Genomic DNA, 542,916 nt, shown 5'->3' on the forward strand with positions numbered 1-542,916 from the left:
TTTCCCTGTATACTGAAAGCGGTGAATCGACGAGACGTCGTTGCAAGTGGGATTTGGAGGAATGCTTCGAAAAGGTCAATTGTGCTGAGATATTTGGCAGGCGGTAATTGGCCTAAGATTCGACCTGGATGGGGAAGAGGGTAAGCATCTTTTACAGTACTCTCATTTATTTTTCGTGCATCCAGGCATAACCGAACTTTCCCTGAAGGTTTAATGACTGGCACAACATTCAATGACCATTCTGAATGGCATCTTTCAATGATTCCGAGGTTTAACATCCGATCTAGTTCATCTGAAACTTTTTGTTGAACTTTTGGTGAAAGTGGGTAGGGGTATTGGCGAACTGCTGCTTTTCCTTTCCATTCATTCATAATTTCTATATGATGTTCCACTAATGGCGTAACTGATAGTTCCGTAGGAATCGCCACCTTGAACATTTGTTTTATTTTATCTAGTCGATTGCTGTCAGTTTCTGACAGAAGAATACCAGATTCTGCCGTACAGGGTTCTATTTCTTCTATCGTTGCGCATTCTTGGATGGATGGAATAATTCTGAACTTTTCCCAAAAATCCATCCCAAGAATGCAACCTATGGCCAAATCTTCTACCACTAGAGTGGGAATCACACGCACTCTATTGTCGAAGGTGTATGGTATGAAAAGCCTTCCTAAAACGCTTAGTTGCTTTCCGCTAGCCGTGCGGATTTCAATAGGAGATTTCAAGGATTGTAATTTAGGTTTCCTTAATTTCGCATAGATTTTATCGTTAATCAAGGATAAATTACTACCTGAATCAAGCAAACCTTTAGTATGTACGTCGTACAAATACACATCAGCATATGGTCGGTTATCGTACGGCTCAGCTTTTAGAATGACCTGAACCTGATGCTCGTTACTTTCATACATGTTGCTGGAAACTGTTTCCCAATAACCACCGAAAGCAACGTTCTCCTGAAATGAATCTACGCTGATGGGAGAGACGACCGGCGATTTTCGGTCATCTGCGCTCCATTTTTTTGGCAATAAGGACAGTGTTGGGTGTCGAAGCCCTTGAAACCGCATAGTCGACAGATTAGCCCTCTTGCAGCCCTACACTGTTCGATTGAGTGGTTGGATAATCGACAGAACAGGCATTTATTATTAGCTGGTGGTTTGTGTGCTGCCACTAAATCACTCAAGCTGCGTGTCTGTCGCGAGTTGCCCTCGTGTGGGTCTTCTTGTCCCGTCTTAGGATTGGAATTTTGGGATGAATTCTTTGAGTATGAAGTTTGGATGGGAGGATTTTTTTCTAACTTTTTTACCTTTGGCTCTGGTTTATCTGTATCATTATTATTGGTGTTGACTCGTGTACCCAAGCTTTTTCCGTCCTGCTTGGCAGGTTTGGATTGCGTTACAATGTTTGCTGATTTCTCCGAGCCAAACATTTTGTTGTAAAGCGAAAAATTGGACGCGTCTATTTGACGTCCCGCCTCAACCAACTGTTCAAGGTTTTCGGTTGGTTTCCAAAGGAGGTATTTTTTGTAATCTCCGCGCATATTTCGTTTTATAATATTTAGTTTTTCTGTTTCACTCATTTGAACGGTCATTGATCTAAAATGTTTCTCCATGTCGTAATAGTAATCTTGAAAAGTTTCACTCCTTTGCTGACGACGCTGGTATACTTTTGAGCGAACTAAAGAGTCTAACTCAGGGTGTACAAAGGCTTTTCTAAGTTCTTCGATCAAGTGGTTCCAATCCCGGAAAAGTCCTTTAGAACTCATGGACATGAACCAGTTAAGCGCAGGTCCAGTAAACAAATGAAAGGCAGAGTCGAATAATTCTTGTGCCGAGATTCTCTCAGCGAGCGAAAGTTGTTGGATTAGAACTAAAAATTCATTCAAGTTACTCCCTTGGTCGGTTCCTGCATATTTGTCCAATTTCCACTTCGAAACCGGTAAGGATTTATGGGCGTATGAAGTTTTAGGTAGAGTCATCTGCGGTTGTATGTTTACTGTTCCGGCAGGGCCGTAAGGCATAGGAACCGGGATATTTGCGAGATACGAAGCGAAAAAGGAATTCGGAGCTTGTCACCCTGCTGATACATGAGGGGTCGAGGAATGAGATGAATAAGGTATCCGGGTCTGAAAACTGGTTTGTAATAAGTTGTACGGATCCAGATTGCCATACAAATTTGGGCCGCGCGGATTTTGATACCACCCCAGATACTGAAATGGGTTGCCCACATTCGAAGGGCCGTAGGCACTTGAATACATTACAGGATTATGAAAACCTAAAGAGTTTGCCGGATAACCACTACCATACTGGGGTTTTGAAAAGTCAACAGATACATTTGGTACCGAATACGGCGCGCCATATGGCGCAGGATATAGGTTAGGTAAACTACACTGAATCGACGGAGCCATTCTCGGCGCGGTTACTGTATTCACTACCGTGGTGACTGGATAACCTATATTAATATTTGAGACTGTACTGCTCGTTATCGAGCTTGAGCTAGGTACGGGGTTTGAAGGGACTGCTGGGTTCTTATTATGGGTTCTTTGGGTCTTATCTTTGTACTTGCGTAACCCATACAACTCGTGCTCAAGGGTTAACATAGTATCTCGAAAATCCGCTTTGGGATCAGCGCAACTAGCATCATAACAACCTAACCTTTGTCCACTGCACTATATCAACATCAGTCGGGTCTACTGCGGCTGGATTGTTCTCGCAGGAACTTGGTCGAGGAGGATTGGGTATATCTATCTGACTAGTCGGTGGTAAGGTGAAGAAATCTACGCTTCCTACGCTAGGAGTCCTGCCCCCGGGAACCGACGTTGACTTTTTGTTGTAGTAGTACACATTCAATGATTTCACTACCTTCTCAATCAATTGTTTAACGTCAGCCTGTTGTTCTTCATCTACCTGGTCAATCAGTCTATACATCCTTACGCCTAAATGCAATAAAATAGAACAACAACGAGGCGGTATCGGACCATCTCCACTCAAACTTTCCTGTACTCTGTGAAACTTCTCAACGCAAATATCAAAATCAAGCTGTGGATCTAGCTCGTATTTAATCGCAAAGAGGTTAACCTGCTCCCTTTCGTGTTTCAATGCTTCCCTTAAGTTTCCGCGTTTTCTGGCCGTTGGCGCACCCTCCTCATATCGTATTCCCCTAATATTCAACTCATAATCAAGCTCATCCTCGTTCAAAAAATCTACCCGTAGATCAGCGAAACGTTTCTGCAGATCATATGCCGTCACAATGGCACTATTCTTTTCCTCTTCCATTATTAATTAACCAAACGAAACCGTTCTAACTAAAATCAAAATTCGAGTACACTGAATGGAATTTAATAAGGAGAGAGATATCACTATTATTTCGCTGAGCGAGCCACGTGTTCCTCGCTATTATTCAAACAAAACCGCATGAGAACAATGCCAGTAATCTTGGTTTGCTTTTTTGGCTTATCGTAACGGTTGGAAATTGATCAAACGAACTTTGCTGTTGGGCCAATAAAATGCCAATATCGAAATCAAACTCCGGTCAAATCACGATAACTACGGAGGATCGTGAGTCTCTCCTAAGCGCGTTGAAAATGTGTGGAGAAGCCACACATTTTGTAAAATTCTTTACGAGGATCGCCAATTGTAACTTTTTTTTTATTGCCCGGCGTGTCTTTACCTCTCAGGGTCGGCTCGTTTGCGCTTAGGAAAGACTTACCTCTCTCATTGTAACCCGATACAGCTCTCAACCTGAAAATCGTTTGTTCGGCGTACACAAAACTTAAGTCAAACTAATCTCTTTCCGGAATCTTTTATTTACAGGTTATTTGCAAGAAAATCAAAATAAAACTAAATTTTGGCTTTTAACTCACTGCTCGATCGTTCCTCGATCCGATGCCGTCGTCCTTGTCGCGGTCGTAATCACCACGAGGTTCGTGGTCCGCTCTTCAATGGTCGGCTCACCCGCCGGGTCGAGGCGTTGTCTGTGCTATCGTTGCCGCCAAAGTTCACTTCACTTCCAAATTTTCCATAATCACTACACTTTGTCTAAATGGTTTTTTTCCTTCACTTTACTATTCCAGTCGACTTGCTTGTCGATCTGGATTACACAACTTATTTCCAGATTACAACGTCTACTGTTCACTGTAGTCCAAAGTGTAAGAGACCGGAGCTACGGTTGATGGGCTTTTTATACCTGTTACAAACCCGGCCTGGGTTCTTGCCCGAAACCGGACATCATCTTATGACCAATCAAAATGACCCACGATGCTTTGGTGCAGGTTTGCCAACTTTACCCATAGGTTTTAGTACTTTTAATTGTACTAAGCGAGGTTGAAGTCTTCGCTGCTCAGTGGTGGGAACAAGCAGTATAGCCACCTATCCACGCTACTCTGGTTCGAACACGCAAATGCCCTACTATGTAGTCTCTACACTGCCGACTAAAGTTATTTAAATTAAATTTTATATAATGCAAAATTAAGTATTTGTGTAAAATTTACATTTACTTTCAAGGTTTGTATGGCCAAAACACCACCGAATTCTCAAAGTTCGGGTTGTGAACCTTTTCAAAGGTTACATATTCTAGGTCCTACACTCTAGAATAAGATGTACAATGGGATCTTGACACTGCGGCTGTCCATGAAAGTGAAAATCGTGGGTTTCGCGGACGACGTGTCACTAACTGTGATGGGTGAGACACTTGAAGAAGTGGAAGTGTCGGTGATGGAGACAATAGGAACTGGATGAACGGGGTCTAGCTGCAAATAGCTCACAACAAGACGGAGGTGCTGTTGGTCAGCAACTGCAAAGCGGTTCAGCGGATGCAGATCAACGTCGGAGGGCACGTGATTGCATCGAAGCGTACACTGAAGCAATTGGGAGTGATAATCGACGCCTCGTTGAGCTTCATCAACCACGTCGACAACGCCTGCGAAAAGTCGGCGAATGCAACGATCGCAATAGCGAGAATCATGTCAAACGTCGGCGTTTCGAGAAACAGCACGAGACGTCTGCTATCTACTGTTTTGCCATCGATACTGCGATATGGGATTACTGCCCAAATTGCGGCGCTGAAAACCAAACGGAACAGTAAATGACTGAATGGGCTGAACGCGACATTACGGCTGATGGCGATACGAATAACGAGTGCGTGCAGAACAATATCGCTGGAGGCAGTAGGCGTTATGGCCGGGATTATCCGCTTATGCATCACCTTGGTGCAAGATATCGAGTGCTACATTCGGAGAAACACCAGATATGTCAGGAAGATAGTAACAATCGATTCGATGGCGAGGAGTGGTGGCAGCAGGAATGGGAAAGTACAGAAAATGGAAGGTGAAGCTGTCGGCTCTTCCCAAACCTGTCGACGTGGGTCAATAGAAAGCACGAAGAGGTGAACTTTCACCTGACACAGCTCCTGCCGGGCCGCGGCTGCTTCAGGAAGTATCTTTATCGGTTCGGGCGCGGAGTGTTTTGGTTTTTAAATGTCCTTGATTCGAGAGATGCTCGACACGGGAGGGCCTGACATCAACCCGGATGATGTCGTCTACAGATTGCCAAGCGACGTAAACGCGTCGAACGCAGTTAACAAAGTTGTGGCGCAGATCATGACTGCCTTACAGCGGATATGGCGTGATGCACATCGAGTAACGGTTTCGAAAGAGCAATCACCGCCGGGAAACTTTCCGCCGGGAAACTCACCGCCGGGGACTAGTCGAAAAGACTGCGATAAAGCACCGGGTATAAGTGACCGGGACGCAAGCGAACCGGAAGCCACGCTCCGCCCGGAATTGTAGGGGAAGAGCACTAAGTCTCGACCCACAGCTAGCATTCCGACTGCCATGAGGAAACTGCCGGTCTGTGCGGATTGTCGATAACTGGTTGTGTGTTGAGGAGTGGTGCTGTAACTGAGATGTTGGTTTTGTACATTGTTTCCTGCTTTTTTGTAAGTTTTTTCTGCTCTCAAAAAAAAAAAACGCTCACGCACAACTAGATTATAGCATACTGGCAGCAAAACATGGATGTGAATGAGAATCTCATCGAAATTGAACCACGGACCGACAGCGATGTTACTTCACTACCCTAGTAAGGATGGGTGACACCTTCTTGAAAGGGTGAGTGGGTTAATGGTAGTGGCTGCTCCTCGTCTCAATAAAGCTTTGGTAGGGCTCCAAGAACGTTCGAATCCCGGCACCTTAGCTGATGGAAGTAGGCTCAGTTGAACCCTGACTAGCGCCGATCCGGCTCTGATCCCGAAAAGCGTCAAGCCTCGTATGCGACCTCACTGCTTGCAAAGGAAACCATGAGACCATATATAGGCGACTGCTTACTAGGATCGTAGATTGCGGCTTGGAGTTAGGATCCAAAAAGTGGATGCAAACAAAAATAAAGGTGTGGTGAATCCGTTCGCCAAAGGTGGGTTACCGAGGTCGCTACCGTGGGCTACCGAGGTCGCCCAGCGAAACGACCAAGTGCAACAGCCAATGCAGCCAAAACAGCAGCAGCAGCGAGAGCCACGCACGTCGAAATCAAGCATTACACAAGAAGACCAGTAGTCTGGGTTGCCTAAAGTGGCGAAACTGAGGCAAAAAATCGAAGAGCTCTACGAATTCACCAGAAGAGAAGGGGGAAGTTAAGAAGCCCAAGAAGGTCGATAAAAGACAGCGAAACAGTCAACAAATGGAGAGTGAATGGCGAACCGAAGAAGAGAGGTGGAAAAACAAAAAGAAAAGGATGAAAAGAAAAAAAAGAAAGACGCTCTAGTCGTCTAAGCAAATGGCGGCGTGACATATGCTGCGATCCTCAAAAGAGTAAGAGAGGGTCCCAAGCTGAAGGAGCTAGGAGAGAATGTAGTAAGAACCAGGCGTACTCATAAAGATGAGATGCTGTTCGAGCTGAAGAAGGAGCCATTAGTCAAGAGCTCGACCTATCGGGAACTAGTGGCAGAATCGGTGGGAGAAGAACCGAACGCGAGAGCTTTAGTTCAGGAAGCGGTGGTCGAGTGCAGGAATCTAGACGAGCTCGTAACGGTAGACGAAGTGAAGAGCGCGCTAATAGAGCAATGTAACCTGGAGAATGAGGAGATGTCAATCCGGTTACAGAAGACGTGAAGAGCCACACAGACAGCAGCGATATCTAGAGCCACTAAACAACGGAGAAGTGTTTCGGGTGCCTGGGTTTCGGCTACCAGGCCAGAAACTGCAATGGTCCAGTATGACTTGATCGGTGTAGAAGATATGGGAAGAGGTGACACATTGCTAGAGACTGCACAAACAACCGAAGTACATGCTCTGCATAAAGGAGGTCGGGAAGGACCACACGACGGGAGGCTTCTTGTGCCCATAGTACATAAAGGCGAATGCTCGCTACTGATGATAGAGATAACCCAGCTTAATCTCAATCATTGCAACATTGCACAGCGACTGTTGTGACAATCGTCACCAAAAACGAAGTGCGGCGTTGTAATTATTGCAGAACCGCATCGTGTTCCTCCCAATAACGGTAACTGGGTGGTGGATAATGCAGTGATGGCGACAATCCAAGTGATGGGCGGTTTCCCTGTTCAAGAAAGTAATCGCCAGGATGAACGACGTATTCGTGTGGTGCTATTAAGCTCCCTCCGCGGTGGTCATCAAAGCAGTACAATCGGATGCTGGATGAGTTAGACGAACGAACGCCGGTTGTTATAGGAGGAGATTCTAACGCTTGGGTCGTTGAGTGGGGTAGCAGGCTGACCAACGCAAGGGGTTACAGCTTATTGGAAGCTTTGGCGAAGACATTCCCAAGATCAAGGGTCCAACGACGCCAGTTGAAATGTGCGCAAACAAACTGAAAATCATTGTTTAGGGCTCTTCCAGAAGCACGACCCAACCGCATAGCCGCCAACGCTGGTGACAATCGGGTTCCCAACGACGACTTTCTTATAGTGGTAAAAGGGCTGAAAGCGAAGAAAAAACCCGGTTTGGACAGTATTCCCAACGTGGCACTGAAGACGTTGCAGGACATGTTCAGGATATTTATACCGAAATGCCTCAACGAAGGCTAATAGGTATAGATGTAAGATTTAGAAGCCAGGAAAGCTACAAGGAGTTCCAGCAGAGTACCATACCCTTGGTGAACTTTTGGAAAGGGTTATTCTCAACACGATGCCGAATTGCGCTGAAAGTTAGAACAGAGTAACCAATAATCCGGATCATCCGATTCATCTCAAATGTGTCGGTGTGGGTGCATAACATACATGGCGAGGTGAGCTTCCATTTGACGCGGTTTTTGTCTGAGCACGGATGCTTCCAGAAGTACCAGCATCGGTTTGGACATGTTCAACTGGTTTGAGGACGCAAAGGTTGCTGAGACGCTGAATTTCCTCCTCTGTAGCTGCATGCTGTAGGCGACGGGTCGCTTTGTTCGGAACACAGGTTGCCCCGGAGGGATAGTTTGATTTGCGTCTTATGCTGATGCCGGTTTTAGATCAGAGTCGCTCTAGGTTCGCTCTTAGTTGTCATTTTTATAAGGATTTTCTAAATACTAGAGCGAACCTCGAGCAACTCGAATCTAAAACCGAAATCAGGAACGTTGTTGATATGCACCTCCGCGTACTTCCTTCCGTTGCTGACACTATGTACGGAGACGACCGTGGTTGTTTTTGTTTTCCTCATGCTGGTGTTGGACTTGTTCGCACTGATGTTGGTCTTCTTCGCTGAATCTTTTCTTGAGAAGCAGGTACAGTAGCCCTCTTTGTAGCCTTTTTTCCACAGTCCCGGCAATAATGGTCTTGATACTGGAAATCCTTAGAATAGTGCATTCTTCCACATGACTAACATGGAGTTCGCGGCTGTTCGGCAATTTGCTTATTTCCTACAGCCACTGGTTGACGTTTTGGTTTTGTAGAGTTGTAATTATGTCTGACAGCATGCACCGCTGGCTGAGATGCATTTTCGACCAGTACGTTGTCCTTCTTGAGGTTGACCAGACCTCTGCAGTCCTCGGCGACCTTCGTCAAGGTTATATCCGCTGTCTTGTTTAGTTTCGTGATGCGCCTCATTCATATTTTCGAGTCTCTTGAGGACCTTAGCTCACAGACAAAAATGAGACATTTGCATTGTTCTTCGGACAGTTCAGATAGCTTGAAACTTACACAGGCTATATTTTCACGGCACGAGTACGCTAAAATGTCATCTGAATCCTCCTTGGCTGTTTGCAGGCACTGATACCGCCGATGGAACACAGAAATCGGAAATCCGAAAAGGGATTTCAGTTTTTCGATCGTCTCTTTGAAAGTGTATTGATTCGGCAGCTTAGGTAGAATTAAACTGGTGTACCTTTCGCGGGCTGCAATCCAGTGCAGTGTATGAGGCCTTGGCCCAAGAGGTCCTGGGTGAAGGCGCCCAGGTCAGGTCGTTAGGGGCGGAAATGACTCTTCAGTGCAAGCATCTGGACAAGTTCACGACCGCAGACGATGTCGTCGCAGCCGTCAAGGAGCAAGGCGACGTGACAATCGAGCGGGCCTCTGTGCGTTTTAGAGGGGGACCCTCCGGCACCCAAGTAGCCTGCGGCGAGGAGGGGCATAAGGAGCGGGGTTGCACTAAGGCGCACAAGTGCCTTATCTGCACCGCTAAGAAGCAAGCCCGTAATCATGCTATGAGCGGACCTTCGTGTCCCTTCGGTAAGGCAAATAAGAAGAAGCCGTGAACGTTACACAGCTAAATCTTAACCATTGTGCAGCAGCCCAACAGCAGTTCAGTTCAACCAGATGATCGACAGGCTCTCGTCAGACCTAGTGGGCCGGAAACCGGTAGTCATAGCGGGAGACTTTAACGCTTGGGCAGTGGAGTGGGGCAGCCGCTGTACAAATAGCAGGGGCCAAGCGCTAATGGAGGCGCTTGCGAAACTCGATACTGTGCTAGCTAACAATGGCTCCGCTAGTACATTCCGTAGAAACGGGGTGGAGGCTTGGATTGACGTAACATTTGCCAGCCCGAGTCTGATTCCAGGCATGGAATGGAGGGTAGACGAAGAGTACGCGGGTGCAAGTCCAATCACTTCGACAGCGAAGCTTTCACCGCGGCCCTGGGACCGGAGGCCAACACCGACAGTCTAAGCGGGGATGCGCTGGTAGCTGTTCTATCACGCGCGTGCGACGCCACTATGCCGAGAAAAACCCTGCCAAGAAACGGCAGATGCCCGGTATACTGGTGGAGTGCCGAGATTGCAGCTCTACGATCAGCCTGTCTCAGAGCTAGACGTAGGATGCAAAGAGCTCGCACCGAGAATGCAAGAGAGATCCGCCGTGAAGTGTTTCGAGCTGCGAAATTGGCCCTTAACAAGGCCATTAAAAGCAGCAAGAGAGCGTGTTTCGACAACCTGTGTGAGAGTGCCAACGCGAATCTGTGGGGTGACGCCTACAGGATCGTGATGGCCAAGACCAAAGGGGGCTCTTCACCCTCAGAACGGTCTCCGGAACGGTTGGCAACGATAATCGAAGTACTCTTCCCGTCTCGAGCCACAAGCCCCTGGCCATCTGCACTACGAGACAGTGCGGGCACGGCCGAAACGGTGGCTCCGGTGACGAATGAAGAACTACTCGCAATGGCTAAATCCCTAGCAATGAACAAAGCTCCAGGGCCGGACGGAGTTCCAAACAGCGCTCTCAAGGCAGCGATCATAGCGAACCCGACCATGTTCAGGCTAGCTATGCAGAGATGCTTTGACGAGTGCCGTTTCCCCGATAGATGGAAAAGGCAGAGATTGGTGCTGTTGCCGAAGCCCGGGAAGCCGCCAGGCGACCCATCGGCATACAGACCAATCTGTCTGATCGACACGACTGGTAAACTGCTTGAGAGGATTATCCTCAACAGGCTAACCCCGTACGCAGAAGGTACGGACGGTTTGTCAAGCAACCAGTTTGGATTTCGGAAGGGTAAGTCCACAGTGGACGCTCTCAACTCAGTGATAAAGACTGCCGAGATAGCGATCCAACAAAAAAGGCGAAGCATTAGATACTGTGCGTTAGTGACACTGGACGTGAAGAACGCATTCAACAGCGCAAGCTGGGATGTCATCGCGCTCTCGTTACACCAGCTTAGCCTACCGGTGGGTCTGTACCGGATCCTGGAAAGCTACTTCCAGAACCGCGTACTGCTATACGAGACCGATGCCGGTCAGAAAAGGGTTCCGATCACCGCCGGAGTCCCGCAGGGCTCGATCCTAGGCCCGGTGCTATGGAACCTCATGTATGACGGGGTTCTGAGACTGAAGTTCCCTCCTGGGATCAAGATCGTCGGCTTTGCCGACGACGTAACCTTGGAGGTCTACGGGGAGTCAATCCCCGAGGTAGAACTAACTGCAGAACACGCGATAAACACGGTGGAGGAATGGAAGAGCGCGAGAGGCCTGGAGCTCGCTCAGCATAAGACGGAGGTAGTTACATGCAGTTATCCATGTGGGAGAAGTCGTGATCACCTCACAGCGGAGCCTGAAGTCTTTGGAGTCATTATAGACGACAAGCTGACCTTCGGCAGCCATGTCGACTATACATGCAAGAGAGTGTCGACTGCTGTTGCGGCTCTATCGATAATGATGTCCAACAGCTCAAAGGTGTGCGTCAGTAGACGTAGGTTACTGGCAGGCGTTGCCGTATCTATCCTCAGGTACGGCGCCCCGTCATGGTCAAGAGCACTTAAGGTAACCAGTTACCTACAGAAACTGGAGAGCACCTACCGCGTGATGTGCCTCAGAGTGATATCTGCCTATCGCACGGTATCACACGATGCATCCTGCGTGGTAGCGAGCATGATGCCAGTCAGGCTGGTCATTCGGGAAGATGAGAAGTGCTTCGAGCTACGTGGAAATAGGGGAGCCCGCGAACGCACCAGGGTGACCTCGGTCGCCAGATGGCAGCGTCAGTGGGACAACTCCTCGAAAGGTAGGTGAACCCACCGGCTGATACCTAGCATACCGAGCTGGGTGGGAAGACCCCATGGGGAAGTTCACTTCCACCTGACACAATTCCTGTCAGTCCATGGCTGTTTCCGACAGTACCTCCACAGGTTCGGGCACGCGGGGGTCCCAGTCTGCCCGGACTGCCCAGGTGTAGACGAAACTGCCGAACACATACTGTTCGTATGTCATCGGTTCGACGTCGAAAGAAGAGCAATGTTTGACGTCTGTGGCTGGGACACAACCCCTGATACCCTTATTCAGCGGATGTGTCAATCGGTGGAGAAGTGGAACGCAGTCTCGGCTGCTACCATCCAGATTGCCAGTAGGCTACAGGTAATCTGGCGAACCAAGCAACAGACGACGGGCACGGCTAACTAGTGATTGGTTAGCTGGAGCGAAAAAGGCCAAGCGCAAAAAAGGGAGTGAATGGTCTGTTCATGCCGAGGCAGGTTTGGCGACCGCGTAAGGGGTAAACCCAGCCACCCCGAAGCAGAAGAAGAGCGAGTGTATAGGCGTATATGTGCACTGCCTCATGCCAAGAAGGGAGGGTCGTAGCGTAGTATGCTTGGACTTAGCTATCGATGCCTCGTGGCGTTGCAGAGGAGTGAAAGGGTGAGCATCCAAGTCAGTCTCACACGATATGTTAAGGGTGAGCACAAAAGTCAGCCTCACATGGTATGGTAAAGGCTAGCACAAAAGTAAGCCTAGCAAGGAATGAAAAAGGTGAGCACACAAGTCAGCCTCGCATGGTATGTCAGAAGTGGGGCCTAAGAAAAATGTCCCACATGGGATGCCAGGGGGAGTGACAGGGGTATAATAGAGTGGCACGATCGAGAGTGAATCAGGTGATAGGGTGTGCATCCAAGTCAGCCTCACATGGTATGGAAGAGGCGAGCACAAAAGTAAGCCTAGCAAGGAATAAGTAAGGTGAGCACACAAGTCAGCCTCGCAAGGAACGAAAAAGGTGAGCACAAAAGTCAGCCTCATGTGGAGTGTTAGAGAGTGAATCAAGGTGCGATAGAGAAAGCACCCAAGTAAGCCTCATACAGGACGTATGAACGCGTGAGCGAGAGTGAATGAGTACATGAAGTACAGCCATCCCCCAGAAGTAATACCGAGAGGTAGTTCCTGGGGGGAACGATGGCGGAGCCCAATGGAGTTTAGTCGGTATTAATGGCAGCGTCACCATTCGAGCCCGACTCGCCCTCAGTACACCCCGTGTGGTAGCTTGGACACCTACAAATAGCACGTGTACTGGGTTAGTACGTAAACAGTCTTCTCCATTGTAAAAAAAAGGGTTAAGTTTCCGCATTAGTAGTCGGAGTTTCGCGGCATCGTCGAGTTTGCTGGCATCTTTATCAAACAGGTCCGAGTAGCGGGAAAACCACGAGCCAAACGTGCTTCCCTGCTCTGAATTGTGACAGAACTCGGTTATGTTGCTCGAAAGTGAATCGAGCGCTACGTCATCTCGGGACATTTCCTTGCGGCCTATCTGGGTTGCTGTCATCTGCTTGAGATACCTGACTGATGAGTCTGTGCTGCTGAGTGAGAATCTCGATAAGTGCTTGCTGGAATCTGGGCTATTCTCCGGCGTGATCTGCTGCACCACTACGTGTCGTCATCGTATCTAACCTCAATTTTACGGTGTCGACGCAACGATATTAATTAAAACTTTATTCTAATGATAAGAAAAAAAATAAAATAAGACGATGGAAAATTCCCGACTGGCTTGGCGCGGGACAATCTAGCTTGTGACTTCACTCGAAGCGGGCGATGTCAATCGATGTGATAGCTACGTCAGATGATGAGCCACCGCTGGGGTCGTTGGGTCACAGTGTTGCCATTGAGCATTGCATGAAAATGTATAACCTCACTTTTGTGACAGTTCAGAGAGCTTGTTTACAAGGACTTAGAAAATTTTTGATTCCACCCAGTATAAGAAACTTGGTTCGAATTCTAACACCATGTAAACAAGCTCGCTGAACTGTCATTTCTCGAGCATTTTTACTCATATGACGTCATCTTGTAATGCTCAATACCAACATTAATAGTAACAGAGTATTATCGGGAAACGAACCGGCTTGTGGTGAGTTACAACTAACTTTCTTGGATCATACGGTTAAACGTATGTAGCGTCGGAATTTATCAGCATGCGGGGGTCAATAGAGATTGCACACTTTCCCTCAGAATGTTACTCCCAAGCAACGTTATTGCAATATACACATTACCCAATCTCAATTGGCTCTTGTCAATAATGGGGTATCAACATACAGGCGCTTATTCGACTGGCACAAAAATTGCACGCCGAAATTTGCTGCGACGAAAAATAATCGTCACATCTTCTTTGGAAAAGTCCGGACAATATTGAATCGCAAACCACGCGGAGCAAATCTGACAGCATCACACAGCATTTTGAATTCGCGCGCTCGTCGCATCTTGAGAGAGGTAACACACGCTCTCTCTCAACTCTCATTCAGTTCTCTCGCGAGATCTTTATTTATCTCTCCGATCTCACGAAAAACCTTTCAAAACATATGTTTATCACATTGCGCGTCGACCTGAACCGCCACCGCCGCCGTCGTCGTCGTCGTCGTCGTCGATGTTTGCTGAGGCGTGTCATAGGAGGGTGGCAAGCTTTTAACTGGACTGCCACTATCAGTTTGAACTGTTCTCGCGCTGGAGGAAGTTGTCCACATTTCGCCTTTGGGTAGAGGCGTTTGTACGTTTGATTGACCTGCTACTGCCGAGTGCTATCGAGTTGAACTCGTCGAACAGTTAGTAGAATTTTAACCGGCATTTGGGGAGGACGTCATTTTCCCTCGGTACCGTCGTCGTCGTAGTCGTGATCGTTGTCGAATCTGTATATTTATCTTCGTTTGTATCAACAGCGAGGGTGATTGGCGCGTTGAGATCCGCGGTAAATTGCTGGATGCTGTAATCTGTGTAATTTTATCCATGCTATTACCCGTCAATGGAATGAGTGTGTGAAATTAACCGGCTCGCCCTGGAGGGAGTTTTCCATTGGCTGCTCGTCAATCCAACTACCGGTGTTACTGGTGGATGCTTTCGTGACGTGAATTCAGCGAGCTGAAAATACGGTGGGTTCAAGTTTGTTCGGTGCAAAGCGATGCGAGCGAAAATAAAGGCGAGTGGCAGTTCAGTTCACAGATCGTCAAAGAAGTGTAATTGATTTGTGAATAAATAATAGCTGATTGGCAGGCTACCAAACCGGCAGTTTTCGTCGTTCTCGAAAGTGTGAAAAACGTTTGAATTGTGCTGGGATAAAGTTTTGTGCTGATGGATTTTTGGGCAGCGGGAGTGTTCTATCGTTGTTGGTTCTACTCTGTGTACCATTAGGGTGGCACAAAAGTGTAAAAGTGCTGGATAAAAAGTGAAAGTGTAGAAAGGTTTATTTTTATATTAGTTGGAAATTATCGTTCTACTTGTTTGAGCATATTTGGTTAACGGATATACAACGTTTTCCCACCACTGTTTCATAGAGAACGTAGAATCCTGTTTTTGTTATTTTGATAATCACATATTTGATTTTATCGAGAATTTGTCCAAAATTCCTGCAGGTTTTGTGAATCCCTTCATTTGTCACGTTGTATGCGATTCCATAAAAGATTACATATTCTTTTCGTGTCCACCCCAACAGGCATACATAAAGCAATCGCTTTCTAACTTTGAGTGTCCAAGTTAGAATCCTATCGAAGTGTGAGGTGAAGTGTACATCAGAAGCGATTAAAAATTCAGCACTTGGCTTGAGAGGATCGAAAACATTCTCTATACGGTGAATACGCTATCCAGTGAGTGGTATCGTAGCTGAATAGTGCCTAGCTGGTCGGAGTAAAAAAGTGGTTCCTAACTTCAGCATTAATCAAAAGCAAACAGCAATAAATTGCAGCACGCGAGTTTTCAAGTGCTTTGTAGCGCTTTGAAGTGAAGTGTTTATCAAGTTGAACGCATCAGTGAAGCTCTGGCCCCTCTCACTACGGAGACAATAATCGGCGTTCATCGATTCCAAGCAAGGATTAGTGCCATTGCTGCGTACCGATTGACAAATTGTTTGCTTCCGCTCTGCTTCCCCGTGATGGACATGATGAACGCTGTCAGGATTCTAGCAGTTTTGTTCGGTAAGTGGGGCACGTGCTTGATTTCCGACGTTTGATTTGATTAATCATTTAGAAAACATTTGCCATAGTGAAACCAGCCAAAATAATAAGTATTCATCTTTGAGTATTTTCTGTTTTCCATATTTCATAGGAGTATTGATATAATTGATTGATGACCATTTCTATGCAGGAAATATAATCAACAACCCAATAGAAAATAAGTACACAATAAACTGTTAAATTGCATTCACAAAAAAAATCACAACTATCGGATATCCAATAGATTCAGCTTGTACGATCACCCCGGATTGCAATTCCGTTATTGATCAAGATTGAAATTAAAATTGCACAGAAATTCAATAGATGATAATACCTGTGAGTAACTTAAGACTTCTGGTATCCAAAGTTCAATACCGATGTCTGCAATGTGGTCCAAAGCTCATTACCGATCGCAGCAAGAAAGAGACGGAATGTTAGTCCGATACTAGAAACTGTATATACTACTGCTCACTCCACAAGTACCATGGGAGGTAGGAGATTAAGAGTAAGTGTAGGTGCTCGATTAAAAATTCTGATGGAATTCGGAGACCAGGTGCCTAGCAATACGTTTTACGAATATAACGACGAATAGCGAGAAAATTTCTAGAAATATACTTAATTCAAATATTATTCTTAAAGAACACAAACAAGCAAAAGGAAATCCTTCACTTAATCTCGAAAAAAAAGGTAAATAAGCTAAAGCTACAACTAAAAAGATATCGATTGCATTCGCGAAGAGAATATGAAATAATTTTGAGCGGCCCAAAATAAGCATAACTGTTAGTGGACATACTAACAATTTCACGCGCGCGTCGTTTAATAATATTTTAACTACTAGAAAGCGAAGCAAGCAGCTTTATTACAAATAGATAAGAAGTATGATAAGAGAAAATTTACTAATTTAATGCACAACGCTGAAGTCTAAAATGTGCAAGAATAGAAGAAGAGGTTTCTGTTTTGTCGCTACTTACGACATGGAAGTAGGAACCCGGTGGAGCAACTCTTGACTTCTGCAGCCGGATGCTACGATTATCGGATATCCAATAAATGATTATCTAAGTATTTATTGTATTATGAGAAAATAATAATCAAATAGAATTGTTTGATGATAACCTGGGGTAAACCACGATCCATTCGAGAAGGGCCATCCTTGCTGGATGCAATTAAATTGCTTCTTTATTTGTTGTAGCTGCTTCAGCTCGTGTACGTTTACTGCGCCCGGTTGCTATGCTTAATTTTTTCTGCAAACTGAATATTTAGGTGGCGCAGAAAACTTGTGGAAGGCGAACGAATGGTTCGGATTGCGATTTTTTCCCATGCCTGCGAGCAACGAAATTGTTCCGTCCATTCACGAGTGAGCAATGCACTGAGCATGAGAAAACACTACTGGATTATTCAGTTTCATGCAGCGTCTCATTCATTTCAGAAATCAGAAAGCGCACCGCTTGTTACCAGCAAACAAACTAACAAAAACTACCCGCGTCGCTCTGCTATGTGTACACTATAGAAACAACGAAGACCAGTTACCTCCATACTGTTATTAAAATGAGTGAATCAAAAAATAAATTGCGCTCATTACGGAGAACATGGCGATTGACTTTACGCAGACCCTGCTTAGTTGATAAAGGTAAAAATAGAGCTTGTGTCTACAGAAGTGCCACACATACAACTACATCATACAAGGATCGTAGTCCTGATAAAGTTTAATTATTTAGACGAGGCAGGAAGCTTCGTTGCGAAGAACAATATGCAACTCGACGTCGAATATTAAAACGTCAAAATTAAGATCCCGTGTATATGGACAATGATGTGACGGAAATGCGCCTATACGATTTGGCACCGCACACTAGCACAGATTACATGAAAAGATTTATGTCGAAGTCTGGAGAAGTGGAACATACCTAGTAAAGTTTTAAACAATAAAGGAGACGGCTAAATTAAAGGCCTTTCTAACAAACAATTGTGGTACCGGTACCGAAAATCCCGGGAATACCGACCCATTATTGGTGCGTGAGATTGGTACTGAATAAAAGCAGGTACCGGTATTTCCGGTACCATACAAGTTTTCTTTATGAAAAAATATGTAGACTCTCTAGCGGGACCCGTTTCCAAATATCGCTGGTTTTTAATTGAATTTGATTATCTTCTAGATAAATCGTTCAGCTTACGCCTTTGTGGGGAAATAAGGCCATCATCATAATAATTCTAGAAGTTGATAATTACTAATTCCCGTTATACTGCACGATATGTTTAAATTCCTGCAATATTTGGTCGAAATAAAATTTCAACTATCTTCTACTAAATTTCAAAAATGCACATCTCGCATAAAAGCAAAAATTTGTTTTGATTTTTTTATTAGCGACATTCTGATTGGTTCCAGTTATTCAGTGGGTGGCGCGTAATAACCCGAGCAGAGTCTGACAACAAATTGAAAACTAAACTTGATGTTGTGATGTTCGGCAAATGATTACTCAGGTTGTTGTCGTTTCGGTCGGTTTAACGGTTAAAAGATCAAAATGGAGAGCAACAAAATTGTCCTATGACATCAATCAGAAAACTAATTCTGCTATTAGTGAGAGTAAATTGAAAGCTCATTGAGATGTTGAAAATTTTTTTGATGACAAAATATGTTATTTAAAAAATCTGAACTGATAGCAAAATAAGATTTCAATTTGATGCTATTATCAAAATATGATTTCTACTTGTTGTTATTTTGATGTTCGACTTTGCTCGGGAAGGCTGTTACGTAAGTCATGTCTGTATTTTGTTTGCGATTAAATCTTTATCTATAAAAGAACGAACAGAGATTTAGAAGCTTATAATGTTAGAGTTGGTGAACTGCTTTGAATGGAGCGATTCGTAATTTTTGGTGATTGGAAAAGTCATGAAAATTCCATAGTTTACAGGAAATTAGGAGCTTTAATATGCATAAAAATCGAAAGCAATTTGCAGCAAAGCGATAATGCCGAGAGGAAATGCGACCAACGTATTTACATTCTCGCTCCGCTTTACTGTTGGTGATAGGGTTTCTTACATTTACCATCTGTTAAAGTCGACAAAAGTCGCACCGCTTTGGGACCATTCATAAATTACGTAACGCAAAAATTGCCCAAAATTGACCCCCCCTCCCCCTATGTAACAAATTGTCACAAATTTTTCCATCCCCCCCTCCCCTGTTACGTAACAAATTCCAAGAAAAAATTTTTTTTTCTTCGATGAAAACATGTTACGTAACGATCTAGTTAACACCCCCTCCCCCCTATGTCACAACTTGTCACAACTTGTCGTACCCCCTCCCCCCCTAAAAGTGTTACGTAATTTATGAACGGTCTCTTGCAGATATTGAATTCAAAGTGAAATAAAAGGTGCCGCATTCTAAAAATAACTTCTGTTGCAATGAGACATCAGTTTAAGCGTTCAATTTCACTTTGAAGCGTTTGTCAGATCTTTTGAAAAAAAATATCGGAGTATCGCTGCTTTACCGGTACTACCGGTACTGCGGGTTTCAGTACCGTAGTACTGGTTCTCGCCAGAATGGGTCGGTACTGCGAACCCCAAAACAAACCATCAGGCTGGTTTAATCTGGTACTGCGAAATTCTTTAATATGTGGCCGAATGTTATTCTTGGAAGGAGATTCTCTACTTTCCGCGGATTGTGCACAGATGTCAACACTATGATTTGAATGTTCTGTTTAAGTATTGAATAAACAGTCGGGGTGGTGCTTGCCTTTCATCCCTTGCTCCCAGTCGAAGATCTTTTACTTAAGGCTGTCACGTCCAAAATCTAGAGCATGGCTCAGAACTTATGAAACGAGATGCAGCTCTACTATTGGCGAGATTGCCCGTTAACTTGTTTGTTCTGACCTTATTCTCCGTGCTCAGAGAAGACGTCAAGACACAATTCACTCGAATCAAGGTCTTATCTCAAACTTGATGTCGGTATGGCGTATCCTGAGAGGTGCCGAGATTCGAGATACTTGTACGATTTACCACGAATCATGTCTGGAATCTTCTCACCTTTGTCTATCTCGTTAGCCACCAGTGTCGGCCAATCACTTTGATAGCAGCTGAACAGGTCGTCATTTCTCTAGGTCAGCGGTTCTCAAACTTTTTCATATCGCGGACCCCTTATAAATCATCCTGGGTTGCTGCGGACCCCCACGGATAAACATCGATTTTGTATGCTATTAGTTTGTTAGGAAACAAGATTTGAAATTTCAATTTTACTCGGAAAATATATTTTTTTCGCGGATCCCCAGCAACGATTTTACGGCTCCCTCGGGGTTACACCTCTGTAGAATTTAAAAAATCATTTTTTAATTTATTAGTCTAAAATGTGCTTTAGGGTGTTAAAATGATATCCCAAAACATGGAAGACGAAAACAATACATAAATGGTCAAATTTAACTTTTCCGGAAACCTTTTTTTTAGCTAGCATGAAATGTAACTCGAACAAATGATTTTTGTTCGTTTTGAAATTTTCACAGTGTATTTGAAATTGATTTCTCTGGCGACGTACGTACGATTTTATTTTTTTATCCCCTGTTTTTTTTAAATTAAACATTTTGTGTCGATTTTTATGACATTTTCGGCGATTTTCACTCATTTCGCGAAAAATCAAAATATTCAAAAAAATGCTACGTGCATCGTTTGCTATTGTCACAAGGAATTAGAAAAATTTAAGTCAAAAGTAAAAAATTACGGGAGATAGTTTTCCGGACCTCAAGAGTACTATAAAACCTTAATTGTTACTTGGGTATACACTACTTGTCTATCAGTATAAGCTTTCCGTTTGCTCAGGTACGCTACTCTGCAAAACGACGACAACAAAATCGGCTGTTTAGTGACAACGAGCGAGCGTCCTTCCACCATATCAGTCAGTCGAAGTTCCATTTCATCGCAGGTCTACCAGATATCGATGACGCTAACTTCAGGGCCTGTATTTGTAAGAGTGAGCAAATTGTCAAAACGAAACGAAACGGAATTTTTTCGCAAACTTTGTAAAACGAAATATTTAGGAAAATTTCGTTTAATTTCGCAAATTTCGCTGAAATTTTGAGAATTTTTTTTGCCTGTTTCGCAAAATTTACGATTATTCTTCCAAATTTACCAGAATCCAATTGATTTTAGAATTTCTTAGTTACATCGATTTTACACAAAACTGGCAACGATTTATCTATTGAAAAGTGAACCGATTCATTCGGAGATATTCTCAATTCTTAAAGCCGACTTACGATTAATGGACAGATTCCGATAACTGATCGGAGCAACGAAGTTACCTGATCTATCATTCGCATGGCGCACTGATGAAAAACTGAATCAAAGTACAGCTCACTCGTTTTATACATTATACAATTATATCATAGAGAAATTTCGTCCATCTCGAGCGTTAAAGTTATATAAAAATTATCACTGCCTATTCAAAGGTAATTGAGATATCTGCACCAGGTGCACTAGTTGCCAAATTGAATAACACTAGTTTACAAATTTAGGGGTAATCACTTTAAGTTAAGAAAAAAATTGTTTTCTAAATAAAGCTTGCGTCGCTTAACACGAAAACAACACCTGTTTTCCTTTTTTAAAAAAAGTTTGCATATTTTTTTTTGAAAAGCATGTTTTGTGTACTCTTTGCATGTATTCGACACTATTTCATAAAAAACATCAGACGATCCACTTAATTTCTTTGTAAACTAGTATAATAAATGATACATATTTGCTGTCTTGGGAAAAGATAATAATTTCTGGGAAACCTCTATTTCTAGACCTTGTTGTAACTGTAATTCTATTCTTTTTATCCTAATAAATTTCATTTTACGCATTTTGAATCATGATGTGCGGAAAAGGTAAATTTTTCGAGTTTTTGCCTTTCTCATATAAAGAAAAGCTATGCAATCACTGAAAAATCGACTTTTCAACCGAGGCCCGGAGGGCCGAGTGTCATATACCATTCGATTCAGTTCGTCGAGATCGACAAATGTCTCTGTGTATGTGCGTGTGTGTCATTTAAACTCACACAATTTTGTCAGAGATGGCTGAACCGATTTTCACAAACTTAGTTTCATAAGCTGCTATTGAATTTTAGTTGATCCGACTTCCGGTTCCGGAGTTACGGGTTGAATAGTGCGGTCACATAGCAAATTCATTTATAAACTGGTACAACCATAATGTCCAAATGACGTAAAACATATTAAAATGGGTTCAAAATTACTTTAGTTTGCAGGTCTGGATCACTAATGATAAATCAAAGCAGCTTTGAACACATTGGCCACCTATGATGGTGCATGATGCCTCCGGGGAACCCGCCAAGTTCCTAAGCTAATATCACACCTATTACCCAGCGAATCGTCTACCGATTTTTACAAACTTGATTTCAAATGAAAGATACAGTAATGCCATTGACTGCTGCTGAATTTCGGTTCTGACTCTTAGTTCTGGAGTTACAGGTTGGTTAGTAAGCTTACACTGGAATTTCCCATATAAATCGGTACAATCGTAACACCGCAGAGGCTAAAAACTATTGAAATGGTCACCAAATTACTTCGATGTGCACATCTAGATCACTGATTGCCAATCAAACATTCTTTGGATATATTGTACACTATCGACGATTCCGGAAGTCCCGGATTTCGGGCATATTCCACAATTAAAGTCATATCGGTTCTTTGGTGATGACAGAACCGATGTTCTCAAACCAAGTCTCAAAGGAAAGGCAACATTTGCGGTTGAGTATTGTGTCACCACTCAGCACACCCCCTCCCCCCACCCTTGCCCTCACACCTCGCTCCTTTATCACACTTCTCCCTTTGGACCGCCCTTACATCCTCATTTCCTTCATCCACCCATGTATACCGAAATAAGATGAAGGATGTCTGACGCATTCTCCACTCCCACTCTACTAAACCCCCACCTGCTCCACTTCCAAACCCATTCCACCAACATTTCAAAATATAATCACATAAAGATAACATTGAACTCATATTGATTAAGTTAATCAAATATTAGGGGAGCCCGGGGCTAGTTGGTGGTTGGGGTAAGTTGGCGAAATCCCTTTGTCTTCGTTTCTATTAGACATTTTGTTTTGTAAAAGTTGTGGGCGATATTGTGTTTTGCATACCAACTAATTTTTTAAAATTTTAAACACTTTCTCAATTGATTTTACTTTTCGATAGTGCGTAAAAAGAGTTTCAGTATCCGTATAGATATTAAATCTATCCATAAATTTAAGTTATTTTTTAAATAGTTTTTTGTAAAATATACGGTTGGGGTAAGTTGGTGGTGACGCACGCGGGGCAAGTTGGCATTACTATTTACAGTGCAAATATAGTCATCAAATAAATTTTATTTTTGGAATTCACTCCAAAGTAAAACTTTGTGTATCTCGTCAATGCAGGGGATATTCAGCACGAACCTTTGATATAATTGAATCTCCATTTTCTGGCGTATTCATACATACTGCTAACTTACCCCGGGGCCGGGGTAAATTGGCGGGATTTCCGCGTCACACATTTTTGTCTATAAAAACAAAGACAATGCAACAAACACTTTGAGAAAATTCAGGGATGTTGGCTACATCCGCATGTTCTATTTTGCAAGATCTATCTACTTCAAAGCGGTAAAAAGGGAAACTGAAAACACCGCAAACTAGCCCCGGTCTCTCCTTTACTTTTTTGTTTAAAGTGAGTCTGCGTCTACTTTTGTGGTAGTCGTGGGATACGTGCTAAGTGAAATAAGAATGTAATAGACATTTCCACAATTATATTGAACAAAACCAGCTAAGGAATCATAGTTTGGATAAATGAGAAAGGCGCAATTGCACCACTAGGTGGATTAAAACGGGTTTTTTTTATTTATAATCTTACAATTATTACCCGGTAACGAATACTTGTTCCGTCATTAAATTTAGGTTGACGAGCCTACGTTTAAAGAAAAAAATAAATCTTGAGCTTGAGATGGCTTAGATCGGGGCGGGTATAGCTTTGCTGGTAAATCGATCGCCATGTACGCAGCTCACCTGAGTTCGAGTCACAACCTCGCACATAGGATAAGAGATTTTTCTAACCCGAAAAAAAGCGAATTACTAAGGTTAAAACCTCTATAATCGAAATAAAAAAGGCTTAGATGTAAATGTTCAGAATTCACTAGGACGCAAGCTGAATGAGTTATAATTTTCTCTTGCTAGATTGTAGCTGTGGCCCAGTATGTCTTGGGCTAACTAGAATAGATCGGACCTGCGAAATTCGAAAGGTAGAGATAGTTGCTCTTATGCCACCTAACTATTTTTATACAAAAAAAAAATAAACAAAGTTTACAGAAAAAACTATCAATAGGTTTACAATGAAATTCAAGAAAATAGAGTATAAATAAAAATATTCAAAAATATGATTATCCTCAGTGTTAGCATTAGAAAGTGAATTTTTATTATAACGTGATAGCCTTAAGAACTTTTGTAACATGTTATGTAAAAAACCCCGGCGTAAAAAAGCTTTTGCAAATGCCGTGTCAAATAAACGTTTTATGAAAAAAAAAACTATTTTTATAAATATGCAGTCACGCATTTTTGAAAAATGTGTTTAATCTCGGATGACTTACCATGAGTTACAAACATTTTTCAAAATTGGAGGCATTCTAATATACAAAAGTATTAAAAAGAAGAAACTTTTCTTATATCAAAAAATTTCGCAATAGTTCGCAAATGTTATCGTTAAAATAGAATTTCGTATTGCAAACAATATCTGCTGTTGAAATTTCGTTTCGTTTCGTATCGTAAAGTAAAGTATGTAGAATACGAAAGAGTTATTCGTTTCGATTCGTACCGCGAATGTGTAGATGGCTATGACCAGTGATGTCCCTATCCTCTGTGCAGTAAAGAGAAATTGAAATTACTCCCCACACTCTGGCAAGCAAAACGAGAGCGCTTCTCTTTCGTTCATATACACCACCGTATTTGATATGTGTAAGCGCACGTTGATGGCAGAGGTAAATTTTCATACACCCAACACTGGAACGATCTAGAGTGTGGAGAAGAGCTCTTGAAATTCTCTGTGGCGCGCTCAGATAAATTCGCCACCGCGCGCGCCCCAGAGTCGCTGTGGTGTATTCACTGGCGTGGTTTCACTGGCGTGTATTCACTGGCGTGTGATCTTTGGTTTGTTTTCGTCTTACAAGCGGCATTGCGGGTGAGATTAATTTAATTTGCACAGGTTGTTGCGTTGTGTTGTGTGGATGGCGGTGGCTTATTTCAAGCTTATATGATTTTCTACTGAAAATTGCATAGTTGCTTGGTAAAGTTTGCGAGTTTATAGAGTGTTGTTACACTACCGTGGGAAGCCTAGGGGCAAACAAGGAAAACGTTTTACGTATCAATGTATCGGCTGGTATAAACAAAGTTTTATAATGATCTGTAGTATTAGATTAATCGTATAACAGATGTAAGACGGGATTTGTACATCCACATTAGGAACGGCCTATTTTTTGTTCGACTGAATAACTCAATGGTAAGTTAACTTATTTTGATTGCGAATTTGGCGACTCCAAAAAGTAAAGTGAACCATTACAAGTAATGTCCTGGTATTACACACGTTATCGATTATTATCATACGCAGGCATTGTAATTCTCTCTCACTCACGCGAGAAGAGGCTTATCCGATGTCCAACTTTTCCGAGATAAAGTCCACATAAAACAAGATAACGTTCACGAGAATTCACATTGTTGCTTGTTTTTTTCTGTAGCGCGTTATTAAAAATAATGACGTGCCAATTAGAAGCGCTTCTATTTGACCGGTACAGTGCTTTCAAGAGGTTACAGCACTGTAGATTTTTTAAAACATTTAATTTTTCTTTATTGGTTGAATTTTGCTTACTGGTGCTTTAGGATGCTGAAAATGATATTCCAAAAAATGAATCGCGAAAACAATAAATAAATATTCAATTTTTTTCGCACCGCCTCTTATGTATACCTCGAGTATACTGAAAACGTTAACCGTGTTTTTCTCTAAATAATTTTTTTTTTGATCTGGCCGGAAATGTAACTCGAACAAATGATTTTTGATCAGCCTAAAATTTTTACAGCATGTTCAAGATTACTTTCTCCAGCGATGTACATGGGATTTAATTTTTTCATTGCATAATTTTTTAATAAGCAAATTTTGTGTCGATTTTTAACACATTTTCAGCGTTTTTCGACTAAAAAATGTACCATTTCGTGAAAAATCAAGACATAGAAAAAATCTTACGTATGCTGCTTGCTGTCGTTCTAAGAAGTTTAAAAAGCTTTGGTTTTTGGCTCTGGATCAAAAATTACGGGACATAGAGTTCCGGCCGTAGACCCCTTCCAAAAAAAAACTCCCCGACGGGAAAACGCTGCACAGCCGCCATCTTGTGACGAAATTACTCGAATAAATCATTTTTTTGCAATGAAGTAATGTTATATATCTCATTAACCCTCTGGAAGTCGCGCTTATGGCCCACTGAACGAGCAGCCGCTGATGCTTTAAGACGGGTTCGCTAGATTTTCAGAGCAGCGTGCACTGCCGGAAAGTTAAACAAGATCTCGATTCATCTCATTATTGCGTCAAGATAAATTACCGAAATATGCCTATTTTTCGTGCTCTATAGTGGTGTAACCCCTCAATAATTAGTTCTGGAATCTTTTGACGGCATTTTTCTTCTGTGCCATCATTTAAATAAATTAGCTGGTTTTCTCTCGAATTTCCATGCGATGGAATAATAAGAGAGAGAATTAAAATTAAAACCTAACATGTTCGGGTACGAGTATAGCAAAGAAGTTCAAAATGGCAAATCCACCGTCTTTGCAGTACAGACTAAATTGTTCCAAAGAACGTTTATCTGTTTACCGTGATTTTATAATTTGTAAAACTTATAATATTAAGTTTATGTATCAGAGGATGATTATGACCTCACCGAATAAAAATCTTCTTGTGTAAACCTTGAACCTATAGTTGATTTCGTGACGCGAGGATGTGCTTTTGTTTTCATTTCGATCCGGAAAAGGAATACGATCTACGTTTATCCCAAAAATTAACGTAAACTTCGTATTCTATACATATATTAATCAATTCACCTGTAAGTATTCATGCATACACTTCGAGTACACTTCCGTGATATTTATTCTTAGTCCAATTAGGTGATTAAAATTTTCTGATAAACAGAAATATAGGATTTGATTCCTGATGAAATAAGTTTTTATGGATATTTAGTAATAATATATCAGACAATACTAATTATCCTCAACATATTCCATTTTCTTCTTTAAATTTATCAATTTCGAATGCTCTAGTAATGCTAACAAAGTAAATACATAATAGTTTAATAGTTCCGCACTTAAGGTGTGAGTCGCATTTTAGTCATGCTTGGGTCAGTAAAAGCCAAATATTTTACGCTTTTTTGGCTATTCTCGAGCGACGAAGCGGTACAAAAAAATATTACGTTCTAATTCTAATATAATTTTTTTGAAAATCTACACTTGTACTGCATTACAACGATAGCATTAGTTAGACTAATAATATAGTGCAATAAAAGCAGAATGTTGAAAGTTGTTCTACGTGTCTTATGAACTGCCCTAGAATTTTAATTGCAAATATGGGAAATCGTTCAACGTATCTTTGGTTCTTCTATGGCCGATGTCAATATATTAAACGAAAGCATTTAATACCAAAAATGATAAAAAAAATGTTAAGATTGTTTATTAACCAATTTATGTATGTGAAACTTCTTGTACCATTACCACTACCATGTATCATTAATATAGCCATTGCTAATTACGGCTCCTATGGGACATGCAACTATAGATACATTAGCTCAACTATATATAACTTTCATACTCGGTCATACAAACAACGGGTTGTTAAGAACCGGCCACCATACCAGAATTATATATATATATATATATATATATATATATATATATATATATATATATATATATATATATATATATATATATATATATATATATATATATATATATATATATATATATATATATATATATATATATATATATATATATATATATATATATATATATATATATATATATATATATATATATATATATATATATATATATATATATATATATATATATATATATATATATATATATATATATATATATATATATATATATATATATATATATATATATATATTGACAACATACCATTCAAGCACCATTTTAATTCTTTCCCATTTTAATTCTGTCGATTGATGATTTTTTTTACACGATGGCTTCTGAAGAAAGCTTCGTTGACACTAAAGTAGCCTGACGCTTTATCCTATTGAGCTATCGCCGTAATATTATAGAACGTAGTTTTTTATATCATGTTTATCTACAGGTTTTTGGAATCTTTGGAAATCCCTCGGAAATCCCCTGTTCGAAGATCGTGCAAGATGTTTTCATAAGGCGAACTTTTTTCTATATTTTCATTGATATAAAAGTTCGCAAGCGATCTTTTCTTCTTCCGATATTTGCTTGAACCGAATAATGTTCCCAAACATCGGCACTCTTGAAGTTCACTGACGATTTTTTCCGTAGTGATATTTTATATCAGTGAACTTTTTATTAGAAAATCGGCGATGAAAAGATTCTGTTGTGAACATTGATATTTTGATATTTTCCCAACACTACCTTTTTGATAAAACACCTCATTCAAGAAAGTTATAATGAGGAATAATTTATCACATAAAAATCGCTTGTTTAAACTTGAGGAAACACCTTACTTGTTACTTGAAAATACGAAAATTTCATAGAGATTGACAGAGATTCCGACAGATACTACCAGATACCTAATACTTTGTTTTGCTGTTGATATTACGTGCAATGAATCCGTGCATTATAATTACGGTCTAAAATACTAACTGACGCAAAAATCTAGAATACGTATAATAAACATTGTTGCTGCTGACCCATTTATAACATCCTTTTATGGAACACAAGATTCATTGGTCATTTAAAATAAGCGTGAACACTAGTGGCCTTTTTTCTTGACCCCGAAACTGAGCCAATTTATTTCGCTCATTGACGCGCAGAATCCCGGTCCTAGCTCCCATGCTCTTGAAACGTTCGCTTTCGCCTGCTGTTTAAACGATTTCCACGCAAAATAATAGACAAATAAACAAATGAATAACGGGTGTACGCTCAATTGTGATGTTGTATGTAAATTAATTATCGTCACAAGCGTATACCTAATTTTACTGAATATGTCAAGCCTGTCGACGAAATCTAAGATTTCGTTTTAAACTTGTAGGATTAAGTTATAATAAAACTATTAATACTTATAACACGAGTTTGCATATCAGGTGCCTCTGGTCATTATAAAACTCTCTATACGATGATACGTAAAAAGTTTTCCCAATTTGCTCCGAGGACCGAGTACTTTTAGTTTTGCAGGTAGTGTAACAATACTTTATAAACTCGTTCGCTTTACTAAGCAACTTGTATGAAATCTTCAGTAGAAAATAATATAAGCTTGAAATAAGCCACCACCATCCACACAACACAATGCAACAACCTGTGCAAATCAAATCAATCTCACTCGCAATGCCGCTTGTAAGACGAAAACAAACCAAAGATCACACGCCAGTGAATACACGCCAGTGAAACCACGCCAGTGAATACACCACAGCGACTCTGGGGCGCGCGCGGTGGTGACTTTATCTGAGCGCGCCACAGAGAATTTAAAGAGCAAGAGAGCACGGTTATCTCGCACCCAACTACCTCAACACCAGCGCACACTTGAAATCGGTCTTTACAGCTCCGAAAGAAAGAGCGTTCTGCTTTTTTCTGTGGTGTGTGATCATTGTATCCTCTGTGTAGGCATCACACTTACGCGCCAGTGCATCACTAGGGTGAAATGCCATTACTGGCTATGACAATACCTATTGATCGAATGATTATTTGTGCAAGCCATTAAATCTATGTGAAGGAGATCTGTTACAGATTTTGAAACAAAAATTCTTCTAAAAATTTCAAAGCTGGCTGTTTTTGCAATGAACAACTACGAGTAGACATCTTTATAGATATTTCTTTCCAGTAAACTCTCTACAACATTTTGTAATAATTCTATTGGGTACATGCTATCGTTTCATACGGGAGAAGAGGACGTAAAATGACCAACCAGTAAAAACAAGTTTCAAAACCAGTACAACAGTTACACTGATTTTCGCGCTCTCGGATATAATTTAAGGAAGATTCTTATCGCTTTTCGCTTGTCAAAAGTTTAGTTAGTTTTGTATACTACGATAAGGAAAACTTTGCCTCTTTACTTTGTGCAAAACTCAGAACTTTTTGATTGGCCATAATATCACTAGAGGCGGGCTATCCTACTTAGAGCTGTGCGCCGCCGCGCCACGCCGCCGCCGCCGGTAAATTTTAACGAACGCCGACGCCGAAAGGTAGACCGGCGGCGCGCCGCCGACGCTTTTTTCTCACGCCGACAATTCGCGAACTCGAAAATCATAAGCTCATAATTTTATTCACAAATCTATGAACATTGTCTATGGTCCGAATATACGACGTTAACTGATTCATGATTTATCGCATATTGATCTTTATTTGGTATTAGTGGTTGAGAATTAGATCACTAAGTTAACAAGGTCTTGATATTTTCTCGAAAATCATTACACGACACTCGGAATATAATTCATGGATCCATTCTTGCTTTGTCAACTGGTTATGATTGCGAGCATATAAGTTACAATTCACCATTCGTGAAATGGTCCACAAATTAAAAAAAAACACATCCACTTTCAAGATATAGTTGATTCCTTATATGTTAGACACGATTCACCAGTCGAGCTCGTGAAACTGTTCATGATATAGTTCATAAAGTAATAAATCTTTCACATAATCTTAATATACTTACGGAAACAATTACAAAGAATTCAGACTATTATTCATGGATTGTTCTCTCTACTCTTTGGTTTTGAAATTTTTATGTGAGCTATTGTGTACAACTGCTAGCAACCAGTCTCATAGGCGCGAGTATTAGATACAAGGAAACTACTAGGACCTGTAACCAGGGTTGCCACTATTTTTCAAAGAAAATCTGGCAGTTCAATTAAAAATATCTGGCAAAATCTGGCACTTGACAGCGACCTCATAGTCATCGAAATTTGGCATATATTTTAGTTTTCATAGAATGTGCATCAATCGATTTTTGTAAAATTTGGGACATTTTTACCCAAATTTCAAAAATGTGTATGTAACCGCTTCCAAAAGTTAAAAATCTGACAGAATGAGAGATTTGTCTTTTTGTCTGGAAGCTGCCAAAACCTCTGGCTGTGCCAGATAAATCTGGCATAATGGCATCCCTGCCTGTAACCCTGTTATTCTTTTGTTAAGATTCAGTATAATTTTCGAAATTAAATGAAACTGCGCTGAGCACCAAAAATACATTACCTAGCCACAATTCATGTTCGTGAAATAATTAAGAAAACTATAAGACACGTGACTCTGTGTAAAAAATCCGACGGTAAGCTCAAGACTAAAATATCACGATAACACGACGAGAATTTACGAAAATCGTTGCACAATCGTTCAATTCTTGACTTTTTCAGTCAATAAAGTTAATATAAATCAATGTATCATCATGTTATGAACTAGAATCATAAAAAATATTCAACATATTCAGGTACAACCACCTACTAAACATTTGAGTATAATGGAATCTTTTTTTGCGTGAATTAGTTTTGTAAAAACACAAAAATTATTTTCAATACGAGGTTTATTTATCATTGATTGAATCGTGACCTATTTTGAAATTTTTTTCTTGAAAAATAGTTGGGCAGAGTGATCTTGACTTTTAGCGACGTTGGTGCACTGATGTGGCGATGCAAAGGGTAAGATTTCTGGTCGCATAAATTATTAATCGTGTCATCTAGCCCCACTCAAGAAAGATTTTCAGTGGCAGTTGCATCAGCCCGGTATCACAAACAAAGAGGACGTAACACGAAATGAATTTTCATCACTCGTAGGTAAAACGGTCGATTTAAATTACAAAAATGTGCCGTATCAGCGAGCGTGGCGTTAGTGAAAAGATTTTGACACAGAGCTAAATGCGTTACTTAGTTTCTGCACCCATCCGAAAACGTTACCGTCTTTTTAATCTCATGCAAACCAAAGCAAAATGGGCTGAAAATGTGAAACTCATTTTCTTGTCGAAGTGAGCAAGGCGGGAGTGGTTCACAACCATTTCTTAAGTTACAACACGATGCCGATCTGTGAGTAAGCACATAATAGGATGTTAGTAAATTAATTGATTCGGTGTATACAATGGATTAGAATTTGAAGATCCCCGGAACTGCTGGAGAAATTGGCGGTGTGCAGGTGCAACGAAAACTAGAGATACGCTCAGATCATTTTCAATCAGACTTGTTCAATGATCAGCTTCAACCCAACAGGAGCTAAAACATCAAGTCGTGGAATTATTATGAATGATAATAACTGTATATTTAGGTTTCGTCAGGGTGCAGATCTGCATGATTCCAGCACATCGAGCATACTTTGCATTCAAGATATAAGCAAATCTTACGTCGAAAGAAAATGTAGTGCCATGGAATCGAATATGCCTTATCATCGCGGCAATTTTGTACTTACAAGAAGTAAAAGTAAACGCCAGCCTGTAAAATGAAGTAATCCCAGCAAAGTTCAGCCGGAATGGAAATCTGGCTTGTTCCAGTTCGTACACGGGATCCAGTGGCACAATCGATTCTAACTAGAATCGGATGTGTCACTGTAGCAGGAATACGAACTGGAACTAGCCAGGATTCCGGTTCATTTCCGGCTGAGCTTAACTGGGATGTGTCTACCTTGAAAGGTATCCTTACACGATAATTAAAAGTGATATTTCTGCGCAGTAATGTCATTAATAACGCCTCCTGTTAGGGTACCTGGTATCTGCGGGAGCGACGGTAAAGAAGACTAAATTGAAACAAAAAACAATGAAACGACAACAAGAATTAATTTCCTCAAACAAAACAAAAACTGTTTTACCGTTGCTTAATTTCCCAAATATAGAACAATAAATAATTATTATGGGTCATTGAAATACAGTCGTTACTCTGCATTCTTCAAATTTGTCAATTGCAATCATTATTTCATGCACAACTTCAGTATGCAACATCGGCAATTTTTCTATTTCGTTCTTCAAATTTTACAACTGTAAAAATAGTTCCACCTTTCATTTATTATCTTGCATTTCGCAAGCAGGGTGGGCACTATAAGAGAATCAGTTAAAAAAATTTGATGCGGTTGCGAGAATTACATTTTGTGCAATGTGTTCAACAGATGTCGCTAGTACATTGTGGGCGATGATTTTTTTAGAATTTTCTTCAAGCTGTAACGTCTGTTTGTATGTGCCTCATACAATAGAACCCGAAAATTTGGGATAGGAATTGTACTGCCAAGATTTTTTTTAGTTACATAGGTGTCAATATTTGTTACGCCGACACACGCCGGCGCGCCGCCGCCGATAGGGTCCAACGGCGTGACGCCGCCAACGCCGCCGCCGCTCGCCAAATATGTCGCTTACGCCGCCGCCGAATAAAAATGCATCGGCGCACACATTCCTACTATGTTCGAGCGGGCAGCAGCAGAAAATGTATCAATAATATTCCAACTAGGCCAAAGGAAACAAAAAAGACGTACGTACGGATGATAATTTGCCCACGTTTGTTCGCATTGTAGGGCGGCTTCATTGGTGCTTCAATTTTAGTTTTATATTGTGACTACTGGATTCGCTTTGGTATAATGGCGAAACCGTTTTGAACCTGATGGAACCGAGCGAACTGCTCATTTCACGGGAATAATGCGCATCACTTGGTGCGCGGAATTGACAGTGATTGATAGGCACCTTTTTCGGCGATGAGTCTAGTGGTTGGTTTTGTTTTATTTTTGATGTTGGTTCGGAGGAGAACTTAAGTACTACTGACACCGAACGAAGCTATTAATTGTTATCTATGACAGCATCATGTATCGGTGGAAGCCGAACCACCACTGCTGCCGGTTAGGGGTTATTTGATCGATAACTTTTTGCATTTCGAATGTTATTTTATTAGGACGTCAAACTTGTATCTCGCGTCGGATATATTTTATCGATAAGTTGCCAAAAATGGTTTGAATCAACTATGGAAACTGACGACAGATGTCTATGTGATATTCCGCCGTAGACTTGTCACTATTCAAACGAATGCAACCAACCATGGAAAGGTTCCCACCAATAAACGCATAAACGAAAGACCGGATAATACCTAAGCATGGTTTAATATTTAAATTTAAGCTCGAATTTTATCCGTTTTAAAAGCTATTCAATACATGGTCATCAAGGAACCACTGCATTAAGCAATTAACCAAAAAACAAGTCCAAAAAGCGCCTGATTTTCTCTTGCAAACAATATTTTTAATGAATTTATGTGAAGGGTTCCATTAAGCTAACACATTGGGCCGTGTCAATTAGATAAACATGATTTGAATCACTTTTTTTATTTACCGTAAACAACCTTGTGAAACATTTTTCTATCAGATAATAGAATTTTACATCTTTTAATATGTAAAACAAAATATTTTGTCTCTTTTGATGTAAAACTTACTGGGGAATTGTGAAGGACGCCTGCTTTGATATCTTCTTGAATGAAATTCAAGTTAATTATGACACTTTTTATGTGCATTTAGAGAAACGTGAATAGTTTGGTTAAACGGTAAGGAAGTCATCACAAGTTCATATTTCATGCACCCCCGTGTGAATATTGATGACATTTAATCCGTAAACTTCTATATGCTAGTCCTATGTCTATCTGTGTATGTGCTTATCTGAGTATTTGTGGTAGCTGGTTCAGGGGATGGATGCAGAACTGGCGTATATGATAGAATTGTGGGTAACCCTTCCGGTGTTGAATTTGTGCATTCGATTAGATGAATTCAGAAAGATTGGATCGGATAAATTAATGAACAATTAATTTACCGACGCACGTGAATCATCCATTCACGGTCAGCAAAGCATGATAAAATTCTAACATAATGCAATTGTCGTTAATGGTAAATGAATATCATTTGCTGGCATATAGACGAGTTAAAGTAGTTTGAATGCATGTTACATGCGTTCTTTTCTTCTACTTCATTAGTATAGTTTTGTTGTACTGCTATCAGTTTGCTTTTCCACTACTCATGTATACCAAAAATAATGTCGGTCAATTTATATACTTTTAATCAATTTCTTTGCATCTTTTTTTCTTTATTCGGCATGTTATGTTTCCTTTTATTACTATTTCTTAAATTAAATTCATACTAACACTCACTAACACAGTTAATTGCATATTCTCTTATATACACTCACAATCCCATTTCAATCGTACATATGCTCGTGGCCTTCGCGATAACGCCAACTTGATCACAAACGCGAACATTAGGGTGGGACAAAAATTAGATTCCAGCTCCGAACAACTTTTTAGGTACCATTTGGGTCCTAGAACAACTGTGCAAATTATTAGCTCGATTGGTGAAACTATATTTTCGCGCCCACTGTTTAAAGTTTACATGGGATTTTGTATGGGAAAATTAACTTTTACAAAATAATTCCTCCAGGAGTCGCCCATTACTTCCTAAAAATAAATCGTTAAATGACTTATAAAGGAAATTTAACAAAGAAACAAAGTCTCGAAAACCACAAAACGATCTGACGCTTGAGAAAAAAGTTATTAAGCAGAAACTGATTGATGCTCTGACGATTGATAAAATATTCATCTTTTCTAGCACCACTGCTGTTGGTTGTCCAATTATACGCAATTTTGTTTTAATCCACCCTTAATGTGTCTAAATCGTTTATCTACACTATTTGGCCACATCGCAAGGTTTGGAGGGATAAATTGAGGCTTCTTTTGTACATAAGAAGAGAAAGTTGAAACTTTTTGTATATAATTAGACTGTCAGAAGCAGTGATGCTATGAAAAGTGAAATTTTCATCAATCTTCAAAACATCAATCGGTTTTTGTTTAATAACTTTTTCCACAAGCATCAAAACGTTTTGCAGTCTTCTAGACTTTGTTTCCTGGACAAATTTCCTATAAAAATCAGAAAATCTATTTATTTTTAAGAGGTAAGGGGCAACTCTTGGAAGAATTAATTTGCAAAAGACAATTTCCCCATACGAAATCCCATGTAAACTTTAAACCGCGGGCGCAAAAATATAGTTTCACCGATCGAGCTGAAAATTTGTAGAGTTCTTCTGGGAGCTAAATGGGACTCAAAAAGTTACTCGGAGCTAAATTTTATTTTTTTCATATAACCATGTCCCACTCTAGCGAACATTTATTCATTTATTTGTTGTATCAACACCAACAGACCCCTTGGCCCCAACGGTGGTATTTATCCTAGTTATACTTAAGGACAGACAGAAACTTATTTTGAATCGCATTTCTAGTCCGGTGGAAATCGAATCCCGTGATAACTCTATTGAAAGCTCGCTGAAGTCCGCCCACTGCGCTGTGGCGACCGTAGTTGGTTCTCCTAAAAGGTAGTCACAGAAGAGAGTTAGTACGCAGTGTTCGAATGCGGGCTTGAAGATTCAGGCGTTCTAGAATTGTAGTGCAGTCCACTCTGGCGGAGAGTAAGTCCGAGACGAACAGGGCTCTAGAAAAGTCCCTCTGAATGCTGAGTGTATTAACTGGCCCAGCAATTGGAATCCGTTTCGCCATGGGAGATGTCGAAGGGCGAAGCGTAGGAACCGGCGTTGAACAGCCTCGATTCTGTCACTCCCGTTCTGACAGTACAGATTACAAACAGCAGACCAATATTCTAACGTTGAGCGGACCAACGTGCAATAAAGCGATTTAAAACAGTCCCTGAAGTTTTTCGCAATTCGGAAGATGAACCCTAGCTGTCTTGAAGCCTTATCTACGATGTACGAAGTGTGTGGTTTGAACGATAGTGTCGAATGCATGATGACTCGAGATCCTTGATGTTAGAGTGTCTTGGAATGCTCGAGTCGAAGAAATGGCAGTTCAACTGATTCGGATGGCGTTTCCGCGTGAACGTAACGATTAAGTATTCACTCGGGTTTAAAACCATTCTGTTTAGATCACACCACGTACTAAAGTTCTCAAGTTCCCTCTGAAGAAGCTCGGCATCGGTTTTATCCCGTATTTGTCGCCAAATTTCCATTTTATCAGCGAAAGAAAGGCGGGGCCCTTGTAATTTGATATTGACGTCATTAAAGTAGAGGAGGAATATTATTGGACCTAGATGGCTTCCTTGTGGGATGCCGGATGTAGCGAAGAATGGTGCAGATAGACAGTCCTTAATGCTGATTTGGAGTTGCCTTCCGCCGGGGTTGGAACGAAACCAGCGCAGAATGGCGATATCATGTCATACTTTAATCTTAGTCTCATTAGGTTGCACGTTGAGTATGGTGTACTACTTCCAAGTATCATACAATTGGTTCAATATGCAATTTCAACGGGCTTTGATCAATCACAAGAAACTCACGGTCAGTCAACTAAGCTAAGCTTAGCGATTGCGATATCATGGTTGATCACGCCACGTCCGAAAGCTCCATACTCTGGGCCTTCAGTTAGACTAATCGAAAAAATAGCGCGCATATCCACTAAATAATACGTTCAATGGCCACATGAACGGGAACTTTAGTGATAGTGGTATTTTCACTCTCTTCTAGTATTCAGCACGTTAACATACAAACGCTTAAGACCTTCGCGATCATCCTTGCACACCAAAGCCCGCGTTCTCGCAAACATAAAAACACCCTGGTGATTCAGTGACACGAATGTATTTATAAATGCAGTCTCAAGCGGGAACCTACAAACGTCCATGTTCGCGCGATAATCTCTTCCTTCGGTCTTAGCATCCTAGGTCCATGCCTTCAGTTGGACCAATAATAAATGACGCTCATATCCACTTGACAACACGTGCCATGGCGACATGATTGGGAACTCTAGTGATATGGAAGAACTCGCTCTCTTCTAGCATTTGAGCCGCATACCGCAAATTAAGTATAAGATTCACGAATTTATACACGCGAAGTTACATACACGTTAGCACACGCGACATACAAATGCTCATGCGATCGAACCCGTTAACGTACAAACGCTCGAGCCCATCGCGATGACACACGTGATTGCGAAGTCGCTACGCTCGCACATATCTAAATCGTACAATGAATATCACCTACATAACCACGGCGCGCTGTAATTGGTCTTAAGCGGGATTTGGGGGTGACATTTCCCGTCTCGTCTGTAGTTGTAGTGAGTGATTCTGACGGGAGGCCCTCCCGAGAACCTAGCTCTACAGCTCCAGTAGGACAACTCTAGAAAAAATAAAATAAAAGCAGTCTATTGAAAATCGGTAAAATTGAAAAGTTTACAAAAGAAGGGAAATTTCCACCAATAAGGCTGCTGTTTCAGGCAAAGTCGTCAATAGTAAGCGCATAAGTGGCTCAATCAGACACGAAAGGTTAAAAATCGAGGTGCCGCGTGCTTGTTTGAATCAGTTTTTGCTCTTATGCCAAACGAGTTACATCATGGCTATAGCTTCTGAACGCTAACATAAGCGGTAGACGCTATGGATTTTCAGCAGCTGTGGCATTCCCCACACAGTTAAACCGTGTACGAATTTTTAGGGTATTTCAGTACGATGTCACAGAATGATTGGTAAAGTGGGTGGGTGTAGTCGTTTTGGATTGAGTTCAATACTGCAGAGTGCTGCATGAGAGTTTGCGTCAGGGCCGTCTTAACCCTTTTTCCCATTGTCTCTCGCGGGGAATAGGCTCAGAATACGCGGGGCACTATTGAGCTAAAAGGTCCTAGAAATGAACAGGTATAAACAGCTGTAAAGTAGGATGATCAAAAAATGATTCGCAGCATTACGGAACCTAAAAAATAAAGTGGGATTTAAAATATACGGAAAACAAAGACGATTTCCGATTTCCACAACCAGGTGTCGTTGTTGATATCCAAATATCGTCGAAAAACACAAGATGATTTTAGTACATCGTAAAAGGTTATTTGTTTTCTGACCGATAGTGGCAAACGGCCTAACACTCTATATGCGGTGGGGTGAGTTCGAACTTAGGTGAGCTGCGTACAGTGTAATGGATTTACCAACTACGCTATAGTATTAACACTTAACGGACGGTGTAATCTGACCTTCATAGTTGTAAGACGTTGTTTGAGTATTAAGAGTGCCTCGATCAATAGAGAGGAAATTGGATTAGGGTGGGTTTAACGCCCATTATTGGAACGCTTTCCAGAGTAGCAAAAATTTCAACCAGCTGTTTATAATTTTTGGAATACCTGATGTAGTTTACACATGCTCAGTTACAATGTTTCGTTTAGTATTGTTCCTTGTATGACGACTTCTTGATGTTCCTGATATGACGATACTAAACAGAGTCGACTTCCAACTTTGGAAACTTATTTTACTTTCAATTAAAATTCCACTTCGCTTACAGATGGCCGAATTTCGGAACGTTTAAAAACAATTTACATTATTCTGAGTCTAAGCACGCGAATGGTTTTAAGAATCGCTCATTTTGTTCGCATTAGTTGCTGTCGGAATAGAAATAACGGTTCTTTGAATATTGTCTTTTGCACGAATTGTTGGTGAGGTAGATTTTGTTATATATTCCATTCTCACCTCAACGATCCCATCATCGCCTCCTGGGCGTGCCAATTTTCACCTCATCGAAAAACGGTTTGGTTGAAACGCAATGCCTTATATTTCATTTGCATCGATTCTGACTACGTATCCAGATCATGGACACCAACGCATGATTTGTAAACAGTCTTCCCATGAACATCGACAAGTTTGCACCCGTGTATAAAATTTCGTGCACGCGTTCAACTTCAAACATGCTTTTCCTTTGTGTACAGGTTCGCATCGAACACCGAACCCAAGCGAACGATGTGAAAACTTAGGTTCAAACACCGTGTACGTACACCGTGTGCGTACATAAGAAAGGCAAACACAAAACAGAATGAGTCAATGCTAGTGATGATGGGTGAGAGAAAGAGAAAATTAGTATCAAGAACCTGTGTGTACGAACACCGCGTACGTACATGGGGTTCGGTTCTGCGGACGAACATGTGCTCGTGTTTTGGTACGCATTAGCTCGTTCGAGTTTGCACACGAAATGATGGTGTAGGATGAGCACAGAACTAGAGCGAACATGGTGTTCGATGTTCATTTGAGAAGACTGATAAAACATATTATTCTCCTTTTTTCAACCGATTAAAGCAAACGTGAACATCACGCAAACGAACGAACCTCGTCAGCTGTTGGAAGAAGAGCGCCCAGTATTGCACTCGCAAAAAATAACAACTGTTGATGACTAGTTTCACATCAAACATTGCATTATCCTGGCCTGACTTTTATTGGATGGATATAAAATCTCTGTAATCAGCAATCATTTGAATAACTTGAAATAATTGATTATACATACCTGAAATTGGAATACAACATATTTTCAAGTTTATGTTTTAGCTTTGCCGCACTGAACATTCATTCCTGTGTGCTAAATGCAAAAGGTTTGTTTTGATTGTGGTAGTATATCTGAACAACATGGCGATGATGTGTGTCATCGTATATCTAAATCACGTATTTTAACGTTTAAAGCGTTTAAAGAGTGCTCTTGTAGTGAAATTATAAGAAATGGATTTTCCTGCTAAAATAAAGCAGTCACGTATCAGTGCTATGTTTAACATATTTCTGACGGAATAACGCGATGCCGGCTCAAAGCACATAGTTTAGTTAAGTGACGTTGCGAACTGTTTCGGTTTTCTATGTGAATGAGGCGAATTAGCAGATATTTCAAGAAGGCGATTTTATTTAAATTAAAAGTGGGATTCAGAGGAAAGTTCTAAATAAATATGTGCACAACAAAAAAGCATATAACTTGAGCTTATTTTTGTACACCTGTTTCAGTCAAATATATATTGTCATTGTCCCATATGCTGGGTTCGAAACCAAGAGGTACGAAATAGGGTCACAATAGGCTCTACTGCGATAATAGGTTCCTTACCCTAGATTAAAATTCATCCGCGAATTATATTGCACGCTCTTGAAAAAAGCTTATTTTTTAATGCCCTGCCCTCTATACAACCCTTTAATTTTTAGTTGAATAAAAAGTTTTTTTTTTAATTAGGGCTATCCCTGAATTGAAAACAATTAAGGTGCTATCTTCGTTAATCAAGTTCTTTGAAATTTTGCTGAAGGTGGCTAAACTTTTTCGAAGGTCGCACAAATTTAACTGAAGTTCATTAAATACTTTTGATCGCCATGTTCGGTTTGACGCTGGTGCTTTCTAATGTATTGAAAAGAAAATGCGACATAGCTCCAAATCCTTCAGTTGGTCAATCATATTAACCGCACTGGTTGTTATTATCATAATTAGAGATATATCCATCATTTTAGACTGGTTTATTGTACAACTAACACGTTTTCCAGTTGTACATCCCGAGACTGCTACAATTTGCACCGGTTTCCAGTGCCTTCCTACCACCAGTAAATCATTCGGTTTGCTACACGTATACGTAAAGCCTCATTCATCCGTTATGAATATAAAGCGCCACTAAATCGGTCAGGAAAGTGTACAAGAACGAGGTGGAAAAACGGCTGCGAAACTATCTAATTGAGTTATCGCGGAAATTATGGAGCCCTATAATCCTAGCAGTTCGATGAAATCGGTAAAAGTACAAACGCAAATAGCGCTAAAGTAATAAATTTTCGCTTCGCTTATTCTGTTTCAATCCTTCATACTTCATTACGCTAGATTCCCTAAGCCTGAGGCTGGAATTCTGCGCTTGTTGAAGCAATTGGCTGGTCCTGAATTCGATAGCTTCTTTCAAGCATTGGCACTTTAGCTCTATTTCCGTTCGGTCATAGCTAGTTTAAGTCAGATATAGCCGCCGATTTTCCAATTATTGCCATTTCAATTCAACATCATGTTGAACGAATGTTTTGCCGTCTTAACTGAATAAATAAAATGCTTAGAAATTTTTCGATCGAAACGGATCAGTTACTAATTGTGTTCTAACTTTCTACCACCGGTTTCTATCATTTTGGGTCAACTAAGACTGGGCTTCTGTACCTAGCCGAGCACATAACGAGCGGGAACATACCGAACGACGCTAGACAAGCGTTATTTCAGGCCCCATTCCCACCGCTGATTAAACGCAGTGTCGAAGCAACCTCACATTTAACGGGGAAACTTTTCGCGGAAGGACGAATGAAAAGTTCGGACCATAATTTAATTTGTGCGACACCGGTATAATTCAGGTGAAACAATCAATATAAATTACCAAAATTAATAATTTTTGGTCCGATAATTTGCGGAACGACGATTGCTTTTCAGGATCCGGGAAAAAATGCCAACAAGGGATTTAAACAATCGTTAAATTGATTTTATCGAGCAACAGCAACAGCAACAGCAACAGCTTTAATAACGTCATTAAAAAAGAATACCATGCTTTTTTATTACACTTACCGCCGTTGAAACAGAACACAACTTATGCTGATTTCGTTTTTAGATCAGAGTTGCTCTAGGTTCGCTCGGAGCTGTCACTTTTGTATGGAAACTGTAAACATTAGAGCGAACCTAGGGCGACTCGATTTTAAAACCGAAAACAGCATTAGTAATAATGTATCCAACGATGATGTATCTTTCCAGATCTGAAATATTTAGAATACTTTTGTTTAATTTAACATTTGATTTTGTATAAAAATGTAATCAGTTAGTTTGATAGTTATCCCAGCAGAAAGATATAGTCAAGAATGGGATGCTACATCGAAATCTGCCTTCCAGACAAGTAGTTTTTTGTTTACTATTTTTGATTACTAAAATAGAAAAAAAATCTGTGCGAAATTGCTAAAATTTCTATGGTAATTGTTTATTCGATTTCACAAAACATTTTCTTGTTCTCTTTTGACATACAATCTTTAACATGAGTTGCTTCTGAAAAAACAGCACATGGCTTATTGACCCTATTCGAGTGCGTTGTGCGATATACTTCCTCTTTCTATTTCTTTTCTGTTTGACTTCTTAAATATAGCCGAGGGTAACTAAAACTATATGGCCATACTGTTTTCGTTCGTTGCAATGATTGTCATCTTTTCCTGAAATTACCGGCGACAACTTTGCAGCTCCCTTTTTTAAATTTTGATTATAGAGGTTTTAACCTTAGGTTCATTCACCTCCCTGTCGGATTGGAAATTCTCCTTAGAAAAATCTCTAACCCTATGTGCGGGGTTGGGAATCGAACCCAGGTGAGCTGCTACAAGGCCATTAATTTACCAACTATACGTCCGCCCTCGCACCATAAATTAGTCCAAGATAGCCAGGATCATAATTCGCTTTCCTCGAAGTGTAAAACCACCAATCTCAACATCTGGGAAAAGAAACTCATTGAAAATATCATCGCAAGTGGTTCGACAAACTCACAACCGATGAGAACAACATATGTTGATATCAGCATTCGTTCGGTGACTCCTTTGCCTTCTACTGGTAGGATTTTGGCGTTCCACCCAAGTTTACCGCAGCAGAAGGCAAAGGATTCTTCACATTGGAACCTCGATGGAAGGCAACTCCAAATCAGCGCTGCAGCGTTAAGGACTGTCTATCTGCATCATTCTTCGCTATATCCGGCATCCCGCAAGTAAGTTATCTCGGTCCAGTAATATTCCTCCTCTACTTCAATAACGTCAATATCAAATTACAAGGACCCGCCTTTTTTGCCGACGACATGAAAACTTTTCGATACATACGGGATAAAACCAATGCCGAGCTTCTTCCGAGGGAACTGGAGAGCTTTAGTACGTGGTGTAATCTAAACAGAATGGTTTTAAACTCGAGTAAATGCTCAACTGGAGTCATCGTGGATTCGGCACTAACGTTCAAACCACATTCTTCATACACAGTAGATAAGGCATCAAGACAGCTTGGGAGCATCTTCCGAATAGCGAAAAACTTCAGGGGCGTACACTGTCTTGAATCGCTTTATTACGTGTTAGTCCGCTCAACGTTAGAATATTGTTCTGCTGTTTGGAATACATACACCGAAACGGGATAGACAGAATCGAGGCTGTCCAACGCCGGTTCATACGTTTTGATCTTCGACATCTCCCATGGCGAAATAGATTCCAACTGCTATGAAAACCGTTGGCGGTTAATACACTTCGATACACTCAGCATCCGGAGGGACTGCTCTCGAGCCTTATTTATCTCGGACTTACTCTCTGGCAGAGTGGATTGCTTTACAATTCTAGAACGCCTGGAATCATCAGGAATTAGTAGCGTCTGGCTCAAATGGCACGTTCCCCATGTTGATCGGAGATTTGTGCCTTGCCAAGAATCGTCTTTTCATCATTTTCCTGATGGGAAGGATTGGGGAAGTGGTAAGGTTAGGGGTAAGGAAAACAACGACACAGAACAATTAAAACAGAGCATTCTGCACCCCCGGAGTGATGCTGAACGATCTGCAGGTGCTACAACAGCAGGAATAAAACTTCCAACCCCCGGAGGGATTTAGAACCTCTACTCAAACAGTGAGCGGATATATCAACACCCCCGAGGGGATATTGAGATAACAGAACGACAACACCCCCGAAGAGGTATTGTCATTCAAATACGACTAAAAAAACTATAGCTCTTTACCACACTGGGTTAGGAACAAAAGCATATCCTTAAATTTCAGCTCTCTGTACCTAGGTTCATCTATGTATGGAGAACCAAAAATCCGGATGCGCAATTGCATTAATACAGGGCAATTGCATATCAAATGATATGATGTTCCGTAATCGGATTCACAAAGATCACATGAATAATACTCAGCGCGCTGAATAGTAGCCATGTGATAATTGAGTTTGCAATGTCCAGTCAGTGCCCTGACCAGAATACTGCAGTTGTGCTTGGAAAAATGCAACAAATTTCTTGACATTTTCGGACTCACATCCGGCAGAAAAGCCTTTGTTTGAACGCAAGTTTGCAAGCTACGCCAATGGTTGGCATGTTCGAATGCAGCCCAAGAGCGAATCTTGTGCTTTATCCAACTTATTGACAGTGGTAGAACTGGTTCTGGACCAACGAAATCAGTCGCAGCGCCAGCTCTAGCCATTTCGTCCTTCCATTCATTTCCAGTAATACCGGAATGACCGGGTACCCATAGAAGGTAGATAGCATTTGAAATGCTAAGTTCTTCGATTTGAGTTCGACATGCGATTACTGATTTCGATCTCGAATCTGCCGAACTAAGTGCTCTCAGGGCAGCCTGACTGTCAGAGCAAAAATAGATTCTTTTACCGCAAATTCCCTGTTGAAGTGCGGATTGTACGCCACACAGAATCGCAAAGATTTCTGCTTGGAATACGGTACAGTATCTACCAAGCGAATGAGATTGGTTTAATCTCATCTCATGACAATAGACACCAGCACCGGCTCGGCCCTCCAACAAAGAACCGTCCGCATAACAAACTACGTATTCTTCAAGTTGTCGCTCCATCCAGCCAGACAGCCATTCCTCACGAAGAGGAATTCTCACATTGAAAGTTTTAGAAGGAAAACTACATGTGAGTGTAAGGTCACTGGGAGCAAGTGTATATTCATCCCAAGTAACCATTTGGGGCCACAGTCTTGTGTGGCTAGTTACACGATCTATTGGGTTACTGTTTCAGAGCCCAGTAACCTTAAGACGGTATGCACAAGAAAGTGCTTCTTGTTTCAGAAACACATGTAGTGGTTTTATGTTCAAGAGTGCCTCGAGAGCAGCAGTAGGTGTTGTCGAGAACGCACCAGTCATCGCCATCAAGACCATCCTCTGAAGATGGTTTAACTTTGATTGGATTGTCATGACTTCTCTCTTCTGCCATCAAACAAGGCACCCGTATGCCAGTATTGGTCTAACAATTGTTGTGTAGATCCACTGAATGTACTTGGGTTTGAGTCCCCAAGATTTGCCGAAAGCCCGTCTACATTGGGCAAAGGCCATGCAAGCTTTCTTGATCCTGAAATCGATGTGAGCTGTCCAATTAAGTTTTGAGTCGAGAATTACCCCAACGTACTTAACTTGATCTTCGACAATAATTTCAGAGTGAAAAAACTGCAATGGACGAGCTCCGGTTGTAATCCCTCGTTGTGTGAAAAGCACCATTGAGGTTTTATTTGGATTAACTGATAGTCCAACATGAAGACACCACCGCTCAACAACACATAAGGCTTGTTGCATCAAATCAAAAAGTGTGTTAATGCAAATACCGGTGATCATTATATGATAATCCTCGGCGAAACTATACGTCGGAAACCCAAGCTTATTTAGTTTTCTCAACAAGCTAGTGGTGACCTTGAGGACATCCGCAGACAATCGGTTTCCTTATCTCTACTTGTCTTAACAATGCGCACAGATGTCGGTTGCTAAGCATTGCGTGTATCCAGTTCGTGATATATGAAGGTACTTCATGACCTCGTGCTGCTTCCAAAATGGATTCGAAAGATACGTTGTCAAAAGCACCTTCAATATCGAGAAAAACTCCTAAACTTAATTGTTTTTGTGAAAAAGCTTTTTCAATGTTGTAGACAACATTGTGTAACCGGGTGGTAGTAGACTTCCCCCGCTGATATGCATATTGCATTGCATGCAGCGCACTATGGTCCCAAAGCTGTATTTAGGAAGACAAAACTGTTTGCGCCTAAACCGTTGGTTTTAGATATATAGTATCTTCGGCAAACTTTCTTAGAACTTTCTTGCCGATTTTTTTATATTAGTAGAATTAGGGTGGTTCTTGTCGTTATGGTGTTCAAAGTATCAACTTCTTAGATATGTAAAATTCAGCTACACAATGTTTTACAAAGTTATAAATCAATTAAATTTAAGCAACTTTTCTAATGAAAATATGTGATTATCTCTAATGGTTCATGTGCTATGATTTTTGCAATATTTAAGGTAGGGTGGCTCTTTAAAAATTGGTTTTCTATTAATATCTTTTTCTTTGTTAATTTCTCGCTAATGCTTTGTTCTAGAGATTTTCAGAACTTTTGTAAATACACATTTTTGCTGAAGCAAGTTTCTATCTCTTTTGTTTGCATAGTTACAGGTGATTTTCAAAATATAAATGGTTTTTTTCAAAGCTATATATGTTCCAACATTGCAAATGGATTTTCAATATTTTAATTTCATTTGAAAGATCGGAACTTTTCTAGTTTTTGGTGAAAAAATTGCGAGAGCGTTATTTCTGTAAAATAATTAATTAATTTTTGAAAATGGTGTGTTTTTCAACAAAAATCGTTCATAACTTTTCAAATAGATGAGATAACAACTTTGTTACTTCAGCAAAAATATTCGCCATACAAAGTTCTAAAAGTGCTGCAAACAAAGTATTTACGATAAATCAATGTCTGAAGTGACAAATAAGAAATAGTGATTTTAAGGGGTCACGTTTTCATCGCTCAATCTCTTATGGTACAATCAACTGAGAAATAGCTTTGTATGCCGTATGTCATGGCAATTCTATTGGATTTGTAAACGTTTTTCAAAGAACAGTCTACCGTACATCTAAATGGTACAGTGGATTAACAGTAGTTTTAGCTGCAAACTAACGTTAATTCTAAATCGGCCAACAAACGTTATCTATGCTCACTTAAGTAAATCCTTTTTGGTTTGGACTAGTGCTCAAAACGAGTTCTAGAAAGAAAATGCTTTAGTTCACGTATTGTTATCTTAAAATAAAATCTTGAAACGAGTTTGCTATTCATAGCAGCGGAAATTATTGTATGCTTTTCCAACATTTATGCAATGTTCGAAACTATAAATTAATTATCGACTATAACGACGGCTGTGGGTAAGTTAAGGAAAGATTCTCAATTTTTTGTTACTTCAAAACAAATAAAAGTAAGGGGTCTGAAAATCGCTAACCGCGAACTGGTAAAATAACTCATAAAGCATAATTCCCCCCTATATAATGCATGGCGGTTGCTTCATTGTCCACGTAATAGATAACTTTTATTTAGAGTTTACTATAGTTCGCTTTTAACACTATTGTAAATTCACACTAACATGTAGTTGTACGGTAGAATGTAGTGTCACATAGATGTCAATAGATTTTCTGTGATTTTTGGTATTATCACACACATTGACTATTTCTCAGTTGATTGTACCATAAGAGATTGAGCGATGAAAACGTGACCCCTTAAAACCACTATTTCTCATTTATCACTTCATACATTGATTTATCGTGAATACTTTGTTTGCAGCACTTTTAGAACTTTGTATGGCGAATATTTTTGCTGAAGTAACAAAGTTGTTATCTCATCTATTTGAAAAGTTATGAACGATTTTTGTTGAAAAACACACCATTTTCAAAAATTAATTAATTATTTTACAGAAATAACGCTCTCGCAATTTTTTCACCAAAAACTAGAAAAGTTCCGATCTTTCAAATGAAATTAAAATATTGAAAATCCATTTGCAATGTTGGAACATATATAGCTTTGAAAAAACCATTTTTATTTTAAAAATCGCCTGTAACTATGCAAACAAAAGAGATAGAAATTTGCTTCAGCAAAAATGTGTATTTACAAAAGTTCTAAAAACCTCTAGAACAAAGTATTAGCGAGAAATTAACACATAAAAAGATATTAATAGAAAACCAATTTTTAAAGAGCCACCCTACCTTAAATATTGCAAAAATCATAGCACATGAACCATTAGAGATAGTCACATAGTTTCTTCAGAAAAGTTGCTTCAAGTTGATTGATTTATAACTTTGTAGAACATTATGTAGCTGAATTTTACATATCTAAGAAGTTGATACTTTGAACACCCTAACCACAAGGACCACCCTAATTCAGCTAATATAAAAAATCGGCAAGAAAGTTGTAAGAAAGTTTGCCGAAGATACTATATATCTAAAATCAACGGTTTAGACGCAAAGAGTTTTGTCTTCCTAAATACAGCTTTGGGACCATAGTGCAGCGGGTGCTCGCCCAAGCTACCATCCCGAATGTAGTGGTCGATTAAACGTTCCACTGATTTGAGCAGGAAGGAGGTCAGACTGATCGGTCTAAAGCTCTTTGCCTCCTCATAAGTGACCCGGCCACCTTTGGGAATGAATTTGACAGTTATTTCCCGCCACGCTAATGGAATGTATCCTGTTGCAAAACTGCAAGTAAGAACCTTTTTCAAAATATGCTTGAAGTGTTCATATCCTTTTTGTAGTAGAACTGGAATAATTCCGTCCTTTCCCGGAGACTTATACGGAGCAAAACTTTCAATCGCCCATTTGATCGATTCGGTTGTCACAATTCTACGAGCAAATGCCCAAGAATCAGAGCTGCCTGAAATGAACTCAGGGGCAGTCGTCAGTGATGGCTCCGTACAACCTAGAAAGTGTGTGTCCAAAAAAAAAAGTTGAGTACTACATCTTCGTCAGACGAGTATTCACCATTAGCAGTTCTAATGGAACTGACGAAAGTCTTTCGATTTCGAAAGTAACTTATTTAATCTACTAGTCTCGTTGAGACTTGAGACATTTGTGCAGAGGCTTTTCCAACCACTTCGCTCAGAGGGTCGAAGGGCATTTCTGTATGCTTTGCGAGCCAACTTAAATGCCTCCGACCCGTCTCTGCGTCTGCGATTCCAAGCTCTCCTACATAACTTTTTGAGTCGAACAAGTTCGGTATTCCACCAAGGTGTTCCTCTAGAAGCACGCATAACTCGAAGCGGACAAGCCTCTTGGTATGCTGCTACTATGAGTGAGCTTGTTTTATCCACGACCTCATCCAAATCACTTGGAGATTCAATCGTCGGAAGATACCCATGAAACCTAGTCGCCAAGCCCCCTTCGTAGAGGTCCCAGTTCGTATATTTGGGATTACGATAGGTGACGATATCTAGCGAGACGTTTAAATGATCAAAGACGATGTACTTATGATCAGATAACGGCGGTTCGAGCTCGTTTGGTACGAGCCAGTTTGTCAACTCATGCGTAATACTGTCAGAGCAGAGAGTTACATCTAACACTTCTTCTCTGCCAGCTCGTGCAAAAGTTGGGCGGTTTCCTGCATTAAGAATGTGCAGATTTGTACTACTTAAGTATTCCATCAATTCGGAGCCTCTCAAATTGGTATCAGAGCTGCCCCAAATTATGTGGTGGGAATTTTCATCACTGCCGATTATGAGAGGAAACCCATTTCTGTCACAGTATGGTACAACCCTTTTGAAATCATCAGAAGGTGATGGTTCATTATGCGGCAAATATGCCGAACAATAGACGTATTTCTTGTTTATGTTGTCAACAGTCATATTTACCATGACAGTACAAATATCACGAGTTGTGAGGTCCGATATAAGACAAGCGTCAATTGCACTATTCGCAAGTATACATGCACGAGGCATTGTACGTGGATTTGTCATGCCATTTTTGTTGAAAGCTACGAAGACGGGGTTAAGTAGCTTTCCAACATAGAAGTTTCCTTTATGGAAATACGGTTCTTGAACCAAAGCTATGGAAGCTTTCCCTTCCTGCACAAGGCGAGATAGATTCATAGTTGCTGTACGTTCATGCTGAAGATTAATTTGTGCTACTCTAACCATATTCGATTACAGCACTACACATTTCATCATCAGCACTTGTTGTACAGCAACTTGAAGATACCAAACACGTTGGCTTATAATCGCATATAGCGAACCCCGAAATGGGTATTAGGGACATGAACATCATTTGAATCCCACGATTTGCGAAGATACGAACGTCCACTGTGTTAGAGATTCGCATAACACAGCAAGGGTAAGACCCACGACACTCCGTGCACGACTGGCATATTTTAGTCCTGCCAGCCATTCAGTCCTCGGCACGGAATAACACCTTGATTTGAGGACTCCTGTTTTCAGTCGTCTCCTACGACATGGGAACAGCAACCCAGTGGATCAATTCTTGGTTGACATACTTCAACCCGCCGGATGCCACACGGCCTCTAGGCTGGTTTTGTCCGGAGAAAGATTATAGAGTTATGAACCTCCTAGTGGACCACAGCCAGTTACTGGGGAGTTCGCCCTGCTCTTCCCAGGCTCCGTTCGCAATTGAGAATATTTTAAACCCCCTCAACAATTTTACCCATAGCACGGGTCGCATGACACTATGGAATTGGGGTTCCCTGTTTGGTGTTACCACCGGAACAGGTAGTCCGTAGTGTAATTCTTAGCCGGTTGAAACAACCACTACCGACACTACACGGCTTATCTAGGCTGTTCGGAGAAAGAAGCTGACATTGATGGACAGCTCCCATAGATGGCCGAACAGCCGGCAAAAACTATGAAAACCGTTGGCGGTTAATACACTTCGATACACTCAGCATCCGGAGGGACTGCTCTCGAGCCTTATTTATCTCGGACTTACTCTCTGGCAGAGTGGATTGCTTTACAATTCTAGAACGCCTGAATCTTCAAGCCCGCATTCGAACACTGTGTACTAACTCTCTTCTGCGACTACCTTTTAGGAGAACCAACTACTACTTTAACTGGACTAGAAATACGATTAAAAATAAGTTTTTATCTATCCTCAAATGTAACTAGGCTAAGAACCACCATTGGGGCAAGGGGTCTGTTGGTGTTGATACAACAAATAAACAAATGAATGATATTGCTGGCTATAGGCCCTTTACGAATGATTACAGAATATATATACAAGCAAATCGGGTTGAAGTTTGCGCGGTCGTCTCCGATTCGGCATCAGTCGCCACCGGTCTCTATGATCAACTATACTAACTTGTCTACTCTCGAAGGTGACTGTGATAAACTCCAGAAGGGAACATCTTCTGCTGAGCTTAGAAGCAATAAAAAGGAGGTATATCTCATCTCGCTTCGCTGTAATGGCCAGAAGGTGTCTCTTTTTCAGATCTTCTAAAAATAACTACTCAAGGAAGTACTGGTGCAAAACCAAAGGAAGTCGCTCCCGGTCTCAGAAGCCTGAGCTCAGAAAAGGAGTTCCCTGCACTTTCAGGGACATCCAAAACCCCAAGAATTCACATATCTCAGCTCAGCTGTCATTCGAAGTCAGGTTGAAGGTGACGGACGGAGCATTTCGTGGACGTGCAGATCGTTTACTGAGTAGACGATTCCTAGCGTCCTCAACCCTATCATACAATAATCCGAAGAATTCATTCGGATATTTGTTCCTTCATAAAACGTTATATTAATTTACGATGGTTGGAAGCTTGTGAAAATACCAAAAAATCCAGTTTTTAAAAGATTCGAGCGAAGCTCGTTCGTTTTTATATGTCGCTCATATCGTGTAAAACCTAGTTGCAAATCTTGAACTGTATTTTCGTGACATTAGTTGATGCTAGGTGTTCTAAGGGGACAGAGTGAGTGTCTATTCGAGAGACTGTACATTAAGACCAGTATACTGAGGAGACAGTTTTTAGGAGCTATGTCCTGGTTGGTGGATTTTTGATTACGATGCAAATCGATAGATTTGAATTTCCTGCCCAAGTGCCGTTACAATATTCCGGCTATGTTCCAAACATTACACACACACACACATCTTTATGAAAATGCGAGTGAAACAAAGATGCTCTTACTATCTATTGCTAATAAAGGTTTTTACACATTCTTCATGCTAATGGCTTAGAAAATCGGCAGCACTCCGACTTTCATTCAAACCAGACATGTTGAACTCTGTCTGACCAAATATGAATGATTGATAATCCGCAAATTAATCGAAAGATTTCAAAAGAAGTAACTCAGAAATATTCAGCCGTTGTAGATATCTCCGAAGTTCACCCAGTTAAGCTCTGAATTGTGTGTTTTTTTAATTTCTATTGAATACACAACTATCGCACTCACTCGTGTCATAAGTGTGTATTGATGACAAATGTGTATGACGTGTCAAAATCAGGCATGTAATATTTTCCATACAAATAAAGCGTTAATTATTAACTTTTATTCATATCTTCGGCTGAATTTGGTCTATAAACAATCGGTGAGATGTATTTTGAAGGAAATTGGTCCAGGAATCTAGAAAAACAGTAATTTTTGATACAGTGTTGACAAATATGCTATATTTCCAATTGAAAGCTTAAACTGTGTTTTTTTCTCACAATTCGTGTTTTTCTATTTTGAAAATTTTCCACAAACTTTTTTACACAGAAAACCGGCTTAATCCAGTGAGATGGGACACATTTCTTACATTTATCACTGTTGGATCATTCATTAGATTGAAGAATTCATGCGAAGTAGGCACCTAACTAGAGATGGGACAAACAAAAGGGTGAAGGTGAAAAAAAAATTTTTTTGTGAATTTTTTTAGAACTTTGCGTGAAGCAATTTTTTTATTTTTACAGGTTTTTTACTCATTTTAAATAAAAATTACCGTTTTTCACGAAAAATTTCGGTTAAGTAGTTTTGGATATTTTTGCATAGAAAAATTACAGCATGTTATTGAAATGATACCAATGTACCAAAGTTTAGTTTGCTTCACGCATTCACAAAAAAGTGTTTTTTCCCGCTGAAACCGACGAACTGAGGCGAATGGGATATGACACTCGGCCCTCCAGGCCGGGATTAGGTTGACGTTTTTCAGAGTGATTGCATAACCTTTCTATATGAGAAAGGCAAAAATAAGAATGAATAGAAGGAATAAAATGATTGAAATAAATGAAATCAACAGACTAAAAGAATTCAATGGTTAAAATGAAAAGTAAAGCAACATAAGATTAATAGGATAAATTAATTTGTGTCCAATGGATGGATAATTTGTATGGAATGAAAAAAGCGAACGACTGAACAATATGAGCTGGATAAATGGAATAATTTGCATAAAATGAAAAGAGTTAATAAAATACGTTAAATGAATGAATAAAATGCACGAAATCTATAAACTGATCAGAATAAATCCAAAGAATGAACCGAATAAAATAGATAAAATGAACTCAAATTAACAAAATGAATAAAAAGAATGCTGAGTTAAATAAATAATTAAAAAAAAACAATTTTATATTTGAAAATAGACAAATATTCAAAATGTAAACCTGTTTTAATCCACCTAGTGGTGAAATTGTTCCTTTTTCATTTGTCCAAACTACGATTCCATGGCTGGTTATGCTCAATTCAGTACGATTTGCACATACATACAATGGATCGACAGCCAAGATTTTGAGATATTATGTGTCGACACTGAAACATCGCTTGAAACTAGCGGCGGATCAAGGAGGAAGATCCGGGGGGTCCTGCCGAAAATTTTCAACTTGTTAAGAAATTTTAAACTAGTTTTAATTTTAAAGTTGCAACCGCTCATTGCATACTTCTACCTAAGCCTTTATAGGTCAAAAAAGGATTAGGTTGACGGTTTTTAGAGTGATTGTATAACGTTTCTATATGAGAAAGGCAAAAATGTGCCAAAGTCCAAAAAAGTCGATTTTCCCCAAAAAAAATTTCGGGATTACATCAAATCTTGACGTTTCATGTATTTTAAAGACATTTGGCATCAAAAATACAAATTAGATTTTGAAATTTTCCTTTACTCCTCCCCTTTGAGCATTTTTCAGTTCAATATATATGGGAATATGTTGTGTGGCCGCACTCTTCAACCCGTAACTCCGGAACCGGAAATACAATCAATAAAAAATTCAGTAGCATCCGATGAGAAAATTGTACCTTTCATTTGAGACTAAGTTTGTGCAAGTCGGTCCAGCAGTCTCTGAGAAACAGAGGTGACATTTTTTCCACATACACACAGACACATTCTTACATGAGGAATGAAATTAAAAATATATTGAAATAAAGTAAGTTAACACAACAAATTTTACGAATTTGAGGACAATTGTTTTAGAAAGTTGTGAAATGTTTGGTAAAATCTCAACATTTAAAAAAAGACTCATTAATATACAATGCACTTTCCGGTATTTCCATTCTTCCAAGCTAAATATTTCAAAGTATTCATTTGCATTGAAGTAAATAGAAAAGAATGTGAATGTTTTCGTCGATAGCATAAAAACCGTGGACTCAGTCGATTACAATGCAGTCTCTTTCCAGTCATCCGCATCGCTTGCAAATTGTTTCATTCGGAATTCTCGTTGCGGAGATATGGATTGATGAGTCCTATACAAACGAATACCATGAAAAAGACTACTAATTGTGGCTGCTATTGAAACTTCAATTGAGGCGTTCTCAGCATAGAGTAAATATGGGTAACTGAAACCTGCTCTATTCATAAGCTAGAAGAATCATTATACTTGCATCCCCCATCGAAAATTCAGAAGGTCTTTAGTAGCCTTTTTCCCGGATGTAATTTGTGGATCTGTTATTTTTCATAAAAGCTCAATGAATATACATTTTCAATATTATCGTTACAAAACCGGCAATCTTAGTTTTCGAATAACATCCGTTTCATTCAAAATTCAATAAGAGATGCGAAAAGTTAAAAAAAACACACATGGAATGTCTGTTATCAAAATTTTCATCTTCAAACATCCATAGCAAAAATCACATGAGCTTCTAAATCGAATTAAATTGGCAAATGAAAAGACAGGATACTTAGAACGGATCTAGACAGTTAATACGATTGGCCAAATCGGCATGGAACGATGGAACTGTGTTGCCTAACTGTTTTTGAATTTCTGCCCCGATCTACCCCGCCTAATTTGGCATGTCCAACTACTCATTTGCTCTTTTGTTGTGCTTTCAGAATAATCATTTAAACTGACCTTAGCTCGTGATCGATGAATACATCATTAGCAGTCATTAACTTCAAAATTAATGGTTATTTCTTCTATTGATCAATGCATTCACTTCATTCCTGAAAATGGCACACACACAATCGGTTGCATTCTGGACGAAAACAACAAAAACTGCTATCAAAGAACGTGTTTTATGGTTGTCCGTCCGGTTTCTCACCTCGAAAATCAACACTGTCGTCGCGTTTCCGTCTTCGTCGTCTTCGCCGTTGATACTTCGGAAAGAATAAGTAAAAAAGAGTGTTCCTGCTGTTTGTTTTGTGCATGCCCGTCCGGGCCCGATAAACGATAAGCTTCGCAAAGCAGGTGAAGTGAATTAGCGTCGACTGAGAGAGACTGAGTGCGGCGGGCGAGACAGGTTGAAAACCGGCAAGCGTCCGATTGGGCCTCGATTTTCGAACGACTGTTGAGTTCGAGAATTGAAAAAATACGCGTTATCAGGATTGTATCGAAACATGGTTTTGAAGAGATGTGAAAATGTGCTACATGAGCAACTTGTAAATAATCGGTTTGTGCTGGAATGTTTTATCTGAAATGTTTCATTTCAAATTCATTGAGCTGTAGAGACTTCTACCACGAATAGGTATAGTTACTATATTCGTAGTTAGGTGGACACAAAAGCCGGAAAACTGGCAACTCTTACTTCAGAAAGAAAACACTGGCACCCAATGCAAATGTTCAAGCTCTAGCAGAATGGTTACATTAATAACGTCGTTAGTAAGAACTTTACACGTACGTATAGATAAACGATGTGGGTTTATACTTGTGCAAATATTTCTTGGTGTTACGTAAAAAATATTGTTAATTTTCGTTTACCTATGCTACAAGAAAAGAGTGAAATATTTATACTTTCTACATAAAGATCCAAATAGAAAACGTTATGTGACGTCATGCTCGAGTGACTCCGGCATTTGGCGAATTCAATTGACTCCGCTCAGTGTTTCCGCCTAATTATGAATATAGGATCTATAGGAACGAATACGATGTCTTCTCGAGCTTGGTCCCGTTTGATACCGTGTTAACTGCTGGTACAAGTCGTGGAAGCTGTGGCGAGTTTTACTTTCCTCCGCGTTGCAAATAATTACTGATACATTACTACAAATAACTTTAATCTATTAGACAACAATGTGCACTAGAGCTTTGAAAACTCCCCTTCTAAAATTGAAAAGTTCATTTGAAAAAACTGAAACTTTTAAACATCTGACATTTGAACATTCTTCGCCGATTACCGCTGTTCCCTCTTAACAAATCAAATAGATAAGCGTCAGTAATGCATTTTAGAAAATAGCTGAATCACAATAATTTATGACCAGTGGTTCCAGTTACTTATAGGTAGAACCCAAACTCAGTCAATCGCCATGATATTCAATAAGCTCAGCAAATAGGCGCACGCAAGGAAAAGGCCAAACAAACAAACAAACCAAAATTCTGTCATTTCTTTGTGCGGTGAACTGTAGGTACGCAAACATGTCAGTCCAAAAGAAAAAAGGTCGAAACCATAAAGAGCGACATATTGCACAGCAAATGACAGGCAATAAAGTAAATAGAGGCAGTAAACATAAACAAATATACATTGACGGATGATTTGCAGATTGATGCGTATTTTCGCGCCTTGTGAGTTTACCGGAAAACATCTGTTCGATAAATGGTACCGGAAAGTACATATGTACGCAAACTCGAGGCATAAGAAGCGTGGACAGTGTTGGCGGAGTGGCTTAATTCCATCGTACTTTATTATGTTTGGAGGCGTCATTATGTATGCAACGAGCTTCGGCGATTTCGGGTTTACTTATGGGACACTGTATAACAGAAAAGGGATTTTTTTGTTGAAATTTGTATGCATTTGAGGCTAGTTATAATAGTATGGCTTACATATCGTTGTACATCAAAGCCATTTGATGATGTCAATTTTAACTGATGGAGACTGCTTCCATGACAATGTTGGTAATAATGAGATTGTCTTGCAGGAAACTCCCAATAAAACTGTTAAATGTCTATTTAATTCGATAAGTTATACACTGCACGAAATAATTATAAGCACAAATGAAATTTTATATTTCCGGAAATGTGATTTTTATTTTTGATTATAGAGGTTTTAACTTTAGGGTTATTCGCCTTTTTTCGGGTTAGAGAAATCTCTTTTGGAAAAATTTCTAACTTTATATGCGAGGCTGGGAATAGAACCCAGGTGAGCTGCGTAGAAGGAAATCGATTTACTAACTACGTTGTGCCCGTCCCCTGAAAATGTGCTTTTATTTACACAAACCTCTAGTGTGTTGGTTTTGTGTGCATAACGTGTTCGTACATCTGACATAAGTTGTTATTTCATTTTCGCTTACATACGCGAAATATCGATTGTTTTTGTTTTACTCGAACGAAATAATTTAAAGGACAAGGTGGTTGTTTTCATGTTTATTACTTCCGTGAGTAACCAAAACATATTAAATCAACTCTATCTATGAAATAATATCACATAAGGACATCGAATCTGTATTCTGGAGTGTTGATTAATGAAGGTTTTACAAATTTTAAATTATCTTCAGAAAATGCCGTAATCAGAAATTATTTTGGAGTCTGGGCGCGCATCAGGTCAAGCATGTCACCAAAGTGAGTTTACTAGTCGTGACATTGTAACCTGAATTTCTAAAAATATAGCGGTTCGGTATAATCTTTGTAAACTAGTTGACAGATGTGCATCCATTAAGGGATCGGAGCGTTCACCATTAGTTGCAGAACGAGTAAAGCGACGAATTAGGCGAGAATTAACCGATGGTTTTATCCAGGTTATATCAGCCAAGAATTGAATGATTAGGTCGTGATCAAAGCATAAATAGGAAAGATCAGATATTGAAGAAAAGTATTCGTTTTGAGAAAAAAGCGGAAATATGGTTTGAAGCAGTGAGAAAACTAGGGGTAGATAATGTCCGGAACATAACCGGAGTGTTAACGTAGCACAATTATTTTGCGTGAAAGTTTTCTGAATAACGTTAAAAAATCTTGACTAAAACATACTATTTTTACTGGTAATTCGCCAAATTTACTCTTCGGATAACTGAACTAGTCAGCATTTCTTAACTTTTATCGACAGAACTATCACAGATTGTCTTTATTTATTCACAGATGTTTGTATATATTTTATGCGGAGAGCTCGGTAATCAAATTGCTCAAATCACTCGGTATCAGCCAGTTGCTTTAGGAGTTCACACATGTTGTGTGAACTGCTTGGATTTAGTGTCTAACTGACGCCAATTTGGTGTTAGTTTTGATACATCGTCTAACTGACAGCAAGTTGGTGTTAGTTACTGACGAGTCGAACAGTAAATGAGCGTACAATGCACGAGTGCCTCTGTTGTTTTCTGCAACGAAGTATTTTCATGCATTAGTTTCGTTAGCACCCCCCCCCCCCCCCCCCCCCAAACCAAAATTAATTGAGTTTGGGAAAAAAACAAACTAATTGATGTCGATTAATTTAAATAAATATTGTACAATAATAATTTTGGAACTATATTGTATGATTACTTCAATGAGAACCTATTGAGGATTATCATGGCGACTTTTGGAAAATTGTGGGAATTGGATCTTGTAACTGATCTCTTAGCCGAGGTCCCATAGTTGTTAATGATCTGAGCTTTTTTAGGAGATGTTCCGAAATATGTATTACCTAGATACAATCCTTCAAATGGGAAGCAAAGTTTGATTATGTTGATTGTATCTAAATATAAACTTGCTCAAAGAAAAATTGCACACATTTGAATATTTGCTAAAAATGGTTTCTTGGAGAATGCGTAGGGTTGAGATAAAAACTCAATGTGATTAACAACGACAATATTATTTCGAAAAATATAAGCAGAATCATGATAAATGACATTTTCCGTTTGTCTCTAGCAGGTCAGGATCGGTTTTTATGAGCATTTGATTTTTGTTTTATTATAAATGCACGATTGGAAATTAAAAAAATCAGTATATTTCGAGTTAGTTTCTATTAATGGTGTTTATGGTGTACGAGGACTCTTTCTGAAGTTGTGAGTTTTAGTAGTGAAGAAAAGAAAAATGAATGCTCTAAAACATCACATTATTTCGAAACTGTCAACTTTGGATGTTTAGTGTAATTGAAGAATAGACAAAATACAACTTATCAATATTCATCGACACTCAAAGACAAAGAACGAACTATTTTGTAAGTACAAAAACATGTAATATTAGAGGATCACGCCGGTGGTTAAGTATTAAGCGTGACTGCCACTTATTCGAGTTGGTCTGGGCTCAATCCCAGCTGAGGTCGTTGAGATTTTTCTGGGGGTGAACAAATCTGTGGTCACGTCTTCCTTTGTAGCGAAGAAAGGTTGCACTCCCTATACTTTCAAACAAAATTCCTTCTCCCGCGATACTTGTGGAGTGCGCAGTAGTATAAAGGCCTTTAGAAAAAGCAAGTATCGAACTAACATGAGGGATTCCATGAGAAACCGGCCGACCGTAAAATATGACCATCGTCGATTCGAACGAAGCTTTGCAGGTGTGTTCGCTGTATGAATCTCCATGATATTCTCTGACAATTGGAATATTTTGATACAAGAGTAATTTTTCAAAAGGGCGTAAACGTATCTACGTGTATGAATTTCAATTTTTTTGTTCGATTACTGTATTTTATACAGCAAAGCTATCTGAGAACAAGTTACAGGGAATGAATACTTCTGTCCGAAAAAAATATACACTGAAAAAAATGTTGTCATTTTTCAAAAAATCAAAAATTTATGATAAAAATTTAAATTGCGAAAAAAACCCATTTTTTGAATTTTTTATATTTTGTTACCAAAAACCTAACGAGAAAAGAAACATTTTGATTGTGATTGCATGATGGAGAAAAAATCGGTAAAAAAGTTTTTCTAACAATAACTTCGTACATGTTTTTAAATTCTATACTAATTGACATACAAAATTGTAATTTTATTACAGAATATAATTCTAAGCACCATTTAAAATCAAAATGCGATAGTTTTCGAGATATTTGAAATTTTGCTACTTCAAAAACAATTAATTCGTGTAATTATGCTCTTTTTAAAAGTTATTCGCGTTACCCCATCAAAAATGTCAAAAATGTAATGTTTGTCGTTTTAAAGACGTAAAAGCAACCTTTTTAGTGTATTTGGATCATGGAGAGGCTTTCAATAAAAAAGTTTTCCTAACAACAACTTTTGACATTTTTTTATAATTCTTACTATTTGCAGTCAAAAATACAATTTTCTTTTTGAATATGATTCTAAAAGCCATTTTAAATCGAAATGCTCTTAACAAAAATTTTCTAAAATGTAGTAGTTCTCGAGATATATTAACTTTTGTTTTAACAACACAATTATTTTGTTTTATTACGACCTTTTCATAAGTTAGTCGCGTTTCTCCATCAACAATAATAGGTTTTTCAAAAGTCCCGTAAACTTTCGTGCATCTTTGACATCAAGGCGATATTGTAAACGATTTGAAAGTTACATGAAAGCAACCAAAATATATTTCAACCATAGGGTCTGTTGATTGAACTATATAGCTGAATCATATGTTGGTTGTTCTTTACCGACGCCAGAGAGGTGACTTCACTATCTGGACTAGATATCGGATCCACCAAACTCATAGACCGGGGACCAATGGCTTTACTTCCCTTCCGAAGGAAGACGTGACCACAGATTTTTTCACCTCAGAAAAATCTAACGACCTCGGCTGGAATTGAACCCAGGCAAATTGGAATGAGTGGCGGTCACGCTTACCACTCAACCACCGGCGCCGTTTGCATTCAGAAGAGCTTCTTCTAGGTTGTTAAACCTCCAAAACTGGTGATTTCCAAATTATGCGACCTGGATCGTTTGAAAAGTTTTCGAACATTTATTCCACTTTAAAAGTGCACTTTATATTTGTATTCTTTGACTTCATTGATATATTATAAAAAATATATAAAAAGCCTCTGTTAGACTAATTTTGTTCCTGAACTTTCAATAATTTATCAAACTTACATTAAATTTAAGCATTTTCGAAAAATGATTCTCATCAACAACCCCCCCCCCCCACCCCAAACCAGAATTTCTGGCTCTGCCACTGGATCTATAAATGACTTATGTAGTGGAACATGGGGAGACTTGACCAGGTTTTCAGCTAAAACTGCATAAATCTCTAAAAAAGACCGTCAATTCCTCAAAAGTCATTGAGATATGGTTTGCAAAGTTATTGTGCGTCTTCATGATTTTTTTTGCAGAATTTTTAATTTAATTTTTGAAAAGTAACAAAAGTTTTTCTGAGATTGTTTGTTTGTGGTCAAGTCTCCTCACTGGGGGGAGACTTGACCAGGGCGTGGGGAGACATGACTAAGAGAATTTTTAAAAATCATAGCAAAAATAATGACATAAACCATACTGGGATTTTTTATGGCCATTAATAGTAGATACCAAAGCATAATAAATATCAGGAATTGTGTATCTTTCTACAGCTAATTGCCACTTGGTCAAGTCTCCCCATAAAAATATAATTGTTCCAATTTATGTAAAATCATTTCACTGCTTCATAAAGATTAAGATGGTATATTAGTACATTAATAGTAATTAGTAGTCGAGTAGATATGTCCATACAAAGTTTGATAAAAAATTACATCATTTAATGAAAATTTATTAATCACGTAATATTTTCTGTAAGGAAAGGATTTTTCATTCCAAACTTTTAAAATTACCTTAGGAGATCGAAACAAGTATGAAAATATTTTTGAAAAAATTTTAAGAATCGAATAGAAGACGCCATAGCCAAAACCAGAATTTTGCGCTTGGTCAAGTCTTCCCATGTTCCCCTATGTGTTGGTGACCATACCGACATAAAAAAATAATACCAACACTTGAACCGAACATCATTGACTCATCAAAGACATCCCCTTACTGACTGAGCTGAGGCGACATATATCAACGAGTTTTAAAGTGGCATACATAAGTTTCGCTTGAGCGTGAACGATCCAAGCCGATTGAGCTGCGGCTCGTGCATGTATGTGTATAACGCAGTTAGTTTTTCTCTGCTTAACACCGTTTCGTATAAAATCGTGTAAAAAAGATGTATGTTGGCTGAATGTTGAATGAATAGCGCGCAAGTCTTGAGCAGAACATGAATGAAATCAAACAAGCTGCAGCACTTAGAGACCTTGCATTTACACTGCATTCACGTAATCCAAATAGAGCACGAGGTGATAATCAATTGGAGGATTACGTCAGAAAGCGAGACAGATCTCTTATTTTTTCGGCCAAGAAGCGGTACGTTGAGCTACATTTTGACCATAACCTGCCGGCGAAAAAACTTTGGAGCAACCTGCGAAGAGAAGGAATCCACAACAACGCAAAAAAGAAAACACAAGGCGACCACGTTGATGTTGATGAACTCAATCAGTTTTTCTCGGAGGGACATCGTCAACTTCAAACTATGAACCCGGCACCCGCAGTAAGAGAACCACATCACCGCTCAGCGGTTGATCGAGGTGCACCCGAGTTCCATTTTCGACTAACCAACATTGATGAAATATGCCGAAGGATACTTGGAATTCAAACAAACGCTGTAGGATCGGATGGCATTCCCATCACGTTCATCAAGCTGCTCTGCTCGTTCGTTCTCCCGCTGCTATGCCACCTTTTCAACACAATAATCACCACTAACACCTTTCCATCTACGTGGAAAAAAGCAATCATTACACCAATACCTCTAATCCCATCCACCCTAAGGACATCCGTCCAATCAGTGTCCTGCCTGCAATATCAAAGATCCTGGAGAAAATCCTGCTTTCTCAAATAAATGAGCACCTCGAGAGTACCAATCCACCATTATTAGCAAATCATCAATCTGGGTACAGGAAAGGCTACAGCACGACAACAATTCTGACGAAAGTAACCCACGATATTTTCTGCAGCTTTGACAACAACCACTGCACCGTCATGGCGCTGGTGGACTTTTCGCTGGTTTTCAACTGCGTTAATCACCGTATACTAAAGGCTAAATTACGTAACGAATTTCATTTCTCGAAAGCTGCCCGCAACCTTGTTTCATCGTTCCTTGCACAGCGCAGCCAATCAGTTCGCATCGGAAACGATTCCTCACCTAGTCGCATGGTCCCCAATGGAACGCCGCAAGGTTCCTGGTTATGCGCGCTGCTGTTCAGCCTCTATGTAAATAGCCTACCAGCAGCACTAAAGTCTAATTACCAACTATACGCCGATGACCTTCAAATTTATATCTCAGGACCTGTAGCTGAAATAGACAGACTTATAATCAATATTAATGAAGACCTTGCTATGATAGTCCGCTGGGCTGAAACAAACCGCCTCTCTCCCAACCTGAAAAAGACAAAGCAATCATTTTTAACAGATCCGGCACAATAACACCGCAGGCTGCTATTATATTTAGTGGAGAAACGATTCTACTATACAGCAAAGTAGTAAACCTCGGTCTACAGATGGACAGCAATCTCTCCTGGTCTAACCAAGTCAACGATGAGAGGGTATACAACATCCTTCGAACTTTTCGAAGATTTGCTCCGGTTCTCTCGCTGCCAACAAGACTTAAGCTGGTACGATCTGTGGAAGTACCAATTTTTACCTACTGCGATATAGTTTATTTTCCCGGGCTGTTCACACAAACAACAACTACATCGATGCTTCAAATCAGCTGTTCGCTTCGTCTACAATCTTCGTCGTCGTGATACATTTAGCAATGAACCACTAAAGAATTTGCTGTTTCCTGAAACAAGGGCATTGCGGAATGTTACCAAGCTACATTTTACAACACCTACAACGAGGCCAACAAGAGCGCACACGGTGCTTCATTGTTCCACGATGCATTACATCCAGTGGCAAAAGCTTACTTGTGTATGGAGTATACTGCTGGAACGCTTTACCACTAAACACAAAAGAAAAACCATTCAAAAATGCTCTCAAACTTCTGGCTTAACCATTTCATTTCAACTTACAATTAGTACACGCCTTTTTGTTTTGCTTTGTTTTGTTTTTTAACTAGTTATCCCCCCACCCCTTTTGTAACTTTATTTGTATCTTATGTATTTACCGCTATCCAAGTAACTTCCTTGACCTGATTCAAAGTCTGTACTAACAGGTTGTGCTCAATAAAATTACAAATTACAAAAATTACAAATTGCAATGTAAATTTCCATAGGAACATACAGATTTGCATGATTTTCAGGGTTCATTTTATGTGCATGATATATAGCGTAAATTTATTCGTGAAGCATAATTACACGAACAGTTTTTCTGCGATATTATGAAATACGCTTATATTAATTTTCATATTTTTTGCTGTGCGTATTCTACATCTATTGAAGCTCTTTTGAAGTTGGTTTTATTTTCATTGCGAGTTGCCTGGCAATAGAACAAAATAAATTTTATGAGATGATAAAGGGGGGTGCGTGGTGCAAAAAACTCGCAAAAAATGAAAGTGTTTCCATAGAACTACAAATGATTTATCATAATATGTACGAAACATTAGTATATTTTACGAACATTGTCTGTATGAAACTAATTCTTAGCGATTTACGAATATAGTCTCTCAGTGTAGTCCATAAACCCTAACCCTATTTAGAATTAACGCTTAAAAAGGCAAGCCAAAATCTTGTTTTCAAGAAGCATCGCTCCTAAGAATCAATGAAATTATGAGTTTAGATTCAATTGTTTTATCAGTGAGAGAGTCGAAAGCTCAAAAACGCTCGTTTCTTTCCATTTCTAATTAAAAGTTCATGCAATCTAAAGAATTGTAACCAGCTAGGCCGTCCTGGAGGCCTTTCTTGTCTTTTTGAAAGCTATCCATACTAACCACGTTTTCCGCCGTCCCTGTCAGGGTGTCCGGCCTCGTGAGGATGGCTTATCTAGATAAGAAATCTCGAGTCACTTCTCTTCAGGAGCAATTCGAGGTGGGTGTTATACGGACCTGGCATCGCAGACTATTAACCCATTCATGCCCATGTTGTTTGTGGACAACAACGTTTTTAAACAGCTATAACTTTTGGTTGAGGCAAGATTTGCTCACAAAAACAAGTAAGGCTAATAAATGTGACTATTGGCTTTCATTTGAGTATTACAGTTACAAGGATCAGCTCTAGATCTGAAGTTATTGCAATTAGTCTGATTGAATTCCGATGGAGCAGTGCTGCCAGGGAAAGTTTACGTTGACGAATTTTTCATGTAACTTCGTTATGATGCAATATTAGTGAAAACTGATAAAACTTACCAATTTAGACTATTTTTAGCTACGTTTTCCAAGCCATTGGACAATAGTGAATATTCTAGGAGAATTGTAGTGAGCATTGGAAGGTAAAAATTTCGCAGCTTCTAGCACTGCAAGAGAAGCACCTACCTTTATGAAAAAAGTTTTTTCGAGTTACTTGACTCCACCGTTTTCAAGAAAAAATAGTTCTGAAACCCTACATGCACTAGAAAAAAGTTGGGGTTAAACAACTTTAAACAAAAGTTAGCAGATAGTTGAAAGATATTGACTGAATTCAATTCAGTTGAAGAAAAGACGAGAGTTTTGATCCCGAAAAGACTTTGCACGATCGGAACAAATGATCCTGAAAAACCAAACGACAATCGATTGTTGTACAACAACAGATCTGACAAAACAATAATTATCGAATCATTGCAAAAGGTCGGACCGAAACGTCGGATGAAGACAAAATAGTTTGTTTTTGTTTAAAAATTAGACTGCGAAGCCATACACCTAACCTAGTTATCAAACAACTACAGAAAACGGTCAGAAACCGAAAAATTTTGGTCTACATTGTTGAAGATCCTTAAGAATAAATTATACCCTCGTTATTATTTATATTTTATGGGGAAGAGTACATAGCAAATTGTAAGGAGAGTAAGCTAGAACATGACGTAGCATGTTTTTGCTGAAGACTTTATAGTCTCCTGTTCTCAGATGAGTCGATGGATTAAAAAAATCAATCGTACACAACCCTTTAATTAATTTTTATTTCTCTTACCCGTTTGTAACAAAGCGAGTTATTCAAGAAAATGAAATTTTTCTTTGCTAACTAATTATTCAAAATGTTATAAGCAATTTTGCCAAAAATGCCATTTTATAACGTAACCTCAAAACATGAACGAAGCTCAACTTTTACACTTTTGTTGGTTGCACAAACAAAGCTGTTAGTAAACAATCACTGTGATCTTTATAAGCTGAGAAAATTGAGCTGCACAAACATATTCCTTTTCCAGCGTGTCCCTGCAGTTACTCCTACCATCGCATATGGCACAATTCATACTGAATTCCCTTTTTATGCAACCACCAGCAATTCGATATGTGCGCTAGAGATGGCCAAGTAGAATTACTTTTTGAATCCTAACCTAAAAACGACGTAACTCGAATCCGAAAATTTAACATTTGGAGAACCCGCACCATCTGTATCGTGCACCATTGAACTGATAAGCCACTTGATTTCCCCGTAAAATTTTCAAGTACCATAGCGAGAAACGCAGAGCAGAGCACGATGAGCGAACTGCAAGGATCGACACGAAAGATAAAAAAACACAAAACAAGCTACTCCAATGTTTGGATTTATCAATCTAACGACAACCCCCGCCCTTGATCAGACAGTGGAGTATTACTTTTTCCACATCCACCAGCGGAACAGATTTAAACCTGTAGGGGAAGATGGGGTAAAAGTACCCTTAAGGAAATATTAACATAGCTACAAAACATTAATCGGGAGAATTTAATTAGTGGCATGGATGGATTTTTCATATATAATTATTAATTACATGAGTCACAATACTGTACACGAGTAGAACGCGTAGGTTTACTATGATGCATTACAAGCTGACAGTACTTTTGTTTTCATAAATTTTCAGCAGCTTTTAATAAAAACAAGGAATGCATTTTACCCAATTTTTCTCCTATGCTCGCAGCAGTACCTCCCTCCATCGAAAGGACTCTTCATCAGCAGAACTAAACAAGTAGAATTGAAGATGAGGACATGCTCTGAAACGAACAGCACAGCAAGCTGTTCGTAGGTTTTTAATTGGAATGCCTCAACGATTACTTCAACGGAGGCAGCACTGTATCAACCTAGGATAGTAGTGTCTCCGAATAAATGAAATTGAACCTGTGGCCGCCCTTGCCTTGATGGTGAACTTTAATTGGGGCCTCGTTTTTTTCGCAAGGTGCTTGAAGTTCCAAGGTGATACGATGCAGAAATCCAGGCCAAGTTAGGTTCACAAGATGACAGTTACAATTGATGGAACAATTGTAACTGTCATCTTGTGAACCTAACTTGGCCATCATTTGTACATACAGTTACTAGCATGATGAATAAACCATGTCTTACTTCTGCTCTTGTCTCTTGACAAAGTGGGACTGAAAATCGCATTGATTATATCAATCGGAAGGAAGATGGAAGAATTACGCAGAATTCTTATCACAGGAGAAAATTAAGAACATTTGAGATGAATGTCGTAATAGTGATTTCCAGCATGATGTTCAAAAACTGATGTTTTAAAGCTTGTTGTCATTGCTTGGTTGGCTTTTGATTGAAAAATATTTTCACTCGGATCCACAGAGAAAAGGACGGAGTGCTCCATGATCAGGTAGAACTTCGGGCGGTCGTCTAAATTTAGAAAATATCGCATCTGCCGGAGAGGTAATGACAATGTAACGATACAGTTGGATAGTCCATGACGGTGAATCTACCTTGCTGGGAGTTCTCGGGCGGTGCATCTATCCCGATACCGATGCTCGTTTTCGTGAGCCATTTAGTTCCTTGCTACGTCGCAATCTACTCGATCTAATCCTTGGCGGTGGAACTAGCCTACTCAACGGGTCAGCCAGTATGTGCCGAGGTTTGTCCAGTGATTTTGGGTGGAGCGTAGCTTCCGGTTCACTGTTCGACGCGGTCTACTCGATATGGTCCCCGGCGATGGATCTTGCCTACTCACGAGCTACTCGGTAGAGTGTCGAGGTCGGTCCGATGATTCCTGTGGAGCCTGGCATCCGGTTCGCTTGTGTCCTGGCAACCCGAATCCGATGCTAGGGTACACACTTATTTTTTTCTGCCGAATCTCAGCTTTTATCGCATCTTTTGCCGAAATCTCAGTAAACATTTTTTTGGCTGAGATCTCAGTGAAAGTGACGTTTCATAGCTGAGACTCCGAAAATATTTCACCGAAACTCAGCTAACAAATCTCACTTTACTGAGATATCAGTTTCAAAATTTGCTGATTGCACAGCTGTTGGGAAATTGCCGAGCCGAATTGAGTGTGTACGTACTATTCAACTGGTCATTAGCGGTGGATCTAGTCTGCTCCGATGGAAAGTTCCCCGACGGCGGAATTTTTCCCGAACCCGATTTATTGTTTCACGGTTGCTTGCTAGTCGGAAGCGCTACTTTGTTGGTTCCTTCGACACTTTCTGTGCAGCTCGGAGAGTATACTCGTAACTACTCTGTTGACAGCATCCCAGATACGCTCGTCGCCATCTCTTAGACGATATTATCGACCGTACACCGGGTATACTCCTTCAAACTTCTTCGAACCTAGGGTATTCGATGACCACGTATTCCTGTATGTACGTATGTTCCATTCTATAAACCTTCAGATCGATTTATAGTTGCTTTTTTTCAAAAAATGTAAACAGGCACTTGTTTTACACTGTTAGATTTACTGTACAAAGGTCTCCGCTACCGTTGTTACCGTTTTTAACAGAAAACTCAGCAAACAGATCAAGATAACTTAATCATTGCGTAATTTATCAAGCCATGAATTATTCACTCAGCTCTAATGTTCGGAACAATGTTTCTGTTGAACGTATGTAAATGGGTTGGAATTTTTCTCAATCATAAATTAACCTGCTCCGTGTAGCAATGTAATGCCATTATCATCTCATAATTACTCACCGACGTGTATGCATGCACTTATTTACCCCTCAACATTCTTCGAACCATTGCAAATGACAGGATGCAATTGGACTATCTCACAGACAACATCAGACAGTTCCGTTTTTCTGAGGGTAAGCAGTATCCCAATCCATGCCCGGTGCATGCTAGCGTGAAATATCTGTTACCTGTGATCTGACAGTATACCTCGCCCAACACAGAATCCAATGGTCGAGAACAAAGCCATTCCGATAATTTTCGTAGTTTTTCATTTGGACCATTCTGGTCTGGTGCGACGTTGGTTGGTTCGCTTTATATTTGCGTACTTCGGCACAGTCAGGATCTGATCGCCAGTGCGCGGATGTGTGTGTGTGCCTGTGCGTTTGACGATGCGACATACGCATTGTGTAACGAATCAATTTGCAATTTATTATGGTAATTACAATTGAGTGTCACTCGAATGGAATTTATTGTAATTTTATCAGCGCCTGGATGGTGGGCCGTAAATTAATTTCGGAATAACGGTCGGTGGTTGATCTGAAGATTTTTTTTTTGTTATTTGGGAGCTCTTATCAAGTTATAGGAATGCGATTTGTATGAATCAAGTTGTCCAGAGTTTGGACAACTCAATCTGTTGTTGGATTTATGATGGGCACATTTATTTTATTCTTTTTTTTCTGGAGGAGTATAACATCTATGAAAGCATTCCTTCCACAAGTCTTCATACGGTGTAGTACCAAATAAGAAAATATTTTTATTGCACAACCTTTTTTAGAACTCGCCAGGAAGACGATAGGAAATGCGAGATAATTTTTTATTTAGGGGGTTTTTTCTAAAAAAATAGCGGAATTTTTCATGAAAAATAGCAATTTCGCCATTTTATGAGTGAATTTATTGAAAAATTATCCTGAAAATTCAACGTAGAGGTTACGTATTTTTTACATAGCATGTGTATCGAATGTTTGAAATAAATCGGTTAATTAGTTTTTGATTGGCAGTTAACATGGCAGTTGTCTATGTAATACCTACTTAAGGAAGGTCAGCGACGCTTCCATTGATATTACGGAGTTGGATTGGAGGACAGGTACAGGTCTAGGATTCGCCACAAGCAGGAAATGCGACCACGAAATGATTATTTTATGCGATGGGATGGTTAGTCTTCGAGTACACGTATACTCAGAGCAAAAATATATTTAGTTATGTTTTTGTGTGTTTAAACTCTGGATAGCCAGCCATCGAGTGATTTACTTTTCCCTAAACTACAGCAATTTGAACTCCACACAGCCGGCCGTGGGAGTATTACTAAAACTGTGAGTTAGCCTGATATATATAATCGTTTGAGAATTGGGTAGTAGGACCTCTAGATAAGAGTATTTTTGTTAAAATCAAACCACAATTTAGTCTTTCCGTGTATCGAGTCATAGCATCCACAACAACACCCGCGGGCTGCACATGGCTCTAGCCTCTTAGGCAAAGCTTCGCCGGACCGTCGCGACGTGTTGCTCTGAATAAATTAATTCATCTAGGGCAGGCATTGTAATTCTCTCTCACTCACGCGAGAAGAAGTTTATCCGATGTCCAACTTTTCCGAGATAAGATGAGTCGCAAAATTCTCCGTCTCCACAAATAGCGTGAGAATGATTTTCCGGATCAAATTTATTTGACTTTTTCCTTCTCACCGGAGAAGGTGATAAAATTTGAATTTCGTGGAAATCAATGAAAACTTCAAAAAATACACTTAATTACAAAGAAAAGCGGAAAAGGAAAATGTTAGACTTGTTTTTTCGTGTTTTGGAATAACGACAGGAAAGCAGCGAGCGAAAAAAGGATACCGTGATAAACTCATTCACTCACTATCCGGCTGTTTTATTTATCCGGAGAAATAACACGTTGTATTAATCCGGAGAAGTTGTGTGAGTGCCAATAACTTTTTGTGTGAAAATGTGAGTTTTTATTGTCGCAGTAGCAAGCTATCCGGGTGCATTTACTCATATGAGCGATAAATGCAATGCCTGATCTAGGGTGAAGAATCTGTGAAGAATTCTCCACCCGTGGAATTGTTGCTTCAACTACTCAGATTCAGATTGTGCTGTAGGAACTAAGCGGAACGAACGGAAGTATTTTTGACGGCTCGCTTCACACACGTCAATGTCAAAGTTACCCAGTCAAAAAGGGCAAGTTTCTGGCCAACGGGGGGCTATTTGCCAACTCGGATGCGCTAATTGCCCTTCAATTTGCCAGCAAGTAATTAGGGGACTATTTCAAAAGCAACATTTGAGCGATTTGCCGCCGTCATTTTTTTGCCGCTCTACCCGCCCTTAAATCGCCTCCAAATCGCCCAGGGAACGCGCCATTTAATCGCCTTAATTGTCTAATATGAAAATTACAAAGTTTTATTTATTTTCGGATTCATTATCTGCTCACATAAACTTATCAGTATACTAGGTAATCACTACCAAACTATAGAAAGAATCAATGGTGAAATTGATATTGCACACCAAAACTTACCACAATCTGACTTTTATTTAGACTTTAGGTCATAGATCTTGCTCCACTATACTTACACACGATTCCACAATTTCCCACATTCGTTGGCTAAATGAAGTGCACTAGACAAACAAAATACAAGCGAGAACAGGCCAATTATTAAAAAAAAAACACAATTTTATACTTAAGTCAAACATGAACCGCCATGTTTGAAAAACGCAAAAAACGTTCAAGTCCATTTCAACCGCCAGAAAATTTGTCTAAGTATTGAAATTGCCTTTAAATTACATTCGCAAATCGCATTTGTTTCTAGGGGCAATTAGCACAGGCGAGTTGAGTCAAACGTCAAACTATTTAAATCGCCTGACCATGTTCGTCCGTATTTTTAGGATGTGACTATAAATCAAAAGAGATTATAACTACTAGAGGGAGCAAAGCACTACTGTCTCCATGCATTCACGGACTGAAACATGGGGTCTCGCTCTAACATATTGTATCTTATTACTTTGACAGGTTTAAACCCGGGCAATATGTGTCAAACTAATGGGCCTAACATATGTAAGAGCGAGATGATGAATTTTCAGTGTTAACAGCAACATGCGACCTCTAGTAGTTATAATTTCTTTTTATAAATCTCTTCGTAAAACCACACTTCTCTCGCGATATTCCAACCTACTAACACATAACTCAACAGGAACAATCACCTACTGAACGATTGACTGCGATTTCCTGTTAGATCTACTCTACATCACTGAAAAACTTTGAAAAATATTGAACGAACCCAACGACACATCCGAGCGATTTGCCAGTGTTGCCACTTTTTTCCTCTTTTATTCACATGACAAGTAGGCCTAAAATCCCTACTACAGAAATCACTTATGTTGATTTGATTTTTGATTCGAGTTGCTCTACGTTCGCTCTAATGTTCATAAAATTCATACAAAACTAACAGTTTCGAGCAAACCCAGAGCGACTTTGATCTAAAAACGAAATAAGCATTAACTGCGATAGCATATTATATCTTCTAGGAATCACACCACCACATCACACTAATTATGTAAGGTTTTTTAGAACTTTGCAAACTCTCCCTCTCTACCAGATAAGACTACGTAAGATTTTGATGAACTTCCTCTCTCACTACCTAAGATCTTACCAGGATTTTCGTAATTTAAAAATCATATTGTAAGTTCATTGAAAAATAAAATGGTATAAACGGTACGTATATTTATATTTATTTAGGTAATGTTTATAAAAATTACAATAAAATTCATGAGCATAATAAACTGTAAACATGTGCAGTAATTTTATTGGCATTCTAATCTCGCACAGTTCTAATTTCAGAATAACTGTTGGAAACTATTCAGAAACTCTACTTCGATATATTCCACTTCCATTTAATCTATTTCCTTGTGATGTATAACTCGAAAGAGTTTAGAACCTGATACGTGAATGCGAATGTTGCAGCGACTTTCAACGCAATAGGAATAAAATAAAATTGATTTCGAAACGCCATCTGCGGGTAGATAATCCCCTAGAAATAGCACACAAACACGCTTCATAACAATTGTCGTCTACGTATACATTTTTACGGCAATCTGTTAAGCCGTTTGCAGGGCCGGCGAATGACGTGGGTAGTATGGGTAATACTATCCACTCGAAAATATCCGAGTGGGTAATTACCCACTCGAAATTTTTAGCAAAATTATAATTTGATAACTGTCACGTGTCACTCGCTCAAATTGTATCACTTTCGAATTGCTATAACTGTATTTTCTGAAGAAATTTTGGGTGAAATAAGTTTAATGTCGAACTCTGAGCACGTTGTATCGTCCACTGCTGCATTCTTAGTCGCTATCGGAGAAGATTCCTCCATTCAAGGAAGTACCGTTTTTACAACTGGGCACACTGCGCGTGGGCCGGAGTCCCCAGGATATGGAGGGCTCCACGTTCAGTATAAACATTATTTTGCAAGGGGCCAACACAATATTATCTGTTTTCAAGTGGTAACAGATTTGGCCTCCTGATAGCGACGTGAAATGTTTATTGAGAAACAAAACGTCACTAGAAGTCAACATTGTACTGCTCACGTTCAGGTTCAGAATAACACTGCTGTAAGTTTGGTAGTCTTATAAATAGAGAATAATTTTTGTGAAATACAATTCAGGACGTTCAACAGTTATTCGATTTTCTAATATCCTCACTGTAAATTTCACCGCATACAGGGCGCCGATACTTATTGGCAGCCGCTGTGTCGCCTATTGGCCATTAATCCGATTGGGGCCCGTGGTACAAAACGGCAAACAAAGAGATGAACCTTGTCAAAGAGGAGATAGTCTGGCAAAGCAAACCCAGGTAAGGTCACACGATCTGGGTTTGAGCTGATATAGGCGTTTATTACGTTAGCTGTGAGTGATGTTGAATACAATCGTATACAGTCTTCATTGGTTGAAGTAAGAAAGCCAACCACATGCTTCAGTAGATTCGCACAAACCAAACTCGGTGACGACGTCGACGATCTCAACTTCTTTTGCAGGTACTTACACGCGATACGTCCTCGAAGAAGGGTTGTCGCTAATAATGTCATTTGTTTGTTTAAGACAGGTTATCAAGAAGGGCTTATTATGGCGAACCTTTGATATTTCGGTCACAGTCGAATAGCGCTTTTTCCTTTTTTACGTAGATGAAGAAAGGAGGGAAATCTTAGTTATGGAAAGTTAAAGGGCCTAGAGAACAGATACGGAAATGAAGGAATCGGAAATTGGAATGAAAGACGGTGGCGTTTTCAGGAACAAGTGTGCAGTGATAAGGCATGCTGATAGTCACTAAAGGGTGCACGGAATCAAATTGCATCACTTTCGAATTGCTATAACTTTTTTCCATTAGGGCATATCTATTGATGTTTAGGTGCGTTTAGTTCAATGTGTATTATGTGTATAATAAGGCCAGAAGAATATTAGCGGCGTAAACATTTTTGCGCATGTACATGGGAACTTTCTCACCGTGCCATTTGCAAGAAGCCGCGAATGGTACAAATCTACAATTATTTACCGTCAATACGACGGAAAATGTGGTAAAAATGGATCTCCGTGCAGTCAAAAGGTTCTCAAGCGGCTCGTCTAAGCTTTCAGTGAGAAATGTGGTGCAAAAACTGCGTTTAACCAAAATTTGCGCAAGATACAAAAAAGGTCATTGCAAAAAACACATTTTTTTAATTCTCAAAAATGAGTGTTTTTTGCAATGCAAAATTTTTTGCTTGATGTTTTTGACTTTGGTACTATGACGAAAAATTTATTAAATGCTATAACTTAAGAAAATTACAATTAACACCTTTTATAAACAAAAAAAAGTATTTGAATGGAGGTTATTCCCTTTCTAGAAAAATACTGGAAAGTAGGGTGCTGGATCATACTTCAATTTTTAATATTTTTTCTGCTCTGTGCTGTAAATTATATAAATTTTGCAGCTTTCCTGATGTGAAAAAATTTCAGATTTCGAACAGAACACTTTTAATCTTTTTTCCAAATACGAGAAGTTGGGGTTACGGGGCCTTTTGTCGTTCATATTAAATTTGATCATATTCTCGTAAAATTCAGAAAGATTCAGAAATGATTTTTTTCTATGTGATCCCTATGCGTATTTTACACTAGAAGTATCAAATTGATAATAATTTATAGGTAAATGGAGTCGATATGTGCAATTTAATGATAAAAATATGAAGCAGAGACATAATGTCAAAAAATCATTTTTTTCTGAATTTTAGCGGTATGGATATTTTGTTCCTGAGAATTTTATATTTTATGAAAATTGATTGAGGAAAAATAGAGATATATGCACGAGAAATTGCAAAATTTGATATGAATGTCAAAATAATCTAGAACCCCAACTTCTCGTAAGCTGACAAAGGTCGTAAAGGTTCCCTACAATTGATGAGATTTTTTCATATCGGAAAAAACTGCAAAATATATATGGTCGGTGTTAAGTCAGACCGGACTAAGTCGCAAAACATCAAAAAATGAGAAAATGATAGCACTGGATAAAGCATTTCGTCAGCTACATCCGACTTTTGTCGGATTTTAAATATGTATCAATAAACAAGAATTATGGCAAAAAATTATTTCCAATTATAATGTAAAGGATGCTGCGATTCAAACTTTAAACTCGTTTTTCTCGAAATCAAGATTTTGTCACTTAGTCCGGTCTGACTTAATACCGACCATATGATTTGCAGCATACAGCAGTAAAGTTGTTAAATATAGGAAGTTTTAGGAAAAACTCGTCAAAACCCAACTTTTCCGTATTTTTCGATAAACGGAGATATCTCCATTCAAATACTAAGAATGTTTTCTTTATAAAAAGGTAAAAACTGTAATTTTCCGGATGCTACTTCAATAGTTATAGCATTTAATTTTTTCCGCGTATTTTCCAATAGTGTCAATGTCAAAAACGTCAACAGAGGGGGGGGGGGTCGAAAATTGTCCATATTATGTGAAATTTGGCATGTAAGATTGCTTTGACATTTGACACAACATGAAAGGGGGGGGGGGGATTTTGAGAACTCAAAAAAAAATCGCAATGCCCTATAACACACGTACAATATTCAAAAGGTACCAAATCGCGATAAACGACAGAATATTGGTGATCAACTGTTGATTAAAAGACTAACAAGCAGAAGATTTCTAAGTTCGCTAAAAATGTATAATTTGGCAGGCAATATGCTCTTGTGGAAAGCAGAGCACCCCGTTCGTGGTAACCGAAACGGTCAATTAGCGTGAAAGGTGTACGTGAAAAATGCCTCCGAAAGCGTCTACTTCAACTTTTGAGATCTCGTGATGGTTCTACGCTTTCTAGGTCGAATTCAATCTCGTGCCATTACTCGAAAGATGTTCTGGAAGGGTACAAAGCTAAGGAGGATTTTAATTCATCATGAAACTTACCCTTTAGAAGCATCCTAAGAAAGTGAAGTCGAAAGCAGAAATAAGGAAAAAATTGGTCTCCACACAAAACCAAGTTAGCCCAAACGTCGTACAAGACCTTATGAGTAGTGTAAAGAAGAAGGTACGCGCATTTCAATATTGTTATGAAATTAAATAAAGCCAGGACGGAAAAAAAATCAATGATATGCTTTATTTTCCCTCTAAAAGTTTGAAAATGATGGTGAATTTTGGCGAAAGTTTTCTTGTGAAACCATTTGATTCCGTATACCCTTTAATGCGCATGTTTGAAATTCTCTATGTACGAGGATTTCATTTGCACAAACGGAGTGATTTCAAGCGTTTTTTGTAAGCTTATGAAAAGGCAACAAATCTGTTTTCATGTATTCGTGAACTGGTTCATGATACCTAGATTAATAGTCACGACTTACCATTCGTGGCCGTAAAATAGTTCATGATTCTCAGTACAAAAGTCACGTCTAACCATTCGTGCTCGTCAAATAGTTCATAAAATCTTGAACTAGTTAATGATTCCTAGCATAAGATTTACGATCTATTTTGTGCGCTTGTAGTACTTAGAATATGTTTGTAATTATTTTCAGTTTCATGCAAGATGGTAATGAAATTTTCATGAGAACTATTTCACAAAATTTGTAGTATTACTCGTGGAATCATTTTTGTTTTATGCACTTTTTCATGAATGTCCAGCTGCTAGTGACCAGCAATAGGTATAAGCAGTACATATGAGAAAACTATTAGGACCTCGATCATCGTTATTTATTTGATATGGTTCAGTGGTATATCTGGATAGAAAACGAATATTGCGTTGAGCACCACAAATCGTGTTTATCATATATTTCACTGAATAAAGCTGCTGATATTATGAACATCACATTATTCCACGTGTCAAATTCGAAAGCAAGCTCTAGAATAAAATATCACGATAACGTGAACAAAAATTACGAAAATCGTGACTAAGATCCTGAAATCATGCACATGAAGTCCCGCCAGTCTGACAGAAAAATCCGATAGTAAACTCATTAATAAAACAACAAGGTAACGTGATGAGAAATCGAAAAAAAATCGGAATAAGCTCCGGAAATCATGAACACCAGATGACTGGCAGGTGTGTATTCTCAAATTATGAACAAAAATCATAACAAAAACTAAACATATCCAATGAACAACAACAGTAACCCAACCTTACATTCGAATGTAACGCCATGCATAAATTCGGGGTGAACTAGTTTTTTGGAAACACAAATAGTGAATACTATTCACAATTTCAGGAACTTGGTCACGATTTCGTAAATCGTTTAGATCACGAAAGTGTGATCTTTTGTTCATGAATTTATGAACAGATTTTTTTCCGTGCAAAGTAATGAAAACAATGTAATTGCGAAATACAAACACTCTCCACTCGGCAGTTTTTGGCTGAATACGTGGGGACATGTGCCCTCCCCACGCCCTTCTGTGCAGTCGCCTATGAACCTTGAGCTTATATGTGTACGAGTTACCTTCCTACTGCCTTCAATGTCGATAACGAGATCTATTATTTACCTATATGAGTTTTGCAGACACAAAAACATCCCAATTTATATTGCCAATGATAAACTCATCTATCTATGTTATATATATATATATATATATATATATATATATATATATATATATATATATATATATATATATATATATATATATATATATATATATATATATATTATATATATATATATATATATATATATATATATATATATATATATATATATATATATATATATATATATATATATATATATATATATATATATATATATATATATATATATATATATATATATATATATATATATATATATATATATATAGCCTTATTTGCAAGAATGCAAGCACGAGGCATTTCACGTGGGTTAGTCATGCCTGTCTTGTTGTAAGCAATGAAGGCAGTGTTAAGTAACTTTCCAAAATAGAAGTTTCCTTTATGGAAATACGGTTCTCGAACCAATGCTATGGACGCTTTACCTTCCTGCATGAGTCGAGATAAATTTATAGTTGCTGTACGTTTATGCTGGAGATTGATTTGTGCTGTTCTAACCATTGTTTATTAAAGAAATGTACATTTCATTTCCAACATAAATTGCACAACAAGTAGAGGACACCAAGCGAGTTGGGATGTTAACGCATATAGCGAGCCATATCAGGTTTAAATGGGACACGATCATCTGATTTCCACGATTTGCGAAGAAAATAATGGTCCATTGCGTCAGAGATTCGCATAACACAGTAAGGGCAAAACACAAAATGCTCCGTGCGCGACTGGCATATTTTAGACCCTCCAGTCATTAAGTCCTCGGCACGGAACTACACCTTGACGTAGGGTCTCCTACTTTCAGTCGCCTCCTACGACATGGGAGCAGGACCCCAGTGGCTCAATTCTTGGCCGGATACCACAGGGCCTCTGGGCAGGTTCATCTGTACACATCGAAATTTGATATTCGAAACTCAACAAAACTTCACCGAACTACCATCAACCGAGAGTCTCAGCAAATCCCCAACCAACAAAAATTCGACAAAATTAAGCGGATCATCGGTGAAAAAAAAACTTCGGTGCGTAGAGTGAACGTTCCGCTGCGTAATGCAGCATACTGGGGAGTTCGCCCAACTCTTCCCATGCTCCGTTCGCCATTGAGAATATTTTAAACCCCCTCAACAATTCTACCCATAGCACGGGTCGCATGACATTATGGAATTAGGGTTCCCTGTTTGGTGGATTTTTACCACTGGAACAGGTAATCCGTAGTGTAATTCTTAGCCGGTTGAAACAACCACTACCGACACTACACGGCTTATCTAGGCTGTTCGGAGAAAGAAGCTGACATTGAAGGACAGCGTCCATAGATGGCCGAACAACCACAGCAACTTAAATTTTAGTATATTGATTTAAAGGTTGAGTATAAAAAACCTATCAATGAGTTGTGGTTTTTGCCAAGGTTAAATGGAAACTAACTTCAACACGGTTTTCCTAATTTTACCTTCCTCCACGATACCCCGAGATTGAATCAAAAGAACTTTATTTTAGGTAGTTTTTTGTTTGCGTTTTTATCAAGAAGACCGGCAACTCTGTCCAGAACCTGGAGACAGTAACAGCAACGCCACTTGCGGGTAAAGGTGGTACTTCCCATAGTGATGCACACACGCACATTAAGCCTCCTAGCTTCCTACAATAGAGGCGCTGTAACCTCTGTCGCTTCTCGTTTGTATGGGGGAACGGAGAAAGCGGATGCTGATTGTGCTAATGTATTGAAATGGATTGGATGAATAGGAAGGCTAAGATGGCACAGCAACCCTATATTCCTTAGAACTTCACTAGACCCGCTATTCGAATGACATCACATAGAAATGGTTAAAATTCGCTGGATTATATCTATCTCTTTATACCCCATTTAAGTGATACTGGAAGACAGCGCATCAACAATCAAAATTTTCAATTTTCGACGGCACTGTTCCGTTCTGTTCTCAATGATCCTATATAAATAATAAATACACTGCATTCAACCGGCTAGAAATTAGACTAGATTCGCACTAATACAATTTCTATATAAACTATGCTGCAACTATTGTTTAGTCTGCAAATCTGTCAAAGTCTTAACGGTCTTAACCGATAGATGTTAGCTCTACTCGACCCGTGGATTTTCAGTCGAAATCTCAAATAGAGCAAAATCTTCCTGCTCATGATGCTGGTTGTTGTCATCACCGGCATCGCAGCAGCAGCAGCATCAGCCGCGTGCCAAATCTTTATTGCCTACAGACATTGCACTTTGAACAACAATGTCATAATTTATTCCACCTGGTGCCATCTAGACATGTTCAATAGAGAATATGTTGACTTGTGTCGATGCAGCTTTCCGAACTACCTTTACCCGCAGCATATAAACATAGATAGATGAGTTTATCATTGGCAATATAAATTGGGATGTTTTTGTGTCTGCAAAACTCATATAGGTAAATAATAGATCTCGTTATCGACATTGAAGGCAGTAGGAAGGTAACTCGTACACATATAAGCTCAAGGTTCATAGGCGACTGCACAGAAGGGCGTGGGGAGGGCACATGTCCCCACGTATTCAGCCAAAAACTGCCGAGTGGAGAGTGTTTGTATTTCGCAATTACATTGTTTTCATTACTTTGCACGGAAAAAAATCTGTTCATAAATTCATGAACAAAAGATCACACTTTCGTGATCTAAACGATTTACGAAATCGTGACCAAGTTCCTGAAATTGTGAATAGTATTCACTATTTGTGTTTCCAAAAAACTAGTTCACCCCGAATTTATGCATGGCGTTACATTCGAATGTAAGGTTGGGTTACTGTTGTTGTTCATTGGATATGTTTAGTTTTTGTTATGATTTTTGTTCATAATTTGAGAATACACACCTGCCAGTCATCTGGTGTTCATGATTTCCGGAGCTTATTCCGATTTTTTTTCGATTTCTCATCACGTTACCTTGTTGTTTTATTAATGAGTTTACTATCGGATTTTTCTGTCAGACTGGCGGGACTTCATGTGCATGATTTCAGGATCTTAGTCACGATTTTCGTAATTTTTGTTCACGTTATCGTGATATTTTATTCTAGAGCTTGCTTTCGAATTTGACACGTGGAATAATGTGATGTTCATAATATCAGCAGCTTTATTCAGTGAAATATATGATAAACACGATTTGTGGTGCTCAACGCAATATTCGTTTTCTATCCAGATATACCACTGAACCATATCAAATAAATAACGATGATCGAGGTCCTAATAGTTTTCTCATATGTACTGCTTATACCTATTGCTGGTCACTAGCAGCTGGACATTCATGAAAAAGTGCATAAAACAAAAATGATTCCACGAGTAATACTACAAATTTTGTGAAATAGTTCTCATGAAAATTTCATTACCATCTTGCATGAAACTGAAAATAATTACAAACATATTCTAAGTACTACAAGCGCACAAAATAGATCGTAAATCTTATGCTAGGAATCATTAACTAGTTCAAGATTTTATGAACTATTTGACGAGCACGAATGGTTAGACGTGACTTTTGTACTGAGAATCATGAACTATTTTACGGCCACGAATGGTAAGTCGTGACTATTAATCTAGGTATCATGAACCAGTTCACGAATACATGAAAACAGATTTGTTGCCTTTTCATAAGCTTACAAAAAACGCTTGAAATCACTCCGTTTGTGCAAATGAAATCCTCGTACATAGAGAATTTCAAACATGCGCATTAAAGGGTATACGGAATCAAATGGTTTCACAAGAAAACTTTCGCCAAAATTCACCATCATTTTCAAACTTTTAGAGGGAAAATAAAGCATATCATTGATTTTTTTTCCGTCCTGGCTTTATTTAATTTCATAACAATATTGAAATGCGCGTACCTTCTTCTTTACACTACTCATAAGGTCTTGTACGACGTTTGGGCTAACTTGGTTTTGTGTGGAGACCAATTTTTTCCTTATTTCTGCTTTCGACTTCACTTTCTTAGGATGCTTCTAAAGGGTAAGTTTCATGATGAATTAAAATCCTCCTTAGCTTTGTACCCTTCCAGAACATCTTTCGAGTAATGGCACGAGATTGAATTCGACCTAGAAAGCGTAGAACCATCACGAGATCTCAAAAGTTGAAGTAGACGCTTTCGGAGGCATTTTTCACGTACACCTTTCACGCTAATTGACCGTTTCGGTTACCACGAACGGGGTGCTCTGCTTTCCACAAGAGCATATTGCCTGCCAAATTATACATTTTTAGCGAACTTAGAAATCTTCTGCTTGTTAGTCTTTTAATCAACAGTTGATCACCAATATTCTGTCGTTTATCGCGATTTGGTACCTTTTGAATATTGTACGTGTGTTATAGGGCATTGCGATTTTTTTTTGAGTTCTCAAAATCCCCCCCCCCCCCTTTCATGTTGTGTCAAATGTCAAAGCAATCTTACATGCCAAATTTCACATAATATGGACAATTTTCGACCCCCCCCCTCTGTTGACGTTTTTGACATTGACACTATTGGAAAATACGCGGAAAAAATTAAATGCTATAACTATTGAAGTAGCATCCGGAAAATTACAGTTTTTACCTTTTTATAAAGAAAACATTCTTAGTATTTGAATGGAGATATCTCCGTTTATCGAAAAATACGGAAAAGTTGGGTTTTGACGAGTTTTTCCTAAAACTTCCTATATTTAACAACTTTACTGCTGTATGCTGCAAATCATATGGTCGGTATTAAGTCAGACCGGACTAAGTGACAAAATCTTGATTTCGAGAAAAACGAGTTTAAAGTTTGAATCGCAGCATCCTTTACATTATAATTGGAAATAATTTTTTGCCATAATTCTTGTTTATTGATACATATTTAAAATCCGACAAAAGTCGGATGTAGCTGACGAAATGCTTTATCCAGTGCTATCATTTTCTCATTTTTTGATGTTTTGCGACTTAGTCCGGTCTGACTTAACACCGACCATATATATTTTGCAGTTTTTTCCGATATGAAAAAATCTCATCAATTGTAGGGAACCTTTACGACCTTTGTCAGCTTACGAGAAGTTGGGGTTCTAGATTATTTTGACATTCATATCAAATTTTGCAATTTCTCGTGCATATATCTCTATTTTTATAGTTATATATATATATATATATATATATATATATATATATATATATATATATATATATATATATATATATATATATATATATATATATATATATATATATATATATATATATATATATATATATATATATATATATATATATATATATATATATATATATATATATATATATATATATATATATATATATATATATATATATATATATATATATATATATATATATAAAGCATATCTACCGCATAACGAGTCATCTCCTTCGGATGATTTTAAAAGCGTTATATCATATTGTAGCAGAAATGGGCTCCCGCTCATTATCGATGCGTGATGCGAATGCTCATCACATCATTTGGAGAGGCTCTGAACTGATGGAGTACATAAGTAGTACAAATCTCCATATTCTGAATGTGGGAAACCGACCAACTTTTGCGAGGTCTGGGAGGGAGGAGGTGTTAGACATAACACTTTGCTCTGATAGAATTTCGCATGAGCTGGGAAATTGGCAGGTTCCAAATGAGACTGAACCGTCTCTATCCGATCATAAATATATATTTTTCGATCATTTTGATGTCACCTTCAATATGGTAACATATCGTAATCCTAAATCTACAAACTGGGACCTCTTTTTGGAAAACTTGGCGACTAAATTTCATGGATATTTTCCAACAATTAATCAACTAGACGACTTAGATGACGTCGTGGATACAACAAACTCATTCATATTAGCATCCTACGAAGAAGCTTGTCTTCTTCGTACTGTTAAATCGACCCTTAGTGGAGGGCTGAGCTTGAAATAATGAAGAAAGTTATGAGAAGAGTTTGGAACCGGTGTCAGCGTGATGACTCCAGGGCTTTCAGCTCAGCTCGTAGTACATATAAGAAATGTCTTACATCTGCAGAACGGGCTGGCTGGCAAAACCTATGCACTAATGTCTCTAGTCTGAACGGGGCTAGCAGGTTAAATAAAATTCTCTCCAAATCGAATGATTTTCAGATGAACTCCTTAAAAGCCAGATATGGTGTTTATGTGACGGACGAAAAAGATGTTCTTAATTGTCTTTTCGACACACACTTTCCAGGTTGTATCGATCCGGAGCTGAACAATGTTCACAGATCTCATTCTGGTGATTCGGACTCGTGGGCGTTAGCATACACATTGGTTTCCACAGAATCGGTTAAGTGGGCAGTTGACAGGTTTGCTCCATACAAATCACCCGGAAAAGATGGAATACTTCCCGTGCTACTGCAAAAAGGGATTTGATATTCTTAATGTCTTGAAAAAGATATTGCTTTACAGTCTTGCTACCGGGTGCATCCCGAAAGGGGGCGCTCAAGCTATGAAGAAGCCAAGAGTTTCAGGGCTACCAGCTTAAGTTCTTTTCTTCTGAAAGCTTTGGAATGGATAATCGATCATCACATCAGGAGCGTTAGTTTAGTTGAATATGCACAAAATGCAACATGCATATCAGTGTGGGAAATCCACGATCACTCTGCTTCACGATGTTGTTTACAACATTGAGAAAGCCTTTTCGCTCAAGCAATATAGCTTGGGTGTATTCCTAGATATTGAGGGTGCTTTTGACAATGTGTCCTTCAAGTCTATTCTGGATGCGACGCGCGGTCATGGGATACCTGCATGTATCTCGGGTTGGATAAACGCAATGCTTAGTAACCGCATACTTTGCTCGTTACTGCGACAGGCTGAGATACGGAAGTTGAGTATTTGCGGTTGTCCTCAGGGCGGCGTTCTGTCACCTTTGTTATGGAACTTGGTAGCTGACGGTTTGTTGAAGAAACTCAATGAGCTTGGATTTCCAACCTACGGGTTTGCTGACGATTACCAAATACTAATTACTGGATTTTGCATCGGAACAATCTTTGACTTAATGCAACAGGCATTAAGAGCTGTCGAACAGTGGTGTCGACAAGTTAAACTATCAGTTAACCCAAGCAAAACTTCAATGGTTCTTTTCACGAAGAAGCGAATAACAACATGGGTTTGTCCCTTGCAGTTCTTTGATTCTGAGGTACTGTGTGCAGATCAAGTCAAATACGTTGTAATCATATTGGATTCCAAACTGAATTGGTCTGCTCACATTGAGTTCAGAGTCAAGAAAGCGTGCATGGTTTTCGGGCAGTGCAGACGAACTTTTGGAAAGACCTGGGGTCTCAAACCTAACTACATCTATTGGATTTACACGACAATTGTACGTCCAATACTGTCATACGGATGCCTTGTGTGGTGGCAGAGGGGAGAGGTGGTGACAGTCCAGTCAAAGCTAAACCATCTGCAAAGAATGGCGCTCATGGCGTTGACTGGTGCTTTCACCACGACTCCGACTGCTGCTCTTGAGGCACTTCTAACTATCAAACCATTACACATACACTTAATACAAGAAGCACTATCATGTGCATACAGACTGCAGGTTACTGGGCTTTGGAACAATAATCATGTTGATCTTGCTACCAGTCATACACGATTGTGGTCACAAATGGTTACATGGGGTGAAGATATTCTTGCTCCCAGCGATATTACACTCACTTGTAGTTTTCCTTACAGGACATTCCATGTGAAGATTCCCTCTCGAGAGGAGAGGTTGTCTGGCCTTATGGAAAGACAACAGCAAACGCAAGCGGTCTGACGGTTCTCTGATGGAGGGACGTGCTGGTGCTGGTGTCTATTGTCGTGAAATGAGATTGGAACAATCTCACTCACTAGGTAGATACTGTACTGTATTCCAAGCAGAAATCTTTGCGATTAGAGAGAGAGAGTCTAATCTCTCATTTTGTTTTTTACAACGCTAATAAGTGCGATAGTGACGCACAACTCAAAAGTAAGTTAAAAGAACGTATCCTTTGGATTGTTTTATTTTTGTGTGTACAGTCTTCGCGTCTGGTGTCCCTGTCAAAAAAATGCGGACGAACATGGTCAGGCGATTTAAAAAGTTTGACGTTTAACTCAACTCGCCTGTGCTGATTGCCCCTAGGAACAAATGCAATTTGCGATTGCGATTTAAAGGCAATTTCAACACTTAGACAAATTTTCTGGCGGCTGGAAAGGACTTGGTTGTTTTTGCGTTTTTCAAACATGGCGGTTCATGTTTGGCTTAAGCATAAAATAGTTTTTTTAAACGATTAGCGTGTTCTCGCTTGTATTTTGTTTGTCTAGTGCACTTCATTTAGCCAACGAATGTGGGAAATTGTGGAATCGTGTGTAAATAGAGTGGAACAAGATATCTGACCTAAACTCTCAATAAAAGTTAGATTGTGGTAAGTTTTGGTGTGCAATGCCAATTTAACCATTGATTCTTCCTATAGTTTGGTGGTGATTACCTAGTGTAGTGATAAGTTTATGTGAGTATATAATTAATCCGAAAATAAGTAATATTTGTAATTTTCATATTAGGCAATTAAGGGCGATTAAATGGCGCGTTCCCTGGGCGATTTGGGGGCGATTTAAGAGGACAGGTAGAGCGGCTAAAAAATGACGGCGGCAAATCGCCCAAATGTTGCATTTGATATAGCCTCCTAATTGCCAGCAATTTGCTGACAAATTGAAGGGCAATTAGCGCATCCGAGTTGGCAAATAGCCCCCCGTTAGCCAGGAAAAAATAATCGATTTTTTTTTCAAATTGGTAAGCACGATAACTCAAAAACTAATCAACGAATTGACTTTATTTTTTATGAGAATTCACAATATGTATAGACTGTCGATAAACCACAGAAAACTGAATAACAAACAAATTCTACCTATTATTTTCAATAAAAATGAGTGAATTTTACAGTAAAATATGAGATTTTTCGGTTTTCATGAAGCCATTTTCCGAAACTCGATTTTTTTTTCTATTTTTCGTGGTTCATCGACTAACTACAAGTCTAAGCTTTACAAAACTTAATGATTTTCTCATATCAGACATTTTTATCGGCAGTTATCGCATTCGCCGCGGCGCTCTTGGACGTGGAAATGGTTGGACGTCTACTCTTGGAACGCTCGTATGTGTGGCTCTGTGTGACTGAAAATACATTTTTTCGTACAGAATGAGTGTACTAAGTAATCCTTACATTACACAAAAAATCTATTGTTGATTGGCCTTCAAAATCGTAAATCAAAATAACTTTCGTTTTGAGCACTTTATACCAGACGCTCCCCTTAAATGGAAGGTTGCAAAAGTTAGGCTCGTTTCGTTCAAACACGAGTATTTTACATGTTACAACGTTAGATTGACAATGCATAGATATTGATTCCTATTTAATAGTAGCCTTAGTAATCAGTAAAATAATGTGACCTCATGACTAATGAGATAAATAAAGGCTCGCCTACCCTGGAAATGAATATTTTGTTCTGCTTTTAAAAAGTAGAAACACATACCTGCGGTGACAACGGCTGTTTTCATTGAAAACCTCAATACTGATGCCAAAAGTCTAAAGGCGGCAAACTTTTGCATTCGGTTCTTTTCCTGGTTGACCTTTCCCCGGAAGAGATACACCCTGTTCCACCAGAAACATTCACGGTAGTCTTCGGTATGCAGGTGCATTACTCACTCTCTCTCCCGGTTTCCGTCCGGTATTTTGGTTCAATGAAGGGTATGCACCTATACGTACATGCCGAACGAAGAACTGCTTTTGGCAAAGTGCCATCACAATGGAAGGGCACCAGAGTAGCGTAGGACGACGACACGGTCTAGCCATCCGTCGTTCGTCGTCGTCGTCGCTGTCGGACTGTTTAGTACGGTTCGAAGGGCTGCATTGAAAATCCATAAATAATTCCCCTGCTCCCCACCAGCAATGGTATGAGATCGTTATATCAGCACATGTATGTCATAGATTTCGAGAAAACGAGAGAACCATGTATCACGCTACTAAATTGGCAAGACGTGGAGCGGGGGGCGTGAGTAATCAATTTGTACAGCATCTGGGCCGGGCTCTTGTCCACGAGGTCGTGTTCGGATTGGTTGGAAATTTACCGGTTTGATTATTATGCATCGATTTGGCGTGAGATAATATATGTTTGATTTCATAATGAGCGGATACTACTTTATAGTCATATGCGGCATCAATATCAGAATTTTGGAATAATCATATTTTCGTGATGTTATTTGATGCCATAGTAGAAAATCACTCAAATTAGCTCAGTCTATAGTTGCCTGTCGTCAGCTTTATAGAGACATCCCGTTTCGCATAGTGTTTGAAAAATGCAACAAATAACAACAAGCATTAGCGACAATTATCACTGCTTAGGAACTTGCGCTATAATTTCAATCATTAAAAACACTATTGATTTTCTCAAAGACTACCAAGTCAAAGACTCTCCGAATTAGGAGAACGTGAAACAAGGCGATAGAAATCATTCAAGATCTGTGTTGATAATACTAGGTATTTTGTGTGATTTTTTTGCATTAAAAATATCTTAATCCACTATCTGGAGTCCGCTTCGTCCCTAACTCCTCCATCTAGTCCCCGGCGGTGGACCTAGCCTACTCAACGGGCTTACCAGTAGGTGCTGAGCGTAGCTTTCAGGTCACTGGCGCCCCAATGACCCACTACTAGCTATTCGACACTATCTACTCGCTCTAATCCCCGGCGGTGGATGTAACCTACTCACGAGCTACCCGGTAGGATGTCGAGGTCGGTTCACTGGCGTCCCGACGACCAGAATCCGGTGCTTCGTCGCGTACTACTCAACTGGTTCTCGGCGGTGGACTTAGTCTACACCGACGGAGAGTTTCCCGGCGACGAAATTTCTCTCGACACCAGATTTGTCGTTTTACCGCGGCGTTCTAGCCAATGGCGCTACTTTGTTGGTCCCTTCGCCACTTCCTCTGCAGCTTGGAGAGTACGCTCGTAACCACTCAGTTGACAGCGTCCCAGATATGCTCGCCGTAGCACATCTATTCTGCGATATTGTCCACTGTCACACCAGACATACCACTTCGGACTTTTTCGAGCCAAGGGCATTAGAAGACCACGTGTTCCGGTGTCTCTTACACGTTCTCTTACTTCGGGCAAAGAGAACGTGTCAGAATCGACGAAGGTAGTTCCGGAAGCGTCCGTACCCGGAAAAAAACTGCGTCAAATGTAATTTTACCTCTCCATGCTTGCTATGCACATAAGCAGACACATTTGGGATGAGTCGGTTTGCCCATCTTCCTTTCTCTGCGTTGTCCACTATTGCTCCATACGAGTCCGCTCGGATCAGTGTTTTTGCATTTCGTGCATTTCTCCGCAGGTAGCATCCCACGTCCTCAGCCAGAGTGATGTACATGGGGATCATCCCAGCAATTGCGCATATCGCCTCCGACGATATCGTTCTGTACGCATTCGCGACTCGAACAGCCATTAGGCGAAACGTGCTTGTCAACTTTGTCCGGGTCCACTTTGAGATCAGCGCAGCAGGTCGATGCGCCATACCCCATTATTGAGGATGAGGATGAGACATCCACCAGGAAACTGCATCTTGATCCTTTGTTATTCGGTATAATCCTTGTCAATGCGTTAGTTGTCCTCGCAGTCTTCTCACATACATAGTCGACATGGCTGTTGTAATTTAACCGATCGTCGACCGTCACACCCTGGTGGATGGATACATGATCACGACACGCTTGATATTTTTTACGATTGCTAACCAGCACTACCTCCGTCTTGTGGTGAGCCAGCTGCAACTTGACATCAGCCATCCAAGTTTCCACGATGCTATTATCTCTGTCGCCAACATCTCTATTTCTTCAGGGGTTTCACCGGTTATCGTCAGGACATTGGGCAGTTCCAGTGTTAACATTTCGTTGTTCATTATATTCTATGTGTTGGGCCGTGTATGGAACCCTGAGGTACTCTCGTCGTAACCCTAATCGGTTTCTGCCCCAAGGTCGTTTCGTAGACAAGTACTCGGTTCTGAAAGTAACTTTTCAGAACCATGCACAGATAGTTCGGAACCCGCGTTCTGTGCAACCTACGGCGATCGTCTCCCAGCTGGCACTGTTTAACGCGTTCATCACGCCAAACGTTTCCACGCCGCAGTAGTGATTACCCCTTCTCTTTTGCTTCGATGCATATGACATATGCATCGCAATGACTGAGCGGATGGCGTCAACCGTCGATATCCTTTTCAGGAACCCGAACTGCTTCCGCTATAATCCGTCCTCACTTTCACCGTAGGTCGTCAGCCTGTTGAGGATAACTCTTTACAGAAGTTTGCCAAGAGTATCCAGCCGGCACATAGGCTGATACGATGCTGGATCTCCTGGTGGTTTTGCTGGTTTTGGCAGTAATACCAGCTTCTGGATCTTCCATCTATCCGGGAAGTAGCCATCGTCCAGAAATTTCAGTAGGTCTATCCTGAACATGTGCGGAAACGCTAGGGGCGTTTTGGGGATACCGTCCGGTCCGGGACGTTTCCTCGCTTTCAACCCTTTTGCCACTTTAGGGTAGATTCATGAATTATCCGACTAAATCGTGACAAAGCTGGGAGCTAATTGGCTTACGAAACAAACACCGGTACCGAGAGAAAGTCCGCTGCTGGAGAGCCTTCAGTCGGAGTAAGGGTAGTTCACCGCCGGTTAACCGTTATGTGGCCAACAAAAACACCTTTAACAGGCCAACGAGGGTACCCGGGTATCCACAAATTGAAATGCTCATAACTATGGTTTCCTTTAACCGAGTTGGACACTTTTAGCTGTTTTGGATTCAGGAACTCGTTCACTTTTTGATTCTGTAAAATTGAACCGGATAAATGGATCTGGTTCTTGGTAATCCGGATTTTCCGGAGTAATGTTCCCATACTAGGATATGATTTGTAAATTTTAATTATGTCCTAGCAATATGAGTATAAAACTCTTCAAATTGTCTTGGAAGTCTATTATTTATTGTTACGGGACCCTATGGCAGTTTGAAAAATAGAGTTGGAATGGAATGGCCGCTCACGGCCCTACGGGAACCAGCTCTGGAATATTCGTTCGATGCTGGGTCATTAGGCCGGAGGGTATTAGGCCGAATGGTCATTAGGCCGAACGGTCATTAGGCCGAATGGTCATTAGGCCGAATGGTCATTAGGCCGAATGGTCATCGTTATCATCGCTTACATTGCACCAGGGCCTACTTTGATGCGTTTGATTCGTTGCTGCACGGTCGCTTCGTGTAATAATCGGAGACGAATGAAAATCTGCATGGATGATTGGGCGGTTTGTTCGTTTGACGTTTTCAGCAGCGTCTCTGAATATTGAAAATGAATGCGATATACAGATGATCAATTTTCATTCAGTGAATTTGAATATTTTTAACTCTGCGTGTGTGTATGTTCATCAATGTGATAGTAAGAGATGTTCGGGATTGGCTCGGGTTATGGTGACTAATCGGTTGTGATTTGTTTGTGATATCGTTTTCAGCCCGCAGCTCTTTATCAAAAGCAGGTTGTTGAAATAAAGTGTTGCGAGGACACTAAATTGTCTCTAAACCTTTTAAGCTTCTCAGTTATCGTCCAGCTCAAATATGCAAGTACTTATGTATTCAAATATTTGAATATTTGGGAATTCCGTGCACACACATGCACCAAACAGGGGAATTTTTGAAATTTTCTGTTTATGGAAGCGTTTTCGTGGGATTTTCAATTTTTACTGTTCTCGGAGCTGTTTGGGCTTGTTTTATGTTCAGCACTAATTAACCGATTTCGCCAATTTTCTCTATCATTATTTCAGAGAGCGAGTAAAGGCGCCATAACATTGGCTCATTAGCCAGGACAGGGCTAATAACCTCTGCCCCATCCCAGTACCAAAGGAGTGACGTTAACCCTCTTAGCCAAGTCACTTCCAACGATTTATCAAACCCCCATCAAATTGAAACAGTCGGTACGGTTGTCCACGTTTCTTCCTTATTCATGGTTCAAAATAACTCGTTGATTAAATCATTCATTACATGAATAATTTGATAACCGTATAATTTTGAATCAAAACAAAAAAAACATTTTCTCCTCTAGAGAGGCTATGCAATCACTCTGAAAACTAACACCCGGTATGAAAATAAAGGCATTGGATCCATCATCTTGGCCCATTGGATTGTTATTCAGGGAATTCATACATCAACCAAAAAACTTAAATCAACGAATGATTCCCCCAACTCGGATAGCTTGTGAGTGGGCTTGTTTCTGTGCGCTCTACAGTGGACGGTGGAAACCTTCGGGTTTCCACCAGAGGCGACTATTTGGACAATTTTATTATTCCTACACAAAATACACACTCAATTCGGCTCGGCAATTTCCCAACAGCTGGGTAATCAGATAAATTAGAAACTGATATCTCAGTAAAGTGAGATTTGTTAGCTGATTTTCTGGGAAATATTTTCCGAGTATCAGCTATGAAACGTCACTTTTACTGAGATCTCAGCCAAAAAATGGTTTACTGAGAACTCAGCTGTTGAGATTTCTGCAAAAGATGCGAAAAAAGCTGAGATTCGGCAGAAAAAATTAAGTGTGCAACCCCGCGTTGTAGGGTGACGATGGAGACGATAAGAAAATCTGGATATTTTATCAGAATGTTCATGAACATTTTCTCCTCTAGAGAGGCTATGCAATCACTCTGAAAATTGACTTTTTAACCGAGGCCCGATCGGCTGAGTCTCTTATACCAATCGACTCAGTTCGACGAGTTCGGCTAATGTCTGTGTGTGCGTATGTATGTGTGTGTATGTATGTATGTATGTATGTGACCAAAAATGTGCACATTGGTTACTCGGAGATGGCCGAACCGATTTTCTCAAACTTAGTCTCAAGCATTGGTTGAGTACTATTGATTGATTTTCATGAAGATTTTTCCAACGGTGTGAAAAAAACTGCTTTTTTCGTTTTCCAAGCTTTCTCAGTTGAACTTTAGTGGTGGCCCGCATCACCCGGTTAGTAATATGTCAACAGTCCTTATTTTAACAATAGCTGTTTACACCATTCGCCCATCCTACGTCAGATCAATGCGTTGGACGCTCAAAGAACGCTCGACATTCCTAACCAGACGTGGCGCATTACACTAGTTTACAAATTTTGGGTTAATTGCATGAAGTTAAGGAAAAAAGTGTTTTCTACGTCAATTTTGGGTAGCTGAGCACGAAAATCATATCCATTTTCTTTTTCAAAGAACCGTTTTTGTGATTTTTTAAAAAAGGTTTTCTTTAGCACTTTTTGGAGTTTTTGGTCAATATCTCAGGAACAAATATTCCGATTAACACAAAGGACACACCATTCGAAAGCTATTGATGTGCTCATTTCAAAAATGTATAACATGTTAAAATATCAACAATTTAGGGTTAAGAGCAACCAAAATAAAAAAGTAGTGTTTGGTAAAATTACTAATTTTTGGTTGATTTTTCACAAAAAATAAATCAGCAAAAAAAATCTTTTAAAATCTTATGTGACAGGCAAACTTCTCACGTGAATTTTAAGCCCAAGATCACGAAAATCCGACAAAAACTGGTGATGTTATTAGGTACCGAGTGAAATTTGCTCTGTTTTTCACATATCTCTTTTGGTCTTAAATAAGATTACACTAGTTTACAAGAAAAATGAAGTTACGAGAAAAAGTGTTTTCTAGGTTAATTTTGGCTCGCTGAATTCTAAAATAATACTCTATTTTTCTTTCAAAGAAGTTCGAGTTTAAAAAAAACGTTTTTCTTTTGCTTCCACTTTTTTGTTTTTGATCTATTTCTTTATTACAGAAAAATAATTCTTCATATTTTCAGAAACTAATGCGGCAGATTTTAACAATTTTAAGGTAATCGCGATAAGCTAAGAAGAAAGGTGTTTCCTCAGTTAATTTTGGATCGCTGAATACGAAAACCAAGTCCATTTTTTTCAAAGAAGCATTTTCAAGATTTCTTTGAAAAAGGTGGTTTTGGGCACTATTTTAGTTATTTGTCAATATCTTGTTCAAATAGGATCCGATCGAAACAGTTCGAAAGGTATTGCACGGTGTGTTTGGTAGAACAATTTTATTCGCAAAAAATCGGCATCGCTATAACTTCAGCATGCGATAGAATGGGCTTTTCCCTTTCATTTGAAAGTAAAATTAAAATATACTGTCGGGGCTCCAGAACAACTTTTTATTTTAATTTTTTTTTGTTTGAAAACTTAGGGTTTTCAATGAAACTGGTTCACATTTTTGCTTCTAGGTAGTACTTTAGACATTCAAATATTACCAAAAGTGAGAATCTGATGGATAATTTCATTATGTACAACTTTGTGGAAAACTACATTGCAATCTAAAATCATCAGAGAAAGCTATTAAATTTTTATTATAGTTTCTAGATTCGCACAGAGCTTATTGGTAAGGAAGCTTTATTCCAAACACATTTTTATTTGTAAAAAAATGGATTACCTTATTTTAACAGCGTGCTCAGAAGAACCTGAATACTAGTAAAGTTCCACCTTTAAGCGTAGAAAACATAATTCAAGATTCCACCGTTTTATGCGCACCAATGATATTTTAGGAGCATTGAGATATAGAGAAGAGTAGATAAAATTTGAACGAAATTAAGACTCTTGAAAGATGCTGGGTAATGCAGCAAAATGAAACAGTTTTTTCTGTCACAAATATATTTGTTTCTTCTCTTTTTTCTTCACTCATTCTGGAGTATGCTTGATGTAATATTGAATCAACCTTTTTGCTCGTTAGCATCTTGTGGAATATTCAGTCATTTGATTTGATTTCGATTGAGAATCCTGATTAACAGTTTCATGAAGGATAGAAAAATAATTCGATGAGATTTATGTTCAAGTTTGTTAACTTTTGAGAATCGCTGTACATTGAACAGAAATCGCAATAGTAAATGAGAAATAAAGCTTTTGTCTATTGTACGAAGGAAGCGACTTATATTACTTTGAGAATTTACTGAATGTAAGATCCACCCTGATATTTTCTTGTTCGTTTTCTGTTGTGATCCGTGTTCAACGAGTAACGACTCCAGAATTTCTTCTTAAAGGAAATTATGAAACATGGATTTGTTCGTTTTTCTAATATTATGTGAAGTGTGCTCGATTTGGAAATAAAATTTGAGGACAAGTAAAAATCTGCATCCATAAATTCTGATGAAATGAATCTACTCCAAAAGATAACATCTTTCTTTTAATGTTGATAGAGACAAACAGGATTCTCAACCCAAAATTGCAATAAAATCCGTCGTTTATTATAATGACTCGAACTTTAGTTCATTCAAATATAAAGCTTTGAATTTGAGCCAATAGTATTTTACCAGGCAGGATAGGATCAGGAAGAAGGGTCAGCGAGAAAAGAAATAAAAAAGGCATGATAAAATCCGTTACTACATTAATGAACATCTTGAAAAGGTATAAGATTATCGAATAAATTTGGTCAACACCTTTACGCACCTGCTAGTTCATAAAGTGTCATTTTCGCCCAAGACCCGGAGAAATCTGAAAATATATTTTTTCTGCTGAGAATGGGACTTTGTATACATTGAAATTTATCTGAATTTACTGTTCATTTAAACCCAACATTTTTTTTGTAAATCCTTGTTAACCGACTTCTTAACCCATAGGCCCCGCACACACCTAAAAACTGAAAACATTTTATTAACTTTCTTGGGTGATTTTACATCGATTTATTGTATCGATTTTGTAGGCTATTTTCGGCAAATTTGAGACTAAGAGAAACGAAAGCAATGAAATTGAAAGACGGATAGGTATTCTAGAGCGAATCAGTTATAAACATAGAACGGAAAACTAGAACTAGGCAGGCTCATATGGGCATGATCGAAAGGAAAATGTGAAGAATTCTTTGCCTTCTGCAGAGTAGGAGTTGGGCGTTGCACCCAAGTCTACCGCACGGTCTATGCTAGAACATAACTCATCGTCATGTTTTACCGCCGATGCCGGCGTCGGCGGTAAAACATGATGATGATTTATGTTCTACCATAGACCATGCGGTAGACTTGGGTGCAACGCCCAACTCCTACTCTGCAGAAGGCAAAGAATTCTTCACATTTTCCTTTCGATCATGCCCATATGAGCCTGCCTAGTTCTAGTTTTCCGTTCTAAGTTTATAACTGATTCGCTCTAGAATACCTATCCGTCTTTCAATTTCATTGCTTTCGTTTCTCTTAGTCTCAAATTTGCCGAAAATAGCCAACAAAATTGATACAGTAGAACCTTGCGGCAATTAAAACATAGTAACAAATACGTAATTCGGCTACGACTGTGTATTGTATTAGTGTAATTAAAACGGAAGACATCGGTAAAAGTGTTTATTAATTAACACTGTTTAATATAACATTCCACTAAGTCGCTCAAAAACAGTACTTTTGTAAAAGTGTGCTTCTAAAGTTTCAGGTTTTCGTATGTTTTATTGACAATAATGCTTTAAGGGGAAAGTCGGCTAATACGGACACTACGGACAAGAAAAAAATGACCCCTATCGGCCCACCCCTGAGTCGATTACTAGTTCCACCAGGACTACTTGCTCCAAATTTGAAGCAAATCGGACAAATCTAGCTACCGGACTAACGTGCTCGAAGTTTGTATGGGATTTTTCGACAATTTACATGGAGAAAACCCACCAGAGCGCATTTTCGCCGCTAGGTGGCACTGTATGCATCGCATTATCACTGTAAGTGAAAATAAGAAAGATAATTTAATTGCATCCAACTTTATCGAATTCTGCTAGTCTATCCGGCTTTGTTAAAAGAAGTTATTAAAATTCTAACGAAGTGATGTCTGAGTCAGTTTTGCATAGGGCCTAGCAGTGCATGGTTGTGTATCGGTACTCGATTCCCACCAACTATTAATTTTTGTGAGCTAATGGTTAGATTTAGTTGGGTTAGAAACATTTTTGCCTTTCTCAATAGAAAGGTATTGCAATTGCTCTGAAAACCGACTCTTTAACGGAGGCCCGGAGGGCCGAGTGACATATACCATTTGATTCAGTTCGTCGAGTTCGGCAAATGTCTGTGCGTGTGTATGTATGTGTGTATTTTTTTTTACAATGGAGAAGACCTTTATGTCCTAGCCCAGTACACGTGCTATTGGTAGGGTCCAATCTACCACACGGGGTGCACTGGGGGCGTGTCGGGCTCGAATGGTGACGCTGCCATTAATACCGACTAAACTCCATTGGGCTCCGCCATCATTCCTCCCAGGAACTACCTCTCGGTATTACTTCTGGGGGGATGGCTGTACTAAATGTACTCATTCACTCTCACTCACGCGTTCGTACGTCCTGTATGAGGCTTACTTGGGTGCTCTCTCAATCGCACTTTGATTCACTCTCAAACACTCCCACATGAGGCTGACTTTTGTGCTCACCTTTTTCGTTCCTTGCGAGGCTGACTTGTGTGCTCACCTTACTCATTCCTTGCTAGGCTTACTTTTGTGCTCGCCCCATCCATACCATGTGAGGCTGACTTGGGTGCTCACCCTATCACCTGATTCACTCTCGATCGTGCCACTCTATTGTACCTCTGTCACTCCCCCTGGCATCCCATGTGGGACATTTTTCTTAGGCCCCACTTCTGATGTACCATGCGAGGCTGACTTGTGTGCTCACCTTTTTCATTCTTTGCTAGGCTGACTTTTGTGCTAGCCTCTACCATACCATGTGAGGCTGACTTTTGTGCTCACCCTTAACATGCCGTGTGAGACTGACTTGGATGCTCACCCTTTCACTCCTCTGCCACGCCATGAGGCATCGATAGCTAAGTCCCAACATACGCTACGACCCTCCCGTCTTGGCATGAGGCAGTCCACTTATGCGCCTATACAATCACTCTTCTGTCTTGCTTCGGGGTGGCTGGGTTTACCCCTTACGCGGTTGCCAGTCGCTGCGCCAAACCTGCCTCGGCATGAACAGACCATTCACTCCTTTTTTTGCGCTTGGCCTTTTTCGCTCCAGCTAACCAATCACTAATTAGCCGTGCCCGTCGTCTGTTGCTCGGTTCGCCAGATTACCTGTAGCCTACTGGCAATCTGGATGGTAGCAGCCGAGACTGCGTTCTACTTCTCCATCGATTGACACATCCGCTGAATAAGGGTATCAGGGGTTGTGTCCCAGCCACAGACGTAAAGCATTGCTCTTCTTTCGACGTCGAACCGATGACATACGAACAGTATGTGTTCGGCAGTTTCGTCTACACCTGGGCAGTCCGGGCAGACTGGGACCTCCGCGTGCCCGAACCTGTGGAGGTACTGTCGGAAACAGCCATGGCCTGACAGGAATTGTGTCAGGTGGAAGTGAACTTCCCCATGGGGTCTTCCCACCCAGCTCGATATGCTAGGTATCAGCCGGTGGGTCCACCTACCTTTCGAGGAGTTATCCCACTCACGCTGCCATCTGGCGACCGAGGTCACCCTGGTGCGCTCGCGGGCTCCCCTATTTCCACGTAGCTCGAAGCACTCCTCATCTTCCCGAATGACCAGCCCGACTGGCATCATGCTCGCTATCACGCAGGATGCATCGTGTGATACCGTGCGGTAGGCAGATATCACTCTGAGGCACATCACGCGGTAGGTGCTCTCCAGTTTATGTAGGTAGCTGGTTACCCTCAGGGCTCTTGCCCATGACGGGCCGCCGTACCTGAGGATAGATACGGCAACGCCTGCCAGTAACCTACGTCTACTGGCGCACACCTTTGAGCTGTTGGACATCATTCTCGATAGAGCCGCAACAGCAGTCGACGCTCTCTTGCATGTATAGTCGACATGGCTGCCGAAGGTCAGCTTGTCGTCTATAATGACTCCGAGAGACTTCAGGCTCCGTTGTGAGGTGATCACGACTTCTCCCACATGGATAACTGCATGTTGTGCCGACTGGCGGTTGTTGATGATAACTACCTCCGTTTTATGCTGAGCGAGCTCCAGGCCTCTCGCCCTCATCCATTCCTCCACCGTGTTGATCGCGTGTTCTGCGGTTAGTTTTACCTCAGGGATTGACTCCCCGTAGACCTCCAAGGTTGCGTCGTCGCAAAGCCGACGATCTTGACCCCAGGAGGCAACTTCAGTCTCAGAACTACGTCATACATGAGGTTCCATAGCACCGGGCCTAGGATCGAGCCCTGTGGGACTCCGGCGGTAATCGGAACCCTTTTCTGACCGGCATCGGTCTCGTATAACAGTACGCGGTTCTGGAAGTAGCTTTCCAGGATCCGGTACAGACCCACCGGTAGGCTAAGCCGGTGTAACGAGAGCGCGATGGCATCCCATCCCCCTGTTGTCTGTGTCGATCATACAGATTGGTCTGTACGCCGATGGGTCGCCTGGCGGCTTCCCGGACTTCGGCAACAGCACCAATTTCTGCTTTTTCCATCTATCGGGGAAACGGCCCTCGTCAAGGCATCTCTGCATAGCTAGCCTGAACATGTTCGGGTTCGCTATGATCGCTGCCTTGAGAGCGTTGTTTGGAACTCCATCCGGCCCTGGAGCTTTGTTCATTGCTAGGGATTTAGCGACTGCGAGTAGTTCTTCATTCGTCACTGGAGCCACCATTTCGACCGTGCCCGCACTGTCTCGTAGTGCAGGTGGCCAGGGGCTTGTGGCTCGAGACGGGAAGAGCACTTCGATAATCGTTTCCAACCGGTCCGGAGACCGTTCTGGGGGTGAAGAGCCCCCTTTGGTCTTAGCCATCACAATCCTGTAGGCGTCAGCCCACGGATTCGCGTTGGCACTCTCACACAGGTTGCCGAAACACGCTCTCTTGCTGCTTTTAATGGCCTTGTTAAGGGCCAATTTCGCAGCTCGAAACACTTCACGGCGGTTCTCTCTTGCATCCTCGGTGCGAGCTCTTTGTATCCTACGTCTAGCTCTGAGGCAGGCTGATCGTAGAGCTGCAATCTCGGCACTCCACCAGTATACCGGGCATCTACCGTTCCTTGGCAGTGTTTTTCTCGGCATAGTGGCGTCGCACGCGCGTGGTAGAACAGCTACCAGCGCATCCCCGCTTAGACTGTCGGTGTTGGCCTCCAGTCCCAGGGCCGCGGTGAAAGCTTCGCTGTCGAAGTGATTGGACTTCCACCCGCGTACCTGACAGGGATCTCCCGCCCTCGGATGCTGCACACCATAGTTGATCCTAAAGCGGATTGCTAAATGATCGCTATGGGTGTAGCCTTCGTCTACCCTCCATTCCATGCCTGGAGCCAGACTCGGGCTGGCAAATGTTACGTCAATCCACGCTTCCACTCCTTTTCTACGGAATGTACTAGCGAAGCCATTATTAGCTAGCACAGTATCGAGTTTCGCAAGCGTCTCCATTAGCGCTTGACCCCTGCTATTTGTACAGCGGCTTCCCCACTCCACTGCCCAAGCGTTAAAGTCTCCTGCTATAACTACCGGTTTTCGGCCCACTAGGTCTGACGAGAGCCTGTCGATCATCTGGTTGAACTGTTCTATTGGCCACCTTGGTGGAGCGTAGCAGCTGCAATAGAACACACCATTGATCTTGGCAATCGCAACACCCTCGGCGGAGGAGTGTATTACCTCTTGAACCGGGAACCGTCCCGTTGTACAGATTGCCACCATTCCAGGCACGTCCGACACCCAATTGCCGTTGCCGGCAGGGATGCGGTACGGGTCTGATAAGAGGGCGACATCTGTCCTCGACTCCGAGACCGACTGTCACAGCAGCTGTTGGGCTGCTGCACAATGGTTAAGATTTAGCTGTGTGACGTTCACGGCTTCTTCTTATTTGCCTCATCGAAGGGACACGAAGGTCCGCCCATAGCATGTTTGTGGGCTTGCTTCTTAGCGGTGCTCTGTCTGTGTTTTTGCACTCGTAGGCTTTGTGGCCGGACTCAAGGCACCGATAGCACCTATCCACTGAAGGCGGCTGGGGTGTGCTAATAGGGCATACCGACCAGCCGATCTTCAGCTTCCCTTTCTCGGTTACCTTTTTGGCATCCGCCTTCAGTAGCCTGAGGTAGGCTACTTGGGTGCCAGAGGGTCCATCTCTAAATCGCACAGAGGCCCGCTCGATTGTGACGTCGCATTGTTCCTTAACGGCTGCGACGACATCTTCTGCGGTCGTGAACTCGTCCAGATGCTTGCACTGGAGTCATTTCCGCCCCTAGTGACCTGACTTGGGCGCCTTCACCAAGGACCTCTTGGGCCAAGGCCTTGTATACCGCACTAGATTGTGCGCCTCGCTTCAGCACCAGAAGCATTTCTCCCGTGTTGGTGCGTCTCACGCTACGCACATCTTGCCCAAGGGCCGAAAGGCTTTCGGCCGCCTTCATCGACTTTAGGACATCGGCGTATTTGTCCTTGTCGGTTTTAAACCACAAGGCCTCGTCTCTGTCCTTGGCCTTCTTCGCGGGCCGCGGTACCTCCGGTGTCGGTGCCGGCTTCTTCTTGGTGACCAGCGTTCAGGGATTTGGGCCCCCCTTCCCCGGTCGCGCCGGGTTGCTGGTACCAACGCTCTGCTCAGCGAGGTCACTCTCGCCCTCGCTTACCTCAGCCAGACGGCGTTTGGCCTTAACGGTTGCACGCCGTGTGGTGTCGGTTTTTGCACCCTCGCCTGGCGACTTCCTAGGACGCTTCGCGTTCGACGACGTCTTGCGATTGCCCTTGCCTTTTCCCTTCGAGGGGAACTCGGCCGCCGCTTCGAGCGACGTGGCATCTCCATAGAAGGTGAAGGCCACTGTCTGGGTGCCCGTATCGACCTTCTCTTTTCCCTCCCTCTTGGAGGCCGCTGTCTGGGTTTCTCTGTCGGACTTCTCCCGACATTCCACCCGCTTGGCATAAGCCTGCTGTTTCTGTCTTGCGACACGAACAGTTTTTCGGAGTTCCAGGAGACTCGGTTTTAACTCCTTGCTTATGTTTTGCTTTGCGCTAGTGTACTCGATTATTGAATCGAGCTGCTCCACCACTTTGCGCATCGCAGATAGTGGCCCGTCCGGTGCGTTGGTAGGGCTATTTCCTACCGCTGCTGGGGGGTCACTGGTGCTTTCAGATGCAGCACTCATCGCTCCACTACTCTCCCCACGGGGGGAGACCTCACCAAACCGCCTCTAGCAAAGGGGTTTGGCACCTCCGACTGTTTATTTTTGTTTTGACATTAAAAATGTCTTACTCCACTATCTGGGGCTAGGTGTCATTCTAAAATCTAAGCTATCTCCCATGTAACGAAACTATGTAAGGTTTGCACGCTTATAACTCCGATATTACTAGATAGATTTTAATCATTCATACACCAACCGATTCAGAAACACCTAACTTAAATATTGGTAATAATTTAATATCTCCCCAATAAAAGTAGACTTTTGGAAATTGGTAAAATTAAAAAGTTCACGAAAAACGGGAAAATTACCATTCGTGAGGCAGATTTCTCAGACACAGCCGTCAAGAGAGGGCAGCTTAGTTGCTCAATGAAACACGAAAAGTCATAAATAGAAGCAACGCATGTCCGTTTAAATCAGTTGTTGCTCTTATCCCACACGAGCAACGTCGTCTCCGGGCGATGCAATAAGCGCTATCGATTTTCGGTAACGTTGGTATTTGCACACACTCGCACCTAAGTGACTAAACCACATACGGTTAGTTTATAAATAGAGGTGACGCGTACCCGTTTGAATCAGTTTTTGTTCTTATGTCGAACGGGTAAGATCATGGCTCAATGGCTGCAGCGTCTGGGCACTACAATAAGCGGTAGACGCTATGCATTTTCGGCAGCGGTGGCCGTGTGCGGATTTTTCGGGTACCAGCACGGTGTCACAGAATGATTTGCAAAGTGGGTGGATGGGGTGGTTTGGATTTAATTCAATACGGTGTGTGCTGCTTAAGAGTGTTGCGTTTGAAAAAAATATATTTATTTTTATGCATGCGTGTGCGTAGGGTAAAGAGCCTATTGGTTTTCATGTTTCATATTTCGGTTATATGTTTTTTATGAGTAAGGCATCTGACAACGTGCTTCTGTAGTTGTTGCACTGTTCAGCAGCGTAGTATTTTATATAGGAGAGTACACTCATGTTTTTTACGCGAATTTTGAAATTTACGCGGTTTTCATTAATGCGTTTTTTTTTAAATTTACGCGGTTTTCATTTACACGGCCTGAAACAATCACATTCCCAGCAGAACTTTTTGTTTTCTAATTTCAAACATTTTTGTTTCGTACTGCACACAACGGAAAATTTTAAAACAGAACTTACCGTCCCAGCAGCAGTTTAAGCGGGTGTTCTTTTTCGATTCTAATTTAAGCCATGTCTTAAGCGTTACTGGACTTAAAATTGTTTTCCCAGTTTATCCAGTCAGAATATCTGTCCTACCCTATGTATTTAAAACACAGTTCTAATTGCGTTTTAAAGTATACAACAAATAGAACGGTTGGGTATACTAATTTAAATTTTAAAATAAATCTGTTTTAAATTATGAAACAAACCGCTGTACTGAAGATATAATTATGTCAGTCCTATTACCACATAAAACACCTATATAACATAAAACGCTGCAGAATTGGTTTAATAATACAATGTTTACACTACAGAGTTATAACACGTTTTAATAATTAGCAACAAGAAAAATGTCGCCAAGATAGCATAAAAACCCGTTTTAACTGGTAGTGCAAACGTTGCATAACAATGTAATTTATCAAATAATTTCATTTTTTCCACCACTAATCGATCAAGAAATACTTAAACTTAAGATTGTGTACTTAAGTTCATTAGTACATTATTGAAAATTTAAATGGAAAATGAAATTTCATATCGTCGCTGTTGTGCTATCTTATGACAAACGCCATTTTGCACATTTCGAGAAAAACTATTTTTAAAGTTTGAGATTGAATATCATGAAATTTATAAATGGTAGAAACAATTCAGAGAAGACAATTGATGCTTCTACCTATTCTGTATTAATCTCACGAATATTACGAAGATCGGTTGACTATGTTGCGAGTTTTCACTAAAAATGTAAACAAAAGTTGTACTCGTGTCATAATCGTGCATGAAATTTTTTCCATAGAATAAAATCACCAATTATGAACTTTTATTCATATCTTTGGTTTAATTTGCTCTATAAACAATCGGTTAGATGAATTTTGAAGGAAATCAGTCAGGAAATCTACAAAAAATAGTTATTTTTGGTTACAGTGTTGCCAAATAGGCAATATTTCCAGTTTAAAGCTAAAACTGCATTTTGCTCCCAATACATGGATTTTTCTTTCGAAAATTATTATGCCATTGGATTCCTACGACATTTTTACACATAAAAGCAGCTAAAACATCATTATAACTTGAGCCAATCCCAAGATATAATGATTTGAATAAAAAAACTCACAATTTCTAATCACTTTTCTCGCTATATTTCAGTAACTAAGCTAAATTTCAAAATTCTAGAAACGCCATCTTGTAGAGATTCGTTAGACGAGTAATGTGGCATATCTAAGCCAGTTTACCCCAAAATGGCGTTTGTCATAAGATAGCACAACAGCGACGATATTTCATGGAGAATCTGTATATTTCCATTGGCGGGCGTGGGCTTCCTCATCACAGCTCTCAATATGGAACTTTTCTTTTGAATATATTTTCTGGACAGACCAGCCTATTTTTACTAGATGGATCAGCTAAATAATGCCAATCACCTAGTGAGATACTTGATTAATTAATAGATTACCGTTAAAAGACCTTCAATAAATTATGTTTTGATGGGGAGGGTATATAGCAAATTGAAACATATGAAAACAGGCGAGTGAACAAGAACGTGAGTCGATATGTGTGATAGATAAAATTCATTTGCACGCTCTTGAAAAAAGCTGCATTTTTAATGTCACTGTGGTCGTGTCCTGTACACAACCCATTAATTTTTTTCTTGACTCCATGTTTGATCCCACGAGTAGCGCGAGAAATAAATGTCCGCCACGCCAGAGCTCCGCATTAATGTGGTAAGGGACGCTTACTGTGGGGGTTGCCCAGGTACCCCACAGGCTCCGTTAACTATCGAGCATCTTTTTCACCCCCTCGATCACTCATCCCTCGGCACGGGTCGCTTCATGCCTTGGAATTGGGGTTATGACCTACCTTGCTTTACGTGGTGACCTCGGCCCAGATCATCACAACCATCCTCCTTTACCAGGGCTTTGGACCTGTAGCTCTGGTTCTCAATAGTTCCATGTACGTGTATTATTACAGACATGCCACTATTGAGATCCGTCATTCGCTAGCGGAGTTGTGTGTATGTATGTATGTGTGTGTGTATGTGCGTCTGTGTGTATGTGACCAAAAATGTCACTCATTTTTCTCAGAGATGGCTGAACCGATTTTGACAAACTTAGTCTCAACTGATATAACGTTTCCATAGGTTGCTATTGAATTTCTGATGGATCCGACTTCCGGTTCCGGAATTACAGGGTGGTGAGCACGATCACGCAGAAAATGTCGATTTTAATAAATTCTGCAATGAATGTATAATGGTGAAAATTTTTCCAAAATGTGACCACAACTTCGAACTGCTTCGATTTGTAGTACTAGGTCACTAACAGCCATTCAAAGTCTTTTTGGTCACATTGGCCACCATCATCGGTTCCGGAAGCCCCGGCGGAAGTATCCAAATTCAAAATAACAGTCACATCGGTTTCTCGGAGATGGCTAGACCGAATCAGCCAAACTTAGTCTCAAATGAAAGATGTTGCGTCACCGTGAATGGCTATTAAATTTTATCCCGAACCGAGTTCCGGTTCCGAAGTTACGGGTTGTGGCGTGCGATCACATAGCAAATTGTGATTCAAACCGATACTCCGATGAAAGCAAAAAAGGTAAAAATTTCGCTAAAATGTCTCTCAAACAACTTAAATTTGCAGTTCTAGGTCACCGACGGCCAAACAAACTTTCGTTGACTACATTGACCACCATAGACGGTTCCGGAAGTGCCCGGGAAAAGCGGCCATATTTCAAAACTAGCAAACTCATATCAGTTTCTCGGAAATGGTTGGGCCGGTTTTCACAGACTTAGTCCCAAATGATAGCTATATTATCCCCACAGATGTTGATAAAATTTCACACGGATCGCTTATATGGTTCCGGAAATATAGACTGAACCGTCCGGTCACATACGAAATTCCCATATAAGCCGGAACTCAATTTTTTTTTTTCAAAATTGGGGTCCCCCATGAAATTTCAGAAATCGAATTCGTATTTTTGATGCCAAACATCCGTAAAAGGCATGAAACATCGAGATTTTATGTTATCATGAAAATTTTTTTTTATGAAAATCGACTTTTTGGGACTTTGCCGATTTCGCACCTTTTTTCAGTTCAATATTACCGTGGCCGTTTTTTCTTTTACAAAATTTTAGAACTCGAATAATGATTTCTTTTCTTGTATATTTGTCATGTCATGTATAATAATAAAATGCAATATATGCATTTAAAAGCTTATAATGAATATAAACAACGCAAACATTCTCATGTTCGTGATTGAGAAAGGCACAATTGCATCGCTAGGTGGATTAAAACAGGTTATTAAAATTTGTATCATGTTGCGTACGACGGACGGACACAGTAGGGTAGGGAAAGATGGACATATTTCTTACGCCAATACAAAGCAGAATGTCGTCGAATTGCATACCTTTGGGCTATTTTTTGTTATCGCTACATTGTGATGTACTGACAGAAAACTAAATTTATTGGTCGAGAAGCGTCTCACTTTGCCCTTATTATTTGTCCATCTTTACCAACCACTTTTAAAATGACGATTTTGGGCCTCTTTTTCATAATCATTTTAAACATATTTCTGTTTGAAATTTTATTAGTATAAGTTTTTTTTATTGATGCAATATGATGTCAAACCACGGTTTACGGGCAATTTGCGAGCAATGGATGGATGGATGAGTCGAATTTGCTATTTAACCTTAAGGTGTCCGTCTTAGGCACCGTTCCCCTACACAAAATTGCACCACCTTTTTGTAAAGCGTCATTCATCAAATAAGAAATAGGGGAAAGAGGGTAACAGTGGAACTATGAAAACAATACGTTTTCATAGTTCCACTGTTATCCTCTTTCCCCTATATTGTGACGAATCGTGTGCCGAATAGCGCTACGAATCTTGCTGCGTCGAAAAATAATCGTCGCGTCACCTTTGGAAAAGTACGCAGAATATGCACCACATTCGTAAAGTTTAAAACAGGTATGATCTCCAGACAGGGATGCCACATTGAAATCTGTGTTTCAGACAAAAAAAATCTTTTTACCATCTGTGATGACTAAAACAGGAAAAAAATCTGTAAAAATCTGTGATAAAGTTCCAAAAAATCTGTGAAAAATCACAATATTTCCAAAAATCTGTGAAAATCTGTGAAATTTTTATCAAAATGCCAAAAATCTATCATCTGTGAAAAAGAATCTGTGATCAAAAATTGTGAAAAAAATCTGTGACATTACAGAAAAATCTGTGAATATGGTAACACTGTCTCCAGAGGGTTTGCGCCCCTATCTTCATCATTTAGTGGTCCAAGCATTCCGTCTCGCTTTCGCATCTCGTTTTCTATTTCTTTGACATATATACCCGAGGTAATGGATGTCAAACAAATGTACTAATTATATATAGAAGTGATAATATACTCTGGCCAGCACGACAAACGGCTTGCGCCCTCTAGAGAATTTATTTTTATAAGGTGCGATCCAAATAATTATCTCTCAGAGCACTGGGAGTCGATATAAATTCTGATTTCGTACCATAGGGTGACACATAATGGAAGTGAAAAAGATTCATTGTCGCTGCTCATGTCATGCATTTGTCACTCTCGCTTATTTCCAATGCTTTGGTATTGTTTGTCGAACACTTCAGACACATGTAACGCAAATGTGAGTCGCTGAAATAAGCTTTGATCGCCCACCGCTTGCTTTGCATTCCCCGAGTGAGAGCGGAAGCGCTAAATGACATGTTGATGTGTTCAATTTGATCAGCACTTGAGAAGTGTACCGTAAACCGGGGTGACATTGATCACTTTTCGAAGTAATCATTACATATTTTTAGACGCAACGAATTTTTTTCGAGTTTAATATTTTTAAACCATGTACTGATGTATGTAGAACAAGATTGTATAGTTTTACCTAAAATTGCCCGTTTACAGCTATTTTTTCAAAAATGATTTCAAGTTGAAGTCCGTTTTCGTGTTCCGGGGTGACTTTAATAATCTGCATGTTCACCCACATTAAGTTATTGATGTCAATGCTTTTCATTCAAATGTTTGTTTAAACTAATTCTGGAAAGATGCTCATTGTTAAATAGATGTTATTTAGTATTATACAAAGTATTTCAATGTACTGTAAAATTCGAGTAACCAAAATTCGTATAATTTGTGTTCAACTAGAATAAAAGATTCTGAAAACTTTTAAAACTGCTAAAATTGTTTTATTTCAGTGTTTTATCAATATACAAAAAGTTTCATCCATTTTAACACGTTGGAATATTGAACAATAAAAAAATGTTGCGAATTTTAGCTTAAAATAATTTGAAATTATTGCCAACTAGTTTCACAAAAAAATTTATTAATAATAAACAAACTCTTAAAACTAAATTTAGCATATCCCAATCTAAAGGAAAATAAAAACTCGCTTGTAATTTATTACTCTTGCTCAAATCTGAAATTTATTTGTTTTATAAAAAATAGACACCTTACGAAGCTTCGTAAAAATCAGGTGAAGTCAAATTTCGGTTTTTTGTAGTTTTTGTACCCAAAAACCGAAAAATATATTCAAAAAGTGTAACAAATCAGTATTTTATAAGTTTAGAGTAAAAATCAATTCAAATTAAAATGATTCGGTAGACTATTCTGGTTTAATAAGCGATCTACGAAAAAAGTTTCGAGTGATCAAAGTCACCCCGATGATCAAAGTCAGCCCGGTTTACGGTACTCGAATACAGTGTTGAGTTAACAATATGTTTTAATGCTTCCACATAATAACATTCTTTTTTCTTTTCTTGTTCTATTTGCAGGTAAATAAACATCCTGGACTTACTACAGTTTCACTATAAAGCCTAAGCTGATTTTCGGTGATTCAATGCATATGTTTCTCGAATTTTTATTTTTATAATAATAGTGGAAGCTGCAATAAACTCAGGATTCGTTAGGCCAATTTATTATAGTCTTGAGCAGAAGTTGGCTGATGAGCTAATTTTGCTTAGAAATGGTTTTATCTGGTTCCAAACTACAATTCAAATTTCAATGTTCAAGTCAGATGTTTTGGAATCGACTGGTGGATAAATTATTGAAACTCATAAATTAATTGAAAATCTTTCATAATTTAATAGTCACAGATAGCATAATGTAATGTTTTTAAAGTAAAAGCGGGTGAACTAATAAATAAACTGTTGTTGAAATAAATTATACCTTTTTCACGATTCTCGATGTAACAATTGCTAATATAATTGATGTTAGTAATTGGAAGGCTGAATTGAATCATTGAGCTATATGCTATATTGTTTATGATCTTTTGAGATACAGCTAGCGTTAAAAGCAGTCGTAAATTTTTTATCATTTTTATGCGTAAAAAGACAAATGAAAATTATGAAGATCGTAGTAAGCTACGGTAGTAGGCGCAAGGAAAAATATTCGATGCGTAATTTTTGTGTCAATCTTCCTTCTTGCTTGTATTAGAAACGATTGAATTTGCGCGCAATATAATTCGAAAGGGTCCGAACTTACAGTGTGCTGTCCTTATAAATACTGTTTTCTTTGAACGATTTATGGCAAGTGTTTCCGGTGAAGTTTTCCTGCCTCAACTGGAGTTACTGGAAGAGATTTTTCTCCCGGAAGCATCAAACTGTGTTACGTAGGAGTGGTCGAGCAACTATTCCAGACAGCTCCAAGGAGTCGAAGACGGACCTGAATGATAAGGGAGTATTTCCATTTTTTTCTTGTTGACCATTGTTATTAGTCGTAGGGTAATTTCGGAAGAGATGCCGAGTAGGGGTAAGATGCCGCACACTCTGTATCTCGTATATGGAGTCACTTTTGTGCGGTAATGGGTTATTTCGAGTTTGTCTTTCGAGGCGTTACAACACTGGCTACATAACAGTTTTTGCAACCGGCCGAGACGGTTGTGCCTCCAGGTGGAAGGTTTTGTTCTAGAGAGAGTGACGGAGTGCGAGACGCTGTATGCGTTTTTGTGGGAGAGAGAGAGACCAGTTTGTTAAGTGTGAGTCGACAGTTGATACGTCGGAGGCGTGGTCAACGGCATCCTCGACAAGTGGTGTTTTGACAGCAAACCGCGGGTAGACGAATTTGCCTACCGCGGTGGAAGAAATCGACAGTGATCGTGCCTGTACACACAGAAAAAATATATTGTATTGGTGTCGTCGGCAATTCTAATCGACGAGAGGGGAAGCGTCACAGGTAGACATTTGCTCTATTTGTCTACCGCAGAAGTGGTACGACGAATAAGGAAAACAAGTGGCACCGAAAAGTGCCGCATCGACAGTGGGATTTTCGCAGCAAGCCACAGGTAGCCACATTTGTCTACCGCGGTGGTGGAAACGGAGAGAGCGCGCTTGTGGTGGTGATACCGACGAGCAGCTTAACCGGAGAGAGTTTTGAAGTGTTGCAGGTAGGCCTATTTCTCTACTGAAGAAGCAACGCGACGAAGAAGGACAGCAAGTGTCACATTGTCAAACAACGGGCACCGAGTTTACAACGTAACACATGAGGTGTGTTCTACCGGTATAACAGGTATATTTTTCACTCCTTTTGGTGATAGTTTTTCTTGCTTGGTAAAATGGATGACGAGATGGGAGAACGAGTAACAGACCCTCCCCCTAAGCCTGCTGAAAATGTAAACCCGATTAGAATTAAAATTTACCCAGAGTCGTCAACGGGACCATGGATTGTATTTATTAGGCGTAAAGTAAAGGCGCTAAATATCATTCAAATTTCGAAAGATTTGACTTCGCGATTCTCGGATGTAAAAGAGATCGTCAAAGTTAATAAAGATAAAATACGCATTGTCGTTGGTAGTCTCAAACAAGCCAATGCAATTGCTTCTTGCGAGTTTTTTACGCGTGAGTATAGAGCGTATATTCCTTCAAAGGAAATTGAAATTGATGGGGTCATCACAGAAACGAGTTTGACTGTTGATGGCATAATTAAGCATGGGGTTGGTCATTTCAAAGACACCATACTTAAAGACGTAAAGATACTTGAATGCAAGCAATTGCATTCAGTATCACACGAAGGAGATAAAAAAGTTTATCGACTGTCTGATTCGTTTCGAGTGACTTTCGCTGGGTCTGCGCTGCCCAACTATGTCATTATCGATAAGATTCGTCTCCCTGTTCGCCTTTTTATCCCTCGTGTAATGAATTGCCTTAATTGCAAACAGCTTGGCCACACAGCCACTTACTGTTCCAATAAGGCACGGTGTGGCAAATGTGGGGGTTCTCATCAAGAGGATACATGCAATGAAAATTCAGAAAAATGTTTAATGTGCGGAGAAAACTCGCATGAGCTCCCTGCATGCCCCATTTATAAATTGCGCGAGGATAAAATTAAACGATCCTTGAAGGAGAGGTCTAAGCGCTCCTATGCAGAAATGTTGAAAAATGCTACCCCTAAACCCATCTTCTTAGAAAACACTTACACATCTCTATTTTCGGAACAGTCTGACTCCGACGGAGCGTGCGAAGGTACATCATTTGTTTTACCCGGAAATTCCAGAAAAAGAAAACAGTCGTCTTTTCCCAAGCTGCCAAGAAAGGGCCTTAAAATTTCTCCACCAATAGATAAACTGCGCCCAAAACCGAAAAATTCCGATTCAAAACCGAAATCAATTCCGGCCGGTTTTGGGAACGTACAATCCAAACAGAACACCATTGCTGGAAATAATAAAATTTCGACTTCCTCTGAGCCTCAGCCGGGGGTAGGATTATTGAAATTTTCTGAAATTGTTGATTGGATTTTTAAAGCATTCAATATTTCTGAACCACTAAAGAGTATACTTTCAGCTTTCCTCCCAACAATTAGAACATTTTTAGAGCAGCTGATTGCTCAATGGCCCATCCTTGCAGCAATTATATCCTTCAATGGTTAATTCAACTCCTAAGGTGAAAGACTCCATCACTGTTTTACAGTGGAATTGCAGAAGCATCATACCAAAAATTTATTCCTTAAAAATTTTACTGCATAATTTAAAATGCGATGCTTTTGCTCTATGTGAAACATGGCTTACCTCAAACATTAATTTCAACTTAAATGATTTCAACATTATTCGCCTAGACCGAGACACCCCGTATGGAGGAGTGCTTCTAGGAATTAAAAAGTGCTATTCTTTTTATAGAATTATCATCCCCATGATTGCTGGCATTGAGGCTGTAGCAGTCCAAACGAATATTAAAGGCAAAGACATGTCTATCGCTTCTATATATACCTCCCAAAGTTCAAATTGGACAACGTCAAATTTTTGAGGTAGTGGAATCCATGGCTGCTCCGCGTCTGATACTGGGAGACTTCAACTCGCACGGAGTATTGTGGGGTTCCCTCTACAATGATAATCGATCCTCTTTGATATACAATGTTTGTGACGAATTTAATATGACAGTTTTTAATACTGGCGAAACAACACGCATCCCCAGACCTCCTGCACGTCCAAGTGCATTAGATCTATCTCTGTGCTCGACATCACTTCGGTTAGATTGCACGTGGAAGGTTGTAGCTGATCCTCACGGTAGCGATCATTTGCCAATCGTTGTTTCAATTAACGGTGAATTAGGCCTTACGAATTCAATCAATGTTCCTTATGACTTAACACGAAATATTGATTGGAAAACATACGAAACATTAATTTCCACTTCTCTTGCTTCGACAGAAGAGCTACCCCCTACCGAAGAATATGAATTCCTAGCGGGTTTAATTATTGAAGCAGCAGAACAAGCCCAAACGAAATGCAATCCTGGAATGACAATAAATAGACGACCCCCTAATCCTTGGTGGGACAAAGAGTGCTCTGATGCATATGAAGCTAAACAAGTTGCCTACAAAGAAATTATGAAACAGAAAGGGGGTATACGTGAGAACTTTGAAAATTATTTCATTTTGCAAAACAAATTTGACAGTATACGTCGTGCCAAAAAGTCTAGTTATTGGAGACGCTTCGTTGATGGCTTGTCAAGAGAAACATCAATGAGTACTCTTTGGAACACAGCCAGAAGAATGAGGAATCGAAACGTGACTAATGAAAGCGAAGATTTTTCGAATCGTTGTATATTTAATTTTGCCAAGAAAATTTGTCCAGATTCTGCTCCTGCGCAGAAAATCATTCGCGATGCTCCCACAAGTAACGATTTCATAGATTCGTCTTTGACAATGATGGAATTTTCAATTGCACTCCTCTCATGCAACAATAATGCTCCGGGACTAGACAGAATTAAATTCAACTTGGTGAAGAAGCTTGCTCTCAGATACCCAGTTTGGTTTTCGGAGAGGAAAGGGAACGAATGATTGCCTGGTGCTACTTTCGTCAGAAATCCAACTCGCTTACGCAAAAAAAGAACAAATGGCGTCTGTGTTCTTAGACATAAAAGGAGCATTCGACTCAGTCTCCATTGATGTTCTCTCGGAGAAGCTACATCAATGTGGTCTTTCACCGATATTAAATAATTATTTATACAATTTATTGTCAGAAAAGCACATGCATATTTCATCTGGCGATTTGGCGACACTCAGAATAAGTTACATGGGCCTCCCACAAGGCTCTTGTCTAAGCCCCCTTCTCTATAATTTTTACGTGAATGACATTGATAATTGTATTGTCAGCCCATGCACTCTAAGACAACTTGCAGATGATGGGGTGGTTTCTGCCACAGGACCAAAAGCTATAAATTTACAACAACCATTGCAAGATAGCTTGGATAATTTATCAATTTGGGCTTTAAAACTGGGCATCGATTTCTCTACGGAGAAAACAGAGTTGGTCGTTTTCTCAAGGAAGCGTGATCCGGCTCAGCTTCAGCTTCAGTTGGTTGGTAGAACGATAGCCCAAGTTCTGACTTTTAAATACCTTGGAATTTGGTTCGATTCTAAAGGCACATGGGGAGGCCACATTAGGTATCTAATAACGAAATGCCAACAAAGGATAAATTTTCTGCGAACAATAACTGGATCATGGTGGGGTTCTCATCCAAGTGACATGATAAGATTGTATCAAACAACAATACTTTCAGTAATGGAATATGGGTGCATCTGTTTCCGTTCAGCTGCGAACACTCACATTATTAAACTGGAATGGATACAATATCGTTGTTTACGAATTGCCCTAGGTTGCATGCAGTCGACCCATACGATGAGTCTTGAAGTACTAGCGGGAGTTCTTCCTTTAAAAGACCGATTCTGGGATCTCTCCTCTCGTTTACTTATTCGATGTGAGGTTATGAATCCACTGGTAATTGAAAATTTTGAAAGACTTGTTGAGCTTCAACCCCAAACCAGATTCATGACAGTGTATTTCAATCACATGTCACAAGAAATAACGCCTGCTACGTCTGTTCCCACATACGTCAATATACTAAATATTTCTGAATCCACTTTATTCTTCGACACGTCCATGCAAGCAGAGATTCGTGGAATTCCGGATCATCTACGCTCGCGAGAGATCCCTAAAATATTCACAAGTAAATATCAACACATAGACTGCCTTAAAATGTTTTACACTGATGGGTCACGAATCAGCGAGGCCACTGGTTTCGGTATTTTCAACAATAATTTTTCAATTTCTCTCAAACTTGCAGAACCCGCCTCTGTTTGTATAGCGGAACTAGCAGCAGTTCACTATAGTTTGCAAATAATTAATACTTTACCCCCGAACCATTACTTTATCCTCTCTGATAGTCTCAGCACAATTGCAGCTCTACACTCAAAGAGGATTGATAATCACGATCCATTCTTTTTGGGGAAGATACGAGAATCTCTGAGTAACCTAACAAGAAAATGTTATAAATTTACCCTAGTGTGGCTCCCCGCCCATTGCTCTATTGCGGGCAATGAGAAAGCTGACAATTTAGCCAAGATTGGTGCACTAGATGGTGAAATATATGAAAGACCCATCGCTTACAATGAATTTTATAGCGCTTCTCGACAGAGGACACTTGCTAGTTGGCAAACATCTTGGGACAATGGAGATATGGGACGATGGCTACACTCAATTATCCCTAAAGTATCAACGAAGGCATGGTTCAAAGGATTGGATGTAAGTCGGGACTTCATCCGTGTGATGTCTAGGCTCATGTCCAATCATTATACTTTAGATGCGCATCTCCGTCGTATTGGGCTCGCTGAGGGTAATCATTGTGCTTGTGGAGAGGGTTACCACGACATTGAGCATGTTGTTTGGTCCAGCACTGAATATCGTGAAGCCAGATCACAATTAGTAGATTCTTTACAAGTCCGAGGAAGACCAATCCATGTTCCTGTTAAAGACATCCTGGCGTATCGCGATCCTATATACATGGAACTTATCTATCATTTTCTAAAAACAGCGTCTGTCAAAATTTAATTAAATTCATCTCCTCATACTCTCATCCAAGGCTAATCATTCACCAATTAAAGTGTCCTAGAATATTCAGTGTTTAAATTTAGACAATAACAGAAAAAAAGTAAATAAATGCACCCGAAAATACTAGATCATTATGAAATATAACAATGTAAGGAAAAAAGCAAACAATAAAGTGATTTCAGTGTTAGTTTTAGACAAATTACTAGTATAGGTAAAATTAGTCTTAAGGATTTTTGTAACGTGCTATGTAAAAAAAGAAACTGGCGTAAAAAGCTTTTGCAAATGCCGTGTCAAATAAACGTATGGAAAAAAAACACTGGCTCTGTAAAAAAATATTTATTAATGGCTCACGAAGGTTTTATTAATGAAAATATGCGACCAGTTGTTGATGTTCTAGAGAGAATCTTTTATGACAATGGAACTAGACTTAGATATAAACCTGCTGTCAGGAGTCTAAGGTTACATCTGAGAGTTTCATTTTAAGCTCATAACTTCTATAACGTATAATCATCTTTTTGTTTCACTTGTTTGCATTCTGTCAGTCATCAACTGAACGAAAATAACCATTCTGCCACGCTCCAATCTATTTATACTTAAATACTAAAACTAGGAAATAATCACATATATTTTTTTCTAGAAATAATCTTCTAAGGACAAGGAAGGTTTAAAGCACAGGTGCATGCTAATGCTGATTTTATATTTGGATCGCGGTCGCTCTAAGTTCGCTCTGAACTGTCATTTTAATATGGCTTTTGTAAATATTAGAGCGACTCGGATCTAAAACCGATTTCAGCATTCGTTTGGAGGAGAGCGAATAAAGGCGCTTTAACCTAGGCTTGATGAGCCAGGGTAAGGTGTAAATACCTCTGTTACATCCCGAAGGAGCAAAGGAGTGACATTAACCTTCTTAGCAAAGTCACTCCCAACGTTTTATCCTAACCCCCTATAAACTGAAACGGTCGGTACGGTTGTCCTCGTTTCTTCCTCATTCAAGTTTCAAAACGATTCGTTGGATGAATTGTTCATTAAATGAATAATTCAATTGCCGTATAATATTGAAACATCTTCAAACCCAACTCTGCACAGTAGGCCTGGCCGTTTAATTATTTGCGACATATTGTAATATGCTTCAAATATTAATGTTGACAAGAAAAACACTAAAGAATATCTGCAGTGTTTTCCAGGATGCTTTTCAATACTGGCTGTGTAAGGGTTAGAATAGAATAGAATAGAATAAAAAGACAAATGAAAATTATTTGATAAAATTTGATTGATAGGAACACACCTTCCATGCAAACCCTTTGATCTCTATCCTTTTGCTGGGTTCACTGTCAAAGATGCTAACCCATGTGGCTGAAGCCATTGTCAAGTAAGACCGATAGTGTCAAACAAGGATGTGTCAACTTTTTCATAGACAATCAATTGAAAATCGTTCTGGAATATTAAAGCTTGGCATATATTGTTCCATTTACAAAGTTGACCTCCATCAATTTAAAAAAAGTGATTCGACTGATTGAAAAGTAAAACCTTTTGCTGTGTGCTATTCAACCTAATATATTAGTTATCGTCTATTTTCGGTTTTTTTTATTGTTGTACAATAGATATCATTTTGAATAGTTTTCGCCTAACCCTAAGAAAATACTTAACCTTGCTTTCGGGGGTTTTTATAAATTGATTTCATCGATACAACATTAACAATCATACCGAACCTATCAGTCATTTCAAAATTGCCGCGCGTAATCAGCGAACGATCAGCTGTCTGGTCAAGATATCGGACCTCGCAGCGATACCGCACCGGGCACTCAGAAATAATAAATAAGTCCTACGCAGACGATGTCGGCTCGAGGCTGGGAGTGTTTGTTTGAAGTTTGAAATGTGAAACCTAATGGCACTTCATCAGTCAACCCGAAGCATCGTGAAGTGAGCAGCTTATGGGAATTGCAGTGATTATTACAAACGCAGAGCGATTACCGACATGGGCACAGTTTTGAAATTCATACCGTGCGTCAATCAGCTCGCAATAAATTCCCGCATAGCTATACGCATTCGTTTAAAATGCCAATCGGTTCAGTGAGTCGAGTGTCGCCGGTATCAAAATATCTTCCAATCAAGAGAGTATTATGTTCAAGATGTTCATGTTACACTCTGGCATCAGTACGGGGACGAAGTGTCGGACAAGGCAGTCGAGCCTCGGCTAACTTTTTTTAATTTCTTTAATCAATTAAACTACACGACGAGCACTTGTTTAGTCGATGAAGCAATTGTGAATCAATTATATGCATCAGAAAGTTGTTGAACCAGATCGGATGACCAGACATTGCGTACAGAGAGGCTGCGGATCACGTTGTTTGATCGGCTCGCTTATTTTGTCTGAATAAATAATTAAACGCTTCCGTCGAGCTTACATGTTGCTCCGTGATATGATTGATTATTATTTTCTAGCGTGTTGGCGGAGGACTACTTATTGGAACAATGAACATGTAATCGTATGATTTTAATTGCACAGTCATAACGCCAGTCAAATGCATCCGGGACATAATTGAGGGATCTTGCTGATTTTTGTTAGAATTATAGCTGAAATGCAACAACCGATTCCGGTTCAATCGGCCTCGAAATCGGTTATTGCATTCCGGATGATTTTACTGGGATACATTGCCATAGGGTGATGAGCCTATTTACGCCATATTTCTATTATCATCCTACCCATTTGACGCCGTTGGTTAGAGCAGCTTCTGCCATCTTTGTTCAACGCATTGAGTCAAATGGTAGCACAACAATAGGGGCACTCGGGCAGAGTTTTCATTGCGCTCAAACAGCAAAATTTCACTGTTTTCAACGCATATTTTGGTTCTTAACAACGAAGCAAAGCTGTTTGTTGTCAATTTGTACGCATTCCATTGATTGTAGGCCGAGTAATTAATGAAATAGTGAGGCAACCTTTTTAGTATGGTGAAAATATGCACTTTACCTTTTATGCAGAGCTGTGTTTTATTGGCACCCAGTAAGATATTGTAGGGGCCGGCATAGTGTAGCTGGTAAATCGATTGCCATTTACGCAGCTCACCTGGGTTCGATTTCTAACCCACAGCACACAGGTTTAAAGATTTTTCTAGGGAGATGTATTCCGAATCGAATTTGTTCTGGCTTGAGTGGATTAGTGCGGCACTTTTTCGTGAAAAGGAACATAATAATTTGCATGATTGTGCGCTGATTAATATTTTGAATGTCCTACTCTTAATACTGAACGGTTTGTATCCGAAAATATTCTCAGCTAAGTGTTCAGCAACCATCGCGAGCCGCACCAAATAATCGATTTATCGAAAAATAAATTTAATTTTTAATGTTTGAGATATAAACCAAACCGACATAATTCGCCAGTAAAAAATCAACAATGCATGATATGTCAGGCATCTTAAGTTACAAAAGTTATAATTTCTACCTTCCACTTGGGTAATTAGAGAACTGATGAGATTCCTTAGCTATAATTATTGCATAAACCAGACAGAGTGCACTCTTATCATTAGTAGATTGCAGTACAGGCAAAGAGGCTTACCTTCCATTTGCATTATACTGAACTACTAAAATGATGCAGAGCGCGTGTGTTTGTGTTCGCGCACTATTTATGTGTCACACCGGCTTCCGTCGCAGCAGCCCGGCTGGAAATCATTGCACCGTGAAAGATAATTGATACGCTCGGCGAATAAATGGAGGCAATTTGATAGATTGACCCGTGTTCGAGGTTTTCATATTATAAGGCGCGTAAACCGGTCCACTAATTAAATGCTAATTTGTTCCATTCTGTTGCACTGTATACGCCTATCAAGCCAACGGACTGCGGTTTCTAGCTAGCGTAGAAATGTTGGAGTTGCGATAAACTATTTTAAACGTGCTACGGATATTGATGCACGAAAATTCTGACTGAAAAGTGAATGACTTTGAGATGAGTTAAGATTTAGGGCGAAAGTTGAAGCATAGAGAATAGACGTACACTGAAGTTTTTTTTATGCGGGGGATACGCACCGCATAAAAAATCCGCATGAAAAAAACCGCATAACTTTGAAAATCCGCATAAAAAAACCGCATAACTTTGAAAATCCGCATAAAAAAACGCATAACTTTGAAAATCCGCATAAAATAAAACCGCATAACTTTTAAAATCCGCATAAAAAACTGCATAATTTTGAAAATCCGCATAAAAAACAAATAAGGTGTGAAATATTTTTCAATATTAAGAGCCATAGTACTCAAGGAAGAACAAGGATTTGAAGTAAGAAAGTTTAGAAAAGCGTGGAGTAGGGTCATATGAGCAAGCTTAGAGTTTTCCGGCTACTTAACTCTTTTTCTTCTGCAACACAGGAGTCAGGATCTTTTGGCATTAAATGCGAATCACCTGAGTTTGCGGCATGTCCACTGGACATTGTCCAGACAAGCGTAAAGTCACTTAATGAGTTATGCTGTCGGAACCGTGACTCCCCGGAATCGCAAGACCGACTTCGGCACCTAACCGACCAGCATTGAGATAACGATTTCGAGAGAAATTTCAACGCCGGAAAATTTCTCCGTCGGAGTGGATTAGGCCCACCGGCGGGGACTAGTTCGAGTAGATCGGGAAGTAGCTCCGGCAGATGCTCGTCGGGGCGCCTGTCAAGTGGAAGTCACCCTCCACCCAGAATCGCAGGACCGATCTCGGCATCTGCCCGGGTAGCATCGGTTTTGGAAGATCTTCCACTGCCGGGGAACTCTTCGTCGGAGTAGGAAGATTCTACCATCGGGGACTATTCCGAGTAGTCCGTAGAGAATCGCCGGCTTGAATCAGCGGGGCACCAGTGAACCGGACGCAATCCTCCACCGAGAATCGCTGGACTGACTTCGGCATTCTGCCGGACTGCATATAAAGAAGAATAACGTGCCCGTCAACGGTTGCAGGAGACATTCGTTCGTCGGGGAACTCTCCGCCGAGGTAGGCTAGCTCCACCGTCGGGGACTACGCCTAGTAGCACCGAACGCGACAAACCACCAGGGTATTTGGGGCACCAGTGAACCGGAAGCCACCCTCCATCCGGAATCGCCGGATCGACTATGCCGAAATCTATGCACGACCTGCTAGACCTGGAATCAAGTGAAGTGCATTAGCACGCCTCCCCCCGAAGTAGTCATTTCAAATAGAATCAGGGGGATCAGGCAAATGTCGGACTTCTTGGTCTGTTCAGAGTCCCTTACTCTGGCACACGATGGACGAAATCGGTAGTATGGTCTAACTACTGAACGTGTGCCTGGTCGGCGTAAAAGCTTTACCACCAAGTAAAAAAAATACACGCTCAGAGACTTTTTTTCCGATCTCGCCGAACTGAGTCGAATGGTATAAGCGATTCGGCTCTGCGGGCCTCGGTTAAAAAGTCCAAATTCCGACCGATTGCATAAGTTTTACTATGAGATAGGTTTTAGGTATTCAGTCATTCTCTGTTTTTATTTTCACTGCATCAAGAATGCTTCTCATATCCTTAACCCAAAGACCAGTTTTTCATAATCCAAAATAAAGATATAAACGTTTTATGTCTTTTGTTTAAGCATGTGCATTAACGAGGATCTTTCGCTTCAGGTGATGCCCTAAAAATTAAAAGGAAGCTGCATAAAAAGAATCGCATAAAAAAACCGCATAACTTTGAAAATCCGCATAAAAAACCGCATAAAAACCGCATAAAAAAGACTTCAGTGTATTTTTCATGAAAAAATTGCAAAATTATGGTGATTCCATATTGTTATCCCAAAACCGCACAGTATTTTTAACAAAAGAACATAAAATAGCATAACGTTGCTAAGGTTATTTCTTCTTCTTTCCAGAAAACCCAAAAAGATAAAGCATGACAAATAGTTCTTTTTGCTATAGTTGAAGAGTTTGTAGGTATATTAAATTGACCTAACGTAGTTTTGTGTTGTATTCGGCCAGACCTACAACCTTTAACAGATCGCATGTAAAGTACATTCAATTTTTTTATTATGTAGCACCGTGTAATCCAAATGAAAACAAAACTTTGTTGAAGACATCCTGTAACTAATTTTGTTGAAGACATGAATCTTCGTGTACTTAGATTATCGAAATATATTAGACTATATGTAAAAGAAACCCTTTAAAACAAGTACATGGAATGTTCTGTAAGGAAAACTACATGTGGATCTAATACAGCTGGGAGCAACAATTTCATCACCCCACATGACCATTTGTGACCACTTGTCGTGTATGACTGGTAGTAAGATAAACATGGTTTCTGTTCTAAAGACTAGTAACTTGAAGTCTGTATGCACATGATAGTGCTTCTAGTTTAAGGTGTATATGTGATGGTTTGATATTTTAACCCCTTCATGCCCATGTTGTTTGGTGGCAACAACGTTTTTAACCCTCCGGAGGTGCCCAACGACGATTCGCTCACTTTTCAGATGTTAAACAGCTATAACTTTTGATTGAGGCAAGATTTGCTTACACAAACAAGTAATGTTAATAAATGTGACTATTGCCTTTTATTTGAGTATTTACAGTTACAAGCTCACCTCTAGAGCCGAATTTATTGCAATTAGTCTCATTGCATTCCGATGGAGCAGTGCTGCCAAGAACAGTTTACGTTGACGACCGGAAATGAGTTTTTAATATATCTTCGTCATGTAGTAATATTATTCAAAACTGATAAAACTTATCAATTTAGACTGTCTTTGGCTACGTTTCCCACGCAATTGTACTATTGTCAATATTCTAGGAGAATTGTATTGACCATTGGAAGGTAAAAATTGAGCAGCTTCTAGCACTGCGAGGGAAGCACCTATCTCTATGAAAAAAGGCTTTTCGTGTTTCTTAACCCCACCAAGGAGAAATAGTTTTGAAATCCTACATGCACTAGAAAAAAGTTGGGTATGAAAGGGTTAAGGGCACCAAGGGCAGCTGTCGGAGCTGTTGTGAAAGTACCCGATGGTTTGGCTTCGACTAGGTCGTCGCCACCTCTCAATTCTATCACCACACAAGCCATCCGTACGCTAGCATTGGTACGATTGTTGCGTAAATTCAATAGATGTATTTGGGTTTGAGACCCCAAATTCCAAAAGTTCATTAGCACTGTTAGGTCACTCGAAATGTTCAGAATCTCTGTAGTGCCGTTTTATTGTTTCTAACCCAATGTAGTGAAATCTATAGACAGCTTCAGCAGGATTCATTTTTTCGCCTTTCTTTTTTCTTCATTTCCTTTCTCAAATGAAAAATGATGAGAACACAGGGTAAAGCACATCTCCAAATAATGTGGGGAGTGTGCCGATAGAATTAGTCTGTTCACTAATTCCTGTTTCATTATCCATTGGAGGAAGTTTGGAAAACTAGAAAATTGTGAGCAAAGAGGCTACCTTCACAAAAAAAAAACTATCAAGTAAGCCTCAAGTGACAGTAGCCCAGTCAGCAACACTGGCGGCTCTAGGGGAGACACGGGGGAATGAGCCCTCCTTTTTAAACAGAAAATGTTCTTGTAAAAAAATGGTTGTAATGATGGTTTCTTGATTTGCTGCTGTTAAAGGTTCTCTTGCAATTGCATTCAACCATGCAATAGGCAGCCTCATTTTTGCTTTACTATCCTCTGACTCGTCTTTCATTTGCTTATATCTTTCGTAATTACTGTATCTTCCATCGTAATCTTGAAGTTTTTGCGATGCGCCGGGCTCTAGTATCTAGACCCATGCATAAGTAAACTCCAGAAAAAGACCCAGCTGATAGTAGAATGAATGTCGAACAAGATTCGTCATCGAAGACTCCGACTTCCTGTTGAAAAATTTGAACACTTTACTTTGAACTCAGTCGAACCATACTTGATCTTTTGACGGATCCAAGATAATCCGCTAAGTATTCATATCACATTACAGGCGACAAGTATTTTATAAAAGACTATCGTGTGTACATGCCTGCCTACCAAGTTGAGATCGGCGGCGTGGTCCCTGTTTGAGTTTGTTTAGCGTAGATCTACAGTGCTACGGGGTTTGCTGCTTTAAGGACCCCTTGCTCAAGTGAGTAAAGATTTTGAATGGGCAAGTGCAAGAACGTTTAGGGTGTCTCTTGCATTAGGTATGTTGAAAAGCTTGGCTATTATGGGGAGAGTCCATCTGATCTATTACCAGTTTAATCCTAACATTAAAGGGCAAGCCGGGCCTCTCAGGCCCGTCTAAATTCAAGCTCCTTTTTGCCATTCTCATATAGAAAGGTTATGCAATCGGTCGAAATTTCGATTTTTTAGCCGAGACCCACAGGGCCAAATCTCTTATACCATTCGACTCAGTTCGTCGAGATCGTAAAATGTCTGTATGTGTGTATGTATGTATGTGGCAAACAATCTCACTGATTTTTCTCAGAGGTGGCTGGACCGATTTGTACAAATTTAGTCTCAAATGAAAGGTACAGCCTTCCCATCGGTCGCTATTGATTGTTTTATTGATCCGACTTTCGGTTCTGGAGTTACGTGTTGAAGAGTACAATCACACAGCAAATTTCCATAGAAACTGATACCACCATGATGTCCAAATGATGCAATATATAATAAAATATGTGAAACATTACTTGGCTATCTAAATCATTAATGACCCAGCGAAGGCACTTCGACCACATTGGCCAGTTATGACGGTTCTTGATGCCCCAGGGCAACTTACCAAGTTCCTAAGATAATGTCATACCTATTTCTCAGCGAATTCTTTACCGATTTTACAAACTTGGTTTCAAATGAAAGGTACAGCATTCCCATTGGCTGCTGTTGAATTTCTAATTGATCCGACTCCGGTTCCGAAATTACGGGATGATGAGTACGAACACACAGCAAATCCCGATTTCAACGTACAAAGCGATGGATGTAAACAGGTCAAATTTTTTTCCAAAAGGTGAGTACTCGGAAGATCACGTCGACTTCCGATTGGTTCTGAGCTCCATTTCGTTTGAACACGACCAATAAATGTTTCTGGGTTGCTATTAATTTCTTCTGATGCATAACCGGAGTACATATTCAGATTTTTCTTCCGAGTCTGCATCAGATTCATTGTCGGAAGCAATATCATTCACATCTTCTTCCTCGCTTTGCAAATCAGTTTCGGAATCGTCTGCTGTTGAATTTTCTCGAATTTCTTCCATTATTTCAGATTTTTTGAGACGATTGAAAACATGGGCATGTCGTCTTATAGCCATTTCAATTTTTTGTTGCTTCTAGATCCTACAATTTGAATAATTACGACAACAATAACACAAAGAATAGACAACAAAAATAGACAATAACGACAGAGTTAGGTTATGTTGTATCCAAATAATTGTCAAGTAGACCACAGTGGGTGAAATAAAAGTATTTACCAAAAAAAATATGACACACGTCATTATCGTATGCTATTTTTACATTTCTTATAAAAGAAATGTATAGAATTCGTTCAAACTTTCAAGATTTTTTTTATAAGAAAAGGTAAAAAGATAAAATCAATCAAAACATGAAAAAATACCTGCTAATATGAAGATGAACTCATCACAATGTTTTTTTCAGATAAATATTAATGTATAAAACCCGTGGTATTCCTAGTAAATATTGCATGCACACCGGGCCTGCCAGGCCCGGATTGCCTTTTTGTGCATGTAAAAATTTCAAACATAGCTGCGCATCACTCCATAGATGGTAATTTCACAATTCTTTATTTTTGTTATAGATTTCAAAGCTACTTATCAAAATTTCCATGCCCAAGCTTATATTGCATACACATTTTTTTGTAACTTAATAATTGTAACGTGCCGGGCCTCTGAGACCCGCTTGCCTTTTTGAGGGTTAATTTTTTTTGAGCATCATTGTCATAAAGTTTTGTATGTATATGAATTCTGAATGGTTTTCCTCGATTGAATCATTGTTATAGCAGTGATCCAACATTTCTTTACAATTATTGTGGTTAAATAAGTGATAAAACTTTTCAACACGTTTTGGGCTAAGTCGATTGCGTTTCTTACTGTGAATCCACCTAAACGTACTAAACATTTTTTCCACTGTTTCTGATGTAGTTGATGCCGAAAGAATTTGGATTGCGATTTGTGAGAGTTCTGATTACTGTTCATACTAAAGACGAATGTCAAGGCCACTCCCTTTTTTGCATATTACTCACTTTTACTTTTCACCGAACTAAATAGGTATTTTCTAAATTTTGTGTGAATAGGTATTATTTCGCTAAAAGTATAGCAACCCCTAAAATGAGTAACAAGCAGAATAAAAGTAGTTTTGGTATCACACGATTATTCTAATTTTCACTAGTCAGAGCAACAATGACATTTGTACCCAGTATTATATGAAACAACTTAAAATATGGAATGGACCGAAATCAAAGTCGCAGGAACAGAAATTGCTTCGTAAAACCCGTTATAAATATACTAGAATGTGAAAATTGGATTTGAGCTTCAAGTTTCAAAATCGGACAGGAGCTTTTCGATTATGTCCTATAGAATAAAAACCGTAAAAAAGTATATCCGGTTCTTACAAAGGACTTTTCTTTATCCAACTTTTAATCTTGAATGTAAGGTTGTACGGAATTTTCTGTGAGCGAATTATACTGGAGGTTCATACTTGCCGACTTTTTCAGGTGAGATTATTCTAAGCGATTCTCATGCTCAAGGATCTCTGTCCGATTTTTACGCTTGATGTTTATATTCGATTTTTACATGCTAAGATATCTAGAGTGGGTTTTACAAAGTATGTTTTAACCTTGCGACTTTTATTTTCGGTCTCTCAAATGTAAATGCAAGATTCTTTAATCCTCCGGAAGTCGTGCTTATGGCCCACTGAACGAGCAGCTGCTGGTGTCCTACACACTCAATTCAGTTCGGTAATTTCCGCACAGCTAATCAGTCAGTAAGATTTTTCAACCGATAGTTCAGCAAAGTGGCTTCAATTTACTGATTTTCAGCGATATACTTTCCGAGCTCCAGCAAAACAAATGTCACTTTTACTAAGATCTCGGCTGTGCAAAACTCGGTAAAAAGCTGGGATTCGGTAGAACAAAATGAAGTGTGTAAGACGATTTCGCTAGATTTTCAGAGGAGCGTGTACTCAGTGTCGAAAGGTTAAAAAACTTTAAATGAACATCATACATTCGATAAAACGAAAAAACTCATATTTCGTCCGGGTTAAAATGATTTGGGAAAAAACTCGGTTAAAACCCAAAAATAAAAACCCGGGAAGATGAAATTTTTCCCATCGGTACATCACTGGTTATGGTTGTTGTTCATAATTTGGGAATACTCAGGCGACAGTCAAACGATGTTCATAATTTCAGAAGCTTATTCGCGATTTTTGTGATTTCTCACCACGTTACAGTGCTATTTTTTTCATGAGATAGAATTTTTCTGTCAGACTAGTAATTCATGTTCATGATTTCACGATCTTAGTCACGATTTTTAATGTTTTAATCTCGAGTAATGTGATTTATACTCATTCTTTCAGGAACTTTGTTATGATTTCATAATTTCTATTCACGTTGCCATGATATTTTAGTCACGAGTTTAGATTTATGTTTGTTTATGTTCATAATTTCAGAATCATAATCCCGATTTTGGTAATTTCTGCTCACGCTATCGTGATATTTTATTCTAGCGCTTATTTTCGAATTTGACAAGTGGAGTAATGTGACTCATGTTCATGATATCAAAAGTTTTATCATATCATTCGTAATTTTTTTGCCTTATCGCGATTTGTTATTTTTTAGTTACTGTCGATTTTTTAATCGGAGTAACGTGACAATATGAACTGGATCATAAAAGTGTGACTGATTCGCAGTATCTTGTTCAGCGAACTATAATATAAGGAAAATGATTTGTGGTACTCGTTTTCTATTCAAACATCACACTGAACTTGAATGATTAACGATGTTAGAGGTTCCAATAGTTTTTTATACCTACTGCTCAAACCTATTACTGGTCGCTAGCAACTGAACATTGCATGAAAAAGTGCATGGAACAAAAATGATTACTCCAAATTTTGTGAAATAGTTCAGGTGAAAATTTCATTACTATGTATGTTGTATGAAATTGAAAGTGATTGAGCATATCCTCCAAATTTCAAAACCCGCAAAATTAATCGTAAATAATGTACTAGAATTCATGAACCAGTTCCCGAATACATAAATATTTTATGATTTCGTTAAATATTTCGCGACCATTAATGGTAAGTCATGACTATTATACTGGGTATCATGAACCAGTTTACGAATACATGAATAACATTTCATATATTTGTGCACTATTTCACGAGCAGGGATCGTGACTAATATATTAGAAATCGTGAACCAGTTCACGAATGCATGAAAAATATTTGGTGATTTTGTGAACTATTTCACGAGCGCGAATGGTAAGTCGTGACTATTTTACTATGAGTCATGAACCAGTTCACGAGTACACGAATAGTTTTTGATTTGGTTAACTTTTTCACGGGCATCCATGGTCAGTTGTGACTTATACTAAGAATCATGAACCAGCTCACGGTTACATGAATAATATATCATGATCTTGTGTACTGTTTCACGAGCACGAATATTGGATCGTGGCTAATATATTAGGAATCATGAATTAGTTCACGAGGATTGAAAGGATTCAGGAATAAAATTCCGAGTTTCGTGAAATAGCTCGCGAGAAAATATCCAGAATGTTTTTTGATTTTGTGAACTAATGTTCCCAAATTTTTGAAAAACATCATGAGTCAACCTTTGGTTTTGTGAATAATGTTCATAAAGTTGTGAATTAGTTCACGTGCAGAAAATCGATTTGATAGTGACATGGCGGAAACCGTGACTGAAGTTCACAAAACAAAAACAAATATCTCCACTAATAAAAGCGTTATGCGGGCGTTACTGAAGGGAAATTGAACAAATGGTATACTGACTTTGGCTTATTTCATGACTTTTGCTAATCATTTTATAAAGTCCATAGTGTTGGCGTCTTTGGCAGGGGCCAACCCGAATATATTCGCCAAATATTATTCATGTATTCGTGAACTGATTTCCAGTATAATAGTCACGACTTACCATTCGTGCTCGTGAAATAGTTCATGAAATCGTAGAACATTATTCAACTTACTCATGATTCGTGAAATAGATGAGAGATGAATTAGCGATCAGCCACGATCAGATACCATAGAACAAAATCTTCGAATGATTTCCTCTGTTTTGCTCGGCTTTTAAAATATGCGGAAGTATGCTCACTAAAGTGACTTAACAGTTGATACAGAACACTAGATTAGAATTGTCGCTAGTGGTACTGTTTGCTTTATCTCTTTCATTCTCGATGAACGCCCCCTGCTTTGACATTGAATGTTCTGGACAGCGACAATCCTAGTCTAGTGTTTTGAGTATGTTGTGCCAACTGCAAAATGTCTCGAAAGAACAGAAGGAAGACCATCGCATAGTCGGAGCTTTCCTGGATAACAAACTAATATGGCACTATGTTGTTTTCCAGCTAGGGATCAAATTGCATTAAACCAAATTGTGTATGAGAGTACCATTCCCAACTCTAAAAATTATTTCAAATTTCATATATTTTGGTACCTCGCGCCACGGGAACCTTTGTACTTTGTTTTAGATGCCATCAGAATTATTAAAATTACTCGTTCAAACCAGCTTATTAGTTATTTTTCACCAGTCCGACTTACCACATTGTATGACGCTTCAAGATGTTTACAGCCTGTCTTCAAGCAGCTTGGTCGGGGACAATTTGGCACCCGTCCCGATATTCAATATTTGCCATAAGCAAACATTGAATCACTGTCTCCGTCACCATCAGTACCGCCGCTAGCAATTATTTCAGAATCAGAAGAAATATTTATCTCAAGCCTGGCTCGCTTGTAAGTCTACCATTTTTACGATTGCTGGCAGTAGGACAAGCTAATTTTCGCCAGTAAATAGCTCGTTTAAAAGCGCTATCAATCCTCATAAAAACGCCATCCGCTGCGATCTATTGCTGTGCACCCGCGTTCGCTTGCCTGCCTGTCTGCAGCTACATACCCAGTTGCAATTGTTGTCAGTGTCACTGATGCAAGTGCACTTATTTTCCTCCCCGACCGTATACCTAAGCATCGTATCGCGCGCCTCCATACCAACAGAGTTACATAGGGTGATGAGCGCATTATCGCTGTTTCTATTATCACGCTACCCATTTGAAGCCGTTGGTTAGAGCAGTGTCTGCCATCTTTGTTTAACGCATTGAGTCAAATGGTAGCGCAACAATAGGGGCACTCGATTCGTGTTTTCGTTGCGCTCAAACACGAGAATTACACTGTTTTCAGCGCATGTATGTTATTATCTTGGTACTTAATAACGAAGCAAAGCTGTTGATGCCAATTTGTACGAATTCCATTGTTTGTAGGCCGAGTAATTAATGAATCAGTGAGGCGCCCTCCTTAGTATGGTGAAAATAGGCACTTCACCCTAGTAGGGACCAAAGAGGCGAACTCGTCCGTCGCACAATATAAATCGATGCGGGTAGCAGTGCGTTTGAGTCGCACTCGTATGGATAGATAGATGTCTAACTCACAGGCGGAAATATTTGAGGATTCAACGGCTTAAATGCCCATTCATTTCTGTCTATCGCTGCAGAGCTTAGCGGAGCAGTATTTTGGATTGTGCATTTCGAATCATCTTCAATTCACAATGTATATATAAATCAGGTGCATCCTTTTTGGATGAGCACTTGTTACATTCAAAATGGATCAGATATAAAACCCTGCCGATTTGGAATTGGGACGCTTCCTTTCGTAAGTATCTCAAAATCTGTGATTAGAAGGAAATGTTGCGCATATTTTGTAGATTTTGATTCCATTCGAATGAAAATTCGGACTTTGGGTTTGATGCGAATTATGAACTTTTGCACAAGCTGTTGGTTAACTTCACCGGATGAGTCTTCCGGACACAGCTGCAGATACCCAACCAGATCGTCAACTTTTCGGCATACTATCACGGAAGCTGTTTGAAGTCGAATTTGACATATCAGTATTTCAAGCCCAAAAACCAGGATTTGCTTTGAAAGCCTTCATAGTAACAAATAAATGTTCTTAGAAATGTTTCAGCACTGCATATTGTAACCGGGCAAGGTAACATTTTAGCACTGGGTGTAAAAATAGTATTTGTTTTTGAAACGTAACTGGGGTAATTAGGTCAAAAAGCTGGATAAAATTATTTTCTGCTGTTCTATATATTATTATGTATTTTTAATTCATTAGAGGCGTAAATAATTGATGTTGAGTACATTTTCCATAAAAAATCTACCTCACAGTGTAAAATTTGTTTTCTTGTGATATTTTTACATTAATTTTGACATTTGACATAAATAGGCGCTAGTGACATATTTGATTAATTAAAATAATAGATTAGTTTAAAATTATAGCAGGGGACGGGCATAGCGTAGTCGGTAGATCGATTGCTTTGTACGAAGCTCACCTGGGTTCAATTCCCAACCCCGCACATATGGTTAGAGATTTTTCCAAAAGAGATTTATTTAACCCAAGAAGAGGCGAATGATCTTAAGGTTAAAACCTCTATGATCAAAATAAAAAAAATATAGCGTAGCGAAGCACCATGCGCTCTGTTATTTTTTTCTTAAATTTTGATCATAGAGGTTTTGGTTTTAGAATTTTGTTACTGTTAAATGACCTTCGACAAATTATCTTTCAACGGGGGTGTATATACAAAACTGCAATATATGGTAGCAGCTTAGCTAGAACGTGAGTCGACAGTTGTGATAGATTAAAATTTATTCGCGAATTAAATTGCACGCGTTTAAAAAAGCTACATTTTTAATGTCACCGTGGTCGTGTCCTATGAATCTTTAAGTCCTGAAAGTATTTTAAGATAGCATCTTTTCCGTTCACATAATTTAAAATCAATTTTCCCCTGAAGCACGGGATCCTGACAAATGTTCCTCTGCAGTTTTCTGCTGCTGCCATAGAAGCTATAAATCTATAAAATCAACACCCGACTGAATCACTTCACATAAAGCATCGACGCACGTACAGCACAGCAGCAGTGGCATTTCCACAATATTGTCATCAAATTTGTATAATTGCATTTGTGCTGCTAATATATGCAATGCATTCCGCTCGGCTGCCTATCGTGTCGTATCGTATTGGAACATGAAACCCTGTGTCATGTGTACATCAAAACCAACCGGAAAAGACGGAAGTAAAAGTCGCTCCTTCCAGTGGCATACATATTGATGATAGCTGCGTATGGCACGATGGGGCATGTGGAACTATACGCTGTGTATCTTCCAATGCTTCGACACATTTGCAGCCCGAATCATGAATATTAGTCATTATTAATTGATAATTTAATGCCAAAACAGTTGAGAGCGTGCTTCCACGGACGAAAAAATAAGTAGATAACGCTCGTGTGAACATATCAATTCAGTTAAGGTGGGGGGGGGGGGGGGGCTAAAGGTTTCAGCGTGAAAAAACACTTTTTTTGCGATTTTTTAACTTTGCGTGAAATCAAAACTTTTGTGTATCATTTCAAAAACACGCTGTAAATTTTCTTTGCAAAAATATCCACAAACGACTTGGTGACGAAGCTTTTTGTAGAACGTCTCTTGAAAAAACATGATTTGCGGTATTACCTGCCATTTAAAAACTACATAACCGATTTCTTTCAAATTTTGCATACACATTCTATGTTAAAAATACCTAACCCTTACGTTGAGTTTTTGGGATAAATTATTATTTAAGGGGTTGTTTACTCATAAAAACACGTAATTTTTCGTGAAAAATAGTAATTTTTATTTTAAATGAGAAAAAAAACCCTCAATTGAAAAATTTATCTCAAAAACTCAACGTAGAGGTTAGGTATTTTAGAATGTGTATGCAAAGTTTGAAAGAAATCGGTTCAGTAGTTTTGGAATGGAAGGTAACACCGCAAATCATGTTTTTGCAGAGACGTTCTACAAAAAGCTTCGTCACCAAGTCGGTTGTCGATATTTTTGCCTAGAAAAATTACAGCATGCTATTGAAATAGTATAGGGGAACATGGGGAGACTTGACCAGGTTTTCGGCTAAAACTGCTTAAATCTCTAAAAAAGCCTTCAATCCCTCAAAAGTCATTGAGATATAATGTGCAAAGTTATTGTGCGTCTTCATGATTTTTTGCAGAATTTTTATTTCAATTTTTGAAAAGTTGCAAAAGTTTTTCTGTGATCGTTTTTTTGGTCAAGTCTCCCCACTCCGGGGAGACTTGACCAAAGCGTGGGGAGAATTTTGAAAAATCATAACAAAAAATAATGACATTAAACATACTGTAATTATTTTTTTCCATATTGTCGGGTTCCTTAGGTAGCAGTATGATGGTTTGGCAACACTGCACTAACGCTCGTTATCAAATCAAATATTATATTTTTATTTGTTTCAAGTGTGTCAGCGTCAACATGTTTCTTTTCAGGTTTGCGACAGTCGTGATCTTATATATGCTTACCAAGTGTAACAAAAATGCAAAAGACATTTCCATAATGTTATATTGTACGAATCAGATATTAAATCATAGCTTGGATAAATGAGACAGGCACAATTGCACCTCTAGGTGGATTAAAACAGGGTTTTGACTAGTTTTTCCACATAATAGTAACCGTTTCTTAGGAGTGGACATCTTTCTACGTACATGTAGCGGACTTTGTTCTTTTTCTAGCTCGAAGCGTTCCTACAGAGTCCTGTTTAACCTGTTCTGTAGTTTTTCTTTCGCTACTTTATTCTTTTTATTGAAATCGTTTTTTTTGCTGCAGCCTGTACTCTTCACTCTTTTCCACTTTCTATAGTGTCTCTCGCTTTCTTTCAAGCGCAACCGACTTCTCAGCTTCTATTATCTCTCTTTCCTTGGCATCAATATTATCATCTTCATACTTAGCGCAATTGATACATACCCAATCCCTTCCATCTTTTACCTCTGACGTCATTCCTTGGCAGTCAAAGTGAAATTATCAATGGTAGTAGTAGTAAAACACCATCTGACTGTCGTATTTATCCGGCGGTTGCTGATGCTACAATTGTGGGTCGCCTCATTTGTGCCAGGAAGGCGATGCTTCCATCCAGTATTTATTTTCGAAAATGTTCAGATCTCCAAAAACATTTCCGAAGCAACCTGAATTTATTTATATTCTATTCTATTCTATTCTATTCTAACCCTTACACAGCCAGTATTGAAAAGCATCCTGGAAAACACTGCAGTTATACCTACTTTAGTGTTTTTCTTGTCAACATTAATATTTTAAGCATATCATAATATGTCGCAAATATTAAAACGGCCAGGCCTACTGTACAGAGTTGGGTTTCGTAGATGTTTCAATATTATTCGGCAATTGAATTATTCATGTAATAAATAATTTAACCAACGAATCGTTTTGAAACTTGAATGAGGATGAAACGAGGACAACCGTACCGACCGTTCCAGATTGGAGGGGGCTGGGTTAAATCGTTGGGAGTGACTTGGCTAAGAAGGTTAATGTCACTCCTTTGGTCCTTTTGGATGGGACAGAGGTATTTACACCTTGCCCTGACTAATTAAAGCTAAACTAAAGGTTAAAGCGGAAGCAACCTGAATTTATTTATATTGTATAAAGTCATTGCACGATTTCATTTTCATTTTTCTTACATGTATTGTTTTCTCCTTACACTTGCACAATCAAAATACTCTCATTCTCTATTGACCACTATCTGCAAACTATATGGCAATGCACTTAATTTTTTTATTTAATTTAACGTTTACCTTTACTAATTCTTGTAAAATGCACTATTTTATATTTACTTTCTGATTATCTGCAAATCACCCCGATAACTTCTTTAGTGATGGCCGTTTCTATCTTTCACATCAAATGGTTTGTTTTGGTTTCACCTCCTCTTTATAGACTGTCATACGGTATGCAGACATAAACCGTGTTGCCAGATGAATCACAAGGGGTCGCCACAGGCCTTGTTGCTGCAATGGTCGTGAGATCCAATTGTTTGAAATTACGACGGATCATGACACGCGGTAAAAATAGAGAGTTAGGCATTCAAAACTTGCGTAAAAGGAATCCGCTTAGCATAGCGGATCCAGCGAAGTTCACCCGAAAAGAATTTGATAGGGGATATGATTTAATTTTATCCCCTTCAATAATTACTGAATGTTATCTTTTGTAATCCAGTATTTTCTTCGGCGGAAGTGAGGGGTCTCTTAAACAGACAACCCCATACTCCAGGTGAACCCCGCACGTAAAACTTCATCGGTGACTACGCCATCAATCTCGACCACATGAGTGGGGATATAGACGTGGTAGTTCTTCTTGAAAAGCTCGTGGTATGCTGTATCCAGAGGCGACGCGTCGGTACGTTCAACCTGTTCATTGAACAGGTTGCCAAGATCAGCCGACTCGAAACCCATTTTGAGTTAACAGTAGCATGATAACTATTTTAAATGAAAGTAAAAATATCCAAACCTTGAAGTTCGACAATTTCTAGAGCATTTTTTTCAAAACGACATACCTACAATGAGTGACTCTTTGTTTGCTTTTTCTTCTGTTAATATAAAATTCGGTCGCTTTAACATTTATCCCTCAACTCTTTGCATAATATCCTAGCCAAAACCACTGTCTTTCGACCTGTACTGTGAAATAAGTGATAAGTGATATAGTTACGTCGTTAAAATCGAAAGAGAAAGAAAACAAAGAGAGTCACTCATTGTAGGTGTGTCGTTTTGAATAGAAGCTCTAGATTTGATCTGAACCATAAACCAACTCAGCGTCTCCAGCGAGTAGAATTTAGAGATTTTCTGCTTTCCCATGACCGGTTCAACCAGAAACTTGAACGTACTCTCACCGCATGCTCTGGAAGGAGCCATCTTGATGAGCGATGGATGGAAAAGCAGGGTGAGTGTCATGGGTGAATGCTTTTTCTATTCTCTTTTGCACCGGCTCAAATCAAATATTGAACCAGCGTGCATTGTTGCGATGTCCACATGGGCGTTGGAGCTGTGTGCAAAACGAGAGCGCTTTATAATTTTTAAACACATTGCGTCATAAGTTCATAGCTGTCGGTTGTACGCTTATTTTCTTGGGTAGCCTAGCAAAATGTTTCTGCCCTTGGGACATACTAGTAAGCGCGTATGTATTTAGTTGGTTCAACGATAATAATGAACCGTCTACTTTTGCTTCACAGAAATTGTTTGTTTTTTGCATTTACATACTGAAAATATGTCTACTGATGTTATCTTGTTCTACGGTAAATTGAGCATTCTACAAGACTTTTGTTGAACAATTCATTGATGGGTATTGACAACCAATTTGTTTTGCTCAGATCCGGCGAACAGTTTCCTGTCACAAATTCATTGGTCCTATTCGTTAGATGTTGGATGGAATCGACGACGAAATAAGCTTATGATCAGAGAAGTAATGGAATCGAACTAGAGACGTTTCTGATCAGCTGCTTATTTCGTGACGTTTTGAGGGCCATCGTGATATATTGAACAGGTTGACGGTGGAACCACGCGTCGCCTCTGGCTGCATCGACTACCTGCTTTGCACTAGGATTCACGGTTTTCAACTTCAACTTCCGGATAAGTATTTCTAGAGAAAATTTTCAATAGGACGTAAGTAACAATGAGAGATTCTCTTTGGGGTCTTTCTCTTCTGTTCGTTACTCGGCCATTTCAACATTCGGCTTTCGATATGCACTGGAAAATTAGTGCAAAGTGTTGTAATCACGTCGTAATAAACGAAAGAGAAAGTAAACAAAGAGAGGCTCTCAATGTTACTTACGTCCTATTGAAAATTTTCTCTAGATTACGTTACTTGTTTGAAGTTTTAGCACAAATATTTTTGTACTTCTCAATACTGCTTTACCCCTCTTGTTTCATACCAACTTCTAAATCGCTTGGTAACGTTTGATTGGTAGACACTTAGAGCATTTGGTGGACATTTTCCGCGATTTGACATAGCGCGACGATGCGAAATCTTACCAAAACAGTGGAGGAATACTACACATCAATTAACGCGTTTTAACTGCTACTTAATAAGTTTGGAACTTCGTTTAAAACGCTGTTTAAAAGTCGATTTTGGTCAAATATGCGACTGTATCTCTGCTGTGCAGAAATATATAAATATACTGCTGTTGTGCATTAAAATTGCTGCTAACAAGAAGCATCTGAATAGTTTTTTGAAAGTTGATTTCAAAAAACTGCGACGGCGTCGGTGGTTAGATGGTAAACGTGACCGTCACTCACTCCAGTGGGTCTGGGTTGAATTCCAGCCGAGGTGGTTGAGATTTGCTGAGAAGAAAAATCTGTGGTCACGTCTGCCTTGGGAAGGGATGCAGAACCATTGGACCCGGTCCGTGTGTCAACTGCATTTTTCGACCAAATTTCTCTACTTGCATCGCTTACATTCTCACCTTCGACGGCAGTACAATATTGTGTATTTGGAAGAGTTTGTGAGTCCTCTTCTACATGGGTCTCGTCGTCCATCAAAATGCGACCAGATGCATGCTGCAAAACTCGGGAGTGCAATGTTCGGATTTTTGTTGTAATACATTGCTATCACTTTTGTAAGTTTTTGTGAGACACATGACACAGCTAGCTTAAATTAAATTATTTCTCAGAGTCGACAGGGAGGACTCAATTACCACGACACGTACCCGATTGTTCTGAAGCTTCAACAAAGATGAATTTTAGAGTGACCGGGCTCACGGTCATGAAATCAAAAAGAAAATACAATTACAATCATGTTTATGTCGCATCTGTAGAGGTTACGGTCCAGCGCTGATCGTCGATCGGTAGGGCCTATCGATGATCCCTGAGTGTAGAAGGAGAGCGAAAGAGTGAAGATGGTCCCGTAACTATGTCGCAATTCGAGTGAATTACATGCGTTTTATTCCACGCCGTCTAGCAGCGCTGGGCGCTGGGATAAGAGGTGGTCTGAGCTACTCCTAAGGCAACGATAGCCCTCCGGAAGTCGCGCTTATGGCCCACTGAACGAGCAGCCGCTGGTTCCCATAGACGATATTGCTAGATTTTCAGAGCAGCGTGCACTCAGTGCACTAGCGCGTCTGCCGGAAGGGTAGGGATGAAACCCGTTTCGTTGACGTTCTTCGCGGTTGTCATCACGTGAACGGTGGAGTCCTTAGTAATACGACTAGGGAGTGGAGGGGGTATTGGTGTTGATCCCTGTCTTCAAATCCGGCGGGTTGTGAACTGGAACCAATAACCGATAAGATGTCCGTGGTGAAATTTCAACGATATCAGGTGGAACGTGTTCGTGGATCGAGTCAATCCGGGTCACTAACGTGCTTCGATACGAAAATAGCCTTCGGGCCAGAATATATCTCGCCGAGGACATTGATGATCACCTCCGATTATTGTAGTGGCGCTTTTTACAACTACCCGAGCAAATTCTCATGGGTTCAAACACAATGCAACCCGATAAAGATACCATGAACATGGTCCGCGCTAAATTTTAGAAGCATCAAAATACTGTGAAATGGTCTCAAAAAACCATAAATACACCAAAATAAGATTTTTAAATGGGATCCTCTGGACCATGGCGATGGTGTTTTCATGGGTTGAACCCATTCCAAACACTATCAAAACATCATGCAGTGGGGGTGAATTTGGACCATGATCATGGGGAAATTATGGGCTTTTCGTTGGCTTGGGTATACTTTCACGATTCTAAATTAGCTTCTTACGTATTTGTATTTTTTTAATCTGCTCGCTTTGATAACTTTTAATCGAATCTCGGCGACTTTCATTATTTACCACAATTTCTCTCATCATCACCTTCTTCTCATCTCTCATTCTCTCTTATTTTCTCTCTCTCTTCCACTTAGTAGCTGGATACTGTGGTTCTGCGTCGACGAAATACTCTGCAATAAAAAGTTTTATCGACAGGGTTAGGGTTGTATTCAAAAGATCGATTTTAGTGCGATCTATTTTCGGTCTTTTGTCGTTACAGCTTTCCGGTACATATGGAGGGATCGCGGTCCCCTATGGGGAGTCGCGCAAGACTGCAACGCCTAGTCTGAACGTTTTGGGGTGGCACAAAAGGCCTATTTTAGTCTCGAGATATTTTTGAAAAGGATCCGCAATTCACATTACTTTTTCACAATTTGTCGTAGCCTAATTAAAGGAAGAAAGTATTCAGAGAGTTAGTGTACTTAGTCTATATCAAACAAAAAAATCACAATGAAACAAAGATAATAATTGAAAATAAAATACATTCATCAAGAGCCAACAACAAAAAAAACATAAATATAATTCCTTATACTTGCTTAAACAAAACACACATGAATGTCTCTTTATTGGAGCAGAATATCGGGTTACATTTTCTGACCAAGTTTCGAGTTGGAAAATCCGGTTTTTCTGCCTCTTCCTGACAGTTCATCATAAGAAAACTGTTCACCAAACTTGGATATGATCTAGGATATGATTTGCCTGCTGGCTTCTTTTTATATTTCACTAATCCCTGTTGAAAACGACATACCCCCACTCGACCAATGTTGCCAAAATATTTGTTTTGTTTCGGTCGTATATTTGTTCTGATTAAAATATTCTATATTATGTACCAATTTCATGCTTCTGGAAAAATCAAAGATTTAGTCTTTATATCCACATTCAAACGATCATAACGTCTTTTTCCATCGGAATACAGCAAAACAAAATAATATATATTCGTTGTTGGACATTACGAAAATATCTTCATGCCTCTTCATTTTTGTAAGTTGCTTTCTGAGTCAGGCAACCTCTGCCACAAGAATAATCTTCTCTGTTCGGATTTATTTTAAATACTTTTCTGCAAGGTTTAATTTTTGTTTTGGAGAAATGTTTAGGTTTGTTCCAGTACTACATGTGATCGTTTCGGAGAAAACAGCAGTAGAAAATACACGCTCCTATTTACACCGATGATCGATTCAGTTGAAAACTGTAAAATTCAACTGTATCAATAATACCAAAGGAAGAACAAGAAGCGACTTCCGTTCTCCCTGCTTGCTCAGTACTTCCAATTTACTCGGTACTGGAACAAAGACAATTTTTACATGAAGTTCAAAATATTTTCATACTTACGCTACACAGCCTGTTGATTTCGAAAAGAGGCATTTCCGCATTATTCCGCACACAGAACAGAATCCATGATAACCGCGCTACCTGATCTCTCGGGAACTTCAGTTCTGGATAATATGTTTGATTTCGATGTTATAGAAAAAAGCGGTATCTCGAGAAAACAAAAAAATCAACACAGTTAACAATCGTCGTTTTATGTTTGATATCACAATATGACAACACTTCCAAGCAGCCCTTTAGTACTTTTAGTTTCCAAGCCGAAGGTTTGCCTATGTCACTTTCGTCCAATCACGAGCTGGTTCAGAATTGGTTCAAAAACAGGGGACAGAGCTGGCGGATCCTATCCTAGGATATGATGGGATTTACGCTCATGTGATAGATTTCAAAACGTTTCGCCTATTTTCGCATAGTTCCACCCTTTTCCTTTAACCATGTGTCCAAAACCTTAATTTTCAGCTCATTTTCATTGTGCGAAATTTTGGAATCAAAAAATTTAAACCGTTCAAAAAACTAAACAATCAAATGATGACAGTCAAACGCACCAGTAGGGGAGAGTGAGGACACTTGATCCTTGGGAATATTTGATTCCCTGGCCATATCTCCTAATCTATGCGCTTAAAGTTATCACAACATAAAAAGAAAATGTGTTTGGTCGTTTATGATGTTTAAAAACAAATATGATGTATTACACTTGGTTTGGAAAAGTTGTATATTATTTTAGAAAATATGTGTTTAAATCCAACTCGAACATCTTTTTACAATTTTTTTGAACGGTTGTATGAGATCGTCGAACTAATTATTGATGAATATTTCCAAGTACAATTTCTTTCTAAGGGGTTTTGTCTTGAAAAACACGTTTTACATTTCTTATAAAAGAAATGTATAGAATTCGCTCAAACTTTCAAGATTTTTCCCGAGGCCCTGAGGGCCGAGTCTTATATACCAATCGACTCAGCTCGACGAGTTGGGACAATGTCTGTGTGTGTGTGTCTGTGTGTGTGTAACGGACAAATTCTCATTCGTGTTTCTTAGCAATGGCTGAACCGATCTTATCCAAACCAATTTTAAATGAAAGAACTAAAAAACAGTATGAACGCTATCAATTTGTTTTTGATTCTGATGTTTAGTTTCCAAGATATGAATGCTTGAATGCGTAAAAATGGCGTTTTCTGCAGTTTTTTTTAATTATCTGCCGAATTTGACAATATAGATTAACAATTTATATGTTTTTAGACAGCTTTAACAAATACCTTTCGAACAAGCTATAGATTGTTGAAATTGGACTATTATCAAAAGAGATATTTAACATTAAATGCGAACGACAGATTTTTATCATTTCCCATTGCCAGAAATATGACCAAAAACATGTAATCTATTATTAACGCCAAAACGGCTTATTTTAGGTCAATAGTATCTTCGGAGAATTTAATGGAGGTAATATGCCCTTTCTTTTAGTATTGTGCTCTTGCTCATTAATCCCCCTATGAGTGAGATATTTTCACAAATTTTCTTGGAAGTGATTATATCGAAATGATGTCTTCAGCAAATTTGTAGCTCTTACTTTTGCGAATAACTTTACTAAAGAATTTAAATATCTATTTTGAATACTTGTTGTTTGTTGATTACTCTTTGTCGCCTATTTATTGTTCAATATAGTAATAATCCATTGAAATAAGCTAAACATTATTTCGATAAAACGAATTTTGCATTTCATTTTACTATCTACAACAGCTAAAAGTAATCACCGAACACTTCCAAGTTGTCTGGAAGGAACTTGATAACTTATCAATACAAAAATGTTCATTTGTGTGAACCTTTCGACTGCAATTTTTCTAACTTATAACCATTGGATCGATCTGAAACATATCGGAAAATGAAAAGCGAAATAAATAACTCCAAGAACGGCGTAGCCAAGAGAAGATTTTGGGGTTTAACACCATACAACCCCCCTCCCCCCTCACTAAACCAAAAAAAATAATTGGATTGAAGTTGAAAATTTATTGATGCAGACTGATTTAATTCAATACTACAATAACAATTATCTGATCTGTAGATTGATAACCTGTTGTTGTAAACATCATGAGGACTTTTGATAAATTGTCGGAATGGGGTCCTGATATGTAACTGATCTATTGGTCTTGGTTTCACAGTTGTCTAATAGCATCAATATCAAATTCCTGCCTGAAAACATTCCAATAGAAAATTCCAGAGTTCTGTAATCAATCATAATCCTCAGATTTATTTTCAAATTGATCTTGTTTTTGTAGAGATGTACTGTAATAAGGGTCTTTATTTAAAAGGAAGCGAAGTTAAAATTGATTTAATGTCTATGAAACATAGAACTGCTCACCAAAAAAATGCATAACTTTCAACATTTGCTAAAAATGTTTTTGCCTTTCTCATTCACTCTAAAATTCGTCAATGTAATCCCGACCCGGAGAGCCGTGTGCCATATGCCAATCGACTGAGTTCGTCGAGATCGGAAAATGTCTGTGTGTGTATGTATGTGTGTATGTGGAAAAAAATGAGAGATGGTTGGACCGATTTGCACAAAGTTAGTCTCAAATGAAAGGTACAGCCTTCCCATCGGTTGCTATTGAATTTTGTATTGATTGGACTTCCTGTTCCGGAGTTACGAGTTGAAGAGTGCAATCACACAGCAAATTCCCATATAAACTGCAATGAAAAAAATTCAAAATCAAATTTGTATTTTTGATGCCAAATGACTTTAAAATGCATGAAACATTGAGATGTTTGACAAAAATCGACTTCTTTGGACTTTGGTACATTTTTGCCTTTCTCATATAGAAAGGTTATGCAATCACTCCAAAAATCGTCAATCATACCGGCCCGGAGGGAGTTTGCAGTGAGGGGTCGCTACTTTAAAATTATAACTAGTTTAAAATTTCTTAACAAGTTGAAAATTTTCGGCAGGACCTGGACCTCCCGGATCTTTCTCCATGATCCGCCGCTGGTTTCAAGCGATGTTTCAGTATCACATAGTATCTCAAGATCGTGGCTGTCGATCCATTGTATGTATGTGCAAATCGTACTGAACATGTAATATTCATTTCCACCATTGTATTGAACATAACCAGCCATGGAATCGTAGTCTGGACAAATGAGACAAGCACAATTGCACCACTAGGTGGATTAAAACAGATTTTTATTTTGGGAATGCGTCGAGTTGAGACGAAAACGTAATATGATTAAAAACGAGGATAACACTTTCCGAATGTAGAGAGAAATTTATGAAAAATGACGATTTCCATTCGACTCTAGCAGTTCCCGATCGATTTTGATGAGCATTTGATTTTTGTTGTATGACCAATTATATGTATAGGTCAAATGTTTAAAAACAGTAATTTAAGGTCAAGATAGCATCATTTTGAAACCGCCAATTTCGGAGGGTTAGTATCTTCGATGAGTTTTACAAACGTTAAACAGCGCATCATTTGATAAAATAATTTTGACGGTATATCGTCCAAGAAGTATTTATGGTGAATTTTCTCTGGTTAATATTCATGACTACAATAAAGTCTCAACAAATTCGCTAAAGACAGGAGCTCTGTTACTATTTTCTGAAAAAAATAATTCTGCATGACTTTGAAGCTTCAAAAATTACGGTTTCGGAATTATGCCGTTTGGACAGTAAGATCGATTTTCACCAAATTTTATGGAATAGAAATTAATTTTTAGTATTCTTTACAGATTTAACTCACCGCGCAGATAGCTCTGAATTAGACCCGCTGGTGCCCTAAGACTCTAGATTTTCAGAGCACTGTGCAACCAGTGCATTAACGCAAGTGACGGAAGGTTATCGAAAAGATTCGTGAAAATGAAAATTCCAGTAATGATGATGATTTTCCCAAACGGTTCGTTTTCGAGAGGTTTTTATTTGTTCTTTGGCATTAGGATTAGCGATAATAATTCAAATCAAGGATACTACTGGGAAGTCACCTTTAGAAAAAGTCGATGTCGAAGTAAGATTTGAAACTATGCACGCATGTACTTCAGAGATAGCGTGATATCCGGAGCTGCGATTTCATTTCAACGCTTTTTTGTGAAAAGGGCGATACTTACAAATGTAAACAAAAGGCTTTTTTCATACATGCGAATGAGGGCTTTTAAACGCAACAAATTAACCTAAAAATTTTGATTCTACGATATTGCTTTCTTAAACTACAGCAAAAATACAACGGGCGAAACTGTATTTTTGTTTGTTTATTTAAAGTTACGCCCTCCACGCTCCATGCAAACAAACAGGGCGATACTTTTTTTGCTAGCAGTTTAGAAGCGAAACTGTTATTTTCGCATTTTTTTAGGATTATCAAGCTGATACCAGCTGTAAATAGTAACATTGATCGCCATTGAAAAAACACGGACGAAATCGGTGGTGAAGAACGGTAGTTATTGTAAAAGACGTAAGGGCGATACTTCAATGCTGATAGGTGGGACCGAAAAAGTAAACAATCGACAAAGAGGCGATACTATCATTTTGTCAATTTCAATAGCAAAAACAAATTTTAATTTAATAATTTCAAATACTTTATGAAGTTTTGGGTTTCGATCACTGAATCATGCAATCTAGGATGTAAAAACACAATAGTTCTTAAATAGGAAATAAAACCAAGTCTGGAAATATTCACTGTTGATTTTCTTTGAATGGTATCACTGCTAGTATCGCCCTTTTCAGGAAAAAGCGTTGATTTCTTAGTTCTCAGTCGCGTTGGAAATTTGAATAAAGTATATACTTCAAATCAATTCAAAAAAAAAATTTCGATTTTTTTTGGCTCAGTACAATATATAACCCCTTTAGGAAAATTCAGTTTGCCCACCACAATTTAGATATTTTAGTTTATGGGCCATTTTTTCGCTTTCCCATTGATTTGGTTTGAGATTTCTAGCACTGATGTTGTCGTATGCTGATTTGAGCGATTCTCTGAGTCCTGCCACCATCCCATCGCGAAGCATCAAGTTCTAAATGTTCTCAAACGATATAATATCCGAAGAGAGTGATAAGAGTTATAAGAAATGTCTCATCACACTGTTAGGTGGATTAAAAGCGTTTTATTCTTTTGAACTCGCTTTTGATTTTGATCACAACTAAATCCCACCATGTTATCTTGACTTATGGCATTTCAAAATGATATTTTTATGATAATATTAGGACATGTGTATGATTTCCATAAAGCGATTTATAAAATTCATACACATTTTTATGCAATGCATTAGCATCTAATGAAATCAAAATTGTTCAGGTTCATAAGTCGAGATTTATGAAATTCTTAAGTGCTTTTTCCTCGGTGTAGCCCCCGTGGCGTAAAGTAAGCCCCGATGACGGTACTTGCAAAAACAAAACACACATGAATGTCTTTATTGTAGCAGACGTTGATTTCTCGAATGTCGGGTTACACTTTCTGACCAAGTTTCGAGTTGGAACATCCGTTTTTCTGCCTCTTCCTAGCAGTTCATCATAAGAAAACTGTTCACCAAATAATGATGGGATTTACGCTCACGTGATGGATTTCAAAACGCTTCGCCTATTTTCGTATAGTTACACCCTTTTCCTTCAACCATGTGTCCAAAAACCATAATTTTCACCTCATTTTCATTGTGCGAAATTTTGGAATCAAAAAATTTAAACCGTGCAAAAAACTAAACAAACAAATGATGACAGTCAAACACATCAGTATACATAGATTGTCGAAATTCGTCCATATGAGTCGATTGGTATATGAGATTTTCTTTAAAAAGAAACGTAAAAACATTTTAAGTTTTTAATTTTTCACACCCTTCTCATCCATAATCTTTAACAAGTATCGATATGGTTCGACAAAATCATTATTAAATGTTGCTATTTTGCATAAAAACATTCCAAAACATCATCAGCGTGCAGTTCTTGTTACCACCATAAACACATAGCTTCATCTAGGATTTGGCACGATTGATCAATACTTTTACTCAGCTTCTAAACGAAAACGCCACTTGGCTAAAAATGCTAATAACTGTTGTAGAAAGAGGTCAACTGTTGGCATCGAATCGATTAGCAGCCTCAATGGGACTCGTTTCGTGTTGCCGATGGCTGACCTGTCCTGCCGAGCGCTGCTGGCAAAGCCATCATCATCAGGAACGCCATCACCTTCAAAGTTCAACTTTAAAATATTCAGCCGAGATAGATGAAACAACATATCTGAATTGCAAATCATCGCCGGCGGAAGGTGTGTGCTTTCTGGCTCAACGGATTTCGCTTCAACTTTGACGTATATCTATATGTATACCTACCTATAAATAGAACCGATTATGCAGTAAATTAGGAGTAAAATGCTATAGTCGTTTGTATTTCGATGTCAAATTCTCCGTTGACATTTTTCCCATCAGCTTTTTATTCAGATCTTAGAGAACTGCAAATACGATGTAGCACTTCCACCGGTTGCACGGAGGTCGGATATAGGTAGGATCTTATAGAAATACATTAGTGTGTCGGAAGTTATTGAGTCGCAGCACTAAAAAGATTGGATAAGTATTGATTCAGAAAATTCTGTGTATAGTGTTTGCGTGAAAAGGGATCATATTTGAAGAAATGCGTTATTTGATAGCTACTATTCCCAAGTTCAGTGACACAAAAAGTTCCGAAACAAATCGGAGTGAATAGAAATCTTTAGGGAGTACACAAGATTTTGAAGCGGATTATTGTTATATTCAAACGATGTTATTCTGTGAACTATGTCGTTTTTCAGAAATACCTCATTAAAAACATTTCATTTATTTTAAATATTTTTGGTAATAAAAAGCACATTAACATATTATTTTCCTCAGAAGGTCAACCAGAGATAAGGTTGCCTCGTCCGACCTACTACCGTTTGCTAATGTCACTTGAAATTGTAAACAGTAGTTAGTGATGCGAAAACAGATAGCAGGTTGTGAAAGTACCAGATCATAAGAATACATATTTTATTGCCCTGTTAAAAATGGCATTTGAACATTGAAACATATATCCACTTCATGAACTTCTAGTCTATTTGATATATTTTTTTTCTTTTTTTTTGCATTTAACTATAAGAAAGGAAAAACCAATGTGACTTTACTCGTTAGGACACCCACTATCGATTTATTTTAAAATATTTTATTTTTTTCAAATTAATCAAATTATATAAGCATTGAGCGTGCAGTTGTTGGATAATACACCACCCTAATGCATATACATCTTAGATTGAGAAGGAGCCTTCAGCGGATATTTATTTTCCCCATCCTCCTACTTCTCGGATTCCCGGGAAGAAGACGGTAGCCGATCAGACGAGCATAATCTTGGTAAATATAAACATATTTATTTTCAATTTAGTTTCAGCCTTTCAGCAGTGTCCTTTGAGCTGCCATCAGCGGATATCGAATAAGGGATATCTTGTTTGTAACATTGTTTTGATGGCTTGCTCGTTGAGAAGGGATTTTCTTTGTGATAAATCATGTTGACTCTACACACAGCAGTGGGAATTTGTTTACCATGTGTTCCTCTCAAAATAGTTCTACATAAGGGTATGTATTATTATTGACGGGTTGAGCGTACTTGAAAGATATTTTCGTACTTTAATATGTATGTTTCACGTATTCGGTTGCTAAGCAAACTTCTAAAATGAAAATAAATTGGTTGGACAAACCTGAAGTGTAGCGAAAATGGTGAGAAGGTTATCTGTTTAAATGTGTCTTGAAAATACACTAACGATATACACAAAACTCATTGACACAAATAGCGTTTCATGGCAAAACTGTTTGGTCATTGCTACAAAATCTGAAACACTGATACGTGAAGCTATGTGCTACAACCAAATGTAGCTTTATTTACAGAACTATACGTCAAATATTACCTAAAAGTTCCTTGCCTGTCGACAGTATTTGCTGGAAAATTTAGATTATCCATAGTCCAAAGCCATTTTTTCTTCAATGTTACAATGCAATATAGCAAGTTTGAGTTATGTAATTCACCAACTTAATTCTGGTGAAAAGCTACCGATTACATACGTCGAGAATATTTTAGCAGATGAGATTAATGATCAAGGTAAGTGAAGGTAACGGGAGGAAATATAACGAGTGTTAAGGTGATCTCATATCAAGGAAAAGGGCCTGACCCCCGCCTCTCGCCCCGAGACTAAATTAAAAATATTTTTTATGTCGAATAACAATGAAAAATACTCGAAGTTTGGCCCACTAAACACCTGTTGTAAAGTTATTTTAAAAAATTGAAACGTGGCTTCATAGTTTAAAAACAATGTTTGTATTGACAAGTTTCTTCACTACGGTTTAGTAGAAGCCCTAAACCCGTGACAATTTTTTGTTTTGTTCTGTTCCGCAGTTCAGTTCAAGGAAGAGTTTTTTTTCCTTAAAAAATTTGTTTTTCAAGACTTTTATTTATCACTAGCGGAGTATCAAGAAATTGTATATTTGCTTTGACCTTCCATGCTGTTGGTATCATTTGGCATCAAAATGATTTTTGACGTAGGACTATGTCTTTGTTTTCGATATGGGCGTGCGCGTTGCAATTTCAACAAAAATGTAACGAAAAGTGGTCAGGTTTTAACCGCTTATATTTAAGCCGTCTCACGATAAATTTTCGGAATTTTTGCACATATTGCTCAGATTTTTGATATTATGGTATTAAAGAATTAAATAGTGTAAAACATAGTCAAAATACCACGCATTTGCATACAGAAAGTAGCGCTCCCCAAGTCTGGCACGACAGATTTAGGTACCTAGCGCGCTTCGCTTCTATGAATGATGCCATCATTGACTATTTAAGGAACAGATTTAGTCGGACAAGTTCGGTTGCCTGTAGGTAGAGCACTTCGTTGCGTGCTTTCTGAAGGTAGACTGCGCGGTTCCGTTCAACAGGCAACTGAGTTTGTCTGATTAAACACCATGCTTGGCTTTGTTCACTTCAAGCACACATTTCACGCACGCATTAATTCGTATAAAATACGTGCACAAAATCGCTTGTACAGTCGAGCTACATACGCAAACACTATTAACCCTAGAACGTTGCACTGGGGTACAAATGTACCCCACGCCTTCTTTGGACCCGTGTGAAAACGAGAATTCGGCATTTTCCGACCTGGAACCCTAACCATAATTAAATTTAGAGTTCCTAGTAAGAGTAGGAAAAGGTAGTATAGCCAGTTTACTTATAGCCTTCGAGGAAGCAGGTGTCAAAGTTGGCGTGGGGTACATTTGTACCCCAATGTACGGTTGCCGTTATCGTTTCGTCAGAATTCGTACCTTTAATGGAAATGTGACTCGTGACAATACCAGTTTAAATACTGGTTGTTTTACTGCGTAAGTTACAATCGGTATCATATAATCGTTTTTAAAAATTTATCATTTATTTATAATTTAATTTTAAAGTAGATAAAATCGTTCTCATTTTTGCTGATTTTTAATGATTTATTGCTTTTTTATTGCATACTATGTTGCGTTTCGGCTTCGCCTCATCAGAAACCGACACTAACTTATTGTCGGAATAGATTAGCGCCGGCTTGACGCAAATCCCTTAAAACTAAAACACACTATGTGTTTCAATCGAACGACTGATCAAACGTGATGTCCCGTTCGAGCAGAAGTTCTGTTTATGCCGATGAGACAAAGTGAAGGTTGGTTTCTTATGAGGCGAAGCCGAAACGCAACATAGTATGAAATAAGGATTTGTGCCCTCCTGCACAGACTGGTTTTTACCAACAAATTTTCATCCTAATGGGAAATTTTGGTTTTTACCAAATTTTCTGCCTTATGGTGGAATATAGCATAGTGCTTTCGCATAGGCCTGCTAAACCAAGACAAGTTTCGGCTTCACTTTGTCTCATCGGCATAAACAGAACTTCTGCTCGAACGGAACATCACGTTTGATCAGTCGTTCGATTGAAACACATAGTGTGTTTTAGTTTTAAGGGATTTACGTCAAGCCGGCGCTAATCTATTCCGACAATAAGTTAGTGTCGGTTTCTGATGAGGCGAAGCGGAAACGCAACATAGTATGAAATAAGGATTTGTGCCCTCCTGAACAAAGACTGGTTTTTACCAACAAATTTTCACCCTAATGAGAAATTTTGGTTTTTACCAAATTTTCCTCCTTAGGGTGAAATCTAGCATAGTGCTTTTTTATTGTTATTGTTTATAATTTGCGCACAGTAACTGCTGTAACAGTAACTTTGCTTTTGAACTTTCACTCTTCCAAATAATTGCAATTTTTCAAAAATATCGAAATTCCTTTTCATACCGTTTCTAGACCATTCTTTCAACTATTAGAATAATTTGATTTTTTTTTCAAATCGGTTGAAAATTTGCAAAGTTATAGTAATTTTTGTGAAAAAAACATTTTTTCACTTTGTTTTTTGTTCTAACCAATTTATGTATCATTGACTCAAAAATTCCGTACTTTCACTTACACACGCTGTTTTCGCAATTAAAAAACAAAGAAAATGATGCATGCATTTCTTTTGTTTGCATTTTTACCTGCGAAAATTGCGACCAAACGCGTGGGGTACATTTGTACCCCAGTGCAACGTTTTAGGGTGGAAAACGCAAGTGCAACGTTCTAGGGTTAACATATCGTCGTGGTACTAGTTGTCTCTTTCACTCCCCTCTTCGTCACTAGCGATGACTAATTTTGATTGATACGCAACTTCCATTCGTGTACGGACACGATACACTCACACAGCTGTTTGATTCAAGCAACTGTACACCGTTCGCTTGGTTTCAATGCTTGAGGCAAATGTGTATTCGCGGTTGCATGCGTCCATGGTAACAATCTGTGCTTTTATTGCACACAGATGAAAACTTTCTTAGCAATAAATTTGCGCGAATTGATGGAAAGCGCAACAAAAGTTTATTATTTATGTTAATTTTTCCACGTTTTCGGTCGCAGTTTTATGTCTTTTTTCTTCATGCCTTCTCAATTAATTTTGATCGGATTCGATTGCCTACTACAATTAAAATGACCTGATAAGCAAGAAGGTTTGATTCAATATGTAACACTCGATGCTGATTGGTTATATTTAATCTGTACGAATGAAATCTGCTTGATTTATTATTAATCCAAGTGCGCTAAGAAGTTAAATATTACACACTTAGTAGTGTAGTCCTACGTCCACAGTTCGTGCAATCCCATAGGGCTGCCCCTTGTAGTTTTTTTTTATTCCTGGAAGTCCTTGTCACGAGATCCCATTTCTAATAATATTCCGTTGAAACGAAATTTTCGTTTCTCAACATTTATTGTTTTGTTAATAAAGAAGAAAATAACAGCTATATGTGAGTTACAATACAACACAATATTTGCTTTGTGTTCTTCATTAGTATAGATTTGACAAGCGTTTAAACATTCATATAGAAAACATTATAAGAGGACGAATTCAATCTTGAATCGATCACAGGGCCGGCGGAAAGCGTGGGTAGTATGGGTAGTACTACCCTCTCGAAAATAACCGTGTGGGTAATTACCCACTCGAAATTTTGAACCATTTCAAAAAATTTAGATGTGCAACGCATGTAAATATCCCGCACTACACACATTTGAAAACATCGATGTAACACAATTCCATTTGCATAAACGAACGTGACTTAATGTGAATTTAATGTAAGCGTGTGCATTGCGAAAAGGGAAAAAAGTCTTACTAATGGACCCCTCACCCTATGCTTTCTACCCATTCGGGCGTAAAGTGTTTCGCCGTCCCTGATCGATCAAAGGAACTCGACCCAGATAAAATTATATATGTTTGGTAAAAAATTATCAACAATTTATTTTGTAAATCATATTTTTTGCAGAATATACTTCGGCTATGTTTCTGAAACAAATGAGATAACAGAAAATGATCTGATAGAGCAGGAAAGTTGTGCTCAAATTGAAAATACCTTGAGATGTTGAAATTTCTTATTGATAATAAAATAAGCATTCAATTTGATGTTTTGCCGTAGAAAATTGGAAGGGAAAAACTCGCATTTTCTCATATAAAAATTTATTTTTGTTGGCCAAAATTTAAAAAATATTCAAACGGTCATAAAAATCGACCCTGATCTGCTAGAAGGCAAACGTGGTTTTTCATCATTTCTCGTCTACGTCACGATAAATTATGTGTGAAGTCAGAATACTCCAGTTTGTTTTTATTGTAGTGCGCTTACGATTTTATATGGGAAATTGCGAGAGTATCTCAGGATAGGCTCAAATTATATTGAAGTTATAAATGTTTTTTGATCTAAAAATGTCTGAAGAACACAATGACATTAGAATTTTCAAAATTAAAATATATTTATTCAGAGAAAAAAATAACTTTAAATACTTAATAGAAAAATCACGTAGTTGGCAGCACTGCACGATTTTCTTCAAAAATCACCTTGCAGCTTTATTCTAGAGTAAATGGAACCGGAGATATGTTCAAAGGAAAATCAAAGATTTTGGCAAATTGTCAACACGGCGGGTTCTCCCATGGCCCGAAGGGTGATTCAATTGACACAAAAATTACATTTTTTTCCACATACACACATACGCACACACATACACACACAGGGGGCAGCACGAACAGGAGGACAGAAGTTCAAGGACTTAACGAACCCCCCTCCCGGACCCACTACGAGTTGGGGAGTGTTGCTAGGATATGGTGGTGCAAGGCAATGTTGGGCTCTGCCAAGCCTCTAGAAAAAGCCATATAAATCCGAATGCAGAATGGGATTGCCAACCGGCACATTAGGATCGACACCAGTAAGATCCTAATTACGGCATACTGGCGGCAGAACACGGATGTGAATAAGGATTTCATCGAAATTATCTACGGACCGACAGTCACGCCATTCCACTACCCTAGTAAGGATGGGTGACGTTTCCCCGAAACGCCGAGTGGGCTAATGATACTGGCTGCCCCCCGTCCCAGTAAAACTTTGGTAGGTCTCCAAGTACGTTCGAAACCCGCCACCTTAGCTGGTGCAAGTAGGCTCCTGACTAGCGCTGATCCGGCTCTGAACGCGGTACTCCATGAAGGACCGCGTCAACCCTTGCATGCGACCTCAATGCTCGCAAACGTAACCATGGGACTACTTATTACGGGCGTAAATAGCGGCTTGGAGTTGGGACCCAAAAAACATGCAAGAAGACAAAATCAACAAAAACAAGAAAAATTCCATCGGAGTAACTGTGGTGAACCCGTTCGCCAAAGGTGGGCTAGCGAGGTCACCGACCCAGCATAACGAACAAGTGCAACAGCAAGTGCAACCGCAACAGCAGCAGCAGCGAGAGCAGCCTAGCGAGTCCATACAGAGCACGAGCGGCGACAAACCAACTGGACGCCAAGGAAAGCTAGGATTTCAGGTGGGCACACCGAAACCAAGCGTTACCCCAGAAGACCAGCAGTCTGGGTTACCTAAAGTGACGAAGTTGGGGCAAAAAATTGAAGAACTCTACGAATTCGTGAAAAGCAAGGGCAACGTGCACAGACAGATCAAGGATCTAGTGATTACCATCAAATCCGCCGTAGCAGCAGCCGAATGCGAACATATGGCGTTACTAGAGCGAGCTGAAAACGCCGAAAAGGCGCTGAAGTCCACAGCGATAGAAGAAGCAGAAGCCTATGAGACAGCGAAGGGCGACCGGTATTCTCGTTCGCCAGGAGAGGAGGAGGAACCGAAGAAGCCCAGGAAGGTCGGTGAAGGACAGCGAAAAAGCCGACAATCGCAGAGCAACCGAAGTGCTTGCTCTGCACAAATGAGGGCGGAAAAAACCACATGACGGGAGGCTTCTTTTGCCTAGAGTACAAAAAGGCGAAGGCAGGCCAATAATGATGGAGGTTACCCAGCTCAATCTCAATCATTGTGACGTTGCACAGCAACTGTTGTGGAAGTCAACAACAGAAATGAAGTGTGACGTTGCAATTATTGCAGAGCCGTATCGAGTCCCTCCCAATAACGGTAACTGGGTGGTGGATAGTGCAGGGATGGCAATCCAAGTGATGGGCGATTTCCCTGTTCAAGAAGTGGTGGATAGCACACACGAAGGTTTCGTGATCGCCAGGATAAACGGCGTATTTGTGTAAAGCTGTTATGCTCCTCCACGGTGGACACCAGAGCAATACAACCGGATGCTGGACACATTAACCGATTCGTTAGTCGGGCGAACGCCGGTTGTTATAGGAGGAGATTTCAACGCTTGGGCCGTGAAGTAGGGTAGCAGGCTGACCAACGCACGAGGTTACAGCCTATTGGAAGCACTGGCGAAGCTGGACGTAAAGCTGTGCAACGAAGGTTCCGCTAGCACATTCCGTAAAGACGGTCGGGAATCCATCATCGACGTAACATTCTGCAGCGCGTCGCTGATGGATGACATGAATTGGCGAGTTAGTGAGCAGTACACACATAGTGATCACCAAGCCATCCACTACACTTGGTCGGCGAAATCGTACGGTGACGCCGAGAGTGAGGACTGGCGAGCGGAAGTGGAAAATAAAGGAATTCGACAAGGACCTTTTTGTGGATGCACTTCGTGCTGACAGCGTCACTCCAATTCCGAGTGCCGATGAGCTGTTCGAAACAATAGCTAGGGCATACGATATAACAATGCCGAGGAAAATGGAGCCGAGGAACTACCGGCGTACTGGTGGAACGAAAGGCTAAGCATCCTCCGGGCTACTTGCCTAAAAGCCAGAAGACGCGTTCAGAGAGCAAGATCTGATGCAGTCAGAGAAGAGTGTAAGGTAACATTCCGAGCGGCCAGGGCCGCTTTTAAACGTGAGATAGTGCTAAGTAACTCCTGGGGAAATGCTTACCGTGTCATTATGGCCAGGATCAAGGGTCCAATGACGCCAGTCGAAATGTTCACCGACAAACTGAAAATTATCATGGAGGGTCTTTTCCCGAAGCACAACCCAACCGCATGGCCGCCAACACCGTACGTTGATGCAGATGGTGGAAATGCAGGTGACAATCGAGTTTCCAATGACGAGCTCCTTATTGTGGCATAAGGACATCCCGGACCGGATGGTATCCCCAGCGTGGCACTGAAGACTGCAATCCTGGCATTTCCGGACATGTTCAGGATAGTCCTACAGAAATGCCTGGACGATGGCTATTTCCCGGATAGATGGAAGATCCAGAAGCTGGTGTTAATGCCAAAACCAGGTAAATCACCAAGAGATCCAGCATCGTATCGGCCTATATGCCTGCTGGATACTCTTGGTAAGCTCCTGGAAAGGGTCATCCTCAACAGGCTGACGACCTACGCTGAAAGTGAGAACGGACTATCGCAGAGACAGTTGCGGTTCCGGAAAGGGATATCGGCGGTGAACTCCATCCGCACAGTCATCGTGAGCGCGGAGAAAGCAGTTGTCGTGACGATAACCGGCAGGACCATTGAGTAGGTGGAGATGTTGACGGCGGAGACAATAGGCATCGTGGAAACCTGGATAGCTGACGTCAAGTTGCAGCTGGCTCACAACAAAACCGAGGTAGTGCTGGTCAGCAACTGTAAAAAAATCCAGTGTATCGAGATCAGCGTCGAGGGACAATCCATCTAATCGATGCGTGCGCTGAAGCGCCTGGGTGTGATGGTCGACGATCGGTTAAATTACAACAGCCATGTCTACTATGTATGTGAGAAGGATGCGAGGACAACTAATGCATTGGCAAGGATCATACCGAATCACGGACTAGCAAGAGGCAGCACTAGACGTCTCCTGGCGGGTGATTCATCCTCAATACTGAGGTATGGCGTACCGGCCTGGGCTGCTGCGCTGAAACTCAAAGCGAAACCTGGCGGGATGATTCCCATCTGCATCACTCAGGCTGAGGACGTGGAATGTTACCAGCGGAGAAATGCAAGTAATGCAGGGAGACTGGTCCTAGCAGACTCGTTGGCTAAGTGGCAGCAAGAGTGGGATAACGCGGAGAAGGTGGACCCACCGACTCATCCCAAATGTGTCTGCTTGCTTGAATTTGACGCAGTTTTTGTCCTGGCATGAATGCTTCCGGAAATACCTATATCGGTTTGGACAAGCTTCGTCAACTCTTTGCCCGGAGTGTGTGAACGTGCAAGAGACACCGGAACACGTGGTCTTCGAATGCCCCAGGTTCGAAAAAGTCCGAAGGGGTATGTCTGCTATAACAGTGGACAATATCGTAGAAGAGATGTGCCACGACGAGCATATCTGGGACGCGGTCAACAGAGTGGTTACGAGTATACTCTCCGAACTGCAGAGGAAGTGGTGTAGGGACCAACAAAGACCGTCATTGGCTAGAACGCCGCCGTGGAACCACAAATCGCCGCCGGGAAACTCTCCGACGGTCTAGACTAAGTCCACCGCCGGGGACCAGTTGAGTACTACGCGATGTAGCACCGGATTCGGGTCGTCGGGGTGCCAGTGAACCGGATGTCAGGCTTCACCGGAATCGCCGGACCGACTTCGACACCATGAGTAGGCTAGATCCACCGCCGGGGATTAGACCGAGTAGACCGTGTCGAATAGCAAGAAGTGGGTCGTTGGGGCGCCAGTGAACCGGAAGCTACGCTCCACCCGGAATTGCTGGACGGACTTTAGCACCTACTGGCTCGCCCGTTGAGTAGGCTAGGTCCACCGCCGGGAACTAGACCGAGTATACGAAACGGGGAGTTGAATGGCTCACAGAAACGTACATCGGTATCGGGAGCAATCCACCGCCGGGGAATTCACGGCAAGGTAAATTCGCCGCGGTGGACTACCCAAAAGAATCGGGACAAAAAGGGGAGCTAATTGGCTGACGAAACGAACACCGGTAACGAAAGAAATTCCGTTGTCGGAGAACTCTCAGTCGGAGTAGGATAATATCTGAGTTGATCTTAACAAAGCTGGGAGCTAAATGGCTCAAGGAAGCGGGTATCGGTATCGGGGGAAATTCCTCCGTCGGGGAACTATCGGTCGGAGTAGGGTGAGTTCACCGTTGGGCACTATCCAAGTAGATCGTGATAAGGCCGGGAGCTGAATGACTCACGTAAAAATGTGCTAAATGGCTCAAGGAATCAGCACCTAACCGGCTCACGGGAACGAGGGCAAATGGCGACGTTTTTGCCTTTCTCATATAGAAAGGTTATGCAATCACTCTGAAAAACGTCAACCTAATCCCGGCCCGGAGGGCCGAGTGTCATATCCCATTCGACTCAGTTCGTCGAGATCGGAAAAAGTCTGTATGTGTGTGTGTATGTGTGTATGTATGTGTGTGTGTATGTGTGTGTGTATGTGTGTGTGTATGTATGTGCGTATGTGTCAAATAATGTCACTCATTTTTCTCAGAGATGGCTGGACCGATTTGCCCAAACTTAGTCTCAAATGAAAGGTGCAACCTTCCCATCGGCTGCTATTGAATTTTGGATCGATCGGAATTCTGGTTCCGGAATTACGGGTTTCAGAGTGCGGCCACACAGAAATTTCTCATAAAAACTATAGGAAAAATTAAAAATAGAATTTTTATTTTTGATGCTAAATGTATTCAAGGTGCATAAAACGTCGAGATTTGATGCAAACACGAAAAAAATTTGACGAAGATTCACTTTTGTGGATTTTGCACATTTTTGCCTTTCTCATATAGAAAGGTTATGCAATCACTCTGAAAAACGTCAACCCAATCCCGGCCCGGAGGGCCGAGTGTCATATCCCATTCGACTCAGTTCGTCGAGATCGGAAAAAGTCTGTATGTGTGTGTATGTATGTGTGTGTATGTGTGTGTGTATGTGTGTGTGTATGTGCGTATGTGTCAAATAATGTTACTCATTTTTCTCAGAGATGGCTGGACCGATTTGCCCAAACTTAGTCTCAAATGAAAGGTGCAACCTTCCCATCGGCTGCTATTGAATTTTGGATCGATCGGAATTCTGGTTCCGGAATTACGGGTTCCAGAGTGCGGCCACACAGAAATTTCTCATAAAAACTATAGGAAAAATTAAAAATAGAATTTTTATTTTTGATGCTAAATGTATTCAAGGTGCATAAAACGTCGAGATTTGATGTAAACACGAAAAAAATTTGACGAAGATTCACTTTTGTGGATTTTGCACATTTTTGCCTTTCTCATATAGAATGGTTATGCAATCACTCTGAAAAACGTCAACCTAATCCCGGCCCGGAGGGCCGAGTGTCATGTCCCATTCGACTCAGTTCGTCGAGATCGGAAAAAGTCTGTATGTGTGTGTATGTATGTGTGTGTATGTGTGTGTAAGTGTGTGTGTATGTGCGTATGTGTCAAATAATGTCACTCATTTTTCTCAGAGATGGCTGGACCGATTTGCCCAAACTTAGTCTCAAATGAAAGGTGCAACCTTCCCATCGGCTGCTATTGAATTTTGGATCGATCGGAATTCTGGTTCCGGAATTACGGGTTCCAGAGTGCGGCCACACAGAAATTTCTCATAAAAACTATAGGAAAAATTAAAAATAGAATTTTTATTTTTGATGCTAAATGTATTCAAGGTGCATAAAACGTCGAGATTTGATGCAAACACGAAAAAATTTGACGAAGATTCACTTTTGTGGATTTTGCACATTTTTGCCTTTCTCATATAGAAAGGTTATGCAATCACTCTGAAAAACGTCAACCTAATCCCGGCCCGGAGGGCCGAGTGTCATATCCCATTCGACTCAGTTCGTCGAGATCGGAAAAAGTCTGTATGTGTGTGTGTATGTTTGTATGTATGTGTGTGTGTATGTGTGTGTATGTGTGTGTGTGTATGTATGTGCGTATGTGTCAAATAATGTCACTCATTTTTCTCAGAGATGGCTGGACCGATTTGCCCAAACTTAGTCTCAAATGAAAGGTGCAACCTTCCCATCGGCTGCTATTGAATTTTGGATCGATCGGAATTCTGGTTCCGGAATTACGGGTTTCAGAGTGCGGCCACACAGAAATTTCTCATAAAAACTATAGGAAAAATTAAAAGGTTTCTGGATTTTAACAGGGGCGTAGTTGATGGTTTACGGAGAGGGGTTACACTCCCCCTCAACTGTTCACTCCCCTCCTTTATAAATCTCCTTAAATCACCCCTCAGACCACCACCTCATACCCCTCCCTTTCTAACCCATCATCTTTAAACCACCACTATATTACAAAGCATACCAATTTAAGCTGGGGAGTCGTTCGTTCATGGGACTTTCGCCCTCCTCACATACCCATCGCCGCATGACAAAATGAGTTAGCAAGCAGATAACATTGATCTAATGCTGATTAGGCTAATGGAGTATGATATTTTTTTGTTTCAAGTGTTTCACCATCGACACGTAGCTCATCAAATTCGTGGCTGGCATGCCATTGTGTATAAGTGCAAAGTGTACTAAGAATGTAATGCACATTTCCACAATTATGTTGAACATAAAAAGCCTCCGTGCCATAGTTTAGAGAAATGAGAAAGGCACAATTGCACCGCTAGGTGGATTAAAACAGGTTTTTATGAACGTGTCCACTGGAAAACACACAAGGATCAAGAGAAAGAATGACCGGGACGGTGAGAATGAAGAAACGGTGAAAATTCAGCGCAGTCCACTGGACCTAAAAATAGATAACGAGAGAGATTTGGCCCGATCGGTGAGAGGGAGAGGTGACGACCTGCTTATAGGAGACATTGGGGGTCGATGGGTCAATTAGGAGGTATTGGAGGCTGCAGCGGATATCACAAAAACTGTTGGAAACATGTGATGGCATAATCACAGTTCCTCGATGGCGGAGTGGTTAACGCACCCAACTAGAGACTGGGAGATCGCAGGTTCGATTCCTGCTTGAGGACATATCTTTTCTCAGTGTTTCCAATAAAGGCGAATTTTCACCGTTTCTTCATTCTCACCGTTCCGGTTATTCTTTCTCTGTCTGTTTTCCAGTGGACACGTTCATAAAAAAACCTTAACAAAGGAAAAAACAAAGACTTACGTCCAAACAAGGAATATATGGCGACGTAATAGATGGAGACAAGAAGGAAGAGAAGAATCGAAAGTTAAATCAAAGTTCATAGGCCGAGCCATTCCATGAACCAAGGGCTCCGAGATAGAACAGAAGAAAGAGGTGCGACGAAAGCACAACGATCCCCCCCCCCCCCCCCCAACGAAGTAATACCTTGACGTAGTTCCGTGGGGAAGAAGGGCTTGAAAAGTAAGGATTGTTAGGCACGAACGTGAATCGTGAGTCCCACACAGTACCAGTACACTACAGGCCTTACTATAAAAAATCTAACATTTGTGGATGATGCAGAGAATTCCTCGGTCATAATAAGCACAAGAGTTGAACTAACATTCCTTCCCATCCCCAAATTGACCTGCATGGGCGTGGCCATTTACGTTATTGATCATACTATAATCTTTGTGTTTCAAGTTGAGTATGATGTACTACTTCCAAGTATCATACAATTGATGCAACATGCAATTTCAACAGGCTTTGATCAATAACGGGAAACTCACGGATGGTCAACTAGGCTAAGCTAATCCTTATCACGAGCTGTTATTTTTGGCTATTATTAGTTTTTATTCAGAGTAACGTGACAATATGAGCATGCATATAAAAGAGTGAGTGATTCGTGGTACCTTTTTCTGTGAACTATAATATCACGAACATGGTTTGTGGCTCTATAATGTATTATTGGTGCTCAACGCAGTTTTCTTTTTCATACTGAACCTTATCAAATGAATAACGATGTTCTAGGCACTAATAGTATTCTTTTATCTACTGCTTGTGCCTTTTACTGCTCGCTAACACTTACACGAAATTTCACGGAATAGTGCATTGAAACAAAAATGATTCTACGAATAATACTTCAAATTTTGTGAAATAGTTCACGTGAAAATTTCATGAATATTTTACATGAAATTGAAGATTATTAGGGATATCTTCTAAATATCACAAGCATGTAAGATGGACCGTAAGGACTCATGAACTAGTTTACGAATGAATGAATAATGTTTCATGATTTTGTGAGCTTTTTCACGTGCACGAATGATCAGACGTGACTATTATAATAGAAATCATGGACCAGTTCACGAAAACATGAATAATATTTGATGATTTGTTGAACTATTTCTCGAGCGCGGACATTGGATCGTGACTAATATAATAGGAAAATTCTGAGCTTCGTGAAATAGTTGCCCGGGCACCTTGTCGGACACATAACGGTTAAATATATTAGCTATTATAGCACCCAGAATAAATCTTAGCATCTTTTCATAAATATCCATATTCCTATTCGGGTACTTTTCCTTATTGTCGAAATGCTACTCGAATTGGGTGTGAAGATTGCAAGGTGCTTTTTTATCTTAAACAATCGAATTTAAAAAGTGATGCGTCACGTCGCTTCGTATTACATTACAAGGAGCATTTAAACTCTGGATCCTTTTTTCGGAATGAGATAATGAAGAATAATTAGATCCCTACACGCTGCTGGCATTGCTTCTGACACCGGGAAGCCGCTTAAATAATGATCGTTGCACACAAATTAATGATGCCTTGGAAGTTCACCCGGGAAGGGTGGTAATGATTGTTGATGGGAAATGGATAGTTAGAAATGCGCTTATCCGTTGGTGGATGCTGGACTTCGATAAGAAGCAATATAAAAGTGTTAACGACCATACGGCATCAGCCCGGTCGCCGTCGGGGGTGATGACTAATAAAACTTTGGCCGAATTTAGTTGCTACATATCGCTGCTGCATCATCACCATCGCTGTTTTCATCGTAAATGAGAATGAATGGCGGAGAAATTAACGTGCAAGGCAAATGAATATGTAAGTCAAAAAGTCGCGGGAGACAAACAAGTGAAATGATTGTGTGTAGGATGACAATCAACGTTACTAAACTGGACATACATATAAACTGCTTGCTGCCTTCGTCGGTAGCTCAATGGGAGCTTAATGGGAAACGAATAGTGAGTTTAATTGGTTGAGAATTTCAGTTGAATCATTTTATCTGCATTACAGCGTAGGTAGGTGAAGATTCCATCACAGCATATTCACGGAAACTATTTACTAATTGGATAGTTTCTGGAGCGTCATTGCTCAGATAACTGCATTGGGAAAACCGACAAAAGGCTTTATTGTAGGTGCTGTCAGAATTCGTTTGAAACGAAGTGAGTTACAGTCGGGTCTCCTACTACGCGGATTCCTACTACGCGGCTTCCTACTGCGCGGATTCCTACTGCGCGGTACCCGCGTTGTAGGATACCCATAGCTTATGGGATTTCGACTAATTGGGGCTGTGGCCGATTATTTCGTCCGTGTCAAATATTCAACACATGTTAAAATAATTCTATATCTCAACATCGTGATTAGATAGACTAGTACTGTCTTCAGCAAAGTTGCTCGAGAGGTCGAGGACTACCCAACGGTAACAGATTAGTCTGGAATATTCTCACCATGTGGCGCTAGTGAGCGTAGAAGCTTTCAACATATGGTAGATTATGATATATCTCAAAAGTCTAATAACTTGGAAAAATGATGTTTTCGGCAAAGTTCTCGAGAAGGTCAAAGGCTACTAGATTATGGATAGATTAAACTGAAATGGACCCGCCAGGCGGCGCTAGTGAGCATTTTCTTTCAAAGCATGTATCTCGAGATCATGATCATTTGGAAGGGTGGTGTCTTTGGCAATATTTATAGGCAGGTCGAGCTCTGTCCTACGACGAACAAATTAGTTCAGAACTCGCCCACTAGATGGCACTAATGAGAATGAAGTTTTCTTAACATTATAGATATATTTCTAAAGTCTGATAATTTAGGAAAACACTGTTTTTGATAAAGTTCTCCAGGGGGACAAGTGCTGTTTGACAATGTAAAAAATACTTTGGATCAACCCGCTAGGTGACACTAGTGAGCACGAATTTTTCCTTTCAATTTTTGCATCTCAATATAAAGGCAGTTTAGAAGGGTGGAGTTTTCAACAAAGTTTCTCGAGAGGTCGAGGACTACCCACCGGTAACAGATTAGTTTAGAACTCACCCATTAGGCGGCGCTAAGGAGGATGAAACTTTCAGAATATTATAGATCTTTTTTTAAAGTCTGGTAATTACTAGGTTACATGAGTAAGCACGCATTTTTTCCAATTTCACCATTTCAATATTAAGGCAGTTTAGAAAGGTGGTGTCTTCAACAAAATTGTTTGATAGGTCAAGGACTACCCAATGGTGACCGATTAGTTTGGTATACTCTCACTATGCGGTGTTAGTGGGCGTGGAAACTTTCAGCATATGGTAGATTATGAATTATCTCAGAAATCTAATAAATTAGAAAGATGGTGTTTTTGAAAAAGTTTTTGATGAAGAATAATGGCTACTCGATTATGAATAGATTATTTACTGTTCTGATTCTTGTTAATTTTATTTAAATTTCTGAAGTAGCCTCAAAACGGATAAGAGGATAAATTCATGCCATAACCAGACAGCTCTAGAACTATCGATAAATTTCACTGAAGAAAGCCTTCTTCTAAACTGTCATGATTTTGAGGTGCTAAAATACGTAAACATTTTTTTTCTTTCTAATGCCACCTAGTAACTGAAATCCACGTTAATCTGATAACACCATTTTCATGAATTATCAAACTTTTGACTTAAACTACTACATAGTAGATGTTGTATTCTCCCTAGCAATCAGTGAGTTCTGAACTAATCTGATCACAGTAAGATAAAACTCAACCTGTCGATGAATTCGACTCATCCCAATTATACTGATCCCGAGAAATAAAATTTGAAAAAAAGCTTGCACACTAGCGCCGCATAGGGGGTTCATTCCATTTCATTCTGTCTATAATCGAGCAGCCCTTGATTTCCTCAAGAACTTTGCCGAAAACACCATCTTTCTTTCACACTCTTGAGATGTATCATAATTTACCAGGTATAAAAAGTTTCTGCGCTCACTAGCGCCGCATAGTGAGAGTATTCTAAACTAACCGTTGGGTAGTTCTCGACCTCTCAAGCAACTTTGTTGAAGATACCACCCTTCTAAACTGCCTTTATGTTGAGATGCAGAAATTGAAAGAAAAAATGCGTGAACACTAGTGTCACCTAGCGGGTTGATCCAAAATATTTTTTACATTGTCAAACAGCACTTGTCCCCCTGGAGAACTTTATCAAAAACAGTGTTTTCCTAAATTATCAGACTTTAGAAATATATCTATAATGTTAAGAAAGCTTCATTCTCATTAGTGCCATCTAGTGGGCGAGTTCTGAACTAATTTGTTCGCCGTAGGACAGAGCTCGACCTGCCTATAAATATTGCCAAAGACACCACCCTCCCAAATGATCATGATCTCGAGATACATGCTTTGAAAGAAAATGCTCACTAGCGCCGCCTGGCGGGTCCATTCCAGTTTAATATATCCATAATCTAGTAGCCTTTGACCTCCTCGAGAACTTTGCCGAAAACACCATTTTTCCAAGTTATTAGACTTTTGAGATATATCATAATCTACTATATGTTGAAAGCTTCTACGCTCACTAGCGCCGCATAGTGAGAATATTCCAAACTAATCTGTTACCGTTGGGTAGTCCTCGACCTCTCGAGCAACTTTGCTCAAGACAGTACTAGTCTATCAAATCACGATGTTGAGATATAGAATTATTTTAACATGTGTTGAATATTTGCATACTAGCGCCGCCTGGTGGGGTAATTGCGAGTTATACTTTCTACCATCCAGAAGCTCTGGACTTCTTTCATAAATTCCCCGAAGACACCACCTTTCAAAATAATCAGGGTTTTGATATATTTGACATTGAATCCATTTGATGATAGTTGAATTTACGACGAGAATTTCGATTTATTTACTCTTTTTTCATAGCACCCCTGGCGGCATAGTTCTCAACTAATTGAATACCCAAATTACACTAAGTTGTAGGCCCAAGTGAGTACAACAACTTTGCCAAAGAAAATATGGCGCTACATGTTGACACGGACGAAATAATCGGCCACAGCCCCAATTAGTCGAAATCCCATAAACTATGGGTGTCCTACAACGCGGATTCCTTTTTCACGCCCCTAGTTAATCGCGTAGTAGGAGACCCGACTGAATTCTATGCCAAGATGTAGAAAGGGAAAGGTGGGAACATTTGTCGGTTTTGAGTTTGTTTCTTGCATGCTAAATTGCCATGGCAGCCGGGTTCGCGGAGATAACATAATAAAACAATCAATCGAAACGAAGTTTCACGTGACAAAGATAAATATCGCATCACAAAAGGTAAATATTTATATCACCAACCAATCCGCGTGAAGTTAGGTATTTCGTTTTTGTTTTCTTCTTCACAATCTGTTTTTTTTCGAAACAAATAACAACCGCACTCACACATAGAAACACATCATCACCTTTAGGTGCTATGCTATACGTGTAGATTTGAAGAAATATCTAATGCCGTTTGAGAAGAAGTACCATATTCCTCGACTGCCAGTGTAGCTAAAAGTCATAAATTAGAAAACCCAAAGGATGATATGGTGTAACAGTGTAACACGCCATCATTTTCCCAACTCATCGAACCGAATCGAATTTACATGTATGTGATTCACTACCGGTAGCCTTCCTTGTTACGAGCGAAATGAAAAACTACACCCAAAATAAGACTTGGTTGCTTTCAGTAAATATGAACATTGTCCAAAATCATATTCAATCACATGAATAAGGCTGATATTTGGACAAAAAAAAAAATTATGCTTTTTTACGAAGAAGTTGTGACGCACTCTCACATATTTTCAATAATTGACAAAAAGTTTCTCATCAAATTTTTGGGTGTAGGTGAGAAATTCTTCGAGCAATTTCACCTCATGGCTGCCTGTAAAATGGGATCAAATGTGAATCTAACTAAAAGGGTCTTCCCTCACAATCACAACTCATAAAATGGAAGATAGATACACGCTAATTGAAATCCTATGTTGTTACAGATAATTGGAAAAGGAATCGTTGCACAATGAACGAACGAGCGAGCGAACAAAAAAAAAACAGAAACAAGATGAGAGTACAAATGAACGAAAAAGTACACATTCTCCGTTAGGAACCATTGAAATCCTGTGGCTCCGGCAATGATAAAGATGTAGGTACCTGATGCGGTAAACAGTAATATAAAGGAAAGGAATCCTACCATTATCGGGAAGTACACTTTTGTCCCCATTCTCTGTCCCGTATGTCACTCTTCGTCATCGCCACCGTCATTTCTCTTCCGTCGTTGCTGGTGCGGTTGGTGTGTCTCCAACAAGGGATGACATCTCGAAATGGTATGTATTGCTTTCGAGCAGGATAATGATACCTTCGTATCCGACCTACACACTCCAGATAAAATCGTGACCGTGTGAAGATTTCCACAAATCATTGTACCATCCTTCTGGCATTCATTTCATTCATTCACCACAAGGGGAGTAGCGTTCTAGGTCGCGTATTGCTCGATGCAGTGTCACGACGAACTGGGTCGGAAGTAGGAATGCCATACAGGAATACGAACACGGTGGAACGTCGAAAATCAAGTGTTTCATTAAATAAAGAAAAGCACTACTACGGCGCTAATGATAAATCATTAGGATTTGTTTATAACTTATCTACTAGAGTTCTTAATAACAAGATAAAGGCAAGCTGTGTTTGGAATTTGCTCCTAAGATTCCTTACTGGACCGAATTGTGTGCCCTTTTCCTCGATCAGTTATCATCCTGCATTCCATTTGGTCAATCAATAAATATTCTAGATACAAGAAATCACATTCCTAACCATAAGTCAGCCGAAAGTAACGTACCTAGTTGGATTTCCCATTGCTTTGGCGTTGGCACATCGTCATTCCGGACATTTTCACAGTCGGTGTGTGGGCTTCCCGGTCTCTGGCTCGGTTCGTGGCTGCGGTCTAATGAAATTAGTGATGCTCCGTAGGATAGTGGAGGAGCAGGAATCTTTCGCAGAAGATGCGTTGTGTATATTGAATTTGATGGAACCGAATCGGAGAAGTCAACTTTCTGTAGGGCACGTGCTCAAATCCATAGCCTTCTTCAACTTGGGAGATTCTTTCGTGCGTAACTAGACGTTCACCATTAGAGGTGGGTAAAGTACTGTGCCGATTCTCGCCCTATCCCTATTTCATTAGACCGCAGCCACTACTTATTTGCAACCTTTGGTTAGAGCAGCGTCTACCATCTTTGACCCTCCCATTAGCTCATATGGTAGGGTAAAAATAAATGGATTCGTTGCGCTCAAACATGAGTATTTCACCATGTTACGGCCATTTTTTGTTATTGCACTGCTTGTTAGAAACGAACCAAAGATATTGATTTGCCATTTATTGCCATTAAATCGGTCAATGGCCAATCAATTGTGCGATAGCCTTCTTGATGGGGTCAAAATAGGTAAATTACCTTACATAGTTTGGGGGCGAAGTGACATTCTTCGATTTTGGGAAACGATGACGAAGATGAAGCAATTGTTAAAATGGAATTTCATTCCAATTATTTCCTAATCAAGCGCGGGAAGTATTTGTCTGCGCCTAATGCCCTGCTGATGGCAATGGCAATGACTGGTCGGAAAGTTGGTGCTAAATTCTTTTTTTGTTCTGATCGTCTATTTTGACGTGATGGTATGGATGTCATGCCGTTTTAGGTTTTTTATTTATTTATTTATTTATTTATTTCGTCAATCGATGTAGACTGGTATAGTTACAGTAATGTTTACATTTTTCTTATTTACTAAAATATATATATATATACGTAATTTTATTATAAATAAAACAATTTCAGCTTTTACAGAATCATTTTCTTATGCGTTAGAATTTCTTTTATGTATAAAATATTGTGTGAGTTTTAGTTTGGACATTGTAAAATCAATTGATTCGCAATAGCGGTTGTAAACAGCCATCATTCGATTTATAGGGCCATATTTTGCATAATTTGTGCGATATGGAGTTATTGAGAATATGCTTCGGTTTCGTAGCTGTCGAGAAGGTGCATAAAAGTTCAATTTGGATAAAATTTCGGCTGAATCAATACGATGCGAGACGATATTATTAATGAACGAAAGCATTGCAAATTCACGACGTTCCTTCAATGTTTGTATATTGATAAGCATGCAGCGTGCTTCATAAGATGGCAAAGGAAATGCTATCCAACCTAGTTTACGAAGGGCAAATAATATGAATTGTTTTTGTACAGATTCTATTCTTTCTTCATGTGTGCTTGAAAAAGGGCACCAAACGATGCTGCAATATTCCAATATCGACCTAACATAAGCAATATATAATGTTTTGATTGTATACGGATCTACAAAATGATAACTAAAGCGTTTTATAAAACTGAGCATGTTGTTAGCTTTGTGAATAATTGTGTTATAATGATCAATAAAATTTAACTTGGAATCTAATATAACGCCTAAATTCATTCGTTATCGAGCACTCAGTCGAGATAGAAGTCTTTTGTCATCGGTCCGTACACTCTATAGCGACAAATAGTGTTAATCCGCGTTCAAGGTTATTGGCACACTCTACGCCTAGTTGAGGTTTCATTATTTTTCCCTTCTTTTGTGTTTCTGTTTCTGAGTACCGTTAGCCGGTCAGTGAAGTGAAGCAGTGTTCTTTTAGTAAGCCGTCTGGATACCGTTACATACACAAGCTAAGTATTAGTTTTCGTTTCCCCTTCTTGGTTGTCTTAATAACGTGCACTGGGCAATAGGCCCGTGCAAAAATGACTTCCCCTGACGGCGGTTCATCTCAAGGTGAGATGGACGTCGAAATAAAATCGGCTCCCCGGCTCAAGGTATATCCGAGCTCGGCCACCGGGCCATTTGTGATCTTCTTCCGGACCAAAGAAAAAAAGTGTTTGAATCTGTTGCAGATTTCTCGAGTTCTGACGGATCGGTATTCGGCCGTGACAGAAATATCGAAAATTCGCCCTGATAAGCTTCGGGTGGTGGTTAACAGTTCTACTCAGGCAAACGATATTGCTGGCTACGAGCCCTTTACGAAGGAGTACCGGGTTTATATTCCAGCTAGCAGGGTTGAAGTCAGTGGGGTCGTTTCCGATTCGAGTCTGAATTGCGAGGACCTGCTAAAATATGGGACTGGCTGTTTCAAAGACCCCATGCTTAAGCCAGTGAAGATACTGGAATGCAAACGTTTGCATTCAGCATCAGTCGCAGCTGACGGCAAGAAAATATACGTCAACTCAGACTCTTATCGGGTGACCTTCGCCGGCTCTGCCCTGCCCAATTACCTCCTCTTTGACAAGGTTCGTCTACCTGTTCGCCTCTTTGTGCCGCGGGTCATGAACTGTACTAATTGCAAACAATTGGGACACACAGCCTCCCATTGTAGCAATAAAGCCCGCTGTGGGAAATGCGGTGGGAATCATGCGGATGATTCCTGTGGTAGAGATGTCGAAAAGTGTCTCTACTGTGGGGGAAACCCACATGATCTCCCTTCATGTCCCGCGTACAAACAGCGCGAGGAAAATCTTAAGCGTTCCCTTCAGGGACGCTCTAAGCGATCTTTTGCAGAAATGCTTAAGATAGCTACGCCACCTGTCTCTACGAACATCTTTACCAACTTGTCTACTGACGAAGGCGACTGTGATGAACCCCAGGAGGGAACATCTTCTGCTGTGCCTAGAAGTAGTAGAAAAAGGAAGAACATTTCTTCTTCCAAGCTTCGTCGTAAAGGCCAGAAGGTGTCTCTTCATGGTCCCCCTAAAATAACTACTCAAGGAAGTACTGGTGCAAAACCGAAGCAAGTCGCTCCCGGTCTCAGTAACCTGAACTCAGAAAAGGAGTTCCCAGCACTTCCAGGAACATCAAAAACCCCAAGTGTTCCCATATCTCAGCCAGAGAAAGAAAACAGTGCTGGCTTAATAAATTTCTCTGACATTGTGGACCGTATTCTTACAGCGTTAAACATTTCTGACCCCCTTAAAAGTATCTTGATAAGCTTTCTCCCCGCAGTAAAAACATTTTTGATGCAGTTCACTGCGAAATGGCCCCTCCTTTCAGCGATTGTATCCTTCGATGGCTAATTCATCGAACGAGGTCAAGGATTTAATCACTGTTCTACAGTGGAATTGCAGAAGCATTATCCCGAAAATCGATTCGTTTAAAATCTTACTAAATAATTTGAAATGCGATGGATTTGCCCTATGCGAGACATGGCTCACTTCAGAAATAACCCTACACTTCCACGATTTTAATATTATTCGCTTGGATCGAGAAGACTCTTACGGAGGAGTACTTTTGGGGATCAAAAAGTGCTATTCTTTCAATCGGATCGACCTCCCCTCGACACCAGGCATTGAAGTTGTCGCTTGCCAAACCAGAATTAAAGGCAAAGACCTTTGCATTGCTTCCACCTACATCCCCCCTAGAGCCTCAGTTAGCCACCGACGGCTTTGCGATATTGCGGAACTCCTCCCCGCACCGAGGCTAGTTTTAGGTGACTTCAACTCCCACGGCACGGCATGGGGTTGCCTTCATGACGATAATCGATCTACCCTACTCCATGAGCTTTGCGACAACTTCAATATGACTATTTTGAATACGGGTGAAATGACACGGATTCCTGCCCCTCCAGCGCGTCCGAGCGCCTTAGACCTGTCCCTCTGCTCGACATCGCTGCGGTTAGATTGCATGTGGAAGGTAGTATCTGATCCCCACGGCAGCGACCATCTGCCAATCGTAATTAATATTGCTAACGGTTCAGGGCCACCGAATACAATCAATGTTTCGTATGACCTCACACGAAATATTGATTGGAAGAGCTACGCGTCCGCGATATCCGAAAAAGTAGAATCGACACAAGAGCTTCCTCCGGAGGAAGAGTACGGGTTCCTGGCTGGCTTGATTCTCGATACCGCGATTCAAGCTCAGACTAAACGCGTACCAGACGCGAATTCACGCGGGCGTCCTCCCAATCCATGGTGGGACAAAGAGTGCTCAGACGTGTACGCGGAGAAGGCCGCTGCGTATAAGACCTTCCGGGACGACGGGCTGCCAGCTAGCTACCGACAGTACGCGATGGCGGAAACGCGCATGAAGAGTTTGATAAAAGCCAAAAAACGTAGCTACTGGCGCCGGTTCGTCGACGGACTAACGAGAGAAACATCGATGAGCACTCTTTGGAGTACGGCCCGACGCTTACGAAACCGAAACAGTACTAATGAGAGCGTGGAATATTCAAACCGTTGGATATTCGATTTTGCCAAGAAGGTTTGTCCGGATTCCGCCCCGGCACAGAAGATCTACCGCGCCGCGTCCCCTCACAATAACGCGAACGAAACACCGTTTTCGATGGTGGAGTTCTCACTTGCTCTCTTATCATGTAACAATAAAGCCCCAGGGCCAGACAGAATCAAATTTAACTTGTTAAAGAATCTGCCAGACTCTGCCAAGAGACGCTTGTTGAATTTATTTAATAAGTTTCTTGAGGGTAATATTGTCCCTCATGACTGGAGGCAAGTGAAGGTCATTGCCATTCAAAAACCAGGAAAACCAGCCTCCGACCACAACTCGTATCGACCGATTGCGATGCTGTCCTGTATCCGAAAGTTGTTCGAGAAAATGATCTTGTTTCGCCTCGATAATTGGGTTGAAGCAAATGGCTTACTGTCAGATACACAATTTGGTTTCCGCAAAGGCAAAGGGACGAACGATTGTCTTGCGTTGCTCTCAACAGAAATTCAAATGGCTTATGCTAGCAAAGAGCAGATGGCATCAGTTTTCCTAGATATAAAGGGGGCTTTTGATTCAGTTTCTATCAAAATTCTTTCTGAGAAGCTGCACCAGCATGGTCTTTCACCGACTCTAAACAACTTTTTGCTAAACCTGTTGTCTGAAAAACATATGCATTTTTCGCATGGTGATTTATCGACATCACGAATTAGCTACATGGGTCTTCCCCAGGGCTCATGTCTAAGCCCCCTTCTCTATAACTTTTACGTGAATGACATTGACGAATGTCTTGTCAATTCCTGCACGCTAAGGCAGCTTGCAGATGACGGTGTGGTCTCTATTACAGGTCCCAAAGCCGTCGATCTGCAAGGACCATTGCAAGATACCTTGGACAATTTGTCTGCTTGGGCCCTCCAGCTAGGTATCGAGTTCTCCACGGAGAAAACTGAGCTAGTCGTATTTTCAAGGAAGCGTGAACCAGCGCAACTACAGCTTCAATTAATGGGTCAAACTATTGCTCAGGTTTCAACTTTCAAATATCTCGGGGTCTGGTTCGACTCTAAAGGAACCTGGGGATGTCACATTAGGTATCTGAAACAGAAGTGCCAGCAAAGGATCAACTTTCTCCGTACAATAACCGGAACATGGTGGGGTGCCCACCCAGGAGACCTGATCAGGCTGTACCAAACAACAATATTGTCGGTGATGGAGTACGGGAGTTTCTGTTTCCGCTCCGCTGCGAACATACATTTCATCAAACTAGAGCGAATCCAATATTGTTGTTTGCGTATTGCTTTGGGTTGCATGCACTCGACCCATACGATGAGTCTCGAAGTGCTGGCGGGCGTCCTTCCGCTGAAAAATCGATTTTGGGAACTCTCATATCGATTGCTCATCCGATGCGATATCTTGAACCCGTTAGTAATTGCAAATTTCGAAAGGCTTGTCGAGCTCAATTCTCAAACCCGATTTATGTCCTTGTACTTCGATTACATGGCACAAAATATCAATCCTTCTTCATACTATCCCAACCGTGTCAATCTCTTTCATGCTTCTGATTCAACTGTATTCTTCGACACATCCATGAAAGACGAGATTCGTGGAATCCCGGATCACATACGTCCGCAAGTGATCCCAAGCATCTTTCATAGTAAATTTCGAGAAGTCGACTGCAACAAGATGTTTTACACCGACGGGTCAAGCCTCGACGGCTCCACTGGCTTCGGTATATTCAATCAAAACCTCACCGCCTCATTCAAACTCAATGATCCTGCTTCAGTTTACGTCGCAGAACTTGCTGCTATTCAGTATACCCTTGGGATCATTGATACTTTGCCCACCGATCATTACTTTATTGTCTCGGATAGCCTCAGCTCAATCGAGGCTCTCCGTTCAATGAAACCTAGAAAGCACATTCCATATTTTCTGGGGAAAATCTGGGAGCGCCTGCGTGCTTTGTCTGTAAGATCGTACAAGATTACCTTAGTTTGGGTTCCCTCGCATTGCTCCATTCCAGGTAATGAAGAAGCGGACTCTTTAGCTAAGGCGGGCGCTTTACAAGGTGACATATATGAAAGACCAATTAGCTTCAGCGAATTTTTCAGTATCACTCATCAGAGAACCCTCGAAAGTTGGCAAACTTCATGGAGCAATGGTGAACTGGGAAGGTGGCTACATTCGATAATCCCTAAGGTATCGACGAAACCTTGGTTCAGAGGGATGGATGTGGGTCGGGATTTCATTCGCGTGATGTCTCGGCTCATGTCCAATCACTACACGCTGGACGCACATCTCCGGCGTATTGGGCTCGTGGATAGCGGTATCTGCGCTTGTGGCAACGGTTATCACGAAATCGAACATGTTGTCTGGGCATGCGCCGAGTACTGTTCTGCCAGATCTCAACTATTCGATTCCCTTCGGGCCCGAGGAAGATCACCCAATGTCCCGGTTCGAGATGTACTAGCAAGCCGCGATATTCTCTACATGTCCCTTATATACACGTTCCTCAAAACCATCAATATCCAAATTTAAATGCCCCTATCTTTTCTCTTATTATTCCCAGAAGTGCCCTCTTCCGCCTACCGTACCCCAACGATGGTTTGATACGACTCCAAGACGAGACAAAACATCTGTCGAATGAACCAACAACACGAGATCTACAGTACAACATCACACACGCAGCGCGGTGTGTTCCCGATCCGTATCTGAGCCGTACTACGAAATCGTCTGGAGGAACCCCTGCCGGCTCGAGGAAAACCGCCCGGCGTCCCAATACTTGATACATCCGTTCGAATCTGTAATCCTGGTCGTTGATTCCTGATGCCGGAAACTGAAAGTTTATATCCCCCCCCCCCCTGTTCAGCCTTGTCCACCCTCTCTCCCATGTCTCTGATACACAGATGTATGACTTCACCCCTTCTCCCCTTGAATATCTTCCCAAAACTTATGTGCCCCCCTATCTTCTAGTGTTAGTTGATCAATCCGTTCGAATCTGTAATCCTGGCCGTTAATTCCTGATGCCGGAAACTGAAAGTTTATATCTCACCCCCCCCCCCCCCCCCCCCCCCTTCAGCCTTGTCCGCTCTCCCTCCCATGTCTCTGATACACAGATGTATGACTTCATCCCCTTCTCCCCTTGAATATATTCCCAAAACTTAAGTGCTTAGTTTTAGTTGATCAATATTTAATCTCGTTAAGAAATGCCCAACAGTACCACTACTTTAAAATAGCCCTAATTAATTCCCCTTAATCTTGAACCACTCTTTCTAGTTATTTCTAGTTAATAAGCTTGTAAAATGTTCCGCTTAGTTAATAATTAATTTCTCCTACAAACTCCCTTCTAAAAATCATAAAGTGAATTACTATACAAAGAACACACAAAATGACCCGTCCCCCAAATCTTACGAATATTATGTTATACCCTCTTTTATATGTATAAGTTAGCTGTAAAGTTTTTTTTTTAGTTTCATTATATAAAACAAAATAATATTGAAATGTGTAACCCCCTAGTTTTAAGAAACTCAAAATGTAAAACAATGAAAAAATGGCACCTTTAAGCTAACGCATACGTGCCTTATCAAATAAACAAATTGAAAAAAAATAACGCCTAAATCCCTAATTCTTTCACATTTTGCTACAGTCTGTCTTCCTAAGGTAATCACAACATTCGATGTTTGTCGTTTTCTACTAAAAGTGATTGAATTGCATTTTTTCACGTTTAGCTGTAGGAGGCTTTTTTGACACCACGTGTGGAAAACTAGAATTTCGTTTTGGAATGTATCAATATCCTCGGCATTTCTTATCTCCAAGTAAAGTTTCATGTCATCGGCATATATTAGTACTTTCAGTTTTTTGAGAAGGAAGGAAATATCGTTCACATATAAAATAAACAATAGAGGTCCTAAATGAGAGCCTTGTGGAACTCCTGAGGTGACTTCAATTGGATTGGATTGCTTTCCTTTGAATTTGATTATTTGCTGGCGGTTGGATAGATATGATTCTAACCACGTACGCAGCTCAGGCTCAATTCCCATCTTTTTTAATTTATAAAGTAACATTGGGATGTCGATTCGATCAAATGCTTTACTAAAGTCTGTGTAAAGTGCTTCGACGTAGTTTCCATTGTCCATTGCAATCAGTGAATAGTTAATAAATTCTAGTAAATTTGTTGAGGTCGAACGACCTTTGAAGAAGCCATGTTGGAGGTTAGTAATTCTGTTTTTTATTTGAAGAAATATTTTTTCGTTAATGATTGATTCAAAAAGTTTCGGAATGCTGGAGATTATGGCTATTCCACGATAATTGCGAACGTCAGATTTTTTCCCAGATTTATATATAGGTACTAAGAAAGAACTCTTCCATGTTTTGGGAAACTCTCCAGATTGTAAAGACATATTAAAGAGCCAGAACAATGGAGTTGTAAGCTCGGTTGCTAGGTTTTTCATAAATAATGGTGGAATTCCATCAGGGCCAGCACCTTTTGATGAATCCAAATGGTTTAGAGCATTGAAAATGTCCTCCACTATGACATGACTGACACCAATATCCATAGGAAAATCTGGAATAAAAGCAAAATAATCGCGATCGCGGTCTTGTTCAGAAAAAGTTGTATATATTTCTTGGAAGAATGTTGCAAATAGGTTGCAGATTTCTTTCGGGCTATTATGTACGTTGTCATCCAAGTGCATTGTTGATGGGAAATTGTCTGATTTTAATTTAGTTTTGACGTAGTTAAAAAAATTCTTTGGACTGGATTTAATCTGCTGTTCAGTTTTGGAGTTGTAATCCGCAAGTGCAGAATCTATGGCAATATTTAGTTTATCGCAAATGTCGAGATATTGTTCCAAGTGCTCGTTATTTTGATTTTTCTTGTATAGCTTGTGGGCTTTTTGTTTCCTATTTTTCAGATTTTTAATTTGCCTATTGTACCAAATAGGATGCTTCGAGCTACCGTGTCGTCTTTTCTTCTTAATGGGCACCTCTTCATGAATAATTTCGAAAATTATTTTGTAAAATACGTCCAGGGCGGTTTCAATATTCGCTTCATTCCTAAGAGTATTTTGCCAGTCGACATTACCTACCTTCCGTCTGATATTGTCATAATTAGCTTTATGGTATTCAAAGACTTCCTCAAAGTCATAGACGTTGGGTTCTTGATTTTTATGGATGAACAAAGAAAATTCAATAGCAGTATGAAAAGCTTCATTTTTCCACAAAGGAGCCAAAGATTCAGATACACAGAAATCATCCTGAGTGTTTGTAAATAAAAGGTCAAGATAGCAATTCTGTTGATTTTTTACATGATTTATTTGATTTAATCCTATGCTAGCAGTTTTGTCAAAGATGAAATTCAATGTTTCGTTTTCTCCTACGACTGGGATTAGAATATTTTCATTTTCAGAATCCGGAATAAAATCGGCATTGCGCTGGTTAAAGTCTCCGTAAATGTGAACTTTGACCTCGACCGGAAGTTCAAATAAAATTTGTTCAGCAATTTTGAAAAAGGCTTCATACGATGATATATTAGCATGCTCTGGTGGGAAATATACAGAGGCAAAAACATGTATTTCACCTGAAATGTTCGCTTTAACCCACACATGTTCAAATTCTTTAAACTTCACTGTGGGAAGAATTTCAGAATTAAATTGAGCCGAAACGCCTATAAGAACTCCTCCACCAGACTTCTTTTGAGATTCTAAAAGATTTCGGTCGTCTCTGAATACGTTAAAGCCACTACCAAAAAATTCCTCACTTTTTATGCTATCGTTCCAACTTGTTTCAGTGCCTAAAATAACAGAATAAGAGGAGCTCAATACATTACTATAGATTTTGCTCATTTTAGATGCGCTCTGCATACGATTAAAATTTTGACAATATATCAAAATTTCTGAAAGCGTTTCTGATAAAGTTAATGGCAATTTGTCATACTTAGAAATATCATGCAAAACTATTGATCCGTTTTCATCCGTAACCGGTTCGTCATGGTCTGCCTCTGAAGAGTGCGTTAGGTTGGACGAAAACACGAATGCTCACAGGAACAAGCTGAACAGCGCTGAGAAAAGGAATTCGTCAGGACGGGGGTTACAAACCTATCTGGTGCGAAAGTTGAGTTAAATTGATGTACAACCGGGTATGGATTCAGTGTTTCACCACGTTGAAACCTGATACCACGCTGATTTTCAAACGGAGGCCTAGAGAATTGCACCCTTGCCGCCGCAAGTAGATCCTTATCCCGGGGAAGAGAGTTGCCAGCTATTGGACGACCGCATTGCGTATTGTTGTTGCGATTATTGCTGCTATTGTTGTTGCGATTGTTGTTACGATTATTGTTGCTATTGTTGTTGCTATTGTTGTTGTCATTGAGGTTATAGTTATAATAACTGCTTCTGGATATCTGATGTTTATTTGTCTCATTAGTATTACGGCTACGTTGGTGTCTGTTTTTATTGCGATCATTTATTACCCGATGTAACTGCTTTTTATTAGCTTTTCTTCGTGCCATCGCCCTATCTTTCATCTTTTGCTGTTGAATTCTACGCTGATTACGTGTGTCGTACTCCGTCCAGTCAGAGCGCCACACTTTCTTCGAACCCAAAAAGCGCCACCCTTCAGTGGCTTCGGCAGTGGAACGGTGACCTGAGTCACCCGATTTTGTTGATTGGGCATTTAATTCGTCCATCAAGCTGGGGCCCGCTGGTGGCAAACAAGCATCGCGTATACTGCTATCCAAAGTGTTAATTGAGCCGGCAAGAGATTGTACTTCTTTGAGAATGTCACTGCCAACTGAATTTGTTATAATTTTCACTTCGTCTAAAACTTCACGTGTAGGACGCGATTCACTCAGGTAATGTTCATTACAATGAGCTGCCATATCTATGGTAAGGGTGCTCAAGTTCTGAACTTCGCTGCAGATTTTTTTCAATTCTCTGGTCAAATCGGCAGTGAGATCATTTACATACTCTTCAATGTGTTTTTTTGTGGATCCCATAGATATGTTGAATAGTGATGTGATATGGTTTTTCAGCGTGACCAGCTCATCGGCCTTATTAAAAGAATTACTGTCAATGGCCTGCGATAGTGCCGATACAGCATTTGCCACTTGCGACGATGTGTTTATGTTCACATTCGCCATTGATTCTTTAAGCTGCAGCTCAACATTTTCGAATAAGTCAACAATTGAATTGAACTTTTTTATGTCGGCTGCTATTTGTAAGTTGCAGTCCGTTTGCGTAGTTATAGATTCAAATAATTTTTCCTGTTGGTACAGCACTTTTCGTGTGTCTATGCCTACCTTTAGATTATGCTGGCAATCTGCACACAGGGGAATCATGAAGTGCGAGATAAATTCTTCTTGATTTCGCTGGACTCCTACACAAGCTGCATGATAACATTTTCTGCAGAATTCACACTGCCACAAGAAACGATCATCGCTGATATTACAAGATGTCACACTGCAGCTCATTATGATAACCGTTGTTTAATAGGATTGAACACACGCGCGACGGTAGAAAGATAAATAAATAACAATTAACTGCGGACCGTAAAAACACGTCTATACTCAAAGGCGTTCGATTACCAATTAGTTTAGTTAACATGAAAAGGCAGTTATCACGTTGGGGCATGACAATGGCTGCTGATTGCCGAAAAGTGAGTTTTCGAGGAAGTCGGTGGTGTTTGTCGTTACGGGTATTGATTACATCAGGGTCACTTCAACGGTAATGGTCTAAGATATGAGCATTTCAAAAGACTGTGGAAACAGGGAATACTTTACTTAAGAATGATTACCGAACGTGTCGTCAATGTGAAAAATGTTTCAATCATGTTCAGTTTGGGAATAGACATGGTAGTGAACACCTCGCGTGCCTCTCACCTCAACACACTTTCATGAAACTGTAACTTTTTGTCGTGTTTTATAGACTCTTTTGAACCCGACATATAGTTCAGCGAACGACGATATAAGTCACCGCATCTCCGGTGCCGTAATTGTACAATTTCGACCGTTTAGTGACTGGAATTACATTCAACAAGCGTACCTATTGTAGCCATAGCATAGCAGACGATCGTTTGCATACAACGGGGTAGATAACAGGTGACTGTTACCCTTCACAATTTGTTTAATTTTCGCAACCTACAACGAAACTATAAGTGGGTAAGAAGCAAGCAAGCTATGACAACCCCTAATGGGGGAGACCCCGGAGGAATCTGGGGTTCAAAACTTCCAAGCTTCATGGACCTTCGAAATGAATTTGGTAGACTGACGGTATTGCAAATGACAGGAAAGGTGGTACTGCGCTGCCTACTAATCCGTTTGTTATCGGAAAGAGCATTGAATCAGTAGTAGGCGAAAGAGCAATCGAATCGGCAAAAAGCGAAGAGCAAGGGTCCCGCTACATTCTCCATGTACGGAACCAAGCCCATGTAGAAAAATTGCTCAAAACAACCACTCTATTAGATGGAACAGAAATCTCGATTACCCTGCACCTTCGCCTTAATATAAGTAAATGCGTAGTATCTTCATATGACGTCATCAATTATACCGAAAATGAAATATTGGATTAACTGAGCAACCAAAAGGTGATTCATGTCAAACGAATCACGCGTAAGGACAACGGAAAGCCAATAAACACGCCAGCACTGATTCTAACATTCAGCCAAACCACCTACCCAAATCACGTGAAGATTGGCCTGTTGCGTGTTAGTACCCGGCCATTCTACCCAAATCCACTCCTTTGCTACCCATGTTTTAATTTTGGTCATACTAAAATGCGATGCCCTGGACCAAATAGATGCAACAATTGTTCGGGGGAACACAAAGACGTCATTTGAGTAAAGACACCCTTTTGCATAAATTGCAGCGGAAGCAGAAAATGCCCAATTTACAAAAACGAAATGGATATCGTCAAATTGAAGATAGATAAGAATTTGACATAACCAGAAGCTAGGAAGTTGATCACAGAAGGAAGGGGGACATACGCACAGGTCGCTGCTCAATCCCGCATAGATGCCATCAAAATCGAAGCGCTAGTGGAGGAAACCAATCGATTTCTAAACTGCTCGACGATAATAAGCAGAAGGACGAGATGATAAGAAAACTCTTTGAAGACTCCAAACAGAAACGGCTACAGATAAAATCCCTCGTACGAAATGTAGAATCTCTTCAAGGAAAGCTGGACAGAATGGAAAGCAATAGGCAAAACGCACCAGGAACTCTCCCTTCACCCAAACCTGGATTTACCACCCCTACTCAATTACAAGATGTCCCACAAAGTGGACAGCAAACAAATCTAAATGTTTTGAAAAAAAAAACGCAAAAACAAGAGTGAAACTAAAGCTAGTTTCATAAACATCGCCCATAGTTTATCTCCAGATGGAGCACGGTCACCCCCGAATAAGACAATAAAAGCTACAACATCGGATTTGGAATTATGCCCTATAACAGAGTTTATATACGAAGACGTTGAATCATTGGAAACTTCAGATGGTGAATCACCGCAAGACGTGAATATAAACTAACCCCCTTATGGCTCATTCTGACGAAAATTGGACCTAGACGAATAACGCTCTTAATATCTTCACCATTCAAAACTCCAACCATCACACACCACAAACTGTTAACAAAAGTGACAAGAGGCTTGGGAGCGGGGAATGTGAAGTACCCCTCCCACTCCCAAAAACGGGAGCGCAACGGGTAAGAGGATCCGTCCGGGACGCCATACCCCAACCCGTAGACGGAGAATCTATCAGTTCGGCCTCCGAAGACAGCTCAGGTATACATCGAAGGAATTCTTCACAAATAACCACTTCTACAACCCACCAAAGATGGCACTCAAAGCGGAGTTACAGCGACTTACTCAGCACAACTACCACTTTCAATTTCATGGGTTTGCCAAACCCTAGGCATTTCCCCACACCGACCCTGACCGGGGTAGTTCCACAACCATATGACGATCCTCTGGCAGTTGTTGGTGTGGGGGGCCTGTTATCTCAGGCAAGTACTTTAGATAAATCCCCTGAAACACCAATTGCATCTTCATCAAACATTTCAGCGTCCACCAGCAATACTATTGAACAGTTTATTTCACCGGAATTGATGTTCCAAAAGCAACACATTGGTGGAACGATCAGACAAAAGCAGCGGTGAAAGCACGTCGAAAAGCACTTCGGAGATGCAAACGTATTTCCAAACACGACCCTACTTGGAATACAATTCACGAGGAGTACCAACGCCTACGAAATAAGTGCAGAGACGTCATACGAACCGCAAAGGCTTCGACAGTGATCAATCCACTACCGAGATGTGGCGGAGAGTAAATGCACTAAACGGTAAAAGAAGGTCTAAAGGCATCAGCATCCGTCAAGGTGACATAGTATCACGGGAGCCAAATTTGGTAGCTAACAGCCTAGGGAACTTTTTTGCAAAAATATCATCAAACTCTGCATACCAGCAAGAGTTCCTTATTGCTCAACAAAAAAGAAGCTGTTCGATAATAAACCATTCAACACCAGATGATTTGGAAAACTGTACCATCAATAGTCCGTTTACCATGCGGAGCTTCTTTTTGCACTAGACTCCGCCAAAGGAAAGTCCGCGGGACCGCACGACATCAGCTACCCGCTTTTAAGACACCTTCCGCTTCGAGTGAAATTATCTTTCCTTGACAGCCTCAACCATATATGGACCAACGGTATTTTGCCAAAGGGATGGGGTCATAGCCTGATGATACCAATACCGAAAAGGAAAACTGGTTCGACGGACCCAAACGATTATAGACCTATCGCGCTTACCAACTGTGCCTCGAAGATCATGGAACGTATGGTGAACAGACGCCTCACTACCGTACTCCAAGACCGCGAATTACTAGACCAAAGACAGCATGCATTTCAAAAGGGCAGAGGAACAGGAACTTATTTGGCATCTCTAGGTCAGATAATTGACGACGCACTCTCAAACAACCTACACGTAGACCTTGCAGCCTTAGACCTCGCCAAAGCATACAACAGTAGTATGGCGCCCAGGTGTTCTTCGACAGCTCGTAAAATGGGGGTTCGCTGGCAACATGTTAACGTTTATTCAAGGATTTCTACAAAATAGGACGCTCGAGGTTCTGGTAGGCAATACGTACTCTAAAACGTTCCCAGAAGAAACAGGAGTACCGCAAGGCTCTGTACTAGCCGTAACATTATTCTCGATCGCGATGAATTCGGTCTTCGCTAAGCTACCGAAAGGCATCTTCATATTCCTCTACGCTGATGATATTGTTATCGTCGTAATCGGCAAACATCCCAAACTAATTCGACGAAAACTCCAAACAGCTGTAAGAATAGTGGCAAAATGGGCGAAAGATGTTGGTTTCGACATGGCTGCTGAAAAATGCTCAATTTCACACTTCTGCACGCTCAAACAACATCCTTGGAAGAACCCCGTCACTGTTGGAAATATGGAAATCCCATTCAAAAAGGCAGTTCGAATACTTGGCGTTACAATAGACCGAAAATGCAATTTTGAACTTCATCTCAGATCTGTCAAAAAGGAAGTAGATAGCAGAATTCGTTTACTGAAAGCAATCTCCGGCAGGCACAAAACAAATAACCGAAAATCGATCTACAATATCGGCCAAAGCATAGTGATAAGTAAACTCTTTTACGAACTGGAAATTACAGTTCGCTCTTCGACAGCTATGATTCACTACTTTAGTGCAGTGTACAACAAAATGATACGACTCACCTCCGGATTACTTCCTAGTTCATCCACTTTGGCTACATGTACAGAAGCTGGCGTCCTTCCCTTTCCCTTCCTACTGACAATTGCAGCAGCTAGTAGGGCTATTAGTTATCTCGAGAGAACATACGGAGAGAACTCGAATGTTTTACATTTCTTATAAAAGAAATGTATAGAATTCGCTCAAACTTTCAAGATTTTTTCCGAGGCCCGGAGGGCCGAGTCTTATATACCAATCGACTCAGCTCGACGATTTGGGACAATGTCTGTGTGTGTGTGTATGTAACGGACAAATTCTCATTCGTGTTTCTCAGTAATGGCTGAACCGATCTTATCCAAACCAATTTTAAATGAAAGAACTAAAAAACAGTATGAACGCTATTAATTTGTTTTTGATTCTGATGTTTAGTTTTCAAGATATGAATATTTGAATGCGTGAAAATGGCGTTTTTTGCAGTTTTTTTAAATTATCTGCCGAAATTGACTATACAGATTAACAATTTATATGTTTTTAGACAGCTTTAACGAATACCTTTCGAACAAGCTATAGATTGTTGAAATCGGACTATTATCAAAAGAGATATTTATCATTAAATGCGGACGAAAGATTTTTATTATTTCCCATTGCCAGAAATATGACCAAAAACATGTAATCTATTATTAACGCCAAAACGGCTTATTTTAGGTCAATAGTATCTTCGGAGAATTTACTGGAGGTAATATCCCCTTTCTTTTGGTATTATGCTTTTGCTGATTAATCCCCCTATGAGTGAGATATTTTCACAAATTTTCTTGGAAGTGATTATATCGAAATGATGCCTTCAGCAAATTTGTAGCTCTTACTTTTGCGAATAACTTTACTGAAGATTTCAAATATCTATTTTGAATACTTTAAAAGTTATGGCTTGTTGTTTGTTGATTACTCTTTGTCGCCTATATGTTGTTCAATATAGTAATAATCCATTGAAATAAGCTAAACATTATTTCGATAAAACGAATTTTGTATTTCATTTTACTATCTACAACCGCTAGAAATAATCACCGAACACTTCCAAGTTGTCTGGAAGGAACTTGATAACTTATCAGTACAAAAATGTTCATTTGTGCGAACCTTCTGACTGCAATTTTTCTAACTTATAACCATCGGATCGATCTGAAACATATCGGAAAATGAAAAGCGAAATAAATAACTCCAAGCAACGGCGTAGCCAAGAGAAGGTTTTGGGGTTTAACACCATACAACCCCCCCCCCCCCCCACAACACCCAAAAAAAATATTGGATTGAAGTTGAAAATTTATTGATGCAGACTGATTTAATTCAATACTACAATAACAACTATCTGATCCGTAGATTGATAACCTGTTGTTGTAAACGTCATGAGGACTTTTGATAAATTGTCGGAATGGGGTCATGAAATGTAACTGATCTATTGGTCGTGATTTCACAGTTGTCTAATAGCATCAATATCAAATTCCTGCCTGAAAACATTCCAATAGAAAATTCCAGCGTTCTGTAATCAATCATAATCCTCAGATTTATTTTCAAATTGATCTCGTTTTTGTAGAAATGTACTGTAATAAGGGTCTTTATTTAATAGGAAGCGAAGTTAAAATTGATTTAATGTCTATGAAACATAGAACTGCTCACCAAAAAAATGCATAACTTTCAACATTTGCTAAAAATGTTTTTGCCTTCCTCATCCACTCTAAAATTCGTCAATCTAATCCTGACCCGGAGAGCCGAGTGTCATATGATCGACTGAGTTCGTCGAGATCGGGAAATATCTGTGTGTGTATGTATGTGTATGTGGAAAAAAATGTGACCTCTGTTTCTCAGAGATAGCTAGACCGATTTGCACAGAGCTAGTCTCAAATGAAAGGTACAACCTTCCCATCGGCTGCTATTGAATTTTTTATTGATTGGACTTCCGGTTCCGGAGTTACGAGTTGAAGAGTGCAATCACACAGCAAATTCCCATATAAACTGAAATGAAAAATTTTCAAAATCAAATTTGTATTTTTGATGCCAAATGACTTTAAAATGCATGAAACATTAAGATGTTTGACAAAAATTGACTTCTTTGGACTTTCTGCCGTACATTTCTGCCTTTCTCATATAGAAAGGTTATGCAATCACTCTAAAAATCGACAATCATACCGGCCCGGAGGGAGTATGCAGTGAGGGGTTGCTACTTTAAAATTAAAACTTGTTTAAAATTTCTTAACAAGTTCAAAATTTTCGGCAGGACCTGGACCTCCCGGATCTTTTTCCATGATCCGCCGCTGGTTTCAAGTGATGTTTCAGTATCACATAGTATTTCAAGATCGTGGCTGTCGATCCATTGTATGTATGTGCAAATCGTACTGAACATGTAATATTCATTTCCACCATTGTATTGAACATTGAACGCATCATTTGATAAAATAATTTTGACGGTATATCGTCCAAGAAGTATTTATGGTGAATTTTCTCAGGTTAATATTCATGACTACAATAAAGTCTCAACAAATTCGCTAAAGACACGAACTCTGTTACTATGTTCACTGTGTTTCACATTAATAGGTACATTTCATTTTTGGAGATTTTTTTATTGCATCGAACTACAACAATTTTTAGGTAGTTTTCAAGGGGTTATTTTATAGACTTCTTCCAAAATTTCTCGAACCTATTCCAATTAATTGGTATACTTAAGGGTTTATATGTTGCAGATAGAGAAAATACTGAAATTTTCAGCTTTTTCCTGCACAATATTACGAAAGCTTATTAAACAATTTTTCCTAATAAGTTTGTGAAAATTATAAACTATTTGAATTTTTTTTAATAGTTTAATTTTTTATTTAACCGTGATTTTTTAATAAATAGTGACCATCGCTTCACAACGTAGTCTATTTTTCATGGCTTGCGGTGAGCACGATCTCTCGAATTGCTGAACTGAAAATTATGGAATAGAAATTAATTTTTAGTATTCTTTACAGATTTAACTCGCCGCGCAGATAGCTTTGAATTAGACCCGCTGGTGCCCTAAGACGATTTCGCTAGATTTTCAGAGCACTGTGCACCCAGTGCATTAACGCAAGTGACTGAAGGTTATCGAAAAGATTCGTGAAAATGAAAAATTCAGTAATGATTTTCCCAAAAAATTCGTTTTCGAGAGGTTTTCATTTACTCTTTGGCATTAGGATTAGCGATAATAATTCAAATCAAGGACACTACTGGGAAGTCACCTTTAGAAAAAGTCGATGTCGAAGTAAAATTTGGAACTATGCACGCATGCACTTCAGAGTTAGCGTGATATCAGGAGCTGCAATTTCATTTCAACGCTTTTATGTGAAAAGGGCGATATGTACAATAAGGCTTTTTCATACATGCGAATGAGGGTTTTGAAACGCAACAAATTAACCTAAAAATTTGGATTCTACGATATTGCTTTCTTAAACTACAGCAAAAAATACAACGGCGAAACTGTATTTTTGTTTGTTTATTTAAAGTTTTACCCTCCACGCTCCATGCAAACAAACAGGGCGAAACTGTTTTTTTTTTTCTTCGTATTGTTTTAGGATTATCAAGCTGATACCAGCTGTAAATAGTAACAATGATCGCTATTGAAAAAACCCGGACGAAATCGGTGGTGTAAGACGGTAGTTATTGTAAAAATCGTAAGGGCGATACTTCAATGTTGATAGGTGGGCCAAAGGGGCGATACTATCATTTTGTCGATTTATATAGCAAAAATAAATTTTAATTTAATAATTTCAAATACTTTATGAAGTTTTGGGTTTCGATCACTGAATCATGCAATCTAGGATGCAAAAAACACAATAGTTCTTAAATAGGAAATAAAACCAAGTCTGGAAATATTCACTGTTGATTTTCTTTGAATGGTATTACTGCTAGTATCGCCCTTTTCAAGAAAAAGCGTTGATTTCTTAGTTCTCAGTCGCGTTGGAAATTTGAGTAAAGCATAAGCTTCAAATCGATTCAAAAAAAATTTCGATTTTTTTGGCTCAGTACAATATATAACCCCTTTAGGAAAATTCAATTTTCCCACCACAATTTAGATATTTTATTAACAGAGCAGTAACAATAATTCGTTTGTATGTCTATTTTATGGGTCATTTTTTCGCTTTCCCATTGATTTGGTTTGAGATTTCTAGCACTGATGTTGTCCTATGCTGATTTGAGCGATTCTCTGAGTCCTGCCACTATCCCATGTAGTATGTGTATTCAAAAACATCGCAAAGCATCAAGTTCTAAATGTTCTCAAACGATATAATATCCGAAGAGAGTGATGAAAGTTATAAGAAATGTCTCATCACACTGTTAGGTGGATTAAAAGCGTTTTTATCTTTGAGAAGGCCAAAGCCCTCGCTAGAGAGTACGCCAAAATAGATTTCCCTCCGGTAGCCCAAGTCTATCGGGTTGGAGATCGCCGGTGGAATCATTCTGGACCTAAGATAGACTGGACGATCAAGAGCATGGTCCGCGCTGGGGACCCCTCCCTAAAAGTTGCTGCTATATTTAACAATCTGATGAACACCAAATACAACGACCATATAAAATTTTTCACAGATGGCTCCCGAGCAAACGAAACAGTAGGAATTGGAGTATACAGCAGCACCTTTTCCATTGCCCGTAGACTCCCGAATGAACTATCCATTTTTTCTGCTGAAGCAACTGCCATCCGTCTCGCAATCAGTAACATCACTGACCCTTCAACTCCAACAATAATTCTCTCTGACTCTGCAAGCGTACTGTCAGCGTTAGATAACCCACGACAAAAACACTCCTTGATCCAAGAAATCGAATTTGCAATCTCTACCAATACCACTCTCGTCTGGATACCAGGACATTGCGGAATCCCGGGTAACGAAGAAGCAGACCGATTAGCATGCCTCGGAAGAAGCTCAGCGATGTTGGAACTGCAACCCCCGGGAACCGATGTACGCAGTAGAACAACGTACCCATTACAATTGGCAGCAACAATGGAATATGAATCGACAAGTATTTCTTAGAAAAATAAAAGGTGACATCGGAAAATGGATTGACCGAAAAAACCGCAAGGAGCAGCAGATACTTTCCCGTCTTAGAATTGGACACACTCGGATAACACACCCAGACTTCATATCAAGTGCACCTAAACCAACATGTGAGATCTGCCAAGTGTCTTTAACAGTGGAAAATCTGCTGATTAATGGTCTACAACTAGAAACTGCAAGGGCAAACTTGGATCTTCACTCCAATAAACGAGACATTCTTCAAAACGACCCGGTCGACGAAACAAAAATTATAATTTTCAAAAGAAACCTATCTTTACTCAAAAATCTAACTTACCTAATTTAAAATGTAAAAATTTCTTTAAATTAGACCCAAAGAGGTGAACCAGCTCAAAGCTGAAAGCCTCTAAAATAAAGATATAAAAAAAACTTCGGCGGTTGGTCGTCAAATGGTGAATACTTCCCAGTGTTCACAAGTTCTTATCTCATGCTTCCCTGTGCGTCTATTGATGACATTTAATCTGTAGGCCGGCATCGACCGGGTACTATCGTCTTCTGCAGTAGAAGCGAAATGAAAAGGTGCGCTATAACCCTGCGGTGCTGCTATTAATCGGTGTTTTATTTCCATTCCGCCCTAATACAACTTTATAACTTTCGCTATGAGCGATCATAATTCCGGCTTAAAAGAACCAGGATGGTCCGGGAAATGGTTCGCAACAAACGCCGGACCTAAGCCAGACGGGAGGCTGCGTCGGATGTACGCGCCCCGATTTCTACGATAATTTTGAGCATTGTGACAACTGCGACAGCTGGTGGAACATGCATTGTGCGGGAGTAACCGGTTCGATAGAGGAACGGCCGTGGACGTGCCGCAATTGTTTACCACAGAGTGTGGTATCGTCATCCAGCAATCAGTCTGCACGGGTCGCATTGCGACCTAAGCTCCTAGAGGAAGAGCGCGAAGGCTTTAGAACTGGAGTGGAAGGCTATGCAGCTGGAGCGGAAGGCAATCCAGGAAAAGTATAGGCTGCTGGAAGAACAACTGAAAGAAGCGAGCAGGCATAGCAGAGTAAGTCGTCGTACCAGCTGCATGTGTTAATCTCTGGATCGAGAAACAAGGGGAAGAGGATACAGCATCGGCCGCTGCTGTAGTGGACAACGATTTACAAGAACTAACCGATAGCAGTCAGTTGGCAACGTACGACCGAGGGACGGTCAGCCGGCAAAAGAAAGAACCAGCACAGCCGTTGGCAACGAACCAAATGGGCAAGACACCGATAGCGGGGTTGGAGTGCCCTACATCGACGTCAAAAGCAGGAAGTTCTGCAGCGAAATACTGGGGTGATGCCCAAGGAGGCTCCGTATTATCTCTCGAATTCGTATGGAGGTAATCTTTTCCCCTCACTTATCCCCGTACTGCCACCAGGTAAGCCACCTATATTTATCAATGCATTTTCCGCTCAACAGAGCGAAGACTCATACCATATATTACAAACACAAGTAGGTTCAATGAACTTGACCCCTGAGGCCCACTATGCCACCCCCTCCGTTCCATTTCCCACATTGAGTGGAAATGAGACTCGGTTTGCTCCTAGAGCAATGACACAACCCAATGTCAGCTTCAGTCAAGCGAATGCGCCTCTTCTTTCGGCAACAAAGATAACGTCTGAGCAAACCCCTACTGTCCCGTGATTTACTCCCCTTCGCCGATGATCCCGCCGACTGGCCGATATTTATCAGTGCTTTCGCGAATACGACTGCCGCGTGTGGATATTCCCGTATAGAAAATCTTGCGAGATTGCAGCGGTGTTTGAAAGGTGCAGCAAATAAAGCCGTCAAAAACCCGGTTTCTCCTACCGGAATTAGTGCCATAAGTGATCAGTACATTACAGCTCCTCTACGGACGACCGTAAATTGTTCATAAACGTGCTGTTGGATAAGGTACGATTAACTCCAGCACCCAAGGCAGAAAAGCTCGAGACACTCATCGAGTTTGGGATGGCTGTGCAAAGCCTATATGACCATCTGCTAGCAGCGGGACTTCAATCTTATCTTACGAATCCATACTTGCTGATAGAGTTGGTGGGAAGCTCGCAGCCCCCGTGAAGATGGAGTGGGCAAATGTCATGCAGCGGTATCCAGAGGCGAATCTAAAAACCTTTGGAGAATTTATGGATGGAGTGGTGATTTCAGCAAGCAGAGTGACACTGAAAGGAAGTTCACCTCTCCATGCTTGCTATGCACCCAAGCCGACACATTTGGGATGAGTAGGTGGGTACACCTTTCTTTCTCCGCGTTGTCTCACTCCTGCTGCCATTTAGCCAACGGGTCCGTTCGGACCAGTCTCCTTGCATTACGTGCATTTCTCCGCTGGTAGCATTCAGCGTCCTTAGCCAAAGTGATTCAGATGGGGATCATCCCGGCGATAACGTATACTGCCTCCGATGATATTGTTCTTTAAGCACTCTCGACTCGTGCAGCCATTAACCGGAAGGTCTTGTTCAGCTTTTCACGGTTCCACTTGGTTTTCAATGCAGCCCCCTAAGCAGGAAACCCATATCGGAGTATCGATGACGAAACAGTAGATAGTAGACGCCTCCTGCTGCTTCTCGGACCACCGACGTTTGGCATGACTCTCGCTATTTCTTTCATTGTGTATTGATTTAGTGCACGTTTCGATTCAACCACTTGATCTCCGACGTCGATCCTCATTCGGTGAACTGCTTTGCAGTTGCTGACCCACAACACTTCCGTCTTGTGATGAGTTATTTGCAGCTTGACCCTGTTCACCCATCTCTCAATCGCGCCTATTGTTTCCGTCATCGACACCTCCACTTCTCACCCATAACCGTTAGTGAAACGTCGTCCACGAAACCCACGATTTTCACTTTCTTGGCCAGCCGCAGAGTTAAGACCCCATCGTACACTTCGCCCGCTGTGACTCGCATTGACTTCTTCCCTTCGCTCTTCTCGTACAGCTGCACTCCGTTCTGGAAATAGCTTTTCAGGATCTGTCATAGATAGTCGGGAACCCTCATTCTGTCATGCTATTCTCGTTCGTTGGCGTGTAAAAAGCCTTTCTCGTTCACGCGAAATTGCGAGAACACCATTGGGCCTATACGAGACCGGATCGCCCGGTGACTTCCCTGGCTTCGGCAGCAACATCAGCTTCTGTACCTTCCACATTTCGGGGAAGTTGCCTTAATTTAGATACTTCTGCAACACCATTCTGAAAAGTCCGGATATTTATTTATTTATTTTATTTTCATCTGACCTACATGGTCTACATGAAATATAGAATGAGGAAAAACCCATTTGGAGTCCATCAAACAACCTCCAAATGCGCGTAAAAACCTCATTATCTTACAGCTTCCAGCACTACTTTTGGTATTCTATCCGGACCGGGGGCATTCTTTGATTTTAGGCGCTTCGATGCTTTTGCGAACGCGTCATTAGTCACTTGCCGATCGTCCGTGTTCCGCCTTCTTCGCCGTACGGTGTTGGTGGCCAGGATCGTACTTCGGGAAAAGACCCTCGCCGATTATCTTTAGCTTACTCGGGCAGATTTCGGCTGGCGTCGTCTAGCCCTTCATTTTCGCCATCACAACTCTTTGTGGCAATCTGACTTGCTAAGTCTGATGTCCTGTTTTAAAGCGGTTCTACCTTCCCGAAACGTTGCCTTGCGCTCTTCTCTATCTGGCTCCGATATTGCTCTCTGAGCCCGCCTTCTGGCTCTGATACAAGCAGCGCGTAGTATACTAAGCGTCTCGTTCCACCAGTAAGCTGGACGCTGTTTATTGCGTGGTTTCAGTTTTCGCGGCATTGTGCCGTCACAAGCCGTCATAATCCTTCTTGTAAGGTCAGCCGCATCCACGCTCTCGGTCTCGCCGTTCAGCCGAAGTGCCTCAACGAAGAGGTGTTTGTTGAAGGCTTTTGTCTTCCACTTTTGCTCGCCGGTCATCCTTCTTCGTATTGCAGCACCGATACGGTAGCGAAATCACCCGGTAGTCGCTATGCGAATACGTTTCGCATACTCTCCAGTTCATGTTCGCCGTCAATGGAGGACCACAGAATGTGACGTCGATGATACACTCCCTCCCGTCTTTCCGAAATGTGCTAACAGAACCTTCATTGCACAATCTAACTTCGTTAGAGCTTCCTGCAGGATACAGCCTCTTGTGTTGGTTACTCTACTGCCCCACTCCACAGCCCAGGCGTTGAAGTCACCGCCACTGATTACTGGCTTCCAACCGATCAACTGCTCGATAACTGCTCCTGCATTAGGCTGAACTGCTCTACTGTCCATATTGGAGGAGTGAAACAGCTGCACACGAAGACGCCGTTGATTTTGGCGATCACGAAGCTCTCGTATGAGCATTCTACCATTTATTGAATGGAGAATCTGCCCATAACTTGTATCACAGCAGTTCCCGATCTATCCGCACACAGTTACCGTTATCAGGGAGGACTTGGTGCGGCTCTGCAATCAAAGTAACATCACGCTTTGTTCCTGTCGTAGACTACAACAGATGCTGTGCGATGTCGCAGTGATTCAGATTCATCTGGGTTATCTCCATTTCCCTTAGCCTGCAGTCGTCTTCTTACAGGCAGGGCATTTTAAGCCACCCGTCTGATGGTCGCTTCCGTCCACTGGGGTGCAAAGCAAGCACTTCGGCCGCTGCGTGCAGTCTCTCGCAAAATGGCCCGTCACCTCGCAGATTTCCAGCACAACCCGGATCTATCCGGACCATCGCAAGTCCCTACTAAATGTCCAAAGCCCAAACACCTAAAGGATTTCCCCGCTTGCTCATTCACTCCGTTTCTCTGTTCTTCGTTTCTCTTCATAAACCGGAGCATCATGAGCACCTCGTCCAGGTTACACTGCTGCTTCAGTGTGCCTCTCAGCTCGTCTTCCGTCATGATTTCATCTGGGTCCTTGCACAAAATCACCATCTCTGGGTTTAAGGCTTTAACTTCTGCCTTTTCGCCTATCGATTTGGCAATAGTCTCCTGTAAGGTCGAGCTACTAGTTGTGGAATCCTTCTTCAACCCAAAGACCATCTCGCCTTTTTGGGTACGCCTGATTCTTACCACGTATTCCCCCAAATCCTTCGGGTCCGGGTCCTCTCTAACCTTCTCGAGCAGCGCTGCATACGTTGTCGCGTCATTGGCTTTGACGAGCACGGCTTCTCTCTTTGGCGCTTTCTGGCGAGCCAGAGGTTTTGCTTTTCTTTTCTGTTCTAGTTTTTGCTTTTCCTGCTGTTTTTACTCCAATGATACTCCAGTTTTCTCCCTGCCTGTTGATGTCCTTTTCGTCGGCAATAACAGCGTCTTCGAGTGTCTGCCTCTTGTGCCCGCCTGGTCTTCCGTCTCCTGGCGAAGTTCTTGTTCTTATTGGAGTCGCAGAAACTGGCGTTTTCTCCACTCCAATCTGCTTCTCCTTCCCCTGCTTCGGCGGGGCTAGGAAGATAGTAGCCTTAACCGACGCCAATTCTCGCTTAGCTACATCAGAAAATAATGCCTTTTGGATCCTGAGAACCATCTCCTTAATGTCCTTAAGAGCATTGTTTCTCGCATCCACGAACTTGTGGAGCTCCTCCACCCAGTACTTCGCTGCCACTACCTTTGGCCTCTGTGAAATGTAATTCAACCCGCTCTGCTGTGGCTTTTGTTGTTGCTACTGCTGTAGCAACGTATGTGTGAGTTGTAATTGTTTTCTCCATTTTATTGGGTCCAAACTCCGCGCCACTATCCCCACTTGTACATAGTCTCTCGTGATCCCATGATTATCTATAAAGCAGGGAGGTCATGCAAGGGTTGACATTATCCTTCATGGAGAGTAGTGTTCAGAGCCGGATTGGCGTAAAATCGAGTTTGCTACAACAGAGTCTAGTACAACCAGCTAAATGGTGACGAGTTTTGAACGGCACGTCTGTCAGCCCGTCGTCCAATTCGTGATCCGTGTCATGTCCGTTGCCGTCCGCCATGGCCAAAATACCATAATCAGGATGTTACTGGCGTCGATCCTGATGTGCCGATTGGCACTCCTTCTGGCCCGATTTTTATATACTTGATTTGCAAGATACGTCACTCTAATTGGCTATTGAATTTTATTCAGATCTGAGTTTCAGCTTCGGAGTTATAGGTTGGTTAGTACGCTCACACGGGAATTTCCCATATATACCGTTACAATTGTAATACCTCAAAGGTTGAAAATCAAACTGAAATGGACATCAAATTGCTTCGCTTCGCAAATCTAGAGTACTGATGGCCAATTAAAGATTCTTTGAAGATCGACAATTCCGGAAGTCTCAGGTTTCGGGTTTATTAAAAAATTAAAGAAAGATTGGTAAATATCGGTTGAGACTGATGTGTTCGGTGATGGCTTAACCGATTTTTACAAATTAAGTATAGAATGAAAGGTTTAGGATGGCTAAGGAAATGGCCAAGCTTCGAAATTAGATTCACACCTGTTTCTCATATATTGCTGACTCAATTCTCACAATCTTAGTCTTAAAAGAAGGGTATAGTACTCACATTTATTGCTGCCGAATTTTATTTGAACGAAATATTGGTTCCGGAGTTATGAATAAAAGAATCCGATCACACGTGAATTGCTCATATAAACACTTTTGCCTTTTCTCCTATAGAAAGGTTATGCAATCACTTTGAAAATCGACAACCTAATTCCTAATTCAAATTTTTCTGGACTAAGATGCGTTTTCAGAAAGGAGTGTAACTAGGGGGTCCAGTTGAGGGTTACCCTCCCCCACTTACATAACAACCCTCTGACGTCATCACCTCCCTTCCAACACCACTATTCCGTCCCCTTCCTTTCAACTCCATTCTCACACACCCACCCCATTTACCAAAGTAAGCTGGTGAGTAAAGTTTGGAGTGACATTTCCCTCGCACTGTTCCACAACTAGCCCTCCTCACCTTTATAAGTCACCCTTATACCGCTACCAATACATCCTCACCCCAGCATACAACAATAATTTAGCATGAAGATAAAATTTAAGTAACGCTGATTAAGCCAAATAAATATTCTCCTTTTTTTGGTTGCAAGTGTTTCAGTGCCAACAGTTAGCCCATCAGGTCCCTGGCAGTCGAACGCTTATATATAGGTGTCCACCGTAATAGCCGTAATCATAGTTTGAATACATGAGAATGGTACAATGGCACCACTACATGGATTAAAACAGGTTTTAATATTGTAACGATATTCAATTACCAAGGGACTGGAAGGCGTGAAGTATTTTCAAAATAAAAACTATAGTACTCAAGTAAGAGTAAGGATGTGAAGAAAGAAAGTTTAGAAAAGTGTGAAATAGGATAATATGACCAAGCTTATAGTGTCCCGACGACTTAACCCTTCGCCTTCTACCGCAGGAGTTGAATATTTTGCCATTTTTATCGATTCCGAATCACCTGAGTTTGCGGCATGCCCGGACAAGCGTAAAGTAACTGTACTTTATGTTGTCGGAACCGACACTAGCAGTTTCTGATCCTGTTCGAAAATCTATCCAATACGTAGCGACAGAGGTTTACAATTTGTAATGGTTCGGGTTCAGTTTAGACGGAATTAAATTCAACTTGATGAATAATTTGCATGACCTTGCACAACACTCACGTTGAATTTAGTCGACAGGTGTCTTGACTTCATCATAACTTGAAACGAGTTAGAGCACATGCCATTTGAAGCCCCAGGAAACCCAGTCTCGCACCACAGATCGTACATACCGATTGCAATGATTTCCTACATCCCGAACTTTGTTTATGAAAATTATCGTCTTTCCATCATGGAACAGCCACAACTTACTAATAAACAATATTTTAATTATTGTGTAAGTCCTTCGATCTAAAATCCTTGCTTGTTTTAGCTCGTTTGCAACAATTGGAGAACGTTCGAAATTTTGTAAAATTGATTGACATCGGTTGGTAAGCAATCCAATCGCCAATTAAACTAAACCCACTTGATTGGAACGTCGCCAGTAATTCCTGTATGCGAAATAGCAACCCAAATAGAGAAATCGGTTCCAGCAATCAATTATCTTGGTATGTGCGTTCGTTTCGGTCCCATCGCTTACAGATATCCTCTGCTTCGTGTGCCTGGCCGATATGCTGTTTTCCATGCTGTCCGGAAACCCTGTAATTTTCAGCTTTGCCAAGGGCAACTTTTTGCCGGACAGTAACCGTTGTACAATTTCAACAACCAATCCGAACGTAATAAAAGTTCTCCGGTCCTCGTTAATTTGTTCGTATTGGAAATGGAATGCTGATTGCAGTCAGAAACGAAAACTGGGCCTATTTGGAAACAGACTGAGTGAATGGAATCACAGAAAACCGAATCGAATGGTACAGGCCCTGAGCGAGTGTTTGGACATCTATCATCAGTCCGGCCTAATTTCATATATTTATCGATGCTTTTTCCCACTTTGGCTATCGGGGCTTCAGAATGGACCATAAACATATAACTGCGTTTCGAGACAAGTGTGAAAAGAAATGCAGTTTTATGTGAAGCAGTAATTTCATTTATTTGAATCCCATTCGCTTCAACTCGTGTGATTATGTTCTAACGAAGCTGATGGGAAGTGTGGTAAATGGGTTGAATAAGTGATTTACAACTTGATCTCAGAATTGTGTGTTGATTGATATATTTTCATGCATTATTCCAGAAATGAACAAATCATAAAAATGTTTTAAATTTAACTGTTTAATCCTTCTATGTTGTTTTATTTCTCAATGCGCCCAAGTGTGAAATATTGGCATCTGTAAAACAATAAGCTAAATCAACTTGACAAACTACTGCCTGTTTGAGTTTAATTGCATGAAATTGATTGCAATAACCAACACCAACCCTCCGCTTCACGACCCACTTATAGCTTCTAAAGTCTGTTGTCTAATCCATCCAAAAACACGGATCCAAGCAAGGGCGTATACTCAATATGTGTACACACAATATTTTTCAAATTGTGCTCACAACCGAAAAACGTTCTTATCGAGATTTCCAATTAAGATTAATATTTACGGCTGGGTTCACGCAGTGTGCTGATTAAGAGTTGGCTGTTGGTTGTTGGTTAAACCCAAGATCCTAATAGGGTTCATTGTGGCAACGGCAAGTGTACGATTCGAGTAGCCAAGGCAGGGAGGGAGGGAGGCGATTTAATTAAAGACGGACTCTTGCTGTCTATCTCTCCCCTCCCCGTCCGGTCCACATGCCCAACACGGATGCTTAGAGGTTAAAATCGTTTAGTATAGGATGTGTGTATGGTAATAAAGTAGCTCAAAATAAGATAAAGAACGTCCGTTTTGCGGCGAAAGTTTTCTGATCTCCTATAATTTCAATGTTTATTTGTTTGCCACTCGTAACTGACGGCAAAATTTACTTTATAAATCAAACGAAATTCTTCGGAGAGTTTTTGTCAAGTTGACGATGAAGGCAGTATATAATCCAGACATTGAAACAGTGAAGAAATGTTATCGTTATCGGTTAGGAACTGTTCCGGAGAACAAGAAGATGCCCCGCGTGAAGATCCGAAATCTATTTAGCGGATCGCAAACTGCAAATCACAATTTGTGATTTCGATTCATAACCTATGATCGCAAGTCAGTCACGTAATGATAGGAAATCCTATAGAAAACGGGACAACTGTGCGATCATGGGTAGTTCAGCTTTTAGCTGCAATTTTATTTGCTATCTCCTGCACTTAGTGCAAATTAACTCTATCGTACGCGAATCTAGGTTAGGATAAATTTCCAATCAGCTCATATTTTAATTAATTCAATTTCAAAGTTTCAACTAGTTATTAAGTTTACACTAGTTAATAAGTTTTAGGTTTAGAAATGGAAATTCTTCCGTACACTTCTTAATCTTTACCTATTTCCTCTCTACACTCAAAATTTTTCCTCTCTCTAAATGTGCAAATCCTACTCGTGTATGTTCGTGCCCTCAGTTCCAACAATGTCCGTGCTCCCAGTTCCAACATCCTCCTCCCCGTAACACTGGCCATCAGGTTCAGTTTTACGATCCACCTCTAAGACAGCCAACCTCGAGACAGGTCTACGCACAACCCCCTCGCAGTTTATACAATAATTTGACGAATCTTCCCATCCGCTCCTTTGACTGCACGCGACCTTGCTCCCAGCCGTTTCTTCTGTCTCCGTCTACGATGTACACCAAGTCTCCTTTGGTGACGGGTTTTACATTCCCGAACCACTTCGTGCGCTTCGTGAGGGTCGGAAGATTAACCCAAGTCCACTTTTTCCAGAAGACGTCTAGTTGAATCTGATTCCAAGAGATCCGCAAGGCTGCCGATGAATCAGTTGGTTCAACCGTTGACTGAAGAATACCGTTTGAGCTCCCCAACAGAAAGTGCTTCGGAGTAATGGCTTCACTTTCTTCGGAAGACAATGGCAGATACGTCAAGGGACGAGTGTTCACGATCGCCTTAGTTTCATATTGTAGTTGTCAGGGAATTCAATATGGTCATAGTTCTATAGCAGCCCCGTTTCGAAGTGTTTGCCAGTACGATTTGTAGTTTGTTCGAGGATACGTTGAGCACGCTTCTCTTCTTCTGACACAAGCGCAGTCGCCGCCTTAGCCGCGACATCGTCTAGCACGAAATTATCTCTCACTGTATTATGCAGCTCTTGAGTTACAGTGCAACCGCATGAATGACAGTTCACTTATGTTGTTCCATCACCCGTCTTTTCGCCGTAGACGTACCAGCCCAATCTGGTTTTGACAGCAACTTGTATTAACAGTCTGGGTGTTGCATCTTCATAGCTGGCAATCGGAAGTTTTTGGAGATGGTGATCCTGGTTGACTAAGCGTTCAAACGAGACTGTTTGTTTTGGAAGGGACAACCCGTTCACTGTGCGTACATCTTCTACCTTGTACTCCTTATTTCCGTTCACCGCCGAGATCGTTAGAGCAACTTGTTTCGGTGCTGATTCCATCCTCGTCATGTTTCCGGTCCACATCAGACACAAAGGCTTCGTAATCCCGTTAGTGCTGAGTTCGTTTGCTAGTTTGTCTTCGACAAGCATCAGTGACGATCCCTCGTCGAGAAATGCGAACGTGCTAATGGTTGCTTTACATCCCGCGTATAGCACCACAGGTACAATACGAAACAGGATGACTTGTTCGAGGACTCTATGCATGAAGTTTCTCGCTGAATGTTGGTGTTGGCCGTTCAAGGCTTGATTGTTTCGTGCTACGTGCAGTAGAGGATGATTTTTTATTTTTTTTATTCATTTCGTTTATTTGATAGACACAAATGCGTTAGCTTGGCGGTGCCGAATGCTTATGTTTTTACATTTTGGATATCTTAAAACTAGGAGGTTACAATGTTGAAATATTTTTTTTTACAAAGGAAAAAAAAAAGGTTACAGCTATCTTAAGACTAGAAATAAGATTCAATATACAAGAGAGGGCCAAAAGATTTTTTTATGAAAAAATTTAAAACAAGGGATTCACTTTGATATACAAGAGGGGGAGTAATAGTATTTTACGAAATATTTTACGGTTATCTTAAAACTAACAATATAGTTTAGTACACAAAAGGGGGAACAAATATTTATGAGAAACTTCACAGAAATCTTAAAACTAGGGATTCAATTCTATTTACAAGATGGAGGACAAGAGTTTCAATAAAGAGTAAAAATTATAGCTATCTTAAAACTAGGAATACAGAATACTAATTTGAATTTTTTAACTAAAACTTATGCTTGGTCAAGATATTCAGAGGGTGGCTTATTTCCGCATCAGTGTAGCAGCAGTTGTATCAAGGACAGGGGAGAGACAGGGAAAGAAGAGCAAAACTTGCAACTTTCGCTCGAACGGGGGGGGGGGGGGGTAAGGGGGATATAAATAAGGGACATATAGGGGAAATCACGAGTTGCCAGCATATCTCGGACTGGTACATTGGGTGGTCTACCTCGGGCCCGAAGGGATTCCTTTAACTGAGACCTGGCGTCACAATACCCGGCGCATACCCAGACAACGTGTTCGATGTCGTGATAGCCCTCGTCACAAGCGCACAGACTACTCTCCACAAGCCCAATACGCCGCAAATGCGCATCCATGGTGTAGTGATTGGACATAAGTCGGGACATTACGCGAATAAAATCCCGACCCACATCCATCCCCCCGAACCAAGGCTTCGTTGATACCTTGGGGATAATCGAATGTAGCCATCGTCCAAGTTCCCCATTGCTCCACGAGGTTTGCCAATTGTTGAGTGTCCTCTGACGACAAATACTAAAAAATTCGTTGAAGCAGATTGGTCTTTCGTATATGTCACCATTTAATGCGCCCACCTTTGCTAATGAGTCGGCCTTTTCATTGCCCGGGATAGAACAATGAGAGAGGACCCAAACAAAGGTAATCTGATAAGATTTTTCAGATAACGTACACAAGGACTCCTGTATCATCCCCAGAAAATACGGGAGTTGCTTTTTTGGCTTCACCGCACGAAGAGCCTCGATAGAGCTGAGGCTGTCCGAAACGATGAAGTAGTGATCTGTGGGCAGAGTGTCGATGATCCCAAGGGTGTACTGAATTGCAGCTAACTCTGCGACGTAAACTGAAGCGGGATCATTGAGCTTGAATGAAGCGGTGATTGTATTGTTGAAGATACCGAAGCCAGTGGACCCATCGAGATTTGATCCGTCAGTGTAAAACATTTTGTCGCAGTCGACTTCTCGGAATTTATTATAAAATATATTGGGGATCACCTGCGGGCGTATATGGTCCGGGATTCCACGAATCTCTTCCTTCATGGATGTGTCGAAGAATACAGTAGAATCAGAAGTATCTAGGAAACGGACACGGTTGGGATTGTACGAAGAAGGATTGATGCTCTGTGCCATGTAGTCGAAGTACAAGGACATAAAACGGGTTTGAGAATTAAGCTCGACGAGCCTCTCGAAATTTTGAATCACCAACGGGTTCAGAATGTCGCATCGGATGAGCAATCGATATGAGAGTTCCCAAAATCGATTTTTTAGCGGAAGAACGCCCGCCAGCACTTCGAGACTCATCGTATGGGTCGAGTGCATGCAACCCAAGGCAATGCGCAAGCAACGATACTGGATTCTCTCCAGTTTGATGAAGTGTATGTTCGCAGCGGAGCGGAAACAGAAACACCCGTACTCCATTACCGACAATATCGTTGTTTGGTTCAACCTGATCAGGTCTCCTGGGTGAGCACCCCACCATGTTCCAGTAATTGTTCGGAGAAAATTGATCCTTTGTTGGCATTTCTGTTTCAGATACCTAATGTGACATCCCCAGGTACCTTTAGAGTCGAACCAGACCCCGAGATATTTAAATGTGAAAACCTGATTGATCATTGCATCCATTAATAGAAGCTGGAGTTGCGCCGGCTCACGCTTCCTAGAAAAAACAACCAACTCAGTTTTCTCCGTGGAGAACTCAATACCCAGCTAAAGAGCCCAAGCAGACAAATTGTCCAAGGTATTTTGTAATGGTCCTTGCAAGTCGGCAGCTTTGGGCGCTGTAACAGAGACCACTCCGTCGTCTGCAAGTTGCCTTAGCGTGCACGAATTGGCAAGACAATCGTCAATGTCATTCACGTAAAAATTGTAGAGCAGGGGACTTAGACATGAGCCCTGGGGAAGACCCATGTAGCTAAATCGCGATGTTGTTAAATCGCCATGCGAAAAGTGCATGTGCTTTTCAGACAACAGGTTTAGCAAAAAGTTATTTAAAATTGGTGAAAGACCATGCTGGTGCAGCTTCTCTGACAGAATGTTGAGAGAAACTGAGTCAAAAGCCCCCTTAATATCCAAGAAGACTGATGCCATCTGCTCTTTGTTAGCATAGGCCATTTGGATTTCTGTAGAAAGCAACGCAAGGCAATCGTTCGTCCCTTTGCCTTTGCGGAAGCCAAATTGTGTATCTGACAGTAAGCCATTTGCTTCAACCCAATTGTCGAGGCGAAACAAGATCATTTTCTCGAACAACTTCCGAATACAGGACAGCATTGCAATCGGCCGATACGAGTTGTGGTCGGAGGCTGGTTTTCCTGGTTTTTGGATGGCGATGACCTTCACTTGTCTTCATTCATAAGGGACAATGTTACCCTCAAGAAACTTGTTAAATAAATTCAACAAGCGCCTTTTTGCAGTGTCAGGCAGATTCTTCAGCAAGTTGAATTTGATTCTGTCTAACCCTGGGGCGTTATTGTTGCACGATAAGAGAGCAAGTGAGAACTCCACCATCGAAAACGGTGTTTCGTTCGCGGTATCGTGAGGAGACGCGGCGCGGCACGTTTTCTGTACCGGGACAGAGTCCGGACAGATCTTCTTGGCGAAAGCGAATATCCAACGGTTTGAATATTCCACGTTCTCGTTGGTACTATTACGGTTACGCATACGTCGAGCCGCACCCCAAAAAGTGCTCATCGCTGTTTCTCTTGTTAACCCGTCGACGAACCGGCGCCAATAACTGCGTTTTTTGGCTTTCATTAGACTCTTCATTCGCCTTTCTAACGACGCCTACTGTTGATAGCCAGCGGGTAACCCGTCTTCCCGGAAGGCCTTATATGCAGTGGACATTTCCGCGTACAGCTCTGAGCACTCTTTATCCCACCACAGGGTGGGACACCGTCCATGGGTATTCGCGCTGGGTACTGGTTTAGTCTGAGCTTGATTCGCACTGTCGAGAATCAAGCCAGCCAAAAACCTGTACTCTTCCTCCGGAGGAAGTTCTTGAGTGGATTCGATTTTAACGGATATCGCGGTCGCGTAACTCTTCCAATCAATGTTCCGTGTGGGGTCATACGAGACATTGATTGTATCCGATGGTCTTGAACCGTTAGCAATTGAAATCACGATAGGCAAATGATCGCTACCGTGGGGATCATGGATCACCTTCCACATGCAATCTAACTGTAGCGATGTCGAGCAAAGCGACAAATCCAACGCGCTTGCGCGTGCTGGTGGTGTAGGAATCCGCGTCATTTCTCCCGTGTTTAAGATGGTCATGTTGAAATTATCGCAAAGATCTTGGATCAATGTTGATCTATTATCATCATGAAGACAGCCCCATACCGTACCGTGCGAGTTAAAGTCTCCCAGAACTAGCCGCGGTGCCGGTAAGGATTCCGTGATATTACAAAGCGTTCGGTGCCCTACCGAGGCTCTAGGAGGAATGTAGATGGAAGCAATGCAAAGGTCTTTACCTTTGATTAGAACTTGACAAGCGACAATTTCAATGCCTGGTGTCGAAGGGAGGTTAATTCGGTTGAAAGAATAGCACTTTTTGATCCCCAAAAGTACTCCTCCATAGGGGTTTTCTCGATCCAGACGAATTAAAGTCGTGGAAGTTGAGATTTATATCGGAAGTTAACCAATTTTCTCATAATGCGAAAGCATCACATTTTAAACTATCTAGTAAAAATTTAAAGGAATCGATTTTTGGGAGGATACTTCTGCTGTTCCAGTGTAGAACAGTGATCGAATCGGTGACCTCGTTCGATGACTTAGCCATCGAAGGATACGATCGCTGCAAGGAGGGGCCATTTAATAGTCAACTGCTTCAAAAATGTTTGCACTACAGGGAGAAAACGTATCAGAAGGCTTTTAAGAGGATCAGTAACATTGAAAGCTGTGAAAATTAAGTCCACTATGTCAGAAAATTTCATTAGTCCGCTACTGGACTGAGTATCTGTTTGAAAAAAGGGGACACTTGGGGTTTTTGGTGTCCCTGGAAGTGGTGGGTACTCCTTGTTAGAATTAATATTTACAAGTCCTGGAGCAAATTGCTTCGGCTTTTGTGCATCACTTCCGTTGGATTTATTGATTGTAGTTGGCGCACTCTGAGTGGACGACACCTTGGCACCCTTACGAGGCAATGTAGAGGAGGCTGGATTTCTCCTCTTCCTGGATTCCCCTGGGTTAACCAAAGATGTTCCCTCTCGTGGGTCGTCAGATTCTTGCTCAACGTTAGCCAAACCAGCATAGGGATTTTCGGACAGGACAGATGGTGAAGCATTCTTTAGCATTTCTGCATAAGAACGCCTTGATCGTTCCTTAAGGGAGCGCTTAATTTTATCCCCGCGCTGCTTGTACGCAGGACATGATTTAAGAGCATGTGAAGGGCCCCCGCAGCAAATACACTTTTCAGTTTCTTTGTCGCAAGAGTCATCCTCATGCTCTCCTTCGCATTTGCCGCATCGTTTCTTATTTCCACAATATGTGGCTGTGTGGCCCAACTGCTTGCAATTGCTGCAGCTCATGACCCGCGGTACAAACAGGCGAACTGGTAGGCGAACCTTGTCAAGGAGGATGTAGTTGGGAAGCGAGGACCCGGCGAATGTCACCCGAAGCGAGCCTGATAGAGAGTAAGTAGTCTTACCTCCCTCGGTGTTTGCGGTATACAATTGTTTGCATTCTAAGATCTTAATCTGTTCAAGAGAGGGGTCCTTAAAGTAGCCAACCCCGTGCTCCAACAGTTCTTCGCATTTCAGGCCCGGTTCGGACACTACCCCATCGATTTCACAGGCCACACAAGGCACGCTTTAAATTCCCGCGTAAAGCGCTCACAGCAAGCAATCGCGTTTGCCTGGCCGAGATCATTCACTTGAACACGTATCTTGTTTGCCCGAACACGTGTTATCTGAGTTACGGCCGGGTAATTAGCAGTCAGATCTCGAGAAAGTTTTAATATATTAACCGGTTTCTCTCCGGTCCGAAAATATACCACCCATGGCCCAGAGGAACTATCTGGGTACTGCTTTATACGGGGAGCAATGCGAGTATTAGGGGGATCAGGGACTTCCATGATTACATCAGATGGTATTTCGCCCTCGGCCATTTAAGCACGAGGGCAGAGCGTTATATAAACGGGAATGTGTCTTATTATTTGATTACAAGGTAGAGTAAAAGTAGGGAAAAGGAAAGAAAGCAAACGAGGAAAAAAATAAAGCAAAACTTATCTGCAAACAACGTCGATTGTTCCGCACCAGCGAAAACAATGTACTGGATTTACTGCCGGCACCAGCAGAATGGCAGCTAACGAACGAACAAAGGATGACCTTGACTCACTGAAATTTACACACCGAACACCACTGTGAAATATAACGATCCGTTCCGTTCAAAGGTTGGGAGACGTATCCGTAGAGGATGATGACGATACTCGCAACCCTGGTGCCACACGTGCCCTTGCTGCAACAGCTACGTTTCCCGTGAGCGTTCAAACAGTTGCGGTAAAGTCCGTTCGTATTCACGCACCTCCAACGTTCTTTCAAAGGCAGCGCTTTGAAGACTCCACAATCCTGAATGTGGAGACCAGGTTTTCTACACGAATAGCACAACTTATCCGGAACAACGGCTGCCACTGGATTGGGAGCGTGCGTATTAAACTATCCTCTAGTTCTTTCATTCGTTTTCTCCGGCGGCTTGTTCACTTTTGTCATTGTCACAATACCCACAGACATCATCACACTGGACATGAAACTGGCGAAAGTTTTCAAACTAACTTCTCGGCAGTTTTTCAGATGTGCACCGCATTCCATTTTAACGTGAGCGGGAAGCTTCCCGACAAGCTCAGTCAACAAGGACGGATTTGACAAATGTTCACCTTGACCGGCAGCTTCCAAGTGGTCACTAAGAGTTCGTACCACCCTACCAAAATCGATAAGGGATTCCAATTTTTCGGAGTTCGGTGCAGCGACAGAACTAACCTTTTCAATAAGTGCGTCGCTTGAAAACTCAGGCCTACCGAAGAAAAAATGCAGGTCCTCCAACGTGTGGGGAACGCATTCAGGTAGAACAAGCGACTCTGGAACTGGGACTGTTCCAAACGAAGGGTTCGGTTGTACCTGCTCTATACACACATTCCCCGCTAGATTTGGTTCATTAGTAATGCCGCGGGAATTTCAATATTCCCGAACTGTTTGGTTAATTGAGCAATATTATCCTCGCAACACAGTTGGGCTGTCAGTTTATTTTTATTATGCGGTGGCTCACCTGCTACCACGGGGGAAGAGGGTTACCTGCGGGTTTGTGGGTAACGCTTACTCCAGCTGGCTTTAAGTTGGTTCCCTTGGAGATCGCACAGGTATTCATCGGTTGGACTCGCTTATAATTCGTCGCTGTTGTGCTATCTTATGACAAGCGCCATTTAGCATATTTCGAGAAAAGCGATTTTTAAAGTTTGAGATTGAATATCTTGAAACTTATAAATGATATAAGCAATCCAAAGAAGACAATTGATGCTTCTATCTATTCTGCATTAACCTCTCAAATATTACGAAGATCGGTTGACTATGTTGCGAGTTTTTAATATGAATGTAAACAAAAGACGCACTCACACGTGTCATAGGCGTGTATTGATAACAAAATTTGTATGACTTGTCATAATCGTGCATGGAAAATTTTCCATAGAACAAAATCATCAATTTTTAACTTTTATTGATATCTTTGCGTTCATATGGTCTATAAACAATCGGTGAAATGCATTTTGAAGGAAATGAGTCAGGAAATCTAGAAAAAAATGTTATTTTTGGTTTCAGTGTTGCCAAATATCCTTTATTTCCAGTTTAAAACTAAAACTGTGTTTTTTCACAACTCGTGTAATTCTATTTTGAAAATGTTTATGCCATTGCGTTCCTCAGTAATTTTCACACATAAAAACATCTAAAACTTCAATATAACAATATATAATAGCAAATCCATAGACACAGTGATTTGAAGCAAAAACTCACAATTTCTCAGCATGTTTCTCGCTATATCTAAGTAACCAAGTAGAATTTCAAAATTCTGAAAACGCCACTTTGTAGAGATTTTTCAACAAGTAATGTGGCATATCTAACTTAGATAACCCCAAAATGGCGTTTGTCATAAGATAGCACAACAGCAACGAATTACCGGCATTCTGGAACGAAGTAGCCATGTTGGCTAGCTGGATTTGCTGCTGACATCGACGTACGCTAAAGTACGTTTGGTAACGAAGGATGCCTCAGTGGACTCTGGACTTGTCCTACCTGTGGTATCACGCTCCTACCGGGGTAGCAACTGTCTTTGGTGTTCCTCTTGAACTGGAATGTTTGTTGCGGCATTGACAGCGAGGTTGTTTATATATTGCTCGGGAACCTAACGGCACCTTCGGCTTGTTCAGCGAATTCTTACATCCACTAATGCACCTGATTGAAACTCTGCCGCTTGCCTGTCCGGCTGCGGGCCGTGTGTTCTTCCTCGCATTCCAGTTGGGCCTTTCGAAGTTGGAACATTTCAGACAAATGTCGTTTTCCGCTTCCAACATTTATTTTTCAAAGTCTCTTTTCGCTTCAAGCTCCTCTAGTTGTAGCGCAACAAACAATGCATTGCAATCGAGCGGCTCGAGTGGCTGACGATACCGTACGGATGCTTGCAAAATCTTAGGTGCATTTACGACATGACTTTCAACCGACTCCGATACACCATCACACGCATTTGTCACACTGCACGAAGTTATCCGCACTATCCGGACGGTCGCAATTCGCACAGCTCGAAGCAATGCCTTCAGTTGGCGTCTGTGGGCTTTCGTTAATACTACAGACACTTTATATCACAGACTTGTGGAGAGAAAAACAGTAAAACTAGCAACCATGAATGAAAACTGGCATCACGGAAGCTCCCACAAGCTTTGTACGGACTTCCGCTCTCAAAACTCTCATGCTCCTTTGGCTGCACTTTTTGACAGTTCGTTGGGCTGCAATTTTTGACACTTCGCTAGTCTGTGTATAAAATGTCTGTACTTAATACCACTCGTTGCCATATTATCGATCCGTTGATCGATTTATCTAAAAAAAATGTTCCGGAGAACAAGAAATCTATTTAGCGGATCGCAAACTGAAAATCACAATTTGTGGTTTCGATTCAGCTTTTAGCTGCAATTCTATTTGTGTAGAATTAGGTTATACAGTTATACAATAATTTAACTTGCAGAAATCTTAGTGCAAATTGACTCTATCGTACGCGAATCTAGGTCAGGAAAAAAATCCAATTGGCTTATATTTTAATTATTTCAATTCAATGCTACTTACAGTAGTATTTCGCAGTAGTTTTAAGCTAGGTTAAGTTTTACACTAGATAACTAGTTTCAACTAGTTATTAAGTTTACACTATTTAATAAGTTTTAGGGTTAGAAATGGAAATTCTTCCGCACGCTTGTTAATCTTTTCCTTTTTCTGATTCTGACACTTCTTCCTCTCTAAATGTGTAAATCCTACTCGTGTATGTCCGTGCTCCCAGTTCCGACAGGAACATAATGGCTACAAAGTGGAGTGGCCAGAGGCAAATTTAGCGGTCAAAATCCCTCGAATGTAGTATTCAGATAAAATAAAGCTAATTAGGCCTATTTTAGACAAATAAGTGAAACTGAGAGTATCTTTTTGTTTACTTTCTCTCCCGTTAATAATTCGTTAATAACCCCTTTTACGGTTGCTCTAAAGAGACTAGAATAACAAAGAGACGCCATGTTCCGTTTAGAATTCCAATTTAACTATCAATGTCATTCCAAACGAACACGAGAGTTGTCAATTGTAAATTTTTAGCACTATGTGGCATTGTTTTTAAGGAAGTATTGTTATGCAATTCATTGAAATTACTAAATATTTTAAAGATAAAAATTATATACTCAAACCAAGTTTGTTACAATACCATCGTGTTTAGAAACGCTAAAGAGAAAAGGGTTTGATTTGATGGGAGGACGAAATTCAACATGAGGGTAACGAATACCAAATAATGCAAACAATTAATTTTGGCCTAATATGGTTTTGATGCTGCAAAATACCATTCCTGCGGATATAACTATGTTTTAGCTGGGCGAGAAACTCAGCATACCAGAAGTCGCATCAGATTTTTATATTGGCTAGAAGAAACAAACGGAATAACAACAAAGTTTTGTGAGGCTTGCACATTTTCAGTGTTGCTTGTAACCTGTAGCCTGGTTGCTAGTTGAATTGTTTTCACTGAATTAAGATGGCGTCTCTTTGTTATTCTACACGCAACCATAAAATAACCTACAAAATAAGTTCTTTTAACTTAAATTTAGATACTTTTGAGCTGTGCGTCGCTTTCGCACTTATTAGCGTTGTCAAAAACAAAACGAGAGATTCGACTCAGTCGAGGGGCCCTATTCTCACAGTCACGTCACCTAGTGACTAGAACAAAATATCCTTCTAGTCACTAGGTGACGTGACTGTGAGAAAAGGGCCCGAGGTCTTCCGTGCAGTAATGTACTTTTAAGTTGTTTGGGGTATGCTCAAAATTAGGTAATAACCCCATAAATTAAACTCAAGGTTGAGTTATTATTTTTGCCGTAGTTAAATGGAAAATACCTTCAACACGGTTTACCTAATTTTACCTTCTTGCACGATACCACGAGATTGAGTCAAAAGTACTGAATTTTAGGTAGTTTTTCGGTGGCGTGTAGTCTCTTTAGTTTGCTCCTTAGCTCTTAGCGTAAGGTGCTAGTCAGAGTCTTTCGATATAGGCTAATGTGCCTATTATGGAAGTAGGGCCTATTGTGACCCTATTTCGCGTCTTTTGGTCTGGAAAGGTCTGCAAAAACATGTTCAAGTTATATTCATCATTTTAATTGAAAATCCGATTTAATCTACCTCACAATGTGATAAGGAATTTTTTACACATATCACTGTTGGATCATTCAATAGTTTACAGAATTCTGCATGAATAAAACCTCGATTAAACTGAATAAATTATAGAAAATCAATAGAATGAATGACATTTAAAATGATTAAAGCAAAAAAAAATGCTAAAGTGTTACCAAATTCATAAAATGTTTAGAATGATTAATATAAATCAACCTGCAAAAACCCATGCTCTCACGAAAGTATGAGGTGAGTAAAAACCCAGGACATTCGGAAGGAGAGCCCCCATTGCAAACCCTGGTAGGTTCGATGAGGAGACCCATATATCCGCTTCAGTCTCATGGGTCCAGACTTGCTACTGTCCCAAAAATAAATAAAAAATTGGCAAACCCCGTCAGGTACAATACAGCTACATGACAGCCATGACAATGATACACACGTCCCTCATAGTAGTACCATAGCCGCAACAGTTGAGGGTCCGAACTGGCCTACGGTTGGTCTATTCAAATTTAAAAAAAAAATAGCAGAAAGTATTTGCTAAACTGAGGGCAATCCTCCACGTGGAAACGATAAAAAAGTGGAGCCTGATTCCTGAATAAAGAATTTTTGAAACGATCTCACCGGTATTCGCCAAATTGTAACGTTGATACCGCCTCTGTGGGTATATGCATGCATCCATTGTATTGCTCCATCAGCTGTACCAGCAGCCCTCCTTTCCAGTTGTACAGTCGAATGGAAGGCGCACTTCCTGCTTGATTCCACACCAAGTAGTAATCCCTACTGCGACGAAACCGGATACAGGACAAATCTTCTAGTTACATCCGGAACTCTAGTGACAACTCTTCATAATTCTTTAAAACAACTATTAAAACTTAAAATTTTGACGGGAACCCAAATTTCCTGCGTGCGCCATCGATGGTTGCTTCGATTGATTTCTCACATATTCGGTGTCGGGTTCGGCGCTAAACTGATTCCCCTTGAATGCCTTCGATAAGGATCGACTACTGCGCCTTTTACTGCCGTGAGTGTCTTTATCTAACAAAGTCGGCATGTTTACGAGAGACAAACACGCACACGTGACAGGCTTGCCTGAAAAGCAATGTAATACTAAGTATTCAGGTACGCTACAAGCAGACACAGTTCAGTCGCGGCAGCAATGGAGCCCTCTACAGATCAAGCCGTAAAATACGCTCTCGAGACCTGTACACATGTACAGTGGAACGCGAAGCATTCTGGAAACGTGCACAATGCCATGAAAATAGTTCTATCTGAGGCGCGCGTCTCGAGCCAAGAGCGTCCCATGGTGGCCATGACTCCGATACGAACAATGGCCTGTAGAAATTTTTTCGATGCGCTGATCGTAAAACCCGTTTTACACAGTATGGTAGACACGTATAGCTTTCAAAAAATGCAAAGAAAAAAAAATCAATTTTTTGAAAATTTTGAGCCAACGACTCAAGGTCATCGAAATAATTAACATAAGTTTTTGTCCGACTTGCTTGAAACGAGTAACAAGCGCGAACATCAAAAGAAGTTATCCCTGTCCTTGACGGGACAAACAATGCTGAGACATATACGCTAGAGATGGTCGGGTTTCAATTTTTTCGAACCCGAACCCGACCCGAACCCGAGAGCATAAAAATTTAAAAACCCGAACCCGACCCGAGCCCGAAATTATCCAACTTGCTAATACGGAGAATCAAGCAAAGATCTCGAAGATTTTTAATTTCAGACACCCGAGCTGGACCCTAGGCTCATCTAAGAATAGTAGAATCACTCGAAGTAGCACCATACACACTTAGTTATATCTGCATTTAACAAAACATATCACTGCCGAGTAGAATTTACATTTATATTTACTATTATTGAACGTCGAATTTTTTTTTATCAGAAACCATTCCTGCAAGGCAGTTTCATATAATTTGTTACATGTATTAAATTGAGCTATGCCTATCGGCTATTCGTATTCGACAGTTTACATGACGTCACCCACGTTACTGGTTGGAACGATCAAACCTGTATCGAAGGGTATCAATCAAGATTTTCTGACGTGTTCTTGATGTTCCATCATTAGGGTTAGGACGATCTATAATTGATTATATAATTTATCTTTTTAAATTTGAGCCGCCATAATGACACCAAAGTACCACCAAATTTGTGAGTTCAAATCCTTATTTTTCCGTTACAGTTTATTTTAATTGCAAGCAATCTTTATCATAAACCAATTTCATTATTAAACTTCCGTTAAAGCTGGTACAACCTATTTGTTTCATTTGACCAACTTAACATTGCTCGCTTATAGTTTGTTTGGGGTATAAATGTACCCCAAAAAACCGTGTGCGTTAGTGTTTTGTCATGTGTACATAATTAAAAAAAAATATATCTTTTTTAAAAGCAAAATATCGATACATAGTAAGCGTAAAACTTGTGTAAAATTATATTTGTTCCAACTCTTCCGAATAATAGTATATGTTATTTGATATAACAAAGCACTATAGTAAAGTAACTAGAAAATGCATTTGGATCTGTATCGTAATTTTTGCTTTTGCGGATGAAAGAGTCAAAACACATTCGTGAATATGATTTGTGTATAATATGCAAGACGTATCATTCGATTCGTTATCTTCTGCAGCCCAGGCTCTGGAACATACTTACTTTATATACACGTATTGCTGTATTTTTGACGTTTGTATTGGCGTTTGGTTTTCAAAAAAGCATCGGAATAAATATACTTTTTGACCGGGTTTTGAAAAAAATTGTTCAAAAGGAAATTTAATAAGCTTTACAACGATGTATAAATGGTCAAAATCGATTTGAAACTTAAAGTTAAAGCAATATGAAGAAAAAAAGGGAATTTTGACGTATTTTAAAGACATGTTCATACAAAATGAAATATTACATAATTAAATAGTCAAAACACGAATATTTTTAAACAGGTTACTTTACCAATGATGTTAGAATAGAACTATCCAATTTACTTATAAATTTAATAAAAATTAGACATATTAGAGCGATTTTAGTTCTGGGGTACGAATGTACCCCACAAAACCGTTTACGTAGAGAAAAAGTCGCCGCGGCCTGAATATCGGTTTTATTTTTGAAATTTTTATTCCATTATAGAAAGTTTAACCGATATTTTCCAATAAATTCCTGTTGACTTGGTTTGTTACTAATTATCATGGAAAATAAATTGCAAAGAGATTTTAGATGTGAAACACGTATTGTTGAATGCTTTCTCATGAATGTTCGTTTAAAAAAATAAATAATTCAGGCAGCTTGCGAATCTGAAGAGACGGAATTGTATGCAAGAATGAAAAAAAAATACAATATTTGCGCACCAGAAAATGCGACGAATTCTAGCGACTCAGAGGTGCTAACATTTGGTACGGTTATATGTGTCATCCATTCGTATCACGAAGTATAATTCACTACTACAAAAAAGACTTCGTTTTGTGTATAGACGCAAACAGTGTCATGAAATGGTTGGGTTGTTTTGTTCAAAACCCGAACCCGAACCCGACCCGACCCCGATAATTTGTAATTTGAAAATCCCGAACCCGACCAGAGCCCGAAAGTTCAAAATTTCAAAAACCCGGACCCGACCGGAACCCGAGAATTTCAAATTTGAAAACCCGGAAACCGACCCGAAACCGAGAAGCTTAAATTCACAGAACCCGAACCCGACCCGATACCCGTCGGGTTCGGGTCGGGTCCGGGTTTCGGGTCCAAAAACCCGAACCCGACCATCTCTAATATACGCGTAGCAGGTTACCTCGTATAAGACATTCCGGGACGACGGACACCCGCTAGCTATCAACAGACGTTAGGAACGAGAATAAAGAGTTTGATGAAATCCAAGCAACGTGACTACTGGCACCGGTTCGTTGACAGTTTAACCAGAAAATATCGCTGAGCACTTTTTGAGAAACGGCTCTACCGCGCCACGTTTCCTCACTATACTGCAAACGATACACCTTTTTCGTTGGCAAAGCTCTCACTTGCTCTCTTATCATGTAACAAAAAAGCCCCAGGGCTAGACCGAATCAAATGATGCTGTTCCGATTCGACAACTTAAAGCAAATTTTCGCTGCAACCTTCGCACCACATCGATGAGAATGACATAAATCAACCAGCTCAGGTTAGGCAGCATCAACCTCATCCCATTATATCGCTGTGTCGCCTACATTAGCTGGCACTGGAAATCTGAAGCCGCTAGCTGATCCTGGTAGTTAATGTCTTGGCGGTCTGGGTTGTCATGAATATTGTTGATTTTCTGTCTACCATAAAGTAACAAGTTCGGAGTTCTTTCTCCCTTTCACCGTCGTCCTTCCTAAATTCCTTGTATCTGAATCGATAATCTTTCTTGTTAGAAAATTGTTAAACTGTATCTCCAGTTCCGAATTTAGTCCGTTATGTATGTCACTTTGAATTCCTAGTTTAAGTTAGTGTCAAAGTTGTGCCACTTAGCTTTGAAATATTTAAAAAATCTAACTTTTAATAATGTAAAACTGTGACCCCTAGTTTTAAAAAACCTGTTTTAATCCACCTAGCGGTGCAATTGTGCCTTTCTCAAACATGAACACGAGAATTTTTGCGTTGTTTATATTCATTATAAGCTTCCAAATGTATATATTACATTTTTATTATACATGACATGACAACTATATACAAGAATAGAAATCATTATTCGAGTTCTAAAACTTTGTGAAAGAAAAAACAGCCACATTAATATTAAATTGAAAAAAGGTGCGAAATCGGCAGTCCCAAAAAGTCGATTTTTATAAAAAAAAATTTTTCGAGATAACATAAAATCTCGACGTTTCATGCATTTTAAAGATGCTTCCGCCGGGGCTTCCGGAACCGATGATGGTGGCCAAATAGACTTTGAATGGATGTTAGTGACCTAATACTACAAATCGAAGCAGTTGTGGTCATATTTTGGAAAAAAAATTCACCTTTATACATTCATTGCAGAATTTATTAAAATCGACATTTTCTGCGTGTTCGCGCTCATCACCCTGTAATTCCGGAACCGGAAGTCGGATCCATTAGAAATTCAATAGCAGCCTATGGGAACGTTGCACCTTTCATTTGAGACTAAGTTTGTCAAAATCGGTTCAGCCATTTCTGAGAAAAATGAGTGACATTTTTGGTCACATACACACACATACGCACATACACACACATATACATACATACCCACATACACACACAGACATTTGCCGAAATCGACGAACTGAATCGAATGGTATATGTCACTCGGCCCTCGGGGCCTCCGTTAAAAAGTCGGTTTTCAGAGCAATTGCAATACCTTTCTATTGAGAAAGGCAAAAATTGAAATGTAAAAAGAAGAAAATTGGCACCTTCAGGCTAAATGGTATTCACCGTGGTGACCTTGGTCGTGACAAATAAACAGATAAAAAATTGAACTCAACTGCAAAGTGTTATGATCTGTTGTTTGCTAAGTTCCACAGCACTGGAATAAAGTGGAAGAAATCTCGAGTACTTTTTCAAATGAAGGTAAGTAACATTGAGAGCCTCTCTTTGTTTACTTTCTCTTTCGTTTATTACGACGCCATTACAACACTTTGTACTAATTTTCCAGTACATATTAATATGCAAAGAGTAGAGTAGTAAATGTTGAAATGGCCGAGTAATGAACAGAAGAGAAAGACCTCAAAGAGAATCTCTCCTTGTTACTTACGTCCATTTGAAAAAGTACTCGAGAAATGTTACTTTTTTGTTTAAGGGTTACATTCTAGTCCTTGTCATCGAGTTAGAATATTGTATTATAATTACTAGAGTACGTTAAAACCGCTATTAGCGAGCAATAATTGCACAAATGTTTCAGAGGGTCCATTATACGCATACAAGCTTCCGGTCGACAAGATCAAACAAAACCGCCAAACTCAACGCATCGCGGAGTTCAACCGGTCGGTGGTAGCACTGTGCTAACTGGCATATTTCACGGTTTATGGTCATATGTGTTTCCCACAAACATACGAAATGCTAAACAAGCAAACAATAATAACGCCACCGAACCTCATTCTCGCTCATGTTATCCTGCAGTGAAACGAAAAATAAGTCATCAAACCCACCGAAACCCAGTGCGATACGTGTTTATTTGGACGGAACCGTACTGTGCATCGTTCACGGGGAAGAAAAGAAAAGCGCATCTCATCGCTTTGCTGCACTTAATTAATGATAAAACGGCGGAGCGCCAGTCAGGAACAAGAAAGAAAGAGAGGGCAAATGTAAATTTACATTTCTAGACAACACTTCTGACGGTTTGAGAAAGTTGGTGGCTGTGAAAAATGCCATACCGATGTTGGAACTGGTTCCCATCGGTACCCACTACTGTAGTGGCAGAATATGTCCATAAAAAACTAACGTGGAATTATTTGGGTCTTGGTGGGTTTATAATTTGATATATCGATTTGCCTAATTAGATGAAACCAATTAAACGCTTAATCTTATTTAAATGATGTAGCGATTAGGTAATAACGAACAGGGACACTTTTTATAATACTTGTTTTTTTTCTTTTTTCCTTTCTAGGTATGTGAATACAACCTCAATATCTCACGAAAAATCTTCAGGGCCTGTATTGTTATGTTTTTCATAGTCACGGAATACATCATGAAATCTCCATTAATTTGTAACCGGTATAGTGGTTAATTTCAAACCAGCACAATAAAACACCCAAACTCAGACGTGTCGTTAAAGCAAACACGTGCAAACAGTTCCATTTGCCTAAGAATGTGCTCATCATAAATCCATCCGATGCATGGCTGTGATCACGCGTGCAACCGAACTCCGCCAAATCACCACCGTGTCAGTCAAATCACGCGGCGGTAGGCAGGTAATATCATCACGAGCAAATTTGTTTACTTGAATAGATTTTATGGTTGATGCTTCTGGCGGGCACCAGATGAATCAAATTCAGTTTCCTCACGCAGAGAATTTGTTTGCTCGTTTGCGGTGGCGGCTTCGGAGTTTAATGACCATTTGCCATTAAAATTTCGTATGTGCCTGGTGAGCTAACTAGGGTAGACGCACCCAATCTCAGATTTCATTCAGTGCTACAATCATGCAGGCTACTAAGGTTCTTGTTTAGGTTTCGAGTGTTATATTGTTTTCCATCTTACACGATGCTACACTGGTTTAAGTTTACATCTAAGTTTAACTGGGCTAGTACAGTGTCAAAAACGAAACTACCATAAGTAACCGCAGCAATCATTATTTGAGCACAAAGTCGTTCAAATTAAGATATCCGTGTAGAGCTTCCATCCCGGGATTTTTGGATTTCCCGGGATGTAGGAAATATTTTTACCTGCAAACATTTGGAGTGAGTAGTGAATGCAGATTGTAGCGTTAGTGACGCGCGGTACTTTCTTAAAAAATCGATGAGTGTATGTTACAAAACTTGGGATGGTTTTTAGTGATATCATGCTTAACGCAAACGCTATTTAAAATAAGGAATGTTTCTAGAACGTCTGCAGAAATATTTGGTCGGTTCATCGAATGCATATTTCGTCTAATTTGTTATACCGTAGGCGTAATATCTGTAAATTTTTGAATGTATGAAAAGAAATACATAACGCTGCATCTGTCCAACATCATGCGCATCCAAACTCTTTGAATGTTGCTTTCAAGGATGTAGAAAGGATTTTTGAAGGGATAAGATCAAACAATCCCGATACTCACTCAAGAGATCCACAAGAAATCGATGGTGGGCTTCGTCCATCGCTGTACAGTTCGTCCATTATCTGCTTGATTTTGATTCACACTTAATTCGAAATGATGCTGATCTTACTGTGACGGAAATGGTTTCCATATATCACATTTTCCCATTTGATCGGAAATAATTGCACACTACCCTGAAGCAGCTCGATCTTTTCATTCAAGATTGCGAAAGAAGGTGCTTTGCATTAAATTGATTACATTCCATCGTATCAGAACAACAAATTCCAATTTTGGACAGTAACTCAACAGCTGCATTTAGTCCCAATTGTAATCGTAATTACCAAAATTTGGGTTATACATATAGCCAAGAAAAATCATCAAAAGAAGTTAATGTTGCGTAAACTTATTGACGAGTTACCGAATTATTGAACGATGTGTGGGCCACCAAATCGCCATTTTCTGAGAACTGGCTTTAGGACAGATATACATGCAATCAAACGGGTTTGAAGACGTTTTGATTTATTCTTTTGTTTTCAAGAAAATCATTCGCCTTTTTTTTCTTCTGTATTCCCGGGATCCTGGGACCCCCGGGAAATTTATTATTTATTTCCCGAATCCCGGGAAGCTAAAAACCGTCGGGAAATGCAACCTCCGTGTATCTGGTAGATAACACAATCGAGGTAAGATTGTACGATCTAAACTTTTTCCCGCGGTTCGCAGTTCGCGTAATTAAAGCAGCTAGCCTACATTATTCTGTACATCGTGACATTAGTTCCACAATCAGATTACTAGTTATCAATTCTTTTTTTTTTAGAGTTGTCCTACTGGAGCTGTAGAGCTATGTTCTCGGAAGGGCTCCCCGCCAGAATCACATACTACAATTTACAGACGAGACAAGCAATGTCGCCCTCTAAAACACTGCTTTAGGCCAATTGTAGCGGGCCGTGATTCTGAATGTGATATTCATTGTACGGTTCAGGTATGTGCGGGCGTGGGGACTCGCGATCGCGTGTCTCATCGCGAACAGCTCGAGCATTTGTACGTTAACGTGTTCGATCGCGAGTGCGTTTGTTTGTTGCGTGTGCTAACGTGTATATAACTTCGCGTGTATCAATGCTTTTTTATAACCGTGTGCCATTCGCATATTCGCGTGTTTTCTTGGATAATCGCACGCGGACCGTGAATCTAATACTTTATTTTTGGTGTATGGCTAAGCTGCTAAAAGAGAGTGAGATCTTCCATATCACCAGAGTTCCCGGTGATGTCGCCATAGAACGTGTTGTCTAGTGGATATGAGCTTTATTTTTTGATTGGTCCTACTGAATGTATGGACCTAAGTTATTAGGACAGAGAGTAATGGTTTCCGGACGTGACCGTTTCATGAGCGCGCGAAAACAGACGTTTGTAGGTTCGCGTTTGAGACAGCGTTTGAAACTTCGTAAGTGCTAAAACGTTCTCCTTATTACCGGGGTGTTATAAAGTTTGAGCGATCGCAAACGTAGGTGCGCGTTGTTAATCGCGAAGGGCTTAAGCGTTCGTATGTGTTTGTCACGTGTGCTCGCGTTCATGTGACTTCGCGTGTACAAAACTGGATTTTGTAACCGTGTGGCCATTCCTATATACGCGTGCGTTCTTGGATGGTCAAGCGGACCTTCATTCGGATAGTTAAATTTCGGTGAACAATTCACATTCTGACAGGGAGTAAGTTACCTCATATTAGTGTCCTCGGTCATGTCGCCATGTAACGTGGTGTCCAGTGGATATGAGAGCTTTCTTTTTTTAATTGATCCAATTGAAGGCCTAGTTTGTTAATATCAAGGATAGAAACATCCGGAAGTGACCGATTCATGATCGTGCGACCGCGGGAATTTTTAGGTTCACGCTTGAGACCGCGTTTGAAAATTTATAGGAGCTTTATCATGTTTACGAGATCGCGGTTGTAGGTGCCGTGGATGGTCGCGAAGGGTTCAAGCAGTTATATATTAACGTGTTTGTCACGTGTATGTGACTTCGCGTGTATACTTTCGATTTTATAATGATGAGTCTGATGCTTAATTTTTAGTGTATGGTACAGATGGTAGAAGAGTCCGTTTCCCCATATCACTAGAGTTCTATGTCATGTCACCATGGAACATGTAGTTAAGTGAATATGAGCGTCACTTTTTTGATTGGTTCAACTGAAGACATTAGTCCAGACTGCTAGGACCGAGGTAAGACTTCCGGATGTGACCGTTTCATGATCGCGCGAGTGGTGGGTTAATGTTTGAGACAGCGTTTGGAAGTTCAAAGATGCTACGTTTACTTAACTACCGGGATTTTTTATGTAGGCGAAATCGCGGGCGCAAGTATGTGTGGATTATTGCAATTGCATGGTCGTGTTTATGGGAGGTTTGTGTTATCGTGAAGGCCGCGAGCGTTTGTACCTATATGAGTATAGATAGCGTATAGTAGAGATATACTAATAAAAGGAATCACATGCCAAATAAAGAAAAAAAAATATGTAAAGAGCTTGATTAGAAGTATATAAATTGACCGATACTATTTTGGTATATATCAATAATAGAAAAGCAAACTAATACATGTACAAAAGAAACAGACTAGCGAAGTAGAATAGAAAAACACATGTAACATGCAATCAAACTCATCTAAATGCAGCAAATGTTGAATATTTACCATTAACGACAATTGAATGCTGTTAGACTTTCATCTATGCTATGCTGGCCGGGAATGGATGACTCACGTGCGTCGGTAAAATCATTATACCCTAATTTACGACCTTCCCGAATGAATAGAACCAAATGCACAAATTGATCACCAGAAGTATTAGCCACTATTCTCTCATATACGCCAGTTCTGCATTCATTCCCTGACCCAACTGTCACAAATACTCAGACGAACACATACATAGATACGACTAGCACATAACAATTGTACACAAGTACGAAAAACTACGATTATTACAAAGCGACAACTAATAGGTTTCTACTTATGTATTTATTAAATTAATTCAATTATTAAATTAATTTATTTAGTATATGCACGATGACGAATTCGACCGATAAATGGACACACGACTCCCACTGTGAGCCCCGTCCACGAATACCGCCATCAAATTGTGGAACAATATTTGCAAACACGGCACACAGCAAAAGTCAATGCACGTCGACCCGCCACTCGGCCACATCACCGCGCACAGACCAGTTGTTGAGCGTTTGTATGCGCAGGTGCAAAGTATGAAGAAACATAGAACATAAAAAGGCGCATAAGCCCTCTCGGTCTACTCGATGCACCACTATCAAGGCGTAATACAATAACCATCTTAAAGCAGTTGTTCTTTAGCGCTGATGCACGCAATATGTCTGATGATGTTTGCAATACCGTCAAACCCCTCAACATTGGGGAGGGATTACCAGTTATCAAATCTGTAAACAAACTATGCGCTGTGTGGATCAACTAATAACAATGTATAGGAGAATGATGGGAAGTTGTGATCGGCTTTGTCTTCGAAGCGGTACTACCATGAACGTTTGTAGATTGTTAAAGTTTCAAATGGTATTTGTAGTAGGCGTCTACATACAACTGTTAAAAGCATCTTCTAGTTAATGCTGAAATTGCACTAGATGCAGGTGTCGTTAGTTTAGCATAAGCTGTGTGTTTAGTAGTTGCTACCGTTTGGTAAACAGTTGTGATTTAACTGAAGATACTGAAATCTCTGCATTTGTTTTTGTTGTAGTAGGTATTTTTGACGTGAGGCCCAGGCAGGGCAGGGTTTGTCGTAATGTGAAAGAGTATTTAGTATTAGTATCAGTATTTACAATACTGATACCTAAGTGACTGATTGTCATAAGTACACAGTGTCTGAGTCCGAGTCTGAGAATGGGCTAAACATCACGAAACAACGAATAGGGTATTTCAACAATATTTTCACTCCTCAAGCGCTACACTAGTAAAAATCTGTCTTAACCCTAGAACGTTGCACTGGGGTACAAATGTAACCCACGCCTGACCTGGGACCCATAATTCACTTTAGAGTTCCTAGTAAGATTAGGAAAAGGTGGTATAGTCAGATTGATTACAGCCTTCGTGGACGCAGGTGTCAAAGTTGGCGTGGGGTACATTTGTACCCCAATGTACGGTTGCCACTTAGCATTTCGTCAGGTTTCGTGCTGTCAGTGGAAATGTGACGCATGACAATACCAATTTAAATACGGGTTGTTTTGCTACGTAAGTATTATATGATCGCTTTCAATAATTTATTCAATTAACTACATTTAATTTTGAAGTAGAAAAAGTCGTTCTCATTTTTGCTGATTTGTTTAGGATATTGGTTTTTTTATAGTTTTACAAAACAATGGCTCGCAAGTATAATTTGCGCACAGTTACTCCTGTAACAGTAGCGCTGTGTGTTACCAATGTATTACTGCTCAGAAATATTTTTTCCATTTCATTTTCCATCCCTTTTCGTGGTATTTTCCAAAACCCGATTTTTAAACTTTCACTCTTCCAAACAATTGTAACTTTTTCAAAAATATCGAAATTCCATTTCATACCCTTTCTAGACCATTCTTTCAACTTTTAGAATCTTTTGACCTTTTTCAAATCAGTTGAACATTTGCAAAGTTACAGTAATTTTTGGTTTTTCACTTTTTTTTGTTCAAACCAATGTATGTATCATTGATGCAATAAATTCCGTACTTTCACTTACACAGCTGTTTTCGTAATTAAAAAACGAAGATGATGTATTAAACATTTCTTTTGTTTGCAATTTCACCTGCGAAAATTGCACTCAAACGCGTGGGGTACATTTGTACCCCAGTGCAACGTTCTAGTTTTGGAGGGGAAAACGCAAGTGCGACGTTTTAGGGTTAACGGAGAGCATCCTCATATTGTGACAACAATTTGCATGGATAGGTCGTGTAGTCGTACCTCGGCTGATTACCTTTAATATGAATTGTAATCTTGACGCCGATGTCACACTGATTAAAATGCTTGCTATTATCACGGGCACCAAAGAGTTCTTGTAGAGCTTTCAGTTCTGCTTGTTCAACATTTCGTATATGGTGAAACTGAATTGAAGGAATTAGATATTCGTTCATACGCATTTTATCCTTCAGCAAGCTCCACCTCTCATATAGAAGATCTAATGTTAAAGCCCCAGAAGTTCTCAACGAACGCACAGAGGCGCCGAAGGAAAACCTCATCACAATAGCTCATGGTTATCTAAATCTATAAAATCCACACTGTCAGCATGAAAATAAGTAAGTTATGCGGCTTTTTGGCTGTGTATCTTTGCCGCTTGCTTTGTGAACTTTTCATGACGAATGTCCTTGCTGATTACAACACAAATGTAAAGTTTGTTTAATAAAAGTTGTGTCGCAACCCTTCGTTGCAGTGCACCTGTCATCCAACAACCTTGATCGACATGGTATATCCCAATTTCGGCAAGCTGCTGTGTACACGTCGGTGAACTGCCAAAAGATTCGATTATGTGCAAGTAATGAGTCGAGTTAAATTATCATAAATCTAAAACTTGTAACTTAGATCTAAAATGTATTGCTTATATCTAAAATTGGAGGTTAGAATTCTTGCTTGCTGCCTCTCAAATCTGTAATTTGCCCGTGCGCCGCTTTGTCCAGTTGCAAACGCAAAATTCGATTCGGTGTGTGAAACGTTAACAAACAATGAGTGACAATGCCAAGCCAGTGTATTGCCCGGTTCGCCTGAACTGTGTTGTTGTTGACTTTTCGAAATATCCAGTAAGATCACCGATTTGTGAAGTGGAGCAATTGTTGAAGGTGAACATGAAGCTCAACATAGCAGAAGTAAATACTGCGCAATCCCACCATCTACGAAATGACAAACAAAACATTTCTACCGGTTACGTTCAAAAACATTAACCAAGAAGAATCATTTGTTACGCAGAACAACTTGCCAAATGTAATGACATTTTATACAGCATCATAACATACATAGACTATGACACTACTGAAGTTAAGCTACATGACTTGGCACCGCGTACCCGCTGCTATCAAACAACTCATGTCAAAATACGGTGAAGCGGAAACTGTTACGGAAGATACTTGGAGGAACTTCTTTCCAAGTCTCCGCAACGGAGTTCGTGTGGTGAGAATGCGGCCGACAAAACTAATCTTCTCATATCTGACCATTCAATACACATCACAAGGTGTTACATTTAATTAGCGAACGTTGGTCACACACCCAAGACAAATTACTACATTTTGTTCATTTGGGTTCATTTTATCAATTCTATTCGTTTCATTTTTTGGATTCACTTTGATCAGTTTATTTTTTTTTCTTGCATTTTACTAATGATCAATCATTTAAATTATTTCATTCACTGTTTTCATTCGATGCATTCTATTCATTTTTTCCAGTTCACACATTTCATTCAGTTTCTTGATATTTTCAGTTTCATTTATTTCATCCAAATTACTTATTTGACACAATTTATTTTTTCTATCAATTTATAACTTTTTAATTCTAATCTAATTCTTCATTTTATTCTGCTAATTTTCTTCTTTTTATTCATTTTGTCAATTCTACTCGATCTGTTTATTTGATTAGTTCATTTTATTTGATTGATTTGCTTTATTTGCTTCATTTGCTTCATTTGACTCATTTGATTCATTTGATTCATTTGATTCATTTGATTCATTTGATCCATTTGATTCATTTGATTCATTTGATTAATTTTTTTTTTATTTGATTTGATTTATTTTATTCATGTAACGTAAGACATTTTGCCTTGTTTATTGTTACAATTTGGTGAAAGAATTCTAGCATATCAATTAATATTTATCAATACTTCTAAAGTTTAATCCCTACCCCAATTCTCAATTACTATGCACCTAATCTTCGTTGTTGAGCTCTGACAAAAGCAATCGCTTGAAATTCGAATCGGACAAAGTGGATTTAATATTGGGTTGTAAGTTATTCCAATATGCGATGCCTCTCACAAACAGTGATTGACCATAGTATGCTGATCGATGATTAGGTATCCGAAAATTTCTGGTTCTTGTATTTCTTAATGGTGTCAGCTTCTCGAATAAATATTCTGGTTTTTTAATTCTAATAAGCCTAAAAATAGTAGCGCATGATCGATACTTGTAGAAATTATGAAAAGAACAACCAAAAAGATATTTTTGCAAATGTGAAATTTGATTTGATTCATTTGATTCATTTGATTCATTTGATTCATTTGATTCATTTGATTCATTTGATTCATTTGATTCATTTGATTCATTTGATTCATTTGATTCATTTGATTCATTTGATTCATTTGATTCATTTGATTCATTTGATTCATTTGATTCATTTGATTTATTTGATTCATTTGATTCATTTGATTCATTTGATTCATTTGATTCATTTGATTCATTTGATTCATTTGATTCATTTGATTCATTTGATTCATTTGATTCATTTGATTCATTTGATTCATTTGATTCATTTGATTCATTTGATTCATTTGATTCATTTGATTCATTTGATTCATTTGATTCATTTGATTCATTTGATTCATTTGATTCATTTGATTCATTTGATTCATTTGATTCATTTGATTCATTTGATTCATTTGATTCATTTGATTCATTTGATTCATTTGATTCATTTGATTCATTTGATTCATTTGATTCATTTGATTCATTTGATTCATTTGATTCATTTGATTCATTAGAATTATTTGATTCATTTGATTCATTAGATTCATTTGATTCATTTGATTCATTTGATTCATTTGATTCATTTGATTCATTTGATTCATTTGATTCATTTGATTCATTTGATTCATTTGATTCATTTGATTCATTTGATTCATTTGATTCATTTGATTCATTTGATTCATTTGATTCATTTGATTCATTTGATTCATTTGATTCATTAGAATTATTTGATTCATTTGATTCATTAGATTCATTTGATTCATTTGATTCATTTGATTCATTTGATTCATTTGATTCATTTGATTCATTTGATTCATTTCCTGTTTCCTTTTTTATTTATTTCATTCAATTTGGTAGATTGTGCCAATTTAATCTGTACTATTAATTTTAAAACTATTTTTAATATTGCCTATTTTTGCCTTTCTCATATAGAAAGGTTATGCAATCACTCTGAAAAACGTTAACCTAATCCCGGCCCGGAGGGCCGAGTGTCATATCCCATTCGACTCAGTTCGTCGAGATCGGAAAAAGTCTGTATGTGTGTGTATGTATGTGCGTACGTGTCGAGTAATGTCACTCATTTTTCTCAGAGATGGCTGGACCGATTTGCCCAAACTTAGTCTCAAATGAAAGATGCAACCTTCCTATCGGCTGCTATTGAATTTTGGATTGATCGGAATTATGGTTCCGGAATTACGGGTTTAAGAGTGCGGCCACACAGAAATTTCTCATATAAACTATAGGAAAAATTAAAAATAGAATTTTTATTTTTGATGCTAAATGTCTTCAAGGTGCATGAAACGTCGAGATTTGATGCAAACTCGAAAAAAAAATTGACGACGATTCACTTTTTTGGATTTTGGCGCATTTTTGCCTTTCTCATATAGAAAGGTTATGCAATCACTCTGAAAAACGTCAACCTAATCCCGGCCAAATTTTTTTTTGACTCGCATAAGGTTTCTTGATTTTAACAGGGGCGTAGTTGATGGTTTAAGGAGAGGGGTTACACCCCCCTCTACTGTTCACTCCCCTCTCTTAAAAATCTCCTTAAATCACCCCTCAGACCACCACCCCATCCAGACATGACAAAATGAGTTAGCAAGCAGATAACATTGATCTAATGCTGATTAGGCTAATGAAGTATGATATTTTTTTGTTTCAAGTGTTTCACCGTCGACACGCAGCTCATCAAGTTCGTGACTGGTAAGCCATTGTGTATAAGTGCAAAGTGTACTAAGAATGTAATGGACATTTCCACAATTATGTTGAACATAAAAAGCCTCCGTGCCATAGTTTAGAGAAATGAGAAAGGCACAATTGCACCGCTAGGTGGATTAAAACAGGTTTTTTAATTTGATTTATGTTAATTGTTCTACTTATTTTGTGAATTTGTTAACTGTTATTCAATTTATTCATGGTGAACTGTGAAACTATGTTTATCTCGTCTCTAGTTGGGTGCCTATTTCGCCCGTTACCCGATCAGAATGAAATAACAAGATTATAGCATCATTTTCATAAATTACCGGGCTCCATTAATTGATCTAAAATGTTTTTTTTTTCATGAACAAATCATGATATAAGTTGGAAAAGCCAGTTAAACAGCACTGATTTACCGTAAATACTTGTCTTGACTTTCTACTGTGGTTAAAGTATGTCGTGCATCTAAAAAGGTAGTATCATTAGTTAATTTGTCAGGACAGGTTAACTGAACTTTCGTGTCTATAGGTCCTAGTGTGCTTTGTTTCTTTAGCCCTAGTAGGCGAGGGATCAAATTACAACACGTTTTCACAAAAACCTCGTTTTGACATGATTTTCTAAACTGTTCATATTACTGACAGGACATAGTATTCGGATTGACACATTATTCATAGCTCTTACAATTCGAATTGACTACAAGATGGCGAATTTTGCAATTTAAATTTTTATTTCGTTGAAAAGTTATTAGAAAAAAAAAGTGGGATCAAGCGTACCCACTCTCCCCTACCCCTCCTGTAGCCGTCTAGTGCACGGGGTGCACATCGCTATGAATTCTAGCGAAATCGATGCAACTATCAGACTATAAGTAGGATTGACTTGCTCAGTGGCGTAGCCAGGGGGAGGGGGGTTTTGGGGGTTAAACCCCCCCCCCCCCAAACCAAAATTAATTGGATTGAAAAAAAATTGATGCTGACGAATTTAATTTAATATTCCACAAAATATTTTTGGAAAAATATTCTCTGATCACTACATTGAGAACTGTGTTTAAAGCGTCATGTGAACTTTTGGAAAATTATGGGAAGGGGATCTTGTAACTTATCTCTTAGCCAAAATCCCATAGTTGTCAAATTACTTCAATGTAAAATAAAATAACTGTCTGAATTATTATGAGCTCATTTTTGGAAAGATGCTTCAAAATATGGATTAGAGACAATTTTTCGAATGGGAATCTAAATTTGAATAGGTTGATTGCATATAAAACATAAGCTTGTTTACCGAAAACTTACATACATTTCAACATTTGCTGAAAATGTATTTTTTTAGATTGTGTAGAGTTTAGACAACAATTCAATATAGTTAACAACAAGAATAACATTTCAGAAACTAGTTGAAAGCTGATGTAATTTTGTCTCTAGCAGGTCAGGATCGGTTTTATGAGCATTGGATTTTTGTTGTATAATCAACTATATGAATAGCCTCTTAGCAGGATGCAATGAATGGCGTACTAAAATTTTGTGTGCTACGTACTAGTACTGCAAGTTGTGAGGTTGACTAATGAAGAAAAGTAAAATTAATGCTCGATAAATTTTTAACGGTCACGATCGCATTCATTCGAAACTGCCAAATTTCGATGTTAAGTAACATTGAAGAATTTCAAAACGTAAAACTGTTCATCTGCTGATAGAATAATTTTGACTGTAATCCTCCTAGAAGTAATTATAGACAAGAATTACTCTTCAACCAAATTTGGGTCGAGACTTAATGTCTCCAGCAAAGTTTTCGAAATTGCTATTTCAAACAACTTTGTCAAAGACATAAATATCCCACATATTCAGAGTATCGAAATATAGTAGTAGAAAACCTTTACAACAAGCTATTCTGAAATTACTGTATTTGATAAATCTCTTCTGCGGTAATTAAATAATAAATTCACATTGCGTTCAAGGTGCCTTTGAAGCTTACAAAAAAATAAGGGAACTGGGTATAAAACAAATAATTCCCAGATATTAAAAGGACTCAAAAACACAAAGAGTGATTCCATTTTCAGGAGCTAGCATCAATTCGGCGCAAGATTAGTCCGCCCACCAAGTTAGTGTCGGATTCTGATGAGATGAAGTCGAAACGCAAGTTTCAGTTCCATCCATCCATAATTTAATTACAGGTTTTGTATTCTCAACTCGCAATGATTGTTTCAAACAATTTTATCCGTAGCGCAGAAAAAAATAGTTTTCACCTAATTTTTTCTTCACTAAGAAGAAATATAGCAGGCCCAGTCCATTTAAATCCCTATATGTTGAATTCATGTAGCCTTCATATTTTCAACAAAATTGTTTGAAATTACATTATCAAAAACTTTGCTGAAGGCACCATGTCTCTAAATATTTTTGAAAAATTAATTCACCATAATTACCTCTATGAGAGTTAATCACTAAAATTTCTATATCAAAGCAGGCGCTGTTTTATGTTGATAACTTCCCGAAGTTGTCAAACCTTCAAAGTCAAGGATTATTATATTAGGTGATCTTGAACGTTGAAAATTTTTTAGATCATTTATCCCACTTTAAAAGTTCGCAATTTTTTACTTCATTGACATATTATACAAGAAAATAATCTATAGAGGTTTGAAAACTGTTCCATGTTGATCCTTCTTGTTTGTAGACTGGAATGACATCTGTTAGACTACTTATGTTTTTGAGTTTTCAATAATTTATCAAACTCATATTAAATTTTAGGATTTTTTCAAAAAATTTGCGATTTTCATCAAAACCCCCTCTAAACCAAATTTCTGGCTACGCCACTGGACTTGCTAATTCAACACCTAATACCAAACAAAGAAATTCTTTTGACTAGATCTAATATGTTATTTATAGATTCACATAATCGCAAATTACTAAAAAAAATAGATAAAATACCATTTGTCCAAGTAATGGGGTTCGACTTTGGATTGCTAAATCACGAATTGATTGACAGTCAATTCGAACAAAACTTCAGATATTGATTTTCCTTTTGAGAACGACCAGCGAGACTAATAAATTCGCTAGACAAAAACAGGAGGTCATCCCGTACCTTACTCCTGTCGATTCAACGATCCTACGAAGGCCAACTGTAATTGCACTGATGCGAGTGAAAGACATTGCGTTGCATGGGATTATGACACCAACAGCTGAACAGGCAACCGGACCGGACTGGAGTCCGGCGAGTGGAATGGTGGCGGTGCCCGGATGCAAGTTTGTTTTGAAGGAAGCTCGTCAAACGGGAGTATGAATGTATGTAGAAGATACGTACGACGTGCATCATGATGATACTGCGGTATACTTTAACGACATCCCGTACCATGCAGCCGTGAAGGTGGCCGATTCGGGCAGATTTTCAGCATGGGTGGTCACTTGGGGAATGCATATGTGCATTGTTTTTGAAACTGTTGGCATTATATTTTGCATTAGAATTTCAAGCAGCGCAACAATTTCTCAGAGTGCAATAGTAACTTTGTTGATACGCAGATTGGGACTTTATCACATATATGTATGCATATTGTCACAGGTACAACAAAAAGTTCACATCCCCTACTGATGACCGTTTTAGTAAACAAGGTGTGAGATCACGAGACTTCAATTGTTTATGTTTAACTTCCTATGCTTGGACGGTTTTGAGTTCGTGACGCTGGAAAGATTTAGAAATCAGTGGGTCAGTGACGAATGCTACCAGTAGTGCTGATGTGCGATTTCGTAATCCAGCTTTTTGGCTCTTTTAATTATCTACCAGTCTAAGCAGGTACTTGAATCTGGGGTATGATTAAACACTTTTACCATTTGTAAATCTTCAGAGGGACCAAACTGAAGGATTTGTGGACTTTTGGCAGCTCGGACTCGAATCCCTCCGATTATTTGATAAGTGCTGAAAATGTGCTAAACTATTGATTTGCTGCGGTCATTGCTTTGAAACGTCAAATTTCTACAAAAACTCTTCCAATGCATTAGACGAAATATAACAGTATCGATAACGGAGTTTATAATTACAAATTATTAATATAATTTCTCGGTAATGTTTTGCATTAGTCATATTTGCAATAACGATCAGCTGAAATAACTCGACAATGCAAAACATTCTAGTGATAAATTATTTCATTTTTATTTTTATCCTATTCAAAACATTACCAAAAAATTTAATTCATGCAACCTGCTTTGTTTCAAGACGCGGTTAACCTTTGAATTAAAAAACGTCGTTTGTTTGAATAAAAGATTGCTGCTTCATATAACTTCATCAGAAGTGCTTCTAATTGCTCTTTATTTTCATTTAAAGTATATCAAACAAAAAGGACCCGTATCCCTCCTGTGCGTTTCCCGGGCTGTGTGCTTTATTTCGTTATACCAAACTTTCCATTTCTTTCTCAGCACTGGGCAATAAGTATGAAGCAAAAATCTCTAGAGTGTTTCTCATTGCGTTGGCCAGAATGCTCCGCCGTGCAACTACTTCGGCCATGTATCTCAATTAAAACTGTGCGAGTGAAATTTATGAATGAAATTGCCCCCCTCAGACTCAGGTCGCGCGGACCAGTCAAGCTAAATGCGGACCGCGTAAGTGTATACGTACGGGGTAGAACGGAATAAAATGCACGACTGTGGCAAACCACTCAAAGGGGAATATGCAGAATAACTTGTGGCAATAAGAAGAGATTACTGATACGAAGACTCGTTCGCGGTAGCGTGAGAAGACGGGACGGGATAGTTTCTAAATCGAGACCGAGTCCGGACTGATCTTTTTAGTGAAATCTACACGGAAAAAATCCGTTCATAAATTCATGAACAAAAGATCATTATTTCGTGAACTGAACAATTAACGAAAATCGTGACCAAATTCCTGAAATTGTGAATAATAAAACTCGTATTCATGAAACTATTTGTGTTCCTACAAACCTAGTTCACCCCGTATATATACATGGCGTTACATTCGAATTTTTGGTTGGGTTACTGTTGTTGTTCCCTAGACATGTTTAGTTTTTGTTATGATTTTTGTTCATAATTTGGGAATAAACAGCCGACAGTCAAACGATGTTCATGATTTCAGGAGTTTATTCGCGATTTTCGTGATTTATCATTACGTTACCTTGCTATTTTATTCATGAGTTTACTATTAGATTTTTTCCGGACGGACGTTCATGATTTCAGGATCATAGTCGCGCATTTCGTAATTTCTATTCACGTTATCGTCATATTTTAGTCATGAATAGAGTGATTCATGTTCATGATCTCAGGATCTTAGTCACGATTGTAGAAATTTTAATCACGAGTAATATGATTGATTTATGTTCATGGTTTCAGGAACTTTGTCATGATTTTCGCGATTTCTATTTACGTTGTCGTGCTATTTTAGTCACGAGTACCCGAGCAAATACTCATGGGTTCAAACACCACATAGCCCCTTCAAAAGACCTTAATCATGGTCCGTGACAAAATTCACAACCATCAAGACACCATAAAATGGTCTCAATAACCCATCAATACACCATCATATGGTATCTTATATGGGATCTACCGGACCATGGTAATGGTGTTTTCATGGCCTGAACCCATTTCAAACACCCATGTCAAACCCCATGACCAAGGAGGTATTATGGGCTTTTCGTTTGCTCGGGTAGAGATTTATGTTTTTTATGTTCTTGATTTCAGGATCTTAGTTACCATTCATGGCATTTTTGTCACGAATAGTGTGGTTTATGTTCATGATTTCAAAATCTTAGTCACGATTTTCGTAATTTCTGTTCACGTTATCCTGATATTTTATTATAGAGCTTCCTTTTCAATTTGACAGGTTGCGTAATGCGACTCATGTTCAAGATATCAGCAGTTTTATTCTTTGAAGTATATCACCAACTCGATCTGTGGTGCTCAACGCAGTTTTTGTTTTCAGTCAAGACATCACAATCGTGAACTATTTCACGAGCATGAATGATAAGTCGTGACTATTATATGAGGATTCACGGACCGGTTCACGTAATCATGAAAAATATTTTAAAATTTTGTGATTTATTTCACGGGCACGCATGGTCCGTCGTGACTATTATACTAGCAATCATGAACCAGTTCACGAATACATGAAAAATATTGCATGATTTTGTGAACTATTTCACGAGCACGGATATTGGATCGTGACTAATATATTAGGAATCATGAATTAACTCACGAGAATTGAAGGGATTCATGAATAAAATTCGAAGTTTCGTGAACTAGCTCACGAGAAAATATCCAGAATGTTTTGATTTTGTGAACTAACGTTCCTAAATCTATGAACAACATCATGAGTTATCCTTTGGTTTTATGAATAATATTCATAAAGTTGTGAACTAGTTCACATACAGAAAATCGATTTGGTAGTGACATGGCGAAAACCGTAACTGAAGTTTTCAAAACAAAATCAAATATTTTGTCTACACGTTATCTGCCCATGATCGCATATCAGTCCCATAAAGATAGGAATTCCCATAGAAAACGGGACAACTATGCGATCATGGGTAGTTATTGGCTACACAGTGCAGAGGAAACTTGAAGAACACATACTAACGTCTCCAAGCTGTCCCGCGTGTGATCCCTGCTACAATGATAAGAAGTTTATGTAGCTCATTCGAACAGCTACCCGGCATGTGTCTCTATGGCCTATGGTGTAAGTAGGCGTTTTAACGAGTAGATGTTTGTCGGTTCGGGTTCAGATGCTACCCGTTAGCTTTTTTTTTTCTAGTAAGGCTTAGTTCCCAACACATACATACAAACAGAATAAAACAGCGGGAAAGTGGCAGGCTTGCTGGAGCATCACTCATGATGCCAAAATGAGGTGAGGTATCAACATTCTGAGGAGGATTTCACACACCTCTCCAATAGCAGAAAAAAACTCTTCTCCCACTCAACAAGAAAACTCATCATCAGAGGTGAAGACTTGTTCAATGATTAGAGGATGTTATGTGCATCACACAGGAAAGGCGAGAGCGCAAAACTGATTGAAGATGGGTTGGAATCCCTCTTCCAAAATGCTGAGAGTGTGGAGCGCGAGAGTGATTGTTCCCCTCTCTTGTTTTAATGGAATTTTGTCTGCTGCGTAGAATGGGGATATAAGTATAATTTTCGTGGTGTAGATGATAGATCAGTGCTTCGTGGAATACGGATATCATCATGTGGTGGGAATGCAAGAGGCGGGAGGACCCAGACTTGACTCTACTGTGGCAAACGGCCTTGAGCACTTCTTGTACACAGGTTTCAATTGAGCGAGGATTCAGTGGCCTTGGGAAAATACTAACTAACGATCAGACAAAACTAAGCTCGGAAAATTTAAAATCAATGCTATTCGTCAAACTCAATAACACCATAATAGAAGATAAATATTTTGATTTTGAAATCTAATACAACATGGGTGCATAATATTCGATTCTATTCTAGCGTTCTTTCTGAATAAAATTTAAAAAAAATGTTTCAATCAAATAGATTCGTTTTTATCTCTATTATAGATTGTTTTGGCTGGTTAGTTTCCAAGATATGGATAATGAAGCTTAAAAAAATAATTGTTTGTGTTTATTTGTTACTAAATGTCAAAGTGGAAAGTTTATGCGGATAAATTTCCAATGGGCAATACATTTTTAAAATGAGATAATTATCGACAGCAATATTTAAAATTATACATAGTCGAAAATTTTATACTACCCTGATTATCTACTTGCAACGCAAGGGTAATGAGCCTATTTTCGTTTTGTTTCTATTATCATCCTACTAATTTTCTAGCCGCTGGCAGCTTTTCCCATCTTTGTTCAAAGCATTGGTTCAAAAGGTAAGGTAATAATTGGAACACTCGATTCGAGTTTTCGTTGCGCTTAAATACGAGCATTTTACAGCTTTCATACCAATTCAATCAGATGCACAAATTTTGTTTTCGAACTCGAAACGCATCTCCATAAATAGTTTAGTTAAAGGTTTTGTGCCTTTTACGAACAAAGGTGGTCTCAAACCATTTTCTCGTTAGTGGAGGAAAATAGTTTTCAATTAAAATTTTTCTCCGCTACGGATAAATATAGCATAATGCCAATTGTGTTATTATATTGGTTCTTAAGAGCAAAGTAAAGCTACTGATGCCAATTTATACGCATTGCATCAATTGTAGGCCTACACTGAAAAAAATCCAAACGTTAATTTTATTTGCTTCAAACCGCTTAAAATTCATATGAAGAAGAAATGCTATTGTTATCACGCGCACACATACCTTCTATGTGTCAACTGTATAAACTATGTATGCACACACTTAAGTTATATGTGCATATTGCTATAGAATGGGGTTTTATGTGCCTAATAGTTATGAAATGTGAATGTAAGATTAATATTTCTTGTAAATACACACATTAGGTTAATGTGCCAGCAGTCTTAGCCGCTTTCTAGAAAGTTCTAGAGAGAACAACTACACCTTTCCAAAGGTATGCTGTATTATTCTGTTATGAAAGAAATATTGTGCTAAATTGCGACAATAATAAGAAAATTGTCATGTTTTGCCTTTTTTCATGTCAAATATGCAAATGGTTCAACATTCTTCCAAAGGCACGTCATGGTTCTAATAATAATTCGGAAGAGCATTTAATTCTGTTATAAATCAATTTGGGGGCATGCAACATTTTTCAAAACTTTTTGTGTTGCACTACAACCTATGCTAGTTCACTTGAAAAGTTCAAAAATCACTATAGCACCTTGAATGATGAAGTTTTGGTAACAAATTCTTAATCCACCTGGACAGTGCGTAACGAATAAACGGTTTGCTTCAACAGAAACATGTGTGTCACGTTTTAGCTTAGCTATGAGTGCCATGCGTCAAAAAACGTAGCAATTTTTGATACCAAACTACTTCTTTCTAAACGAGTATTATGTTTCAATAATAGATCGCTTGGCAAATTTTGGCCCCTTAAGGAGGGTACTGTACTATTTTATCACTTACGAGGCCTACAATCGATGAAATTTCTATAAATTGGCACCAACACGTTTGCTTCGTTCCTAAGAACCACTAGTAAAATAATAAATGGCCCGAGAATGGTGGAATACTTCTGTTTGAGTGCAACGAAAACTCTAATCGGGTGCCCAGAATATCGCACTACCATTTAAGTCAAAAGATAGTACAAATATATGGCGGACACTACTCTAACCAATGGTTTCAAATGGATTAAGAACTAATTGTAATAGGGCGAAAAGAGGCTCATGACCCTATACATATTTGAAAACTATGTATATATGTAACAGTTGAATTGCTTCATGCAACGCCTAACTATACATTCATTTCAAAAACAAAAATATACATATATATAAAAATCAATGTATGTTTGTATGTATGTCCGCTAACTACTTCTAAACTACAAGTCCGATCTTGATGAAATTTGGCATACGTATTCTTTCCCCAAAAAAGATGTTCATGGCATGGTTTTTTTGGGAAGGGGGGGGGGGCACACTGAGTTTAAGGGGGGGTGTTTTTTAGGCAAAGAATTATTCATATCTCCAAATTTATTAGTATTTGACATATGTATTTCTCCCACTGAGCCAATGGTTGATAGGAGTGGACCACGAAAGGGGGTGGGAGAAGAGAGTTCTGAAGTAAACCTTATCTATTCATTCAATGTGATTATTAGCGATGAATAAAATTTTGACATAAGTATTTCTTCCACTAAGGAGATGGTCATGGTGTGGTTTTTGTGCACGACGGGGAGGGTGAGTCGAGGAAAGGGAGAGGGGGGGGGGTGTACTGAAGAACTTTTTTAGCTATATATATTATATATGATCTGGCATAAGTATTTCTTCCACCAAGAAGGTGGACATGATTGTTGATTTCGGAATCTGAAGGAAAGGGAGGGTTTCTGATGCAATATCTATCAACTACATCAAAAATCTAAAATTTTGTTGCCAGCACATAAATGGAATGGCAAGAATTTATTTGATATAGATCTATTACGCGAATGACAATATAATACTGATAAATTGCATGAATTTATCGAAAATTGAAAATTAAGTTGAAAATTGCAATTGCGATCGCTTCATCTGAAGTTAAATCAACATCGCTGGATTATGGACGAACAGCTCTGCCACTAAATCTTGCGCTTGCGGAAAACGTTACTTACAATATCAATCAAAATTCGGATGTAAACAAAATGCTGAAAGAATGCAACACTTATACGGGACGAATTCACGAGGACCATAAAAAGAACTAATCGAATATTTGGTGGCGTGGTCCCAGATCTTCGTCAAATTTTATCCGTTAGTCGACACCTACTGATGAAATCAGTCGCTCCAAAAAAAAATTACGATACCGAGCGTGTTAGTCTTTTCAGTCAATAATGCAACATTTAAACAATATTTTCCTAAATGTTCACAGCAAAATATTGAAAATTGGGTGTGTACCAATGAATCTTCAGGAGACACCTCGAATAAATGCGATGTACAGCATAACTCAAAATCTACTGAACCAATTTGTTTGAAATTTTGCACAGTTCTCCTTCATATCATAACATCATTAAAGATCATAACTTTGTTCACAAAAATAAGTTTCATGAAAAAAGAAAAATTCAAATGTCAAGAAAAAATAGAAGCTTCGATCAATACCTGGGGATATGTAAAAGAACTGTGCAGGGCCGGCGGAAAGCGTGGGTAGTATGGGTAGTATTACCCACTCGAAAATAACCGAGTGGGTAATTACCCACTCGAAATTTTGAACCATTTAAAAAAATTTAGATGTGCAACGCATGTATCTCACACTACACACATTTGAAAACATCGATGTACCATAATTCCATTTGCATAAACGAACGTGATTTAATGTGAATGTAATGTAAGCGTGTGCATTGCGAAAAGGGAAAAAATCCTTACTAATGGACCCCTCACCCTATGCTTTCTACCCACTCGGGCGTAAAGTGTTTCGCCGCCCCTGGAACTGTGCGAACCTTGAAAACGATTGGTCCAATATATTTTGATTTATGATGTACACTACAAAGCAAGTTTTCAACGAGATACCCCCAGAGATTCTCTGTCACTGGCTCAATTTTCAGTATTCTGCTATGATATTTGAAGAATTATTGTTGAATTGTGCAGTGATTATATGGACAGTGAATGAATATAGGGGCTATTCGGACCTACTTAAGCAAATCGCCCTTTCAGGTGGATAGATGTGAAAAAGGTTACCGATCAAAAGTCCTAATTGTAAGTTTAAAATCTCAGCTACATTTTGGTTCCATAAAAAGATTATTTGCATCACTCAATGGCAGCGCTAGACAACGTTTTGCAAACCTCTACGTTTTTCCATCCTTTTACAATGTAGGGGTAATTCGGACCTCCCTACGGGGCAATTCAGACCGTCATTTTTCTTTAATTTTTTTACAATGGAATTATGTTTACCTATGAATTAGTTACAAGAGACACTCCTTTAAAAGCAAAAAAAAAAAAATAAATTGCTTTACAAAAACTTAATCTGGTATGCCATAGTATGTCGTTTGGCGGCCCATGTATTTGCTTTGCTATGGCGTGTGCTATGGTGTACGCAGCCGCAAGCCGCTAAACGGTTGTTGACGGAATAGGGGGTCCGAATAGCCCCGTACGTTCATATCGCTCAAAAGTGGTGACCGTCTCGAAAATATTTCTGTTTTCACTGTTTTTTTCATTTTTATTTGTTGTTTTAATCACGGGTTTTCCATCATAATGATTTTTGTTTTGAGAATGGCAAAACAACGAAACACGTTGTATCTCCTTTCTACAAAGAGCAAATAATCAACTTCAGCTCTCAAAATTAATGTTTCAGAATAGCGGTTCCACGAATATGTATGATAGTCAGAAAGTCTTGCTATTTTCTGTGAAATCGAGGGGGTCCGAATTACCACCACTGTCTTAATAGCCCCGGGTCCCCCAACTAACACTCTCTGTACCGCCAAAATATTTTTTTTAAATCTGCCATTTTTTATGAATTATTTTTATCCACGTCCGTCAACACTCCGTTATGTCTTCATATCATTGGAAATATGTTTCGAAAACAGAACTTTCCACTATACGTACATTCTTTTATTGAATGATTCCTATCGTCACCTTCGTAGGTCAATTCACAACAAAAAAGAAAGTAATCGTAAAAAGTTATATCAGAAAAAATGTTTTTAAGGGGTTTATCTCAAGCAAACCTACATATGTCGCTACTGTTACTATATAGAGCTTCAGTATCCTCAGTAAAGTTTTTCACAATATTTTCTAGAACTTTACTGTAGACCGCGAGCTTCTAACTGAATTATTTGGGGACATAAATCTTCTCTCACTTTTAGGGGGATTAATCACTCAATTCTATTTATATCTAGAAACTTTTTCGAAAAAATCCATTCTCCAAAACCAATGGTTCAGTAGTTATTGAATTTTGATCATGAAAACGTTGTTTTGCAACACTGCGCACCGCATGTGTTGCAATTGAAACTTTGTGTGCCTATTATATTAGTTACCGCGCAACATCGACCCACTACAACTGTGACTTGGTTGAAAAAAATCATTTAAGCGACCATTGTATCTAGAAAATATAAAGGAGCAGATGTACTGCTACCTCGAATTCGAATGATACCAAGGGATTTCAAACGATTGTGTACAGGAAAATAGACCAATTTATTTAATTGTGCTCCAGGTGATCGAACCAAGAACATTGTCTATCTACGATAATTACAATAAGTTTCTTCTTTGTAACAAAAATATTTGTTATTTTTGGTATATTTGGCCTGCGTTAAGCCAAACCGAGCTAAGCGCCATAATTTTTTTCGTGTATTTTTCGAACCAAAATTCATTTTTCGATAACTTACCATTTACGTAGAAAGTCAAAGAACACTTGCTTGCTTTCGTTTGCTATTTGAGTTCCCAAAACATAATAGATATTAGAGTTCCTGGTGCTAAATTAGATGTTAAAGCGATTTTTGATAAAGTACCTCAAAATGGCGCTTGGTCCTCTTTGGCTTAACACAGGCCATTTAAACTATTTTGTTTAGTCCTGATGGGTGTAGCGAAGCGCACCGGGTTACAGCTAGTCAGAAATAAGCTTTGCACACGCATCAAACCCATATAACAACACCTCATAGCAACTAATCATTACCTCCTCACAAGGCGTGTGAGGACATCACAAATTCGTCTTGAATCATCATGAGGTGTAGCCCACTCTCCTCCACGGAGCAAATATCCCATGCGTAATAAAATATTTATCTACATCATTTCGTTGAGCAAGAGATTAACTCTCTCATTTTTCCTCATACACAACGGTAGAGATGCTCCCGTTGCATCATTCTTTTCTACCTCATCCTGCGGGAGCCCTCATTGTGTGTTGAAGTATTTATAACAAGTCTGGAAAGTGGTACGAAGCAAAAGGCGTCAATGTCGATACTGAAATACCGGCGCGGCGGCGGGGAGCCACTGTAGCACTGACTAGATTGCGTGTGATGGATGGGTGGGTGGGGGGAATGTAAGGTGTAAGGTGGATAAGAAATGGAATCTTTTGAGAGATTCGTAAGCAGCAATTTGATATGAAAACAAATACTAACAAAGGCTCGTTGTGTGTTAGTGTGTGTTATCGATTTGCGTTTATCTCGAACTAGTTCACGAATCCATGAATATTATTTCATAATTTTGTGAACTATTTGACGAGCACGAATCGCGCTTGCGCACTGAGTGCACACCGCTTTGAAAATCTAGCAAAATTGTCTCGTCCAGTCAGCCATTTGTGAGACATCCGCAAGGTTATGGATAGGTGGTTTGAGTTTTACTTTCCTTTTCCTAGCAAATGGAATTGCGGTTATTTATGTGGGTTTATACTGAGAGTCTCACTTTAAGGTTGAACAGAGAAAGGGCAAAAAGCGAAAACGAAAAAAGCAGTTTTTCCCACACCCTGTGTTAGATCTTCATAAAAATTAATCAGCATTACTGTAACAACATTCTACATAAGCTGATTGATTTTTATGAAGATCTAACACACGGTGTGGAAAAAACTGCTTTTTTCGTTTTCGATTTTTGCCCATTCTCTGTCCAACCTTAACACCATTGCACTGTCACGTTTAGAGTGTGATCCGAGGTCGTACACTCATCTTCAACTCTAATCATGATGGCAATATCGTATACGTAGCCTATCACTTTAAATCCCAAAACTTCCAGTTTATTCAGGAGTCAGTCTATTACCAGGGACCACAGATAGGGTGACAGGATTCTTCCTTGAGGACAGCCTCTAGTGGTTCTCAGGATTTTAGTCTCGCCCTCGCGGCGACGCTGTCATAGTCCGACAACAGTACAGTTCAGTAATCCATTTGACAAAGAGAAGACTCTGTCCCCTTTGACTCGGCAGCACGTAAGGCATGCCCCTGTAAAGCTTATGTTGAAGGAACAAATACCATATAAACTATTTTCAAGTTGTTTTCTTCTACCTATAAGATCATTACGTCAGGTAGAGGAAAACAAATTTTTAATCGCAATAATACAGTTAGGTACAGATTGGACAGTACTCTATATTCAACGTACGCAATTTTCTCTCAAAATCGATTTTTATAGGCTTATTGTTCTTATGGAATCGGCACAAGTATTCTGTAGAACTTGATGTTATGGTTTGATGTTCTTATTACTGACCAGCGATTTTAGTTCTAATCCAGTATACATTTTGCCTTGCTCTACCCCCTATTTACAGCCAAGCCGTCCAGCAGACGGACATAGATACAAACAGACCCGGCTCCGTTTCCGAGTTAGCGAACTGAATGCAAAATCGTACGTATGCAGATATTTATATTTAGAGCCGTACATTCATTCATCCACGCAGAAACGACGACGACGACAAGTTGCAGACAAGTTACCCTTCGCTCGCTTCAAGTGGGCCCAGATAATAAGGAAACAAAACTGAATAGCAAATTAGCGCAACCGAAAATGTGAGCGATTGCATTGGCCGATACTTAATCGTGGGTTTGTGTTGACTGTTGGTATGAAATGATCATAACTTGGTATCGTACGTCGGCTACCGTATGCTGATGAGCAGAACGCGAAACGTTAAACCCAACTTAATAAAGTAGGTTTTATGCCCTAGTCCAAATCCTTGATGATTCTAAAAATACTGCAAGAAATCGAAAAATTTGCCTCTTCATGGAAAAACATTTTCTATTGCATACATTGTCAGCTGACTGTCATTCGTTTATTTACGTGCAGACTCCGTACGAATTTGTTCGGTCATGGAAGTATGTACAAAACTGGCAACACAAGATGGAGTTCAAAAACGTCCAGAATTATTGAAAATAAACAATCAGAATGCAAATGACCAAACAATGTTTGCTGGAATAAATAGATGTATATATGTAATTGAATAATATCTGATTTCCGTACCACAAAACCAATTTTGCATTGCCTTGAAGTCAATATGGACTTTGGCATACGCGCATACAAATAAAGTTTACACACATCTAATTACAATCAATTTGATTCGCAAACCACAAGCAAGTTAATTAGCACTTTGGCTGGTATCTCCTCCGAACTTCAACAATAAACTTCAGGTTCTCCAGAAGCCTCTTCTACCAGACTCTCAATGACAGCCTGGCTTCAAAGTATCCAGTTCGCTACAGTGTCTCCTCCTTTAATGAGTAATGGCAGAAGGGGTCACTGTGACCACAGAAAAAATCAACAGTTGTTCATTACCAAACCCCATCGCTCGGTCTATGACCAAACACCTCGATTGAATTTCCGCCCAGGCGATAGGGGACGCTCCGAAATAGGGGACCACGTACCGCCTATGCAAAATGTTAAACGGAACGGATTTTCCACCAACTCTGACCATGTTCGGCTTTGGTGCGGCGTTTAACTTGTTAACTTTTTCGCCGCAACCGTAACTGAGCCCGATGTAGAATGTGTGTAGTGCACACAGAACTACACGTGAATATACATTGCATGTTTGCCTTGTTTTAGGGCCGTGATTATTATTAGCATTTCCACCAGTTTGCTCTTGTATGGAGAAGGTCTGGAAATGCGTCCGCTATACATATTTCGAAAGCGTGTGAAAATTAGCAAACAAAGTAGGCGTAGCTTCATGGAAGCAAGCTGCCTACCGGATTTGGAAGCGTCAGAATTAGCGGTGGTCGATTCAATATTTGACAATTGGTTTGGTTTCGATTAACGAAAATACAACATATCAAGCGTAAATATTGGTCATTAAATTAGCTTTGCGTGAACAATCGAAAATAAATGTGTTTCCAAATTATTGAACAACTTTCTATACCTGATACCTTTCGTCGAGATTATCTCTAAGTAGAAAATTTCATAGTTGATTTGTGATTCAAACTGAAAATGTTTTATTTTAGCAACAAGTAATTCACCCTTAAAGTCTACTTACAATAAGTTTCACGGGTTATTCTATTGATAACAAGGTTTTGTTTCTCCCCAGTGTGCCACCAATAGAAATCTATTAGCCCTATCTTAACCGTCTCGCACTAGGATCTTGTGAGATATTGGCCAAACGATGAATCGCCTGTTGGCAAAGTTGGAATTAATCGTTATTGACACTGTTCGGTGCAATTCACAGCATTGGCTATCTTAAAATATAATTTTTACCTTGCATAACCCCCCATTCCGTCCACTTCCAAACCCATTCCACTAACATTTCAAAATATAATTACATGAAGATAACATTAAACTCATGCTGATTAAGCTAATTAAATATTATACTTTTGCTTTCTCATATTGAAAGGTTATGCAATCGCTCCAAAAACCGACTTTCTAACCGAGACCCGGAGGGCCGAGTCTCATATACCATTCGACTCAGTTCGTCGAGAACGCAAAATGGCTGTGTATGTATGTGTGTATGCATGTATGTATGTATGTACCTATGTGTGTATGTAAGTATGTATGTGTATATGTGCTTATTTATTAACAAAATGTTCACATCGGTTTTTAGGAGTTGGCTGACCCGATTTTTACAAACTAAGATTCAAATGAAAGGTATAATATTCCCCTAGGTTGCTATTGAATTCCATATTGATTCAACATCTCGTTCCGGAGTTACGAGTTGAGGCGCAAGGTTACAAAACAATTGCACCTCTAGGTCGATTATAACAGGTTTTTTTCTTTTTTTACTTAGTGGTAAAGCTTTTACATCGACCCATCACACGTTTAGTACACCGATTTCGTCCATCGTGTGCCAGAATGACGGACTCTGAACAGAGAAGATAACTCTGAACTCTACTATTCTAAACTCCACCAAGGAGTCAGGCATTTGCCTGATCCCCCGGATTCCATTTGAAATGACTACTTCGGGGGGAGGCGTGCTGATGCACTTTGGTTGATTCCAGGTCTAGCTGATTGAGCTAGATTTCGCTGGTCTCATAACCGCCATATCAGTCCTGTACGGCATGATATTCTATATACGCACCTCTCTACGATGACCAGTTGGATGCCATGGTCGATCCAACGATTCCGGTTGGAGGGTGGCTTCTGGTTCACTGGTGCCCGGACGGCCCTATACTGGTGGTTTGTCGCGTTCGGTGCTACTCGGCGTAGTCCCCGGCGGTGGAGCTAGCCTTCCTCGGCGGAGAGTTCCCCGACGAAAGAATGTCTTCCGCAACCGTTGATGGAGACGCATTATTATTGCATCGATGCAGTCCGGCAGAATGCCGAGGTCAGTCCAGCGGTTCCGGATGGATGATTGCGTCCAGGGTTCACTGGTGCCTCGACGATTCAAGCCGGCGATTCGCTACGGATTACTCGGAATGTCCCCGACGGTGGATCTTTCCTACTCCGACGAAGAGTTCCCCGGCAGTGGAAGATCTTCCGAAACCGATGCTACCCGGGCAGACGCCGAGGTCGGTCCTGCGAGTCTGGGTGGAGGGTGACTTCCAGTTTACAGGCGCCCCGACTACTATTTGCCGGTGCAACTTCCCGATATACTCGAACTAGTCCCGGCGGTGGGCCGAGTCGCGGGCATTCGAGGACCACGTGCCCAGACGTTTCCTCTGCATCACCGCATGCGATGTAGAACGGCGAACTCGCGTGGCCAAACCTGTTCAGATACTTTTTGAAACAGCCATGACCAGACAAGAACATCGTCATGTGTTCACCTCACCATGCGCTCTGTTCACCCATACCGATAGGCATGGAATTAGTCGATGGGTCCATCTACCATTTACAGCGTTATCCCACTGATGCTGCCACTTGATTAGGGTGTCAGCTCGGGCTCGTTTACGGACTCCTCTCGTGCCTAGATTCCTATAACACTCGCTATCTTCTTCGAGCAGAAGGTTTATAAGGATCGTTCCAGCTATCGCAGTCATCCACAACAGCTATCGCCTGCGTTTCGAGTACTTCTACTTCCTCTAGTGATTCGACGATCACTTGGAGCACCACGTCGTCCGCAAAACCGACAATCTTCACGGCCCTGGGGAGGCTCAGCTTCAGCACTTGTACATAGTATTCCAAAGAGTTGGGCATAGCATTGAACCCTGTGGAACGCCCACTGTTACGGTAACACTTCTTTTTCCGGCATCAGTTTCGTAGATCAGTTGCCGGTTTTGGAAGTAGCTCCTCAGAATTCTACAGAGGAAGTCGGGAACTCTCAGTCTGTGTAGCGAATCGGCTATTGCGGCCCAACTAGCGCTGTTGAAGGCGTATGGCATCCACGGTGGATCTACCTTTCCGGAAACCGAACTGTATATTGGATAGTCCATTCTCTCCATCTGTGCACGTTGTAAGCATGCTGAAGGATCTCCACGTGGCTTGCCTGGCTTCGGCAACAGCACCAGCTTTTGTCGCTTCCAGATGTCGGGGAAGTTACCATCATCAACTTTTACAACGCGATCCTAAACATATCCGGGTTCAATAGGATTACTGTTTACAGAGCCACGTTGAGGATACCGTCTGGTCCCGGGACCTTCTTGGTTCTCAAAGCTTTTGCCACCACTATCAGCTCCTCGTTGGTTACCCGAGCTTCTTCTTCTTCTTAGTCATACTGCGTTCCGCATGGCGTGGTTGGCCAGGTGGTCACACAGCAATTTTCCTTATAAACTGGTACAACCATGATGCGCAAATGATGTAAAACATATTAAAATGGCTGCAACATTACTCTAGTTTGCGGGTCTGGATCACTAATGATCAATCAAAGCATCTTTGACCACATTGCACAGTGGTCCGAATCCAGAATTTGGGATGACAAAAACATTTGTGACTAAACTACTGGTTCTAGAGATTTTATGTCTTCAGAACAAATAATCTGTGTCAATTGGGGCATCTTTTGAGATGGGTGACATTGGGGTGGTCCTTATTGTTTGTACGATCTGAAAATTATTTGCGAAATAAGAAGAGATAGAACAATGAAGTGTTCCGCAAAATTGTAGTACAACCTTTTTCAAGCAACTTTGCTGAGGACGTCATATTTGTAACTTTAATGGTTTTAATTTTACAGCTATTGAAATGTTGTGTGATAGGGTATCCCTAACAAAATCAGTTTTTTCGTTATAACTTTTTAAGTATTTTTTTTTTCGTCAATAGCGTCTTCACAAAACTTTTAGAGCTTATTAAGACGAATATTATTAATATAGACATATTTGAGATAGCTCATTTAGTTCAAAAGTTATGAGCATTTTTAGCAAAAAAAAACACAACCATTTCAAATGTTGATATCTTAAAATGGAGCAAGTGAAATTGATTTCTTCTTTCTGCATTCGAAAGATCACAATTGATAGTATGTTTTATGAAAAAATCTCAGAGGTCATTTTTGTTTAACTCATTTTATTTTAGTTTGAATATTGAGAATATTACTACTATTTGTAGCATTAAAAGTGCAACGGTCAGTGTAACCTAGCAACTATTTTTAAAATAAGATCAGATAGATAAACAACATCTCAAATAAAACCTCTCGAGTGTGGCGAAGGGCCGCTGAGTTGTTTCCGATGTATTTCGTTCCGCCTGAGCCGCGGAAAACCTTTCCAGCACTACGTCATAATGTGGCGAAGAGTCCGCTGAATTATTATTTTAGTCACAGCCTTGGTAGAATCCATTTGGGAATCGGAAAACCTTCCCAGCACCCTGCTTAAGGCCCATGTATGCTGTTAATTTGTCACGAGTAATCAAGATCCGGGTAGCATCCGGAAGATCTAGAAATTTGGAACGTTATTTGACCTATTTTTCAACAAGATCATAGGGTCCGAAGTAAGCAGCAATTTTTTTAATACATCTTTAATATTGGCAACGCTGCTAAATTTTCTTGAATGGTTTTCTCGAAACTTGCCGATAGACTTATTCCTCGTTTCTAATGCCTCAGTGAAAAGGCTTTAGAAACGAGGAATATTTCAATCCGCAAGTTTCGAGAAAACCATAGAAATACATAGAGTAGAATGGGGTCAAACAGGTACGGGTGTACAATAAGTATAGGGCAGTATCTTTGCAATGTTATTGCAGAGGTAGCTCGTGTTGCGTGAATTAGATACACGGTAGAGAGCATCGTTGAGGACTATCATTTCGGCTGTTGCCGTGAAGCAGCTGTATTAGTTACGACGTCGTTTATGTTTTCGCGTGTTGTTCTGCGGAAACGAATTGTCTTTCGTCCTCAGTACATTACATTTAATCAACGTAAAAAACATCAAGTGAGTTGTTTCTTACGTAAAAATTAATGTTGAACAAGAGTATTGTGTTGGTTTTTTGATATTTTTGTTTTACAAAAAGATTCGGACATCAACATGGAACATATTTACGCTACCAACAGGAAGAAAAGCATGCTTGACGATAGACGAACCAAGTACTTAAAGTTTATGAAGGGTTGTAGATAAAGGAACCAACCGTACTCGTGATCGTAAATCATTCTCGTTGCTTCCAAATAGCCTGCAAAAACTTGGGAGTTTATTTTTGCTTTGCTATTGATAACGGCGAGAATGATACCTAATCGTTCCAATAAATCTGCATTCAAACCCGTGATCTCACAAACTCCATTCATCAAAAACTTTTCTTGTCGCGTTGCCATCATTGGAATTGCCTCCACTGGGTAATGGCTCATTAATTCGAAGGTTCGATCTTTTCTTTAACGATTTGTCGTCTTTCCAACACGCCACTTTGGTGTTTCCTTCTCAAAACGTCGTCATCGACCACCGATTCTTAACATTTCCTTTCGATCATGCCCATATGATCCTACCTAGCTCTAGCTTTCCGTTCTAAGTTTACGAATGATTAACTTTAGAATACCTATCTGTTTTTCGATTTTAACATCTTTCGTTTCTCTTATTCATAAGTTTTCCGAAAATAGCTAACAAAGTTGATACTGTAAAATAAAATATGTGTGACTAGGATGGCTAGCCAAACATCACACTACGTTCTCCGCTGTTCAGATGGATTGATACACGACTACATGAGAAATAACAACTCAGTGGGCCCTTCGCCACACTTGGGCAGTTTTATTTGAGATTTTGTTTAAATATCTGATCTTATTTTCAAAATAGTTGCTAGGTTACACTGACCGTTGCACTTTTAATGCTACAAATTCTCAATATTCAAACTAAAATAAAATGAGTTAAACAAAAATGACCTCTGAGATTTTTTCATAAAACATACTATCAATTGTGATCTTTCGAATGCAAAAAGAAGAAATCAATTTCACTTGCTCTATTTTAAGATATCAACATTTGAAAAGGTTGTGTTTTTTTGCTAAAAAATGCTTATAACTTTTGAGCTAAATGAGCTATCTCAAATATGTCCATATTAATAATATTCGTCTTAATAAGCTCTAAAAGTTTTGTGAAGACGCTATTGACGGAAAAAAACCATTTAAAAATTTATAACGAAAAAACTGATTTTGTTAGGGATACCCTATCACACAACATTTTAATAGCTGTAAAATTAAAACCATTAAAGTTACAAATATGACGTCCTCAGCAAAGTTGCTTGAAAAAGGTTGTACTACAATTTTGCGGAACACTTCATTGTTCTATCTCTTCTTATTTCGAAAATAATTTTCAGATCGTACAAACAATAAGGACCACCCTAATGTCACCCACCTCAAAAGATGCCTCAATTGACATAGATTATTTGTTCCGAAGACATGAAATCTCTAGAGCCGGTAGTTTAGTCACAAATGTTTTTGTCATCCTAAATTCTGGATTCGGACCACTGTGCATTGGCCAATTGGCCATCTGACACTTCATGATGCCCCCGGGGAACTCGCTAAGTTCCTAAGTTAATATCACACCTATTCCTCAGCGAATTCTATACCGATTTTTACAAAATTGATTTCAAATGAAAGATACAGTAATGTCATTGACTGCTGCTGAATTTCATTCGGCTCTGACTCTTGGTTCCGAAGTTACAGGTTGGTTAATAAGGTATAAATATAAAAATCGGTACAATCGTAATACCTCAGAGGCTAACAACTATGAATGTCACTCTATTTCGTTGAAATGGTCAAGATATTACTTCGATTCGTACGTCTAGATCACTCATTGCCAATCAACAATTCTTTGAATATATTGTCCGCCATCGACGATTCCGGAATTACGGGCATATTCCACAATTAAAGTCACATCGGTTCTTCGGTGATGACTGAATCGATTTTCTCAAACAAAGTCTCAAATGGAAGGCAAAATATGCAATTAAGTATTGCGTCGTCGTCTTGAAATTTCACACAAATATTTTCAAAAATATGTACTTTCAGAATATTAAATAATGTTTTTTTTTCGATTTTTGGAGTTCCAACTTTGTATATAACCCCTTAAACCAGCAGAACATGTAATAAAACATTTTTCCTTAGTTTGTATTGTGAACTAGTGCACAAAGTTGAAAATGAAAACCGTGATTCAGTTTACCATGATATTTCAGACTGACATCAAATTATCTGTGATTAAACTCAAAGGGGTGATAATTGGTTAGAATCAAATCACTCAGTCGACATCCAAGTACTGCTTCTAGATCTCACTTTCTAAATCCCGAACTATGTAACTTTTTTGTATTATTCCAATGCGGTTTACCGGCCAGAGCGCATCGCATTCCAACGTCAATCAGTGGATCTGGATGCTTGTTTTCAACTGTGCTATTTCTGCCAGGATGGAATGTTGTTTACTATTCCATGACCGCATAATGTTTACTGCAATGTTGATAGGTAACCAGAACTCTCTGCATGGACAAGACTTTAGACACAATTAACCCACGATATGTACAGAGGAATATCAACAAAGATTTCGCATTTCTAGGGAAGACGGGCCCTTATCCATCTCATTAGTCAGGATGTCACTCTATTTCGTCGATAACTCAGATCACAGTGATTCAATTGTGCTTAACCCTTGTGAAAGCAAACTAAACTCCTAAAGTTAATTCAATACTGTATTACAACAATAGCATAAAAATCCAAACAGTTTTGAGAAATTTTACTTATAATTACAAGTCTTTCGATTGTTTGCATGAATTTTCTATTTAAATTTATTGAATAGTGTAGACAAGTGGTTACACACACTGTAGAACACTAAAAATAGACATGTTTCGAGAATTTTTCTTGACGCAACAAATATGTGAGTCGGGAGCCTGTAAAATGTCATTTATTATACTACTTGTGAAACACAAAAAACAGTTGGTTATGAAATATGTTCCATTTTCTAGAAGTATTAGTTTGGTGATTAATCCCCATAAAGCTGAGAAGCAAATTTTCGTTTGGACATGGATGAGATCAAGACGGCAGACGTGCACTGAAACCGCAGGGAAACCTGGGCGACGTGCACATGACGTTCCGGTTAAAGAAGGGATAAGCTCAGACAGCGATGATTCGTTTACCGGTAGCCGGTGCTGATAAGGCGCTGGAAGTAGGCAAAGTTACGATTGGATGGTTGAGATTCCCATTGAGCGCGGCCCCTCGAGTGAATAAACAAGCGGAGAAATGCTTCAAGTGTTTAGCTTTGGACATAGGCCTGGGACTTGCAAAGGCCCGGATAGATCCGGGATGTGCTGGAAATGCAGAGAAACGGGCCATCTTGCGAGAGACGCGTTGGTAAACTAATCGCACCTTAATTTTTCCAATCCGATCTTCCCGAATGAATCGAATCAAATGCACGAATTGCACACCGAAAAAATTGACCAACAAATCCTATTGATCTTTAGTTCGGGCAGATGCAGCGGATGTAAAAACACGAAACATTAAAAAAGCCCATATGCCCTCTCGGTCTCCTCGATACACAACTATCGCAGCGTAAACCAATAACCATCTAGAAGCAATTGTCTGTTAGAGGTTCTTTAGCACTGATGCACGAAATATGATTGTTGATGTTTGCAATACCGTCAAACCATTCAATCTAGGGGAGGGATTTATAAATTATTGAAATTATTACTCATAAATTATAAATAACTAAAACGATAGTGTAAATTTTGGGAATTTGGGTTATATTCTCCCCAATTTAAGAAAAATCAACCGATGCACGTTCTGTGAAGATTAAAATGTATATCAAAATGCGATGGTTTGAGGTCCCTGTCAAGTGTTAGATTTTGCCAGATATTTTTAGTTGAACTGTCAGATTTTCTTTGCAAAATAGTGGCAACCCTGTGTGAAAGAGAAGGTCGCGCGTCGTCTGCACAAAGCAGTGTTTTCATATGTACCAAATTGTTCATCTATATATTTTCCCTATACACTCATTGCTCAATGTGTTCTAAAGGGATGGGCAAAATCTTTGCAACACGGTGTCATGTAGGTAATTGTTTTTCTCGATAACGTAAAAAACCATTCTATCACCAGTTCCATTTCAATTGATCTTTCGATGCTATTTTATGAATCTCTTCAATATGTTGAGTTATTGTCTAGTCACAATCTCTTAGCAGATGAGTCAGTTTAATGTTGACGTCGCTCAGGATATTTATTAGTCATCGTATTCCCAAGCGTGTCGGTTTTTTGATTCAATTGGCAGAAAATGAATCCGGCAGAGTTTGTTTCCATTAGAGAGCACGTTCTGTTTTGAAATAGGTACCTATACTATTTTCATTCTCATCCGATCACAGTTCATTTTCGCCCCCTCGCACCTGCAATGGTTATTGTTCTATTATTTGGTGGTTTTGAAACTTTGTTGCATGTTGACAGACGAAGGTGCAACATAATGAAATAGGTACCCATTCCGAAAATTCCCCACTGCACAGAGTGCAGCAAATGTTTTCCCACTTCGGTGCGGTGGCTAATATTCTCAAACGCTGCTATTTTCAGCAGGGCAGGTGAAGCGGCTAAAATCTAAAACACAATTTGATTTATGTCTATTACAGCGAAACCATAAATAACAGTTGTTGGCACTGAATGGCCGATACGTGATTTGGCAATGAAAATATCGTTTGAAAATACCAACAGCTACTACCTCCAGTCAGTTTTGATTATTTTTAAACAGTTTCGATTTAGATTAGCTTCGATGTTTTCCTTGAAGTGCGGTTTTAATAAAATAACAAAATATTGCGTATTGCACATCAAATATGATAGCTCACAGAATTGTAGAGGTTTTAACCTTAAGGTTATTCGCATCTTCGGGATAGAAAAATTTCTTATGAAAAATTTCTAATCCTATGTGCGGGGTCGGAACTCGAACCCAAGGTGCGCTGTGGGAACCGATTTACCAACTAAGCTACGCCCACCCCCATGGAAATGTGATAATAATGCATTTTAACGACGAATCGCTGCACCTATTTATTATAATCCAAGTGCACTGAAGGAGCTAAGACGATTCGACTTGAAGGAGTTTGCACACTTGTGTGATAGTCCAATTCGGTGTGAAATTGGCAATAAAACCATTTTCAATTAAATGAAAATAACACTTTATACAAATTTACTTACTAGGTAGGATAAATTTCCAGTTCCGTATTAATAAAGAGACACGGAAACTGGCGAAAACTTGGTGACGTATGAAATTCGTATTCATCATCAACTTGTGTTTTGATTTGAATCAGAATTTACCCACTACACAAGAAAATTCCATTCTGAGCAAAATACACCAACCATACAACAGTGTACATTAAATTGTAAAGCTGATTGTGCTCTGTCAATCCCTCCATGCATCTCTATTGAATTCCGTCGAAGGACCTTCAACGTTGGACAGCTTCTCCATCACAATCAGCACGGTACTAGAACCTAACGAGAACTTAACTTTTTTCCCCGCTCCCACATCGACAACCGAAATGGAATTCACTAATAGGATTGCTGAAGCGATTGTGAATTTCATCCTCACAGCACACCCACGGGCAGTTACTGGAGTAGTAAGTGATAGAAAAAGATGCGGAAACATTCGCGCAATTTTCCCGGTTGAGGGCGCACAACAATGATGATCCTTGTTGCAGAGATTAAACATTATTAATACCTATTCTTCCGAAACATAGGCCGTAGGAATATTGATTGAAATTGACCATGTACTGAAAAGTTCCAAAACGCAAAATCCAAAACAAAGGACGTAATATTATAACGGTCCCTACCGTATATACCTATCCCATCACGGGACTACGGCGAACAGAGAACACAACTGTGGCAACCGCCAAATGAAATCAATTAATGGCCTCATTGCCAAAGGCTACGGAAATTTTCTCGAGCACGGGGTGGCCAACGGAGATAAAAGGACTAGGAAAAATCAAATAAAGAACAATTTGCACAAACTCAATCGACGGCGGAAGGCGTTGCAAAGCGTTAAACAACACAACAGAGACATGATCACCCACCTCTCCAGAAAATGGTAGCAATCGTTTTTTTTCTTTCTTCTTGCTGGTATACCAGCCAGCGGCAACACTCGAGGCTGGAAAAATGTATGAATCACTGCTTTCCCACTATTTCCACTTTGAATACATTATGCTGCGGAAAGCCACAAGGGAGGAAGTTTTTCCATTAATGAAGTCACGATACAGTTTATTCGAAAAAGTTTTACTCCTTCCCGGCCAGACGTTGCCTAGGCACCCCAGTGACTGGAAGTGAGTAGGGTTTTCCTGCTGCCGGCCGGCTGGTCGGTCGGGTGCTTGCGAGAATTGTTTGAATATTAAATCGTTTATCCCGCGTTGGCGGGACGTGCGATATGAATCATGCATTTCGTAGTGTGTACGTGCAGGTTAAGCTATGCAATCAGGGGAACTGATTGCATTTTTATGATATTCCAAGAATAGAGGATAATGACAGTGACTAACGGAGCTCGGAGAATAGAAGAAAGATAAAAGAAGACATTAGACAGAAAAATCAATACAGAAGGTAGAGGACAGATAACAGAAGGCAGAAGACAGAAAATACAGTGGTCGTGGATACGAAATTCACGCCATCTATATGTGAAAGCCTCCTCGATCACATTCCTTCTTCGTCGATCAACTATGTCGGTACCCTGGTTTCATCGAGAAGTTAGCGCTGTGGCAACCCGAATCTGTCAAATTGGTATAAAAGGGCGACAAAACGTCAATTTTCTCTCTTTTTGCTCAACACTCCGGACATTATAGGGAAGTGTTAAAGAGTTCAGAAGGGAGGAACTAAGTGAATTCTAGTACCATTAAGAAATAAAATTATAGTTAATTTCAAATAAACGATGCGTTTAGTAACGATCGCAAAATTTAATTTTCGGAAAGGAATTCCGACGCTGGGATTTAACGCAGATTCCGTTGTCCTTGTATCAGACTTACCAACTACGAAGAATTCGAACTCCAGAAACTCCTGGGTCTGGTGGTACTTTAAAGGAAGTGGCTGCTGAGACTTACCTGCTCTCGCTGTGTTCATCAGACAGAAAAAAAAACAAAAAAAGACAACGCAGAAAAAACGGAAAACACAGAAAAGTCATAAAATACACAATAGACAGAAGAGGCAGAAAAAACAGAAAAGACAAAAGACAGAATAGAAAGAAAAGACTAAAACAACAGAAAAGGCAGAAAAAACAAAAGACTGTAGAACGAATACTGAAGATGTACAAAGAGACAGAAAACAGAAAGATAGAGATCAGAACGATGAATATTAGACCAGTTCGCTGTATCAGCTTATGAAATAAATGCGGCTAGAATATACTACTGACACCTGACTCGTTACGGTAGAATTATTTTGGATCGACGATATTAGGTTTAAATCCGAAATAATCCGACGCTTTCTTGAAAGGCAGCTGCCAAATAAACTAACTCATCGTTGAACAACAGAAATTCATTCCTAACCCATCATCGGAGCTGTCACAACTGCCATATCCCCGATGCAACATCTAAAACGGTGACAGTATCCTACCGACTGAAAGTTTCCCCCATAGTATGACTTTGATGGTGTTGTAAACTGTAAAATTTAATCCTATCACAAACCGATGACGGTGGGATGCTCGGTAGAAGGTATGGGTAGGTAGGTAGGTAGCACTGCAACAACGTCACAGTGGGACCAGTGTCACTGTTTCGGGTAAACGTCGGATGCACGTACACCGTACATAGATTCACATGTCAGGACGGGTACCATTGTATTAGCCCTATGGAGCGGAATCAAGCTGAACGAACGAAACAGCCTGTCCGCACATTTACCGATTACCGCTGCTGGGGTGGGAAAATTTCATTTTCACACAATTTTCTGCCATCAAGCACATCAGACTTACCGGACGGTAAAGGGTAACAACGTCGTCGGTGTCGCTTCGCTGTGGTGACACGTTTTGTTGCTTTCTAGTGTCAGTTTCAATTTGGATCGAAAGTAACATGTCTGTCTGTTACTTCTTCTCGCGGTGCTCCATTTTCAATTATCATTTGAAAAAACATCATAATGTCAAAAGGTAAATGTTTATCTGTAAAAATATTGTTCTTGGTGGGGAAAGACAAATAATGACTTTTCCCAAATTTGTATTTACTGAAAAAAATGCTTTTGTAGAAGGAATTTTGAACACGTGGTGTCAGTGGCGGAGACGGAGACAATAGACGCGATCAGGAACTGGATGACCAATGTTAAGCTGTAGATAGTTCACCAGAAGACGGATGTGTTATTGGTCAGCAAAGAGGTTCAGCGGATGCAAATCGACGTCGGAAAGATCGTGATTGCATCGAAACGCGGCATTGGACAGATAGTTGATCTGACTACATTTTTGCCATACACATTACTGTGTAGCAACAAATGACACCGATTTGTGCTGAATACCCCAAGATACCTGTTCTATGATCAATGAGACTGGAAACATATTTATTCGCAAAAAATATGTGCGTATGTGTCAAAAATGACACTCATTTTTCTCAGAAATGGCTAGACCGATTTGCCCAAACTTAGTTTTGAATAAAAGGTACAACCTGCTATTGAATTTTGTGTCGATCTGAATTCCGGTTCCGGAGTTACGGGTTTAAGAGTATGACACCACCTAAATTTCCCATATAAACTGGTACACTGATATCAAAATGATGCAAAACTTTTTAAAATGGATGCAAAATTAAAATTATCGATATTTGATATAATCTCTAAAAACAGTTGACAGAGATTGACTTTTCAGGATTTTGGCACATTTTTGCCTTTCTCATATAGAATGGTTATGCAAACACTCTGAAAATCGTCAATCTAATCCCCGCACGAAGGGCGGAGTGTCATATACCATTCGACTTAGTTCGTCGAGATAGGAAAAACTATGCATGTGTGTGTCTGTTTTTTATATTAGGTTTACAAAGCTTCAAAAGCCTGGCCTGTAGTGTATTGGCACTGTGTGGGATTCACGACTCACGTTCGTGCCTAATCACTAAAAACACTCCTTACTCTTTACGCCTTTCTTCCCCACGGAACTACATCACGGTATTACTTCATGGAGGGGGTTCGATGTGCTTTCGTCGCACCTCTTTCTTCTGCTCTACCTCGAAGCCTCGCTTGGTCCACGAAATGGCTCGGCCTTTGCGTTTTGATTTAACTCGACTCTTCTGTTGCTTCTTGGATCGCAGTGAGCCGTTTAGATACTGAATACATGCGCCATTTAGCTCATGTTTCCGTGAGTCATTCAGCTCCCGGCCTTATCACGATCTACTTGGAGTATTCCCAACGATGAACTCACCCTACTCCGTCCGATAGTTTCCAGACGGAGGAATTTCTCCCGACACCGATACCCGCCTCCTTGAGCAATTTAGTTCCCAGCTCTATCGAGATCAACTCGTATATTATCCTACTCCGACTGAGAGTTCCCCGGCAACGGAATTTCTTTCGGTACCGGTATTTGTTTCGTGAGCCAATTATCTCCTGTTTTCGACACGATTCTGTCGGGTAGTCCAAAGTGGCGAATCTACCCTACCGTGAATTCCCCGGCGGTAGATTGTTCCCGATATCCATATTCGTTTCCATGAGACATTTAGCTCCCAACATCGTCACGATCTACTCGATCTAGTCCCCGGCGATGGACCTAGCCAGTAGGTGCTGAAGTCCATGCAGCGATTGCGGGGGGACTATAGCGTCCGGTTCACTGGTGCCCCAACGACCCACTGCTAGCTATTCAACGCAGTCTACTGTATCCCCGGCGGTTGATCTAGGATGCTCACGAGGTACCTGGTAGGGTGTTGAGACCGCTGCGGCGATTCCGGTGATGCCTTACGTCCAGTTCACTGACGCAACGACGTCCCGAATCCGGTGCTACGTTGCGCGCTGATCAACTGGTCCCCGGCGGTGGACCTACTCTATACCGACGGAGAGTTCCCCGGCGGCGGAATTTCTCCCGAAACCAGATTTGTTCGAATCTACGGCATTCGAAGCCCACGTGTTCTGTTATCTCTTGCACGTTCACACACTCCGGGCAAAGGGGTGACGAAGCGTGTCCAAACCAATGCAGGTGCTTCCGGAAGCATCCGTGCCCGAACAAAAACTGCGTCGAATGGAAATTAACCTTTCCATGTTTCCTATGTACCCAAGCAGACACATTTGGGATGAGTCGGTGGGTTCACCTTCCTTTCTCCGCGTTGTCTTACTCTTGCTGCCACTTAGCCAACGAGTCCGCTCGGACCAGTTTCCTTGCATTATGTGCATTTCTCCGCTGGTAGCATTCCACGTCCTCAACCAGAGTGATGTAGATGGGAATCATCCCGGCAATTGGTTCCGCTTTGAGTTTAGCACAGCAAGCCAGGCCGGTAATCCACAGCTCAGTATTGAGGAAGAGACGCCCGCCAAGAGACGTCTCGTGCTGCCTCTTGCTCCTCCGTTATTCGCAGCCTTCTCACATACATATTCGACATGGCTGTTGTAATTCAACCGATCGTCCACCATCACACCTAGGTGCTTCAGCGCACGCATCGATGGGATGGATTGTCCCCCGACGCTGATCACGACACGCTGGATTTTTTTGGTAGCTAACCAGCTTTATGATGCCTCCGTGATGCCTGTTGTGTCTGGCGTCAACATCTCCACCTCCTCAAGGGTCTCGCCTGTTATCGTCAGGACAACATCATCTACAGTGGTGTCTCGTCGCGGTCCACTCAGTCTAGTTCCAGGTGGTGAATCTGACTGTATGCTGACGGAGAGTTCCTCGGCGAATAAAGTTCTCCCGATACCGATTCTTCTTTGGTTTCAGTACCAAAACTTCTTTAAGCCCTGATGGACTCCGACGGAGAGTTCTCCGGCAAGAGAAGTTCTCCCGAAACGGAGCCAATCGGCAAGGTGCCGAAGTCAGCTCAGCGATTCCAGATGAAGCGTTGCGTCCGGTTCGCTGGCGTTTCGTCGACCCATGCTCCGTGCTCTGTTGCAGTTTGCTCGACCAGTCTTCAGCGGTGGATCTAGATGACTGCGTTTCACGTCCTCCTCCCGTTTAAGATGCTCCCTGCACGTCGCTCCAAGCCTCGAACATTCAAAAACCACATGCTTCGGTGTCTTCTCGACGTTCTCACACTCCAGGCACAACGGTGACGTTGCCGTGAATCAGCCGTGGTCCGACAGGAGCTGTTCCAGGTGGAAGGTCATCTCTCCGTGCTTTCTATTGACCCAAGTCGACAGGTTTAGGTTGAGCTGGTCCACTTTACTTTCTCCGTTTTGTCTCATTCCTGCTGCCACGTTACCATTGAATCGATTCTCATCATCTTCCTCACGTTTCTTGAGTTTAATTGATTTCATCATCATCTTATACCTCACATTTCTTGCATTTCATTGATTGTAGCATTTGATATCCTGCGCCAGGGTCATGCAGATGGAGATCATCTCGGCGATAACGCATACTGCCTCCGAAGATGTTATTCTGTACGTAATCGTACGACCACCAGCCGGAACATCCAGTTCAGCTTGTTGAGGTTCCGCTTGGTTTTCAGCGTTGCACCCCAGGTTGGAACCCCATATCGCAGTATCAATGACGAAGCACTAAGTAACAGATCGACTTTTCGCAGGTGTAATGAACGTGGTTATTAAAGCTCAACCAGTCGTCGATTATCACTCCCAATTGTCTCAGTGCACGCTTCGATGCAATCGCGTGCCCTTCGACGGTGATCTGTATCCGCTGAATCGCTTTGCAGTTGCTGACCAACAACACATATGTCTTGTGGTGAACTATTTGCAGGTTGACCCCGTTAAACCAGCTATCGATCGCGTCTATTCTCGACTTCTCCAAGTGTCTCTCTCACTCATCACCGTTAGTGACACGTCATCCGCGAAATGCATGATTTTCACTTTCCCGGGCTGCCGCAGTGTTAGGACTCCATCGTATATCCCGTTCCAAAGGAGGAACGCCCACAGCAACTCGCATTGACTTCTGCCCTTCGTTCGTCCCGTACAGCTGTGCTCTACTCTAGAAGTAGCATTTCAGGATCTAGCTCATTCTTCTGTGCAACGCTGCGGCATTGGCATGTACGAGGCTGGGTGGCCTAGTGACTTTCCTGACTTTGGCAGTAACACCAGCTTCTGTACCTTCCACATTTCGGGGAAATTGCCATAATCTAAACACTTCTGCAGTAGCATCCTGAACATGTCCGGATATGTCAGGATCGGCGCTACGTTTGGTATTCCATCCGGGCCGGGGGCTTTCTTTGTTTTTAGTCGCATCGACGCTTCTTTGAGCTCGTCGTTAGTCGCTTACCCCTCGGCTGTGTCTGCTCCTTTTTTTCGCTTTACGGTGTGGGTGACCAAATAGTTGGATCGTGCTTCCGGAAGAGACCCTCAAGGATTATTTTTAGCTTACCCGGGCATATTTCAGCTGGTGTCGACAGGGCCTCATCTTCGTCATGACGACTCAGTACGCGTTCCCCATGGATTGGCCTCTACTTCTCAGCACAGCTACTTATGGCAAACTGGCTTGCTAAGGTTTTTAAAGCGTTCCTAAATTCTCGAAACGTCGCTAACGCTCCTCTCTCACTCTCCGATCTTGCTCTCTGATCCCGCCTTCTGGCTCTATGACAAGCAGCGTGTAGCGAAGTGAGCTACTCATTTAACCAGTAAGCTACATGCCGTCTACTGCATGGATCCAGTTTTCGTGGCATTGTAACGTCACAAGCCGTCACAATCCTTCTTGTTGGATCAGCCGCATCAACGTACTTGATTCCGCTGTTCGCCGAAGTGACTCAACAAAGAGATTTTCGTTAAAGACTCGTCTTCCGCTATAGCTTACCGGTCGTCGTTCTCCGTGCTGCATCAGGGTTCCAGGGTGGCCGATGAGGTTGCGAATAGCCTGGTGGTCGCTATGGGAATATCTCTCGTACACTTCGCCGTCAGTCAAGGACTACATAATGTGGCGGAATTTCTCTCAGTACCGATGTCCGTTTCGTGAACCAATAAGCACCCAGTTTTGTTGCGATACTAGGAGCCATTTAGCTCCCAGTAGGGCATTGCAAAAAAAATTTTTTTTTGAACTTTCAAAGGCCCCCCCTCTCATATTGTGACAAATGTCAAAGTAAGCTCAGATGCCAAATTTCACATCATTTGGACAATTTTAGACCCCCTCCCACTTCGCTTGAAATTTTTTGAAATTGGTACTATGGGAAAATATGGAGGGAAAAAACCCTAAATGCTATAACTTTTGAAGTAGCAATCAGAAAATTACAACTTATACCTCTTTTGAAAGGAAATAATCTTAGTATTTGAATGAAGATATACTTGTTTCTAGAAAAATACAGGAAAGTGGGGCACTGGGTCATTTTGCCCTCAAAATCCGCTATTTTTAATGATTTTTCTGCTCCGTGATGCAAATCATACATATTTTGAAGTTTTTCTAATGTGAAAAAATCTCAGAAATCGAACAGAACCCTTTTGACCTTAGTCCGAATACGAGAAGTTGGGGTTATAGGGCTTTTTGTCAGTCATATCAAATTTTATCATTTTCTCATGCATATATCTCTATTATTCTTCACTCAATTTTCATAAACTATATCTTGTTGAACGTGGAAAATCCTTAAGATTATAACAAAAATAGATTCGTTACCGGTAAAATTCAGAAACATCAAATTATCTGACATATAGTGTCGATTTCACATTTTTATCATAAAATCGCACATATTAACTCCATTTAACAACAAAATTCTTATTTAATTTACTACTTTTAGTGTAAAATATGCTTAGGGATCACATGAGAAAAGTTTCATTCCTGGAAAAATAGGGGAAGTGTAGGTATTAGGACAAATAATGAAAAAAATGAGATTTGTAGAGTAAATATCAAAAAGTTTGATGTTTCTGAATTTTACCTTTAACGTTTTTGTTTTTGTTTTATTCCTCAGAATTTTACACGTTCAATAAGTTACATTTTATGAAAATTGATTGAAGAATAATAGAGATATATGCATGAGAAAGTGATAAAATTTAATATGACTGACAAAAAGCCCTATAACCCCAACTTCTCGTATTCGGACTAAGGTCAAAAACTACAAAATATGTATGATTTGCATCACGGAGCAGAAAAATCATTAAAAATAGGGGATTTTGGGGCCAAAATGACCCAGTACCCCACTTTCCCGTATTTTTCTAGAAACAAATATATCTTCATTCAAATAATAAGATTATTTCCTTTCAAAAGAGGTATAAATTGTAATTTTCTGATTGCTACTCCAAAAGTTATAGCATTTAATGTATTTTTCCTCCCTATTTTCCCATAGTATCAATTTTAAAAAAATTCAAGCGAAGTGGGCGGGGGTCTAAAATTGTCCAAATGATGTGAAATTTGGCATCTGAGCTTACTTTGACATTTGTCACAATATGAGAGGGGGGGCCTTTGAGAATCCAAAAAAAAATTTTTTTGCAATGCCCTAGCTCCCAGCTTCGCCGCGATCTACTCGTTGTAGTACTCGACGGTAAACCTATCCTCCACAATGAGCCGACCGGTAGGTGTCGAGGCCTGTCACCAATTTTCACTACAAGGAAACATTCTCACAAGATAACTTTTGCAAGAAAATATTAGCCATATTTTTGTTGACCATATTCAATTTTTTCAAATTTCTTCAAAATATTTGCGGGGGGCGGGGGTGGTTTCCCCAAATCCTCTCCCCCGCTACTACGCCACTGATGTAGGCATGTTAGCACATGCAGATGAATAGATTCTCTTTCCGGAATATTGATTCTTTTAGGAAATCTGTGCCTTTTTGGTTTTCAAAACAAATGAAACACGGGGTAAAAAAAATCAGTCAACTGATTGCTGAACAGTACGCTTGTGTACGTGCCATCTCCTATCGGTATAGTACATTCTACCCGCACACAGATGCTGTAACGTAACCCGAACATTACCGAACCTATGTTGTGATTCTAGCATCGGTTCACCATAAACTGCCGTTATAAGCATATCTGTCCTGTGTCCCATGGGATTCCCTATATACATAGGACAGTTGTGCGTAGAACGGCAGTAAAGTTCCTTGCAATTTTGCAGTTATGCTCGTTGTTATAGCAACGCACGTCGATTTTTTTATTTTCCGTTTGCTTTTATTAATTCCTCACCAACATCATTAAACGCAATATTTCGGCTCATTCATTACACAGGAAACCGCATCGAATTGCGGATGTGCTGATTGTACGAGTTTCAATGCTCTGTTCTCATGTGCAAGAACATGAGTTCTAATCTTGATTGAGTCCGGTACTTTTTCATTAATCGCGATATCGTTCAAGCATATGACTTATTATCTGTGTCTAACGCGTAGTAGTCACCACCAATACACATATATCGCTAATACGTAACCAAAATTCATTTTTTCTGTTTCTTGCATTACATGTAAGGAATGATCTTGATATAATGTTGCTTGTATTGCTGCTCGGGATATCATAGAGTTAAAACAATGAGAAATAAATATCAACATGAGATATAAACTTGATAGCTTTCTGTTATGACGTTCTGATCGGGTTTCTATTTATTATTAAACTATCTATCTACCTTCCTGGAACCAAACATCTCAGTAAACGTATATGCATCCGGTTTCATTGTAGCTAGTACCGCTAGCTAGTATTGATAAACATACTTCAATTAAACTTCCTAAGAAATTAAGTACCGGAGCACAGTTTACCTCGAACTCTGATGTTTTTATGCAGAATCTGCTTCGGTTGAAATGAAATGTACACCTTTCGCGATAAAACACTGACTTTGTAAGGACGTCATATGGTTTGCTTACAAAGTAGAACGGGGATCGTATTTATTCATTCAGGAGAAAAATAAACGTTGCCTCAATTGAAATCGTGATATGTGTGTTTACTATTCATCGTGCGTCTCCGTGTTGCAGCACGAGTCGATTTCCTCGTTCGTCAGACCCGCGTTTTAATCTTTTTTTGCTGACACACCAAAGATTCAAGTGTCAAAACATATATGAAGTTATTTTTGAGAATTTCCGTATGTCGCATTTGAGTCGAGCTTTTTGGTTTATCACCATAACTTTTTCTCTGATTTCAAACCGATCTTATTAAACTTGAATTAACACAATAATTTCAAATTACTTAAAAAAAGAAATAAATAAATTAAATGACCATGGATATATTCATTTATGGCGCAATTCCAAACTCAGTTCACAAAACTTGCGAATCATAGCTGTAATATCACTACTAAAACGTTCCTCCCACTTAATTCCGCACAACTCTCGTGACTTGAAACTAATTGTGTAATTGTCACTCCACACGCCCCGGCTCCAAAGTCATTAGCAATCATTCGCTATTACCGCGTTACGAACTCATTATTCTAATTGTGCCCGTATAGTAACCATTTTTCGCTTTTCATGTTTCGTTTTAGTGCTAACCGTGCCTCCGGCGATAGTCGACGCCCGCCGATGCTACGTCTGTGGGGAAGGATCGGAAGCACCCTTTCGGACGGCAATTGCCATGGCCGCCACCGCCGCGGTTGCCTCGTCCTCATCGTCGTCGTCGTCGTCACATCGACATCACAACAGTTCTGGCAGTTCGGGTGGAAACACTTTACCCAATATCGTGACCACCTGCGAGGACTTCGAGCGGGACCAAGACGAGCTGGACAAATACGTGCTCGAGTGTCCCTCCACCTACACCAGCTGCCTCACTCAGGTCGATGGTAAGTAAGCCATCAGCAGCGGTTATGTGTTCAGTTCAGCCTTGATAATCCGTACATGATCATTTTATTATTTGAAATAGAGTGAAGACGCTGAGCTTCTGAATAAAGACATCTAAGTGTTTTGTTTACCTTTTATCCGTCAGTGTCATTCCGGCCGAACACTTGAACTATAAATGCTCTCGTTAGAGAGGGATTCGAAATTTTGCCCGATTTTAATTATATTTACGAATCCTTGTGTTCAATTCGAGTGATACTAACCGATCTTCTATTTTAAAGACATTGAATCTCTGAAATAATAATCGACATTTCAATACAATCACAACAATTTTACAGTTTACAATTTGGTAAACAAAACATTTAGAGACGTTATTCGGAGACTCAGCGACTTTAGGACTCGTTCATCGTAACTCCTATGTTAAGGTTAAACTGAGAGAGACTCGAAAAATAACCATCCTTGAAAATGAAACAGAGTTTTTTCTCGCACCGTAGGCCAAATTTTCATGAAAATTAATCAGTAGTATTCTAACAATGCCCCGAATACATTGATTGACTTTTCAAAAGTTTGTTTAAAGGGCAGCGACAAAATTACTTTTATCTTTTTTAAAGATTTTTTAGGTTTTCTTAGTTAAACCGTAGTCTAACCCAAATGAACAAATTAGTTAGAATAGCGTCTGCAACCTCCTCTTATTGATTTTTGTTTTAAATAGCAGATTACAAAATTAAAGCGTTCGGGTCAAATTTTTGCTTTGCTCAAACACGAGTGTGCTTCATTTTTTGTTGTTATACTGCTTCTTATAATCGACGCAAAGATAATGATAACTATTTAAGCGCAATCCATTTATTATAGAGTGCGTAATCCATGAGATAGTGTGCAATCCTAATCAATACGATTCATCAGTACTCAACCATCTAGACCTGTTGATTAAGAGATAAATGACACGTTACGACAATTCCTAATTATTGGTAGTCTACTGTAGTTTGTTTCGACTTCAACTAGTTTTACGATGCCACACGACTTTCGGGTTGGTGCACTTTTGCAGGTTCGTGAAGCGGTCGATTGGCGATTCTGTGTTCGGACCACCTCCGGCTCTGGAGTCAAGTGCTTGCATTAAATATTGGGTGTTTATGGGCAATGATTATAATTACGAGTAAGAGGAGCTTAAGTGACGCTGTCAGTCAGCATCGTTATTATCGTTGGCGTGTAATCTGAGGTTTGCATGGTACAGCAAAATAACGACTGCTGGTCATATTGGTCTGTCCAGAAGTGACATGAGCTCTCAATTCTCGGTACTGGACCGTGTCATGAGATGTATTGAAGAAATCGAAAATACATCCTCGAACAGCATGCTCATGTATAAGTCTTGTAAAATAATGCAATGTTGTCGAAACATTTATTTTCCTAGAAATTCAGACACATCAAACTGGCCATAGAAGAATTCTCTACTCTAGTCTAGTCTACATATACACAGCACGTTGACCAACAATTTTTTGTCCATATTAATGTTTGTGGCACATGAGGAGGTCCGTCCGAAAATCTCTAAAATCGTGACCGACCATCTTAGATTCCGATAAAACTTTACAGGTTCAACCGGCATGGAAGACTAAACATTTTCCACAGTCAATAAGATTATTTTGACTCAAGCGTATTTTTTTAAAAGAGCGTAAACGTTTCTACGTGCAATAATTTTAAATTTTTTTGTTCGATTACACTATTTTATGCAGTAAAACTATCTGAGAACGAGTTACAGGTAATGAATACTTCTGCACGAAAAAAAATATACACTGAAAAATGTGTCATTTTTCACAAAAACAAAAATTAATGATAAAAATTCAAATTACAAAAAAACCATTTTTTTAATTTTTTATATTTTGTCAACAAAAATCTAAAGAGAAAGAAAACATTCTGAATGTAGTTTCATGATGGAGAAATTATCAGTAAAAAAGTTTTTCTAACAACAACTTTATACATGTTTTTAAATTTCATACTAATCGACATACCAAACTGCAATTTTATTACAGAATATAATTCTAAGTATCATTTTAAATTAAAATGCATTTAACAAATATCTTCCACAATGCGACAGTTTTCGAGATATTTGAATTTCTAATGGATCCAACTTCCGGTTCCGGAATTACAGGGTGGTGAGCACGATCACGCAGAAAATGTCCGGCCTTATTCTGCGCGGCGTGTGACGTGAGACGACTAAACTCACCTCACTTTATGTGACTTTTCTCACCCGATTCTGAGAGTCGACTCGGGTGAGGTGAGATTCCCCATTGCGGTTAAATGGGCGTCTCACGTCACCCGAAGTGACTCTTCAGAATTGGGTGAGAAAAGTCACGTAGAGTGAGGTGAGATTAGTCGTGTCATGTCACACGCCGCGCAGACTAGGGCCGGTCGATTTTAATAAATTCTGCAATGAATGTATAAAGGTGAAAATTTTTCCAAAATATGACCACAACTGCTTCGATTTGTAGTATTAGGTCACTAACATCCATTCAAAGTCTCTTTGGCCACATTGGCCACCATCATCGGTTCCGGAAGCCCCGGCGGAAGTATCCCCATTCAGAATAACAGTCACATCGGTTTCTCGGAGATGGCTAGACCGATTCAACCAAGCTTAGTCTCAAATGAACGGTATTGCGCCCCCGTAAATGGCTATCAAATTTCATCCCGATCCGACTTCCGGTTCCGGAGTTACAGGTTTTGGCGTGCGATCACATAGCAAATTGTGATTCAAACCGATACTCCGATGAAAGCAAAAAAGGTAAAAATTTCGCTAACAAGTCTCTCAATCAACTTCAATTTGCTGTTCTAGGTCACCGACGGCCAACCAAACTTTCGTTGACTACATTGACCACCATAGACGGTTCCAGAAGTGCCCGGGAAAAGAGGCAATCTTTCAAAATTTACGAACTCACATCAGTTTCCCGGAAATGGTTGGGCAGATTTTCACAAACTTAGCTATAATATCCCCATAGATGTCTATAAAATTTCGTACGGATCGCTTATATGGGTCCGGAAATATAGACTAAATCGTCCGGTCACATATGAAATTCCCATATAAGCCGGAACTCAATTTTTTTTTTCAAAGGGGGAACCTCATGAAATTTCAGAAATCGAATTCGTATTTTTGACTCCAAACATCTTTAAAATGCATGAAACGTCGAGATTTTATGTTATCTCAAAAAAATTTTTTTTATGAAAATTTACTTTTTGGGACTTTGTCGTTTTCGCACCTTTTTTCAATTTTATATTAATGTAGCTGTTTTTTTCTTTTACAAAATTTTAGAACTCGAATAATGATTTTTTTTTTCTTGTATATAGTTGTCATGTCGTGTACAATAAAAATGTAATATATACATTTGAAAGCTTATAATGAATATAAACAACGCAAAAATTCTCGCGTTCATGATTGAGAAAGGCACAATTGCACCGCTAGGTGGATTAAAACAGGTTTTTTCCTGTCGCCGTTGCCTGCTGGAATTTGCACCCGCTTCGAAGTTCCGTCGCGAGTGGAAGGTTTAGTACCGCGAATTTCTACCGGTCACAACATAGCTGGTGCCGTGACCAGGATCCAGCTATACACGATCACGCCAACATTTTGCGCCCACTGCGTACCATCACTGAGTCATCGCTGATTTCATCCAGCACGCCATTGCATTTCAGGAAAGCTGATAGCGGCTAATTTCGCCATTGCTGACGCTGCATGTTCCTGAACAATTGAGCGCCGCCATCGGGAATTTTGGACTGGAGAAGCCGCTTTAATTATAATACAAGGCCTGATATTTTCAGGCAGAAAGTTAGTTTCTGTCCGACGTGAATTTAATTCATTACTGGTGCGCTCTAGATCCGCCTTTTATTTTCCATATTCTCGGTTTCTCGGATCTTCTGCTCAACGTGTGTGATTCGACCGACTGCTTACCGCTCTAAGCAAGGTTTCACAGAGTCTGTGAATCGTTTGCAACGGTTTACAGGAAGCTTTGCAGTCAGCCTACGGTCACCCAGATCTATTACTGGACCCACGTTCCGGTATTCATCGTACGGCTATTGTTTGATAGAAACGCTCCAGCATACTCCGTCGGCGGCCATTGCTGCCTAGACTAGTTCGCAACCTTTGGAGGACAGTTGCCTAATTTCATCGAGTGTGCTTCGGATTTCTGGCGATTTTCTGCTGCTGCTGCCGTCAATAGCCATTTAAGATGGCCGAAGAACAACAAATCAACCTACTAGTCTCGCGGAGAACAACGATGATGGAAGCTCTGGTTCGGGCAGAAGCATTTCTTCGAGACTTCAACGCTCAACGCAACGGACAGCATGTGCCATTGAGGCTGGAATACCTCAACCGCATGTGGACGTCACTTGAAGAGGTACAGGCTCAACTGGAGGACGGTGATGTGGAAGGTAGGGCAGAGCATGCTGCTATACGTGCGGACTTTGAGCCACGTCTTTTCTCAATAAAAGCTGCATTCATTTCCTATTCGCCTCCTCTTTCTGTTAACGCTGGTAACCCTCAACCCCTGCATGCTACTTCCACTCTCTCTCTCTCTGGCATCAAACTGCCGACAATTTCGCTTCCTGAGTTCGATGGAGATTATAAGCAATGGCTAACTTTCCACGACACGTTTTTGGCTTTAATCCACAACAACGCTGATGTTCCACCTATTCAAAAATTTCACTACTTAAGGGCAGCCGTCAAGAGGGAGGCTGCTCAACTGATTGAATCCATCGCTATTTGTTCTGTTAATTACTCTCTGGCTTGGCAAGCTCTCGAGGGACGGTACTCCAACGAAGAAGAAGCGACACCTGCAAGCACTCTTCGACATCCCACGCATGAAGAAGGAGTCTGCAGCAACACTTCATGAATTGGTGGACGAATTCGAACGTCATACGAAGATTCTTCATCATTTGGGTGAGCCGACGGACGCCTGGAGCACGATCCTAGAACACTTATTATGCACGCGACTGCACGATGATTCTCTGAAGGCCTGGGAGGACCACGCATCCGTAACTGAGAACCCAAACTTCGCATGTTTGATCGATTTCCTCCAGAGGACAAGAGTACTGGAATCGATCTCGGTCAACCATCATCAATCTACTAGCACGACAAACACAAACGATGGTGCGTCTGCTAGTCATTTCCGGAGACAATCACAGTTTCGTCTCTCGTCATGCGCATCAACCGCTAACTATTCTTTCAGATGTCCCATATGTAGTCAACAACATTCGTTGGCGAGATGCGGCAAGTTCAACAGCATGTCGGTGAACGACCGACAACAGCTTGTGAACACGAAACGATTGTGTCACAACTGTCTATGGGGGGATCACATAGTCCGCCAATGCCCATGTGACCTGAATTGCCAGAAGTGCAATCAGCGCCACCACACTTTATTACACACGAGCCAATCCTCCGGTCCTAAGAAGGTCAGCAACGACGCTGTTTCTCGTTCAACGTCTTTCGTCGATTCTGCTGACAGGGCTACGTCGTCGTCTTCTCCTGTAGTTTCCGAACAAACCATGGTAGCAGCTGTTGAAGATGATTCGATTGTCGAGACGACTGTTTCTCTCCAGCAGCCTCGTGAAAATGTCTTCTTGCTAACCGTCATCGTAAATATCGTCGATGCTTATGGACAACACCACCCCGATCGTGCTTTATTGGATAGCGCATCGCAACCGAATTTGATAACCGACCGCATGGCTCGTATCCTCCGCCTGAAGAAGCATCCCGTCAACGTTACCGTCCAAGGGGCCGGACAGTTATCCAAGGTCATACACGAGTCCATCTACGCCCAAGTTTCATCCAGAAAGGAGCATTTTTCTTGCGGAGTTAATTTCCTCGTAATGGACAAACTAACTGCCAATCTTCCTGCGCAAAATGTCTCCATAGACGACAACAAGAGCCAACCAATCGATGTAGTGCTGGGGGCCAAGCACTTTTATTCATTCTTCCCGAATGCCGCACAAATACAATTGCACGGCAATTTCCCGGTCCTGGTTGATAGCGTTTTCGGATGGATCGTTGCGGGCTCTGCCGATCTAGTGTCCCCCAAGCTCAATCCATCGTCCAATTCTAACAGTCTCGTGTGTATATCTATGGTTTCCTTGGAAGAAACTCTGGAACGTTTCTGGAAAATGGAAGAACTAACGACCAAGGACAATTACTCCGTCGAAGAAAGGCGCTGTGAAACACTTTACCAATCGGCAGTCTCTAGAAACCCTGACAGACGGTACATAGTTCGCCTGCCTCGGAAGCCTGACTTTGACGACATGTTAGGCGAGTCGAAGGCAAAAGCGCTGCGACGGTTTGAGTATTTGGAGCGACGTTTGGAGCGAAACTCCGAGCTGAAGGTTGAGTATCACAGATTCATACAGGAATACATCGACCTCGGACATATGCAGCCAAGTAAACTAACTGGGGCCAAAGGCGCTAAATCATTCTACCTACCACACCATCCTGTTATCAAGGAAGCTAGTACTACGACAAAGGTTCGTGTTGTATTTGATGGTTCGGCAAAAACGTCTACCGGTTTTTCCCTCAACGATGCCCTCTGTGTCGGCCCGGTCGTCCAGGACGAACTACTCACTACAATCTTACGATTTCGGACGTATCCTATCGCTCTAGTAGGTGATATAGCGAAAATGTACCGACAGGTTCTCGTGCATCCAGATGATGTTCCACTGCAACGCATTTTCTGGCGATTTTCCTCCGACATGCCAGTACAAACCTTCGATCTACTTACCGTTACTTATGGTTTAGCTCCATCAACGTTTTTGGCAACTCGCACGCTGCTACAACCAGCTGACGACGAAGGCTCTCCGGAAAGGTTTTTATGTCGACGACTTCATTGGCGGGGAGCAATCTGTTGAACGCGCCATCCGCTTACGCATAGAGCTCAGCAAATTGCTCGAGAAGGGAGGATTCGTTCTTCGCAGTGGACTTCAAATCGGCTCGAAGTGCTATACGGCCTAGACGCCGACAAAATCGGTACCCAATCCCCTCTGGAGTTCACCACCCACGAGACAGTGAAAGCGCTAGGAATTATTTGGGAACTAGAGGGAGATTTTCTTCGCTTCGACTCGCAAGTACAACATGACGGCAAACCGCCCACCAAACGCTCAATTTTATCCTCTATCGCCAAACTATTCCACCCCATCGGCCTTATTGCGCCCGTTGTTGTGAGGGCCAAAATCATCATGCAGCAGTTGTGGCTGCTACCTGTCGAATGGGATGATCCAGTTCCTGAGACTGTTCGAACCAGCTGGGAAAACTATCACGATGAGTTGCCGAAAATCACCGCCCACCGGGTAAATCGATATGCTTTTCTCCCATGCTCCACCATACAGTTGCATACTTTCGCCGACGCTTCTGAATCGACCTACGGTACATGCATCTACGCTCGTTGCGAAGACGAGCAGGGAAACGTCAAAGTCGAGCTTCTAGCAGCCAAGTCACGTGTCGCTCCGCTAAAATGACTAACTATCGCACGTCTAGAACTCGGCGTTGCAGTTTTGGCGTTAAGCACGCCATCGACATTGACGTCTCTGCCTCTATTTTCTGGTCGGATTCCACCATCGTTCTTCAGTGGCTCCGATCCCCTCCGAACACATGGCAGACCTTTGTGGGAAACAGAGTTTCGGAAATATTACAGTTTACCCACGGCTGTCAATGGAGGCACGTTCCTGGTAGCAAAAATCCCGCCAACTTAGTGTCGCGCAGAATGTCGGTCGACGAGTTCCTGAATAGTAAATTGTGGAAGGAGGGGCCCCACTGGCTGCTGCAACACTTTTGAGAATGGGCCGCCTTTGAACCGCCCGGCGTGGCTGAGGAGATGCTAGAAGTTCGACATGTTGTAACACTTGTACAATCAACGCCATCAGTTAATGCGATATTTCTCCGCTGGTCATCATACACCCGCCTACTACACGTTACCGGCTATTGCCTTCGCTTTCTGCGGAACGCCCTTGCCAAGGCCAGAACGCAGCCTCCTCCCAACACCACATCCGTTGTGAGATCGTTATCTGTGGAACTACTTACCGAAGCCAAATTTATACTAATACGCCTTGCTCAACAGGATGCCTTCGGTTCAGAAATAAGAGAGTTGGAAAAGGGGAAACCAGTAGCAAAACATTCGCACGTGCGCCAAATGAGTCCGTTTTTAGACCAGGGAAAAGTGTTGAAGGTCGGAGGTCGACTAAAGCTAGCCCAGCTTCCCTATCAAATGAAACATTCTGCCCTACTCCCATGCTTTCACCCCCTATCACTTTTAATTGCCAACTATTATCACAAAAAAATGCTTTACGCCGGTGGGCGAGTACTGCTGTCCGTCATACGAGAAGAATTTTGGCCAGTACATGGCCGTCGCTTAGTTCGCAGCACGGTACGCAAATGCTTTCGCTGAACTCGCCTCAACCCGGTACCTGCCCGTCAGCACATCGGCCAACTACCCTTTCATCGAATAGTCCCTAGCCGCCCGTTTAGTGTCTCTGGAGTAGATTACGCTGGCCCGCTGTACCTGAAACCAATCCACAAGCGCGCCGCACCAGCCAAAGCGTACATTTGCCTGTTCATCTGCTTCGCCACCAAGGCCGTCCATATTGAGCTCGTCAGCGATCTGACCACCCAGGCGTTCCTGTGTGCGCTCCGTCGTTTCGTTGCTAGGCGCGGCCGCCCAACGCACATTCACTCGGATAATGGCAAAAATTTCGAGGAGCTAAAAACAGTTATTTGCCATGTTTCAAAACCAGGAGGAAATCGAAAAAATTACATCAACTTGCGCAGACGAAGGTATCACTGGGCACTTGGTCCCGCCAAAGGCACCCCATTTTGGCGGTTTGTGGGAGGCGGCCATCAAGGTAGCCAAGAAACAACTTTATTTCATGGACTTGTTGATTTTTCTCGGTGAAAATGAAAACTCCAAATTTTCCCATTACCACACGTAACGTTTCGGCTTACTGCTCTTCAGCCATCGTCGGACGCCTACAAACATTTATTTAGCATTTGTAGGCGTCCGACGATGGCTGAAGTGCAGTAAGCCGAAACGTTACGTGTGGTAATGCGAAAATTTGGAGTTTTCATTTTCACCGAGAAAAATCAACAAGTCCATGAAATAAACATGTTGCGGTGACCATAAAATCTTATAAGAAACAACTTTACCGCCAGCTCGGTCCGTCTCGACTATTGTTCGAAGATGTTGGAACGGTGCTCTCGCAGATCGAAGCTCTGATGAATTCCCGGCCGCTGCTGCCAATTGCAGATGATCCAGATGATTTGGCTGCACTCACACCAGCGCACTTCTTGATCGGAACCAGCATGCTCGCCTTGCCCGACCCAGATCATCGGAACATCCCAGTCAACCGGCTGGATCACTACCAGAATTTTCAACTTCACGTCCGAAAATTCTGGTGCCACTGGCGATCGGAATACCTTCAGGAGCTGCAAAAGAATACCGTGATGAACCGACGAAATGACAGTATGCTGCCAGGCCGAATGGTTGTTGTCGTCGATGAGATGCAGCAGCCAATACGTTGGCCGCTCGCCCGAATCTTGACTACTTCACCAGGTCCAGATGGAATCATCAGAGTCGTGACGCTGCGCACTGTTCGGGGAATTATCACCCGGCCAATCACAAAAGTTTGTCTACTGCCAGATTCTACTACCACTGCAATTGATGGAGAAGAGGACCCGCTGGCCATCAACCCGCGATCAGCTCAACGACCCGGAGTGCTTGAAGAAGAAAATTAAAAATGTTATTCTTATCTAGCTGATAAGTGAATTATGTTACTTTTTGCATTTGTTTAGAAACGATATTTCAAGGGGGTGACGATGTTTAGGATTACCGTACAAAATGAGTAAAATGACCCAGAAATTCCGATGATAGTGTAGGGATTACTCTGGAACCCCACTCGCGCACACTAGGAGCTGACTGTTGAATTGACCCGTTGAAGAGTGCACATCGCTGCAAATAAAGTTTAAGTACCACCATACCTTTTTTTTCCTGTCGCCGTTGCCTGCTGGAATTAGCACCCGCTTCGAAGTTCCGTCGCGAGTGGAAGGTTTACCGCGACTTTCTACCGATCACAACAAATGCTTATAACAAAAATTTTTTGAAATGTAGCAGTTCTAGAGATATTTTAAATTTGTTTTAGCAGCACAATTATTTTGTTTTATTACGACCTTTTCAGAAGTTATTCGCGTTTCTACATCGACAACATCTAGTTTTTCGTAAGCCCCATAACATTTCCTATAACTTTCCCATTGACATCAAGGCGAAATTGTAAACCATTTGAAAGCTATACAAAAACAACCAAAATATAATTCAACTATATAGTTTAATCATCAGATCTTGAATTTAATCTAATTGAATTACTTAACTTTCTAACCATTAAGAAGTATGGCTTGATCTAATCCTCGCAATCGCCATTTGAAATCCGTTGAAAATATTTATCCTTTTATTTATATTTATTCAAATATAATTCATTACCGATTGAAGAAGGGGCGGCCATAGCATAGTTGGTAAATTGGTTGCCTTATGCGCAGCTTACCAGGGTTCGATTCCCAACCCCGCACATAGGGTGGGGGATTTTTCCAAGGAGATTTTTTTAACCCGCTAAAAGAGACGAATGACCCTAAGGTTGAAACCTCTATAATCAAAACAAAAAAAATACCAGTTGAAAACCACTGTGTTATACTAAAGGCTAATTATATTGCTACGTCATTAATCTTCGGCTTAGCTTTGAAACACGCGCATACGACAGCCGACATGGCAAGAGTAATTGAGCAAGAAGTCATTTTACTCCCCATCCTAATCAAGAAATATCCCACGCCGTATTGCGCCGCCGCCGTTGATTTTAGCTAACCGATACGCAGCCGCCGCCGGTCAAAATCGCACCAACGCCGCCTATAACGATATTTTTCATCGGCGCGCACCTCTGCTTAGAATTATTTTCAGTAATAAAATTGTATTGTATGTCAAATAGTATGAAATTTTAAAACATGTATAAACCATGTTAGAAAAACTTTTTTACCGATAATTTCTCCATCATACAATTACATTAAAAATGTTTCATTTCTCTTTAGGTTTTTATTAACAAAATATAAAAATTGGGAAAAATGGGTTTTTTGCAACCAAAACATTGCAATTGTCAGAGAAAATTGTGGAGATTCATAGTCCGAACACAACTTCAAAGTTTCGTTCGAATCGACGATGGTCATATTTTGTGGTCAGCCGGTTTCTCATGGAATTCCTCTTGTGACAAATGTCAAAGTTAACTCAGATGCCAAATTTCACATCATTTGGACAATTTTAGACCCCGGCTTACTTCGCTTGATGTTTTAAAATTGGCGCTATAGGAAAAATGAAGAAAACAATTTTATTAAATGCTTTAACTTTTGAAGTAGCACTCTGAAAATTACAATTTTTAAAGAAAAAAATCTTAGTAGCTTAATGGAAGTGTTTTCGTTTCCCAAAAAATAGGAGAAGATGAAGTCTTAGGGCATATTGGCCAAAAAAAATCCTTATTCTTCATAACCATTCTGCTCTATGCCGCAAATCCTACATATTGTGCTGCTTTTCAAATGTAAAAAAGTCTCAGAAATCGAATAGAACCTTTGCGACCTTTGTCAGAACACGAGAAGTTGTGGTTCTAGAGCATTTCGTCATTCACATTAAATTTAATCATTTTATCGTGCATATATCTCTAATATTCTTCAATCAAATTTTATTAAAAGTACCTTGTTGAACGTTAAAATTCCTAAAGAACAAAACAAAAGAAGATTTACTATCGATAAAATTCAGATACATTAGATTTTTTGACATTCAGTCTCGATTCAATATTTAATCATTAAATAGCACATAACAACTCCATTTAGCAATATATTTTTATTTACTTTACTATTTTCAGTGTTAGAAATGTTCAGGAATCACATGGTAAATGCTTCATATTAGGAAAAATAGGGAAGTTTGGGTATTGGGGTATTTAAATAAAATATTGGTTTTTACCATTTAGAAACATTTAGGCTTCTAGATTTTACCGGTAACGAATCTATTTCCTGTTTGTTCCTTAGAATATTCCACAGCCAACAAGGTATTTTTAATAAAAATCTATTGAACAATAATAGGGATGCATGCACGAGAAAATGATTAAATTTGATATGAATGCCAAAATGCCTTAGAACCCAGACTTCTCGTATTCTGATAAAGGTCGCAAAAGGCCCCGTTCGATGATTGGCAGCATAGAGCAGAATGGTTTTTAAGAATAAGGAATTTTTTTTAACAAATGTCCCAAAATTCCAGCTTTTCCTATTTTTGGGAAACGAAGATACTTTCATTGCAATGCTAAGATATTTTTCTTTAAAATAAAAGGTATAAATTCTAATTTTCCGAGCGTTACTTCAAAAATTATGCGCTGGGGTCTAAAATTATCCAAATGATGTAAAATTTGGCATCTGTTAACTTTGACATTTGTCACAATATACAAGGGGGTGGCATTTGAGATTTCAAAAATGAGTGCATTTTGCAATGCCCTATTGTAGGTACAAGGCAACAAACTTTTCGTCGGATTCGAAATGAAAGCATCATCCAATCAGGAAAATATTGCAGATTACTCATCCGTAGCAAGTACTTTAGGGAAATATCATTAAAATCAAATCCATGGCGGAAGAATTTTAGTTGCATGGATGGGTTCGCCTTGATTTCCGCCACATCCATCAACTCGTCAGCCACGCAGAAATGCTCCAAATGGATGGGCTGGTGTTTTCTTCGGTGCAGTAGTACTTACGTTATGCGTTGTGGAATAAAACCGCTAGCAGCTCGTCACGAGTGGGACGGGTAAAGCATCAGCATGAAAACACTTTGAAAAAGGGTTGTAGGATTTGACTTTGCTGAAAGGTTGACCTAAAATCTTGCGCCAACCTTCAGCACCGTGACAGGTTATCGCAGGTTGTTTGCTAATGGTATTCACTGTTTTATTTTTCGAGGATAATTAGAGCAGACGTCTATAAAAGTCATTATAATTTTAAAACATCAATCATGATTATGGGTTTAGGTTGGCTGGGGTAGTAGAACAAGAAGCTGATTATTTTGGCAAATGATTAAGGAGTAGAATATCATCAATAACATCACAAAAGAAATTTCCATGGAAAATTTAATGTTAAATACAAACAAAATCCTACTGATTAGTTTTTCCATTTTTTGATGACATTTTTTTTTTTAATTTTGTGATAGGTCGTGCAATAGCACATTTTAATGATATACCAAACTTTGCAAACAATTATTTAGTCGTGAAATTACGGAAACTGTACATCACTAGATGTGATTCGAAGGTTGGGCCCGCACTTCAGAATCTGTTCAATTATGACGCTCTTCTACCCTTGACACGATTTTAGCATTAATGTGTTTTGACAGATAAAACTATAAACATCATCATTGCATGCTATCTAAAGGTTCGCACTGTAGTGTTAGATCGCGAAATTTATCAGGTATCCGAGATATTAACATATTTAGGTCTCACTTCCAAAAAAGTATGAAAAATAAATTTGAAATTTGAATTTAAGTGTTCAAAATTATACTAATCTACACTAGCCATCGATCTACAATCGTATTTCTTCATATTTATACCTTCTCGCAACCTTGACTAACAAATCATTCTTTGTCTCCCTTCTCTCTCTCTCTAGGCGACATGGAACTGCGAACCTGCGGCGAAAGCCTTTCGATAAACGACTGCAAGAGCGCCAACAAAATCGACTACTGCTACTGCAGCGAAGATCTGTGCAACAGTCTGAAGCGGACGCAAATTCGGCGCGAGATCGAAGATGCCCAATCCGGTGCCCAATCGGAACACCTGAAGCAGCACGAACCGAACAACAGCGACGACGAGGATCTCTCCGAATCGTCCGGAATGGGTGATTCACACGAGCGGCATCGACTCGGTGGCCACCATCGAACGGCACTGGGAGGCGGCAATCACAATATGCATAACCACCTGGAAAAGGATTTCGCAACGACACAGATTGTGATGACACTGAAACCAATTCCGACCACCGAACGGCGGAACAACAACGGCAGTGCCCGGGACGATTCGGCAAAGTCAGCCACCAGCAGCGGTGCTAGTAATTGCCGATGGTCCCCGGAGCGTAGCAGAAGCAATTTGCTGACACTGCTGCTGATGGCCGGCGGTGGCCTGATTTGGCGATTAACGTGGTTCCGGGGTCACTCGGAATTGGTTTAATTAGTGGGTTTTGTGAGTTCCATCTTGATGTGATTTCGGGCGCAAATTGGATTTTTGACACTGCTAGATGGGGGTACGGTCGGTGGTGTGCGTTGCATTGTGGACACATTGCACAGTTATTCGTTTTATTTTGTTATTTTATTTCATTTCGTTTATTGTTTTTTTGCTGCGCTAATTTTTTCGCTTTATTGTAAACGAGCAATCAATGTGTTTAATTGTGGAACTGTGCCAAAGTGCCATTAAGGTTTGAAACCTTTTTCAAGTGTGTTAAGCTATTTTAGTAGCTTTACAACTATGAAAGCATAGTTCCATTTGTGAAGTAAAAATTCTCTATTAACTAGAGAAATCTCATTTTTTAGAGAGAAAATTTTGACTTCAGACCCAACAATCAACTATGCGGAAAATATGGACACCCCTAAATATTTATCAATTATTAGAAATTTGACCCAAAACTTGGTGTTATTTGTGAAAGTAATCTGTTCAATTTGCATTTAAAACACAATTGAGCCATAGCGATCCACCTTTGTTAGTGTCTATTTCAATAAGTTCATATCTCTTGCAAACTGAATTTGACATAGTGGCACTGATTTCGTACAAATCCGCATATTGATAATATACAATTTTTCATAAGATTTTACGAAAATTCAGGGTGAGTTTAATTACACAAATGGGTTGTATATGGTAACGATGATAATTTCATCAAGCCTAAATTGAACACTTTTTTAATTTTGTTTGGTCTACGTAATCATGGGTTGGAGATATTTCACCGTTTACCATATTAATTAGAAAAAAAAAGTTGCTTCAAACACGTAACAAATTAGTTATGCGAGCATGCCTATGAAATTTTGTTTTTGTTAATATTTTTAACAGTTGCCGTGGCAGTTATGTTATTTGTGATCTTCAGATAGCTTTGTTTATTATTAATAACAAAACTATATTGGCCAAATTATTTTATAAACATAATATATTCCAAATGATGAAACAGGTAGTGGCCGCGATTTGTTGCGCAACCATAAACTTTTGCTAGTTCACTTTCACTTTTTTGATTGCTAAACAGTTGAATAATGGTTGATGTACTCTTCTTTTCAACGAATTATGTTGCAGAAACTGCTAGTCAACAAACTGTTTTGCTCGGAAAAAATACGAATTATTAAAAACTTTATCAGTCCTTCGTCGTTTCCTACACACAGAAAAAAAATATTGGTAAAAGTAAGAGTACTCCCCTCTTAGCAAAAAACAACCAACGCCAACTATTAGGTTGAAAGTAAAACTTTTAAATTTATCAAGAATAATAATCAAAGTAAAAGTTTTCCTTTTAAGCAAATGAAGAATACCACTCAAAACAAAAGTTTTATTTTCAAACTAAGAGTATGCGTTGGTTGTTTTTTGCTAAGAGTGAAAAACTCTTATTTTTACCAACATTTTTTTCTGTGTGTAGTCCCATCGGGAGTATCTGCACCAAATTTGAGCCAAATCGGACAAGTCTTGCTTCTGGACCAATGTTTTCGAAGTTTGTATAAAATTTGTCGACAATTTATATGGCGAAAGCGCACTAAGTTGCATTTTAACCGCTAGGTGACACTGTATGCATAAGTTTATCGCTGCAAATAAAAGCAAAAAGATAATTTAATAGTTTACTACTTTGTCGAATGCTGTAAATCAATCCAACTTTCTTTGGAGAAGTTATTAAATTTTCAAAGAAGTTATGCCTGAGTTAGCATAGGGCCTAACAGCAATCATTATTCGATTCTCACGAGCTCAGTGCAGTGAAATTTCAGTTCATTCAATCGAAACTGAATGGATGCAGCCAATCAGTCGACATGGCAAGATTCACATTCATTTAACTAACCGGCCCCTTGGCCCCAGTGGTAGTTGCTTAAACTAATTACATTTCAAAATAGCCAATATTTTCGCTTTTATCGAATTCCGCTTCCGGTTGAAGTCAAAGGCCGTCGCCACACTGTTAAAATTTCGCTGGAGTCCGGTAACAGAGCTCTGGCAACCATAGTTGATTCTCCTGAACGGAAGAAGAGAGTTATTACGTAGAGCTCGAACGCGGGCTTGAAGATCCAGATGTCCGAGGATTGTAGGGCAATCCGCACTGGCAGAGAGTAAGTCCGAGACGAACAGGGCTCGAGAGCAGTCCCTCCGAATGCTGAGTGTATCGAGATGTATTAACTGGCAATGGTTTTCATAGCTCGGCAGATCGAATCTGTTTCGCCATGGGAGATGTCGAAGGGCGAAGCGTTGAACCGGCGTTGGACAGCCTCGATTCTGTCAATCCCGTTCTGGTAGTACGGATTCCAAACACCAGAACAATATTCTAACGTTGAGCGGACCAACGCGCAATAAAGCGATTTAGGACAGTATACGTCCCTGAAGTTTTTCGCTATTCGGAAGATGAACCCAAGCTGTCTTGATGCCTTATCTACGATGTATGAAGTATGTGGTTTGAACTTTAGTGCTGAATCCATAATGACTCCGAGATCCTTGATGTGAGAGTGTCTTGCAATGCTCGAGTCGAAGAAATGGTAGTTAAAGTAAGTCGGATGGCGTTTCCGCGTGAACGCAACGATTGAGCATTTACTCGGGTTTAAAACCATTCTGTTCAGATCACACCACGTACTAAAGCTCTCCAGTTCCCTCTGAAGAAACTCGGTATCTGTTTAATCCCGTATTTGTCGAAAAAATTTCATGTCGTCTGCGAAAGAAAGGCGGTTTCCTTGTAATGTGGTATTGATGTCATTGAAGTAGAGCAGGAATATTACTGGACCGAGATGGTTTCGTTGTGAGATGCCGGATGCAGCGAAGAATGGTGCAGATAGACAATCTTTAACGCTGATTTTAAGTTGCCTTCCATCGAGGTAGGAACGAAACCAGCGCAGAAGCTGTCCATGAATACCGAGTTTGTCCAGCTTCGCTATTGTGATATCATGGTTGATTTTGTCGAAGGCCGCAGATAGATCCATGTAAATAGCATCGGTTTGCAATCCGTCTGCGAATCCATCGAGTACATATGTTGTAAACAAGAGCAAGTGTTGTTCAGTTCATGGCTCTTCATTCAACGTTGCTTTCAAATGAGTCGCAGTGCAACCTCCTTCGTTTGAGCCTGTCAAATGTAAAGATACCAAAGCAGCCGAAATTATCCAAGGTCCAAAGTGATAATCTCTAGTTAGTGGTAACGAAAATCGATAAAATACAAGATGGCGGCTCCCAGTAATTACTTAACAGTGGAAAGTGCCATCAATATGGGTATGATTTGAAAAGTTGGTCAGTAGATGATGGAAAATTGACGATTGAGTCTATTTAGAAATTCAAGATGGCCGCTTCCGATTACCACAAAACAGTGAGAACTGTCAACAAAATGAGTATCATTTGAAAGGAGCTGGTCAGGAGATTCGAAGCCCTTTTTGAAATCCAAGACGGCTTTCGGTAATCACAAAACAGTGCAAAACATTAGCAATATGGGTATCATTTGAAAGGTTGTGGACAGTAGATGACGGAAATTGACGATTAAGGCCACTTTGAAAACCAAGATGGCGGCATCCGGTTACCACCAAACAGTGAAAACACCATCAATATTTCATTATTTGTAGTAAGTAGATGACGGAAATTGATGATTGAGTATCCAGTAACCACAAAACAGTGATAACTACTATACTTAAGGTTATTATTTGAAAGGGGATGGTCGGGAGATGACGAAAATTGAGAATTAAGGCTATTTTAAAATCAAAGAGGGCGGCTGCTAGGATTCACAAAACAATGAAAAAACAATATAAATATGGGTATCATTTGAAAGGTTGTCATCAGTAGATGACGGAAATTGATGGTGAAAGCCATTTTGAATTTCTAAATTGCAGTTTCTGGTTACCATAAAATAGTGAAAACTTCCATCAATATGTGTATCATTTGAAAGGGGCTGATCAGGGGGTGACAAAAGGGGTTTTTTTGAAAAGGAGCAAATAGAGGTTAAGAAAAATCGATGTTTAAAGACTTCTGGTTATCTATGATCGTATACGTCTCCGAAGTTAATTTAATATAGTCGCCCTTATTATGTTCAAATCAATACATACGTATGTATATTAATAACAATCACTTCATCTAAAAATTATAAAGCCATGAAATTGTATATTTTTAATATAACTTAGGTAAAGGTTCAAAAGTCAGATGCATAAAAAAAAAGTATACGGATACGATATCAAATTATCAAACATATTCTGAATTTTTTCTAATTTTTCCAACGAGAGTGATTAGATCGAATCAGACTTCCGTTTGATTTTGGTGTTAATACTGGAAATGCAAATTACATTCGTACAAAAAATCCCTCCGTCGTAATGTAGAATAAGACTTTATAAACCGATTACCAAACAAATCATAAACTTTCAATCACAATCACCCACAAGACTTAATTCGTGAGCAACTTCGTGATAAGGGTTGAAGCATACCGTCACACAGTGATCACCTTTCATACAAAAGTCAGACAAAATCTCAAAAGTGGCCCGAATTTGATAAAAACTTCACTTTGGGATAATTTTGTGACGCTGAATTCATATTTGATGTAATTTTTTTATTTTTTTTCGCTTCAAAATTTTGACACATAGGGTGGTTTGAAATTTCAACAAAGTGCATATCTGCAAATTTATTTTCAAAAAAATGGTGCGGTGAATTTTTGGCAGAGTACACATTTTTTCAATTGTTGATATGGCTGAGAGACATTTATAAATTATATTTCGAACCCTGGGTAATAAAACACTACCATGCGTCTCCTTCAGACATATCATGAAAAATCACATTTTTCCATACACCTGGGCAGAAAGGGGCAACACAAGATATTCATTTTCGAAAAGTACACTAATTTTCATGTGTCTTTTCGAATTGCTTAAAAAAAAGAACAGCCACTTCACACAGAAAAAAAATCTTGGTAAAAGTAAGAGTGATCCACTCTTAGCAAAAAACAACCAACGCCAACTATTAGGTTGAAAGTAAAACTTTTAAATTAATCAAGAATAATAATCAAAATAAAAGTTTTCTTTTTAAGTTGATGAAGAATAGTAATTAAAATAAAAGTTTTATTGTCAAACTAAGAGTATGCGTTGGTTGTTTTTGCTAAGAGTGAAAAACTCTTATTTTTATCAATATTTTTTTCTTTGGTTGAAAATTATAAATTTAATTTATTGCCCGATTTATTATTTGTTCTTCATGTCTAAGCGAGAAGAAAGGCTTGTATCGACTAAATCTACTAGTATATGTCCAGCAAATAACCTGTCAAATGAAACCAATTTGACCCTAACCGGATTCTTACTAAAAAGATATATTCATTTGAATAACATAGGTTTGAATGCAGTTTTCTCCAGAATTGATCATCTGATTCACCTTTGAAGACCCTATGCTTAAAACCTCTATAATAAAAATAAAAAAGGTTAAGATTTTGAGAAGACTCTATTCAACCTATTTACAAACAGAGAAAAATGTTAAGGGAGTCTTCTACTCGCGAGGCCAAAAATTGAGCACGTTTTACATTTCTTATAAAAGAAATGTATAGAATTCGCTCAAACTTTCAAGATTTTTTCCGAGGCCCGGAGGGCCGAGTCTTATATACCAATCGACTCAGCTCGACGATTTGGGACAATGTATGTGTGTGTGTCTGTGTGTGTGTATGTAACGGACAAATTCTCATTCGTGTTTCTCAGCAATGGCTGAACCGATCTTATCCAAACCAAATTTAAATGAAAAACTAAAAAACAGTATGAACGCTATTAATTTGTTTTTGATTCTGATGTTTAGTTTCCAAGATATGAATGTTTGAATGCGCAAAAATGGCGTTTTTTGCAGTTTTTTTAATTATCTGCCGAAATTGACAATATAGATTAACAATGTATATGTTTTTAGACAGCTTTAACGAATACCTTTCGTACAAGCTATAGATTGTTGAAATCGGACTATTATCAAAAGAGATATTTAACATTAAATGCGGAAGAAAGATTTTTATCAATTCCCATTGCCAGAAATATGACCAAAAACATGTAATCTATTATTAACGCCAAAACGGCTTATTTTAGGTCAATAGTATCTTCGGAGAATTTAATGGAGGCAATATGCCCTTTCTTTTGGTATTGTGCTTTTGCTGATTAATCCCCGTATGAGTGAGATATTTTCACAATTTTTTTTGGAAGTGATTATATCGAAATGATGCCTTCAGCAAATTTGTAGCTCTTACTTTTGCGAATAACTTTACTGAAGACTTCAAATATCTATTTTGAATACTTTAAAAGTTATGGCTTGTTGTTTGTTGATTACTCTTTGTCGCCTATTTATTGTTCAATATAGTAATAATTCATTGAAATAAGCCAAACATTATTTCGATAAAACGAATTTTGTATTTCATTTTACTATCTACAACCGCTAGAAATAATCACCGAACACTTCCAAGTTGTCTGGAAGGAACTTGATAACTTATCAGTACTAAAATGTTCATTTGTGCGAACCTTCTGACTGCAATTTTTCTAACTTACAATCATCGGATCGATCTGAAACATATCGGAAAATGAAAAGCGAAATAAATAACTCCAAGCAACGGCGTAGCCAAGAAAAGGTTTTGGGGTTTAACGCCATACAACCCCTCCCCCCCCACAACACCCAAAAAAATATTGGATTGAAGTTGAAAATTTATTGATGCAGACTGATTTAATTCAATACTACAATAACAATTATCTGATACGTACATTGATAACCTATTGTTGTAAACATCATGAGGACTTTTGATAAATTGTCGGAATGGGGTCCTGATATGTAACTGATCTCTTGGTCTTGATTTCACAGTTGTCTAATAGCATCAATATCAAATTCCTGCCTGAAAACATTCCAATAGAAAATTCCAGAGTTCTGTAATCAATCATAATCCTCAGATTTATTTTCAAATTGATCTCGTTTTTGTAGAGATGTACTGTAATAAGGGTCTTAATTTAATAGGAAGCGAAGTTAAAATTGATTTAATGTCTATGAAACATAGAACTGCTCACCAAAAAATGCAAAAATTTCAACATTTGCTAAAAATGTTTTTGCCTTTCTCATTCACTCTAAAATTCGTCGATCTAATCCCGACCGGGAGGGTCGAGTGTCATATGCTAATCGACTCAGTTCGTCGAGATCGGAAAATGTCTGTGTGTGTATGTATGTCTGTATGTATGTGTGTGTATGTGGAAAAAATGTGACCTCTGTTAATCAGAGATGGCTGGATCGATTTGCACAAAGTTAGTCTCAAATGAAAGGTACAATCTTCCCATCGGCTGCTATTGAATTTTTTTTATTGATTGGACTTCCGGTTCCGGAGTTACGAGTTGAAGAGTGCAATCACACAGCAAATTCCCATATAAACCGAAATGAAAAATTTTCAAAATCAAATTTGTATTTTTGATGCCAATTGACATTATAACGCATGAAACATTGAGATTTGATGTAAACTCGAAAAAATAACGTTTGACAAAAATTGATTTTTTTTGGACTTTGGTACTTTTTTGCTCTGTTACTATTTTCTGAAAAATTAATTCTGCATAATTTTAAAACTTCAAAAATTACGGTTACGGAATTATGCCGTTTAGACATTAAGATCGATTTTCACCAAACCCCCACCAATTGTAAAATTGGTATTGTAAAAAAACTTAAGGGCGATACTTCAATGCTGATAGGTGGGACCGAAAAAGTAAACAATCGCCAAAGGGACTATATACTATATATATATATATATATATATATATATATATATATATATATATATATATATATATATATATATATATATATATATATATATATATATATATATATATATATATATATATATATATATATATATATATATATATATATATATATACAATCATTTTGTCAATTTCAATAGCAAACACAAATTTTAATTTAATAATTTCAAATACTTCATGAAGTTTTGGGTTTCGATCACTGAATCATGCAATCTAGGATGTAAAAAACACAATAGTTCTTAAATAGGAAATAAAACCAAGTCTGGAAATATGCACTGTTGATTTTCTTTGAATGGTGGGTTTTTTTCAAGAAAAAGCGTTGATTTCTTAATTCTCAGTCGCGTTGGAAATTTGAGTAAAGTATAAACTTCAAATCGATTAAAAAAAATCGATTTTTTTGGCTCAGTACAACATACATAACCCCTTGAGAAAAATCAGTTTTCCCACCACAATGCATTGATTGAGGAATTTAGATATTTTATTAACAGAGCATTAACAATAATTCGTTTGTATGTCTATTTTATGGGCCATTTTTTCGCCTTCCCATTGATTTGGTTTGAGATTTCTAGCACTGATGTTGTCCTATGCTGATTTGAGTGATTCTCTGAGTCCTGCCACTATCCCATGCAGTATGTGTTATCAAAAACATCGCGAAGCATCAAGTTCTAAATGTTCTCAAACGATATAATATCCGAAGAGAGTGATAAGAGTTATAAGAAATGTCTCATCACACTGTTAGGTGGATTAAAAGCGTTTTTGGGAATAAATTGTAAAGCAGATTTAGAAACTTTTTGCCTTTCTCATATAAAGAAAGGCTATGCAATCACTGTAAAAATCGACTTTTTAACCGAGGCCCGGAGGGCTGAGTGCAATACACCATTCGATTCAGTTCGTCGAGATCGGCAAATGTCTGTGTGTGTATGTATGTGTATATGTGTGTGTATGTGTGTGTGTTATTTAAACTCACACAATTTTCTCTGAGATGGCTGAACCGATTTTCGCAAACTTAGTTTCATCTGAAAGGTATAACGCTCCCATAAACTGCTATTGAATTTTTAGTTGATCCGACTTCCGGTTCCGGAGTTACGGGTTGAAGAGTGCAGTCACACAGCAGATTCCCATATAAACTGGTACCACCATGATGTTCAAATGATGTAAAACATATTAAAATTGATGTAACATTACTCTAGTTTGCGGGTCTGGATCACTAATGATCAATCAAAGCAGCTTTGACCACATTGGCCACCTATGACGGTTCATGACGCCCCCGAGGAACCCGCCAAGTTCCTAAGCTAATATCACACCCATTCCCTAACGAATTCTCTACCGATTTTTACAAACTTGATTTCAAATGAAAGATACAGTAATACCATTGACTGCTGCTGAATTTCATTCGGTTCTGACTCTTGCTTCCGGAGTTACAGGGGTGTTAGTAAGGATACACTGGAATTTTCCATATAAATCGGTACAATCGTAATACCTCAGAGGCTAAAAACTATTGAAATGGTCACCAAATAACTTCTAATCGCAGATCTAGATCACTGATTGCCAATTAAACATTCTTTGAATATATTGTCTACTATCGACGATTCCGGAAGTCCGGAATTCCGGGCGTATTCTACAATTAAAGTCACATCGGTTTTCGGTGATGACTGAACCGATTTTCTCAAACCAAGTCTCAAATGGAAGGCAAAATATGCAGTTGACTATTCCGTCGTCGCCCCCCCCCCCCCCCCCGCCTTGCCCTTACACCTCCTTCCTTCATCACTCCCCTCCCCTTGGACCACCCTCACGCCCGCATTTCCTTCATCCACCCCGCATACCGACATAAGATGAAGGGTTTCTGACGCATCCTCCACTCCTACTCTACTAACCCCCCGTTCCCACCACTTTCAAACCCATTTCACCAAAATTTCAAAATATAATCACATGAAGATAACATTGAACTCATGCTGATTAAGCTAATTAAATATTATTCTTTTGCCTTTCTCATATAGAAAGGTTATGCAATTGCTCCAAAAACCGACATTCTAACCGAGGCCCGGAGGGCCGAGTCTCATATAACATTCGACTCAGTTCGCCGAGATCGCAAAATATCTGTGTGTATGTATGTGTGTATGTATGTATGTATGTATGTATGTATGTATGTATGTATGTATGTATGTATGTATGTATGTATGTATGTATGTATGTATGTGTGTGTATGTGCGGATTTGTTAACAAAATGTCCACATCGGTTACTCGGAGATGGCTGAACCGATTTTTACAAACTAAGATTCAAATGAAAGGTATAATGTTCCCATAGGTTGTTATTGAATTTCATTTTCAACCGAAATCTTGTTCCGGATTACGAATTGAAGAGTTTGGTTACAAAACAAAATTTGTTGATTTGTCCACATCGGTTTCTCGGAATTTTCTGAACCGATTTTGACAAACATGATTTTAAATGAAAGGTCCATCAGCTGCTGTTGAATTTGGTGTGGGTCCGAGTTCTGGTTCCTGAATTACAGGGTGACACGTACGATCACGCAGCAAATCCCGATTCTAACGAATTCTGCGATGAATGTAAGAAGGTGAATTTTTTTCCAAAATGTAAACACAACTGTTGAATTTGTAGATCTAGGTCACCAACAGTCATTCAAAGTCTCTTTGGTCACACTGGCCATCATCGACGGATCCGGAAGCATCCAAATTCAGAATAACGGTTATATTGGTTTCTCGAAAATGGCTAGACCGATTTGGTCAACTTAGTCTCAAATAAAAGGTGCTGCGTCCCTGGAAACTGATATTAAATTCCATCCCCATCCGACTTCCGGCTCCGGAGTTACGGGTTGTGGAGTGCGATCACATAGAAAACTCCGATTCAAACCGATACCGCGATGAATGCAAAAAGGTGCTCTTATATATACTTACCAAGTGTTATAGGAATGAAAGACATTTCCATAATGTTATATTGTACGAACCAGCTATTAAATCATAGTTTGGAGAAATGAGAAAGGCACAATTGCACCTCTAGGTAGATTAAAACAGGTTTTTTGTTTTGAAGATACATGTTTTAATTTTTCAATTTTATTTTACTTAAACAAAAAGAAAAATCTTTCGCGACCTTGAAACTTCATTGATGACATTGGTGTTGAAACCGCGTGGGTTTTGTTGTCTCCCGACCAATAATTTTTGGAATTATTGGTCGGGAGGCAACAAAAATTATTTATTGAATTCAATAAAATTTATTTATTGTTTCAATATTTTTATTGAAAACAAAATTACTGAAATCAGAAAAAGTTTTTATTGAAAGCAAAAATTTATTGTTGTTGCAATAAAAAATATTTTCAGACCAATAAGTTTGAAGTAATAAACAATAAATGATAGTATTCAATAACACATATTTTTGATTTAAATATGCTTAATTTTTCTGCGTGTATGAAACAGTTCAACCGTTTTATCGTATTGTATAACACTTGCCGAGAAGCAGAGGGAATGGGTCTATCTTCACAAATCTCGTCAAAAACTAAAAATAACCCAAGCGATTGATATGAACAACACTAAACGTTAAGAATACACAGAACCAAAAAATTCTTCAAATATGCTACTCAGCTAAATCCAATAATTATTTTGCAAAAAAATAAGGTTCATGGGATTCGACTACTGATTCAAAAGCATGTACTGTTGGGCCACATGCAAAACTGACTCAGACATCAATGCATTAAAAGTCATATAGCTTCTCCCAAGAAAGTTGGATAGATTTGCAGTCTCCGACAAAGTTGTAGACAATAAAATTATCATTCTTATTCTAAGGTGCTGTGATAAACTGATGCATGTAGTGCCACCTAGCAGTGAAAATGCAAGTTAGCGGGCTTTCTCCATGTAAATTGTCGAAAAATCCCATACAAACTTCAAACAGGTTGGTCTGGTAGCTAGACTAGAGTCCAATTTGGCTTAAATTTGGAGCAAACACTACTGACAGGACTAGAAATCGACTTGGTGGTGATGGCCCGGTGGGAGTCATTTTTATCTTGTCACTAGTATACATCTTATTCGGTGTGTTCGTCTTCGACGCACTTCCCTTATGTGAAATACACTTTTTTCAGTTTCATTAGAAATTCGGACACAAGAACTGTGTTAATAATTGTTAACAACACAAGAGAATTTTAAATCAAGAACCCGTGAATATAAATGAATCAAACATTAGTTGTCATGTTAGATAGTGCACTTTAAATCCAACATGTTCAACATGGTAATTACACAAAGTTCACCCCATTTAGAGATGTCAAATTTTCCAACAAAACTCACGACGTTCAAGTAGAAGTAAAATATAAGCGATCCGAGATGGCTTCCTAGTTATTGAATCATGAATCTATCAATCGAAAAAAAATTATATTCAACATAGGCACAGGTTGTCATATAGTTCTGTGTGCTACGAATTCTAAATTATTTTACAATGTAATTCAAATCATCTCATCCCAATTAATTTCTTAGTTTAGAAATGTTGGAGTCATTGAGATGAAAAAATGCACAAAATTGAAACATTTCTTTTTACACATTTCAAGTTTTTCTTGTAGCACTGTCTACATCTACACCCAACGAAAAACTGCAATTGAAAAAAAAAACGGACTAAGCTGGTTTTCTATTTGAAATAAAAAATCAACACAACTGTGATGGTGCTTTCGGAGCTTAAAAAGCACACCAGACACGAACAAATATTCCTTTAGTTAAGTGTTACGTTAAGCAAAATCAGTTTGGCGGTGAAAACTTCATATTGCCAAATACAGACGGAAAAAATGCTCATTTCTTTGTAACAAACCTAAGAACCCAGGATAGAATTTAGCAAGCAATAGATGGGAGTATATAAAAATAACTAGGAATTATGTTGTAGGAACCGAAAATACCGCTGTTTTTGCATGCGCTAGGTGTTACTGTGTTTCAATTTCAGCTAATGAGAAGCTCGTAGTTCCCTCACTGATTTGTAAATATAGATTGTATATAATTCGGAACATCTTTTAGGATTTGGTTGAAAATGCGAGGCAGTATATAGAACAAACGCAAGAAAATTTACAAATAAGTTACGTATTTTGACCGCTAAATGTGTATGATATAATTTGAATTGCGATTAAAAACAGAGTATTATAGACCAAGGCTCAAATCAGTGCGAGTATATTCAATTACTCATACCTTTATTGAGCTAAACGTGTATGAAATGAATAACCACACGAAGGTGGGAAACGATGAGATAGTTTTCTAGATTATTATTTATACAAAATACACGAAATGAATGTTCGATGCGTTTACACTAAGTGTTTAAATTTAGGAATACAACATAGTAACAATGGAAATGATTTCTCAACTTGTTGAACAGCATCATATTACATCGGATTTACATATGAACACAAAATCTCAAACCAAAAGGGTGCGCCAAAGCGAATACTGCATCAACTCAATATTTAATGAAAAAAAAAAACGATGAATAAGCCAATAAACATAATAATGAATTTCGCTGCGATCCCCCCTCAATCATAGTCCCATAGCCAGGATGGTGTGAGTCCCAAATATTGAAGCATATTTTACAAATATACATACCTACTAGTAATACAGTCACTTGCCATATCTAGAATGAAGTATAGAAGCGAGCAATTAAGTAAATGGATTGTTTAATTTTTGCTGACCTGGAAGTTTGAAGAATCCCGTGAAACTGAACGGAAATTCCATCGCACTTTGAGTCAAGTTCTGTACAAGCTTATCGGGAAAAATTTGTATGCAGCAGATGTGCAGACTGAAGAGTGGCGACCCAAGATCCAGAATCCTGAAAATATATTCTATCATGAATCGAACTCTTTGGGGACTACATGTACAAGTGAGTATAAATTTTCAGTATGCGTCATACATATGTTCCACTAATCGAAAACATGCTATTGCCGATGGGATCGGAACTATACGTTCGCGAGCCTGCTATAACATCGTCAATCCTGAAGCTGTATTTTCATTGTTCTGATCCACAACATGGTACAGATTATACCGATTGCTGTATGTATTAGCAATATAAGGACGATTTGTGGCATTACGTACGAGAGGCTGTTTGCATAAACAAATTGATTCCTCATGTCAGACGTGGTGTATGGTTAATTGCTAGGCGCTAATTAGCTTACGGGAGAAACGAAACGCATCGCTTGATGTGAGGTTTAGGATAAATTCATTATCGCGCACATCAACATAGGTTCATGCTAATGATGCGGTCAGGCTGCTGCCAGTGATGCATCATGTCATATGTGTCACGTATCAAAACGGGTGGAAAGCGCTGCCACATCTGCATCTGTCGAAGGACAGATGGATTGAAAACAAATATAATGTATTGAAGTCGTAAACAATCCAGTACAGCTTGAATTTTCAGATTTTTGTTAGTTGGCTAGATGCTTGAATGACGATGAATATGTTACATGTTTTCGACTAATTATTATATCTCAATTTTATAAGATCAGAAAATCAATAGACGAAAAATCTCATGTGCCTTTAAGAAAAATATAAGGAGCCAAACTTAATAAAAACAGGTAAGTAATGCCAAGCACATAATCGCGACACAATATAATTATTTGCTACCTTTTAACAACATCCAATTAGCTAGGCTAGGCTAAGTAGGGAAATTTATGAAAATTTTAGAACAAACAATGTGAAATACACAGATCGTAAAACTAGAAATGGCAGGGTCATTAGAAACGCGCTAAAATCTTATGGACTAATCTTTTGCCTTCTGCTGGCGAGAGTCGAGCTTAGACAGTGTTACTATGAATCGCTCAAATCTACCAACATATGTCACGCAAAAACACACTTGTCTCTTTTCCATGAGAACTGACGTTTGCAATATGTCACAACCAGGCAAAACTAAATAGTATGCTGTAACCTATACGTTTTTAATCCACTCCCCGCGGGTGGTACCATACGGCATACGTATCGTAATGGCTTGCCTGAACATATTTCAACTTGTACATTAGAAAATAATGACTAGCTACTGGACCAACGTTCCTGAAGTTTGTATGGGATTTTTCGACAATTTAAATGGACAAAACGAACTAACGTGCATTTTCGTGGCACTGTATTCATCGAATTACCACTGTAAGTGCAACTACTAGTCAATCCGGTTTTGTTGAAAGAAGTTATTAAACTTTTAACGAACTGATGTCTGAGCCAGTTTTGCATGAGGCCTAGTAGTGCATGGTTGTGTATCGGTACTCGATCCACACAAACTATACATTTTTGTGAGATAATAGCTGAATAGTATGTTCAGAAGAATTGTAGTACATGATACGAGTTATGTTTGGGTTAGAAAATTTTAGTGTCACCTGTGATTGCATGGAGGGCGCCAACACTGACTTTTCATAGAAGAGAGATACAATATTGCGATGTTTGAAAGAATTACTGGAAAATGCCTGTTCTAAAACTTTGTAGAAGACACCAAATTCTTATCTCTCTCCGTTGAAAAGTTAGTGTCGGCGCCCCCTATGCGGTCACAGGTGAATTTTCTAACCAAACATAACTCGAATCATATACTGCAATTCTTCTGAACATACTGCTCAGCTAAATCTACCAGCATTATATCAGAATATACGGCTTAACGGCTCTTTAAGACTGCACTATATGCGGATGTCGTCAAGCCCTATATTCTGATATAATGCTGGTATTATGCCAAAAAAGGAGAAATACGGTGCTATTACAGTGCTGATATTGCACTGCAGGCTGTTTTTGCATTCTTTTTATTTCGATTATAGAGGTTTCAATCTTAAGGTCATTCGACTTTTCGGGTTAGAAAAATCTCTTATGAAAAATTTCTAACCCTATGTGCGGGGTCGGGACTCGAACCCAGGTGCGCTGCGTACAAGGCAATCGATTTACCAACTACGCTACGCCCACCCCCTGTTTTTGCATTACTAATGCTATTATATAGCACCAGTGCACAAATCACAAAAAATTGAAAGCCTGATCTTATCACTACTCATGCTATTAGAAAGCTTCAATTGGTTGTCATTTTCCGAAATGATTTTACAACGATTTCTTAAGTGTTTTTTTGGGTATGATGAACAAAAAGTAAAAATATTTGAATACTGTTTAGAACCGTAATTGACTCCCTTATAATGCATTGTAATGAATATCCTTAACGGAATTTCATTCTTCATATGAATAATGATTTATGAAAATTACCTTTAGAAAAAGTGTAACAGAGGCATCTTATCTCGTCCTTCACGGCAATTGCGCTGCTTTTGCTGCCTATTCTATATTGAATATGTTCGAATAAAATGAAATATGCCGAATATAATTTTCAAGAGGAATTGCATAGCGAATAAACCCACAGCATTATATTTGCTATATAATGGCACTGAATACATATAAAAGCATACATGCTTTAAAGTACCTTGAAGCATGACGTGTTATATCAGCTTGATAAACGTATACAGAGCAAGTAAAAATGCTATTATTTTTATTTATTTAAATTATAGAGGTTTTAACCTTAGGGTCATTCGCCTCTTCGGGTTAGAAAAATCTCTTATGAAACATTTCTAATCCTATGTGCGGGGTCGGGACTCGAACCCAGGTGCACTGCGTACAAGGCAATCGATTTACCAACTACGCTACGCCCACCCCCTAGTAAAAATGCTATATTTCGGCTGCGTATGAATGCATTTATGAAGCTAATATAGAGCTTGATTGTATTGTAAGTGATACAATGGCGTATCAATGCAACATTAATGCAAATGTATAGCCAATATTGTGCCATGGCTCGATGCTTACTTATCTTAGCCATGTTTCCACTCTTTTCGATTTAGGTTTGATAAGACTCCAATATATTTCGAACGGGTGGAATTCCGGGCTGTTGAGTCGGTTCATCCCGAGGTACAGTACGTCGACACTATTATCGCGATAAAACTGTGGCGCATTCTTACTGGAGTGACAACAACTTGACGGGGCCCTGGTGGGAGCAAATGAACACGTTTTTCCGGGTATTCGCTGATGTAAAGGGCGAACATGAAATTATTGCGACACTTTCAACAGGGCATAACTTTTTTAATATTGGGTAAAAATCAAACAAATTTTGCACACTTTCTCATTGATGTGTATTGTTTACATGCTGTCAAACTCGAAGTCGTGTTTTTCGATTTAACGAAAATGGAGGTGAACCAACGCGAGTCGAGAGAACAAATTCTTTCCAAACACCTGGAATTTCCAGACCTGTCGCACCGGCAGTTGGGAAAAATGTTGAACATTCACCATTCAACCGTCTCCAGAGTGTTGAAACGGTTCCAGGAGCGGTTGACGTTGGACCATGGCAAAGGAGCTGGAAGAAAACCGGGACCGGAGAACAAAAAGACGGAGGGAAAGGTGAAGCGGATGATTAAAGCAAATCCCAACGTCTCAAGCCGTGATTTGGCTAAAAAGATCGGCATGTCGCAGGGCTACGTCCAGAATGCAAAGAAGAGAGCTGGACTACATACATACAAGGTACAGAACTTCCCAAACCGCGATGAGCGGCAGCAATCGACGGCTAAAACTCGGGCACGGAAGTTCTACGAGAAGATCCTGACAAAATATGGCTGCTGTGTGATGGACGACGAAACGTATATAAAAGCCGATTTTAAGCAAATTCCGGGGTTGGAGTTTTTCACCGGCAAGAGCAAGTTCTATGTGGACGACAAATTTAAGAAGAAGAAAATGTCGAAGTTCGCCTCCAAATATTTCAGGCAGGCCATCTGCTCTTGCGGACTGAGGAGTGAGCCTTTCGTGACAAAGGGCACAGTAAATGGCGAGATCTACAAATCTGAGTGCCTTGAGAAGCGCCTTTTGCCGTTCTTGCAGCAGCACGACGAAGCTCCTCTATTTTGGCCAGATTTGGCATCACGCCACTATTCTAAAAGTGTCCTGGAGTGGTACGAGGCCAATTCTGTCCATTTTGTTCCAAAGGACATGAATCCGCCAAACTGTCCGGAGCTCCGCCCGGTGGAGCAGTACTGGGTAATGATGAAGCGGGAACTTCGGAAGAGCAAGAAGACAGTCAAAGACGAGAAGGGCATATTAAGAAAATGGAAAAAAAACTGAGAAACTGGTACCGGATGACACTGTAAAGACTTTGATGGAGGGCATCAAGCGAAAATGAGTTCAATTTTACACTCAAGGATCCATCGATTAACTTCTCTTTTGATTTTTGAAGTAAATATATGTATAAAACTTCCCTAAAATTTTGGTTTGATTTTAAACATTATAAGAAAATTGGCATGACATTTTCGGTGTCGCAATAATTTCGTGTTCCCCCTTTATAACTGTTCGTTCGTATTGTTGGTTGTGATAAAAATCATAATCTTACTGGAATGGGGTAGGCGTAGCGTAGTTGGTAAATCGATTGTATTGTACGCAGCGCACCTGGGTCCAAGTCCCGACCCCGTACATAGGGTTAGAATTTTTTCCTAAGAGATTTTTCTAACCCGAAGAGGCGAATAACCTTAAGGTTAAAACCTCTATAATCGAAATAAAAAAATAATCGTATTGACACAAGTCCCTGTCAGACCGCAAACTTGTCTATTTACATTTCTTAGGAACGAGTTTGTCGACCCCGTCCAATATCCGGCAATGAACTACTCTACTCCGACTTTAGAGTTCCCTGGTAGCGGAATTTCTCTTGGTACTGATGTCTGTTGCGTGAGCCAATTAGTTCCCATTTTTGTCGGATTGTCTACGGCGATGAAACTACTGTGAAATCCTCAGCGGCAGATTTCTTCTGATACCGATGTTCGTTTCCGTGAGCCATTTAGCTCCCCGCTTCGTCTCGTTCTAGTCCCCGGCGGTGGACTAACCTACCCAATGGGCCAGCCAGTAGATGCTGAGATTTGCCCAGCAATTCAGGGTGGAGCATAGCTTCCAGTTCAAAGGCGCCACAACGACCCACTCCTAGCCGTTCGACACGGTCTACTCGGTCTAATCTCCGGCAGTGGATATAGCCTACTCACGAGCTACCCGGTAGGGTGTCGAGGCCGATCCGGTGATTTCGGTGAAGCCTGACGTCCGGTTCACTGGCGGCCCAATAACCTGGTGCTACATCGCGTACTACTCAAGCAGTCCTCGGCGGCACATTTTCTCCCGAAACCCTATTTTTGGTTCCACGGCAGCTTTCTAGCCGATGGCGCTACTTTGTTAATCCCTACGCCACTTTCTCGCAGAGTGCATTCGCAACCACTCTGTTGACAACATCCCAGTCATGCTCGTCGTGGCACATCTATTCAACGATATTGTTAACTGTCACACCAGGCATACCCATTCGAACTTCTAGTGCATTTGAAGAACACCTGTTCCGGTGTCTCTTGCTTGTTCACGCACTCCGGGCAAAGGGGTGACGAAGCATGATCGGTTTGGACAAGTGCTTCCGGAAGCATCCGTGCACGGACAAAAACTGCGTCAAATGGAAGTTCACCTTTATAAGGTTATAAGCACATACATCGACACATTTGGGATGGGTCGGTGGTTCCATCTTCCTATCTCCGCTTTGTCCAACTCTTGCTGCCACTTATCCAACGAGTCAGCTCTGGCCAGTTTCTTTGCATTTCGTGTATTCTTGCGCTGGTAGCATTCCACGTCCTCAGTCAGAGTGATGCAGATGGGAATCATCCCGGCAATGACACCGCCTCCGATGATATCGTTCTGTGCGGGCTCGCTACACGAATAGCCAATATACGAAACGTACTTGTTAACTTCGTCCGGTTCCGCTTTGAGTTCCCAGGCCGATACGCCATACCTCAGTATTAAAGATGAGACACCCCCAGGAGCCGTCTCGTGCTGCATCCTGCTCCTCCGTTATTCGCTATGACCCTTGCCAATGCGTTAGTTGTCCTTACAGCCTTCTCACAACATAGTCGACATGGCCGTTGTAATTTAACCGATGGTCGACCATCACACCTGTGTGTTTCAGCGCACGCATCGATGGGATGCATTGTCCCCCGACGCTGATCACTACTCGCTGAATTTTTCTACGGTTGCTAAACAGCACTACCTCTGTCTAGTGGTGAGCCAGTTGCAACTGGACGTCACTCATCCAGGTTTCCACAATGCCTATTATATTTGACGTTAACATCTCGGCCTCCTCGAGGGTTTCGCCGGTTATCGTCAGGACAACGTCATCTGCCAATCCGACGATCGCAACTTCCCTGACAGTTCCAGTGTTAACACCCCGAGCAACACTTGAAGCATGTAATGGCCGCGGTTTGTTGCTTAACCATACACTTTTGCTGGGGCGCTTTTTTGGTTGCTAAATCAGTTGAATAATGGTTGATGTACGCTTCTTTTCAACTAATTATGTTGCAGAAACCGCTAGTCAACAAGCGGTGATGCTCGGGTCTCCGCTATACATTATATTCCAGATCTTTGGGCAAAGTATGGAGCCCTGAGGTAATCCCGCCGTGACCCTGGTCGACTTCTGTCCCATGTTCGTCTTGTAGACAAGTACTAGGTTCTGAAAGTAACTTTTCAGAGCATTGCACAAATAATCCAGGAATCACATTCTGTGCAGCACTACGGCGATAACCCTCCAACTGGAGCTGTTGAATGCGCTCATCACGTAGATCGTAACCACGGAACAATAGCGATTACCCCTTCTCAAGTGTTTTAATGCTTTCTCTGCGCTCGCGATGACTGCGCGGATGGCGTCCACCGTCGAAATCCCTTTCCAGAATCCGAACTGCCTCTGCAATAGTCGGTTCTCACTTTCAGCGATGAACAGCCTTTTGAGGACGACTTTTGCCAAAAGTTTACCAAGTTTATCCAGCAGGCATATAGGCCGATACCATGCTGGATCTTCTGGTAATATCCCTGGTTTTGGTTCTGGATCTTCCATCTATATGGGAAGTAGCCTTAGTCCAGGCATTTCTGGGTAACTATTCTGAACGCCAGAATCACGATCTTCAGTGCCACGTTAAGGATTGCGTTCGGATCGAGGGCTTTCTTCACTTTCAGCCTTTTTGCCACTAAACGAAACCCGTTGTTGGAAACTCGATTGTCACCAGTATTTCCACCATCCGCATTATCGTGCGATGTAGGCAGCCATGTGGTTGGGTCGTGCTTCGGGAAAACACCACGATAATTTTCAGTTCGTCACGACACGGTAAGTGCTACCCCAGGAGTTAGTGTCTACTTCTTTGCACAGCTGCTTGTAGCAGTTGGACTTTCAAAGCACTATCTCGCGTTTAAAAGCGGCCCTAGCCGCCCGGAACGTCACGTAACACTCTTCTCTGTCGCCTCAGGTCTTGCTCTATGAACACGTCTTCTGGTTTTTAGGCACGCAGCAGGATGGATACTGAGCCTTTCATTGCACCAATACACCGGACGCCGGCAGTTCCTTGGATCATTTTCCTCGGTATTGTTACGTCACATGCCCGCGCTATTGTTTCCGACAGCTCATCGGCACTAGGAATTGGAGTGACGTCATCACGATGTGCTCCCACAAAAAGGTTCGTGTCGAAGTCCTTTATTTTCCACTCGCCAGTTCTCATTGCAATTCCACTGACCAATGGTGTAGTGGATCGCCTGGTGGTACCTGTGTGTGTACTGCAGACTAATTCGCCAATTCATGACATTTAGCATCAACGCGCTGCAGAATGTTACAGAATGTTGATGGTGGATTCCCGGCCGGCTTTACGAAATGTGCCACCGGAATCTTCGTTGCACAATCTTAAATCCAGCTTCGCCAGGGCTTCCAACAGAGTGCAACCTCTTGCGTTGGTCAGCTTGCTACCCTACTTCATGGCCCAAGCGTTAAAGTCTTCTCCGATAACAACCGGCATTCGTTCGACTTGAGAATCGGTTAGTACGTCCAGTATCCGATTTTACTGCTGTGGTGTCCACCGTGAGGGAGCATAACAGCTACATACGAATACGCCGTTGATACTGGCGATCATGAAGCCTTCGTGTGTGCTATTCACCATCCTTTGGACTGAGAAATCGCCCATCACTTGGACGGCCGCCATCCCACCCAGTTATCGTTATCGGGAGGAACACGATACGGCTCTGCAATAATTGCAACGTCGCACTTCATTTGATTGAGATTAAGCTGAGTTATCTCCATCAAAATTGGCCTACCTTTACCTTTTTGTACTCTGGGTTTAAAAAACCTCCCGTCATGTGGTCCTTCCTGCCCTCCTTTGTGCAGTGCATGCACTTCGGTTGCTTTGTTCAGTCTCTAACAATGTGTCCCTTATCCCCGCATTTCCTGCATAGATCAGATCTGTCCGGGCCTCTACAGGATGGTCGAAACCCAAGCAACTAAAATACCTCTCCGTTTGTTTAGTGGTTATAGGGATTGATCGAAGCGAGCACACCGACCATTCGACTTTGATCTTATCTGTTAACATAAGCTGATTGGCTTATTGCTGCTGTCTGTGTGCCACTATACGCCTTCCTTAACCTGATTCACATCCTCACTTCGTCTTCTGTTGTGATCTCGTTCAGATTCCTGAACTCAACCACCGCTTCTTGAACTAAGGTTGAGCTCTTGATCAATGTATCCTTCTTCAGCTCGACCTCGACTTTTTGAGTGCGCCAAGTTCTTACTACGTTCTCCCCATTGCTCCTTCAGCTTGGGATCCCATCGCACCCTTTTGAGGATTGCAGCGTATGTCACGCGTCTTCCCAATACCTCACCTAGCGCGGCAGAAGATCCTCTTTCTTCAGTTTCTTCTTTTCATCCTTATATTCCTTTTTTCATTCTCTCTTCTGCGGTTTCTACGGATCGCCATCCACTCTTCATTTGTCGGCTGTTTCGCTTTCCTTCACCGACCTTTTTCGGTTCCTCCTCCTCTCCTGGTGTTTTCATTACTCTTTTCACAGAACGGGAATACCGGTCATCCTTCGGCATGTCACAGGCTTCTGCTTTGGCTACCTCCGCGATCTTCAGTGTTTTTTCAGCGCTTTCAGATCTCTTCAGTAACGCCATCTGTTCGAATTCAGCTGCTGCTACTGCATATTTGATAGCAATCACTAAATCTCTATCATCATCATCATCATCATCATCGTGACCGTGATCGTGACTGAACAATAAGGGTCTTCTGAATCATAGCCGAATGTTCTGCAGATTTCTAAACTGCTCTGAGATAAACCATCGAAATAACGAAAAACGCGAAAAAAAATTTTTTTTGTCCAAGATCCCTTAAAATTAGAGACTTGAAAAATTACTTCCGCATGAAGATACGCTACTGATTTTCAATGTTTACTGAAATTTCATAGATTTGACAGTATTCAAGTCCTGCTAAATGATTCATAATTCAAGACTTCCACAATGATAGTGTATACACATACAATTCGTTTAGATTTCAACAGTTATATGCCTAAAATAATCATTTGTCTGTCCTGCACACTAGAATAATAATGATGTCAATGTACACGATGGAATTTGCAAAATTTTGCTCCCCAAAGTGCTATGCATATTAAATAATCTCACTTGCCGCAAGAGACAATTATTTTTCGAACAATGCCCCGTGCCCTGTTCAATTGAACCTATCCTAACTAATTATCAGATTATAGCCATTGCATTGTTAAACACCACAAAGATATTGAATCCGATTCACCATTTGCTATTCCTGAGAGATAAGAGGTCCTAACCTCAACCTGGTCACGCTTGTAAGCTGCAACCGGGAAGCATTGCCAAGTCAAAGGGACAGTCTCAATTGAACCGTTCTATACTCATCTTTTCTGCTCGCTTAGACGTTCACCGAGTGGAAAGCCGGCACACGGCACTGCAGTAGGAACGAAACACCGAAGGTCATCCTACCGGAACCAGAAGTCATCAAAAATTTATAACCGCACTTGTGCGCCATCTGTACACACTACAGATTCGAAAAGTTTCAATTTAGCTCACAGGAAGTGCCATTTGGCAGAAGTAGAGAACTCTACCTGCCAGACGCTCAGAGGATTCCATACCGTGTGTGTTGGAAACTTTGTGTTTTATTTTCCGCTCACTCAGTTGACAATTTCATTCATGTGAGTATTCCCCAAGTAACGGTAGCTCGGGGTATTGTAGCAGGCGTTTGCCTGGAAATCTTTGTCTATTAGTATGTACATATATACGTATAGGGCTTTGTCCGGAAGCCCTTTTTGTTTTGATTTTGGTCGTGCTCCATTCTGTGCAACGTTTCTATTTGAGCAAATATTGTGGCAAAGCACTCCCATTCCCACCCAGAATTAAAGCGTTTGGGGTAACCACCACCTGCTACCAATATGGCCCCCACCAATCCTCGACTGTGTCTTGCCAACCAAGCTAACTGTAGTTGCATTGTTCCAATATGTACTATATATGGACGTCAATGGACCAAATTGTGTTTCGTCCACTTGTACCATGTTCGATTCAGCCGGTCTCGAATCTCCGTATACACCGATGAAGGATTTCCTGAGCTCAATTTTCCTTTACGCAAACACAAACAGCAACACATATATCCGGCATGGTGTTGACCAAAGAGGCCATTTCCCGAGATAAACGGATATGTATGAGCGAGCAAAGAATAGCTCGTTACCACCAGAACAAGTTGCCTGATTGTAATTTTTTAAATCTTTTTTTATTGTTTTATTATTGTACTGCCAAGTGTAAAAGAGATTTCCAAATTTATATTCAGCATAATCAACCACACACAGCGAAAAAACCTTTTAGCATTACGTATTCACTGGCAGGGGCATGGGGCGGAAGGGGAATGGATGATTCCAGATTTACAATAAACGATTTTGTGTTGTCAACCCCTTTAAAGGCTCTTCAAAACATTCCTACTTATCATACAACTACAAATGAAAAAAAAGTTTGCTTATGGTAGTACAATTCATTTGAAAAATTATCACACATGTTGAAGTTTCCAAAAAAATAAAAAAAAATGGGTGGGTAATGTCAGAGACATAACCGGAGTGAAGTAGAATACACTTTAGACTGGTTATACAAATGCTACAATTTTGACTATCTTCTGATAGGTTGCATTAAAAGCAGTTATTTTGTTATTTCTAATGGAAATACCGAAATATCGATACACGTACATCGAAATCTAAAATATTTATGTAAATGGTAATCCTAAAAAGAACATTGAATGAATGTTATTGTAAATTGAATCATTACACGAAACTGTCAACAAATCACACAAATGATAACTTTTTATTTCGTGCCATTCTACGACATGCCGACGATATTGTTCACAAGGGGCTCACTTACTATCCAACGCACTTGGCAAGCCACTTTCTGATGCTTGTAATAACAAAACTTCAATTCGATTCTTTGTTGATAAATGATGGCCCTGAAAAGGGCCTTTTGTTTGGGCAGTATTCAGAATTTAGTTGGAGCTAGTGTATTCGTGCCATCTAAGACGGCGTGCTCGGTGAACTTTTCTGACAGCTACAAACGGACGGCCGCTTCTTCTTGTGTCATTTGACAATGTTTCGGAAACATTTAGATCGGCGTAGGGTGATGAGCCTATTTTCACCATACTAAGAAAGGTGCCTCACTAATTAGGTAATTTCTTGCCTTACAATCTATGGAATGCGTAAAAATTGACATCAACCGCTTTGCTTCGTTGTTAAGAACCAATATAATAACACAAATACGTTGAAAACAGTAAAATTCTCGTGTTTGAGCTCAATGAAAACTCGCTATTGTTGCGCTACCATTTGACTCAATGCGTTGAACAAAGATGGCAGACACTGCTCTAACCAACGGCTTCAAATGGGTAGGGTGATAATAGAAACATGGCGCAAATAGGCTCATCACCCTATATGGTACGACGATACAAACAAACTGATATTGAGCAGCAGCATGCTAAGTTTTTATACCTGACTACAGCACAATGTAAGACTAACAGCACCGGAGCGTGGGTAAAAGCGATTTGCTAACCGCCATCATAACACGACACCGCACCGGCGGTTCGTAAACAGGTTGGGAAATGGAAACTTATCGTTTCGGCATATAGCGAGTGCGTATATTTGATAACTTCTTCCAACTGACGCCAACGTTGCTATTCGTAGAAAGGAAGCAAAGCAAAGGAAAATGTAAAATATAGGGTCTCGCGATGATTGAATTAAATAACACTTATTTAAAGTTTACTGAAACAACTACAACAGAATTATTGAAATTAAAAGTTTATTGTTGTTTTAATGAAAATATATTTTCAAACCTTGATTCACACCAATTAACACATATTTATGATCATGCTGTAGGGGAATTGTGGGAGAAACCGACATTGTGGGTAAAACCGACACCCCACAAAATTTTCTAGAAATCAAATTTTTATTCATTTCATAATGATACATTATTATTAGTACGTTTGTTTACAGCATTTAAAGAAAAAATGGATTTATGTTAGTACGCCGAATGTCATAAAAATAAACAAAACATACGACAGCAGCGTTCATACTCGTCTGGATATTAAATTTCGTTGGTAGATTTTAAGGTTTTAATCGAACAAAAGCTTTTCAAATCACCACATTTTTCAGTACCTATTATTATCGGTCTGTCCTATGATCAACTAGGTGTATTGAAGACGAATTTGAGATATTCAATATTTTTAATTGCTTTTATAAAAAAATGTGCGCTGTTGGGGTAAAACCGACACCCTGTGGTTAGGGTAAAACCGATACGCTGTTAAGATGGTTGTGTATACTTGCGATTCATTTCAAAATACTGGGGATCTTTGTGACACTTCAATTAGCCTATTAGAACACTATAGTATTAGCAGAAATACACAGAAATACTTTTATTGTGTTTATTTCTCTTTAAGTCAAAAATTGGAATTCTCTTTAAAAATCAAAAATTGGAATTTTTGCTTATCTGATTCTATCGAAGCTTTTGCTATTTCTGCAAAAAGCTCATAAAAACGAATTTCTAGTTGATGATCAGAGTCCGAAAAATCAAATCTGAAAAAGATAGTTTTACTAAGAAGTGTGTGTGTCACTTATAAGTGAATGAATCCAATTAGCAGAACGTAGAACGCTTGCAAATCTTCTCTTACGAAATAAAATGACACTGGAGGTTGCAATGATGTGCGCAAGGATTATTTGGAAATACTCATATCACTAAATAATCCTATAGCATAAAATACTCTTATTTATAGTACTACGCTTTCGAACTTTCTTCCCCTCACTACATGATGAAGCAATAAAAAGCACATATTTGCACCATACATACTCACACTTTATTAATCACGCATATATCTCATTTTTAATAAAGATAAAGATTTTAATAAAGTGGAGAGAAAATAAATTAAAGGGGGTGTCGATCTTACCCCTATGGGGTGTCGGTTTTACCCGCAGTGCCTACAAAAAGTCACTTTGTTTTCCAAGTTTTACAACCAATAATTTTTAATGAAATTAATTTTTTGAAGCGCTGAAAAAATTAAGTCTTGTTAAGAATTTTCTGAAGAAGAATTCTGCATAAAAACTATAATATTATTGGTTTTGTGGCAAATTAGAAAAATTGTTAAGCTTAAGGTGTCGGTTTTAACCATAATTCCCCTATATTTACTGCGTGAAAGTAAAAATGAGTGCATCGAAGCAACTTGGATTGAACTGGAAGATGTAGCATTATGTCAAGCTGTCATGATGTGTCCCAGGATCAGATTGATGGGTCAAATCAAAAAACCAAAAATCTACATGGAATGTATGAGGAAACGCTGCGAACAAATGGAACTGTGGAAAGTAAGATTCAAAAAGAAAGACAATGCGTGTATTTTTTCTTGTGCAAAAGTCTTTAATTCAGGTCCAGTAGTAAGTGGAAGATAACGACGATAATGGTTTGCCACACACTCTGCAGCGCTTGGTTCAGAAAAGAATTCCTAAAAAGAACTTGGACGGACACAGATTACACCTGTTACATCATCACCATCTAGTTTCAGGCGGTGGTTCATCATATTTTCGGGGGATAATATGGTGTTGTGGTGTATAGTGAAATGTATGAAAGTGAATGCACTACCCTAATAATGTGTTGACTAAAAGCCATTGTTTTCACTGTACCAAAACAGTAGTTTAACAATAATTTATACTACAGTCCAATATGACATTACAATACAAAATCAATTAATTTTAACCTTTCTCCATAAAATTCCAAAGTTCACTTATTTTGTGAAAAAGGAGATGGCGGGGTTAGACGGGGTTGGACGGTCGTACTTAACATTATAAAAATTGATATTTTTAATGCATTCAAACATTTCTTGTATTACTCATAGAAACAGTAACACGAAATGTTAATTAACTGTATAATTTATTGTTGGACAATAAAATTGATTGTTGCAAGAGATTTTATTACAAATTTGATAGAAGAATTCCACGTCGAAAAATGTAGAAATATTCTATGATTCAAGGATAATTACTTTTGTTAATTCGTTCAATAGTTTTTGACTTACTTCGAGAATTTTATCCAAACTATTGATACATGGATGTGGATTTGACGACCAATTTGGTAAGCAGCAAACGCCACGTTCAAAAATGTTCGAACGTTCGACTGTTTAATCTACCTATGATTATGACCTGTGTCAGGCCATGGTAAACGCCGGAGCATCCTTTGGCTCGGTCTAAGCACAGACAAACAGACTGATTTGAGAAGTACACCGACCATATTCAAAAGAGCACATCTGAACATTACATTACGCTACCTATTGTCGCTTCAGCTCATCGCATCGTAAAATGCGATGCATTTAACAGACGAAGCTCTAATAGAATTTCAAATTGTTTGAGTTAAAAGTGTTCACCATATTAAACTATGGTTAGGAATTTTGCACTACCCCGCCGTATCATTGTTTGAATGCAAGATTCCGTGTTGTCATTTGCCATACTGATAAATTGGAACCAAATTTATAATTTTAAAATTACCGTATCGATGACAAAATGTTGGATTAAATTGATACACTGTATCAATTTGCCACAAATTCCTGTGTACCAATTTGGCCCAGGGTACGCACTTAACCCAAGTAATTATAAGCATTAAGCCATTGCACTATATTGGCTATACATTTGCACTAATGTTGCATTGAAACTCCATTACAGCATTAACAACGCAATAAAGCTCTATATTAGCATCAATAATGCATAACTGCACAGCCGACATTTAGCATTATAGCTTGCTCTATATGCGTATATAAAGCTGATATAACGCGTACATGCTTCAAAGATCTTTAAAGTATGTAAGCTTTACAAGTGCATTTAATGCCATTATAGAGCAAATAAAAAGCTGATATAATGCTATTGTAATGCTGTGGGTTTATTTGTTATGCAACTCTTCTTGAAGATTATATTCGGCATATTTCATTTCAATCGAACATATACAATATAGTCCAGGAAGCAAACGCAGCGCACTTACCGTGAAGGACGAGGCAAGGTACCTCAGTTCGAGACTTACTAAAGGTAATTTTCGTAAACATTCATATCATGTGAGAACGAAAACCCATTAAGGATATTCATTAAATGCATTATAACAGAGTCAATTACGGTTTTAAACAGAATATTTTATTTTAAAATTTTTCCTTTTTGCTCATCATACCGAAAGGAAACATAAGAAATGGTTTTAAAACCATGGCGGACAATGACAACCAACTAAAGTTTTTAATAGCATTAGTACTGCAGAAACGAGCTGTCAATTTCTGCACAGTAATAGCACTATATTTCGCCTTTTCTGGCATAATATCAGCATTATATAAGTATTTAGGGCTTCATGGCTTTTTAGGACAGCTTTATATGTGGATCTAAAGCAGATATTAGGCTACGTTATAATGCTTATTGGTTACTTGGGAATGTTTATTTCTTGAAGTAGATGTAGTTGTAGTTAGTATTCCATCTCCAGTGATAGAACCGATTGGAAATGATTGTGTTATTGGCGCCGGAATACTACAAGTTAAGCTCAGCCGGAATGTTGGCTGGTTCTAATTCGCATTCCGGCTTCAGTGACACATTTTAGTTAGAATCGGTTTTATCAATGGAGCCGGAATATGGACTAAAACCAGAATTCCGGCTCATTTCCGTTTGAACTTTACTGGGTGTATGCAAGATCCGTATACTGATTACTGGAAGTCAGTTGGCCGATAGCAGCGCCGGCTAGCGGCTAGTTGTTGCTTGCTGATGTCCGGAGAAACTATTCTTGGCTCAGCGCAGTTCACAGCTGACACGAAATTGATGACAATACTCCTTTTGTTCACGAGCACTAGATGTGTTTGGTGAATATTGGTTTGGAACTCCCCCTCAACGTGAATTTTGATAATTATCTTTTAAGCACAAAGCTCGGATCTACATTGGGAACGTGCCATTTGAGCCAACCACTACTGATTCCTGATTCTAGTTCTAAGTTAGACGAGATGTGATGACTATATCAACGTACTCCGTGTATCAATCTCGGAAAACAACACAGTTTACCTCAGCAAGTTAATATCATTATTGAAGCCACGCATAAAATGCTACCACTTCATTATTTTTGTTTTACTGTATACTATTCTGCCCTAGGGGCAGATCACTTGTGATGCATTTTTAAAAATCAGCGAAATTGAATGCATTTATTTCCATCAAAATAGAAACTCATAATGTAGTTTGCGTTGCGTGCAATGTTGTTTGCGTTACGTGTAAGACGTCAAAACCCTACAGAAAAACTAGCCCTACATTTAACAAAACGTCGAACAAAGTGGATCAGCGTAGGACGTTTGTTAAACAAACTTTTCTGCGGGGCAGTGCAAAGCTGATGCAAAAATGGAAATTAAATGCATTTTTTTCAATTTGATGCAAATTTGTTATACATTCTTAGAGTGATCTGCTCCTAGATTCTGCCCAAGTTGTACAGTAATGTTTCCATTTCGAGTGGGTACAGTCCAGCGTACCAAGTATTCTTGAATAAGCCCACTATTCTGCGATTCAAAATCGCCTTGGAACATTCTTAAACGCAGATATATTTACCCAACTATACTCTCTGTAATATTACCACAGATTACGGACATTTGGGCTAAAAATTTATGTAAAAATCTGTCCAAGCATCTATTATCTGGGGTATAGCAGAATTCTCACATAGATTAAGGCGCAAATTTTCTCCCATCCGAATATATTTGACTGTAACGTCCGAAGGACGTATGTCAGATGGCTTTCGCATAATTCAGTAAAACCCAGCTTTCTCTGGCTTTTCAATATAGTATTATCTCCTCTTCAAAGGCATCGAAATACAAAAAATGAAAGTCTTCGAAACCGATCGTTCGTAAAAACTGGTTGCGCAAAACAATCGTAGAATGGCCGAAAAGTTTTTCCACCGCAAGTCTGTTCGTAATATCTAGGATCTTCTTCATTGCACTCCTTATTCGGAACCGTCGTAGTATGTGCTTCAGACAATAACTGCCGGGCAAACATTAGTTTATAGAATTCTATGAATTCTCATAATTATTATTGCATAGAAAATTTTAACATATTTGAACAAAAATGTCTTATTGAATTCAATTATACAATGTTTATTGCTTCAATCGGCAAAATCAATGGTACGAACATTTTTTGCATTCAAACAATAATTAACTTTTAATCTCAATAAACATTTCCAGTTTGAATAATTTTGCAATCATCTCAATAAAATATTTTTTGGAAAAGAGAACGATATTTGTTACTGAAATGATTTTATTGAATTCAATAATTAAATGTATTTTCTTTCTAGCTATATTTTTTTACCGAATTAAATCCATATAATTTAAAAAAATTAAAAAAAACTTTATTGCATGATTGCAAAAAAATGTAACGTAACTATAATAACAACTACCGGTGTGAAAACAGATTATTATTTTGGCAACCTATTTAACAACGACCGGTGCGAAAACGGGTGTCTAAATATATTATTATCATTTAGCGCAATCAAAATACACACACATTTGCTTACGCACCGGTGCTGATAGTCTAAACTCGTCCTTTTTTTGTGTTGGCCTCAATATGTGTTCTTCGTAGCTCCTCCCCTTCGTTGGTCGATACACAAGCAAATTGTGTTGAACGCGTCGGAGTGCCGTTTACTTAGTAGCTGTAATGGAATACCTTGCTGTTAAAGTGTTGAAATTGGAAGGAAATGCTACCCGTGACAACAAAAAGGCGAATTATCCCACGTCTTCAGCAGCTGGCGATTCGTAACATCGAAAAGTTGAACAAACAAGTGACCATTGCTCAAAAACAAAACATCCAATCAGGAGTGCTGCCCAAGAAGACCGAAAAGAAAGCATAAATCGAACGCTGAAACTCGCAAATGAAATGCATATTGCTGTAAAAACTGTCCTTTTCAGGACGATCACAGATTTTTGATTATGAACAAAATCGAAATTGCAAATCTGAATGGGCCAATCGACGAACTGCATTTCTATTGAGCAAATTTACCCGCCAAAAAACCATTTCCCAACAAGAAATTCTGTGCTGCAACAGCAATTTCTTTACGATTTTATCGTCTTTTGCACATACATAGTTTATTTGGAGAATTTTTGGAATTATCAAGTTGTCAATTTGCAACATTTTTTGAAAATATTGTTGAAATTTTATAAATGAAGGCACGAAAACGAGCGTTTGACCGTCGTCCTACTACCAGCATCAGAGAAGTAGCAGATCACCTTTTTTCACTACATGGCCCGTACCAAACAGACCGCTCGTATGTCCACCGGAGGAAAGCCTCCCCGCAAGCAGTAAGCAACGAAGACCGTGTAAAAGTGCCCAGTCACGGTTGGCGTTAGGAAGCCTCATCGCTTCCCATCAGCAATCGAGCGGTCCTAAATTGTGACCCAAAATAAACCACAAACCAACAAGTTCTTTTCAGGACCAGCCAATTATATTCCAGTAAAATATAAATGAAATTTTCGTTTTCCATTGCCTTACAACCTCCCTCCCCTTTTCCTTCCGGCTTGAATTACTATCAATCTTGATGATGCTGAGCAGCGGGGGCACTAGTTTCCATTATAGTGGAAAATTTAGGTTTGCACGTTTTTCTCAACAGTTTTTTAGCTGTGCTGTTTTCAATGAAGTTGTAGTTGAATTCAAAATAAAATAGTTTACTTCTATTGTCAGAGGTGGACCTTCCAACGAAAACTAGTCTGGCTCGCTTGGAATCGAATTGTACGGACAAACCACTGCTTTCATAAAATCCGTTATTTTCAGTAATTGTACATTCTACAAAATTAGTCACAGCTATTTCCAATCAGCGCAAAAATCGAAGGTTTTCATTCAGTACAACAGCAGATTTTCACGTTTAAAAAACAAGCAGAAAATTTTGAAACGGAGCACCTATATCAAAACGTTAGAAAACGTTCGATTCTTGTAAATTGAATCACCACACTAAACAAATCACAAATAACTTTTGATTTTGTGCCATTCTACGTGAAAGCGACGGTATTGTTCATAAGTGGCTCACTTGCCATCCAATGCACTATGGTCCCAAAGCTGTATTTAGGAAGACAAAACTGTTTGCGTCTAAACCGTTGGTTTTAGATATATAGTATCTTCGGCAAACTTTCTTAGAACTTTCTTGCCGATTTTTTTATATTAGTAGAATTAGGGTGGTCCTTGTCGTTATGGTGTTCAAAGTATCAACTTCTTAGATATGTAAAATTAAGCTACATAATGTTCTACAAAGTTATAAATCAATTAAATTAAAGCAACTTTTCTGAAGAAACTATGTGGTTATCTCTAATGGTTCATGTGCTATGATTTTTGCAATATTTAAGGTAGGGTGGCTCTTTAAAAATTGGTTTTCTATTAATATCTTTTTATGTGTTAATTTCTCGCTAACACTTTGTTCTAGAGGTTTTTAGAACTTTTGTATATACACATTTTTGTTGAAGCAATGAAGTTTCTATCTCTTTTGTTTGCATAGTTACAGGCGATTTTCAAAACAAAAATGTTTTTTTTTTCAAAGCTATATATGTTCCAACATTGCAAATGGATTTTCAATCTTTTAATTTCATTTGAAAGAAAGCAACTTTTCTAGTTTTTGATGAAAAAATTGCGGGAGCGTTTTTTCTGTAAAATGAATAATTAATTTTTGAAAATGGTGTGTTTTTCAACAAAAATCGTTCATAACTTTTCAAATAGACGAGATAACAACTTTGTTACTTCAGCAAAAATATTCGCCATACAAAGTTCTAAAAGTTCTGCAAAAAAAGTATTCACGATAAATCAATGTATGAAGTGATAAATGAGAAATAGTGGTTTTAAGGGGTCACGTTTTCATAGCTCAATCTCTTATGGTAAAATCAACTGAGAAATAGTCAATGTGTGTGATAATACCAAAAATCACAGAAAATCTATTGACATCTATGTGACACAACATGCTACCGTACTACTACATGTTAGTGTGAATTTACAATAGTGTTAATAGCGTACTATAGTAAACTCTAAATAAAAGTTATCTATTACGTGGCCAATGAAGCAACCGTCATGCATTATATAGATGCTAGGGAATCATGCTTTATGAGTTATTTTACCAGTTCGCGGTTAGCGATTTTCAGACCTCTTACTTTTATTTGTTTTGAAGTAACAAAAAATTGAGAATCTTTCCTTAACTTACCCACAGCCGTCATTATAGTCGATAGCTAATTTATAGTTTCAAACATTGCATAAATGTTTGAAAAGCATACAATAATTTTCGCTGCTATGAATAACAAACTCGTTTCAAGATTTTATTTTAAGATAACAATACGTGAATCAAAGCATTTTCTTTCTAGCACTCGTTTTGAGCACTAGTCCAAACCCAAATGGATTTACTTAAGTAAGCATAGATAACTTTTGTTGGCCGATTTAGAATTAACGATAGTTTGCAGCTAACACTACTGTTAATCCACTGCACCATTTAGATGTACGGTAGACTATTCTTTGAAAAACGTTTACAAATCCAATAGAATTGCCATGACATACGACACACAATGACTATTTCTCAGTTGATTGTACCATAAGAGATTGAGCGATGAAAACGTGACCTCTTAAAATCACTATTTCTTATTTGAGACTTCAGACATTGATTTATCGTAAATAGTTTTTTGCAGCACTTTTAGAACTTTGTATGGCGAATATTTTTGCTGAAGTAACAAAGTTATCTAGTCTATTTGAAAAGTTCTGAACGATTTTTGTTGAAAAATACACCATTTTCAAAAATTAATTATTTATTTTACATAAATAACGCTCCCGCAATTGTTTCACCAAAAACTAAAAAAGTTCCGATCTTTCAAATGAAATTAAAAGATTGAAAATCCATTTGCAATGTTGGAACATATATAGCTTTGAAAAAAAACCATATTGTTTTGAAAATCGCCTGTAACTATGCAAACAAAAGAGATAGAAACTTCATTGCTTCAACAAAAATGTGTATTTACGAAAGTTCTAAAAACCTTTAGAACAAAGTGTTAGCGAGAAATTAACACATAAAAAGATATTAATAGAAAACCAATTTTTAAAGAGCCACCCTATCTTAAATATTGCAAAAATCATAGCACATGAACCATTAGAGATAACCACATAGTTTCTTCAGAAAAGTTGCTTTAATTTAATTGATTTATAACTTTGTAGAACATTATGTAGCTGAATTTTACATATCTAAGAAGTTGATACTTTGAACACCATAACGACAAGGACCACCCTAATTCTACTAATATAAAAAAATCGGCAAGAAAGTTCTAAGAAAGTTTGCCGAAGATACTATATATCTAAAACCAACGGTTTAGGCGCAAACAGTTTTGTCTTCCTAAATACTGCTTTGGGACCATAGTGCACAGTGGTCGGAAACGCCAAAAACGTGAACTTAATTCACTAGAGGCCAAACCATCGAATATATTCACAGGGTGTCTTTGGAGGAATTGTTCATATGAATATTCCCCACAATCAGAAAACAATTGAAATTAGGCATGGCTTACTATGATCGAACTAAAAATATTAACTTTTTATACTGACAAGATAGAAAGTTGGTGTCTTCGACAAAGTTTTAGAAATGCTCATAGTCAAGAATTTTGTTGAAGAACTTGAGCTTGTAGGAGTAAAGGTTATCGATTTATAAGGCGTTTTCTATGGCAACCCCCTCAAATCTAGTTTTCTTAATATAACTTTTTTCATTGTGGCTTTTCGTGCAAACTATGTTCTAGACAAATGTGCAGGTAACAAAACTACATAATATTGTCGAAGACTGTATGTAAAAATACTCATTTGTTTCAAAGTTATTGAAGATTTTTACATTTTTTTACACCAACTTCAACTACGTATAAGAAAGAAAGATGCAAACCAAAATTCACGAACAGGCACTTTTTTAACTTTCTGAACTATGCACAATAATGCTAAGAAGGTTTGGTGCGTGGCACTTTAGAACCCTATGAATAGGGTAAGCTTACTTTATCATGTTTTTTACCTTTTTCCATACAAAAATCAGCAAAAAAAATTTTTTTGAGTTTTTTTGCCCCCCATTTTTGAAATTCTTGGTTCAATGTTCAATTACAAGTATTATTTTCACTTATACCTGAATATTTCAGATTCTATAAATATGGGAGCAAAAATGTAAAGTTTTTAATATTATTGGAGATTCCAAGCTAATATATACTCAAATAAACATGTCATAATGAATTTAACGCTTACAAAAGAATGCCATACCATTATTTATTAAATTTTACGAAAAAAGCGAAAAAAAATTTTTTTGCTGATTTTTGTATGGAAAAAGTCAAAAAACATGATAAAGAAAGCTTACCCTATTCATAGGGTTCTAAAGTGCCACGCACCAAACCTTCTTAGCTTTATTGTGCATAGTTCAGAAAGTTAAAAAAGTGCCTGTTCGTGAATTTTGGTTTGCACCTTTCTTTCTTATACGTAGTTGAAGTTGGTGTAAAAAAATGTAAAAATCTTCAATAACTTTGAAACAAATGAGTATTTTTACATACAGTCTTCGACAATATTATGTAGTTTTGTTACCTACACATTTGTCTAGAACATAGTTTGCACGAAAAGCCACAATGAAAAAGTTATATTAAGAAAACTAGATTTGAGGGGGTTGCCATAGAAAACGCCTTATAAATCGATAACCTTTACTCCTACAAGCTCAAGTTCTTCAACAAAATTCTTCACTATGAGCATTTCTAAAACTTTGTCGAAGACACCAACTTTCTATCTTGTCAGTATAAAAAGTTAATTTTTTTAGTTCGATCATAGTAAGCCATGCCTAATTTCAATTATTTTCAGATTGTGGGGAATATTCATACGAACAATTCCTCCAAAGACACCCTGTGAATATATTCGATGGTTTGGCCTCTAGTGAATTAAGTTCACGTTTTTGGCGTTTCCGACCACTGTGTAGTGCAATGCTCTTGACAAGCCACTTTCTGATGCTTGTAATAACAAAACTTCAATTTCATTCTATGTCGATAAATTGATAGCCCTGAAAAGGGCCTTTTGTTTGGGCAGTGTTCGATTTTATGTCTTTAAAACGATAAACATTAGACTTTTGACAATTTATGATGGGGTAACGCGAATAACATTTAAAAAGGGCATAATTACATGAATTAATTCTTTTCGTTGGAGCAAAATTCCAAATATCTCGAAAACTATCGCATTTTGGAAGATATTTGTTAAATGCATTTTGATTTAAAATAATACATAGAATTATATTCTGTAATAAAATTACAGTTCTGTATGTCAATTAGTATGAAATTTAAAAACATGTATAAAGTTATTGTTAGAAAAACTTTTTTGCTGATAATTTCTCCATCAAGAAATCACATTCAAAATGTTTTTTTTTTCTTTTTATATTTTTGCTGACAAAATATAAAAAATAGAAAAAAAGGGGTTTTTTGCAAATTGAATTTTTATCATAAATTTTTGTTTTTGTGAAAAATGACCCAACATTTTTTCGGAGAATATTTTTTTCGGGCAGAAGTATACATTACCTGTAACTCGTTCTCAGATAGATTTACTGTATAAAATAGTGTAATCGAACAAAAAAAATTGAAATTAAGGCACGTAGAAACGTCCACGCCCTTTAAAAAAATGCCCTTGTATCAGAATATTGCAATTGGCAGAAAAAAATCATGGAGACTCATAAACCGAACATAAATGTAAAATTTCGTTCGAATCGACGATGGTCATATTTTGCGGTCGGCCGGTTTCTCGTGGAATCCCTCAGATACGTCGGTGCGTTGTTTACGTCAAATGATATTTTCATTTGTGTGAGTTCAGGAATGAGAAAGGCACAATTGGACCACAATAGGTGAATATGCTGTTTACCCATTTTTTCTCGTTAGGGTGAACTATAGCATAGTGCTATCGCATAGGCCTGCTAAACCAAGCCAAGTTTCGGCTTCACTGTGCCTTATCGGCATAAACAGAACTTCTGCTCGGACAAGACATCACGTTTGACCAGTCTATCGATTGAAACAGTGTGTTTTAGTTTTAGGGATTTAGCGTCAAGCCGGCGCTAATCTATTCCGACAAAAAGTTAGTGTCGGTTTCTGATGAGACAAAGTCGAAACGCACCAATGACTAAATAAAAGAGATTTTTTCTGACATAATGCTAGTTTTCAGAGAATGTTGAAAATAGCTAGGTTCAACTTCTCTCTTTCGTCTTGTGCAACCGAGAAATTAAATATAATTTGCATTTAAACGAACAGTGTAATTGGAAAAGGACACCAATTACAAGGTAAAAATTGTATAAACAATCAATTAAGTGTTTAAGATCATTATATCGGTCGGTAATAAAGTAAGTAACTCCTTGAACTCGATAAACCAACTGATCTCCGTGAAATATAAATGCAAACTATAGAAAAATAGTGATAGCAAAAAATTGTTTAACTCCTTGGAATTTATTTCTAGGACCAATATTATATTTAATCGTTTTTTTAGAAATAAGACAACGAACTTGATTTAGAGAAACAGATATGGCTCAAACACTGAACGCATATATTTTCGGTTACAGATAACGATTGTGCCGCTATCACAGCCACTGATCTCCAGCGAAGCGACCCTCGCGGCTATTAATTTGTCTGCTTTTGCTGCCGATGAGCGTAAATTTATGTACATATCAATTTCATATCCCCCATCAACAAAACTGGCCGGTATAGAGCACTATTGAAAATTCTTCCTCAACCGACCAGTCCCTGGGGCTATCAATCAAGAGATACGGCGAACCCTTTCGGAAGGCAATGCATGCAAACGCGATCGCACCGCGGGATCTGAACTAGCAACGGGTGGCAGAGGCAGTCTGAACAAACAAAACGGATCATTATAATGTCTTATTTAATGGTTTGAAGTGTAATGCTAGGGATGGCGATGTGATTTGTTTATGTTTTATGACATTAATATATTTAGATGGTTTTGTTTTCGTTTTCGTCTCTCTTCCGCGCTTTGATGCATTTTGCTTGAAATGGTGGGGAACGTTCGCAACCACGAGAAAAAAAACTTCGGAAGATTCAATGGCGCTACAGCACGCCACGCGGCAAGCCCATACTGACGGAACATACGATCTTTGATCATTTACCGACTCGGGAACTAAGGCACGGTGTCATGTCAAAGGTTTACAAGATTCTATTTGCGGAACTTATTGAAATCCAAGGGGAAATTGAAATAATTTCTCCAGTAGAAGATTGAAAAAGGAAAATATAAGGCAATTGACAATGTTAAGAATTTCGCAAATATTCGGGTTGTGGAAAATGTATTAATACACCTACATATATGAGGAATACTACTTACTTACTACATTTACTACTTAGAAATATGAAAAAAATAGATTCGCATAACATGCGGTACATCAAATCGGCAAATCGATATGTATCGCACAATAATCTTATTTAAAATTTACTTTCAATGCCAGAAAACCTGTAATGGTCCAATGTATACAACGCGTATACATATACATTTACGTTGCAACGTAGGTTCGACAAATTATGTCAGAAGTAGACGAATAAAACTGCTCAACAAAATCAATATGGCCAAACTATTCCAGGTTAAGATTGTAATCTGCATAATCGTGACCGTGCATGCCCACTGAGTTGAAATAAGTTATGGATCAGCTTCGATATCTGTTGTAGCGAGATGGAGGAACAATGCAGACTAAATAACAAACAAGTCTACGACCAAAGCCCTTCGGTTGCTTGTCAAATTTACCATTCAAGATGATTAATATCAATTGACTGACACTACTCAAATGCAAATTACACAATCAACATCCTGACTGGCAGTATTAGTTTTGCTTGATTATTTTTTCAGCGACACTCCAGAAGACTTTTTTACATTTCTGATAAAAGAAATGTATAGAATTCGCTCAAACTTTCAAGATTTTTTCAGCGGCCCGGAGAGCCGAGTCTTATAAACCAATCGACTCAGCTCGACGATTTGGGACAATGTCTATGAGTGTGTATGTAACGGACAAATTCTCATTCGTGTTTCTCAGCAATGGCTGAACCGATCTTATCCAAACCAATTGGAAATGAAAGACCTATCAAACAGTAAGACAGCTATTAATTTTTTTTTATTCTGATGTTTAGTTTCCAAGCAATGAATGTTTTAATGTGTAAAAGTGGCGTTTTTTGCAGTTTTTTTTAAATTATCTGCCGAAATTGACAACATAGATTAAGACTTCATATGTTTTTAGACAGCTTTAATGAATACCTTTCGAAAAAGCTATAGATGTTGAAATCGGACTATTATCAAAAGATTATTAGTTATTTAATTATTTAACATTAAATGCGGACGAAAGATTTTTATCGTTTCCCATTGCCAGAAATATGACCAAAAACAAGTAATCTATTATTAAAGCCAAAACGGTCAAGTATTTTAGGTCAATAGTATTTTAGGAGAATTTAATGAACGCAATATGCCTCCATTAAAAATTGGATTGAAGTTGAAAATTTATAGATGCTGACTGATTTAATTCATTATTACAATAACAATTATCTGATCCGTACATTGATAACCTGTTGTTGTAAACATCATGAGGACTTTTGATAAATTGTCGGAATGGGGTCCTGATATGTAACTGATCTATTGGTCTTGATTTCACAGTTGTCTAATTGCATCAATATCAAATTCTTGCTTGAAAACATTCCAATAGAAAATTCAAGAGTTCTGTAATCAATCATAATCCTCGGATTTATTTTCAAATTGGTCTCGTTTTTGTAGAGATGTACTGTAATAATTTATTTAATAGGAAGCGAAGTTAAAATTGATTTAATGTCTATGAAACATAGAACTGCTCACCAAAAAAATGCATAACTTTCAACATTTGCTAAAAATGTTTTTGCCTTTCTCATTCACTTTAAAATTCGTCAATCTAATCCCGACTCGGAGGGCCGAGTGTCAAATGCCAATCGACTGAGTTCGTCGAGATCGGAAAATATCTGTTGTGGAAAAAAATGTGACCTCAGAGCTGGCTGGACCGATTTGCACAAAGTTAGTCTCAAATGAAAGGTACACCTTCTCATCGGCTGCTATTGAATTTTTTCATTGATTGGATTTCCGGTTCCTGGGTTACGAGTTGAAAAGTGCAATCACACAGCAAATTCCAATATAAACTGAAATGAAAAATTTTAAAATCAAATTTGTATTTTTGATGCCAAAAGATTTTAAAATGCATGAAACATTGAGATGTTTGACAAAAATTGACTTTTTTGCACTTTGGTACATTTTTGCCTTTCTCATATAGAAAGGTTATGCAGTCACTCTAAAAATCATCAATCATACTGGCCCGGAGGGAGTATGCAGTGAGGGGTTGCTACTTTAAAATTAAAACTAGTTTAGAATTTCTTAACAAGTTGAAAATTTTCGGAAGGACCTGGACCTCCCGGATCTTTCTCCATTATCCGCCGCTGGTTTCAAGCGATGTTTCAGTATCACATAGTATCTCAAGATCGTGGCTGTCGATCGAATGTATGTATGTGCAAATCGTACTGAACATGTAATATTCATTTCCATCATTGTTTTGAACATAACCAGCCATGGAATCGTAGTCTGGACAAATGAGAAAAGCACAATTGCACCACTAGATGGATTAAAACAGGTTTTTATTTTGGGAATGCGTCGAGTTGAGACGAAAACGTAATATGATTAATAACGAGGATAACATTTTCCGAATGTTGAGAGAAATTTATGAAAAATGACGATTTCCATTCGAGGTTCTGATCGATTTTGATGAGCATTTGATTTTCGTTGTATGACCAATTATATGTATAGGTCAAATGTTTAAAAACAGTAATTTAAGGTCAAGATAACATCATTTTGAAACCGCCAATTTCGGAGGTTTAGTATCTTCGATGAGTTTTACAAACGTTAAACAGCGCATCATTTGATAAAATAATTTTGACGGTATATCGTCCAAGAAGTATTTATGGTGAATTTTGTCAGGTTAATATTCATGACTACAATAAAGTCTCAACAAATTCGCTAAAGACACGAACCTTGTTACTATTTTCTGGAAAATAATTTTGCATAATTTTAAAACTTCAAAAATTATGGTTTCGGAATTATGCCGTTTGGACAGTAAGATCGATTTTCACCAAACCCCCACCAAACCGAATTTCTGGCTACGCCGCTGACTTCAAGTAAATAGAAACAAAGTCGTTCTACACTCGTTCACAAGAAACTTCTTCGAATGCTGAATATCTATTATAATACATTGACACCCCAATTGTATCAGCCAAATATGAATTGCCAAATATGATTTTTTATTGCATCGAACTACAACAATTTTTAGGTAGCTTTCAAGGGGTTATTGTATAGACTTCTTCCAAAATTTGGCGAACCTATTCCAATTCGTATACTAATTAATTGGTATACTTAAGGGTTTATATGTTGCAGATAGAGAAAATACTGAAATTTTCAGCTTTTTCCTACACAATATTACGAAAGCTTATTAAACAATTTTTCCTATTAAGTTTGTGAAAATTATAAACTATTTGAAATTTTTAATAGTTTAATTTTTTATTTAACCGTGTTTTTTTTTAATAAATAGTGACCATCGCTTCACAACGTAGTCTATTTTTCATGGCTTGCGGTGAGCACGATCTCTCGAATTGCTGAACTGAAAATTATGGAATAGAAAATAATTTTTAGTGTTCTTTACAGATTTAACTCGCCGCGCAGATAGCTCTGAATTAGACCCGTTGGTGCCCTAAGACGATTGCGCTAGATTTTCGGAGCACTGTGCACCCAGTGCATTAACGCCAGTGACGAAAGGCTATCGAAAAGTTTCGTGAAAATGAAAATTCCAGTAATGATGATGATTTCCCCAAACGGTTCGTTTTCGAGAGGTTTTTATTTGTTCTTTGGCATTAGGATTCACCTTTAGAAGTCACCTTTAGAAAAAGTCGATGTCGAAGTAAAATTTGGAACTATGCACGCATGCACTTCAAAGATAACGTGATATCAGGAGCTGCGATTTCATTTCAACGCTTTTTTGTGAAAAGGGCGATACTCACAAATGTAAACATAAGGCTTTTTTCATACATGCGAATGATAAATAAATAACCCCTTTAGGAAAATTCAGTTTTCCCACCTCAATTTAGATATTTGATTAACAGAGCATTAACAATAATTCGTTGGAATGTCTATTTTATGGGCCATTTTTTCGCTTTCCCATTGATTTGGTTTGAGATTTCTAGCACTGATGTTGTCCTATGCTGATTTGAGCGATTCTCTGAGTCCTGCCACTATCCCATGTAGTATGTGTTATCAAAAACATCGCGAAACATCAAGTTCTAAATGTTTTCAAACGATATAATATCCGAAGAGAGTGATAAGAGATATAAGAAATGTCTCATCACACTGTTAGGTGGATTAAAAGCGTTTTTACATTACTTACAAAAGAAATGTATAGGATTCGCTCAAACTTTGAAAACTTTTTCCGAGGCCCGGAGGGCCGAGTCTCATATACCAATCGACTCAGCTCGACAAATTGAGACAATGTCTGTATGTGTGTGTGTATGTGTGTATGTATGTATGTACAAAATGTCATGTAATTATCTCAGCAATGGCTGAACCGATCTTAATGAAATTAGTTTCAAATGAAAGGCCTAACGTTGCCATTTGACACTATTATTTTTGATTTTTGATATGTTGTTTACTTTCTGAGATATGGGCGATTTTGTCAAAACACAGCAGGTTTTTTGCAAATAACTTTTGAACAATGCAATATTAATATGCAAAACTGCACATAAATAAAAAGCTTGTAAAATTACCTTTTTAACAAGCTATAGATTGTCTGAATCCGTGCACGAGCGACGGAGATATTAAACATTTTATATTTTTAGTCCTCGCTTATAAATTTCCACTAACTAAAAATGAGATTGTTTCATACAGTGTATTGCTTTACTAGTGTTTTAGGGGCAAAACTAAACCGATTTTGAATATCGGGGTATGAAAACACATCTACGAGATTCAAGGAATTCGATGTTGAGAATATTTTGTGAATTACCTTTATAATAAATGAACTATTTCTCAAAAATCAATATAAGGTTTGAGAAAACAAAACTATTTTTTGTCTGCTGCTACATCAACTCAACTTTAATTCAATTGTATTCAAAGCCTGTATCTACACTATAATTAAGGAAATTTATGGCTATATCAGAAAAATATTTGGCTTAACGGGGAAATATGAAAGTTTGACCATGAAAATTTTCAAAAGAGACATTCCACGTGCGATATCAAACTATTCGTATCTCTATTGAATTTTGAATGAAATATATGCTCAAAGACTGAAAGCTGAAGCCAGCAGGATTGGACTTGCCGTCAACGTTTCGAAGACAAAATACATGAGAGGAAGAGGTTCTAGAGACGACAATGTGAACCTCCCATCCCGAGTTCGGATTGACGGTGACGAAATCGAGATGGTCGACGAATTAATGTATTTGGGCTCACTGGCAACCGACGACAATGATAACAGCAGAGAAATTCAGAGACGGATATTAGCGGGAAATCGTGCCTACTTTGGACTCCAGAGGACGCTCCGGTCGAACAAAATTCGCCGCCGCACGAAGTTGATTATCTTCAAGACGCTGATTAGATCGGTGGTCCTCTACGGCCACGAGACCTGGACTATGCTCGTGGAGGACCAACGCGTTTTCGAACGAAAGGTGCTGCGTACCATCTATGGTGGCGTGCAGATGGAAGACGGAACATTGCGCAGGCGAATGAACCATGAGTTGTATCAGCACATTCGTTGTATTGGTACGAACTTTCATGAAAAATAACTTATAAAAGACCAAAAATATCCACAAATTAGATCCAGGAAAAGAAGTCTCCCAAAGTACCCACTCTCGATGGGGGATGCAACTACAATGTGTCTTCTAACTTATCGTCGTCCATATCTGGATATACTGAGTAGTTTGAACCATTTCTTTTTCACAGTATTGGTCTGTATAGGACTTATTTATCCATATTTCCTGCACGAGAATTCCGAACGAAACAATATGAAAGCTATAAGGATGAATGGAAAGAGACTGCATTGCAATCAACTGAATGCACGGCTTTTATGCTACATAGCCTAGACATTTCACACTATTTACTTCAATGCAAATAAAAACTTTGAAATATCTAACTTTCTCATTTACGAATCGCATTCTCCCTGTCGTTCTCTGTTCAAGGGGCTTGAAAGCACATGTGACCTTGTCTCACTTTACTATATTCATCTGCGCGTTAAAATACTGGACCAGTAAATTCTATTCTGTACATAAATCTTTTTTCGGGAATATGTGACCATAATGTAAACTTCAAAATCCAAAGCAAATTGAACGTTCCAGGTTCCTGATAACTAATTAAGGTCCAACAATAAAGTAGAAACACCAGATAATCTTAAAACGACGCCGTCAAGTAAAGAAGCATGAAAACAAAAATAAAACCAAAAAATGATGGAAGCCCTAGAAAGTCCATTGCATATTTATTAGCCTTTTCTCAGAAGATGGGATTTTTCAAAAACATTTCAAAACTTTCTGATGCAATGGTTCTCAAATCCGTACAATCCGGTTTACTCATTTTCTTTATTCAAAAATGTTTTTGGCTTCAAATATATGACCATTTCATTTTAATTAATTATTTCATTCCGCATCTTTTTATTCGTTTTGTTCATCTGCATTCATTTTACTTATTTTATTCGTTTCATTCTTTGGATTCACTCTGATCAGTTTATTCTTTTTGTGCATTTTACTCATATCATTCATTTAACTTATTTTATTCATTGTTTTCATTGTATGCATTTTATTCATTTTTTCCAGTTTATTCATTTTGTTCAGATTCATCATTTTAATAATCTGACTACTTTTTCAGTTTTAATCATTTCATCCAAATAATTCATTTGATTCAATTTATTTCTTTATATTAATTTATAACCTTTTACCATTGTTCAATTTTTCATTTAAATCAATGCATATAATTCTGCTCATTTTCTTCTTTTTATTCATTTTATCACTTCAGCTCATTTTGTTTATTTGATTCGTTTGTTTTATTTAAGCATTTCATTTATTTTTTACTTTATTCATTTTGTTCATCCATTCTTTTTATTCATTTGATCCATTTCATTAATTTGATTCATTGTATTCACTGGATGAATTAAATCAATTTGATTCATTTAATTCATTTGATTAATTTGATTCACGTGATTCATGTGATTCATTTGATTCATATGATTCATTTGATTCATTTGATTCATTTGATTCATTTGATTCATTTGATTCATTTGATTCATTTGATTCATTTGATTCATTTGATTCATTTGATTCATTTGATTCATTTGATTCATTTGATTCATTTGATTCATTTGATTCATTTGATTCATTTGATTCGTGTGATTCATTTGATTCATTTAATTCATTTAATTCATTTGATTCATTTGATTCATTTGATTCATTTGATTCATTTGATTCATTTGATTCATTTTATTTATATTTTTAATTTTATGCATTTCATGTTCAGTCATTCTTTTTATTTCATTCAATTTGTTAGTATGAGTCAATTTATTCTATTAATCTTATAACTATTTCTAAATATAATCTTAATTTTTATGAAATAACCTAATATAATTTGATTCGTGTTTATTATAGTTTTGATTTACATTAACTTTTCTACTCATTTTATGAATTTAAAAACCTATTGTATCATTTTTTGCTTTACTTTTTTATTTCGGTCGTTTTGTTGATTTCTATAATTTATTCAGTTTATTCGAGATTGTATTCGTGCAACACTAGAAACTGTTTTCATCCCACCTCTAGTTGGGTGCTTACTTCTCGTGAGTTCTGCAAACTAATCCAATAGTGAAATGTGTAAGAAATGTCTCATCTCACTGCTAGGTGGATTAAATCGGTTTTTATATAAAACTTAGTTTAGAGCCAAACTGCTGTCATGGCACGCACAGTGAATGAAACGTGTCGACTGCGAAACATCACACCTATTTCGCTCATGGTCTACGCTGTTCTGCATTTATACGTTAGAGATGGGCGGGTATAAGTTTTTTCATGCCCGGACCCGACCCGAACCCACGTGAAAACCCGTTTTTATCAGCCCCCTGGTGCATTTCAGGCTGTTAAAATGAGGACATTGACAAAATCAGGACATATATTTTCCTTTCTTTTTTAATAAACCGAAGCTCTTAAAATATTCTTCATTAGTCCCTAGATATTGCCTCATAACCTTTTTTTTGGTTATTTAGTTAAAATTTCCCCGGCAGCGCAAAATTTCGAGAAAAAATAATATTTTTTATTTTTGCATATTTTGGATCTCTAGGGTAAGAAAAATATGGTCAAGAAAGGATTTACTCGAATTCAACTAGGTTCGTCTGCTAGAGCCCAAGAAACCACCAACTATCAATTTTCATATCAGGCTGCCAAAATCGGGTCAAAAAGCTTTCCAAAATCGGGGGTAGACAAAATCGAATACGTACGTTAGGCATAAGGGACGTTAGGCATAAAGACGTTAGGCATCATGGACGTTAGGCATAATATACGTTAGGCATAACAGACGTTAGGCATAATGGAGGTTAGGCATAAATTATCATATTGAAGTATCCTTTAAGGAAATAACTTTTTGGTGGTGACAGCCTCGGTTTGTAAGAGCTCAAATGTTTGAAATTTTTTGAATTACTGTGGAAGCTGATAAAACTCGATCAACATTTTATTCTATTGTATATACCACAAGAAATCTTCACTCAAATAAAAGATGCAGCACAAATGAACGTCGAATGAACGAATGAACAAATTGCAAATCTCCAAAATAGGCTAAATATTCTTGTTGAAAATCAGTCTATTTTGCATTAAGGTACGAATAAAGCACATATCCATGTTGTTTTTAAACAAACGGTTTAAACTGATAAAACTTTAAACTGGGACTATTAGAACTTAGAACTGAAGTTATTGCTATTAGTCTGATATGTACAGTTGTAGTTGATAAATAAAATTTTGATATACATCTTCATTATTTTCCATTATTATTGAAATCTGCTAAAGCGTATCAATTTGGACCTCTGTACCTAGCATATAGAATATTGATAATTTTCTAGGAGAATTGCGTTGAGCACCGGAAGGTAAATATTGAGCAGCTTCCAGCACTGTGAAAAAAGCATCTTTCAAAGCGAGTTTTTTGTGTTTCTTGAACTCTATGAACGGTAGAAAAAGTAAATTAGTTCTTCATGCATGCAAGGTGTAATTTTCCAAGAAGAAAATATATAACCTAGAAGAACAGCTCATGAAAGAAAGAATGATGCATTTTATTATTCATTCAACGAATATACGAATGTTGCTGGTTCTATATTTATTATCTCCCATATTTTTAAGCACAATGAGTGTATTCCCGAGGCCATCACAAATAGAGCTACGGAAACTCTTTGATGTGGGAGAGAGATTTTATTCCTGTACTGTGATGAGTTACCGAAACGAAAAAGTTATCGTCACAAACGTAGAATCCGTAGCCTAATGTTGATCCTGTACACAACACTGCCAGTTTCAGTCTACTTTCTACTTCTGCCGCAGTCAGACGTACAATCGACCCAAGTGAACGACAGGCCTCTCGATCTAGTGTGCATTGTCTCGAGAACAAAGGAAACATCGGATTATTCTTGTCATGAGTAAAGTTGACGAAAAAGCTCTACTCCGACCCAACGCTGCGGTCATTGATTTTAAATTTTGTTTAAAACGACTGAGTTTTAGTGAAGTGGAATACCTTCTAAAGGTAAAAATGCAACTTCGACTTACGGAAGTGTTGTACCTTCAGTATCATTATCTTCGCAGTGCAGTGTTAATATCATTCAACACGTTAACACAAGCCGAGCGTTTCGTTTTGAAGAACAACTTAAAACACGTGGTTGAAAGTGACAACGTTGGAATTAAGATTCCCGTATATATTGAGAATGATTAAACAGATGTAAGGTTATATGACCTATCACCTCGTACCCCTCCTGAGCCAATTGCAAAATGCATGTCGCAATACGGAGAAGTAGAATCCGTTACACCTGATACTTGGAGAAACTTCTTCCCGGGTACTCCTAACGGCGTTTTTGTAGTGAGGATGCGGGTTGAAAGGCCTATACCCTCCTACTTGACAAAAAAAAACTGAAAACTCTCGGAACCACAATTATGCAAACTACACTATGCACCCATGAGGGGCAAACTCTGTAACCCGTCAGGGTAACAATTTAGCACTGGGTGAAAATATACCTATTTGTACGTACTCTCTCCGTAGAGTGCATTGTTTATGTAACATAATGCTCACCACTGTTCCTTATGATCGTTCACTTTTTCTCGTAAATTTTGTTTGTTTTAGCTTTTGTGAACGATTCTGTTGGTCTAGATAGGTGTAGAAAATTTTGTTTCATATTTATGTATAAATAACATAGGGCTTAGATAGGCCACCGCTCTCCTGCTGCTGAAATAAGGGTACTGGCTATGCTGCGCATAGGTGATGACAGCTATGCGGCGGTACGTTTTTTTGGTGCTGGTTTTGGTGTTTGTTTTGGGTCGAATGAGGAAGGCGGCCATCGAGTTTTTTTTAGAATGTGACGAACCACGGTGAATAACAGACGTCCACAATAAGTTTTAGTGAGACAGTTTTCCGCCACTAGAAAAACGATTCAGTGCGCGCGTGTGACGGCAAGCTAAGACCGTCGAAAAATGCCGGCTCGTGAGTCGGGCACCAGTGAAAATTACGGTGTCGGTTCGCCAACAGGGGTAAGCTAACAGATAAGGAGCGTACTCGCTTCCCCGGCTAAACGAAAAGGAACCGTGACATCGACCGTTCTCGCTATAGAGGATAAGTCAAACGAGCCAAGCTCTCCTCTATAGCTGATTGACAAGGAGAACGAAGCAGGGTGGACAAAGGCTCCCCCTGGGAAGTGCACTGCGGTGACTTCCGGGATCGTTTACGGCGAGTAGACGATCCGGTGATTCGTCGCCAACGTCGCTAGGGAGGTTCCAACAAAGGAGCAAAGCTCACCTCCCTGGCTAATTGTTAAGGACCGCTGCCGGAGCAGCCAACGACATAGGAGAACACGGCCGTTGTTGTCCCGGCCGGTCGGACGAAACCGTCGCCTTCCTGCCAACAGCAGCAGTTTGCCGAGCAGCGTGCAGCGCACAGTTCAGCAAAGGAGAATTGGAGGAATAAAAGTTGGTAAATTTAGTTTATTTGTTTACTTTTTTGTTGTGTTACGAAGATCCGAAATTCTGGTAGGAGCACCTAGGCCGCCCTGAAAAGAAGGGTTCGCCGGGCAAACAAGAACCCGAGTAGTGGGCAAACCCCTACTTACAACTCCTACGTGCAAGTATTGTAATCAGACAGCTCATCATGGACAACCTTGCGCGGAAGATGCAGAGGAAGACGCATCTCAACCGATTGCCAACTCATCTACGGCAAACCAACCCAAAACAGAGTTTTCAATACCAATGCCTGAACCACAAACGGTGGTCAAATTTGTGGCAGCAGTTGCACAAACCATAATGACAACCACAAAAGAAGCATCCAGTACCGCAAAATCAACTGTAAGCAGCATTGGCAAGGATAACAATAGCAGTGACGGATTTACGTTGGTCCACAATAAGTGCAAGAAACAAGGAAAAACATCTGATCGCGGACACCAAGCCGGCTTCGACCTGGACGTGAAAAACAAAAAAGAATTAAATGACCCCCCAGATGCAGATTGCCAGCAAACCCCGCGAAAAAAGGTCTCCGCTCGCAATAAAAAGTTGCGCGCACGAGATCCAATATTATAATAATATTTGTTTATATTTTAATTTTACATTTGTAAACATATAAAAGATCCACGGCTCCGTTAAGCTACCGCTATGAGCCGTGTCAAATTAACGAATTATAAAAAAACACTGCCAGTTTCCATTGGATCAAAAACATAATGTCCGTTTATTATTTTTTTCCATTTTTTTCATTTTTTTTTTGTTAACAACCTATTGAGTCAATTTGTTAAATGTTGTAACGGCATTGAATTAGCAAGGGACTGGAAGGTGAAGTATATTTTTCAATATTAAGAGCCATAGTACTCAAGGGAGAGCAAGGAGTTGAAGGAAGAAAGTTTAGAAAAGCGCGGGTTACGGTCAATGAGCAAGGTTAGAGTTTCCCGGTGACTTAACCCTTTGTCTGTTACCACAGGAGTTAGGATCTTTTGGTATTAGAAATGCGAATCACCTGAGTCTGCGGCATGTCCGGACAAGCGTAAAGTAACTTTGTATTTCATGCTGCTGGAACCGATCTTCAACTCCTTGCTGTTCCTTGAGTACTATGACTCTTAACATTGAAAAATAAACTTCACCTTCCAGTCCCTTGCTAATTTAATGCCGTTACAACAGTCTGTTCATTATTTTGCTTTTTTAAATATTTGGATGCAACTGTATCGGTAATACATCTAAAAGGCTAAAAATTTGCTTGTATCAAAACTGAAAGGATATTTTCTTCATCTCGTCTACAGAAAAATATAAAAAAAACTCTACACTTGTAAGGGTTAAATATATGCAATGGAATTTTTCATTTTGGAGTCTCTCGCTAGAGTTATGCGAAGGTATGGTATAGCTAAGCGTCATTTTTTCCTAACCTGAAAAAAACAAGCGAAATCTCTAACGAAAGTCTCGACCACCCGAGTGCAGGAATCTGGACGAGATCACAACGGAAGACGAAGTGAGAAGCGCGCTAATAGAGCAAGGAAACCTGGAGAGGGAGCAGATATCAATAAGATTGAGGAAGGCGTAAAGTGGCACACAGACAGCAGTGATACGCTTATCGCCAACCGCTGCCAACAAGCTTATGTCGACCGGTAAGATCAAAATCGGGTGGTCGGTGTGCTCGTTGCGATTGATCCCTAGAGCCACTAAACAAATGGAGAGGTATTTCAGGTGCCTGCGTTTCGGCCATCAGGCAAGAAACTGTAGAGGCCCGGACAGATCTGATCTGTGCAGAAAAAGTGGGGAGAAGGGACACATTGCTAGAGACTGCACAAAGCAACCGAAGTGCTTGCTCTGCACAAATGAGGGCGGAAAAGACCACATGACGGGAGGATTCTTATGCCCAGAGTACAAAAAGGCGAAGGCAGGCCAATAATGATGGAGGTTACCCAGCTCAATCTCAATCATTCTGACATTGCACAGCAACTGTTGTGGCAGTCAACAACAGAAATGAAGTGCGACGTTGCAATTATTGCAGAGCCGTATCGTGTCCCTCCCGATAACGATAACTGTATGGTGGATAGTACAGGGATGGCGGCAATCCAAGTGATGGGCGGTTTCCCTATTCAAGAAGTGGTGGATAGCACACACGAAGGTTTCGTGATCGCCAGGATAAACGGCGTATTCGGCTGTAGCTGATATGCTCCTCCACGGTGGACACCAGAGCAATACAACCGGATGCTGGACGCATTAACCGACTCGTTAGTCGGGCGAACGCCGGTTGTTATAGGAGAAGATTTCAACGCTTGGACCGTGGAGTGGGGTAGCAGGCTGACCAACGCACTAGGTTACAGCCTATTGGAAGCACTGGCGAAGCTGGAGGTAAAGCTGTGCAATGAAGGTTCCGCTAGCCCATTCCGTAAAGACGGTTGGGAATCCATCATCGACGTAACATTCTGCAGCGCGTCGCTGATGGATGACATGAATTGGCGAGTTAGTGAGCAGTACACACATAGTGATCACCAAGCCATCCACTACACCATTGGTCGACGAAATCGTACGGTGACGCCGAGAGTGAGGGCTTGCGAGCGGAAGTAGAAAATAAAGGAATTCGACAAGGATCTTTTTGTGGAAGCACTTCGTGCTGACAGCGTCACTCCAATTCCGAGTGCCGATGAGCTGTCGGAAACAATAGCTAGGGCATGCGATATAACAATGCCGAGGAAAATGGACCCGAGGAACTACCGGCGTCCGGCATACTGGTGGAATAAAAGGCTAAGCATCCTCCGGGATACTTGCCTAAAAGCCAGAAGACGCGTTCAGAGAGCAAGATCTGAGGCAGTCAGAGAAGAAAAGCTCTCGGACCGGATGGTATCCCCAACGTGGCACTGAAGACTGCGATCCTAGCGTTTCCGGACATGTTCAGGATAATCCTACAGAAATGCCTGGACGATGGCTACTTCCCGGATAGATGGAAGATCCAGAAGCTGGTGTTGCTGCCAAAACCAGGGAAACCACCAAGAGATCCAACATCGTATCGGCCTATATGCCTGCTGTATACTCTCGGTAAACTCCTGGAAAGAGTCATCCTCAACAGGCTGACGACCTACGCTGAAAGTGAGAACGGACTATCGCAGAGACAATTCGGGTTCCGGAAAGGAATATCGACGGTGGACACCATCCGCATCGTCATCGCGAACGCGGAGAAAGCATTAAAGCAAAAGAGAAGGGGTAATCGCTACTGCGCCGTGGTAACGATAGAAGTGAAAAACGCGTTCAACAGTGCTAGCTGGGGAGCCATCGCCGTAGCGCTGCAAAGAATGCCGGTTCCGGACTATCTGTGCAAGGTTCTGAAAACTTTCAGAACCGAGTACTGGTCTACGAAAAACGAACACGGGACAGAGGTCGATTAGGGTAACGGCGGGAGTACCTCAGGGCTCCATACTCGGCCCAACGCTCTGGATTATTATGTACAACGGAGTGTTAACACTGGAACTGCCCAGGGGAGTGGAGATCGTCGGCTTTGCAGATGATGTTGTCCTGACGATAACGGGCGAGACCCTTGATGAGGTGGAGATGCTGACGGCAGAGACAATAGGCATCGTGGAAACCTGGATGGCTAACGTCAAGTTGCAGCTGGCTCACCACAAGACTGAGGTAGTGCTGATCTGCAACCGTAAGCAAATCCAGCGTGTCGAGATCAGCGTCGAGGGACAATCCATTCCATCGATGCGCGCGCTGAAGCACCTGGGTGTGATGGTTGACGATCGGTTGAATTACAACAGCCATGTCGACTATGTATGCGAGAAGGCTGCGAGGACAACTTCTAGCGCGTGTCTCATCCTCAATACTGAGATATGGCGTACCGGCCTGGGCTACTACGCTGAACTCAAAGCGGAACCGGACGACGTTGACAAGCACTTTTCGCCTAATGACTGTTCGTGTCGCGAGAGCGTACAGAACGATATCGTCGGAGGCGGTATGTGTAATTGCCGGGATGATTCCCATCTGCATCACTCTGCCTGAGGACGTAGAATGCTACCAGCGGAGAAATGACGTAATGCAAGGAGACTGGTTCGAGTGGAATCGTTGGCTAAGTGGCAGCAAGAGTGGGATAACGCAGAGAAAGGAAGGTGGACCCACCAACTCATCCCAAATGTGTCTACTTGGGTACATAGGAAGCATGGAGAGGTGAACTTCCATCTGACGCAGTTTTTGTCCGGGCATGGATGCTTCCGGAAATACCTACATCGGTTTGGACACGCTTCGTCACCCCTTTGCCCGGAGTGTGTGCACGTGCAAGAGACACCCGAACACGTGGTCTTCGAATGCCCCAGATTCGAAGAAGTCCGAAGGGATATGCCTGATATAGCGCCAGCGAACCGGACGTCAGGCTTCACCGCAATCGCCGGACTGACCTCGACACTCTACCGGTTAGCTCGTGAGTAGGCTAGATCAGGCTTGCTGGAGCACTCATGATGCAAAAATGAGGTGAGGTATCAATATTCTGAGGAGGACTTCACACACCTCTCCAATAGCAGAAAAAAAAACTCTTCTCCCACTCAACAAGCAAACTCATCATCAGAGGTGATGACTTGTTCAATGATTAGAGGATGTTATGTGCATCACACAGGAGAGGCGAGAGCGCAAAACTGATTGAAGATGGGTTGGAATCCCTCTTCCAAAATGCTGAGAGTGTGGAGCGCGAGAGTGATTGTTTCCCTCTCTTGTTTTAATGGAATTTTGTCTGCTGCGTAGAATGGGGATATAAGTATAATTTTCGTGGTGTAGATCAGTGCTTCGTGGAATATGGATATCATCATGTGGTGGGAATGTAAGAGGCTGGAGGACCCAGTTTTGACTCTACTGTGGCAAGCGGCCTTGAGCACAGGTTTCAATTCAGCGAGGATTCAGTGGCCTAACTAAAATACTAACGATCAGACAACACTAAGCTCGGAAAATTTAAAATCAATCCTATTCGTCAAACTCAATAACACCATAATAGAAGATAAATATTTTGATTTTGAAATCTAATACAACATGAAATCGCTTCCAAGTAAAATGGGTGCAAAATATTCGATTCTATTCTAGCGTTTTTTCTCAATAAAATTAAAAAAAAAATGTTTTTATCAAATAGTTTCGTTTTTATCTCTATTATATATTGTTTTGGCCGGTTAGTTTCCAAGTAATGAAGTTTTAAAAAATAGTTATTTGTGTTTATTTATTACTAAATGTCAAAGTAGAAAGTTTGTGCGGATTAATTTCCAATGGGCTATACATTTTTAAAATGAGATATTTATCGACAGCAATATTTAAAATTATATATAGTCGAAAATTTTATGCTATTCTGATTATCTTTCAACGCTAGGGTAATGAGCCTATTTTCGGCCTGTTTCTATTATCACCCTACTAATTTGTAGCCGTTGGTTAGAGCAGTTTTTCCCATCTTTGTTCAACGTATTGGATTAAAAGGTAAGGCAATAATTGGAACACTCGATTCGAGTTTTCGTTGCGCTTAAATACGAACATTTTACAGCTTTCATACCAATTCAATCAGATTCACAAATTTTGTTTTCGTACTCGAAACGCTTCGCCATAAATAGTTTAGTTATAGGTTTGTAAGAGGTTTACCTCCTTTCCCTATATTCGGAGCAGAAGACGAAGCTTCATATTTTGATACTGATTTCACTAAATAATCCCCCTAGAAGAGAAATAATGTTTGAAACAGATTGATTGACATTTGTAAATTTTCATTGCAAAGTATTAAAAATTGGGTGAGTGGCATTGAATTTTCAGGAGGAAACTCGAAAAAATGCGGTGTACACACTAACTTAAAACTTCCTATACTAATCGTTTAGAAATTTCGCAGAGTTCTTTCTCACATCATTGCCCAGGTACCTACGGGAGTGCTTTACAACATCATTATTATTTTTTAAATAACATGTTAACCGATTTCTTAACGAATGTATTGCCTTCAAAGTGCAATGAAAAATTTGAAAAAATAATGGCTGCTCTCATTACTCCTTATCATCTTCACTTATAGCAAAAAACATTTTCTGAGACCTTTGGCACCAAAACATTAGTTACGTTGTCCAGACTTAGCCGATTTCTAGAAAGTTCTAAAGAGAACAATTGCACCTTTCCAAAGGTATGCTGTATTATTCTGTTATGCAAGAAATATTGTGCTAAATTGCGACAATAATAAGAAAATTGTCATGTTTTGCATTTTTTTCATGACAAATATGCAAATGGTTCAACATTCTTCCAAAGGCCCTTTATGGTTCTAATAAGAATTCGGAAGAACATTTAATTCTGTTATAAATCAATTTGGGGGCATGCAACATTTTTCAAAACATTTTGTGTTGCACTATAACCTATGCTAATTCACTTGAAAAGTTAAAAAATCACTATAGCACCGTGAAATGAGTTATGATGAAGTTTTGGTAACAAATTCTTAATCCACCTGGACAGTGCGTAACGAATAAACGGTTTGCTTCAATAGAAACATGTGTGTCACGTTTTAGCTTAGCTATGGGTGCCATTAGGATACGTCGCGGTGCGGATGTGGGCGGTAAATGGATAGTCCGCACCGCAACCGCAAAAAAACTAATAAAACCGCACCGCTTACCGCAACCGCATTGCATTTACCGCGCCGCACCGCGCGGTAATGCGGTATTAATCATGTATTTTAAAAATGTGCTGAAAAATTATTCATTTGTTTTGAGTAGCCATATATAGTAAAATGTTATTCTTATTTACACGAAAATTATCTTTGACGGACTCCTCAGAATGTAACTTTTATGAAAATATTCAACTTTGCAAGTTTTATTAAGAGGGGTGTGGGTTTTGGCGTGAAAAAACACTTTTTCTCGATTTTTTTAAAACTTTGAGTGAAGTGAACTGATCAAAACTTTTGTACATTATAGTGTATCATTTTAATAACATGCTGTAATTTTTCCATGCAAAAATATCGACAAACGACTCGGTGACGAAGCTTTTTGTAGAACGTCTCTGAAAAAACATGATTTGCGGTGTTACCTGCCATTCAAAAACTACTTAACCGATTTCTTTCAAACTTTGTATACAGATTCTATGTAAAAACCCCTACGTTAAAGTTTCGAGATAAATTTTCAATTAAGACAAAAACTTTCCAAACTATGCAAAATTTGGCATCTGGGCTAACTTTGACTTGTCACAATATGAAGGAAGACCTTGAGGGAGACTTTGAGAAACACAAAAAAAATCGCAATGCCCTACACTAACTTCGAAAGCTTTACTTTCAAAATGTTACAAAATACTCCTAACTGAAAAATATTATTTGTTAATTTGGTAGAAAATGTTCCCAGTTGGACAAACAATGGACGCACGCGAAAAAAAATCCTTCGAATTCGTTTGGTTTGATGATGATAATTACATTCTTTGGATTGTTTTTAAGTCTTAGTATTAGTAGTTCTTCAAGTTCTCCAAATTAATCAAAATTCACAGTTGAGAAAATGTCATCGAAAATGATTCATAATTCGATTGCCAAGAGGAATCGGGAGAAATGATGCATTTTGTAATTGGATTTGACAGTAAAATTCAATTGTTGTTCAATGATTGGATTTTGCGTTTTATGTATTTGAAGAGGTTTATTTGTAATTTTTTTTCTTTGAAGTATAAAATAAATAGTTTTTAAAATATGTCGTTAAAATAATGTTGCCAAATTATATTGGACACAGCTTATAGATTTTATTTCTTAGTAACAGTATGTTTTATCATGTTTGAATGACCAAAATGTAAAAAATCAAGTAGCGATGGGTCGAATACAGATTATATTCAGATTTCTTTTCAAATCATTGTCAAGTCTATGGAAATTAGAGCAATTAAATGTTTATCATGTTTCTCTATTGTAGGGTTATAAATAAAACTCCAACGTTCTGAAAGAGAGAGAGAGAGAGAGAGAGAGAGAGAGAGAGAGAGAGAGAGAGAGAGAGAGATGTTCCTAATAATGACATTGCTAAGTATTCATTCAGAAAATCAATCTAGTTGCGTCCTTCTTAAATGGTAAAAGTCATAGCTTTAATCCACTTTTTAATGCAGACTGCAGACTTTATCAATTATTTTTTGAAGTGCGGTTGCGGTAATACCGCGCGGTAAAAGCTCATTTCCCGCACCGCATCCGCGAGATAAAGTGTCTCACCGCACCGCTGTTATTGCGGTGCGGGTGCGGTAAACACCGCGCGGTTGCGGTAATTACCGCAACCGCGACGAACCCTAGGTGCTATACGTCAAAAAACGTAGCAATTTTTGATACCTAACTACTTCTTCCTAAACGAGTATTATATTTTAATAATATATCGCTTGGCAAATTATGGCCCCTTAAGGAGGGTACTGTACTATTTTATCACTTACGAAGCCTACAATCGATGAAATTTCTATAAATTGGCACCAACACGTTGGCTTCGTTTCTAAGAACTACTAGTAAAATAATAAATGGCCCGAGAATGGTGGGATACTTCTGTTTGAGTGCAACGAAAACTCTAATCTGGTGCCCAAAATATCGCACTACCATTTAAGTCAAAAGATAGTACAAATATATGGCAAACGCTACTCTAACCAATGGTTTCAAATGGGTTAAGATCTAATTGTAATAGGGCGAAAAGAGGCTCATGACCCTATACATATTTGAAAACTATGTATATATTTAAACAGTTGAATTGCTTCATGCAACGCTTAACTATACATTCATTTCAAAAACAAAAATATATATCAGAAATAAACTTTGCACACGCATCAAACCCATATAACAAAACCTCATAGCAACTAATCATTACCTCCTCACAAGGCGTGTGAGGACATCACAAACTCCTCTTGAATCATCATGAGGTGTAGCCCACTCTCCTCCATGGAGCAAATATCCCATGCGTAATAAAATATTTTTCCACATCATTTCGTTGAGCAAGAGAGGAACTCTCTCATTTTTCGGGTCCTCACACACAACGGTAGAGATGCTCCCGTTGCATCATTCTTTTCTACCTCATCCTGAGGGAGGGATAGCAGCCCTCATTGTGTGTTGAAGTGTTTATAACAAGTCTGGGCTAGATCCACCATCGGGGATTTGACCGAGTAGACCGCGTCGAATAGCCAGAAGTGGGTCGTTGGGGCGCCAGTGAACCGGAAGCTTCGATCCACCCGGAATCGCTGGATGGACCTCAGCATCTGCTGGCTGGCCGTTGAGTAGGCTAGGTCCACCGCCGGGGACTAGACCGAGTAGACGAGGCGGGGAGCTTAATGGCTCACAGAAACGTACATCGGTATCGGGAGCGGTCTGCCGCCGGGGAATTCACGATAGGATAGATTCGGCGCCGTGGACTACCCGACAGACTCGTGACGAAAAGGGGAGCTAATTGGCTCACGAAACAAACACCGATAACGAAAGAAATTTCGTTGTCGGGGAACTCTCAATCGGAGTAGGATAAGCGGTAAAGCTGGAAGATTTTAGAAGAGCTAAATGGCTCAAGAAAGCGGGTATTGGTGTCGGGGGAAACTCCTTCGTCGGGGAACTATCGGTCGGAGTTGGATGAGTTCACCGTTGAGGACTATCCAAGCGGATTGTGATAAGGCCGGGAGCTGAATGACTCACGGAAACATGAGCTGAACGGCTCAGAGAATCAGCACCTAAACGGCTCACCACAGGGACGAGAAATAAACGGCGACGTAATGGATAGAGACAAGAAGCAGGAGAGGAATCGAGAGTTAAATCAAAGCTCATAGGTCATGCCACTCCATGAACCAAGCGAGGCTCCGAGATGAGATAGAGCAGCAGAAAGAGGTGCGACGAAAGCGCAACGAACCCCCCCGTAATACGATGACGTAGTTCCGTGGGGAAGAAGGGCGTAAAAAGTAAGGAATGTTTTTAGTGGTTAGGCACGAACGTGAGTCGTGAGTCCCACACAGTGCCAATACACTACAGGCCAGGCTTTTGATGTTTTTTTAACCTTACTATAAAAAACATGCACACACATACAGATTTTTTTCCGATCTCGACGAACTGAGTCAAATGGTATAAGAGATTCGGCTCTGCGGGCCTCGGTAAAAAAGTCAAAATTCCGACCGATTTATGCAACCTTTCTGTATGAGATAGGCAAAAAGATATTCATTCTATGTTGCGTTTCGGCTTCGCCTCATCAGAAACCGACACTAACTTATTGTCGGAATAGATTAGCGCCGGCATGACGCAAATCCCTTAAAACTAAAACACACTATGTGTTTCAATCAAACGACTGATCAAACGTGATGTCCCGTTCGAGCAGAAGTTCTGTTTATGCCGATGAAAAAAAATATAGCAAAAAGATATTGTTGGAGATAATTTGATGAATAATATCTTGGAAATAGCTAAAGAGACATCATCGAATTTTTTCTTCAACCAGCTTTGTGTCAGAAGCAGTTTCGAACCGCTCCTAGAGCACCAACCGCCATGATGAGCCACTCTATCAAGTGAAACAAAACTGTTTGGTTTTCCCTCTTTTTTGGTTTGAAAAATTTATTTGTATCATCTACTAGTGGAGGCTATCCTAGATAAATTTGGAATTCCTCCACAAAGTATATGAAGTCCTAATCATGTATTACTTAAGCAGTAATTGGTGGAACATGCTACATTCAATATTTCATGCCATTGGAGCATGCATTTTAATGTTCTTGAAAATAGTAGAAAGCTGAATATCGTTCATTCGTAATAAAACCGGCGCAGGTGAACGAATCGAAACATAAAGTTCGCCAAACCCTCAATTCAAATCAGTAATATATCCCAAACTTTCGCATATTCTCAACATAGTGTTACGTCGTCTGAATTGATTTCCTCCCAGTCTCGCCACCAGCATCAATTGCATGGGAATGAATTTTTAACAAACAAAACCATTTATGAAAGAACAAAACTGATAATCGCTTTGTTACGTTACTGACTATACAATATAATGGCTTTATCCCCCTTTTCGGTTGTGCCGCTCCACCACGGTGTTATGAACAAAGAACAAGCCACCAACCGCTACCTTCGACATCACTATACCATCACCACACCACTGCAACAGAGCGATACTTACCGGCCATTGGTTCCGGTGGTCGGTGGCCAAACGAGTCCATTTCGTAACGGACCACCAGGCGATGGACAGTGGTGTTAATCGGATTGCATTTACATATCCACCAGCTCATCCACGGACAACGACGCTTCACTATCCACAGCTCTTGTGGACTGCAGGGAAAATGGAAGCTAACTAGATTCCAGTAGTTTTAGGTTAGGAACATAAAAATGGAAATTAAATATAGCTTCCAGCTTCAGGTCGGAACAGTAGTAATCCTACTCAGCACGAAATAAATTGGATTTGCGGTAGAGATAATTCTGGATGAAACTTCGAATATGAATTTCCAGTTATAAACATTTCGAATTCGATCGGGAGCCCGTTGAAGAATTTCTGAACCCCATAAAGACTTAATTTTTGCGGTATCAGTGTGAAAGGAACAAAAGCTTAGCGCATGTTGCCTAGCTCCAGTTTTTCGTTCTAATTTCTCAACTGAATTATTCTAGAATGTGTTTTTAAATTTTCATATCTTTCGTTACTCTTAGTCTTAATAAATAGCCAACAATATCGGTACAATAGAACATTGCGGCAGTTTAAACAACATAGAATCTTATTTTCATTTATAGTAACGTGTGAAATCTCTGCAAACTGGTTGTCTCCAAGAGGCCGTTTTAGTAATCAAAAAATATATACATATTCCGACGGCGCCGGTGGTTGAGTGGTAAACGTGATTCAATCTCAACCGAGCTCGTTGAGGTTTTCTGAAGTGAAAAATCTGTGGTCACATCTTCTCTCGGAAGGGAAGCAAAGCCGTTGCTCCTGGTCTATGTGTTGATAGGCAGATATCTAGCGTTCAAATGGTGGAGTCACCTCAGTGCGGACACAGGCCGATGGAAAATAAACAAAAAAAAATTCTTGATGTAACCAAAAACAACTACTTATGGTAGTCCGAATATGATCCGTTATGGAACAATTTCTATGCAAACTTTTCTTTTATACACACTCAATTTATCTCGGTAATTTTCCAACAGCCGTGTAATTAGCAAATTTAGAAACTGATATCTCAGTAAAAAGAGATTGGTTTGGTGATTTTCGGTGAAATATTTTCCGAATCTCAGCTATCAAACGTCACTTTTACTGAGATCTCAGCAAAAAAAAATTTACCGAGATCTCAGCTCGTCGCTGTTGTGCTATCTTATGACAAACGCCATTTTGGGGTAAACTAAGTTAGATATGCCACATTACTTGTCTGAAAAATCTCTACAAAGTGGCGTTTTCAGAATTTTGAAATTCCATGCACGATTATGACACGTCATACAAATTTTGTCATCAATACACGCCTATGACACGCGGGAGTGCGACTTTTGTTTACATTCATAGTAAAAAATCGCAACATAGTCAACCGATCTTTGTAATATGTGAGAGATTAATACAGAATAGATAGAAGAATCAATTGTCTTCTTTGGATTGTTTATACCATTTATAAGTTTCAAGATATTCAATATCAAACTTTAAAAATCGTTTTTTCTCGAAATGTGCTAAATGGCGCTTGTCATAAGATAGCACAACAGCGACGAGCTGTTGAAATTTCGACAAACGATGCGAAAAAAGCTGAGATTCGGCAGAAAAAATTAAGTGTGTAAGGATTTAACAATTAAAATATTCTTGAACTTCAGCTTGTGCGACCACTCCTGGCTGCTACTCCGTTATCGATCTGGGCTAGCTGAAGTTGCACAGGGAATCAGTAGATAATTATGCTTGGGAGTAGTGAAACATCTTTCAATGTGCAACTCCTGGTAATCCTAAACTGTTTTATTGATCAATACCGGCGTCGGCCAGGCCCTAACGTAGATCGCGGAAGGAAAAGGAAGGAATATTAGTACGATACTTGCATTATGCTAGAGGCCGTATATACTACTGCACGCTCCACAAGTATCACGGGAGGAAGACATTTGTTAGTAAGTATAGAAAAGTTGGATTCTACTTCTGCATTACCGACGCCAGAGAGGTGACTCCACTTATTTGGACTAGATATCGATCCATCAACTCATGGACAGGGGACCAACGGCTTTACTTCCCTTCCGAAGGAAGACGTGACCACAGATTTTTTCACCTCAGAAAAATCTCAACTACCTCGGCTGGGATTGAACTCAGACCAACTGGAATGAGTGGCGGTCACGCTTCCCACTCAACAACCGGCGCCGTCGGAATTCACAATTAAAATATTCTTTACACAAACAGAACAATCTTGTTTCTGGAGAAAAAAAATTATTTTAGATTTCAGTTTACCCACGTTGAAATCAAAACCTCAGGTCATACTATACGAACACATAGTCGAAATATTAGCCAGGGCGACGCACAATCGGGAGTTTTTTCTATACCGTACTTACTGGCTAATGCTACTGCTTTCGCTTTAAAAGAATTTTAAAACAAACTTTCCACAACAAGAAAGATATAGGTTAATTCTTCTTTCGATTGGTGAAAATGCCAATTATTTTTCGACGGTTTCTTTGCGCACGGAGTATCTATAATCAATGCCAGCAAGGCGATACCACGCACCATCTGGTTTCACGTCCCTTGCTAATGAAGGTGTTACCGAAGAATTTTCATCTCAGATCTCCCAATGACCTCAGCTAGCGATTAAACAGTGTGTCTATTCAAATCTGGAAAAAAAATTCGAGCCAATGTTATTTCTTTTTACAAATACAACTGAACAATATTTGCTCCCTCCCTTATGCTGATTGGATTGACGGTATCACAAACATCTTCATACATGTATCAGTTTAAATAAATTACTAGTAATACTAGTTTATTCGCATGTAAATTTAAAAATACTAACCCTGTGTATTGGGTTGAGAATCGAACCCAGGTGAGCTGCGTACAAGGCAATCGATTTACCAACTACGCTATGCCCGCTCCTTCGGCACTGATTTTCTATTAAAAGTAGTTATAGCTTTTTATATTAACCTCTATCAGAAAATAGCTTCAGGATGTTGGTTGCAATACGTTTCGATAGTGGTGCATCGAGGAGGACGCACAGCGGAACAACGTTTGAGAAAAAAAACTCAAAAATCAATTCCTTTTAATTCTTTTGTAAATATCTATTTTATTTTTTTTAAAGCATCAATATGACTACCTCATAATTGTGAAATTGTACGTTATATAAGAAAATTTATCTTTTTTCTCCTAGCAATTTTTGAGATGGCCTTCCATGGGTCACTTATGATGAATCCTACTCAAAATGATGAAAGCACCCTGTAGCCCATGAATCTTCTTACAAATTAGTTACCTGAACAACTTCATATTGTTGAAAATTTAGTTATTTTGACGTGTATATTAGCCAGCGCCGGCGGAAAGCGTGGGTAGTATGGGTAGTACAACCCACTCGAAAATAACCGAGTGGGTAATTACCCACTCGAAATTTTGAACCATTTCAACAAATTTAGATGTGCAACGCATGTATCTCGCATTACACATATTTGAAAACATCGATGTACCACAGTTCCATTTGCATAAACGAACGTGATTTAATGTGAATGTAATGTAAACATGTGCATTGCGAAAAGGGAAAAATCTTTACTAATAGACCCCTCACCCTATGCTTTCTACCCACTCGGGCGTAAAGTGTTTCGCCGCCCCTGATATTAGCCCTTCAACGACAGACGCTTTTCGAATTTACATAAAAATAGTCGAAAAAAGCCTTATGGAGTTTCAAAACTGATACCTGAAATGGTTTCAGGGGCCCAAAATAAGATAAAAACTCAATTTTTAGGCATATAAACCGGTTTTAGAATTGTGTCACAGCTTTGGGACCATTCATAAACTACGTAACTAAAAATTGCCCAAAGCTGAATCCCCTCTGCCCCCCCCCCCCATGTAAAAAATTGTCGCAAATTTCTCTAAGCCCCCCTACTATTACATAACGAATTTCTTAAAAAAAACTCTCTTCAGTTAACCCTTAAAGGCGCAAATCATTTTTTTTAGAATTTTGTGAAAATCGTCTAACAGCTATATCACGTTAATACAATAATTTTTAGACGATTTTCAGGATGTTGTTTTAAAACAACATTGCGCATTTAAGGGTTAAAACATATTACGTAACGTTCTAGCTATCTCCCCCTCCCCCATATGTCACAATATTTCACAATTTGTCGTACCCCCTCCCCCCATAAAAGCGTTACGTAATTTATGAATGCTTCCATTCTATGAAGAAGTGCCACTGTGGGTCGGTGAGACTTATTGGGCCTTTTTATTATAGCATAGGGTATTGCAAAAAATGAATCTCAAGGTAGCCCTCTCCCTTTTCATAACGTGACAAATGAGCGACCGAAAATAAAAGTCGCAAGGACAGAACAGGCATCCGTATATCTTGCTGTTCAAGGTTAAAAGTCGGGTATCAAAAACTACTTTGTAAGAATCGGATATATTTTTACGGTTTGTTTGCTGTAGGTTTTTATATTCGGCTCTTACAAAGTAATATCCCAGTCCGATTTTTATACTTGAAGCTTATATCCGATTTTTACATTCTAATATACTTGAAACGGGTTTTAACAAGCATGTTCTATCCTTGCGACTTTCATTTTCGGTCGCTCAAATATCAAAGTTCAGATGTCAAATTGCACATTATTTGGTAGATTTTCGACCCCGCCCACATAGTTGAAGTTTTTGATTGTTACTATGGGAAAATATAAAGAGATTGGCAATATGTCGCCATTCACCTCTGATACAGAACTCCCATCCCTTACCTCCCCTCGGTGCCAACCGGGGTACAGGCCACCTTATGCCGTTTTTACTAAAACTCGAAACCGGGTCGGGTTCTATCCCCAACCACTGTCAGTTCATTCGCTTCGACAGGTTGACGGATTAGAGTCTGTATCAGTTTCGATTCGAGCGAGAGTGGCATTAGTGAAGATCGGCTTGGATCTGTGGTCGTATGCTGACAGGGAAGGGGGGCAAACGACGCGCGCGTAAAACTGCTAGTGTATCCGTCATGCAGAGTGAGTCTTTCGGTACAGTTAGTGATTATTTAAGGCAGCTCAAAATTATTTCTTGGATTTATTTTGTAGGGTCGGTTTGTATAAAACCCTCGATTAATATTTTTTCTCTTTTGCTAGTTTTCCTTCCGTAAATATATTTGAAAAAAGTAATCAAGCACACGTAAATACTAACAACTCACTCCAAATAGCCAGCTGTTCGGAGTATGCATTATTTTTTTACGCGTTGCAAAAATAGATGAATAGATATCCGAATTATCTTTTCTAATGGTACGGTGTCCTGTGTATCTAGGAGTCTGAGCATCGCGCGTGCATTTTACAAAATCTACGACTTTATCCTTATATGTGAGCCCCGCTGGAAAATTATTATTGGAATGCGTATTTTAACGGCATTCATATTGCACTAACATTTCTTTCCATCCCAAAATTGACCTGCATGGGCGTGGCCATCTGCGTTATTGATCATACATAATCTTGGTCCCGTTAGGTTGCACGTTGAGTATGATGTACTAGTCCCAAGTATGACACAATTGGTTCAATATGCAATTTCAACAGGCTTTGATCAATCACGGGAAACTCATGGGCGGTCAACTAAACTAAGCTAAGCTGTTACTATGGGAAAATATGAGTAAAAAAAATATTTGGAAGTAGCACTCGGAAAATTACAAGTTATTACTTTGTTTAAAGAAATCTGGTGCGTCTGAATTTTACCGGTAACGAATCTATCTCTGCTTTGTTCGTCTTTTTCCACGTTCAATAAGGTACATTTAATGAAAATTGATTGAAAATAATAGAGATATACGCACGAGAAAATGATATAATTTGATATGAATGACAAAATGCTTTAAAACTGCGTAACCAGTTCAATTTAGAGTTCCTAGTAAGAGTAGGAAAAAGTGGTATAGTCAGTTTGCTTATAGCCTTCGTGGAAGCAGGTGTCAAAGTTGGCGTGGGGTACATTTGTACCCCAGTGTACGGTTGCCGTTAGTATTTCGTTAGGTTTCGTGCTGTCCGTGGAAATATAATTCGTGACAATACCAGTTTAAATACTGGATGTTTTAATACGCAAGTAACAATTAGTATTATATTTTCTCTTTTATTAATTTATTCAATTAATTAAATTAATTTTGAAGTAGAATAAAATCGTTCTCATTTTTGCTGATTTTTATTGTTTTTTGTTTATTTTAAATAGTTTTTCAAAATACTGACTTCCAAGTATAATTTGCGCACAGTATCTGCTGTAACAGTAACGTTGCGTGTTACAAATGTATTACTGATCAGCTATATATTTTTTTCATTTCAATCTCCCTCCCATTTAGTGCCATTTTCCAAACCGGATTTTTAAACTTTCACTCTTCCAAATAATTGCACTTTTTGAAAAATTTCGAAATTCCATTTTATTACGTTTCTACACCATTCTTTCAACTTTTAGAATCATTTGATTTTTTTTCAAATCGGTTGAAAATTCGCAGTTATAGTAATTTTTGTGAAAAAAGTCAAAACCACGATTTTTTCAATTTTTTTTTTGTTTAAGCTAATTTATGTATCATTGATTCAATAAATTCCGTATTTTTTCTTGCACAGCTGTTTTCGCAATTAAAAACGAAGAAAATGATGAATTATACATTCCATTTGTTTGCATTTTTACTGCGAAAATTGCGATCAACCGCGTGGGGTACATTTGTACCCCAGTGCAACGTTCTAGGGTGGAAAACGCAAGTGCGACGTTCTAGGGTTAATATATTTTTTTCTCATATTTCCCAAAGTACCAATGTCAAAAACATCAAGCGAGTCTAAAATTGTCCAAATGATGCGAAATTTGGCATCTGAGCTTACTTTAACATTTGCCACAATATGAAAGGGAGGCTTTGAGATTTCAAAAATGGGTGTTTTTTGCAATGCGCTAATGTTGCGAGCTGTCTCCCGCTATCACCCGCCCAATTCTAACATTTGAATGGTGTTCGGAATGCTCATATTTTTTTCATGTGATATATGTTTTCGTCTTTCTCAGTTTTCATTTCAATTTTCTTGTTTCCAGTTCTGCGCATCATTGTCTCAGTATATAATGCCTTTCTCAAACATATTGCAGTATACGAGTCGTACGTTCATCTAACCTTTACTGATTGAATGTCTATTTATAGTATTTTTTCTTTCTCGGCAACACTCAAAAGGACACACAAGGGACCATGCGGTTCTAAACACGCCCACGCGATAAAAAGAACGCGATTAACAAAATACAAACGCTTGATCTTTCGCGATAATGCAAACTCGTTCGCAAATTCGCGATCTTGCATTCACAAAGACGTCCCGAACGTAAGTTAACTTGGTAGCACTTGCGAAATTCTAAACGCGGTCTCGTGTGCCAACATATAAACACTCGCCCTCCGCGACCATAATCATACTCTTTCTGGAGATTCCATTCATAAGTTCGGAAGTCACAGTGCACCATAGTTACACTCCAGCGAGATGGAGGATCTCACTTTCTTGCTTCATCTGAATCATACATTAAAAACTAAATATCAGAATGACGATCCGACTGCCATAAAACCTAAACTGTTACTAGTGCGATAAGTAATGAATTAAAAAAACGCGAAGTTATACATACGCTAATATACGCGACCTAGCCATGTCCACGCGAACCAATGCGTTAACATAGAAACGCTTGCGCCCTTCGCGATAGTAAAAATCTGGCCACGTATGCGAACCTGCAATCGGGATCATCGGCTCACACTAATGTCCGCGAACTCGCACACATGAAAGCACTCCGGCGATCAAGTAAATGTGTTAACACTAACAAATATATAAACGCGGTTTGGAGTGCGAATATTCTAATACCTGTTCCCACACGAACGTCACGTGCGGCCTTTAATGTTCGTCTACATTACAATTGTGATTTATTGGGGGGCTTTAACCAGATGGTCAGTTGACCATTAGAAGTATCAGGGCGCTAAACAAACGATTTTATATACGCGTAGCTACTTACACGCGACACACATACCCTTGCAAACTAACCCATTATCGTACAATCGCTCGAACTCTGCGCGATAATACAACCCTGGTCACAAACGCTAACATGTTGGCCACATGACCGGGAACTCTAGTGATATGGGGGACCTCGTTCTTTTCAAACATCTGAATCGAACATGAAATCAGATTCACACTGTGCTATATTTCTCTGAAGTGCAGAAGAATTTAGATAAAACTATTTTTCTCCACTAAGGAGAAAATTGTTTAAAACCATCTTTGCACGTGAAGAGCACAAAACCTATAACTGAATTAGTTATGGCATCTGTGTTTCGACATCATCTCATCAGAATTCGACACTAACCTAGTGACAGGACTAATCTATCGCCGAATTGACGCTAGCTCTAAAAACGAATACACGATTTTTGTTTCTGAGCAAACCACAAGTCCTGCGTGATGTTCCACAAGAAAAGAAGTTCTGGTTAAGGACTCTAGCAACCTAGGTCCATGCCTTCGGTTGACCCATAAAAAATGACGCTCGCATCCACTAGACAACACGTTCCATGATGCCATGATCGGGAACTCTAGTGATATGAAAGAACTCACTTTCTTCTGGCAAAAAATGAAGTATCAGATTCACGGTCCGCGCGATCGTCTAAGAACACTCGCGATTATGCGAAAGGACACACGGTTATAAAACCGAATTTATACACGCGAAGTTACATACACGTTAGCACACGCAACATACAAACGCACACGTGATCGAATACGCTAACGTACAAACGCTCGAGCCTTTCGCGATGATACAACTCTAGGACAACTCTCAAAAAAAAGAAAAAAATATATAAGTCGTTGGGATACGATACTATTATTTTTTCTAGGTATATGATGATTGATGATTTTCACATGCACACTTCACACCTGTTCAATTATAGGGATTAGTTCAATAGTGCCCAGGAACCCCGAGTAGACTAAACATGTCCCAGCAAAAGCCTCTTCCAAAAAGAGTGTTTCGGGAAAGGAGTCATAACTTCGTCATATCAATATTTCATCAACTAATATATTATATTTCATTAACAAACGCTTGTTTTCTCAATGAAAAATGTACTATCGCAAAACAATAAATTTGATGTAATGAAATTATTGCCGCATCCCTTCACAAAGAACAAAACTTTCCCACATAAGAAAGGAACGTAAACGTTAAACATTGTGGTCATATTTGCCCATATGTTAGCATATGAGGACCAATCCGTAGTTTGATGATGATGATGATTTCAGCGCATGCCGCACAAAGGTGTGAGCTGGACGAAGTATCCAGAAAATTATTTGTTAGTTTTGACACACAACAATATCAGTCAACAAAACTAAAACGAACAGATAAAATTTGCAGTATTTTCGTTCAAAGGAACGTAACAAAAAGTTTTTTTTTCTGAAGGTTTATTTGACACAGCTGCGTTAGCACAACTGAGCCGTGATATCTTTTTACAATAAGTAAAAATAAAATATACTAATACTGTCTGTCTGCCAGAACTTGTTGACGCAGTTTACTGCTGAGTGTTGTGATCCTTTTCCTTGGTGGTGAAGCATTAGTTGCCTTACACATCGCAGATAGGGGGTCATTCAGTCTGCCTTGACTCGTGTTATCGTTCACGTCCATGTCATCATAGCTACTGCGCCCTTGCTGTTCACGGTCAGAGGTTCTTATTTATTACTTGTTCTTACTGGTCGCTATTGTAAATCAGTTTTCGTCAGTATTTGCTTCTTTATTGGTGATGCTAGTTGTTGGTTTGGGAGCGATGGTTGTGATCGTTGTCCCTTCATTATTGGTTAATTGGGTCGTTGTTTTTGGTTTATCTGTAAATGTCGGGGGCTGTTTGTTCGAGTTGGCTATAGTAAATGAGTTTTCACTAGTTGCTTCGGAGCATGCTATTCCGTAGTGAGTTGTCTGGTCACAGAATTGGCATGTTGGTGTCTGACCAACATGCCAATACGTCATCCGTCACAATACGAACGTCGTTGGGAATACCGGTGAAAAGATTTCTCATTCGTAATAGATTCGTAATAGATTCCTCTTCTCTGTATTGAGGGATTCCATGAGAAACCGGCCGACCGCAAAATATGACCATCGTCGATTCGAACGAAACTTTACAGGTGTGTTCGCTGTATATTGTAAACCATTTGAAAGTTACATGAAAGCAACCAAAATATATTTCAACCATAGGGTCTGTTGATTAAACTTTATAGCTGAATCATATGTTGGTTGTTTTCATGTAACTTAAAAATGTTTCACAATATCGCCTTGATGTCAAAGAGAAAGTTGCAGCAAAGTTTACGGGCCTTTTGAAAAACCTATTATTGTTGATGGAGAAACGCGACTATCTTATGAAAAGGTCGTAATAAAACAAAATAATTGTGTTGTTAAAACAAAAGTTGAAATATCTCGAGAACTACAACATTTTAGACATTTTTTGTTAAGAGCATTTTGATTTAAAATGGCGTTTAGAATCATATTCAAAAAGAAAACTGTATTTCTGACTGCAAATAGTAAGAATTATAAAAAAATGTCAAAAGTTGTTGTTAGGAAAACTTTTTTATTGAAAGCTTCTCCAGGATCCAAATACACTAAAAAGGTTGCTTTTACGTCTTTAAAACGATAAACATTAAATTTTTGACATTTTTTGATGGGGTAACGCGAATAACTTTTAAAAAGAGCATAATTACGCGAATTAATTGTTTTTGAAGGAGCAAAATTTCAAATATCTCGAAAACTATCGCATTTTGGAAGATTTTTGTTAAATACATTTTGATTTTAAATGGTGCTTAGAATTATATTCTGTAATAGAATTACAATTTTGTATGACTATTAGCATGAAATTTAAAAACATGAACGAAGTTATTGTTAGGAAAACTTTTTGACCGATTTTTTCTCCATCATGCAATCACAATCAAAAGGTTTCTTTTCTCTTTAGGTTTTTGGTAACAAAATATAATTTTTTTTTGAAAAATGGGGTTTTTCGCAATTTAAATTTTTATCATAAATTTTTGTTTTTTTTTGAAAAATGACGCAACATTTTTTTCAGTGCATATTTTTTTCAGACAGAAGTATTCGTTCCCTGTAACTCGTTCTCAGATAGTTTTGCTGTATAAAATACAGTAATCGAACAAAAAAAATTTGAAATTCATACACATAGAAACGTTTACGCCCTTTTGAAAAGTTGCTCTTGAGTCAAAATAATCTTATTACCTGTGGAAAATATTTAGCCTTGCATGACGGTGAAACGTGTAAAGTTTCATTGGAATCTAAGATGGTCGGTCACGATTTTAAAGATTTTCGGACGGATCTTCGTGGAATTCCTCTATTGCAACATAATTCGTTTGATGTAATGTTTCTTGGTGTAGTGCTCGATACCAAATCATGGATACGAACGTTTACCCCGTCGTTTTCCATATACACGGGGCACTTGATTTTAGTGTTATTAATTTCAACCTCGTGTTGCATGTTGTTCTTTGCAATTAAGTTATCTGCCTATGCTAAATTTCTAAAAGTAATCAAAACACAGTTTTTGACGTGGTGAAGCAGAATGTGCGCAACTTCCGCTATATTAAGCTCTATTTTAACTTTAACTAGTTGTCCCACCTCGTTCGGGAGGTGGGTCTAACACGAGTTTTTTTAAAGTCGATCGAAATCGTGTTATCCCGTAGCACGGGCACTTTTGTTTCCTGACTCATTACATTGTTTGTGCACTGGATATGGAACAAAGTGCTGGCTTGCCTCACTGGTGCCTATAGCGTGGCGATTTTTCGCTTCTGCTTTGTGCGAGGTCAGAAGATAGACTGAACCAAAAGTTTTGGATGTTCCACCAACAACCGCCAACGTCCGACAACAAAATTTCCATTCCGGGAAAATACATGATTGAATCAAGAATTTAACCCAATATCCGTCATTTTCGATAATATTCACAAAAACCTAAAATTTTTAATATCCTGTTATCTATCTACGCGAAGGATTTTCAAAAAAAATCTAATATACCTAATATGAGTCTGTAATTACTCGATGCATTATTATGTTTCACGTAATAAAAGAAACCATGCACTGTGAGTACGCATGGAACTAAAATTGTTCCCGCTCACAGCAGTTCATGGTACTGACGGTTGTCATTCCATACCCAAAGAACAAGAAATACCACAGAATCCAATCTTTATCGTTTCCCTCAACCCAATCACGAAGGGCACAGTGGTTAGCATTTTTCCATAACCTTTATTTCAAGCGTTCTTTCGTGCTAGGACTAGCACGCGATGAAAGAAAAACTGCAATGTATAAATTAATCTGACAAACTCAGAATTCCTGACTCGTTAAAAAGAAACAAATATTGTAACGCATTTCGCTTTCTTGTTTTTGCGATAGCTTTGTAGTTCATGAAGAATTTTACTTTTCCCGCTAAAGCTGAAAAGACTATTACTAATCCAAAGCACAGTACATAATCGCCTGATAGGAATTTTGGCATTTCATAAAAAATATATAAGGGTAGAATCGAGTCTTGCGAGAAATTGGGTTTTTGGTAGAAAAATAATTAGAAATATTCAGCTTTCCTGCTTTGTTACACGCAACTTGTCGACTATACACCTTTGCTTGTTCATAAAGTATGCATGAGAATGACAGCATTACGTGCATGTAGCCAATGTCCAAAGTAGGTGCTCACGATTGAATGCGATGATGGGGAACTGAGGTTTTAATATTTTTACTGTGGCAAGCAATGTTCACGCATCACATAGCCGACATGGACTGTGGCAGACGGCGGCATTTCCGGTCTGTCGCGACGCATACGTTGCATGAAATTGCTTGATGGGCAAACGTCAAACACATGCTGGAAGGGTGTGGGGGATTGTGTAAAAATTATGGTGGATTAATTGAATTTGCAAATTGCATTATTTCAAATCTTGATTAACAACTTTATCGTTTTCAAGAATGAAAGGTATAATTTGAAAAGTTTTAAACAGGAAATAATTCTTTGCGATTTCTTTTTATTTTGGGAAAAGGAGTTGGAACCAGATTAAAACTTGGGATACACAAATTATGACTTTTGCAAGTTAGCAGCTTGGAGAAGACCTTATAAGAACCAGAATCGGTGACAGGGAAAAACGAAAAAAATCTAATTTTCAGGGCCATTTCAGGATTGCGATTTGCTTGTACATCCCGAACCAGAACGTTGAGAGTTGTTGAAGCCTGGCATGACAATATTCGTCGTGCGTCCAGACAACATACTCAATGTCGTGACAGTCATAGTCACTAACGACAAAAGACAAAACAGTGAACTCCAGAACCACAACCCTCCTCCTAAACAAAGGTTTCGTCGATAACTTCGTGATAATAGAATATAACGAACCACTAAACATCCCATTATTTTTTGAGGTTTGCCAACTCTCGAGCGTATAGATGGCGTCGGTGATTGAACCGTATGCGTAACCACTGCTCACCCCAATCAATCCCAGCTGAAGTCGTCAAGATTTTCTGAAGTAACGCTGTTGGTCCCGGTCCATGTGCTGATAAGTCGATGGGGAAGTCACCTCTCTGGCCTCGGTGAATCGAAAGCAGATAAGAAATAGACTTGGGTGGAATTTATAGGGGAAAGAATTCACCCTCTGAGCCATGTAGTTAAAGTATCGCGCTTGCTACAGCGCTCCCTATTGCAACAATTCGCCTAGCGAACCAGGCGAAAGTCACCCGAAAAGATTTTGAATAATAATGGCTACTGAGTGCAATTGCTTACAATCCAGTATTTTCACTGTCTGAAAAAGGATTCTTAACCATAGAACGGTTGCGTGGGGTATATTCGTATCCAAAAAGTATTATGGTAAAACGGAGATTTTAAAGTATTTTTAAGATTCGTTCTATAAAAATGGAAGATTCCATAATGTAAAGGACAAAACGCGAATGTTTTTGGTTGTTCATTGGAAGATTTTACAATAAAACTATGTATTTTTTTATATCCAGGATAAGTTAGAGCAATGCAGTGCTGGGGTACAACACAAAAAATACAGAAAAAGACAAGAGACCATTCTAACAGCATAGCTGCCAACCCCATTGTCAAACTTTCGTCGTTGACTACACCATCGATCTGAATTTTGTCGAGAAGACACGTAGTGGTTGCTCGAAGGCTGGAAACAATCGCATTTACTTGCTCCTGACTAAACACCAATCTAATAAGTTACGGCCGGATAGTGAGGCCTTGTGAAATTTTCAAAAGGTTTAAAACAAGATCTTTTATCGAAAAGAAGATTGGTGGGAGTAGGCTATTTATACACGGGTCTAAAACCTGACGCAGAGCTTAGCTGAGATCTTGTAGTTATCAAATCATATCAATGTCAAATAAAATATCCACATGAATTATTGTGAAATCTTTTTCGAAGGGATGTACCAAAGTATGTATTAGGGACAATTTTTCGAAAAGGAAGCAAAGTTCGAATAAGTACTTTTCAATATTTGCTGAAAATGTATTTTTGAGAATGCGTAGAGTGGAGACAAAAACTCAATATGAGTATTAACAAGAATAACATTCCTGAAAGTAGAAGAAAAATAATGAAAAATTGTGTCTTCGTTTGTCTCTGGTAGGTCAGGTTCGGATTTTATGAGCATTTGATTTTTGTTGTATTATCAATTATAAGAATAGCTTCTAGGCAGAATTGGAAACAATAAAAACTGCAAAATATTTCAAGTTACTAGCTATTAATGGTATATATTTGAGTACTAAATTGAATGGTGTCATAAAATTTCGTATGCAAGGACTCGTTCTCAAGTTGTGAACTTTGATAGTGAATACAAGTAAAGCATCTTTGAAGAATTTTACAACGTACTGTTTTACATTTTACATTAAATTTTACAAATAATTTTGGCGGTTGATCCATCTAGCACTAATTATAGAGAATTTACTTTTCAAGCAGATTTAGTTCGGGGCATAATGCTTTCAGCAATGATTTCAAAAATGCTATTTTAAACAACTTTGTTAACCCGTTCATGCCCATGTTGATTGTGGACAACAACATTTTTAAACAGTTATAACTTTTGATTGTGGCAAGATCTGCTCGTAAAAACAAGTAAAGCTAATAAATGTGACTATTGCCTTTCATTTGAGCACTAACAGTTACAAGGATCAGCTCTACAACTGAAGTTATTGCACTTAGTCTGATTGGATTCCGATGGAGCAGTGCTGCCAAGGACAGTTTGCGTTGACGACGGAAAATGATTTTTTCATATATCTTCTTGATGGTGCAATTTTTTGGAAAACTGATAAAACTTATCAATTTAGACTGTCTTTGGTTACGTTTTCCATGCAATTGGACTCTTGTAAATATTCTAGGAGAATTGTATTGAGCATTGGAAGGTAAAAATTGAGCAGCTTCTAGCACTGCAAGGGAAGCACCTACTTTTACGAAAAAAGACTTTTCGTGTTTCTTGATCTCACCGCTTTAAAGGAAAAATAGCTTTGAAACACTACATGCACTAGAAAAAAGTTGGGCATGAAAGGGTTAAGTAACTTTGTTGTACATTCAAGGTATCAAAATATATTACACTATATGTGAAAGAAAACCTTTAAGACAAGTTTTTCTGATATTACGGTAGAAGCAGAGGACCGATTTTTTCTCTAATCCAACTTGTCGAAATTGGCAGGGCGGGCTTGGGGGCCTACAAAGTCATCCACTGCACCTGCCCTGGCCAATACGTCGGACCATTCATGTCCAGTAATACTGGAATGACCGGGCACTAGAGATGGCAAATCGATTCAGTTTGGAGAGTGAATCATGCCCGATTTACTCACTAAACTGAATTAACTCTTTTGAAGGATTCAGTGATTCGTTTCAGTACTTAGAAAAATGTTTGAGATGAAACGGGAAAAAATATATTTATTGGGCGTTAAGGCAGGGAGGGGGCCACAGGGGGAAGTTAGTGTTTCAGCGTGAAAATTTTTTTTTTCGCGATTTTTCAAAAATTTGGGTGAACCGAATTGATCAAAACTTTTATACATTATAATGTATCATTTCAATAACATTATGTTGTATTTATATGCAAAAATATCGATAAGCGGCTAGGTGACGAAGCTTTTTGTAGATTGTTTCTGGAAAACATGATTTGCGGCGTTAACTGTCATTCAAACACTATTTAAACGATTTATTTCGAACTTTGCATACACATTCATACAAGAAACCTAACCCCCACGTTGAGTTTTCGAGATAATTTTTCAATTAACAGAGTTTTTTACTAATTTGAAATAAAAATTTCGAGGGAGAAACCAACCTCCCTCGAAATTATAACTATTATTAAATTCAAATTAGCTATGAGTTGATATTTTATTCCGTGTAGACAAACAGCGCTCATGTGTTATTTGTATTTGTTTATTTTAGAGTGATTCATTAGGTTTTAAACGAACCAACATAACCCCACAAAATGAGCCGGATGAAACTACGTTTGACAATTCTCGGTGGTTTGTTTACATACGGGTTACGTGAGTTCGAATGCGACAGATGAGAACCCGTTGCACTCGAACTCATGAAACTAGGGTTCGTCGCGGTGCGGATGTGGGCGGTAAATGGATAGTCCGGACCGCAACCGCAAAAAAATAATAAAACCGCACCGCAACGCTTACCGCAACCGCATTGCATTTACCGCACCGCACCACGCGGTAATGCGGTAAATGCGGTAAAAATCATGTATTTTAAAAATTGTGCTCAAAAAAAAATATTCATTTGTTTTGTATATCCATATATAATAAAATGTTATTCTTATTTACACGAAAATTAACTTTGACGGACTCCTAAGAATGTAACATTTATGAAAATATTCAACTTTGCAAGTTTTATTATGGGGGTAAGGGTTTTGGTGTAAAAAACACTTTCTCGATTTTTTTAAACTGCATAAAGCGAATTGATCAAAGCTTTTGTACATTATAGTGTATCATTTCCATAACATGCTATAATTTTTCATTACAAAAATATCGACAAACGACTCGGTGACGAAGCTTTCTGTAGAACGTCTCTGGAAAAACATGATTTGCGATGTTACCTGCCATTCAAAAACTACTTAACCGATTTCTTTCAAACTTTGTATACAGATTCTATGTAAATGATACCCAACCCCTACGTTAAGATTTCGAGATAAATTTACAATCAACGCAAAAACTGTCCAAACTATGCAAAATTTGGCATCTGGGCTAACTTTTACACTTTTCACAATATGAAGGGAGGCCTTGAGGGAGACTTTGAGAAACACAAAAAAATCGCACTGCTCTACACTAACTTCGAAAGCTTTACTTTCAAAAAGTTAAAAAATACTCCTAACTGAAAAATATTATTTGTTAATTTGGTAGAAAATATTCCCAGTTGGACGAACAATAGATGCACGCGAAAAAAAAAAAATTCCTTCAAATTCGTTTGGTTTGATGATGATAATTACATTCTTTGGATTGTTTTTAAGTCTTAGTATTAGTAGTTCTTCAAGTTCTCCAAATTAATCAAAATTCACAGTTGAGAAAATGTCATCGAAAATGATTCATAATTCGATTGCCAAGAGGAATCGGGAGAAATGATGCATTTTGTAATTGGATTTGACATTACAATTTAATTGTTTTTCAATGATTGGATTTTGCGTTTTATGTATTTGAAAAGCTTCGTTTGTAAATTTTTTCTTTGAAGTATAAAATAAATAGTGTTCAAAATATGTCGTAAAATAATGGTGCCAAATTATATTGGACACAGCCTTTAGATTCTATTTCTTAATAACAGTATGTTTTATGTGAAGTCTATGGAAATTAGAGCAAGTAAATGTTTATCATGTTTCTGTATTATAGGGTAATAAGTAAAACTCGAACGATCTGACAGAGGGATTTTCCTAATAATGACATTGCTAAGCATTCGTTCAGAAAATAAATCTAGTTGCGTTCTTCACAAATGGTAAAAGTCATAGTTTTAATTCACTTTGTAATGCAGACTGCAGACTTTATCAATTATTTTTTGAAGCGCGGTTGCGGTAATACCGCGCGGTAAAAGCCATTTCCCGCACCGCATCCGCGGGAAAAAGTGTCTCACCGCACCGCAGTTTTTGAGGTGCGGGTGCGGTAAATACCGCGCGGTTGCGGTAATTACCGCAACCTCGACGAACCCTACATGAAACTGACAAAGTAAATAAACCACCGAAAATTGTCAAACATGAACTTCATTCATCATGAGTTCATTCGGGTCGTCATCTTGGAGAACTCAATAGTCATGGCAAACTCATTCGGTTCTTTTTGGTTCTCATTGAGTTTATAATAAATTGTCACTCCTTCAGTGAATCGCAGCTCTTTAAAAAAAGAATTGCGATTCATTCTCTCTTTTTGAAGAATCCATTCTTTTGATCTATTCGCGATTCATTCGCCCATCTCTACCGGGCACCCAGACAAGGTAGATAGTGTTGACAATGCTTGGTTCTTCGATTGGGGCACGGTACGCGAGCATTAGCTTGGGCCGTGATTTTTCTGAGCTAATGGCTTTGATTGTTGCCTGACTATCGGAACAGTAGTTTATAACTTTGCCGGACAATATCTGTTGAAGGTCCGAATGTACCCCGCACACAATCGCGAGGATTTCTACTTTGAATACAGCACAGTATCTATCTATCGAGTGAGACTGTTTTAATCTCATTTCACAACAGTAGACACCACCACGTCCCTCCATCAGAGAGAGGTTTGTTGTTGTCTCTCTTTATAGCCAGACAACCATTCCTCTCGAGAGGGTATCTCCAGATGGAATGTCCTGTAAGCGAAACTACATGTGAGTGTTATATAGCTGGGAGCAAGAATATACTCACCCAAAGACGATGACGATGCGACGAGAAAAACAGTAAATCTGGCTACACGGTTTACCAAATTATTTTGTCTGCTAGTTTTGGCAACCAGGAATTTTGTATAAACAGCGAGTTGTAGTTTTAATGAATGCTTGACTAATTTCTTTTTTGAAATATTTCGCAAAATACTCAATCATGCAACTTGGAAACGCATTCATTTATGTTTTTTTTTTTTTTTTCAATTCGTTTATTTAATAAGGCAGGTTTGCGTTAGCTTAAAGGTGCCAATTTTGTTTTGTTTTACATTTTAAATTACTTAAAACTAGGGGCTTACATATTGATTTTTGAAATTAAACTAAGGCTAATTTATAGCTATACATATACACAAGGGGGTAGTATAATTTTCGTAAGATTAGAGGGGTCATTTAGTTTTTATGGCAATATGGTTTGACATTTTTAGCAATGAGATTATTGGAGCAAATAATGTTTAACTAAGGGGGAAAATTTTTACGACTATCTTAAAAGTAGAAATAATTAGAGGGCGTGATTAAATTTTGTAAAGATTCGGAGACATTAATTTGAGTTATTTTATGTGGTAGTAGAGTTGGGCATTTTCAACGAGATCATATAATATAATAGTTAAAACTAGAAAAGGCAAGAAGAGCTAAATGCTTCATGAAGATATTTGGGGGGGGGGGGGGGGTGTTACTTCTGTGTATAAGAGTCAGGGGAAGTAGGGTGGACAAACATGGCAGGGGGAGAACATTATTTCAGTTTCAGACTTCGGGAGATCAACGGATGGATTACAGAATCAGGGTGGTCTTCATCAGGAAGAATCATGTACTGGGACGCCGGGTGGTCGTTCTCGAGATGGCAGGGGTTTCTCCAGACGATTTCGTAGTGCGGCTCAGATGTTGATCGGCTACATTTCGAGTTGTGCGTGTGATGTTCGTGCTTTAGGTCCCGTGTTTGTTGGCTCATTCGACAGGGATGTTTTGTGTCGCCTTGGAGTCGCATCAAACCATCGTGGGTGTATGGTACAGGTGGAAGAGAGCGCTTCTGAGAATGATAAGGAAAAAGGGGCAGTTAAAGTTGGATATTGATGGTTTTTATGAAGGTGTATATAAGGGACATATAGAGGACATCGCGGCTTGCCAACACATCTCGAACCGGGACGTTGGGTGGTCTTCCTCGGGCCCGGAGGGTGTCCATAAGCCGAGACCTGGCGGAACTGTACTCGGTGCACGCCCAGACTATGTGCTCTATATCGTGATAACCGTCGCCACAAGCGCAGATACCACTCTCCACGAGTCCAATACGTCGGAGATGTGCATCCAGCGTGTAATGGTTCGCCATGAGTCGGGACATCACACGAATGAAGTCACGACCCACATCCATCCCCTTGAACCAAGGTTTCGTCGATACCTTAGGGACTATCGAATGTAGCCACCTTCCTAGCTCCCCATTGCTCCACGAGGTTTGCCAACTTTCGAGGGTTCTCTGATGAGTAATACTGAAAAATTCGTGGAAGCAAATTGGTCTTTCAAAAACGTCACCTTCAATGGCACCCACCTTAGCTAAGGAGTCCGCCTTCTCATTGCCCGGAATGGAGCAATGAGAAGGGACCCACACCAAGGTAATCTGGAAAGATTTGTCAGATAAAGCACTCAGTAGCTCCCGTATTTTCCCCAAAAAATACGAGGAATGCTTTCCATGTTTCATCGAGCGAATAGCGTCAATAGAACTCAGACTATCCGAGACGATGAAGTAATGGTCTGCGGGTAATGTGTCAATGACTCCAAGGGTATACTGAATAGCAGCTAGTTCTGCGGCGTAAACTGAAGCAGGGTCACTGAGTTTGTAGGAGGCGGTGAACTTTTGATTGAAAATACCGAAGCCAGTGGACCCTTCGAGGTTTGATCCGTCAGTATAAAACATCTTAGAACAGTCGACTTCTCGGAATTTATTATAAAAAATATTTGGAACCACTTGTGGGCGTATATGGTCCGGAATTCCAATAATCTCATCTTTCATGGATGTGTCGAAGAAAACAGTAGATTCAGAAGTATTTATGAAATGCACACGGTTGGGATTGTAAGAAGAAGGATTAATATTTTGCGCCATGTAGTCAAAGTACAGGGACATAAAACGGGTCTGAGAATTGAGCTCAACAAGCCTTTCGAAATTTTCAATCACCAACGGGTTCAAGATATCGCATCGAATGAGCAATCGATATGAGAGTTCCCAAAATCGATTTTTCAGCGGGAGAACGCCCGACAGGACTTCGAGACTCATCGTATGGGTCGACTGCATGCACCCTAAGGCGATACGCAAACAACGATACTGAATTCTTTCGAGTTTGATGAAATGTATGTTCGCGGCGGATCGAAAGCAGAAGCATCCGTATTCCAGTACCGACAGTATCGTTGTTTGATACAACCTAATTAGGTCTCCTGGGTGGGCACCCCACCACGTTCCGGTTATTGTACGAAGAAAGTTGATCCTTTGCTGGCATTTCTGTTTCAGATACCGAATATGGCATCCCCAAGTACCTTTCGAGTCGAACCAGACCCCTAGATATTTTACTGTGAAGACCTGAGCTATAGTTTGACCCATTAATAGAAGCTGTAGTTGTGCTGGTTCACGCTTCCTAGAAAATACAACTAGCTCAGTTTTCTCCGTGGAGAATTCGATACCCAGCTTAATAGCCCATGCAGACAAATTGTCCAAGGTATTCTGTAATGGTCCTTGTAGATCGACAGCTTTGGGTCCCGTAACAGACACCACGCCATCGTCTGCAAGTTGTCTTAACGTGCAGGAATTGTCAAGACATTCATCAATGTCGTTGACGTAGAAATTGTATAACAGGGGGCTTAGACATGAGCCCTGGGGAAGGCCCATGTAGCTAAATCGTGATGTCGATAAGTCACCATGCGAAAAATGCATGTGCTTTTCCGACAACAAGTTTAGTAAAAAGTTGTTTAAAGTCGCTGAAAGACCATGCTGGTGCAGCTTCTCTGAAAGAATGTTGATAGAAACTGAATCAAAAGCCCCCTTTATATCTAGGAACACTGATGCCATCTGCTCTTTATTAGCATAGGCCATTTGAATTTCGGTTGAGAGCAACGCAAGACAATCATTCGTCCCTTTGCCTTTGCGAAAGCCAAATTGTGTATCTGACAGTAAGCCATTTGCTTCGACCCAATTGTCGAGGCGGGATAGGATCATTTTCTCGAACAACTTCCGGATACAAGATAGCATTGCGATCGGTCGATACGAATTGTGGTCGGAGGCTGGTTTTCCTGGTTTTTGGATGGCGATGACCTTCACTTGCCTCCAATCGTGTGGGACAATGTTAGCCTCAAGAAACTTATTAAATAAGTTCAACAAGCGTCTCTTGGCAGAGTCTGGCAGATTCTTCAACAAGTTGAATTTGATTCTGTCTGGCCCTGGAGCTTTATTGTTACACGACAAGAGAGCAAGTGAGAACTCCACCATCGAAAAAGGTGTTTCGTTCGCGTTATCGTGACGGGACGCGGCGCGGTAGATCTTCTGTGCCGGGGCGGAATCCGGACAAACCTTCTTGGCGAAATCGAATATCCAACGGTTTGAATATTCCACGCTCTCATTAGTACTGTTTCGATTTCGCATACGTCGGGCTGTTCCCCAAAGAGTGCTCATCGATGTTTCTCTCGTTAATCCGTCGACGAACCGGCGCCAATAACCGCGTTTTTTGGCTTTCATCAAACTCTTCATTCGCTTGTCTAACGTCGCGTACTGTCGAAAACTAGCGGGTAACCCGTCGTTCCGGAAGGTCTTAAACGCGGCGGCCTTCTCTGCGTACACGTCTGAGCACTCTTTATCCCACCAGGGATTGGGAGAACGTTTTTGTATGTTCGCGCCGGGTACTGGCTTAGTCTGAGCTTGATTCGCGCTGTCGAGAATCAAGCCAGCCAAAAAGCTGTACTCTTCCTCCGGAGGAAGTTCTTGAGTAGATTCGATGTTGTCGGATATCGCGGCAGCATAGCTCTTCCAATCGATATTTCGTGTGAGGTCATACGAAATATTGATTGTTTCCAATGGCCTTGAGCCGTTATTGATTGAGACTATGATCGGCAGATGGTCGCTACCGTGGGGATCAGGGATTACCTTCCACGCGCATTCTAACTTTAGCGAGGTCGAGCAAAGGGATAAATCTAATGCGCTTGGGCGCGCTGGTGGGGGAGGAATCCGTGTCATTTCACCCGTGTTTAGAATTGTCATGTTGAAGTTGTCGCAAATATTGTGAATTAAAGAGGAACGGTTATCATCATAAAGGCAACCCCATTCCGTACCGTGAGAGTTAAAGTCGCCTAAAACTAGTCGCGGTGCAGGCAGGGATTCTATGATGTCATGTAGCCGGCGATGCCCAATCGCGGTGTTGGGGGGAATATATATGGAAGCTATGCAAAGATCTTTGCCTTTGGTTGTTACTTGACAAGCGACAACTTCAATACCTGTTATCGAGGGAAGGTTAATTCTGTAGAAGGAATAGCGCTTTTTGATCCCCAAAAGCACTCCTCCATAGGGGGTGTCTCGATCCAGGCGAATAATATTAAAGTCGTGGAAGTTGAGATCTATGTCGGAAGTTAACCAAGTTTCACATAATGCAAATGCATCGCAACTCAAATTATTTATTAAAATTTTGAAGGAATCGATTTTCGGGATGATACTTCTGCAATTCCACTGTAGAACAGTGATCAAATCCGTGACCTCGTTCGATGAGTTAGCCATCGAGGGATACAATCGCTGAAAGGAGGGGCCATTTAGCAGTCAACTGCTTCAAAAATGTTCTTACTGTAGGGAGAAAAGCTAACATAAGACTTTTAATTGGATCAGCTATATTGAAAGTTTTTATTATCCAGTCCACAATGTCCGAGAGTTTGATAATTCCAGTGCCGCGATTATTCTCGAACTGAAACAGAGGAACACTTGGGATTTTTGATGTTCCGGGAAGTGCTGGGAACTCCTTCTCTGAGTTTAATCCTCCGAGACCAGGAGCTAATTGCTTCGGTTTGGTTGCAACACTTCCAATAGATGTGACTTTCTGAGTCCCGTCAAGGGATACCTTCTGGCCTTTACAACGAACTTTAGGAGAGGAAATGTTCCTCCTCTTCCTATAACTTCTAGGCGCCCTAGTAGATGTTCCCTCTTGTGGATCATCAGCCTCGCCCTCGTTAGGAGGCAAGTGAGCATAGATGTTTGTTGAGGTTGGTGGTGTAGCTTTCTTTAGCATTTCTGCAAAAGAACGTTCGGATCGTCCAGCAAGGGAACGTTTTAGTTTATCCCCGCGTAGTTTGTACGCGGGACATGCCGAGATATCATGCAGATTCTCTGCACAGTAAGGACACTTCTCAGCATTCTTACTGCACGAATCATCTAGATGATTCTCCCCGCATTTTCCACAGCGGGCCTTATTGCTACAATGGGTGGCTGTGTGACCCAATTGTTTACACTTTGTGCAATTCATGACCCGCGGCACAAACAGACGCACAGGCAGACGAACCTTGTGCAAGAGGACGTAATTTGGCAAAGCGGTACCAGCGAAGGTCAACCGATAAGAGTTTGATTGGGGGTACGTTTTTGAACCATCCCCCGCAACTACTACTGAGTGCAAACGCTTGCACTCGAGTATTTTCACTGGCTGAAGTAAGCGGTCTCTGAAACGGCCAACCCCGTACTGCAGCAGATCCTCGCATGTCAAACTGTCATCGGTGACAACGCCTTCAGACTGTACTTTCACAGCTGGAATATACACGTGATAGTCCTTCGTAAAGTGCTCGCAGCAAGCAATATCGTTTGCCTGCTTTGAGTTAGTCAGCACGACCCTCAGCCTGTCTGAGCGGACCTTTTTTATTTCGATCACAGCCGAGAACCGTTCCGTCAGGTCTTTTGAAATCTGTAATAGATTCAGCGATTTTGTTTTGGGCCGAAAGAAGACCACAAAGGGACCGGTCGAGAGCTCTGGATATTGTTTGGGTCGGGGGAGAGCCTTAGGAGTCGACTCGATCTCCATTTGGCCATCCGGGGAGGAAGCCATCGACACCGTCAACGCACGGGGTCAGCGCCCGCGCAGACGGGAAAAAGCAGTAAATGTATCAAAAAGGTAGATTTCACTTATCTGTATACTCGTTTCCCACGACGCACCAGTCCAGCTTAAATAGCTGGTTATTGTTCAATCCTCGCTTTACGAACAAAAGGTTGAGGAATGTGGCCTAACGGTTAACACACGCACAAAAGAAAATAAAAGTCCAAACCGAAGAGGCAGAGAATGGCAAAATAACCTTGAACGCGGATTACTGCACTGTTCTTTTTCCAACAGACCGAAAACAAAACACTTCTATCTCGATCGAGCGATGCGTAGAGACTGATTCATTTATGTTACTGGCCATGTCTACATGTTTTTCATTGTACTAGAAAAGATATATCGAGAATGCAGAGGATGAGTGATAGCAATATTGCCGCACGATTACCTACTTTGCTGCCAGCATTCAAAATGAATATTCATGACGAATGCCACGATATTAGAAGAAAGCTAGTTGATAAATTTGTAATTTTCAGATTTTGCATCTACCAACTGTATAAATCGAGGGACTATACTAGACAGTCGATCAATGGCTTTGTAACTTTTAGTGTTTACATATACTCGTATTTTATTTCTATCATAAAAGTTATTTAGTATTTAGTCGGTTCCGACAGCATAGGTCATTAAATTGACTTTACGCTTGTCCGGACATGCCGCAGACTCAGGTGATTCGCATTTTATGCCAAAAGATCCTGATCCCTGCGTTGCAGAAAACAAAGAGCTAAGTAGCCGGGAAACTCTAAGCTTGTTCATTGACCCTACTCCACGCTTTTCTAAACTTTCTTACTTCAAATCCTTGCTCTTCCTTGAGTACTATGGCACTTGATGTTTGAAAAATACTTCACCTTCCAGTCCCTTGCTATTATATGTCGTTACTATATAAAAAAGGAAAAGATTGACTCACTATAAGTCGTTAATAAAAAGGTTATGTAGTAGGGGAGAGTTGGTACGCTTGATTCCATTTTTGTTTTTTTCTCATAACTTTTCAATAATAAAAAAAATTAATTGCAAAATTCGCTAGCTTGTAGCCAATTCGTATTGTAAGAGCTATGAATAATGTTTAAATCCGAATACCAGTAATATGAACAGTTTTGAAAATCATGTCAAAGCGAGGTTTTTGTAAAAACGTGTGGTAACTTGATCCCCCGCCTACTAGGGATAAAGAAACAAAGCACACTATGACCTATAGCCACGAAAGTTCAGCATACCACATATTCTGACAAATTAATTAATTAGACTATCTTTTTAGATGCACGACAAAGTTTAACCACAGTAGAAAGTCAAGACAAGTATTTGCGGTAAATCAGTGCCGTATAACTTGCTTTTTCAATCTTCAATAACTTATACGATATTTGTTCACGGAAAAAAAATTTAGATCAATTAATGGTACCAAGTACTTTATGGAAATGTTTTTCTATTTCTATACATTTCGAAAGTGTTTGAGAGATCTTAATGATAGGGATCCAGAATACCCAGTGTTACAGGGATCAAAGATACCTATTGTATAAGGTGAAAACAATTCAATTTTTTTTTCGATGTTTTACGAAACTTTTTATTCGAAAAACGCGTTTTTCTAGACAATCGCACTTGAAATTTTTTTGTGTATAATTAGTTCGACGATCACATACGACCGTTCAAAAATTTGTAAAAAGATGTTCCAGATGGATTTGAACACATTTTCTCTAAAATATTATATACCTTTTCCAAACTATAATGTAATACACCAGATTGTTTTTTAAACATCATAAACGACCAAATATTTTATTTTTTTTTTAATATTGTGATAACTTTATGCGTATAGATTATGAGATATGACCAGGGAATCAAATATCCCCAAGGATCAAGAATCCTCACTCTCCTTTATGTATGTATATAAACTTTACACTCTTCTTACGTAAGCATAATGATATGCATTTCTTTTTATTTCAATCTCAATACTCCCCACGCATTACTTCCTAAGTATACCATATTTGTTTACATTGCTCATTTGCAACTGTTGTTTTGGTTTCGATTGGTACTGTTGGCTTTAGTCTTCGCGCATCCCTATATGAGCATCATCTCCCGAATAGAAATGTACAGTAATAAAACCATGATTTTCACTGTGACAGTACAGTAATTTTACAATAATTTACAGTAAGTTTCAATGTCATGCTACAATACAAAAACAATAAACTTTAACGTTTTTACAGTAAATTTCAATGTAAAATAGACTTTTACAGTAAAAAAGGGGGGTGGTTATGTATCTTAACATTAAAAAAATGATTTTTCTCCATGCATTATTTTCTCGAAAACAGTAATATGTAATGTGAATTTACTGTAGTTTTTTGCTGAACAGTAAAATTTATTGTTACATGAAATTTTATCGTAAATCTATTGCGAGAACTTTGCATTGAACAATGTTGAAACAGTAATAACTATAGTATTTATTGTTTTATAATTGTTTGTAGGGTTAATGCTATTGTAAAATTCTATCCGGGCTATGACCAGCCCATGTGAACAGTCGTGTATGACTGATGGCAACATCAACATGGTTACTGTTCCAAAGCCCTGTAACCTACAGTCTTTATGTACATGATAGTGCTTATGTGCAATGGTTTAATATTTAGAAGGGCCTAGATAGCAGCAGTCGGAATCTTCGTGAAAGCACCAGTGAGCACCATTCTTTGCAGATGGTTTAACTTCGACTGGACCGACACCACCTCTTCCCTCTGTCACCACACTAGGCATCCGTATGACAGTATTGGACGCACAATTGTCGTGTAAATCCAATAGATGTATTTGGGTTTGAAAGTTTGTATGTACTGCCCGAACGCCATGCACGATTCGATCTTTTCCATTTTGTATGGAGCAGAGCTGCCAAATGCCCACGAGTTCAAATAACCAGAATGAGATGTGTTAGCATAGTTCAGCTCCGGATACATACGACCTGTAAAGTGTGCGTCGAAGAGACAATTAAAAACATCTTTTTCGTCCGTCACATAAACACCATCTCTGGTTTTTAAGGAATTAATTTGAAAATCTGTCGATTTTGAGAAAATTTTAGTTAACCCGCTAACCTCGTTCAGACTAGACATTAGTGCCAGCCAGCCCGCTCCACCGATCTACGATATTTCTTATATGCACTACTAACTGACCTGAAAGCCCTGGAGTCGTCACACTAAGGCCGGTTCCAAGCTCTTCTCATATTCTTCTTCCCAGTTTGTGGATTTAGGATTACAATTACAATGAGAGTGACATCAAGGTGATCGAAAAGTATACATTTATGATCGGATGGAAGGTTTAGTTTCATTTTTGCAAATTTCCCAGCTCATGAGAAACTCTTTCTGAGCAAAGTGTTGTAGCTAACATCTCCTCTCTCCCAGACCTCGCAAAAGTTCTATCAGTTCAGAGCCACTCAGATGCCCCAAATGATGTGATGAGCATTTGCATCACTGCTCACAACAAGCGGAAGCCCATTTCTGCTGCAATATGATATAGAGCTTTTGAAATCATTAAAAAGTGATGACTAATTATGCGACAGATATGCCGAACAATATAAATATTACCGATGAGCTCCGATATGAGACACGCGTCATTAGCCTCATTTGCAGGAATGCATGCACGAGGCCTTTCACGTGGATTAGTCATGCATGTCGTGTTGTAAGTAATGAAGGCAGCATTAAGAAACTTTCTCTTCCGATTATTACGACGTCAATTTATCACTTTCAAATTTTGTAGTACATATAGAAAAACTACGAGATTGACTAGGATATCATGCAGAGTTGAAGGATAAATGTTAAAAAGATCGAGTTATTAATGGAAGAAAACAAGGAGTCAATGAAGTCCCATTTAATATTTTTCTAAAAAATAATAAAAACAATTCCCTCAACCGATAAATTGTTAATATTTTCATTGGAATAAAAAGAGATCTGCTATCTTACGAAACAATTTGTTTTCTGACAGAAGAAAATATCCAGCTAACTAGTAGGTGAGTTTAAACAGAGTTTTCGAACAAAATTGCACGCTTCTTACATGTTTGCAATTTGCTCTCGCAAGAGTTTGTGCATTTAGATGATTTGGGTTATAAATCCGACATTATTTTGCCACACGAGTGACGTGCGTTCGAGAGTCCTAAAGTCAAAACCCAATCCGCCAGAAAAATGTGGACCATCGAATATTATTATTTTTCCTGACACAAATTTGCATTGGACGAAATGATGGCTGCATCTTACTGAGACTTCCACGATGGAATAAACCAAGCAATAAATGCATTGAAAAAATAAACTTCATCTCATCGCTCCCGCTGCTGACATAATGTAATTAGTTTGAACTTAAGTTCTTGAGGTTCGCTGTTCATCTTTCTGTTTCTCGTTTTAAGAAAATTCGAAGACTACACGCCGACGACAACCAAACAACTCCCGGGAGATTTTGCATTTTCCCTCGCGGCAAACTCTGCTTGACGACGATGGATATATAGCTATATTATTTATGCGAAGAAGTGACTTATTGGACTGTTAGAAAACAATCTGTGTTGTTGAATAAATATAGTTCTGGTTGAAATGCGTTTGTTTTTACACTACTAATGCAGGCACAATATCTATCTTGAACCATTTACACCTGCAAGTTTGAATTTAGGATGCAGGTGATGTTTTGAAAATAAGTTGAACATAATTTGAATTTCGATGCGAATTTCAACATTGTGATTCAATGTCACCCGATCCGATAGTACACAATTTTTTAATACTTCATGAGAAAAGTTCCGGATTTTGCATGTAAGTATACAATTTTTCACACAGTTCTATTTAGTTCACTTCCATATCGGCCACAATAAGACGCATAATTTAACAATTCACAGGATAGGTATAAATACTTTTATTTCAAGGAAAAATTATTCAAAATTTTCTTACTTTCTATTACCACTACTACAATAAATGCATATACTGGTCGCAGTGGTTAGTCTCATAAACAAAAGTGCTCAAATAATTTCATATTCGCAACGGGATATATGATAATGCAAGGTAATAGAAGGTCGAGCCGAATATACAACGGGCCTATTCACCAGAACTTTTTTTATCATTTAATAATTTAACATCTTGGGAATAGCAGAATTTAAGTCAAGTTTCTCAGAATAAATAAAACATAATTCAATGTGCAATACTTCTCCCGAAGGAAAAAATGGTTTTAAACCACTATATCCGAAATGGCAAAAAAAACTGAACTATAATAGGTCAAGAGGTTTGCCTTGGTCAAGTGCTAGATTCTGAAGAGACAAAGTCAAAATGCAAACTCCTTGGCTCATTTTTAATTTCATGCATTTTTATCCTACGTATACTTAGTAAATCTACATATTCAAATCACAATATCCTGCAAAAGCAGGATACTGCAACTGCTTTCATTGTTTCCCAGATAACATTAAAAGATTTACCTTGAGTCTTGACACCAATCGTAGAAAACCAAATTACGGTAAAGTTGTAAACAAAATGATGCAGTCCTAGTAAACGAAACACAGTTTAATATCCCATTAAAACAATTACACCCAGAAACAAGATAAATCGAAACATCCGCGTGGGAGAATCAAACTTGTCTCGAATGTTGCCAGCATACTTACACCAATTGCAATAATGTAGCCAACAAAATATTCTCGCGGGCAACCAGCGCATAACACCCTCCTCCGCAGTGACATTACGACTTTATGAGAAAGTTACATTTTATTATGTCGACCATAATCGTAAAACCGTTTCTCGACGATATTTTCGTTGTAACTGCATAAAAAGCGCGATGGTCGGTCCCGCCGGTCGGTCCCAGGTCATAACATACAAGTGAGCGCCGGATGCTACACTATTATCTGATGGTGACAGTGATTGGCTACACAGTGTCATCGCAGATAGACGGTCCATAATTAGGAGTAAACTGTTTTATGCGATGTGCACCACCAAACATGTCAGTTGCTGGGGCTAGTAATCATGTGGGATATTATCATTGATGAAGATGGCCCATCTAAAAGTTATCTTGGTTGGCATATTACGGCGTGTATTTTTATATCGAAATTCAGGTGTGTGTGTGTGTCAAAAGAATTACATAGAACTCTATACGTATCACAGTCCCTAGTTCAATGAAAGCTAAAACACGCACGTTTTGTACCAAATTTTGACCAGAAAGTGTTTTTATTGAGGCGAATATTTCATATGTAAAAACCTGTTTTAATCCACCTTATGGTGCAATTGTGCCTTTCTCAATCGTCCAAACTATGAGTCCATGGCTGGTAATTAGGGTGTCTCAAAATAACATCATGTTAAAAAAAGTCGTTCAGCTTACTGCTTAAATGAAAGGTTAGGGTATTATGATCACTTTCTTCTTCGGAGTGAATTTGATAAAACGCTCCCTATTGGTGGCGAATTTTGATTTATTGAAAAATGGGCCGATTTTGAGTCAAATTTCAAATTAATGCCTGTTGAAGTGCTCCTAAATTGTCCCAAATTTTTTCAGCACTTTTTTTATTTTTCTGGAAATCCAAATCAAGAAGTTTTGTTAGTTTAGTTTGTGCAAATTTTGGATCATAAGAGCGGCAGAGCCATTAAAAGTTAATAAAAAGTGTAATGTTTGGTGTTTTTCATTAGTTTTTCATCAAAACAGGGTATCTACAAAATTTTAAAAGCAAAGAAGCCTTTCCCTTATTCCGCTCACTTCTATTCCAACCCCATCTCAGAGTCGTTAGTGAATATCCGCGTTTCTATACCTGTTGACCATCAGTCGGTTGTATTTTGCTCTGGCTTCTCCACCGGCGGCGCCGGCTCTCAGCTCTGCAGACAAATTCCCGGTAGATCTCGCTGACTGGCTGTAGCAGGGAGCTGACCTCTCCTGCTGTACGTTTCAAAAATCCCAATACTCTGCTGGTGATGATGAGTGCAGCTACCCAACGAAGAAGGAGAATCCGGCCTCCACGCAAGTCGCTCCAGCAGGCGTGTTGGGAAGCAGGCCAGAAGGAGCGCGAATTGTCCCGTGGCATAGGGTCTTAAAAATTGATGAAACCTTCCATATTGCAGGACGTCAGCTCTACCCCGTAGAATATCGTGCTGTGGACTTCTGCCTAGCTAATATTCAGTGTAGTGCGATGATTGCAGCACTTGTGCCAAGAGCTGATTGTTTCAATTAGTCGCCAAAAACTTAGGCAGTCGTCGTTGATCCGTCGAAAATGTGACGCGAAAGTAAGGCGACAGTCCAAGGTTATCCCCAGGATCTTCGGTTTCTTACGGTAGGGAATGAGGGATCCGTCCAGGATGATCGGCCTCCCTGTTGCTATATAGTTTGTGCTGCAGCAATGCGTAATCTCACTTTTAGCGTGCGACATATTAACTCCGATGGATACCGCCCATTGGCTCACTACACTTACGCCGGCTTGAAGTTTACGATGGGTTCGTCCGTCCTTCCAATCACGACCAGAGTGATGTCATCAGCGTAAAACGAAAATGTAGATCCCCGTTGGCAGGCTGGTGAACACCCGAAATAGTATAACGGCAAGGACCGATATCTGGGGGACTCTGTTATCCTCCGAAAAAGCGTCAGATTGGGCGCCCTCACTCAGGGAGTGGCCCATTTTCCGCTTCCCCCAGTTGGACAGCTGTTGCAGTACTCCTTGACGCCACATGGTATGCCGTCTCCTGCTGCACGCCGGAACGCGGACTGTCGTTGATTCAAAAGTTTACGCTCCTCCAGCAGGTCGATCAACCGTCTGTTCACCATTCAATCCATCGTTTTAGCGAATCGGGGGAGCAGACTGATGGAGCGAAAATCGTCCTGCGCTCTATTACCCTGGCATCGCTTTGGGATAGGGATTACCAGGGCTTCCTTCCACGAAGCGGGCATCGGAACGCCACTCCAAACGCGGTTAATTCTGTTAAATATCTCCTACTTGGCTTTTAGCGGGGAATGTCATAGTAGAGGATAGCCAACATCAACCGTTCCAGCAAACTTGCCGTGGACCGATTCTAATGGCGCACAAAGTTCAATTTCAGCTAGTTGTATAGTTGACCTGAATCGGATGCAAATCGCACGAGGCTACTTTCACCCTTTGCTTGATTCGCATGAACGCGGGTGGGGTGGAAACGAAGTGCCCGTCTAGCTCGTTGCCGATAGTCATGCACCCATTAACGGCACTGTGTCGCCGCTTTCTGCTTAAGGTGTTAACTCGCCGCCAGAGCTCTGATGTCGAGGAGTCTGAAGAGATACTTTCCACAAAACTGGTCCAGCTGGCGTTATTTGCCTATTCAATCGCTTTCCTGGCCTTTCTGAAATCATCAGCTCGCTGACTTTGATGCGGATCGGTATGACTCGTCCCAATTTATTAGATCGTCGACAGTTTCCTCGTAGCGGATCAAGTCTGCCTGATCGTAGAACCACCGCCTTCGGCAGATTGTTGCAGGTGGCGTCTGGGCGTACGTAACCTGGATAGGGAAGTGGTCACTGTTGAATAGGTTGGCGAAAACAGTCCACCCACAAGCTCCTGCCAGCTACCCGAGCAAATAGTGAATAGTCGGTGGCGGATTTCATCTGTTCGCGAACTCCACATGGTGTGCTGCCTGTTTACATCTTCCATGATGATGAATGGGGTCTCAACTTGGGAAATCAGCCGCTAAACTTGGCAGCTCGGTGCACTACGCTGGCGACGACTATTAGTTCGGTATCCAATGGTATCGATCAGGATGGCCACAATCACCGTATGGTGGATGTTATCCTCACTGGCGGCGGTCCAAAAATACCGGTGTACAAACCATGATGTCGGGTATGTCTGATCCCGGATATGCGTCTTCTGTAGGTCTATACAAATGGGTTAAGTCTAGGCAATACTCATTTGCAGGTCACCCAGGCATCCTCGCAGGCCATTTGTGTTCCACTGGAAAGCCAGTGATGTTGAGTTGGTGGTTGAGGCGGTGAAGTGAAGACTAAACGAGGGCGAGTTCATGCTCGCTGCGCCATCTCATCCACAAGGCATTTGGTGGGACGGGAAGGGGTTTCCGTATCCTCCGACGTCATTGTTGTGAGTACCTGCGAGAGATATACGAATAGCAGACAGTTTCGGACTGAGGACGTAGGACGCTCAGGGCACGAAGTTCTGTGGTGTTTTGGTGTCCGAGATGTTCAAAGGTCCGACCAATGGAGCGCTGTTGTTGCAAGTATTCACTCGGGTTGTTCGTTGTGTTTTGGTGGTGCTGACTCTGTGTTGTTTCTGATAGAGCTTCGGGATTTGTCACCGTCACCTGCTCGACTACGATGCTATAGTTATCAGTAGCACGGTCTGCTTGTCAATGATAGCGCCTGAGTTTAAATACCCAGGCAATGTCCTACTATAAGAGGGGCCGCTGTTCCCCACAGCTGAAAGAAGAGAGTTTCGGTATTTGTAGCTCGTTAAGTGGATGGAAACTGACTCTTGGGAAAGCATCGCACACTACAGTACCGCATTCACCTATGCACACTGCACAGTGCTTTAAAACATTCTAAATCTACCGGTTTAGCCGGTAGAATTAGAATGTTCAATTATGCATGGAAGTAGCGAAACATCTTTCAATGTGCAACTCATGGTAATCCTAAAGTGTTTATTGATTTATTGCGTACTACACAAGTGTCATGGGTGTAGGGATATATGTTAGTAAGTATTGAAATTGGATTCTAATTCTTCATGACTAACGCCAGCGAGGTGACTACATTATCTGGGACTAGATATCGATCCATCAAACTCATGGACTGGGGATCAACGGCTTTGCTTCCCTTCGGAAGGAAGACCTAGCCACAGATTTTTTCACCTCACAAAAATCTCAACGATCTGGGCTGGGATTGAACCCAGACCAACTGGAATGAGTGGCGGTCACACTTACCACTCAACCACCGCACTATGGGAAGGTTCCATACAAATAGGTGGCCAAAAATATTTTGTCTCATATTCTTTCGGGAAAAGCTTGTTTGAGGTGTTAATAATGTACGACACTCATAATGGATGTATCCAGGATTAAAAACCTTAAGAGGGATGGGGAGGGGGAGAGGTGGGGGGTTTGGTCTAAAGTATTCAAGGTGATCCTTTTCTCAAAAAAATTAAAGAGGCACAGAGAGTGTTAGTCAATTCAATCAAATTCCATATAATGATGCAGCATTTGAACAATATTTTCTTAAATTTTAATTGGTCAAGTGACAGTGAATTTCCGAAGGCACCTCGAAAAAATACGGTGTGTATCATAACTCAAAATTTACTAGGCCAATCGTTTTGAAAGTTTTCACATTCCTTCAACACATCATTTTCTCTAACTACAAAATATTTCGATAAAATTATTATTACAACTTTTTTTACAAAAAATTTTTTTGATTTTTTTTTTGAGCGAAAATGGGATTTTGGCGGCAAAGTGTTACAAAAAACTCAAAAAACGAAAAAAGGAAAAACTCAGATAACATGTGCTTTTAACCCTAGTAACGGAGAGAGAATGCAAGTCGTGAAAGAGACAGATAAATATTTTAATTTATTTATTTAAATAGAAGTAAATAGAAAGGAGTTTGAAGTGCATAGGCTATTTAGTGAAAATTGCAATGTTGAAAAGAACAATGAGATTTAAAGATAATGTCGCTCTTTCAGTTGATTGCTATGTCAGTATATCTTCTTCATATTTATAGTTTGCGATTAATCGTTGTTTCATTTGGAACACTTGTTCCGGAGATATAGTATAATGAATCCTATATAAACCAATATCACGAAAACGAAATGGTTAAAACTATCAGAATAAGTATTGAAATACATTTTTATATTACGAGTGGCCATAAAATTGTCTTGGTCACAAAAGCAGCTTTTGACGATTCCGGGGTTGATTTGAAGTTACAAATCAGGCTATTTAAGAATTTCAAATATTTGGTTACATTGAACGTGTTAACGGTAGGTTGGAAATTCCAGTACAACTCAGTACCATTTATTGCTACACAATAATGGTGTATGGAAAAAATGTAGTCAGATCAACTATCTTTTCAATGCATATACTCTAATTGCAATCCACGCTCATTTCGCTGTGGAATATGACACACTCAACCAAAACATATACTGAAGCATCCTTTTCTGGTCTACTAGTTGAGACTGCCTCTAAAACTTCAAGTGATGCGTTCTCAGTTTAGGGCAAATTCGGACAACTAAAATCTTCGCTATAAGTTAGAAGATGCACTATCCTTGCATCCCCCATCGAGAATTCCTGGGGACACAGGGGGACTTTTTTCTTGGATCCAATTTGTGGATATTCTAGGACTTTGATTGGTTATTTTTCATATAACTCTATAGCAATGCAGTATATATGCATTTCCAGTAATATAATCAAAAAGCTGATATTCTTAGCTTTAAAATGACATATTTGAACATTATGAAAAATTCAACAAAGTTACGAACATTTGAGAAAACGCACGTGATATGTCTATTTTTCATAAATTTTATCTTTAGACATCCATATTACACAGTTTGGTCAAATATATTGCCGAGATGCTCTGGGAATTTCTTAGCTAGAGTATAAATAAACATTCAGTATAGAATTGGTTTAAATTGGAGTTGATGCAATTTTCGATTTTTGGCCACATGCCTCCCCATAGCGCACCGGTGCCGTCAGGTTTAGCCGCTATTAATTTTGAACACGAAAACAGCGTAACAGACCGGGCAGAAGCCAGGGGCTACACTGACCGAGTGATTGAGACCGAACTACAGGGAGAAATACAGGTGGTGCGGGCCGAGCAAAGGTTTGGGTTTTTAAATGCGGAGCTTGCGTTGAAAGCAATCGAAGGCTCCGAGTGATTGCACCTGACATTTTTCTTAAAAACCTTCCTGAAATCACCTTGAGATACTTGGTCAAAATATTCATCAAATGTTTCGAATTAGTAGGGGTACCCGGGGCTATTAGGACAGTGGGGGTAACTCGGACCCCATCGATTTCTCAGAAAATAGCAAGAATTTCTGACTATCGTACATATTCATGGAACCGCTATTCTGAAACATTAATTTTGAGAGCTGAATTTGATTCTTTGTAGAAAGGAGATAAAACATGTTTCATTTTTTTGCCATCCTCAAAACAAAAATCATTATGATGGTAAAACCGTGATTAAAGCAATAAATAAAAGTGAAAAAATAATAAGTAAGTGTTTTAGAAAGCTTCAGGCTTCTATTTAATGGAATGATTTTTGTTTGGGTGAAAACACAGATATTTTCGAGACGCTCACCACTTCTGTGCGAAATGAGCGTACGGGGCTATTCGGACCCCCATTCCGTCAACCACCGTTCAGCGGCTTGCAGCTGCGCACACCACTGCGCACGCCACAGCAAAGAAAATACATGGGCCGCCAATTGACAGCTGTGACTTACCAGATTAAGTTTTTGTAAAGCAATTTTTTTTGGCTTCTTAAGAAGTGTCTCTTAAAAATATAACATAGGTAAAGATAATTCCATTGTAAAAAAAATAAAGAAAAATGACGGCCTGAATTGCCCCGTAGGGAGGTCCGGATAACCACTACATTGTTAAAGTATGGAAAAATCTAGAGGTTTGCAAATTGTCGCCTAGCGCTGCCATTGAGTGGTGTAAATGAACCCTTTATGACACCAAAATGTAGCTGAGGTTTCAAACTAACAATTAGGACCTTCGACCAGTAAATTTTTTAACATCTATCCACCTAAAAGGGCGATTTGCTTAGGTCCGAATAGTTCCGGGTTCCCCTATACTCTCCTGAAAGAGGGAAAAATGCCAAAGTTATTCCTATTCTGAAGCCAGATAATAATCAAACAGAAGCATTTAATCATCGACCAATTAGTTCAGTAAATTATTTATCAATAAATCATTTGAAAATAAAAAATTCTAACTAGAATGATGTCACATATCAATGAAGATTCTATTTTGCTTCCTGAGCAGTTTGGAACTTATTACAATCGTGATAAAACCAAAAATCTCATTCCACTGGAGTTGCTCTACTAGATATTGAAAAGGCTTTCAACAGTTTTCGGCACAAAGGGTTAATTGCTGAAATGCGGGATTTCATTTTTTCAATTTACATGTAAATCTAATTCCATCAAGGCCAACTACTTTTAATATTCATAGACACTACAAAACTCTTCGATGAATGTAAATCAAGTTGCTCGGCATCTCTGAATCGGCTAGCGTCTAGACAGCTATCGATATTAATTTAATAATATTAACAAGCGGTGGTAGGAAAATGGTACTACCAGGAGCCAACATGCGGTCATGACTATAGAGTTACAGTTACAATTCGGTGGATTGATATACAAGACCCGTCCCTCCGGGCCTAGTGCAACGGAAAAAATGTTGAAAAATATATGTTAAATGTACTATAAAAATTAATTCTCGGAGAAGCTTTTAAATTAGAACAACTCAGATTAAATCGAGAAAAGCCAACTAATATTTTTCTTCCTTCCTTCCTTTGCGCAATTTTTCTCTTATTTCTCCTTCAATTATTGGACAAAAGATATTACAAATATATTATAAAATTTATTGCAACATGAATAATCCAACATATTGTGTACAAAACTGTCAATATTTCATATAAAGCATTAAAATTCGGCAAACTTATATTAGAATTTGATCAAGCATTTTTGGCAACAAAACCGGTGTATAATTTTCACCAAGTACCTATATAATCACGTGTTTGCAGAGTGTGCAAAATGCTGTGTGTTAATGAGCACTGAAAAAATTTAAATTCATCTCTCTAATAAAAATCAAATTACTACAGAAAACATCACATAAGCAGAAAATCATTTGTATTTTGCACACTTAGAAACTCCAGTTGTTACAGAAAGTACACATGCCCACGTGTTCACTCGCCAACAGTAAATGAATAAGTAAATTCGATTACCTAGCCTGTTTATTCAACAATTATTTCAAAACTCACCGTCCAACTCAATAGTCCGCATTGGTCGTCCACTTATTCTTAGTTGCTATGCTGGGGCCCCCCTTGTCCGACTGGTTCCGCAAAAACTTCAGTCCGGCTTCAATCGATGCCTCCAGAGCAGTTTTCGTGACCGGTGGTTGGCGTGGATTCGGCTTCGCTCGTAATGATGATGTTGGTCCGTAGTAGTCGAAGGTGGGTGGTGGCGGAATTTGCACTCCCATGCCGGCAGATTGTTTATGTTCACACTCATCCTCCGAACTATCGCTCAGTTCATTCCGTATCGGTATTGAATTTTGCTGCAGCTTTTGCTGCTTCTCCGTCCCAGCAGGCTCTAGAAAAGCATCATAATTTCTTCTTTTAAACTCTTTCTTCTTGGTGGTGAAAAACAGTGTTCTGTTAGTTTCCTCCGGTAGAATGAGGTTTTCCATTCCTGGCACTGTCGGCATGTAGATCTCTTCGGCTTCGTCATGGGCGGATGTCAAAAGTGGATTATTAGCAATTCTCTCTTCGGCGCTATCGAATCGTTGCAGAGGAAGCGGACCAATCTGTTCCTCGTCATCTTCATCCTCTTCCTCATCGTTTGGCCCAGAATCATTTGCGTCGTTTTGCGAAGCTTGCAGCAGGGGATTTTTCTTTACCAATTCCACCCAACCTGTAGGTTTTTCCACAGGTGGAGCAAACTCGCTTATTCTTTCCTTTCGTTTCATCTCGTTCCACTCCTCCTGGGACATGACGTGCCATTCTCGTGCGGGCTTCCATTCAGACTGTTCATCCAACTCTTTACCTTCATCCCAGGGGCGAACGTGCTTCAGCCGTTCACGGTTCCGCTTTTTTTCTTCCTTTTCCTTATTTTTCTTTTCTTTGGCTTCCGCCTTTAGCCGTTTCTTCTCCGCCGTCGTATCGTACAGCTCCTCGTCCTTAGCTTCCGTTTGCGGCTCTTCCTCCTCCGGTGGTAATCCAAGCCGCGCACGTTGCCTTGCCTTGGCCGCTTTCACCCGGTCGGCAATTATCTTGTCGCGTGCTTTGCGCAAATCGTCCTTCTCCTTTTGCGCGTCTATGGTGGCCTCCCGGAGAGCATCTAGCTCATGCTGTTGGTGGGTTCGCTCCTCTCGGTCCGTTGAGAAAGCATAGTACCCAACACCATGCTGGCGGGCCTCTGTGAAGTAAAAGAGAGAGGAATGAGGGCAATTCAGTATGTAACAAAATTGGCAAACGTTGATCTTGGCACAAATGCCAATTTCTACCAGCTTTGGTGCACCTACGTAAATACTGTAAAACTGATACGAGAAAATGTTGTAAATATTTATGAGTTCATATGATGGAACATCACAGCTTATAACAAGACAGTTTATTGTGTAAGAAATACCAAGCAATAGGAAGAATACATATTCGTTCGGGACTTATACATGTATTTATAAATTGTAATTTAAGTCGCCGCCCGGTAGGAAAAAGTTCCCGCAGCACTAACAATCGTGCATTTATCGAAAATCCAAAATAAATGAGCCCTCATTCATCTGATGATGAGATTATCACACTTCGTAATGTGTTTATCGATATTAAGGGGACATTCTCCTGGATTTGGCGGAAAATCAAAGCAATATTTGAATTTTTTCCGTGGAAAACTTAAATGACGTACGAACTTCTGCTTTTGATCTTTCTTTCGTTATTTATCGATAATTAGAAAACGACTTTTTTTTGAAAATTCAAAATGGCAGCTTCAAAATGGCATTTTTCTCGAAACCGTGTTTTTTTCTTCTAGGTTGTATGGTAATACAACTCTCATTCTGCTAACCCTCCCCCATCTACCTTTTCAACGCCACTCTCCAAGCATTTCAAATTATGATCACAAAAAGATAACATTAAACTCATGCTGATTAAGCTAATAAGGGGAAATGAGCCTAATTTCGCCATATTTCTGTTATCACCCTACCCATTTGAAGCCGTTGGTTAGAGCAGCTTCTGCTATTTTTGTTCAACGCATTGAGTCAAGTCAAGAGGCAACAATAGGGGCACTCGATTTGAGTTTTCGTTGCGTACAAACACGAATGTTTCACCGTTTTCAGAGCATTTATGTTATTATATTGGTTCTTAAAAACGAAGCAAGGCTCTTGATGCCAATTTGTACGCCTTCCATTGATTGTTGGCCGAGTAATTAATGAATTAGTGTGGCACCCTTCCAAATAGGATGAAAATAGACACTCTACCCTAATTATTATACTTTTTGTTAAAAATGAGTCAGCGTCGATTTTCGTGGAAGTCGTGAGATACGTACTAAGTATGATAAAAATTTAATAGATATTTCCACAATTGTATTGAACATAACCAGCTATTGAATCATAGTTTGGATAAATGAGAAAGGCACAATTGCACCACTAGGTCAATTAAAACAGGTTTTTATTAACGACTTAGAGTGAGTCAATCCTTTTCCTTATTTATATTGTAACGATATTTAATTAGCAAGGGACTGGAAGGTGTGAAATATTTTTCAATATTAAGAGCCTTAGTACTCAAGAAAAAGCGAGGAGTTGAAGGAAGAAAGTTTAGAAAAGCGTGGAATAGGGTCATATTAGCAAGCTTAAAGTTTCCCGGTTCTGGCAGCATAAGTCATTAAGTGACTTTACGCTTGTCTGGGCATGCCGTGATTCGCATTTAATACCAAAATATCCTTACCCCTGCGTTGCTCTAAAACTCTAAGCTTGCTCATATGACCCTATGCTACGCTTTTCTAAACTTTCTTCCTTGAGTACTATGGCTCTTAATATTGAAAAATATTTCACACCTTCCAGTCCCTTGCTAATTGGTTGGGATTGATCAATATAATTGTGAAAATGTCTATTACATTCTTATTATTTCTTATTCTATTAGCACGTATCCCGCTGCTACTACCACGAAGGTTGACATCGAATCACTTTAAACAAAAAAGTATAACATTTAATTGACTTTATCAGCCTGAGTTCAATGTTATATTCATGTGATCAGATTTTGAAATGTTAGGGGAATGGGTATGTACGTGTGGGGGTGGGGTTTAGTGGCCTGAGAATGGAGGATGCCTCAGAAACCCTTCTTCTTATTTCGGTATACGCTGTGGATGAAGGGAATGCAGGTGTGAGGGTGGTCCAGGTGGAGGGTGATGAAGGGAGAAGGTGTAAGGGTAAGGGGGAGGGGACGATGCTACATCCAACTGCATATTATATCTTCCATTTCATCACTTAAGAATCGATGTGACTTTAATTATGGAATACGCCCGGAATCCGGAACTTCCGGAATTGTCGATAGTGGACAATATATTTAAAGAATATTTGTCTGGCAATCAGTGATCTAGACCTGCGAGTCGAAGTAATTTGGTGTCCATTTCAATAGATTTAAAGCGTATGAGGTATTACGATTGTAACGGTTTATATGAGGAATTTCACTGTGACCTTACTAACCAACCTGTAACTCCGAAACCAAAAGTCAGAACCAAATGAAATTCGGCTGCAGTCAAGGGTATTACTGTATCTTCCATTTGAAGTTTGTGAAAATCGGTAGAGAATTCGCTGGAAAATGGGCATGATATTAGCTTAAGAACTTGGTGAGTTCCCCGGGGGCATCAAGAACCGTCATAGGTGAAGGCACGCCTAAGAGTCATAAGTGATCTAGACTTGCAAATCCAAGTAATGTTGCACTTATTTTAATATGTATTACAACATTTAGACATCATGTTGTTACCAGTTGATATGGGAATTTGCTGTCTGATCACACTCTTCAACCCGTAACTCCGGAACCGGACGTCGGATCAACTAAAAATTCAATAGCAGCTTATGGGAGAGTTATACCTTTCATTTGTTTGTGATTTACACAAACTTACACTTTCTTCAGAAAAATTACGCCCGTGTATTCGGTTCAACTACGGTAGACGTGCCCTTATTCATCTCATTAGTCAGGATGTTACACTATTTTGGTTGTAACTCGGCTTACAGTGATTAGATTGTGCTAAAATAAGTATCAGCAGCCTTGCTTCGTTTCTAAGAAGCAGTAACACAAAAAATATGGTTTGAAAAATGTAAAATACTCGCGTTTGAGCGGAACCAAAAGTTGAGTACAACGCTCCCTTATTCATCCTACCATTTGACCTAATGCGTTGAATAGAGATACCAGACTCTACTCTAACTAATGAATTCAAATGGGTGAGATGAATACAGGAGCTAAGATGAATTAGGGCACAGTAACCCTATAAAGTGTTTTATATACTTTAAAGTGTTTTATATACTTTTAAAATTTTGTAGATACCCAGTTATGAAGAAAAACTAGTGAAAAACATCAAAAAAAATTTCTAAATTTTAAATGGCTCTGCCGCTCTTATAATTCAAAAACTTTGTACAATTTGTACAAACTAACTATTCAAACTTCTCCATTAGGGCATTCAGAAAATGAAAAAAAATGCTGAAAAAATCTATGGTCGTTCAGGAGCACTTCAAGAGGCATGCATTCGAAATTTTACCCAAAATCGGCCCATTTTTCAAAAAATCAATATTCGCCACCATTTTACCAAATTCACTCCCAAGAACCTTTCATTTAAGAAGTGAGCCCGATGACTTTTTTAACATGATGTCATTTTGGGACACCCTATATTGCATAGCCTTTCTTTATATGAGAAAGACAAAAGGTGCGAAATCGGCAAAGTCCCAAAAAGTTGATTTTTACCAAAAAAATGTTTTCGAAATAACATAAATTCTCAACGTTTCATGCATTTTAAAGATGTTTGGTATTAAAAATACGAATTCGATTTCTGAAATTTCATGGCGGTCCCCCCTTTGAAAAAAAAATTGAGTTCCGGCATATATGGGAATTTCATGTGACCGGACGGTTCAATCTATTTTTCCGGAACCATATAAGCGATTCGTACGAAATTTTTAACACGTCTATGCGGATAATATACCTTTCATTTGGGGCTAAACATATACCGAAAAAATAAAAGAAAAAATAACGACGATGACTGCATCCCAGCAGCACGCGGAGAGGCGATCGTGTTCGCAAGAAGCGGAAAACTTGCGATATCGCCAGTATCGAACCAGGTGGCCACATCGAGTTTGACTAATGACAAGCAGCAGGAAATGCACCAGGCGCTCCAAGGAGCCGCAGGTCTTGTGCCGAACCAGACGTTTATACCCAGAACTGGTAATAGCATACCTCAAGTAGGACTGCAGCTTGGGCGGACCAACACGGCGGAGCTCAAGAAGAAAATAGAGGAGCTCTACGATTTCATAAAGGACAAGAACAACATCCACACTAAGATTAAGCATCTAGTGACGACCATTAAGTCCGCCATGAATGTCGTCGAACGAGAGCAGATCGCGCTGTGAACGTATGCCGAGCATGCCGAAAAAACGCTTGGCGAAGCCAAGGCGAAAGCAGTATTGGAGGTAGCTGTAGGGACGCCGAATAGTTCCCGGAAATCATGTTCCGAGAAACGGAAAAGGGAGACACCTGGAGAGGAAGAAGAGAAGAAAAAACCGAAGAATGAGCAAGAGGTCGATCGGAAGCAAGCAAGCGGTTGGCGAACGGTTGTAAAACAAAAGGCGAGGTCAAAATTGCAGAAGGTAAAGAAAGATATGCCTAAGCCTCGTCGGGAAAAAGGGGCGAATCATTAATCGTGGAGATGAAAGAAAGAACGAATTACGCTGAGCTCCTTCGAAAAGTGAGAGATGATCCGGAGCTGCAGCAGTTAGGGGAGAATGTGGTGAAAACCCGTCGTACTCAGAAAGGTGAGATGCTCTTCGAGCTGAAGAAAGACCCGACGGTCAAGAGCGTGGCCTTCAAAACACTCATTGAAAAGTCTCTAGTCGAGGAGGCAACCATAAGGGCCTAAACCCCACGAGCCCACGAGACAGTGATTGAGTGCAGAAACCTGGACGAGATAACAACAGGAGATGAGCTGAGAAGTGCGCTGAAGGAACAATGTAATCTGGGAGATACACCAAATGGTAATCCGGATGAGCAAGGCGTACAGCGGTACGCAGACGGCGTCGATACGGCTTTCCACAACTGTAGCTGTTAAATTGTTGGAAAGAGGCCGAATCAAGGTTTGGTGGTCAGTGTGTTCACTGAAGACTGCCCCTGTTTCCAGACAAATGGAGAGATACTTTAAATGCTTGGGGTTGGAACACCAGGCGAGAAATCGCAAAGTCCCGGATAGATCTGATCTGTGCAGAAAATGTGGGGAGAAGGGACACTTTGCAAGCGACTGCACGACCCAAGCAACACTTGAAACATGTAATGGCCGCGGTTTGTTGCATAACCATAAACTTTTGCTGGTGCGCTTTTTAGATTGCTAGATCAGTTGAATAACAGTTGATGTACGCTGCTTTTCAACTAATTATGTTGTAGAAACTACTAGTCAACAAACGGTGTTGCTCGGGGATTCAACCGATGTGCATGCTCTGCACAACGAAGGGTGGAAAGACCACATGATGGCAGGCTTAATATGCCCAGCGTACAAAATGGCGATGGAGTGCCAGAAGTGATGAAAGTTGACCAATCATTGCGACACTACACAGCAACTGTTGTGGCAGTCTACAACAGAAACGAATCGCGATGTTGCAATTATTGCGGAGCCGTTTCGAATCCCTATCGACAACGGTAACTGGGCGCGAATAGAACAAGAACGGCTGTGATGGGTAAATACCCCATACAGAAAGTGGACTCAAACTCATACGCACCCCCTAGATGAACAATAGAGTAGTTCCATCGGATGCTAGATGAACTTACTGGAGAGCTGGCCGAACGAGTGGGAAGCAGACATACGAACACAAGAGGGTATAGCCTGTTGGAAGCCCTAGCTAAACTGGATGTTATGCTATGCAATAAGGGCACCAGCACAACTTTCTAAAGAAATGGACGGGAATCCATCATCGATGTTACCTTTTGTAGCCCGTCATTAGTGGCAAACATGAGCTGGAGAGTTTGCGAAGACTACACGCATAGTGACCACCTGGCAATCCGGTACAGTTTTGGCCAACGACATCAAGCGTCAATACCGAGGGGGAGAGCTCGTGAGCGGAAGTGAAAGGTACGCATCTCTTTGTGGAAGCACTTCAGGCAGCGAGCGATTCCTCTGACATGGACGCGGATAAGTTAAAAGAAACGCTAGCAAGAGCATGCAACATCACAATGTCAAGAAAACTGGAGCCAAGAAACAGACTGGACGCCGTATTGGTGGAGCGAGGAGCTTGGATCCCTTAGCGCAAGCTGCCTGAAAGCCAGAAGATACGCCCAGAGAGCAAGCACCGAAGCGGACAGAGAGGAGCGTAATATAGTGTTCCGCATTGAAACATGAGATAAAGCGAAGAAAATCGATTTGCTTCAAAGAGTTGTGTCAGGGTGCTGCCGCTAACCCGGGCGACGCATATCGTGTGACGATGACGAAGATCAGAGGGCCCACGATCCAATGATATGGCCGATTATACCGTATGGCGAGGTAGAGCGGGAAAATCCCGAAGTGATACAAGTCTCCAATGAGGAACTCATCGCATTGGTAAAGGGTTTAAAAGTGAAGAAAGCGCCCCGACCAGATGGAACCCCCAATATCGCATTAAGAACAGCAATTTAGACACTCCCGGATATGTTCAGAAAAGTGCTCCAAAATCTTCTAGATAAGGGCCACTTCCCTGACAAATGGAAGATACAGAGGTTAGCGCTACTGCCTAAACCAGGTAAGCCCCCCGAGGATCCATCATCGTATAGACCAATATGCCTGCTGGATACGCTCGGGAAACTCTTGGAGAGATTAGTCCTTAACAGGCTGACAATATTTACGGAAAGCGATAACGGGTCGTCGAAAAATCAGTTCGGATTTCGGAAGGGCAAGTCTACGGTGGACACCATTCGGACAGTGATCGAGTGAGCAGATATGGCGCGCAAACAGAAATGAAGAGGAAATCGATACTGTGTCGTGATAGACGTCAAAAATGCGTTCAATAGAGCAAGCTGGGAAACCATTGCGGAATCACTGTACAAAATGAGGGTAGAATTCTAAGAAGTTATTTCTAGAGCCGGGGCCTGATCTATGAGACAAATGGGGGACAAAAAACGATTAGAATTACGGCGGGAGTCCCGCAAGGCTCTATCCTGGGTCCAACGCTTAAACGGCGTGCTGACACTTAAGCTGCCTAGGGGCGTAGAGATCGTCGGGTTCGTGGACGACATTGTTATAACGGTACTGGGAGAGACGCCGGAAGAGGTGGAAATGTTGGCGATGGAGGCGATCGACAGGATTGGAAACTGGATGCAAGGAGTGAAGTTGCAGATAGGAGGTGCTATTGAGCAACAACTGCAAAGTACTGCAGCGAGCAGAAATCACTTCAACACCCACGTCGACTATGCTTGCGAGAAGGCAGCCACAGCTATAAACGCTTTAGCCAGAATCATGCCGAACAACGCCGGACCATGAAATAGCAATAGGCGTCTTCTGGGTAGCGTATCATCGTCGGTCTGGGTTGAAGCGCTGGAGACACAGTCGAATCGAGTAAAGCTGAGTAGTACGTTCAGGCTCATGGCCATGCGGGTCGCGAGCGCGTACAGGACTATCTCATCAGAGGCAGTCTGCGTTATCGCTGGAATGATCCCTATCGGCATCATCCTAGTAGCAGATAACGAATGCTATAAGGGAAGGGGACCATGGGAATAGGAAAAACAATGAGAGCTGACTTGATGGCCAAATGGCAGCATGATTGGGACTCGTCGGAAAAAGGAAGGTGGATTCACAGACTCATACTGGTTCTCTCGACCTGGGTAAAGAGGAGGAATGGTGAAGTGACCTTTTATCTGACGCAGTTCCTAGCTGGTCATGGTTGTTTTAAACAGTACCTACATTGGTTCGGACACGCTGTGTCACCCTTTTGTCCGGAGTGCATAAACGTCGAGGAAAGGAGATGTGTCGGGACGAGGGCACGTAGGATGCCTTCAGCAGTGTAGTGACACTAATACGGTCGGATCTTCAGAGAAAGTGGCGAATAGAACAGCAAGCTGGCAACGCCAACTAGTAAGATATAGGCGAGTGGTTCAAGTCTGGTACAAACCCTATGAGTGTGGTCGGGAAGGGACGCGAGCCAGGTCTTATGGCTCATCCAGAGGGGTGAAGGAGTGCGAGTTACGTTTCGGTATCTCCGGGTCGGTTCACGTCTAGTCGGAGCGATAACGTTGAAAGCTGTACGCGGGTAAAAAAATGTTTTTTTTCTAGAGTTGTCCTATTGGAGCTGTAGAGCTAGGTTCTCGGAAGGGCTCCCCGTCAGAATCACATACTACAATTTGTAGACGAAACAAGCAATGTCGCCCACTAAAACATTGCTTTGGGCCAATTGTAGTGGGCCGTGATTCTGAATGTGATATTCATTGTGCGGTTCAGGTATGTGCGGACGTAGGAACTCGCGATCGGGTGTATCATCGCGAAGAGCTCGAGCAGTGGTACGTTAAAGTGTTCGATCGCGTGGGCGTTTGTTTGTCGCGTGTGCTAACGTGTGTGTAACTTCGTGTGCATAAATTCTATTTTATAACTGTGTGTCTTTCGCATATTCGCGTGCGTTCTTTGATAATCGCGCGTGGACCTACTTTATTTTTGGTGTACGGCTAAGATGCTAAAAGAGAGCGAAATCTTTCATATCACTAGAGTTCCCGGTAATGTCGCCATGGAACGTGTTGTCTAGTGGCAGTAATTTGAATTTTTGATTGGTCTTACTAAATATATGGACCTAAGTTATCAGGACAGAGAGTAATGTTTTCCGGACGTGACCGATTCATGAGCGCGCGAAAACGGACGTTTGTAGGTTTGCGTTTGAGACAGCTTTTGAAACTTCGTAAGTGCTAAAATGTACTCCTTATTACCGGGGTGTTATAAAGTTTGCGCGATCGCCAACGTAGGTGTGCGTTGTTAATCGCGAAGGGTTTAAGCGTTCGTATGTTAACGCGTTTGTCACGTGTGCTCGCTTCGCGTGCACAAAACTGGATTTTGTAACCGTGTGGCCATTCATATATACGCGTGCATTCGTGGATGGTCACGAGGACCTTCATTCTGATAGTTAGTTTTCGGTGTACAATTAACATTCTGACATGGAGTAAGTTACCCTATATAAATAGAGTCCTCGGTCATGTCGCCATGTAACGTGGTGTCCAGTGGATATGAGAGCTTTCTTTTTTTTAATTGATCCAATTGAAGGCATGGACATAGTCTGCTGATATAAAGGATAGAAACATCCGGAAGTGACAGATTCATGATCGTGCGACCACGGGAGTTTTTAGGTTCACGCTTGAGACCGCGTTTGAAAATTTATAGAGACATTCGCTTTATCACCGGGATGTTATCGTGTTTACGAGATCGCGGGTTAGGCGCCGTAGATGGTCGCGAAGGGCTCAAGCATTTGTATATTAACGTGTTTGTCACGTGTATGTGACTTCGCCTGTATAAATTCGATTGTATAATGATGTAGTGTGTATTCTTGTTTGATCGCGCGCGAACCGTGAGTCTGATGCTTAATGTTTAGTGTATGGTACAGATGGTAGAAGAGAGCCCGTTTCCCAATATCACTAGAGTTCCAGGTCATGTCACCATGGAACGCGTTGTTTAGTGAATATGTGCGTCACTTTTTTTGATTGGTTCAACTGAAGACATTAGTCCAGACTGCTAGGACCGAGGTAAGACTTCCGGACGTGACAGTTTCATGATGGCGCGAGTGGTGGGTTAATGTTAGAGACCGCGTTTGGAAGTTTAAAGATGCTACGTTTACTTAACTACAGGGGTTTTCTAACGTAGGCGAAATCACGGGCGTAAGTATGTGTGGATTATTGCAATTGCATGGTCGCGTTTGTGACCAGGTCTGTGTTATCGCGAAGGCCACGAGCGTTTCTACCTATATGAGTGTAGATAGCGTATAGTAGAGATATACCAATAAAATGAATCATAATATGCCGAATGAAGAAGAAAAAAATATGCAAAGAGCTTGATTAGAAGTGTATAAATTGGCCGATACTATTTTGATATACATCAATAATAGAAAAGCAAACTAATACATGTACAAAAGACACAGACTAGCGAAGTAGAATAGAAAAACACATGTAACATGCAATCAAACTCATCTAAATGCAGCAAATGTTGTATATTTACCATTAACGACAATTGCATGCTGTTAGACTTTCATCTTGCTATGCTGGCCGGGAATGGATGACTCACGTGCGTCGGTAAAATCGTCATACCCTAATTCATCCAATCCGATCTTCCCGAATGAATAGAACCAAATGCACAAATTGATCACCAGAAGTATTAGCCACTATTCTATCATATACGCCAGTTCTGCATTCATTCCCTGACCCAACTGTCACAAATACTCAGACGAACACATACATAGATACGACTAGCACATATCAATTGTACACTAGTACGAAAAACTACGATTATTACAAAGCGACAACTAAAAGGTTTCTACTTATGTATTTATTAAATGAATTTAATTATTAAATTAATTTAATTAGTATATACACGACGACGAATTCGACCGATAAAAGGACACACAATGACTCCCACTGTGGGCCCCGTCCACGAATACCGCCATCAAATTGTGGAACAATATTTGCAAACAGGGCACACAGCAAATGTCAATGCACGACGACCCGCCAGTCGGCCACATCACCGCGCACAGACCAGTGGTTGGGCCTTTGTATGTGCAGGTGCAGTGTATGGAGAAACATAGAACATCAAAAAGGCGCATAAGCCCTCTCGGTCTCCTCGATGCACCACTATCAAGACGTAATGCAATAACCATCTTAAAGCAGTTGTTCTTAAGCGCTGATGCACGCAATATGCCTGATGATGTTTGCAATACCGTCAAACCCCTCAACCTTGGGGAGGTCAAACCGTAGCCCTATAAAGTTACCCCAAAACAACAACAAAAAACGGGTACACATCCTAAACTAATTCTGCAAAAAGGTGTGTTTGAAAAGCATCTACAACTTTCTAGAACATTGAAAAACTGTAAAAAATCAAATAAAAAAGTTATAAATTACGGTTTACGTGCTATTTGTGAGCAAAGCATCCATGGTTTAGTCGAATTTGCTATTTAACCTTAAGGTGTCCGTCTTAGGCATTCTTCCCCTTATAATAATTTCAAGCGTTTATAGGTAACATTCTACGTCAAGCAACAATCAGAGCCCCCATTATGCTAACGTAGTAGCACAATTGTTTCCGCATTTTAGGATAAACTTGCACCTAAAGCTGTGTGAGCGGCTTACGTGGCACCGATCTCAGAATCTAGTAAACGGCTGGCTCTGCACTGCACCCAGCAAAATACCGACATAAACATTTCTCTAATTATTTTATTTCGGTAATTCGCGCAATTATATTTTTCCACTTATCACGCTGCACCGACTACGCGAACACAGCAGATTTTTCCGGGTTGTTATTACATTTCCTGTCGCATCCCCGTCCCGCGCATACCCCCCTCCCTTCCCTAGTCATAATCGACAGATGGTCGCTTTTCTCCAATGGTTCCAACTCGAAACGAAGTACACTCATCTTCACTCCACAGTCAAAGCATCCTCGAGTACGATTATTGCAACCAGCTGGAACACCCGCGCCCCATCCACCACCCAAACACACCAACCGAGAAAAAAAAGCGCAACCAAAGTCAAGCCGAAGCAATAATTTCGTGAAACTATACGTTCTATAGTTCTGCTGTTACTATTTTCCACAATGGCAAAGCGGTGGAGCAGATTTTCATTCAACTTTTAATTAAATTATGACTCCCACTGCTGCTGCCAACTGGAGCGTGTATGTGTCGGAGAAAAAGGAAAATGTCAGAAGGGAGGCGAGCTACAGTGCCAGGCTCAGCTTAATTCGTTTCAGTTTTCGAGAAGCGCAAAGGATCTTAAAAATTCTTACAGCCAGCGTGCAAGTGGGAACAGTACGACTCGTTAAATTGGCAACATTAAACAAAAATATAGGAGAAAGGCAAAACAAGTAATGAATGTTTATTGAAGGAGCATCAATACTGAACATTCAAAAATAAGGTTTGTTGTTCAAGTATATTTTCTTGAAATATTTGAAATGACTAAAAATTATACGTAGAGGCATTCTTCACACATTCACATAAAAAAATATAAATCCAAATAAAAACACCAACCAGGATTACGAAACTCTTATTCTCACCACCACTTATTAGTGGCCGGGAAACGTCTTATCAGTTTGTTACAAAGATATGTTATTATCATGTTACTCGCGTTCGGCGACAGCGTCACTTCACTTTTTTAAGTTTTTCTTAATAGAATTACTGTAATGCGTTGTATACCCGATAATTTTTGAAAGACGTATTGCAACGACGGAACAGGAAAGTATTCCTGTCACTGATCTACACGAAACTTGATGTCAATTTAGGGGAAGTCGCTTCCGCCGGGTAAAGTCGAACGTGCTGACATTTCTTTGAACTGGGCAAACTATTTATTTATGTATAGTGGTTTTGGTCAAAAAAAATCCAGGGCAGGGATTTTTGTTTGACCAAAAAGGGCATTTAATGTGCCTGTAAAATACGCATAGTCTTGTCTGAGTGCAATGATGGCTGTTGAATCATTTATGAGGATTAAGAATTGATAATTGGCAAGGAGGATCGGAAACCAGTTACAGAATTGCAGTAGTCGTAACAGCAGTTAGAGCAAATGTTTGATTGTCGTCATATTTATTGGTTTACTTTTAGTCCATTAAACCATGTTCATTATAGTAGTAATAGCGGTATAAAAAAGTTTTTTCGTCCTATAATGCCTCAACCGGATTTAAGTTGTTTTTTCATTAAAATTTCGCCACCGGAGAACTTAATAAACGATCACAGAAAAACTTTTACTACTTTCGAAAAAAAATGAATTAAAATTCTACAGTTAACAATGAATACGCAAGGGAGTGGGTGTAGCGTATTGGTAAATCGATTGCCTTGTACGCAGCGCACCTGGGTTCGAGTCCCGACCCCGCACATAGGGTTAGAAATTTTTCCTAAGAGATTTTTCTAACCCGAAGAGGCGAATGACCTTAAGGTTAAAACCTCTATAATTGAAATAAAAAAAAAAATGAATACGCACAATACTTTTGCACATTACATTTCAAAGATTTTTAAACGACTGAAAGCTTCATTAGAGATTGAGACATGCTTAACTGAAAACCTGGTCGAGTCTCCCCATGTTCCCCTACATTTCGTTATACAAACCACCCCAAGCAGCACTTGCAACATGTTCTAAAAAAACAACAAAAGTTATATGATGCATTACAATGACAACAGAATTGCAAAAAACATGACTGTTGCATGTGTGAAACACAGCTGGTGCACGTTACATCTTAGTTATTCATTTGTAGTGCTAATGTTTTCTGAAACAATCAACTTTGACACATATTATTGATGTTTTTTGCAACGTGTTTGTGACTCTACTGCACAGCTAAAACAATTTTGTTGCAAGCATCATCGTGTAAACTAGAGATGACATTATTATTCAACTTGTCAGCAAATTTGATTCCGGATACACTTATAAAACTTTTACTCAACTTCAGTTTGTAACATAGTAGAAATAAAAACAACCGCCATATTTATTGATAGAATGAATTCTTTCTCGATAAAATTTGCTGACGAACAATTAATATGCATAGATTTTTTGATCGGAAAAAAGCATATTTGAGCACAGTTCTTTGCGTACGATAAATAATTCACAAAATAAGTACAAAATTCATTGAGTTTATATCAATGTTGTTTTAAGGCCCTTTAAAAATATCAAAGTATTTTCAAAAATGACTCGATTCAATTTTGTTGGTTAAACATTTTCACCCACATTAATGATATTGTCATATTTGAATGTGAACATAATATTTATACTTTGTTTGCATAACAATTTCATGAAACACATTAAGTTTCATTTCATTTCGACAAAGTTGTTTTCAAAGCAATCGCTAGCATTATTGCAACAATCTTTGTTGTTATTATGATTCTTGGTACATCATTCGGAACAAATGAACATGTTGCATATAAGCTCCACCTCTTGCGCTTTTTTAATTGCATAACAGTTGATTAACGCTTGCTGCAATAATATTTTCACAAAAATGTTTGACATTGGTGTTGTAAACACAGCTTATCACCATACCGTGTTGCGTGGGACGTAACGTGCGTATAAATTCTGTAATCGGACTATACACCGAATTGAAAACCGTGCGCAGATTCTGCACAGGAAAGCTTATCAACTTCAAATATACATTCAGTTAAAAACAACTTTAGCTAAACTACAAGCGTAACTAACACCATCCTATCCACAAAGACTGCCCATAGTACCTCCAAATCAACATGCAAAAAGCAAACAAGATTATCTGACAGTGCGCCCTAAGAAAGGATGGATCATTTACACGAAATCCTCGGATAAGGTGCACATGTACTCTACAAATACGTACTAAGTTTTAACATAGATTTAACAAAGATACTTATTTTGAAGTATTTAACAGAATAATAGATACCAAGGAAAGTTGTTCACAAAAGAAAGTTCTACTAATTTGTCGATGTTATCGCCTCATTAAATTGATCCAATAAAATATTTTACAAAAATGATCTCACGTTTAAGAAAGATTAATCAGGACAAACTAATTTTTTGGCTAACAAACAAAAAAAATATTTTCACACACATTCACATTCCTTTTTTAATTTTTAGGTTCCAATTGAGAGCTTAAAATGACCTTCAATTTGATAGAACACAGATCTAGCCATTTTCTTGTTACCTTGAACGCCAACTGAAAAAAGATGTCAACTTTGCGCGTACTATCTCACAAATGAACGAATATATTTAAACAAAAAAAAATCACATATTTGAATGGCTGGCATCCAAAAGGGGCTAACCCATATTTTGCATTTTTTACAAGAGATGGAAAAAAAATCCGTTTTTCCATCTCTTGTAAATGATGTAAATGATCTCTTGTCTTGATGTCGCCATAGAACGTGTTGTCTAGTGGATATGAGCTTTATTTTTTTCATTAGTCCTACTGAATGTATGGACCTAAGTTATTAGGACAGAGAGTAATGTTTAACGTTCGTGACCGATTCATGAGCACGCGAAAACGGACGTCTGTAGGTTCGCGCTTGAGACAGCGTTTAAAAATTCGTAAGTGTTAAAACGTTCTCCTTATTACCGGGTGTTATTAAGTTTGCGCGATCGCAAACGTAGGTGTGCGTTGTTCATCGCGGAGGACTTAAGCGTTCGTATGTTAACGTGTTTGTCACGTGTGCTCGCGTTCATGTGACTTCGCGTGTGCAAGACTGGATTTTGTAACCGTGTGGCCTTGGATGGTCACGCGGACCGTCATTCTGATAGTTAGTTTTCGGTGTACAATTCACATTCTGACAGGGAGTAAGTTACCCCATATCACTAGAGTCCTCGGTCATGTCGCCATGTAACGTGGTGTCCAGTGGATATGAGAGCTTTCTTGTTGTAATTGATCCAATTGAAGGCATGGACCTAGTCTGCTGATATCAAGGATAGAAAAATCCGGAAGTTACCGATGGCAGCCCTAAGTTTGCGCCGCTAAAACAACAAAAATGATCCATAAAAAATTGAAAAACGATCCATAAAAAAGTTGTCAATGTTCCATAAAACAAAACTGAAAATCCATAAAACAGTGTGAATGATCCATAAAAAGGGGTGATTTGATCCATAGATTATGTAAAATTGAACCATAAAATGGTCGCAAAAGAGCACTAAAATAGTAATAAGAGCAATTAAATTTAACCAATGCCCCATAAAAATATTGGAAATGTTCCATAAAATGATACATTTTGCGCCATAAATTAACTGACAGTGATCCATAGAATATTAACAATGTACAATAAAACACGTCGATATGTTCCATAATATCGACAAAAATGTTCCACGGTATTACAAAATGGAGCAATAAAATGTCAGAAAAAGTTCCATAAATTTGATGAAAATGTTTGCTAAATAATTTTTCTTGGTCCATAGAAGATGTAAAAATGAACATTAGAAATGATTCATATATCGAACGTTAAATAATGGTTCATGGATATTTACAAAACGATCCATAAGAAAATAAAATGTTAAACGATCCATTAATATGTGCTTATTCACCAGAAAAATTAAATTTAATGAATTCATGCGAAATTTTTGCTATTCGAACTAATAATAAAGTTTATTACATTTGGTTGTAATGTCAAACTACAACAAACCATGCATACATGCACTGCATATAACTACAACAAACAATGCATACATTATAGTTAAACTTAAGCTTCCGTATCCTACTAGTCATGTAACTGACCTTAGCTAACCTGAAGTCATTATGGCAACTCTTTAAACGTCAGGGTATTTATGATATTAGAGCGCTGAGAGTTATTAGACCACTAATACAGGCTGGCATGAGTCGCAAATACTATCTGAATAACTATCTGAAGCGAAAACGGACACTTTATACACGAACACTGACTAATGTGGCTACGCCACATCGCTTTCTAGTGCACTGTCCGACTTCGTTGCCGCTCAGTCGGCTTTTAACTAGCTATAGCCCCTATGTTTAAGTAAACCGGGCAAACGAGAGGACCACAGGTTTGCTTGCAATTCCAGCTACGGGTTAATCAATGCCTCGTCCAACGGATCCTCAGCGGCTTTGCGCCGCTTCGGATCCTTGGCCTCGGATATGCGGCCAAGCCGCATCACACTAGCTCCCAGTATAAGCTCACTTGTTAAAACACTGTCACTGTTATGAGAATTATTCAGCACAACTTATTTTTTCAGTTTACCATAAAATTTCGCATGAATTCATTAAATTTATTTTTTCTAGTGAAAAGCACATATTCATGGATCGTTTTGCATTTTCTTTTCTTATGGATCGTTTTGTAAATATACATGAACCATTATTTAACGTTCGATATATGAATCATTTCTAATGTTCATTTTTACATCTTCTATTGGCGATTCTACGTTGAAACAGCTCACAGATAGCGCAGGAAGCAAAGTGTTGCTGATTTCATTCTGTTCTGTCATAGTGCATATATTTTCTGTAAACATTGGTAAAAAATAACTTTTAAACACCAAATCACCGAACAATTTGTTGATAATTGTTTATGAAAATGAAGGAAAACCATCATTTTATAAGATGAAGAGTAAACATCTTGCGAAAAGAGTGTAAAACATGGTGATTTCTAATATTATTCACAAAGCTATATGTGTGCTGTTCCGAAATGTAATTTGTTGAGCACCGTAGCCGCCGCAACATCATTTCCCGTTCCTCTTAAGTTAAGCTAAACCTTTATGAGATGGTGTAAATTCTTGAAACTCTCCAGATCACACGAGGAAAAATATATCCGGCTAATAGGAGCTTTTTATCATACACAGCCGATCCTTCTCTCTGATAGTCTTCACTGAATCTCCTACGTAGTCCAAAATATGAAGGAGTTTGGCATTGGAACTGATTGGGTCTCGGTTTCGAGTTGGAACTCTATTTACAGAACGATTTTTTATAACCACAATAATACCCCGATTACATTTCGAAGAAATGTATGAGCCAAATACACTCAAGTTTTTTTTACGCGGTTTTTTTTTGCGCGGTATTTTTTTACGCGGTTTTTTTTTACGCGGATTTTGAAATTTACGCGGTTTTCATTTACGCGGATTTTGAAATTTACGCGGTTTTCATTTACGCGGATTTTGAAATTTACGCGGTTTTCATTTACGCGGTTTTTGAAATTTACGCGGTTTTCATTTACGCGGATTTTGGAATTTACGCGGTATCCATCAATGAGGTTCCCTTTATCGCGGATTCTTAAATTTAAGTGGTCTTCATTTACGCGGATTTTGAAATTTACGCGGTTTTCATTTACGCGGATTTTGAAATTTACGCGGTTTTCATTTACGCGGATTTTGAAATTTACGCGGTTTTCATTTACGCGGATTTTGAAATTTACGCGGTTTTCATTTACGCGGATTTTGAAATTTACGCGGTTTTCATTTACGCGGTTTTCATTTACGCGGCTCGTATCCCCCGCGTAAAAAAAACCTGAGTGTAGTTGCAAATGGCTGTTATTTCAGAATAGTTGCAAATAAAACTAAATTTCTTACTCGTTTCATTCATATTTTGGCAGGGGTAAGCTTTTTCCGAAAAGAAAATGAAGTTTTAGTAGTAAGCTACGACTCACTTGCGGGTGAAAAAAAGCAAACTGTATCACTTTGCCAGTTTATGAGCTGAATCATAGGTGTCGCATGACTAATTTTGGTTTTGCCGCAAATCGCCAATGGACCAAGAAAAATTATTTAGCAAACATTTTCATCAAATTTATGGAACTTTTTCTGACATTTTATTGCTCCATTTTGTAATACCGTGGAACATTTTTGTCGATATTATGGAACATATCGACGTGTTTTAATGTACATTGTTAATATTCTATGGATCAATGTCAGTTATTTTATGGCGCAAAATGTATCATTTTATGGAACATTTCCAATATTTTTATGGGGCATTGGTTGATTTTAATTGCTCTTTTATTACTATTTTAGTGCTATTTTGCTACCATTTTATGGTTCAATTTTACATAATCTATGGATCAAATCACCCCTTTTTATGGATCATTCACATTGTTTTATGGATTTTCAGTTTTGTTTTATGGAACATTGACAACTTTTTTATGGATCGTTTTACAATTCTTTATGGATTATTTTAAATATTTTATATGCAAAAGTACATTTTCCCGTTACCGATTCATGATCATGCGACCGCGGGAGTTTTTAGGTTCACACTTGAGACCGCGTTTGAAAATTTATAGGAACTGAGACATTCACTTTATCGCCGGGATGTTATCATGTTTACGAGATCGCGGGTGTACGTTCCGTGGATGGTTGCGAAGGGCTCAAGCATTTGTATATTAACGTGTTTGTCACGTGTATGTGACTTTGCGTGTATAATTTCGATTTTATAATCATGTTGCGTGTATTTTTTAATGATCGCGCGCGGACCGGTAATCTTATCCTTAATTTTTAGTGTATGGCACAGATGGTAGAAGAGAATCAGTTTCCCATGTTGCCATGGAATGTGTTGTCTAGTGAACATGAGCGTCATTTTTGGTTGGTTTAACTGGAGTCATTAGTCTAGGCTGCTAGGACCGCGGTTGGACTTCCGGACGTGGCCGTTTCAAGATCGCGCGAATGGTGGGTTAATGTTTGAGACCGCATTTGTAAGTTTATAGGTGTTACGTTTACGTAACTACCGGGGTGTTCTAATGTTGGCAAAATCGCCGCCTGTGTAGAGGATTGCAATTGCATGGTCGCGTTTGTGACCAGGTTTGTGTTATCGCGAAGGACACGAGCGTTTGTACAGTTGTTTCTATATTAATATATAGAGTATAGTATAGTATAGTATAGTATAGTATAGTATAGTATAGTATAGTATAGAGTATACTAATAAAAGGAATCATAGCATGCCGAATAAAGAACAAAAAATGCAAAGAGTATGATTAGAAGTGCATAAATTGATCGATACTCTTTTGGTACACATGAGTAATGGAAAAGCAAACTAGTAGATGTACAAAAGAACAGATTAATGAAGTTGAATATAAAAACTCATGTAACATAAAATCAAACTACTTTAACTCGTGCAAATGTTGTTTATTCGCTATTAACGACAATTGCATTCTGTTAGATTTTCATCATGCTATGCTGACCGGGAATGGATGATTCACGTGCGTCGGTAAATTAATTATACCTTAATTTATCCAATCCATCCTTCCCGAATGAATAGAATCGAATGCACAAATTGAATACCGGAAAGATTACCCACCATTCTATCATATACGCCAGTTTTGCATCCATTCCCTGAGCCAACTGTCACAAATATTCAGACGAACACATACACTGATAGACATAGGACTAACACATAACAATTGTACACTAGTACTAAAAACTACAATTCCTACAAAACGACTGCAGTTGCTTTTAACAGTAGAGTCAAATGTTGCTAGCAAACGACTTTCCATTTATCGTTGTATGAAGGGCCAAAAAGGGTTGGATCCATAAGCTGAAGTTCTTATGCGCACTCCACAGGGACAAAGAATCTCCTTTCAACAATAAAATCCCGTCGTTTGAATATCGGCATTTGCAATACTCGTCAAGGCACTACACCAACAACATAATCCTAGAAGAATTAGTTAGTCAATGTGTTCATTATTATCTTATGACTAGGGACAGGCGATCCACGTACCCTAATCCAAGACACAGTATGAATGATGCCCTGATGCACCCTCCCCTTCCCAGGATATGAAATGTAGGTAATTAATATATTGTAAATAGTTTATATTTAGTCAAAATGCAATATAGTGGATGAAATGAATATATAATACATTAAATTATAAAACATACGAAGTACGAGTTTGATTAGCATATAGTATATGTCAATTCTTAATATATTAAGATAGAACCATCTTTCAAAACGAATTAGAGTATATTTGGTGATAGTTTGGTTATATAGATATAGATTATTGAAACAAAAAATATGTTTGAAATAAAGACGTATTTAAGTAGTAATGGTGTTCCTGTAGCTGGAGGCCGATATGAAACAGGTATCGCCATTTTAAAAAAATGAAATAAATAAATATCACGATAGAATTTATATAACAAATGTAATGATTATGGATCAAATAGTGAAAATAAAAGTATAAAATACTTAGATGGTATAATTCGTAATATGAGAATATAATCAAAAATATGTATATAGCAAATATAATGTTTTATAAAGGAAGGATGAAACCCCAGTCCGAACTTAACGTCTGAAATCCACATCCGACTTCCACACTACAATATAATCCAAGCGGATTTTACAAAGCTACTGCGTCCAATCTATTTAATTATAAAATGGTAATTATAGAACAAAAAAATTTATTATTAAATGAGTACGTTATAAAAGTGATGAATATTTCGAACATGTTGAGTCTACAGAATCAAACAATATATTGATTAAACAATATGATGAATAAATTGAATAAAAACAATATGATGAATAACAACGAATACAATGAATATAATGTAGTGAACAAATCACCATTTCACCACAAATAATAATATAATAAATATCACGATAAAATGTATATAACGAATGTAATGTATATAGTTCAAATGGTGAAATTAAAATAATGAAATACATGGAAGAAATAAAATGAAATTTATGCATATAATAAAGATTATGTATATTAGACTGGTTCAATTTTTGACTTTTAGCTCCACCAGGCTCTACTGATTCCTTTTATGGCCCTTAGTAATTGTGCAAATTTTGGTACCGATCGGTTGTGTCTACGGACCCTCCAAAAAATTCAAAGTTTATATGGAAAATCGGTTAACATTGAAAATAAATTCATAAAAAATCATCTCATCAATCAATTAATCATAACACTATATATTCATAAAGGCACACATACTGAACACATTCGGGGAACATTGTAAGTGTATGAAAATTCGTTGAGAAAAGTTATTACCTAAAGAAGCAGCATGACTTCAACACAAGTGGATTTTAGCAGCATGACTTCAAAACAAGTGGATCTGATGATACTAACTTTGTGTAAGTAGCGGTTGCTCATTACTCGAGTTCTGCCCGGCGGACCCTTCTTATCAGGGCTGCCTAGGTGCCTCTACAAGAATTACGGATTTGCGTATACGAACAAAAAAGGTAAACAAACAAATACAATAAGTTAATTTTACCGTTTTTTCCCTCCAATTCTTTCCACTACTGCTGCTGCTGATCTGCTACTGTTGGGCGGAAAGGCGGGTTGTCTCGTCCGACCGGCCGGGGCAGCAACGACCTAGTGGAACTCTCACACTTTAAAACATATAAATTTTACACCGTGCAGTTTTTAATGGTCCCAGACGCATCAAAAACATTTCACCGTGTTAGGCTACATAAACTTTACATAGCTACTACTCTCGCACCTACGGGTGCTTGAAATGGCAAAATTCCCTTGTTTGGGACATCACATTACCGAAAAAATCACCATTCCCACATTCTCCGGGTACACAACACTTGCGGAAACGGGTTTCCTACGCGAAAAACCAAGAACCGACCGTAAGTCGAATAAAAGTCACGATAAAAACAAAAACAGATCGCCAGCGCCATCTGTTTTTGTTTTTATCGCGAATGGATCATCAATTTTGACACTTTCTCCGATGTTCGCACCAAAGTTGATACATCGCAGGTGTAGCCCGATTCGGATCAGGGTGGTGTGGAAGAGTGAATGGGATAAAACTTTACCGTGTTTTCGATTTCGGGTCGGAAGATAAAATTTTATTTCGCATAATTTTGAGTTTATCGTTAAACCTGGGGCGGTTCGTTTGATTGCAGCGGGAATCATTTTGATCTTTTTAAATTATGCGAAAGGCATTCTTTGGTCCCTCATGTCAATGTGACTTGCAGAATTTTGAGAATATCGAGTTGTTTCCAGTTTTGTTTTCGGATTGGATTTAGGGTTCAACCCATAACCGAATAATGACAATGGCTGATGGCCTCTCGCTTCGCGTATGCTGTCAGTATTATCAGAACAAACACAGACAAACAATTCACCGATGAAGACCGCCGGTCGATTAGTTTTTTGACATGAATTATTGATAAATTGCAGAAGAAATAATTAGGTGTAATTAGTTGTTTTGCATATTTATTTATTCATTTCATTCATTATTATTGTATCGGTGTTAGGTGTTAGATTAGAAAAAAAAATTGTTGCCAATTTTTTTCCACCCGGTGTGGGCGTCAGGGTAACAATTTAGCACTGGGTGGAAATATATCCTTTTTTGTGTATACACTCCGTAGTGTATTTGTTTACTTAAAGTTATGTCACCGAGATGGAATAGTGACGGACCACGGTATCAAACAGACACCCGATCAGTTTTGTTTTTTTTTCGGGACATTTTCCCGCCACCATAACCAGTGCGCGTGTGCGGCGGTGTAAATCCCCGTCGGAAAGTACCGACCCGTGGGTCGGGTACTCATGTGAGTGGTGTTGGTTCGTCGAAGTGGGACCTTAAAGGTGCATTCTCACGTGCCAACACGAGGTTCCAACAAAGGAGCCAAGCTCACCTCCATAACTAAACGCAAAAGACCGCTGCCGGAGCAGCCAACGACTTTCCGGAAGACCTCGGCCGTTGTAATCCTGGCCGGTCGGAAGAAAACGTGCGCCTTCTCATCAACAGTAGTAGCAGATCGACGAGATCCAGCAGTGCACAGTATAGCAAGAGGATTTGGAGGAAATAAAAGTCGGTAAATTTAGATTTTTTTTTTGTTTACCTTTGTTGTGTTACAAAAATCCGAAATTCCGGTAGAAGCACCTAGGCCACCCCGAAAAGAAGGGTCCACCGGGCAAACAAGAACCCGAGTAGTGGGCAAACCCCTACTTTTTTTTTTTTTTATTTCGATTATAGAGGTTTTAACCTTAAGGTCATTCGCCTCTTCGGGTTAGAAAAATCTCTTATGAAAAATTTCTAACCCTATGTGCGGGGTCGGGACTCGAACCCAGGTGCGCTGCGTACAAGGCAATCGATTTACCAATACGCTACGCCCACCCCCTCGACCCCTACTTATATTTGTTTAACTAACACCTTCTCTGGCTCGAAACATACAAGGCCTACGAAGTTTGCACCTTCACAAGATATGTTTGAAATGTTAGGACCTACAACTTTCTCGAAGACACCACATTTCTATCTCGCCTCTATTAACATGTTAACGATCGAGAAAACTTGAATTTCCATAAGACTCAATGTGGGGTTAGCCCCTTTTGGACACCAGCTAATACTGGGGTTACCTCCATAGTCAACCTTGACTGCTAATAGCAAAAAATCTAAAAAATATTTACAAATTTCTTAAATGGCAGTACACGTGGATAACTTAAACCTATCAAAAATGCAAAAATGTCGGTTTCAGAAAAAATGTTGGTTGTTAGCCCCTTTTGGACGCCAGCCATTCAATTACCTTGCCACTTCTAGTTTTCCGATCGGTATTCATATTTCACATGAGCAACTTGAGTACCATATCTCTAAATTTTCAAAACTTTCCCTTCTTAGATCTTTCCGTCATAATTTCTTTCTCTTTACCTATTAAATTGCCTAAATCGGACCACTGGCCAATTCGGACCCCTAGCTGTTTCTAAGCTATGGTAATATTATGAAAAGCGTATATATCATTTTCATTGCTATGATGTAGCTTTGTTTTATCTCACAAAATTTTGCGGTTCTCAGTTTTCGTGTGCGTGTGCTATGGGTGAAAGTTGTTTTTGAGTGCTTTTTCTGAAAAATGTGCTAGCCAACAAGATTTTTGTTGGCAACAACAATATATTAAGTCAAATGAATTATTGTGATGTTAAATCTGCCGGATATCTTTTATTTAATATATTGTTTTGGTTTTGGGCGAGACTGTCAACTAATTGCGTTTAATCGGTGTGTGAATAAAAGAAAATGGGTTGGTCCAATTAGGACCTTTTGCCATATATACGATCTAATACGCGATCGCGAAAAACCCTTTGAGAGGAAAGTGCGCAGTCTATCGAGCTTTTGGGAAAACATAAATTTTCGCAAATCGGTTGACAGATTGTTACATTATAGCTCATAACCTATTTTAGGTAATTTGGCTCCACTCTTACTTTTTATTGTATATTTACCACAAAGTTTTATATATCAAAAAGAACTTTTCATTTCACAATTCAAAATTTAGTGAAAATCAAATAGGAATAACTTAAGTCGAAATAGGACTTCTTTTCTATTACAAAAAATCGATATGAAATGGGTGGTCCGAATTGGAACAGGGTTGGGGTAATTCGAACCATTCATGTACTTTTGCGCAGAACCTACAATACAGTAAAATATCGAAAAAAGTTCGAAAAAGTTGCCTTAGAAAAAAGATCGAAAAAGTTGCCTTAGAAAAAAATGTGCGCGATTGATCAAGCTTTCAGGAAAAAATATGTATTTGTGAATCGGTTGACACGTTCCAGTTCTATAGCTCATAAATCCTTACTTGGTCAGAATTGGCCCAGTTCCCCCTAAGAAATTGAAGGCATCTCTTTTTAATATTGCTCATCATTAATATGTCATGAGATCGCGGGCACAGATGTACGTGAATGATTGTGGTTACATGTTCGCGATTGTGACCTGGTTTGTATTATCCCGTAGGATTCGAGCGTTTGTATGGTTTGACCGCATGGGCTTCTGTATGTCGCGTGTATGCAACTTAGGGTTAATAAACTCGTTTGTATATCCGTGTGGCCTTTTACCTTCTAGCGTGAGCTGTAGAATGTTCACGCGGGCTGTGATTCTATATAGCTTCACAAGTTTATATTTATATTCGTTTGTATCGAGGTGTAATTACTTGCCTATTCGCGTGGGCTTCTGAATGATCGCGCTAGGGGTGAGCAAAATGATTTAAGTTTTGTGAACGAACCGTATCAGATTCACTCACAAAAATGAATCGATTCTTTTGATCGGTTCGTTCTCTTATTGAGGAACGCGTGACGAAATGTCTGTTTGTGCACTTTCTATATGGATTCTACAAGGGATTTGTTCGGTTCAGGCAAAGCTGCTAAATCAAAGACTAAAAGAAACCTGTCAGAATGGTTTCTGCCAACGGAAAACGTAATATTTACAAGTGAACTGTGCGAGTTTCGGACTTTTAACAAAGAAAACAGCTTAAATCCGATTGGGACATCATATGACGACACACTTTCGTTGGACCACAATAATTAACATGGCTTATTAAGCTAAAAGCAAACCAATAAATATGATAAACATATGATATGGCTGCTGCAAATTAGTAACTGGCTTTCGATCCTTCTAGTGAATTGTCAATTTTTAATCCTCATACATTATTCAACAATCATCATAGCGCTAATACAAGATCATGCCTATTCCCCACGCACATTAAATGCTCTATGGATTAGTTCTCTAGTTGGCCAAACAAACACTTAACAGACAAATAAAATAGTTTGCCAAAGAAATGTCAGCTCGATGGGCGTCACCCGGCAGATGCGTGTGTCCCTCACAATGCCATCAAATCAACGAACATTCCAAATAGTAGAGTGGGCGGGGCATGAGCCAATTCGAACCGCTGACCAATTTGTACTCACAGTTTTTCATAGCCAAGTGCATATATCATTCTGATGATTGTGATGTAGTTCTGTTATATCTCACATCTTGATATCGGTGCGTTATTTTGTAAAAATGTTTACCAAACAACTAGATTTTTTTGGCGAAAACAAGTAATTAAATCAAGTGTATTATGGTGTTTATGGATCCGCTGGATAATTTTTTCATCTAATATGTTGCTAACCGGTGTATGAATTGTGGAATATAAGTTGGTCCATAGGCACAATCTGGTACGAGATCACCATAAACCATTTGAAAGGAACGTGTGGCCAGTTGTTTGAAGACTCAGGAAAAAATAAGGCATTTTTCCATTGTCATCTTAGTTAATCACTTCTTAACAGAGCTGTTTGTCAACAAAGTGGTTCATTGCAATCGAAAGCTTTGTTACTCAAAATGAAAAATTTGTTTGACCTTGCTTAATGTCATTTCAGCATTGGTATTATAGTATTCCAAGTCATCTTGGCGAGATTCAATGTGTCACTAAATTGCTCCCAACCTATTTGGTAACCCTACGTTTGTGAGAAAAAATAAAAAATAACCTGCCAAATTAAAAATAAAACAAAAGGGTTGCAAAAATTCAATAGATATCAACATTTCTATTACGACAGATGTCTCGAGACAGCAATCATATTGTAATTTATTGTTCTAGTATTGTCGAGTTTAGCCAGAATAAAGAAATGACGAAAATAGCACCTGTCGCACACAATATATGTATCAATTGAATATTAGCAACACTCCCGATAGTCGGCTGTCTGGAGATTAAGATCCATATTCAACACAATGATTAGTTCCAAGTTAATACAACAAACGATCAATCCATCGAAAATTCTCGGCAGCTGGCTGCCCAGAGCAAGTGACACATGATAACACCTACGAGAGATGCATAGATCGTATCACTGATCAATGTGAATCCAGATATAGATAACTATTTGTCCCATCCCACTAATAAAAACTCCTCCCCGTGACAACGGTAGAGATGCCGAGTTGTACAAGGTCTCCGCAACAAAGATTGTCTCCCTTTCTTCCCCGATGACCGTAAGTAAATGACCGGTGCGCTGTAATCGACAGTTAAAAATTTATCGAAATGTGCAAATTGAGAATGAAACGGTCTCATTTTCAGCTATTCGAAATAGTCATAAAAATATAAAATGTGTAATACTCTGTCATTCCTGAACGGTATTTTTAGAAATTTCCAATAATTGCGTGACTAATGATTTTGTTCGAATATTAGGTCTGCAACACCATAGAAAACAAAAATCAAAACCCAAAACATTGAATTCGTTAAATTATCACAACTAGAGGTCAGCCATTTTGAAATCGCTATGTGATCAGCTGTCCATTTATGCACAACTTCTTCTTAGCTCAAAACAGGATCCAAAGCCATGTTTCTTTAGGACTCTTGGGCTCGAGAAACCTGAAAAACCGGTTTTAATCAAGATTGGCTCTTCTCTCGCAGTGCTAGAAGATGCTCAATATTTACCATCCGATGCTCAAACCATTCTCCGCGTAAATTAACAATAGTCCAAATGCATAAAAGACAGTCCAAATTGATGTTTTATCAGTTTTTATCAGAAGATATATTAAAACTTTACTTTTTATCGCTAACTGAAAATGGCTCTGGCAGCACTGCTCTAGGAGAATTCTATTAGATTTATAACAACTTTAGTTCTACGGATAAAACTTATAACTGTAAGCGCTTATAATGAAATATAATAGCTGCAGCTATTAGCCTTACTTGAAACGTTTTTGTTTATAATCAACAAGGGCATGAAGAGGTTAATTTTCACTCAAGCTTAATACTCGAGATGGAAGTTTGTTTTTTGGGTTAAGTCATTGCAGAAATAATAAATAAAATGTCCCGATTCATCTAGCTAAGTTGAATGGTATATAACACTGCACTATGTACATTCACAAATCTGAAGGCGCGGTTCGGAAAAACCAGAACCTCACTGTACCTGAAAAATACATTCTGCCGAAATGCAGCAGCAAAGTTACATTTCATCATTTTCAGTTCTTTGCGCCGTGGCAAAATCTTATTTAATCAGCATACGGCAAACCGGCACCTATTTGCAGACAGGCAGACTCGTATTAGGGAAGTAAAAAAACACACACACGGGAGATGCTGACGACTGTTTGAGTACGACGAAAATGACGACTGTAAAATGTTGAAATAACTCTCGGCATAGCATCGGCAATGAAAACCAGGTCACCTGCATCATGTCGGAGGAAAACTAATGAATTGGGCAAACTTTGTAACAGTACTTTTGTGCAAGATGAATGGACGAGGTGAGATGTGCCTAAAGATGCAGTGCAGTAGTACTCATTAGTACTCAATGAAATTCGAGTTTTCGTTCGCTTTTGTGGATGACAGACAGAATATGAATATGCAGGTGGTGAGGAACTGATATCATAAATCAGTCGTCATAAGTCCTAGCTCTGACCACTGGAAGGATATTATTAACATCAGTAGAATTGTGCTAGTCCGTTTGTCTAAACGATAAAGATTAGTTCCGAAGAAGGTATATAAATATAAATGGTCAAACTCCGCAACATGATTAATGTAAAAAACGAAATTTTTGTTCGTCTTGGTGCATGTATTTCGTAATTTCTAAAAATCATAGACAACTCATGCAAAATTGTGAAGTTATTACATCCCAGGAAACAGAATTTCGAATTTTGGAAACTTCTATCCAAACACGGTTTATAAATAGCGAGTGGCGAATAGTTGGACAAGCCACACTGTCTTCGAAATCAATCACTATTGTTTTATCTATTCGCAAAGAATTTAATGTTAACACATCGTATGAACCAGGACCGGGTAGACTGCTTCCTATTTTCACAAAACGATGTGGAGTATGGCTTTGCTCTCAGTGAATATCGAAATAAGACGATTATTAGGAATTCGATATTTGATTCTTGTCCCATAAACAGCACCTTGAATCTTTTTGTTTCATTCTAATTAGTCCAGACTAATCTGCTTCATGATCTTGTAATTTGACAAGTAGGTTTAAAAATTTCAACAACAAAAGTCACTTAACTTAACATATTATATCTTAAGTAAATAATCAAATCATGTATTCAATGAACATGAACAGTCACCCCTGGCGATGAAGAAAATCTCTAGTGATGAAAATCCCTTGCAATGAAGATAGCATCGTTCCTTTGCTTTGTCGGACAGTACAGTATGCAGCGTATGATGCGAAAGTGTTGAGCTGGGATACATAAATTATTCCAAAACAATTATATGCAGATTGAGGGACGGGTGAATCAAAGACAACCAGGATACTAACATTTCCTCAATGAATAATACCATACGTGCAATTACTTGCCATCTGCCAGATTCGACTAGTTTATGCCGCATGAATAATTATCTGTGAATATAGAATCATAACAAAAGGGAATAAGCCTATCAGAATCATCATGCTCGGTGCAACCGACATGTTGCACAGCGAAAACGAATCGGACCCAATCTGTTTTAGTTCCTCTGTTTTCACTGGTAACACACTTATTTTGAGTTTACAACAAAATTAGTCTAACGACGATTCTATTTCATTTTACCAGAATTGAAACCTTTTTCATTAGATAGAGCAAGTAACCAAAGACGAAAAGTGTAAAAACAAACAATCAAAATTCACTTTGAGAGAAAAACCAGCACGAGTCACTACAGCGCACAGTGGCGCCTCTCCATACAAAGTTGTTACAAAATTATAAAACTTGTTTATATGGTTAAAATTTGGTGTTTAACTAATTACACATCGCTGAATCGATTTCGGTTTGCTGGTAACTTGTTTGTCCTGTGAGTCATCAACGAACGCAGCTCATGTCAAATGAGAACGTTCGAAACATGGCGTCCTCTTTTATCACTTTTCCGAAACATATGGACGAATTTCGCGCTAAATCGTATTCAGAGTTGGCAGTACCCTCTCAGATTTTAATGAAACTTTCTGTACATGAATACTTTATCACAAAAAGCCACTTTGCATACTTTGTTTTTCCAAAAATGATCTAGACTGTCTTTTGAAAAGGGTCAAACTTTTTTTACCAATTTTTTTTCAAATGGCTATAGTCAAAAAATGACAAATCCTACAAAAAAAATGTGTAGGAGTGATTTTCACAAAATTGGTCATATTTTTGAATACAAATATTGAAAAAATTCTTTTTTAGCTCCTACACTGAAAAAAAACAATTTTAAAAATTTAAAGTCGATTTACAAAAAAAAATATTTTTTATTTGGATGAAATTTTGTTCCAAGTAGATAATTATGTTCCCTACCTACCGTCAAAAATTCAAGTAGAAAACATTCAAGAAAAAAAAGTTATTTGGAAAAAAACTTTTCCTTGCCCAAACAGAATCGAAAACTAAACCAATGAAAGTCATAACCATCTCTGAATCCAATAAAACTCAGTTTGTGAGAAAATATTGTCTAATTTAGCAACTAAGCATATGTTTATTAAGGGGTTACATACCTTTTCATTTTTCATAAAATCGAAGTTTTTTAATTACTTTATCTGACTTATACAACTCCTTGAGAATGTTTTCCCAAATTTTTATAGAGATCCGACAAATAGATAGAAAGTCACAGCAGTGGTAATTTGATTTGACATTTTAAACTCTATTATCTCGAAATGTCTTTTTACTAAAAATGGTTTTTCCGTGATCACGATTGCCGAAAAACTACTCAATCAATTTTCTTAATTTTTTTTTTTTCAATTGATCGCAATTAATTTTTCTCGTATTTTAACGATTCCCTTTTTATTCATAAATTTTTGTTTCATGGATAAGAATTTTTTAATACAATTTTTAGAGCTTAAAATAGCGATTTTTACTAAGAACGTTCTCGAATGCAATAAAAAGTTATTATTTATTTAACTAATATTAGTTCTTTATTTTCTTGTTTAGTGCTCAGGATTAATCAAAGAAAGAAATAACCACCACGACATTATGTATTGAATTTTACATAATTAGGGTAAGGTGGGGTAAATTCGACCGTTGGGGGGACCCCCCCTCTGTTACCGAAAATCAGAAGTACTACGCGAACTAATATCAATGTTGTCGTGTAGAGCATCGAAAATACCGTAAACCGGGGTGACTTTGATCATCGGGGTGACTTTGATCACTCGAAAGTTTTTTCGTAGATCGCTTTTTAAACCAGAATAGTCTACCGAATCATTTTAATTTGAAATGATTTTTACTCTAAACGTATCAAATACTGATTTGTTATACTTTTTGAGTATATTGTTCGGTTTTTGGGAACAAAAACTACAAAAAACCGAAATTTGACTTTACCTGATTTTTACGAAGCTTCGTAAAGTGTCTATTTTTTATAAAACAAATAAATTTCAGATTTGAGCAAGAGTAACAAATTACAAGCGAGTTTTTATTTTTCTTTATATTGGGATATGCTAAATTTAGTTTTAAGAGTTTGTTTATTTTTAATACATTTTTTGTGAAACTAGTTGGCAATTATTTCAAATGATTTTAAGCTAAAATTCGCAACATTTTTTTATTGTTCAATATTCCAACGTGTTAAAATGGATGAAACTTTTTGTACATTGATAAAACACTGAAACAAAACAATTTTAGCAGGTTTAAAGGTTTTCTAAATCTTTTATTTTAGTTGGATACAAATTATACGAATTTTGGTTACTCGAATTTTACAGTACATTCAAATACTTTATATAATACTAATTCACATCTATTTAACAATGAGTATCTTTCCAGAATTAGTTTAAACAAACAAATTTGAATGAAAAACATTGACATCAATAACTTAATGTGGGTGAACATGCAGGTTATCAAAGTCACCCCGGAACACGAAAACGGACTTCAACTTGAAATCATTTTTGAAAAAAAAAGCTGTAAACGGACAATTTTAAGAAAAACCATCCAATCTTGTTCTCCATACATCAGTACATGGTTTAAAAATATTAAACTTGAAAAAAATGTGTTGCGTCTGAAAATATGTAATGATTACTTCGAAAAGTGATCAATGTCACCCCGGTTTACGGTAATCATTTTGGTGGTATGAGAGCATTTTATTAGTCGATATTGAGATGGTCATACGACAAAAAGTGTGTTTTTACAACTTTTGATTTGACGTTTGTGCATCATTGACTACAGGATATTTCTAATTGTTAAAGTGATTGCATAATAATTGTAAGTGGATTTAAATTCTTTGATTTAAGTCCTACAAAATGCATAGATGAATTTAGTTCAACCTTTTTCATATTTTTTTTAATTGCATCGTAATGAAAAAAATTATTTATCAAATTGAAATATATTTTTGTTATTATTTATTATTTTTATGCAAAATGGTTCATAATTACAAACGAAAGACACAGAAACGTGATGATTATAGTATTCGTCAAGCAAGTGCTCCGATGCAAATGGAAATAATTATTTATTTTTATATATATCATTTGTCTTAAAACCATCTTCATGCATGCTATTTTGTATTATTTCAATACAAGGAAAATATTTTTGGTTCATCTTCTGAATTAGAATACCTTTTCGTCTCTACTTTGCCACCAGCAATAGGCACAAAACTGTGGAATTTTTGATTTCCAGATATTATTTTGGCGTTATTATACAGCTCTTCGAATTCTTATGACATTTTGTTGTACTGTTCATGTGAATATGCAGCAGGAAATTAATTTTGTTATATTTTTATCAGTTTGTTCAATTGCACAGTTATATAACTCTCGGGGAGTTGTTATGGTATTTTCATAGTCGCGATGGCTCTTTCAGCCATTCGCTTGAGAGTGCCACCAATAGCATCAAAGGGTCCTTTTCCAAGGGATGTTGCAAAAAATGCCACTCTGCGCTTATTTCATACTTTGACTGGAATCTACACAAGCTTGAGAAGTTTTTCTTATTTTTGTATTGTGCTGCTGCTCCATCAGACATAAAATAAATTTTAGAAATGTTTGTCAATTGTTTCATAAAATTTATCAGTTTTGAGAGGAACAAATGAACTGCAGTCTTCAAGTCATCCAGTCTTCCGATCTTCTAATCTTCCAATTTTCATTCAAGTTTGTTATGAATATATACCAAATTCGTTATTGATACCTTTTGCATGAATCAGGCAACTAGCAGCTGAGAAAATGGATTCGGAGATGATTATGACTTTCACTGGTTTAGTTTTCGATAAAAATACACTGAAAAAAAATAGTTTGGACAAAGAAAAGTTTTTTTCAAGTAACTTGTTTTCCTTAAAAGTGTCCAACTTGAATTTTTGATGGTAAGTAGGGAACATAATTACATATCTTGGAACAAAATTTCATCCAAATCAAAATGGTTTTTTTTTGTAAATCTACTTTAAATTTTTAAAATCGATTTTTTCACTGTAGGAATCAGGAATCTAGCGTCTGGCTCAAATGGCACGTTCTCCATGTTGATCGGAGATTTGTGCCTTGCCAAAAATCGTCTTTTCATCATTCTGCCGATGGGAAGGATTGGGGAAGTGGTAAGGTTAGGGGTAAGGAAAACGATAGAGAACAATAAAAACCGAGCATTCTGCACCCCCGGAGTGATGCTGAACGATCTGCAGGTGCGACAATAGCAGGAATAAAACTTTCAACCCCCCGAAGGGATATTGAGATAAAAGAACGACAACACCCCCGAAGAGATATTGTCATTCAAATACGGCTAAAAACTATAGCTCTTTACCACACTGGGTTAAGAGCAAAAGCATATCCTTAAATTTCAGCTCTCTGTACATAGGTTCATCTATGTATGGAGAACCAAAAATCCGGATACGCAATTGCATTAATACAGGGCAATTGCATATCAAATGATATGATGTTCCGTAATCGGATTCACAAAGATCACATGAATAATACTCAGCGCGCTGAATAGTAGCCATGTGATAATTGAGTTTGCAATGTCCAGTCAATGCCCTGACCAGAATACTGCAGTTGTGCTTGGAAAAATGCAACAAATTTCTTGACATTTTCGGACTCACATCCGGCAGAAAAGTCTTTGCTTGAATGCAAGTTTGCAAGCTACGCCAATGGTTGGCATGTTCGAATGCAGCCCAAGAGCGAATCTTGTGCTTTATCCAACTTATCGACAGTAGTAGAACTGGTTCTGGACCAACGAAATCAGTCGCAGCGCCAACTCTAGCCAATTCGTTCTCCCATTCATTTCCAGTAATACCGAAAGGACCGGGTACCCATAGAAGGTAGATAGCATTTAAAATGCTAAGTTCTTCGATTTGAGTTCGACATGCGATTACTAATTTCGATCTCGAATCTGTCGAACTAAGTGCTTTCAGGGCAGCCTGACTGTCAGAGCAAAAATAGATTCTTTTACCGCAAATTCCCTGTTGAAGTGCGGATTGTACGCCACACAGAATCGCAAAGATTTCTGCTTGGAATACGGTACAGTATCTACCAAGCGAATGATATTGGTTTAATCTCATCTCATGACAATAGACACCAGCACCGGCTCGGCCCTCCAACAAAGAACCGTCAGTATAACAAACTACGTATTCTTCAAGTTGTCGCTCCATCCAGCCAGACAGCCATTCATCGCGAAGAGGAATTCTCATATTAAAAGTTTTAAAAGAAAACTACATGTGAGTGTAAGGTCACTAGGAGCAAGTGTACATTCATCCCAAGTAACCATTTGGGGCCATAGTCTTGTGTGGCTAGTTATACGACCTATTGGGTTACTGTTCCATAGCCCAGTAACCTTAAGACGGTATGCACAAGAAAGTGCTTCTTGTTTCAGAAACACATGTAGTGGTTTTATGTTCAAGAGTGGCTCGAGAGCAGCAGTAGGCAGGGTTACCAAAAATACAGAATAATCTGCATTTATACAGATTTTTCAGCCATTTTCAGACCAAGAATCTGTATGTGCAGATATACAGATTTTTGTGTGTGTGTACAGATATACAGATTTTTGAGAAATGATGTTACAAAAACTATTTCTTGAAATATTTTTTTTCTGTTTCAGTAATACATCCTCTGTGTCTCTCTCAGCATAGCCCTTTATATTAAAATATATTTTTGCTTTTGAGAGTGGTCGTACATTCTGAAAGTTAAAGGTTTGTAATACACTCAGGTTAGCACCCCGTAAAAGCCTGGCTGAAGTCTATTTCCAGAAACGTTAATTGTAATGCTCTGTGACTTTGTTAATTCTCAATTTTTTGTCCGAAAATTCGATAGCTACATGAGTCGACCTAATGTATATTACATTATATATCAACAAAAGTATTTAAATGAAGAAGAAATTTATTTTTCCATTGTGCACATCGGTAAAGTTCAAGTTTCTGGATGTAAAATATCAGAACGATTTGTATGTTTTTTATGAAGACGTAGACAGGTCCTTGCTTGACTGATTTAAACCACAGGAATTAATATCTTCGATAGATAATCCAGCAAAATCCAAGTTAAACGACTCAACTGATTCGATACAGATATCGACACAGATTTTTCGAAGAATAAATACAGATGAAAAGATTTTTAAGGACAAAAATACAGATTTAATTTTGGCAACCCTGGCAGTAGGTGTTGTCGAGAACGCACTAGTCATCGCCATCAAGACCATCCTCTGAAGATGGTTTAACTTTGATTGGATTGTCATGACTTCTCCCTTCTGCCACCAAACAAGGCACCCGTATGCCAGTATTGGTCTAACAATTGTTGTGTAGATCAACAGAATGTACTTAGGTTTGAGTCCCCAAGATTTGCCGAAAGCCCGTCTACATTGGCCAAAGGCCATGCAAACTTTCTTGATCCTGAAATCGATGTGAGCTGTCTAATTAAGTTTTGAGTCAAGAATTACCCCAACGTACTTAACTTGATCTTCGACAATAATTTCAGAGTCAAAAAACTGCAATGGACGAGCTCCGGTTGTATTCCTTCGTTGCGTGAAAGGCACCATTGATGTTTTATTTGGATTAACTGATAGTCCAACATGAAGACACCACTGCTCAACAACACATAAAGCTTGTTGCATCAAATTAAAAAGTGTGTTAATGCAAATACCGGTGATCATTATATGATAATCATCGGCGAAACCATACGTCGGAAACCCAAGCTCATTTAGTTTTCTCAACAAGCTATCGGCGACAAGGTTCCATAGAAGTGGTGACATTGAGGACATCCGCAGACACTCGGTTTCCTTATCTCTACTTGTTTTAACGACAAGCACAGATGTCGGTTGCTAAGCATTGCGTGTATCCAGTTCGTGATGTATGAAGGTACTTCATGACCTCGTGCTGCTTCCAAAATGGATTCGAAAGACACGTTGTCAAAAGCACCTTCAATATCGAGAAAAACTCCTAAACTTGATTGTTTTTGTGAAAAAGCTTTTTCAATGTTGTAGACAACATTGTGTAACAGGGTGGTAGTAGACTTCCCCCGCTGATATGCATGTTGCATTGCATGCAGTGGGTGCTCGCCCAAGCTACCATCCCGAATGTAGTGGTCAATTAAACGTTCCACTGATTTGAGAAGGAATGAGGTCAGACTGATAGGTCTAAAGCTCTTTGCCTCCTCATAAGTGACGCGGCCACCTTTGGGAATAAATTTGACGGTTATTTCCCGCCACCCTAATGGAATGTATCCTGTTGCAAGACTACAAGTAAGAACCTTTTTCAAAATATGATTGAAGTGTTCATATCCTTTTGTAGTAGAACTGGAATAATTCCGTCCTCTCCCGGAGACTTCGGATTCGGTTGTCACAATTCTATGAGCAAATGCCCAAGAATCAGAACGACCTGAAAAGAACTCACGGGCAGTCGTCAGTGATGGCTCCGTACAACCAGGAAAGTGTGTGTCAAAAAGACAGTTGAGTACTACATCTTCGTCAGACGAGTATTCACCATTAGCAGTTCTAATGGAACTGACATGAGTCTTTCGATTTCGAAAGTAACTTATTTAATCTACTAGTCTCGTTGAAACTTGAGACATTTGTGCAGAGGCTTTTCCAACCACTTCGCTCAGAGGATCGAAGGGCATTTCTGTATGCAATGCGAGCCAACTTAAATGCCTCCGACCCGTCCCTGTGTCTGCGATTCCAAGTTCTTCTACATAACTTTTTGAGTCGAACAAGTTCGGTATTCCACCAAGGTGTTCCTCTAGAAGCACGCATAATCCGAAGCGGACAAGCCTCTTGGTATGCTGCTACTATGAGTGAGCTTGTTTTATCCACGACCTCATCCAAATCACTTGGAGATTCAATCGTCGGAAGATACCCATGAAACCTAGTCGCCAAGCCCCCTTCGTAGAGGGGGCTTGGCGTTCGTATATTTGGGATTACGATAGGTGACGATATCTAGCAAGACGTTTAAATCATCAAAGACGATGTACTTATGATCAGATAACGACGGTTCGAGTTCGTTTGGTACGAGCCAGTTTGCCAACTCATGCGTAATACTGTCAGAGCAGAGAGTTACATCTAACACCTCTTCTCTGCCAGCTCGTGCAAATGTTGGGCGGTTTCCTGTATTGAGAATGTGCAGATTTGTAGTACTTAAGTATTCCATTAATGCGGTGCCTCTCAAATTGATATCTGAGCTGCCCCAAATTATGTGGTGGGAATTTGCATCACTGCCGATTATGAGAGGAAACCCATTTCTGCCACAGTATGATACAATCCTTTTGAAATCATCAGAAGGTGATGGTTTATTATGCAGCAAATGTGCCGAACAATAGACGTATTTCTTGTTTATGTTGTCAACAGTCATATTTACCGTGACAGTACAAATATCACGAATTGTGAGGTCCGATATAAGACAAGCGTCAATAGCACTATTCGCAAGTATACATGCACGAGGCATTTTACGTGGATTTGTCATGCTATTTTTGTTCCAACATAGAAGTGTTCTTTATGGAAATACGGTTCTTGAACCAAATCTATGGAAGCTTTTCCTTCCTGCACAAGGCGAGATAAATTCATAGTTGCTGTACGATTATGCTGAAGATTAATTTGTGCTACTCTAACCATATTCGATTACAGCACTACACATTTCATCATCAGCACAGCACTTGTTGTACAGCAACTATAAGATACCAAACACGTTGGCTTATAATCGCATATAGCGAACCCCGAAATGGGTATTAGGGGCATGACCATCATTTGAATCCCACGATTTGCGAAGAAACGAACGTCCACTGTGTCAGAGATTCACATAACACAGCAAGGGTAAGACCCACGACACTCCGTGCGCGACTGGCATATTTTAGTCCTGCCAGCCATTCAGTCCTCGGCACGGAGTAACACCTTGACTTGAGGACTCCTGTTTTCAGTCGCCTCCTACGACATGGGAACAGGAACCCAGTGGATCAATTCTTGGTTGACATACTTCAATCCGCCGGATGTCACACGGCCTCTAGGCTGGTTTTGTCCGGAGAAAGATAATAGATTTATTAACCTCCTAGTGGACCACAGCCGGAACCTATCTTGGAACAAAATTTCATCCAAATCAAAAAGGGTTTTTTTTTGTAAATCGACTTTAAATTTTAAAAATCGATTTTTTCAGTGTAGGAGTCAAAGAAGAATTTTTTCAATATTTTTATTCAAAAATTTGACTAATTTTGTGAAAATCACACCTACATCATTTTTGAAGGATTTGTCATTTTTATACTATAGCCATTTGAAAAAAAAAATAGGTAAAAAAAGTTTGGCCCTTTTCAAAAGATAGTCTAGATCATTTTCGGAAAACCAAAGTATGCAAAGTGGCTTTTTGTGACAAAGTTTTCATGTACAGAAAGTTTCATAAAAATCTGAGAGGGTGATGCCAACATTTGTTCGAGTTGGTGCGAAATTCGTCTATGGAAGAACTGCCTTTTTGCACAACAAAAATATTGTCACATACTTTTAGGCCTGACTTGCGCTTGGTGACAAAGTTGCCACATTTACCGATTTTCCTTAGTATCTATAATATCACTCAGAAACAGATTACAGGTCTTCGAAAATTTCAAATTGAACCTTGTCGTTATGGCTCATATCCACGGTATAGACCACTAATTCGACACCTTGTTCAATCCGCAATGGGCATAAAAAAAACCTACCAGAAGCAGCAATAATCTTACATATGCTTCTAACAGGGTAAAATCGGTAATGGACGAATTCGGGCAGAAATGTGCCTTTTATACCATATGACAATATTTGGGTGTCGCTTAAGAGTATGATAATGGGGTCTGTGTTAGGGAAGTCTGGATATTTATATATCAGGTTTTTTTCTAACAAAAATAGCAATATCGTATATCCTGGTACTTCTAATTCGTCACCTCTCGCTAGAGTCATCTTTTTCCTCCGCTCTATTGAAATCTAATTTATCAACCTCACTTTTTCACACTACCTCTATCTCACCATCTCAAAAGGTCCTAGTGACACGGAAAATACTCGGTTGCCATTCACCGAGGGATTGCCGACATACCGTAAGACTGTTCAGGTATCTTCGGTTCAGCTCTACCTTCTGCTGTTCCTGTTTGAAGCCTCACTTTTCCTATATCGATCCGCGCCAGCTTTGCTACAGATCGATGCACCATTCCATCGGGAGTTTGCACCACGACATCGTGAACTCGTCCATCTCGGCATACGAAGAGCTTGGCTACACGTCCTCAAATCCACCCGTTGCGTATCTTCTGCTCCACGATGCTCACCGGATCTCCAGCCTCGATCGGTCTCGTCTCCTCGAACCACTTGGTACAACGTCCCATCTCCAGCTTAAGTTCGTTGCTCGATCCCACGTAATTTGTGCCCCTGTCGCTGCGAGCCCCACAGATGCTCCTTTGCGTCCAATGAAACGCCTGATCGCCATGTTGCAAGATTCCGTTGAAAGTATGTGAGCGACTTCGATATTGATTGCTCGTGTGGTCATGTACGTGAACAGAGCTACCCACCGTATTTCAATACTTCGGTTCACCTGCACGCCGATCGGTCCAAAGTAGTCGATGTCTACGTAGGAGAATCGACGTACGTACGCCTGCAACCTGGCCGCAGGGAGCGGAGCCATGCGGGGTGTTGTCGGATCTGGCTTCTTAACTTTACACATGGCACACTCCTTGGCCACCTTGAGCACGAGCGGGCGCAGCTGCGATATGTGCATTGCTGACAAAGTCGCCACCACGTCCGAATACTACTCACACTGCACCCAACGAAAGATTGTTGTCTCGGCCTTTGCTAATTCCTCTTGAGTGAGCGGTCCGTCCAGTCGAGTCTCTCTTTTCACCGTTCGCTTTAAATTTTGTATGTAGCGATGAACATGTGCTATCGATCTATACAAATGCGTCAGTTTCGAGAAACGCTCCCGCCTCAAAAGTTGCGGTACGATGACCTCCTTATGCACCAGACACGACCTCAGCTCCTCATCGGTCGTCGCGCCGACTGGATTTCCATCTACGGTCCATTGATTCTCGGGCAAATACAAATCTTTGTCACCATGGAACCAACGACCGCCTGAGGACAAACACGGCTCTTTTCCCCACTTTGTCGCATCGACGTTCTTTCGAAATGATATCCAACGCCATTGCTTCGCCTCCGACTTGGACAAAATCTCACCCACTCGGCAAGCAACGAACTGGCGATACCTTCAATGATCCGAATTCTTAGAGTCACACCATAACACTCGGCCTTATTCTGCGCGGCGTGTGACGTGAGACGACTAAACTCACCTCACTTTATGTGACTTTTCTCACCCGATTCTGAGAGTCGACTCGGGTGAGGTGAGATTCCCCATTGCGGTTAAATGGGCGTCTCACGTCACCCGAAGTGACTCTTCAGAATTGGGTGAGAAAAGTCACGTAGAGTGAGGTGAGATTATTCGTCTCACGTCACACGCCGCGCAGAATAGGGCCGACTGTCTTCTCGACTACCAACGAGTTACCAGTGAGGAAGGCCTTCATCAAGCGTACTCCGATTACTGCAGCCATCAACTCCAACCGTGGGATGGAGTGTGCCTTCAGTAGAGCTACCTTGGATTTCCCACCGATTAACGCCACAGAAATCCTATAAATACCACCCGAAAGTAAGCGACACACGCATAAGCTTCTTCGCTAGCGTCCACGTAGATATGCAGTTACAGCGACATATCTTTCACTGACAGTTGCGGAAAATAGCAACGCGGAATGGTAATCTGGTCCAGATGATTAAACAATCTCGGCCACCGCATCCACTTCACACGTAACTTCCCCTTGGAATCAGTTGATCCCATGTCGTCTTTGCCGCCCACAGCTCCTGGATTAACACCTTGCCGTGGATGAGGAAAAAATACAACAATGCTACCGGATCGAATGGACTCATTACCACTCGCAGTGCCTGGCGCTTATTTGGATGCTCCGCACCCACTGCTAGCGTTGTTGTAAACGTGAAGACATCGTCGACCGACTTCCAGTACATCCCAAGCACGCGTTCAGTTGAGCTGTTCTTGTCCACCTGGAGACACTTTTCCGTGACTGGGTCGTTCTCCCCGACCCGTGCAAGAACCTCAGTGGAGTTAGAAAGCCAGTTCCGTAGATGGAATCCGCCAAAAGAGTGAACCAGTTTGACTTCGTGTGTCAACTTCACCGCTTCGTAATCGTCGTTAGCGTTGTCCAAGTAGTCATCCACGTAATGCTTCGGGATAACTGCGTCGGCTGCTGCTGGGTACTGTCTTGGAGGCTCCTTAGCTATCAAATTCTTCACGAATTGTGCTGAGAACGTCGCACCAAATGTAGCTACGTCCATCAAATACTCATCAGAGGCTTAGTTCGAATTATTACGACAAAGCACTCGTTGCGCATGTCAATCCTCTCGCCGAATCTGAATCTAGTGGAACATCTCCTTCAGATCCGCGCACAGAGCGACCCGTTTCTCCCGGAATCCATATAGAACATTGAGCAACGTATTTAGCAGATGCGGCCCTTTCAACAGCATCGTGTTGAGTACGACTCCATCCACCTTGGCCACAGCATCGCAGAAGATACAAGCTTTGGACGGCTTTTTGGGATTGATGACCACTCCTAAAGGCAAGTATAACGTACGCCGTAGATCTGAATCGTCGAGCTCCTTCCTTTCGCTAGCTACTCAGAAAGCTGTCTCCTCACACTTTCACCGATGAGCAAATCTTTCTCCATACGCCTTTCCAAACACTGCAGTTGCCGAACCGCCATCTGATAGCTGTCCAGGAACTCGAATACCTCCAGAGAAATCCAGTCTCGAATCGCTGCCCGACCCGCTTAGTGGTTTCCATCAGGATCCGATTTGCTCGTTGAACTTCCGGACTCAGGATGGGCGACTTCCATTATACCCAGGTTCTCGACTAAAAAAAACTTCTCTACGAGCTCATGCTCGACCTTCTTAGATTTTTTGGGCCCAGTGACTGGACTTCATAATAAAGCCGGCCACCCCAAGTGAGAAAAGTGCATGCCCACCAACGTTGCATATATTTAAAGACGGAAGCTTGGTTAAAACTCAGAAAAAATCCGATCTCTGCTACAATGCACAATGGTCCAGAGTGCCCGTTTTAGGCATTCCCAGAAAAATGTTCTCCTATCAAATATTGGGCGAATGACCATTTGAATAAATCCCCCAATAAACAAATCACAATTACAATCCAATCAAATAATCGCTCAAAATAGTCAACAAATACGGTACAGTGACTGTTCTATCAAGTTTTGTACTTACCATCGAAGAGCACATCCTGATAAGTTACAGAATCTTTCTCCAGGTTTTCAGCATCTTGTTTAGCCCACTGTTCCCGCATCTCCCGAAACCGATCACCAATAGTGTCCTCCGTAATAGCCATCGAAGGCACCGGTCCGATGATCTCACCCTCTTCATCTGTATCATCGCCTGGATGTTCTTGTTGACCCTCGCGAGGGCCTGTTGCCTGTGCCTGCTCTTTATCTTTCCGGATACATTCATCCAACTCTTCTCGGCGGCATTTGCGGCTTCGTCCCAAGAAATCAGTAAATTCAACCCTAAGAAAAAAATCTCGTTAACGAACCATCATATCCAATTGTCGTATAACTTTTTAGTCTTACCAATCCCCGTCTCCTGCCTTCTTACGGCCCTCGTCATCCGATGACAGATTCGATTCATCGGAACTTCCACCGTAGTCATTGATAGGGGACGGTTTACCTGATTGCTTCTTGTGGTTGAACATTACCAGACAATTTTCATCACTATTCAGCGATCCACCGGAAGCCACCATACGATCATAATAACGAGCCTTTGCCTTGAGGACTCTCTTCGAGCGTTCTAGTGCGGCTGAATCTTCTAGCTCCACAGCTTTCCCACTTTCGGCGGATGCAGAATTTTTGTTTTTATCCTTTAAACTACCACTGGTGGGATGTTCCGATTTGGGAACTCTTTTTGGGACAAAGTCATCGATAGAATTTAGAGCTTTTGCGCGACTCACCTCTTCCTGTTTTCGTAACAGTTCCGCCTTTAAACTGAGAAGCTGTTGGTAGATAAACCGAAGTTTTTTTATTTACCCAATAACAAAATCAACTAGGTATTATATACAGCCACTTACCGACGATTTGTCTATTACGATCTTTCTGTTAGGATCATTCATGGCGTTAATAAACCGATTCACCGTAAGAATTTACAAAGCACCAGCGTTTTGTATAGGTATGCTAAATAAATTACAAATCAAGGAGAACAGATCTCAAAATTGTAGCAGGATGCCGAAACAAAACAATAGCTTTGTTCCAGTACATGGAAGTTACTCCCTGTTGCTCCGGAGCAAAAAAATCTTGCTTCTTTTCACTCCGCTTTGCCACCAGAAGAAGAAAAAAGAGAAGAAGATAGTACGGGAACGATTTTCTCCCTGTTTGCTCCCGAGTACTTCCAGTTTCTCCTGGTACTGGAACAAACCTAATGTTCGCGTTGTTGAAACGTCAAAATCATATGGCGAAGATAGAGACACTTTCGATATAGACTTGCGTAAAAGCCCAGCTGTTTAAGGTAATTTACCTATATATACCTTGAAGGAAGCTCGATATAAGAATAGGTTTTGTTCGAGTAGGGTAACAGAGGCATTTTTGCCACCCCACATATTTTGGCCCACCCAACATCTTTTTTTAAGTTTATTAAACGAATTTACATGAAATTTTGAAAGTCTAGAGGAAGTTTTATCGAAAAATTCTTATAACAGTTATTGTATATCAAGATTATTCTTGCAGATACATATTAACCAGGGATTGTAATTCTCTCTCACTCACGCGAGAAGTAGCTTATCCGATGTCCAAGTTTTCCGAGATAAGATGAGTCGCAAAATTCTCCGTCTCCACAAATAGCGTGAGAATGATTTTCCGGATAAAATTTATTTGACTTTTTCCTTCTCACCGGAGAAGGTGATAAAATTTTAATTTCGTGGAAATCAATAAAAACTTCAAAAAATACACTTAATTACAAAGAAAAGCGGCAAAGAAGTATGATGGACTTGTTTTATCGTGTTTTGGAATAACGACAGCAAAGCAGGTAACGCCAAAAGGATACCGTGATAAACTCATTCACTCATTCTCCGGCTGTTTTATTTATCCGGAGAAATAACACGTTGTATTTATCCGGAGAAGTTGTGTGAGTGCCAATAACTTTTCGTGTGAAAATGTGAGTTTTTATTGTCGCAGTAGCAAACTATCCGGACGCATTTACTCATATGAGCGATAAATGCAATGCCTGATATTAACATTATAAATCACAAAATGGTGAAAACTTAGGTAAACCGCTATGCCGAAATGCAGAAAAAACTGGAGTAGTAGCAATATTGGAAACTACTTTGAAAACATATTGTAATTAAAATACGTCATGTTTTGTTGCACTAATTATGTTACTGTAATTAGAACTAATCTATGAAAATAAAATTGCGTAAATTATACGAAAAAAAATACATCGCAGATCAGCGTAGCGAAAAAACATATTTCTGCCATAACTTCTGCAATTAACCTTTTCATCCGTTTCTTAGCGTTTATTCAATGAAGAGTGTAGGCGACAAAGTTTGTTGTTTCGCATATTTTTTTCCTTCGTGTTTATTTGACACGGCTCAATGTGTTATCATAACTGAGACGTGGGAATTTTATGATTTTTATACTATTTATACTTTCAAAATGCCTGCTTATCGGGTCTTGTTGCCGCAGCTTGCTGCTTCGTGTTGAGATCCTCTTCCTTGGCTGTGAAACATTAGCTGCGACCTAGGCTGCGACCTTGGGGCTCATTTGGTCCGTCTTGTCCCGCGTTTTTGCTCACGTCCATGTCGTCATCGGTACTGCAGTCATTATTCTCACGGTCGGATGTTCTTATTTGTTTCATATTTGTGCGAGTCGCTGTTGTAAATCAAATTCCATCGGCATTTTATTCTTTGTTGATGGTTTTGGTTGTTGGTTTGTGTAATCGTTGTTACTAAACTGCTGGTAATGACGGTTGATTTAGTGGTACTGGACCTGATCATTGTTAATCTGGTGTTTGTTACTGCACGCAGTGTTATTCAGCTCAGATTTTCCTTTGAATAAATAATGTTGTTACATAGGATGGACTTCCATATGAGAGAAAATATGTATAAAAAACTTGTGTAAACAATTGAATGAAATCCCGTTAAAATGCTTTCACTGCCATACCAGTATATTCCAAACTAGCGATATAAGTCGTCAATTCAGTCAAACGGCAGTACTATTAAATAATCCATTTGATTTTACACAATTCAACAGCTCGAGATGGATGTTTGCTCTGTACATTTTTAATAGTATTCTAGTAGCTGAAAATGACGCAAGATTTAGAAATCGGCTAAATTTGTTCAAATCGATTAGCCTTTTACGAGAAAAATAAGCGTACATATTAGACACGAGCATTTTTATTCAGATCGCGTTATCTTGCAATGGTCCATAGAAACTAAAGATGCTGAATCGCTAGTATAATGACTCGTCATTTAAATTGTTTGTTTACCATTTATCTGTGCACTGTCATTCCAATCGAAAACGAGACGCGTCAATGACCCAATGGTATCTTACTCGATTGGAATGACTTTACAGATACATTGTAAATCATTGAGATGGCGAGTGTTTATTCAGAGATTCAGTCACATTAATAGGAATGACATGGATGAATCAAAAGAGAAAGCTAGCAGAACAATAGAAATTGATAATTCTCTATTCTTAATTCTTATAATGATAGTTTATTCCAACAATATCCAATTACTGCGAGTATACACGAAGTGGGTGATATGTTTGCAAAATTGTTACCATGGCCAAAACAACGACATGACGAGACACTTGCATTCCGAAAGTGTGTCACAAATATGACTACCCTCAGGAATCAGAATATATTGGCTTAAATGGCAAAAATGGTTTTCCATGTACCATCTAAATGCGACCCCTCGATGAACGCGGTTCACCAGAATGACAGAACAATACAAAACTGAAGCGGAGCTTTGCGAAAAATGACACAACGTTGATTTTTGCGTCGTATCCATGACAATCAGTTATTACGGAAATAATAATACATTTTCCAACAGAAAAATGAACAAACTGAGCTTGTCATAGTTCGGTAATTAGTTGATGTGCCTACGTTAAATTTCTACTATTGATAATCAATTAGTAAATTAGTCACCAACCTTTGTATTAGATTGTGCGGAAGAATTAAGTGGATGTTGAACTCTACGAATTTCCTTAATCTCAATTGTTTCGTTTATATTTTTCGTGGAGTGAGGGAAATTGTTGCAGAGATTCACCTGGTCAGGATACGAAGTGTTAGGAACGGACAAGCTCAATCAGTCTTCTAGAAATATGTCTTTTGTAATAAATTTAACTGAACAATATTTTACTCCTCGATTTGGAAAACATGTTTCATTCATAATAATATTTTGATTTGATTTGTAACCGTATCATTTTGTTGACGCATTATAAAAATTATCGGCGCCTATTATCTTACTTTTATTGAGTTCAATGGTTCACGGTTACTGATCAATCTTTTGTATGGGACCTAGTAATCTTGAGTTTTTCTTTGGTTATACACACTAAGTCAGCCAAAAGTTGATCAGTAATTTCTTTCGACGACTTGTGCAGTAAAGTGATATTTTTAAGGTTTTCATTTTTAGCGATTTTCAGTAATTTCCCGAATAATTTGCTGAAACCCGAAATATTTTTCACTGAATTTATCAGCACTTCTATTTTTTCGGTACATAAACATTATCCAGTAAAATATTGACTGATTGTTCGGCAAAATTGTACCAACATACAGTAAATCATTTGTCAATTCGCCATTTTCAGAGGAAACTGCTGATTGACCAGTATTTTTTGACGTTTGGATAGAACATATTGCGGAGAGCTCGATAACCGAATTGATTTACTGAACTGATTACCGAACGGTTTGCTGTTCAAAACCCCGCAAAATTTTAAAACTATGTCCTAAAGTGGACCAAAATACCTCTTTTACCCTATAATCAAGTACTAAATAAAAAAGACTTCCGTGTGTATGCGGCAGAATTTGGGGGGCGTTCACATAACTCCAATAAGTTTATCCCGTGTATCCGCCACGTGGGTCACATACTGTTTTGAAATCATAAATGACGTTGCTTTGTTTTGCTGTCACTAATCGAATCTTTCCATCCAAATTTTGATCATTCGCTGTTTCTACACGTAATTCAAATTATTGTGATTTGTAGACATTAATTAAAAAACACGTTACCCTCAGTTTTCCGGAAGGAATATCTCAATACATCACAGGTATGGTTCGCATTCTGTTCGTACACCCGGATTTGGGAATCGGCGGCGCCGAGCGGCTTGTCGTGGATGCTGCGCTGGCACTGCAAAATAAAGGTCACACGGTCAGTTTTCTGACCAATCATCACGATCCGGACCATTGCTTCGAGGAGACGCGGGATGGTAAGCTACGGGTGTTGACCGTGGGTGACTGGATTCCGAGAGACATCTTCGGAAAGTGTTACGCCGTTTGTGCGTACGTAAGAATGGTTTATGCTGCGTTCTACTTTACGTTCTATCTGTCTAAACAGGAACGTTACGACGTTGTATTTTGTGATCTTATTTCGCTGGGGATTCCAATTTTCCGGCTGGCTAAGTCTCACCCCAAGGTGTTATTCTATTGTCATTATCCGGATCAGTTACTGTCACAACCAGGCAGTATATTCAAACGGTACTACCGAATGCCGTTAAATTATCTGGAAGAAATCACGACCGGTAAAGCTGATGGAATCCTGGTGAACAGCAAATTTACTAGTCGCGTTTTCAAGGAGACGTTTAAGCGTATATCCGTTGATCCGGACATACTGTACCCGTCGCTAAATACAAAGTATTTTGATGAAACGGTAATTGAGGAGAAGGACAAAATATCCGGTATTCCTCCCGAGTGTTTCGTTTTTCTTTCGATAAATCGGTACGAGCGTAAAAAGAATCTATCTCTCGCGCTGCACGCTTTCAAAAAATTACAAGAAATGATTTCCCCGCATGAATGGAATAAGCTTTTGCTAATATTGGCAGGAGGATACGACGAGCGGGTCCTGGAAAACGTCGAACACTTTGATGAACTAGAAGAACTGGCTGAGGACATGGGCCTTCGTTCAAAAGTACGATTCCTTCGCTCTCCAAGCGATCGAGAGAAACTATTTCTGCTGCAGCGCGCCCACGTATTGGTTTACACCCCTGAGAACGAACATTTCGGTATAGTGCCTCTGGAGGGAATGTATTTGGCCAAGCCTATAATCGCAGTCAACAGTGGAGGTCCAACCGAGACAATAATTCACGATCAAACAGGCTTTTTATGCGAACCTGCACCGGCCAGCTTTGCGAACGCCATGGCCAAACTGGTCAAAGATGACAGGAGTTGCGAGCGGATGGGTGAAATGGGCCGCAAGCGCGTTCAGCAGCGATTCTCGTTTGAGGCATTTAGCACTAAGTTGGACAATATTGTGACCGATTTAGTCGCAAGAACAGAAGAGCCCAGTAAGCAGAAATAGCGAAGACTTGTCTTTCCGTTGTCCAGTTTCCTGTTGCTTCAGGCCATGCGGAATGTGATTAACTAACCGATGAATCGTCGTCTCTGTTCCCAATCCACCAAAGAAGTGAGGATTATGTATTGTGCCACAGAGGTATATATTGTAATGCTAGGTTAAGGTTTACTGACCTTGGACTTTTCATAAAAAATGTAACTTAACATTTTTAGTACTAAGGCAAATCGAATGTTGTACATTTGTGACTACCCGGATTAGAATAGGTTTGCTGCCAGTTGACATGGCAAAGGTTCATTATTTTTTTTATTGCGCATTGATTTTTCACTTTAACGAGAGCAGAGTGGGCACAGCCATGCTTGCACATGACGCAATAAACACATTGCACATTACCTTAGTCAACCGTTTCCCAAACCTATGAAAACCCAGTGGAACGGCAAGCTTAGATGCTTTTTATCCTGTACAAGTAGTTACTGACTAAAAATCTTCACGTGTTAGTTGTTTAACTAGTTTATCGTGACATTAGAAGTGTTAATCATGCATCCAATATAGCATTGCTTCCAATCATACAGAAAGCTGTACTTATCCGAAAGCCTTGTGGGATATTGGATAGGAAATCGGTGGCAATGTGCTCAGTCCCATTTTGCTCGGCGCCGTGTCATAACGTCCAAAGGGTGATTCGACTTTAAGCCGGGGACATTATGACGCACACGGGTGCGTCACAACATCCGGAAACGCATGGTTTTAATCGGTATTTCCAAAAAAAAATATATCCATTACCATGCTGTCGAAACAATGTATGTTACCGTATCATTACATTTCTCGACAAACATATGATTACGGCCTAAAAGCCAACTGTCAAAATCTACTTTGAATGGAAATTCCGGACAAACCGTTACACGCCAATCACAGATGTTGGTAGTAAACGAAAGAGAAAAGTTTTCACTTTCATAAACTGTTGTGAACTGTTTTCGACTAGTAACGGTATGTCTGGAATTTCCATTCAAAGTGGATTTTGACAGTTGGCTTTTAGGCCGTAATCATATGTTTGTCGAGATTTTTATTAATTTTTGCAGTTTGTGAGAAACGTGAGGTGTCCATCTTGGCCGACTTTCCCCTAGGAGTTTCAAAGTAGAACTAGAACTGAACATTCATATCCCAAAAGAACGTTTTGTTTTATAATTTCGAACAGTTTTGTTTTGAAATTTAAAACTGTCATACGACGCCGTTCTACCCACCCACTGAGACGTCCAAAAAATTGTTTCAAAATCGTTAGACACGGGTCCAACTATGAACGTTTGTTGAGCGGTTATTTGGACGTTGTCCAAATTGGTCCAACGAACGTCCTTTATTGGACTATTTTGAAACCAACCGTTCTTAGAGGGCAGTTAAACTCATTCCGGAACCGGTTCGGATTTCTGAATGGAGTCATTATGGATTCCAAACTAGGGGCAGATCACTTGTGATGCATTTTTAAAAATCAGCGAAATTAAATGCATTTCTTTCCATCAAAATAGAAATTCGTAATGTATTTTGCGTTGCGTGCAATGTATTTTGCGTTGCGTGTAAGACATCAAAACCCTACAAAAAATTAGCCCTACATTCAACAAAACGTCGAACAAAGTGAATCAGCGTAGGACGTTTGTTAAAAAAAACTTTTCTGCGAGGGAGTGCAAAGTTGATGCAAAAATGGAAATTAAATGCATTTTTTCTAATTTGATGCAAATTTGTTATACATTTCTAGAGTGATCTGCCCCTAGTTTGAAACTGTGTTTTAAATACATGTAGAATATTCAGCACAGACACTTAGACTCCATACCCTGGTGAAAAATAAATTTGAATGCAGTAACGTTGAAAGCATGGCGAGACATGATTTTAAAACTCATAACAGTTTTTGCAACTGACTGAGACGGTTGTGCCTTCAGCTGGAAAGTTTTGTTCTCGAGAGAACGGCAGATTGCGAGACGCTATACGCGTTTATGAAGTGGGAAATAGAGACCAGTTCGTTAAGTGTGAGTCGACAGATGAGACTCCGGAGGCGCGGTCAACGACATCTTCGACAAGTAGTGTTTTGTCAACAAACCGCGGGTAGATGAATTTGCCTATCGCGGTGGCAGAATTCGACAGTGATCGTGCCTGTAGTATTGGTATCGTCAGGCAATTCTAATCGACGAGAGGGGAAGCGCCACAAGTAGACCCATTTGTTCTATTTGTCTACCGCAGAAGCGGTACGACGAAGAAGGACAACTAGTGTCACCGAAAAGTGTCGCATCGACAGTGGGGTTTCCACAGCAAGCCACATTTGTCAACCGCGGTGGTGGAAACAGAGAGAGCGCGCTTGTGGTGGTGATACCGACGGACAGCTCAACGGAAAGAGATTCGACGTGTCGCATGTAAGCCTATTTGTCTACCGAAAAAGCAACGCAACGAAGGACAAGAAGTGTCATTGTCAAACAACGGGACAGAGTTTACAACGTCACACACGAGGTGTGCTCTACCGGTGCTGACCTTCATCACATCAGAGACAGCAGATAACAGATTTTTGCGATAGTTTTTCTTGCTAGCTAAAATGTATGACGAGATGGGAGAACGAGTAACTGAGCCTCCTCCTAAGCCTTCTACTGAAAATGTAAACCCCATTAGAATTAAAATTTACCCAGAGTCGTCAACGGGACTATGGATTGTATTTATTAGGCGTAAAGTAAAGGCGCTAAATATCATCCAAATTTCAAAAGATTTAACTTCGCGATTCTCGGATGTAAAAGAGATCGTCAAAGTTAATAAAGATAAAATTCGCATTGCCGTTGTCAATCTCAAACAAGCCAATGCAATTACTTCTTGCGAGCTTTTTACGCGTGAATATAGAGCGTATATACCTTCAAAGGAAATTGACCCCATCACAGAATCGAGTTTGACTGTTGAAGACTTAATTAAGCATTTATCGACTGTCAGACTCGTTTCGAGTGACTTTCACTAGGTCTCCGCTGCCCAACTATATGTCATTATCGATAAAATTCGTCTCCCTGTTCGCCTTTTTAACCCTCGTGTGATGAATTACCTCATGATGAGAATGCATGCAATAAAAACTCGGAAAAATGTTTAATGTGCGGAGAAAACTCGCATGAGCTCCTTGCATGCCCCATGTATAAATTGCGCGAGGATAAAATTAAACGATCCTTGAAGGAGAGGTCTAAACGCTCCTATACAGAAATGCTGAAAAATGCTACTCCTAAACCCATCTTCCTATAAAACACTTACACATCTCTATATTCGGAATAGCCTGATTCTGACGGAGCGTGCGAAGACACATCATTTATGTTACCCGGAGGTTCCAAAAAAGGAAAAAAATCTACTTTTCCCAAACAGCCAAGGTGTGGGAGTTTTTCAATCAGAATAAACGTATTACACACGCGGTACAGTTAAGACTCGGCTTTGTAACCCGTCAGGGTAACAATTTAGCACTGGGTGGAAATATACCCTTTCGTGCGTACTCTCTCCGTAGAGTGTATTGTTTACGAAAATTTATGTAACATAATGCTCACCGCTGTTCCTTATGATCGTTCACTTTTTCTCGTAAATTTTGTTTGTTTTAGCTTTTGTGAACGATTTTGTTGGTCTAGATAGGTGTAGAAAATTTTGTTTCATATTTCTGTATAAATAACATAGGGCTTAGGTAGGCCACCGCTCTCCTCTTGCTGCAATAAGTGTGCTGGATATGCTGCACATAGCGATGACAGTTATGCGGCGGTACTGTTTTTTGGTGCTGGTTTTGGTGTTTGTTTTGGGTGAGTGGAAAAGGCAGCCATCGTGAAAAAGTTAGTTAGTTTCGGACCACGTTGCAGTTCGGTTTGTTTTCGGTAGTGACCGGTTGGTTGTGGAAAGTCCAACCCGCCAAATAACGCGTGTGTGCGGAAGTAAATTCCCGCAAAAGTACCGGCTCGTGGTTCGAGAACTCTGGTCTGGTGTCGGGTCGCCGATTAGGGAAGCTAAGCGTTAAGGAGCCACTCGCTTCCCCGGCTAACCATAAAGGACCCAGAAGACGCCTTTCCGCTCTCGCTGTGAAGGATCAGCCGAACGAGCCTAGCTCTCCTTCACAGCTAAACGTCAAGGAGAGCGAAGCAGGGTGGCCAAAGGTGCTCCCTGGGAAGTACACTGCGGTGACTTCTGGGATCTCTCGCGGGGAGCGAGTAGATCCGGCGATAATTCGCCATCGTCGCTAGGGAGGTTCCAACAAAGGAGCTAAGCTCACCTCCCTAGCTAATTGTCAAGGACCGCTGCCGGAGCAGTCAACTCAAATCGGGAGAACTCGGCCGTTGCTGTCCCGGCCGGTCGGACGAGACCACCCGCCTTTCCGCCCAGCAGTAGCAGATTAGCAGCAGCAGCAGTGGAGAGAATTGGAGGAAATAAACACGGTAAAATTAAATTTATTTGTTTTGTTTACCTTTTTTTTGTTGTGACGAAAATCCGAAATTCTGTAGAGGCACCTAGGCCGCCCTGAAAAGAAGGGTACGCCGGGCAAATAAGAACCCGAGTAGTGGGCAAACCCCTACTTACAGCTTTTATTCTTATGCTTTTGTTCAGAGTGATACAGGAAGTAGAAAAAAGAGATACAGGAAAGAGAAAAATACACTGTTATGCGCAAATGATAAGATTAACTATAAAGTTTATAGAAGCCGTGTTGCTAGTATCGCTATACTCCTCCTCAACACTTGTTCAACTTCAAGTTGTTCAACTCGTATACGTGCCACCGGCTTGGTGAGCAGGTCAGCTACCATTTGTTCTGATGGGCAGTACTTGATAGCTCCAGTTGTATTCAAATCCTTGACGAAGCTGTACTTCGTATCGAAGTGCTTCGTCCTGTTGCTAAATTTTTCCGACCAAATCACGTAAAAGTCGCTGACGCCAAATCGCTTCTTGCGATGCCTCAAACAAGGCTACGAATTCGGCCTCAGCTGTTGATAAGGATACACAGGTCTGTTTGCGGCACGCCCATGATATTGTACCGCCACAAAACTTGAACGAAAATCCACTGTTTGATTTGCGATCCATTCGACATTCAACCCAATCAGCATCAGGGCGAAGCATTGTTTTCGAGTGTTATGTCTGTTAGTCTGTGGTTTTAGGTTGATCGAACCCTTTAGATAACGCACAATTCTTCGCAATTCAGCCCAGTCACGCTGTGTAGGATTTGAAAGTTTTCGGCAAATAATCGACACAGGAGCTGCTATATCAGGTCGGCTATTCACTGCACAAACAGCAACTTCCACACTAACCTTTCATATTCCGTTATCTGCAAGAGGTTTACTTTCGGTGTCCTATTTAAAATAACCAACATCAATGGGAATCTTAGATGATTTGGAATCGTGTGAGCAAGCTGACATAATGATATTCGCAATGTACTTTTGCTGCGAGATGTGGAGATCACCGAATGTATCACGTTCTACTTCAATGCTGCCATAATTACGAATCATAATCTCCAAGACTGACGATTTCAAGGTTACGAGCTAGTGTCTTGCTAATCAATGTAATGATTTCTTCCTCCTCACTGGCGATGATCAGATCATCAACGTAAACCAAAATGTAACTGCGTTTATCATTCACCATTTTGCCATACAAACGCGGATCCGCATTGCTTCTCTTGAATCCGCCACCTTCAAGTACATGATGTTCCACAAGCGAGCGCTTTGCTTTAATCCGTATATGCTACGTTTCAAACGGCAGACCTTGCGTTCAGTACCCTTGACGACAAACCCCGGAGGCTGATGCATTAACAACTCCTCCTCAAGGTCGCCGTTTAGAAATGCAGTCTTAATGTCGTACTGCTTAACGACCATTACTCGCTTCGCTGCAAGACATGAGAGTTCTAAAAGTAGTCTGACGAACAACGGGTGCGAACACTTCGTTATACTCACTTCCATATTGCTGGTTGTAGCCTTGCGCTACGAGCCTTGCCGTCTAGCTTGCCCTTTTATTCTTGCGGAATGTAGCAGTACACGTCAACGCCAAATGGACGCACGTGACTGAGATTCGGTTTTACTCCATGCCAACGTTCATACGGCGTCACTGGAATTGTACGAGAAGGAAGACGATTTTGAAGATAGTTTGCTGTTACTGTGGCTTCACCCCAGAACCGGTCATTTAGCCCTGTCTGAATCAACATGCAACGGGTCATTTCTACAAGATACCGGCCGACGATTTGCTGTTGGACGCTTTTGGGAACGGCAATCGGTTCATTTTTCCACGAATACACACATAACACTCTTCCGAACAGTTGCATTCTTTAATCTTCATACCCGATACCATTAACGGGAGCTTCTTTAGTGCGTCACTGCCTCTATGTCCAAGTTTTCAGTGCCATTCATGAATGCACTCGGTGGTCTCGGTCACCAGCGATACCGTTTCATTCAGCAATTTCATTACGAATAAATTATTCCAAAGTTGGGCCACTGTACCAACTGTCCTGTTTCGGCTGATAGTCGCACTATTTGCATCAAAGTTTACTTTGTACCCTTTGCTCACTAACCGCTTCACTGAGAGTAAGTTTGCTTTCATTTCAGGCACCAGCAACACATTATCTACTGTGATCACACAACCATTGTTCACATTGTCAATAATATGCAAAGCTGCAAGTGCACTTTTATCTCCGTCCGTTCGATTTGCCTTCTTCAACCACTCGTCGATTAATTTACGCCCAAAGCCAAAAAACCCCGATTCAAAACCAAGGTCAATTCCACCCGGTTTTGGTAATGTACAGTCCAAACAGAACACCATTGCTGGAAATAAGAAAATTTCGAATTCCTCTGAGACTCAACCAGAGGTAGGTTTATTGAAATTTTCTGAATTTGTTGATTGGATTTTTAAAGCATGCTTTAAAGCTGCGCATCGATTTCTCTACGGAGAAAACAGAGTTGGTCGTTTTTTAAGGAAGCGTGATCCAGCTCAGCTACAGCTTCAGTTGGTTGGTAGAACAATAGCCCAAGTCCTGACTTTCAAATACCTTGGAATTTGGTTCGATTCTAAAGGCACATGGGGAGGTCACATTACGTATCTAATAACGAAATGTCAACAAAGGATAAATTTTCTGCGAATAATTACCGGATCATGGTGGGGTTCTCATCCAAGTGACCTGATTGTATCAAACAACAATACGTTCAGTAATGGAATATGGGTGCTTCTGTTTCCGTTCAGCTGCGAACACTCACATTATCAAACTGGAACGGATACAGTATCGTTGTTTACGAACCGCCTTAGGCTGCATGCTGTCGAACCATACGATGAGTCTTGAAGTACTAGCGGGAGTTCTTCCTTTAAAAGACCAGTTCTGGGTTTTTTCCTCTCATTCACTTATTCGATATGAGGTTATGAATCCACCGGTAATTGAAAATTTGTCGACTTGTCGAGCTTCAATCCCAAACCAGATTCATGACAGTATTTCAATCACATGTCACAAGAAATAACGCCTGCTGGATATATTCCCGCATACACCAATATACTAGATACTCCTGAATCCACTTTATTTTTCGACACGTCCATGCAAGCGGAGACTCGTGGAATTCCGGATCATCTACATTCGCTGGAGATCCCTAAAATATTAATAGTATAGACTGCCTTAAAGTGTTTTACACTGATGGATCACGAATCAGTGAGGCCACCGGTTTCGGTTTTTTTCAACAATAATTTTTCAATTTCTCTCAAACTTGCAGAACCTCCCTATATTTACACAGCGGAACTAGCAGTAGTTCACTATAGTTTGTAATTAATTAATACATTACCGCCGAACCATTACTTTATCTTCACTGATAGTCTCAGCACAATTGCAGCTCTACGCTCAAATAGGATGTCTGAGTAACCTAACAAGAAAATATCAATTTACCCTAGTGTGGGTCCCCGCCCATTGCTCTATTGCGGGTAATGAGATAGCTGATAATTTAGCCAAGATTGGTGCACTAGATGGTGCAATATATGAAAGACCCATCGCTTTCAATGAATTTTATAGCACTTCTGTTCAGAGGACGCTTGCTGGTTGGCAAACATCTTGGGACAATGGAGATCTGGGACGATGGCTACAATTCAATTATCCCTAAAGTATCAACGAAGGCATGGTTGTACTCGACTTTTCGCTTCGCTCAAACGCAAGCAGTCTACGGCATGTCCGTAGACTCAGGTGATTCGCATTTCTAATGAAAAGATCCTGATTCCTGCGGTAGCAGACAGAAACTCTAAGCTTGCTCATATGACCCTTTCCACGCTATTCTAAAACTTTCTTCCTTCAACCCCTTGCTCTCCCTTGAGTACTATAGCTCCTAATATTGGAAAATAAACGACATTTTCCAGTCCCTTGCTAATTGAATGTCGTTAAAAATTAAAAAAAAAGGAAAATTGGCTCACTCTTAGTCATTAACAAAAAAGAAAAAAGAGTTATTAATGATCATAACGAAGGAATTTTCGATCAGAATGGAATAACAAGATTATAACAGAATTCAATGTTCGTAACATATTGTGAAATAAATTTGGTCTCGTTAGTAATTAAAATAACAGAAAATTATAGCAAGCAACAAAACGAAACATAGTTTTGAAATTTTTCTGTTATGTGTTTCTGATCGGGTTACTACTATTTCTTTTGTCAAAAACCCATGCACCCAAAAATCGATTTTTAAGAAAGAATCGTTATAACGTTAAGCGTTAATTAATGGTATACCATTAATTAACGCTTTTGCAAATTCAATATCAGTTCAGCGATTCGCGAGATATCGTGGTCACCGCAAGTGCAAATGATGAAAAAACAACATTTTGGGGACGAAGTCCATATTTTCATTTGTTGTGATAATTTGTCGATGAAAAAATTTCTACAAGACTTGTACTTAGTACTTTATACTCGAGTTTATAATTATCGTGGAAAGCTTGTTCAGTAAAATTTTGCTATCTTGGTTAGAGAAAATGATGAAAATTTCTAAAGTTTTTTGATCCGCAACACATAAACCCCTTAATCAAAACCATCATACACTGAAACGAAGATCATGGTAATTATTACTATATTGGGGGTTTAAATTAAAAAGGGTGCACCAGTGAATTTTGGTAGCCTATGGTGCCCGGAAGGAACTATCTAATCCTGCTGCAGTTCGCAATCACCAACCAACGATGTGACTTTTATTCAAAATATCTCCGCTCTAGATGCCTTACTCTCGAACAAATCGGATTTAAATCGAAGGACAGAATATTCATCAATGAAAATCTAACTGTCGCCGCCAGAAAAATAAAATCGACGGCTCTTACTGCGAGGAAAGGAGGAAAATTGTACGCTGTCTACTCAAGGAATGGATTAGTCTACGTGAAAAAAAACTATGGAAAGTGAAGAACAACCGATTCCAACAGAGGAACACTTGCGACCATTTCTACAATAGACCCTTCCAAAAAGCGCTCTCCGTCCTTCCACTCCATCCTTGAACTATCCTTTGACTCCACTCCTGAAAGCTATACGCAACGGTACCCTTTCCTTACTAGTGTTCTCTCATCCTCCATTCCCATCCTTTTGATGTTCCTTCAATCCTCTCCTAAAAGTTTGCTGATGCTGCTTGAGTGGATGCTGATTGATGTTTTTCTGGATGCTATGCTATTCTGCGTGAAGAGGATGAGGTTGCTGTTTCTGCTGCTGTTGGTGTTGCTGTTCCCGTCAACGTGATAGTAAATGTTCGATTTGTAATTCATTGTAATATAGTACACATATAGAAGATTGTAATCATAAACTATTTTATATGGACTACATTTTACAAGCTTTTCTAGGTTATGTTTGCTCCATTGTTGTGAATGTTAGAATGTGTTATTTAAAGGATTTTATTAGCGTTAGTTTTAAGCTCGTAATGCATTGCTTCTTAGACTTAATGTTCCGTGACAATGGCTAGTACAACTAATTTGAACACCTCCACAAGCATCTGTTTGCCGGGAATTGTTTTAAAATCGGCTTTCATTGCTAACAAATTATCTATTTGCTGCTTGAATATGCAAAGCATGTGTGCCAAAAGCATGACTAAAATGGACGAACTTCGTCAAATTATGGCAATTTCTAATGTGGATATTGCATGTGTGTGTGAAACATGGATGAATGAAACGAAAGATTCTAGCCTAATCAATGTGAGCGGATATAATATTGTGCGGAGTGACAGAATGAACAAAATTGGAGGTGGGTTGGTGTTGTATCTCAAAGAAAGCTACAAATACAAATTGGTAGATGCTTCATTTGTTGAAATTCGTTCGCACACGATTGAATTTGTTTTCGTTGACATTTTAGTAAACCATGAGAAACTCTTAATAGGACTATTTTACAACCATCCCGATTTAGACTGTGCTGAATTAATTCATGAAAAAATAGCAAACTATGGCATCACTTACGACAACCTACTGCTTATTGGAGATTTCAACACTAATCTGTTGTGTAAGAGTTCAAAATCTGACCGTTTTATTGAAACCTTGTCTTCGCTTTCCTTGAGCAATGTTGGCTATGAACCTACATTTTTCCATGTGTCTGGATCATCACAGCTTGATCTGTTAATCACGAACAAGCTTGAAAAGGTGTTACGTTTTGGACAAGTCAGTGTCCCCACCATTTCACATCATGACTTGATTTTTGCTTCAATCGATTTTCAAACAGTGACGACAACAGATATCTTTTATTATCGCGATTATAGAAACACGGATCCTAATTTAATTCGTCATGAGTTCGAAAAATATGAGTGGGAAAACTTTTATTCTATTAACGATTCGAATATACTAGTTAATTTGTTTAATAACTATACGAATTCAATCCATGACAGCTGTGTTCCTTTACGAGAAATTAGGAAGGGTGTTCGCAATTACAATCCTTGGTTCAACCCATCTATCCAAAAAGCCATGATTGACCGTGATATTTCCTATAGAAGGTGGAAACGATATAAACGTTCTGAAGATTTTCTTATTTATAAACAATTGAGAAACACAGCAAATAAGTTAGTTGTCAAAGCAAAACAAGAATATTATATTTCTTATATTAATACTGACCTTACACCCAAATGTTTTTGGAAAAAGATTAAAGAAATGGGATTTTCTACGCGCTCCAGGAATACTGAAAACGCGTTTAACGCAGATGAGATAAACAAATCTTTTACAAGAAATTTTTCTACTGATGTTCCCGGTAATTTTTTCAGATGTGAGCCCAATGAAAATGGTTTTCAATTCCGCAATATCCAGGAATTTGAAATCATAAACGCGATTCACGATGTTACATCAAATGCTGTAGGCCTTGACGAGATTCCAATTATGTTTATAAAACTTTTATTGCCACTAATTTTAAAACCACTAGAGCACATTTTCAACACCATAATATCCACATGTACGTTCCCTGATGCTTGGAAAAAATCCAAAATTATTCCTCTAAAGAAACGAGCCAATCTAAATTCCCTTGACAATTTGAGGCCTATAAACATTTTATGTACACTATGTAAAGTATTCGAACGCATTTTGAAGAAGTAGATATGTGATTACCTACATGATAGAAATTTAATTTCAACTTTTCAGTCCGGATACCGTTCTAGTCATAGTACGAAGACAGCCATGCTAAAGATTTGCGACGATATTGGAGTTGTGCTCGATAAAAATAATAAGGTTATTCTGATTTTATTGGACTTTTCAAAAGCATTCGATAGCATTTCTCACGGTACTCTATGCTCAAAATTGCAATCGTTATTTAATTTTGGAGGAAACGCAACCAAGTTAATTTATTCATATATCAGCAAACGCCTTCAAGCAGTTTTTTTTTCCAACAATAGTATTTCGGAGTTTTTGTCAGTATATTCGGGTGTGCCTCAAGGATCAGTATTAGGCCCAATTTTATTTAGTTTATATATAAATGATTTGCCTGGGGTAATAAAGTACTGTTCTGTACATTTGTTCGCGGATGACGTCCAGCTTTATTTCGATTGTAGTAAACTTTCAATTAATGAAATCAGCAACATTTTAAATGATGAACTTAACTCAATAAGCAACTGGGCCTCTAGAAACTCATTGAAATTAAATGCAAGTAAAACAAATGCAATTTTGATTGCGCGCAATCCCGACATGTCACAACCTTGTTTAAAATTAGGCGATGCTCCGATTCGATTTGTTGAGCTTGCGTCCAGTCTCGGTTATGCGATACAAAGCAATTTTCAGTGGGACAAACATATTATGAATCAGTGCGGCAAAATATATGCATGTCTACGTACAATTGGTTTAAAAGCGAAATTGCTAAATCAAAATACTAAACTCAAATTATTTAAAAGTTACATTTTACCACATTTTATCTCTTGTGACTTCCTGCTTTCTAATATATCTGCTCGCAACCAAGATAGGCTTAGAGTAGCATTAAATGCTTGTTTGAGATTTGTTTTCAATCTTAGTTGGACTGATCATGTCACTCACTTGCAACACACGTTAATTGGCTATTCTTTTCATAACTATATTAAAGCTCGATCCTGCATACTTCTGCACAGAATAGTAATGTCAAAAAGCCCACAATATTTGTACGAAAAACTTAGGCCGTTCCGTAGTGTTCGCGTTAGAAACTACATTATTCCAGCTCACTCAACTGCCCAATATGGAAGTTCTTTTTTTGTGCGAGGTGTTTACCATTGGAATTCTTTGCCATCATCAATGAAAGACAACCAATCAATATTTAGGTTTAAGAAGCAATGTAAAGAGTATTTCAGTTAGTGTAGTTTTTTTAAATTAATTAAATTATGACATTTGTATCTGCTCGTTGTGGTTTGATTAGACTAAAATTACCAGAAAAGCTTTGTAGCAATAAAAAGACAGTAGTCTTAAGCTGCTTGAGATTATAAATAAATAAATAAATAAATAAATAAATGTACCATGCTTAACGTGAATATGATTCCTGTCATTTGTACCATAACCATTCCGATATAAGGATATGGTATTTATTACTATTTCATGGTAATACAATAGTAATTTTTACTATATACCTCTAATTACACTATATGGTTAAAATTACCATGTGTATGGTTGTTTTAAAAAGTTCTAGCTGGTTATAGTTACTACTGAAGTTTACCATGTTATAGTAATAATAGTATATGGAATTTCTTTTAGTTACATCAGAAAAGTTTTTTTTCTTTTAATTCTATCAAGGCATGATTTATTAATTCTTTTAATTTTACATATCTCAATTGTTAAATTTAATGTTATTATTAGTACTTCTTACCTACAACGTTCACATCAGTTTTAAAGCCTTACATTTCTTTTAAAATACAAACAAATAAGCAGGTTATCCTCCATACATAAATTCTGTCTGGAGATTGTTCCAGTTTCTGACAATATGAAATCGCTTCATAAAGCTCTGGATTTTTATTGATATCTAGAGGATGGGAAATATATTAATTTTTTTTTTTGCATTTGGGCTACGTTCAGAGTTTACTAATGTTTTACTTACCAATGACTGGATACGCATCCGTATCGCAGTCGACAATCAATTATCTTCACTTTATTCGACTTTATCTTCAAAAAACTTCAAGCGAAAAGAAGGGGGAAAATTGTATGAATGCAGAGAAAATGGTTTTTTCACAATATGGTGGATGCAAATTTTGCAAATACATTATCACCACTTTAACATTACCACGCTTGTAGTAATTTCAAAAGTGAACAGTGTTCAGTCAAAAAACACTGGTAATTCCTTTTATTATTACCATGTTCATAGTAAAACTGATTGGAGTCGAAAGAGTTGGGACAATTCGACCACAAAGGCACATTGAAATTAAAAATATTGGTATTTATTCCAACCATGGTGTGGTGCTTCGGATTTGAGTGAAAGGAAATACGTCCGTACACGTCAGTCCTTACTTTATTTCTGCCTTCTATATTCCCTATCTCGCAAAGCCTACTCATTTCATTTCCCACACTACCACATCTCCTTTTTTATCATTTTTTTAAAAGAATTATTAACTACATAATATAATCTTTGTATTTGTTTGGAAGTTCACGAACTCGTGGTTTCCTTTTTATGGATTGTCTTGAATCTCTGTCTTCATGATCAAATCCAGAAAAATTTTCTTCAAGATCTAGACTTGTGTTAATGGCAGTCAATTCTACTTCCTTATCTAGTGTTTTTGAGGTTGTTGGTTCATTGTTTTGAGTTGTAGAGGTTGTTGCCAATTGTGGAATTTTCTTTATATGTGCCACATTCCTTTCGTATTGTTTCTTTGATCCTGAATCTTCAACTATTACCTTTGGACCAGTTCTTCTAACAACCGTATATTTGTTTTGGTCAAATGTTGTTTGCATTTTGTTGGATGGTGTTAAATGTTGTAATAAAACGGTGTCACCCGTCTGGACATCCGATTCCGTTGCGCGTCGCCTGGTGTCCTCGCGTTCTTTTCCATTGTGTTTTTTTATGCAATCACGATCACGGTAATCCGAAGTAGGTGGAGCAGTCTCTATGTCTTCAATACACGGAAGCTTAGAGCGTATGGTTCGACCGTAACACAGTTCTGTTGGTGTTTTTCCTGTAGATGAATGAGGCGTCGTATAGTACATGATGAGATAATCGTTTAAATCTTTCTTCCAATTTCTTCCTAAAGCGTGACTTATCTGTAGTCTTTTTAAAAGTGAACGGTTCTGGCGTTCTACAAGTCCATTTTCCTGTGGTTAGTAAGGAGCAGAATGATTTAGGCTTACTCCATGTACTTTACAATATTCTTCAAATTCTCTTCCTATGAACTGCTTCGCATTGTCCAACGTTATTGTTCTGGGATATCCGAGTCTGGTGAATATTTTATTTAGTCTATCCACCGTTTCTCGAGATGTTATTCGTGTCATGATTTCTACCTCTTTGTACCTGCTGAAATAATCGATTATTACCAACAAATATTCTCCTGACGGAAGTGGACCCATAAAATCTATCGCCACGTCGACCCACGCTTTCAATGGCAATTCACGACGACTCATTGGAACCGGCTTGCTAGGCAGTCCGACCAGTTGGCATCCTTCACATTTAACTACAAATTCCTTCGCTTCTCGATCCATCAGTGGCCACCATGCGCGATCCCTCAACCGTTTTTTCATGAGAGACTCTCCCGGATGTCCCTCATGTGCTAGTTGTATTATCCTATTTCGTAGAGACTTCGGAACTACCAATTTATTACCTCTCACCATCGTTTCTCCTACAAATCTGAGCTCATTTTTGAAGGGTTCAAAAGGTTTTACTGTATCGCTGTTCCAAATTCCAGATTTGAGACTTTCTTTCACTGCTAATATCTCTTGATCATTGCGTGCTGCATTTTCGATTTCTTCCACGTCTACAGCAACCGACTCTTGAATTGCCAATACAAGAAAATGATTATCTTTTTCGAAATCTTCACAATTTTCCGGAGGTACCAAACGTGATAGGGAGTCAGCTACATTTCCTGATCCTTTTCGGTATTTCACTGTGAACTTGAAAGATTGCAGTCTCAAAACCCATCTTTCTATCCGAGCGCAGGGAGTGGATGTTGGAGCAAAAATAATTTCTAGTGGCTTGTGGTCAGTTTCCAGTTCGAATGTTCTTCCGATTAGATATACAGCAAACTTCTTAACTGACCAAACCTATGCTAATGCCTCCTTTTCAGTTTGACAGTAGCGTTTTTCAGTGTTCGTTAGGCTTTTGCTGGCATAGCAAATAATATGGTATTCATCGTCATGTTCGTTTGGAAATTGAACCAAAACTGCTCCTAACGCAACCGGGGAAGTATCGGCTATTACTCTGGTACGTAATGAATTGTCAAAAAATGAAAGAGTTTTCACATCCGAGATCATAAGCTTCAAATCCTCAAAACAACGTTGGTGTTCACAATTCCATTCGAATTTACTGTCGTTACAAGTCAGTTGTCGTAGTGGGGCAGTCTTAGTAGCAAGATCGGGAAGAAATCGTCCGACATAAGTTACCAATCCTAAAAAACTTCTAACTTCCTCCGAAGTTTTTGGTTCACGGAACTTTTGTAGTGAGGAAATTTTGTTTGTAGCTGGGCGAATACCTTGATGTGACATTAAGTGACCGAGAAATTCAATCTCCTTGACCTTGTATATACACTTTTCATGATTCAACAAAATATCCCGGCTTTTTAAAACTGACAAGACTTTTTGTAACGCCTTATCATGTTCTTCTTCATCAGCACCAAAAATCATAATGTCATCTATAAAATTTATGACATTTTCACATTCAGCTAAAATTTGTTCCATGATCCGCTGAAACATTTCTGGCGCACATGATACTCCGAACATCAGTTTTTTATACCTGAATAATCCTTTATGGGTTATGAAAGTTGTTATATATCTTGAAGATTCGTCTAATTCAATCTATTTAACAAAAATAATTTGTAAAATGAATCCAATGTTGCAAACATTATTTACTATTTATAATAATTGAATCCTTTTACCTGATGGAAGGCATCTTTTATATCTAAACGGCTAAAAAATCTGGACGAAGTTAGACGGGGCAAGAAATCTTCGAACGTTGGCATCATGTGATGTTCTCTTTGGATAGCTTGGTTGGCGCGACGCATGTCGACACAAAGGCGCAAATCTCCATTATCCTTGACAATTGTAACTAATGGTGAGACCCAAGGAACTGCTCCGGTAACTGGTTCTATAATGCCCGTAGCTACCAGCTGAAACAGCTTGTCTTCTATTCTGGTCAGTAATGCAATCGGCGGCCTTCTTACACGTTGTGCTACTGGAACAACGCTGGTATCTACCGGAAGTCGAAGCTGTACATTTTTCATCTTTGGAAATGGTCGTTTTTCAATTGGACCCAACACGTTAATCGTCGTATATGAGCTAGAAAGTCCAATTGTGAGTACACCCAGCTGTTTCGCGGTCTCCTTTCCGAGTAAAGTTTGTGATCCACCAACGACTACAAAAAATGTGGCAGCTAACTCACAATTTCTAGTAGCACCTTCCACGTTCACCATTGATACAAACACCTTTGAGACAGTCAAGCATTCCATCCGTACCCACGCAGAGTCGTATTAGGCATATGACCTGGTGACCACGTTTTCACTCCTTGCTTCTGCATATATTCCCATGTAGTATCGTCGATAATATTTTTGCTGCTACCAGAATCAATCAACACTTGAACAAGCACACCGCCTATTTTCACCCATAAAAATTCATCGCCGTCTCCAATGTTATAGATGAAACTGGGTTGTTCTTCGTTGTGCTCAGTTACATCTATTGTCCTCACATTTTCGAATCTTCCTCTCTTTAATGGTGGAACGAAGCTTGTGTTTCCATGTTGTTTTCGTTTTAAAACAGAGCGACAAACCTTCGAAAAGTGACCAATTTTATTGCACTTCTCACACTTCCTTCCTTGAGCTGGGCACTGTTGATCATTGCCATAGTGATTTTTCTGTCCGCATCTGTAACATGTTCCAGTAAGGTGTTTCGTGTTTCCTTGAATTCGATTCACGTGGGTTGAGTCCGATATCATTGCTTTGGTAGCTGTCTCGTTCCCTGTGATCATAATTAGTTGAGCTTGATGTTTGATCGATTCAAACGAGTTTACCATCTTCGTGATTTTTGTCAATGTTAGTTCTTCTTCTTGTAGCAGTTTTTCCTTTAACTCCATCGGTGCGTAGAACACAATTTTATCAATGATCCTTAACTCGCGACTCTCGGCCTCGGTTTTTCCAAATTCGCATTTCTTGGCCTGTTCGGTGCACCGCATTAAAAATTTCGCTAATGGCTCACGTGTTCCATCTTGGGAAGTTAACGGCATTAATTTACAAAATTCGCTTCGCTCGAAAGAATCATGCTGCTTGGGAGAAAAATACTCGTTCAGCTTTTCGACCGCTATTTTATATGGATCGATTTCATTCTCTCGATCTTCCACCACGTCGGCACCATCTAAAGAGTAAAACAGATCCTGTAGCTCCAACCTTCCTTTCGCTAATAGCATGTTCTTCAGTTTTATACTGTTCTTCTCGTCACTTGCAGCGGCCACAACATCGAAATTTCGCTTCCATCTTAACCATTCCTTGCGGATTTCCGTTTCTGGTAGATGGTTAAATTTAAATGAAGCTATGTTCCAACCTTCCATAATTTTTTCTGCATTTTCTGCATTTTTTTTTATTTATACTTTAAAATAATTTTCGTTGCTATGGTATCTTTTTTACCTATTTTCTGCTTTTAACAGCGGCTGTTGCCTGGTTTCTACCTAATGGTAGCGGCTTTAAGCCTATTTCCTGTTTCGGGACAGCGGCTTTACGCCTATTTCCTGTTCCGGGACAGCGGCTATCGCCTTATTTCTGCTGATAACAGCGGTTATAACCTTCTTTCTGTCGGTCGCAGCGGCTGTCGCCTTGCTTATGAGCTTTTTAATAAACGTCCTTCCGATCCGGAAGTGACTGGATTATCTTGTTAAGAAAAGTTTATATACTTAAACGTATCATTTTAACCCGATGGAAAGAAATAATCCTAGCCTCGTCGCCAGATGTGGTGCTTCGGATTTGAGTGAAAGGAAATACGTCCGTACACGTCAGTCCTTACTTTATTTCTGCCTTCTATATTCCCTATCTCGCAAAGCCTACTCATTTCATTTCCCACACTACCACACATGGGATCAAGGTAAAATCAAATATACAAAACAGTAAAAAGTACCATACGGGTTTCTTCGAATCATGTAGTTTTTTCAACCATTATCTAGTAGTTTCGTAATAATTTATGGTACATTTTACTATTTATTGAAAACGTGGTTTCTACCATGACTATGTAGTTAGCACTACCACGTCTTTCTTCTCAGTGTATATGTGTGAAACACCTCTGAGTTGCATCGTTACATTTTGTAGCGCGACGCAAATTGTCGCTTGATATAACAGTTGCTAAATGCAAACTGTTCGAAAACGTGCGATATGACACTATCTTGACAGCTCAGCGGCGCGACAATATAAATACACATCAAACTGTAAACTTGGTCGAGGATGCCCTTAGTCCTCTTCGCACTCTTCGTGCCATCAGATCGAAGTCACAACAAAAAAGTGAATCACCTATCGAAAGCGAGCACTAAATTTAGATCGAAATAATCGGCGATAGACTCGAGTAGCATAAACTGTTTGGTGAAAATAAATATGCCGAGAGCTAGAAAAGTTTCGCTTCGAAAAAGTACTTGCTCGATCACACTAGCGGTAGTATTAGTAGTTTTAGTGCAAATTTTCGACCCCGCGAACGGCACCCGAATACTCAGCATTAGAGACGGTGAAAAAAGTTCTTTGAACGATGCTAATTACACCCCTTCTGAAGAAATCCTGCATAAACATTTACTACTAGTGACCGACAGTAGTTTGACCCGAATTAAATCAAGTGACGAGTTGTTGATAAAGGCGGTGTCGCGTGAGGAAGAATGCTGGAAGCAAACAACAGAAGTAGCATACGATGGAACGGCTCGTATCGTGGATCGAAACGATACGCATCTACTGGTGTCGGTGAATTTTTATAATCGTCAGCAGAAATGGTCCGCACTAAGTGATGAATTTCTCAACGGCGATAGTTATATTAACCATCAGCCGATAGTTGGTATGTGTGCTTGGCTGAGTGCGAATGAAGAGAAGGGCAGTGATTTGTTTTATTTGCCGTTCTCCGCGGAGTTGAGAAGCGAAGGCGGTGGAAATGATAGACGTGTACAGCGCAGTATTAATTCCGTTGCGGATGAGGGGAAGGTCGAGGCTGGAAGGAGTGAACCGGTATTCGGCAGAAATCTAGTGATATTTGGCCTTCGCGTCGAACATGCTGATAAGGAACCGACGGTGGACGAAGAAGCAGTCCCATCGGTGTTGAGTCATTCGTCCGTGACGTTACGTCTGTTCGGCATGGGATTAAGCGAGGACACCGTGATAGTGTTTACACAGACACATAATGTCTTGGGAGCTTCTTGCTTGGTTCCGGTGACAAACATGTTCCAGGTTGAGAAAGGTTCCGTCAGTGAGTACAGTGCGAAAGTGCGCGTTGAACTCCCGATGACCAGTAAAGGAAAGTATTTCTACATATGCGCAAAGTATGGGAACCTAGCAAACTCGGAACAGTCGGCTCAGCAGGTCGATCCGTTTATTCATCAGGGGTCGTACCCGTGGATGCGTATGACAAGTTACGAACCTTTTCTACCACTCTGGGTCTCGTTGTTTATTATCATTGCTTGTTTGGCGTTTTCGGCTCTATTCTCCGGTCTGAATCTGGGATTGATGTCGCTAGATCGAACGGACTTGAAGATTTTGTGCAACACTGGGACGGAAGAAGAAAAACGGTACGCTAGAGCCATTCAACCGGTTAGAGACCATGGCAACTTTTTACTTTGCAGTATTCTACTGGGTAACGTCCTGGTAAACTCCACATTCACTATTTTGCTCGACAGTCTAACTTCCGGTCTGGTGGCGGTCATCTGCTCCACAATTGCCATCGTGATTTTTGGTGAGATAACACCGCAGGCTATTTGCTCACGTCACGGGCTTGCTGTTGGCGCAAAAACGATATTAATCACGAAAACTGTTATGGTGATAACATCACCCCTCGCTTATCCCACATCAAAGGTATTGGATTATATACTGGGCGAGGAAATCGGCAACTTTTATAATCGCGAGCGCCTAAAGGAGCTGGTCAAAGTGACCAACGATATCAACGACCTAGACAAGGATGAAGTCAACGTCATATCAGGTGTGCTTGAGCTACGCAAGAAAACCGTAGCGGCTGTGATGACACGCATCGAGGATGCGTTTATGCTGTCGTTGGACGCTGTGCTAGATTTTGAAACTATAACCGAAATTATGAAGTCAGGTTTCTCTCGTATTCCGGTTTACGAGAACGAACGAACGAATATTGTTACATTGCTCTACATAAAAGATCTAGCGTTCGTGGATCCGGACGATAATACGCAGCTGAAGACGCTCTGTGAGTTCTATCAAAACCCGTGCCATTTCGTGTTCGAAGATGTTACTTTAGATGTGATGTTTAAGCAATTTAAGGAGGGTCACAAAGGTCATATGGCATTTATAAATCGTGTAAACAACGAAGGGGAAGGCGATCCTTTCTACGAAACAATCGGACTAGTTACGCTGGAGGACGTCATCGAGGAGCTAATTCAAGCGGAAATTATGGATGAAACTGACGTTTTTACGGACAACCGTAGGAAGGTGCGTCGCGATCGCACCAAATGCCAGGACTTTGCCGTTTTTTCGCAGGGTCGCGACGGTACCTCTCAACGTTTACGTATTTCACCGCAGCTCACATTGGCCACATTCCAGTACCTGAGCACTTCGGTAGACGCATTCAAGTCAGACATGGTATCAGAAACGATCCTTCGGCGACTGCTCAATCAGGACATTGTGCACCATGTGAAGCTGAAAGGTAAGGACAAAAACGATCCTAGCATGTATATCATCTCTCGCGGCAAACCATCTGACTTTTTCGTGCTTATCCTGGAGGGGCGGGTCGAGGTGACGGTTGGTAGAGAGAATTTGGTTTTCGAAAGCGGTTCATTTACTTATTTTGGAACGCAAGCGCTGATGCCAAATGTGGGTGTCGATATCCCGGTGGATTCCTCCCAGCAAATTATGGGCTCGCTGCAGTCTCTGAATATGGACGCTTTGTTGCGTCACACGTTCCTGCCAGACTACACGGTGAAAGCGGTCACCGAAGTGGTCTACATTCAAATTAAGCGCAACTTGTACTTAGCGGCCAAACGAGCCACGCTTATGGAGCGCTCACAACGCATGGGAGAGCATTCAATGGAACCGATAGACGACGAGGTGGAAAAGTTACTGCACTCTCTTGACGAGGACGATCGAAGTGTAGGCGCCGATACGACCAACCTGCAGACACCGAAGGCTAGTAAACCGACGAGCAACGCTCCCTCACCGACGACAATGATCTCCGAGCGTGCGACACCCGATCAGAATAATGGACCAATTATGAATGCTACGCCGCTGAGCCTGAGCGTACTGAACACGCGCAGCAATAGCTTAGCTGTTACCTCCCAGCGCACCCTGGATGAATCGGAACAACCGCTATTGACCCGTTCGAAATCTTAATATCTTACTGTTTTGCAGCATAAGTTAAAAGTAATGTTTGTAGTCCTGGTTGTAGTCAAAGAAAACTATTATTACTAGTGAAGAACAAATCAAATCAAAGCTATTACGTAAAAGAACTTCCAAAAGATTTTATTATATCAAGGAAAATTTAACTCACACAAATGACTGTAGGATGTAAGTGAAATCTTTGTCCCTTTCCTAAGAGTCGCCATCTACAAAATATAAAAGGTGGCCTGGGCGGTGTGTTCGTTCTAAACGCATTCAAATGTCCCTCTCTTTCAAAAAAAAATGCATCGAATAAAGCTAATTAATATCACTTTCTACCCAGAGAATTTATTTGAGACTCGTAATCACCCATAGGTTAGTACTTATTATACACGAAATAAGTTCCTTTAGAGATTGAATTAAAAACAAGTGTTGCATTATGAACAAATTTGTAGTTGAAACACGTACTTAGGTTCAATGTGGCACACAAAACGTCCCTGCATTTCACAACCACAAAACCAAAATGAAACTGTTGTATGATACGAATTTAGCAGAAGAATAAAATGTTTGTTTGAAACTTATTTGGATTGCGTTTAAATTTACTATTATGAATTTCCACAAATTTCTAGGAAATGTTGAAGCGGATTAATATTTGAAATCACAGACATACATTTTTTTTTGAGGTCGCTAGCCGTGCATTGAAGAATGCCTAAAACTCTGAACTAGGCCCCGTCGAGTCCAGTCCGTCATCTGTCCGTCTCGTCCTGTCGTGTCTGGGGCTTCCAGGTTACGCGCATTCACCAGACGAGACTAGCTTATGTCAGCCTAATTGTGCACTGGTTTCGTAGAATCGAGGCGATCATCGAAATGATAGATCCAGCTCCCTGGCAACCCTATACCACCATATGAAGTTTGACAGCGACCAACATATATGGGCCGTTATAGCTATAAAGCCCCAAACAAAGAATTATGTTCGGCACTATACACGATATTCAAGCATTCCACACGACGTTTTGCATCTTGTGGGATGATATAATACCATCTTATTCAGAATATCAACATTTAGTAACTAATTACAGCTTTTAAACATTCGATTCAAAATTTATGTTTTGATTTTCATGGCTGTACAGAGACGTCGTCCTTGACAGGGGGCTGGATAGATCCTACGAGTGAATGCACTTGGCCCAGTCACCTGTCGAGCATTTGTATATTTGCGTGTGTGAATGTTTACGTGTGTATGGGAAGTGTTGCATGTTGAGATATGTGTGTTACCTATAAATAATATGTCAATACAAATATGCATGATGTTAAAATAAGACATATGTAATATGCTACTTACAGTTTGTTGTTCGTTCCTACTTATCTGATTCAATTGAGTATGAAAGAACATCTCAATTTTTCTAAAACCTGGCGACGTCTGATGGCGGCGAATAGTCATTGTTGACAGCAATGTTGCCCTTTTATGTTAAATTATCTCGGAGAAGTCATCAGAGAAATATGACGCATGAGATCGAAAATAAATAAAATAAAATAAAGAGTAGAGTTAGTACTGTTATTGAATATTAATTGAACCACACACATGTACCATGCAATAAAACTACTTGGAATCGTCCAAATGCCAGAAAATGATATATATTTACCATTAACGACAATTAACTCCGTTAGAAGTTTCTCATGCTATGCTGGACGGGAATGGATGATTGACGTGCATCGGTAAATCAATCGTACCTTCATTTATCCAATCCGAATGAATCGAATGCACGAATTGAACACCAGTAAAAAGTGACCAACGAATCCCAAGAAGGATCACCCACTGTTCCATCATATAAGCCAGTTCTGCATCCATTCCCTGGTCCACATGTCACAAATACTCACACGTCCACATACACAGATAGCACACAATTGTACACTAGTACCAAAAACTACAATTATTACAACACAACTAATAGGGTTCTACTGTTATTTTTTCTAATGCGCCTGTGCACGTTGCCGAGGTCGACCGATAAATCGACACACAATGACTTCCACTGCGAGCCGTGCACACAAAGACTGCCGTTAAGCTGTTGTACAATGTCTGCAAACACAGCCCACAGAAAAAGTCAATCCACGGCGACCCGCCAATCGGCCACGCCAGTGTGCACAGGCTCTTAGTTGACTGTTAGTTTGGGCTGGTGCAGAGTATGAAAAAACATAAAACATAAAAAAGGCCCATAAGCCCTCTCGGTCTCCTCGATGCACCACTATCGAGGCGCAATGCAATAATCATCCTAAAGCAGGTGTCTGCTCAAATATGCATGAAGATGTTTGCAATACCGTCAAACCCGTCAACCTAGGAGAGGGAATATTTGAAATCACAGACAAACATACGTGACATTATTTCTCCACCGTTTATTAAAAAAAACTATTCGAAAAGAAAGAGGACGATTTTAGGGCCGCTGAGGTAAGGTAATTAACGTTTTATTTGGTCGCGTTTTATGATTTTCATCAAATTTTGAAGCAATTCAAATAGTAATTGAAGATATGCCATTGGTTTATTTTCATAAACAAAATGTGTGGGGCGGGCATAGCGTAGTTGGTAAATCACGCAGTTCACCTGGGTTCGATTCCCAACAAGTTGACCAAGAAAACTCAAAAATCTTCATTCCACAAAAATTGAATAACTTTCACAATTTCCATCCGATTTAAACTAATAAGTTCAATAGATTCGTAAATAACGCCAGAACCAGTAGTCGCACTAAAACAAAATGTTCTAACGATCAAAAGTGCATTCAATTACCTTTAATTAAACATAATAAAATTTCAAGTCGATGCACCACAACCGAAGATATATGGATTTTACTGAAGGCATTTTTAATTTTATAGGTAAAATTCATTTTTGTACTGTACCTCGAAAACTGTTCTACTGTGAATTTTATGGACTTCATTTTCGGATTCAGCACACGATTTTACATTGAAAATGACCACCAGCTTATTTAGTTCAGAAATGCTGAAATTACTCGGTCTACAATTGATGGAAATTTCGTACAAATTAGCATCAACAGATTATGTAATTGAGCGCAACGATAACTAGAATCGAGTGCGCCTAATGTTGCCCTACTATTTGACTCAATGCGTTGAACAAAGATGGCAGACGCCGCTCCAACCACAGACTTCAAATGGGTAGGATGATAATAGAAATATGGCAAAAGTAGGCTCATTACCCTACTTAACCGGTGAGTGGAGAGAACATAATTTTTTATCGGTTCGCTAAAGAGAGAAGCGTGCAAGCATTGTTAACTTACGCTGAATGCGAAACGAACAGCTTTGCTGCAGAAACTCGATAGCTGGTACATGCGAGAAACCGAAAATATGAAGGCTCAATTTCTGAGAATTAATTGAGATTAGGAAGAACTCATAATACAGGGTGGTGATTCCTGGAAAAAACCTGGAAAATCAGGGAAATTCAGGGAATTATATTTGACCTGCAAAAACCTGGATTTTTCAGGGAATTTGTATTCAAATCAGGGAGAAATTTCGACCTGGTGTTAATATTTTTTATAAATGCGACTGGAAAATATTGGCTCAAATATTCGGTTGAACGCACTTATTCCCTTCAACACATTTTATACAAGGGAGAATAACATTATTCGATCCATCTCATAATTACAACTTCTTACAACCATGGTTATATGGGTCATCCCCCGTTAGATTTACAACCAAAATTTGAATTACTTCCAAATTTTTTTCTTGCATTCTTTACCTAAAAATAATTGACACATATTTTTTGTTTTGGCTGAATATGATATTTTTTCAAGTTATTAGATTTTTAACTTTTGAAGTTTATAAAACCGAACAGTTTTCAATCACTGATAACTCGATACTTTTCGATGCATGGAAAAAAATATTATTTACAAAAAGTTGTTTTTGCATGAGCTTACCAAAAAAAAACAAAAAAACCTATTTTAATCCACCTAGCGGTGCAATTATGCCTTTCTCAATCATGAATCACGAGAATGTGTGCGTTGTTTATATTCATTAAAAGCTTTTAAATGCATATATTACATTTTATTATTATACATCACATGACAACTATATACAGGAAAATAAATCATTATTCGAGTCCTAAAATTTTGAAAAAGAAAAAACAGCCACAGTAATATTGAACTGAAAAAAGGTGCGAAATCGGCACTCCCAAAAAGTCGATTTTTATAAAAAAAACTTTTTTCGAGATAACATAAAATCTCGACGTTTCATGCATTTTAAAGATGTTTGGCATCAAAAATACGAATTCGATTCCTGAAATTTCATGGGGGGACTTAGAACAAAAAAATTGAGTTCCGACTTATATGGGAATTTCATACGATTTAGTCTATATTTCCGGACCCATATAAGCGATCCGTACGAAATTTTATAGACATCTGTTGGAATATTAAAGCTATCATTTGGGACTAAGTTTGTGAAAATCGGCCCAACCATTTCCGGGAAACTGATGTGAGTTCGTCAATTTTGAAAGATGGCCGCTTTTCCCGTAGTCAACGAACGTTTGGTTGCTCGTCGGTGACCTAGAACAGCAAATTGAAGTTGTTTGAGAGATTTTAGCGAAATTTTTACCTTTTTTGCTTTCATCGGAGTATCGGTTTGAATCGCAATTTGCTATGTGATCGCACGCTACAACCTGTAACTCCGGAACCGGAAGTCGGATCGGGATGAAATTAAATAGCCATTTACGGGGACGCAATACCTTTCATTTGAGACCAGTTGAATTAGTTGAATCGGTCTTGCCATCTCCGAGAAACCGATGTGACTGTTATTCTGAATTTAGATTCTTCCGCCGGGGCTTCCGGAACCGATGATGGTGGCCAATGTGGCCAAATAGACTTTGAATGGATGTTAGTGACCTAATACTACAAATCGAAGCAGTTGTAGTAATATTTTGGAAAAAATTTCACCACTATACATTCATTGCAGAATTTATTAAAATCGTACATTCTCTGCGTGTTCGTACTCATCACCCTGTAATTCCGGAACCGGAAGTTGGATCCATTAGAAATTCAATAGCAGCCTATGGGAACGTTGCACCTTTCATTTGAGACTAAGTTTGTCAAAATCGGTTCAGCCATCTCTGTGAAAAATGAGTGACATTTTTGGTCACATACACACACAGACGCACATACATACACATACATACATACACACATACATACACACGCACAGACATTTGCCGAACTCGACGAGCTGAATCGAATGGTATATGTCACTCGGCCCTCCGGCCTCCGTTAAAAAGTCGGTTTTCAGAGCAATTGCAATACCTTTCTATTGAGAAAGGCAAAACATATTTTTTGTTATATCTATATATATATATATATATATATATATATATATATATATATATATATATATATATATATATATATATATATATATATATATATATATATATATATATATATATATATATATATATATATATATATATATATATATATATATATATATATATATATATATATATATATATATATATATATATATATATATATATATATATAAAAATCTATATATATAAAAATCAATGTATGTTTGTATGTATGTCCGCTAACTACTTCTAAACTACAAGTTCGATCTTGATGAAATTTGGCATACGTATTCTTTCCCCAAAGAAGATGTTCATGGCATGGTTTTTTTTTGGGAAGGGGGGGGGGGGGTACACTGAGTTTAAGGGGGGGGGGGGGTGTTTTTAGGCAAAGAATTATTCATATCTCCAAATTTATTAGTATTTGACATATGTATTTCTCCCACTGAGCCAATGGTTGATAGGAGTGGACCACGAAAGGGGGTGGGAGAAGAGAGTTCTGAAGTAAACCTCATCTATTCATTCAATGTGATTATTAGCGATGAATAAAATTTTGACATAAGTATTTCTTCCACTAAGGAGATGGTCATGGTGTGGTTTTTGTGCACGACGGGGAGGGTGAGTCGAGGAAAGGGAGAGGGGGGGTGTACTGAAGAACTTTTTTAGCTATATATATTATATATGATCTGGCATAAGTATTTCTTCCACCAAGAAGATGGACATGATTGTTGATTTCGGAATCTGAAGGAAAGGGAGGGTTTCTGATGCAATATCTATCAACTACTTCAAAAATCTAAAATTTTGTTGCCAGCACATAAATGGAATGGCAAGAATTTATTTGATATAGATCTATTACGCGAATGACAATATAATACTGATGAATTGCATGAATTTATCGAAAATTGAAAATTAAGTTGAAAATTGCAATTGCGATCGCTTCATCTGAAGTTAAATCAACATCGCTGGATTATGGACGAACAGCTCTGCCCTAAAACAGCCACTAAATCTTGCGCTTGCGGAAAACGTTACTTACAATATCAATCAAAATTCGGATGTAAACAAAATGCTGAAAGAATGCAACACTTATACAGGACGAATTCACGAGGACCGTAAAAGGAACTAATCGAATATTTGGTGGCGTGGTCCCAGATCTTCGTCAAATTTTATCCGTTAGTCGACACCTACTGATGAAATCAGTTCTTGCTTAAGGGGGTAAGATTATTGTTGAAAAAAATATCGCTCCAAAAAAAATTTACGATACCGAGAGTGTTAGTCTTTTCAGTCAATAATGCAACATTTAAACAATATTTCCCAATAATTCCTATTTCCTTTGTTCACAAAAATAAGTTTCATGAAAAAAGAAAAATTCAAATATCAAGAAAAAATAGAAGCTTCGATCAATACCTGGGGATATGTAAAAGAACTGTGCAGGGCCGGCGGAAAGCGTGGGTAGTATGGGTAGTATTACCCACTCGAAAATAACCGAGTGGGTAATTACCCACTCGAAATTTTGAACCATTTCAAAAAATTTAGATGTGCAACGCATGTATCTCACACTACACACATTTGAAAACATCGATGTACCATAATTCCATTTGCAAACGAACGTGATTTAATGTGAATGTAATGTAAGCGTGTGCATTGCGAAAAGGGAAAAAATCCTTACTAATGGACCCCTCACCCTATGCTTTCTACCCACTCGGGCGTAAAGTGTTTCGCCGCCCCTGGAACTGTGCGAACCTTGAAAACGATTGGTCCAATATATTTTGATTTATGATGTACACTACAAAGCAAGTTTTCAACGAGATACCCCCAGAGATTCTCTGCCACTGGCTCAATTTTCAGTATTCTGCTATGATATTTGAAGAATTATTGTTGAATTGTGCAGTGATTATATGGACAGTGAATGAATATAGGGGCTATTCGGACCTACTTAAGCAAATCGCCCTTTCAGGTGGATAGATGTGAAAAAGGTTACCGATCAAAAGTCCTAATTGTAAGTTTAAAATCTCAGCTACATTTTGGTTCCATAAAAAGATTATTTGCACCACTCAATGGCAGCGCTAGGCAACGTTTTGCAAACCTCTACGTTTTTCCATCCTTTTACAATGTAGGGGTAATTCGGACCTCCCTACGGGGCAATTCAGACCGTCATTTTTCTTTAATTTTTTTACAATGGAATTATGTTTACCTATGAATTAGTTACAAGAGACACTCCTTTAAAAGCAAAAAAAAAAATTGCTTTACAAAAACTTAATCTGGTATGCCATAGTATGTCGTTTGGCGGCCCATGTATTTGCTTTGCTATGGCGTGTGCTATGGTGTACGCAGCCGCAAGCCGCTAAACGGTTGTTGACGGAATAGGGGGTCCGAATAGCCCCGTACGTTCATATCGCTCAAAAGTGGTGACCGTCTCGAAAATATTTCTGTTTTCACTGTTTTTTTCATTTTTATTTGTTGTTTTAATCACGGGTTTTCCATCATAATGATTTTTGTTTTGAGAATGGCAAAACAACGAAACACGTTGTATCTCCTTTCTACAAAGAGCAAATAATCAACTTCAGCTCTCAAAATTAATGTTTCAGAATAGCGGTTCCACGAATATGTATGATAGTCAGAAAGTCTTGCTATTTTCTGTGAAATCGAGGGGGTCCGAATTACTACCACTGTCTTAATAGCCCCGGGTCCCCCAACTAACACTCTCTGTATCGCCAAAATATTTTTTTTAAATCTGCCATTTTTTATGAATTATTTTTATCCACGTCCGTCAACACTCCGTTATGTCTTCATATCATTGGAAATATGTTTCGAAAACAGAACTTTCCACTATACGTACATTCTTTTATTGAATGATTCCTATCGTCACCTTCGTAGGTCAATTCACAACAAAAAAGAAAGTAATCATAAAAAGTTATATCAGAAAAAATGTTTTTAAGGGGTTTATCTCAAGCAAACCTACATATGTCGCTACTGTTACTATATAGAGCTTCAGTATCCTCAGTAAAGTTTTTCACAATATTTTCTAGAACTTTACTGTAGACCGCGAGCTTCTAGCTGAATTATTTGGGGACATAAATCTTCTATCTCACTTTTAGGGGGATTAATCACTCAATTCATTATATCAAAAGATGCGTCTATTTATATCTATAAACTTTTTCGAAAAAATCCATTCTCCAAAACCAATGGTTCAGTAGTTATTGAATTTTGATCATGAAAACGTTGTTTTGCAACACTGCGCACCGCATGTGTTGCAATTGAAACTTTGTGTGCCTATTATATTAGTTACCGCGCAACATCGACCCACTACAACTGTGACTTGGTTGAAAAAAATCACTTAAGCGACCATTGTATCTAGAAAATATAAAGGAGCAGATGTACTGCTACCTCGAATTCGAATGATACCAAGGGATTTCAAACGATTGTGTACAGGAAAATAGACCAATTTATTTAATTGTGCTCCAGGTGATCGAACCAAGAACATTGTCTATCTACGATAATTACAATAAGTTTCTTCTTTGTAACAAAAATATTTGTTATTTTTGGTATATTTAAACTATTTTGTTTAGTCCTGATGGGTGTAGCGAAGCGCACCGGGTTACAGCTAGTAACTTATGAAATCTGCAATTATTATAAACAAATTGATTTTTTTTAAAGTTGGGCCAATTTTAATTATTAAGAATCATGTTTAATCTTTTTTTCGTGAAAAAATCTGGAGTGGATATCAAAATACTATGCGAGATATTACAGTTATAAACGGAAGACAATCCAATTTTACATTAAACGACCAGCGACCTGTTATAATTGTATTATCTCCTGAGGTACATGGAGATCCATTCCGAATCTTGTACCTAATCTTCGCAATATAATTGTAAATGATTTCAGAAAATAATAAAATGTTTTTGGTTCAACTTAAAAAAAAATTGCTTCTAGTATTTGTAGAATACATAAGTTACATAGCAAAAACAAATATGCATTGCAAAAACAATTTCGGTGAGCTCATGCAAAAAGGCAACTTTTATTATTTAATATTTTTTATACAAATTGAATATTTTTTGAGTAGAAGATTCTTTGATTCCAGCGGATACTGAGTATGTGTAATTGCCTACGGGTCCGCTACCCCCCTTTCATACAGTGGTATGCTGAGTGCAGAATTGTAACGAAATTTGAGCGTACTGTTAAGTGGAGCCGCATACAGAGCAAGACTCGAGCTAGGATGGTGGCTACCAACATACATACATACATACATGGCTACCCAGGGCCGCAGAGAGAAAATACGGGCCCAGGGGGCCCAACGTACGGGCCCCCACCACTGTGTACAGTACAAAAAAGTTAATGTTTGAAATTCATTACTGTGGGAGTTTTTTTTAAATACCTTTTCGACAGTTTAGGTGACTTTGAAAAGCGTCATTTTTGTCAATAGTATTTATAAAAGTACGGAAATGGAAAGATTAAAAATGTAGTTATTACAAAAATTAAAAATATCTAAACGGCGATCAACGGCAAAGAAACATAAAATAAAAAAAAAACAATAAGAAAACTAAATATTAAAAGAATGTAAAAAAGAGCTAAAAACAACAAAATCAACCAAATAAACAAATTAATGTCAATTGTCAAAAAATGTTTAATCTAGAAAAACCAAAATAAAACCTATAAAAATTTGATAAAAGAAAACAGGAAACTAGAAAAAAACATATTCGAACATTATTGAACAAATGTTAAAAATAATGAAAAATCGATAAGAAAGTGGAAAAAAATTTATGAATAAATAAAAATGAAAGAAAAACTACTAAAAAGAATACAAACATTAATATAAAAAATGCATAAAACTGAAAAACTCGATAAATCAAGAATAATAAAATTTATTTAACATTTAAAACAAGACATATTTAAAGCAATAGAAAAAGTAAATAGAACGTTAAGAATGCATAAAATTACAGGAGTGTATATAAAAGACAAGAATAAAATAACCATAGAGAAATTAAAATAAATGAACGAACCGGAAAATTTTGAAAAACTGGAAAAGTGGAATGATAAAAAGACAAAAAGTAAAGAAAATTGGATAATGAATAAAAACGGAGCAAACAGACAAAATGAAAAACAAAGATAGTAGGAAAAAGCCAACATGGTATACTATAGAAACACAAAAAATGGAGAAATTAACACTAAGAAAATGAATAAAATGAATTAAATTATTTAAAGAATAGAAAAACACTAGAAATGAAATTTGAAATAAATTAAAACAACGAACTAAATGTAAAATCAAGGAAAAGTGCGCATAGTGCAAAAAAAAAGATCAAATGTTTTTTAGGAAAATAAAAAAAAATCAATATAAACGTACAAGAAAATGGTCAACAGAAAAAGTACTTTCAAAATAGGTTAAATGGAAACAATAAATAAATAACAATAACGAATAAAATCTTAAGAAAAAGGTATAAGAAATAAATAAAATTATATTAAACGATCAATTGGAAAAAAAAACTACGAAAAACGAAAAGTTAAAAACATAAGGAAGAAAATAGGAGAAAGGTAAAAAATTAAAAAATAAGACAAATTGGAATGAATTTGAATAAGTAAAATTGCTTATGGAAATGCAAAAAAATATGAAAAAAACGGAAATAGAAAAGGCTATGATAAGAATAAAAGTAGTAAATAGACAAATTCTAAAAATTGGATGGAATGAAAAAAGAAACAAATAAAAAAGCAGGGTATTAAAATATGAAACAATAAGCAAAATGAAATAAAGAAAGCAGAATTTTCTCGAAAAATTGTGAATAAAATGAAATAACAGAGAAAAAACTATAAATTAAAGTAAGTGATAGTGATAGCAATAGAAAAAAGCAAATGTAAGGAACGTAAAAAGATGGCTAAAATAAAAGAATGGAAATAGATAAAAAAGGCAGAATCTTAAAATTGTAGAAATACAAATACAAACAACAACTTGAAAAAATAGATAAATGAAATTTTAACAAAATAAAAAAAATCCATGCAAAAATAAAAAAAATGAGAAACATGGATCAAATTTCAAATAAGGGTTGGGGTTGGATTTTACGCTATGCTGGTTTCGAAAACATTCATAATCGTATAAAAACATGAATTATTCTTTATTTGTGTTGGTGTGTTAGCACACCTTAAAATATTTTACAAGAATGTTGTAACTGATTTCTAGTAAATAGTTCAAAAATAAAAATAAAATCGTTACGTTCAGGAAGCGACGTTCAAAATCTCACGCTCGCTCCTCCAAAACGAAAAGATTTTGTATGCGGATTTAACTTGCTACATTAGTTAGCTAATCTTGCTAACTAGTTGATTTAGTTTGGTAGCAGAGTTAAATTTTCTCTTCGAAATCAATCAAACACAATTTAGTAATTTAGTTGAACGTATGCTTCTTAGAATAATTGGCAGCTGCAAGATTGTGAACTGAGAGATCATCTCTTCATGCTCTATGACATATAAAATTCAAAACAAAACTATTAACACTATATTCCTCATAAAAGGGGCTTGTTGTGTACGCAATTTGCTGTTATAATGAAAATGTTGATAAAAGGCCGTATTTGAAAGAATTGTAAAACGTATTTATCTTTTTTCCATTCCTTGCAAGAAAATCTTCGAAAAAAGCCACTTCATTTGACTACGACTCCTAGACAAAAATGTTTCGGTATCATCTCGTATCTGAATATGATTTTTTATGGATTATGTAACAATGAACGGCAAACAAAATATATTAAATTTTAAATTTAAATTTTTGGATTATTTCGAATTATTTAGGTATATCAAGAGTTTTTGATGACTCATTTGACCAATTGAGCTCTCAAATAGAGGTAGGGTTACCGCCTCTAGTAGTACTTTCATCAGTAGAGTTTTACTGTGCAGGGGATAGACTTCAAGAGACACATGGGTATCAATTACAATTTCGAATTAAAGTGATCACTCGACAGAAGTTTGGAGCGCTTCCATTGCTTTTTATTGTATAAAACGCTTAAAAACAACTAAATATGCACTGTTTTATTTCTTATGCAGCTCGTAGCACTAGGAGGAAATATATCTTATTTTCTTCACATTCACCATAGAGTGTAATGTTTTGCTAAAGCACTCCACCTTTCTGTGCCGTTCACATTTAGTTGTATGTTTTTGCATTTGTTAACAGTTTTGTCGATTTATGTAGTTGGGTGTAGTACTTCGCTCTCCTTCCTTCCCACAAAGAATCTAAAAGCACCAGCCACTCTCGCTGTGAAGGATAACCCGAGCGAGCTTTGCTCTGCTCCTCAATAAACAAACACGGGTTGTGAAATCACACTTCAGTTTCTTTCGAGAATCTTTGTGAGGAACAATGATCCATTGAACCGAAGGTTCAGTGGGGTAAAGTAAACCCAAATGGCACTTTTATAATATTTTTTGTCAATACCAATAGGGGCCCTCCTTAACAATTAGGGCTGGACGATTCCTGGTAAAGAAAAGGGCAACGCAAAATAGCAAAATAATCCAATGGATTCTTCCGGGCGAATTCGGATTTACCTGAACGAAGACACGAAATTCATCTCCAAAAACCGGTGTGGCAACCCTAAGCAGGGTTTTTTTTCAATAATTACTTTCGATACTAATCCAACGCTTTCGAAGATTGGAAATTCAATAAATCAAAAAAAAAAAAATAGAGGGTTGTCTACAAGACACGACTACTTGTTACTTGTTGTTACTTTTATTGTTATTGTTCACTGATAAAGATACAGAATTGATTATTAACAAGCACAGATTTAAGACAAGCTAATAAAAGGGATTTTTGTATAATGTATGAATATTTGTTTATGTTATGATTCACTGGTAACCCAAGTAACAATTGAAGTTTTATAGCACGCTACAAGTGCAATATAAGTTTTATGAGTGGCTATAAAACAACCTTAAAACCTAATTTGTTACTAGGGAATTGAACAGAATTAACAAACGCACAATTAATACAAATTAATGAAAGGATTTTTCTAATTGAATTCTTTTTCCATTATGTATTCGTCCTAATAAGGACTGTTTGCTGATAACTATGTTTTGTGATACGGGACGAGAATCCTTTGAAACGATTCGAACCTTGCCGGCGATTCGCTTCTGCTACGTACACACACGAACATTTTTTGTCAAATAAGCACTGAAAAAAGGTGATCTCTTTAATCAACTTTTTGGTGCAGATAGAAGGCCATCCTTTTGTACGACAAATAAAAATATTTTCATCATTCTTTTTGGGGTGGCTTTCGCTTAGTGGCATGGTTGCCACGTTTTTTCATTTTGCAAAAGACTTCTAGTTTGTAAATTATTAATTTGAATAATATTTGCTTATATTATAATTTACTGGTAAAGATACAGAATCGACAAGCACAAACTTAATACAAATTAATAAACGGAATTTTCTTCATCAATTCTTTTTCCATTATATATTCGTCATAATAAGGACGATTTTCCAATAACTGTTTTGTGATACAGGACGAGAATCCTATGAAACGATTTGAGACTTGCCGATACGACTAAACGCACTGCATAAACCAGCAATTCGCCATTTGTTCCGCCATCGTCGCTTGGAAATGCGAGCAAAATCCTTCCAGCACACAGAAACGCTCCCCTTCCACGGCTCGTATCAAATGAAAGATGTATCTGAGATCCTACCAGCCGCAGTAGCAATAACCTACCTTGTTCCATCAGTAGAGTAGGTATGGCAGTGAATTAATTCGGTCAGAAACATTCCTTTTATGTCATGCGATGAAATGTGTAAGACGTTTATGAGTGTCGAGATGAGGTCTGTGTTAGGGAAAGAGTTGCGCACATTTGTGAAAATTGTATATGTTTTCCCTGCGGATTTACGGATTTTTCAATAGTGTGCTAATAAAACACACAGATAAATTTGATAACAATTTTTTACTGCCAATTTTCTAAATCGATTGGTGTTCGAATCATGAAAATCTTTCAACAATTAATAAAATGTGAGTGAAAACTTGGTATGTCTTCTTACATTTTTCCAAAGCATTTCCAATAATACGAATTTTTCAATAGTGTACAGTTGAAATACCAATTTAAAGTTGCAATCATTTTTCAAGTTGGACTTCTCTGAATCGATTGGTATGTAAATGATGCAATTCCATCAACAATTAACAACGCTGCAGTCGTTTAAAATTATGCCACATTTTCGCGACGCGGATCGAGTTTTAGATTTTAGTTTTACACCTAGTCTCAGCCCCATATAGTGGAGTAAAGCATTTTCAATGCTAAAAATCGATTTCATATTGGCGAAATTTGAAGACAACCTCATGACTTCTAATCAAACCATTTAATTGTTTAACCCTTACAAGTCTGATCATATTTTTGTTTCGATTATAGACATTTTAATCTTAAGGTCATTCGCTTCTTAGTTCAGATTAAGAATTTTCCTATAAAAAATCTCTATTCCTGTGTTGGGATTCGAACCCAGGTGAACTACGTACATGACATTCAATGTACAAATTCCGCTATGCCCACTCGAGTCTGATCTTGTTTCGATGCGAGAATTGGGTTGGTATAAATATAGTTGATATCAAATATGCAGTAGTTTAGAATTTTCGCTATTCTAGTTACCTCATGCACAAGATATTGAATTTTCAATTGCATTCTCAAATAAATTTTTGTCGAAATAGTATTTGTCAAAATTTTAGTTTCTGTTAAAAATCCGGGCCCCCTTCAAAACTCCGGGCCCGGGGGGAAACACCCCGGTCCCCCCCCCTCTCGGCGGCCCTGTGGCTACCAACATACATACATACATACATACATTAAAAAATGTTCAATTCAATAAAATTCGAAATTTTACAAACTTATAAATTGAAAAAAAGAATCGTATTCATCAAAAACAAAACTTAGTGCGAACAATTTTCAGCTAAAGATCGCCAAAAAAATTTGACGTGGACTGACTCATATATAATATTTAATACGGATGCCAAATTGATTTATCGACGGCCTTGTTGTGATTATTCTGACTCTGTAAGGTAAATACATATGAGTACGCTCGGTGTGCACAGGCTTTGACACGGCTCAATGCATTAGCTTGGCCGAACCGTGGGTATTTTTTTATGTTTACAAATTGTAGACGAAAAAGATGGGTTAATAATGTTAGAGATGCAGAGTGGTAGAGTAATTATGCCTATTAAATCGAACATATTGTTGACAATCTAGTTGCATTTCCAAAATAATAAAGCAATAAATTCTTTAAAAAAATTCCGATTCTTGAAATAAGTCTTCATGACCGTATAACAGTATATCGCATTGTAGCTGATCTCTTGTTTTGCGGCAGCTTATTTTTTTCTTATATGACCAATTTTGGGGTTTATAATCAACTAATTCTCAACGGCGTAAACTTGTTTTATTCAAGTTCTTTCATGTACTAGCCATCGAGTTAATTCTAAGCGTAACTCAATTCCACTCGTTTTAAGTGCTAGTCCATAGTGGCATTAGGTAACGCACAGCTTTCATACTGTTTTTTGTCTACAGCTGAAGTCATTTGTCTGCTCCGCTCACTGACAGACAGAATTATTAAGCAACTAAATAAAGTTGTGAAGACCGCTCCGGGTCAAATTATCAGATAGTCCCATGACGATTGTTAACAATCTCTGTGGCAAACCCACGAATTTTGACATCCATATTGCTAGGATTCTTTGAAATTTACCAATAGTATTTCAAAGCTGGGACACCTCCAGGACCGGTTGTCCGGAAACAAGATCTCTTACGATTCCTTATAGCAGGTTTAAAAAAGTAGATGACTTCCTGATTCCAAACCATCTACAAATATTTGAATAAGTTTAAAATTATAATAGTAATGACCATTACCCTGTCAGTCTGCTATGCGGTAGAAACGACCAAAACGTTCCCCTCAGGCCCATTTACTACATCTTCAATTTTATCTCACTAAAATTTATGCCTAGTGATGTACTATGATGTCACCAAGTTGCAGGTTCTAGTTATGGAAAGCACATTGTAATTTTAATTGAAATATGGAAAGGTACTCGCGTACTATGTCGTTACCTAACGGTTAAACACTCAGCTCTGCTTAAAAATTCAACGTTTTCGATATGGGTTTCCGTATATAATAGAACTGTATGAAGATGACTTTCGCAAGCTCCAGTTTCAATATCACCTTCCGCTAACAGACAAGCGGATACGACAATATTTAAAATCAACAAATAGTGTATTTAACCTAAGTTTGCCTCCCTTTTGCTGCGAAGCTTCACTCATCTCACAACGTGCTGCTATTGCCAGATTGCATTAAAAATCGCTTTATTTATTTATTTGTTTGTATTTATTATATTCCAAGATGGAATTTCCAACTGACCTTTTCACTGCCGTTCAACGCATAATTGTCTTATGTATAGAGGGAATCTCATAGAACATGGGACCAATACGATCTCAACGGCAGTTTAGAAGGTACTTAATTTCTGAAATGACGAATTGGTGGGAAATGGCAGGCAAATGAGAGACTAAAAAACTGTTTGTCTCAAATCACAAGTAAACTTATCAAAAACCGGTTTCTATAATTTGCTCGCAGACCTGTCTGTTTTTTCTTGCGATTATTCGACATTTTCTTGAATTATGCCCTTATTTTAAAGTTGTAAAAAAGTGCTGGATGATTTTGTATCAACAACGCAATTATTATTTACCCTCCGGAAGTCGCGGAAATGGCCCACTGAACGAGCAGCCGCTGGTGCGCTCAGACGATTTCGCTAGATTTTCAGAGCAGCGTGCACTCAGTGCACTAGCATTGTAACTGGCCAGCCTAACGAGCTTCCGAGGTAAGTAAGTGGGTGGTTTATGCGCCACTCTCAGTTGAGAGACCACCCACCTGGTTTAGAGCTGCCCGGCCTCGTGAGACCCTTCAGGAGAAGGTTCTGGTTTTCCTCAATGTAGGAAGGAAGCAAGCTAGCTGATCACAACCGTCCGAGCCGCGCGTATAATAAACCCGAGAAATATCCGAAATGATCAATACAAACTAGTTCCGAAGCAAAGATTCTGTTCGCGGGGGTTTTTCATCACTGGCAGAGTCCAATCTGACCAATTGACGAACTAGCGTTCGATTCGAGAGTGGTTCCGGTTGGTATCGGGGCCAACCTCCCCAGCAAAAGACAAAAAAACGAGAAAAGAATACCGACCGAAATAAACTAGACCCCAAAGACTTCACCAAATCACAATTACTACATCTACCGTACGGGAAACCTCATTTAACACAGAACAGAACTTTTCACTTCATCAGAACATTTATTGCTATTTACAATTGCGATTTTATTCCCATTCTTCGGTTTTCTCTATTCAAGCCTAGCTAGACGCATTTCCCTCTCGGTTTTCCTATCCTCTAGTGTGGCGATATACAGAGCATTGTGCGTGCTCTCGGCGTGGGTATTGTTTGATATCGTGCGGTGCTATTTAGTTTGCAAGTTCACTGCGAGCCACGGCTGGCAAATCTGACGGTAGGGTAAGGCCGTCTAATGTGACCCCATGCGCATGGACAATCACAACATATATTTCACTCTACTCACGACCTAGGATTTACGTGGACATGATGGCGGGAGACGGCGATTCCTTCTGCTGCTGTTGCTACTGATGACACCACGTGCGATCACCCTTGATCGGACTGGGCTGACGACGATGGTCTTCACCGCCGGTTCGTGGAACTTACGCAGACGGGGTACTTCCGTCGAAACTTTCGGTCGTCACCGGAAAGCGTAGATTGCTGTTGAGGTTGTACTTGCTGTATTCGAACGGTCCTGCCAAGGCGCGATTTGACGGACGCCGCCTTCTTCCGGCCACGTGTACCGCCGGGACCAACCTTGAGCCGAATCGTGGGGTCAAGAGCGGTCACTAACGAAGAGGTGTGATGTGTCGGACTTTCGACGGCTGCCACGAACCTGTGAAGTAAATTGCCGTCGCACGAGGACAAATCAGCACGCGCACATTTGGGGGTAACCAAAATTTACGGGTTTACCTTATATTTTTCTAGCAGCGCACACACTAGAATCGCCAAGCTACTTATTGCTATACTTTGCAATGCTTTTCTATTGGGGAGGGAAACTTATTAGCAATTTGGTGAAACAATTAAAGTCGAGTCAATTTACCACACTAAACACATCACGGCGCGAACAAAATTGAACCACTCTTGCCTCTTCCACTGAAACGATCAAAGTGGTTTATTGGGCTCTGGGAATCCTCAGAATAACCGCGATTTGTAGATCTTCGTCAGCGGATCTGACGCAATTTCCACGAAGTGGACAATAGAGACATTTCTAATATCATATTGATCATCCCGAACTTCCCCAGTTTCATGACCGCATCTCATTTCTGCGGACGGTGTCTATCATGCACGGCTGCTGCCTGTCCAAACATTAGAGTGAAACAAAACGCTCTCCCAACAGTGCAAATATTCGTGAAATTGACCAAGGGTCGATGGCCTCTTTCGGCAGCCCAATCCCTTCCCTCACCGGCGGCATCGCTAGGCCAGCAAATTAGTAATGGGCAATTGCGAAGAACTACGGGCACTCATCAAGTGCGTATTATAGCAAGTCTCTTGATGAAGTCTCTCTCGCGCTACCGTAGCAACTCGATTTTGCGAACATTTCTCCATGGTTTAAATTGATAATATGGATACCATGCTTAATAAACAATTTAGAACAAATAACAATTTACGAATACGTACTAATATTTACAAATCTATATACATTTAATTATTTACAATTAACGTACTCGTTACATCATTCCCTGCTAAAAGTACGAAAATTTGATTGGCCTTGAAATGGACATTGCAATAACCAATCAAATTTTCGTAGGTCAAACAAGTCATATTCGGAAACTATTTTCAACATTCGGGGTCATATATGGTCATCGCCAATAGGGATTGGCTCGTTCTCTGTTTACAGCACTTCGCCTATTACGGATGAAGTCTGCTACTGACTCTCATCGACTTTCGTCTCCAGTCTCCAGCAAAAATTTACTTGTAGCTTCACAGAATATAACTCAATGCCTAACAAAACTATACTGTAACGCCTTCAATAACCAATCAAGAAAAACAGAGACGCGAAGAGTGTTCTGACCGACAATCGTTGGTGACTGTGAAATCCATTCATACTCCTCACTTATTCATCCCACTTATCCCACATTCAAAACATACAACATTAAAATGGCTTAAATTCAAAGTTGTCGACAAACTTTGAACAAGCGCACGAAAATAAACTGGAACATTGTCGTCTACACCAGGACGAACCGATTAACGAAAACAATGTTCACGAAATAATTCACCTAAGTGAAAACCATAACTAGTAGGTTCAGATTGCTGTCCTTACCCCAGCATATTGCGAGATCACAGGACACAACTTTCCCTCCAAAATATATACTGTCCAAGCTGGCAATTCACTGCCTCAAAAATAAATCTCTGCGATTTTAGCTTACTGCACGCTTGGAACGAAACTTGCTTCTTAAGAGAATTTTTAAACGCCAGACTTACTCCGACAACAAAATTCTCCAAGAAAAATTAAACACGATAGTAACAAAATCATTCACTCGCCCCTTGCACACTACGCGCATCAGAATCCAACTACGCGCTGAATTCCGACACGCGAGCTCAACCGGTCTATCATACATACGCTTTCCACAGCACCTTCAACCGAAACGTCAAAATGAAACAAAAGAACGGACATGAAAAAAATTGTGGTAGAATCGCGTGCGCGACGTGTTCGTATTTCCCTTATCGGGAAATTGAGAAAAAAATCGGTCGACAGCTAGTTCGATTCGCGGGAAAGTGACGAAAATCTAACGGGTGAACATTGACGGAGGAGAGTATAATTTTATAATCGTTCCCTATTGGGTGTAAAGTTGTGTGTTGGCTTTTTCATTACAGGTAGACGAACCATCCGCTATTGTGCAGAATGGCACTAGCTAGCTAGGAAAAGGAAGGATTGTGTAGGATGCCATCGATCGGGAATTGAACGTTAAGGAAGGATCTCGGAAAATGAAGGATGAGTAAAAATTAACATGAAAGGATGCAAAATAAGAATCAAAATAGAGGAAGTTTTTAACTGGTCGAAATTAACAGAGGACACCTATTTAATGGGATGACTACTGATTTAAAGCAAAAAATTCAAGGAGGATCGGATGGGAGGTATGGATAAGGAACTGGAATTATAGGGAAGCTGTAACATGATGCAATTGGAAAGGCTAAGGAAAACAAAATTTAATCGAAAAAATCAATGATGGAAACGAGGAACTTGGCTATTGGATTGGAAGATATTGGAGGGATTCAGGACAAAAAGGAATTGGATTTGTGGGATGTAAATCTACAAAACGGAAGGATAGGATCGTAGAAATGCGAGAAAAATATTTGGTATGTCACCTACCCGAATAAGCTGCTGCGTGGGACGCGCTCAAAATAAAGAAAAGGAATGAAGTAAGTATTTATGAATGAAAACTAAATGTAAATTTTTATATGTACAGGAAGACGAAACTAATGGAAGTAGAAAAAAAACCCTCAACCGAATCATATACTACTAAATACAAATATACATCGATGACGTCATCAACAAGCAATCCCTCAGAAGGAAGGATGTGTATTCTTTTTGCCTGCTTGCAAGTATTCCCCCCCGAAGGAAGGAAGCAAGTTAACAGGGTTTCGACCATCGTTGGAAAATTGTGAGTGTATAGAATTAATGACTAACTTAGAATAAGGACTAATACTAGCATAAGGGTTAGGTAATTAGGCAATTAACTATTTACAAATTAATTATTTACATTTGATCATCGCTGATGTATTATGTTTCGCGATTCGCGGTTCTAAACCGGTTTGCTATGTCGGTTTGTTTACCCATTTTTGGTTTTTTTGTGAATCATTCATTCGTTGTCACTTCGCAGAAGCTTATTCATAGCTGAGAGGATTTTCTATTTGTTTAGGCACATTCTTGGTATCTCAGTGGCAAGTCCGTCCGAGGACTTCCTTGAACGAGTTCATCAAGATTGGCCGTAAGCTGCTTTTAACCTGAAGGGTGTTTTCTTACTCATCGTATAGTGTAGTTACTCCTTGCGGAGGTACATAGCTCGACTTCGTTCACTTAATTGTTTAGATGAGAAGAGTGCAACTTTTTGAGCCGGTTAGCGAAGTAGACCCCAAATCTTTTTCCCGCAAGATCTTCCAATTCATAGGTATTGGAGCCAAGTACCTTCCGCACGACAGCCGGTTCGTACTTGGGCGCTAGCTTTTTGCAAAACCCTTTCCCCTTGTCAGAAAGGTCAAAGGTTTGCTTGAGCACCTTCTCCCCCACTGTATAAGAAGCACATTTAGCATTTGATCGAAGGTTGTATGTTTTAGCGTGTTTTTGGTACGCCAAGGTCAGATTGGTTCGCACTTCCTCGAACAGTTTCTTCCGTCTATCGGAAACAGAATTGTCGTCATCCGCGCTTGGCTGATAGTTGTCCCTTACGTAACCGTACTCCCTTCCGTCCGAAATCTTGTTCCGACCAAAAACGACAAAGTACGGGCTGTACTTTGTGGAGTCATGAACTGCGTTACGGATTGCGTTGGCGATTTCCTGAACATCGTCTGCCCAATGATTGTGGCCTTTTTTTAAAGTTGCCCGAATTGCCGTCGTAATGACGCGATTCACCCTTTCGGTGTTGTTGACCTGAGGGTGGTATGCAGGGGTTAGCCAGTGGGACACTTGATAAGCCTCTAGCAGACTCTTAAAAGTTTTTGAGACGAACTGCGATCCATTGTCCGTGAGCATGATCTCCGGTACCCCGAATAGTCGGAAAATCATGTTTTCCACGAATTCGACCAGTGAACTTGCTTTGGCTTCCCGGAATGGCTGGACCAGAACAAATTTGCTGAAGACGTCCGTTGCGACAAGAAGGCAAGTGTTCCTATTTCTGCCGGACGCCGGTAGTGGGCCGACGTAATCCAGCGTTATGAACTGCCATGGGTACTCTACCGGTTTCTGTGCTCCCATCGGTGGGGTGACGTTAACATTCCCTGATTTGCTAACCTGGCATCTCAGACACTCCCGACAAAACCGACGAATTTCCTCACTCATTCTGGGCCAATGGAAGTGTTGTTTCACGGCGGCCAAGGTCTTTTCGAACCCGAAGTGGGCTTTTTCGTGTTCCTTATTAATGATTTCCTTACGTTTTGCTGTCGGAGGGAAGTGTTTCCAAGCAAACCTTGGGTCACTCTGCCTGCTATTGGTTTTCACATATTGGAACACTTTTCCATCTACAATTCGCTTGTCGCTGTGTTTGGCTGGGTTCGCTCGAATCTTTTCAACGAGGTCTTCGTATGCTTGATCGGCTTGCAGCAGCGTGATTGAGTCAACCTCTATCGATCTTGACAAACAGTCTGCCAGAATGTTGCTTTTTCCCTTTCGGTACTCAAGGTCGAAGTCATAGGCCTGAATGCGGAGCGCCCATCTTAGCAACTTCGCATTCCCCGTCTCTGTACCGAGATTGAATAACCAGAGTAAGCTTCTGGCGTCCGTTACCACCCGAAACTTCGTACCTTCAACATAGTGACGGAAGTGGTGTATTGCAGATAGAACACCTAAGCATTCCTTTTCGACTGCTGAGTACCGTCGCTGTGTGCGGTTTAGCTTTTTGCTAAAGTAGCTTATTACTCGCGTTTCTCCGCCTTGCTCTTGCACAAGCGCTGCCCCGACGGCTCGGTCCGACGCATCTGATTCGATAGTGAACATACGACTGAAATCTGGGTTTCCAAGGATTGGTGCTGATGTCAACACTGACTTCAGTTCATTGAATCCACTTTCGGCTTCTTTCGTCCACGTAAAGCGTTTGTTTTCCTTTGATAGGAGGTCCGTTATGGGGGCCGTGATCCTACTGTAATCTTTTATAAAGCGTTGGTAAAAGCCGGCCAGTCCCATCAGCCTTCGAATGTCCTGCTGCGTTTTGGGACGTGCATAGTCCAAAATTGGTTGAATCCGTCCACAGTCGATCGTCAACCCGTTTTCACTCAGTAGGTAACCCAAGTACATCACCTGCTTGCGACAAAATCGTGATTTGTCGAGTGAGATGGTTAATCCTGCTTGGCGGAGTCTTTCGGCCACCCTCTTGAGCAGCTTCAGGTGGTCTTCAAACGACTCCGTTGCGATGATTATATCATCGAGATATACAAACACGCGTGGTTCGAGGTCAAACCCAATCGCCTTTCGACTACGTTAGGCTGAATGTTCAGTTGAACCCGTTTCATCAGGTCCGATAACGCCCGTTGCATATCCTCCCATTCTTTCTTGTTCACCGTCACTGTGGCATCTGCACCTTTTTCTAGAAGTGGCTCCGTTGGCCGTTTAGGCACGGCTCCTTTCCCTGTGTCTGGTGGAGGATTGACGGAAGGCGCCTGATTAAAATCTAATGGCGTAGGAGCCGGAATGGGAAACCTCTGATCTTGCGTACCCCCTGCCCCTTCAGCTTCTTGGATAATGCTATTTATCTTGTTCTTAAACGGAGACAGCGGTGGCCCAAATTGAAAATTCTGCATGACCTTCTCGATTCGCCGAGTCAGGTCCCGACGAATCTTTTTTTCTTCGTCGTTGTTAGCCAAACACCTTTTTACCCTGTACCAATAATGAAGAACTCTCGATTCCAGTTTTTGTTCCACCTTTCTTGATAAAGCTGTTTCTAACATTGAAATTCGTCCCTCAATATGCGCAACTTCATGCATAATGTTAATCGTCGACCGATAATTTCGACCTTCGGCCTGATCTGCCCTGAACAAACTTCGCAAATGTCTCTGTTTCGCTTGGAGATCTTGTAAGAATGCATCTTCTGGTTGCTCCCGAATCATCAACTCATAATCGACCTCCTCTTGGTTCAAATCTTCGGCATGTGGGAAGAGTCGATTCATTTTTTTAAAAAAAAATTTTTTAATCTATTGTATTGTATAGACGTTATAGCAAATGATGTAACCGATATAGCACGCGTTAGACGAGTATGAATAAATAACAATATGATAATTGGAATGATTTCTTAACAATATTAATGAACATGCAATAAATAAATAAATAATAAATAAATGAGCGAAATCAGCGAATAATATATCACCATGTATAGATAAAGAATAAATATAAATGTATATAGAATTTTTTTCGAAATTTTATTGAGAAATGTCCCTTAGTAGAACGGAAAAATATTTACATAAAGACTGCCAAATTGCGTTGGATGACTGTAAAATCGAACCGACGTTTAACCAAAAAAAAAGTAAAATGCCTGGTTTTGTTGGGCGCCAAATGTAACTGGCCAGCCTAACGAGCTTCCGAGGTAAGTAAGTGGGTGGTTTATGCGCCACTCTCAGTTGAGAGACCACCCACCTGGTTTAGAGCTGCCCGGCCTCGTGAGACCCTTCAGGAGAAGGTTCTGGTTTTCCTCAATGTAGGAAGGAAGCAAGCTAGCTGATCACAACCGTCCGAGCCGCGCGTATAATAAACCCGAGAAATATCCGAAATGATCAATACAAACTAGTTCCGAAGCAAAGATTCTGTTCGCGGGGGTTTTTCGTCACTGGCAGAGTCCAATCTGACCAATTGACGAACTAGCGTTTGATTCGAGAGTGGTTCCGGTTGGTATCGGGGCCAACCTCCCCAGCAAAAGACAAAAAAACGAGAAAAGAATACCGACCGAAATAAACTAGACCCCAAAGACTTCACCAAATCACAATTACTACATCTACCGTACGGGAAACCTCATTTAACACAGAACAGAACTTTTCACTTCATCAGAACATTTATTGCTATTTACAATTGCGATTTTATTCCCATTCTTCGGTTTTCTCTATTCAAGCCTAGCTAGACGCATTTCCCTCTCGGTTTTCCTATCCTCTAGTGTGGCGATATACAGAGCATTGTGCGTGCTCTCGGCGTGGGTATTGTTTGATATCGTGCGGTGCTATTTAGTTTGCAAGTTCACTGCGAGCCACGGCTGGCAAATCTGACGGTAGGGTAAGGCCGTCTAATGTGACCCCATGCGCATGGACAATCACAACATATATTTCACTCTACTCACGACCTAGGATTTACGTGGACATGATGGCGGGAGACGGCGATTCCTTCTGCTGCTGTTGCTACTGATGACACCACGTGCGATCACCCTTGATCGGACTGGGCTGACGACGATGGTCTTCACCGCCGGTTCGTGGAACTTACGCAGACGGGGTACTTCCGTCGAAACTTTCGGTCGTCACCGGAAAGCGTAGATTGCTGTTGAGGTTGTACTTGCTGTATTCGAACGGTCCTGCCAAGGCGCGATTTGACGGACGCCGCCTTCTTCCGGCCACGTGTACCGCCGGGACCAACCTTGAGCCGAATCGTGGGGTCAAGAGCGGTCACTAACGAAGAGGTGTGATGTGTCGGACTTTCGACGGCTGCCACGAACCTGTGAAGTAAATTGCCGTCGCACGAGGACAAATCAGCACGCGCACATTTGGGGGTAACCAAAATTTACGGGTTTACCTTATATTTTTCTAGCAGCGCACACACTAGAATCGCCAAGCTACTTATTGCTATACTTTGCAATGCTTTTCTATTGGGGAGGGAAACTTATTAGCAATTTGGTGAAACAATTAAAGTCGAGTCAATTTACCACACTAAACACATCACGGCGCGAACAAAATTGAACCACTCTTGCCTCTTCCACTGAAACGATCAAAGTGGTTTATTGGGCTCTGGGAATCCTCAGAATAACCGCGATTTGTAGATCTTCGTCAGCGGATCTGACGCAATTTCCACGAAGTGGACAATAGAGACATTTCTAATATCATATTGATCATCCCGAACTTCCCCAGTTTCATGACCGCATCTCATTTCTGCGGACGGTGTCTATCATGCACGGCTGCTGCCTGTCCAAACATTAGAGTGAAACAAAACGCTCTCCCAACAGTGCAAATATTCGTGAAATTGACCAAGGGTCGATGGCCTCTTTCGGCAGCCCAATCCCTTCCCTCACCGGCGGCATCGCTAGGCCAGCAAATTAGTAATGGGCAATTGCGAAGAACTACGGGCACTCATCAAGTGCGTATTATAGCAAGTCTCTTGATGAAGTCTCTCTCGCGCTACCGTAGCAACTCGATTTTGCGAACATTTCTCCATGGTTTAAATTGATAATATGGATACCATGCTTAATAAACAATTTAGAACAAATAACAATTTACGAATACGTACTAATATTTACAAATCTATATACATTTAATTATTTACAATTAACGTACTCGTTACATCATTCCCTGCTAAAAGTACGAAAATTTGATTGGCCTTGAAATGGACATTGCAATAACCAATCAAATTTTCGTAGGTCAAACAAGTCATATTCGGAAACTATTTTCAACATTCGGGGTCATATATGGTCATCGCCAATAGGGATTGGCTCGTTCTCTGTTTACAGCACTTCGCCTATTACGGATGAAGTCTGCTACTGACTCTCATCGACTTTCGTCTCCAGTCTCCAGCAAAAATTTACTTGTAGCTTCACAGAATATAACTCAATGCCTAACAAAACTATACTGTAACGCCTTCAATAACCAATCAAGAAAAACAGAGACGCGAAGAGTGTTCTGACCGACAATCGTTGGTGACTGTGAAATCCATTCATACTCCTCACTTATTCATCCCACTTATCCCACATTCAAAACATACAACATTAAAATGGCTTAAATTCAAAGTTGTCGACAAACTTTGAACAAGCGCACGAAAATAAACTGGAACATTGTCGTCTACACCAGGACGAACCGATTAACGAAAACAATGTTCACGAAATAATTCACCTAAGTGAAAACCATAACTAGTAGGTTCAGATTGCTGTCCTTACCCCAGCATATTGCGAGATCACAGGACACAACTTTCCCTCCAAAATATATACTGTCCAAGCTGGCAATTCACTGCCTCAAAAATAAATCTCTGCGATTTTAGCTTACTGCACGCTTGGAACGAAACTTGCTTCTTAAGAGAATTTTTAAACGCCAGACTTACTCCGACAACAAAATTCTCCAAGAAAAATTAAACACGATAGTAACAAAATCATTCACTCGCCCCTTGCACACTACGCGCATCAGAATCCAACTACGCGCTGAATTCCGACACGCGAGCTCAACCGGTCTATCATACATACGCTTTCCACAGCACCTTCAACCGAAACGTCAAAATGAAACAAAAGAACGGACATGAAAAAAATTGTGGTAGAATCGCGTGCGCGACGTGTTCGTATTTCCCTTATCGGGAAATTGAGAAAAAAATCGGTCGACAGCTAGTTCGATTCGCGGGAAAGTGACGAAAATCTAACGGGTGAACATTGACGGAGGAGAGTATAATTTTATAATCGTTCCCTATTGGGTGTAAAGTTGTGTGTTGGCTTTTTCATTACAGGTAGACGAACCATCCGCTATTGTGCAGAATGGCACTAGCTAGCTAGGAAAAGGAAGGATTGTGTAGGATGCCATCGATCGGGAATTGAACGTTAAGGAAGGATCTCGGAAAATGAAGGATGAGTAAAAATTAACATGAAAGGATGCAAAATAAGAATCAAAATAGAGGAAGTTTTTAACTGGTCGAAATTAACAGAGGACACCTATTTAATGGGATGACTACTGATTTAAAGCAAAAAATTCAAGGAGGATCGGATGGGAGGTATGGATAAGGAACTGGAATTATAGGGAAGCTGTAACATGATGCAATTGGAAAGGCTAAGGAAAACAAAATTTAATCGAAAAAATCAATGATGGAAACGAGGAACTTGGCTATTGGATTGGAAGATATTGGAGGGATTCAGGACAAAAAGGAATTGGATTTGTGGGATGTAAATCTACAAAACGGAAGGATAGGATCGTAGAAATGCGAGAAAAATATTTGGTATGTCACCTACCCGAATAAGCTGCTGCGTGGGACGCGCTCAAAATAAAGAAAAGGAATGAAGTAAGTATTTATGAATGAAAACTAAATGTAAATTTTTATATGTACAGGAAGACGAAACTAATGGAAGTAGAAAAAAAACCCTCAACCGAATCATATACTACTAAATACAAATATACATCGATGACGTCATCAACAAGCAATCCCTCAGAAGGAAGGATGTGTATTCTTTTTGCCTGCTTGCAAGTATTCCCCCCCGAAGGAAGGAAGCAAGTTAACAGGGTTTCGACCATCGTTGGAAAATTGTGAGTGTATAGAATTAATGACTAACTTAGAATAAGGACTAATACTAGCATAAGGGTTAGGTAATTAGGCAATTAACTATTTACAAATTAATTATTTACATTTGATCATCGCTGATGTATTATGTTTCGCGATTCGCGGTTCTAAACCGGTTTGCTATGTCGGTTTGTTTACCCATTTTTGGTTTTTTTGTGAATCATTCATTCGTTGTCACTTCGCAGAAGCTTATTCATAGCTGAGAGGATTTTCTATTTGTTTAGGCACATTCTTGGTATCTCAGTGGCAAGTCCGTCCGAGGACTTCCTTGAACGAGTTCATCAAGATTGGCCGTAAGCTGCTTTTAACCTGAAGGGTGTTTTCTTACTCATCGTATAGTGTAGTTACTCCTTGCGGAGGTACATAGCTCGACTTCGTTCACTTAATTGTTTAGATGAGAAGAGTGCAACTTTTTGAGCCGGTTAGCGAAGTAGACCCCAAATCTTTTTCCCGCAAGATCTTCCAATTCATAGGTATTGGAGCCAAGTACCTTCCGCACGACAGCCGGTTCGTACTTGGGCGCTAGCTTTTTGCAAAACCCTTTCCCCTTGTCAGAAAGGTCAAAGGTTTGCTTGAGCACCTTCTCCCCCACTGTATAAGAAGCACATTTAGCATTTGATCGAAGGTTGTATGTTTTAGCGTGTTTTTGGTACGCCAAGGTCAGATTGGTTCGCACTTCCTCGAACAGTTTCTTCCGTCTATCGGAAACAGAATTGTCGTCATCCGCGCTTGGCTGATAGTTGTCCCTTACGTAACCGTACTCCCTTCCGTCCGAAATCTTGTTCCGACCAAAAACGACAAAGTACGGGCTGTACTTTGTGGAGTCATGAACTGCGTTACGGATTGCGTTGGCGATTTCCTGAACATCGTCTGCCCAATGATTGTGGCCTTTTTTTAAAGTTGCCCGAATTGCCGTCGTAATGACGCGATTCACCCTTTCGGTGTTGTTGACCTGAGGGTGGTATGCAGGGGTTAGCCAGTGGGACACTTGATAAGCCTCTAGCAGACTCTTAAAAGTTTTTGAGACGAACTGCGATCCATTGTCCGTGAGCATGATCTCCGGTACCCCGAATAGTCGGAAAATCATGTTTTCCACGAATTCGACCAGTGAACTTGCTTTGGCTTCCCGGAATGGCTGGACCAGAACAAATTTGCTGAAGACGTCCGTTGCGACAAGAAGGCAAGTGTTCCTATTTCTGCCGGACGCCGGTAGTGGGCCGACGTAATCCAGCGTTATGAACTGCCATGGGTACTCTACCGGTTTCTGTGCTCCCATCGGTGGGGTGACGTTAACATTCCCTGATTTGCTAACCTGGCATCTCAGACACTCCCGACAAAACCGACGAATTTCCTCACTCATTCTGGGCCAATGGAAGTGTTGTTTCACGGCGGCCAAGGTCTTTTCGAACCCGAAGTGGGCTTTTTCGTGTTCCTTATTAATGATTTCCTTACGTTTTGCTGTCGGAGGGAAGTGTTTCCAAGCAAACCTTGGGTCACTCTGCCTGCTATTGGTTTTCACATATTGGAACACTTTTCCATCTACAATTCGCTTGTCGCTGTGTTTGGCTGGGTTCGCTCGAATCTTTTCAACGAGGTCTTCGTATGCTTGATCGGCTTGCAGCAGCGTGATTGAGTCAACCTCTATCGATCTTGACAAACAGTCTGCCAGAATGTTGCTTTTTCCCTTTCGGTACTCAAGGTCGAAGTCATAGGCCTGAATGCGGAGCGCCCATCTTAGCAACTTCGCATTCCCCGTCTCTGTACCGAGATTGAATAACCAGAGTAAGCTTCTGGCGTCCGTTACCACCCGAAACTTCGTACCTTCAACATAGTGACGGAAGTGGTGTATTGCAGATAGAACACCTAAGCATTCCTTTTCGACTGCTGAGTACCGTCGCTGTGTGCGGTTTAGCTTTTTGCTAAAGTAGCTTATTACTCGCGTTTCTCCGCCTTGCTCTTGCACAAGCGCTGCCCCGACGGCTCGGTCCGACGCATCTGATTCGATAGTGAACATACGACTGAAATCTGGGTTTCCAAGGATTGGTGCTGATGTCAACACTGACTTCAGTTCATTGAATCCACTTTCGGCTTCTTTCGTCCACGTAAAGCGTTTGTTTTCCTTTGATAGGAGGTCCGTTATGGGGGCCGTGATCCTACTGTAATCTTTTATAAAGCGTTGGTAAAAGCCGGCCAGTCCCATCAGCCTTCGAATGTCCTGCTGCGTTTTGGGACGTGCATAGTCCAAAATTGGTTGAATCCGTCCACAGTCGATCGTCAACCCGTTTTCACTCAGTAGGTAACCCAAGTACATCACCTGCTTGCGACAAAATCGTGATTTGTCGAGTGAGATGGTTAATCCTGCTTGGCGGAGTCTTTCGGCCACCCTCTTGAGCAGCTTCAGGTGGTCTTCAAACGACTCCGTTGCGATGATTATATCATCGAGATATACAAACACGCGTGGTTCGAGGTCAAACCCAATCGCCTTTCGACTACGTTAGGCTGAATGTTCAGTTGAACCCGTTTCATCAGGTCCGATAACGCCCGTTGCATATCCTCCCATTCTTTCTTGTTCACCGTCACTGTGGCATCTGCACCTTTTTCTAGAAGTGGCTCCGTTGGCCGTTTAGGCACGGCTCCTTTCCCTGTGTCTGGTGGAGGATTGACGGAAGGCGCCTGATTAAAATCTAATGGCGTAGGAGCCGGAATGGGAAACCTCTGATCTTGCGTACCCCCTGCCCCTTCAGCTTCTTGGATAATGCTATTTATCTTGTTCTTAAACGGAGACAGCGGTGGCCCAAATTGAAAATTCTGCATGACCTTCTCGATTCGCCGAGTCAGGTCCCGACGAATCTTTTTTTCTTCGTCGTTGTTAGCCAAACACCTTTTTACCCTGTACCAATAATGAAGAACTCTCGATTCCAGTTTTTGTTCCACCTTTCTTGATAAAGCTGTTTCTAACATTGAAATTCGTCCCTCAATATGCGCAACTTCATGCATAATGTTAATCGTCGACCGATAATTTCGACCTTCGGCCTGATCTGCCCTGAACAAACTTCGCAAATGTCTCTGTTTCGCTTGGAGATCTTGTAAGAATGCATCTTCTGGTTGCTCCCGAATCATCAACTCATAATCGACCTCCTCTTGGTTCAAATCTTCGGCATGTGGGAAGAGTCGATTCATTTTTTTAAAAAAAAATTTTTTAATCTATTGTATTGTATAGACGTTATAGCAAATGATGTAACCGATATAGCACGCGTTAGACGAGTATGAATAAATAACAATATGATAATTGGAATGATTTCTTAACAATATTAATGAACATGCAATAAATAAATAAATAATAAATAAATGAGCGAAATCAGCGAATAATATATCACCATGTATAGATAAAGAATAAATATAAATGTATATAGAATTTTTTTCGAAATTTTATTGAGAAATGTCCCTTAGTAGAACGGAAAAATATTTACATAAAGACTGCCAAATTGCGTTGGATGACTGTAAAATCGAACCGACGTTTAACCAAAAAAAAAGTAAAATGCCTGGTTTTGTTGGGCGCCAAATGTAACTGGCCAGCCTAACGAGCTTCCGAGGTAAGTAAGTGGGTGGTTTATGCGCCACTCTCAGTTGAGAGACCACCCACCTGGTTTAGAGCTGCCCGGCCTCGTGAGACCCTTCAGGAGAAGGTTCTGGTTTTCCTCAATGTAGGAAGGAAGCAAGCTAGCTGATCACAACCGTCCGAGCCGCGCGTATAATAAACCCGAGAAATATCCGAAATGATCAATACAAACTAGTTCCGAAGCAAAGATTCTGTTCGCGGGGGTTTTTCGTCACTGGCAGAGTCCAATCTGACCAATTGACGAACTAGCGTTCGATTCGAGAGTGGTTCCGGTTGGTATCGGGGCCAACCTCCCCAGCAAAAGACAAAAAAACGAGAAAAGAATACCGACCGAAATAAACTAGACCCCAAAGACTTCACCAAATCACAATTACTACATCTACCGTACGGGAAACCTCATTTAACACAGAACAGAACTTTTCACTTCATCAGAACATTTATTGCTATTTACAATTGCGATTTTATTCCCATTCTTCGGTTTTCTCTATTCAAGCCTAGCTAGACGCATTTCCCTCTCGGTTTTCCTATCCTCTAGTGTGGCGATATACAGAGCATTGTGCGTGCTCTCGGCGTGGGTATTGTTTGATATCGTGCGGTGCTATTTAGTTTGCAAGTTCACTGCGAGCCACGGCTGGCAAATCTGACGGTAGGGTAAGGCCGTCTAATGTGACCCCATGCGCATGGACAATCACAACATATATTTCACTCTACTCACGACCTAGGATTTACGTGGACATGATGGCGGGAGACGGCGATTCCTTCTGCTGCTGTTGCTACTGATGACACCACGTGCGATCACCCTTGATCGGACTGGGCTGACGACGATGGTCTTCACCGCCGGTTCGTGGAACTTACGCAGACGGGGTACTTCCGTCGAAACTTTCGGTCGTCACCGGAAAGCGTAGATTGCTGTTGAGGTTGTACTTGCTGTATTCGAACGGTCCTGCCAAGGCGCGATTTGACGGACGCCGCCTTCTTCCGGCCACGTGTACCGCCGGGACCAACCTTGAGCCGAATCGTGGGGTCAAGAGCGGTCACTAACGAAGAGGTGTGATGTGTCGGACTTTCGACGGCTGCCACGAACCTGTGAAGTAAATTGCCGTCGCACGAGGACAAATCAGCACGCGCACATTTGGGGGTAACCAAAATTTACGGGTTTACCTTATATTTTTCTAGCAGCGCACACACTAGAATCGCCAAGCTACTTATTGCTATACTTTGCAATGCTTTTCTATTGGGGAGGGAAACTTATTAGCAATTTGGTGAAACAATTAAAGTCGAGTCAATTTACCACACTAAACACATCACGGCGCGAACAAAATTGAACCACTCTTGCCTCTTCCACTGAAACGATCAAAGTGGTTTATTGGGCTCTGGGAATCCTCAGAATAACCGCGATTTGTAGATCTTCGTCAGCGGATCTGACGCAATTTCCACGAAGTGGACAATAGAGACATTTCTAATATCATATTGATCATCCCGAACTTCCCCAGTTTCATGACCGCATCTCATTTCTGCGGACGGTGTCTATCATGCACGGCTGCTGCCTGTCCAAACATTAGAGTGAAACAAAACGCTCTCCCAACAGTGCAAATATTCGTGAAATTGACCAAGGGTCGATGGCCTCTTTCGGCAGCCCAATCCCTTCCCTCACCGGCGGCATCGCTAGGCCAGCAAATTAGTAATGGGCAATTGCGAAGAACTACGGGCACTCATCAAGTGCGTATTATAGCAAGTCTCTTGATGAAGTCTCTCTCGCGCTACCGTAGCAACTCGATTTTGCGAACATTTCTCCATGGTTTAAATTGATAATATGGATACCATGCTTAATAAACAATTTAGAACAAATAACAATTTACGAATACGTACTAATATTTACAAATCTATATACATTTAATTATTTACAATTAACGTACTCGTTACAGCATGACTTCCGGAAGGTTAAAAAGAAGAATCCAAATCTAACCAGAACATAAAAAGCGGATTATTACTGCACAGAAGTGATTAAACCGTTTCTGTAAACAATCTTCTTAGTACATATTCTGGGATACCTTCCTGTTGGTATGAAGTTTTTACTGGTTCACCCACTGTTGCAGAAGACCTGCTTAACCAATTATTTCTTGAGAAACTTAGGCTCCTCTATCGTTCAGAATTACTTTAATACTTCATTTCGTTACATGCCATGCAGCATGGTTGAAGTCTTCAACGTCCAAGTTTTGTAATCCATTGCTACACAGGAAAAATTGGTAGAATATCCACGTTACAATGTTCGAAGAAGTGTGTAGCCTCATATTCTGCCTATCACTATAATTCGATATAATCAATACCTTCAATGACTTCGTTCCTTGATGATGCTTCGAATTATGCACAAACACATTTGGCGTTTTTATTTTATTATTATTTTATTAGTGTACGAACAGAATGTTTGTCTCACTATCGAATCCAATTGGTCGTTTCTTAAGATTGTATTTTGCATTTCTTTTATATGTAGCTGATGGCAATCGAGTATTAGACGTTTTGGAAACAGTGTGAACAGAGCTTGCCGATTAGCCAAGCTTTTTAGAACTATTCCAGTGAGATATCTTTTGATTTCCGTTTGGACCGCACATATTATTTCTAATACGCATTTCTTTCGACCCATTTTTGAAAGCGCATTGAACCTTGTCAACGAATTATGTATTTTTAGATAAAAAAGACATACGTCCATATTTGTGAAAAATATTTCATGGACCTGTATTCTATGCAGAACGTGTAATCTGAATGGAATTATTACCTTGCGCACGTGGCTGAAGGGATATCTTAGAAATGGAATCCGATTTCGGGCAATACGCCAACAGTGGTACTGTAGGGGAGACTGAGGAGACTTGATCCCCTTTTTTATTTTTCAATACTACTCCGTGGAATGATACAAAAACTATGTATTTTTTGTAGTTTTATATTGTTTCTAGGGTTGACTGATAATCATAAAAAAATTACATGGAAATATTATACTGGACATGAGCTATGAGCATTTTTGGAAAACAACAAAAAACTGGAAAATTCTTTGATTAGTGGAGACTCGATCCCTAATTTGGGGACACTTGATTATTTTTTGAAAACGTGTTTAAAAGAGCATGTAGGGTAGTAAGCCTATTTTTACCCTTTTTCTATTATCATCCTACCCATCTGAAGCCTTTGGTTAGAGCAGCTTCTGCCATCTTTGCTCAACGCATTGGCTCAAATGGTGTTGCGATAATTGGGGTACTCGATTAGAGTTTTTGCTGCGCTCAAACAGAAGATATTCACCATTCTCAAGACAATTTTGTTATTATATTGGCTCTTAATAAGAGGCGAATGACCTTAAGGCTAAAACCTCTATAATCGAAATAAAAAATGGCTCCTAATAACAAAGCAAAGAAGCTGAAATAATAAAATTAATAATGAAATAATGTGGTATTCTCCCTAATAGGACAAAAATAGGTACCTAACCCCATTCAATGTTATAAATGTATTGTGGTATTGGTTAAATTGTTGTGATTACATATTACTATTTTTGTTACTACATATTACGCATCTCTCACAAGATTTTTTAACGAATTCCCCAAATCTCTGTGCAATGTCGTTATTATGGTTGAGGAACGTCAAATGTGGGATGCATGGTTGCTACGTATACTGTAGTAAACAATTACAGTTATGTTTCTGTACGATGAAGCGTTCATTTTTGACAGTATTTTTTGTTATTTTATGGCAACAATGACTTCAATTGTTCTGGTGTGAATTTGGTTATTTTCAGTGGTGTGTATGAAGTATGGCGAAGGGGATCAAATCTCCACAAATTTGAAGGGATCAAGTGAACCCATAGCATCTATTTCAGCAAATTTAGGCACAAGTGTAGCTGAACAAAAAAAATCAGCTCAATCATAACGTATTCATATAATTGACATTCTCCAGTAATTCTGTATGCAAAAATATAGTATGTAGTGGGTTATTTTATCAATTGTATAAAAGTTTGAAAATTTAGAAAATAAATCTTCTTCAGTTCTTCCGAGATTTTTTTCTTTGAATCGGTAAAAATTCAGTAACACATGTCCAATTTATTTTTTTTCTGTTAAAGAAACATATGTTTAGATAAAACTGCGCAACTTTCTAGTATATTCGATTAATGTATTCTGATCCGCCTTTGAGTTACAATGATGGGATCAAGTCTCCCCGGGGATCGAGTCTCCTCAGTCTCCCCTACTCGTTCCACGTTGATAATATGAGTGTTTGCGGCTGAACCCATACTCAGTTATAGAGAGTATCGTTATTTGAATACAATACCGGATGTATCTTCTTCAAATGCATTATGAATCGGACTACCCTTCAGGTACTTAAATGCGAAACTTCAGCGATCATTTTATCCTTTATTAGAAGCTGAAGTTGAGCTGGACCACGCTTCATTTAAAACCAGCTCAATTTCCTTCTTGGAGAACTCGATACGCAAATTTGCAACCAGAGTGCAAAAACATGCAAAGATACCTTGCATTGTGTTTTGCAACGCTGTAGCTCTGTGACAGAAACCACGGCTTGTGGTAACAGCACATTATACAAATAGTTATTTAAAATTTAACGAAATTATATGAATAGTTACTTATAATTAATCATGAAGTGTATACGAGATAACAATTGCTATAGAATCGCATGCTCCTTTATTGGCCACAAATATACAAACCAGTTGTTCTTTAGACACAGACTAACAGATATAACACTCAAAAATAAAGCTTCGCCCACTTTAACGGTCATTTTAAATATATTTGTAGTTGGGACTGTGGCCACATTTGAAATTATGGCGCCACTGACATGGACAAGCATATGGGGGATAGGCCACTAGTGAAAAATTGTTCCCAAACCTGAGGGGTAACCCACCTGTAAATGAGTGTTTGGGACCGTGAATAAAAGGTGGAGCTAGTGTTCTGGGAAAATTGTCGGATCGATATTTTTTGAGGGAATTCCCTCATAGTGTTATGTCTGTTAGTCTGTGCTTTAGAGTTGAATTTTCACCAAAGGGGCGTAGGAAAATCATTCGTACCCTTCTCTTTGCGAAAGGCAAATTGAATTTTGATAACAAGCCGTTAACCTTTTTCCAATTGTCTAAGCGTAATGTAATGCAATCGACCGATACGAATTGTGGTCGAAAGCTGGTTATATATGAATAACAATCAATGTTACTTGTCTCCTGTCCCGTGGACCAATGTGCTTCTGCAGAAATCAGTTGTATGAATTCAACTATCGACTCTTTGTCTGATCAGCAGCGACTACAAAAATTGAGTTTGATTCTGTCAAGACCATTATTTTCGCATGACACTAGTGCATCTGGGAATTCATCGTTAAAGATGAATTCCCAGATGCAATAGTGTCATGCGAAAATAATGGTCTTGACAGAATCAAACTCAATTTTTGTAGTAGCTGCTGATCAGACAAAGAGTCGATAGTTGAATTCATGTGAGTAAATTATATAGTTTCTCGAAGACATGTCACGCATAATTTTCTGCATATAAACGGAATACTGACATACCTTTCTTGCAAAGTCTATAGTTTATCGTGTCGAACTACCTCGTGCGTTCGAAAAAACTAGTTCGAAAAAATCAAATCATCGTTTCGTTGTTATGACGATTTTTGCCTAAGGTTATGTTCCAATTTCGAGCGAAAAAGGCTCATCTATTTCTCATGTGCGGGATCTGCACCAACGACATCCAGGTTTACAACTGAACAGAACTTTAGTTGTTACTTTTCCTGCAAACTAGCTACATAACCAGTTATCTGTAGTTTGCCGTACTTTATAAGTCTTGCATGTTTGCATACCACTTGATAATCAATTTCCGTCAACGACCGCACATCTTTTTTAAGTCTGATAGGACTAGCTTAAAGGATCTCGGTCCGTCCCGCGAGACAAGATTTTCAAAACCGGACGAATTAGCAACTGTCTGCCAAGTCAACACCGGTCCTCGAGAGAAGGACTAAATTTTGCGCCTATTTGTCTCGAAGTGTGTAACGTCAAGTCCTCTATTTTGTCTAGTCCAAGGCATCTTGCTCATAACAACGCGTGCTAAGTCGTCTGTGATGCAATTAAAACTTCGCATTGATTCCGCTTTTGTCTTCTTCCTGATCTCCTCTTAGGTCCCCTAGGTCTGAAGCGGATCGATCGACTATTAAGTAAATCAGATAGCGCTGTAAGCCGTACTGTCCACGAACACTAAATTCCCTCCAGCTGTTCTACCAGTTATTCTTTCTGTTCTAGTGTGCATTAATGATTGTTTAAAATAGTTGTTGCATCAGATTGAATTATTATGCTGCAACACCAAAATGCTTGTTTAATATAGTGGAAGCACAACTGTGCTGTTTCATTTCAATCTTATAACATAATTCGATTATCCCTGTTCTAGTCAATATACGTATTCATTACCTTATGGACCAGGCAAATCCTGATTTTTTTCTATTATCATTATGCTGAGTAGCTAGACGAGCGAAGATATTTTAGGGTTTCACAAAAAGAATCTCTGCCCATAAGGGACATAAGAAATATAAATAAGACCTTCGAGTTTAATAATCATGTCCTGAATAATAAACTATTCCTTAGGTGCCAGTCTTGCCCTCCTTTCCTGAGTTAGCCTCATACCCAAGATCAAAAGAGTCGACAACTAACAGGATCCACATGTCCCCACCCAAGCGAATTGATCTATCAATCAAGTAGGATCACATATCTACCAACCAGCTAAGAAGACTTCCGAACCAATGGGAATGGACCATGCCAGTCGAAGGCCACAGGCCCAGTGCCATCTCGTACAGTTCCTGAAATTAGATGTTTGTTAGTGCTACTTACTAAGTCCTAGAATCAACTAAGGTTGTCTACCGATTCTAATGCAGAAACGCTAATGATGTGACCATCAACAATACGTCAGACAACCTTAATTAACTCCCTTCGACACCAGTTTGGCCTTCTCGAGCCGTAACTCGGGTGACGGCGTTAAAACTGCCAAATAGGGGTTGAGAACAGCTTGAAGCAACACCTGATGTTGCTCCAAATGTATGTGATATCCAAGACTGACTTGGATAGTTCCATCGGGTCTAGTTTGCATACCTTACGTAACTATACTCAATGCTCTCTATTCACCCCTTTATTTCCGTCAACGACCGTACCTCATATATGGAACCAACACCGTGCTGGCGACCTGGTTCTTTATCAACTACAATATACTTTATTTTGCCAGAGTTTATACTCAGACTGATATTGACAGCCACTCTTTCAAAAGACACAAAAGCCTCTTCCACTGCTCCACGGTCGACTCCAATAGTGTCTAAGTCCCCACAAACCAAGAAGCATACGATATCTTTTAATGATAGTGGCGTTACTGCGCATAGCAGTTCTTGGCATCGCTCTTTCAAGCACAATAACAAATCAGGAAGTGCATCGCTCAGCTTCAATACAGTAAGCGTTGTAAACGAGTCGGATGTTTAATAGCCAAAGATATAGCTTGTTTTTAACCCAAACTATTGAATTTGTCGGGAAGTCAAGTTCAAACATTATCTGGCATCACAGCTGATTTTATTGCACTGAACCATTGACTACCTTGAAATCTACGAACAGATGATAAGTTTACAAGTTGTATTCCCAAAATATACACACCTAGAAAAAATCGTGTAAACTTACGTCTCCTGACCATGATATATACGAGCATCAAAAATGACATAGTTTTACGTTTGATCTTTATTTTACAAGTCATTGAATTTTGCGAGTCACGTAATTTTACTTCACATATATGGCATTTGTTTAGAATGTTAAAGAGGTAATTTTATGGCACGTCGCATGGAAAGTGCATCTTCCATGTAAAATTAAACAGAACACTGTAATATTTCGTCAATTACGGTTTGTTAGATTGTGGTAAGTTTGGAATTACGTCAACGATAAAATTCAATTTTTTTTGGCGTGTAGGGTTGGTCTTCTGAAGAGCAACTATTAAAATCGAGAGCAAATACTTTGCTGTAATGGTTCGTATTCGTGTAAAAAGTGTAAAATATTGAATTTCCGGATATAAATATAGATAGATAACTCAATAGGGGAGACTGAGGAGACTTGATCCCCGGGGAGACTTGATCCCATCATTGTAACTCAAAGGCGGATCAGAATACATTAATCGAATATACTAGAAAGTTGCGCAGTTTTATCTAAACATATGTTTCTTTAACAGAAAAAAAATAAATTGGACATGTGTTACTGAATTTTTACCGATTCAAAGAAAAAAATCTCGGAAGAACTGAAGAAGATTTATTTTCTAAATTTTCAAACTTTTATACAATTGATAAAGTAACCCACTACATACTATATTTTTGCATACAGAATTACTGGAGAATGTCAATTATATGAATACGTTATGATTGAGCTGATTTTTTTGTTCAGCTACACTTGTGCCTAAATTTGCTGAAATAGATGCTATGGGTTCACTTGATCCCTTCAAATTTGTGGAGATTTGATCCCCTTCGCCATACTTCATACACACCACTGAAAATAACCAAATTCACACCAGAACAATTGAAGTCATTGTTGCCATAAAATAACAAAAAATACTGTCAAAAATGAACGCTTCATCGTACAGAAACATAACTGTAATTGTTTACTACAGTATACGTAGCAACCATGCATCCCACATTTGACGTTCCTCAACCATAATAACGACATTGCACAGAGATTTGGGGAATTCGTTAAAAAATCTTGTGAGAGATGCGTAATATCGACACAGATCTTTCAATAGGGCTAAAGTCGCAATGTACTCAAATGGAGAAAAATCAGTTTCAATATACGGCGATGCTTTTCTAAATGTAGTTTTTATTGTAGGTATAAATTACTTTATGACCATGTTTTTCCGGAAGCATCTATGGTTAAACCTTATGACAATATAACAAAGAATTTAATTCCTATGTGCTTTTAGTGGGTAGAAACTAAAAAAATGCTTACGCCCAATTTGCATCCCAGTCGTGATTTCGCCCTTCAGCAACCACCATTTGCGGAAGGGCTAAACGGTGTACATAATTTTCATAAGGGCGCGGTAAAAGGGCTAAACTGACTCTGTCTTGCTGGGTAGGGCTGGGTAAATGGGCGAGCTTGACAATATACTTTTTAATAGGGCTCAGCAAATGGGCGCATAGAAACCCAATGTAAATGATAGGGCGCGTGCATCTTTTCATCGAATTTCACGAAAATATCGAAATATTCGAATGTTTATGTGCAACAACTATCGAGTAGACATGATCCTAGTAGATATTGCTTATCATTTATATAATAGAACCGCCGTTTAAAGAATAATTTTGTGAATAATAACCGTACGCCCGGTTCTGTCAAAAAATGTAAGTTTAGCCTTTATATTCCATATGAGAAGAAGGGCCTAAGTCGAAATCTCGAAGAAAATGCATGTTTCGCCGTTTTGTTTTCTTTAATTATAAATCGAACTAAAAACCATTTTAACTAATTTTCACCTCAATCTTGTAGTATTTTTGTCGCATAATGTCATAATAGCGAAAACGCAGTTTGTTTACATTTGCGATTTAAGCCCTAATGAAAGATCTATGTCGATATGTAGTAACAAAAATAGTAATATGTAATCACAACAATTTAACCAATACCACAATACATTTATAACATTGAATGGGGTTAGGTACCTATTTTTGTCCTATTAGGGAGAATACCACATTATTTCATTATTAATTTTATTATTTCAGCTTCTTTGCTTTGTTATTAGGAGCCATTTTTTATTTCGATTATAGAGGTTTTAGCCTTAAGGTCATTCGCCTCTTATTAAGAGCCAATATAATAACAAAATTGTCTTGAGAATGGTGAATATCTTCTGTTTGAGCGCAGCAAAAACTCTAATCGAGTACCCCAATTATCGCAACACCATTTGAGCCAATGCGTTGAGCAAAGATGGCAGAAGCTGCTCTAACCAAAGGCTTCAGATGGGTAGGATGATAATAGAAAAAGGGTAAAAATAGGCTTACTACCCTACATGCTCTTTTAAACACGTTTTCAAAAAATAATCAAGTGTCCCCAAATTAGGGATCGAGTCTCCACTAATCAAAGAATTTTCCAGTTTTTTGTTGTTTTCCAAAAATGCTCATAGCTCATGTCCAGTATAATATTTCCATCTATTTTTTTTATGATTATCAGTCAACCCTAGAAACAATATAAAACTACAAAAAATACATAGTTTTTGTATCATTCCACGGAGTAGTATTGAAAAATAAAAGGGGATCAAGTCTCCTCAGTCTCCCCTACAGATATCCTAACAACTTTTTCGGACAGGTTCAAAGTTTTTGGAGTCGGTTTCAGTAACTGCACAAATTTGAACATGATTTTCTGGTTCCACAAAATATCTAAATGTTTGTTTCACCTTCAGTCTTCTGTCCTATAATACTATTACAGACTATCTGGATGCGAATAATCTTTTGAGTTCATCGGTGATCTGTCACACTAACGTCAGAAATATAATGAAGTTCAGGGTCCGATAATATTTTATGAATTTGTTTATCATCGAAAAAAATATCTACGTTTTCAACCCAGAATTAATATTGGCTCAAAGGTACCAATAGTATTCCCCATTTACCTTCATGAGAGAAAGCCCTCGTCGTCCATTATAGGAATTCGCGTTGATCTGTACTCCAAATGAACGAATTCTAATTTAAATGTTCTAGATTGAATACCAATCAAATATTGCAGAAATATTATTCGGGATTCTTGTGTATTCCTACTCAAATGCATCAACCGATTACGGCTCGATTGGTTTCGAAATCCAAAACATGCACGATTGCCTATTTGATGTCATGAACTGAAAAGTGATTGAAAAATCGAATACGTATTATTTTTTCTAAACTTCCGTAGAATTCTGAAGAAATTTTGAAAATTCCGTAGATTTCACGAGTTAATCCGTAGATCCGTAGAAAGAACAGAAATCCGTAGATCTACGAGAAAATCCGTAGGGTTGGCCACCCTGGTAGCAGCGACATGCGACCTCTAGTAGTTATAATCTCTTTTGTCTGTTTGGTATTGCTTACTACTCGAATTTTCAAAAAATCGACGTGGGTGGTGCTAGCGCAATATTTACTATGATAGCGTTTTTTTTGTTTATGTATCTCCAAATGACGCTTTATCCTCTTTGGCTTAGCACTGATCTTTTTGATTCAACATGACCTCTACTATCTCTTCTTAAAGTCTTACACACAAATCTTCAATGGCAGTGTATATACGCTGTTTAATGATATGACAAATTCCGTCCCTTCACCCAGCTCCATGAAAATAAACAAAACGAAATTGGATTCTACGCGTACCACACCCCACTATTTCGATATCGCCTTCCCGAAAATGACGTAAGTAAATCCTCTTCACACCGCATTGTTCTGCTGCAGATAATGCGAACCACCAGCATTCACCTCGACATTATCATTTGGAAATGTGCCCAATAAAAGTAAGTAGGTAGGTAGGTTTACAGTACTCAATACCACTTTAACGGCGCATGACCTATGAGGTGGACACTCCATTGTCTCCAACAAGATAATAACGTTCTTTCTAAACTAAACGTGAAACAAATCAAGGCCTATAGGGGAACACAGTGTAACTTGACCAAAATATTATTAATTACGTGTTTTATATGGCTCTCAAAATTTGGTTTAATTGTCTCGATCCCATTTGGTAATTTAAAAGAAATCTGATATTTACTATTCTGTGGTACCGACTGTTAAATGTTAATTACGTCATAGAAAAATCCCGCCTCAAACACCAGTCTGTATCTTTCTAGTAGGGGAGACCGAGGAGGATTTAAATATTTTTTTGTTTTTGTTAGACAAATCGAAAAAAAACTGTCATTCGATGATTGCTTATTTTAACTATAAAATCAAGAAATTTGATACCCATTTTTCATATATTTAATTTTGTAATATTTTCCAACCACTTCCCCTAGAACATTCTACATTTATTAAAATGGTTGATATGACCAGTGATTCTATTAATGACTACAAGTGATACGGGTTTATAAAAACAGATAATTTGGTATCCATGTCGGTAGTATTTAGTTCATTTTGGATTATAGTTACTTCGCTCCAAGCTTCAGAAGCTGATAGGAGTAAACAATTAGAACAAATGCATATTCCGTGGTTTTGAATGACCTAGATCTTTTTTTTTTTTTTTTTTTTACAATGGAGAAGACCTTTATGTCCTAGCCCAGTACACGTGCTAACGGTAGGGTCCAATCTACCACACGGGGTGCACTGGGGGCGTGTCGGACTCGAATGGTGACCAGCCATTAATACCGACTAAACTCCATTGGGCTCCGCCATCATTCCTCCCAGGAACTACCTCTCGGTATTACTTCTGGGGGGATGGCTGTACTGAATGTACTCATTCACTCTCACTCACGCGATCATACATCCTGTATGAGGCTTACTTGGGTGCTCTCTAAATCACACTTTGATTCACTCTCAAACACTCCCACATGAGGCTGACTTTTGTGCTCACCTTTTACGTTCCATGCGAGGCTGACTTGTGTGCTCACCTTACTCATTCCTTGCTAGGCTTACTTTTGTGCTCGCCCTACCCATCCATGTGAGGCTGACTTGGGTGCTCACCCTATCACCTGATTCACTCTCAATCGTGCCACTCTATTGTACCTTTGTCACTCCCTCTGGCATCCCATGTGGGACATTTTTCTTAGGCCCCACTTCTGACATACCATGCGAGGCTGACTTTTGTGCTCACCTTTTTCATTCCTTGCTAGGCTGACTTTTGTGCTAGCCTCTACCAACCTGTGAGGCTGACTTTTATGCTCACCCTTAACATGCAGTGTGAGACTGACTTGGATGCTCACCCTTTCACTCCTCTGCCACGCCATGAGGCATCGATAGCTTAGTTCCAACATACTACGCTACGACCCTCCCGTCTTGGCATGAGGCAGTCCACTTATACGCCTATACACTCACTCTTCTGTCTTGCTTCGGGGTGGCTGGGTTTACCCCTTACGCGGTTGCCATTCGCTGCGCCAACCTACCTCGGCATGAACAGACCATTCACTCTCTTATTTTGCGCTTGGCCTTTTTCGCTCCAGCTAACCAATCACTAGTTAGCCGTGCCCGCCGTCTGTTGCTCGGTTCGCCAGATTACCTGTAGCCTACTGGCAATCTGGATGGTGGCAGCCGAGACTGCGTTCCACTTCTCCACCGTTTGACACATCCGCTGGATAAGGGTATCCGGGGTTGTGTCCCAGCCACAGACGTCAAGCATTGCTCTTCTTTCGACGTCGAACCGATGACATACGAACAGTATGTGTTCGGCAGTTTCATCTACACCTGGGCAGTCCGGGCAGACTGGGACCTCCGCGTGCCCGAACCTGTGGAGGTACTGACGGAAACAGCCATGGCCTGACAGGAATTGTGTCAGGTGGAAGTGAACTTCCCCATGGGGTCTTCCCACCCAGCTCGATATGCTAGGTATCAGCCGGTGGGTCCACCTACCTTTCGAGGAGTTGTCCCACTCACGCTGCCATCTGGCGACCGAGGTCACCCTGGTGCGCTCGCGGGCTCCCCTATTTCCACGTAGCTCAAAGCACTCCTCATCTTCCCGAATGACCAGCCCGACTGGCATCATGCTCGCTATCACGCAGGATGCATCGTGTGATACCGTGCGGTAGGCAGATATCACTCTGAGGCACATCACGCGGTAGGTGCTCTCCAGTTTCTGTAGGTAACTGGTTACCCTCAGTGCTCTTGACCATGACGGGCCGCCGTACCTGAGGATAGATACGGCAACGCCTGCCAGTAACCTACGTCTACTGGCGCACACCTTTGAGCTGTTGGACATCATTCTCGATAGTGCCGCAACAGCAGTCGACGCTCTCTTGCACGTATAGTCGACATGGCTGCCGAAGGTCAGCTTGTCGTCTATAATGACTCCGAGAGACTTCAGACTTCGCTGTGAAGTGATCGCGACTTCTCCCACATGGATAACTGCATGTTGTGCCGACTTGCGGTTGTTGACGATAACTACCTCCGTCTTATGATGAGCGAGCTCCAGGCCTCTCGCGCTCATCCATTCCTCCACCGTGCTAATCGCGTGTTCTGCGGTTAGTTCTACCTCAGGAATTGACTCCCCGTAGACCTCCAAGGTTACGTCGTCGGCAAAGCCGACGATCTTGACCCCAGGAGGGAACTTCAGTCTCAGAACCCCGTCATACATGAGGTTCCATAGCACCGGGCCTAGGATCGAGCCCTGCGGGACTCCGGCGGTAATCGGAACCCTTTTCTGACCGGCATCGGTCTCGTATAGCAGTACGCGGTTTTGGAAGTAACTTTCCAGGATCCGGTACAGACCCACCGGTAGGCTAAGCCGGTGTAACGAGAGCGCGATGGCATCCCAGCTTGCGCTGTTGAATGCATTCTTCACGTCAAGTGTCACTAACGCACAGTATCGAATACCTCGCCTTTTTCGTTGGATCGCTATCTCGGCAGTATTTATCACTGAGTTGAGAGCGTCCACTGTGGACTTACCCTTCCGAAAGCCAAACTGGTTGCTTGACAGACCGTCCGTACCTTCCGCGTACGGGGTGAGCCTGTTGAGGATGATCCTCTCAAGCAGTTTGCCAGTCGTGTCTATCAGACAGATTGGTCTGTACGCCGATGGGTCGCCTGGCGGCTTCCCGGGCTTCGGCAACAGCACCAGTTTCTGCCTTTTCCATCTATCGGGGAAACGGCACTCGTCAAGGCATCTCTGCATAGCTAGCCTGAACATGTTCGGGTTCGCTATGATCGCTGCCTTGAGAGCGTTGTTCGGGACTCCATCCGGCCCTGGAGCTTTGTTCATTGCTAGGGATTTAGCCACTGCGAGTAGTTCTTCGTTCGTCACTGGAGCCACCATTTCGACCGTGCCCGCACTGTCTCGTAGTGCAGGTGGCCAGGGGCTTGTGGCTCGAGACGGGAAGAGTACTTCGATAATCGTTGCCAACCGGTCCGGAGACCGTTCTGGGGGTGAGGAGCCCCCTTTGGTCTTGGCCATCACAATCCGGTAGGCGTCACCCCACGGATTCGCGTTGGCACTCTCACACAGGTTGTCGAAACACGCTCTCTTGCTGCTTTTAATAGCCTTGTTAAGGGCTAATTTCGCAGCTCGAAACACTTCACGGCGGTTCTCTCTTGCATCCTCGGTGCGAGCTCTTTGCATCCTACGTCTAGCTCTGAGACAGGCTGACCGTAGAGCTGCAATCTCGGCACTCCACCAGTATACCGGGCATCTACCGTTTCTTGGCAGTGTTTTTCTCGGCATAGTGGCGTCGCACGCGCGTGATAGAACAGCTACCAGCGCATCCCCGCTTAGACTGTCGGTGTTGGCCTCCAGTCCCAGGGCCGCGGTGAAAGCTTCGCTGTCGAAGTGATTGGACTTCCACCCGCGTACCTGACAGGGATCTCCCGCCCTCGGATGCTGCACACCATAGTTGATCTTAAAGCGGATTGCTAGATGATCGCTATGGGTGTAGCCTTCGTCTACCCTCCATTCCATGCCTGGAGCCAGACTCGGGCTGGCAAAGGTCAAATCAATCCACGCCTCCACTCCGTTTCTACGGAATGTACTAGCGGAGCCATCATTAGCTAGCACAGTATCGAGTTTCGCAAACGCTTCCATTAGCGCTTGACCCCTGCTATTTGTACAGCGGCTGCCCCACTCCACTGCCCAAGCGTTGAAGTCTCCCGCTATTACTACCGGTTTCCGGCCCACGAGGTCCGACGAGAGCCTGTCGATCATCTGGTAGAACTGTTCTATTGGCCACCTTGGTGGGGCGTAGCAGCTGCAATAGAACACACCATTGATCTTGGCAATCGCCACACCCTCGGCGGAGGGGTGTATTACCTCTTGAACCGGGAACCTTCCCGTTGTACAGATTGCCACCATTCCAGACCCGTCCGACACCCAATTGCCGTTGCCGGCAGGGATGCTGTACGGGTCTGATAAGAGGGCGACATCTGTCCTCGACTCCGAGACCGACTGCCACAGCAGCTGCTGGGCTGCTGCACAATGGTTAAGATTTAGCTGTGTGACTCTCACGGCTTCTTCTTATTTAACTCGCCGAAGGGACACGAAGGTCCGCCCATAGCATGTTTATGGGCTTGCTTCTTAGCGGTGCAGATAAGGCACTTATATGCCTTAGTGCACCCCCGCTCTTTATACCCCTCCTCGCCGCATCGACGACATAGCTTGCTCCTGTCTAGGCCTTTGCATTCGTAAGCTTTATGGCCGGATTCTAGGCACCGATAGCACCTGTCCACTGAAGGCGGCTGGGGTATACTAATAGGGCATACCGACCAGCCGATCTTCAGCTTCCCTTTCTCGGTTACCTTTTTGGCATCCGCATTGAGTAGCCTGAGGTAGGCTACATGGGTGCCAGAGGGTCCGTCCCTCAATCGCACAGAGGCCCGCTCGATTGTGACGCCGCAGTGCTCCTTGACGGCTGCGACGACGTCTTCTGCGGTCGCGAACTCGTCCAAGTGCTTGCACTGGAGAGTTGTTTCCGCACCTAGCGACCTGATTTGGGCGCCCTCGCCAAGGACCTCTTGAGCCAAGGCCTTATATATTGCACTTGATTGTGCGCCTCGCTTCAGCACCAGGAGCATCTCTCCCGTGTTGGTGCGTCTTACGCTACGCACATCCTGCCCAAGGGCCGAGAGGCTTTCGGCCGCCTTCATCGATTTAAGGACATCGGCGTATTTGTCCTTGTCGGTTTTTAACCACAAGGCTTCGCCTCTGTCCTTGGCCTTCCTCGCAGGCCGCGGTACCTCCGGTTTCGGTGCCGGCTTTTTCTTGGTAACCAGCGTCCAGGGGTTTGAGCCCCCCTGCCCCGGTCGTGCCGGGTTGCTGGTACCATCGCTCTCCACAGCGAGGTCACTCTCGCCCTCGCTTACCTCACCCAGGCGGCGTTTGACCTTGACGGTTGCACGCCGAGTGGTGTCGGTTTTGGCACCCTCTCCTGGCGACTTCCTAGGGCGCTTCGCATTCGATGCCGTCTTGCGATTGCCCTTTCCTTTTCCCTTCGAGGGGAACTCGGTCGCCGCTCCGATCGACGTGGCTGCTCCGTAGAAGGTAAAGGCCACTGTCTGTGAACCTCTATTGACCTTCTCTCTTTCCTCCCTATTGGAGGCCACTGTCTGGGTTTCTCTGTCGGGCCTCTCCCGACATTCCACCCTCTCAACATATGCCTGCTGTTCCTGTCTTGCGACACGAACAGCTTTCCGGAGCTCCAGAAGGCTCAACTTCAACTCCTTGGCTATGTTCTGCTTTGCGCTAGCGAAGTCGATTATAGCATCGAGTTGCTTCGCTACTTTGCGCATCGCAGCTATTGGCCCCTCCGATGCATTGGTAGGGGTATTGCCTACCGCTGCTGGGGGGTCACTGGTGCTTTCGGGTGCAGCACTCATCGCTCCACTACTCTCCCCACGGGGGGGAGACCTCGCCAAACCACCTCTTGCGAAGGGGTTTGGCACCTCCGTCTGTTTATTTTTATTTTTATTTGCCTCCATGTATAGTCCCACGAGTAGCGCGAGAAATATATGTCCGCCACGCCAGAGCTCCGCATTAGCGTGGTAAGGGACGCTTACTGTGGGGGTTGCCCAGGTACCCCACAGGCTCCGTTAACGATCGAGCATCTTTTTCACCCCCTCGATCACTCATCCCTCGGCACGGGTCGCTTCACGCCTTGGAATTGGGGTTATGCCCTACCTTGCTTTACGTGGTGATCTCGGCCCGGATCATCACAACCATCCTCCTTTACCAGGGCTTTGGACCTGTAGCTCTGGATCTCAATAGTTCCATGTACGTATGTTATTACAGACATGCTACTATTGGGATCCGTCATTCGCTAGCGGAGTTATGACCTAGATCTAATAAATTGAGAATGTTGATCACTGTTGTCAATTCAGGAAAGAAGAATCTTGATTATTATTATTTGTTCAGGAACGTTAATGTGATTATAGCATTACCATAAGACTAGAAGATCATCATCGAGGAGAGTAGAAACAAGATGTTTCAACTCTCCTAGGTCGAGAAGTAAGGCTTGATCCACAATTTACAGTTTATACATTGCAAAGATAGAAAGAAACGCATACAATTCATAAATGTTAACTCTTAGACTACATATTAAAGATATTTTCATGATTGAACATCACTTCCTATTTATACCAATTTGAAGAAAACAACGAAAATTTACGTTTACTCATTTTTTGTAGTGTGTTTACCGTAAATACTCAACCACTCATTTAACGTAGTTGGCGTGTATTGGAGGGTTTGCGGGCACGATATAAACAAAACAAATGCATTATTGTTTCATCCATAACGGTACTGTTTCGCTAGTAATGGGCACTGTTTCAAATCTCCTCGGTTTCCCCTACTACTACACAAGGGTGGTAGTTTTATATGACTGATTTTGTGATGTGTGAACATGCAATGTAAGTTAATCCCAATGCATTAAAAAAATTGAAATTCATGAAATGCAACCCTTTTATGTTTTTAAAAGATTTTCAAAACTCTTTTGGTCAACTTTCTTCAGACTTTGGTCAGAAAAAAAAACGACAACAGAAAATCTTTTACAACCTAAAAAAATATATTTAAAATTGTGCAAAAAATCATGAATACGCACAATACTTTTGCACATTACAATTTCAACGAGTTTTAAAGGATTCTTTTTTAGAGATTTACGTACGATTAATTGAAAACCTGGCAAGTCTTCCCATGCTCCCCTATACTAGCTGAACTAGTTTTTATTACAACTAATACTGTTATTGGCTACTTCAGAAAAGTGACACTCAAAAATACGCCATCCTGTATTCGATGTATTGTAACGAGTAGATAGTCTACTAGAAAGAGTTGGATTTGGACAACTTTCGAGCAACTAATTAGAATATCACCGTTTCTAGTTTATGGAAGAGCCTTAAACTATGTGTGCGTGTAGAATTTTAGGTAGATCCAGGTGTCATATATGGCGTGACCATTTTTGGACATGATAAAAATTTCTAAAATTTGATTGGGCCCCATTGTTGTGGGGCATACTCACCAATTACTGTAGGACATGCCTGTTGAGGTGGACAATCCCGTAGTCATTCGACCTATGCGGCGAACCCAATTCGCGCGCACCTGTCATCAACAACAACAATCAGTTAGTAGAAAACTTTTATCAAAGAAACACGCGGTTAATAAACAAATGTTCTTTTTCGCTAAGTAATCGGTTATTACGTTTTTATTCCCATGTCCGAACTATTCCCTCAATAGGTCATGGATTCCAGTAGTCGTGAGTAGCGGAAGTTCGGTCGGAAGTAAAAGTTTTGCGCGGTACGGTACGGTACGGTCATGGAGCGAGAGGGCGATCTTGCGCGTGTGCCACTTTTTGATGGCTCGAACTACCCGGCATGGAAGTTCCGAATGCTGGCCTTGCTCGACGAGCACGAGCTGATGGACTGCATTGAACAAAAGGTGGCGGAAGTAGAGGAGCTTGAGATCAAAGCGGAGGACACGGCTGAGGAGCGCCAGCAGAAGACAAAAACCGTGGAGAAAAGGAAGAAGAAGGACTAGCGATCATTTTTGATTTCCTGCATCCACGACAGTCAGCTCGAATACATCCATGACAAATCAACCCCTAAGGCGATTTGGATTGCGCTGCAGTGGATTTTCGAGCGGCGAAGCATCGCGAGTCGTCTGCATCTTAAGAAGTAGCTGATTACCCTTCGGCAGGACTGCGCTAGTCTGCGGAAACATTTCCTCCGGTTCGACCGGATCATTCGTGAGTACAAATCCACCGGAACTGGCATTGATGACCTCGATATCGTCTGTCACCTGCTGTTGACGCTCGCTTCAACGTATGCGACGGTCGTGACAGCCATCGAGACGATGCCGGAAGACACATTGACGCTGGAATTCGTGAAGTGTTGATTGCTTGACGAGGAAGAATGCAGATGTCGAATCCATTTCGATGAAGCAGGATGCAGCAGCATTCTCCGGATCACGAACTCGGAAGCCTCAGCAGAAACAGAAGAAAGTATGGAAGTGTTTTGGTTGCGGCCAAGAAGGACACAGAGTCGCTGAGTGTCCGCAGAAGAAAAAGAACGATGGGAAGAAGACGATTGCGCACTACGGTGCTGAAGAAAATGGTGCGTGTTTCGTCGCGGCGGACACGATCCCAAAGAAGCAAGAAGTGACGTGGATAATCGATTCCGGATCGTCGCAGCATATCGCAAACGACAGTGAACTTTTTAATGAGTTGATTCCAATGAAAAGGCCGATGTAGATCGCTATTGCCAAGCAGGTGCAGTCGATCGTCGCGAAGCATCGCGGCGTGATTCGTTTGTGTTCCATCGTAAGTGGTGAGTCGATTCCGATAACTTTGCGTGACGTGCTATACATTCCGGAAGCAAGTGTAAATCTGTTGTCGGTACGAAAAATCGAAATGAACGGATGGAAAATAGTGTTCGCCAGTGGTACAGTGAGCATCGCACAAGAATCGGGTGTCGTCGCGATTGGGAAACGTCGTGAAAAACTTACGAACTTGACCTTTGCCGAGAAGGGGAGTGTGTGAACAAATCGTCATTCTACTCGTGCGGTTGTGTACCAAAAGAGTTCGAACTATGGCACCGCCGGTACGGCCACCTGAGCGCGAAGAATTTGGAGACACTAGTGCGTGACAAGATGGTCGTTGGACTTGATGTGAAGCCCGGAACGAAGGGCAGCGACTAAATCGTTTGTGATTCGTGCATCGCCGGGAAGAAAACTCGAATGCCTTTCTCCGTGCGTGAGGATAGAAGATCGTCGCGAGTTTTGGAGCTGGTTCACTCGAACGTGTGTGGTCCGGTGTCGCCCGTGGGTATTGATGGTGAGACCTTCTTCATCACATTTATCGATGATTGGAGTCGGTTCACCGTTGTCTACTTGATGAGCTCCAAGGACCAAGTCACCAGCAAGTTCAAGGAATACGAAGCCTACGTGTCGGAGAAGTACGGAAGCAAGATCTCGCGGTTCCGCTGTGACAATGGCGGCGAGTATAGAGCCGGCGCGTTCCGAACATTCTGCAAGAAAAAGGGAATTCAAATCGAATGGACCATCCCTTACACGCCGGAACAGAACGGCGTCAGCGAACGCATGAATAGGACGCTGGTGGAGAAGGCGCGCTCCATGCTGGAGGATTCCGGAATCGACAAGAAGTTCTGGGGTCCGGCGATCCAGACTGCGGCGTTCTTGTCCAACCGCAGTCCAGCGATCGCTCTCAACAGTAAGCAAACTCCGTTCGAAGTATGGGAAGGACGCAAGCCAGATGTGCACAAGCTGCGGGCATTCGGAGTGGATGTCTATGTGCACATTCCAAAGGAGCACAGGAAGAAGCTGGATTCGAAATCATGGCTGGAGTGTTCATTGGCCATTCCCACAATGGCTACCGTGTATGGGATCCGCAAAGAAAGACCGTTACGGTCGTGCGTGACGTAGTTTTCGTCGAGAACGGTAGAAGTGGAGGTTCTCTGGTTCCGGAGAGAAAGACAAGTCAAGACTATGTGCGTGTGCCGGAAATCGAGGACGAAGCTGATGCCGAAAGTTATGTCGAGAACGAGGTAGCTGAGCAAGAAATTGTGGACGAGGAAAACTTCGATAGTTGCGTTGAGGAAACGATTCGGGAAAATGGTGAAGAAACCACGACGGAAAACCAGCAAGATGATGAATGGCGGAAACAGTACCGTCAAAACCGGCCGTCACAGCGTGCGGAAAGCACTCCGAAAAGCACGCCCCGTCCATTGCGAGAACGTTAGCTTCCAGCGTGGCAACGGGACTTCGAGATGGACTACAGTGGATTCGCTCTCAGTGCAGCTTCGTGAAAATCTTCCGAGTTCGCTAATGGAGATGAAGAAGCGACCCGACTGACCTCAGTTGGAAGTAGCCGTTCAGGAGGAGATGGAAACGTTGGAGAAGAACAACACTTGGTTCTTGACAAAGATTCCCGAAGGTCGTGTCCCGATTACCTACACCTGACGTAAAGACCGCCTTCTTGAACGGCACGATCGCTGAGGAGATATATATGATCCAGCCTGAAGGATTCGAGAAAGGTAAGGGTCTGGTATGGCGTCGAGGGCCTGGAACAAGCGGGACCACGTTTTCGCCGAGAAGGTGGGATTCAAGAGAGGAGCGAGTGATCAGTGCCTATACATGAAGCGAACCAAAACTGGTTTGCTGTTTCTGGTGATTTATGTGGACGACATTTAGATCATCGGTTCATATCTGAAGGAGATCGAGGTGGTGAAAAAGTCTTTGGCCAGCGAATTCGAGATGAAGGACCTGGGGGAAGTGAAGAGCTTGCTCAGAATGCGGATTGAACGCGTTGTCGAGGAAAGATACCTACGAATCAGTCAGCGTGTTTTTCTGGAAGGTCTACTGCGGTGGTTCAATATGCAGGAGTGCTAACCGATTTCCACGCCGATTGAGTGTCGTTTGCGGTTGTCGAAAGGAGAAGAGTCCAAACGATCAGAGAAGCCGTATCGTGAGTTGATTGGGTATCTCATGTACGTCGCCCTGACGTCACGGCCCGATCTGTATGCGGCCGTCATCTACTTCAGCCAATTCCAGCGCTGCCCGACGGAGGAGCACTGGGTACACCTGAAGCGGGTGCTGCGGTAGATCCGTGACACGTTGGACTTTGTACTGGAATTTCGAGGAAACAACGAGGCACCGTTTATGGAAGCGTTTTGTGATGCCGACTGGGCCAATGATCCGGTGGACCGGCGATCACTCACCGGATATGTGTTCCGGGTTCATGGCTGTACAGTTGGCTGGCTGACAAGGAAGCAACCGACTGCGTCCTTGTCATCGACCGAGGCCGAGCTGGTTGCACTCAGCGTGACCGTATGCCACGGTATATGGATGAAGCGATTGTTGCAGGATTTAAGCAGGGAGCTCAAAGAACCTGTGACATACTATGAAGACAATCAGTCGACTATAAGGGTAGCAGAAGACGAAAGGGACGCCGGTCGCATGAAGCATGTGGACGAGAAATATCACTTCATACGAGAGCTGATCCAGCGAGGACAAGTTGCTTTACGCCGACCGATGAGCTGCTCGCTGATATCCTGACCAAGGGATTACCGACGGGAGCATTCCAGAGACATCGGGCCAGCCTTGGGTTAATGGGCTCCGGGAATTGAGCAGGGATGTTGAGGTGGACAATCCCGTAGTCATTCGACCTATGCGGCGAACCCCCTTCGCGCGCACCTGTCATCAACAACAACAACAATCAGTTAGTAGAAAACTTTTATCAAAGAAACACGCGGTTAATAAACAAATGTTCTTTTTCGCTAAGTAATCGGTTATTACGTTTTTATTCCGATATCCGAACCATTCCCTCAATAATACCAAACTTTTGTTGTATGGTATATTACACTGTAACTGGGGTTTTTTGCCGTAGATGAAAGAAGAAACTACAATTTGAGCTTCTTTGGAAAATGGGTAAACTTACTTGTATTAGGGTGTTTTAATACAAAATTAAGCGGCGACTGTTTTCTAACTGATATAGCAATAGATTAGAGTGGTTAATGCGGAGATCATAGTGTACAATTTTTAATGCTTAAGAGAGAGGCTAATTTGACCGGTTCACCCTATGTAACCAGATGAGGCCATGTGAACGATACCTAACTAGAGAAGTTGTTTCAAATATCATGTATCCTGTGATTTACCATTTCGAGTCTCATTATTGTTCCTCTAAAGTCGTGATTCGCTGGTGTACCGCTTTTCAGTTGGACCTCCGCTAGTTGGACCATTGTCCAACTAAAAAGCATCTGAAACCCAAAATCTCACGTCAAATTTACTTAGACAATCTATCTATCAACCTTTTACACTACTAACGTCTTCTTTGCAGAGTTTATGATATTTGTCAGTCGGTCCAGCTAGCGAATCAAATTCGTTAGTTGGACGGAAGCTGTGATCCAACCAGTAAATCACGGCTGTACTAATAATATGTTGAACAGCACCTTGTCTTAAAAATTTGCCCTTGATGTGGATAAGACAGAAGAAGGGTTGAAGTGTTATTAGGAGTAATGTTCATAGCAAAACACGCGTGTTGCTATATCGTATTTCCGTAAGCCAACGCAATGCAGAAAATGGACAGCAAAAATAAATGATAAGGAAACGATAACGATGTTTATGAAGTTAATCATATTTCGACATGTGGCGTAGAGTGGGTCACCAAGGACTGGCATTGAGTATCTGGTTTATACCGAAATACTGCTTACTCTGCGTTAGGTTGCACGAGGAAAGCCAATATGACGTATTGGAAAATGAATCCACTCACAGCCAGTTCCGTGTGGTTCATGCGCATCATCGACAATAAAATATAGGACGTGGGCGGACAAAGCAAAATGCGATTAACTGAGTTTGGAGTCTTTGATTTAATAGTAATCTCTTCAATTGAAATCGTGTGATCAAGGTGTGAATTATCCAAGCATTTATGGTTGCAGAAACCATTTCATAGGAAATTTTGCTAGCTTTGTCAAAATTAAGATAGGGTTACTGTGCCCTAATTCATCTTAGCACCTCTATTCATCCTACCCATTTGAACACATTAGTTAGAGCAGTATCTGCTCTCTCTATTCAACGCATTGGCTCAAATGGTAGGACGAATAAGGGTGCGTTGTACTCGACTTTTCGCTTCGCTCAAACGGGAGTATTTTACATTTTCCAGGCGAGATTTTTTATTGTACTGCTTCTTAGGAACGAAGCAAAGATGTTGATACCGATTTAAGAGCATTCCAATCACTGAAAGCCGAGTTATCCGCGAAAGAGTGTGATATCCCGACTAATGAGATGAATAAGGGCTCGTCTACCCTATCATTTCAAAATACAATTAAACCTGATTTACAAGAGTTTCACTTAAGAACGATTTAAACGATTCGTCTGCTTCTGCCAACGACACAGAGCGTCAATGTCATGATTAATCTTAACGTTTCGATAACTTCCCAGGCTGGAAGTGGAAGTGTATATTAGTGATCTCTTCAGCAATGCTATCTCCGCAAATTTTTAACGTACACATTTGACAAAAAAAAACTAGCTCATTCAATGAGTTTCAACGTCGCAAATGCTTAGTGTGGAAGTTTACCGTGACTTAACTTTTTATCGGTTTCGACAGCATGAAGTAACAAGTTACTTTACGCTTGTCCGGACATGCCGTAGACTCAGGTGATTCGCATTTCTAATGCCAAAAGATCCTGACTCCTACGGTAGCAGACAACGGGTTAAGTCGCCGGTAAACTCTAAGCTTGCTCATATGACCCACGCTTTTCTAAACTTTCTCCCTTCAACTCCTTGCTCTCCCTTGAGTACTATGGCTCTTAATATTGAACAATATAATTCACCTTCCAGTCCCTTGCTAATTAAATGCCGTAATAACAGTTGGCACACATCTGACGGTTAAGTTTCTGTTTCTTTTAGCTAAGATTCTATTATCTTTTTGGTATTGCAATTGTGCATTGCGATATTAATGCAACCGCAAAGACACGCAACGATGGAATGGCGAACTTCGGTAGCCTTTAGAAAATAGAGCAAGAAGATTCAATGAAGAATAGCTTTTATAAAATAGTGAACAAACAGGAAGAATCAATGAAGAACAGTTTTCAAAGTTTTATTTTTAACTTTCGTTTATAATAACTTATAAAATTAACATATGCACTTATGAAGTGGAATAAATATTCAAAAACTTTTATTACGGTTAAAATGACATAATTCCAATACCGTCATTTTTGAAGGTTTAAGAACGTCGGAAAAGTTTTCTAACAAAACATCGCGTATTTGTATGCAATAGTTTTTGTAATGAATTCTCCTAGGTGATGGTGAAAAAATAGTAAAAGACAACATGTACTTATCAAAGATGTTAAGAATGTTATTTGAAACAACGTTGTTGAAGGTATGTAGCATATCGAGCTTTTTAACAATATTGACGAAATTTTCTTAAAACAAATTTTCTTTAAAAGAACTTTTTATTTCAAGATTCAGAAATGTGAGTTTTATTGCTTATGCATAACAGAAGAGATTTATCGCAAACAGTATTATCAGAATAACTTATTTTAAAGGTTTTCTTACACAAATAACCTAATATATTATGGTACCCTAAACGCATGGAGCATTCATGTCACCAAGAAAGATATTTGTAATAGCTATCTCGAAAACTTTACTTAAGACATTAAGTTTCGAATTAAATTTTTTGTAAAGTAAATTTTCCAAGACTACTTCTAGGAGGATATAAGGCCAATTTTATCAGGAGAAGTGCTATTTCACGTTGCAAATTTGCTGATTTTTGCCGGAGTTCTGGTAAAAACCAGTCAAAATCTTGGATTTGCTGACTGGGTAAGTTGACGGTATTTCGCCTTGCGTTTAAGATGTCTGGTCCCGGATCCGCATAAGCCCATGAAGCCAAACTAATTTAGTCTAATTCAGAGGACCAATACCCAGGATCCAACCCATCCCCTTTCCACTTACCAGGTCCGTGAACCGTAGGTATTGCTTCCGGTACATGATGGGGAAAACTGTTCATATTTTGTGCATTCGCTACCTTGCTGTTGACATCCCAATAGAAAAGAGATTTCAACGTAACGTAACATATCCTTCAATGTCAGCTTCTTTCTCCGAACAGCCAGTGTCGGCAGTGGTTATTTCAACCGACTAAAAAATATGCTGCATTACGAAGCGGAAAGTTCGCTCTGCATACCAAATTTTTTCACCGAAGGACGGCATTATTTTGCCGGATTTTTGTTGGCTGGGGTTTGGCGAGACTTTCGACTGATGGAAGTTCGGTGAAGTTTTGCTGGATTTCGATTATCAGATCAAACTAAACCATCTGCAAAGAATGACGTTCATGGCGTTGACTGGTGCTTTCACCACAACTCCGACTGCTGTCCTTGAGGCACTTCTAGATATCAAACCTTTACACATACACCTCAAACAAGAAGCACTATCATGTGCATACATACTACAGGTTACCGGGTTTTGGAACAGTAACCATGTTGGTCTTGCTACCAGTCATACACGACTGTGGTCACAATTGGTTCATTGAGTGGATATATTCTTACTCCTGGCGATATTACACTCACAAATAGTTTTCCTTGCCCGACATTTCATGTGAAGATTCCCTCTTCAGAGTCTGGTTATATGGAAAGACAACAACAAATGCAGGTGACCTGATATATTGACGGCTCTCTGATGGAAGGACGAGCTGGCGCTGGTGTCTACTGTCGTGAAATGAGATTGGAACAGTCTCACTCGCTAGGTAGATAACTGTAAGATATTCCGAGCAGAAATCTTCGCGATTATATGCGGGGTAAAATCGGCCCTTCAACAGAGCTTATCTGGCAATGTTATAAACTGCTCCGATAGTCTTGATGCAAGTTTTTACAAGTTTTGTCAAAACTATCTAACTTGTCTGGGTGGCCGGACGTTCCGGTTCTTCCAATTCTGTTTATTTTCCGTCGGCCTATTTCCGTTACGAGGTCAAACACCGACGCCAGAGAGGTGACACTCCCACTATCTGGATTGGATATCGACCCATCAACTCATGGACCGGAGACCAACGGCTTTATTTCCCTTCCGAAGGAAGGCGTGACCTCAGATTTTTCTCACCTCTGAAACATCTCAACGACCTCGCCTGGGATTGAACCCAGAACAATTGGGGTGGGTGGCGGTCACGCTTACCACCCAACCATCGGCGCCGTCAAATGTGTCATTAAGTTTGCTTTTTGTGTTTCGAATTCATCTCTTCAGCAACTAGCACCATCTGGATGTCTAGTTAGACGACGTATCTAAACTAGTACCCACCGAACCCAAATAGTGGCAAAGCTCCCAGCTATAGAATGAAATGAGGAAAATGAATAAAATCAATAAACTGAATGAAACGAATAAAACGAAGAAATAAAATGAATCAAATGGATAAAAATTATTTTAAAAAAATAATGAATGAATAAAATGAAAAACGAAATGCATAAAATGGTTAAAATAAGATAAATGTAAAAAATGAAACAAATAAAATGAACAAAATGCAGAAATGGAATAAACTAAAAAAATATGTTTTTTTTGCCTTTCTCAATAGAAAGGTATTGCAATTGCTCTGAAAACCGACTTTTTAACGGAGGCCCGGAGGGCCGAGTGACATATACCATTCGATTCAGTTCGTCGAGTTCGGCAAATGTCTGTGTGTGTATGTATGTGTGTATGTATGTATGTGTGTGTGTATGTGTGTGTGTATGTGACCAAAAATGTCACTCATTTTTCTCAGAGATGGCTGAACCGATTTTGACAAACTTAGTCTCAAATGAAAGGTGCAACGTTCCCATAGGCTGCTATTGAATTTCTAATTAATCCGACTTCCGGTTCCGGAATTACAGGGTGATAAGTACGAACACGCAGAAAATGTCGATTTTAATAAATTCTGCAATGAATGTATAAAGGTGAAAAATTTTCCAAAATATGACCACAACTGCTTCGATTTGTAGTATTAGGTCACTAACATCCATTCAAAGTCTATTTGGCCACATTGGCCACCATCCTCGGTTCCGGAAGCCCCGGCGGAAGTATCTAAATTCAGAATAACAGTCACATCGGTTTCTCGGAGATGGCTAGACCGATTCGACTAAACTTGGCCTCAAATGAAAGGTATCGATCCGACTTCCGGTTCCGGAGTTACAGGTTGTGGCGTGCGATCACATAGCAAATTGTGATTCAAACCGATACTCCGATGAAAGCAAAAAAGGTAAAAATTTCGCTAAAATGTCTCTCAAACAACTTAAATTTGCTGTTCTAGGTCACCGACGACCAACCAAACTTTCATTGACTACATTAACCACCATAGACGGTTCCGGAAGTGCCCGGGAAAAGCGGCCATCTTTCAAAATTTACGAACTCACATCAGTTTCCCTGAAATGGTTGGGCCGATTTTCACAAACTTAGTTCCAAATGATAGCTATAATATCCCCACAGATGTCTATAAAATTTCGTACGGATCGCTTATATGGTTCCGGAAATATAGACTAAACCGTCCGGTCACATATGAAATTCCCATATAAGCCAGAACTCAAATTTTTTTTTCAAAGAGGGGACCACATGAAATTTCAGAAATCGAATTCGTATTTTTGATGCCATACATCTTTAAAATGCATGAAACGTCGAGATTTTATGTTATCTCGAAAAAAAATTTTTTTTGTAAAAATCGACTTTTTGGGACTTTGCCGATTTCGCACCTTTTTGCCTTTCTCAATAGAAAGGTATTGCAATTGCTCTGAAAACCGACTTTTTAACGGAGGCCCGGAGGGCCGAGTGACATATACCATTCGATTCAGTTCGTCGAGTTCGGCAAATGTCTGTGTGTATGTATGTGTGTATGTATGTATGTGTGTGTGTGTATGTGTGTGTGTATGTGACCAAAAATGTCACTCATTTTTCTCAGAGATGGCTGAACCGATTTTGACAAACTTAGTCTCAAATGAAAGGTGCAACATTCCCATAGGCTGCTATTGAATTTCTAATGGATCCGACTTCCGGTTCCGGAATTACAGGGTGATAAGTACGAACACGCAGAAAATGTCGATTTTAATAAATTCTGCAATGAATGTATAAAGGTGAAAAATTTTCCAAAATATGACCACAACTGCTTCGATTTGTAGTATTAGGTCACTAACATCCATTCAAAGTCTATTTGGCCACATTGGCCACCATCCTCGGTTCCGGAAGCCCCGGCGGAAGTATCTAAATTCAGAATAACAGTCACATCGGTTTCTCGGAGATGGCTAGACCGATTCGACTAAACTTGGCCTCAAATGAAAGGTATTGCGTCCCCGTAAATGGCTATTTAATTTCATCCTGATCCGACTTCCGGTTCCGGAGTTACAGGTTGTGGCGTGCGATCACATAGCAAATTGTGATTCAAACCGATGCTCCGATGAAAGCAAAAAAGGTAAATATTTCGCTAAAATGTCTCTCAAACAACTTAAATTTGCTGTTCTAGGTCACCGACGGCCAACCAAACTTTCGTTGACTACATTGACCACCATAGACGGTTCCGGAAGTGCCCGGGAAAAGCGGCCATCTTTCAAAATTTACGAACTCACATCAGTTTCCCTGAAATGGTTATGCCGATTTTCACATTAACCACCATAGACGGTTCCGGAAGTGCCCGGGAAAAGCGGCCATCTTTCAAAATTTACGAACTCACATCAGTTTCCCTGAAATGGTTGGGCCGATTTTCACAAACTTAGTTCCAAATGATAGCTATAATATCCCCACAGATGTCTATAAAATTTCGTACGGATCGCTTATATGGGTCCGGAAATATAGACTAAATCGTCCGGTCACATATGAAATTCCCATATAAGCCAGAACTCAAATTTTTTTTCAAAGGGGGGACCCCATGAAATTTCAGAAATCGAATTCGTATTTTTGATGCCAAACATCTTTAAAATGCATGAAACGTCGAGATTTTATGTTATCTCGAAAAATTTTTTTTTTGTAAAAATCGACTTTTTGGGACCTTTTTTCAGTTCAATATTACCGTGGCTGTTTTTTTTTCAAAATTTTAGAACTCGAACTCTTTTAATGAATATAAACAACGCACACATTCTCGTGATTCATAATTAAGAAAGGCACAATTGCACCGCTAGGTGGATTAAAATAGGTTTTTCCTTTTTTTTATTTCGACTATGTTAGTCACATTTTCTTTTTTACGTTTAAACGACATTCAATTAGCTAGAGATTACTGGGTAGGGAAAGTTGTGAAACTTAGAGCCATAGTACTCAAGTGAGAGCAAGGATGTGAAGTAAACAGATCGGAAAACTAGAAGTGGCAGGGTCATTAGAACAGGCTTAATATCGTGCGGGCTTAATTTTTGCCTCGACCCTCATTATCAGAAGGCAAAAATAAGCCCGCGCGATATTAAGCCTGTTCTAATGACCCTGCCACTTCTAGTTTTCCGATCTGTTTACTTCACATCCTTGCTCTCACTAATCCTAGCTAATTGAATGTCGTTAAAACATAAAAAAACTAAAAAATATGAATTATATGAATTTAATGAAATTTTTCAGAAAGTTCTAAAATGTTTATGAAAGCCCTACTATATGAAAGCTTGATCATTGGCATTTAAAGAAGTGTTACAATGAACCATTTGGTTTTTCCATTTTTTCGGCCTTTTCGTTTTGGTGCATTTTTAAGATTATGTTCTTTTAAAATAAGTTATCAGGAAACTGTAATTTCCAATTTGTTTTACAATTTAAATGTGTCTTGGTCATAAATTATCATATTGAAGTATCACTTCCAGGAATTTTTTTGGCGGTGATGGCCTCGGGTGGCAAAAGTGTGAATGTTTGAACTTTTTTGATGTTGTAGAAACACTCTGAAAGCTGATCACATTCGGTCAACACTTTATTCGCCTGTATGTACTTGAAGAAATCTTTGCTAAAATAAAAGAAGCAGACCGAATGATTGGCATGCGGAAACTCAGTTTATGTTAAAATCTCGACGTACAACCGATAAATTGCACATGACCAAAATAGGCTCAACACTTTTGTTTAAAATCAATCTCATTTGTATTGAGGTATGAAGGTATGAATAGCGCACATCAACATAGAATAGTTCACACATACCTTCATGTTGCTATTCTCCAATAGAAAAATAATTGCATTGAAGAACAGCCCATGAAAGAAAGAATGATGAATTTTAATATTCATTCAACGAATGTACGAATATTGCTGCTTCTATATTGATTATTTTTCCATATTATTCAGATCAACTATTATATTCTTTACTCTTGAGGCCATGAAAGATAGCACTACGGAAACTGTCTGAAACGAGGGAGTGTTTTTTCGTGTACTGCGACGAGTTACTGAATCAAAAATGGTCCAATCACAAACGTAACATTCGTAGTCTAATGCGGATACTGTCTATAATACTGAAAGTTACCATAGCTCCAAAACTTTGTTTGTTCATTATATTGGTTTATTTTTTTAATATTTTGATACAGTTGTATTGGTAATACATACAGTATAGCAAAGCGTAGTTTTTTTTTCGAACCCGGGTTCGTAAGGTTGAATATCTGTAAAAAATAAAACCTTGCGATTACATTTATATTTTTGTAATTTATGCCAATCTAATAGACGGCCTAACGTACTTATGGCTAATGTATGTATACCTAACGTATTTATGTTGCGCACCCGCAATATTAAATTTGTTTCCGCATAAATGCGACTGTATTCTAAACTAAAAAGCGCTTTTTTTAAAATGATCTTTATGACTTTTGGTTTGCTTGAGAAAAAATATTTGCTTGTCGGAACAAAATAATCCGTTGTTGTGCAAAATTAGTTTCGATAAGATTAAGTTCGAGCCAAGCACGTGTATAAAAACATCTCTTAAAGTCAATTCCCTCCAAAACAATTTTGTCTCCTTGGCCGCAATCTTATGACTATTTTTAAGCGTGGTTCCCACTCTAAATAAATAAAAATAAAGCGGGGGATGAAAAACAAACACAATTTTCCGGATTGAACTAGACGCAGCGTCGAAGGAAATACAATTACGGTTCACAGACATTCTTCAAACATCGGCTGCGTAAAACTGCCTTAAAAATCGTAAAGATTTTTCTTCAAACAATGGGGTTACTAAGGCTGTTATTTATCACATAACCTCTTGGAAAACGTGAATATCTGGTACGATTGAGCTAGCGCATAATCTTTTTACAATATGTTTCACTGGAGAAAACTATTTGTTGAAAATATTACGGTTTTTGAGAACTATTCTATAGATACTGGTACGTACGGTAAATTTCTGACATGCACGACCTTTAGATTTCATGACCTATGAAAATTTCCTAGATGGAAATATTAAATGATAATGTTTCCGTTGGTATAATTCGTGGCCTGTTTCACACAATTTTTTGTCGAAATAAAACGATCCGTTGTCATGCAAATTAACTCAACGGACCTGAGCTCGAGCAACATGACGAACGTAACAAAATTGCAACTATTGATATTATCACCGACAATCTGAAGAACTCAATTCCCTCCAAAACAGATTTTTAGTCATGGTCACAACCTTCGAAGTGATATGAAACTTTCCGTGTTTCCACTCGTACGAAATAAAAATAAAGCAGAGAACGAGAAAAACATATTTTTCCGGATTCAACTAGACACCGCGCCGCGCCGATTTGAAGAAAATACGAAAAACTGACGTCTACGTTGTTACTGCATACGCAGAAACTCGCATGGCGAAATATCATACTAAAAATAGTTATGGGTCATTCAAACGGTAGCGGTTTGCGCACTCCTGAATGAACGTTTCTGGTGAAGTGTGCTTGGGCCATCTATGTATGTATGTTGAGCATACCTATCCGTAATCCAAAACTCGTCACAACTGGTAACAGCAAGATACAAATGACTCAAGGTGACGAAAATTCCGAACACGCTTCGCTAGTGAACACTTCCAGCAAGAATGAGTCCAGAAAATCACAAATCGCGGTCGCACCAATGGGGATGAAACTTTGCACGTGCCTTCGGTGTCTTTATGTTTTTAAGGCTTGTTCGCGACAAAATCTGGAAACACAACTTTTATAATAGTTCATATTTGCGTCGTTTTGAATTCAATACGTTACTCCGATTTAGGTGATTGTGTATCTTTAAACAAAAGCATACAAATATTGGTATCTAATTGAACTACATGGAAAATTGATGATCTTTTAAGATAACTCTGGCCATAACAGTATGCGCAGTGTTCTCTGCAAACGATTTGACTGCTTTGTTCCACAATTTTTAAAATTTTTCTTCGGTTGTTCCTTTTGTCATTTAGACTATTCTCTCATCACGAGGGCCCTATTTCGCATGATAGGACGTACCTCCGGACAGTTTGGTGAATTTGGCTCTCTCGGTACAATATAGACATTATTGGCTTCACTACATGCAAAACATCACTGTAGATCTTCCTGTAGATATTCTGGGGTGCGTCCCCGCTAATACGAAGTATTTACTTGTGCATCCACTGTTGCAGATGACCTGCCAAACTAAATATTTCTTGGGCAACTTAGGCATCGTTCAAACATATTTTGTTACCTGATTTCGTTGAATAGTAGAACGTCCTAAGTTTTGTCATTCATTACCACGCAGGAAAATTTAGTCAAAAATCCACTAAAACTTGTGCGAACAAGTGCAGTTTTATATCGAACCATCCTTTAAAAACTAGTTTTTTTACTCAATTATTAACTTTGCCATTTTTGAACCGATAAATACGTCGTTAGATGCGGAATTAGATGTTCTCCCTAAAATTTTTATTAAAACAAAGACACTTTTTTATAAAAAATGTTGAGTTATATCCAAATTTTTCATGAAAAAATTGCAAAATAATGGTTACTTTCATATTGTTGTCCCAAAATCGCAAAGTATTTTTAATACAGATAGTGGCTTGGAGTTGGGACTCAAAAAGCGTGGAAGAAGTCCAAAACAACAAAAATATAAAAAAAAATAATGGAAGAAGTGTGGTGAATCCGTTCGCTAAAGATGGACTAGCGAGGTCACCGACCGAGCAAAACGACCAAGTGCAACAGCCGACGCATCGGCAACAGTAGCAGCCCAAGGAGGCCAAGGAAAACTAGAGGTTCAGGTGCGCACATCGAAATCAAGTTTTGCCCAAGAGGACCAACAGTCTGGGTTGCCTAAAATGATGAAGCTGAGGTAAAACATCGAAGAGCTCTACGACAAGCAAGTGATTAGCATCAAATCCGCCGTAGCAACCGCCGAATGCGAATAGCTGGCCATCAAACACCAAAAGAAGAAGAGGAGGAACCAATAAGGTCGGTGAAGGACGGCGAAAAAGCCGACAAATAGAAAGTGGAATGCGAACTGTAGAAACCGTAGTAGAGGAGAAAAATAAAAAGAAAAGATTGAAAAGAGGAAAGAAAACCTTCGACTACCCCAGGGGATGTATAGGGGAGACGCTCTAGTCATAAAAGCAAACGACGGCCTGACCCACGCTGCGATCCTAAAAAGGGTGAGAGAAGATCCCAAGCTGAGGGAGGGCATAAAAAGAACCAGGTCAGAAAGGTGAGATGTTGTTCGAACTGAAGAAGGATCCATTGATCAAGAGTTCGACCTATCGGGAACTCGTGGTAGAAGCGGTGGAAAGGGAAGCGAACGCATTAGTTCAGGGAGCAGTGTTCGAGTGCAGTAATCTAGACGAGATCACAACGGAAGACGAAGTGAGGAGCGCACCAATGGATCAATTCAATCTAGAAGAAAGAGAAGTCAAGAGCAGATGGCAATCAGGTTGAGGAAGGCAGAAAAGTGACAGCAGCGATACACTTAACGCCAGCCAAGGCTAACTAGCTTATGTCGACCGGTAAGCTCAAAGTCGGATGGTCGGTGTGCTTATTACGATTGACCCCCTAGCCACTGAAGTTTCAGGTGCCTGGGTTTCAGCCAGCAGGCAGGTCCGGACAGATCTGATCTGTGCAGAAAATGTGGGAAGAACACTAGATTACTAGATTCTGCGCAAAGCAACCGAAGTACTTGCTCTGCTCAAAGGAGGGCGGAAAAGACCACATGATCGGAGGCTATACCCAGAGTACAAAAAGCCGAACCCAGGCCAATGACGATGGATCTAACCCAGCTTAATATCAATCATTGCGACATTGCACAGCAACTGTTGTGGCAGTCAACAACAGAAACAAAGTGCGACGTTGCAATTATTGCATTATTATTATATTATTGAAGATTTTGCATCATAGACTCAGCTAAGAATTGTAGACTCACTCGAAACTGAAGTAGTACCATACGCGTCTAATTTATCTACCTATTGCAAAATGAATTACTGGCGAGTGGAATTCGCATTTATATTTACTATTATTAACATCAAATTTGTAATGTTCTGAGAAATTCATAAATCATCGATATCAAAACCGGAAAGTAGGATAAATTAGCGGCTAGCTCTTGCGGAAACAAATGTCAATTTCAAACAACCTTGCCCGTCATACTTCACGAAAATTCCTATTTTTTTATCGAAAACCATTCCTGCGAGAGTAGTTTTGTATATTTTTTAAATGAATTATACTAAGGTACTAACAATTTGTAAACACAACAGTTTACACGACGTCACCCACGTTACTGGTACGTTGGTACGGTCAAACTTATGTCGAAGGAAATCGATTAAGATTCTCTGACGTTTTCTTGATGTCATATCATTAGTGTTAAGACGATCGTCTATGATGGGGTATATAATTTCTGTTTACGTCAAAATGTCAAAGCAGGAGAAACTAACCTAGTCGAGGTTAGCCGAAACTTAACGAAGGGAGATGCGAGTAGACCGAGTAGACTATCGTGTGATACAGTCGACCTCTGTTTGAGGAAACTGGAACTGCGTGCTTTTCTTCTAATACAGTAGTAGCTAGATTTAAAACTTGTACGTTGGAACATTCGTTTTACTGCCTTCATTGCGATTAGATCGGCTACTATCAAAAATATTCTGTGTTATTTGTAATTAAGTATTAAGTGTAGTAAAGTTAATTTAGATAGTCAATAAATCGTCTTGTGTTGAATAAAGCTATTTTAGTGTGAAGTACTTGTCTCGAAGGCTTTATTCGTGTGATGCGTATCCGTTGAAACCACCAGCGAACAATATTGAGTAATCGGTCGTTGCTGCGAAATTTAAGGTGAAGGGAAAGCCAAATCATCCGTTAGGATACCAAGAGGACCGCCACGAAATCTCTAACGGTAGGATCCTACTGGGACACTAGTTTCGCAAAGGGACACAACATTGGTGCCGTGACCAGGATAGTGTTCCGAAGAAACGACGCGGCGTCGTCCTCCCATCTTTGAAGCTATACAAAGGAAACTGTCGCCATCGCGAAGTTCCCACGCATCAACCAGTGATCGCCATCGCAGATATTGACTACTAAGAAACGCTACGCTGAAGTAACACAAACCGTAAGATCCTGGATATTAAGATCATACAAGGCCTACTGAACAGGCTCACAAGGTGAGTACCTGTCCAAGCATCCTAAACAACTTGTCATATCTACCTGGATCTATTTTGTCTCATTTTTGGTGGAACAACGCATCATCTATTGGTTATGGTGGCCGGTCTACCTGGACGGAGGAGGCAACACTAAGTGATTCGTCAACAGGTGATTATCCCTGCTTCTTCTATAAGTTGTATATCGAATCACTTGAAGCGGTTATCACAACGAAGTACGTGGCTGACGGGTGGAAAGAATTGACCTAAATACTATACAAGGCCCAAAAGACGGGCTCACCAGGTGAGTACCTGTCCTAATTCGTCAAATTTCTGCGAAAGGTGCTTGCTCGTGTTATTTTTTCAGAGCTATTGGGTAACGAACCTTTTCTGGCGTGGCGTTGGGAAACGTTGATGAATGCGCACGTGTGCTGTTATTGCGCCAACTGTCGCTGTGCTCAATTGTAAATTGTACAAGGCCTAGGAAACAGGCTCACCAGGTGAGTACCTGTCCAAAGCGTTTAGTTTCTTGAAAGGGTTGCTGCTCTTGGTGTATTTTTTGCAGTGAACACCTACCGCCTTTCAACATTGATTCATCGCCATCGACATCAGCCATGGGAAAGAAGCTTAAGCCGAAAATACACGTTCGAGATAGCGTTGTGGATTTCCTGCAACGTACAGCGAAATTTCTCAACAGTATGGAAGCCCCAGACGAGAACCAAATCAAGTTCCGGTTGGAAAAACTCGAAGTGAAATGGAACGAATTCGAGGAGATTCAGAGCGAGATTGAAGAAGCGGATGACCACGAAGGAAACGTCGAAGCACATCGCCAGATCAGAGCAGATTTCGAGGAGCAATACTTCGTGGTAAGGGCAGGGTTGGTAAGCAAGCTTCCGCGGCAATTATCGGAGAATACAGCCGCTTCTTCTTCTTCATTGCCTAGTTCAGATTCGAGCAGTGTTCATGCGTATGTTCGGTTGCCTCAAATAAACCTGCCCGAATTCGACGGGAATTTCGAGAAATGGCTTCCTTTCCACGATACATTTCGAGCCTTGATTGATTCTTCACCAGAGCTAAGCAACATACAAAAATTTCACTACTTGCGGTCATCTTTGAGAGGCGAAGCGTTGAAACTTGTCGATTCATATCCAATGAGCGATGCTAACTATCGAGTAGCTTGGGATGGGTTAGTTGCGCGGTTCTCAAACAGCTATCTTCTGAAAAAGCGTCACTTAAATGCGTTATTTGAGTACCCAAAGGTTAAAAGAGAATCTGCGTCTGGGATTCACGATGTCATCGATTGTTTCGAACGCAACACGAAGATTTTGGACCAGCTGGGAGAGAAAACAAATGGATGGGGTGCGATGCTGACACACTTATTGGTTTCAAAACTGGATGATGTGACGCAGAAACAGTGGGAGAAACATGCATCGGCATATGAGGACCCGAATTTCATGTTGTTGATCGAGTTCCTTAAGAATCAAACTCGGGTGTTGGATGCGGTTTCTGTTGATCAGTGTACATCGAGCTCCCACAGTTTTCCTTCGACAAGTGGTTATAATTTCCGATCAACGAAGGTCTCGATCAACTCGGTTATGGAAAGCAAAGGACCAAGCTGCGCATCGTGCCAAGAACAACATTCTCTCACTCAATGTCCAATTTTTCATGATCTACCTGTGGACGATCGACTACAATTCACAAATGCCAAGCGACTTTGTAGCAATTGTTTGGGCCGAAATCATCTGGCACGAGACTGTCCATCCAGATTTCGGTGCAGAACTTGTTCGAAAAAACATCATACGCTTCTTCACCCAGGTTTTCCAGGCTCGGGAACCACTCCCACCCCTAGTGCAAATCATGACAATTCTGCTTCTTGTCCAACCGGTCCAGGCGATGAATCGAACTCTGGTCTCTCAATTTCTAGTTCGATTGCATCTATCTCTTCCAATGTTGTACTAGGTTCGTCCGGATCGTATGTTTTTTTGATGACGGCAGTAATTGAGGTAAAGGATCGATGGGGTAAAACTCACCTAGCAAGGGCATTATTGGATTCTGGTTCACAGGCTAATATTATGTCAGAAGACCTCTGTCAGCTCCTGAAACTACAACGTACTGACAAGAAAGTAGAAATAAGTGGTATAGGACGATCACGAAAACAAACATCTTATAAAGTGGTAACTACGGTTTCATCTAGAATTCAGAACTTCTCACTGCCAATGGAGTTTTTAGTCTTGGGCCATGTTACAGATGACCAACCATCTTCGTCGCTCCCATTGTCATACTGGACACCACCATCGGACATGGAACTAGCCGATCCGCAATTCTATCAATCTGGTCCAGTTGATATCGTGTTAGGCTCGCAATATTTCTACGAATACCACCTTCTGAACGGTGGCCGGGTTCAAATACGCAAGTTTCAAAATACTCTACCGGTGTTTGTCAATACTGTATTCGGTTGGGTTGCTGCTGGGGAAACAGATTTCAAAGGTACCGGTGCAAAAATCAGCTGTCATTTGGCGACAGTTGAACACCTTGATGCAGCTATCGAAAGGTTTTGGGCCATCGAGGAGCTAACCGACAAGCCACCGCGTTCACAGCAAGAAGAAGATTGCGAATCACATTTCCAAAATACGGTGTCACGGGATATAACAGGACGCTACATCGTACAATACCCCAAGCGAATGGGGTTTCATAAAATGGTTGGCGCATCAATGTATACGGCACTGCACCGCTTTCAGCAGTTGGAGAGACGCTTGAACAGAGACCCAGAGCTAAGAAAACAATACGATGATTTTCTTCAGGAGTACATCAATATGGGACACATGCGCCTTGTCTGCAAGATAGAAGATGCACAGAATGAAAAACAATTAACATGCTACCTACCGCATCATCCTGTTTTGAAGGAATCTAGTTCCACAACCAAACTACGGGTCGTTTTCGACGGGTCAGCGAAGACGAGCACGAATCATTCGCTCAACGATGCACTGTTGACAGGACCCGTTATCCAAGACGAACTTCTGGACATTATGATACGTTTCAAGACGTCTGACCCTATCCAAATTTACGAGCTCCAAACGGTTACCTATGGCTTGTCACCTTCTTCATATCTTGCCACTCGAGTGCTTCAACAAGTCGCAAAGGATGACGGAAACAACTACAAACTTGCTGCAGCAGTCGTGATGGAGGACTTCTACATGGATGACTTCCTATGTGGAGCAGATTCTATTGAAAATGCAAAGAAGTTACGATGCGAGGTACAAACATTGATGGCGGGAGGCGGTTTCCAATTACGAAAGTGGAGCTCAAACGAGTGGACCGCAATATCGGACTCACCCTCGGAAGCAATCGACGGTCAATCTACTCTATATTTCGATCCTGAACAAAAAGTAAAAACGTTGGGGGTTTCATGGGAAACTGCATCAGATCAGTTCTGCATTGAAGTACGAGCAAACGTAAATGATGACCCATGGACTAAACGGAAAATTTTCTCGGCAATTGCACAACTGTATGACCCTCTCGGGCTAGTCTCTCCAGTTGTGGTATATGCAAAAATTCAAATGCAGAGTCTTTGGTTGGCTTCATGCAATTGGGATGATCTGGTACCAAAGGACATTCAAACAAAATGGGAGCAGCTTTACCAACAGTTACCACTACTAGAACAGTTCAAGGTTCCGCGGCGCATATTTGCGGGTAATTCAACGGAAATACAGTTTCATTTATTTACTGATGCCTCGGAGGTTGGCTATGGCGCTTGTATTTACGCTCGATCGGTTGGCAATAACGGTATTGTTAAGACAGAACTTATTGCATCAAAGTCACGAGTGGCACCATTAAAACGACTCACTTTGCCGCGTCTGGAGTTATGTGCCGCACTTCTCGGTGCAAAACTCTACGCTAGGGTATCAGCAGCGCTACGAATGGAGGGAGTGCCCTGTTGGTGTTGGTCGGACTCGACAGTTGTGCTGCATTGGATTAAGGCATCCCCAAACTGTTGGCAAACATTCGTCGGAAATCGCACAGCTCAAATACAACTGTTAACCCATGGCCATAGCTGGAATCACGTGAGGGGTGCTGACAATCCCGCCGACTATGTTTCTCGTGGAATGTTGCCGCTAGAATTCTTAAAATCGCATGTGTGGCGCAATGGACCTCACTGGCTGGGTAAGACAGTAGATGACTGGCCGATACAACCTATTTTCGAAGCTCCCCCAGAGAAAATTCTAGAAAGAAGAAAAACCATTATGGCAACCCAAATAACCCCTCTCCCAGAATCATTATATGAACGATTTTCTTCATTTTGGCGGCTGGTCCGAGTAACTGCATACATTTTACGATTTATTAACAATTGCAAATCGAAAAACAAACGTGAATCATTTCTTACGGTGACGGAGTTAGAGGAAGCCAAGGAGGCACTAGCGAAAGGTGTGCAGCAAGAAATCTTCCAGTCGGAGTTGACAGCATTAAGGAAGAAATTGCCGCTTCCAGTAGGCTCAGCTCTGAAGTTTTCGCGACCATTTCTGGACAGAAAAGGCATAATACGTTGCGGTGGTCGACTCGAATTGTCTGATGAAAGCTATAAAACCAAGCATCCCATCATTCTGCCAAATAAGCATCAGCTTTCCCGTTTAATTGCAACTTATTATCACAACCTCTCGCTTCACTCTGGCCCACGCATGACACTAGCTTCGATACGGCAAGAATTTTGGCCTCTACGTGGAAAAACCCTAGCCAATTTCGTTTGTCGTAAATGTCCAAATTGCTTCCGTTTAAACCCTGTCCCTATCACTCAACCAGAAGGCCAACTGCCTAAGTCTCGAACTGCCCCCAGCCGACCGTTTGCTATAACCGGTGTCGATTTTTGCGGTCCAGTATATCTCAAACCCGTCCATCGTCGCGCTGCCGCTCAAAAGGCTTACATTGCGGTTTTCGTTTGCTTTACCACGAAGGCTACCCATCTCGAATTGGTTTGCGACCTTTCAACTAATGCCTTCATAGCTGCCTTGCACCGATTCGTCGCTCGTCGTGGTGTTCCCGCTGAAATTCATTCAGATAATGGAACAAATTTCAAGGGGGCAAAAAATGTATTGAATGAGTTGTACTACATGCTAAACAATCACCAAGAGGCAATCGTCAATGAATGCACTGCTAAGGGAATCACTTGGAAGTTTATTCCCCCGAGAGCACCCAATTTTGGCGGCTTGTGGGAGGCAGCCGTGAAAACTGCTAAAACGTCTATGGTCAAGACGATCGGAAACACAAGCCTTTCCTACGAAGATTTTTTAACCGTGCTCACTCAGATTGAAGCGAACATGAACGCTCGCCCGCTGACGCCGCTATCGGATGATCCGACAGAACTGGACGTGTTGACACCATCACATTTTCTCACAGGATCTTCGCTAACGTCTCTTCCCGATCCAGACTATACCAAGGTTCCATCTAACCGCTTGAAGCACTACCAGCAGCTGCAACAATTAATACAGAAGCACTGGATTAGATGGAGAAACGAATATCTAACAGAACTCAACGTGCAAAGGAAAAAATCGCCGGCTACAATGCATGTACGTGTTGGTCAAATTGTGCTAGTGCACGACGAAAGCAAACCATCGATCGCCTGGCCGCTTGCTAGGATTGAAGCGATAACACCTGGACAAGACAATATCGTGCGAGTAGCAACCGTCCGCACTAAAAGTGGAATTTACACCCGACCGGTCCGGAAATTATACCCTTTACCGTTTTGCAGTGAGGCAGACATAAAACAAAATGAGCACAACACCGAAGCTGTAGTTACAGAAATTTGTAGTTAAGGACTATTTGTTACACCTTGTCTTTTAGTATAAATGTTGAATTTGAAGCAAAAACACATTTAGGTGGCCGGCTATGTTTACGTCAAAATGTCAAAGCAGGAGAAACTAACCTAGTCGAGGTTAGCCGAAACTTAACGAAGGGAGATGCGAGTAGACCGAGTAGACTATCGTGTGATACAGTCGACCTCTGTTTGAGGAAACTGGAACTGCGTGCTTTTCTTCTAATACAGTAGTAGCTAGATTTAAAACTTGTACGTTGGAACATTCGTTTTACTGCCTTCATTGCGATTAGATCGGCTACTATCAAAAATATTCTGTGTTATTTGTAATTAAGTATTAAGTGTAGTAAAGTTAATTTAGATAGTCAATAAATCGTCTTGTGTTGAATAAAGCTATTTTAGTGTGAAGTACTTGTCTCGAAGGCTTTATTCGTGTGATGCGTATCCGTTGAAACCACCAGCGAACAATATTGAGTAATCGGTCGTTGCTGCGAAATTTAAGGTGAAGGGAAAGCCAAATCATCCGTTAGGATACCAAGAGGACCGCCACGAAATCTCTAACGGTAGGATCCTACTGGGACACTAGTTTCGCAAAGGGACACAACAATTTCTTTTATTCTTCAGATAGTACGATTTGCGGGCCAGCAGAGATACTTCAACATCTCCAATGGAGCTCTCGGAACGACTCCAAACTACTACATATCCGCTAATAGCTTGAACAGAGCACACAATATTTTTGCGATCAATTTCTTAAGATCGTGAAAATTCGTGTATTTTCATGCAGGAATCCGGATCATGCAACGGCCCAGCCCGGGGACAATATGACAAAAAGGGCATGTTTCATATATGTACCACTGATTTGATAGTGGCGCTAGTATACCATCACCATGTGAGTGCCATCTTTGTTCATGAAGAGATTGGATGCTGTGTATAGACGTAAACAGCATCAAAGAATGGTTGGGTATGATTTGTTCAAAACCCGACCCGAACATGAAAATTCCAAATTTGAAAAACCCTGACCCGACCCGAACGATTAAAATTTCCAAAACCCGGACCCGACCATCTCTACCATGCAGTGATGACGGCAATCCAAGTGATGGGTGGGTTCCCTGTCCAAGAGGTAGTGCATGGCACACACGAAAGTTTCGTGATCACCAGGATCAACGGCATATTCGTATGAAGTTGTTATGATCCCCCCCAATGATCACCAGAGCAGTACAATCGGATGCTGGACGGACCAACCGACTCGTTAGTTGGACGAAGGCCGGTTGTTATAGAAGGATAATTTAACGCTTGGGCCATGTAATGGAGTAGCGGGCTGACCAACGCAATCGGTTACAGCTTATTGTAAGCCCTGGCGAAGCTGATTGTAAGGCTATGCAATGAAAGCTCTGCTAGCACTTTCCGTAAAGACAATCGGCTATCCATCATCGACGTAACATTCTGTAGTCAGTCGCTGATGGATAACATGAATTAGCGAGTTAGTGAGCAATGCACCTGAGGCTGAAACGTCACTTTGAACCAGTGTGAGCCAGAATGAGAAAGCATGTGAGTAATCTGTGAACCAGAATGAGAGCGTATGTGAGCAGAATGGGAAACGAAGAATTTAAAATGAAAATGAAAACGTGTATCAGCATGTCCTGTCGCAGCTACGCACATTGCGATCACCATGCGATTCACTACACCAATATAGGACTTCGTCAAGGACCTTTTTGTGGAAACATTTCGTGCTGATAGCCTCATCCTAATGCCGAATGACTATGATCTGTCGGAAATATTAGCGAGGGAGTTCTTCGATATTGTGTCTTAACAATGCCGAGGAAAATGGAGCCAAGGAACGACCTGCGTCCGGTGTATTGGTGGAAGGTGGAAGGGTCATTTTGAGCGAGATAATGCTTAGTTAGTCAACCTGGTGTACAGAAAAGTAGACGCTTACTGTGTCGTGATGGTCAAGATCAGGGTCTTTTCTCGAAGCACGACGGTTCCCGGTTCAAGAGGTAATACACTCCTCCGTCGAGGGTGTGGCGATTGCCAAGATCAATGGTGTGTTCTATTGCAGCTGCTACGCCCCACCAAGGTGGCCAATAGAACAGTTCAACCAGATGATTGACAGGCTCTCGTCGGACCTAGTGGGCCGGAAACCGGTAGTCATAGCGGGAGACTTTAACGCTTGGGCAGTGGAGTGGGGCAACCGCTGTACAAATAGCAGGGGTCAAGCGCTAATCACGACCGCAGAAGACGTCGTCGCAGCCGTCAAGGAGCACTGCGACGTCACAATCGAGCGGGCCTCTGTGCGATTGAGAGACGGACACGCTGGCACCCAAGTAGCCTACCTCAGGCTACTGAAGGCGGATGCCAAAAAGGTAACCGAGAAAGGGAAGCTGAAGATCGGCTGGTCGGTATGCCCTATTAGTGTACCCCAGCCGCCTTCAGTGGATAGGTGCTATCGGTGCCTTGAATCCGGCCACAAAGCATACGAATGCAAAGGCATAGATAGGAGCAAGCTATGTCGTCGCTGCGGCGAGGAGGGACATAAAGAGCGGGGGTGCACTAAGGCATATAAGTGCCTTATCTGCACCGCTAAGAAGCAAGCCCATAAACATGCTATGGGCGGACCTTCGTGTCCCTTCGGCGAGTTAAATAACAAGAAGCCGTGAGAGTCACACAGCTAAATCTTAACCATTGTGCAGCAGCCCAACAGCTGCTGTGGCAGTCGGTCTCGGAGTCGAGGACAGATGTCGCCCTCTTATCAGACCCGTACAGCATCCCTGCCGGCAACGGCAATTGGGTGTCGGACGGGTCTGGAATGGTGGCAATCTGTACAACGGGACGGTTCCCGGTTCAAGAGGTAATACACCCCTCCGCCGAGGGTGTGGCGATTGCCAAGATCAATGGTGTGTTCTATTGCAGCTGCTACGCCCCACCAAGGTGGCCAATAGAACAGTTCAACCAGATGATTGACAGGCTCTCGTCGGACCTAGTGGGCCGGAAACCGGTAGTCATACCGGGAGACTTTAACGCTTGGGCAGTGGAGTGGGGCAACCGCTGTACAAATAGCAGGGGTCAAGCGCTAATCACGACCGCAGAAGACGTCGTCGCAGCCGTCAAGGAGCACTGCGACGTCACAATCGAGCGGGCCTCTGTGCGATTGAGAGACGGACACGCTGGCACCCAAGTAGCCTACCTCAGGCTACTGAAGGCGGATGCCAAAAAGGTAACCGAGAAAGGGAAGCTGAAGATCGGTTGGTCGGTATGCCCTATTAGTGTACCCCAGCCGCCTTCAGTGGATAGGTGCTATCGGTGCCTTGAATCCGGCCACAAAGCATACGAATGCAAAGGCATAGATAGGAGCAAGCTATGTCGTCGCTGCGGCGAGGAGGGACATAAAGAGCGGGGGTGCACTAAGGCATATAAGTGCCTTATCTGCACCGCTAAGAAGCAAGCCCATAAACATGCTATGGGCGGACCTTCGTGTCCCTTCGGCGAGTTAAATAACAAGAAGCCGTGAGAGTCACACAGCTAAATCTTAACCATTGTGCAGCAGCCCAACAGCTGCTGTGGCAGTCGGTCTCGGAGTCGAGGACAGATGTCGCCCTCTTATCAGACCCGTACAGCATCCCTGCCGGCAACGGCAATTGGGTGTCGGACGGGTCTGGAATGGTGGCAATCTGTACAACGGGACGGTTCCCGGTTCAAGAGGTAATACACCCCTCCGCCGAGGGTGTGGCGATTGCCAAGATCAATGGTGTGTTCTATTGCAGCTGCTACGCCCCACCAAGGTGGCCAATAGAACAGTTCTACCAGATGATCGACAGGCTCTCGTCGGACCTCGTGGGCCGGAAACCGGTAGTAATAGCGGGAGACTTTAACGCTTGGGCAGTGGAGTGGGGCAGCCGCTGTACAAATAGCAGGGGTCAAGCGCTAATGGAAGCGCTTGCGAAACTCGATACTGTGCTAGCTAATGATGGCTCCGCTAGTACATTCCGTAGAAACGGAGTGGAGGCGTGGATTGATTTGACCTTTGCCAGCCCGAGTCTGGCTCCAGGCATGGAATGGAGGGTAGACGAAGGCTACACCCATAGCGATCATTTAGCAATCCGCTTTAAGATCAACTATGGTGTGCAGCATCCGAGGGCGGGAGATCCCTGTCAGGTACGCGGGTGGAAGTCCAATCACTTCGACAGCGAAGCTTTCACCGCGGCCCTGGGACTGGAGGCCAACACCGACAGTCTAAGCGGGGATGCGCTGGTAGCTGTTCTATCACGCGCGTGCGACGCCACTATGCCGAGAAAAACACTGCCAAGAAACGGTAGATGCCCGGTATACTGGTGGAGTGCCGAGATTGCAGCTCTACGGTCAGCCTGTCTCAGAGCTAGACATAGCATGCAAAGAGCTCGCACCGAGGATGCAAGAGAGAACCGCCGTGAAGTGTTTCGAGCTGCGAAATTAGCCCTTAACAAGGCTATCAAAAGCAGCAAGAGAGCGTGTTTCGACAACCTGTGTGAGAGTGCCAACGCGAATCCGTGGGGTGACGCCTACCGGATTGTGATGGCCAAGACCAAAGGGGGCTCCTCACCCCCAGAACGGTCTCCGGACCGGTCGGCAACGATTATCGAAGTACTCTTCCCGTCTCGAGCCACAAGCCCCTGGCCACCTGCACTACGAGACAGTGCGGGCACGGTCGAAATGGTGGCTCCAGTGACGAACGAAGAACTACTCGCAGTGGCTAAATCCCTAGCAATGAACAAAGCTCCAGGGCCGGATGGAGTTCCAAACAACGCTCTCAAGGCAGCGATCATAGCGAACCCAAACATGTTCAGGCTAGCTATGCAGAGATGCCTTGACGAGTGCCGTTTCCCCGATAGATGGAAAAGGCAGAAACTGGTGCTGTTGCCGAAGCCCGGGAAGCCGCCAGGCGACCCATCGGCGTACAGACCAATCTGTCTGATAGACACGACTGGCAAACTGCTTGAGAGGATCATCCTCAACAGGCTCACCCCGTACGCGGAAGGTACGGACGGTCTGTCAAGCAACCAGTTTGGCTTTCGGAAGGGTAAGTCCACAGTGGACGCTCTCAACTCAGTGATAAATACTGCCGAGATAGCGATCCAACGAAAAAGGCGAGGTATTCGATACTGTGCGTTAGTGACACTTGACGTGAAGAACGCATTCAACAGCGCAAGCTGGGATGCCATCGCGCTCTCGCTACACCGGCTCAGCCTACCGGTGGGTCTGTACCGGATCCTGGAAAGTTACTTCCAAAACCGCGTACTGATATATGAGACTGATGCCGTTCAGAAAAGGGTTCCGATTACCGCCGGAGTCCCGCAGGGCTCGATCCTAGGCCCGGTGCTATGGAACCTCATGTATGACGGGGTTCTGAGACTGAAGTTCCCTCCTGGGGTCAAGATCGTCGGCTACAGGCTACAGGTAATCTGGCGAACCGAGCAACAGACGACGGGCACGGCTAACTAGTGATTGGTTAGATGGAGCGAAAAAGGCCAAGCGCAAAATAAGAGAGTGAATGGTCTGTTCATGCCGAGGTAGGTTGGCGCAGCGAATGGCAACCGCGTAAGGGGTAAACCCAGCCACCCCGAAGCAAGACAGAAGAGTGAGTGTATAGGCGTATAAGTGGACTGCCTCATGCCAAGACGGGAGGGTCGTAGCGTAGTATGTTGGAACTAGCTATCGATGCCTCATGGCGTGGCAGAGGAGTGAAAGGGTGAGCATCCAAGTCAGTCTCACACTGCATGTTAAGGGTGAGCATAAAAGTCAGCCTCACAGGTTGGTAGAGGCTAGCACAAAAGTCAGCCTAGCAAGGAATGAAAAAGGTGAGCACAAAAGTCAGCCTCGCATGGTATGTCAGAAGTGGGGCCTAAGAAAAATGTCCCACATGGGATGCCAGAGGGAGTGACAAAGGTACAATAGAGTGGCACGATTGAGAGTGAATCAGGTGATAGGGTGAGCACCCAAGTCAGCCTCACATGGGTAGGGCGAGCACAAAAGTAAGCCTAGCAAGGAACGAGTAAGGTGAGCACACAAGTCAGCCTCGCATGGAACGTAAAAGGTGAGCACAAAAGTCAGCCTCATGTGGGAGTGTTTGAGAGTGAATCAAAGTGCGATTGAGAGAGCACCCAAGTAAGCCTCATACAGGATGTATGAACGCGTGAGTGAGAGTGAATGAGTACATTTAGTACAGCCATCCCCCCAGAAGTAATACCGAGAGGTAGTTCCTGGGAGGAATGATGGCGGAGCCCAATGGAGTTTAGTCGGTATTAATGGCTGGACACCATTCGAGTCCGACACGCCCCCAGTGCACCCCGTGCGGTAGATTGGACCCTACCAATAGCACGTGTACTGGGCTAGGACATAAAGGTCTTCTCCATTGTAAAAAAAAAGCGCTAATGGAGGCGCTTGCAAAACTCGATACTGTGCTAGCTAATGATGGCTCCGCTAGTACATTCCGTAGAAACGGAGTGGAGGCGTGGATTGACGTAACATTTGCCAGCCCGAGTCTGGCTCCAGGCATGGAATGGAGGGTAGACGAAGGCTACACCCATAGCGATCATTTAGCAATCCGCTTTAGGATCAACTATGGTGTGCAGCATCCGAGGGCGGGAAATCCCTGTCAGGTACGCGGGTGGAAGTCCAATCACTTCGACAGCAAAGCTTTCACCGCGGCCTGGGACTGGAGGCCAACACCGACAGTCTAAGCGGGGATGCGCTGGTAGCTGTTCTATCACGCGCGTGCGACGCCACTATGCCGAGAAAAACCCTTCCAAGAAACGGCAGATGCCCGGTATACTGGTGGAGTGCCGAGATTGCAGCTCTACGGTCAGCCTGCCTCAGAGCTAGACATAGCATGCAAAGAGCTCGCACCGAGGATGCAAGAGAGAATCGCCGTGAAGTGTTTCGAGCTGCGAAATTGGCCCTTAACAAGGCCATTAAAAGCAGCAAGAGAGCGTGTTTCGACAACCTGTGTGAAAATGCCAACGCGAATCCGTGGGGTGACGCCTACCGGATTGTGATGGCCAAGACCAAAGGGTGCTCCTCACCCCCAGAACGGTCTCCGGACCGGTTGGCAACGATTATCGAAGTACTCTTCCCGTCTCGAGCCACAAGCCCCTGGCCACCTGCACTACGAGACAGTGCGGGCACGGTCGAAATGGTGGCTCCAGTGACGAATGAAGAACTACTCGCAGTGGCTAAATCCCTAGCAATGAACAAAGCTCCAGGGCCGGATGGAGTTCCAAACAACGCTCTCAAGGCAGCGATCATAGCGAACCCGAACATGTTCAGGCTAGCTATGCAGAGATGCCTTGACGAGTGCCGTTTCCCCGATAGATGGAAAAGGCAGAAATTGGTGCTGTTGCCGAAGCCCGGGAAGCCGCCAGGCGACCCATCGGCGTACAGACCAATCTGTCTGATCGACACGACTGGCAAACTGCTTGAGAGGATCATCCTCAACAGGCTCACCCCGTACGCGGAAGGTACGGACGGTCTGTCAAGCAACCAGTTTGGCTTTCGGAAGGGTAAGTCCACAGTGGACGCTCTCAACTCAGTGATAAATACTGCCGAGATAGAGATCCAACGAAAAAGGCGAGGTATTCGATACTGTGCGTTAGTGACACTTGACGTGAAGAACGCATTCAACATCGCAAGCTGGGATGCCATCGTGCTCTCGTTACACCGGCTTAGCCTACCGGTGGGTCTGTACCGGATCTTGGAAAGTTACTTCCAGAACCGCGTACTGCTATACGAGACCGATGCCGGTCAGAAAAGGGTTCCGATTACCGCCGGAGTCCCGCAGGGCTCGATCCTAGGCCCGGTGCTATGGAACCTCATGTATGACGGGGTTCTGAGACTGAAGTTCCCTCCTGGAGTCAAGATCGTCGGCTTTGATGACGACGTAACCTTGGAGGTCTACGGGGAGTCAATTCCTGAGGTAGAACTAACCGCAAAACACGCGATCAGCACGGTGGAGGAATGGATGAGCGCGAGAGGCCTGGAGCTCGCTCATCATAAGACGGAGGTAGTTATCGTCAACAACCGCAAGTCGGCACAACATGCAGTTATCCATGTGGGAGAAGTCGCGATCACTTCACAGCGAAGTCTGAAGTCTCTCGGAGTCATTATAGACGACAAGCTGACCTTCGGCAGCCATGTCGACTATACATGCAAGAGAGCGTCGACTGCTGTTGCGGCTCTATCGAGAATGATGTCCAACAGCTCAAAGGTCTGCGCCAGCAGACGTAGGTTACTGGCAGGCGTTGCCGTATCTATCCTCAGGTACGGCGGCCCGTCATGGTCAAGAGCACTGAGGGTAACCAGTTACCTACAGAAACTGAAGAGCACCTACCGCGTGATGTGCCTCAGAGTGATATCTGCCTACCGCACGGTATCACATGATGCATCCTGCGTGATAGCGAGCGTGATGCCAGTCGGGCTGGTCATTCGGGAAGATGAGGAGTGCTTTGAGCTACGTGGAAATAGGGGAGCCCGCGAGCGCACCAGGGTATGTTGGAACTTAGCTATCGATGCCTCATGGCGTGGCAGAGGAGTGAAAGGGTGAGCATCCAAGTCAGTCTCACACGGCATGTTAAGGGTGAGCACAAAAGTTAGCCTCACATGGTATGGTAGAGGCTAGCACAAAAGTCAGCCTAGCAAGGAATGAAAAAGGTGAGCACACAAGTCAGCCTCGCATGGTATGTCAGAAGTGGGGCCTACGAAAAATGTCCCACATGGGATGCCAGGGGGAGTGACAAAGGTACAATAGAGTGGCACGATTGAGAGTGAATCAGGTGATAGGGTGAGCACCCAAGTCAGCCTCACATGGTATGGGTGGGGCGAGCACAAAAGTAAGCCTAGCAAGGAATGAGTAAGATGAGCACACATGTCAGCCTCGCAAGGAACGAAAGCCTCATGTGGGAGTGTTTGAGAGTGAATCAAAGTGCGATTGAGAGAGCACCCAAGTAAGCCTCATACAGGACGTATGAACGCGTGAGTGAGAGTGAATGAGTACACTTAGTACAGCCATCCCCCCAGAAGTAATACCGAGAGGTAGTTCCTGGGAGGAATGATGGCGGAGCCCAATGGAGTTTAGTCGGTATTAATGGCTGGTCACCATTCGAGCCCGACACGCCCTCAGTGCACCCCGTGTGGTAGATTGGACCCTACCAATAGCACGTGTAAGGAAGTAAAGGTCTTCTCCATTGTAAAAAAAAGACCTCGATCCTGGCGTTCCCGGATATGTTCAGGATAGTTCTACAGACATGCCTGGACGAAGGCTGGATTTCCCAGATAGATGGAAAATCCAGAATCTGGTATTGCTGCCAAAACCAGGGAAGGCACCAGAAGATTCAGCATCGTATCGGCCTATATGCTTGCTAGACACTCTTGGTAAACTTCGGGGAACGGTCATCATCAACAGATTGCCAAAGTACGCTGAAGGTGAGAACGGACTATCGCACAGGCAGTTCGGATTCCGAGCAGGAATCTCGACGGTGGACGCCATTTGCGCAGTCATCGCGAGCGCGGAGAATGCATCAAAGCAAGGGAGAAGAGGCAATCGCTACTGCGCCGTGGTAACGATCAACGTGAAGAACTCGTTAAACAGCGCCAGCTGGGTGGCTATCGCCGTAGCGCTGCACACAATGCGGGTCCCGGACTATTTGCGCAAAGTTCTGAAAATTTTTGTTTCAAACCCAGTACTGGTCTACGAGACGAACAGGAAGCAGAGGTCGATTGGGGGCACGCAGGTGTACCTCAGGTCTCCATACTCGGCCCAACGTTCTAGAACATAATGTACAACGGAATGTTCACACTGGAACTTCCCAGGAGAGTCGACATCGTCGACTTTGCGGACGCCGCACAGTGGCTGGAGGCTGGCCAAAACCTCAAAAATTTGTTTTTGAAATATTGATATTTTATATTTTTCCTAAATTTCTCATGTTGTTCGCGCGGAATAAAAACTTCGGGTGGACTGTGTGGCGTGGATTCAAGCTCGGAAAATACTGGTCGAATGGACTTTCGGAGGATTCAGGCTTGGAAATTCGGACTATTCCTCAAATCACATGTATTTTTACATCACCTTAGTCGATCTTACCTCTTCGGTGTTCTAACAAAGAATAAAAATTTTTCTCTCGGTCGCTGATGGTTGTGAGCGTTCGCGCCACTTTGCTATAGCGTCGGCTGCTTGAAAAGGCGCACATTTTCTTGCAAACAAGGGGAGAGCAAATGATACACACTTATTATTTTCCGTACGGAACATCCTCCCCCCGGTTGAGACTTTTCGGTTCAACATTTTCTAACTGATCAGGTTGGCCTTGATTTTCATCAATAGGTAAAATTGACAGCTTTGCAATTGAACGTGAAAAAAACTTGTTCTCGCTGAAAACTTCCACGACGCGCACCAGATTATCCGGACCAGGATGGACAGCAGTGATGCGGCCCAGTTTCCATTGAAGCGGAGGACGGTTCTTGTCGCGCAGCAAAACAATCATACCTGGTCGGACGTTGTTGGACGTGGTCCAGTTTTTCTTTCTCGGTTGCAGACTGCTCAAATAGTCGTTGGACCAGGCCCTCCAAAACTGCTCTCGAAGCAGCTGTAGATGTTGCCAGCGTTTCAACCGACCCATGTTGCAGTTGTAAAAAGCTGGTTCAGGTAGCGCAGTCATTGGGCGGCCAATCAGGAAGTGACCTGGAGTAATCACTTCGGGATCAGCAGGATCACCAGATAAGGCGAAAAGTGGCCTGGAGTTAAGTACAGCCTCTATTTCGCACAAAATAGTAACCATTTCCTCAAAAGTAAGCGTCGTATTTCCGATCACTCGTTTTAGGTGCGTCTTAGTACATTTTACGGCAGCTTCCCATAAGCCACCGAATTCGGGTGCATCTGGTGGAATGAAGTGCCATTCAATTTCCTTTGTATTACAGAATTGCACAATTTTGTTGATTTCGGGTTGATTACGGAACATCTCGTACAATCTGTGCAGCTCGTTGTTGGCACCATGAAAATTCGTTGCATTATCTGAGTGCATTTCAGATACAAGTCCCCTGCGACTAATGAAGCGCTGGAGAGCCGCAAGAAAGGCATCAGTTGTTAGATCCGACACTAATTCTAAGTGTAAAGCTTTTGTGGCCATACACACAAAAACCGCTATGTAGGCTTTAACTACTTTCGGGCGATAAGCTCCTTGCTTCACGAAAATCGGACCAGCATAGTCCACGCCAGTGATGCTGAATGCGGGGGACGGTGTAACTCGTTGTCGTGGCAAATCACCCATAAGTTGCGAAATGCCAGTTGGATTGGTGCGGAAACATTTTACACACGATCTAGTTACCTTGCGAATTGTTGATCGAGCACGTAGCAACCAAAAACGCTGTTTGACTGCCGAAAGTAACGCAGCAGGTCCAACATGGAGTAGTTCTTGGTGCATGTCGCGAATTAATCGATGAGTGACTGGACTAGCATGCGGTAATATCAATTGATGTTTGGACTCTTCAGGAAGTTTTGAATGCTTAAGCCGTCCTCCGACCCTAAGCACACCATCGCTGGTGTAAATCGGGTTGAGATTTCCAATTCGTTTGCACGGTGTTTTGGTTTTCACTCGTAGGATTTCGTCTTCGAGATCGATATGCTGGATTACCCGTACGATGACAATCATGGACCGCCGTAGTTCTTGTACAGTAAGATTTCGATTAGTGATTCTAACATTCTTCCTTTTTAGGGCATTATCCGAGAAGCGTAGGATCCATCCTATAATCCGTTGAAGTCGACGAAACGAACTGCAAGTTTCAAATATTGCCAGCGGTTCTGAGATAAGCGCAGTCATTATTACTACATTTGATTTCAGTTCTGGTAACCTTTCATCGGGGATGCCACTAACATGCTCAAAGTTGACGACTGGTGAGTTGATGGATTCAGAGCCGGTCCACCACAATTCATTGGTCTTTAGCTCGCAGGGTAGCATCCCACGAGACACGATGTCTGCCGGGTTGTTGCTTGATCGAACATAATTCCAAGTGTAGTTCGAAGTATTGGCTTGAATTTCTGCGATACGATTGCACACAAACGTTTCAAGCTGATAGGGATGTTTCTTCAGCCAAGCTAGAACTATTTCGCTGTCGGAATAGAGTGCTATTGTTCGAATGGGAATGGTAAGAGCAGGTGTTACCTTGGCCATTAGTCTAGTCAGCAGAAGGGCAGCACATAATTCCTTGCGAGGAATCGTGAGAGGATGTAGTGGAGCAACCTTTGACTTGCTGGTCAGTAATTTAGCTTTGGCGGTGCCATCTGACAATATGCTCCGGACGTAAACACAGGCTCCATACGCTACCATGGAGGCATCTGCAAATCCGTGGAGTTCATAGTAGGCTGCGTCAGTGAACGTCACTTGACGTGGAATTTTGATCTGTAGTAGATCAGGTAGCCCATTCTTGAGCAGAATCCAATCGTTTTTGTTCTCTTCATCCACGGGCTCGTTCCAATCCAGTTTACACTGCCATAGGCGTTGGACTAGTAGCTTTGCCAAAAGGATTGATGGTGCAAAAAACCCTAGCGGGTCAAAGTGCTTAGCTACCTCTGAGTAAATGGCTCTCTTCGTTACAGCTGTGTCGGAATTTGTTACTGGCTTCGTGCATCCAGCAATTAATAACTCGTCGGTGGTCGGTTCCCATAGTAGGCCGAGCACTTTGATGACATCGTTGACATGGCGATCTGCAAGCGGTTTCAGCGGTTCTTTTTCTTCATCAGGAATGTGTGCTAGTAGCTCGGGCGAATTAGAACACCATTTGTGTACCGGAAACCCTCCTCGGGCCAGCATCTCCTTCAGCTGGCGTTGGGCATCGATGGCTTCTTCGATTGTAGTCGTACCCGATAGGATGTCATCAACGTAACAATCGGTTTTAATTATGTTTGCAGCAGCAGGAAAACTTTCAGCTTCCTCATTGGCGAGTTGGACCAGACTTCTGGTGGCCAGATACGGTGCTGATGCTGTACCGTACGTTACAGTAAGCAGTTCCAGAATCTTCAGCGGCTCGTTCGGGTGCTCTCTCCAATAAATGCGTTGCTTATGCGTATCGTCTGGATGAACACGAATCTGACGGTACATTTTCATTATGTCTGCCGTAAAGACATACCGGTGTTGTCGGAATCTCAGCATAATTGAAATGATGTCACTTTGCACCACTGGACCTACCAGTAGTGTATCGTTGAGAGACAGGTTCGTTGTAGCAGATTTTGCGCTGGCATCGAAGACAACACGAAGCTTCGTCGACGAGCTGCCTGGGCGAAGTATCGCGTGATGCGGCATATAGTATGGCTTCCAGTTTGGGTCGTCGTTTGCCACTTGCACTTCTCGACAGTGACCCAAATTCTGATATTCTTGCACGAAATCGGTGTACTGGATTTTTAGCTCTGTATTGCGCTGTAATCGATTCTCCAGCATGAAAAATCTTTTTAATGCTAAATTTTGGCAGCTATCTATTTGGTCGGCATTATCCTTAAGGGGCAATCGAACCATAAATCGTCCGGTTTGGTCTCGCTCGTAGGTGGATACAAAATGGTCTTCACATTTCTGTTCCTCTGATGACATGGTGTTGACTGTTGGTACTTCTTCTATCTCCCAGAACTTTCGAATCGATTCTTCTACCAATTCAAGAGATGCTACATGCGAGTACTGAATATCTTCGTCGTGTTTCCGCGGTCGGTATGTTCCAGTGACTAACCATCCAAGGTGTGAGTTTCGAAGTTCGGGTAAATCGTCATCGAGTGTTATATGTCCTGGTTTCATCAGTGTGAAGAACAACTCTGCGCCAATTAACATGTCCACATGGTTGCTTTTGAAGAAAGTCGGGTCTGCCAGTTGTATACCTTCTGGGAGCATCCAATCCGTTACATCGATGTCCTTTGTTTGAATCATGCCAGTTATCCTGGGTATTATCAGACATTCGAGTGAAGCTCGGAAATCACTGCATCGGGAATGAAACTGTACCTCCACTTTGTCACGGGCTAGACTTCTAACATTGTTAATTCCAGATATGGGAACGTTGGCACATTTCTTCTCCATTCCAAGTGTGTCGGCCAAACTCTCAGTTATGAAATTCGCCTGGGACCCACTGTCTAAGAGCGCTCGGCAGTGACGGATTTGATTATTCATGTCTGTAACTAAGACCATTGCTGTTAGCAGTAGCACTGTCTTTGGCGTGTGAGTGTTGTCGTAGTGACATGTAGTTGTAACGTTGGTTCCAGGTTGCTGAGCTGCTCCCGGGATCTGCACGGCGGATGTGCCTTCAACAGGTTCTTCTGCTTTGTGATCGGCGACTGCAATGTTTGATTTGGATTCTTGTTTAGGCCTTGAGTCGTCGTCGTGGAGCTGGGTATGGTGCCGCCTCTGACATTTACGACAGGTCTTAGTAGAGGGACAATTTTTTGATCGATGGCCTTTACGGAGACAGTTGAAACAAATTCCGGCGGATCGGATCTTTTCAAACTTTTCGGCACTCGAAAGTGTATTTAGTTTGTTGCACTGATAGTTTCGATGGGGGGCTTCACAAATATCACATTTTTCCAACAATTTTTCACTGTTTTCATCGGAACTCGTTGTTACGGCATGTGATCGCTGATTAGCGACCTTCGACGATGTAAACTGCTTTGGAATTGGCTTTGGTATTTGGAGCGGACAGGCAGCTTCACATCTTTCCAGTACTTGGCACTGGGACTTCAAAAAGGCTATCATGGATGAATATTTTGGCAACTCACCTGGCTTCAATGTCTGCTCCCATTGCTTGCGTGTCGATTTATCCAGAGCTGCAGTCACCAGGTAAACAAGCATTAGTTCGGACACACCACTCACTTCCTGGCTCAGGTATTCCAAACCTTCGACGTGATTGTGGCACTCGTCGAGTAGAGTGCGGAGTTCCTTGTATGATTCTGTGGCCATTTTTTTCATTGACAAGAGACCACGGATATGCGTTTCCACTATCACTCGTTGATTCTCGTACCGTTCCGTGAGAATGTTCCAGGCACCGGTATAGTTCCCTTCGTTGATTGTTTTTGCGTCCAGTACACCAGCAGCTGCTCCTACTAAAGCCTTATCAAGATGATAAAGCTTTATCGCGTCTGAATCGCGAGACTGTGCCATCACGTCCTGAAACATGGCTTTGAATTTTGGCCACTTGGTATACTCGCCGTCGAATGTAGGTATGGGTGCCTTCAAAGGCTGCTGATGAATCACTACTTGTGCCGGTGGGTTCGGTCGAATCGTTGTTTGTTGCATGATGCGAGCCTCGACTGCAGCCGATGTGTAGTCGAAATACTTTTCGAAGCGCACATATTCCGCTTCCTGTGCTATCACTTGGTCGTCTGGAATCATCGCAATGATTTCACTATGAAACCCAGAGTACTCTCTATATGCTGCTTGCAATTTGGCGCTATGCACTTTCAGGTTTGGCAGTTCGATTGGAAGCGGAATGTTGATTTGCTCGTAAATGCGAAGAATCTTGTTCATTGCTTGTTCCCTTTGGCGAGTGAGCGATTTGATTTTCATTGTTGACCCATCTTTTTCACTCATGCCATTGTCATTCGAAATGACAGGCACCAGAGGAAGTGTCACATTGGCTCCATCATCGAATCCCAAGAAATTCGATTCCTCCTTATCGTCAGTTTTTGGTGGGGTTCTGTCCACCGGCATCTTCTTTGTTTTTTTGCACTGTTCTGCTTCAAGCAGGAATGTTTCTATTTTAGCACTGTTCTGCTAAAAGCAGGAATATTCTCACTTTTCGGTTGATCCTCCAATTGACCTCGTAATCACTCAAATCCCATCCGGGTCGTTGGGACCATATGTTCGCGCGGAATAAAAACTTCGGGTGGACTGTGTGGCGTGGATTCAAGCTCGGAAAATACTGGTCGAATGGACTTTCGGAGGATTCAGGCTTGGAAATTCGGACTATTCCTCAAATCACATGTATTTTTACATCACCTTAGTCGATCTTACCTCTTCGGTGTTCTAACAAAGAATAAAAATTTTTCTCTCGGTCGCTGATGGTTGTGAGCGTTCGCGCCACTTTGCTATAGCGTCGGCTGCTTGAAAAGGCGCACATTTTCTTGCAAACAAGGGGAGAGCAAATGATACACACTTATTATTTTCCGTACGGAACACATGTTATGAATGATATATATTCAAAATTTTATGATCATTGGATAAGAACACGATTTTTAACATGAGTTTAAACGTAGCAAAGTCCGGACTTTTTAATGCTTTTCATTTCCGAAACCATTATTGCTCTTTTGACTTCAAATGCATGTTGCTCTTTTGATTTTGGTCCGATTTTAACAAAACCAGTTTCATTGTGTAGAGGAACGAAAGAACTTGGTTAGTGAATAGAACACATTTGGTAAATTTGCTTGGAACTATGACTTTTTTGTATAAATATGTTTGAGGTGGTCAGATCAAAAATACTTTTTTCACCAATGAGATTTTGAAGCTTTGTTGCTGATATGGAGGCGCATGGTGTTTTGTGTAAAATAGTTAGACAATCTATAGTAAACCAACACGTTATACAATGGATTTAAAGTAGTGTTCTTCATTTTTTATGGTATTGCTGATATTGGTGAATAGTAACGGAAAATCTATCATGAAAACGGGATTATAGTTATAAGAAAGGTTCAATTTGTTTGAAGACCCGCCACTGTGCGCCGTTGTCCTGACGATAGCGGGCGAGATCCTCGAAGAAGTGGAGATGTTGACGGCAGAGACAATGGGCATCGTGAAAACCTGATGTTAAGTTGCAGCTGGCTCACCACAAGAGAGAGTTACTGGTCGTCAGCAACCGAAAAAAATCCAGCGTGTCATAATGGTTGTTCGTGTTGCGATCGCGTACAGAACGATATCGTCGGAGGCGGTCTGCGTCGTTGCCTGGACCATTCCCATCTGCAGTACGCTGGCTGAGGACGGGGAATGCTACCAGCGGAGGAATACACAAATGCAAGGAAACTGGTCGAGCGGGCTCGTTGGCTGCAAGAGTGAAAGACAACGCGTAGAAGGAAGGTGGACCCACCGACTCATCCCAAATGTGTCGGCGTGGGTGCATAGCAAGCATAGAGAAGTGAACTCCATTTGACACAGTTTTTTGTCCTAGCGCGGATGCTTCCAGAAATACTTGCATCAGTTTGGACATGCTTCGTCGTTGCAGAGAAAGCCGCCGTGAAACAACAAATCAGGTTTCGCAGAAAATCCCCCGCCGGGAACTCTTCGCTTGAGTAGACTAAATCCACCACTGGGTACGCGATGCAGCACTGGGTTCGTGTTATTGAGACGCCAGCGAGCCGGACGCCAGGCTTCCCCGGAAAAACCGGACTTACCTCGACATCCTAACGGGTTGCCGATGAGTAGGCTAGTAGGCTACCGCCGAGGACTAGTCAGAGTAGATCGCATGAAAAAACCAGGAGTGGGTCGTTGGGGAACCAGAGAACCGGAAGCTACGCTACACCTGGAATCGTTGAACAAACCTCGGCATCTCCTGGCTGGCTCGTTGAGCAGGCTAGATCCAATGCCGGGGGATCATGCAGATCGGGACAAAACGGGGAATAAATCAGCAGCTAAACGGCTCACTGAGACGAGAACTAAATGGCGACGTAATAGATAGAGGCGAAAAGCAAGAAGATTCGAGAGCTAAACTACCCGTAACAGCATAAGAGTCCCATGTTGAAAAACAGCAAGCCGAGAAAAACGCTGTTCAAGATTGTCCCATCCATTGAGCCAAATGGATGGGACA

At 40.1% G+C, this 542,916-nt stretch overlaps 6 protein-coding genes and 3 long non-coding RNA genes across 15 annotated transcripts; 4 read left to right on the forward strand and 5 right to left on the reverse strand.

Moving 5' to 3' along the window:
• The first annotated feature begins 14,594 nt into the window (after positions 1–14,594).
• LOC131684012 (uncharacterized) lies at positions 14,595–285,647 on the forward strand. Of its 6 annotated transcripts, none has more exons than XM_058966474.1 (4): positions 14,595–15,328; positions 15,580–16,057; positions 263,413–263,706; positions 277,380–285,647. In XM_058966474.1, the coding sequence occupies exons 2-4, from the start codon at positions 16,015–16,017 to the stop codon at positions 277,931–277,933; spliced, it is 891 nt and encodes a 296-aa protein (XP_058822457.1). In that variant the 5' UTR covers positions 14,595–15,328; positions 15,580–16,014; the 3' UTR covers positions 277,934–285,647. The 6 variants fall into 6 exon arrangements, with proteins under 6 accessions (XP_058822457.1, XP_058822458.1, XP_058822455.1 ...); XM_058966475.1 differs by having other exon boundaries at positions 14,595–15,103; XM_058966472.1 differs by having other exon boundaries at positions 14,595–15,019.
• A 5,717-nt stretch (positions 285,648–291,364) lies between these two features.
• Positions 291,365–423,033, reverse strand: LOC131684013 (coiled-coil domain-containing protein 174). Of its 2 annotated transcripts, XM_058966480.1 has the most exons (5): positions 422,689–423,033; positions 422,195–422,613; positions 421,836–422,131; positions 378,075–379,230; positions 291,365–291,487 (listed from the first exon to the last, which is right to left on the reverse strand). In XM_058966480.1, the coding sequence occupies exons 1-4, from the start codon at positions 422,728–422,730 to the stop codon at positions 378,083–378,085; spliced, it is 1,905 nt and encodes a 634-aa protein (XP_058822463.1). In that variant the 5' UTR covers positions 422,731–423,033; the 3' UTR covers positions 291,365–291,487; positions 378,075–378,082. The 2 variants fall into 2 exon arrangements, with proteins under 2 accessions (XP_058822463.1, XP_058822462.1); XM_058966479.1 differs by lacking the exon at positions 291,365–291,487 and having other exon boundaries at positions 378,026–379,230.
• A 3,675-nt stretch (positions 423,034–426,708) lies between these two features.
• Positions 426,709–428,676, forward strand: LOC131684014 (alpha-1,3/1,6-mannosyltransferase ALG2). Its single transcript, XM_058966481.1, has 2 exons — positions 426,709–426,787; positions 426,843–428,676. Exon 2 carries the CDS (start codon positions 426,877–426,879, stop codon positions 428,119–428,121), a length of 1,245 nt encoding a protein of 414 aa, XP_058822464.1. The 5' UTR covers positions 426,709–426,787; positions 426,843–426,876; the 3' UTR covers positions 428,122–428,676.
• Positions 428,677–447,077: 18,401 nt separating this feature from the next.
• On the forward strand, positions 447,078–450,745 carry LOC131684015 (unextended protein). The gene has a single exon (XM_058966482.1). The coding sequence runs from the start codon at positions 447,231–447,233 to the stop codon at positions 450,177–450,179; it is 2,949 nt and encodes a 982-aa protein (XP_058822465.1). The 5' UTR covers positions 447,078–447,230; the 3' UTR covers positions 450,180–450,745.
• A 17,384-nt stretch (positions 450,746–468,129) lies between these two features.
• LOC131681353 (uncharacterized) lies at positions 468,130–469,122 on the reverse strand. The gene is made up of 3 exons (XR_009303902.1): positions 468,600–469,122; positions 468,470–468,539; positions 468,130–468,392 (listed from the first exon to the last, which is right to left on the reverse strand). It is a non-coding gene; the product is annotated as an uncharacterized LOC131681353 (long non-coding RNA).
• A 6,514-nt stretch (positions 469,123–475,636) lies between these two features.
• Positions 475,637–476,629, reverse strand: LOC131681354 (uncharacterized). Its single transcript, XR_009303903.1, has 3 exons — positions 476,107–476,629; positions 475,977–476,046; positions 475,637–475,899 (listed from the first exon to the last, which is right to left on the reverse strand). It is a non-coding gene; the product is annotated as an uncharacterized LOC131681354 (long non-coding RNA).
• A 6,514-nt stretch (positions 476,630–483,143) lies between these two features.
• LOC131681356 (uncharacterized) lies at positions 483,144–484,135 on the reverse strand. Its single transcript, XR_009303905.1, has 3 exons — positions 483,614–484,135; positions 483,484–483,553; positions 483,144–483,406 (listed from the first exon to the last, which is right to left on the reverse strand). It is a non-coding gene; the product is annotated as an uncharacterized LOC131681356 (long non-coding RNA).
• A 35,817-nt stretch (positions 484,136–519,952) lies between these two features.
• LOC131680609 (uncharacterized) lies at positions 519,953–525,142 on the forward strand. The gene is made up of 2 exons (XM_058961323.1): positions 519,953–523,028; positions 524,133–525,142. Exons 1-2 carry the CDS (start codon positions 519,953–519,955, stop codon positions 525,140–525,142), a joined length of 4,086 nt encoding a protein of 1,361 aa, XP_058817306.1.
• Positions 525,143–535,391: 10,249 nt separating this feature from the next.
• On the reverse strand, positions 535,392–540,833 carry LOC131680610 (uncharacterized). Its single transcript, XM_058961324.1, has one exon. It carries the CDS (start codon positions 540,831–540,833, stop codon positions 535,392–535,394), a length of 5,442 nt encoding a protein of 1,813 aa, XP_058817307.1.
• Between the last annotated feature and the right edge of the window lie 2,083 nt (positions 540,834–542,916).

Source organism: Topomyia yanbarensis, chromosome 2, assembly GCF_030247195.1.
Source record: "Topomyia yanbarensis strain Yona2022 chromosome 2, ASM3024719v1, whole genome shotgun sequence".
NCBI lineage: Eukaryota > Metazoa > Arthropoda > Insecta > Diptera > Culicidae > Topomyia > Topomyia yanbarensis.

What these genes read in the sequence shown, in the direction of transcription:
- LOC131684012 (XM_058966474.1), top strand. Translation starts at nt 16,015, where the DNA reads ATGGACATGATGAACGCTGTCAGGATTCTAGCAGTTTTGTTCG. An exon ending in GATTCTAGCAGTTTTGTTCG is followed by an intron (nt 16,058 to 263,412) that starts GTAAGTGGGGCA and finishes GTTTCGTTTTAG; the next exon opens with TGCTAACCGTGCCTCCGGCG. An exon ending in CTGCCTCACTCAGGTCGATG is followed by an intron (nt 263,707 to 277,379) that starts GTAAGTAAGCCA and finishes CTCTCTCTCTAG; the next exon opens with GCGACATGGAACTGCGAACC.
- LOC131684013 (XM_058966480.1), bottom strand. Translation starts at nt 422,730, where the DNA reads ATGAATGATCCTAACAGAAAGATCGTAATAGACAAATCGTCG. An exon ending in TCGTAATAGACAAATCGTCG is followed by an intron (nt 422,614 to 422,688) that starts GTAAGTGGCTGT and finishes ATCTACCAACAG; the next exon opens with CTTCTCAGTTTAAAGGCGGA. An exon ending in AAGGCAGGAGACGGGGATTG is followed by an intron (nt 422,132 to 422,194) that starts GTAAGACTAAAA and finishes TTTTTTTCTTAG; the next exon opens with GGTTGAATTTACTGATTTCT.
- LOC131684014 (XM_058966481.1), top strand. Translation starts at nt 426,877, where the DNA reads ATGGTTCGCATTCTGTTCGTACACCCGGATTTGGGAATCGGCGGCGCC.
- LOC131684015 (XM_058966482.1), top strand. Translation starts at nt 447,231, where the DNA reads ATGCCGAGAGCTAGAAAAGTTTCGCTTCGAAAAAGTACTTGCTCGATC.
- LOC131680609 (XM_058961323.1), top strand. Translation starts at nt 519,953, where the DNA reads ATGGGAAAGAAGCTTAAGCCGAAAATACACGTTCGAGATAGCGTTGTG. An exon ending in TCCGCGGCGCATATTTGCGG is followed by an intron (nt 523,029 to 524,132) that starts GTAATTCAACGG and finishes TCACTCAACCAG; the next exon opens with AAGGCCAACTGCCTAAGTCT.
- LOC131680610 (XM_058961324.1), bottom strand. Translation starts at nt 540,833, where the DNA reads ATGCCGGTGGACAGAACCCCACCAAAAACTGACGATAAGGAGGAATCG.